Below are 552,033 nucleotides of genomic sequence, written 5' to 3'. Positions count from 1 at the left end.
CCTGCTTTTTGTGTTTTTGCCTTCCATGAGCAATATTTCTCTGGTTTCTTTCCTGGTTCATGACCAAGTACTTCCCCTGTTTCTTTTCTGGATGCATGAGCACTAAAACAAAATGGAGAAAGAGTATCATTCCAAAGGTGATCGCAGCTTTTGATTGTATGTACTCAAATAAACATCCTAGTGCTGATTTTTCTAAACATACTGTACATAGGGTTAGGGTTGCCAGATCCACTCTGAAAGAGAGGATCTATACAGGGTGAGCCACCTTCTTTCTGTTAAGGGCTATAATGGTGGTGGTGGGTGAAGCCAGAGACCAAAGTGTTCTGGGTTGACTAATCCAGAATATAGATTGTCCTGCTTCCATTTTCACCGTGGCTACCTCAGATAATCTTCAATCCTATGCAGGTCTACTCAGAAATAAGCCCCACTGAGTTTCATGGAGTTACTCTCGAATTCCTCCCCTTCTTTTTTATGTACAGCAGACTAATACAGCTACTGGTCTGGAAAGTAAATAAAAGTAATTCCTTTCTGCTTTCAGTGTGCTACACACACACACATGGGAGGAGCCTCCTAATGTGTTCTCAGACAAGTGAAGGGAAATCTTCTTTTCCTTTAGCTGTACACCTGGAGATTTTTTAAAATCATTTTATTTTATCAGATAAAATACTGCCCCTTTCAGTTGTTCCAAAGCTACTTAGAAAGCAGGGGGAACACTTTTAAAAGCCAGGGGAAAATAGGAGGAAATGAGTAAAAAAGAACTCTGATGGGCTGGAAGAGAGGGGCAGCTCCAGGAAGGATCAGGGCTGTATCAAAAGGGATTGGGGGCTGTAGATTGCACACCTGCTGCGGTCTATATCCAAGCTAGATGGAGCCAATGACTCTTGTCCCATTCCTCAGCTCGTGCTGCTTTTTTCTTGCCTGCTCTGGGGCAAAATTAGAGTTCTGTTGGCTTTTGCAGACTTATGAAGTGGAAGGGTAAGCACAGTGGAGACAGAATAGGGTTGAATTTAAAAGTACGGGCAAGAACTCTGGGTGGCGCCTGGCACACCTATATTGGATCCTAATTTGTGAAGGATTGTTAAAAGAGCAGGGAACACATTTTATTTTGTTTGCTGTGCTGAAATGACAGAGACAGCAGCAAAGAAAATGAAAAACTAGATTGCATATTACAAGAAAATATACAACATGTAGAAGAATTGCTCTTTGAATCTTTCAGAGGAATTGCAGGTGCGGGTGAATCAGATTGCAGTTCTGTGTATACTTAATAAAGAGTGTGTTCAATACAATTCTGTACAAACTGAAATGTTATCCAGACTCCCTGTAAAACTGCTTCCGCTTTCATATGCTTGTGAATCCCATTTGTGCCTTAGGTGACAGGATTGGCGGTAACAATGCAACAGCTCACTAGGAATGTTGAGATATGACAACACTCACTATCTGTACTTTCTGGAAACAACTGAAGACATTTTTGTTTCATTCAACAAGCTTTTCTAGCTGGATGAAAATGTCTCTGCCTTAGGTATTCGTTTGGTGTTGTTTTTAAACCTAAATATAGTTGTTGCTGTTTTAGTATTTTTTAAAATAATAATTGTTTTTAGCTGTTTTATGTTATGTTTGTAAATCACTTTGAGGTGCATGTAAAAGGCAACATTAATTAATTAATTAATAATAGCAATAGCAATGTGCTTTCCAAGAAATGGAAATGTATTTATTATAGGCATCGTTCATACAGCCTTCTCTTTGGTAGTGAAAATATGAATGTAGAGCAACCTAAATCAACAAGAAGGAAAATACAGCCCACTCATTTGTATCTTTAATTAAATGTGAACCATCTGTGTGACAATGATGAGAGATCTAGCAACGATACTTGGATAGCCACATACACAAATGCAAACATTTTCTTTTTCAAGTTTCCAAATAAGTGAAGGAAAGTGTCACAGAGCAACTACATTAACTTGTTCATGGAAATGAAAGCTCCTCTTTGACTTTGTGACATGGGGATTTTATACATTTGCTCACAACAGGATACTTGCAGCCAAAGATTTGGCTATGTTGAAAATGCTGCTCTTTCCATCGCGATTGATTTTGACAGTTCACATACTTCCACCCTCGCTACCAATAAATTGGCTGTTTTTCTTTGTAGCATTCATACGCATGTGTGTTTATTGCTATCAGTGTTTCCTTGTTGCCATGCCTGCACATTAGCATGTTAACTGCAGAGGCGGGGAAGCGGCAGTGTTTCCCTAAACGAAGGAATAGGCGCTTGAAAGAGAGGGAATCGCTCCCACCAGTGGCTGTTAGGCTGTCCCTGTGTGAGATTGGTGTGCCTTTGGCACCCCGGGACAAGCCTCAGCATGCGTGAAACATAAAAAAACTCCAAACAATTATCTTTAGAGAGACATTAAAAGCAGCTACTAAAGGAAGCATTGACGGTTTAATATTACTGCTCTCCGTGAGTGGGGCAGATGCTGGGAAGAGACGCCAAGGCAGCTCCCCTTTCCCTTTACCCCAGCGGTGCCTTCGCCAGCCTCCTCTCACCGTGGCTGCAAATAGGGCACATGCATCAGCCTGAGGGGGGGAGAGATCCAGCTTTGGGGAGGAGCAGGGGAATGCTATGAGGCAGAAGAGGTCCTCCGCACACACACTTTCTCACACTCTCTCTCTCTCACACACATGCTAGACATAAACAACAGCACCAAAACCACAGCTCTGAGGAAGGAATTTTACGACTGCTACCCTCGATGAAGGGGTGGGGAATGTGATTTTGTTTAAAGGAGCGGGGGAGAAATGTATTGGGGGGAAGCGGGAGTAAATGGGAGAAAGGAAGGTGAGAGCAACCAGAAGTTGCTTCATCAACCGCAGGAAACAAAATGACGCCCCAAGACAGTGAAAGGGGCGGGAAAAAAGGAGGATCTAATGGCGAAGAAACTGCACAGCCAGAAAAGGCACTTAAAAGGTAATACACGGTAGAAGCAGGTGTGGATTTTAAAAGCAAATGCTGGTGTTTATCGCATCCATTTAATCCGAAGTTAAAGGCAAAAGCAGTAGTATGCACGTGCTTTGGGTAAAACATCAAGTAAACAGTCCAAATTAAAAGGATCTGCAAAAAGCAGTGGATGCACATTTTTTGGGCATGTAAACAGGCCCGAAGAATATTAGAAATTCAGCATCTCCTGTTTCTTCTTAGTGCAACAGCCCTCCTTTCTGTCTACTTACTCTATCTCTGTTCTTCTCCCACTTAAAACTCATGGGTTGTCTTGTCCCTAGATTGTTCATGAGGAACCTGTGCCTCCCCCAGATGTTGCTGGACTCCACCTGCCAACATTCCTGCCCATTGGCCATGCTGGCTGGGGCTGATGGGAGTCCAACAACACTGCCACTTAGATGGTTTAGTGATTAAGTGGTATACAAATAGCTAAAATAAACCTCTAGAGGGGCATCCCACCACTGCCCTAGAATCCATGTAAGGTTTTTCTCAGCTGCTTTGATCTGATCCTTTCTTGTTTCTTCAAGTTATTTCCACTTGGCCAGTGTCTTCTCTGTCTCCATTAGTCATCCGGCCTTCTGCATCCTGAGTGCCTGATTTTCCTTTAGCTACCTTGTTGCTTGTGTTCTCTTGCCACTCAGTTTTACTTCAGCCACTCTGTCTTTCTCTCTGTTCAGTCAACAGCTCTCTCCACCTAATCTAGTGGTTCTTTCATTTTGTCACAACAGGTATGGTGTTTTGCCAACATTGCAACCGTGACCATTTCCCCTCGGTGGTTAGAATGTTGAGAACATTCAATAACCATACACCCCACCTGGAGGTGGGTAGATGAATCTTGCAAAAAGATGACAACCACTTTTCTCCTTACTTAGCTTCTATTATCACAGCCTCAGCAACTGATGCAAATTATTAATATAATATTAATTTTCTTTTCCAACCAATGCAGTAGTTATGGGTGCTTTTTTGTCTTTAACCATTTTTATTGGTTTTTAATTCTATCACGTTCTAGTATTTTGTAATGCCGCCTTGATATACAACTATGAAAAGTGTGGTTTATAAATATTTTAATTAATAAATAAATTAGCTAATCCTGAATACACTGTGGTTTAGTGTGCCCGGATGCAGGTTACAGTTCTCACTGGGGCCATGATGAAGAGCTGACCATTAAGAATTCTCTGCCTCATTGGGTACATCTGAAATATTTGTGATCACAGATTTTTCTTAGCTTATAACTAATATAATATGATCAAATGATTACATTGGTGAAATACTGTGTTTTTTTAGCTAGAAGTATCTCTGTTTAATTGTTTAAGCTATGAGTAATAAATGTGTGGATGACATATAGTAATTATGCATTTTGCTTTCTGAGCCTTGAGTGGATTTAAATGGCAGTTTTTGTCCCTCACCAGTTGCTTAAATGCTTACTGTGTGGTATCTGTAATCACTTGGGGAAGCAGTTGTCTGTTATCTCCATCCTTGTGATTAAGCCTTAGTGCCATATGATTATTTTGCTTCATTATAATTCCAAGAGGTGATGAAGAATGGTAATGTGGATTTAATTGTGTGATCAAAGGCTATATCCACCTCCCTTCACTGTGTGGCAGTGGTAGGGAATCTGTGGTCCTCCAGATGATGCTCATTTCCAATTCCAATCAATCCCAGCCAGCATAGCTAAACTTTTAGTCCCCGAACATCTAGCTGGCCATACATTACCCACCCCTCCAGTACAAGCGTTATGAAGTAAGCATTTAAGAAACTACAATGGTTTCTAGGTCATCTGAATTCATACTTTGGTTTTATTTAGAAGGAGTTCCTTCTCTCTAGTCTAAAAAAATGGCAAAAATTAAAAATTAGTTTCCCCTTCAGTCAGTATTCCCACACAAGAGAAGCTGACCTTCAGTTCCAAGTCACAGGATGAGCAGATCATCAATCCCAAGGTTGCAGCCACTGAATTCTGTCCAGAGCATACAGAATATCTCTTTGTCTGTAATCACACACCAGACAAAGGCTTATAGAATGTCTTCAAATCATTTGCAGTGCAATCTTATACATGTCTGCTCAGAAATAAGCCCCACTAAGGTTAATGGGACTTCCTCCCAGGTAAGTATGTACAGGGTTGCAGCCTTAATGTGTTGCAAGGAAGAGGAAACAAGTTCAGACTTCCATCAGGAATTGTTGTGCATAAATAACAAAGAAAAGCAAGCTAGTGTGAAAATTGGTAGGGCAGTATAATTGAAACAAGAATACAATGAATTTTATCTTAGTTCATGCTTGCTGCCTTGGAAGCTGTGAAGTGTGTTATTTACACCTTTTGCCTACCATTCATATACAGGGTAATGTAAAAAAAAATCTGTAAAAGTGTTTGATACTCTTTGTGCTTGCAATTAAAAGCAGGCAGCAAAAACAAGAGTGTTTCAAGCTCCTGGTAGGTCCCCATCCATGGCTGATGGGCTATGTTCAGCTTCTTGGGTTGTGCAGGCCTGAATTACACAGAAAACAAATTGATGTAGTAAATTAATTCCTCTTAACTGTCTGTAGTTATTATCACTGACACAATGAATAGCTTGGATACAAAGAACCACGAGCAGGAAGAGGGGAAAAATGGATGTAGTGCTGTTTGGTAACCTCTTGTGCAAAAGGTTAGAGGAAGACTTATCTCAGTGTAGCAGTAGCACCACAGTGTATTGTGGTTGTGTTACGATATAAAAATTGCAGGAAAGGAAAATAGACGTATAAAGAAGCCTTTCTAAAGGATCTTGCAAGTGGACTTGTCAATGTCTTACACAAGAACTTGTGCAAAGGGGAAAAAAACTTTCTGAATATGTGATCCCTTTTCTCTCACAACGCTCATCTCTAAGTTAGAAACATTTTTTCTGTTATTGGAAGAGGCTTTTGAGGGTACTTTTGACATAACCATGTACTACCTTGGTGCTCAGTTACACAGGTGTTGTTTTGGGCACCTAGCATATAGTAGTTTCTCTAGAGATTTTAAAGTGGTATGACAGAGCCACTCTCTCTCTCTCTCTCTTTCTCTGTGTGTGTGTGTGTGTGTGCGTGCGCGCACGTGTCTGTGTGTATTTCCATCAATCAATTCAATTTATTGTACTAGCCAAAGGCCATGACAAATACATTAAAAACATAGAGGTATGTAAAAGTATACAGAGAACAAATTGTTGTTGCAACCAATAATATAAAAGAATTTCAGAGTTACCATCAGCGAGCTCAGTTTAAAAATCTGAATCTCCCAAACAGTTTGTAGCAATTTTATCTAGTTCTTTCTTACTAATATTTTTCACAGCAAGCGCAAAAAGAGCCACTTTGTATGTCACGTAACCATTAGTATCGCTCAGGAGGAATTGTACTGATTCGACAAGGGCATTCCCACTTCCCTGAGACAACAACAGAGGTTTCAAGAATCTCTCTCTTGGGTGCCCATACAGGGGACAAATTAACATATAATGAACAATGTCCTCCGCCTGAGCTTGGTCGCAAATACACAATCTATTTTCAATTGGCACCTTTTTGTAACGTCCATCTAGTACTGCAGTTGGCATGACTTGGAAATGCAGTTCCATAAAAGCATTTCTTAGGGAAACTGGCATTAATTCTGTCAAATAACTGGCTCTAAAATGTTCCATTTTCACAGAAGCGAACCATGGGGAAAATCTGGAGATCTTAATTAAGTCCCTTGTAGCATCTATCCAGAAAAGCCAGTCCCTTAAATGCCTCTTATCCAAACCCAAAAGAGAGTTCAGCTCAGGGAGGTAGTAACTGTATACGAGCCTGTGGGAAGTTAACTTCCAATTTTGATTGTTATTCATTTCCATGTAGCACAATGCTGGAAGGCGTTCATTTAACAGAGTGGCTGTTCGTTTAAAATACTTTAACTGTACCCACTCCGCTCTTGTCTTTATTGATGGCCAACCAGATTCAGTTTGCAAGAAAGTTGCTGGAGTTCCTGATGGAAGAGAGTAAAGTTTTCAGAAAAATTTATTCTGTATGGTTTCCAGGGTTTTAATGGTATCAATATCAAACCCCTAAATTTCTGCACCGTAAAGCATTTGTGTAACCACTTTGCTACAGAAAGTTTTTAAGGCAGGTTCAATCAACTGTCAGCCTTTGTTATAATCAATGCCTTCATCAACGCCCCTATCGTTTTCTCTGCTTTCGGCTTCGTTGCCTCTCTGTCCCATTTCCATGAGAGGGACTCGCTGAAGATGATGCCCAAATATCTAAATGAACGGACTTGCTCTATGACCTGTTGATCTAAAGTCCATTTATACCTTGGACTGTGTTTACCAAAGACCATAGTTTTAATTTTAGAGTAATTTATTGCTACATGTTCAAGTTTACAGTAGGCGCTAAATGCATCCAAAAGGTTTTTAAGGCCCAAGTGAGAAAGGGAGATGAGCACCAAATTGTCCGCATACATTAGGATAAAAATCTTTCTATTCCTAATTACTGGAGAAGGGGAATCTACTCGAGCTAGCCAAGGCACCAAATCATTAACATAAATATTAAAAAGGGTGGGAGCCAAAAGGCATCCTTGTTTCACACCTCGTGTTGTTTTAAAGGCTTCTGTCAGAGCGCCATTTAAACCAACTCTGACTGTATTTGAATCTCTTGAAACTGTTGTCTGTGCCCAACCCATTTCATGTGGGTGACATAGACTGCCTTCAAGTCAATCCCGACTTATGGAGACCCTATGAGTAGAGATTTCATGGTAAGCAGTATTCAGAGGGGGTTTAGCATTGCCTCCCTCTGAGGCTAGTCCTCCCCAGCTGGCTAGGGCCTGCTCAGCTTGCCATAGCTGCAGAAGCCAGCCCCTTCCTTGTCCGCAGCTGCCAGCTGGGTGGCAACTGGACTCCTTGGGACTATGCACCTTGCCCACAGCTGCACAGATGGCAGGGCACGTAACCCATGAGCCACTCACTGTGGGGGTGATCTTTAGCTGGCCCTTTACACCCAGGAGACACGAGCGGGGATTTGAACTCACAGGCTCTGGACTCCCAGCCAGGCTCTCCTCCTCACTGTGCTACGAGAAGCTACTGAGTACAGTTGGCACACACTTTTGACTGCTGCTTTGGAGGAAAGGGAGGCAGGAGCAACCAAATGAGGATTTTACTGAGAAAAATATTCTGTAATAGTAATACTTCAACAATGTACAGTATTTTATATTTCCATATCCTCCAACATCACCCAAATGAAGCCAAAGGCAGACTTATATACTCAAATGTGACCTCACATCAAATATCACCGGTCCTGCCACTATTAGGCATTGCTGTGTCAAAACCATCATAGAATTAATAGCTGGGGCTGCAATCCAGTATGCGTCTACTCAGAAGTATGCTCCATTGGGCTCAATGGGACTTACTCCCAGATAAGTGTGTATTGGATTGCAGCCTTAGTGGCATTATCACAGATGGCTTCCAGTGCCACAGTTCCTGAAGAAAATTGTAGTTTAAAGAAAACACAGGCCTTCTTTTTCAGCCTTTTTTCTTTTTAGCATCAGGAGCAAGATACATTTCCCCATTAAATCTTTCCCCCCACCAGTTCTTGGATATGGTTTATGACTAGGGATGGGGTTCGGTAGCTGGTTCCTCTCTGTTTGAATTCCGATAGTCCAGCTTTCAGTACTGATCTGCCTTTTCTTGTTCCTGACTGTTTGCGCAATTGCTGATTTGCAGGTTTTTCTCAAGAGGAAGAAATAACGTAATTGCTAACGAAAATGCTTATGCTGTAGGCACTTGTTTCACTGAGTTAAGTTAAGAATGCATCAGCTTAGAGGAAAGCTGATTACAAAGACAATAATGTAAAATTCAGAGCAGTTTTTTTTTAAAAAAAACTGCCCATGACAGCTGTGACGTGCCGCAAGAGATCAATGCCGCTCTGAAAACAATCTGGATTGTCAAAAATCTGGTAATAAATCCAATTTAGCAAATATTCTCCCCCATCCCTCTATATGACTATCTGGCTTCTTCAGGTTGATATGTCAGGTAATAAAGCACATCAGATAAACTGCTTTTCTTTTCAGTTTCTTTATATGTCAAGGACACAGACTGCATGAGTGATCATTCCAGGCCATTTACAAGAAAGAAGTGTGATACCTTTTTACAAGAATTGTTTTTAATGTAGAGAGTTCATTGAGGGAAGAGGGGGAGAAAAACCTCATAAGTTTAAGTCACAACATTTCAGTGATTTAATTAAACTATGGAATTTGCTCACAAGAGGCAGTGATGGTTTTAAAAGAATACTAGACAAATTCATGAAGGGTTAGGCTATCAGTGGCTACGAGCCATAATGGCTATGCTCTGTCTCCACAGTCTGAGGCAGTATGCTTCTGAATACCAGTTGCCAGAAACTGCCACAGCAGAGGGGGGGGCTGCTCTTGCACTCAGGTCCTACTTCCCACAGGAATCTGGTTGGCCACTATGTGAACAGGATGCTGGACTAGATGGACCACTAGCTTGATCCAGCAGGCTCTTCTTAAGTACAATCCCTACTCGCTTTGGAATACTTTCCAGTGGGGACCAATCCATTGAATTCTGTCTTTGCAATCAGATGTCCCTTAGCCTGAAACCAAACACCCACTAGCCACAAGTACCATACAGTCTCCAAACCCACCATTGACATAAGAACACAGGAATCTGCCATATGCTGAGTGGACCCATTGGCCTATCTAGCTCAGTACTGTCTACACTGACTGGCAGCAGCTCTGCAGGGTTTCAGGCAGGAGCTTTTCCAAGCTGTACCTGGAGACACCAGGAATTGAACCTGGGACCTTCTGCATGCAAGGCAGATGCTCTGCTACTGAGTCACAATTCTTTCTGTTGGGTTCTCACGTAAAAATTAGAAGGGAGTGAGAAAGCAGGAAGCCAGTTGCTGAGCAGTATAAGGTAGACTTTTGTAAAGATCCTCTAATCTTCAAATACATGTACACACACATACAGATACACACATATATATGTGTGTGCGCATGCACACACACACACACACACACGAAGGTTTTGTCCCCTGCTCATTTTGCTCACCAACCCCCTATCCCCAAATACACACACACACACACACACACAGAGAGACTCCAAAACACATTTGCAAATGTGCCCCACCAAGCACTCACAAATGCCCTCAGACACCCTACTCCTCTTGCCAACCCCCCTTGCAATTCCCCCCAGTGCTTCCAGGTGTTGGCATGTGCCAGCTACCATGGGTCCACTAATGCTCCTCACCTGTTCCTGTGCTGCATTGCTGCCCCTGCTGCTCCTCTGCACTGCTGCTTCTCCCTCAACAAACAGCACCTCTGTGCAGTCTGCCTAGGCTGCTTCCCCACCTAGGACATTTCCCTGCATCCCACCCAGGTTGCTGCCACTGCCACTTGCCCCCCTGGCTGCTTGCCCTCCCCCCAGCCACTTGCCTGCTCACTCCACTCTCGCCCACTCACCTCACTTGCTCGCCCACCTGCCACAGCCATCTACTAGCCTCACTTGCCCTACATCCAGCTGCCCTGGCTTGCTCGGTCACCCGCTCCCTGCCTTGCTTCCCTCATGCCCTCAACTCGCTGCTCTCCCTCTGTGCTGTCCCCCCCCCTCCCATAATGCTGCATGATAGCTTAGGAAAATATTATATAGTTTGATGGATATTGTACTTCCTCTCCCTCTCTTCATACCCACTAAATGATATATAAGTTAATATGTGCCTAAAATAATGAAAAATGTTCTTTACAAATGGGATAATGGAAGAAAATATTGCATGAGCACAAATAGTTACTTACAAGTACTAGGAATGCTAATTTCAGCAAGAGAAGAATGAAAAAAGGAGGTGGGCATGCAACATGATTTTTTTTAATGCAGGAAAAGAGTAGAAATAGGAGGAGCAGGGATTAAAGATTTGGGAATGAAAGAGCACTTCAGACCAAAAAAATACTAACTCCCAGGATGCTCTGGTTTCTGAGCATTTGAAAGTCTTGGTCTGCATGGTGTTTGTTTTTGCCAGAAGCTGACATTTCCAGAGTCCTACCTTCTGCATCAGATTCCAGTTGATATACTCTTGTAAACTTAAACAATAGCAACAAATGCCAATGCACAACACCCCGTCCCAGCCATAGAATTAGTGTGCTTCTAGATGGAGGCTTAATTTGCAAATGGATCATTGAGATATCACAGATAGGTAATTGATAACAGTTTTTTTAAAAAAAACATGAGATATCTCCTGGAAAGGGTATATCCAGATTACACCGGGGGGGGGATGGGTTGGCATTTTGATGCCAATGATGTTGTTGGACACTGCAAGTAATTTGCCTGCATGAGCAGCACCGATCTCATAATAAATACCCCATCTGGAAGCAGCCTTTGTTAAGCAACAGAACAAGTGCATTCAATTTTTTAAAAAATGCTTAAATCCTTCAGAGATGGATCAATGGAAATTGAGTTTGAGGCGTTCCTTTTAAGTACCAACCATTTCTTAGAATGAAATCTACTTACCTCCCACATTCACTAATCTTGGACTACATCTTGTGCACAAACACACACAAGTCTCAACACTGGCTTCTGTCAGCTTTAATGTTCTAGTGTTCATATGGAAAACTCTTTGTTACTGTCTCATGGTGATATCTCCTCTCTCCTCCACTGCTTCTTCTGCAGCCACTCTATGCAAGCTCCTACCCTTTTGACCACCTTCTCTCACATTTGTCTCTGTGGCATTTGCCGTGAAATACCTCCCTAGAACAGCGTCCCCATCTCTGTTAAGGAACCTTTCAGCTTATTTATTCTTAACTGTGCAGTTGCTAGCCAGTGGAATGAGGACCAGAGGGCTTTACTCAAGAAAGGTTGAACGTCTGTTATGGAGTTCTGGATGCTTTTTGAATAGCGCACATGCTATAATAATGAATTCATCTCTCTCCTCATCTAATAGCCTTGCCATTTAGGGACGCTTCAACAGGTTCTATTTAAGACAAAATTAGTGGGCTCAGCTCCCTGTCCCTGCTAAACTCTTCTGTTAAATGGCAAACACCAGCAAATATCCTTCTCTTTCATCAGTGTCCTGACAGTTCAAGAACCTTTTGCTTTTTTAAAAATCATTTATTTGCAGGCTGTGCATTTCCTCCAATTTGTACATATATAAGTTGCTTAGAGACTTTTGAAATATTAAGTGATATATAAATGCTTTTAAATTTTTTTTTATTTTTGGATGCTATTGAAGAATATCGTTCTATCAGCTTTTTCCACAAATATTTTTAACAAAATAGCAAGCTTTTTTTAAAAATGGAGAATGTACATAAGGCTATCCACTGCAACAAGACGATCCTGACTATCAAATTCAATTTTGGCTCTGTGTGCACTCGCGTTTACTTTGCTCCCAGTGTGTTCCCACTGGTGGTTTGAGAAGCAGAACACACATGTTACCCACAACCCATATCTATCCTGGATCTATCCTGTTGTTTCCTATGAACTACTGCATTTTGATGCATTTTCCTCCAAACCAGCTTTGATCTGTATCAAGAAAAGACAGACCTAGTTGTGTTTAAAGACAGCAATGTCTCCGCAGGCATTGTGTGGATGGCTAATTACATTAATTGTGCTGGCTCAATACTTGCACAAATGAAAAATAATTTTTTTTTTAAAAAAAAAGTGCTTTAAAAGCTTTTGGAAAGGACCTCTATTTCCTCCTCCAAGTTATTCTTGAAGAGGACTGCTTCCACAGAAGGCATTTAGTGTGGCATCACCATGCCTTGTTCAGCCATTCAATTCTTTGACACGGCATCTATTGAATTCTTGCTCCTGCACTGTCATATGGTGCCCTATATCCCATCCCCGCTGCTCATGTCTACCCCTCTGACTCCTTCTCCATTCCTTGTCTTTCCTCTGTAGTGTAAATTGTGGTAAAGCAGGAGCTGTATCATTTCTGTGGGCGCTGCCATGTCCGGACTGGTTGTTATCTGCTCCATGTTCAGTAAGGTCTCCAATCTTATAGACAACTAACCGAAACAGGAAAGCTCTGTTAAGTAAATGGGACTTTCTTCTGGACATTAAGGCATATGTTTTAACCATGTGATAAAAAATATAGATCCTACTGTGGAATCAGAGTAGAAAATTTGGCATATATGAAAAGGAATATATACAGCATACACACACATATTCATACACAAACACACAAGGCAACTCACCCCAGTTCACTGCAGGTTCAGCATCAAGTTCTTCTCCCCATCTGAACCTGTGGGTCGGCTGCTCACAGGCTGTAAGCCTGGCAACGTGTGTGTGTGTGTGTGTGTGTGTGTGTGTGTGTGTGTATGCGTGAAAGAGAGAGCGTGCAGCTGTGGCAGTTCCTGCCTGCTGTTTAAACAGCACTCTCCCGCTCCGCCCATACTGGCTTCCTTACTCAGTCACCACCTGATGATTCTGTTTCTTGTCAGCAGTATCTAGTGTCATATACAACCATATTTGAAACATTGCACTAAAGATACCTTGACCCTCGCCCAGCCCCAGCCAGCTACTTTCCCTCCTGGGTTTCTCTGACATATTTTGAAGTGCTGAGAGGAGGCTGCATATAGTGAATGGGGGATAAAAATTCATCTCTGGCTTGTTTTACCCTGTCAATGCTCTCCCCTCTTGAGTGGTCACTCTTCTAATATATAGATTTTAAAATCCAAATTTGATAATGTGGTATTAAATAATTTCTTCTTTAAAGAAAGGAGCAGGTTATAAACCAGCTTGATAATGAAAAATTAAAGAATTCATTTTTGTAATTAAGGAAAGAAAAGGAGCAAGTCTGAGCTGCAATTAGCATTGCACTAGTTCTGCTTTATTGGCACACTCTGCGTATCTGTGATGGGGGTGACCCTTTGTGCTGTTCATGAGGTGCTTTCATGGTGCTTCTGTGGTCAGTTCAGGAAACATTTAAAAGATCACAATTCTTTTGTCTGTTTCATTAATTAAAAATGAAAAGCAATAAATGCTCCCAAGTTCTGTTTGGACAGTTACTAAGACAGATCAGAATGGGACAGGTCACATTTTCATAATTGCTTAACAGATATGTTTATCTTTCCAAATATATAGCCCTATTTTGTCAATATGAAAAGTGCATGGCAAAATCCCCTCTCCCTTCTTTTCAATACATATTTTCCAGTAGTATTTTCTCAGTTCATGTGTGCCTATTATTCCAGATTAATTAACTTTAAAAAAAAATCAAATTCAGAATGACCACTCTGTTTTAGTAAGTGGGAATGGGAGATGTCCACTCTTATTCCATTTGTAACTACCGAAATTGTGTGAACAAAGAAGTAATTCAGGAGTTTTAAGAGGAAATTATAGTATAATGACTAATCAAGAGCATAAATAGTGGGTGAAAGATGGCGATAGGTCTGGAGATTATGTCCTATGAAAAAAAGCTGAAGAAGTTTGATATGTTTAGCCCAGAGAACACACAAATAAGAGATGAAATAACAGCCATCTTCAAATATTTGAAAAAGTGTCACAAAGTACAGATGAAGCAAATTTGCTTTTCACTGCTCCAGAGGGTAAGACCTGAACCAATGAGTTCAAATTACAATAAAGGGTTTTTTGATAAATATTAGGAAGAATTTCTTGATGATACAAGCTGTTCAACAATGGAAAAGACTTGCATTGCAAGATGGCATATTTTCCTTGGTTACAGGATTTTAAGAAGAATCTTAAGGATGGCTACCTGTTAGAGGTGTTAAAGCAGTAGATTTTCTGCGCTTGCAGGAGGCTGGATGAGGTGACCTTTTGAGATACCTTGCAACACTGTGTTTCTGTCCTATTATTCTAAGACAGTGGTAGCTAACCTATGGTCCAGATCTGGCTCACCAAGCCACAAGAAGTAGCTTACCAGCTCCTGCAGCTTTATCCCCTAATCTGATAAGCTCTCCGTTCCTTAGAAAGAGTTGCCAGAGGGATCTTTTCTTTCTGATCTCAGCACTAAGCACCACAGTGCTGAGATCAGAATTAAACCTCTGTTTGCTCCTCAAGAATAAATCTCAGCATTTCCAGCCAGCCTTACTCCAGTGCTGGAGTCAGAGGAAAGTTGCTTTGTAGTCTTTAAGAGTAGACAGCTTTATCTCTGAGCTTAGTGTTGTGGTGCTTAGTGCTGAGATCAAGAGATAAAATTCCTCTGTCTGCAATCCTATCCAAAGGGGACCTAGAGGGATCTTTTACCTCTGATCTTAGCACTAAGGACCACAGCACTGAGATTAAAGATACCTCTGACTCCTCTTTAGAGTTTCTCTCTCCAGCCAGAGTAAAAGATGGTGTTTCCAGCCATCCCCACTCCAGAGCTCGAGTGGGGAACGCTAAATGGTGATATTGTGTGTGTCCATGTGCACACAGTTGCATGTGTGTTTATCTGTGAGACTTTGTGTGAGGTCACATCCACACCAAACATTTCAAGTACATGGCTTCCCCCAAAGAATTCTGGTAACTGTAGTTTACCCCTCACAGAGCTACAATTCCCAGCACCCTTAACAAACTACAGTTAACAGCATTCTTTGCGGGAAGCCATGTACTTTATTATTGTTGTTGTTGCTGTTGTTATATTTATATCCCTCACTTCCTCCCATACGAGCCCAGGGCGGCAAATAAAAGCACTAAATACACTCTAAAAATCATAAAAACAGACTTTAAAATATATTACAACAATACATCATTAAAAACATATTAAAACAAAACCTATTTTTAAAAAAACTTTTAAAAAAATCTTTCAATCTGCTTTAAATGTATGATGTGAATATGACCTGAATGCATATGTGCAAAAGTGTGTGCTGCATGCCTGGCGTTTGTGTACGGTGTATGTGGTGAATGTGAATGTGTGGTGAGTGTACATGAGCTTGTGGCAGTATTCAATTAAGTAATACTACTAGTGCAAGGATTAGCACTACCACAACAAGGCTTCTGCCCCTCTCCTCCCCCCATATGCCCCCTAAATCTCTTCTAGAGGTTCCCTCAACCCTTTGGAGCAGATTTAGGAATAGTGCAGGGTGTGCACAGAGGAAGGAGAGTGAGGAAAATCCCATTGCACTAGTGCTAATCCTTGCCCTAGTGCTGTTATTTAGTTGAATACCCCTCCCCGGTTGGTTTGTGTGCTCTGTGTATGTGTGCATGCCTAGTGACCATGCCCACTGCTGCCATGTAGCCCCCAGAGGGATGGCTGATCATCAATGCGATCCTTGGGTTGAAAAAGGATAGCCACCCTTGTTCTGCCACCCTTGCTTTAAGATCTCTCTAGTCTATCACTCTTTCTCAGTCATGACCATACTGATGTCTCTCAAAAACTCACAAGGAGGACATAAAGGTGTTGGCCTATCCACTTGTCATCTGTCCCCAACATATGACATTACTGTAACATCTGTGATCTGTATTTTCTCCCTTTTAGGAAAATAACTATATAGCCTACTGACTGCAGACTTTCTCTGTGTGGAGTCAGATAGAGCTAGGAAACTTCCAACGCCAATTCCAGAAGATGATGAATTTTTATAAACATGGAAAAATATTTTGTTTAGTTTTATTTGCCTCCTGCAATGTAGTTTTTGAAAGAACTGCATTCTGTGCAAAATATTTTGTTATCATATGCTTTGAAAATATTTTTCCAAGAAATTGAAAGAATGAAAATAAACCTCCAACCTCCACTTACCACTTTCGTTTATAAGGATACACATGCCTATACTGTGTTAAAAGCATTTTTTCAGACAGCGAGAAAGAGAGAAAATAAACTTCTATTTACTGCTTACCTTTATAAGGAAATATTTGTTTGCAATGTGTCCATCTTTCTTTTTTCAAGGTATTAAAAACTATAGCTGAACTTGCCTTCTAAAAAATGTATTCCCTACACAATCAGCATTGTGAGTAATCTATCCCTGTGTATAGTCTGTAACTATCTACAAATGATTCATTTTTAATCTCAGTTTCCCAACCATCGCTGCTATTTACCCCAAACTAGCAAAATTAAGAGAAACTGTGAGATTGTGGGACTGCAAAAATAATCAGGTTCATTTTTCTTTTACAATGTTACACTTTTTGCTAGACTTGATCTTCCAATTGGTTTTGCTTTGCAGTTTCGTTTACTTGAAAAGTTATTAAACAACAACCTAGATGAACTAGTAACATTTACAAAAATATGCTTTGTGTAGTTTTTCATTTCCTATTGTAATAATCTTGTACTGTTCCTTTAGAATGCTCAGAAGAGCTATAATGCAGAGCTCTCTCTATAACAACCATGCAGCACTGAAAAGGTCCAAAGCTGCTTAGGCCAAACTAGATATTATAATGATAGTAGCTATATCCCATCTCCATCCATACCATCTAGCAGAACTCTTATCTAATGCTATCATTCTATTTTGTATCCCCCACCCCTATCCCCTGCCAATAACAGCCAATGAAGTAGGGTTGGATTCAGGAAGGCATAGCACATTATCCCATCATGACCCAAGGTAATAGTCTACTAAATTTTATGGAGGAAAATGAATTGGCTAACACATTTGCTGTTTGGGGCAGCAACCAGACATTTGGGCAACATCTAGTATGGCCCAGCTTCAACAGTGGGAGAGCATCAAGTGTTCCCAGACCACTTATTCAATTACTCTGGAAAGGACAACCAGATAATCCCAGTGACTGTGAATGTTGGCAACCATCTGATAATCAGGGCAGTACTGAATACCCTGATTACAACACACATACCCCCAATTCTGCTCATCTAGCAGTGTGAATATGATACAGACACTTGCATTCTATAAATATTACCTCATAGGAAAATTGAACATTAGATTCTTGAATTATTGTTTCTTTAAACTATGCATTTAAACTATTCTTTAAACTATGCAAATTGTTCTTTGGAGACAATTCATTCACACTTACACTGGACTAGCTCTATTGATATCATTTATTTATTAAGTTAAACCATTGGCCAGCTAATCTAGGTTTTCAGCAGTAAATGCCATCTCAAAATGTTTAGAAAGCAAAGGAGAAGACATGGAACCTATCCTGTGAATCATTATATATCTTGCAATTGGTTCAAACACTAGGTTATTTCCAGACATAGTAATGCTCAGAGTAGACCCACTGAAGTCAACAGAATGCAAGTTAGTAATGACTAACTGAATCCCACTGATTTCAATGAGTCTTTTCTAAGTAAGTCTGGATCCAACCCATATTGCCTAGATATTTGTGCTCTTCTCAAGAAAAAAGTCGCAGAGAAGGAGAGACTGCAGCTCAGTGGTAGAATATCTGCTCTGTATGCAGGAGGTCCCAGGTTCAATCCCTGTCATCTCCACTAGGGGTGGTAGAGACCTGTCTCAAAACCCTGGAGATCCATTGCCAGTCAGTGTTGACAATGTTGAGCTAGATGGACCAATGGACTGGCTCAGTATAAGGCAGCTTCCTGTGCTCACAGTAATCCACCAATAAGCTTTCCAGTACAAGCTCAACTTAAATGACTAGAAGCTGCACAAGAGCACAAATGTGGCTTGTGCTGGAAAACATCCTATAATCTGCACAGCTATCAGCTCTCTGGTCAATAATAGTCAGCTTACTTACTTGAGTTAGCTGGTCCTTAGTGCTGTTATGCAGCTCTCAGTCATTTCAACAGGCTTGTTCAGGCCATCTTTCTAGTGGATTGTGTTCCTTAACTTTTATGCATTATACAGGACTGCATACCAAACTCTTCCATATTTGAAGTCAGCAGCTAGTTTAAATATTTAAATCAATGCACACATGTATTCCCCTGGTTTAAGGTTTGAGCTAGCAACAAATGGCCCAAACAACACCTCATAATGTCAGGTGGAATTCATATAGTTGAGAAAATTACTGAGGAATAGCCATGTTTGTTTGTTACAGAAACAAGAAAATAGCCTTTTGGCAATCTAAAACCAAATTTATTGTGACATAAGCTTTCATGGACTAGATTTCCTCCTCCCCCACTTTCATAAGATGCATTAGTTGAAAACTGAGTATAGCACTTCATGCATCTGATGGACTCTAGTACATGAAAGCCTATGCCACAATAAGGCTGCAATTCTAATCAGACTTAGGTACTTTGTGGAATTCCCTCCCAAATTATCTCCGCCATGCCCCCTCTATGATGAGCTTCTGCCGGGCCTTGAAGACCTGGCTCTTTAGGCAGGCTTTTGGGGTGGGTTAGGTTTTATTATTGTTGTTGAGATTTTTAATGTTTTAATGTATTTGTATGTTTTTATTTTGTACGTCACCCAGAGTGGCTGGACAGCCAGGCAGATGGGCGACTAATAAATTTAATAAATAATAATAAATAAATAATAAGATCCTCTGAATTCTGAATAGGATTGTGTGAAAAATCTTTTTTTGTGAAAAGGCCCTTTTTGTGTTAACTGTAATAACGAGATGTACTGGAATAAATATCTCCTAGTTGTAGAGGTAGATGTGTAAGGATTAGTTTATATTCCCTAAATTTAATTGACACTTGGAATACAAGTATTGCATGGATTCCTGTTTGAGATGTATAAAATGTCAGAAGAACAATGACAACAAAGGCATTTCATTACTTTCCATGTCATACTGCTTATGTGTGTGGCTTTTCTTTACTGTTTCCTTCCTGCAGCAGCAACAACCACTAATTTTAGATCAATCTGCATTCTAGATAAGTATTTATGTTTAGTGTCATTTTTCAGCTTCTAGGAAGTCATGCGTCTGTCTGAGAGCCTTCAGATGTGGCATTTTCTCGTCAGTTATATCCCCCTCACTAAACATTAAATTAAACCTTTACATTTTAGACATTTTAAAAGCAGTTCCTTAATAGATATGTGACTTCTCTTTTAAAGGGACTATGAGTAAAATTTCCTTCCTCATGGCTGGCTCTCACCATACCAAGGAAAGTAGGAAAACTGCTTATGCCACCTCTTGCTTTGATGAAGTCCACTGATGCTGTCAGGGGAGGGGTCCATGTGATGCAGGTCATTGCTGGGAGGAATATTCATATGTTGCCTTGGCAACAGGAAAGCAAGTCATAAGGAGCAGTCTTCTGGTGGCATCCACGCTATTGAGGTAATGGCTTAATCAGGCTTCAATAGTTACTCCATGTCTGTAGAAGAACAAGTGCTTGCAGGTGGGAAGGAATTGACCAAGATTAGAAATGCATTTGATCAAGGGATAGATAATCTGGGGGGAAACTCAGAATTGGACATTCCTCCCTCCACTTCTTGGAGGCATTGACATACAACTAGAGACAAGATGTTGGGTGATGTGGAGTTGTGCCCAAATACAATTTCTTCCATACCTCAGTTTTGGTCATGCTCATCTTGTTGGTCATCATAATTGGAAATAATTTTTCCTTAAGTCAAACTGATAATGATCCTGTGACATTTGTGCCTTTATCTGTAATCTGTTGCTTTGGCTCACTTGCTCGGGTTATCTGGAGTTACTTGCTCTGCAAGTACTTTCTGCAATACGCCAGTTTTCTGGATTGGACCCACTGTGGTTGTAGTTAATGCAGGATGACTTCTGTGAGAGGTTCATATGATGAATTTTTTTGCATTTTAGAAGAGGATTGTCAAGATGGCATTCTGGTTTCCACCACTCTAGGAAGATAGGAACTGCTTATAACATTGGCATAAAATGGCATGAGAGAGTAATGCCATATTTGCAGCTGCTGCCATTTTTTGCATTTCAGACAATGAACTGAGAATGTTGAGGTAACTTTTGCGTTATTTTACTTGAAAATGCAGAACAATGTCATGGTCAAAAGAAAACTTATGTTCTTTGTTCCTCCAGTCCTAATAATAAAGTCACTTTGCAATATTTTGAGGGAAATAAGACATTAAATTGGAAGAATCTTCATTCACATTTTTTAAGCAAGAGAGTAATTCTTCTGGTATTAAGGTCTGTTCTTGAATATCTTCATCTGAAAACAGGAATTTCAATTGGCTTTCTATTGGTGTATGTGGTTCTTCATCTGCTGAGCTGACTATGTTGCTCTGCCCACTTCTACTGTTGTTCAAAACCAGGCTGATTTTGTCAAATAAAAATATATTTTCATTGGCACCCGTAATAGGCCACATGGTGGCCATAGGGCTTGGGTAATCTTTTATTAAACTACTTACGGGCAAAGCTGGGGAGTTTGGTTTGTCATCTGGGCTTTGAGAATGTATTTCATTAATATTGCCGTGTTGGTAGCTTAACACTGCTTTGTTCAAAACCTGAGGTTTGTAGCCATTTTCCTCTGTCATGTCTGAATTGCCGACAAATACTATCTCTTCTGGAATGTTAACCTTCTCCAGAATTGCTTCCCTGGCTTTCTCTTTATCACCCACAACTTTATACTCCTTGTGTACCAGTGTCTCCTCCACTTCAGTTACTACAGCATCCTCATAATGCAAGAACAGCCCAGTGGAATTATGTATTACTGGACCATTTTTTTCCTGAAAAGCAATTATAGAAAGTGTTGGATATTCTAGAACTGCAGTTTTTACAGAGTAAAAGGAAAGGGGAGGCTGCAAACTTCCATTCAGTTTCAGTCTACATTCTAGAATAACAGCCTAAATACTGTAATAACTTTTTAATACATTAAAATAAAAGAAAGTGAGACCTCTGTAAAACTAAGAGGAAATCTGCATAAAAAGATGAGAAATATGAAATGTGAAAATATTGTTTATATGCTTGTATTCAGGTAAACTCTTGGATGAAACAGGTTATCTTGACCCATTCTAGTCTGGGTTCAGGCCTGGTTATGGGACTGAATCAACCTTGGTTGCCCTGATGGATGACCTTTATCGGGAGAAGGATGGGGGAGTGCGACCCTGTTACTTGATCACTCAGCGGCTTTTGATACCATTAACCATGGTATCCTTCTGGGCCGACTTGGTGAGATGGGTATCGGAGGCACTGTTTTACAGTGGTTCCAATCCTATCTCCAAGGTCATTTTCAGAGAATAGCATTGGGTGATTGAAGCTCTACACCGCTGCCTGGACTCAGTGGTGGGCTGGATGAGGGCCAATAAACTGAGTCTGAATCCTAGCAAGATGGAGGAGCTGTGGGTTGGTAGTTCCCGAGTGCAGATAATTGGTCAGTTGCCTGCTTTGGATGGGGTTGTACTCCCTCTAAAAGAGCATGTCTGTAGTCTGGGGGTACACCTGGATCCATCTTTGTCACTAGAGGCCCAGGTGACCTCCATGGCTAGGAGTGCCTTTTACCAGCTTCGGCTGGTAAGACAGCTGCGGCCATTTCTGGACCGGGATAGCCTGACCATTGTTGTCAACACACTGGTAACCTCCAGGCTGGATTACTGTAATGCGCTCTATGTGGGGCTGCCCTTGAGGTTGGTCTGGAAGCTGCAGCTGGTGCAAAATGCAGTGGTGAGACTGCTCACTGGGGCAAAGTATTGCCAACATGTCACCCCACTGCTGAAAGAACTGCACTGGCTGCCCATTTGCTACCTGGCCAGATTCAAGGTTCTAGTTTTGGTATACAAAGCCCTATACAGCTTGGGACTAGGATACTTGAAAGACCATCTTATCCCTTATATACCCAGTTGATCACTGCACTCTGCAGGTGAGGACCTCCTGTAGATACCATCTTATCAGGAGGTCTGTTCTGGACAGCATGGGAAATGGACCTTTAGTGTGGTGGCACCTACCCTGTGGAATTCTCTACAGGTGCCATCTCTGTTATCTTTTCAGTGCCTATTGAAGACATTCCTCTTTCAACAAGCCTTTTAAGTTGAGACCCTATCCCAGTCTGTGTCTGTATTGGAATTGCCTTTTAATATGTTTTTTAAACCTTTTTTTAAAAATGTTTTTAACCTTTTTTCTTTTTTTAAGATGTCTTCAAAGCTTTTTAAAAAAATGTTTTTAAAGATGTTTTGTTTTAATGTATTTTAAAGTCTGTTTTATGATGTTTTATAGTGTTTTTAGTGCTTTTGTTTGCCGCCCTGGGCTCCTTCTGGGAGGAAGGGTGGATATATCAAATAACAACAACAACAACAATAATATCTTTACAATGTATCTTTGTCCAATCTACCTAAAGTTAATTTATGATTAATTTTATCACCCCACTCTTTCCTCATGTCTCATGAGGATGAATGGCTGAATAGGACTATAGAAAATGATCTTATATTAGGTCAAACTTGTTGTTACGTGCCTTCAAGTCGATTACGACTTATGGCGACCCTATGAATCAGTGACCTCTAATAGCATCTGTCATGAACCACCCTGTTCAGATCTTGTAAGTTCAGGTCTGTGGCTTCCTAGATGGAATCAATTCATCTCTTGTTTGGCCTTCCACTTTTTCTACTCCCTTCTGTTTTTCCCAGCATTATTATCTTTTCTAGTGAATCATGTCTTCTCATGATGTGTCCAAAGTATGATAACCTCAGTTCCATCATTTTAGCTTCTAGTGACAGTTCTGGTTTAATTTGTTCTAACACCCAATTATTTGTCTTTTTTGCAGTCCATGGTATCTGCAAAGCTCTCCTCCAACACTACATTTCAAATGAGTTGATTTTTCCCTTATCTGTTTTTTTCACTGTCCAACTTTCACATCTATACATAGAGATTGGGAATACCATGGTCTGAATGATCCTGACTTTGGTGTTCAGTGATACATCACAGGTCAAACTACTTGTCAGGTCAAACTACTTGTCCATAATCTAAATCAATATTGTCTATTCTGACTGACAGCAGCTCTCCAGGATTTCAGGCAGAGGTCTTTTCCATCATGTTACCTGATCCTTTTGACTGGAGCTGCTGGGGATTGAACCTTGCACCCACTGTATGAAAATGTATGATCAACCACTGAGTTATGACCCTTCCTCAAATAGATGCTTATATACTAGCTATGAAACTCTGTTTTGCCTCACTTCCAAGTTACAGCTACTGTACTGGCAGGAATTTCTTCACTGCTGTTCTTGTTGTTTGATACTTAAATTGTTTGTGTTATGTGCCTTCATGTCGATTACGACTTAAACTATCTTACCTCTGTGCTTTAAGTCAACAATTAACAGGGTTGGTTATTTTAATTGTTGAGTGACTTAATTTATGTATAGAAAGGAGTATTCATACCTCAAAAGACTATCTTCTGTGGTTTAAAATTAGGGTTACACTTAAATGCAAGAATGGAATAGCTGTGGAACTAAGCTGAATTATGGGCCATGTATGCTGATATAATTGTAGACCAAGTCATACATTCTCTGTCCTCACATGATGGGATCAAGCATTGGTTTGGTCTTATGTACTTTCTAATTGGTTATATATTGTGGGGTTTGAGCAATTCCATGCCCAAGTAAATTTGGGTCTCCTAATTTGGCAACCATGTTGTCTGTGTAGCATAGGAAGAGGATGGGAGGATAGCAAAGGAGGGTAAAAGCCTGATCTAGCCATGCAGAGAGAAAGAGAAGTAAGAGCCAAATACACCCACAAAATAATGTGAATATAGATTATTCTTTCAGTCATGAAAGAAAGCATCCATATACAGTTTTAAAAAATATATAATGCAATTATTTATTTCTGAAGATGCAAGGTACCACCTCCCTTTACTCTGGTTTCTTTAGACACATTAAACAAGTAGAATGTTGACTTGGGAAGTTACCTGAAGTGATTTGATCACATTGCTTTTCTGCACTTTAGGATAATCTTCTAAAAGCCATTTTGGTGTTACTGAATGAAACACTGTGTTAACCCTTATTTAAACAAAGAACAACATGTTAATTGCATTTTGGAATAATTGATCATGGTACAAGTTCATTATTGGAAGGGAAATGCTTATTTGGTTTATGGATCAGGTTGAGAGCAGAAGTACATGTTATGGCTGCAGACCCTTGACCTCAAATGCAGGTCACCATCAAACATGGTGAAGTGTTTTTTAGTAGGAGATCGGCAGGTGGCCAGGGGTGCTGAGCCCTTCCTCGGCTTGTAATGTTTCGCTAGGTCACTCCCCTCCTGGTTGTTGAGGCTGGATAAAAATAAAATAACTCTGATGAGGGATCTGTGATGGGGAAGGTGAAGAGTGAAGAAAAGATGCAGAACCTTTCTCCTGCTCACCATTTTTATGCACGAAGTCACCTCACAACCTGCTTTTCAATTGTTTGGTGGTAACCCACGCTTGAATACACAGCTTTACCATCCATTTCAGCCTAAAAATAATCATCTACTAAAACTAAGGACCCATCTTTCACCAGCACTAAACAACTTTACTGGTAGAACAAGGGAACAAATCAATTACAAAACCATCACCTTTGCTCTGCTTTAATAGGGGAAAATATGCCTGCAAACAGGCATTGTGCAGATATTTTCCAGAGCTGAAAGGTTTGCTCTAAGACTAGGGAGAAAAGTCTTGGAAAACACCTCAGTCAGTTCATACCTCTTCCTGCATGATTTCTTAGCGATCAAACCCAAAATAAAGACACATAAGCTGGCCACTCCAAAGCCAGTTCCCAACAGGACACCAACATCATAATCATCATCTTAAAAAGAGAGAGAGAAACTATGATCAGTACTTTTTTATACCACATGTGTAGTATGAATTGATTTAGAGTACACCTCACCTGCTGAATGCAAACAATTCACCAATACATTATAATGTATTGATACATCACCATGTTTTATTCTTCCTTTTGCACAAACTAAAAATGCTAAGTTACCCTTGAATATTAGAAATGTGAACTGTATGGACCTCCATGTGCCTACTCATCACTGTTCACATGCTGCCATATTAACCACTGAATGGGTAGGCTGATGCACAGAGGAGTGTTTTTTTCTTATTTGCATGGGGATGATAATCCTAAGGAAATCAGAACAATAAAAAGATTTCAGTTTTGGAGAGGGACCCTGTTCTGTCTTCAGCATCCTGAATGCTGATTTTTCTCATGCTACCTTTTGTTGATGACTCTTCATATAAAGCAATGTAAAACAATGTAATGCAAGAAATGCTGTCCAAGCATATATTTGGAGGTCAGAGACCCAATACAGGTCTTTCTAATGCATATAACTGGACTGAAATATAAAACGATGCAATCTGTTTCACAGTACATTATGCTTTGCCATATACTAGTATGAATTGCTATCATGTAAGAAAAGTAACCTAAGCATGATGACTGCTGATACTGCTGATACATATTGGCCCATGGCTTTGCGCTACATGTATGTGCAGGGAGCACAAGTGAAGCAACAACTCAGTATGCTCTCCCTCCCCTCCTCTCCTCCCATACAACCAGCAGGAGGACTGGTTTAAAACAAATCCTAGTCAGCCAGTTTTGTAACACATGGTGAAGTTGGCTTCTTTTAAATCTGAGCAGAGTGTTTTAAACCATGATCTCTAGGACAAGCCAGGATTATTAAAAAGCAAATCTAAAAACCCTGGTGAAGGCCTTCTTTGGGTGGAGGAGGGAAGTGCATGAGCCCAAGGCTTCATGTGCACAGTGAGTTTACTGTTAAGTGCAAATGCAGCCACTAGATAACCACTTGATACGAAGGCTGGGAAGGTAGATAGACTGGAATGCTAACTTCTACATCTACTAGTAGGACAGTGGATTCTGAGTGCTTAGCAATTACAGTGTGCTTTATTGCCCTCAAACTTCTAGATGGTTAGCTGCGAGGCCAAAAGCAGAAGGACTAAATGGAACTGAGATTTCAAATGGCCATAGAGTGCTCATATAGACCCAAGCTGTGGGCAACTGTCCAAATGAAATAATAACAATGATGATAACGATAATAGGCTTGCGATAGCAGTTCAAAGTGTTCAGACTGCTTCACATACATTCTCCTGCTGTAATCCTGATAAAAACTTTGCGAAGTAAGTGTTATCCTCACAAATGTGAGCTACAATAAAATGTTTGTCATGGGCCACCAATTTTTGTGGACATTTGCCATCTCTAGCCCTTTTATATATTATATTATTAATTATGTTAAAAATAAGTGGTGTAGGCGTACAGTTAAAATACAACCCAGGTTTGATTCTTTAAAAGTAAATTTTGCTGTCCACTCACCTTAATCCCCCCATTTCTGGGCAGTTAGCCAATGTTCCCCTGGGAAGTGTAAGCAAGAGATAAGACAACCTTGGTTTCTTTTTATGACTACAGCTGTCCATGAGATTGCAGTACAGAGTTAAGATCTGAGATGGCAGTTAGCTGATAAATTGAGTTAGTAGATAGGTTTGGAATATATAGAAGCAGCATTTAGAAGGTATGATCCACATTCAGACAATGAGTTTGCCATTAGTATGGGTGCAGGTGATCCGCACCAACACCAGCAGCGGGGTTGCCTCGACGCCCTCCTCCTCCGCACCGTCTTCTGCCTTCAAGTCGGACTCTGGGTTGCTGGATAGAGGCTACACAGGCTCTTACTCAGCCATGCTGAAAGTGGCCCAAATGTTATTGCTGCTGATAGGATTCATCTGCATAACAGCGTCACGGTGGATAGATCACAGTACATACACCTACTTCAAAATTATCTCCATATATGACTTAGATATGATTCTAATTTTCTACATTGTCTATGTCTTCAGAATTTACTGAATGCTGGCCTGCATCAACTGGCCACTTGCAGTCCTTTCTTGGGAACTTCTGAATTGGCAGGATTCCCATGACTCCAGACTGCAACAGGGCCTTCAAAATGTGATGAACTCTGCAATCTGCATTTGTAGCTGGAGCAGATGCATTGCGTTGGTTGAACTGCTTGACTGCCATGGTGATCCAATTTAGCTATCAGTTTGTAATATGATTTATTCTACATCAACAAAAATGGTTGATTTTTGTCTTATTTGAATTTATTGTTGGCTTTTGTAAACTTGCTTCTCTCTGCACCCCCAGCTTTGTATTTTGATATTTTGAATGCTCGTTGTGAGCCACTTTGGGCACAGCATGCTGTAGAAAGGTGGTATATAAATAAACTCAATCAATCAATCAATTAGTATGTAGGATGAATAAAAATGAGTGAAAGGGGTGAGTGAGTGGCTTTCCTAATATGCTCATGGGAAAGATGAGATTCACTCTGAAGATTTCCTGACAGCTCAGCCCAATAACTAACAATGATATTCTGATGGTTTTCTTTATCTGCATAACTTGTGCAACCTAAGAGATGCTACAAGTAATGCACACTTTCTTACTCTCTAACTTTTCCTAATCTGACTTCAATAATCTTAGGAGAGGAGGGTTTTCCCCCCAGAGCTGTGATTCTTAGAATTGTTAGTGTCTATGCTTAACTATTACTTAACTAAGCAGTGGAACATGATTGCACCCTTTGAAATATATTCTCTGCTCCTCTGTGTCTTTTTTGCTTTTCTATTTCATTTCTTGCCTGCACAATTTTGATTGTAATGATGGGGTGAAGTTGCAAAACATCACAAGTGGAATTCAAAGGGTTTATGCTCTAATAAGAAAATAAAAATCCAAAAAGATGGATTGGACCAAGGCTCCATATGGCATAGCATCCTATTTCCAACAGTGGCCTCTGAGAAACCCACAAACAGGACATAAAGGCAATAGATTGGATCCAAACATGCCCTTCCATGAATGGAAGTGATCATCCATCCATAGATGGCTTTTGAATTACCAGAGGATTCCACTGGCAGAAACAGAAGAAGCCACTTTCTCTGATTTCCCCCCTCCTCCTGCAGCCTGCCTCCTACACTGTTGTGGAGGAGCCTCCCAATGCTCCAGAACAGATTTTTGGAAAGTTGGGATCCAGGCTATAAATGGCTATTAGCCACGATGCCCCACAATGTGTTGCCTCCTCTGCCTCCTCTGCGGCAAGGCCTCTGCTCAATTGTTTGGCTGGGGGGGTGTCCTCTCCTTCCTCCTCCATGGTGGCAAGGGTGATGGCAGTTTGGCAGCAAAGCTGCAGCTGTGGATCCCATTACTAGTGCAGGTGTGCTTACTTACTGAATGGGGTTGCTCAAGGTGAGTGAGTGAGTGAGAGAAATTGCTCCATTATTATGGCATTAGATTTCATGGACTAGAGGTTTCCCCCCCCCTTACCTCTAACTACTTCCTTGCTAGTTTCCTTATGATAGTACTGTTCAAGTATTTGAAAGGTCGTCACACAAAGGAGAGCCACGATCTCTTCTTGATCGTCCCAGAGTGCAGGAGATGGAATAATGGGCTCAAGTTACAGGAAGCCAGATTTCAACTGAACATCAGAAAAAACGTCCTAACTTGGAGTGGAACAACAATGGAACCAATTACCTAGGGAGGTGGTGGGCTCTACAACACTGGAGGCATTTAAGAGGCAGCTGGACAGCCATCCATTGGGTATGATTTAATTTGGATTCCTGCATTGAGCAGGGGGTTGGACTCGATGGCCTTATAGGCCCCTTCCAACTCTATGATTCCTGCTTCTCATGTATTTGAAGAAAATTCTTATTGTTCATCTTAATACTTAAAGGGATTTGTTTCTTGAATTATTTTTCAATTGCATTTTTGTCAACTTACATTTGTGCTCCTTTGTATTTTATTCACTTGACACTGACTTCCACTTTTTAAAGAAGCCTACTTGCCCTTTATGGGTTCCTTGACTTTATTTGTTAACCAAGTTTGCATCTTGTACCTAGAATCATGGAATCACAGTTCGAGGGCTTCTCATAGATCATCTAGTCTAATCTTCTGCTTGATGCAAGAAATACAGAGCTACAGCATCTCCAACAGATGGCTGTCCAGATCCTGTTTGAATACCTCTGGTGAGGAAGAGCCCACTATCTTCCTAGATAATTAATCCATTGTCTAACTGCCCTTACAATCAAGGAGGTTCAACCAAAATCTACCCTCCTTGGACTGGATCTGGGGCAGCATATCTTAATCCTGTTATGTCCTATCTGTAATGCCCAAACTGTCTGAGATTCTATTATAGTGATTTTAAAAAAATAACGGCCATGTTTTGTGAAAAGAGTTGACCCTCTTGCTTTCAACTAAACCTCTATTTTAAAAAAAAGAAGTTTCCTCTTTTGAAATGTGGCTGTATTGGACTTCCTGAGAAACTTTCCACTTACATATCTGTCAAAATACACAGCACCATGGTCACTGTTCCCAAGCATTATGACTAACATCTTATACTAGAGCAGGTGCGGGGGACCTTTTTCAGCCAAAGGGCTACATCCTCTTTTGGGAAACCTTCCAAGGGCCACATGCCTGTGGTGGGTGGGGCCAGAGGCAAAAGTGGGCAGAGCAATGAATCAAAAATTTCCTTTTGTACTGTAGGCTAGTTTCTACATACACTCACACACCCCTCTCTATCCTCCATCCAGAGAAGCAAGAGGCATTATCAGAATTCAAGGGCATATTCCAGCAAGGCAAAAATGCTTGGGGCATGGCTTGGGGACAAGGGATGTGGCCTGGAGAGAGCTCTAAGGAACAGGTGGAGAGGCCTGAAGGGCTACATTTGGGCCCCAGGCCTGAGGTTCCCCATCCCTGCATTACAGTCTTGCCTCCCCTCAGGATGAATCCAGGGAACATCCCTCTTCCAGCTAAACCCTCCTGTCTAGTCTGAAAAGAACAAAATGTTCTAAGGCACAGTTATACCTGTCAAATCTAAGATTTTCCCCTCTTTGCCGCAGTTTGAACATACATTTATTCAGTCAACATGAGGGCAGCTGAAGTCACCCATTATTACAACATTTGCTCCTTTGACTGCCTCTCTGATTTCTTTCTCTATCTCAATATCATCTCCAGAGTTTTGTTTGTGGTGCAGGGACATATTATCTGCATTATTATACTGCCTTCTGGGCTCAGTATTTCCACCCATGTGTTTCTGTTGAAGGCGTTTGTTTCTCTTACTTCTCTAGTATTTTGGACTCTTCAGCAAAGCAATCCAAACTGGCAGTGGAAAAAAGGCTACCATATTTCCCCTAATAGTCTGGATAGACCATATGGGCAAATAATGCAGTTTCTTTCCCTTCCCTTCTTCTGGTCCCTTTCTGTTTGGCAGAGGAAAATCAAATGCTCCCAGCACAAATGTCAGCACAAGGTGTAACTGAAACTGGCTGGGATGCTTATTATAAGTTTTGGCTTGAACGTGCTTGACAAATTATACAATGCAGGAATATCACGGCAATGGCACTTGCTCTCAAGACGCACATTTTTGGTCTTTCATCTTCAGCAGAGTGATAAACAGCTGTTTAACAACCAAATTGTGTTTGCTTGGCAAACCAGACTGTGGCATAGTTTAGCTCTGCATCTCATAAACCCAGCCTTGAGTAAATTCTGAGAAGAACTTTTCATGTATAGAGCAAAATGGCAATTGGGTAACAGCAAGCTGTTTACTGAAGAGCAAATGTGTTAGTTCACCTGGACTGATAATTTTAAAAATCAACAACTACGTGTTCATATTATTGCTCTTTGATGTGTGAAAATACCCTGAACTTTCCTTTCCCTAGAATGACGTTGGTGAATGCTACACACAGTTCCCACCACTTTGAGACATCATCACTTGTTGGTGTAAAAAAACCTCCCACTTCTGGTCAGATAGAAAACCTCTCTTTTGCAAAGTCTGACACAGACCTTTCCTACCGTTGGTAGCTGCAGATGTTCTTTCTAGATAAGTATCGCGTCCGTCCTGATCTTTTTTTGCCAATGCTATAGGAGGGAGAAAAGAAAAAGAGAATGATATTCACTGTAGTATGAGAGGGAGTGTAGCACTCTTCTTAGCAAATGCTCTGTTCCCTTGCATTGGTACTGGAATTAGTTTACCAAAATTTTTCCAGTGGATGAAATCCTTCAATGTTTTCATTTAAACTGCAATTTGTATGTACTGTTTGTTACCCGTATTGACATAGTGCACGTAGCTGTTCATACCTAGCCATAATCTATACAGTAAGAGGGATAAATACTTTCAAAGCAACAGATGGTGAAAAAAAGGTAGCTCCAGTGGACTAGGAACATCAGATCTTCAGTAAAGAGAGTCAAATTACTAGTTCATCTAGCACAATATTGACTACACCAGGGATGAGGTAGTTGTGACCCTCCATACGTTATTGAACTATAACATCCCTGGCCATTGGCCAGGGCACTCACTGCCTGGCAGCAACTCTCCAGACAGCAGCCTTTTCCAATTCTGTCTGGAGATGCTGGGGATTGAACCTAGGGCTTGCATACAAAGCATTGCTTTATCACTGAGTTGTGGTCCCCCTAAGGGACTGCATCTCTCTCATAACTGAGCCATAGGATCCATCAACAGACTTACTAGTGTTGTCATAATGTAGTGAGGAGTGTGTGTGTCTGTATGTTATTTCAACAGTAGTGTGATTTTGAGTTATTTCATGCCCCGCTGTCCCTGCTGTGAGATATCCAATGTATCACACACTTTCCCTGCAGCTTCTTCGTCACCATAGTGGAAACTGCAGGCACAGCTTATTAAATTGTTTGCCCAGCTATACAAAGATCAGGCCTGACTCCGGGTTTGAAGAGACCCTGGGCAAAGCATCCTCTGGTGGGCCCCTCCTTTGTCAGTGGGCCCTGGTGGGCTTACTTGGCAGCAGTGGCAGCACTTCAAACAGCACTGGACAGGTGCATCTAGCCACTTTTTCAGTTTCCCACAATGCCCCTGAGTGATGCTAGGTTGAGGGTGGCCATTGCAGGAAATTAAAAGGGTAGCTAGATCCAAATGCTTTGCACTGCTTGGAGTAATATGCTAGGGGGGGACATGTAAGGACAGCCAAGGACAGGCATCAATACACTGACACCTTGGCAACTGCCTAAGGATTTCCAGTGCTGACACCAGTCCTGCCAAACATAACTGTGCTTGATCACGGCTATCCCAGTAGGAACTATATGAAAGCCAACCAGTGTGAACTCTAGTGTAGAAATTAATATTATACATCTATTCTGATAGTCCATTGTAGACACTATATTCAGATTTCCTGAGCTTATTAATGCCTTATTAATGTTTCAAAAACAATGAAATTTGGTTTTTCTTCATCTGATCTATTGATCTATTGTTTTATCCATATGCATATTAAACCAATTCAAATTTAATCTAAATTAATCATATGATTATTTGGTTAATCAGCAAAGAACTCTGCCTGCAATAGCTGGCAATGGGAACTGCAGATGTACAATCCTGGAACACTGTTGTTTTATTTAGGGGTGTTTGTTTACATTTCCTTGATTTATGGGCTTATAGCAGCTGGTTCAGCCTTAACCTGAAGCAGTGTGAAGCAGTTCCTTCAGGGAGCACATTTCAGAACGTATGCAATTTTTCATTAAAAAAAGAAGAGAGCTCCAGCCCAAAAAGCGGAGTGTCATTTTAACTTTTCCCTTTTCTAGTTGAAATATTACTAACACTAGCTGCAAATAGTAGAATTACTAGATGTTAATTATCACAAATCAAATGCATTAGTTCTCTCTATATTTCCACATTTTTGCAAAGTGAATGGACCCAAATGTCCTTTGTGACTGAAATACTGAGCAGGCCAGGCAGTGGTAGTTAACAGCATCACGATGCTTAAGAAATTGAGATTTTATTCAAACAACGGAAACGTAGAAGTAACAGTAATGGACCTAAAATAAAGTTACTGGATTTTTTTCATGAAATACTGCCACCTTGTGGTTTTTGGGGTCACAACAAATTCTAACTTGAAACATACAATGTGATGATTCAGCAGTAAAAAAAACAGAATAATTGGTATGTTGCTTGCCACTATTAATCCGTTGATGTAAATTCTAAGTTTAATATGAGCTTTATACAAGCAATCTCAACAACATGTTTCCTGCAAGGTTTCTGTGTGTATGAAGGATTCATCATTCTTGGCTGGTGTTGTGTATTTGCTAAGAACTTATGCAGTTACTGCATCCCCATAGTCAGAAAAGCTCCAGCTGTTGGTTTTCTACCTGCCATACAGAGTTTGTTATTGAGGACAGGAGGAGTTGGATCTATAAGAGCATAGTAATACTGCTTGGCAGAGGGAAGGGTCACTTGGTTCAACAGTTGAAGCCCGTCACGTGAAGTCTGTGTATGACTGAATGAATCAAATAATATTTTGCACAATTGTGGCATATGCTATTTCACAATAACTTGTTTAATCAAATATGTTTGTAAGAGCTGAAGCTCAACAAAGTTTTTACTTTTAATCAACTTTGGCACATTCTCCTCAATTCCTATAAGGGAGCCAAGCAGGGCTGGCATCAGCCTGCCCTAGGTCTGTGGTGCCCACACGCACGCCCCACCTACCTCTCCTGTCACTTCATGTGAATGCCCTGTGCTATGCTACACACACACGCCTGCCATCCACCAAGATGGTGGCTGGGGTGGCAGCTCTTTAGAGAAGCCTCTGCCGCCATCTTGGTTGATGGTGGGTATGTGCATGAAGCGAGCACAACATTCATGGCAATGGGAAAGGTAAGACAGGCGGATAGACGTTGCGGGTCCACGCAGTCTGCAGGGGGGGCCTGGGAGCTCCCTCTTTGCAATCTGTAGCAGGGTCGGGAGTCGACCTTGCCGCAGATCACAGAACAGGAGCACTACCCTCCCATCCTAAGGAGGGGCCCCTCTGGGCCGAAGGGACACTAGGCCAGGGCCCGACCTGGCCGCCCTCTGGTGCTGGCCCTGGAGCCAAGGCATTTATTTATTTTATTTATTTATTATTTGATTTATATCCCGCCCTTCCTCCCAGCAGGAGCCCAGAGTGGCAAACAGAAGCACTAAAAACACTTTAAAACATCATAAAAACAGACCTTAAAATACATTAAGCAAAACAACATTAAAAACATTTTTAAAAGCTTTAAAAACATCTTTTGAAAAAGGGTTAAAAACATTGTGTATATATATATATATATATATATATATATATATATATATATATATATATATTAACAAGCAATTCTAACACAGATGCAGACTGGGATAGGTCTCAAAAGGCTTGTTGAAAGAGGAAAGTCTTCAAAAGGTACCGAAAAGATAGCAGAGATGGTGCCAGCTTAATATTTAAGGGGAGGGAATTCCACAGGGTAGGTGCTGCCACATTAAAGGTCCGTTTCCTATATTGTGCAGAACAAACCTCCTGACAAGATGGTATCTGCAGGAGGCCCTCACCTGCAGAGCGCAGCGATCGACTGGGTATATAAGGGGTAAGACGGTCTTTCAGGTATCCTGGTCCCAAGCTGTATAGGGCTTTGTACACCAAAACTAGAACCTTGAACTTGGCCCGGTAGCAAATGGGCAGCCAGGCATTGTTCATGAAGTAGAAATGCTTTGGTTACCTAAGTGCATCTTTGAATTTTCATAGCACTGATTTCAACTCAGTCCCTTTCTAGGGACAGCTGATGGCAGAACTTTAAAATCAATCAAAAGTTAACAGAAATTAGCAGTATGTCTGATGTAGTATGTTCCCTTTAATATGTGAAAACTATGCTTATCTGTAGTTTTTCTATACGTATGTAGGGGACTCAAGGCCAGTCGGTGTTCTCTGTGACATGTAAAGATTAGTATGTCTCTCACATCTTCTAGAGAGCAATATGGGTACATATGGCAAACAGATATGTTCCCACTATTTTTGTAACATGTCCTCATCCACATGTTTTTAGGAAATGTTTAATTCCACTTAATGCGCTCACACTACTGCAGTATTCCCATTTGGATAATTAGAATATACACAAATATGAACAAATTGAAAACTATTCATTAGTCAGGGAGATATGACCATACCATAAAGAAAGTTCAGCTTAAGCACAGTATACACTGCAACAGTGTCAATCCCTTCCCAATGGCCCTGCCTCAGTTGTACTTACTCTGAACAGAACAGGCCTCGCTGATGCCATCTTGATACACAGCATATACAGAAATGTTGAAGTCACTTTCCATTCTGATTTTTTCTGTAAAGCATGAGGTTTTATTTAATATATATATAAATATATAGTAAATTTGACTGACATGAGCGCCTAATGTATAATGAAAGAAAGAGATCATAGGTAAAACTTCTGAAACAGGAATCCATGAATTCTAATCCTCTGTGAGAAAATATTTCTTGTGAGGAAAGAATTAACTTTTTCATTATGTAGGGGAAGCCAACAATCATTTTAAATTTTTTAAATCACTTTTGTATCCCATCCTCTCTCCAAGCAGCTTAGTGGTTCTTTGTGGGTTTATTTGATGTTCTCACAATAGCTCTATTTGTTCATGTTGATTTTGGCAGTCTACACTTAGTTTTCTTGTAACGCAGGTACTTTTATTGTCTTTTGGATTTGAAGTAGATTTTCCCCTCCCAAAATAAGCTTTCTTGATGACTGAAGAAAAGGAAAACATTTCACTTCAAGTAATTTTGCATGATTGGAAAATCTACTCCAGCGGTAGCCAACATGGTGCCCTCCAGATGTTTTTGGACTACAGTTCCCATAATCCATGGCAGAGATGCTAAATAGGTGTTAGGAGACAGTGATGGGCTGGATGTGGGCCAACAAATTGAAACTGAATCCTGAAAAGACAGAGTGATATATATTCCAGGTTCTCAAGTCCAAGAAGTGGGAAGAAAGCCTGTTCTGGATGGAGCTGTGCTCCCCTGAAAGGAGCAGGTTTGTAATGTGGTGTGTTCCTGGATCAAACATTGTCACTTGAGGCTTGGTGGTCTCAGTGGCTAGAAGTGCCTATTTCCAACTCTGGTTGGTTTGCCAGCCCCAGCCCATTTTGGACAGAGATGACTTGACCTTAGTACTCCATGCTTTGGTAACTTCCAAACTGGATTATTGCAGTGAGTTCTATATGAGATTGATCTTGAAGACTGCTTGGAAACTTCAACCGGTCCAAAATGCAGTGGCCAGATTACTGGCTGAGATTGTCTTTAGAATGCATATAATTCCTGTTCTAAAACAGGTGCATTGGTTGCCAGTTCATTTCTGGCTTCAATTTAAGGTCCTCACACTAGTGTTTAAAGCCCTGAATGACTTAGGCCCCAAACATTTGGGAGGCTGCCTCCTTCTCGACAGACCCTCTTGGGTATTAAGATCAGAAGAGAGGGCCTCTTGATAGTTCCACCACCCTCAGAAATTCAGGGGATGGCTCATTTTCTGTGGTGGCTGGTAAGTTGTGGAATTCCCTCCCCACAGAGGTATGTCTGGCACCTTCAGTATACAGTTTTCAGGGAATACTGAAGACACACCTCTTTACACTGGCTTTGACACCTAACACGTGTGTTTTGGGCCAACCCTCTTCTTGTGGCTGTAATTTGTTTTGCGTTTTTAATACTGGATTTTAGATCATTGTAATCTGCCCTGTGATGTGCTGGTGAAGGATGAGTAATAAATTTAATAGTAACAATAACAACATTGGCCGTGCTAGCTAGAAGTGATCAGAGTTGTAGTTCAAGAACTACATGGAGGGTACCATGTGGGCTATCTCTGATCTAGTACATTGTTCTGGGTCTATGAAACTTATGCATGTCGTCAGTCCTACATATTATGAAGGCAGCTAAAAAAGTTACCTTGTATTTTACCTTTCATATATGTTGTTATATTCTGGATGGGGACTTTTTTCCACACAATGTCATGACTGACATCTGCATAAGTCAATTCCACTATGTACCACAAAACTATTTTCCCAATTGATTGGGGAGGTTCCCATACAGCAGAAATCCCTTTCTGTTCATCAAGTATTATTTTCATGTTGGTAGGGGGTGGGAAATCTACAGGAGAAAGCAGCAGAGATGACTTGACAGTTCCCATGAAAGAAACAGGAATATTCAAACATTCAGTCAAATATTTGAAATATTATTTCAAGACAAAGTGTTCTTGAAATTAGTGAAGAATGTATATTGATCTAGAACTGACAGTGGAGTGCAGCTTGTTCATATCCAATGGGCACCCTAGAAATTCATCAAGACAGATTATGAATAATATCTTCATGTTAATCAGCCAGATATACAATGCCCAGAAGAACATTTTTCTCCTCCTGCAGGCTACCTGTGAGCTGTAATCCTCATCCACCAATGAGTAAAAGATGGGTTGCACCCTTTGCCTGTGACATCATCCAAGTATGGCAACATCCCCTTTCTAACATCCCTGGCTCAGCTCTTCCTGCAGCAGCAAGATATGGCAAATACCTTCCTACACACACACATTCCAGTGTTGCTCATCAATGTGACAGGCATTGAGCAAGTGTAATAATATATTAACCACTGGCTACAGTTGCTGAATGGTTAAGTCCAGAAGTACATTTGTGCTGATTTTTTAAAAAAAGAAAAGGTCAGCCTACAACTCAAGTTGATGATTATAAAGTGCTATAACTTTGATAAGACTGTCTTCTAGTGTCAAAAAGTTAACTTAAATGAAATTGCTGTTGCTCCCCAGGGATTTTATACTGAGCTGAACTCTTCAAGGAAGAGCTGATTCCTCAAAGTCCTTTAGGGAAGCAGCAGAATAGCTAGAAGCATCCTGCAAAGCTAGCAGGAAGGTGCCTGTCCAAGAACAGTACAGAACTGTGTAATGCAAAACTAGCTCTTTCTTCGATATTGAGAAAGTGGAAATGATGAAAACATTATTGTATTTATTGTAAGGGCTCTATCTAAGGTGCAGTCCTATGCCCACCTACCTATCTGGGAGTAAACCCTTTTGACTTCAATATTACTGACTTCTAAGCACACATGCAAAGGATTGCACTATAAAAGTGCATTTCTGAGAGACAGTCATTCATGGAGGCTGGGTGTCTAGATGGAAAAGAGAACATGAGTCCTGCACTTTGTGTGCAGAAGAGGGGATTTCAGCAACTGTAGTTTGTCATACAAGCTTATAGCTGCTGAAATTGCACAACTGTAAAAAGTGCAGGAATCCAGTCTTTCGCATCTACATGAATGCCAACTTAGTTTAAACTTGACAGCAGACATCCCTATAATCTTCAAAGCTTTTTTTTTTAAAAAAAAACCCAGTCATGACAGCTAAAGACATACTTGCTTTTAAAATGAAGTTGATACTATTAAATGCCAAGTTTTCTCTCTAGATGTCATGCTTGTGCTGAAATTGATTACTTATCTAGTTTGGTGTCTCTGAAATTGGGATTGTAGTAATAGAAGAAAGTACTCCTGTTTGCTTGTTAATACATTCTGCCTCCAGAAAGTACAAACCAGAAGTAAGATTCCTTATAGATATAGATAAAGTGGGGTGGGGTCTAAATAGATGGGGAGTAAATGTTGGGGAGTCATATAAGGGCATTTTTCTCTCTGACACAATATCTATCCATTTCTGAAAAGTCTGTTTACACTCCCATTATCTTATTTATTTATTTATTATTTGATTTATATCCTGCCTTTCCTCCCAGCAGGAGCCTAGGGCAGCAAACAAAAGCACTAAAACACTATAAAACATAAAAACAGACCTTAAAATACATTAAAACAAAACAAGTTTAAAAACATTTTTTTAAAAAGCTTTAAAGACATCTTTTTAAAAAAGGGTTAAAATATTGTTTTTTAAAAAAACATATTAAAAAGCAATTCCAACAGAGATGCAGACTGGGATAGGTCCCAACTGAAAAGGCTTATTATCTTACCATGGTAATTATGGGGCTGTTGTTTCATTGTAATATTTGCAGGTTTGGAACTTCCTTTTGAATTATGTGCTGTCACATAAACAATGCTCACAGCTGGGGGCACCAAAACTTTGCATTTTGTTTTTGTTGTTTTACATAAATCCATGATTGCTCCTTCGTTTTCATAGAAAACTCTATAGCCCAGAATTGTTCCTCTGCTCTCTTTTGGAAAAAATGGCTAGGGAGTGGAAAAGGAAGCAAGACAATTGCCTTTAGAAAACAACATCATATTTGATTTTTGTTGTTGTATTCGGTTTCTGTTCATACAGTTTCACATGCACAGGACCTAATGTGAAAATACAATTAGACCTGTAGTTCTTTAACTGCTCTGCCAGCTGTTGGATACAACAGTAGTCCAACAGTAAGCTAACAGTTTAGAAACGTCAAAGAGAATTAATCAGCAGTTGAAAAGCAGCAAGGGAGAGGCAATTAACCTTCTCCCTGTCACTGGCTGTTTCACTTCTTCAAATTGTCCCCTCTCCACCTTTTCTTTCTTGAATTTAATTTTTTTTATAAATCCTTACTGTCAAGTAAGAAGATGGTATTTCTACTAATATTTCCTGTATATGGTCATGCATTTTGTCTAGACTTTAGAGTGAAGAGTTATTGAGACAACATACAGCCCCATGACAGATTCTCCCCAGTACTATCCCACTTGAAGAAGCTATCTTATATTTTTTAATATATTTCTGAGTTCTACACCTATGAAAATAAGGCCACCTGTTAAATCTTATGGTTGACTCCCTCAAATTGCAATGTGTGCAATTTAGACAGGAGAACAATATCACCTTGATCAAGATGGTCACCTCTCGGCTACCATTCTGGTATGTTGGTCCCAGATACCTCCACACATCGAGTACCGAAGATGGTTCTGCATTTAAACAAAGAAAAATGCAAAAACTGGATACTGAATTTTTGACCTCTGATTTTCAGTGCACGTCATGGTAAGAAGTATGGCTTGTTCTGTTACTTGTCACTTTGGTCTTGTGCATATGGAAAACAGCATAAACATCTACTGCAGAATCAGTTTTTTGTACAGTTTTTATATACTATGTTATACTATATTGTGTTATTTCTTATTGTATTTTTAATGTTCACCGCCCAGAGAGCTGTTGCTAGTCGGGCGGTATATAAGCTTAAATAAATAAATAAAATCACCACTGTAAACATTTGCAGCTAATGAGATGTTTGAAATGTATGGCAGTATGGGAAATGAAAATATTCACCCTTTAAGGTCAGTGGAATCTGCTACTATACTAAAGGGAATTTATCCCATGTTACTTTTTAGAGTCTCTGAGGTTGCCGCCTGACTGTCATATTTTGCAAGAGGAATTCAAGGGCATACCAGAAATTTAGGTTTGCACAATTAAAGTGGATTAAAGCACTCTATCAACTTGGTGTAACAAATCCACTTTTTTAAAAAGGACCTTTTGCAATTAAGATAGTGATGGGGAAATGCACTGAAAAGTGTGGGATGAACAAATGATTAACATAAAGACATATAATCACAATGAAAAGTTGTTATCATATAATTTCCCAGCATACAAATCAGAATAAAGTTCAGTGAAGCCTGGACATAATCTAATCTTCACAGAAGCTTTGTGCAAACAAATCAGGACGAATGCTTAATAAACAGGTCATCTGGAGGAGCCCTGAGAATGATGTAATTGGCTTGTGCCCTGGTAGTGACAGCTGGTAAGTGCAGTAACTCTCACTTTTCCTCAGGTTGAGAAGACACAATTGCATTTTAAGAGTGGTCACAGCAGGATCTTCTTTCAGAATGTGAATCAGTGGTGCAGTGGTAAATTCTGAAGTGCACAAGTTCATCATAATAGCCCCCATAGCCACTTTCCCAAGGACAGTCCATCCATGCAGACAGCTGTGTCGATATATAGTTAAATACTCTCTCCCCCCAAAGTAGAGTCACATAGCATAATACCCACTTTATTAGGACCAACACAACTGCAATCCTATGTATAGTTTCATCAGAGTAAACTCCATTGAACGCAGTGACGCTTAACTTCTGATGGCATAGATTGAACTTGTTAACAGAATGACTTCAAGTACAAGGGCATTTCCCCACTCCCTTGGTGCACACCCTGTGCCATCCCCAAATCTGCTCTGAAGATTAGGGGAACCCCCCAAAACAGATTTTCGGAGTGAGTAGGGAGAGGAAGGGGGGGAAATCCATTGCGCAAGGATTTTTCCTTGCGCTGATTGAATGTTCAGCTTAGTGCTAAATTGAATACAATCTACTGAATGTTAACCAAAGATCTCTCTCTACTCAACTGAAATGCAACCTTTAGCTTTTAAACAATCTTGCAAACAAGTGTCACCATTTAAGTGGCAGTGTCAAGTCTAATCCCATTAAACAATCCCATCAAAGAGAAGGAAAGAAAGTTATCTAGTCTCTCTTTATTCTGACTTTTTCTATGCTAATTGTCACAAACTTGAAAACCTCATCATCACCTCATTCATTTGCCAGAGCAAGGAAGGTCTGTTAATGACTGTAGCACTCTAACAGTTGATGTCATCATTCCTGCTCTGAAAAAGATGGATCCAGAGCTGCACTAGCTTTGTGTGAACCCAACATGGTTGGCAATCAGAGTCAAGAAAGTTCTTAAAGAACTCAAATGTGAAATTGCTCTGATCTTCTAACAAAAAAAATGTGACTTGTCCCTAAGATCAGTGTCCTTACTTGAGGACTGGAAAGTGGCTAATGTAAAACCAGTTTTTTAAAAAGCGATCCAGAAGGGAATAATTGCAAATTATAGGGCAGTTACCTTAATGTCTGTTCCAGGAAAACTAGTGGGAAAGCATTATTAAATAAGAAATTACATTAAATAAGAAATTATGTTGTGCTGAACAGACCTCCTGATCAGTGATTGACTGAGTATATAAGGGGTAAGACAATCTTTCAGGTATCCTGGTCCCACGCTCTATAGGGCTTTGTATATCAAAACCAGAATCTTGAACTTAGCCCAGTAGGTAATGGGCAGCCAGTGAAATTATTTCAGCAGCAGAGTGACATGCTGGCGATACTCTGCCCCAGTGAGCAGCAGTTATGCCACCGCATTGTACACCAGCTGCAGCTTCTGGAACAAACTCAAGGGCAGCCCCACATAGAGCAATCACAGTAATCCAGCCTGGAGGTTACCAGTGCATAGACAACAGCAGTCAAGCTATCCCAGTCCAGAAACCACTGTCTTACCAGCCAAAGCTGGTGAAAGGCACTCCTAGCCACTGAGGTCACCTGGGCTTCTAGTGACAAAGACAGATCCAGGAACACCCCCAGACTATGAACCTGCTCTTTCAGAGGGAGTACGACCCTATCCAAAGCAGGAAACTGACCAATTATCTGAACTCAGGAACCACCAATGCCTCTGTCTTACTACGATTCAGACTCAGTTTATTGGCCCTCATCCAGCCCACCACTGAATCCAGGTACTGGTCCAGGGATTGCATGGCCTCTCCTGATTCAGATGTTACAGAGAAAGAGAGCTGGGTATCACCAGCATGCTGCTGACACCTCACCCCAAATCTCCTGATGACCGCTCCCAAGGGCTTCATATAGATGTTAAACAGCATCAGACACAAAATGATACTCTGCAGCACCCCACAGCACAACTGCCAGGGGGCCAAAAGATAATAGCCCAACACTATTCTTTCAAAACAACCCTAGAGATAGGATTGGAACGACTGTAAAACAGTGCCTCCAATATACATCTCACCAAGTCAACTCAGAAGGATACCATGGTCAATGGTATCAAAAACTGTCAAGAGATCAAGTAAGAAAATAGGGTCGCACTCCCTTTGTCCTTCTCCTGATAAACATCATCCATCAGGGTGACGAAGGCCAATTCAGTCCCATAACCAGGCCTGAACCCAGATTGGAATGGGTCAGGATAATCTGTTTCATCCAAGAGTACGTGAAATGGCTGCACCACAACCCTCTCAATCGCTTTCCCTAAAAAGGGGTATTTGTGACCCGGAGGTATTTGTCACAAACCAAAGGTCCAGGGTGGGCTTTTTCAGGAGTGATTGGATCACTGCATCTTTCAGGGCAGCTGGAACCATTACTTCCAACAATGACATGTTGAACACACCCTGGATCCACTTGGCCATACCCCTTGGCAAGCTTTAATTAGCCAAGAAGAGCAAGGGTCGAGAGGACACAATCCTTGTTATAGAATAACAAGATTTGCTGAAGCAGAACTAGCATACCTTCTGCAAGGGAATGTCCTGTCTCACAAATTATCAGATTTGTTTGAGTATGTCAACAAGCATATAGATGAGATTATCCAGTTGGTACACACTTAAACATTCATTCATACTGAATAATCCTGAAAACCTCCACTGCCAGTTTTTTTCTTGAGAGTCTGCCCCAGAACAGAAAAATCTACATTTGCTTGGAGGGCAGCAGCAATGCTATCAAATGACCTCATCACCTACAGTACAATCCTACATGTGCCTGCTCAGAAGTACCTCTGGAGAATTAAATGGAATTTACACGAAGTTAGATGAGTAAAGGATTTCAGACTTAAAATGTTATGCCTGTCTTCACCTCAGCTTCATGGTAATGGTTAAGAACAGCAGTGAGCATCCCTGCATGGACCATCTCTCTCATTAGTAATCCCTGGGGCCCTTTTCTGAGGACCCTGCCAGTTTTTCCTCCTCTGATAAATGGCACTGGTTGAAGCTTCCCAGGCTCACATCCAAAAGTAGGGAACACCAGGGCTTCTCCTGCCAAATGACATTAATTTCCAAGAATACAGCAGAGTTTCTAGTGAGTTAGCCTTTTGAGCTCCCCATCTGCTCAGGCCAAGACTATTTATTTATTTAATTTATTAGTCGCCCATCTGGCTGGTTGTCCAGCCACTCTGGGCGACGTACAAGATAAAACAATACATTAAAACATTAAAATTTAAAACCATAACAGTAAAAAACCTAACCCACCCCAAAAGCCTGCCTGAAGAGCTAGGTCTTCAAGGCCCGGCGGAAGCTTATCATAGAAGGGGCATGGCGGAGATCATTTGGGAGAGAGTTCCATAGGGTGGGGGCCACTATTGAAAAAGCCCTCTCTCTAGTCCTCACCAGTCTAGCTGTTTTAACCGGTGGGATCGAGAGAAGGTCTTCTGAGGCTGATCTTGTTGAGCGGCATCTCTGACGATGCTGGAGGCGCTCCTTCAGATAGACTGGGCTAAAACCATATAGGGTTTTAAAGGTCAAAACCAACACCTTGAATTGGGCCCGGTAAGCAACCGGTAGCCAGTGCAACTCCTTCAGCACTGGAGAGATGTGATCTTGCCGGCGGCTGCCTTTAATCAGACGACCTGCCGCATTCTGTACCAGTTGCAGCTTCCGGACCGTTTTCAAGGGTAACCCCACGTAGAGCGCATTACAGTAGTCTAGGCGAGAGGTGACCAGGGCATGTACTACCGGTGGGAGCAGATGGTTGGGAAGGTAGGGGCGCAGCCTCCGTATCAGATGGAGTTGATACAGCGCCGCCCGGCTCACAGCCGAGACTTGAGCCTCCATGGTCAGCTGGGAGTCAAGAATGACCCCCAGGCTGCGGACCTGGTCTTTCAGGGGCAAATGTACCCCATTGAGCACCAGGTCCACATCCCCCAGCCTTCCCTTGTCTCCCACAAACAGTACCTCGGTTTTGTCAGGGTTCAGCTTCAGCTTATTCCTTCCCATCCAGCCACTCACCGACTCCAGGCACTTGGACAGGGTTTCTACAGCCAACCTCGGTGAAGATTTAAATGAGAGATAGAGCTGCGTGTCATCCGCATACTGATGACATTGCAGCCCAAATCTCCTGATGATTGCCCCCAGCGGCTTTATATAGATGTTGAACAGCATCGGGGAGAGGATGGAACCCTGTGGCACCCCACAAGTGAGAGGCCAAGGATCTGAAACCTCATCCTCCAATGCCACTCTTTGGTACCTACCAGAGAGGAAGGAATGGAACCACTACAATACAGTGCCCCCCATGCCTAACCTCTTCAGGCGGTCCAGGAGGATAACGTGGTCAACGGTATTGAAAGCCGCTGACAGATCAAGGAGGACAAGGAAGGTGCATTCGCCCCTATCCCACGCCCTCCTCATATCATCTACCAAGGCGACCAAGGCTGTTTCAGTCCCATGTCCAGGCCTGAAGCCCGATTGAAATGGATCCAGATAATCCGCTTCCTCCAAGTGCGCTTGCAACTGTTTTGCCACCACCTGCTCAATCGCCTTGCCTAAGAATGGCAAATTTGAGACTGGACGAAAGTTGTTCAGATCTTGGGGATCCAAGGAGGGCTTCTTTAAGATTGGTTTTATTACTGCCTCCTTGAGCGATGATGGCATTACTCCCTCTTCGAGAGATGTATTTACCACCATCTTGATCCCCTCACCCAGTCTATCTTTGCAGCTCATAATGAGCCATGATGGGCAAGGATCAAGTAAGCAAGTGGTTGGCTTTAAGGCTGAAAGCACTTTGTCCACTTCATCAGATGGAAGAAGCTGGAACCGATCCCACACCACCAGAGCACCACTGGTCACCTCTGGCTCGCTCACTGTGTCCACAGCACACGGAATAGCACTCTTAATACGATCGATTTTCCTATTAAATCCTATTAAAACTGCCCTGGGCTCTTTTGGAAGGAAGAGGTACAAATTTAATAAATAAATAAGCAGAGTGAAGTAGCCAGTTGGTTTTTAGGTGTTCTGAAAGGGCATGAAATTGCTAGTCGTTTATCATAGAATCATAGAATAGTAGAGTTGGAAGGGGCCTAAAAGGCCACCAAGTCCAACCCCCTGCTCAATGCAGGAATCCAAATCAAAGCATTCCCAACAGATGGCTGTCCAGCTGCCACTTGAATGCCTCCAGTGTCGGAGAGCCCACTACCTCTCTAGGTGATTGGTTCCATTGTTGTATGGCTCTAACAGTTAGGAAGTTTTTCCTGATGTTCAGTCGAAATCTGGCTTCCTACAACTTAAGCCCATTATTCCATGTCCTGCACTCTGGGACCACTGAGAAGTGATCCTGGCCTGCCTTTGTGTGACAACCTTTCATGTACTTGAAGAGTGCTATCATATCTCTCCTCAGTCTTCTCTTCTCCAGGCTAAACATGCCCAGTTCCTTCAGTCTCTCCTCATAGGGGTTTGTTTCGAGTCCCCTGATCATCCTTATTGCCCTCCTCTGAACCTGTTTGTCTGCAACCTTCTTGAAGTCCGGAGACCAGAACTGGATGCAGTATCCAAGATGAGGCCTAACCAGTGCTGAATAGAGGGGAACCAATACTTCACACGATCTGGAAACTATACTTCTGTTAATGCAGCCTAATATAGTACTTGCCTTTTTTGCAGCCACATTGCACTGTTGGCTCATATTCAGCTTGTGTTCAATGACAATTCCAAGATCCTTCTCACATGTCGTATTGCTGAGCCAAGTATCTCCCATCTTATAATTGTGCATTTGGTTTCTTTTTCTTAAGTGTAGAACTTTGCATTTATCCCTGTTGAATTTCATTCTGTTGTTTTCAGCCCAATGCTCCAGCCTATCAAGGTCCCTTTGAATTTTGTTTGTCTTCCATGATATTAGCTATTGGGGGAATTTTGTACCATCTGCAAATTTGTTAAGCATGCTCTGTACCTCCTCATCCAAGTCATTAATAAAAAAGTTGAAGATCACTGGGCCCAGGACTGAGCCCTGTGGTACCCCACTCGTTACTTCTGCCCAGTCTGAGAAGGAACCATTGATAAGCACTCTTTGAGTACAATTCTGGAGGCAACTATGTATCCACCTGATAGTTGTTCCATCCAGCCCACATTTAGCTAGCTTGCTAATCAGAATATCATGGGGCACTTTGTCAAAAGCTTTGCTGAAGTTGAGATATACTCAGAGCTTAGAAGAGTTACTTTTTTGAACTACAACTCCCATCAGCCCCAGCCAGCATGGCCATTGATTTGGGCTGATGGGAGTTGTAGTTCAAAAAAGTAACTTTTCCAAGTTCTGGATATACTATGTCCACAACATTCCCACTGTCTACAAGGGAGGTTACCCGATCAAAAAATGAGATAAGATTAGTTTGGCAGGATTTGTTCTTCATAAGTCCTTGTGGGCTCCTAGTAATCACTGCATTGTTTTCAAGGTGTTTACAGATTGACTGCTTTATAATCTGTTCCAGAGTTTTTCCAGGGATTGATGTTAGACTGACTGGTCTGTAGTTCCCCAGTTCCTCCTTTTTGCCCTTTTTAAAGATAGGGACATTAGCTCTCCTCCAGTCATCCGGCACTTCACCAGTCCTCCATGATTTCGCAAAGAATAGACAGCAGTTCTGAGAGTTCTTCAGCCTGTTCCTTCAATACTCTAGGATGCAGTTTAGCTGGCCCTGCCGATTTGAACTCGTTCAAAGTGATTAGGTATTCTTTGACCGTTTGTCTATGAATCTCAATCTCCAATTCTGCCCCTTCTACTTCATGTTTCCTGGGAGGGTCGTAGACCCTTTTTTGGGAGAAGACTGAGCCAAGTAGGAATTGAGCACTTCTGCTTTTTCTTTGTCATCTGTTATCATTTTGCCATCCTCATTGAGTAGCTGTGCCACCATTTCTTTTCTCTGTCTTTTACTATGGACGTACCTGATGAAAGCTTTTTTGTTGCTTTTAGCATCTCTCACTAACCTCAGCTCATTCTCAGCTTTAGCCTTCCTGACGCCATCCCTGCAATTCCGTGATACCTGCCTGTACTCTTCCTTTGTGGCCTCTTTCCACTTTTTTGTCCTTTTTTGGTTTCAGGTCAGCTCTAAGCTTTTTGTGAAGCCACATTGGCTTCTTCTGCTGTTTCCCCCCTTTTCCCCCTGTTGGAATTGCTTTTCATTGAGCTTTTAAAATTTGCTTTTTTAGAAACTCCCACCCATCTTGGACTCCTTTTCTCATTAGAGTTGCTTGCCATGGAACCATACTTACAATTGTTCTGAGTTTATTAAAATCAGTTTTCCTGAAGTCCAGGGTGTGCGTGTGGCTACTCTCAGCTTTTGCTTCTGTTAAAATCAAGAATTCAAGTATGGTGTGGTCACTTTCTCCCAGAGTTCCCGGAACTGCCACTTCATCCACCAAATCACCTCTATTGGTTAGAATCAAGTCCAGGATAGTGGATCCTCTGGTTGCTTCCTCCACTCTCTGTAGGAGAAACTTATCGCCAACACATATCAGAAATTTCTTGCAGGGGCTGTGTTTGGCAGAATTTGTCTCCCAACAGATATCAGGATAATTGAAGTTTAATTTATTATCACTGTGTTTTTACTGTCGGGGGAGGGGGAGGCAAGTGTGGGATTATTTGCCTCGGCTATTAAAATAACTTAACCAGCCTTGGGGCTGGTTCACACTGCAGCTGACTTCAGCTGAATTGTGGATTAAAGACAAAGCTTTTCTCATCGCGATAGGGTTTAACGGTTCACACTTCTTACCTTATATGAGCCCTCAAACTGTTTTTCCCCCTTCATACTGAAGGGAAAGGGTTAATCTTGTAGCTTCCTAATGATCACGCCCTCTTAAGATCAAAGTATCTCTTCCTCTGGTTACCTTGGCAACCGAGCATGCTCAGTTTGTTCCAGAGAGGGGAAAAAACAAAGGGAGGAGGAGGAGGAAGTGGGCAGGAACTCACCAAAGCATCGGAGCTAACCTCCTACATGCCCTTAGAGAGCGAAGCACAGGCAGTTTTTCCTTCCTTTTTCGGATTTAAAGTGGTTTCATTTGCTTCGGATTTAAAGGGGAAAGCAGTGGGATGCTTCCCCTTTGCCTCCTACGTCATGTGATCGCTGCGAATTTAACAGGTATGCAGGGAGGCTTGATCTCAGATTAAACTGCCGTGTGAATGAGCCCTTAGATACCTTGACTTGGAGGGGCAGGGTCACTATTTGTTGGTCTGCCTCAGAAAGGCATTTTGGTGCCTGAAGTACAGCAGCAAATAATGCCCCTTCCCCCATCCAAAGCATCCAAGGCCAGCCAAGTTACTTTGGCACCTGAGGCAAAAAAATTCCACAAGCACCTCTTCCACTTTCCTGGCAGTAAAATAAAACAACCCTCTCCTGCGCTTTCATGACACCCAGAGTAAATGTACTGGCTTCAAGTCGATTCCGACTTATGGCGACCCTATGAATAGGGTTTTCACGAGGCTGAGAGGCAGTGACTGGCCCCAGGTCACCCAGTGAGCTTCATGGCTATGGGGGGATTCAAGGAGTAGGAAGAAATACATCTCCTTACCAAGTGTTAAAGGTGCAGGAGCCCTGCCAAGTGAACTAGCTCCAAAAATAGATGAAGAAACTCGTAAATTTGTAATACTATATACCCTTGTTTTTGTCAGCAGGGGTCACTGATACTATTTAAAATAAAATAGCTTCTTGTGACAATGACTAAAGGTAAAGGTGTCCCCGCACTTGTAGTGCAAGTTGTTTCCAACTCTTAGGGTGACGTCTTGCGACGTTTATTAGGCAGACCGTATATATGGGGTGGGATTGCCAGTTCCTTCCCCGGCCTCTCTTTACCCCCCAGCATATGCCAGGTACTGATTTTACTGACCGCAGATGGATGGAAGGCTGATTGGACCTCGACCCCTTTTACCGGAGATTCGACTTCCTCCTTCCGTTGGAATCGAACTCCGGCCGTGAGCAGAGCTTTCGGCTGCGTTACCACTGCTTACCACTCTGCGCCACGGAGGATCTTGTGACAATGACTACTAGAGGCCTAAGGCTACTATTGCATCTAACAATAAAATGAAAAGTGAGACCTGGCCTGGGCCAGGGTTTCCTCTTGTGTTGCTAGCTTTTCTTGGTTATGGCAAGACTTTCCCCTGTCCTTATGGGCGGTTGCAGCTGCTGTACAGAGGGAGATACAGTGAAGCCTGTTGCTATTTCCCCCCCACAACAATTGTTTCATGCCTTTCAGAGGGAACTTGCTTGGAACAATCTAGCCCTAGCCTATCAAATTTGTTTTCCTTTCTTCCTTTATAGCCTAGTTAGGCCACATCAGTTTGCGAAATTCACCCCCTGCCTGCTCACATCTTTGTTAGGGCAGATTTCAGGCTTGCAGAATCTATTTTGGGTATGTAGGTTTTTGTTTTTGTTTTGTTTTACTCTTGACCTTGACCTTTGACACCTGATCCCAGAGGTATGTGTTTTCAGGACCTACCCTATTCCAGTGACTGTATTTTAACAGTTTTTAATATTGAATTTTAAACTGTTATAACTTGCCTTGGGACCTGCTGGTGAAGGGCGGGTAATAAATTTAATAGTAACAACAACAACAACCTCAAGATCCACCAGCCAGTACTTAGTGCAAAAGACATAGAATTAAACAGTTCTGAATCCAGGAATTTGTTCTGAGTACCAAAACTGAGCTCATAGTCCTTCTACACAAAACTCCACACCCACACTTCCCACCACTTTCTTCATTTCAGTAATATAATTTGGGGGAGGGGGTGGAAGAGGCATTTTGTTGCTGCCATTATTAAACAACTGGGAGTCAGAAATCTTTGCTGATCTACTTCAAATTGCACAGTGAGCTATCACTGTCTAACAGTTGGTTCTGATCTACTTTGCACCCACTCCTGCCTTAGTGGACAAGAGACAGGAGCAATAATACACAAACCATGCCACCCAAAATGATGAATTGGTACCACGTGTGTTGAATAAGGCTGAATGTGATTTTTTTTGCAAAATATATAGCTCAGTAGTTGGAAAATAGGTGGTGACCTTGCAGTTATCACTGTCTTATGTGTTTTTTATGATCCTGAATTTGTTGCCGAGTTTCCAGTTTGTTTTTCAACAAATTGCTGCAAATTGCTGGAGCAGTCTAGATAGTTTATTTGACCCTATGCCACAAAATATGAGTTATGATACCTCATATCACACATCTCCATCACTGGGAAACTCTCCCCTTCGAGATGAATCATCATTCCCTGGGACAAAAGGTATTGTTTTTGCGCAAAGCACAAATGCGCAATGACTGCAGCCTGCAGGCTATTCTTGCAGCAATTTGCTGAAAAAGGGAAAACTGGGAACTGGGCAAATTCAGGATCATAAAAAAAAACAAGACAATAATAACTGCAAGATCACCACCTATTTTCCAATTACTGAGGTACAGATCTTGCAAAAAAATCACATTGAATCTTATTCAGCACACTTGGTACCAATTTCAGTTCTAGCTCATGTGGTAAAAGGGACTACTTACTTTTTCTAACAAGTAGCTTAGGGACAGAACTGGTAGGTAAAAAGTGATAAGTTTTCTGGAAGTAAGCCTCACTGAATTGAGTGGGACTTAGTAAACATTATTTATTTATTGCATATATATACTGCCCCATAGCCGAAGTGCTCTGGGCAGTTTACAACAATTAAAAACATTAAAAACAAATATACAAATTTTAAAAAACACATTTTTAAAAAGCCATTTAAAAACATATGCTAAAATGCCTGAGAGAAGAGGAAAGTCTTGACCCGGTGCCGAAAAGATAACAGTGTTGGCGCCAGGCGCACCTCGTCAAAAAATCTTTCCATAATTTGGGGGCCACCACTGAGAAAGCCCTCTCCCTTGTTGCCATCCTCCAAGCTTCCCTCCCTACATGCATAGGATTGTGCTGTAAGTGAATTTTATTTGCATATAGAAGCTCAAAAGAGAGGTAAAAGGTTACTATTGACTCCTCTACTGCAGAGACAGGATAAGCACAATCATTTCACTTCATAACTTATGGATTTCAAGGCGTGTGCTTTATTGTAAACTGAAACTGAAATAGGATATATTTTGCACACATATACTCTTTTACCGGGGATTTGCCATAGGCTTTTGAAATTAATACCACAGCAAAGTAGACATGTACAATGCTGCCAGCTACAAAAACTATATAGTCTGTTGAAGATGATACAGGAAATAAGAGCACAGCCAAAGATATAATCTAGTATTCCAGTTCCTCAGCTGACAAAGGTATAACTTCCTTTGTAGATTACCTTTGTGCTGAAAATAGTTCAAAGCACTATGCTTGGTTGGCTTGTTGCAGCTTAAATTGCTTGAAGCATTCCCAGAAAAAAACCTCTATCGACAACTGAGAGAGGATTCAGAGGTCAAGAAAGAGGAAGCAGTGAAACTCACCTGCTTCTGGAGTTGTATACACTGCAGATTCACTCCATTTGCTCCAAATGCTTCTGGCACACGTTAATTTGCATCTAACTTGAAACTCGTACTTTTTGCTCGCATCTAAGTTGTACTCAGTGTGATGCTCTCCTTTTAAACCGGCATCCCATTCTCTAACCTAAAACGGAGAAGCCATATAATGATTATGTGTTGTTCTATTCTCAGTCTGGATCAGTGATTCCCAAACAGCATACCATAAAAGAAGTTCTGGTGTGCCAAGAGAAATAATGTTTTTAAAGCATTGTTTCCTATGAGCCCAAAACCCTCACTCACTCCAAAAACCTGCTTCTGCATTTGTGTATGATTGTGTATGTCTTTCTCTTTCCAGTCACCCTCTGATAGAGGTGCTTGCTACTGCATCAGGTATAATTGGATAATTAATGCAGGGACAGGTCAGTAGTTGCAGTTTTTGCATTCAGAAGGTCCCAGGTAGGGCTGGGAACAGGGCCGGTGCCAGGCATGACTGGGCTGTTGGGCACCAGCCTGCCTTGTGTCTGCAGCGTCCACCTGCACACTCCATCTACCTCTCCCATCTCTTCATGTGAATGCTGTGCGCGCTGCGTGTGCATGCCTACCAACAACCAAGATGGTGGCAGGGGCTTCCCTAAGGGGCTGATGCCCCTGCCACCATCTTGTTTGATGGCAGGCATGCAAGCTGTGCTATGCACGCACATGCCTGCCATCAACCAAGATGGCGGCAGGGGTGTCAGCCCCTTAGGGAAATCTCCGCTGCCATCTTGGTTGATGATAGACATGTGCACACAGTGTGCAAGTATTCACAGCAACAGGAGAGGTAGGTGGGGCATGCTTGCAGGCTCATTGAAGCCCGCATAGTCTGTATGAGGGGGTGCCTGGGAGCTCTCTCTCTGCGATCTGCAGCAGGGTTGGGAATCAATGCTGCTGTGGATTATGGAATGGTAGCACTACCCTTCCACCCTAAGCATGAGGCCCTTCTGGGCCACAGAGGCCCTTGGCCGGGGCTTGCCCTGGCTGCCCTCTGGCGCCGGCCCTGGCTGGGAAAGACTCCTTCTGAACCCTGAACAGCTACTGCTTGTCAGTGTAGACAATACTGTGCTACATGCATCAGTAGTCAATGATATAAGACAGATTCCTATTTATCTGCCTTCAGACCAGGCACACTCAAAAAAATGGCATATAACACAGTGGATGAAACCTAATGTAGTCATACTCCGAGCAGACCCACTGAAATCAATGTACTTAAATCAATTGATCTCTGTAAGTCTACTCCAAATAAGACTTTGTTGGACATCACTCAAGAAGTGGAATTCTGCAGAAGAGAGACAACTAAGTTACATATTACTCAGGAGATCTGATTTGGTCTTTCAGTGTGTTTTTAAAGAAATATAGTTGTGGGAGCTCTGAATGTGATTGGAGTTGCGCTGACCTGTATTACTCCCACGCTCACAATTTCAACGGGCCACCAGCAGCATCAATTTAGATTAAGGCAGCACTGGAGGAAAACCCTTCCCCTAAGCACCTTTGCATCCATGGCTATATTTCTTTCTTTTTTTTAAAGTTAGGAGAACCAGTCATGGATCTCCTGTAAACAATGTATATTTAAAATACGATTGTAAGGGTGAGATGTGCCTTCAATTTCATTTCCAAAATAAAGAGTTCCTCAGTTATTAAAAAAGAAAAGAAAACACTGGTCTGGATTGACCTATCTAATAACATGAGGACTGTTCAGACCCTTCATAATGAAAAATAGGTAAAATTGTACCAAAGAAATATTTGTTCTCTTTCCGTGCATGGGACACTGTCCCTAGATAGACAGTGAATGCTGTTGACTTTAGTCCAAATCTGAATCATGCAGTTACTTTGCATGTTGTAGAACAGAGATACTTATAACCCCTTTTTTTGTTGTTATGTGCCTTCAAGTTGATTACGACTTATGGCAACCCTATGAATCAGCGACCTCCAATAGCATCTGTCGTGAACCACCCTGTTCAGATTTTGTAAGTTCAGGTTTGTGGCTTCCTTTATGGAATCAATCCATCTCTTGTTTGGCCTTCCTCTTTTTCTACTCCCTTCTGTTTTTCCCAGCATTATTGTCTTTTCTAATGAATCATGTCTTCTCATTATGTGTCCAAAGTATGATAACCTCAGTTTCATCATTTTAGCTTCTAATGATAGTTCTGGTTTAATTTGTTCTAACACCCAATTATTTGTATTTTTCGCATTATAGACTAGAGAATTGCTTGTCTGGATTGTGTGCTCATGAGAACAAGCTCAAATAAATGTGTGCTCTTTTGCCTTCTGTTGTTCCTAGCATACATCATCATCATCATCATTTAATTTTATTGTATTTTTATTTTTAAATTGTATTTTAATTTTGTTTTTAATATGTTTTATAATCTACACTTGCTTGTATTTTATTTGTGGTTTTATCTTGTTGTACACCGCCCTGAGAGCTTGTTGCTATAGGGCGGTTTAGAAATGTAATTAAATAAATAAATAATAAATAAATAAATAAAAATAAATAAAATACATTTCTATCCCGCCTTCCCTCCCAGAAGGAGGACAGGGTGCCAAACAAGGGATGAAACATTAAAAAAAGGCCACAGTTTACACCCCCCCATAGTAAAGTATAGTTCGTAACAGTGCCAATCCATCCTCTTAATTATATATCTTTTAAGAATCACTTTTTTTGCTATAACAAGGTAGAATAAGAATTCAGAAGTCTTTCACTGAAATGCAGAAAAACAAAGTCTATAGGCATGTGCAACATGAGCATCATATGAGCAAAAAACATTCTACCAACATGGCATTCTAGTCTTTGTAGAACTTAACCAAGAAACCTATTCGCATATTACTGCTGTATAAAGTTGTGCATGGAAGGGTTGCCACTGAAATCAACAAAAGGCAGCAGCCAAGCCACTGCTGCTAATAAACATAAAACACAGGACAGAACGTGTTGCCTCACATGCCAAGTGTCACTTGTTATCTCCTTGTATCGCTCTTCGCAGTACATCTCATTGATTGCACTTCGCTTTTCCCACTGTATTGTAGTCTTAAATACTGGAGAGTCTACAGTTGTATGCTGGGTAATAACGGGTATAGCTGGTACCACTAAAAGAGACACAGCAATGTTAAATCCAGTCTCTGCTGATAAAATTACTAACATTTTGCCAATAGGTAGAAATTTTAAAAAATATTTCTAAGCTCCAAGAGACGCATATTAGCTACAGGTAGGATTTTCTGTTTAAATTGATGATTGTATTTAAAGGAAGTAAACTGTGTTGTGTTCTCTGCTGTTGAGGAATAGAACTTACTTTTTGGAACCGCTTGGGGATATTAATATGTTATTAGACTAGCTAGATCATAATGATGATGAGTTATGCTGTTTACATAATTACAATGAAGCAAGTCTGTTTGTTTCACTTGATATGGGGATTAAGTCTACAATCCAAAACCCTCTTGCACAAAGCTGTAGGGGGGTTGGATTGAGTGGAGGCATCCCTTGGTTTGTTTCTGCCAACTCAGCCGGCCTCCTCCTGCCTGTGCCAGAGTCACGCTTGTGTCACTCCTCCGGTGCAGACCTCCGAATCTGTCCACCCCACCTTCCATCTACTTACCTCAGCTTCCTTGTCTGGGATGCAGATGCAGCAGTAGTTCTGCCACTCCCCAGAGCCGCTGAAGGTTGGCATGTTAGTCTTAGTGAATTAGTATTTTTTTCCTATTTTAATTGTTATGTTTTGTAAACAGTACATAATATAATTGAGAATATCTTGATAGTCTTGACCCTGAATTAAATTATATATTTTAAATTAGATTTTTTAAAAAACTTTTTTAGGACATGTCACACAAGATTTATTCATTCCTAAAAACCAAATTCCTTCCAAGTGTCACACTTTTGTTAAAGATAACTGTGTTTTATTTAGGGTTAGGGAGCAATCCTATCTTCACTGAACAGAATGTGGTGGAAGTGCAGTGGAATGCTCAACATGCTGGTGCCATGACAGATATGCTTGCTGGGATGCTGTCCAGCAGGGCTGACCTATGTGGCACTCTTCCTGATCAGCTCAAGTGTGTCTGTGTGTATGGACCTCCTCCTGTTCCTAGTATGGGGCTGTATTCTAGATTTCAACCAGAGGCATCCTGCATTTAAAATGAGAGTTGTTCTACCTTGGTAGGGATCCTCCTGCAACCCCTGTGTTCCTTGAACCTATGACTAGGTCATGTGGTGGGGAAAGATAAATCTGCCCCATTTTGTTTCTCATTCCTGTATACTGCTGTATCTGAGTAAGTAGGAAGCTGCTTTGTGGAACATGTATTATGGATTTAAGTCCAGGGAACTCCTTCTCTGGACTTTTTATTTTTATTTTTTTGCCAGGCATGCAATAGTAAGGGGAATGAACTCGAGGCAACTAGAGAAACGGCCAAAGGAGCACATTGTGGTAGACCAGGTTAGCCAACTCACAGGAACTATGTCCTAGTATGTGGTTAACTAAGATATACTCCTCCATGCGTATTAGCTTCTAGGTGATTTTTAGCTCCATCATTTAACTATTGAAGCACAATCCAAGATCATTGTGTGTCACAAGCAGTGAGTAGGTAAACCATTGAACCAAGTTATCAGGCCAAATAGCTCCAGATAAATGAAAATGGTACATCTTGAACCATACAACTAATTTCTATATGTTTTCCATATGGGTTTTAAAGGTGAGGTCCTGGTTTAATCCAGTTCAATCCAGCAGTGAATAAAACAATCTTCTTCTGCTATGCTGATCCCCAGTAGGGCAAATAACAGCTAATGAGATTAGGGTGGTCAGGTGAACAATTGTGGAAGAATTTTGTTGTACAGAATCCCATGCAATTTTGTACCATATGCAGTTCTGTTTCCTGTACTTCCTGTCTAATAGTATGGATAGCTGCTGTCTGGACATCTTCATAATGCAGACAAACCATCAGTCATACAGTCCCCAGAAGTAGTGCAAAGCACAGTAACTATAAAACTGCTGTCCCCTTCAAAATATAGCAACTGGAACTTGAATTCTAATAGTTTTTTTCCCCATGAACGGAAATTGCATTCACAGAAGGAAAAAGGAAGAACCCCTTCTGCTCTCAGAAGGACACCTTGTGTTCACAGAAGGATTCACAGAGCAAAGACCAAAGACCATGTCTATAGATACAAACCAATTATCTGTCAACAATTGGAAGTATTATTCCTTCTAATAGCAGATGATGAGTATCAATAGGGGTATAGCCAGAACAGAGGCACTGAGAAAACGAGGAGGAGGTATTGACTTTCACAGAGACACCCTGAGGTTTACAGTAACACAAAACAAACAAGGGGGGAATCTCCCCCCAAATACTCCAAGGAGGATATCCAACACAGAATGTTGATTGTTGGTTGGAAAAGACAAAAGGGAAATTTGGGGTTATGCTGAAATTGCCTGCTAGAGGAGGGCATGGGTGGCTACTAATACTCCTGTTAGGAGGTGAAAATACACTGGAACATATTGTTGCAGGTCCACTGTATAGAACTCTGTAATGACATTTTCAGAAAACTGTCTCCCATCTTGATCTTAGTTATGTACTAGGCTAAAAATAAAACCAAAACTAGCTCTTTAAAAAGAAAGGTTCTAAATTACTGCATTCTACCTAGATCATTGAGGTCAACATGCAGTTGTTCCGAATGAATCCTTCCCAAGGCATTTTCAGCACGGACCCAAACAGAAAATGTTTGGTTTTTCTGCATTTGTCTCAGAGGAATGGTAACGGAGGCATTGTTTGCAGAAAAGTTTTTATGTTCTTCTTCCTGAAAACTATAAAGATCAAATTATCAAGCTGCATATAATTCTGTTGTAACTATAATCCAAACATCTAAAGTAGTTATTTTTTAAAAAAAATTAACAAATTCCACTAAATATGATTGTAGTCAAAAGGCCAAGAAGCTTTATTGAATTTGTTAACCGTAAGATAACATTTAAACATGTTGAAGTAGACGTTGTTCTGATATTGTTAAAGATATTGTTAGTCAGTTTGATCAGCAATAAAGACTTGCACATTACAGTATAATTAACCATAAAACTATATGAGCATTTTCCCTTCCACCACATTTTCTCTATCAAAGCTCTAGACCAGTATTTACCTTACAAACACATATATGGAAGACGGGGAGAATCAGGAAACTAGGGTGGGGGTGGGAATGCAACAGATAGGACAAGACTGTTATACTAAATACAGTATTGGGAAAAGCCTCAAATTCCTGTTATAATGGAACGAGAAGCAAAATTGCAGTGAATATTCAGTTATTATGGCACAACTTAACAAGCTGCATGAGAGTGAAAGAAGGAAGGCAGAAACTTAATTTGTTTATACTGAACAGAACTCAACAGTGTTTACTGATTATGGCATAACAAAGCACACTTTTCATAAGATCCAAACTATCTGAGATGTTATAATGTAACCTCAAAATATGAATGTAAATATTTTTAACTTTCATTTTTTCTTTACAACATTCAAAGCAAAAATTAGTATATTGTTTTTATGAAAACAAAATATAAATTAAAAATATATAGGGCAAGGGTAAGACTTCCCTCTCCCCATTGTTTTTCCATTGCAAATCACCTCCTGTTGAAAGCACTTTGGAGGCTGTCAGACTAAGGGCTCATTCAAACTCACCTGGATTATCCACATTTTGCCTATTCGCGTTGTGCTTGGATAGTCCCCACTTCTGTTTTTTCCCCACTTTTTCACCTGTTTTTTTACTTTTTAAAATGTCCAGAAAACCGCTGTTTTTTTGGCCACACATCAAACATTCTTTCCGGATTTTCCCAAAGTCCAACCTCTAACTCCACCTCTATGAACCAATTGGTCCACAGAATATGAGGTGTGCTCCCTGCACCAAAGCACACGCAGGCGCTTGGACGCAAGAGCGGGAAATTTGAATTTAAGTTGCTGTAATGAGGAGGAGGGAGCTAGCGGAGGGTGAGTGAGCAATGTATCCGCTCACTCCGAAACAATTTCCCCCTAAATGTGAAATTAACAAGCAGAAGATAGCAGCAGTAGCAGCTCTGCAAGATGGACATAAAGGGATCGGATTATTATGCTTTGCAACTATTTTGTTTTGGATACAATGTATCTGCTCACCTTGAAACAATTTCCACTTAAGTGTGAAATTAACAAGCACTGGCAGCAGGCATTAGCTGCAGCTCTCCAGAGACCAAAAAACACTCCTTCTTTCATCCTTAAGAGGGGCAAAATAAAAGGGAAGAAGGGGGGAGAGAGAAAAGAGGGAAAAAACCTAACTGCTCTTAAAAACCAGGTAGAGCGTGGAGTCCAGGGCCAGGTCTGTGCCGATCTCCTTCGCCCTGGAAGTTTGCGAGTGCTCTGAGCGGAGGGCAAGTGTGAAGCAGGCAGGGTGCCCTTCCTTCTCCTTCCCTGCTAACCACCCCTACATTTAAGGCCACCAAGACCAGAGGCTGCAATGTGCCTTGAAGTTACTACTGCGGAACCAAGCAGATTCTTGCAAGTTGGGGATTTGGGGAAAGTTCCCAGGCAGCCTTGAGCTCACAAGCCATCTCCATTTCACACATGAGTAGCAGTAGGGACATGCATCGTTCGCTGGCCAGAGAAGGAGCAGGTGCAGGGAGCTTCCCTCTCCTGTTTGTGGGCAGGGGGAATGGGACCTCAGTCTGTTTCTGCTTGTTTTGTCTCCCTTCCTCCCAAAACTTAAGCAAGTAACCCAGAGAGGAGAGGAGAGTGACGTTTCAGGCAGACGGAGGAGCACCCAAGAGGCAGCATGAAGCAAAGGGCAAAGCATGAGGAGGCTTTCTTGTGGTAACTGCGGGGCAGTGAAGTGAACCGATCAGCTGTGAGGCGGCCGGCACACACACACCCAGCCTTTTGTTGCAGCTACTGCCCCTGGCTTCCATCTGCCTGGGCAGTGCAGCGACCAGTGCTGAGGCTGATGACCACCTGGCCGGTGGTCCACTGTGACCTGCCACCCCTCACTAGCTTGCCCTCCCCTTGGCTACTCGCTTGCACCCGGCGAGGCACTCCAGGAGCCAGCAACCAGCCTGAGTGGCGGAAAGAAGCACAGAGCCGGCAGGAGGGTGGGGTGGAAGGGATTTCTTCACCTCTGTCCTGTTACCAGGGCTTTGTTACACATGCACTTTTCCTCAGGTTGAGAAGCAGGAAAAGCTAAGGGGAGTTTACCCAGCCACTGTAGTACCTCCTTGTGTGCAAATGTGGAAATGCACATTTCTGCATCTGAGGAGTACAACGTAACATCCTGTGGCTCGGATTGGTTCAGTTTCCCGGGCTTTTCCAAGCACATTCCTGCACGTGATTGGCTGAAAATGAAGGAAGGGGAATGGGGAAACCCCAATGACCGCCCACAGAACGCCTCCTGCTCTAAAGTCTGCGGTATTGCATCTGAGCCCCTAACATTGCAGCAGATGATTCACACTTTAAAAAAGATAATCGCATTTTCTGCGGTTGTGCCAAAGCGGATTTAACCACGCAAAAACGCACTTTTGTGCGGGACGTCATCAGGACGACCGAAAAATAATGAGAACACAAAGCGATCATGTCACACATTATACAGTAGTCTGGATGAGCCCTAATGGTATGTACACCTTTACCTGCTATGTAACAGGTCATTTGACCCTAACCAAATTTCTCCTGTTAAGTGAGTGGAACAAGAGTTTTAAATTTGGTAGGATCATGCCAATTTGCTTTCATAAAGTTTAAATTTGCAAAAAATAAATGATAGAAACAGACATGAAGAAACTATTTTAGATGTGCCCTGAGAGTTGGCCAGCCCTGGGACATAATCTCCTTCCCCCCTGTTGGAATTGCCCTGCCCATCCCATATCACAAACTGCTTTTGAAACTTGGTATCAAAAGAGTTTTGCATTGCATATTGTAGGCCTACTGTTCAAGTGATACAAGTCCCAACTTTCCTTGGATGCTTGAAACTAGTTTCAAGGTTCTTTGGGATCTCAACTATAATGCAAGCTACCAGACTGCAGTTCAAGGCACCATCGCCATTTCTACTGAGTGTGAAACTCTCTGATATGAGAGACTCATGACTGTCATCAATAGGACAGATCTAGTGACCTGGTTTCCCCTGCAGAAAATGTAAGTAGGACATTTCATCTTTTTCCAGTTATCAGCACTATGGCATGTGTATGATCGTCCTTGGTTTGTGGGTTGCTGTCTCTCACCACAAGTTTAGTCCACAATGTCAGTTATAGCACTGTTGTAATCTTAATCTTTGGGTGAATGTGCAGTTAACCTAGTTTTAGGGGAAACATACTACAGACAAATTCATGTCACAAAGCATCTCAACAATGTTTTTTTTGTGTGTGTGCATGTCTTTTAAAGTGAAAATCAGACTTGGGATTTTAAGCAAAGGAATTTTAAGCAAAGGAACGATGGGATACTTAACTGTCCTCCAGCTAGCCATTTTCTTACTAAATGTACACCCTACCCTCACCCCAGTTCCAGGTGCATATTTGCACTTCTTAAAAAAGCACCTGAAGCTTGTCAGTGAGGAAATCAGCATGGGCTCATATTTTGTGCAGCAAAATAGTGGTGGGAAAAGCATCAGGCATCCTCCTTCCTCCTCCTACCTGTTGCACCACTGCTCAGAATTGCAGCCTGCTAAGACTACTTTCCATTTTTTGGAAAACAAAATTGCTGATATTCATCATCCTTCAAAAAGTTTTCTTAAGTTTCCCATTCTGACTACAGGGATTTGTTCATGAAATTGTGTCCAACAGTAGCGGTGATTGATACATCCAAAAGTGATGTTAGTACAAGTCCTTCCACCCTGCACACTCTGCTAAGCCACTTTCACTGCACTTTCACACATTCCTACCATTCCCAAGCTCAACTCCCATTATGCCCTTGGAAGTACCTCCTATGAGCTGTAATAGTCATGTCCAGAGGCACTATACCTCTAAATACTAGATGCTGGGGGTGTGGGCAGGGGGACAACCGGAGCTCTTATATCTTTCTTTGTAAGCTTCTCAGAGACCTTGTAGGAGCCACTGTTGGAAACAAAATGCTGAACTAAGCAGAGACAAGTGACTTGCCCAATATCACAAATGGAGTTCAAGGCAGACTATTTCCTTGATCCCACATAAGTGAGGCTAAAACAGAAAGCCACTTCTCCAACATCATAAACTGAGCACAAGGCAGAGACTGGGCCTGGACCCCAAACATCAACTACCCCAAATCATTTTGCCTTAAATTAACTTACCCCCAAACATTCAGATTTCCCCAAATTTATTTCCCACATAGACTCTCAAAACCCTTCACTTAACATGCAAAGCCCCTTAGATTAATTTATCACTCAGAGCTTCCCCAAATCCATCCCCTTTCAGTTAATTTATCTCCTGCCCCAACACACATTTCTCTTCTATCCAAGCTCTCCTTCAGTACAACTTGATCCTCTTTCCTTCTGTCTCTAGCTTAAAGATATTGTTTCTAATCAGTAGCTTCCCACCTGAACAATAAAAGCCAGCCTGCCACCACAGCCCCTTCCCAATTGTACCACATGCTACCAGGCATGTACCCATGCACAACTACTTCTATAGAGGTAAGCAGAGGTAAACTCTTTCTGCATTTTGTCCTTTGCTTATCTATTTTCTGTAGGCACTGAACTCCCAACCACCACCACCTGCAGGGCAAATATAACAAAAATCTATCAATTCACATTGATTCTTGCTGTAGATTGGGGGTTGTGGTCTTAAAAATAGTCATTCAGTATGCTGTGGTCCTTATTAGAGATAGCACAAGTGTTCAGTGCATTACAATTGCTGCAACAGGAAGAAAAATAAGAGGTTCACCAAGACCATCAGCAATTTTCAAGGGGTCCATGGGAGAAAAAGTTTGGGAACCACTGCATTATATCATAAGTGAATCTCTGGTTCATTCTTTGCAAGGTGTTCATGACTCTCCATGGTACAGAAACCCCATAATGCAATGTTTCCAATTTGATATAGATGCATCAAACAACTTTCTTACCTCTTCAAGTATAGCTTGTAGCTAGTGCTTAAATGTGTGTCCTTGCCTGGGTTCCAAGTGCATGTCATATTATCCGAATACTCATATATGACACAAGTTAGATTGGTCGGCATGTCAGGCAGATCTACAATTTAAAAAGCATGAAAGATTATGTTCATTCAAAACACATGAAAGTAGTTAATGGGTGACTTATCAAGTGACCAAATAATCTGCCATGGCTTCTATTATCATTCTAAATTAAATATTCTGCAAATTAAAAAAAACAGTGCTCTTTTCCTTAAGAAGAAAGAGAGCAATACAAGCAGTCTGAAGCTGCAATCTTTACCACACTTGCTTGAAAGAACATTCTACTCATGTGAATGGGATTCCCTTACATATATGTAGTTTAGGCATGGGCTGCCAGTCTTCCATAATGATTACTAGCAAAGGATTTTAAAACATTCTGTAACCTTTTATGCAATTCTTTATTATCTTGCAATTAACTGTTCTAAGAACAAACTATGATGTGGCTTACAGGACAATAATCTGCTTTCAGAAACTTTTATTTGATCTATACTGACCATTTTAAAAACCACTGTAAGACTGAGTTTTCTTCATGTTTTAAACTAGCTGCATTTCTAAGCTGTGAAGTCTGAATCTGAAGTTAAAGCTCCAAGTTGTCCTTCTCCCTCTGATCTCCCTTTTCAACTAAAGGGCATTTCCCTCCACAGTGGTTCAATATAAGTCAACTGAAATATGCCCCAATGTCCTACTGAGGTTCCATATACATGTCCAGCTCAGAGCTTGGAAGTAATATGTTACTTGTATTTCATTACTTTTTTGAGGAATGAGCAGGTAATTCCTTTACATTTTGATTGTAATAGAACTAGAAGTAATTTTACTAGTTTTGTGGAGTAATCGTAATGTTTCCAGCATTAGTTTGGGGCATTACTTGGGGGGGGGAAGCAGGGGAAGTCTTCTGCTCCTCTGATTTGTGGATGAAAATCATGTGCCTCAAACTGGGCTTCTGTGCAGCGTCGCTCTTCCCTCATGCTCTGTGGTAGGAGGTGATGAGGGAGGCGGTGGAGAGTGAGACGGGTGGAGTCGAGAAAACAATTGTTTTTAAAAATGGATGGTGGTGGTGAAGACTGGAGTGGAGGAAAAAAGGAGCTGGAGGGCAAGAACATTGATAAAGGAGGAGAAGGAGGCAGCAGCAGAATGGAGATAAAGAACTGTGGAGGTGAAAGATGACAATGTGATTACTGTGTTTGCGGTTGGCACACAAAGTGGCCTCCACCACCCTCTCTGGCTACTGTGCTGCATTTGCAGTATTTTAACTTTTTTGCATCTCAGGGGAAAATGTTTGCTTGGGTGAGTGTCCCTTAGATGGTGTCAGGGCAGGGTCCAGGAGGTGGTTAAATGAGAGAGATTATGCTTGCTGGCTGAGGGGGTGGGTTGCACTTGGTTTGACATGCAAAGATCTGAGTAGTGGTCTCTGCCTCCCTCCCCACCTCCCTTACCAGCGGAGAGACCACCATTGTTATCTTATGGATAAAAAGAATGATTCTACTACCTCTGTATGTGTGTGTTTATTTTTAATGTTTTTTTAAGCTACTTAGATGTGCAGCAGCCAAGGCCAGCACCTTCTAGGCATTTTTTTAAAAAAGTAGCTGAAATGTAATTGTAGTGATTACTTTTGAGGAAAACTAAAGCAATCAGTTACTTTCAGAGCAACTGCAATTGTAACGGTAATTACTACTTTTTTGGGCCATGCGATTGTAATTGTAATTTATTACTTTTTAAAAGTAATCTTCAAAGCTCTGGGCCAGCTACTATCAGTAGAAACAGTGTTCTTGGTAAGAGTTGTTTCCTTATACAACCAGTGGGATGTGGTGAAGTTATTTTTGGCAGTGGTGGTGGTAGTAGTACTATATTCACTTGTAAGCAAGACTTGAATCCTTTGCATGCTTAGCTGGGAGTAAGTCCCAGTACATACAGTGAAAGTCAAAGGAGTGTACAATATCAAAAATACATTAAAAAAATACAATTCAGAATAAAACAGTAGTTGCTGTTGAGTAATATCTTGCTCAAAGGTAAGTCCTACTTACTCCCTGGGTTTAGGGAGTGCTTAGAATTGCAGCCTAAGATCAAAGCTCTAAATGAATGTTTTTTAAATTACAAATGTAAAGTCCCATCACCAAAATGTCATCCTCGCCTATCTGCAGAGGGGTAGCCTTGTTAGCCTCTTGCAGCAAACACGACAAAGAGTCTTGTGGCACCTTAAAGACTAGCAAATGTATTATATCATAAGCTTTCATGGACTATATTTCATTTTATCAGATGCATACTTGTAAATTGGTGAATGATAATTTCATTCAGTAATTCCTTTCACTTTCCACATTAATTGAAATTATTTAGAACTAGCAAAACACCTACACAGCATACACATAAATTACTTACAGCCCATGCAAAATTGTGTTCCGCATATTGATATCCTTTCTTGAGGACAGTCAGCATAACATGTGACTATGGAAAATTGAGTTTCATAATTGTGAAGCCGAAGTTGAACTGTAGTTTTGTTTATAACGGACAACAATCTGTCCCCGAAATCAACATTATTTAGACGCATATGTATTTTGGCATTCTGACAGAATTTTTTATCAGAATGGCAGTTTACAGAAATATTCTGGCCCATTTGAATAACTGAAGCTGGTTCTGTCCACACCTTCCCATCACACTGAATAACACCTGGGGAGAAAAATAAATCAATTTCCATAAATAGCTTATCAATTATTTAGAAGAAAACATACTCAGCTTAGTCAGGTACCTACAATTTGGCCAAAATATTTCAACGGTAACCAGTGTGGTGTAGTGGTTAAGGTGCTGGACTATGACCTGGGAGACCAGGGTTCGATTCCCCACACAGCCAAGAAGCTCACTGGGTGACCTTGGGCCAGTCAGTGCCTCTCAGCCTCAGAGGGAGGCAATGGTCAACCCCCTCTGAATACCACTTACCATGAAAACCCTATTTGTAGGGTCACCATAACTCAGAATCGACTTGAAGGCAGTACACACACCAGAGCTTGGAAAAGTTACTTTTTTGAACTACAACTCCCATCAGCCCTAGGCAACATGGCCACTGGATTAGGCTGATGGGAGCTGTAGTTCAAAAAAGTAACTTTTCCAAGCTCTGACACACACACACAGTTATGTAATCCCAAGATCCAATATAACCTGGAAAAGACAGGACGACCAGTACAAACTGAATCATTTGAGTTGATGGTGATTAGTAAGTTCCAGTTATAATTTTGGAAAGACAACCAGCACAGACGTGATACAGTAATATCCTTGCCTAAATGAGACAGATGTGTATGTCACAAATATATAATATGACATGGTCTGTGAACAAGTATGAGGCTGCATTAATCATTATGCTAAATACAGGAAAAGGCCACAATCACATTAAGGGACCTCATGTGATGAAATTACCCAGGGCTTCCCTAGTATGAGGAATGTGTTTATACTGCATAAAGCTGTTTTCATGTTATCTCTTATCCCTAATGCAGAAATCTAGAGACTTTCTTTATCACATGACTGTACCGGAATGACATACTGAGTGGAGAAATACCTCCAGCTTGATTTCAAGAGTAGGATGAGAAGGAACTGATCTTTGCATATTTGCCTCTGTATAAAGACTTCCATATGTTTGAATCTGGTTAAAGTATGAATGAAACAATTATCTATATAACAGAGTAGGGTTTAACAGTTTTGTAGGGAGCATTATGTTCAGTAAAAATATTGTCACTGAGCGATTACTCTTTTTTTTTTTTTCTTGTTGGATTGCAGTCCATCCTCACTATGTCCTCTTTTATTTATTTTCAAATAAACATAAGAAGCTTGTCGAGGAATCCAGTTACTGAACTTGGTAATCCAAAATACTCATCCACGGCTGTGGCTTACCAATGAGTAATGGTTTCACTCAGGGCCAATACACCCAACCCTTTCAGCAAGCTACAGTGTGGGTTGCTGCCCTGCTTAGGTCTCAGTCCCTAAGCTTGGTTGTGACAAGAGCACACAACAGGGGCCACTATAGGCTCAGGTCCAAAAAGCAAAAGCACCAGGTGGTACCAAGAAGACTTCAAAAACAAAGTCAAGGTGAAGCCAAGGTCAAGCACAACAGAGCAGTCCTGAGTCAAACATAATCCAAAGGCAGAATCATGGGGCAGAGGTCCAGAGGGAGTCAGAAGGGTGGGCAAAGGCAGAGAAGTCAGGTTGCAAGAGTAAAGAGCTAAAAGGCATATGCTGCTCCAGCAATGAATACACCTTAACTGAAGATTTACCGTTTACTGGCAAGGGATGTACTTATTCCCAAGGAGCCCTTTAGTTTTGGGTAGACTGGTGCCATTGGACTCTTAGGTGTGCTCTCTTTTATCGACCAGATGCTTGAGCCTGGACCTCTGCAGCTACTCTTGAGGACTGGGAGGTAGTTCAGCCTCCCCTTCCAAAATGGTATTGGTATGTAAAGCCCTCAACAACTTGGGATCAGCTTACTTACAGGACCGCCTTACCCCATATGTGCCCACTCAAGCACTTCGATCTGCAGGATAGGCAGTGTTACAGGTACCACATAATACTCATTCCACATTATAAGAAATAGTTCTTTTAGTGTGGCCACACCTACTCTGGAACTCCCTGCCTATTGATATCAGACAGGTGCCTTCACTGTATTCTTTTCGGTGTCTGCTTAAAACTTTTTTGTTTAGGCAAACCTATCCAGACATATAGATGTTGATATATTTTAATCTTTTAGTCTGTTGTTGTTTTAATTGTTTTAATATGTTTTTAATTACATGTTTTTGTAAACCGCTTAGAGATGTTTTACAATAAAATAAAAAATAAATAAAAATGCCAAATGCTAAACCAAAGACACCTCTTGCAATTTTAATAGCTATATGACCTGGAGAAGTGTAGACTGTGACAAATGTGGCATCCATGTCATGATAATGCATCTCTGCTAAAAACCAGCAAGTGCTGAGGTATATATTCAGAGGCATCATCTAATTCTGAACTAATTTTAGGTTCATCTTCCACAGATACATGACCGAGGGGAAAAATAACCTTTTATATAATTTTGATCAAAAAGAAAATGGTAATATGAATTCCATTACTGAAAGTAGAAATGCTATTGTAAAAATCATATTAGAGACTTGCATCACTGCTGACAAATGTATTTTTGGGAATAATATGAGTGCTAGGCTGAATGCATTGCCTGGAATCAAAAACATTTCTCTTTTAGCTTGCTGTATTTTCTAGCTCAGAACAAATGAGCATCTCTTCAACCTGTAGCTATCAATCTAAATTTACTTAAAACTAAAACCCAATTTTATTAACTTGCAATCCTAGTTAATAAAATAGAGGGTACTGGGGTCAAAAGGTTGAGAACACTTTGACCATATCTCTGTGTTTGCATAAAGTTAAGTGTCGTAGGTCTGTCAACAGCTGTGTTTTGTAACTTGGATGCCTAATCTGACAATGAATATCTACCTCTTTCACTGAGACCTTGTATCTTGAGGTTGCTAACATGATGTCTCTTGGCCTTAACCCATCATGATTTGCATTGTTTGCTTATGGACATAAAAATTAAATCCCTACCCATTTGAAGCATCCTGATGACCAGCTGAAGCCAAGTTCTCAAGTGTAAGACTGTTCTAATAAAGAATTTACTACAAACGAATCTCATTCCCCTTATATTATGGGTCAATCTATCCATCATGCTACTTACAATGGCACACTCAGCCTGCTCATTTTACAGGAACCACTCAGACTGATATCTGCATTCATACATGACTGAATCTGTCTGCTGCATTGCCATGTAGCCAAAACCTACACTAATCATTTTTATATTGCTTAACTATAAGAAAAATGGCAAGCAGAAAATGAAATGGGAAAATCTAGTAATTTAGTATCTCCCAGTCTTTTATAGGATGTAATACTTACCTGGTCCTGTAGTTGCTGAACAATGATGAGAAAGGAGGACTTGGTACATTTTGCAGTAGAGTATGTATAACAGTATCAAAATTTTTGAAGTAACCATCATTCAAAAGTTGTTGGAGTCTGGCAAACATGCATTGCCTAAAAACAAAGGAAAATAATATTAGAGGTTTCCTCTGTTAAACTATATTTTCTAAAGAGTAAAGAAAAACAATGCCACAAGACGACAATGATAAAATGTTGAACAAAGACCTATGTATCCATACTTACCTCTATAAGTAGTTCCAAATCCTGTTCATTAACAGCACTTCATTAACAAAAATACACAGGGTGTATTTCTATTCAATAGTAGATGGGCAGCACAATCCAACTTACAGGTAGCCAGTAGGAGGGGGGTCGGTGGAGGAGCAGCTGGCAGCTGCCGGCTTGGCTGAATGGAGGCTCTGTTGGGAGCTGCATACGGGAGCCGGATGGGAAGAGCCGACTCCCATGAATAGGCCTACCAGGCAGTAAGTGCTCCTCAGACACCACCATTGTCATTATTTTACTCCACCGGCCTTTTTGCTGGTGGGATTCTCAATTGGAGCGGGACCCAGGGGAGCGCTCCAGGGGGGACTTGGATCTCACGTAAGTCCCCCTCTGTGGCTCCACCCTGGAATGCCTCATTTTCGGGGCTACAGCCAGATCTCTGTCCACTGAGCTGGCTGATCCTGGCGGACCCCTAACAGTACCAATAAGGTCCTGGCGGTGCCGCAGCTCAGCCAGGATAATCAGGGGTATAGTGGTCCAGGGTCTTAAAGTATCTTAGACCCTTTACTTTTTTGGGAGCAGGGTTCCAGCAGGGTCCCTATGTCTCCAGCGTCCTATGAGCCAATCAGCATGAAAGGGGAGTGTGTTGGCCACTGAGAAGAGTCTTCTAACATGCTTCCTTGTCCTTTCCTGCTGACTGGAGCCAATCAGGGTGAAAGGAGGCAAATCAGCCACTAAGAACTCTCTTCTCAGTAGCTAACACACTCCCCTTTCATGCTGATTGGCTCCTAGGGACATTTGTTGTTGTGGGAGAAGTTGCATGTGGGAAGAACTGAAGAGTGTGGAGATGACAACAGAGAGGAAGTGAGTGAGCAAGGGGAGATGGCTGTGAGGGGACGTGGCATGACTATCAGGAAGGGACCCTACACTTCTGAATTTTGTCACTACACTACTGGCCAGGATGGGGGGCTTCAGACTACTAGGATTAAGACCAAGGTACATTGGTAAGCAAATCCTTTTTGCCAGGGATTTTGCCATTTGAGATCTAGAATCTATTTAATGCAGCTGGCTACTTTTTCTTACCCATGTAGCAACAAATGGGGTAGTGAACGGCCAATGGTGTTAACTTTGTTATTAACAAATTTTAGCCAAGAGCAAGCATAGTTATGAAGCAAAGCCAGGGATAGGTAGAGCAACTCTGCTGAGAATAAATATAGGTGAAGAGAGGAACCGGGACTACTCTACTGTTTCTATTGAGCAAATACCTGTTTCATGTGGTAAGGCTACACTGAAGACACATCTTGGTACACAAAAAGATCTTTCTCAAAAAGCTAGTTTCTGTTGTCTCTAAGGATTCATTAATCCATTCATTAATCCCCAGAAACCAAAGCTGAACTCTGTACATAATCTTGGCAGAGCTTGGAAAAGTTACTTTTTTAAACTACAACTCCCATCAGCCCCAGCCAGCATGGCCACTGGATTGGGCTGATGGGAGTTGTAGTTCAAAAAAGTAACTTTTCCAAGCTCTGAATCTTGGTAACTGCTTTGCATCAGATACAGGTTCCCAGTCTTGCAAACTGCTGACAGATCGCATTACATAGGTATTCTGCATCACTGAAAATTTAGAAGTGTTGTTCCCAAATAATTGCAGGGATGCAGCAATTATTTACTCTGTCATTATTGCTCCTGTGATGATATACCAAAATAATTTACAATCTTTATTGTAACTGTGATCAGAGTTTCCCTGCTGTTCTTTTCTGTGGCATTTTTCCTAAGAAGATTTTTGTAGCTTTTTTTCAACTGAACATAAACACAAGATATCTTCTTAGCTCTAGATACTCTGTATTGCTTATAAGATTCTTGCATGGTTTTTTTTAAGTCAGTGCAGTCTCTTATCAGACATTTGCTCTGGTTCTCTAATTACATGGCTGGTAGTCAGATGTTCACAAAAGTAATTAAAGTAATTAAAGTATTGAAGGCTACTAATGAGATTGTCATTGATTCCTTTTCCCCTGTGGTCTTGAGATGCAAGGGCTCAGATGAATTTAAGAGGCTACAAAGTTTGGTCTCTAAATTGTACCCATTGAAGCCTCTTAAGATTGATACATTCTACAGCTCTAAGGGCAGGTTCACAGAGCTTATGTGTAGCAAACTACCAACAGTTTAGGGAATTATGTGTATAGTCACTGAAGGAGTTTCCATGAGACAGCTGTTCTTACGTTTTCATCCTCTTCTCAGCTTAACATCTTGATTCACTAATAGGTGTAAAAAAAAAAACCTTGCAGTTTAAGAATATACCTATAGCCAACAGATATTTCTATCAAACTTTAAAAAGCAGGGAAATTGTGCAGCTATAGTGAATGCACCAGGGGAGCAGGACACCTGATCACCTCTCTGAGATATTGTACTGCCCTACAAACACAATTTGAGTTGGTCTTTCACAGTCTAATCTACCTCCTGTGTTGCTTGGAAGAATTTGGTAACGTGCCTCTGAGCATATGGTGAGTGGTGGCAACATCTGCCATCTCCAAAGATGGAGAATTACATTTTTGTATGTTTGTAGGTGTTCTTCTTGTTGTTGTTGTTATGTGCCTTCAAGTCAATTACAACTTATGGTGACCCTATGAATCAGTGACCTCTAAGAGCATCTTTCATGAACTACCCTGTTCATTTTTTATAAGTTCAGGTCTGTGGCTTCCTTGATGGAATCAATCCATTTCTTGTTTGGCCTTCCTCTTTTTCTACTCCCTTTTGTTTTTCCCAGTATTATTGTCTTTTCTAGTGAATCAGGTCCTTTCATTATATGTCCAAAGTATAACCGAAGTTTCATCGTTTTAGCTTCTAGTGATAGTTCTGGTTTAATTTGTTCTAACACCCAATTATTTGTCTTTTTCACAGTCCATGGCATGCGCAAAGCTCTCCTCCAACTCCACATCTCAAATGAGTTGATTTTTTTCTTATCCTCCTTTTTTTACTGTCCAATTCTCGCATGCATACATACAGATTGGGAATACCATGGTCTGAATGATCCTGACTTTAGTGTTCAGTGATACATCTTTGCATTCAAGGACCTTTTCTAGTTCTCTCATAGCTGCCTTCCCCAGTCCTAGCCTTCTGATTTCTTGACTATGGTCTCCATTTTTGGTAATGACTGACATCCAAGCTGGATTTTGAAAGGGAAGAGGCACCAGGGATCATATCGCAAACATAGCTGGATATGGAACAGACCAAGGAATTTCAGAAGAAAATCACCCTGTGCTTTATAGATTACAGCAAAGCCTTTGACTGTGTAGATAATGAAAAACTATGAAATGCTTTAAAAGAAATGGGGGTGCCACAGCATCTGATTGTCCTGATGCTCAACCTATACTCTGGACAAGAGGCTACTGTAAGGACAGAATATGGAGAAACCAATTGGTTTCCAATCAAAAAGAGTGTGAGACAGGTTAATATCACCCTATTTATTTAATCTATATGCAGAACATATCATACAGAAAGTGGGATTGGACCAAGATGAAGGAGGTGTGAAAATTGGAGGGAGAAATATCAATAATTTAAGATATGCAGAAGATACCATACTAATAGCAGAAACCAGTAATGATTTGAAACAAATGGTGATGAAAGTTAAAGAGGAAAGCACAAAAGCAGCACTACAGCTCAACATAAAAAAGACTAAAGTAATGACAACAGAAGATTTATGTAACTTTACAGTTGACAATGAGGACATTGAACTTGTCATGTATTATCAATACATCAGCACAGTCATTAATCAAAATGGAGACAATAGTCCAGAAATCAGAAGTAGGCTAGGACTTGGGAGGGCAGCTATGAGAGTACTAGAAAAGGTCCTCAAATGCAAAGATGTATCACTGAACACTAAAGTCAGGATCATTCAGACCATGGTATTCCCAATCTCTGTATGGATGTGAAAGTTGGACAGTGAAAAAGGTGGATAAGAGAAAAATCAACTCATTTGAAATGTGGTGTTGGAGGAGAGCTTTGCGCTTACCATGGACTGCAAAAAAGACAAATAATTGGGTGTTAGAACAAATTAAACCAGAACTGTCACTAGAAGCTAAAATGATGAAACTGAGGTTATCATACTTTGGACACATAATGAGAAGACCTGATTCACTAGGAAAGACAATAATGCTGGGAAAAACAGAAGAGAGTAGAAAAAGAGGAAGGCCAAACAAGAGATGGATTGATTCCATCAAGGAAGCCACAGACCTGAACGTATAAGATCTGAACAGGGTGGTTCATGACAGGTGCTATTGGAGGTCACTGATTCATAGTGTAGCCATAAGTCGTAATTGACCTGAAGGCACATTACAAACAACAACAATATGTTAGAAACCGCTCCTTACATTCCTTCTTCAATAAGACATCCACAAGATCCTGCAAATGGCACCTTTACAGTCCTGTATAAACAGTTTGAATATAACCGTACCTGGCCATAGCATAACTACCTTACCTTTCACTCAGCTTCTTTGGAGTAAGAGCTGTTGCTGCCTTGGTTTGCTGCATCCTATGAGCACTTACTTGGGGGTAAGTCTCATTCAGCACAATGGGATTTACTTTTGATTAAACATGCATAGGACTGCCCTGTCTGTGGTATTCTCTTCCCCCCTCCCCAGTAGTAAGTCCGACTTACAAAAAACTCTAATGATGATTAATTAAGAGCTGTGGATTAAAGGCAAAGGTAGAAAGATGAATCTTGTTGCTGGGGGGTGGGGGGAGGCATCCCTCTCTGCTTTGGCAATGTACCTGCAAGCCACAGAGGGGTGTTAAGTTTGGTTCCTTGCAAAGGGAGTGCAGCTGCATCAGTAGAGGGCCTGGCATTAGAAATGAAAAACAAAACTCAGCAAAAACCTAAATGGCTAAGAGAGGGAATTTCCTGGGAGAAAAGGGTTTAGGAACATGGGATTCTTTGAGGAAAACCTGAAAGCAGATTTCAGGGCGCAAGCTGCATGACTTTCAACCCCACCGGGCTGGGGCTTGTATTGTTTGTCAATGACTGACTTGTCAGGCTCAGGGGGAAAAACACGCACTCACATACAAATACACACCAAGTGAGGCTAGAGCAGAAAGTGTTTAAATTGGTGCCACGCTAGAGCAGTATGTGAACTGAACACATGCAACTTTTGGCTGAGTCATATACTGCACACCTCCTCCCATGATAGTCACATCCACATTCCACACCATACGTTTAAAGCACATGACTTCCGCAAAGAATCCTGGGAACTGTATTTTAGGGGTCATGGGTGTTGTAGCTCTGTGAGGGGTAAACTCACTTCCCAGGATTCTTTGCTCAGTTTCCAGGATTCTTTGTGGGAAGCCATGTGCTTCAAATGTATGATGGGGTAGGGCTATATTGGAATGTCAAAAAGGTAACACAGTGAATGGCCGTGTTGGAAGCGAACACCCAGTCTGTTTCCTGCCACTCCTGTTATCTGCTACTATATCTGGATGCCTCATCAGGACTGCAAGCAGTGTGGGGCTCTGGACTTTAGGCCCCAAAGTCTGCTGCGTGCCTCTAAGAAAGCAAACCTCTCTAACCCTCTGCAAGATCCCTTGCCTTCTTTCTTTGTTACTTACCACAGCTTAGTTAGAAGCACAAGCAGTGACAAGTCAGCCATAGGCTGCATATGCTGAGTAGTAGTGTGGTAGTGTACTTCCAAAAGATGTGTGGGTAGCTGCTTCAAGAACATAACTGCCAACTCCACACCTTCAGGTCAGGGAGAAATTGAGGAAACTCACCCCTTCCCTTCCCTTCCCTTTTTGGAATAGGGAATTAGTCAGATTTCATTCATTTCTTTTCTCTCTACCTTCTTCATTTCCTAAATATTGCTATCTTTCTCATCTCATGTGGCTGAAACTCTTGTCATCTGTATTTATACATTCACATAGTGTTTCTAGGGCTCAGTCTCAGCCCACCAGGTCCATAGTGCCACTCTCTTACATTATATTATTTATTTAGATGCATCCTTCCTTCCAGAGGAGCCCTTATAATGGCAGCAGTAAGATTCCCTGCCTTTATCTCTCATTTTATGCTAGCAGACAGCCCTAGAAATACCATGTGAATGTTTAAATACAGATGACAAGAGTTTCAGCCACATGAGATGAGAAAGACAGTGATATTTCGGTGTAAGCTGTTGGTTTGAGAGCCAGTGTGGTGTAGTGGTTAAGGTGTTGGACTATGACTTGGGAGACCAGGGTTGGAATCCCCACATAGCCGTGAAGCTCACTGGGTGACCTTGGGCCAGTCAGTGCCTCTCAGCCTCAGAGGAAGGCAATGGTAAACCCCCTCTGAATACCGCTTACCATGAAAACCCTATTCATAGGGTCGCCATAAGTCGGAATCAACTTGAAGGCAGTCCATTTCCATTTTCAAGCTGTTGGTTCAGGCAATTTAAGGTTGGATAGTCTGCGTGCAATTTTACTCTGTATAAACATTCCATTTTGCAAATCATGACACCAAACCATTCTACTCTCAAAAGCCATTTGAGTGCCATAAATAAATAGATTTTTTCCGTTTGAACCTGAAATTGGGATTCAGTAATTCTTGTTGCTTTCTCCATTTAATCAAAGTGTTTTAAAAGTGCAGTGCAGTCTCCCCTGTGACATCCAATGACTCTGGATGAAACATCCCAAGATATCTTGCCTCTGTAATTACATCTATAGCCACCCACATGTGTGCACTAGTATGTACTTCACCACATCTGTCATGGGAGGGGTCTGTATCCTAAGGAACTCTAGTGAAGATGTGAACACAATAAAACAAAGGACAAAATAAAAGCAATATTTTAACAGAGACAGGTGATAGAAAATAGGGATTGTGCCTGTTCTACAGGGAGAACTAAAGGATTTGGGAAGGTCAAGGCCATCTCTATTATATCAGCAAACACTCAGAAATATCTTAGCATCTTCTAACATTGCATACTCTGAAATGTTAAAACAGTCAAACACTAATAATTTATAACTGCTGTGGAAGTTATGCAAACCCATATATTTACAGCATAGCCACAAAAACTGACATATTTTAATCCTTTTAACAAAGATTTGGGAAATAACACATAGTTTAGGCTTATATAAATTGTCTTGAATATATTGATAGATTTACCTTATTCTCTCTCAGGCCATGTGTCCGACGTCTGTGCTGAACTTGATTTCATTACTAATAGTTGCAGAATAAAACTTTCCTTCCCTTTAATGTATGTTATTCAGAATTCACTGCTACGTGAACCAATGGAGAGGGAGAAAGAGAAGCAGTTGGTGATGCATGACCTACATTAATAATAATTTAAGAACAGCTTCTCGTTTAAGAAACGTTTACTCTGTGAGTCAGTCTGTGGGGAAACCCCACAGCTCTCAAAAATCTGCCTCCTTTCTCCTAACCCCTCCCACCTCCTTGCAGCAACAAAACTGTGTAACTTTCGCTCCCTCACAGAAACATTTTATATGTTATGGTTTTCCTATCAGATTTCTGTGAATAGAGTTACCACTGTGGGTTCTTCGGAGAAAATACATGGCCAGTCTCTTAAGTTTAACCAAAGAAAGTTGAAAGCCCTGATATTCCAGCAATGTGTCGGCATAGAAGCCAGGGTAGCGGGCAAAGTATCTCTGCCTGTGAGAAAACAAAGAACGGGCTGCAGTTTAAGAAAGATGGAGACAGAGAACTGAGTTGTAGCTCTGCAAGAATCTTAGGCTGCTGGATGTCTCCCTAGAGCAGCTGTACTATAACTCCCATCAGCCCCAGCAAGCATGGCCAATAGCTTGGGGGCCAAAGGTTCCCCACACTTGCCCTAGAGATCTGATGTGGGAGCAGTGGACTTTAGCTTTCTGTTAAGAGTGTTCAAGCTGTGCTTCAACCTATGCTCAACCTGTATATTTTGAAATAAACCAAATATTTCAAAATGTCAATATGTCTCTGGGCCTCCCAAAGGTAACCAAACCTTGGTAAATACTGTAGCCCTGGAACTTCTCACTGTTTAGAGAAGTGCAGTGAGCATAATACTGCATTTATAGCATAGCCTGAGCTGTCTAGTTTTCTGATCTTTTAGGGTTTGACAACAGCGAGTTAAAAGTTAATCTATTTTGTCTAATTCTACACCAATGTGAGTCTAGGAATCATATCCAAATTGTCCAGTCTTGGTTCTACTGAACTACCACAGGCTTTTTCAGACAATCTGCTCCTTATGGAATTCAATCATTGCTCTGCCAGGAGGGGAACTGCAATTGACAGTCCATACTACTTGGTATTAATCTGCCATGCAGAAAATCAAAGAACCAATGGATTTAGCCAGCTCCAGAGTAGCCCTGATACACCAGAATGGATGATAGCAGTGGGAAGTCTAGGTCTCTGCAACCTTTGTAGAAACAGAGAAACTGACTTTGAGTCAATGTGATTTTTGCTGAGACATAGAAGCTGTGTGCGTAAGACATTGAAAGCTGGTATGAGTCCAGGGATGGTAGCGGCCTCTACCTTTCTGCTGCTGCTGTTATTCGTTTGTTCTTCGGTGTGACCAGTGCTGTGGTGGGGGTGTTTTGCTTTTTGTCCCCCCCCCGGCTTTTGTTGGTTTGTGCCTGCTCTCCCGGTGTGCTGGTCTCGGCCGTTGTTGCCTCCTGGGCCGGTTCCATCTCTACCTCTGATTGTTCTGGGGCTTTTGCCGGAGTATTCCTGGGCGGTTGTGTTGTTGCCGCCGCCGCGGTTTCGTGCCCGGATTGTCATCGGAACTGCTGTGGGCTTGGGCGCCGCTCCGCTGTTGTTGCTGCTTCGATCCTGCGACTCGTTACACCATCATCATTGTGCGACTGTCGTGGACCTGGACGTCGCCTTCCTGCTGTGCGGCGGTTTCGAGTGTTGGGCGCTTGCCGCCGCTGCCGTTGCGATCTTACGCCCGAGTTGTTATTGCCGTTGCTGCAATCGCCGTGGATCTGGGTATTGCTTCACTGCTGCTTCATCCCGACGCCCTCGAACTATTCTAGGATTATCATCATCGTCGCTGCTAACCGTAGTGCTGCTGCCTGGACCCTGCAGCCTTTGTGGTCGCTGTCATTGATGCTGCTGTTCGGTTAGGGAGCATCGTTCGTTCCATCACTCCTCTGCCCTTGCGACCCGCTGTTGTGACCCGTTGGCTGCTGGGACTTTACTGGTGCTGTTGTGCTATTTGTATGAGTGCATGAATGGTGGTATGAGTGAGTGTGTGATTGTGTATTAAATATGAGTTTTGTTATTTATTTTATTTTTATCATGTGCCTGGGCGAGAGGATAGTGTGTTGGGAGGGAGGACCAGAGGGGGCCCCAATTAGTGCAGTGACGGGTAATGGGAGGTATGGTGTTGTGAGGAAGACATGCCAGTTAAGGGGAACTCGGCCCAGACAATTGGTGGCTGTACCGTGTTCCGGTCCTCCTCACACCCACAGGATTGCAGGTAGTCTTATCAGCCAACCCTCGGATCTCCAGTTGCTGCTTCTTAATGCCAGATCGGTAAATAACAAAACCTCCCTCATCCATGATTTAATTGTGGATGAGGCGGCCGATCTGGCATGTATTACCGAAACCTGGGTGAGCGATCTGGGAGGTATTAATCTCTCCCAGTTGTGCCCACCTGGATATTCAGTCCAGCATCTGGGTAGATCCGAGGGTCGGGGAGGGGGAATCGCTGTGGTCTATAAAAGTTCCATTCCTCTCGTTAGGCACCCTATCCAGGTGGCTAATGGCCTGGAGTGTCTGCACATTGTGTTGGGTCAACGAGACAGACTGGGAATACTGCTGGTGTACCGTCCACCCTGCTGCCCAGCAGCTTCCCTAACTGAGCTGACGGAGGTGGTCTCGGATTTGGTGTTGCGATCCCCCAAACTTCTGGTATTGGGGGATCTCAACATTCATGCCGAGGCCACCTTGTCTGGAGCGGCTCAGGACTTCATGACATCCATGACAGCCATGGGGCTGTCTCAATTTGTTACTGGCCCTACGCATGTGTTGGGACATACTCTAGACTTGATTTTTGCCACTGGGCTAGGGGATGGTGATCTGGGAGTGAGGAATCATACATCTATTCCTTTGTCATGGACAGATCACCGCCTATTGAGATTTAGACTCACACTGTTTTCTCCCCTCTGCAAGGGTGGAGGACCAATTAAGATGGTCCGTCCCCGGAGACTAATGAATCCTGAGGGATTTCAAAGGGCTCTGGGGAATTTTCTGGCTGATAAAACTGACGACTCTGTCAAAACCCTGGTCATGCTGAGGAATACGGAAATGACCCGGGCAGTTGACACAATCACCCCGGTGCGCCCTCTCCGCTGCAGAGCTCAGTTGGCCCCTTGGTTTACCTCAGAGCTAAGAGTGATGAAGCAAGAAAGGAGACGGCTTGAGTGCAAATGGAGGCGAACTCCCGACGGCTGTAATTATGCTCTTCTGAAGGCCTCTTCTAAACGTTATGTGAAGGCGGTGAGGGCAGCAAAGAAGCAGTAGTTTGCTGCCTCTATTCAGTCATCTTGTAACCGCCCAGCGGAACTTTTTAAAGTTGTCCGGGGACTTCTACACTCTAGTCCTCCGGATGCAATTCAATCATCAATAACCCACTGTAATGAATTCATGAGCCACTTCCAAGATAAGATCACTAACATCCGCCGGGACCTTGACTCCAATATTGTAGCAGTTGAACCTAATGAGGTGTCCAGAACACAGTCCTGTCCGGTTTTATTGGATGAGTTTCAGTTAGTAAAGCTCGAGGATGTGGACAAGGTGCTTGGACAGGTGCGGGCGACCACTTCTGCTCTGGATCCTTGCCCCTCATGGCTAATAAAAGCTAGCAGGAATGGAACGGCCGGTTGGGCCAAGGAGGTGATTAATGCCTCCTTACGAGAGGGAGTGGTCCCACCCTGCCTGAAACAGGCGGTGGTGAGACCGCTTCTAAAAAAGCCCTCCTTGGACCCCGATAATTTCAACAACTATAGACCGGTAGCAAATGTTCCATTCCTGGGCAAGGTTCTAGAGCGCGTGGTCGCTCACCAACTCCAGGCTCTCTTGGATGAAACTGATTATCTGGATCCATGTCAATCGGGCTTTCGGCTGGGGTTTGGTACAGAAACGGCCTTGGTCGCCCTGTATGATGACCTCTGTCGGGAGAAAGACAGAGGGAGTGTAACTCTGTTGGTTCTCCTTGATCTCTCAGCGGCGTTTGATACCATCGACCATGGTATCCTTCTGGGGCAACTCATGGATTTAGGTATTGGAGGCACTGCTTGGCGGTGGCTGCGTTCCTATCTTGGGAATCGTCTCCAGAAGGTTATGCTTGGGGAGCACTACTCGAGTCCCTGGGTACTCCAATATGGGGTCCTGCAGGGTTCAGTTCTGTCCCCCATGCTCTTTAATATCTATATGAAGCCGCTGGGTGAGGTCATCAGGAGTTTTGGAGTGCGTTTCCAGCAATATGCTGATGATACGCAACTCTACTTCTCCTTTTCATCTTCCTCAGGTGAGGCTGTCGATGTACTGAACCGCTGCCTGGCCGCGATAATGGACTGGATGAGAGCCAATAAACTGAAACTCAATCCTGACAAGACTGAGATGCTGTTGGTGGGGGGGCACTCTACCCAGATGGTTGATGTCAGACCTGCCCTGGATGGGGTTACACTCCCCCTAAAGGAGCAGGTCCGTAGTTTGGGGGTCTTATTAGATCCGCTCCTGTCACTTGAGGCTCAGGTAGCCTCGGTGGCACGGAATGCGTTCTACCAGCTTCGGCTGGTAGCCCAACTACGACCCTATCTGGACAGGGAGAACCTCGCCTCAGTTATTCACACTCTGGTAACCTCTAGATTGGATTACTGTAATGCACTCTACGTAGGGTCACCTTTGAAGACGATTCGGAAACTTCAGCTAGTGCAGAATGCTGCGGCCAGAGTTCTTACTGGGACGAAGAAATTCGATCATATAACACCTATTCTGGTCCAACTGCACTGGCTACCAATATGTTTCCAGGCCAGATTCAAAGTGTTGGTTTTTACCTATAAAGCCCTTAACGGCATCGGACCGCAATATCTGATGGAACGCCTCTGCCGCTATGTACCTACCCGTTCACTGCGCTCGACAGCTAAGGCCCTTCTCCGGGTCCCAACTCATAAGGAGGCCTGGAGATCAGCAACTAGATCTAGGGCCTTTTCAGTGTTGGCCCCCGAATTATGGAATGCCCTCCCAGATGAGATACGCCTGGCGCCTTCTTTGTTATCCTTTCGGCGCCAGGTAAAAACCTACCTCTTTGCCCAGGCATTTTAACCTTAATTTAATGTTAATTTTAAATTTAATTTTATTGTATTTTTTATTTTTAGTTGTATTTTAATTTTGTTTTTAATATGTTTTATAATCTACACTTGCTTGTATTTTAATTGTGGTTTATCTTGTTGTACACCGCCCTGAGAGCTTGTTGCTATAGGGCGGTTTAGAAATGTAATTAAATAAAATAAGTATGAGGATAAGATATGTTACGTTACGTATGTGGATGAGATAGCTGATATGAGGATGAGAAAGGTGTCATTAGTATATAACAAGGATGAGAAATCTTATCTTATTTGATAAGAAGCTGAGAAGGACATCAGCAGGCATCACAGCAGATGATGATGCCAGAACAAGACGGGCAGCAAATATGTTTGTTTATGAGACAAAGCTGAAATGGAATGTGGTTACCAGAAAATTGCAGGAAACTGATAGCATTTTCCCCTGATAAAATTCTGGTAAACTGGGTATGCAAAAGTTCTCACCCCTTTGTTCCCCCCTCAAAGCAACATAGAAAGGACTGGTCTCACCTTGATCAATATAAAAAGCTCAGTATGGGAGAGTACAGGTCACTTCTTCCACTTAATGCCTCTCTCTCTGTTTCTACGTTTTTCTCCTCTCTTCTAGTAGCTATGGACTCTGGTAGGTGTGAACTGCTTAGGATGCTGAGGGGTCAAGACTGCCCACTCCACAAATGGAAGGGCTCCTTTTATTCATGGAAGGGACTGGGGTCCAATGGAAGCTCCCTGCTGAGGGAGGATTTTCCCCCTTCCCTCTGCAGCCCCCAATGCTGCCTCTTGGAGTCCCCAAACCTGTACAGCAGATTTTCAGGGACACCAAGGGGAAAGAGGAATTGGCAAAAATTGCCCCCCCCATTCCTCCAGCATGAGTGGAATTCTGCTGATTCACATGCCTGGATCATCCCTTCACATGTGGTGGAGGGAGGCTGGGGCGATGGCTGTAAGATCTTGGCTTTATTTGTTTGATTTATATTTAGTTCTTCATGGTCCTTATTTGTTTTACTATTTCTATCTTTATTGTTTTTATTTCTTTACCTGTGATTGGATTTCTACCTAGTTCCTTTGTTGTCAAGTCGATTAGCCCCCCCCATGTTATGTAATTATTTTCTTAATCAAAGCTGCTGCATCCCTAACAGCGGGTATAATCATTCATGTAAACTATGTAAAAATTGTGCAGTGTTTTTCTTGCCACCAAAACAACATGTGGAACATTGTGATCATTTACATAAGTATCTATGTTAATAATTATGGATTTTTTTTGCCACCCCAAAAAAACCAACCGCAGATCGAATCACCCGAAAACACACGCAGCAGATCAAATTGGCAAGTGCCAGAGCAAGCGGGAACAAAAAAAGGGTGGATCGGGATCAAACAATGGACTATCGGAATGCAAGCAGATTGGAACCATGCAGCGAACCCCATCCCTACTGGAAAAGCAGCGGGGTGCAGTGCGTTCTGCTCATGTTAAGTTTAGCATTATGATGGTTTCTCATTTGTGCTATTGCACAAATATTTAAAATACCCCCCTCCAAAATGGCTAACTGAATGATTAATTTAAAAAATGGTGATAAAATAGTGTGCTGGCAGTAAGTTTACCTGCCCAATTTATCACTGTACACATAAAAACCATGCCTCTTGGAAAAGATGTAAGAGTACCACTAATCACACTGTGAAGTATTAGTTTTCCTCTATTCAGCACTGGTTAGGCCTCATCTTGGATACTGCGTCCAGTTCTGGTCTCCGGACTTCAAGAAGGAGGAAGACAAACTGGAACAGGTTCAGAGGAGGGCAACAAGGATGATCAGGGGACTGGAAACAAAGCCCTATGAGGAGAGACTGAAAGAACTGGGCATGTTTAGCCTGGAGAAGAGAAGACTGAGGGGAGATATGATAGCACTCTTCAAGTACATGAAAGGTTGTCACACCGAGGAGGGTTGGGATCTCTTCTCAGTCGTCCCAGAGTGCCAGACACGGAATAATGGGCTCAAGTTGCAGGAAGCCAGATTTTGACTGAACATCAGGAAAAACTTCCTAACTGTTAGAGCCATACAACAATGGAACCAATTACCTAGAGAGGTAGTGGGCTCTCCGACACTGGAGGCATTCAAGTGGCAGCTGGACAGCCATCTGTCGGGAATGCTTTGATTTGGATTCCTGCATTGAGCAGGGGGTTGGACTTGATGGCCTTATAGGCCCCTTCCTACTCTATGATTCTATGATAATTAAATTTTGGCCCAAAGAAAAGCCCCTATGCAACACCCACAGTCAAGATGGTCTCTGGCATCTTCAGGTAGTAGTAGCTTTTATAACTGCAGTCAGTCAGGGCCCCACCCACTCTCCCAGGCCAAATGAAAAGAGGCCAGCAAGCAGGGAGAGGGTTTTGTTGCACTCACAGTCAGGGATAAATGCCTAGTGTGGAAGCAGCTGCACTCTATAACATTCCATAGGAACATAGGAAGATGCCTTATATTCAGACAGACCTAGCTCGGACTGACTGGTAGGCTGTGGCTTTCCAAAGTTTCAGACAGGAGTTTTTCTCAGCTCTACTTGAGATGTTGGGGATTGAACCTGGAACCTTTTGCATGTAAAGCATGGGATCTGCTACTGAGCTACAACCCTTCCATTTCCAGGTGCATCATAATCTATTCCAGGCCAGTCACCTTCCTTATCTGAACTTGCTTGTGGTAGCTGATTATGTTTCAGAGTTCTGAGACCAGCCAGCATATGGGGAAAAACTGATAAGCATAGCATTACACATTAGTACCACCTGAATAGTGAATGGTCAGTACTATGTAAGCTGTATCTTAACAAGGAAGAAACACCTCCTTAGCAACTTCGTATGGTTAGGAATATATCTTTACACTTCTTCACATGGACAGTAGGGTATAGGGGTACCTCAGAGTACTGCAAAAGTGGCTTCTGTGTAGATCTGTGAGATAGCATGCATTTGACATAACTACTCTCCAATAAGTTAAAAGTTTTAAAGGAAGCAAAAGCTGGGAGTAGCCACACACCTACCTTGGACTTCAGGAAAGTCAATTTTAATAAACTCAGAACAATGGCAAGTAAGGTTCCATGGCAAGTGAACCTAATGAGAAAAGGAGTCCAAGATGGGTGGGAATTTCTAAAAAGGAAATTCTAAAGGCACAATGGCAAACAATTCCATCAAGGAAGAAGACAACAGAAGCCAATGTGGCTTCACAGAAAGCTTGGAGATGATCTGAAAACAAAAAAGGATGCATATAGGAAGTGGGAAAGCCAGACCACAAAGGAAGAGTACAGACAGGTAGCATGGAATTGCAGGGATGGTGTCAGGAAAGCTAAAGTTGAGGTTAGCGAGAGATGCCAAAAACAACAAAAAAAGTATGACCTCATGGGAAACGTGAAGTTGAAGGGACAGGATTGCAGCTTGAGGTTGATAGACAAATAGTCAAGGAATACCTAATCGCTTTGAATAAGTTCAAGTCTGCAGGGTCCGACGAACTAGAACCACTGTCTATTATCTTTGTGAAATAATATTATTGTTGGAGTTTTTTTGTGTAAATTTTGCACAGTGTTGCTGTATTTCACATATTCACAGAAACAGAAACAAATGAAAATGATTTCCTATAGGAAATTTCACTAAAATTGCGAAGTAAATTAAACATTTTTAAAGTGACTGTCTGAACTATATCAACTGCCTTAATATTGTTGCTTTCTCCTTGCTAAAACAAGATCAGCACAACACATGTGTTCTTTCTGTTATTTGGGATGACTTCAGGTGTTGCTGCTACTCACCGTATGCTCAGAGGCATGTTACCAAATTCTTCCAAGCTATGCAGGAAATAGATTGGACTGTGAAAGACCAACTCAAATTGTGTTTGCATTTTGACCAATTTGTAGGGCAGTCCAATATCTCCAAGAGGAGGTCAGTTTTCCTGCTTCCCTGGTGCATTCACTATAGCTGCCCAATTTCCCTGCTTTTTAAAGTTTGATAGAAATATCTGTGGCCTATAGGTACGTTCTTAAACTGCAAGGGTTTTTGCCTATTAATGAATTTCTCTGCTTTTTAATGCAGGAGGTAAGAAATGAGATCCTGCACAAGTTTGCTGAGAATGGATTGATCATTTGCATGCTTATTGAGTTCAGTGGGATTTACTCCCATGCAATCATGTTTAGGATAGGTGAAACTGACCACAGGGAGGGGGGAGGAGGAGGAGGAGGAGGGAGGGGAGGAAGAGCAAAGGGGAGGAGGGGGAGGGGAGCAGGAAGGAGGGGAGGGCAGGAGGACAGGTTTGATCATTTGCATGTTTATTGAGTTCAGTGGGATTTACTCCCATGCAATCATGCTTAGGATAGGTAAAACTGACTGGGGGGAAGGGAGGGAGGGCTGGAGTGGGCAGGGGAAGAGGAAGAAGGAAGAGGGGAGGGAAGGAGTAAGGGAGAGGAGAAAGGAAGGGGGGAAAGGCAGGTCTGCTCATTTGCATGTTTATTGAGTTCAATGGGATTTACTCCTATGCAATCTTGGTTAGGATATGTAAAACTGACCGTGGAGGAGGGGGAGGGATTTTTGGAGCTTTTTAGAATTTAGAATGCATTTGTGAAAAACGTAGGTGCTTTCCTCTTTGACACATGGATATGCAAGGTTGAAACATGCTAAGTGACCACCCAAGGTGGGAGGGTATGGTTACTAGGATTGGCAAAGGTGAATTTTGATTGTTAATGTAGGCATGATGTGTAATCACCTTATTAAACTGCAGAAGATGAAGGTCAGAGTATGGGGCAAGGTCAGTAATAGGATTACAGGTACTCTGTGAACATGGCCGATTTTTAATGAATTTCAACAGATTATGAGAACTCTGAGAGAAAAAAGTCCAAAAGGGCTCTGGGGTTTTTTTTCTCTCTTTTTAGACTTTGAACTCTCGATTCTCTCTTACTTTTTTGTGTATCACCATGAAAATTGAGAGAGTTGTTAAGCAGACCCAGGACCTGCAGGAGAAAGAAAGCATCGCCCAAGGGAAGGAGAGGCTGCTGCTGTGCTGCTGCTGCTGTGCTGCTGCTGCTACTGTGGGACCACCATCTCCACCACCCTTCCCTGAGGGACTTCTGCCTGGCAGGACCAGGCCCCAGGTACCCAGCCAGCCAGGACTGATTTTTACCACCTGTCCGTCTTTGGAGGGATACATAAGCCGGCTGGCTGAGGTGGCCTGGGAGACCCAGGGCCTGCAGGAGGAAGAGACCATCGCCCAAGGGAAGGAGAGGCTGCTGCTCTTGCTGCTGCTCTTGCTGCTGCTCTTGCTGCTGCTCTTGCTGCTGCTCTTGCTGCTGCTGCTGCTGTGGGACCACCACCTCCACCACCCTTCCCTGAGGGACTTCTGCCTGGCAGGACCAGGCCCCAGGTACCCAGCCAGCCAGGACTGATTCTTACCACCTGTCCCTCTTTGGAGGGATACATAAGCCGGCTGGCTGAGGTGGCCTGGGAGACCCAGGGCCTGCAGGAGGAAGAGACCATCGCCCAAGGGAAGGAGAGGCTGCTGCTCTTGCTGCTGCTCTTGCTGCTGCTCTTGCTGCTGCTCTGCTGCTGCTCTTGCTGCTGCTCTGCTGCTGCTGCTGCTCTGCTGCTGCCGCCGCCGCCGCCGTGGGACCACCACCTCCACCACCCTTCCCAGAGGGACTTCTGCCTGGCAGGACCAGGCCCCAGGCCTGATCCTGATCAGGGCGTGGACGTTTCTGTTGCTGCCGTTGGGCTGTCCTGGAATGCGAGACTGAAGTGCTGCTGTTGCCTCTTCTGAGGTGTATGCCACTGTTGCTGCTGTCATTATCACCAGGTTGGGGGTCATTGCTGTCTATCGTTCTTGGGTCCCATTACATCCGCTACTACGGATTATCGGCTGCTGAAGCTCCTCGGATGCTGCTGTGTTGTCTGAATGTGTGAGTGGGTTGTATGAGTGAGTGTGTGATTGTGTGTATATGCCATGAGTTTTATTATTTATTTTATTTTTATTATGTGCCTGGGTGAGAGGACAGTGTTGTGGGAGGGAGGACCAAAGGGGGCCCCTATTAGTGTAGTGACGGGTAATGGGAGGTATGGCGCTGTGAGTAGGACATGCCAGTTAAGGGGAACTCGCCCCAGACAACTGGTGGCTGTGACGTGTTCCGGTCCTCCCCACACCCACAGGATTGCTGGTAGTTCTATCAGCCAACCCTCGGATCTCCAGTTGCTGCTTTTTAATGCCAGATCGGTAAATAATAAAACCTCCCTCATCCATGACCTAATTGTGGATGAGGTGGCCGATCTGGCATGTATTACCGAGACCTGGGTGAGCGATCTGGGAGGTATTAATCTCTCCCAGTTGTGCCCACCTGGGTATTCGGTTCAGCATCTGGGTAGATCCGAGGGTCGAGGAGGGGGAATCGCTGTGGTCTATAGAAGTTCCATCTCTCTTGTTAGGCACCCTATCCAGATGGCTAATGGTCTAGAGTGTCTGCACATAACGTTGGGTCAGCGAGACAGACTGGAAATTCTGTTGGTGTACCGTCCACCCTGCTGCCCAACAGCCTCCCTAACTGAGCTGACAGAGGTGGTCTCGGATCTATTGTTGCGTTCCCCCAAACTTTTGGTTTTGGGGGATCTCAACATTCATGCTGAGGCCGCTTTATCTGGAGCAGCTCAGGACTTCATGACCTCCATGACAGCCATGGGGCTGTCTCAATTTGTTACTGGCCCTACGCATGTGTTGGGGCACACTCTGGACTTGATTTTTGCCACTGGATTAGGGGATGGTGATCTGAGAGTGAGGGATTTTTCATCTATTCCTTTGTCATGGTCAGATCACCACCTATTAAGGTTTAGACTTACACTGTTTTCTCCCCTCTGCAAGGGTGGAGGACCAATTAAGATGGTCCGTCCCCGGAGACTAATGAATCCTGAGGGTTTTCTGATGGCTCTAGGGAATTTTCCGGCTGATAGAATTGACGGTCCTGTCGAAACCCTGGCCATGCTGTGGAATACGGAAATGGCCCGGGCAGTTGACACGATCGCCCCGGTGCGCCCTCTCCGTTGCAGAGCTCAATTGGCTCCCTGGTTTACTCCGGAGCTAAGAGTGATGAAGCAAGAAAGGAGACGGCTTGAGTGCAAATGGAGGCGAACTCCCGACGGCTGTAATCATGCACTTGTGAAGCTCTCTACCAAACTCTATGTGAAGGCAGTGAGAGCAGCAAAGAAGCAATACTTTGCTGTCTCTATTCAGTCATCCCTTAACCGCCCAGCGGAACTTTATAAAGTTGTCCGGGGACTTTTACACTCTGGTCCCCAGGACGCAATAACACCATCAATTGCCCGCTGTAATGAGTTTGCGCGACACTTTCGTGATAAGATCATGAACATCCGCTGGGACCTTGACTCCAATATTGTAACAGTTGAACCTAATGAGGTGTCCAGAGCACAGTCTTGTCCTGTTTTATTGGATGAGTTTCAGTTGGTACAGCTCGAGGATGTGGACAAGGTGCTTGGACAGGTGCGGGCGACCACTTCTGCTCTGGATCCTTGCCCCTCATGGCTAATAAAAGCTAGCAGGAATGGAACAGCCGGCTGGGCCAAGGAGGTGATTAATGCCTCTTTACGAGAGGGAGTGGTCCCACCCTGCCTGAAACAGGCGGTGGTGAGACCGCTCCTAAAAAAATCCTCCTTGGACCCTGATAATTTGGACAACTATAGGCCAGTAGCAAATGTCCCATTCCTGGGCAAGGTTCTAGAGCGTGTGGTCGCTCGCCAACTCCAGGCTCTCTTGGATGAAACTGATTATCTAGACCCATTTCAATCGGGCTTTCGGCCGGGGTTTGGTACAGAAACGGCCTTGGTCGCCCTGTATGATGACCTCTGTCGGGAGAAAGACAGAGGGAGTGTAACTCTGTTGGTTCTCCTTGATCTCTCAGCGGCGTTTGATACCATCGACCATGGTATCCTTCTGGAGCGACTTACGGATTTAGGAGTGGGAGGCACTGCTTGGCGGTGGCTCTGCTCCTATCTCGGGAATCGTCTCCAGAAGGTGATGCTGGGGGAACATTACTCGAGTCCCTGGGTACTCCAATATGGAGTCCCGCAGGGTTCAGTTCTGTCCCCCATGCTTTTTAATATCTATATGAAGCCGCTGGGTGAGGTCATCAGGAGTTTTGGAGTGCGTTTCCAGCAATATGCTGATGATATGCAGCTCTACTACTCCTTTTCATCTTCCTCAGGTGAGGCTGTTGATGTACTAGACCGCTGCCTGGCCGCGATAATGGGCTGGATGAGAGCTAATAAACTGAAACTCAATCCTAACAAGACTGAGATGCTGTTGGTGGGAGGACCCTCTGCCCAGATGGTTGACGTTCGACCTGTCCTAGATGGGGTTACACTCCCCCTAAAGGAACAGGTACGTAGTTTGGGGGTCTTATTAGATCCGCTCCTGTCACTTGAGGCTCAGGTAGCCTCGGTGGCACGGAATGCATTCTACCAGCTCCGGCTGGTAGCCCAACTACGACCCTATTTGAGCAAGGAGCATCTTGCCTCAGTTATCTATGCTATGGTAACCTCTAGATTGGACTACTGTAATGCACTCTACGTGGGGCTACCTATGAAGACGGTTCGGAAACTTCAGCTAGTGCAAAATGCTGCGGCCAGAGTTCTCACTGGGACAAAGAAATTTGACCATATAACACCTGTCCTGGCGCAGCTGCACTGGCTACCGATATGTTTCCGGGCCAGATTCAAAGTGTTGGTTCTTACCTATAAAGCCCTAAACGGCATCGGACCGCAATACCTGATGGAGCGCCTCTCTCGTTATGTACCTACCCGTTCACTACGCTCGATGTCGAAGGCCCTTCTCCGGGTTCCAACCCATAAAGAGGCCTGGAGATCAACAACTAGATCTAGGGCCTTCTCGGTGGTGGCCCCCGAACTATGGAATGCCCTCCCAGACGAGATACGCCTGGCGCCTTCTCTGTTATCTTTTCGGCGCCAGGTAAAAACTTACCTTTTCGCCCAGGCTTTTTAAATTTTGTAAATTTTTAAATATTTTAATTTAACATTTTAAACTTAATATGATCTTAATTTAAATCTCAATGGCAATTTTATTAATGTTTTATAATTGTACTATATATATATATATTTTTTCCACACTTGCTCATATTTTAATTGTGATTTTATTTGTTGTACACCGCCCTGAGAGCTTTCTGCTATAGGGCGGTCTAGAAATGTAATTAAATAAAATAAATAAAATAAATAAATAAAAAATAAAAATAAGTGTTTCTGAGTTCAGGAGTATATGTTTTGTAAGGTTTTGTTTTGAAATGAGCTTATGGGAAGCATCAGAATGGCATGGAGAGTATTTTCAATTTAACATTGCGGAATGTGAAAAATCCACTCTGGCTGTAGTATACAGTATAATAACTGACTGCAATAACTTAAAAAGGACAAATCCTACCCCTTCCTTCTGAAAGATGTTCACCAATATAGGCTTGGGTATCATCAGGGCCGGCTCCAGGCATGCCGGGGCCCTTGGCATCAGCTTGCCCTGGCCCCTGGCATGTGTGTGTGTGTGTGCGCGCACACATCTCTGCCATCAACTAAGATGGCGGCAGGGGCTTCAGTACCTTAGGGAAACCGCGGCCACCATCTTCGTTAAGGGCAATGGTAAAAGACAGCAGACAGGTAGGTGGGGGGCCATGAGGGGCCCACAGATCATGGAAGGGGAGCGGAGGGGTGTCTGAGGGGCCCCCTGTAGCTCCAGGGGCCTTTGGGCCAGTGCCCCACCTGGCCACCCTTTAGAACTGGCCCTGGGTATCATCATACTCTATTATCCCAATTAAGAGCCAAATGCCTGGGTGAATAGGAATATATTTGCCTGGCACCTAAAAGCTGATCCTGACAGTGCCAGGTACATCTCTCTGAGGAGAGTATTCCACAGTCAGGGAGCCACCACTGAATAGGCCCATTCTCATGTTGCTACCCTCTACACCTGCCTTGGAGGGGGACACAAAGAAGGGCCTCAGATGAACAGGGTCCAGGTAGGTTCATGTGGGGAGAAGTGGTCCTGAATGTACTGGGGTCCTAAGCTGCACAAGGCTTTATAGATCAAAACCAGCAAACAGTATCCATGAATGCTTCCCATGCATTTTACAACCCTGCTTTTCCAGAGTTTCAAAATGTGTGGAGAGTCTACAGACACACAAGGCTCCTTACTTCACACAGTCACCCTCCACGAGTGAGGGTGAAGAAGATGACGAAAGGGTGGAGCTAGTGTGCTCATCCCTGCTGCTATCCTCAAGTTTGCTTAGCACTGGACCCGAATGCCTGAATATGACTAAAGAACTCCTAGGACAAGAAACGTAAACCTAGAGGTTCATAGCAAGCAGTACACAAAACATGCCTAAGGTGGGCAGTGCTGTCATGGGCTAGAGTAAAGAAGCATTAAAGCAGCTTTGCAGATTGAATAGTTAGGAAATCATTGAAAGGTCTCCTGGTGTCTGTATAGCTGCAGTAGAGGAACAGTCCCTTAAGATCAGGGTCACCCCAAGACATTTTGCTGCCTGAAGCAGAGCAACAAGTAGTGCCCTCTCCCGCAAGTCAAGGTACATAATACCCAAGGCCAATCAAATTATTTTAGCACCTGAGGCAGAAAATCCCACATGTTCCTCTCCTCTTCCTTGGCAGTGAGAACACAACAATGATTAAATAAAAAAAAATTAATAGCTCATTGTCCTTTCATGACACTTAAAATCAGCTGCTGCACTCCTCTTAATGGCAGGGATGTCCCTGCTCAAAATTTACAAAAATAACTTTTTATTTTTCCATTCCTCTGGTTACAAAACTGTAACCATATATTCAACCAGGATATCTTTTGAGTACTTTTTTGGAACAAGATATTTGAGGATTGCCGTTTTAAGGCCAATTCAAGTGAGTGGCTACTGGCACTGACAAAGCACTTATCTGAAGCTGCCTCATAGAATCAATTGACATAATCATTGGATATGTGGCCAGTAAGTCACTTAAGTTGGAACCTGTTAACTATTGCAGATCAAGCTGCTCTTAAAGGCAGAGCTACAAGGGCTGGTTAAAAGTTGGCACCTCTTCTGAGAGCCCACAGTTGCATGTTTGGAAACTAGAACATGAAATGGTTTGCCAGCATATGGAAATAGTAGCAAAACAGAGACAAATGTGATTTTTAAACTTGACAGTTCTGTGAAATTAAGATGGAAGATGGCTGCTGGCAGGCAGGTCCGCTAGCGAGCTCTGGAGCTCATACCCATCTTGCCTCTTTTTTTGCTATCTTTAGAGATATTCTTTGGAAATTTTTATTCTGGAACCTAACAGCATCAACAACACCTATTTTTGAAGGCTATGGGACTATTTTATCAGCAAGAAAACAGACTCCTTATCAGCTGGTGAGTCACAACTCTGCTTCGCACTACTAACTCAAGGAATATAATTTACCATAACAAAATCTAAAGATTCCTAAGATAAAACTACTTAGCCTTGGAGTCGACAATTTATAATTATACCTCCGTTCATCTTAGAGTTTAAAAGGCAAACCTTATAGTTTTTAAAATGGTTCAAACAAGAAAAAGATGTTATGAACATGATCATAAACCAGACCAGAATTTGGAAGAATCTGGGAATGGGGATCAACAGCTTAAAATTACAAACTTCTTTTTACCAACTAAAGCGGGCAAGACAAAGAGAAATGCGTCACGATCTATTGAGAAAACCCCTTCCCAAATCGAAACAGATCAATTTTGCACCTGCTTGAGTGAGGAATTCCAGGCAATGGATGACCCAGAAATTTTACAAAGCCTGGTGTATGGAACATCCACAGATCCCCTTTTTGGGCAGACGCATACACCTAGTCTGATCAACTCTCTGCTGCAGGTACCTGAAAGCAAGGAGACGCCATCTTCCTCTCTGTACAAGGACAGTGACTTACATTCCCCCTCAGACATTCTGTCTACTGTGCACGCTACAGACATCGACAGCCAGGCTACCGTTTTTACTCAATCACAGCCATCTTCTGCCTGCTCTACAGAAGTTACCGAAACCACAGAACTGGCACAAATTGGCCAAAAACTACTTCTAACTGGCCAAAAATGCGTGCAGTTACAATTAGCCATCGTGGCAAAAGAGACTGGAAACATCAAAACCTTTTTGGAAGAAACAAACAACCTACTAAAATCATTTATGGAAGAACTATCCAAACTATATTTGAGTTTAAACTACACTCTACCCCCCCACAAAACAACAACAACACTGAAGTGTGCAAACATAAAGAAACCTCGTATTGCACCTAAAGGGGAAAAATCCAAAAACATAAAAAATTACAAACCGTCAAGGAGTAAGAAGATGAACTTTCAGAAACTTTTTAAAGTACTTAAAGCTCAACAGCAAACAGCTTCGCAAACAAAAAATTTATCTGCTTCATCTATAGCGAAAACACCCCCTAGATCTTATTGCAAAGCCTTATCAGAAGGGAAAAAAAATTCAAATCTCCCAGAGCTACTTACTCACCCCAACCCAAGGTCCTATAGCGGAAAATGCTCTACCAATAACAAGATTTCACGACGAGAGAATACAAATGGGAATTGGCTTCTCAGATATAATTCAAACAAACTTGCACTATTGAACCTTCCTCTTCTTAACATCAAAGAAAAAGTAAACATCAGGAAGCAAAGAGTGTGTTACGCCCTCCAGTCGTTAGGTGTAATGGATTTACGGCCTGACGATATCTCGTATGTGGAATTCCTTTACAATCCCTCAACAAAAATGTCTGTCTTACTTAACTTTAAATCGGCTGAGACAACAGATTCCTTGATGGAATCAATCCATTTCTTGTTTGGCCTTCCTCTTTTTCTACTCCCTTTTGTTTTTCCCAGTATTATTGTCTTTACTAGTGAATCAGGTCTTTTCATTATATGTCCAAAGTATAACCGAAGTTTCATCGTTTTAGCTTCTAGTGATAGTTCTGGTTTAATTTGTTCTAACACCCAATTATTTGTCTTTTTCACAGTCCATGGCATGCGCAAAGCTCTCCTCCAACTCCACATCTCAAATGAGTTGATTTTTTTCTTATCCGCCTTTTTTTACTGTCCAATTCTCGCATGCATACATACAGATTGGGAATACCATGGTCTGAATGATCCTGACTTTAGTGTCTGCCTTACTTAACTTTAAATCGGCTGAGACAACAGCACGGATAATTGCAAATAATTGCAAATAAATCCCTTCTCAGCTACCATGGAATATCCGTTCAGAGACATTTCACAAACCTGGCCAGTCCAATTTCCTTGTTCACAAAGAGAACTCCAACAACAAACCTTATCTCTTCACAAGAGAGGAGGAAGTCTTCCTCGAACAGCAGCAAAAATATATCAAACTCTGGAAACTTGGATCCATTCCTGGAACAGCTTCCTCTTAAAAGCACATTAAACATGAACTGCTCTTCTCTATCATTAGGATCAACTATGCTGGAAAAGAATTTATCCCCTTCGACTCCCCCAGCACAAGAAACATTAAACTTTGAAACACTTAACTCCATAAACTCTGATCTTATTATTTTGGATGAAGTAAGCTCCTCCTCACTACCAGCTCCCATTTTCGTTCCGATACCGTCACCTTCTTCTCTGGTAAACAGTAAGGAAAATCAAGATCTTGTGTTTGACTTTGCTTGTGAGGGAGAGGAGGAACTATTAAATAGTTTCCATACATTCACTGAGAGTGAACAAAGCGAGGTCATAAACAAAATGCAGAACCTGTTAAACAATCTAAGGGCAAAAAGGACATGCTCCAGATACTTGGAGGACTATGAACTGAACTCACCATCCAGCATTCAAGTTTCTCCTCTGAAAGTTCCCTTAAAGGTACTGCCACATTGTTACTCAAATGTTTGTAGACCTAGCACAATATGTGATGTGATAGTACATGAGGTTCCTGAACTGACTTGACAACCCTTATTAAATTCTAAAAACTCGATTCTAACCTGTGAATCTCCTGAAAAAATGGTAAACCCTCATTTCAGGACATCACAGCACTCACTCTGCAAATCTTATACTGCAAAGGAAATTTCTAATCCTACGAATTCAATTATTAATGCATGCCAGGTTTCTGTTCTCTCACCTAATTTTACATTCCACCTTCTCTCCTGGAACATTGCAGGGTGGGATGCCAAACAAAAAAATCCTGACTTTATTACTTTTTTGAACAAATTTGACTTAATTTTCTTACAGGAGACGTGGCGTACCCTTACATAAATAGTGGATGGTTTCTCTTGTTCAGGTTTACCAACGACCTATTCCCAACCCAGTTCCAAAGGCAGACCCAAAGGAGGCCTAGCCATACTCATTTCTACTTCTGTAACAGCTCGCTCTATAAGTTTAACCCCTTGTAAAAACATTGCACAGGCTGTTTTATTATCTTTTAGCACATTTTCTCTTCTGTTAGTAAATGTTTATATTCCCTCTCATGCCTCTCGGGCACAAATTGACCGTGACTGGGACGTTCTTACCAATTATCTAACATCACTCGAGGCTAAATTCCCCAAAGCGCCTCTCATTGTTATGGGTGATTTCAACGCCAGGTCTGGCCCCCACAATGATGCGCTATTTGCTTCAAACCTCTGGGGGGGCGAGGACACCGCCCCACACTTCCCAGGCTATGCTAGGACTTCCAAGGACCCCAAGATAAATTATGGTGGAATATGTTTATATCGATTCCTTGCTAGCCACAGCCTAATAACGTTGAATGGTCATAAGCAGATAGATTCATGTGCGGAATTTACCTACATTTCTGGCCTTGGGTGCAGTGTCATTGATTACGCCTTGATCTCGCATTCCCTGTTCAGGTTTATTTTGGACTTTTCTGTCGGCTCCAGACAGGATAGTGATCACCTTCCCCTTACCTTTTCCTTTTATCTACCAGAACGCGGTCGCTTGCTCCTTACCCATAAACCAATGGTAAATCCAATCCACCCCACCCATAAAAGGACCTTTTGGACTCCCACAGTAGCCTCAAATGTGGCCTTATTTCTCACTTCCCCCTCTGCCCTGTCCTTACAGAGGGAGATCATGCATGCTACTGATTCATATTTAGCGTCAATAGCATATAACTCCTTAACTACAAACCTTAAAGCCTCTATTATCCCATCATCTTCTTCCTTCAGGGCTCCTCCTACCACTGGTTTTCCCAGATGGTTTGATAAGAACTGTCTTGATGCTAAGAAACAGCTGAGACGGCTATACCATCAATATCGACACCAAAATTTAACCACCCTCCCCCCTGAGTATTTTATTATCAAAAAATACTACAAGCATATGATAGTCATCAAAAAAAGGCAGGTGATGCATGAAGATTGGGAAGCCTTAATTCAAGCTTCCAGATCAAATAATTCGAAGTGTTTCTGGGAGCTGGTCTCTGGTTCTATGAGCCCACTAAATCCGGCCCCTTGCCACATTTCCCCATACCTCTGGGAGAAATATTTTTCTGCAAACAACGAGACTGTAAATGCCGTTTCCTTTACTGATAACTTAACAAATCTTCCCACTTGGCCACCTGTAACCCAAAAAGAAATTATTGATTTGATTACTAGCTTGAAATCCGGCAAAGCTCCTGGACCTGATAATATACTTTCTGAAATGTTGAAGGCGCACCAAGCTTGGTGGGCCCCTCTTCTAGCAAATTTCTTTACTCTGATCAATAACTCTGGATGCTTTCCTGAGTCTTGGCTCGAATCCATAGTTATCCCTATATTTAAAAAAGGGAACAAAGAGGACCCAGCAAATTACCGCCCAACTAGCCTCCTTTCCATTATTGGCAAACTATATGCCTGCTACTTAAAAGAGAGACTCTCATCTTGGTTGGAGGAGGATAATATCCTTGGGAGGGAGCAGGCAGCTTTCCGGAAAGGTAGGTCTGGGGTAGAACACTGTGTGATTTTAAATCACTTAGCTGAAAAATACAAGAACCGCTGGGGTAATGGCCTGTTTGTTGCCTTTGTCGACTTGAAATCGGCTTTTGATTCCATCCCTAGGGAGATACTATGGGCGAAACTCGCAAAATCTACGATTGACAAGAGACTCCTCTTCTTAATTAGCCGTCTGCACCACCACACATCCTTTCGTGTTAGATGTAGTCATGAAGGACATCTCACAAACCCCATTACTACAACAAAAGGTGTAAGACAAGGCTGCATACTAGCCCCACTTCTATTTAATTTTTTCATGAATGATCTGTCCCTCTATTGTCAATCCCCGGACTTTCACCCCCCTAAGTTAGCGAACCTGCATTGTCCTCTGTTATTGTATGCAGATGACGCTGTTCTCCTTTCTGTTTCTAAAGTAGGACTCAAACGCCTAACAGAAGCTTTTATGAGCTTCTGTCATGATAACAAACTATCTATAAACTTTTCCAAAACTAAGATCTTAGCTTTTGCCAAGCACTCTCCTGCTCACGTATGGACAATCAATACCCATAAAATAGAACAGGTTTCTCATTTCAAATACCTTGGTATACTATTTCATTCCTCTCTGTCCTGGACTCCCCATATCCGAGGGGCTATTTCTACTGCTCGCAACTCAGCCAGTGGTATTCGGAGGTTCTTCTTCACTAAAGGAGGACAATACATTCCGGCAGCCCTAAAGGTTTTTAGATCCAAAACTATTTCTCAACTTCTCTACGGGGAATTGGCGCCTTCAACTCTTCTGCGGAGGCAGTTGTCTCCTTGTTTCTCAGACAAATTTTTGGCGTTCCCAGGTGCGTTCCTGCGGCGGTCCTTAGGTTAGAATCTGGCCTAGTCCCACTTGAGTCTCAAGCATGGTTGGCCACCCTAAATTTCTGGTTTAAAATGTCTTATGAAAAATCTATTGGCTATCTCCCTTTACTCTGGGAAGACTCTTTTACCTCGAAATGGGCCCTAACGTTTACAAATTACCTTGCAAGTATTGGCCTCTCAATTGAACATCTGATGTCCCTCGCTCCAGAGACAGTTAAACATTCTATCCGGACTCGTATTAGCGATATGGACTTCCAACGCTCCATAACTGCAGCCACCTCGACCTGTTCTCCTATTCACTTTGGTCTGAGCTTTGCGCCTATGCTCAGTGCCCCTTATCTGGAAACTCTTACGATCCCCAAATATCGTCTAGCCTTTACAAAGGCTAGATTTAACTGTCTTATCTCTGTCTTACTTGAAGGGAGATTTAAACGTATCCCGTATGCAAACCGAGTATGCCTTTGTGGTGTCAGCGCCATAGAAACTCTCTCTCATGTCATCTTTGAGTGCGCCCTATATGACGATATTCGCTCCAAATTCATAACCCCCATCATAAATAAATACCCCTACAAACCGCTTAACTGTTTACTTTTCCATCTTTTGTCAGCGGCTAATAAGGATACTATCTTGCCAGTTGCTAAATACATTTTCGCGGCTCAATCAATTCGGAAGGCATCTATCCCTTCAGAAGCTTCCGCCACCGTACTGTAACTTTTTTTCTTGTTGTTTTATTGTTTTACTGTTTTAACATGACTGCAACTTTGTAACCTTTTGTTATAAATGTATGTAGTTTTATTTATAAATGTCTTTTGGTCTATGACTATATCAATAAAGATTGGATTGGATTGGAACTTGACAGTGAACATGGGTTTTGTTTACCTACAAGGAGACAAATGCATACATTATATTTGTGTGAAGTACCTGAAGTCGTTTGGTCCTATGTTGTTACAGATAACAGATTATTTACGGACAAGCAACACACATTAATACAAGGTTTATCTCAATGGAAAAGGATGTAGATCAACTTAGAAGCAATACTGGTAAACAGAACCATTTTTACTCTGAAGGTTTCCACATCATTTTACTTGGGAAGAAAATAATCCTGATCCTTTCCCACTTCCTTTAACAGAGTTTCTTCCTCCTTCATTCCTACTTGTGTGACAGTTGTTAGAGTGGAGGTCTGCATCTTGTTGAAGCTGGGTTAGTCATCACAGTTTTAACCAATGATGATGACACAATGAGTGTACAGAGGTTCTACCAGAATCTGACCATCAGAGAATACTTGGGGTTCTGTCACAGAAGGCCTATGTGAAAACACTGCAGGTAAAGATTTCCCTCTCGATTCTGCTGCAGGTTGCTCCTTAGATTCTTATAACTTCCCCTTTCTTCCCAAAATGTTGTCTTAACTTGCAAGGCCATTGATCCTAGCCTGGCCTCAGGGCACTGATTCTGGAGATCAGGGCAATTTGAGCATCAAGGAAGCATTTTGACTCTGCATATGAATGACTATCCTTAAAAGGCAAGGAAGAATTCAGCGCCTAGGCTCCCCACATCTGCTTGGTATGATACAATTGCTGTTGTCCTTGGGGAACGGGAACAGATGGCCCAGAGGCTAACATGCTACCTACACTGCAAATCCTATGAGCCCCTGGAATGGAGATAACCTTGAGAAAGTAGAAATTGTTTGCAGCCTTTCTGTTTCTTAATGGTGAAGGTAATAAAAAGACCAAATTTTATGTTCCTTTTAGGTTTGAAACTCAGACCTTGCCAACCTGCGTTTTCCTGAAAGATTCTGTGGACGAGTGGACAACTACTTGTATTATATAACTGGAAACAACAGGCCAACACCTTAGCAACGAAGAGGGGACAAGTATGAGTCTCTTAGCAAGGAGCCTTAGTTTGGTGTAGTTTAAACATATTGTTACACACATCCTAATAACCAAGCAGTGACAGGGTTCAGGGGTCCTCCCAACAGATACCATGGGTTTGGTTTCCTTGGAATGAAGGTCACTGTAGACTGGTGGTGATTCTGTGACATAAGTTTTATTTATACATCTTTACAGCTAACATGAGATGGAAGGCCCATAGCATTAACACTCCAGCTGATCTGGCTCCCCCATTAGATTTCTAGGAGGCGCCAAAATGCTATAGCACTCGATTCATCGAAGAGGGCAAGCCAAGCCCGTTCTCTCTTTTGGCCCAGTTTCAATACTGCCAGTTGCTTTTGTACTCTTTCATGGGAAAACACCTCAGTGACATCACCTCCAGCCAAAGGAGGTGGGGAGAAAGACTGCCCCTCTTCTAGAAGGAACCATAGTTATTTAGATCACATTCACACATTTATCCACTATTATTCCACTTTAAACAGTCATGATTTCCCCCAATTTCCTGGGAAGAGGGATTGATTGGTAAACCATTTGGGGAATTGTAGCTCTGTGAGGAGACTAGTGGTTTCCTAACAACTCTCAGTACCCTTCACAAACTACATTTCCCTGGACTCTTTGGGGGAACTGTTTAAAGTGGAATAATAGTGGAATAAATGTATGGTGTGAATGTGGCCTAAATTGTTGTTGTTGGTTTTGGGGTTTGTTTTGTTTTTGGCAACATATCTCCTGCACTTGGCCATCTTTTGCTCTTGTACTTGACCTTTCTATTGGGAGGAAGGGCGGGATATAAATCTAATAATTTATAGAGGCAGTTAGCAAAGGGCATGCTGGGGCAAGATCTTACCAGATCCTTTTCTGTACTCTTCCTAATCTTTGGTGTTTTACAGTCACTGAGTTTGAGGGATCCTTAAGAGAACATTCAAATTCATCCCCAAACCCATGCCACTATATATTAAAATCTATACTTTAAAAAAAGTAATCTCAGTAGAAAACATTTTGCTGCATCAGGGGAAAATGTGTGTTATTTTCAAATAGGTTACCTGAAATGAAAGATGTGTAAAGCATACTTTGTTACTTATTCAGCTATTTTATTTTTAGCTAAATGCAATTATATTCCCAACTCTGATAGGAATAGTAATAAAAGAGCAGAAATTTCTATTATTCTATAATAGAATATGAAGAAAGATAATAGTAGAGGCTTTCAGCAAAAATTAGGAAGAGTAGATTACATTCCTGATATTTGAATATACATTTAAACAACAACCGCCATAGCTACTTTATAAAGAGAGAAAATCCTTTGGACTTGTGTTTACATTTCACAAGGAAGGTCACCATTTTCTACACATAAGTATTTATGTACATCGCAACAGACAACATTATGTAGATTTTTTAAAAGCCAAAACATTAGTCAATCTGGCTGTTTCATACTCCTCTTGTATTGCTACTCCTTGTCCAGTCATGGCAGGGCTGCAATAGCAGTTCAAGGCTGCAGTTTTATGCATACTTGGGAGTAATCCCATTGAACACAGAGGAACAGAGAACAAGGAAAAACATTTAGAGCAATACTGTGGATTAAACAGTTTCCATGCAACTGTGAGCTCAAAGGGGGGGGGATTAGCATTTTAGCATATTTTTCAAAAGGTTAAACACTTCCTGTTCTGGTCCTCATTTTCCCCCTCTCTGAATGGCATTTTTATATTTAAGAATTAACCTGCAGTGTGACTCATCACATAAATACAACTCATACATCTGTCTTAATCCATTTATTTTCTACCCATTATAATAATATCAACAATTAGATTTGTTCATTGCTTCTTACCTGAAGGTCTACAAGTGACTAACACAAATAAATATATCATAAAACAGAAGAGAAGCACAACCCCCATAATAGCCACAGGAAGCTTTGGAAGCACACTAATAACACACAGTATCAACCTAGGCGGCAATCCAATACATGTCTACTCAGAAGTAGGCTCCATTGGGTTCAATGAGACTTACTCCCAGGTAAATGTATATTAGATTGCAGCCTTAATTCATCAAAGTCCTGGGGAAAAATACGTCTTTACCTGGTGCCGAAAAGATATCAATGAAGGCACCAGGCAGACCTTACTTGGGAGTGCATTCCACAGATGGGGAGCCATAATTGAAAAAGCCCTCTCCCTTGTCACCACCCTCCAAGCGTCCCTCAGAGGGGGGACCTGGAGAAGGCGTCAGAAGAAGATCTAAGGGTCCAAGTAGGTTCATATAGGAAGAAGCATTCTAGAAGATATTGGGGTCCTGAGCCATAAAGTTTCAGAAGCACATAGGCAGCCAGTAGGGTTGCCAGGTTCAGGGCCCGAGACTGATCCTGTATCTTTAAGAGAAGAGAAAGTCAGCCAAGTGCAGGTGTTCTTGCAACACTGTAATGGGAAAAACCACAAGGTGGAATTCTCCCTTCCCCCTGCACAACTTTTAAAGATACAGAAGGCCGGTCCTGGCAACCAAGTGATCTTCTGTATCTTTAAAGGTTATGCAGGGGGGAGGGAGAACTCCACCTTGTGGTTTTTCCCAGTACAGTGTTGCAAGAACACCTGCACTTGGCTGACTTTCTCTTCTCCTAAAGATACAGGATCAGTCTCTGGCCCTGAACCTGGCAACCCTAGCAGCCAGTGTAATATAACACCAACAGAATTGGTGTTATATCTGTCTGCTTCAAACCTGTCAACAGTTAGGCAGCTGCATTCTGCACTAACTGAAGATTCCAAACCATTTTCAGAGGCAGATCCATGTAAAACACATTGCAATAATGTAACCTTGAGGTAACCAAGATTACTGTAGCCAAATTATCCCTGTCCAGATAAGGTGGTTGGGCCACAGCCTAGGTTGATGGAAGGTACTCCACACCACCAAGGCCACCTGTACCTCAAGTGACAGCAATGGATCCAGGAGAACCGCCAAACTATAAATCTACTACTTCAGAGGGAGCGTGAACTCATCTAGAGCAGGATGCACACCACTCAGCCAGTCAGAGGTAGAACTCACCAACAGCATCTCAGTCTTGTCTGGATTAATTTTCAGATTATTTGCCCTCATCTAGTCCATTATCGCAAGCAAACACTGATTCAGATTATTTAGTATCAATCAGGAAATTACACATGCATAGAATTTTACAAACAAGTATATAACAGCATTTGAAACTGGATAAATAATCCAAGTAAAATAGATATGCCAAAATGAGATAAGGCTTTATTTCCTCAGGGAAGATGTCAGTGAATATCTGGACCTAATGATAAACCTGCCCCCACCTCCCCAAGCTCCCTGGGTTAACATCATGTCCAAAACAGGGTTTGTGATTTCTTTGGCTCCAAACCATGATCTGTAGTTAAAGTTTGTTGCTGGCTTACCGATTGTGGTTTGTCTGAGCAAAATAAACCACAGTCCCTGGTTTGAATGTAGCACTAAACCAGGGATTCTCCCTAGCATTAGCAAGGAAGAGAGAAGTGGACATCAGCAGCAGCAATAACTATGGTGAATTATGTTTTGCTGTGCTATAATTATTTAAGAGACTAAATAAAGGATGGGGAACCTGCGGCCATCTAGATATTATTGGACTCCCAACTCCCATCAGCCCTAGATAGTCAGGAATAATGGGAGTTGTAGTCTAGTGACATCTGGAGGACCATAGGTTCACCATCACTCCAATAGTAAATTCAGTTCTGGATATATTTATATATTAGTATATGCATATTTTATGTCTATGATACATTATATGAATATGCTGAATTTGGATATAAAACTGTCTGTTGATGTATATCTGAGTATGCAACATGGATCTTGCTAAATCTCTTTCACTATTATTATTATTATTGTTATTACTCTTTATTTTTACCCCGCCCTTTTTCCAAAACTGGAACTCAGGGCGGCTTACAAATAAAAACTACACATAGGTAAAAAACACAAAAATATACAATTAAAATAGAATTAAACTATTCGTAACATTAAAACCATGAAACATACACTTAAGATACTAAGACAATTTAAAACATTAAGAATAGGACCATAGAACAATACAACAGACCTTATGAGGTCCTATCTTAAACATCTTCTAGTCCAAAAGCCTGTCGGAATAAAAAAGTCTTTGCCTGCTGACTACTGTTCTTTGCGGGTCTCAGGATGACAGGTGCAAAGGAAGACACAGATACTGTTTTTTACAGTTGTGTAAAAGGAAATTTGGGCAGGTGCAGGTGGTCATGCCTACGTGAGAGAATCTGCATATACTGACAATCTCTCTTCTCCAGAGAGAAATACAAAGCCTCAACTTTCTTTGCTTGTGGTCAGCATAGTGCCTTGATAAGGAGGTACCTGATACTACAGTGTGGGTTATGAAAGACCCTATGTGCTTTTACAGTGTGGATTATTAAAGACCCTACATGCCTTTACGTGCTAATCCCTGTGGTTCCTATGTACCATCCTTGAGGCCAGCAAGAGTGTCATCCTGCTTCTCTCTCCATATTGTTACAATGGCGAAGAAAACAGGATGCTAACAACTGTGCTTTCCCATCATAACATGCTCACATGTTAATGAAACATAAAACTCTACACTGGGTTCTTTCCAAACAATTTTTGGCTTTGTAATTGTCCAAGCCTCACTATCTTGCAGTGGCAAAAATGGGACTCTAGCTAATATGCAGTCTATTATGTGCAGTATGCTAGATCATTGTTTGGGTTGCAGCAGGCATGATGTGTCTATAGTGAAGGTTGTTCAGCAGCATCCACAGAAAGTTACATGTAACACTCAGTGAAATCATTGGGATGTAAGGACATGATTAAGTGCTTAAGGGCAGAAGCACACATGATGGCAGCAGATCCATGTCTTTTAATGTGGCTCATAGCAAAACAACTGTAAAGTGTAGCTGGGATACCAAGTGAAAAAGCGACTGATAGACAACAGGTGTTGAATTCTTCCCTTTAGTTTTCCTTCCAGGACACTTTTTGCTTCGCAGTTGTGATTGCTTCCAATCACAGAGCCTGGTCAATTTTTCAGGTATTTGGTGTTTAAAGACAGTGCAACACAGTTTTGCCGTCATCATACCTAGTCCCACCTTCCCCTATTGATTTGAATGAAACTTAGATGCACCTTACTTTCCTTGGATAGTACTCAGTGGGATTTTATTCCATGCACATCTTATATCATTGCCTCATTCATTTAAATGGAGGGAGAATGTCCTTACATACAAAGAACTTTGCATGTAGATCCACCTCCTCCATTGCCATGCATGGGGAAATCCTTCCAAGCAGGGCACTCTGTGTGTATATTGAAGTTCCCACACCTTTAAAAAAAATCACTGTATTGGACTGACTGTGTATTTTAACATTATAGGATCAGCACACTTGTTCATATGAATTAATGGATATGATACTAAACAGGTCAGCTTAGGTTTACACTGTATGACTAAACAGATATGAAGAAAGCCTTATGAATCAGGTGCTATATATAATATTCCTAACAGAAAATACTGCTTTGCTTCAGAGCATCAGATTAATTCTTGTAGTCCTCTTTTCACATGTTGTTTTCTTTAAAAAGAAAAAAAAACCCTTTTCCCTCAGGGAATGAAGAATAAACATGGTCCAGAGAGTGCTAGTAAAACTAGATGTTATGAAACGGTATGAGAAGAAAAGACTGAGCAAATATGAATTGATTGAGGTAAGTATATAGGCAATAGTAATGTTCGCATTCAGCTTTGAAATGTATCAAAATTCACAACTGGGAATAACCAAAATGTCCCAAAATAATGAGCAAGCTTTCAAGTTCTCCAGAACTCCAGGCTAGATGTCATGTGAAGTGTTAGGCAGCAAAGTATTTCCATTGACCACACTTGGAGGGGCAGTGGGTTGATTTGCTGATCAGTTGTGTAATCTGTTTGAAGCTGTATTATTTTTAAAAAATGCACTCAAGCTGATTCCACTAGGTTTTACAGTAAAAAGGGGCAGGATTTGACTAGCATTGTGTGCCCCCATTTTCAGAAAAGAGAGGTGGAGACCCACTGGAACTGGCAGAACAGTAAGTGTGTCTCTACCCTTGGTCTCCTAATAAAGACTGCTATCTTGATTAGAGGTAAATCTCGGCTAGATGCTGCAGGTCTCAGATTACACACAGGATTGACCCTAATGTTTGCAAACATCAAAGCTAGTAGCTGCACAGACTGTCTCCAGCCTCAGGCAAAACTCAGTGTCTTTGTTAGGCAGAGAGCAGAAGCAACAAAAACATGACAGTATTTATATTAGCAAAATTTCAATTGGAGTTAAATTGGGTAGTATTAACTAGTGGTTGGAAGGCTTGTTATCCTCAAAAAACTGTCAGCAACAATCAAACCCTAGTGAGTAACTAATTATTCATTAGGTTTCTAAAGGGCAGTTCAAGTCCCCAGTGTACAGATTCTATGTGGGGGAGGGGCATAAAAGCGACTCTTGAACTTATATGTGGTTCCTTAGAATACCATGTTAATTTGTACATTTGTATGCCTTTATGTGCAATGCCGTTGTCATAAAAAGGGTATGGAGTGTAGTGATGACTGATGGAAATTTTTCCAGTGCTTTATTTTTCTGTGGAAAAAAATCCATTTCATAAGTTCATTAGTAACAATGAACTGATGCACACAGCAAATAGAGTATTAAGCAAGCTTAGCAGTTTCAAAGTGTTTTGCTTTGTTTACTCAACGCAAGTAAAATAAACATGTTAAATTAGATCACTCTCTAGGGCATCAGAAATTTTTCCAGTGCAAATTGAAAATTTTCTGATGCAAATTATCCTAACTTTCCAATTCAACATTTCCCCAGAAAACCTACATCCCTACTGGCATGTCATATCTCATGCAAGGACTTCTGCTTGTATAGATGAATACACCATTAGTTGACATATTATATTCTTCTGCGGTGGGAGTTGTGCCCATGTTTACAGAATAAAAGCAAAGAAGTTAAAAACTATTAATACAGTAGGGCCCAGCCTTTCGGCGGCCTGCTTTTTGGCGTTCCGCTAATACAGTGGATTTAAATTAGAGTAATTAGAGTAAGGCCCCACTCATACAGCACTTGTTCTGCTTTTATGGCGTTTTTCAGGCGTTGGGTACCATTTTATTGACGGAGGTCCGCTTTTCGGTGGGTTTTGCTTTTAGGTGGTCTGGAATGTAACCCGCCATATGAGTGGGGCCCTACTGTATACATTTCCCACATTTTTCTCTTTTAAAAAATATTATTTTGTAACACTTTTTCTGTGTATGTGTGTATGTATGTATGTGTGTGTGTGTGTGTGTGTGTGTGTGTATATACATATATATATATACACACACACACACTTCTTTTGCTTGCATACTTTATATATGTTATTATATTGTAGTGAGTATCTGTATTGTCATTTGTAATTTTATGATACAATTTTTGAAATTGCCTTTATTGTTCACTTGTGGAAACTTTCAATGAAATTAAATTAAATTTAAAAAAGAGAAAATATATAAAGTAATAAAATGTGACACAGCATTAAAACAAACTCCAAATTAAGATAAAAATAAAAGAGAAAATAAAATATAATTGCTGAAACTGATTTAAAAACTATTGCAAGATTTAAAACCTGGGACAATAAGAAACTATTTCCAAGGTAACAAAGGAACATTAAAGCACCAGCCAAGTCTCCTTGGGGAGGGCATTCCACAAACAGGGTACCATTTTCACCTATAGCCACCTGCCCAACTGCCACATTTCACCTGATGGTGGCACCTGAAGGGCTTACTTGCTAACTACCTGCTCAACCTGAATAAATGTAAATAAACAGATATTAAAACACCATAGATGCCTGCTCTTTATTCTTCTTTAGTAAACTACCCTCTAAAGCTGCCCTGGAATTTTGTAGTGAAAATGGACAATGTGAAACACTATATCAATGAATGCTGTATCTTTGTGAACAGTGCCGAAGGCTTGGGAGAGTACAGTTAAACCCCTGTGTGAGAACTCCGCTGACATTCGACTTTAAACTGGATTGTGAAGTGTCTAAGCCTGTCAGATCAAGTGTTGCTGTAACTCCATCTACTCAGCATGTTATTAAAGATGGTCAGAGCATGGTTCAGTACCCGGAAAGGTGAGACCCTCCCCCATTTCTCTCTAGTTTACACTGGTATTGCTTTTTGGTACTAAGGGGTTTTATTGAACTAGACCTACCGAAATTAATGGAGCTAGGTTGGCTCCATCCATTAATTTCAATGGGTCTACTTTGAGTAGGACCAGCATTGGATACAACCTTACTTGTAAATGGACTCAAGTCCATTTACTTGAACTATCTTCATACTATGGGATAAACACAGCTACTTGGGGTAGAGGAAGCTACTAATAGTTGCAAAACGGCCCCTGAACTGACCATTAACAGAAGTTCCTTGGCTTGGTTTCATAATATAAATAACTGGGCAAACTAACAAGCAGGCACAAAGAGGAAGAGCCTATGTTTGGGCCACAAAAATCAGGAGCAACTCCCAAAAATTAGGCAGGCAACGCAATTTTGTTTCTCACCCATTGCCATTGGTTTCATAAGCTACCCATCAGCTGACATTAGGTGCCTTTTCTGAAATGTGGAAGTGTTGTTGTTGTTATGTGCCTCCAAGTCGATTATGACTTATGGCGACCCTATGAATCAGTGACCTCCAATAGCATCTGTCATGAACCACCCTGTTCAGACCTTGTAAGTTCAGGTCTGTGACTTCCTTTATGGGGTCAATCCATCTCTTGTTTGGCCTTCCACTTTTTCTACTCTCTTCTGTTTTTCCCAGCCTTATTGTCTTTTCTAGTGAATCATGTCTTCTCATGATGGGTCCAAAGTATGATAACCGAAGTTTCATCATTTTAGCTTCTAATGATAGTTCTGGTTTAATTTGTTCTAACACCCAATTATTTGTCTTTTTTGCAGTCCATGGTATGCGCAAAGCTCTCCTCCAACACCACATTTCAAATGAATTGGTTTTTCTCTTATTAACTTTTTTCACTGTCCAACTTTCACATCCATACATAGAGATTGGGAATACCATGGTCTGAATGATCCTGACTTTGGTGTTCAGTGATACATCTTTGCATTTGAGGACCTTTTCTAGTTCTCTCATAGCTGCCCTCCCCAGTTCTAGCCTTCTTCTGATTTCTTGACTATGGTCTCCATTTTGGTTAATGACTGTGCTGAGGTATTGATAATCCTTGACAAGTTCAATGTTCTCATTGTCAACTTTAAAGTTACATAACTCTTCTGTTGTCATTACTGTAGTCTTCTTGATGTTCAGCTGTAGTTCTGTTTTTGTCCTTTCCTCTTCAACTTTCACCAGCATTCTTTTCAAATCATTACTGGTTTCTGCTAAGAGTATGGTATTGTCTGCATATCTTAAATTATTGATATTTCTCCCTCCATTGTTCACACCTTCTTCATCTTGGTCCAATCCTGCTTTCCATATGATATGTTCTGTGAAACTCTTAAAATGGTTAAAGGGAGAAGGAAAGCAAAAGCAAAGAAGATAGAAACATAGCTAGAACCCTAAATGCAACAATACAGCGGCTAGTACGTAGGGACAAAGAGAACTTTTACAATAGTTATTGTATAGAAACAGAAGAGGACAACAAAAAGGACAGAATAAGAGCCGTATTCCAAAAGATTAGAGAAATGAAAGGGAAATTTAAGCCAAGAGTAGGGATGTTGAATAATCACCAGGGGAACACACTGACTGACCAAGATGAAGTAAAAGGAAGATGGAAGCAATACACTGAAGAATTCTATAAAAGAGATGCAAGGAAGACAGATTAATTCATGGAGGAACCATATGATGAAGAACGAGAAATTTTAAAGTGTGAGGTGAAAGCTGCTCTTAAAATACTTGGAAGAAACAAATCACCAGGAACAGATGGCATACCAATAGAGTTGCTACAAGCTACTGAGACTGAATCTGTCCAAATGTTGACAAAAAATTGTCAACAAATATGGAAACAAATATGGAAAACTAAACAATGGCCCACAGACTGGAAGTGTTCAATATACATCCCAATTCCAAAGAAAGGATCCCAGGGAATGCAGTAATTATTGAACTATTGCCTTAATATCCCATGCAAGTAAAGTAATGCTCAAGATTCAACAACAAAGGCTCTTACCATATATGAAGTGAGAAATGCAGATGTCCAAGCTGGGTTTAGAAAGGGAAGAGGCGCCAGAGATCATATCACAAACATACATTGGATAATGGAACAGAACAAGGAATTTCAGAAGGAAATCACCTTGTGCTTTATAGATTACAGCAAAGCCTTTGATTGTGTAGATTATGAAAAACTATGGAATGCTTTAAATTAAATGGGGGTGCCACAGCATCTGATTGTCCTGATGCATAACAATGAATGGATCCTAGTTGCAAATATATTAGCCTAGCTTAGTTTCAACATTTTTAGCTTTGTTTACTAAATACATGCTAAATTAGATCACTTTCAAGGTACGCATGAGGATCCTTAGGCCCTGGGGTCGCATGTGGCCCTCTAGGCCTCTCTATCTGACCCTCAGAACTTTCCCCAGGCCACACTCCTTAGTAGCCCAGCTTCATGCCCCAAGTGTTTTTGTTTGGCTGGAATGTATCATTAAACTTTGCTTCCTCTTGCTTGTCCAGGCAGAGAGAGACATGTGAGTGAAGATAGAAACTAGCCTACTGAACAAAAGGAAAATGTAAATTCATTGTTCCACCCACTTTTGCCTCCGTCCCTACCCTGTACTGGCAGATAGCCCTTGGAAGGTTGCCCAGAAAGGATTTGGTCTGAAAAAGGTTCCCCATCTCTACTCTAGGGCATCAGAACATTTTCAAATGCAAATTATATGTATCAGCCTAATTTGTATAGAAACATTTTCTAGGAAATTTTCCAATTCAAAATTTCTGGAAAACCCACATTACTGCCCTCCTTGTACTTCAGTGGAAAGTTCCGTGGAGAATGTAGATTACCAGTGGTGGTGTTTTGCTACTAATGAGGGCTAAAACACAACACTTGGGGTCTGTGTGTGTGGGTGGCTGAGGATGCACAGAATCCTATGTCCCCTCTCTCATTCCCCTGGCATGCCCCCAAAACAAGCCCTCAGCCATGCCAACCTTGGGCCTGGAGTAGTTCATTCCCTTTCAGGAACCACATTGAGAGGAGGAAAAATTGCAAGAGAGGTAAAGAAAAGCTCCCCTGCTCTGGCCGCAACAAAAGTGGGCTTAGGAAGTGGTGGCAGCTTCTCATAGAATCTCTCCACTACCACTGCCACCACAGAATTGATCTACCCTAGAATTTCTAATGTTAATGTTGGGTAACTGGGTTAGGCACTCAGAGAATTGAGATTGATATTGGTATTGTTATACAAGCTGTGGCATACAAAATCTAATGGATTATAACTAGGTGTTGAGGAAGAGTCTGTACAAGAGCTTGCATCAATGGAAGAGGTTATCTAGATTTGTTTCACTTTTTCTCACCTAGCATTCTTCTGTGAACAGAAAAGGGTTTCTTCTAGCAGAAGAGCATCTTCACATCCATGTCATGGTCTCTCTAACAGTCCAGATATTGTGAATAAACATTTTTATTGCTATTTCTCATGTGTAAAAACATCTTTCCAGCCCATTACTCAATACAAAATAGCATGGCTTGGTGTATCTATTTTGTACTAATATCATACATCAATGCAGCCTTCAGGATCCGTGCTAGTCTTTAGATATTTTTGTGCCTAATGCAAAAGTAATAAAGGCATCCCTCCACTGCTGACTTTAAAAAAAAACACCATGAAAAATACATGCTTACCAGTGACTGGTTCACAACTGCACCATAGAAAAGCCAGTCACATTCAAGATTCACAGATCTAGTAGGTTCTTTTAGAAGCTGCCACAGATTGCAAGGCGATGGAACTCAGTTTATATATTCTAAAGAATGAAATGGCAACACCTGTCCTCAGCTGTACCACTTCATGCTTTAGTGAGGATCAAATGTTTGAAAATTTCTCCAATACTTTAAAAAAACAAATAACCCCGCACTAGCCCACATATAAAACTAGCATGTCTGGGAGAAGAATTCAGCCTACCCTTCTTCCTTGGCATACTTCTTGTCTATATGCAGGGGAATGAAAAAGCATTTAAATTTGAAATCTGACACATGTACCCTAAAGTGGTACAATTCAAGAAAAGATTTCCCACTTGATTCCGTTGAATGCTTTTTATTATCCACGAATCCACTGGACTGGCCCAATACGCTAGGATGAATTTCTTCATTAGTGTTTTGCGTGGAGGGAGGTAATGTTATGTCTAATATTCCACTCATTTTTGTCTTCCAATGAAAGGATCTTGGCCTCCTCTCCCAATTAAAAAAACACAACACAGCTAGAGGATTCAGCACAGCTTTCCTGTATCCTGCAAGGCTAGTGAAAACACACTACCATGGAGGATCTATTGAGTTTGTACAGGGCTCCTGCTGGGAGGAAGGGCGGGATATAAATCAAATAATAAATAAATGAATAAACAGATAAAGATTTCTTTGGAAGAAATGGCCTCTGCCTTTGTGCCAAGTTTTCAGTAGTCCAGATCTGGCAGCAATGGGATATTAATTGTGTTAATGGAATATAAGTAAGAAAGTAAGAGAGCCAGAGCGGTTCACCATGTTATGGTCTAACCTATCTCACAGAGTTGTTGTGAGGATAAAACTGAGTGGGGGAGTGAGGGGAGACAGCCATGGATAGTGCTTTGTGTTCTTTCAAGGAAAGCCAGGATATAAATGTAGCAAATAAGGAGCCTCAAGAGGGCCTCAGCCCAAGGAGCAAACATCTCCAAGAACAGCATTGCCTTACCCCCCTCATCTTATGTTACAGATGATTTACTCTTTGTTTATCGTTTTGTGATTTTGTTGTCATCTGCACTGTAATTTATTTTAAAGATGGCCAGAGTGTAACATTTTAAAATAAATACATGTAGTAAATAAGTAATCCTGTGAAAACCAAAATGTTAATTAAAATAATCTCCTAAAAAGTTGACAAAATGTTGCCTTTTCCAAGCAATTTAACGGTGTTCAGCCACATGATTCCTACTGCAGTTTACTACTGTTCTCATTTTAGTACTTTTAGGCCTCAGTCTGAGTCATCAATGCAATTCACTAGGAAGGATCATTCTAGTAAATCTGCTGTGAGGCCATTTAGTGCTCCAAACTACCTGAAACATAAACCAAGTAATCAGAGAGGTATGTTTATTATTTTTATTTATTTGGTTTAAGACAATGAATTTAGAAGATTTCTTGGTCATTAGTTGGAACTGTAACATTAATGAGTATTAGTTTATCATTTTACAGTTGGGAGAAGGCAATTAGTTAAGATATAGCTCTGCCTAAGAGACAGCGCTTCCTTTTTTGTACACCAAAAATGTAATGTGCATGTGTGGATGAAACAAATGTGCCTGTGCAAACATATAAAGTACATTTGTCAGACATCCAAGATTTATTTATTTATTACATTAATATCCTGCCTTTCCTGCAAGGAGCTTAAAGTGGTGTACATTGTCCTCGCCAACCTTTTTTTCCACAACAACCCTACGAGATAGGTCAGGGGTCGTTAGGGATGGGGCACAAATTCAATTCAGTTTGCATCCAACCAAACAATGTTTACAAGGTTTACAAAAATATATATTAGGGGAAAATAACATACAAAATGCATGTACTGGCACATTTGGACGTCTGAAAACGTGTGTGCATTATCTGTCACAACGGGGCCTTGACTAGTCATAAAATATCTGCCATTTTGTGAGTCTGTGTCACTGTCTAGTCACAAGTCAAGTAACTTTCCCAAGCAACTGACTACAAGGCATAGGTGGGTCTGAGTCCCACAACACAAAATCAGAACACCAAGAAGACAAGTCAAATAATTTCCCCCAATAACCACTTAATAAACGCTCCCTCACTCTCTGTTTTTCTGTCTCTGGATTGCCCCTGCACTCTCTTTTTCTGTCAACAAACTCATATCCCCTCCATCCATTCACAAGCATGCACCTAATTAATCAAACACACATATTACTTCTCCTCCTCCTCCTTCTCTTCCCCCCATGGCCACATCTGCCACACACCCCATTTTCTTGCCTCCCCTCATAGCTCTAGCTTCTCTCCTGTCCTCCCTCCCATGTGCTACTCTGTCTTTTGCCCTTCCCACCTCACTCCATATGTCCTCCTTCAGTCCATGCACACACAGATACAGCTCAGTCACCACTAGCCCTTCTCTTCCTTCCAACCAATTCAAAGCCCTGCTCCCATCCAATCAGAATGGAAACAGACATGTACAGCAAAAGTCTAGCAAGGAACTGCAAGCAGCTCAAGGAACAGCACAGGGAGGCAATTTGAATACATTTTATTGAAGGGAGGGGTGTGGGGCAGAGGGAAGAAGAGAGACTGGTGGGCTCCATGGCAGTTCTCTGATGGCACATTCATACTACATGGCCAACCTCAGAATTAGGCTGAGAGATACTGAAGATGGTGAGTGGCCCAAGGGGAGCTCTTTGGCTGAGTGGAGATTTGAACCTGGGTCTTCCCAGGCCTAGTTCAACACCATACCATTACACCACTTTGGCTGAAGTTCCCAGTTGAGTGTACAGTTGGTGGCAAACCTGCGTTGGCTGTTATATCATACAAGTGGGACCTGCAACAAAATATTGCAGTTGCTCCTGTTCAGGATGCCTGCTAGCTAGGCAGCCATGCCATTTCCTAACAGACTCTGCTCATTCCACTCCTCTCTATTTTTTCCATTTTTCTCTCCCAATAGTCAATCAGCATTCTGTGGTCACTGAGGATCTTTAGTCCCCATTGAGCTGTTTTGGGATGTTCCTCCCCCCCCCCCATTTTTTGTACTTCTTTAACCTGAGTTTTTCCCAAGCCTGCTGATACCTTCCACTTCTGCCTGGATGGTGCCATTTTGACTACTTAAGGATCCACACTAGGAGAATGTGGCACTATTAGTATAAAGTATATAGTAATGGAGGTTATCATACTTTGGACATGTGATGAGAAGACATGATTCACTAGAAAAGACAATAATGCTGGGAAAAACAGAAGGGAGTAGAAAAAGAAGAAGGCCAAAGAAGAGATGGATTGATTCCATAAAGGAAGCCACAGACCTGAACTTACAAGATCTGAACAGGGTGGTTCATGACAGATGCTCTTGGGGGTCACTAGTTCATAGGGTCGCCATAAGTCGTAATCAACTTGAAGGCGCATAACAACATCGTAATAATATAGGATATGGAATTACCTTAAAGCTGATGGATAATACTGTCTTGCCAATCCATCTGACCATTCAAAATGTATATTTAGGATATGTAGAGAGGTGTACTTGGTACTTGTGCATCAGTCATTGAATACTGCCCCTTTGAAGACAAAATCTAAATTATGTCAATTTTATTTATTCCCATTTTTATATTCTGGTTTTCAGGAAACTTGAAGGCTTTAGATGGAGGTTTCATGCTCCTTAAGCTAAACCAAAGGCCTAAATCTGCTCATTCCACCACAGAAGTTCAGAAAAGACGGGAAAGGCTATCAGAGGTGAATCACACTGCTAAGCATTTCCTAGCTGTTTCCATAAAAACATTTATGGAATTTCATTTATGGAATTCCATAATAATGATTTACCACTATTACAATGTAACAGTGTAGTTCAACTGGTCCATGTTTGCTGAAAAGTGAGCCTTTTAAAATTAAAATTTATTTTGAGTAAACATATTTGGCCCAAATATTTGATTACATGAGGTAAGGGGATTAAAGAAGAAATCACTTAGACTGTATTGCAACACTGTACTACTGATGCAAGAAATCTGTGTGGGTGTGACAGTGTTATGCAGCATGGGTTGTTTTTACTGTGATGCACTGTTGTGTGATGTACCAGTTCTGCCAGGCATCCGAATAGTAGTATGGTTTGGACTGCAAAGGAAAGAGCTGTTCTCCTTGGGGAGAGCATTCTATATATGGGGGGAAATGTGACTAATTCTTATGTAAATTGACGTGGGCCAATCTTGCATATGACCATGATAACCCAGTTCTCCCTTCAAAATGTTTAGAGAAGAGTTTGCAATTCATTTCTTTCAAATATGTTTTTGTGTTCATGCGGCCATATGTCATTTAATGGTATCCCAAAGTGATCTTGCCTTATTAAGTTACTGTAAGTTTGTAGAACTGCCTTGACATGTGCCAAAAATGCTTTCCAACAACCAGGAGGAAAGCAAAACCCTGGGCAGCATAGATGATTATCACAGTGGCTCACCTACAGGAACCAGTAGTCGGGATGGACTGACAACTGTCACAGAGGAAAAAGGTTGGAGAAAAACAATTAATAAAAATGATTAACAAAAACCACAGTAGCAATTACACAGCACTTTTGCCCAAAATGTCTCACGTACATCTCAGTAATCTGAGAAAACCATCTCAGTGAGAAACAGGATATTGTTGAAGAAACTGTAGTTGTGTGTTACAGGTCTTAAAGTTCAACACCAAAAGCTAGAAAAATTAACTATGGTTCTTTTACAAGCAGCATTTGCCTAAACTGGGAGAGCAGATAAATATATTTCTGCATATTCTGTATATCTTGTGTGTTTCTTAAAACAAATTCATTAATCTTCTGAGTGCATAATAATCATACTTCTCTGTTAGAACCTGTTTTTAGTTTTTTTTAGGTCAATATTTCCTACTGACCTAGTTATATTTCAACTTATGCATAATTATGATGAAAATAATCTGGCTGCTTATAATTTCCTTGAAAAAACATGTAACAATACCTTAGGACAGCTGTGCAGATACTCTGTGACTAGCTTGATCCACAGGGTAAGTAGTGTTTATCTTGTTTATGCCATTGCATTTGTGAGACATAAAACGCATTGTCATTTCAGGTATATATGATGAGGCCAGAAACAAAGCTGATCAGGACCTGAGGAGAGAGAGCAAAGTCCAATTCTGTACACATTACCAGTTGTTACAAGATGACCTGAATGGAAGGTAACTACTCATAACTGGAAGTGATAGTGCACATACAGTTATATTTCCTGCTATAATACATTAACATAGTATCTAATTCATGGGTGGCTAAACTGTGGCCTTCCAGAAGTTGTTGCACAACAACTCTCATCATGCCTGACAATTAGCTACATTGCAAGACTGCTGTAAATGACTCTTTTTTAGCATAGCCCTCCAACTTGTGGCAGGGAATCTAATACTGTTGGACAACACTGCAGGGTCACTGTAAGCCACTTGGAGCCTGACCTTCAGTATTCAATGTGAACTACACTGCAGAGCTGTCATAAACCTTTCACCAAGTTGCAATACAGAGAATATGCAATATTTGCTTTGGAATTTGTATTAGCAATTTAAAAAAAAAATCACAGTAAATTAGAATTGAGTTTAAAAGAGCAGGAACTTTTAAGCATATCGAAAACGCCATGCTGGATCAGGCCAAAGGCCTATCTAGTCCGGCATTTATTGCAAATTTGCTTTGTTCAGAGTGAAACTGTATGTGTGGTTTCTATGTAGCAAACACTGGGTCTGGTAGTTAATCTTCACCTTAGCTCCATCTATGCAACAGATGCCACATTAACAGGGAGAGTTAGTCCCTCTCTATTTTAGCTCAGGGATGAGTTTTAGGCATATAAGTTTGGTAAATACATTTTCTTTACTTAATCAACCAAACATTACAGAAGAGGAAATAAATAAAATTAGTCAATCGCATAGAAGCATTATAAAATACAATTGCTATTATTATAATTCTAAACTTTTGATGCAGAGCTGAGAAACCCTATCATAATTACCTGAAACAGCAAGGCTGTCTAGGATGCAAACAAAGAAGATAGCCTTTCAAGAAAAAGAGAGGCAAATCCTCAAAGGAAGGAATATTTATACTAATTTTTTCCTTTGAAGAAAATAAATTTATGATGCATTCCTAAACTTAATTGCTAACTTTCTCAATTTTCAAAGAAAAATAAGACTACATTCCACAAAATATCCAACTGTATGAAAGACTTTGATAAGTCATATGCCAACATACGCAACATATGCAATGTAACATACATTGCAACTTTTGCAACAATTTTAATTAGACATACTCTGCTATCATCAAAGCAAAATAATTGTAGCCACTTCTAATAGAACTACAGCAAATACAAACAATTGCTATTTTATTATCAAAACCTAGGTTATAATAATATGAAAATGTGTCAGATTCACATGTCATAGTAAATGTAGCAATGTTAAAAACAGCATTTGCTGTGAATACAACTTGTAATCTGTAAATGCGGGTTGATTGAAAATTGAAGGTTTTCTTTTTGTAAAAGGAGACACAGGTGCATGGTTCAAGATAAGGAATGGGGAATAGTGATGTACCAGTCTGGTTTGCAAAGCTGGTCTGTCTCTGAAGGACATCACAAAAATAGAGAGATGGCTTCTGTTCCCAGTATAATGATTTTAATTGAGCTTCAGTGGGGTAAGGAAAATCATGATTAAAAGAATCAGCTATGGGGCCTGGCCCAATGCCTCTCATACCAGCCAAAATGGGTGCAGATGTGGATGTATATTCTCATAGGGGCCAATCAGATGTCTATAGGAAGCCTGCAAGCAGGACCTGAATGCAACAGTACTCCCCCATTTGTGATTCCCAATAACTGGTATTCAGAGGCATACTGCCTCCAACAGTGGAGATAATATTGCCGTCATGACTAGCTTTGACACTGCCTGTGTGTGTGTGTGTGTGTGTGTGTGTGTGTGTGTGTGCATGCAAATGTGCTCAGTCCCAGGTACATCCAAATCTTGGGCAGCTCTCCCTAGAGTCATTTTAAAGTACTTTCTTACTGTGAACTACAAACTGACCTATCCAGACCATGAGATGATTATCTGTATCTCTTCCTTCCCCCATTCTTTTCCACACACTTCATTCTATTCCTTCCTCTTACCCAGTTGTCCATTTCTATTCTCAGTCACTCAACATTACATTCTATTGACTTCTTATGGTGCTGTTCTAGGGTTTTTATCCCCTTAAGAATTTTTCTCCCCTACAGATTTTTTGTACTTGTGCCTACCTTGAGATTCCCCCAAGCCTGCCCATATCTTCTGCTTTGGTGCATGGGTGGTACAGTTTCGGCTACATTATAGTTGGCTCCCTCAGAACTTCAGAAATAGAAGATTATATAAAGTGGGGGAACAGGGTTGCACTGTGATTTGATGAGGGCCTTCATTTGTGGGTGTAGCCATTTTATATTTCTCTTATCACCACCCCCTCCTCCTGTCTTGCCATTAAAAATAAGGTACAAATAAGTCATTATCAAAATATGTGTGTGTGTGTATCTGTATTTATCCATCTGTATTAGAGCTAGTGGTCCTCTTTTGTTTATTACTAGTGAGACACATAAAATACAAACTCAACAAAAACATATAACATTAAACAAAAATAAAATTTTGATTGTTTGTTGTTATGCGCCTTCAAGTCAACTACGACTAATGGAGACACTATGAATCAGTGATCTCCAATAGCATCTGTCATGAACCACCCTGTTCAGATCTTATATGTTCAGGTCTGTGGCTTCCTTTATGGAATCAATCCATCTCTTGTTTGGTCTTCCTCTTTTTCTACTCCCTTCTGTTTTTCCCAGCATTATTGTATTTTCTAGTGAACCAAAGTATGATAACCTCAGTTTCATCATTTTAGCTTCTCCTGACAGTTCTGGTTTAATTTGTTCTGATATGATATCCTAATTTCAATATACATTTAAATAATATTTCCTAAAAAAAACTAATAAATCATATGGTTTTATTTTATCCTGTATCTTATGGTTCCAACACATAATAAATATAGAGCACTTTTCAATAAAGCTTTAGTTCCCTTATCTTCCTTCTCCAATTCTAACAATTGTGAGTTTTTACATGTTTTTGTTTTATAGTCCACAGTCCATGAAATCTCTGTAGAATAAACTTTGTTCAATCATGTGGAGATTAGGCTCAGAATTCTTTTTTCCTCTCTTTTGAATGCCAGAAAGTAAAACCTGTTACAAAATAATAAAACTTGTAACAAAACATAACAGACCTACTTGCAAAATAAAACTTCAGTAATCTCACTTTTACATTCTACTAGCATACAGTATATCAGATTTGTTCAGATCCTATCAAAGTGTCTCAGCTTGCCTGTGAATGGGGAATTCACTGGGCATATGAAAGCCCAGTACACTTGCCCCTCCCTTCTATGAGGTTTACAGGAAATGTTTTTTAAAAATTGGTTTGACATCAAGATCACACAGGAGTATCTTTAATATATCTTTTTATGTGGCTTTTGATGCAGGTTGTAACGTAAGCAGAATATATTGAGAGATTATAGGTCAAAATTTGCGGCTTTGTAGCTAGCCTTAGAAAAAAAGGCAAGTAAAATGGGGAACATGATATAAAATTATTCATAGTGTGGAGAAAGTGGATAGAGAGAAGCTTTCTCCCACTCTTATAGTACTAGAACCCAGGGTCATCCACAAATTGAATTGTGAGAGATTCAGGACAGACAACAAGGAAGGGCTTCTTTACACTGCACATAGCTAACTACGGGATTCTTTTCCACTAAATGCAGCCCATCATTTTCAAAGGTGCCCATTAGCAATACCTTCAGAAAAATATATCTTTATTTACATTATTGGGTGTATTTTAAAAATAGCATTTCCTATCAGATTCTGTGGGTCTCACTCCATGTACACAGATTAAATATAAGGGACATTTTGAGGATGATAACACTGATCTACCTTAGAGGGTTGTAAGAATGACTGAGCTTAACATGTGCAAAGTACTTGAACCTTTAAAATAGCATGTTGCTGCTTGCTGCTGTTTGTGGTGCTGATGATGGTGGTAGCTAGCTTTGGAGGATACCAGGCCAGTAATCTGGCAAAAGGCATTATCTGAATATGTTACTTGTGTTAAGATTGAAAGTACTTACTGGTAATATTGTTTATTTAAATTGCTGGTTGCCAGCTTATTGCTCACATTGTTGTTTTAATGCAGAGACACTCTTCTCAAAGATTATTTAACTAATGAGGGAGAAAGGATTAAGAAGCGTTTTACCCCCTCTAAGGATGCACTATTGAAAGAGAAGATCTTTATACCTCTGTGCATTGAGGATGAAATAGAAAAACCAAATGCCAAAGTAATCAGAGCTGGCAGGCCAAAACCAAAATGTCTCAATCCAGTGGTAATATCTTCATCTTTTCCCTTCCATCTCTTTAATGACTTTTGAAAAAAGATTCTATAGTCTAGTGTAAGTTGTTACCTTAAGAGTATCCCATTCTCCATCTGATAGCAACTAATCAGCATGCTGCTCAACAAATGCTGATGACAATGAGTTTTATGGCTCTTTAAAGACTTAACTCATTTATTAAAAGACTAACATATTTATTAAATGTTTCCAGACTAGAACCTACTTTTTTAGATCTATGAAGAACAATCCGCAAGTGCATATACACAAGTATAAAAAGGAAAAAACAATGTAGAAGTTGAAGTTAAATGGTAACATAATGCAAAAAGCACAGTCTAAAATTCACTGAGAGCTGAAATGTCTGCACAGTTCACAACAGCAGTAATTGGAGAAAACACAATGGCTTTGTTATTGCTAATTAACAGGTAATTAACACTTGCAGAGGGACAGGAATCCTATTGTCAGTTCAAACATAAATTAATAGAACCAAACTTTAATATTAGTTCTAATTTGGCTATTTCACAGTGGGGTCTCCCTTTGAAAATCTTCTGGTGGCAAATGGCAACTGTTGGGTCAGCAGCACAGTATCCCAAGAGGCTGAAATGTTTGGAACATAGGAAGCTTACTCCTTATATACCCAGTTTCTGGATCAGGATAGCCTGACCACTCTTGTCCATGCACTTGTAACTTCCAGGCTGGACTACTGTAATGTGCTCTGTGTGGGGCTGCCCTTGAGGTTGGTTTGGAAGCTGCAGCTGGTACAAAATGCAGCATTCCAACTGTTCACTGGGGAGGAGTATCACCAACATGTCACACTGCTGCTGAAAGAATTGCACTGGCTGCCTATTAGCTACTGGGCTTAGTTCAAGGTTCTGGTTTTTGGTGTACAAAGCTGTATACAGCTTGGGACCAGAATACCTGAAAGACCGTCTTACCCCTTATATATCCAGTCAGTCACTGCGCTCTGCAGGTGAGGGCCTCCTGCAGATACCATCTTATCAGGAGGTCCGTTCCGTACAACATAGGAAGCAGACCTTTAGTGCTGTAGCACCAACACTTTGGAATTCCCTCCCCTAGACAGGCACTAGTATCTCTTGTTATCTTTTCAGTGCCTACTGAGGATCTTCCTGTTTCAACAAGCCTTTTAAGTAGAGACCTTATCCCAGTCTGCGTCTGTGTTGGAATTGCTTTTTAAGATGTTTTTAAAGCTGTTATTTTAAATATTTTTAAAATATGTTTTGTTTTAATATGTTTGTAAAGATGTTTTGTTTTAATAAGTTTTAAAGACTTTTGTTTTTAATATGTTTCAGAGTACTTTTAGTGTTTTTGTTTGCGCCCTGGGCTCCTTCTCGGAGGAAGGGCAGGATATAAATTTAATAAATAAATAGAATAAATGAATAAGCTGCCTTATACCGAGTCAGACTATAGGTTCATCTTGTTCAGTAATGTCCACACTGACTGGCAGCAGCTGTCCAGGGTTTCAGGCAGGGAACATTCTCAGCCTTACCTGGCAATTGAACCTGGGACCTTCTATATGCAAGGCAGATGCTCTACCACTGAACTATGGCCCTTCTCCTACTTGTTTTTGAATGAACATTAATTCCATACATAACTGCATTTCAGTGTAGCCATTACCATTCAGAAAGCACTGCTGATGACAACACAAATGTCCTGGCATTGACAAGCTAATTAACAAATGCAGTTAGTAATTTGGGATCTGTGACCTTAGCTATAAGCCATAGAAAGGGGGATTTGGGGGCGTGATGTAGTAGAACATGAGAGAAGCAATTGTCATTTAGCTGGAAATAAAGAAACAGTGCAAGCAACATAGCAGAAGAGGTAGATTCTAATTAACAACAGGGGTTCATCAAGGAAATAAGAGACCAGCTTTGGTGATTGACTTTGTTGTAGCCAGCAGCCCATTAAACACCAGCACACACAATGATGGAATTTTTAGATTCTGAGTTTAAATCAGAGCTTGGAAAAGTTACTTTTTTGAACTATAACTCCCATCAGCCCCAGCCAGCATGGCCACTGGACTGGGCTGATGAGAGTTGTAGTTTAAAAAAGTAACTTTTCCAAGCTCTGATTTAAATACTATTGAGAGTTTAGAATACAAGATGCAATGGGTGATAGCCAATGCCAGTCATACTTGGGGTAGACCCACTGACATCAGTGGCCATGGATTTCAGCTGGGTCTGCTCTGAGTACGAATTGGATATTAGCCAATATGTTAGTTTGCTGTTGGGAACTTGGGGCCCATCCATACCTAACCTCAAAAACCATTTTCCATATTCGGTTGGTAGGTGGCCTCGAGATCTATACCATGTCCTGTATGTGGTTGGATTTATTTGTTAAAAACTGATTTTCAAGTATCCATATGTGTGGCCTTTCCCCCCTCCCGTCTAATTTGCTTTTGCATTCTGTCACACCCCTATGTCCACCCTTTTATGGTGATTGGTCCATAATGGTAGTTTGCTTTTCACACACTTTTCTGGAAGAGCACAAAAATGTATCTTTTTTAAAATTAATGTGCATGTGCAGGTTTGTAATTAAATAGACATAGAAATTCCTTCAACAGCAGAAGGCGCAAATTATTATTATTTGTTATTAACAAACTTTATTGAAACGTCTAAAAAATAAAATACCCTTGTCTGGGCTCTTACATATAACATAGTACATTATACTTAAAATTTGCTAATACGGAAGGGCATTCTGTGTTTTCAATGAATTGTTTGTGTAATATCGCAAAATAGCTTTTCAGTGGAAATATTATTCATTAAACATTTTATTTTAAGTTTGATTGCAAAATAGTAGTTTGTTTGTTTTTTTAAAAAAGCAATGCAATACAGCCACAGAAGCCCAAAGGAGGAAGTTCAGTATCAGAAGCAGGAATGAACTGTAAGAAAGGAGGAGAAGGCGTGGACAAAGGGTGGGGATCTAACCCAGTCATCCATCTATAATTTAAAAAAGCAGGGAAAGACATCCTCACTACAGAGGTTAGAGCAGTTAATAATCAGGACAGAAATAATAATAGGTTTATAGCAGGGTACGGGAAGTGCGGATTTCTCTAGAGAAAGTCCAAAATGGTGGGGGATGTCATATGGATGCTGGCTAATTAATGGACACACCAAGGGGATTAGGTCACAGATTAAAAGGAGGTATGGATGGGCCATTTGTTTAGCCAGGCTGAGAGCAAGATATTTTTTATTGAAAAAAATATGTTATGAAAGCTAGTCCTTAAGCCTGAATATGCACGTTGGCAGATTTTTTTGCCAGCTCCCAGGATAATTAAGTAGAACTGTCAACAAGTCAGAAGACTTTACTTATAAAGGACTATTCTCACCCCCCCATGATTTACATCTGTTTTCAAAGCAGATAGATATTCTACTACATCAACAAAATCTGAAATAGAGCTAGTGTGATACAGTGGCTAAGAATGCCGAGCTTGTGGGATCTGAGTTCAAGCAAATTTCCTGCTTAGCTATAAAGCTGTGTATGGCTTTAGGCCAGAGCTTGGAAAAGTTCCTTTTTTGAACTACAACTCCCATCAGCCCAATCCAGTGGCCATGCTGGCTGGGGCTGATGGGAGTTGTAGTTCAAAAAAGGAACTTTTCCAAGCTCTGCTTTAGGCAAATAATTATCTGGCAGCTTAACCTATCTCACAGGGTTGCTGAGACTCAAATGCCAATCTGAGCTCCTTCAAGAATGGGTAATGCAGAAATCCAACCTTTTAGAACATAGGAAACTGCCTTCATATAACTCAGTATTTCAGACCATTGGTCCATCTAGCTCGATATTGTCTACAGTGACTGATAGTGGTTCTCCAGGGTTTCAGGCAGTGCTGTCTTTCCCACCCCTACCTGGAGGTATCAGGATTTAAACCCAAGGCAAGCACAGTGTGTGCCCTACCCCTGAGGAGGCCATAGCTCAGTGGCAGGGCACAAGTACACAGAAAGTCCCAGATGTAATCCCTGGCATCTCTAGGCAGGGCTTAGAACCTTGTGGAGAGTCTTTGCCAGTCAGCATAAACAATACTGGGCTTGAGGGACCAACTGCCTGATTTAATATAAGGCAGCTTCTTCCTATGTTTATAAGAGTTTAAGAAATAGATGATAATCCTGGTAATTTAAATGGAAGTTCCAAGTTTAGGTGTCAATGCAAGTTCCTTTTGCACATGTATGAATTTCTAACAGAGTTGTGTCACGGTGTGAACGTTTTTAACATTTATCTCATCCTCTCTCTAGAAAGCAAGTGAATCATTTCCCATCTTCTGTCACAATGAAGGGTATGTGAATAAGTTTGTCTTGAATAAATGGCTTTCCATTTATGGAGATAAAGCATTTTATGATTTGAATAAGAGGGGCGAAGTATGCATGCACCTAAACCCAGTTCTACAAAATAACTATAATGAATCCATTGCGATCATTGGAGGTAAGAAACATTCTCTTCCCAATATGACTGCAAAGAGGAAGAAAAAAACAACATTGTCTGGGAAACCAAAATGCATAGCCATTCAGATTTTATCTGTGAAGAGAGCATCATGTGATATCCCTGCACATTCTCAGAAAGAGACATCGTTTATTCAGAAGATGAGTGGAAATGTCACTAAAACTATCAGCAGGCACATAGTAACTGAAAGGAACATTTCTCAGAACAAGCCTCAGCGTCAAAAAGATATCCCTACAGTATATGGAGAAAATCCTAGGCGTGGCATTTACCCTAATGTTTCATCTAGAAGTCTGATTTCAGGAATAAAGTCCCAACTTCCAGATTTTTTTGAAAAGGCATTAACTTCAGTTGAAGAAGGCCATAAGAAAGGTAGAGTGATTTATGTGGACTACATACCCATCTCAAAGCCAATTCCAATTCCAGTATCAGGAGGTGAATTCTTTGGCCGCCATAACTCTACCCATTCAACTCACAATTCCTGCCCAATACACAATTGTGCTAAAATCAAACCAACTGAAAGGAACAACTCTGAAGTGCATCACCAGGATGCTCTGGACAAGAAACCTTTCCTGGATGAAAACAGGGCAGGTGGTATGGAATTCTCACCCCAGCACCTTCAGTCTCTAATCCTAGATGGCAATGAGAGGTCAAACAGACCACTGTCATTAGTATCACTAAAGGGTTTTCAGGCAGAAGTCAATAATAGCCTTGGGCCCCATAAATCAGGAAAAGTGGCTACACGTTCAGAAGAGCAACACATTATGTCCATCCACTCTCCAGTTATAAGCATACCAACGGCAGAATTTGATGCCTCTGAACCCCATAGGGATCAGAGCATGAAGAAACCAGATGACACTTGAGAGGAGTAGTGATAACAAAAAGAAGTGGCATCATCTTCTGAAATGACTGTTGTTGTACGAAGTGCTTCCAGCACGGCTAATAAATCTGTACAAGAACCACTTTGCGCAGATCTGCTGCCATGATGTAGTCCATACAGATTGCAATCAGTGAGGGAGATACCTCTGTAAAACATTATTTATTATCAACAATATAGTGGTTTTCAAGAAGAGTATCAAGGCCTTTGAAGCAGCAAATGGTTCTTAGGATGTTGTGTGCCATATGTTTTACTGCAATGTCACAAAATGTGATGCTGTGTTGGCATTCCAGTACTATTCCCCAGATGGGAAACTGAGGGCTAATAAACAAGGTAATAAAAGATGCCTGGTGAATCCATGGGTGCATACTCCATATTATGCCAGTACTGAAAGAGTTTCCCTTGCTACTAGGTTGCTTTCAGACATAATTCAAAGATTTGGCCTTTTAAGCCCCAAATTAGGGATGGGGAACCACATGTTTAGGGGCCTCTTCTTAGGACATGCCCCTCCCAATGACACACCCACCAGCTCTGGTCTGTGCCCTCCTTGGGTGCTTTTTCATGGCTCGAATGTGTCAGCTGATAATGCTTCTTGCTTGCCTGGATGAAGTATGGAGGTGTGTGTGTCTGTGTGTAAAGACTGCAAATGTTTGCATGGCTGGAATGAGCCTATTATACAAAGGTAAAAGTTGCATTCATTGCTCCACTCCCTTTTGCCTCTGGCCCTGCCCACAACTCTCAAAGGCCTACTGGGACAACTGGTTTAGGTAGGTTTTGCTGGTGGGCTCTTGTGTCCATTTCACATGTTTATGAGGAATCTTAGGAGGGACATGGGTGATGCCACCCCAATTTCAGTTATCATGGGTGAAAATGAAATGGACTGCCTTCAAGTCGATTCTGACTTATGGTGACCCTATGACTAGGGTTTTCATGGTAAGCAGTATTCAGAGGGGGTTTACCATTGCCTTCCTCTGAGGCGAGAGGCAGTGACTGGCCCAGTGATCCAGTGAGCTTCATGGCTGTGTGGGGTTTGAACTCTGGTCTCCCAAGTCATAGTTCAACACCTTAACCGAGGTGGTAAACTACCATAGAAGATGAGGACAAGGCTATCTACAGCTTGTTTCTCCATGGACGGGTTCCTCATTGCTCATCTGCTGTGCCCACTGGCCTGTGTGTGCTGTTGTTTAATGCCAGATCGGTACACAATAAGACCACACTCATCCATGATTTGATCATGGATGAGGGGGCTGATTTGGTGTGCATTACCGATATCTGGGTGAGTGACCTGGGAGGAGTTGATCTGACCCAGCTTTGCCCACCTGGATATTCAGTGCAACACCAGCACAGGCTGCAGTGACAGGGGGGAGGGCTTCTGTGGTCTACAGAACTTCCACCTCTATCACCAGGAAACCACTCTGTTGTGGAGCTTGGTGTCGGGCCAAGGAAACAGTAAACTAGGGTTGCTGCCCAGCAGCTTCTCTGACTGAGCTGGTGGAGGCCATCTTGGCTTTGGTATTGGAGGAGCCCAGAATGGTAGTCCTGGGTGATTTCAATGTCCATGCTGATGCTGCCTCTAGTGTTCCAGCTAAGACATAGTTCATTGTCCAAAAGACATTCTTCTAACATACTACTGTACTCAGAAACAGGTCCCACAGAAATTGATGGGTCAGTGTCAGTTCACATAATGAACAGTTGATGGTTTTAATACCCTCCACTTCCCAACACAGACATTCCCCACAATCCTTGCAGCTTTGTTTCCACTAGCCTTGATTGAATGTGCATATATTCCCACCAGTCACTCAGTTTGCTGGTGAACTAGGGAAAGATGTTAATAGTTTTCAAACAATTTAATTGTATTTCCAGCATCCCTAGATTCATAGGGTTGTATTTAATGTACCGCTAAGTCGCTGGTTCCATCAGCTCAAGGATTTCTCTTTAAGCAACAGAACATTATCCCCCTCTCCCCTCGCATGCACCCTAAATCTGTTCTAGGTTCCCCCCCCAAAACCTCTGGAGCAGATTTGGGAATGGTGTGGGGCATGCATGGGGCAAGGAGGGGATAAATTCTGTTGTGCTAGTGCTAATCCTTGTGCTAGCACAATTATTTAATTGAATAGCACCTTTTAGCATAAGGACTTCTGCCTGTGCAGGGGTTCCCCAACAGTGGTATGTGAACTTCATTCAGGTGGTCCATGTGATGTCTATAAAAATTATCCAGTATCTAGCACAGTGCATTACAATTGTTAAAAACAGGCAGAAAAATCATAGTCCACCAAGACGCCCAACAATTTTCAAGTGGTCCATGGGGGGAAAAGATTGGGAACCATTGCTCTGGAACGTTCCTTTCAGAGACAGTTTCCTTTGTATGAGCCATCATCTGAACATAGTTCATACAGGGAAGGAAATATTAATGTGAGGACTCCTCCAGATGCCTTTTTTATTGGGCATTCATGATTATTTGTGCTTATGATAGCAGGATGGTTCTATACTATCCCACTTTCAAAACTGTTTGCATCTGAAAAAATTTGGGGCAGATGTAGTGCTTGAATTGGGGCATGTCCCATAACTTTCTACTAAAATCATATATTTTTTTATACCATACATGTTCTGGGAGCTTTTTTGTCCCACTTTTGTTGTACTATAGTGGAAGTGTCCCTCTAGGCAGCGATAATGTGGTAACTTTGGGGAACCATCACAGAACAACTAATAATGTGGAATGGTGTGTGAACAGTCCCGTGTAAATCCAGTGTTAATGCAGTATTATTGCATCAATGACATGTTGTAGAGTACACCTGTGAAACAAAACACCACCCTGGAAGGGCCCTGGGCTAAATGTTTCAGAACGATACAGCTACAAGGATTCCACTTAGCTCATATGGGAATAAATACTGCCATGTTGTTATGTGCCTTCAAGTGGATTACGACTTATGACGACCCTATGAATCAGAGACCTCCAATAGCATCTGTCATGAACCACCCTGTTCAGATCTTGTAAGTTCAAGTCTGTGACTTCCTTGATGGAATCAATCCATCGCTTGTTTGGCCTTCCTCTTTTTCTACTCCCTTCTGTTTTTCCCAGCATTATTGTCTTTTCTAGTGAATCGTGTCTTCTCATTACGTGTTCAAAGTATGATAACCGAAGTTTCATCATTTTAGCTTCCAGTGATAGTTCTGGTTAAATTTGTTCTAACACCCAATTATTTGTCTTTTTCGCAGTCCATGGTATGCGCAAAGCTCTCCTCCAACACCACATTTCAAATGAGTTGATTTTTCTCTTATTCGCTTTTTTCACTGTCCACCTTTCACATCCATACATAGAGATCGGGAATACCATGGTCTGAATGATCCTGACTTTGGTGTTCAGTGATACATCTTTGCATTCAAGGACCTTTTCTAGTTCTCTCGTAGCTGTCCTCGCCAATCCTAGCCTTCTGTTTTCTTGACTATTGTCCCCATTTTTGTTAATGACTTTGCCATGGTATTGATAATCCTTGACAAGTTCAATGTCCTTGTTGTCTAAAGTTACATAAATCTTCTGTTGTCATTACTTTAGTCTTCTTGACGTTTAGCTGTAGTCCTGCTTTTGTGCTTTCCTCTTTAACTTTCATCACCATTTGTTTCAAATCATTACTGGTTTCTGCTAAGAGTATGGTATCATCTGCCTATCTTGAATTACTGATATATCTCCCTCCAGTTTTCACACCACCTTCATATTGGTCCAATCCTGCTTTCCGTATGATATGTTCTGCATATAGATTAAACAAATAGGGTGATAAAATAACATCCCTGTCTCACACCCTTTCTGATGGGGAACCAATTGGCTTTTCCATATTCTGTCCTTATAGTAGCCTCTTGTCCAGAGTATAGGTTGCACATCAGGACAATCAGATGCTGTGTCACCCCCATTTCTTTTAAAGCATTCCATAGTTTTTCATGATCTACACAATCAAAGGCTTTGCTGTAATCTATAAAACACAGGGTTATTTCTTCTGAAATTACTTGGTCTGTTCCATTATCCTATGTATGTTTGCGATATGATCTCTGGTGCCTCTTCCATTTTTCTAAATCCAGCTTGGACATCTGGCATTTCTCACTCTATATATGGTAAGAGCCTTTGCTGGAGAATCTTGAGCATTACTTTACTTGCATGAGATATTAAGACAATAGTTCGATAATTACTGCATTCCCTGGGATCCCCTTTCTTTGGAACTGGGATGCATATTGAACGCTTCCAGTCTCTGGGCCATTGTTTAGTTTTCTATATTTGTTGACAATTTTTTGTCAAACTTTGGTCAGATTCAGTCTCAGTAGCTTGTAGCAACTCTTTTGGTATGCCATCTGTTCCCGGTGATTTGTTTCTTCCAAGTATTTTAAGAGCAGCTTTCTCCTGACATTCTAAAATTTCTGGTTCTTCATCATACAGTTCCTCCAAGAATGAATCTGTCATATACTGCCATATGGTCATCGAAATTGGTAATTGCTGTATCTCTTCATTCTAATTCATGCTAACCACATAATAGCCACCATCTGTGTGCCCAAGGAAGAGCCTGTGGCTGCTTATGTGTAAAAGGAAGTGACCATTTAAATAGTTCCATATTAATTGATTAACCGTTTCCACAGTAATCTTCTTGTGGCTGCATCCTTTGCAATCGTATGAGAAAGGGAGCTACGTACAGTATGTAGTTTCACTATGAAGGGGAATCCTCCTGGGACTGTGCGCGTACGTCGGTGGTACGTGCGATTGGCTTCTTCTGACGCTCCAGCCGACGCGACAGACGCCCGAGTCCTCAGCCTCCAGAGGCGAAGGACGTTCTGAGAGATGCTCTAGCTATCACTTGCTGCTTTCCCTGTCGCCGCACTAAGCGCAACCCCCGGCTTGCTTACGTAGTATGGTTACTCCTGCACTAGGGTTAGATAGTGACAAGAGAAAGGCACTCTGCGCGTGCTCGGAAGAAATTCTCATCCATTTTATTTTCTCCTATGCTCACCTAGAATAGGAACAAGTTCTGAGGCTTTCCTTAAATGACGCCGCCCTTTCCCCGGAGTGAGAAACGACGTAGGCTGCAATCCAATACACGCTTAACTGAGAGTAAGTCCCACTGAACCCAATGGAGTAGACATGTATTGGATTGCAGCCTTAGGCACGCAGAATGCTTCCAACCTGTACCGAGCATCTCCAATCGCGTGGGGCCAGCAGAGATGACCCCCCCCCCGCCTCCCCCTCTGTCCGAGGCCCTGGAAAGCCATTGCTACTCAGAATAAACGATACTGGGCTTGTTGGACTCATGGGAGAAACAGCGCCGTTATCTGTTCCAAAGGGCTTTCCCAACGTGCCTAGCATACAACAGAGCCCGGCTGCTCTAATGACGCAACACCGCCTTCTTTGCTCCTCCGCCGTTTTCTCTCAGCGCTGGCAGGCCGGCCAGGTCCTCCCTCAGCGAACAGCCCCATCTCCTTCCTGCCTTGGCCCAGCCCTTGCTGGCTCCCGGCCCGTCGCGTCCTGCTCTGCTCCGCCCCGTCTGACGTTCTGCTTGCAACCATGTCGGCGGCCGCGCGCAGACGTCAGGATGCTGGCGTGAAAGGAGAAGCTTCCATCGCCGCTGCAGGAGCAGAAGCAGCCGTCGCTCGCGGAGATGAGGAGCCGGGAATGGCGGCGGCCCCGAGCCTTACCGTTTGCCTCAAGCTGCTGGCGGCTGCCTTCTACGGCTTCAGCTCATTCCTCATCGTGGTGGTCAACAAGAGCGTCCTCACCAGCTACGGGTAAGGGCGGGAGGCGAGCGAGCGAGCTCTGGGCAAAGTTCGCCGCCGCCAGTGCCAGTGGGAAGTTTAGGGGCAGCGCCAATAGGGTTGTAGATTAACTCGTGCAGCGAGGAGGTGCCAGGCCGGGGAAGCCGGTGGTGTGTCTCCTCGCCCTGCTGCTGAGCTGAAGAACTCCTTAGTGCTCGGCTTTGTGACTTGACTCAAGTTGCTTTTGGAGAAGGAACGCTCAGCAAGCCTCCATGTTAAATAACGGGGAGAGGGTTCTCTCCATCTCTCCCAACTTCCAGATATGGATTAGAGGGCATTTGTACCGAACATAGCGCATACACCTGTGAGGCCACGTGTAGGCTGCTTGATCAGAAGTTCCCAGATGCCCTCAAATCTTCACTCCAAAACAGTGCAGTAGCATGGAAACGGAATGAGTATCCCGTGTACAAACCAGGGCTGTGGAGTTGGTACGCCAAACCTTCGACTCCGACTCCTCTATTTTTTTACTGTCCGACTCCGACTCTACCCAAAATTGCTTCCAACTCCACAGCCCTACAAAGGGCTGTAAATGTCTTTTTAAATTGGAAGCTCTCATAGGAGCATTTTTATCGCTGCCTGAATATGCGCTGATCTTGGCATCACAGCATTTGTCTTCATCTGGGTCCTGTGCCATACACTGACACACAAAATGTTTTCCATCTTGAGTTATGGTGAAATGCTGAACTACGGCTGACTTCATGGGAAGCCTCTTTGACATTTTGAATATATATTTTAAAAAATTTGTCAATCAAAATTTATTTTGAAGTCGGAGTCGGTACATTTCTACCGACTCTGACTCCACCCAAAATTGCTTCCGACTCCGACTCCACAGCCTTGGTACAAACAATGCTGTACCTGTTTGGCTAGCAGCAAGCTCCATTGAACTTGGTGGGATTTGCGTGTGAGAAGACATGTATGGGATGGGATTGCACTGCGCTGCCCTATAATAAATGTTCATAACACAGATGCTGTTGTTCAGCGTTGCCTTTTAGTGCCATCTAGTACCTTATTTTAAGGGTTTTCAGGAGCCCTTAAAACATTCCCTCCTACAGGGTTTTTAAAGATTTCCACTGGTGCCCTATGATTTCCCTCCATCATTCACTCGTGTGTGTATGTATGTGTACTTGTAGGATAGACACTGTTATAAGAAGCAACCTATGCCATCCAACTGCTATGCAGATATAGTTGAACGTGTTGGAACTTTGTATGCAAGGGTGTTGGTTGCCAGAGGCAAAATAATTTATTTCCATTCCATAGATTTGTTCTATTTTGGGCTATAGAGTGAGGCAAACCACTTTTCCTGTCACTGGCTAGACTTTTTCCATTATGCATGATTTGCCAAAGGTTGCTGCTGTTTAGTTTAATATGTTTGCTGTTTGTTACAGATTTCCTTCCTCGCTGTGTGTGGGACTAGGCCAGGTTAGTTGAAAATCTTGATTAAGAAAATGTCTAACAGAGCAGGGAGAGGAAGAGACAAAATAGTGATCTGTCTTGCTCCTTTCACAGATGTTGGCTACAGTGGTTGTCCTCTGGGTGGGAAAGGCCCTCAGGGTGGTGAAGTTTCCAGACTTTGACAGAAATATACCTCGAAAGGTATGTTGTTTCTCTCCCCCTTTATAGAAGCAGTGGTAAATCATCTTAACAGTAGCAAAATCTCTGTTATTCATGCCTATAATGAGAAAAGTGTGGGTGGCTTGAATTGTTCTGGTGTTTGTATATTCTGTAGAAAAAAATACAAGGTAGAACACCTTTCAAAGGACACATTGTAATGCATTAATATAGGTACTGTTTGCTGCTCCTGACAAGTTAGAGAAAAATATGTAAAAGTGCTGTTAGTTAAAAGGAAATTTCTCTTCCTTTTGTACAGGACTTATAAGTAAAAAAAAATTAAAAGGGCAGGGGTGAATCTGCAGCAAAGAAGGTAGATTCTAGTAAGTCTGACTGGCTTCTTGTGGTATGAATTTTCATAAGTAGTATCCTACTTCATTGGTGAAAGATAATCTGATAAAAGTAGTTATAGACCCTGATCTGTAAAGGATTTATGTTTTTGCTTAATGTTAACTTAACAGAACTAAATTTAAAGTTGATTGGAATTGAGATAGCACAGCTATGTGACAGAGAGGGGCTTGACCTTTCCAACTGTGCTGCAAGCCTCAAAAAATCGCAGACACCCCTCCCTCCAAAGCTGCTGCTTGCTCTAGGATAGAAGATGCTTTTGGTGCCACCCTCACAGTGGCATACCTAGCATATTTGACACCCGGGGCGGATAATTTTTTAACACCCCCCTCCTCTATACAACAAAAACTTCCTCCAAGCAGTGGCATACCTAGCGTATTTGACACCCGGAGCGGATCATTTTTAACACCACCCTACACAAAAAAAATATTTTCAGTGCAGTAATAATCATGAAATGAAACAAATAATAATAATGGCCCCAGCTCCTCCCCCCCGGCCAGATGTGACACAGAAGTAGACTACCACTGGCTGTGGGGGCTCCACCGAAGCCGAGCAGGAGGCCCTCACCGTATCTGCTGGTAGAGGCAGGCTGCAGGAGGAGCCCTCTGAGGAGCGGCTGTGAGCAGGCGAGGCTAGAGGTGTGCCAAGGAAAAGGTGATCAGGGCAGAGCGGCAAGTGGTGGCCGCGCCATGGAGGTCGCCCCGCTTGCTTGCGGGGAGCGTGAAAGAGCCCTGCAGCCAGATCAGGCCAGCGGCACCACCTAGCCTGCCCTGCTGTTGTCTCATGGCCAACCAGACACCCGCAGGGACACTTACGAGAGTTGCGCAATGGCCCTCTTGTCTGGCGGCCAGGGGTGCTGCTGAGCAGGCAGGCGGCAAATGAGTCTGGCCGCCAAAGCACCTGCCTGGCCAGAGGGAGGGGCCTGGCGCATTCCCGCTCTCCCCGCCCTGGCATGGAGCCCAGCACTCATCTTGCTCTGAGGGCCTGAGGGCTGCCTCTCTTGGGGCGGGCAGGGAAGGGGAGAAGGAGGCAGAGGAGGAGGGCGGTAGCAAGCGCTGCTGCCGGGCAGCCGAGGGAGGGAGCGCAGAGCTGTGCTTGGCGAGTGGTGCCATGGAGGAGCCTCTGGCACAGCCCCACAGGTGTAGGATGTGAGCTGTGCTGCCAGCCCCCTTCCTCGTAGCCAGCCAGCCAGGCAGTCATGGGGCTGCCGCGGCGTTCCCTGCCTCTGAAGAGAGCCGCCGGAGCCCTGAAGGAGCAGCTCCGTTGTTTGCTGGCACCCCCTTATTGTGTGCACCCGGGGTGGACCACCCCCCCGCCCTCCCCTTGGTACGCCACTGCACCCTCATTCCCTGTGTATCATGAATCCTGTCCTCCTCCCTCTCCTAGTCACACATTTAATATAGTGTGTAATTTGGTCCTCAGAAATCTGTTCTTCTAAATTTGAAGAGATTTACTCCCAGTTAAGAATGCCACATGGTGCAATCCATTACACACTTATTCAGAAAGAAGTCATTGAAATCAATGGAATTTAATATTTTAAGAATAAATAAATAAGAGTGTATGGTAAAGTCGGCAAAAAATTTTGGTTATAACATACAAATGGATCAATGGGAAAATATGTGGAAAAAAGGCTTGAGATTTACATTATGCTATAATCTTAAAGAAAATTTCTATAAAATGATGTACCATTGGTACATGACTCCAGAAAAGTTGTCAAAAATGTATAGTAATGTTTCTAATGTTTGTTGGAAATGTAAACAACAAGAAGGATCATTTTATCATATGTGGTGGCTGTGTAAAAAGGCAAAATCATTTTGGGCACAGATAGGTAGGATGATGCAAAAATTTTTAAAGATAAATATTCAGTCAAAACCAGAATTTTTTTTATTGGGTTTTATGGATAAACAAATAGAAAATAAATATGGAAGAATAATATTATATATGATTACGGCAGCAAGATTATTATATGCACAAAAGTCGAAAATGGAATCAACACCAACAATGGCTATTGAAATTAATGGACTTAGTAGAGATGGATAAATTGACATGTCTACTTAGAGAAAAATCGACAGACACATTTCTTAAGGAATGGAAGCCTCTCTTAGACTTTTTGTTGAAAGATCAAAATAAAATGATGATATTGGGATTTGACGATTAATTAAGATAGCCTATGGAGAAAAGTGATCCTGTATGTATATATTAAGGGACAGGTTTGATGTATATTATATACTTATAGCTGATCTGCGACAAATCGGAAGTCAACTATTTTATTTTTATTTTTTTTGTTGTATTGTTATGTTTTTTGACTTTGTTTTGTTTGTCTTTTGAAAAATTTGAATAAAAATTATTAAAAAAAAAAGAATAGATTTCTGTAGAATTGAACAGTATGTCCATGTTAATGTTTATCTTATTTCTGTAGCCCCCACCCCCTTACGCTTTCTGAGTTTTGATATAAATGAGACAGCGTGTATAAAAGAAACCTAGCCATATGGAGCATCATGTTTAAAAAAATGCAAGTTCCTATGTATATAGCATTAGTACGCAATGAATTCCTGGTCTGCTGCTGCTGTACATGTAGGAACTGGTGTCTTGATTCAACATGACATTAACTGTGAGCGTCCCTGCACGGATATGTTCTTTTTACCATCCCACTCTCTCAGTGTAACTTTGACAACTGAATGTCCTTGATTGGACAGAAGATGTTCTGTTTATATTTCCAGAAATCATCACAGGATTGAGAAAAAGGAAGGATGTGTGTGCTTGTGTTGTAAGTCAGGCTGTTAAACCGCACTGGTCCAATGTGCAAAAGCTGTTATGCTACAGTTAAGGCATGGTTGTGCATTTCCTAAGGCTTCCATGTTGTGTGCCCAGTGAAATCTGTTCCAGCTGCAAAACTGAGTAAATATTTTGAATGGTTAGATCGCTGACTGACTTTACCTGTTTATTGAGTGTTATTTTATCCCTCTTAAAATTTTCTAGACCTTTCCACTACCTCTTCTCTATTTTGGGAACCAAATCACAGGACTGTTCAGCACAAAGAAATTGAAGTATGGATAACTTTTATCTATTTCTGAGGTTATAATTTTATTAAGCTTTTATTAAAATAGAATCTAAATTCCAGTAGGTCTGTATTTAAATTTGAAGCGGCTTGTTTTGATTACTTTAGATTTTGTGAATGAAAATTGTATAGAACTATTGTTGTTTGCTTATAAGTTAACAATATGCCATAATTCTCATATCTGGTATCTCATGGCAGTTGTGTCTAACAAAGTAATTAGCATTAATATACTGTATGTAATATTATTTAGCTTTGCATATTCAGTAACAAGATACAGGCGGGCCCCGCTTTACGGCGCTTTGCTTTTCGGCGTTTCGCTAATGCTGAAAGTCCCCACTTTTAAGGCGCTTGTTCTGCTTTTACGGTGGTTTTTCTTGTCGAGCGTCATTTTTGCATCATTTTCACGCGATGCGCACCATTATTGTCTATGGGTTCCGCTCTTCAGTGGTTTCCGCTTTTCGGCGGCAGTCCGGAACGGAACCTGCCGTATAAGCAGGGCCCGCCTGTAATACAGGACACAAATAATCGCCAACTCATTTAATTAGCCCTTTCAGATTCTCCATAAATCAGGGAAAAATGAAAGTCTCTACATTACACAAAAGTGGGAGGGAGGAGAAGAGAAAGAAAAACCTAAAAAAAGAGGGAAAAGTGGAGAGAGAAAAAGAGGGAAATGTGAATAAAACTATTTTACACAAATTACTCCTAACACATCATGTGTTTGAATTGCACGTTGTACTTTGTCATTCCAATAGTGAATAGAGTCCACTTCTGTACAAAGCAATCATATTGTTGTTTTCCTTTTCTTATTTTATAAAGATTGAATGCTTGAGTATGTGAGCTAAATCCCAGATCCTTAGAATAGATGGACAATTAATATTTTTCTATTCATAAGTGATTGATAATGGGGCTGCTGTCAAGAGATGAACAATCATTTCCCTATAGTCATGGGACATAATGTCTTTTACATATCCCAAAAGATGATGATGATGATTTAGAATTTATATCTCACCCTTCCTGTTGAAGGAGCTCAGGATGGCAAAAACATTTTTAAAAATTTCTGAATAACAGTTAACGTTAAAAACATTCTTTCATCCAGTGATCTCCAGGTTTCCAGTAATAGTCTCCTTCAGCCATCAAGGACCCATAAGTAATTCTTAACTAGTCATTGTTTTAATTTCATTTACTATGAAAACCCAGTAATTTCTGATTTTAGGACATGCCCATAATATGTGAGACATATTGGCACCATTCATACTGTACCGATAACATACTATTAAGTGATCATATATTTGGCTTAATCTGTGTGGTGTTAAATACCACCTAGAGATAAATTTGTAAACGTTTTCTTAAAGAACTAGTGTTTGTACAATGGTAGAGTGTTTTTCTTTTGTTTACAATTATGTGATTTTCCAGTTTAGCTCAAGGAAAAGTACATTCATATAGCACCTAAAGGAGGAGGGAAAGTGGGGCTCAGCTGGCTTTCTGCTGTCTTCCAGCACAATTTTATCCACTCAGAAATGAGTGCCATTGAGTTTAATGAGACTAACTCCCAGGTAAGTGGGCATAGGATGGTCCCCTTAAAATGTTTTATCATAGAGCCCTGTTGATTCAGCAGTTTTAAGAAAAACATGAAAACATTGAGATAATATTCTTGTTGCTGCATAAATCTGTCAAGTGCCAGGGCCTACCATCCACACTAGCTGGCACAAATTTAGTGTTTTATTTAATTACTTATTAAAAACATTTTACCATATTATTGTCTTTATTTAATTTAAAATATTTCTGTCCCACTTTTCTACCCTATAATAAGGCTCCCTGGGCGGCTCACAAAAAATTAATACACAATATGATTTTATTCAATATGAAACACTCAGGGTGGATCACAGTCCATAAATATTTGAACCATTTTTTACAAATCAGACAAATAAACATAAAATACAGTTGAAATATGAGAATACCTATCAAATTAAAAACAAGAATGGAGCAAGAAACAAAAATATATATGTTGAGACAGCTGTGGTGGGTCAAAGGCCTCCCAAGAACAAAAACATTTCCAGCCTGGAACAGAATGCAATAAGAGAAGGGGGCTGGATGCTTCTGTGTCAGGGCACAGCAACAGAAAGCTGATTTGTGTTCTTGTCAAATGGGCCTCAGATATTGGTGGGACAGGCAGTGAGAATTCTCCCAGTGATTTCAGGGAGCTGGCAGGTTCATATAGTAGGAATAAGTTTCTCAAATATCCTGGTCCTAAGCCATTTAAGGCTTTAAAGGTAAAAACAGCACTGAATTGGGCCCAGAAACAGACAGGCAGCCTATAATATGCCACAACAAAGGAGATACATGCTTCTGTTAATTGCCTCTAGCCGAAAACCTTACAGCTGCTTTTGAGCACCCAGAACTTCTAGGCTAAGGCCTGGTTTGCCTGTCTCGCAAAGTCACGGTTTGGCTTAGCATAGCATGTTTACTAGGCCATTCTTGAAAGGCAGCTCCAAGTAGAGTGTGTTACAGCAATCTAATGTATGCTAGATCCACCTTCTCCAGAAATGTGGAGCTGTGAACCTTTCTGTGAGCTGTGCTACCCCATCCAATAACAGATTGTATCCCCGTTGCCAGATCAGAGGTTCTACTAACCAAGAGCATTTCTATCATGTCTGGATCAAACTTCCATTTGTTAACCCTTACCAGTGCTTTTTTGGTTAAAAAAAGAGCTGTTGGTAGTCATATCTTGATCAAAGTGCCATGGGTGCCAGCACAAATTGCTGCCATGGGCAGCAAAAAAAAAGAGGTGCCAGTACTCTGTACCAGTGAGTACAGTCACAAAAAAGTCCTTACCCTTACCCAGCTGTTGGAGATTCCGAACAGTGGTTCAGAACCTCCATGACTTCCCTGGATTGAGATGGAAAGGAAAGAGCCCTGTCATCTACACACAGGGAACTTGGAAGCTGCAGATGACTTCTCTTGATGAAGTTATACAGATGTTAAATACAGCATGGTTCTTAGGATATAATTCTATATGCTTGGGAATAGATCCCATTGAATTCCATAGGACTTCATCATGCTGTTACTCTTTCTCTCTGCCTCATACCCCGTGTATGCCACCCATTGGCATGACAAGACATGTAAGGGTAAGTCTTCATTCAAGTATATGGAAATGAAAACAAAATAATCTGTTTATTATACAGCTACAAGAGTAGTTATATACTATAACCAGCATGGATTTTTCGCATTCCACAATGTTATATTGAAAATACCCCCATGCCATTCTGCTGTTTCCCATAAGCTTATTTCAGAACAAAACCGTACAAAACGTACAGTCCTGAACTCAGAAATGCTTGCTTAACAACCCTCTAAGTCTTCATAGCAATACACAAACAGTCAGAGAGAATCGAGAGTTCAAAGTGTAAAATAAGAGGAAAAAAAACTTTTTTCTGTCAATGATCTCATAATATGTTGAAATTAATTAAAAATTAGCCATGTTCACAGAGTACCTGTAATCCTATTACTTGTCCCATACTTTGACCTTCATCTTTTGCAGTTTAAAAGTTAAAAAAATGCATGGCTGAATTTTAATTAATTTAAGAAATTTAACACTGAAGTCTATTATAGAATGGTCAGTAGGAACCGTCAGTATTGTAAAAGCCAGACTCACAGCTGTTTGACTTGGCTTATCAGGTGGCCATACCCAGGCCAGACCTTTATTTAGACAGCCATGGCTTCCCCCAAAGAATCTTGGGAAGTGTAGTTTGTGAAGGATGCTGAGAGTTGTTAGGAGACTCCTATTCCACTGACAGAGCTCCAGTGGCCAGAGTGGTTTAGCTCCTCTTCTGGGGATTGTAGCTTTGTGAGGGGAATAAGGCCTCTCCTAGCAACTCTCAGCACCCTTCACAAACTACACTTCCCAGGATTGCTTGGAGGAAGCCTTGACTGTCTAAAGTGAAATAAAGGTCTGGTGTGGATGTGTCCAGGGACAGCTTTAGTTTAAATTAGGGTGTGAGACTACATCTGCCTGCTATAGAATAAAAAGATGGGGGAAACCCTGAAAAACAATGATACTGTTTACAATGTTTTCGTTTGGAAAGGAAAGGGGCGTTCCCTCTGCCCAGTGCCCACACACCCAATCTCCTCCCCCTCCCCTTCTCTTCCCCTTCCTCCTCCATGCCCCTCCGCCTGGTCAGTTTCATCTGTCTTAAGCATGATTGTACAGGAGTAAATCCCACTGAACTAAAAAAGTATGCAAATGATCAGACCTGTCCTCCCCCTTCCTCTGCCCCCTCTCCCTGCCAATCCCCTCCCCCTTCCTTCCTCCATCCCTTTCCTGTCCCCTCCTCTTCTCCTCCATGATCAGTTTTACCTATTATAAGCATGATTGCACAGGAGTAAATCCCACTGAACTCAATAAGCATGCAAATAGTCAGACCTGCCTTTGCCCCCTCCTCTTCTTCTCCTCCCCTCCTCTTCTTCCCCTCCCCTCCTTCCCCTCTCCTCTCCTCCTCTTACTTCTTCCTCTTCCCCTGCCCACTTCAGCTCTCCCTCCTTCCCTCTTCTCCTGCCCCCATGATCAGTTTCACCTATCCTAAGTATGATTGCAGGTGAATAAATCCCTCTGAACTCAATAAGCAAGCAATTGATCAAACCTGCCCTCCTCCCGCCTGCTCCCCCTGCCGTTCCTCCTCCTCCCCCTGCCATTCCTCCCCCTCCCCTCCCCATCCCCCCATGGTCAGTTTCACCTATCCTAAGCATGATTGCAGGGGAGTAAATTCCATTGAACTCAATAAGCATGCAAATAAACAATCCATTCTCAGCAACCTTGCACAGGATCCCATTTCTTATCTCCCGGATTAAAAAGCAGAGAAATTCATGAATAGGCAAAAAACCCTTGCAGCTTAAGAACGTACCAATAGCCAACAGATATTTCTATAAAATGTTAAAAAGCAGGGGAACTGGGCAGCTATAGTGAATGCACCAGGAAAGCAGGAGACCTGACCACCTCTCTGATAGATTGTACTGCCCTACAAACACAATTTGGGTTGGTCTTTCACAGTCCAATCCACTTCCTGTGCAGCTTGGAAGAATTTGATAACATGCCTCTGAGCATATGGTGAGTGGTGGCAAACCTGAAGTCATCCCAAATAACAGAAACAAGACATGTGCTGTGCTGATCTTGTTTTAGCAAGGAGAAAGCAACAATATTAAGGCAGTTGATATAGTTCAGATAGTCACTTTAAATATGTTTGCTTTGCAATTTTAGTGAAGTTTCCTAGAGTAAATCATTCTCTTTTGCTTCTGTTTCTGTGAATATGTGATGTACAGCAACATTTTTGCAAAATTTACACTAAAAAACTCCAAAAATAATTGTGGAATAATAGCACTGACTATTCTGCAGAATAGTCTCCAGTGGACATTAAGAGTGTCTCAGTTTGCTCAAGGTAAAACAGTGGAAGGTGAAATATATTGTAGCAAATTTCTAGGTGTGCTCTATGTTTTAATTGACCATACCCACCTTTCTTTAAGTGGAATGGTTTAAGCACAGCAGGCTGAAAACGTGCATCTTGGGCAGGCCAAGTTTGTTTGTTCCAATAGCTAGATTTATTGCTTAAATAGCAACATACTGTAATCAATCTGATTTTACATCAAATTACAGTTTCAAATTCAACTGTTAATGCACCCAAAATAGAAATAGAGCATAACCAGTTTGAAACACAAAAAGCTGTCTTTACCATCATATGACACTGACCAATAAAAAGGTTTTGAAATTAATAAAAATAAATTTGACACATTTCTAGGATGAATAATGAGAGAAATATAATTTTCTAGATTAGATTCTTTGTAGAAACAGTAGTAACACTGGAAAGAAGCAAAGTAAAAAGAACACCAATAAACATACAAAAATGTAATTCTCCATCTTTGGAGATGGCAGGTGTTGCCACCACTGACATATTCTCAGTGGCAAATTACCAAATTCTTCCAAGCTATTCAGGAAGTGGATTGGACTGTGAAAGACCAACCCAAATTGTGTTTGCATTTTGACAACTTTGTAGGGCAGTACAATATCTCAGAGAGGAGGTCAGTTCTCCTGCTCCCCTGGTGCATTCACTATAGCTGCCCAATTTCCTTGCTTTTTAAAGTTTGATAGAAATATCTGTGGGCTGTAGGTATGTTCTTAAACCGCAAGGTGATTTTTGCCTATTTTATAAATAAAATGTTGGACAATAACGTTATGGTAACGCAGTTTGCATTTCATTGTTACAGAATTTGGTTGTAGATCATATGAACATGTAAAAAGATGTTATAATAGTGTTTCCACTAAGGATTGTTCTCTGCATCTTAGTGCTTTCTTTGTTTTTCAGCAGCCTTCAGCAACAGAGATGCAGATAGAGAACTAAACATTTCTGGAGGGGAGGCGATGTTTGTGACTTGCTGTAGATAAGTGCAAGCATCATGCCCTAAAACAGAAAATAGGATGATATTTATGAAAACTACTTCAAAATAATCAATAGAGAAAATATTCCAATTAATTTAAGTCTTAAACAAAGACTTAAACAAAGCTTTGCACAGTTGAAACATAAATACATAAAATATGGTAGCACCTTGAGAGACAAGACTGGAAAGCTAGGCTTTCCCCGGTTGGCAAGATTGGCTATTTTGCCAATTGCTCTCGTAAATATTATTCCATTGCTGAGTACCCCTGGAACCTGTGCAGTAAAGGATGTGGGCCGGTACTTGTTTTAGTAACCAACTTAGGATGGTAGTTAAATATAACCTTAAATGTAGAGTCTTGTAACTTGAGATCCCCACTCATTTCAAGAGAAAGAGCTAGAAGCGAGCGTGCACATTTATAAATAACTTTTCCATGCACAGTTTCCAAGCTTTAAAATAGCTAATACATAGTTGAGCTCCATACATGTGTGTAAAACAAAATGATTCAGTTTTGAGGAATTATATTTTCTAGTACCAGGTTTTTGTTGTTTCCTCTTCTGACAAATGTTGGAAACAGTCTTTTTGGCCCACTGTGACGTTTATCAGCTCCAACTGCTCTCATTCCCCACATGTTTGGGTGTTTAGTTTTCTAGAGTAAATTTAATTTCTCTCTGTATAAACGTAGGAATACCCCTGGAGTATCTCTGTTTGGCTAGCTTTGTCCAAAAGCATTCTTTTTCTTTTCTCTTTCAGCCTGCCAATGTTTACAGTCCTGAGACGGTTTTCTATTCTGTTTACAATGTTTGCAGAAGGAATTCTACTCAAGTGAGTTGTGAGATGGTATAGTATTGCTTTACACATTTGTACTATGTCGGTACCTATGACACTGTTCCACACATTTGTGCCACATTTATAGCTATGACGGTGCTGTTAGATTTCCCTTTGGTCATGCAGCCTGCACAAGGTCAAGTTGTCATGAGACTATCCCCTGAAAAACCTTTTTGCAGATGGCACTCTGTGTATTTGTGTTATGCTGAACGAGGGGAAAAAATCATGTCAGTGTTGTGAATCTACAATTTAGGCTTGGCTTGTCATAGTCTGTAATTCCCGGCAGCTCCTCTCCTGAGTGCCAGAGAAGTTGGAGAAGGCATGTTTCATGAAGAGCTTTGCTCCAAAATTCAACATGACAAGGAAACCATCTTCGCCTCCAGGAGCTGGGAGGATGGATGTTGGGTATTGCATTGAGCTTTAAAGAAGGAAGCGTGCTTCAAAGCTATGTATGGTGGACATTGTCTTCCTTGAGAGGAAAGGAGAGGTTTCTGATATTGCTTGTTTTGGGAGCAGGCTGCTTTGGTGTGCTGAAAGAACCTTTCTCCTGCCAGAGAGGCTTTTGCTCAAAGCTCTGTGTGATATATGAGACACTTCTCTTTTGTGTTGAGTTGGGATAATTGAGAGGGACTTTCTCGTGTGATGAGCAGGTGCCTTCATTGCTGGTGAGTGAATTAGGATAGGCCTAGTCAATGTTAACCTTGATGGTATTTAGTTGTGACACCTGATCCTAAAGGAAACTATGTCACATGTTTTTGTTTCAGTTCTGTAACCTTAGACAGTCTTCCATGATTTTTGCTATTGGTATAGGTATAATATGAGGTGTGGGGGTGAAATACTTTATTTCATATTTGAAAACCTAGCAACTTTTAAATTTCGTTGTATTGTAGACCACTGTTTGCTGTTGTTTTTGTTTGTTGTACTTTGCAGGTCACTATACTTCCTTATATGACAGTCATCGCATAGGAGAATGCTTAAAGGGTTCCATGTGGCAGCTGTAAACTGGGATGGGGAGAGAGAGACAAATGAAACTCAACTGCATATATATTTGTGCCTTCTCTTCCCCTACCAAATCTCCCTCCCTCCCTCCCTCCCTCCCTCCCTCCCTCTCTCCCTCTCTCTCTCCCCCTCTCTCTCCCCCTCTCTCTCCCCCTCCCCCCCTCCCCCCCCTCCTCCCTATTGGCTGTAATGAAAACTTCACAGAAGACGCTGGCTTTCAGCATTTTCTATAATTATTTCCACTATGATGTCTTGAAAGCTTAATGTGGACCATAGTTTCAGAATTGCAAGAATATCAGGTGGATTGATGGGAATTCTCTTGATTTTTCTGTTTTTAGGAAGACATTTTCGTGGGGAATTCAGATGACAGTATTTGCAATGATAATTGGTGCATTTGTAGCTGCAAGGTATGGTGTATAATTTTAAAAATAGCTTGAATATTGTTGTTTTTATATGAATGTGTTCTTCAAGTTACTTCTTAAACTAAAGATTAAGGGTGGCATTTCATGCTAGTTGTATTCAGAGTAGACCCATTGAAGTTAACAGATATGACTAACTTAGGTTTATTCATCTCAGTGGGTCTATTCTGAGTAGGACCTAGTTAAAGACAACTCTCTGGTTAGCTATTGGGAAGGTGAATAAAAATTCAGTTGAATCCCTGTGAGAATGGAGCTGAAACGATATATGATTGACTAAAGTGTAAATTAATAGACTGCTGAAAAATCAGAATTTGAAGTTTTTCTCAAATTTGAAGATTTTCCTGACAGGTGATTCTGAAGCAGAGCTAAAAAATGCAAGGGGAAATATCTGAAAGGCTAAACCAGGACCAATTTAGACATTAAAAAAGTCAGCCACTTTACTCTGCAGCTATCTGTGTGCTCTTCCCCCTCCTCCACAAGAAGGTGGCTGGTTGGCTGTCCTTTTCTGCTATTTATTTGCATTCTAATCACCCTCCCTTACTTTGATGTTGCATTGTAAGTGGATTTGCCATTGTTTCTGCCTAACTTTTTAGTGATCTCTTCTCTGTTGGTGGTGATTGTGTTCAAGAGAAATGAACAGCTACAGTCTAAGAGCTTTGCTCCCCCTTCCCCCTTCCCTGTTCCCCAAAACCCCTGGCTACAGATGATCAGTGCTATAAAAATGACAGGACTGATTGTACATTTAGTGTGCTTGGAGCAGTGAATGCAGGGGGTCTTCACTTGTGTAGCACCCCCTTGCACATATAAGATCCGATCTGCGAATGTGACCCTTGTGAAGAATCCTGGTCTGCTTGCAGATCACACTTGTTCAGTATTTGTGATTATTCCATGTTTTCCATGACTTTAAACCTTCTCTTCTCTCCCCCTAGTTCTGATTTGGCATTTGATTTAGAAGGTTACGTTTTTATTTTGATTAATGATGTCTTGACAGCTGCAAATGGTGCATATGTAAAACAGAAACTAGATTCAAAGGTAGGTTCATCTTGCTACTTCATTTTAAATAAAGCCTTCTGCTTTATTGATCAGTAAAGGATGAATGAGTTACTGTTCACTGTGGGAGGGGAATAAATCTTCCAATAATAGAGCTGTCCTGTTCTATATATTGTTAAAATAATTTTCCATTTCTTTATTTTGCTGTTTCTCTCCTTTCTTTTACTACACTAACTCTTGCAGTGCCATGTATATATTATTCTAACGATTTGCGTATGTGCAGGATAGCATGAACATGCATACGTAGTCAGAATTAAGTCCATAAGAATCCTCATACTGTTATCAAACCAAAGCCCATCTAACTGGGCACTCCATTTCTGGTGGTTGTCAAGTATTGTTTTATTTATCTCTTTGAATAAGTAGCATATTCATAAAACCAGAGTCATTCTAGCATTCTGCTCTATCACAACATGATCACTTTCGGTGTGAAACTATTTCACTTCAGTATGAAATTGTGAGATTGCACACTGGCTGTGAATAAATTTGAAACCATGCAAGTAATCTGGTTCACCTTTACTGAGATAAAAATATTTATTTTATGGTCCGATCCTAAGACTTGCTGTGCTAGTAGATGTTTGTGGAACAGTATATATATGATACTGGCTTCCTCTTAACTATGGCTAGTTGATCATGAGCCAGCCATCACCCCCTCCTAACTAGGGTTAGTAAATCAAGAGCCAGAAATGAGAATGTTTGTTTCTTCATCCTTAATCACAATTCTGCAGAGGGTTTGCATTACTGCTAGCTATGGTTAAAACAAACCAGGTTTTTCCAAACCCAATGAGGGAGGCTGTGATGAAGAATATGCAGTCCCAAGGCTGGCTTCCAGCTTACTAACCATGCTTAGCAGAGTCTGTATGGAACTGCACAAGACCATTTTTTTAAAATATGAAAAGTATATTTGTGCTTTTAGTCTGCTTTTTATATCTGTCCATAGATAGGTAGGGTGAGGAAGGAAAGGAATATTCTTGTATAGTTATTCCAGTTAACTTTTCATTTCATATATTTTTGTTTGAAAGTAGATGCTATGTTTAAGAAATATAAATAATTTAGCTAGTAAAACTTGTTTTCTGTCATGTTGCCGATTTGCACCATGGGGAAACATGAAACTGATGTATGTCTTAAGGACTCAGACAGGATAAATTTACAGCATTTGGAAGAGATGACTGATGAGGACTTATTCTGTGTACTTCTCTGTGCAAGGTTTTATCTTTCAGCCAAAGTAAATGCATAACTTTTTGCTCATTCCCAGGAGCTGGGAAAATACGGTCTCCTTTATTACAATGCACTGTTCATGATTCTTCCTACCTTGGCCATTGCCTATTTTACAGGAGATGCACAAAGGGTAAGTCTTTGATTTTTATTCCAGAATGCAAACGTTAAATCTAAAGCTATATCACTTGTTCATTATGTCAATACAGTATTGTTAAATACAGTTTTAAGAGGTGTTTTTTAAAATGAAGTGTAGCATACAGCTTTATGGTGTTGTTTACTGGAATGTTTAAATATGCCACTGTTTAGTTTTCACCCCTTTTAAAAATTATTGATATGTCTGTTTTCTGTTGAAACAATTCTTTAACTCAAAACAGAAATCCTGGCATTTGTCATCAGTTAAACATGGTTTGTAAGTAAAGAAGTGCACAACTTCAAAGGAATATGTGAAGAAAAAATAACATAAAGTTCTGAGACTAAGGAAGCAGTTGAAAGGCCCACTTACACTGGCACTGATTTCAGTGGGACTGTGCCAGTATGTAAATAGCCCTTGGGAAGCCAATACTATGGTCCTACTAAGTTACTGTTGCATGCCATTTTCCTTGCTCTGCCACAAGCTATTTGGTATCATGTGTTTGGCCATGGACACTAATAGTACAGTGACAATAGTAAGAGTTGATGCGGGAATTGCAATGGCAGTGTCCAGCAATTAAGCAATTTCTGTAACATGAATGGACACTTAGGGCAACAGTATTCGTGGATACTGTGACAGTTCAGTAAGTGTTTTATAAGGTCCATTCTGCAATTGGTTGCAGCAACTGTTACGCTCCTCCTTTTTGTCTCTTGGCGTAAGTTATCCAATCAAGGCAGCTTCTGGCTGAAACCAGATTGGAACCAGGGTTTTTCCCAAGAGTTTCAGTCTAGCAGTCACCCTCTCAAGCAGCATGCTCAAGAACTGAATGTTCATAATTGGAGAGAGTAGGAATAAACGGACAGTTCTCCCAATGGAGGGCTGTAGAAAGTGGAGTCCCTCAAGGATCGGTATTGGGACCTGTACTTTTCAACTTGTTCATTAATGACCTAGAATTAGGAGTGAGCAGTGAAGTGGCCAAGTTTGCTGATGACACTAAATTGTTCAGGGTTGTTAAAACAAAAAGGGATTGCGAAGAGCTCCAAAAAGACCTCTCCAAACTGAGTGAATGGGCAGAAAAATGGCAAATGCAATTCAATATAAACAAGTGTAAAATTATGCATATTGGAGCAAAAAATCTTAATTTCACATATACGCTCATGGGGTCTGAACTGGCGGTGACCGACCAGGAGAGAGACCTCGGGGTTGTAGTGGACAGCACGATGAAAATGTCGACCCAGCGTTTTATAGAAGAGAAATGTCTGGAAAAGAGAAATGGTTAACTTATCAAGAACTATTAGAAAATGTACATGGAGAACACATAATGAAAGAGAGAGAACAATTGATAAAGGAAGGATATAGTTTTCATTGGTTTGCCTATTTACAATTGTTAGAAAGGTATAAAATGGACAAGAAAATGTATGGGTTTGAAATAAATAAATCTGATTTTGAAATAGGTTTGTGTACAAATGATGAAAACATAATTGCAAAAATGTATAAACTTTTATTGAAAATGGATATGGAGGAAGAACAAGTAAAAGAGTGCATGGTAAAGTGGGCAAAAAATTTTGGTCATAACATACAAATGGATCAATGGGAAAATATGTGGAAAAAAGGTTTGAAATTTACATTATGTTATAATCTTAAAGAAAACTTTTATAAAATGATGTACCGTTGGTACATGACTCCAGAAAAGCTGTCAAAAATGTATAGTAATGTCTCTAATGTTTGTTGGAAATGTAAACAACAAGAAGGATCTTTTTATCATATGTGGTGGTCATGTAAAAAGGCAAAATTATTCTGGGCACAGATAGGCAGGAAGATGCAAAAAATTTTAAAAATAAATATTCAGTCAAAACCAGAATTTTTTTTATTGGGCTTTATGGATAAACAAATAGAAAAGAAATATGGAAGAATAATATTATATATGATTACGGCAGCAAGATTATTATATGCACAAAAGTGGAAAATGGATTCAATACCAACAATGGAAGAATGGCTATTGAAATTAATGGACTTAGTAGAAATGGATAAATTGACGTGTTTACTTAGAGAAAAATCGACAGATACATTCCTTAAGGATTGGAAGCCTCTCTTAGACTTTTTGTCGAAAGATCAAAATAAAATGATGATACTGGGATTTGATGATTAATTAAGACAGCTTATGGAGAAAAGGGATTTTGTATGTATATATATTAAGGGACAGGTTTGATGTATATTATATACTTATAGCTGATCTGTGACAAATCGGAAGTCAACCATTTTATTTTCATTTTTTGTTGTAATATTGTTATGTTTTTTCTTACTTTGTTTTGTTTGTTTTTGGAAAAATTTGAATAAAAATTATATAAAAAAAAAAAAAAAAAAAAAAATGTCGACCCAGTGTGTGGCAACTGTGAAAAAGGCAAATTCCATGCTAGCGATAATTAGGAAAGGTATTGAAAATAAAACAGCCGATATCATAATGCCATTGTATAAATCTATGGTGCGGCCGCATTTGGAATACTGTGTACAGTTCTGGTCGCCTCATCTCAAAAAGGATATTATAGAGTTGGAAAAGGTTCAGAAGAGGGCAACCAGAATGATCAAGGGGATGGAGCGACTCCCTTACGAGGAAAGGTTGCAGCATTTGGGGCTTTTTAGCTTAGAGAAAAGGCGGGTCAGAGGAGACATGATAGAAGTGTATAAAATTATGCATGGCATTGAGAAAGTGGATAGAGAAAAGTTCTTCTCCCTCTCTCATAATACTAGAACTCGTGGACATTCAAAGAAGCTGAATGTTGGAAGATTCAGGACAGACAAAAGGAAGTACTTCTTTACTCAGCGCATAGTTAAACTATGGAATTTGCTCCCACAAGATGCAGTAATGGCCACCAGCTTGGACGGCTTTAAAAGAAGATTAGACAAATTCATGGAGGACAGGGCTATCAATGGCTACTAGCTGTGATGGCTGTGCTCTGTCACCCTAGTCAGAGGCAGCATGCTTCTGAAAACCAGTTGCCGGAAGCCTCAGGAGGGGAGAGTGTTCTTGCACTCGGGTCCTGCTTGCGGGCTTCCCCCAGGCACCTGGTTGGCCACTGTGAGAACAGGATGCTGGACTAGATGGGCCACTGGCCTGATCCAGCAGGCTCTTCTTATGTTCTTATGTTCTTAATAGTTATTAAAATCTGTGGGGTCTAGAGAGGCTTTCTTTAGGAGTGACCTCTCAGTTATCATCTTCAGGGCAGACAGGGCCATTTCCTCTCAAAAGAAGGAATTTATTGCCTTTGAACTCAGGCAGTCAATCCCCTTCTTCTAAAAGTTGTAAGTCAAGGAAGGGTGGGGTTCAAGTGGAAATGTGGGATGTCTTGCCCACATCCTCAAAAGCTAATGCTCTAGTCCTGTTATTGGTTGGGCTCAACTCTGGAGCACATTCTTTCAGACTGAGATAACTCTGAACCATTTTATCCTTTAAATTCATAGCAAATATGTCACTGGCATGCCTCTGAGGATTTCTTCACATCACTGTGTGGGCAAAATTAGAGTAGACCCCGAGCAGCAAGTTATTACATCAAGTTATACATAACTGAAATATTGATAAGGCTATTATCAAGATATTAATACCTATGTAGGTTAGCACAGGGTTTAGTTGAAAGAGGATAATTTTGCAGAGAACTGGTTCCAATTTTTTTTTCATAAGTTAACAGAGGGGTGAGATGTTAAACCACCAAATTCACAGGAGTCTGTCTGGAGAGACTTGTTGACTTATCTTGACAAGATGCATGTCTGATTTCCTAATAAAGCATAAATATATAATCTGAATCATTGCACTCAAGTTGGTGTTATTATAATGCTATACAAATTTACAATAAATACATTTTTTAAAAATATTAATAACCACAATGATGAAAGACACACCATAAAGCACAGCTGACATACAAATGCTAGTGATAGCTATCTGAGTAAACTTTTTTTCTTATAACAGCGTAAAATAGTCATGGACCGGTGGCAGTTCCTTTTTTTTAAAATAGAAACCAAGATCTGCAATTGCTTATTTAAAATGGTTATGATGCTATACAGAGTTCAATCCTTTGATGGTTTGAGAGTTGTATTTGGAGGTGGAATTTTGGGGTTAGAATATCTTTTATGGGGAACCTGTGGCCTCCTAATTCCGATCAGACCCAGCAAGTGTGGTCAGGCATGATGGGAGTTGGAGTCCAACAACATCCTGAGGGCCACAGATTCTCTGCTTCTGATCTGAATGAATAGGCTGATACAGTATATGATAGTAAACATTTGCGTAGGTCACAGCTAAATAATTGGCTTTAAGAAGAAATTAAGTTGCATATATCCTGCCTTTCATACCCTCCCAAAGTGATTTACTACAAACACTAAGCAACATTTTAAAAATACCACAACAAACAATATCAAAACACACTTAGCCATCAGGAAACAGTCCATCTGCAGCAAGCCCCGAGGTCTTCTTTGCCTGCATTCTTCTCACCTGGAATTCTTCCCCCAGAACAATTGATGATTGATCACCCTGTGACAGCAGGGAAGGGGAAGTCCAGCTGGAACAGGCTCTGAGATGATCTTTGCCTCCCCCTCTTCTGGAATCCTCCTCAAGTTACATTTTGAGAACCTCCTCTTGAGAAAGAAACTAGCATCTCAGTGTTTATATATTCCGGGGGTGGGGGACATTCATTTAGAAATATGTTTACCAATGAAATGAGTAGAATAGTTTGCATTCACAGTGCACACACCTATCTTATGCTACTAATTTTTGAATCAACTTTCTTTTTCCCCTCTGGCAAGCTCTTGGCAGTGAAAGTGAACAAAGTACACTCTGTTAAACATCCAGGAAGCTCAACATTCATAGAGCTGGAAAATTGTTGGTTTTGTCATAGATACTTATTTTTAAGGCTGACTCCCCCGTTTCCATATAACATATTTTCTTAACCTAAATTGGTATCGATAAAGCAATGTTAAGTATGAGCTAAGAGCAATAAAGACGTTATATCAATACACGGACAGTTGACTTCCTTTAAAATCTCAGTCAAGTTTCAACAAGAGAGCACTTGTTAGTAAATCTATCACCCAGATATTTAAGCTTGGAAAAGTACATCTGTGACAAATATTATCCAAACCAATAGAATCCCAGCAGTAAGGATTGGTTCTGTTGCTTAATCATAATTATTCCCATGATGATACTACCAGTGTACATAGTTATCACATAGAAATGAGCTATGTTTTGGTGCTGCTGCAGCAGCAGGAGGGCAGGGCTATGCAGATAAGGAAGCAGGCTGGGTCAAGGGATGGGGAAAAGCTTTCCAGGCTCATTATTATCTGTTCTTATCCAAAGAACCTCCTTATCTCATCTATGGTTATCGGTCAAGTAAGGTCCTCTCATTCTTCAGCAAGGTCTGGGGAAGAGTATCCCAGGGTAACATTTAATTGCTTTTATCAGACATTTCAGTTGGGCCTTTTGAGATATATTTTAGGGCTATTATCTCTTGCTGTTAGTTTAGAGCACTTACCAAGAGATGTTGATTTTCACTTAGCAATTTTTGCTGTCTTTCCTGCTAAGTCTCTCTAACTTATGTCAAAAGCTTATCAGATCTGAATTTGGGGAACACAGTTCAGATAATAATAAAACCCAACACTTGGTAACCCAGCCTTTATTGACAAGGAACCTGTGTGAATGCCAAATATTTGTCTGTATATAGACCACCAAGTGATGTAGCACCCTTACCCAGGATTTTAGCTATTGCTGGACTGTTCAAACACTACTAGTGGTAGTTTGGCTGTGTACTTGCAACTAGCCCTTTCTCCTGTACTATCATTTGTAATGATCACTACCTATTTTTATAAGCTTTCATACTTTTTAGAAATGCTGTAGTTGCCTCTTTTTGTTGTTGTTGTATTCATGCCAAAAAGAGCAAAAGAATAGGGCAGGGTTTGAGATGGCAAAACAATGGTTTGACCTGTCCCAACAGTTAAAAACACACTTCTAGTGGTACATTTTGTCTGCAGATGTCTAGTTACCTGTGGTTGAGGGACCCCCCCCCCCAGAACAGCCTAGAAGTGGTGCTGGGACCTGCAGTAGGAAGGGGGAATTGGCAAAGATCACTTCTAAGCTATTGTGATTAACATGTTCTCAAGTAGTAAAGCTTAACAGAGATATGAAAGAACCCCTCCCTTCTCCCATTCTTGTGTTTTTCCTTTTCTCTCCTAAATTCAGCCAGTTAGGCCTGGGGCAGGGAGGGGATGTGCTAGGGCTACCATTCAGTTGACATTTTTCCAGATACGAAGCCCTACCATTTTAATAGTGGTAGCTCTTGCTGTTCTGTTTATTAGTAGCGCTTTCCAGGAAACTCTGATTTTCAGTTAGTATTTTTCCTGGGATCTGGCAAAAGCTTTTGAGGTATAGTAGTATTAGGTCTGCAGTTCTGGTGCCATATTAATGAAACACAATTCCACCCTACCCAAAAGCAGCAGCAAAGCTGGGAGTTCCTGCTCTTTTAAGGTCAGGTCTTCTTCTGTGTGAAAAACATATTTGTTAACATATTTTTAATTCCATCATTTGGGGGCCACCACTGAGAAGGTCCTCTCCCTTGTTGCCAGACTCCCAGCTGCCCTCCGAGTAGGAACCCGGAGGAGGGCCTTGGATGTTGAGCATAGTGTACGGGTGGTTTGTATCGGGAGAGGCATTCCATCAGGTATTGTGGTCCCAAGCTGTGTAAGAGGTTAAAACCAGCACCTTGAATCGAGCTCGGAAACATACAGGCAACCAATGCAAGCGGGCCAGAATCGGTTTTATATGTTCGAACCGTCTGGTCCCTGTTACCAATCTGACCGCTGCATTTTGCACAAGCTGCAGTTTCCGAACCGTCTTCAAAGGCAGCCCCACATAGAGCACGTTGCAGTAATCTAGCTTGGAGGTTACCAGAGCATGGACAACTGAAGCCAGGTTATCCCTGCCCAGATAGGGGCGTAGCTGGGCCACCAACCGAAGTTGGTAGAAAGCACTCCGTGCCACCGAGGCTACCTGAGCCTCAAGTGACAGAGATGGTTCTAGGAGAACCCCCAAGCTACGAACCTGCTCCTTCAGGAGGAGTGCAACCCCATCCAGGACAGGTTGGACATCCACCATCTGGTCAGAAGAACCACTCACTGGCAGCATCTCAGTCTTGTCTGCATTGAGCCTCAGTTTATTAGTCCTCATCCAATCCATTGTCACAGCCAGGCACTGGTTCAGCACATTGACAGCCTCACCTGAAGAAGATGAAAAGGAGAAATAGAGCTGCGTATCATCAGCTCCAGATGACCGCACCCAACGGTTTCATGTAGATGTTGAACAGCATGGGGGACAGAACTGACCCCTGCGGAACCCCATACTGGAGAGTCCAGGGTGCCGAGCAATGTTCCCCAAGTACCACTTGGAGCTGACCCGCCAAGTAGGAGCGGAACCACTGCCATGCAGTCCCTCCCACTCCCAACTCAGCCAGTCTTCCCAGAAGGATACCATGGTCGATGGTATCAAAAGCTGCTGAGAGATCAAGAAGAATCAACAGAGTCACACTCCCCCTGTCTCTCTCCTGACAAAGGTCATCATACAGGGCAACCAAGGCTGTTTCTGTGCCAAAACCAGGCCTGAAACCCGACTGAAATGGATCCAGATAATCGGTCTCATCCAGGAGTGTCTGGAGCTGGCCTGCAACCACTCGTTCAAGGACCTTTCCCAGGAATGGAACATTTGCCACTGGCCTATAGTTATTAACATTTTCTGGGTCTAGGGAGGGTCTCTTCAAGAGTGGTCTCACTACCGCCTCTTTCAGGCAGCCAGGGACCACCCACTCTCGCAAAGAGGCATTAATCACTTCCCTGGCCGAGTGAAATGTTTAAACGCTTAAAAAAATTCACAAATGTTTTTACAAGAAATAAGACATCAGTTAAAACATGGACTCCTCTCTTTTGTTGTGGTATAAATCCAGAAGATTGTTAGATTCCTGATTAGTACAAACGTTAATGAATGGGAGGAGAAAGTAGCTGGGCAAATCAATACAGCAGGAGCTGCAAACCCTTTCAGATAAGGCAGCATATTTGAATTTTGAGATGGTGGATGCTATTTACAAAATGGCTGCTGTAGGAGGTGTAGCACAACAAAATTAGAGAGCACAGTCATTTCTGCTATCCCCCCCCCCAATGCATGCAATGGGAAGTCATCATGGAAAGCTGGTCCTGATTGTGGAGATCACACGGTATTGATTCTATACAAACTGAGGCTGCTGCTATCTAACAACAGGGACCATTTCCAAATACCAGGAAAATATACAAGGCAGTCGTATTACACACACAACATACTCATTGCAGACATACATCTCTTTCTCATGCACACATCATCCACACCTCCTCCCCTCTCACAGACACAGAGCATTCTTGAGCACCCCCACAAACACATTCAGAAAAGTCCCTCCATTGGTGAAAGCAGTGTCAGCAAAAATCCCACCGATTTTTTTTCCAGAAGAAGAAATCCGAGAAAGAAGTACCAAACTTGGTGATGGGTTGGCGATCCCTGCAATACAGAGTGCTGCTGTCAGATTATACTCCTTTGTTGGAGATGCTAAGCATCCCCATGCTGACCTTATGGAGGATTGCTTACCTATCACTTCCTATTGGCCTAGCTATAAAGCTAAATCTAAAAAACTATATAAGGCTTAAAAACAGCTCTTCAAGAGCAAGCAATTAACCCTGCCCTCCTGGAGAACTAGGCACTCTTCTCCTGGTAGGTCAGGGTTTTCCCCCCCAAGACATGCCCTATTTTCTAACAGAAGTGGAGTTAACTCATTTCTGTCCAATCTACTTCCTGCTGACTGAGAATGTAGTTTTATTTTAATGTGATAGAGCTGGCTCAGCAGTCTTAAACGCATTCTGTTGCTCATTCTGAACTATCACTGCTGCATCTCTTTGGAACAACCTGCAAGGACTAAGCTTGAGTAGTAATTATCTTTTGTGAATAACTTGAATCTTTCACAGTTCAGACCAAGTAAAGGAAATATTGTTATAATGCATAACCTTCTTCTGGCTCGGAATTCAGAGTACACTTTGTCTCTTAACACTTTCAAACACAAGCTTCCATCTTATTTGTGCAATCTTCTCCTGGAATTGTGTTTTTCTCTCTCTCTTAAGATAATGTATTTGTTTTGCTTTCAGGCCATGGAATACAAAGGCTGGTCAGACAAACTTTTCCTTATACAGTTTACACTGTCATGTGTAATGGGGTAAGGATACTTATCTGGTTTTTCTTCTAAAAAATACTAGCATTGTATTTTCACAATCTTATGTGTTAGTAAGTGTAGTTCCTTTTTAACATTAAACACAGCAAGCTAGCCACATCAGCAGAAAAGAACTATGTAGCCTATGCCTATCCCCAGGGCTGAGAGTCTGAATGATGATATTATACTCTGCTAACAAAAAATGATGCTAGAAGATTCCACTGTGTCGGGTGGGCTGACTCAATCTAGCATGTTTTGTCGTTAGTGGACCACAAGGGCTCAACTAAAAATGTGTGTTAGATTTACAAGAGTGCATCCTCAAGCTCTCATATGCCTTAACTATTTTGCGTAAAGGTATCCTTGGAGATCTAGATCTATCTAGTTGAACTTTCTTTGCCAGAATCTTAGAAACCAGCAGGCACCAGAAATTGGGCAGGGGTCTACTTTCTGCTTACCCCTGTACTATTTTAAATGCACTGTCAATTTTTAATTGTTCTTCTCTGTAGGTTTATTCTGATGTATTCAACAGTACTTTGTACTCAATATAACTCTGCCCTTACAACTACAATAGTTGGTTGTATTAAGGTAAGCTCTTCAAGTCTATATATCTTTTTTAAATTTTTTATTTGCAAATTTAACAGTGAAAGAGAAAAAATAACAAAAATGCTGAAGATACAAAATAATATATGAATACTACCAACAAACCACCATCAGTTTATATTAGATACAGTAACTATCTGTACCTGCAACTTGAGTTGAGCATATAAATTAATATAAGCCCTCCAGATGTCCAAATAAGTACCAATCAAAATTGATGTCTATAAGAAATATGTTCAAATGTAGCCAGGCAGTGAGATCCTCAGTCCATTGCATAATAGAAGACTGGGGGTATTTATCTTTCCAGGCTTGAAGTACAAAATCTATATATTTCACAAATAATTTATAATACTCCATAGCACCAGTTTGGGATCTGAAAAAAATGCAGTGGGCAGAATCCAAGCACAGTGTGCATCTTGCTATCTTTTGCATCATATTGGTCCTTGTGCATTATAGGGAAGAAAAGGCAAAATAAAATATAGGTTAGAAAATGTATTGTTGCCTCAGATCAGATATGTAGAAGAGCCGATGCTCTGACTTGAAGCTTTTGGGTGTGCAAGAGAGAAATGGTGTTTTGCTTTGTTTATATCTAAATGTTCATGGGAAGGGAAGAGGATGGAAAGATAAAGCTTGGATACTAGAAAGATAACAAAAGCATTGGCATGTCCCAGTTTGTGCCATCTCTTGCATATGTCCTAATTTACTTTCAGTAGATATTCTTCAAGCAACTCTTTCAGTGCAGTTTTAAGTCCTGTCTGCAACATTTCCCCTATATTGTCATCTCATCTGAATGAAAAAAAAAATACTTTGGTGATAAATTTACCAACATTAGTTCTGTTTTCTTTCCACTTGAAAAAATCAACTAAATATTGTCTAAAATATTGCCGCCCTGGGCTCCTGCTGGGAAGAAGGGCAGGATATAAATCAAATAATAAATAAATAAATAAAACAGGTAATCCTTTTTTTTCCTTTCCAGAACATATTAATAACCTACATAGGAATGTTCTTTGGGGGAGATTATATTTTCACATGGACAAACTTTGTAGGCTTAAATATCAGGTAAGTGCAATACTGTTAGGGAACTGATAAGTGGTAGTTATACAACAAAGGCTGCAATCCCATATCCACTCACCTGGGAGTAAGCACCATTAAAATCAGTGGGACTTTTGAGTAGACATATACTAAAAGTGTGCTCAAATATAAATAAGGATTTTTTGGAACTTCATTTTAGAAGAAAAAAGGTAATGAAACTCAAAACTAGAGGCCATTTTTTTGTACACAGATATAATACAGGATAGGCACACTTTATTTTTGTGTTTTGTGTGTGGATGCCCTGTCCTTTGCTCCTTCCAGGCAAATCATTCTAGTTTTGCTAGCAAATGATATGGTAAGCTGCCACTTACTGTAAGAAGGTTTGGGCTTTCTGGAGCATTTGACCTAGTTAGTCATTTTACTGCTCCGCTGACAACTTGGTTGACTGGTTTGTTGACTTGTATACTAATCCCAGATTTGCTTCCCTATGAGGATCTGTTTTCCCTTCTTTGGATTTCTCAAGTGTTGCCTGCTTAGAGATTATCTACTCCAAGTATGTGGTGAAAACAGCACCAGTTCATCTTCACTGAACTGGTGCCTCCACAATCTTTTCCCTGTGTTGGCTCTCAGACTGCAAAATGGTTGCCTTTTTTTCTGAAGAACAGAACCTTATTTTATATAGCTGGAAAAGCATTTATTTTTGTAATATGTTACAGCACTATACCTCCTAACACAATATAATGTTATAGGACTATCTTCCTTTTTAAAAGTTCTAGTTGGAAAAACATTTTTATTATATTTGTTTTGTAATCAAACATGGGGTTATAAGCTTCAAATGGTGTGAACAGACCATAGCTGAATATGCCCATAGAAAAGCCCAATACGCCGCCTGGTGTAGATAGTCAATTTCAATTTCACTTGTAGTTTAGAACAGAAAGGCAATGATTAGGTAGTAGGAGCCATCTGTTTGGTAGTAGGAGCCATCTGTTTGAATGGCCTTTGTCTGCCATAAATATGCCTGGAATGAGAGCCTGCTAATGGATAAACCTATTTAATAAAGTTTTTTGCTGCATAGGATCGAGAAGCTTGCGATAGGTTAAAAGGAGAAAGTATAGACAGTGTGAAGAATTGTAGGACTGAAGCTAACCAAAGAGATGGCATCATCACATTTATTGCTTGCTTTCATCACCCCAATCCTGAGAATGTGCTTTTCTTCCTGCTGTTGTTATGAAGTATTATATTAGAAATGGACTACTTAGTTGTGTTGTTACCTTTTTGTGGGCAGATTGCTGTCATTTTCTCTCTCTCTTGTAGTATTTAGTAGAATATAAAATTGGGACCAGTTATGCTAGGACAGTTGTAGATATAAAAGATTCAGGCGAGGTTACTTAGAATAACTCAAAAGGGGATAAGTTCCAAATATGTATTTTTCACCTAAAACCTGTGTCTTGCAGTATTGCTGGAAGTCTGGTGTATTCTTACATCACCTTTACGGAAGAGCAACTGAACAAGCAGTCTGAAGCTAGCATCAAGATGGACATTAAAGGGAAAAGCTCTGTATGACAAAGGGGTCACTTACAGCAGTAACTCTTGCTCTTCAGCCATGATTGCTTACAAATAATTACAATATGCAGTATCTGTGGATGGAATTTTCTGTGCGATTGCAAAATACCCAAGATGAAGATTGCTGCCATCCAGGATATTTGTAATTGACAGCACAGAAAATGTACAGGTGGTGATTAACACTAGGCTGCAAGGAATAACATTTAAAATAGTCAGAACATACTGCACCAACTGTGAAAACAAATACATCTAATGCTATAGATCAGAGGTTCCCAAACTTGTTTTCCCACAAACCACTTAATGATTTTTCTGCCTATTGTAGCAATTGTAATGTGCTGTGCTGTATGATTTTGAATTGTATTTTTATTGCTTCTTTTATTTGGATTTTATTGTATTACAATTTCTATATCATAGAATTCAAATTGTAATACAGTAAATTACACTATAAGAAATACATGCAGTAAAATGCATTTAAAAATCAATATATTTTATACAAGCATGTCACAGACCACCCAAATTGAGCATGTGGACCACTAGTGACCCACAGAACACAATTTGGAGCCCTTGCTATAGATAGTATTTATAAACTTGAGTGGAACAAGAACATTGCTAACTAGAGTTGGTTCCACCAAGAAAATGTGTCCTAAATATTTCAAAATCAGCTGAGACCATTGGGATATCTGATTCACAGCTTTCATTTCCTAAAAGCCCAGTCTTAACTTGGGCTTTGATTGCACTCACTCAAATTTATGTAAGTGAAATTAACTCAGCGTAAGGTTGCAATCCGTATGTCATTGAAATGGGTGGGTGGGGTGTCCTGCAGGAAGCAGAAAATTTAGTAGTTTTATTGGCAGTAGTAGTAGTAACTAGTGATGCAAGAAGTTTCCATTGGACTCGCCTTAAGGGCGTTTCTACATAGTGGTTTTAGCTGTCCCTGGTGCTTGAAGGCAGGAATGTAGTCACCCCTCAGGAAACGTTTAACCAGCATAATTCCTGGAAGTGAGCCCAGTTATAGTTTTGCCAAGCAGTGGTGTAAAGAAATGCAGGATCCACAAACAAAAAATGAAACATACGCATGCAAACAAAACACTACAACAGATCCCAAGAACTTAGATAATAACCAGTAAAGAATCTTGAGATTTTAGGCAGCCAGCCAGAATAATCACATAAGGTATGCCCTGGGTCCTGCTGAACCCCAGTAGAATGTTCAAAAGCTGACCAGGACCAATAGTGTAGAAGTACTGGATGTAGCCCATGCGGCATCCCCGCAAACCTTACGAAGAGGAACATTAGTTGAGAAATAGAATGGAACATAATAGAATGAGCTGTAAGATTGGCCAGGGACTGTAAATTTAGCAAATCATAAGCTATGGAAAAAACCACTTGTTAGCCCACATTTGAAGGTAAAGGGGAAACAAATGAGTTGTGAGTCCCAGATATAGAAACCTTTAAGGCCCTGTGAACATCTAAGGAGTGACATGTATTTTCAGCAGGATGGCTGGGAAGAACAAAAGGTAGGGAGGATGAGCTCCTGTTGGTGGTGAAAGGCAGAATTGACCTACAGGATGAACAAAGGATCTGTCTGGAAACTATGCTGTCCTTATGAAAAATGTAAAGCTTAGCCACTGAGAGGGCGTTTAGCTTGGACACCCTTCTTACAGATGTTACTGCCACCAGGAACAGGACCTTAAAGGATAACATACATAGTGGGACAGACTCCAAAGGTTGAAATGGAAATTTTTGCAACCCAGAGAGAACCTTGTGGAGATACCATGGAAAACAACACATCGAGAATTAAGATGCTGACCTTCGTGTAGGAATCTTTTAAAAAGAGGATGAGCAGCCGTGGTCTATCTGGAGCAGAAGATAACAGACGAGAAAGGTGAAGCATGCTGTTTGAGTGTTGGGCTTCAGCCCCATTTTCAGACTGCTGTAGAGAAATCCGAGGAGCTTAGGAAGACCCGCCTTGCTCACTTTCTGTTCTGCATGCACCACCAGTGAAATGTTGCCCAGGTACTTTGATATAAGCAGATGGCTGAAGGGATGATAGAATTGTCCTGACTACTTATTCTGATAGGCCAGATTTCAAGAGATGTTTCCGTACAACTTCTGCACAGTAAGACAGCCAGGCTGGATTGGGATGTCAAATCGGACCTTGGGTGAATAGCCCCAGAAACATTGCCAGATGCCATAGTAGTTCAGCTGTGAGCTGCATTATCTTGGAAAACCAGAGTCTCTCTGACCAATAGTATCACAGAGGCCCATTCCTCCCAAAGTTTCTTGAGAGTTCTGGCCCGAAGAGGGATTGGAGGAAAAGCAATAGGAGGCTTCGTGGCCATCTGGAGAGCAAAAGACCTCTGCTTACGGATGGTAGTATCTTAAGAAGAATCTGCTTGTTGAGAGGGGAAGCAAGCAGATCCACCTGAATCAAGCTGCAACCTGTCTTGGATCTGGTGAAATACCTTTTGGGGTAGATTCCCTTCCCCTGGTTGTGGAGGTTTCCTGCTTAGCTAGTCTTGTTCATTTGCTTTCCACTGACGCGTTCCACCAGAAGTGAGGCTCCATTGGACTCCACCCAGGATAGGAGAAGATTGGCTTAGGCCTGCAGGAGATGAGATTGAGTGCTCTTTGCTGGTTGATGTGTGCTTCTGCCATTGTGTTGTATGTCACACAGAAGAACATAAGGTATGACTTCCTTGACATGAAGTGCACACTGCACACAGTTCCAGAAAACTGACGGAGCTGATCCATTCTGAGGGAGATCAGGTGCCCTGCACCACTTCTCCATTTCAATGAGCTTCCCAGCCTCCAGGCTTATATCTGTGGTGATGGTCAATCTCTGAGGATCTCTCAGCACACCCCTTTTCTTTGTTTGGGGCCACCAATGGAAGGATGAATGAACAGGTTGTGTTAGATGAACTTGAAAGTGTGAGGAATCAAGACTTGATAGTGTAGGAGAGCCCATTACAAGGGGCAAGAATGATACTTGGCCCAATTAGTTACTTGAATGACAGACACTGTCATGCTCTGAACCCAAGTCAACAATATTAGATCAGAGAAGTGACTATGAAGTAACAGCCTGATGGTCTTCTGAAATTTTTGGATCCTGTATTACTGTTGTATTGAGCAGGGCTCCAAGATGTTCTTTGGTTCAGAATGGATGAAGATGACTTTTGATAACATTGAGAAACAGATGGTCTTTCAAATAAGCCAGGGTGATGTTCAAACCTTGATAAGCGTTGTCCTGTGACGTAGAGCCGATCAGCAGCTTGTCTGACTAAGGATAATTGTTCACCCCCTGGACCCAGAGGTAAGCAACCAGAGCTGCTATGAGATTGGTAAAGACTCTGGGAGCCAATACCAGTCTTACTGGCATTGCCTGGTTTTGAAAATACTGATTGTCATAATAGAGGGTTCAGTAGCATCTGTGTACAGGATGTATCAGTACATGGAGATGGGCATCCTTGAGATCAGTTTTACAAAAGGAGGTCCAGTTTGGAAAGCACTTCCCAAATTGAAAATTGTGTTTCCATGCATTTTTTATATCCTACAAATTAATTGAGAACTACAAGTTGAGCACTGCTCTCCAGAATCTCTCTCTCCTTGGTGTATGTGCACACACACACAGAATAAATTCTGGAGATTTCTGGAGACGTGGGCTCTGCTGCAGCTATGTCTGATAGGTGCTGAAACTCAGCCTGCACCACCTCTCTCTTTGCTGGATTGGAGGACACAGGATGATTAAAAAACCAGGAGGGTGAGAAGACAATGCCAGCTGTAGGCTGTGCCTGATAGTATTGGCCACTCAGAAATCTGAAGTCATCTGTTGCCATATGTGGGAGAATTGGGCTTAACATTCCCCTACTGGTGGAATGCAGTCAGAATTGCTGTTCTCCCCAATTTGGTTGGGAGGTGCAGTTGTAAAGTCCAGCAGACTGCTGACACTGACTTGGGGAAAGGAAGGCTAGTAGAGGTAAAAGGACCTGCAAAGAAAACCACCTGCCATCCTTCCTAGATAAGGATTTCTTTTTCTTTTTTTTTAGATTTCACCAGAATTTCTTCCAAATTGTTCATGGGGCCTTAAAAGACATTCTAGTGAAATCTAAAAAACAGAAAAAGTAATCCTTCTCTAGGAAGGATAGCAGGTGGCTTTGTTTGCAGGTCCTTTTACCCCTACCAGCCTTCTTTTTCCCAGGAAGGGAATTAACCACCAGTGTCAAAGCGAGTGTTTACCCACTACTATTTCTACTGCAATAGCACTGGCTGAAAATTGGGTTGCACTCATAGTAGCTTCAGGCCCAAAGGCTGGAGCTCTGGAAATTTTAAGTAGGAATTTATGTAACCTCTCGGGATAAGAGAGCAGATTGTGCAAAGGTCGAAGGCACACAAGCACCTTCCTGCTAATGCTGCCACCTCATGAACCTACCTTAACCCCAATGTCTAGCTTATATTCAGTTGAATCTTGGAACTGAGTATTGGTGTCCTTAGGATTCATTGTATGAGACAGAAGAGCAGCAATCTCATGACTGGAAGCTTCAGCTTGTCCATAAGCTCCAAATCTAGAAAATAAAACTTGTTAGTATATGTGGCATCTTCGCAGTTTTGTGATGGGGTGTCCTACTCAGTTTGGGTTTTTAACAAAAACTTTAAATTTTTTCATTAGACTTAAAAAATTTCTTGAAAACAGTGAATCAGCACACATTTAAACTTTGACTTAATGCCACACTTTACTGACACACTCCTCGAAGTAGGAGTGGATGTGTCTCAAAAGTAGGAGTGGATGTGTAATGGGGAAAATTTAAGTCAAGTTCTGCTGTGGCCTTGCAAAGTAGGGGCATTTAATGCTGTTGCTGAAAGAGTCTATGAGATGCTACCTGATCTATGTCCAAATCATTTTACTAGGTCTCATTCATATCTGTATGCTGAAAAGCATCTAAAAATTAAAAGGATTAGCCTCTAGGTCCTGCAAGATCTGCATAGTTCCTATGTCTTTTATAAGCTTGCCCTGTTACAGCAGCATGAAGATTGGGAGAGTTATGATATTGCTGTTGCTCCAGTGAAGATACAGGCTGCTATGCAAATAGTAAAGCCACAGGCTGCTGCTGAGCAGGTGAGGGTAAAGGTTGCTGCTGAGTAGGTAGGGAAGAGGTTTGTAGTTCTTTAGCAGTATCTGCAAGCAAAGCCTCCTTAATAGAGTAATATGTCATTAGTAAATTGACATCCAGCAGGTGGATGGCACTGGGTTGAAGGAGCTAGGTTTTGGGTTGTAGAAGTAGTAGCAGACTGTTGCAAGCATGCTGGGGAGTAGGCGGCTGCTTCTGTTTTACAGCAACAGGTTATGCTTATGTGGGGTGATGGTTCAAAATGTGGCTCCACCCCAAAATTTAAGCATTAAGGACAGCTTCCAAACAACACACACTCATCAGATAAAAGCTCCTCTGCCTGTCTCATCCGAGAAGAAAAGCAGGAAGGAGCATTAGGTGCCCTGTCGTGGCCTGCACCGCTCATGGCTGTCTCCCTTCCTGATCTTACAGAAGACTGAGTAATGGCCACTGCTGTTGGACTTAATAATGCAGCACTTTGTTGGTGAATCAATAACTGTCTTTGGCAGAAACCAAACATCAAACTTTCAGTGGCAATTACATCAGGCGCACTGTCACCAAAGTTGTTCAATGAATTCATCACTAGCCTTGAAGCAACAGAGGCTTAGGAATGTTGTAGGGCTCCAGGAAGCACCTGTGGCTTGCATTTCGGACACAGTGAACTTGCCTTTGAGTTCTCCCTGCAGCCATGGGCAAAATTATCAAATGGTGACCGAGAATTCCAGTGGTGATGAGGGGGGGAAAGGGCAGGAATCAGAAGGTGAACTCAGATGGCTATAAAGGATGGGTGAGAGAAGTACTCGCAGGCAATTTAAGTTCGTGGATAGGAGATGTGGCTACAGCCAATCAGCAGGTATCGCCAGTCCAAGCCTCCAAAAACAATTGGGAGATACAGAGGACAGGAAAAATGGAGAAATTTTTCAGTAGTGCCAATAGCTGAAGGAATCAATTGGAAAAGGAATTTGATGAACAATCAGTGAGCGAAATTAATTACAAGAAAAATACTGAGATAGTTGTAACCTTGGGGTAAAAATCAGAGATGACTACAGATTAAATAGATGCCTCCACTTGAAAAAGGCAAAGGCCCCCTCCAGTCTGAGAGAATATCCACACAAAAACAAACTAAAAGAGACAGTTTCTCAGACAAAGTTCACACAGGAATGCTAAACCAAATGGGAAAGGGTCCTGATGCACATTACACACAACCAAAAAGGGGGGTACAAGCCTGAATACTCTAGGAGAAATCAGAACTGCAGAGCAAAATTGCTATGCTACCACCTCAAGCAAAAAGCAGGAGTGTGTCTCTGGTTGCTTTCAGGAATGATGCTGGTTAAGTTTCCTGAGAGGCAATTATGTTCCTACCTTTGAGCACTGGGGAGCTAAATGCACCTGAGTCCAGCATGCCATCACAGAAGAAAATGTAGAGGTCATCTAAGTCCCAGTGAAATTAATAACTTTTCTACCTACAATTAAGTACTGGAGTAGGAGTAGGCAAGCACAATAGTTGGGTGGAACATTTGATCTTGGGAACAGAGATTACAGAGTACTGCAGGCTTCAGGGCCAAATAGCAAGGCTGCTATTGTGCATAAAATTTTAGACATAAAAATAATTCCTGTTGAACTATAAAAGGATTTAATTTTTTTTAACTTAAAGCTGAGAGCAAATTTATTCTGTTTACAAGGAATTCTTTTCAGACATTCTGTCCCCAGTACAAAGGTGGGTTCTTGCCTCAAGGTCATCTACATCAGTGAAAAGGAATCCAACCATAACTAAATTGGTTATAATTTATTTAAAGTATGTCTGGGTCCAAGTAGCTAAAGAAAATGCAGATGAAAAGAAATACTGAACCAGCACCATCTTGCTTCATAATTATTTGTAATAATTAAATTTGTAAAAAAGTTGTTTGTAATAATTTCCATTTTTGCCTATTCAGCCTTGGCATCCAAGCCATCTGAGTGCATCCAAACCATCTGAGTTAAAAAACCAAAAACTATTACAGAATTCATGCAGGTCATAGAAGCTGAATCTCCCATTTTATTAGCAATTGTACCTTTTTAAACATAGCTCTTAGTATTCTCCAACTTCCCAGAAGAATTCGAGAAAAACAAATATTTTCTTAAAATAGGTGGAAAAATCAAGGAGCATAAGCAAGATGTGTAAATATATTCAGTATATAGTTTACAAACAGGAAAAATACAGCTTATCTCTCATTCTCAGACATATGTCCAAAATTCATTTTTATAACTACTTTGGAATGTAATATCCCCAGCTATTATATATTCAGTTAAATTTTTAAACAGTGTAGCATAGTGGTTAGAGTGTTGGACCACAACCTGGGAGACCAGGATTCGAATCCCCACACAGCCATGAAGCTCACTGGGTGACCTTGGGCCAGTCACTGCCTCTCAGCCTCAGAGGAAGGCAATGGTAAACCCCCTCTTAATACTGCTTGCCATGAAAACTCTATTCATAGGGTCACCATAAGTCGGAATTGACCTGAAGGCAGTCCATTTCATTTCAAGTGAAATGCAAAATAGAATTGGGGTTCCCAATTAGTAAAGATCCTCTGTGGTGCAGAGTGGTAAGCAGCGGTAATGCAGCCGAAGCTCTGCTCACGGCCGGAGTTCGATTCCAACAGAAGGAGGAAGTCGAATCTCCGGTAAAAGGGGTCAAGGTCCACTCAGCCAGCCATCTGTGGTCGGTAAAACGAGTACCCGGCATATGCTGAGGGGTAAAGAAAGGCCGGGGAAGGAACTGGCAATCCCACCCCATATATACAGTCTGCCTAGTAAACGTCGCAAGACGTCACCCTAAGAGTCAGAAACAACTCGCACTACATACCTTTAATTAGTAAAGAATCAGATTTATTCCAATTTATAGGCAGAGATCACTAGTGTGGAAGAGGTATTTCAAGATTGTGAACAGGACTGTAAATTGAAATCTTGATCCTTTTAATCTTTGCTATCTGCTGGATAGGACATTGTAGTGGCCCTAAAGCCAGGTTCAGATAACAGGCAGCCTTGTCTCATGGCATTGGTCAAACATGGTGACAATTCCATGCTAACACTTTTAGAAGCTGTATTTAGGGATGGTAGAGTCAGCACTTCATAAACTACATTTGGACTCTACGCTGACTATAACAGAAGAAATTAGCCAATGCTGGTACATGCAGTTTTGAGAAGTTGCTACTTTGCACTACCTTTCCTAGAGTAGGAAAACAAACCACGGAGCAGCTGGCTTAGCATGTGCTTCTCTCCAAACCACAAACAGAAGTGTTTGCACCATGTGCATGAGCATGCACAAGCCAATTTCCTTAACATTGGTTAATGTTCAGTGTTACATACTAACAATACCACTGTATAAAAGGGTTGCGGAGAGAAGATACAGAAAATTCCAATGCATAATGGGAAAGTGTCTTTTAATAACAAGGTCACAAGCAAACAACCAAAACGATCTGCATCCAAGTTGCAAGGGACAAATTCTACTTGGTTTGAATGTTAGAAACCAGGACCTGTCTGTTGACCAGCAAAGCTAACACATTCCACATAACTTTCCTTGGATTACATGGCAAGTAAATACATTTAGGACTTGGTGTGTTATGTCCTTCAAGTGTCCATCCCTGGCATCTTAGCTGCTGCCAGTCAGTGTACCCAGTACTGAGCTAGATGGACCAATGGTCATCATGACTTGGCATAATGCAACTTCCCATGTCGTTTAGAAATACACAGGTAGAAGGAACTTTGGCTACGGTTCTCAGCCCCCACTCGTTTACTTTTGTGGTCACAGAAGAAAATTTATCAGATTGGTTTATTTGGGTGTGGGCCATCAGTTACTTGATAATTTTCTAATAATTTCTACAGTTCTTAAACTACACTACATGTTTTACATTAGAGGAAAAAGTCAATCTACATTCAATCAAGGTTTATGCTCCTCAAAAGCTGGATTATGTGACCTGTGTAAATTATATAATTAATATTTTGCACAGTTTAGAGAGCCTTTATTTGTTGGAGGGGCAAGGAGCAAAACCAGGCATCAAGCTACACTTCCAACAATTAGAAATATTCACTGAGAAATTTGGCTTTTGAGATTGTACAGGGCAGTGTGTTATATAATGAAAAATATAAAGGGCCCAATTTGAACATCATAATAAAAATCATAGCTGATAGTTTACTGCGATCATAGAGATTGCTTCTGCTTTGCACCTCTAGCACAGTAACAAGCTATCCCTAGCTTAGTGTTAAATGCACACCAGTGATACTAGTAAGCCAAGAACAACCCTTGATACCCAGTTTGGATGTAATGCTAAGCCAGGTTTTCTGGTTTGTTAGTACTCCTCATACTAGGAGACTGCTGCATTTATAGTAACCATTCTATATGGTTTAGTGTGATGTGTGAACACAGTATATACAATGTTGCAAAGCTGTATATAAACATTATACAGTTTCAGGTATCTGCTACCCTATAGGCTTTCTCTATGCTCCTGTGGTGTGCATTCTGCCTCATTTATAACCTTTCATGCATCAGAAGAATGATAAAACATAAACCCTTTATAACCCTTAAGGTTTTTCAGTGTGTGTTGCTCTTTTCAAACAGTTTCAAAAAATCCACCTCTTTCAATGCTTAGAATTTGAATGTTTCTGTTTTAAATAAAAATATGAGTGTTGCAGGTTATTGAGATGAGACTTAAATGAGATAAAATTTAACAACAAAGAAAAATAACCAAATACTTACATTTGGTCTTTTTCTTCCAGAAGACTGCCATAAACGTTAGAGTAAGCAGGGAAGTGTTAGTCCATAAAGTCTACATCTTACTGCTAGGAATTTATCCCGCCCCACCATTATATACTTAAAGATGAAGAAACTTACAAAAATGTAATTCATAGGGCAGCATCCTCCCCTTTCAGGGCCACCCTCCTCCAAAAGCCACACCCTAAAGTTTTAGGAGTCTTTGGATCACAATTTCATGAGGACTGTCATAGCCATGGGTGGAAGTGTTTAATGGTCAGCTACTTGAGAACAGGAGAGATTAGATACATAAATACTGGAGACCCACCTGACTCTAAAGTTCACATGTCAATTTAGGTACCCCACTCCCAGCCATTGACCCTTTGTATCAACAAGTTATGTGTATGTGTGTGCATACATGCACACACACAGTATAAGCTGTACTTGTACTCTTTACATGTTTGCTTTTAACAGAATTGGCCTTTACAGAACCTGAAATTGTTTTCTTCCCTTTTCTAGTATTGTGAACAGAAAGGGACCAGATTTAATCATGATATCTCCAATTAAAAAGGTCAGGCAGCAGGACTGAGACTTTTGAGTTAGTGAAGAATCTGTGTATTCAGCATTGAGCCGGATAGGCCAGTGATGTGTGGCTTGATATAAATTAGTGGGATTTATGATCTTAAGATTTGTCTCTATCACTTATTTTACTATGAACAATTGTGTTATAGCGTTGTACATTAAGCAATTTTAAAAAGTGCTATATTTGTTCTTTCACACTGTAATTGTAGCATACCAACAGAACTGGTAGCCTGGTTTGAATGCTATGTTTTTTTCTGCATCTGTTTAAATTCAGTTTGCACTGTAACATGTGGACACCTCACTTTTTATAACTAAGCTTGTATGTGCATGAACAGATTAAATAGTGTGTGCTTTTACCTTCTTAAATACAATTTCATCTCTACTTCAAGTAAATCTAGCCCTTGCACCAGGCAGTTAGCTAGTACATATCTTGAAACCCTGGTTAGCATTAAAAGGGACCTTCTTTTCTGGGGGAAAATTGTATTCTAAATGCAGATAAATAGAAATAGGCAGAAAGGGAATTCAGCAGCTTATTGTTGCGTTGCTTGCCAACTATGATCTGATCAGACCAAAAAATAATTCATTAAGATGAACACGCAAGAAAGGGAGGTAGAGAAGGGAGCACATGAGCAGCACTCATTCCCAATTCTACGAACCATGGTTGGAGGATTGCTTGAATACTGCCTTTATGTAAAGTTGAAATGAAATTCGGCCTTCTCCAGCTGCAATCGAAGGTTGCAAACCAATGGATCGAATCCACGATACTCCTGTTGCATCAATGCAATTTATTAAAGTAAGGTTGTGTAGTTTCTTCTTGGGCCTCATTCAAATGAATGATATTTCTTGCCAGATTTGTACTTTATGTGTAACCACGGTAGCAGTCACCTATGGCCACTTTTTTTTAATACTCCACTTTCCATGGTAACTTCAAATCTAAAGAATTGAGTTTTGCCTGAGTGTTATCAAAACAAAAGGAGTATGTTTTATGCAGAATGTGATACACATTCCATTCACTTCACTTAAATCCCTTTAAAATTGCTACCTGTTTACTTGTCATACTTCCTTCCCTTGCACCAGAGTCCTGTCTAAAAGTATCATGCTGCAAAAAAAGTTCACAGAGAATAATTTATGCATATATTTGTGCAAATAAGAATATTTGCATGGTCTGGTCACAGAATATGGTTTTTATGTAGAATGAAGTTCTGTTACAATCATAAATCCTTGTGTTTTTTAAAATCTGCTGTACTGAGGCAGTTGCTCTCAGGGTATTTGTTACAGAGAGAATGTGATTTTTTTTTTTAATCTACTGGATAGATTTGATGTCATGTAAAATAGTACTGAGTGCATTTGCATTTTGTAAAAACTTTTGAGTGCCAAGTTCCAGAAGATATTACATACTTACTGCAGTTTATTTTCTGTGTTATTAATCCTCCAACTATTTTCCTATATAGAATTTATTTAGAAGATTGAGTATGCTAGCATTCAGGGTCAACTTTTTTAAAAACTGTATATTCTGTAGGCTTTATATAATGTCAGTAAGATGACACCAGAAGGAATTTTATGTGCATATGTATTTTTGTACTGGCTTAAAAATAAATTGAGACAATTTTCCCTGTCTACTTTTTGTTTTTTTTATTACTGGATTTGTAAGATTACCAGTTCAAAGCCAGTTTTTGTTCTTTAGTTACTAAGTGTGTTACATCATGCTGGCAAATAAGTATATTGGGATGGGCATAAGGAATGTGTTGGTGTACCACAATATAGGTGTACTACTGCAGTGCACCACTTCTATGGTGAATTTTGTTGGAATATCACTGACTCATATCATTGCAACTCAAGACCTAGCACTGGATGGCCTTGGTTCCAAGATGGCCCATGTCAAACCAATGATGGATTCCCAGAACGCTTTGTAGATTTCAAACTACATTAAAGCCATGGTTGACAATACAGTATGAATATGGCTATGGCTTCTTTTCATGACTTGACTGGTTTTGAAATTTCAATGATACATCAAGTGTAGAGAGGCTTTTAAAGTTCCAAGGGCATGCATTAAGACTGCTACTGAACAGTTGAAATACACCATCATGGAAGTTCCAGAAGCTTCAGTGATACATGATTATCTTAAAACAAACAGAAGTTCCACTCTTAAAATATTCAGTTGTATTTATGTAAGCATGTGTTTAAAAAAATACTTTTAATCAGCTTTTCCAGAATTGCAGACGAGAAACTAGGGAAGGGGCACGGGTATTACCAACAGTGCAAAAGTACTATGTGAAAAATTTATAAAAACTAATCTGCAAATTTTTCGATTTCTTTCAAAATATCACTTTAAACCCTTTTATAAATAGTCCAACAGTCAGACCTGTTAAATTAAAGGTTTGATTCAGACTGCACGCAATGCACTTCATGGATCAAAACACAATAGTGCTTAAAAATATACATTGCAATTACATAAACTGCACTGACTTTTCAATCCAATTTGGAATCAAGAAGTTTTTATCTTTTCCAAACGGGATTGAAAGCTTCTTGAACGGGGTTACTATATTACTAGAATTTTAAATAGTACTACTAGTGCAATGTCTTATCAAGTTATAGTGGCTGCATTTTAAAGAACACGAATAAAATATTGTATAAACAACTGCATAAACAAAATGCACATTACAATTAAATACTTAACAGCTGAGCATTACATATTGATTACGGAATGTCAGGACTTTTCTTAGGCATACCATTAAAAGAAAGATTAAAGACCAAAGTAAAATTTCTGAAAATGTACACAGTGCTATATTTTACTTACAAGCCTGAGAACAATAATATTTATAAACTTTCCTATTAATTGTTTTGCAAGCATTTCCACTTGCGAAATATATAGGTAAGGAAGAAAACAGGTCTTCAGAGTTGCAATACGATTTCTAAAAGCATTGCACTGCCTTGCTCTGACACACTTTATAAAGACAATCTTTGATACGAGGCTATGAAAACTTTGGATTTCCATCTTAAACAAAACTGGGATTTGTCAGCCATGTCACCTCCCTAAAGCAGTACAGTTTACAAGATTAAGGATTTAATCTATACATCTGCAAATTATGCCTACTGGAGATATACTGCTATTGAGTTCTAGACAATAAATATTAGGCCCATAAATTTAATCATGTGATTCATCCAAAACATGAGACAGCAGGGGGCTGTACTAATTAAATCACTTCAGTGATGTTTACTATGAAATGAAGGCATGTAATTAAGACCAAACACAAGTTACACAATAATCAGGCCAATTTGAAACAGCATGGCTGCAACTTTTCAAGCAGTCTCAGCCAAGGTAGATGGTTAAAACTACAGACAGCCTGATAGAAAAACAACAAAAATGATGATTCCATATGGCAGGAAGGGACAGACATGGTAAACCTCTACTATGGCCATAATCCAAATTCTTTTGTGGCTACTGCGTCTATTTCCACCACAATGTCAAGGATTTCTGTCTAGCAAATTATTTTTTTAAAAGGTTACCAGCCCTTACCGTACCACATAGACATGGACATACACATATACATATATATGTGAATAATAACTATTCAAAAACTTTTCTGCTTCCCAAGAAGCAGTAAGCAGCATAAATCCAAGGGATTTCTTGGAATGATGCATGATCAGGCCCAAATACAAGCTGTGCATTTGTTCCTCAACAAGGTTACGAGAATCATTTGATCCATTTCCCAATGAAACTGTGCTCGCTGACATGTAAAATAATGAATGAAGAATGTAATGCTCGACCTTGGCTAACAAGATTAGCATTAAAGCATTTAGCTGATTTTAAGGTTGTCTTATCATAAAAATAAATCTGAAAAAGAATTATAAAATCAAGAACACTTGTGCAATCAAAGCATCGTGCTAAATTCCAAAATCCTATATCACCAATTATCCCAAGATAGAAACTTGAAAAATTCTGATACTCATGGATGTGAATTTTAAATATTTAAAATTTTACTGCTTTCTGAAACATCACTATTACTCTTTTTTAATAAAAAAGCTTTAGCAAAATAAAATGAAGCTGACAGACTCCTCAGAAGATCAAATCTCTCATAAAAGTTTACCATACTGTACAAGTTATGAAAATTACACACTTGTTTTTAGAAATGACAGCTCAATCATGACAAGAATTGTAAAAATCTTTCAAAGGCTACAAAGAATCTGGAAAAATACAGAATGTATCTCTTATATCCAGATAAGAATATGGAAAGACATCACTGATGTCAACAATTTTACATATACAAACCTGACTTGGTTTATTTTTAAATATTTCTATATATATATATATATATATATATATATATATAAATATATAAATATATATATAAAAATATTCTCTCACATACAACTTTCAGGATTTACAGGCATTCCTTAACCACTCAACACTGCTTCTCTTCCTGTGGACTGAAGAATAATCACTTCTGCTTGATGAATCCTGCTTTACATTTTACTATCTAATATTACAGAATTTGAAATTGATGACTTTCCAGAGTGTATTTTGCACAATACTTAGTGCTCTGAAATAATTTGCAGAGAATTGTCTGTCTGTTTTCCTTGAAATGCTGAGCAGGAAACAACCCTTGCTCCTATTAAATGCATCATTTCAAGATTTAAAAAGATATGCTGTAACTTCTTCAGTCAGGATTAGGAAGCAACCAAAATGTATTCCAAAATCTCAATAAATTATATTAAAGGATTTGATTCTGTAAGGGTCACCTATCAACCCTGAAAATTTTGGACACCCCAAAAAATACTTGAAGGAATAAAACCAAATTCAGTCATCCACAGTCTTCTGTTCTTCAAACTTTCTGTAGGCTGCTGCTTCTTGGAAAATCTCTGCGGAACCTGGACTCTCCTTTTCATTACTATTGACTCTTCTCCTCTTTGCAGGTCTTTCATTTTTTTCTTCAAGATCATTTTCATTCCTTGAATTTGAATAAGCAAGTTTTGAATGATTGGAAAGGTTTTCAGTTTCATAGCCATTTGTATCAAGATCCACAACAGCCATTTTTTTGCCAGTTGTTGGTCCATTTATGTGCAAACTCTCAATTTTTACTTCTTCTTTGCTTGATAAGTCACCTGATCCATTAGTGGATACACCTATATTATATGGAAAACAAATAACATGAACTAGCAGAGAAAGGACTGTCAAAATAGTATTTCAGAACAAGTTTCAGAACAAACTTAAAACCATTCACAAGCATAAAGGAAGTAAATTCTACCATTACATAAGCTATGTAATTGCCTCAATCCACTTCAGGCTATGAAGTTTTTCAGATGAGCTTCCAGCACATGACACTAGCATGTGTATATGAATCAAGTATAGATAAAGACCTATTTGCAACACTAATTTTAAAAAACAAAACATATATCCCAAGATGTCTGTGCAGTGGGATTTTGAAAAAAGTTTCAAAAGATTTCAGACACACTTTAGACAGCAATCTTACATACCATTTTGATTACTATTGCTGGTTGTGCTGTCCTCTCTCTCTGAATGGCTGGTGCTGCTGTTAGAAGTTGTGGGAGGTGGGGAGGGAGCCCGACTAGATGCAGCACTTTCACTTTCATCTAGGAGACGATCCATGTAATCCCTTAAAAACCACAAAGAAAGCATTTGTTATTTAAAACTGATACTGGCCACTACATATACACACACTCACTCTGTCTCTAATATGTATATTAATTATGCTCACACACCCCTCTCTCTCTGAGATGTAGCATACAATGATTTGTAACTATGAAGGTCATTGGGTTGGGTAATGGCTCCATCTGGTAGTTGAAGTCAGAAACAAACTTGTGGGAAGTAGACAGCTGCCAGAATACAGCTTGCTCCTGCCTTTTTCGAAGCAGCCTCGTATTCAGCTCTCATTTCTTCTTCTGGCGGCTCTAGATATTAACAGCCCACCTGCAGAACCTGCCCCAGCTCCATCTAAGGGGGCAGAAGTATTAGTTGAGCCCAAAACTACTAAATCCATTCCAGTCCCTGTCCTGTTCAAAAAACAACTTTAGCCGAGTTGGATTCCCCTTTGCACTACAAAAAGTCTATATCTTTGGCTAACAAATAATATAATCTAGATTCTAAGTTTATCGACCTTCTCAAATTCCCAGCAGTTGACTTGCCAGTCTCTACTTTTTTCACCAAATCTCTCCTTCCCAAAGATGGGGATGTTCAATTAAAGCATGTCACCGAAAGAAGGCAAGAAACAACGCAGCAGCACTGGCTATCCGGCATCTTGTACTGCAGCTCATTTTATTCACACATCACTCTTGTGGCTGGATGAGCTTCTTGCCAGCGCTCACCAGGACACTGATTGAGTGTGAATGATGCTCCTTAAGATCTCTAGATCTGCAGAAATCTCTAGATGTGACTCTGTTTGCTGCAGGCTCCCTGGCAGCAGAGGTAGTAGCAAGACTTACCTTATGGTTAACACACTGGGATGCAGACAAACTGGCTCATATTAACCTATCTACTGCCCCCTATGTAGGGGGCAAACTATACAGAGGCAAAGCCCTGAAGGATGTTATCAAAGTCTTGTGACAAGTGGAAGGACTTTGTGTCCTCATATAAAGATGCTATACTTTTTTCTTGCATTATACTCCTTATCAGCCAAACCAGTCCTTTTGCAGCTATAATCCTCAGGTCAAATTTCGAGACCTAACAAGACATGCTGGAACATGTTTTGCTTGTCTTTGAGACCACAGAAAGGTTCCAAGTTTGGTGCATCCAACACTTCCAGAGAAGGTCACCATCAGCATAAACAATAATGTTGTCGAACAAGAAGGGGGGGTAGGCTTCAGTCTTTCAGCAGCAGGTGGAAAATGCTAACACAGGCCAAGTGGGTCTTAAATGCCCTTTCTCAGGGTTACAAGACTGAGCTCATGGCAGCTCCTTTGGTCTCATTTCAATCCATCTCTGGTGTTTTCATTACTGTGCGGGATGCCATTATTCATCTTCTGGACACGGCAGCTACTGAGCCTGTCCTGACAGGAGAAGCCTTCTTCACCATCTACTCCATCTTTCTTGTGGTGTCAAAGGAGGAGGGGCTGTGATCAACCTAAAGTTCCTCAATCAAGCAGTCTAGAAGAAGTTCAGGATGAAGACCCTGGCTTCCATCAAAAAGGTTCTGCAAATGTCCAATTTCCTCGCATCCATAGATCTTCATAGGCTTACCTCCAGATACCAATTCCTCCCAGCTAAGATTCCCCTTTGGTCAGTACCACTTCCAATACCAAACCTTCCCCTTCAGTCTGGCCTCAGCCCCATGTGCCTTTCATCAACATTTTGATTGCCCTGATGGCTCACCTCTGCCTCCAGGGCAACCAAACATACCCTTATCTAGGCAACCTTCTCATCCACTCTCTCACCCTGGACCGAGCACATCAGAATCTGCATCTCACTATATTTTACTTGAATGTGCACAGTTTTCTGGTGAACCTCGAGAAGAGTCACCTACGTCTGACCCAACATCTTATCCATCTTGAGGCAATTCTCGATGCCTCAAAGGGAGTAATGTCTCTATCCCCAGAACACATTGTCAAGTTAAGGGAGGCAGCCTGGGTCTTGACCCGTTCCAAGAAGGCAGATGTCATGTTCATGGCAAAGGTCCTCGGTCTCTGCTTCAGCAGCCCCAAATCACACCTTGAGCCAGGCATCACTCACTATTATGGGTGCTCCTCCCCTTTCAGCAGGCAATTGCCTCCAACAGACACATTCATATTCATGTACCTCAGCATCTTGGGTCAGCCATGAGATAGTGGACTGACTTCGAAACTCCAGAAAGGGATATCACCTCCCACACGAGTCTTAGTAATTTCACAAGCAAGTCTTAGGGCTGAGGCACACACAGCCAAGATCAGTTTGTTCAGATGCAATAGTCCACAGCAGAGTCAGCAAAGAGCATCAACTGGTTGGAGGTAAGGGCAGCTCATCTGCCCCTCCAACACTTTGGACCTCACCTCTGCCTGTGTCATGTTCTCCTGAGTATGGGTGACCCCACAATGAAGACCCGTATGAACAGGCAAGGGGGTATGAAATCCAAGGAACCCCAAACAGAAACCTTGATTCTGTTTCCAAATGTATTTTATTCCCAAATGTATTTTATTCATGCTTGTTTTTAAATTTGCTGTAAGTCACTTGAAGTCCTCTACGTAACAAGCGACTAACAAGTCCAATAAATCATTATCTTCATGTCAAACTATTTAGAAACAAGTAGAGAGCCAGTGTGGTGTAGTGGTTAAGGTGTTGGACTACGATCTGGGAGACCAGGGTTTGAATCCCTACACTGCCATGAAGCTCACTGAGTGACCTTGGGCCAGTCATTGCCTCTCAGCCTCAGAGAAACCCCCTCTGAATACTGCTTACCATGAAAACCCTATTCATAGGGTCGCCATAAGTCGGGATCGACTTGAAGGCAGTCCATTTCCATTTTCATGTTACCTATTATTTTCGTGGAGCTCTGTTCCCTTGGTTTGACATTACATTGTTGAGTACTATAGTATCATTAGATATTTATTCACTGCTTGGAGGGCCCTAAGGCCAAAAAGCACTATAAAAGACACACCAGTGTCAGTGCGGTAGGAGAGCCACATGTTCAGCCACAAAGCTTCCTGGGTGACCATGGACCAGTCCCCCCTCTAACATTTTGCACAGTATTGTTGTAAGGTGAAGGAAGAGAAGGTGGCATAGATGCTGTCCTGAGCTCTTGGAGAAAGCAATACAAATGTAATAAATAAATAGGCACAGCAAAGGAATGAAAGCATTTGCAGCTCTACAACAGAAGCATTGCCTTCTGATAAGTGGAACTCAGACTAGGAAGAGCACACATTCATTTTCCATTTCTGATTAAACTGAACACAACTAGTTTTCTACACCAAAAAAATGAGAAAACATTTCATGTAAACCACACAGCTTACGTTACACCAGGATGCAGGTTGTACTTCTTTTTACCAAATCGTGTCTGCTGAGCAAAGAAGTCATATCGTTCTGATTTTTTCCACATGTAGTAAAATGCTACGCATTCTCCAACAGATCTTGTCCGCACCTATCAAAAATAAGTAATCTGCTTTCTGTACAAATTTATGGAACTGAAATAACCAGATCTGGAATTGAGAGATTATTCAAAATAAGACATTTAGGCAAATGTTCACATCACCTTGGAGGAGTGTCCATGAATGACCAGCCAAACTGCCCTTGCTTCTCCTCCCAAAACACCACACTACACATTTGCTTTGGCTTTTGAAAGCTAGATAGTTGCAAATAGCTTTGTCTAGTCAGGAAACAGATATGCAGCATTAAGGCTATTTTTGCACTTTGTTACATAGTCACTCGTTTACTGACGGTGGGCCAGTCAGCACTGACTTTCATCATGGTTAAGGCTAACCAGATTCTTCACTTACCAGGCTTGAAACTAATTGTGTGTAAACCTTGTTATGCGTTAACCACTGCTTAGATAGTTTGTGCTGAGGGGGAATAGAAGAGGGAGTATATGATCTTGCAGCCACAGGTAAGAGATTCTACCTTATGCCTGAATGAGATCTAAAAATGACAAGGGTCACAAGTGACATTTCAGTGCCATGCCAAAATATGTAAGAAGATTAGAACTGGAGCGGGAATATATTGTCTTAGTAATAATAAGGACCAGTACCACCCAGTCAAGTCACCTTTTTAAGATAGAGCAGTAGAAGTGTGGCACAGTGATCTATTAAACTTTTAACATGACATAAACTTGGAAAGTATGAATTAAAACTGAACTAAAGATGAGGAATCTTTTCATATGATAGACTGAATTTTGAGAAGAAACTTTTCCTAAATCAAGTAAAGTATGAGTAATTTGGGTTCCCCCCCCCCTTTGCTCCTGCATCAGAACAATTCCACATGTGACATTCCTCAATCTCCCTATAATACCAGTTCCAAGAAAGGGACTGAAGCAATTCCAAAGGTCTTAGAGGTCACTGGGTATGATCAAGGGTGTAGTTGTCCAGGGTCTTGACCCATTACATTTTTGGGAGCAGGGTCCCTATGTCTCCAGCATCCCATGAGACAATCAGCATGAAAGGGGAGCATGTTAGCCACTAAGAAAAGTCTTCTAACATGCTTCCTTGTCCTTTCCTGCTGATTGGAACCAATCAGAGTGAAAGGAGGTCAGTCAGCCACTGAGAAGGCTCTACTCAGCAGTTAGAGCTCTCCTCTTTCATGTTTATTGTCTCCTACGGATATCTGTTGTTGTGGGAGAAGGCATTAGCAAGGATCTCATTCTCAACTAAGTAGCAAAAAAGGGGAGCTGTGACTAAGATGATCCTGCACTTCTGAATTTGCCACTATGCTACTGGGTACGATACCAAGAATCAGGCAAGCCAGCTGGTTTTAAGGTGGACCAATCTTTCTATTATCCCGGTGAAGACATGAGAACACTAGACTCTGCACCATCCAAATTAGAGGAGTATCCTTGAAACTCTCAATTCTGCCCATTCATTTCTAAGACAATGCAAGAACACCAGGCTTTGTTATATATTACTGGTATGAAGACTCATAAATATGTTAGCATTTATGGTGTCCCAAGATTCTTTGTTGTTTTATAATGTAACTACTATTTTGACTTAATTTTTAGGCACCAGTGGCTGTTCGGCACCCAGTTTTTTGCTCTTTGGGCTTTAAATCATTATCCAGTTCACTAACCTTATTTGCCTGAATCAAGTGAAAATCCTTTCCATAAGCCTTCAACCCTTGTTCAAAATTTCTACATTCTTCTTCTGTCCAGACAGATAGCTCCTCTGAATTAAAGGAATACAAAATGCATACATGTAAGAAGCTAGAAGACAAAAAAAGAAGAAGCCAACGCACACACCTCTAAATCATAAATAAAAACGACAAACTCATAATTCTGCTTTTTAGTCTTTGTTATAGGGACAAATGGGGCACTATATGTGTTTTTCACCAGGCCTCATGGAGAATGTTGTTATAGGCTGGCTCCATGTTTAATGTATGTAATTTCCCCATCTTAGAGTCTTTATGTGTTCGTTGTCATGTATAGAATATTATACATCCAGGTATGCAGACCTCCTCATAGCATCCAGTCAAGCGTTGAAAAGTGCAAAATGCAAGACGTTTTTCACTCTCCTCTCCTTCTAGTTCTGGGCAGTCAGCCAATGTATCAACTCTGGCTTGTATAAACAAAAGCTGATAATGCATAGCTGCCAGACACCTGCTTCTACTGGAACTGACTAGTTGTTATTGAAAGGGTTAGTTGGTCCCGTTTGCTGCCCCTGGCAAGCAGCAAGGAGAAGCACCATGAAGAGATGCTGTGTAGAGACGGCAGCTGAAGAGACAGCAACTGATACGAGCAGAGCTGGGGAGCAAAGTCACAGCCTTGAGAAAATCTTACCAAAGGAGAGGGCTGTACCCTGTTAGTGGCCAGTCTCCCTGGAGCCTGAGCCAAAGACACGCTGCTGCTATACTGCTGCCGAGAATCAGAGTTCTGCCTCTCACAAGGGTGAGATCATTCCATTTCTTTCTAGATAACAGACAGAAATGTTTGAAATGTACTAAAAGGGAAATGTAACTTGGTTGATGTTGATTCCTTGCAATGTAACTTCACAAATATTGCAATGTAATTTGTATAATGTATATGTCTGAACTAACGGAACATTATACTTTAAGATACGTTAACTGTGTACTGCAGTGTATACTGATGTAATACATAAGCCTGATACGTAATTCTGAACAATAAGCCTGATATTTGACTTTTAATCATAATTGACTTTACCTATTTGGCTCAGACCTGTACCGAAAATGTACTCATATGGAAGTCACATATCTACACACTTTGTAATATACTTTAATTCTGACTCAATGACCAAGGCCACTGTATGCACTACTAGTAAAGATGTTTAATGTGTAATGTGTAAAGAATAAATATTATAAGATTTATACGTATTTGCCACTGTTGGAACTCCCATTTTTCCTGAGATATCCCTAAACCTTAGACAGGGGACCTCCAACCTAAGTTTGCCTAGACAGACCTAACTACTGGAACGACAGGGGAAGCTCAGGTGACCACAACAATTGTCATACAAGTTGTCTGTGTAGATACGGACTAGGGGAGTATGCAAGAACCCTCAATCCAGTGCATGCACAAGAAAGAGATGGTTCAAGGCCATTTCAATGAGCACATAACCTTTCAATGAAAAGGGAATTGTGTACATTTCCCAGTCAATGTACATAAACTCCAGCAGGTCTTGGGAAATGTGCATACATAGATAGAATTTTGTACATTCCCCGGTCATTATGCACAATTCCCAACAGCCCTTGTGGAATGTGCATATCTTGGCTGGATTTTGTACATTTTTGGCCCTTATGCATAATCCCCAGCAGGCTTTGGGGAAGCATACCTTGACTGAATTTTGTGCATTCTCTGAACAATATGCACATTCTTTTATCCCTGACCAGATCACTTCTAACCATGGAACAGTACTGGGGGGAAATACTTAAAGCAGCAGGATACAGCATGGTATCACCCCTTCCACATTTCTTTCTTTTTGTATAATGATATAAATCCCCACCTCCACTTTCTATGTGAACAAGACAGACACGTGTGGTTACTCAATCAAGTCTACTTAGGCATATAGCTATCACTGCATTAGATAATAATGATGAAAATATAGTTGGACATACTTATCTTGAAAAAATCGAGAACACTTGAGCCTCATGGCCTTTTCTATAGTTCACGGCAAGATTTTCAACAGTTTGCCAAAACTGTCTTAATTTCATTTGCAAACAAAGAATCCTAAATTCTATCTACTTGTAATTGCCATCAATTAACTTTTATTCATCAATATTAAATTCAGAGCACATCTAGTCAAGATGCAGTTGCACACATTAATAATATGTCGCCAAATGAACTTAACAGTAAAATTCCACACTTGTCTATTCAGAAGTAAGCCTTACTGAGTTCCATGAGACTTACTCCTAGGAAAGTGTGTTTTGAATTCCAGTCTAGAACACTTTGGGAACGTGTCTACAGTACAGACTGTGACTGACATAGGTTCTTCTCCCATGTTTTGAGTCTTACAAGTCATACAGCATCCTGAACTCAATCTATGTTCTTCCCCAGCCTGCCTCTATTACTATGGGGAAGAATACAGGAACAGAGGAAAGATGTAATATTTGCAAAGGATTCTCTTGCGCTAAACTGCACTTATGCTTTTGTAAGTTCTTCCTGAATTTCTAGTTAGCAGACTACCAAAACAAAATACTTTATGGCTATTGTAGAAAACAGCACCCCAACTGTATGTGTACCACAGAACTGAGAAATATGTGTCAAGGCTTGGAACTAAAATTACTTGTAAGATCCCTCAAAAAAATAATTGCTGGATGGAAGATAGATATAATATATTAAAAGGATATTTTAATATATTAAAAGTAATGTAAGAAAACTGCTTAATTTGGCTGTTTTCATTAAAGACATTTTAAGTGACAAAATATGCTCACCTCGGGCTGCTTTTACATTAAATCTTAATCTTCTTAGTGCCTCTTCTGTGTCAAAATTGCATTTCACTAATTCATACAAAGCCTGGGAAAGAAGAAAGCAATTCAGATTGTCATCTTCTCAACTGTTTAAAAACAGTGGAGCTAAGTCAAATATTCCCCTTTTCAATACTATATATTGAATGTCACATTGTCCAACAAATATGAAATTCTGACACCCAAGTCACTCAAAAACGTTAAAATTAGAATATCTATGCAATTCTGCCAAAATGAGGGAATGTAATGTGACACAGAAGCAAAGAACTACAAAATATTTTATAGCCAAAGAGAGTTCCAGGAATTTCATATACCTGCTCATTGTCTTTGATATGAGATCCTTCAGGAATTGCATCTATTCCTCTCTCATCACCTGTTCGTCTGGAAGCTTCATTAAGGAATTCGATCACTTTTTCTTCAGACAAGTAATCTGGATTCCATAGCAACTGGTCATCATTTTCATAAACTAAAGTAGAGAAAGTTGAGACATTACACATTGCCATAACAACCTTTACTTTAAAAAAAGTCTACCAAACATCTAATCCTTTCCCTTTCACCTTACCTCTAAAACAAGCCGAAATTCTAAACAGATTTCCTTGACAGCATGTCTTTACCAAATGTGACTATAATTTTACACAGAATATATGATTTTCTCTTTAAAAACTGTATAGCAGGTTACTAGCTATTTCTAATTTATATGTGGGGAGGAACTGAAAGACCTTTTATTTGAATGCCACTAGTAAAAATATACTGTTTTTTGTTTCCTAAAGGCTGTTACGGGGACTCTTATTTTTTACATATAGCTAGTTGAAAGGTATATATGCCTTTGGCTAATATAGAAGAGGAGTTGTGGATCTCAGATTTTAAAATTTAATTTCACTGCTGCTACCCACACACACAGCCATACCCCAATAAATAGTCATGTGAAGGTGGTACTTCATCACAAATGTAAAAGGACAATTCTTGTGAGTGACAGACGTGTGCACTTTAGTAAAAACTAAAGTTCTCATGACATCACTTTTGTAGAAGCTATGTACAAGTGTGTAAAGAGCAACAGGAAACACAAGCTTCAGAGCTGCAGAAGGAATTTTATACATCTTTGCCTTTGCCACTAACTACTGTACTATTATCTATTTTATTGTATTTCATTTATACTTCAAGCTGCCCTGAGAACTTGCGTTAATAGACAGGATATAAATATGCCAAAATTATACAGCCACAAGAGTGGCTGTATACTATAGTCAGCATGGATTTTTTGCATTCCGCAATGTTAAGTTGAAAATACCCCCCATGCCATTCTGATCCTTCCCATAAGGTCATTTCAAAACAAAACCTTACAAAACTTATAGTCCTGAACTCAGAAATGCTTGCTTAACAATCCTTTACATTTTCATGGTGATACACAAAACAGTCAAAGAGAATAGAGAGTTCAAAATCTAAAAAGAGAGAAAAAACAGACCCCTTGGGGACTTTTTTCTGTCAGAGTTCGCATAATCTGTTGAAATACATTAAAAATCAGCCGTGTTCACAAAGTACCTGTAATCCTATTACCGACTTTGCCCCATACTCTTGACCTTCATCTTCTGCAGTTTAAAAGTAAAAAAAATAATGCCTGGCTGATTTTTAATGAATTTAAGAAATTTAGCATTGAAGTCTATTATAACGTTGGGCATGCTCAGTAAGAACCAACTGTCAGTGTTCTAAAAGCCAGACTCACAGCTGCTAGGTTTGCCTAATCAGGGGACCACACCCACACCAGACCTTTATTTCACTTGAGACAGTCATGGCTTTCCCCAAAGAATTCTGGGAAGTGTAGTTTGTGAAGGGTGTTAGAGGAGACCCCTAATTCCCTGCCACAGTTCCAGTGGCCAGAGTGGTTTAACAGTCAGCTGCTCTGATTGAAGCTCTGTGAGGGGAAAAGGGGATCTCCTAGCAACTCTCAGTGGTGGCAACACCTGCAATCAGCCCAAATAACGATAACAAGACATGTTGTGTGCTGATCTTGTTTCAGCAGCGAGGAAAGAACAATATTAAGGCAGTTGATATAGTTCAGATAGTCACTTTAAATATGTTTGATTTACTTTGCAATTTTAGTGACGTTTCCTATAGGAAATCATTCCCTTTTGCGTCTGTTTCTGTGAATATGTATGTACAGCAACATTTTTGCAAAATTTACACTAAAAAACTCCAAAAACAATTGTGGAATAATGGCACTGACTATTCTGCAGACTAGTACAGTAACACTTTGCAACACTAAAGTCCCAGGCTATGTTCTGAAGGCACAAAAGGCCAGCTCCCTGCTGAAGCTAAGCAGGGTCAGGTCTGGTCAGTGCTGGATGGGAGACTGCGTGGGAACCATATGTAAGCCGCCTTGGGTTTCATGAAAAAAGAAAGGCAGGGTATAAATGTAATAAATAAATAATAAATTTTAAAAAGCTCCAAAACAATTGTGGAATAATGGCAGTGAGTGTTCTGCAGAATAGTTTCCAATGGACATCAGGAGTGTCTCAGTTGCACAAAAAAGAAACAGTGGGAGGTGAAATATATTCTAGCAAAATTCTAGGTGTGCTCTATGTTTTTAATTGACCACGCACACTTTTCCTTAAGTGGAGTAGGTTAAGCATAGCAGGCTGAATTCATGCATCTTGGGCTGGCCAAGTTTGTTTTTTCCAACACCTAGAGTCATTGCTTAAGTAGCAACATATTGTAATCAGTCTTTTACATCAAACTGCAATTTCAGATTCAATTAATGCTCCAAAATAGAAATAGAACCTAACTTCCAGTCTTGAAACACAAAAGGCTGTCTTCACCATCAAATGACATTGACCAATAGAAAGGCTTTGAAATTAATAAAAATAAATTTGACACAGATTTCTAGGCTGAATAATGAGAGCAATATGATTTTCTAGGTTAGATTCTCTGTAGAAACAGTAGTAACACAGAAATGAAGCAAAGTAAGAAGAATACCAACAAACATACAAAAAAGTAATTCTCTATCTTTGGGGATGGCAGGTGTTGCCACCACTCACCATATGCTCAGAGGCACATGTTACCAAATTCTTCCAAGCTACACAGGAAGTGGATTGGACTGTGAAAGACCAACCCAAATGGTGTTTGCATTTTTACAAATTTGTAGGGCAATACAATATCTCAGAGAGGAGGTCAGGTCTCCTGCTCCCCTGGTGCATTCACTATAGCTGCTTTTTAAAGTTTGATAGAAATATCTGTGGGCTATAGGTACATTCTTAAACCGCAAGGTTTTTTGTCTATTAGTGAATAACTCAATATTTCCTATGCAGCAGTTTCCCACAAAGATAAAAACTCTCTTGTACAGATCCACTACATATTGAGCCTGCTTCTCATGACTATTTTAACATGGTAAAATTACCAGATGGCAAGTTTTACCCATTACATTAATGTGACAAAAGTAACATTGCAACATTCTGAGAATTGCTAGACATGGTTTCTGAGAACCAAACCTTTTCCTTAAGTTACCACAAATTTGTCAGATCTCTTAAATTGGATCAAATTACCATAGTAGCATTAGAAACAATTAAATTTTACCTTTCTCATTCTCTTTGTATTTTGATATACCAGCTGGAATTTCAGCTTGAAACATGGAGCCCACCATGATTTCCTATTAAAAAAACAAAATAAAACATATTCTCAATACCCAGAAGTGTAATTGATACCAGAAGGGTTTTAAAAAAACAAGCAAACATGATGAAAACATATTTCTACACTTGTTGGCTTCTTGTATAGTATAAACCACTGTTCTTTAACCTTAAGTCCCAAATGCTGTTGGACTACAACTCCCATCAACCCCACCCAGCTTAGCCAATTGCCAAGGATGGTGGGAGTTGTAGTCGAACAACATCTGAGGATCCAAGATTGAAGAACAGAAGTATAAACAATTATGTAGGATGAGACAATATGAATGTATCCAGTCACTATAAGGTATTATTTATGACAAAACAATAATTACTTTAATTGTCAAGCTGCTCATTTTAACGAGATGAGTATTCTGGATTAAGGTAGTATCAGTCATTTAACCTAGGAATGAACTACCAAGTGACAGCAACTCCCTCCTAAAAGTCTATTATCTCAGTCAAAAGTGTTTAGCTTTCAGAGCCAGACTGGATAAGGACAACAAAGAGAAGAAGGGAAAGCGTTGTTTCAAAGTTATTTGAAAAAGACACAAAACTGCAGATGTCACCAACGAAAACACGTTTCACAGTACAGTTGATATTATTTATTATTTTGCCTTAATACACTGCTTAAATAAGCCAAACACAATTTCCATATAGCAAATCAAAAGGTATATAAAAAAACAGCTGCAAACTAACAACAATTAATACAACAGTGTAAACTGACATTAAGGTAGAATCAAGCATGGCCTCCAAATGCTCATGTGAACAAGTGGTCTTCACCATTTGATGGAACACCCATTAAAGTTGTGGCTATTCATACAAGGGTCACCAACCTTTTTGGACCAAATTTATTTATTTATTGGATTTCTTAGTCGCTCATCTGGCTGGCTAACCAGTCACTCTGGGCAATGTACAAAATAAGCAAAATAGCACAAAATGACACATCAATACAATAACATTACAATCTAAAAACAATGATGTTAAAATCTAGCCCACCCCAAAGGCCTGCCTGAAGAGCCAGGTCTTCATGGCCCAGCAGAAACTCATTTGGAAGGGAGTTCCATAGGATGGAACATTTCAAATGTTGAGATAGTGCTGGGGACACTGGTTGCAAAATGGCTGCCAATTTGGGATGTGTGGCTTAGCACAAAATTAGGGAGTACTCATGGTGAAGCTTTCCCTATAATTGTATTTCCATACTTCAAAAGGCTTGATCTGTTGAATTTCTGCCTGCCATAAGCTCTTAAAGACACAAGAACACTGGTTTTCCCCAATGCCAACCCTACACAAAGCCTAGGCTGCCATTCTGTACCCACTTACCTGGAAGTAAGCCCCATTAAATACAAAAATACTTACTTCTGAGCAGACATGTATACCACTGTACTGTAAGTTAAGTATACAGTGAATTCTTAATGAGTTCCTGGTTTCAAGCTCCTGCAAAGCAGGAGATGTGCCTAAGCCTCTTTGCAAAGTTTTCACATTTGCATTTTGAGGAGGGGAAGATTCTTTAACATTCACCCACACTTATTGTGTAGTATTATTGGCAGAAAATAATTTCTAGGCACTACCTGATCTCAGGTGAACTCAGGGTAGGAAAGATGCTTCTTGATTGCTAAAGGAAAAGGAAGAGCAAACTATGGAGATTTCAGGGACTTAAAAAAAAAGACAGAAGCAGGAAAAGTGCACTAAAAGAGAAAGCAACACAGCAGCTCTTTAGGACTGCAGGGACTGCTATTATCTGGTGTTCAAACAACTCACTTATCAATCACAGCTTTGACTTCATTCATTAGATAACAACACTGACAGGCAGGAGCAGCCAGGCTTGCTTTCACAGAAATCACTTAGAAGGGTATCTGCATGTCTTGCTCCATAACTGGAGGGCTAGAGACTGACTTTTTAAAAAAACAACACCTCAGATTCTAGGCACTACTGAAGGTCTTCACAGGCACCATGGCACCCATGGACAACAAGTTGCTTTAAGAGGAGGGGGAGTTCCATAACTAGGGCACCACTAAAAAGAAGAGAATACTCCAGGTCTCTACCCAGTGAGCTGCACCTGTCTACTAGACAATAGTAGGGCCTCCTACCAACCTCAGGGTGTAGGGCTGACTGATATGGAGAGATGCGCTCCAACAACTATGTAGGCCCCACGTCATTAAAAGCTTTGTTAGTGTAAACACCTTGAAATGGGCCTGGTAACATATAGGTAGCCAGTTCAGATCCTGTAAAATAGATATTTTTTGATGGGCACTTCTGTGCCTTGTTCCACTGATCATGGGTACAGGAAGGTATAGCCATGGGGAGGCGATGAGCTACCATGGAAGACGAGGGCAAGGCTATCTACACCTTGTTCCTCGCTCCCATTCCTCCCATGGATGGGTTCCTCGTTGCTCATCTACTGTGCCCACTGGCCTGTGTGTGTTGTTGTTTAACGCCAGATCGGTACACAATAAAACCACACTCATTGATGATTTGATCATGCATGAGGGTTCCGGTGTATTACTGAGACCTGGGTGGGTGAGCTGGGAGGAACTGATCTGACTCAGCTTTGCTCCTTGGATACTCAGTGCAACATCAGCATAGGCTGCAGGGACAGGGGGGAGGAGTTGCTGCGGTCTACAGAACTTCCATCTCTGTCACCAGGAAACCACTCTGTCTTGGAGCTGGCTGTGTTGGGCCAAGGAGACAGTAAACTAGGGTCGCTGCTGGTGTATCATCCACCCTGCTGCCCAGGGTGGACTGAGCAGGTGGAGGCTGTCTTGGCTGTGGTGTTGGAGGAGCCCAGAACGATAGCGCTGGGTGATTTCAGTGTCCATGCTGAAGTTCTCTAGTGTTCCGGCTCGGGACTTCATGGCCTCCATGAAGACCATGGGGCTGTCTCAAGTTGTTACTGGCCCGACACATAGAGCAGGGCACACCCTCGACTTGGTTTTTGCTCCAGATGCAGATGGAGGAAAAGGTGGTCTGGAGATGGGGGTCAATGTCATGCCATCGTCATGGTCAGATCACTTCCTCGTGAAGTTTAGACTTATGGCTCCGATCCTTCCCTGCAGGAGAGGTGGACAGATTAAGATGGTCCGCCCCCAGAGCCTAATGGAATCCACAGGATTCCTGAATGCCTTGGGGGAGTTCCCAGTATATAGAGCAGGTGACCCTGTTGAAGCCCTTGTTACGCTGTGGAACAGTGAGGCGCGTCGGGCTCTTGACACAGTTGCCCCTGAGCACCTTGTCCAGCATTGTGGAACCTGGGTTGCACCTTGGTACACCAGTGAGCTAAGGCAATGAAACAGGCTGGATGATGGCTAGAGCGCAAGTGGTGAAAGACTTGCTGTGAGGCTGATCACGCACAAGTAAAACATCATAAATGTGCCTACTGTGTGGAGGTGAGGGCGGCAAAGAAGGCCCACTTCTCTGCCACCATTGCATCATCAAGTAGCCGTCCAGTGAAGCTTTTCCATATTGTCAGGGGTCTGTTGATATCAACTCCAGGAAATGGAGTTTTAGACTCTTTGGAGGCCCACTGTGAATTGTTTGCAAGCAGGGCTGTGGAGTCGGAGTCGTGGAGTCAGAAGCGGAGTCGGTAGAAATGTACCGACTCCGGCTTCAAAATAAAAACTTATAATATTATAACAATATATGGTAAATATATCATTTTATACTTTGATTGACAATTTTTAAAAAAATATGAATTCACAATGTCAAAGAAGCTTCCCATGAAGTCAGCTGTGTTTGAGCCAGGGCTGTGGAGTCGGAGTCGTGGAGTCGGAGCAATTCTGGGTGGAGTTGGACTGTAGAAAAGTAGAGGAGTCAGAGTCGGAGTCAAAGGTTTGGGGTACCAACTCCACAGCCCTGTTTGCAAGGCACTTTGCTCGCCTCTGTAGCAGTCTTGATGCCCCCTCCACATCTACTGTAGTCCCCAATGAAGTGTCCAGTGCAACGTCTGCTGCAACTTCTTGGGAACGGTTTCAGTTGATGTGGCCTGATGACGTGGACAAGGTGCTTGCAGTGATGCGGCCAGCAACGTTTCCTCTCGACCCTTGCCCTTCTTGGCTTATTAAAGCTTGCCGAGGGGGTCTGACTGAGTGGATCCAGGGTGTGGTCAATGCATCATTGCAAGAGGGAGTGGTTCCAGCAGCTTTGAAAGAGGTGGAGATCCGACCACTCCTGAAAAAGCCCTCCCTAGACCCATTGGTTTGTGACAACTACCGACCGGTTGCAAATACCCCCTTTTTAGGGAAGGTGATTGAGAGGGTTGTGGCGCAGCAATTGCAAGTAATCTTGGATGAAACAGATTATCCTGACTCATCCCAGTCTGGGTTCAGGCCTGGTTATGGGACTGAATCGGCCTTGGTCGCCCTGATGGATGACCTTTATCGGGAGAAGGACAGGGGGTGTGCGATCCTGTTATTCTTACTTGATGTCTCAGCGGCTTTTGATACCATTGACAATGGTATCCTTCTGGGCCCACTTGGTGAGATGGGTATTGGAGGAACTGTTTTACAGTGGTTCTGATCCTATCTCCAGGGTCGCTCTCAGAGAATAGCATTGGGTGACTATCTTTCGCCCCCCTGGCAGTTGTGCTGTGGGATGCTGCAGGGTACCATCTTGTCCCCCATGCTGTTTAACATCTATATGAAGCCCTTGGGAGCAGTCATCAGGAGCTTTGGGAGCAGTCATCAGGAGCTTTGAGGTGAGGTGTCAGCAGTATGCTGATGATACCCTGCTCTATTTCTCTGTAACATCTGAATCGGGAGCGGCCGTGCGAGCCCTGGACCACTGCCTGGACTTGGTGGTGGGCTGGATGAGGGCCAATAAACTGAGTCTGAATCCTAGCAAGACGGAGGCACTGTGGGTTGGTGGTTCCCGAGTTCAGATAATTGGTCAGTTGCCTGCTTTGGATGGGGTCATACTCCCTCTGAAAGAGCAGGTTCGTAGTCTGGGGGTGCTCCTGGATCCATCATTGTCACTAGAGGCCCAGTTGACCTCAGTAGCTAGGAGTGCCTGTTACCAGCTTTGCCTGGTAAGAGAGCTGCAGCCATTTCTGGACCGGGATAGCCTGACCACTGTTGTCCACGCATTGGCAACCTCCAGGCTGGATAACTGTAATGTGCTGTATGTGGGGCTGCCCTTGAGGTTGGTCCAGAAGCTGCAGCTGGTGCAAAATGCGGCAGCCAGACTGCTCACTGGGGCAGGGTATCGCCAACATGTCACCCCTCTGCTGCAAGAATTGCACTGGCTGCCCATTTGCTACTGGGCCAAGTTCAAGGTTCTAGTTTTGGTGTACAAAGCCCTATACAGCTCAGGACCAGGATACCTGAAAGACCGTCTTACCCCTTATATACCCAGTCGATCACTGCGCTCTGCAGCTGAGGGCCTCCTGCAGATACCATCTTATCAGGAGGTTCATTCTGCACAATATAGGAAATGGACCTTTAGTGTGGCGGCACCTACCCTGTGGAATTCCCTCCCTTTGAATATTAGGCAGGCGCCATCTCTGCTATCTTTTCGGCGCCTTTTGAAGACTTTCCTCTTTCAACAAGCCTTTTAAAGTTGAGACTTATCTAAGTCTGTGTCTGTGTTAGAATTGCTTGTTAATGTTTTTTAAATAACGTTTTAACCCTTTTTTAAAGATGTTTTTAAAGTTTTTTTTTAAAAAAAATGTTTTTAACGTTGTTTTGTTTTAATGTGTTTTAAGGTCTGTTTTATGATGTTTTAAAGTGTTGTTAGCGTTTGCCGCCCTGGGCTCCTGCTGGGAGGAAGGGCAGGATACAAATCAAATAATAAACAAACAAACAGATTCAAGTTCCCCCCATCCAGGGTCTCCGTTCTGATACAAGTCTTTGACCAGAGCAACCAGAGCTGTCTTGGTGCTGAAACTGGGCCTGAAGCTGAACTGAAATGAATCAGGATAAACGGCTTCATCCAAGTACTTCTGTAGTTGCACAGCCACAATCCTCTCAAGTATCTTGCTCTACAAGGGGATGATTAGGCTCCAGTTGTTAAAATACTCAAGGTCCAGGGATGGTCTCTTAAGAATATAACAGCTCAGTATTTTATATTCTCAATCCGTAACTCACAACTTTAGGTCTTCAAAAAATAACAAAAGAGCACCCTCTTATTTAAGTCAGGGTTATGAGGGTTTCATGATCTACCACCTGAATTTAAAATCCTGAGGATTTCAGCTTACACTGAAAATATTTGTAGATCTGCTGGAAGCAAAGAAACTCATAGGCTTCATGGTAGCATATCCAGCCTATGTGATTGACCATTTAATCAAGACCCCCAAATAGTACGTTTGGGGTAAGTATTGTTAAAGCTCATTCATAATTCCAGCTAGGCCAATCCTTTGGCAAGAGGCAACCATGATCACTGACAACACTTAGGAATGCTTCCCTGAAAATATGCTGCTATGCATATATGCTGCCATAGCTGAAAGACTTCAAACATTTACCTTTTTCCAGTCTTCTGAAGGAATATAATCTTCGTCTTCTTCAGATTCTTCTTCAATTTCACTATCTATATATGAAAATTAACAACTTTTAGTTAAATGTTAATAGCTACCTTGAATCATATTTCTTCAAATACAGTATTTACTAGAGACAGTTTTCTGAAAGTCAGATCTGGTTGGTTAATTGAACACTGAGCCATGATGTCACAACCAACTCTATGTGACTAATTGTGGCAAGGATCTCCCTGCTGTTTAATGCAGAATTGCAACAAGTAAGTGGATGATCAATTTTAAAAACCTGAACATTTTATATAGTCATTATAGTCATAACATTTTTATTATAGTCATTAAATATCTGTTAAAGCTATTGCTGAAGGGTTAATATACAGCAACATCCCAGGAACAGCTACATCTCAGAGTCAGAGAAAATGGATTTTCCAAGTTTCAAATGGACAAAAAACAGAGTGGGTTGGGTTTTTTTTTTTTTTTGCTTTTTTACTTCACATGTTGTTGAAACCATTTTTGCTAGCAATCTTAGAGCTAGTAACCTTAAAAGAGCACAGTTCTGATTATTGTCAACAGTTTGTTTTACCTCTAGTAAGGTAAGACTAGAGGTCAAATTACATTATATTTGAGGTCAAATGAAAATAGAACAAACGATAGAGTCAAGGAAACCTTTATTCAATAAAGTTATAAAACATAGCTGTGACAAACGCCACATAAATGTATAAAGAAATAAGATTACATAAAAGGAACATACTATATTCTAAGACAGATAAATCCTAGAATGCAAATCTTAAGAAGAAAAAAGATAAAATAGGCTTCTGCACACACTAAACCAGAGGTTAAATGGAAAAAGGGCTTGCTTATTATAAAAGCCTGCTCTCTTCTATTATTATTATTATTATTATTACTACTACTACTACTACTATTACTATTACTATTATTATTTATACCCCGCCTTTCGGCCAAAGGCCCTCAAGGCGGCTTACAGAGAAAAATAAACACAGGTATAAAAACACAATATAAAAATACAATAAAAGCAATACAATTTACAAAAATTATATTAAATAACAATAACATTATAATAACAAATAAAATTAAATAACAATCTTCTAGAAGGGTATCTGTATGTATATAAATATTTCAGAAGCCAATAGCTAAGTATTCCATTATCAGAAATCAACCTCAGCTCCCATATGTATCAGAACAAGTAGCTTACTTCAAGAAGATACATATGTGAAATTGAAATGACACATTAATGCAGGGGTCCATCCAGCAAATAGTGCTTTAACTATGCCATGAAACCAAAAACATCCTTCTTTCTTCCAGCTGGACCTTCTGGCTTTTTAGGACAAAGGTGGGGAACCTTTTTGGTTACATGGGCCAGATCCTTATCAGGAGCAGCCTCATAAGTCAATTTTGACAGGTGGATGGGGCCATCCACATGTCAATCACTTAACTTCATTATGACATCAAATGATTGGCAGGTGGATTGTCCCATCCACCTACCAAAACCCCTTGCTAGGGTTCCCAAGCACCTGCTGAGGAAAGCACAAGCAAGAAGCCTGCAAATTAAAATGCAGGCTTTCTTCTCTTGATTGCCCCAGTGGCAGCAGCAGTGGAGGGAGGGGGAAAGGAAGTGGAGAATTATTTCTCCCCTTTAGCCCCCATCGTAGCCACTAGGGTAAGAGTGATAGGAGAGAGAAGCAGTTTCCATTTAATGGAAACCATTTCCCCCTCAATGAGCAAGGTGCACTCCTACCGCCCATCAGCTGATGGGCAGTTGGAAGCATGTCTTGATTTGGCAAAGGAGAGACTGGGACCTACTTTAAATACCTGATTGTTCCTTTGAAGCCCCGTCATTACATACCCCACACTTGACATCATGTATGAAGTTAGATGCAGGGCAGATGGGCATAGCTTCCCCAAAATGGCCTCATGGGCCAATGGGGAGGCTTGGGGAGTGCATTTGGTCTGCACCATAAGCAGGGCTGTGGAGTCGGAGTCAGAAGCAATTTTGGGTGGAGTCTGAGTCGGTAGAAATGTACCGACTCCGACTTCAAAATAAATTTTGATTGACAAATTTGTTAAAATATAAATTCAAAATGTCAAAGAAGCTTCCCATGAAGTCAGCTGTAATTGAGCATTTCATCATAACTCAAGATGGGAAACATTTTGTGTGTCAGTGTATGGCACAGGACCCAGATGAAGACAAATGCTGTGATGCCAAGATCAGCGCATATTCAGGCAGCGATAAAAATGCTCCTATGAGAGCTTCCAATTTAAAAAGACATTTACAGCCCTTTCCAGGGCTGTGGATTTGGAAGCAATTTTGGGTGGAGTCGGAGTCGGACAGTAGAAAAATAGAGGAGTCAGAGTCGAAGGTTTGGCGTACTGACTCCACAGCCCTGACCGTAAGTTCCCCACCCACACCTTATGGTAATAAAGAAATAAAAAATGTAACAATAGTTCGCCATCCTTGGGGCCTGTCGACCATACATTACAGTCAGCATTTCAGAACATACTTGTTCCTACATAAATAGAATTGAGCTAAGGAGAAAGCAGCTAGGAAGGATAGTGGAAGAAAAGTTGGTTAACATTACTAGCAGCCATTCAACAGAAATATGAATATTATTGCAATGCTTGGGTCAAAGGAACATCACAAAAACATCATTTTCTTTTCCCAGCTCCCAAAGGAAGCTTATGTATATCTCAGCATTCAGGAAGATATCTCATTTTTTGCAAGTTTTAGCTATGAATCCTCTGTTTGTCTATGTCTAATAAACATGAACCACTGGTCTAAATGCTTCCAAAACTACATTTCCATCAAGGGGACATGAGGCAAAATTGTATTTTAGGAAAACACAAATCAGGTAACTCCATTTAAGTTTGTAGTAAACCTCATATTCCTTAAATATATTTGTACGATGCCTCAGAGTTTGATGGCTCAGAATTCTTTTTGGGGGGGGGGAGGGAAGAGAGGAAGAGACTGATATTGGTGTGGAGAAAAATATTTTTAAAAGTCTCAAGATGCATGCAGAAATCTTTCAAGAGCCCTAAAAAGAGCCTGAAGATGATTGCTGTCTTCACCTCTCATAAGACTTACCAAATAAATAGTTGGAGTTTCTGGTTATTTTCTTTTATCTATGGAACTGTTATATTTCAGATTTATGACCTGGCCCAATATATCAGATTTCATCATTTAATTATGTTCCTATCCCTCATAAGTGCCTACAAAAGACTAAAATTCACAAAGCACATCTTACAGGCCTAGAAATGGTCTAAACAGGATGAGATTTCCACATCTTACTAACCATCACTATAGTCCACAGTCTTTGTAGCTACACCAAAATACAGCCTCCCACCCCCCGGCCCCATTCCAATATTTGCCAAAGAATTCCATACATAGAAAATAATTAAAATGTGTCTATCAATTGTTTTAAAAAAGGAAGAGCACACATAAAACTACACCTTGTCACTTGCAAGCAGAAACTTGCTTTTGGCAACTGATAACAAACTTAGAGATGGGAAGTAAGGAAAAGGCTTAGCTCATTAATTTTTTGACATGAGAATTCCCAAATAATTATAGAGTATTAAATTACAAGAGTTGTTAAAGATGTCTGAAAGCAGGTTTAGATGCCATTTCTTAGTACTTGGAAAGACATACTTGCATCAAAGTATTTACACCGCCGTGGGCGAATTATCTCCTGTACAACAGATGGTGCTGGATCATCATTGGAAGACCGTGTCTCATCCTCCTGACCCGATGAATCCTTTATGGCCTCCTCCTTGCAAACAATGAAACAAGACAGCAACTATCTTCATTATTTCTACCTCACTTACACAAGTTAATATACAAAATAAAAATAGTATAATGGACAAAGAGTGCATTATAACCACAACAATAAGAACAGATTCCTTAAAAACAGGAGCCAAATGAAAAGCAGGATATAGCAGTTTAGCAGATTAAAATTATACATAAGAAGCACACTGAAAAAAGAAAATCTTCAACAGATTTCAAAAAATTAAGACATCCAGCAGATCTGCACAAGGAGGGATTTCCAGTCTCAGTACTCCTACCAAAAAGGCCCCATCTCAGATACCCATCCATCTGATCTCAAGAACAGGACCAAGAAGAGAACCTCTGCTGCAAATCTTAATGGCTGGCAAGCTTATGCAGGAGAGCCATCTGTTCCCAAAGTGAGCTGGTCCCAGGGCATTAAAGGCTAGAACCAGCACTTTAAATTGAGCAAGAAAAAATAGGCAGCCAACTTAATTTTTTTAAAAAAGGAACACACAAAACTACATTTTGTTACTTGCAAGCAGAAACTTGCTTTGGGCATTTGTGAGTGCAGACTTAGGGATGGGAAGTAAGGAATATTTGATACCCAAGATAGCAATCTGACCATTGCATTTTTGACCAGCTGAAGTTTCCAAGCGGTCTTTACAGGGAACCCCACATAGACATCATTGTAGTAATTCAATCTGGAAGTGTAGGTTGGAGGGAGTCTATGAAGTCCAGCCTTCACCAACTTGGTGCCCTCCAGATGTTTTGGACTACAACTCCCATTGGCCACTGCCACTGCCAGCATGTTGTGAAGACTGATCCAGGACAAGTAGAACTAGAGCATCCATAACATGCAGGTGGCCAGTTTCTGCTCCAAGCAGAATTTTTCAAAGTTTTCTCCCATAAACAAAAAACCACCACAGGGTGACTGCCCTATGATCATCCAGATGCTGAACAACGATTCCCATCAGCCCCAGCGAACATGGCCAATGGTCATGAATGATGGGAGGGCCACAGGTTAGCCATCTCTAACCTATGTAACTAGTTCTATTGTTGAACTGCTCTTACTGTCAAAAGGTTTCAGCTAATGTTCACCTGAAATCTACTCGCCTGCAGCTTCTGGTCCTGCCCTCAAGGGCAGTAGAGAACAAGTTTATGCACTTGTCTATGTGACAGACATTCAAGTATTTGAAGAGTGCTATATCACATCACTCCTCAGGCTAAACATACCAAGTTTCTTCAACCTTTCCTATACCGTTGAACATCTTGATTGTCAAGCATGTCAATTTGTCTTAAGTGTGCTGCCCAGACTACTGCACAATAGAAGTGGAACTATTACTTCCTGTGATTTGGAAATTCTGGTTCTGTTAAATGAAGCCTAAAAGTGTATTCACTTTTTTCTGCAGACACATCACGCTACTAACTGATGTTCAGCCTATGATTAACTTCAGGAGACTCAGAAGGATACCATGGTTGATGGAACTTTTGAGAGGTTCAACTGACGTGATAGGTTTGTACTCCTCCTGTCCATCTCTGGGTTTAGGTCATCCACCAGAGTGGCCAGGGCAGTTTCAGTTCCAAGATCAGGCCAGAAACCAGACTGTTTACCACACACTTAAATACCTTGCCCAAGTAACCTAGATTGGACACAGGTCCAATTTGACTTTTTACAAGAGAGAAACCTCTCCACAGATGCAGGAACTATGCTCTCCCTCAATGTAGCTTTGGTTACTTCCAAGACCCTTACAGAAAGATGCACCCAGAGTACCAAAATGGGAAAACATTAAGCACAAAAGTGATACCCCTCAAATAGTCAAACAGCCTGCCACGTCATCAGGGAAAACAAGCTGAAATGTGTCCATTACATAACCAAACAGTGCCCATAGCAAGTCCCATCTCTGCCTCTGCACCAGAAGTGGAATCCACATAAGAATGTATCAAAACAATTTTATCTGCAATATGTTTTGCAAATTGGGCACAGAAGGCTACTGATGGTTCCATCAATTTCCCTGGCTGGCCAAAACAGGCCTCTCTCCTCCTGGAACAGTTCTGTTGCCTGACATTTTGCAGATGCAATTGCAGCAGAAAAGTAAGCCTTTTTCCCCACCATCACTTAACATCACTTAGAACATAGGCTGTAGCTTTACATTGGATACATCTCAAATTTTCTGCCACCTGTGTTGAAGCCATAGGACTAATCATTACATTGCTCTCAATTACTAATTAAGTCAATTTGGTTCAGTTTAAACTCTTAAAAGTTATATACCAGATGTTTCACGACCACAGAGGAACACATCACACGACAACAAAAGAATAATGGAAGGTTAGTTAGTATTTATAAGATATCTTACAGTCTTGCCCTATAGTTGTTCACCCACTATTCAAGCTATCCTGTAACACATACAGATGAATAATGTTGTGGGCTATTTTGTAACTATCTGCCCATTTGTACTGGAAATAAAGAAAAACTGAGAAAGCTGGTGATATATTTAATTTCAGGATTCTCAAAGTCTGAGACAGAATCCTATTAACCACCTAGCCAGAAGCATAAGATCTACTTAGTACTCCCCTTCCTCTGCTGCAATTGTCCTGGAGTATTTAGCAATAATTATAGAATTTGTCAAAGCTTTTGTGATTCCTGATAAAACACAAGACATTAATATGAAATTGGCAAGCCTTGAATCTGAACCTCAGGAGGCACTCAAAGCAAACAAAGCTTGCAACAGAGTCACAGAAAGAAGCGTTCTAAGAATATCAATTTATACCAGAAATGTCTTACTTGCATTATGTCTATATACCATGAGAAATGTTGGGGCAAAATATTCTAAACAAAGGAAACTACTAAATGATTGATTAGGAACCTTAATGTCTTTATTCCACAGCCTACAGCCAAGTAATGCACTGTCCATCACAGGTTATGGAGCAAAATGAGCAAGGTGAAATGCTTTAGTAGACCAAACCCTGACGACAGAATATTATGTAACTTTCTCAGTAACAAAGTGTAATTTCATAGGTAGACTTTCTGCATTAATCTTTGTGATATGCTAACCTGTAGTATGTTCTCCAGTATATTTTTTAAAAGTTAATTTGGAAATAGTAATGGAATTTGCCAGTTACCTGCAAATGTTCAAGTTGAATATGCTTGGGCAATGGGGCCGAGAGTTTATTTGTGTGTGAACCACCCAAAGGAAATTGTTGAAGTGTGGCAAATAAATGTCTAAATCAATAACTGACCCTGTTTGTCTTCATGATATGCACCTGCTTGGGTTCAATCCACAATGTTTAGCCCAATAGTTTAAACCAGGGATAGCCAATGTGATGCCCTCCCTGACAAAATATTTTCCTTTGCAGTTCAGCTTGAGATCAAGCCAGGCTGCAAAATAAATCAGGAGTGCACTCTGTATGTTCCCGATTCTTTCTTTGCATCAAAAAGAATTCAGCACTTCTAAAATTTTGTGCCTTTTTCTGTAGCTGTACAGGGTGACAGAAAAAGGTGCCGAATTCAGAAAGTGCTGACTTTTTGATGCACCCCCAATTCTTCTTCCTTTTTGCCATGGCCTGAATTTGTTCTACATGTTTTAGATGTTCTTAATGCTTTTAAATGTTTTAAATATATATTTTAATACTATTATTTTATCACTTTGTTGTTCGATGCCCTAGACTCCTTTGAGAGGTAGGGGAAGATGGAAATTTAATAAAAATAAACAAACTTTCTGCCCCTTATGTCATACATAATGCCAGGCTTCAGAAAGGATAATGTACCTTGTCCAAAATGGCCTGGCAGGCCAATCTCTGAGGTCAGACTGACCTAACAGGACCCATGGGCTAGAGCAGCCTTTCCCAATGGGTGTGCCTCCAGATGTTGTTGGACCACAACTCCCATCAGCCTCAGCCATTGGCAATGCTGGCTGAGGCTAATGGGAGTTGTGGTCCAACAACATCTTGGAGGCACACTGGTTGGGAAAGGCTGGGCTAGAGTGTCCCCAGCACTGCATTATACTCAGAACTTTCTCAAACTGTTCAGCCATTTCTTGACCCTTAGACTGTATTCTGAGATGAAACTAGGAGCAGATGTTAGGCTTGCATGCTCCTTCACTCACTCACTTCATAAGTTAAGATGCCAGTTTGAAGGAGAAATTAGTGACTGAACTGGGGAGATTTTGAGAAAAATGCCAATAGAAAATGCAGTTATTTAAGCAAACATGGGTTCTCCCCTTTTCAGCTGTTATTCCCAGGTGAATGGATCATGGAAGTCCAAGGCTACTCTATCCCAAGTTCCAAATATTTGGAACCAAATAACCATTTAGTGTCCTTAGATAAAGACAGAAGCTCTTTAAAGGGCAGAAGCATGAGTATGCACACAACAGTCAAAGCTATGCTTCCTTGGCACAGTCCTATAGCAGCCATCAGTTCCAGCTTTCCCTTTGCCTTCTGGCCTTTATGAACACACTCACACACACTCACACACACTCACACACACACTCACACTCAATGGAGGTAAAAACTGCGAAGCAAAAGCACACTCCAGGTTTATATACTTATCTTTACAGCAGCTTCACTAGATAATACCAACTTCAAGGAACGAAAATTCTATCTTACCAAAAGCACATAATGGGAAGCACACAATAGCACAAACCAAGTTTTCAAATTAGTAAGTCTAACTCACTTTATTTTCTCCACTGCACCCACTGTTGTTATCAATATCTTCACCCTCACCCTCCTCCTCCTCCTCCTCCTCTTCTTCCTCTTCTGGTAGTGGCACAGTACCATCATAGCCATAAAGACTAAGAAGCTCATGAATTGGCATATCACCTTCCTAAAAAGAATTAAAACAGGAAATTATAATAATTCCACCAATTTTATACCAGTGTTGTAATCTACAGGTTGACTAGTCAACAGTGGCAACAATTGCCCTCTGGAGAGCAGATGTCAACCTCCATATACAGGTCCTCTGACTCGACTCTGCCTTGCTCTTTTCAAGGCAGAACAGAGACAGAATGAGCCACTGATGCAGTCCAATATGGTAACACTATGGCAATCTACACTCCCAGATACAAGTAAAGCAAGAGGAAGCAATCATTCCCTCTAGTATGTTTCCTGCTCTGCACACGTAGAAACAAAGTAGCACAGAGATCAATTGTCATCATTCTGTTGGATTTGACAGTGGTAGAAATAAGGAAAGTGGGAATGACAACTGGAGCTGGGGCTGGATGGCCTCCATGTTAGTAATTAGTAGTAAAGTTGTTTTACAGTACACTCAAATTACAACATATATGTGGAAAACACTAGATTGGGGACAGTCTTGTCTAGAATGAAGTGACAAGAATATCTAAGCTGGACTGTTGAAGAGTAAATAGATATATTTTATGTAAAACCAGCAATAAGAGCAATGGAAAAAGCAGGTTTATCACCTTTAACATGAACCCATTGTCCTGGTTGAAGTAGTCTGAAAAGCTAAGTCTGCTATGAGGATTTACCTATTGAAATAGAAAAATTTATCCCACAGAAATATTTTTGCAGGCTACCAATGGGTTACACCAAGGCTGGAGAACCTTATTCAATCCGAGAGCTGAATTCCCTTTTGGGGGCGCATACCAGTGCTGTTTGGGGCCAGAGGCAGGAATGGGCAAAGAAATTAATGTACATTTTTATCTTTGTATGCTAGGTTAGTTTCTACCAGAGCTTGGAAAAGTTACTTTTTTGAACTACAACTCCCATCAGCCTCAGCCAGCATGGCCACTGGATTGGGCTGATGGGAGTTGTAGTTCAAAAAAAGTAACTTTTCCAAGCTCTGGACTCTCACACACCCTTCTCTATTCTACATCCAGGGAAGCAAGAGGCATTATTAGAATTCAACACATACCAGGCAGACAAAAAAAGGGGGTGCAAAGTAGGGCAAGTAGGGGGTATGGATGGGGAAGGGAAAAGGCCTGGGGAGAATCCCAGTGGCTAGATAGAGAGGCTTGGACAGCCACATTTAGCCTTCAGACTCAAAGTTCTCAACCCATGAGTTACACATCCCATTATTCCTGCCAGCATGTTAAAATCTGTAACTCATGGTTGCAGAGATGAATTGAAAATGTTAGAAAAAAAGCAAGCAGAATGAAACATGTAAAAGAAAACCACAACTTTATTGTGTTTTTCCAACTCATAATTTCTAAGGCTTGTATTATAAGTAATAATCAAGACAGTAGGTCAAAGTTTCTCATACCTTGGGGGTTATGCTTTCAGAGTATCACATAATAAATTTAACACCTGCACCAACTATAGATTTGTCATCTGTGTTTAAGAAATGATATGCAGACTGTATTACAGTTATCCAATCATATGCAACTTAAAAAAAGGTAAAGGTGTCCCCACACTTGTAGTGCGAGTCGTTTCTGCCTCTTAGGGTAATGTCTTGCAATGTTTACTAGGCAGACCGTATATATGGGGTGGGATTGCCAGTTCCTTCCCCAGCCTTTCTTTACCCCCCAGCATATGCCGAGTACTCATTTTACCGACCACGGATGGATGGAAGGCTGAGTGGACCTTGACCCCTTTTACCGGAGATTCGACTTCCTCCTTCCGTTGGAATCGAACTCTGGCCGTGAGCAGAGCTTTGGCTGCGTTACCGCTGCTTACCACTCTGCACCATGGAGGATCCTTAACTTAACTACACCTCTTTTATCATAATATATCTCCAAGGCTATTCTTAATATCGAAGAAGCTACTCAACAGAGTTGAGTTTACAGAGTATCTTTTACGTGGCCTTGCCTGACATATTCTTTCATTAAAACCCAATCCTTCTCACTTTCACTGTCTACTTTATGAGCACCTGAAATCTGATCAGTGGCATAATACTCCATGTCAAGGAACTACAACACTTTGAACAGACACACATTTTGCTAGTGACACAATATAAATGAACCATTAGTCAAATTAGATGCTGGCCATGTTCACATGTTATGCTAAACCATAGTTGCAGGAACAAGCCACAGTGAGTCTTGGGTTTATAGGTTCCCACCTCACACACACAGTTGGGCGAAGCTTTTGCTTTAGGTTAACCATAGTTTGTTGTGTTGTCTGAAGCTACAAATTGAGTTAACACTAAGGCCACATTTGCACATCAAAGTAAGCCATAAACCATGACTTATCATGCAAGAGTGAATTGAGTCTGCTTCACTCCTCCCTGCTCACACTGGGAGGAAGCAAACCACAATCCCTGGCTTAGCGTTATCTTCAAACAGGGGATAGTGGTTTGTTTTATTCCAACCCACAATCAGTCAGTCAAGAACAAACCTTGGCTTACTGACTATGGTTTGTTGGAGTGAAACAAACCACTCTCCCCCGTTGGGACATAACACTAAATCAGAGATAGTGTTTTGTTTCCTTCCAGTGAGAGTGGGTAAAGCAGACACAATTCACTCATGCAAGGTAAACCAGAATTTCACTGTGATGCACAAATCATAAATGCACAAGTTTCACTGTGCTGCACAAATCATACTTTACTGTGGTACACAAATGCAGCCTAACAATGAGTAATTTAAGCACAATTCTGGGACTCTGCAATATAGTACCTAAAAGTAGAAGCTTCTGACCCCCCCTCAGCCTGAGAGGGAAGAGGGGAGGGAGATGGTACAGCATGAGGTTCGCTGCACACCATGTCCACTGCAGTAAACGTGATCTGCAAATATGGCCAGAATGCTTACTGACTGGCAGTGGAACCTATGATATTCTCATTACATTAATAAAATACTTTTTTTGTTTGCTGTTTATGTTTACTGTTGGTAGGTTGATTTTATTGTGATATTCTGTATTTTAATCTTTTGTACACCGCCCAGAGAGCCACTCGCTATGGGCGGTTTAAAAATGAAACAAATAAATAAATAAATAAATTGCTTATCTCTTCACTCACTTTCCCCAACCAGGCATGCTTGACCATTCCTTTGGCTTTATGATTAATCTTCGGAACTCATTAACAAATTAACAGATTAAAGACAATTTTTGCTCTAGAATCTTCTGACTGAAATAATTATATTTTCCCCAAAAGGACACATTTATGTCAAATATTAAGTAGCTAAAGTGACTGCTAAATGACTGTCCAAGAGCTTTCTATGTCCCCGTCCCTTGGTTCAAAAATATTATTAATTTTAGAATTAAATAAAGAAGCTACATAATGATAAAAAGCTGTGATAAAAATTAATTTAATGAATGTAAATCAACCAACTGGTTTAGATGGACATATGTTAAAATAAATTAACAGCCTGTGTGAACTTTGTATTAGATATATACTATAAAAAACATTTACTTTCCACATCCCTTGTTTTTAGCTCCTGTCAAAAATCATGACTATTATGAATATGGAGCATACTGAACTGATGCCCTACCCACTGATGGAGATGTAAGAGTTCTGGAAATTTTGAAGCCATGGGGGTAAACATTTTTCAGAAAAAACTGACATTTGGGGAAAATTTAAAAATTATGCAATACTTAACTTTTTAGCACCTTTTACAGACTGAAAGTTACTTTAGGGACATAAAATGTATCATGTTTAACTTAGTTTGCCATTAAACTGTTATGTTTGGTATATTAAAAGTACAGTTTATTCAGACAATAATTATAAATTTAATTTACTTTAAAATTTTGAATTTTTTGCTACAAATTGAGCTACAAGCTGCTGAACTGTTAGGAACCAGCATCTCTTTCATTTTGCCAGTTTATGTGGAGCAAGCAAAAAATAATAACAGGAGAAACCATCAGTGTTACAGTAAAAAAGAAAAAGAAATTATGAATTCCAGAAATTATTATGAGTTCTTTAGTCCCCTACAGTGTCAAGCAGACATAAAGCACTTATCTTCATAAAATGAGCTGAGAAAAAAAGGGGAGAAAACTAACTGAATATTATATGAAATTTAATTGGTCTCATTTTCTGAGCTATCATTACCAGTTTCTGCTTCTGTTTTTTCATATTTGTCATCATATTTATTATTTCCTGAATTGAAACATGTTTTATATACTTTCACATGTCATAGTCCAAAATCTTTCAATTTTTTAGAAACAAAAAAGGCTTTGGAAAAAAATGGGGAAAAGTTTTCTCCACCAAGTTTTTCTGTCCCCCCCCCCCTCCCGCCGGGCCTTCACGTCTCTGCCTATTGCCATATAACGTTATATATTTTATTCTATTGGGGAAGGAAATTATCTAACATGTGTTGAGCAATTTTTGTTTAGTTGCACATTTCCCTTCTTTTTACTGGCACTTTTAAGTACCATCACACTGTTCCTCAGGTACCAGGGAGCCTTCCTTTAGTTTGCAGTGACATCACTATTAAAATACATAGGGAAAATATACTGCTAAATCAGTGCAGAGTGCCCAGGATGTGAAGAAGTATTCACATAATGTGGACTACATATGGTGGAACTACCCTTAAGTCTCCCTATGCCAGGGATGGGGAACATGTGTCCCTCCAGAAGTTGCTGGACTACAACTCCCATTGTCCCTAAATATTGGCCATATAGGCTGAGGCTGGAGTCCAACAATATCTGAAGGACCACACGTTCCCCACATTTGCCTTATGCCTTTCACTCAAAGACCATTTGATAGACCACCTTTCTGCTGTAACTAAGAAATATATGTATTACCAGGTAATATCACGTCAAGCAACTTCCAAGTTTTGCCCACACATTTTCAATAAAAATGTGAATCAATACAGTGTTTGGAGTTTGGTTTAAAAATATTTTCTAGCATTTACCCTTGTAAGATCTTCTATTTCAGAACTGAAGTTTGTTTCACCTTCCATCATTTCTTCTTCTTCTAGTGTTCGTTCATCATCAAAGTCATGAACCAGCATGTCAGCCGTTGGGTCAAATTCATGGTCATCAGATGTTGCAGACCCTCCTACAATTTGATTAACTTCACAGTTGATCACATCATAAACGTAAGTGTTAAAATCATTACCACCACATGCCAATAGTTTTAAAATCAAGATTAATATAGAAGTGAAACATTTCTGCAAAAGCCAAATCTCTGAATAATCAGTCAAGCAATAAGTAAATTAAGCTTATATTGTTCTATTTGAAGGCAATAGATACAGAAGTCATAAAATGTGATAATTAATACTAATAAGTGCAATTCTGTACACACTTCAGAAGTAATTCCCACAGAATTAGTCAGAGTAGATGCCACTCTGATCTGTTCCAGACAACGGCATGTACTCCCAGGTATAGGATTGCAGACTAAGACTTATAAACTTTACCCTCTGTTATAAAGCAAGATATACAAAGGGTTTTAATTCACTCCAATAGTCAAAACAAGCCATACGCAGTGTTGAAATCAATGACATCAGTATGATAGTTTCTAGCTGGATTTTCAGCTTGAGAGAGAAGAGTAGAAAAATTCAAATTAGCATTATTTTCGTAATGGGTAGTGTGAATATTTGGCTTTGAGAATTTACTGCATTGCACAAATACTGCAATTGTTACTTTGTTGCACCATCATCAATAATAACCAGCTGCTTGTCAAGTGCTTCAGAAGCATTGCAGGAAGTGCTTTGCAAGCCATATGCTTTGTGTCTGGGAAGCGCCAAGCCTGCAAAACACTGCGCAGTGCCACCCAAATGCTTAACAACCAGCTGATTTCAGGCATTTGGGTAACGCTGTTCAATGTGCTTTGTGAACCCTGTGCTTACTGCTTCTCAAGCTCTGAGCGCAGGACTTGCAAAGCTGGTAAGCGCTGTGTACAGGGCTGAGCAAAACACGCAACAATCAGGCTATTTGGTGTTTGGGAAGTGCGACACACAGGGCTGAGCAAGCCCCATGAACTATTATCCCTCACCCCCACAGGCCAACTTTGGTCAATCACTGGATATCATTATGACACGAGATGATTGACAGGTGAATGATCCCACCCACTGCCAAAGTTGGCCCAAGGGGGAGATAAATATCTGGCCTCCCAGGCCAAAAGGTTCCCCACTCCTGCTCTAAAGTATGAATCATACAACTTTGCACTTGCCAATACATAATGAATGAGTGGGTGGTGTAGTATATAACATAGCAACAACAGAGCAAGTAAAAATCTATTTAAGCATATGACTGAAAAGAAGGCTGTAGTACAGAACATTTTATAATGTAAAATGAAGTCAGAGTAGATGCCACTCTGATCTGTTCCAGACAGAGGCTTTTTGAAGGTGTCAGGCATCCTGATTCATCATGCCCAGCACCTAAAATCTAACCCAGTGTAGATTTATGATAGTTTAGAACTACAGTGTGAGGACTAGTGGGTTCAGCACAGGTGGCAACCCCAGAAGAAGCACTGAACGTTCTGCACCATAGTGGGAAGTTTATAGGGGCACTAATGCAAATTCAAAGGCATTTTACTGGCAACGGGGCCAGAGCAACATGGCTCAGCCACAGTCGCTTAGGATGACAATTTAGATGCAAGAGTGTTCCATTAAAACCAGGCTCTCTGTTAGAAGAGCACAGAGAACATTAAATGGAATTCAGTAGTTAATTCCAGCAGCTACTATGCATACCATAAAATATATTCACGCCTCTCAAGTTATAAAGCACTCACTGTTTTACCAAGCTTTGTAAATATCAGAATAAAACTTTACCTGGACTTGCTGACTCAACAGAAGGCTGGAGGAGGGGGGGGAGAAAGAGAGAGAGAGAGATGAAAAAATATTATCAATTAATTGCCACCAATTATTTAGCAATATCTCAGAAATATTCTGGAGTACATTACTTTTACCTTAACATTTAAATCAAACATATGTCTAGACAATGCATAGCATATTTGCCTTTCAAATAGATTATATATTTACATCTAGAGGAAAACACACACTGCTCCACAAGAATGACTGTATGCGATGAAATATGTTTACCCATTGTTAAAATACAAAAAAAGAACTGAAAATACATGCATAATGGGAAAAAGAGCAGTAAGATATCTTTAAGCTGCTCTCATATCTGATATAAGCCAAACACAATGGTTTGTCATCATTTTCTTAGGAACACTTAACAGATGCTATTACAACTTTCTAGTTCTCAAAGTTCCATAAAGCAGAACATATGTATGGATAGCCACCTGAAACACAACTTGGTGAGAGGGTTCACATTTCATATTGTGAGACACTACATGTTCCAAGGTTGAATTTTAAAATAAATTCTGTTGCAGGAATTTTCAAGAGAACTATTAGGCTAGGAATGTTCAGCTCACTGTAAATAATTTATTCATCCCTAGCTGTTATTGGAAATGGCTAAAATATAAGCCACTTGACGTGCAATACCTTTAACAAATACTACTACTGCTTCTATGTATTTAAATGGATCCTCCCCCTTTTATTAAATTAGCTTTTTAAACATTAACATTCAAACACAATCAATACAACAATCATTTGTTAGTTGTCTTCCCAGATGACCCTTCCTCCCCAAAGAGCCGAGAGTGTTGTACAACAGACTATAAAAACAAAAAATATAGATAAGAAATAGCAATCACATACTTTAAAATATCTATAAAAATCATCAAAGCACATCAAAACGGTCTCAGCTGTTAAGTATTAAGACACTAATGAAAAAATCTCCAATCTACTTCTTTGCTGTATCAGCCATATCACCTGTTGATACAATCACTGTCAAAGTTGTGCACAGCCAAACCCTTTCTTTAGTCACAAGACATTGTCAAAAGCTGTGCCCTCTTGCCAGTATCCAATCTGGATAGAAATGATTAGGGAACTGAATGCGTCCATGCTACAATAAGCTTTCAGCAGCCTCAAATGCTTGACAGTGTCTTGGAGGTATGGTTGTTTAATCTTGGATGTCCCAAAGCTTACTATGGTGTGCACACCCCCAGTTGCTATTAATGTCTACATAAATTGGCTATTTTTGGCACATGGGCTTCATAGTGTTGTGTCCAAAACAAGCTCTAGTCAGGATTCAATTATATATGATCTCACAAAGGGCAGTCCCCTGGAGATGTGGGTCTATAATCTGGAATGGCCCCAAGCTTATTGCGGGGTGCACCACTTGATAATGTGATAACTGGTTCTGGTAGGTATTGTTGGTGGGCTCTTGTTGTATACATCACGTGTTTATGAGGAGTCTTGGAAAGGAGGGACATGGGTGATGCCACCCCAGTTCCACTGATCATGGCTAGAGGAAAGTATAGCCATGGGGAGGCGATGAGCTACCATGGAAGACGAGGGCAAGGCTATCTACACCTTGTTTCTCGCTCCCATTCCTCCCATGGATGGGTTCCTGGTCGCTCATCTACTGTGCCCACTGGCCTGTGTGTGTTGTTGTTTAACGCCAGATCAGTACACAATAAAACCACACTCATTGATGATTTGATCATGCATGAGGGTTCCGGTGTATTACTGAGACCTGGGTGGGTGAGCTGGGAGGAACTGATCTGACTCAGCTTTGCTCCTTGGATACTCAGTGCAACATCAGCACAGGCTGCAGGGACAGGGTTGGGGGAACCACTCTGTCTTGGAGCTGGCTGTGAGGGCCTGCACCTCGTGTTGGGCCAAGGAGACAATAAACTCAGGTTGCTACCACCTGCCCTGCTGCCCAGCAGCTTCTCTGACTGAGGTGACAGAGGCTGTCTTAGCTGTGGTCCTGGAGAAGCCCAGAACAATTGTCCTGTATGATTTCAATGTCCATCCCGAGGCTAACTCTAGTGTTCCAACTCAGGACTTCACAGCCTCCATGACAAGCATGGAGCCATCACAAATTGTCACTGGTCTGACACATAGGGCAGGGCACACCCTCGACTTGGTTTTTGCTTCAGATGGAGGAATGAGTAGTCTGGAGACAGGGGGGTGAATGTTACCCCATGATCAAGGTCAGACGACTTCCAGACTTATGGCTCCAATCCTCCCCTGCAGGGGTGATGGACAGATAAGATGGTCCACCCCTGGAAACTAATGGAATTCACTGGACTCCTGAATGCCCTGAGGGAGTTTCCAGTAGATAGAGTATGTGACCCTGCTGAAACCTTTGTCATGCTGTGAAACGAGATATGTCAGACTCCTAACATGGTTGCCCCTGAGTGCCATGTCTGGCATTTTGAAGCCCAGTTTGCACCTTGGTACACCAGAGAACTAAGGGCACTGAAACAGGCTGGACTACAGCTAGAGTACAAGTGGTGAAAAACATGCTGTGAGGCTCATCGGGCACTAGTAAAACATAATAATCATGTCTACTATGTGGTAGTGAGGGCGGCAAAGGAGGCCCACTTCTCTGCCTCCATTGCACCCTCAAATAGCCACCCAGTGGAACCTTTTCACATTGTCAGGGGTCTGTTGACATCAACTCCAAGAAATGGAGTTTTAAACACTTCAGAGGCCCACTGTGAATTGTTTGCACTTTGAGGGTAAAGTTGCTCACCTCCGTAGCAATCTTGATGACCCATCCACATATACTGTACTGTAGTCTGCTGCAACTTCTTGGGATCAGTTTCAGTTGCTGCAGACTGATGACATAGACAAGGTGCTTGAGACAATATGGCCAGCAACATGTCCTCTTGACTTTTGCCCTTCTTGGCTTATTAAAACTTATTGAGGGGGTATGACTGAGTGGATGCAGGATGTGGTCAACATGTCATTGCAGCAGCAAGTGGTCCCAACCGCCTTGAAATAGACGGTGAACCGATCACTCCTGAAAAAGCCCACCTTGGACCAATTGGTTTGTGACAACTACCGCCTCATCACAAACACCTCCTTTTTAGGGAAGGTGATTAAGAGGGTTGTGGCGCAGCAACAGCAAGTACTCTTGAATGAAACAGATTATATTGACACATTCCAATCTCAGTTAAGGCCTGGTTATGAGACTGAATAGGCCTTGGACACCCTGATAAATGACCTTTATTTGGAGAAGGGCAAAGGGAATGCAGCCCTGTTATTCTTACTTGATCTCTTGGCAGCTTTTGATACCATTGACCAAGTTATCTTTCTGAGCCAACTTGGTGAGATAGGTATCAGGGCTGTGGAGTCGGAGTCGTGGACTCGGAAACAATTTTGGGTGGAGTCGGAGTCGGTAGAAATGTACCGACTCCGACTTCAAAATAAATTTTGATTGACAAATTTTTTAAAATATAAATTCAAAATGTCAAAGAAGCTTCCCATGAAGTCAGCTGTAGTTTAGCATTTCACCATAACTCAAGATGGAAAACATTTTCTGTGTCAGTGTATGACACAGGACCCAGATGAAGGCAAATGCTGTGATGCCAAGATCAGCGCATATTCAGGCAGCGATAAAAATGCTCCTACGAGAGCTTCCAATTTAAAAAGACATTTACAGCCCTTTCCAGGGCTGTGGAGTTGGAAGCAATTTTGGGTGGAGTCGGAGTCGGACAGTAGAAAAATAGAGGAGTCGGAGTTGAAGGTTTGGCATACCGACTCCACAGCCCTGATAGGTATCAGGGGCACTGTCCGACAGTGGTTCTGATCCTATCTCCAGGGTCATTTTCAGATAACAGAATTGGGTGATTGTCTTTCAGCCCCCTGGCAGTGTTCCTGTGAGGTGCTGTGGGGTGCCACAGGGTACCACCTTGTCTCTAATGCTGTTTATGAAGCCCTTGGAAGTGGTCATCAGGAGATTTGGGGCAAGGTGTCAGCAGCATGTTGATGATACCCAGCTCTATTTCTCTGTAACATCTGAATTGGGAGAGGCCGTGCAAGACCTGGACCAGTGCCTGGACTCAGTGGTGGGCTGGATGAGGGCCAATAAACTGAGTCTGAACCCTAGCTAGAAGCAGGTGTTGTGGGTTGGTGGTTCCCAAGTTTGGATAATTGGTCAGTTGCCTGCTTTGGATGAAGTCATATTCCCTCTGAAAGAGCAGGTTCGTAGTCTGGGGGTGCTCCTGGATCCATCTTTGTCACTAGAGGCCCAGGTAACTTTGGTGGCTAGGAGTGCCTTTTACCAGCTTTGGCTGGTAAGACAGCTATGGCTGTTCCTGGGCTGGGATAGCCTAACCACTATTGGCCATGCACTGGTAACCTCCAGGCTGGATTACTGTACTGTGCTCTATATGCTGCTGCCATTCAGGTTGGTCTGAAAGCTGCAGCTGGTCAAAAATGCAGCCGTGCAACTGCTCACTGGGGCAGGGCATCGTCACTATGTTACCCCACTGCTGAAAGAATTGCATTAGCTACCCGGCCAAGTTCAAGGTAATGGTTTTGGTGTACAATGCCCTTGTAGCTTGGGACCAGGATACCCCTTATATACCCAGTTGATCGCTGTGCTCTGCAGGTGAGAATCTCCTGCAGATAACATCTTATCAAGAGGTCTGTTCCGCACAACACAAGAAAGCAGACCTTTAATGTTGTTGAATCAACACAATCCCTCCCCTTAAATATTAGACAGGCACCGTTATCTTTTCAGCACCTACTGAAGACCTTCCTCTTTCAACAAGCCTTTTAAGTAGAGATCTTATCCCAGTCTGTGATGGAACTGTTTTCTAAGATGTTTTTAAAGCTTTTTTTAAAAATATGTTTTGTTTTAATATGTTTTAAAATATTTTCTTTTAAAGATGTTTTAGAGTGCTTTTAGTGTTTTTGTTTGCTGTCCTGGGCTTCTACGGCGGGGAAGGATGGGATATAAATTTAATAAAGAATAATTTCTATATTAGTTATTTTATTTATTAAAACATGTTTTTATTTTTAAAAACATGTTTATACTGCTTCCAAGGAAGCTCATTTATTATTTATTGAAAGTATTGCTATACCACACTCATAAAAAATAAAAGACCAGTCTAACAAAATAAAATATGAAAAGCGTTAATTTAATGCCAGATTAAAAGCCATGTGGAACAAAAATGTTTTTCCTGCTCACCTAAAAAGCAATCAAAGATGGGGTCCTTCCTTTACTATTATGGGCATGAGGACACCATATTTGACAGTGTCATGGGCTTTCAATGAGCCACTTCCTGTTCGGTTAGAGCCCAGCCAATCCCTTTCAGAGCCATGAAAGAAGCCTTGACAACCACATCAAACCCTTGAAGACCCCACAATAAGTATGGCCTACAGTAACTGGACCCTCCATGGCGCAGAGCGGTAAGCAGCGGTAACGCAGCCAAAGCTCTGCTCACGGCCGGAGTTCGATTCCAACGGAAGGAGGAAGTCGAATCTCTGGTAAAAGGGGTCGAGGTCCACTCAGCCTTCCATCCATCCATGGTCAGTAAAATGAGTACCCAGCATATGCTGGGGGGTAAAGAAAGGCTGGGGAAGGAACTGGCAATCCCACCCCATATATATGGTCTGCCTAGTAAACGTTGCAAGATGTCACCCTAAGAGTCGGAAACGACTCGCATTATAAGTGCAGGGACACCTTTACCTTTACAGTAACTGGACTGATCATCCCATCCACCCTGTAATAAGGCCAGTCTGACAAATGGTGATGACTAAAACCCGTTTTGAATTGAGATCATAGAATCACAGAATAGTAAGAGTTGGAAGGGACCTATAAGGCCATTAAGTCCAACCCCCTGCTCAATGCAGGAATCCAACTTAAAGGATACCCAACGGGTGGCTGTCCAGCTACTTCTTGAATGCCTCTAGTGTTGGAGAGCCCACCACCTCCCTGGGTAATTGGTTCCATTGTTGTACCACTCTAACAGTTAAGGAAGTTTTTCCCAGATGTTCAGTCAAAATCTGGCTTTCTGCAACTGGAGCCCATTAGTCTGTGTCCTGCACTCTGGGATGATCGAGAAAAGATCCTGGCCCTCCTCTGTGTGGCAACCTTTCAAGTATTTGAGAAGTGCTATCATATCTCCCCTCAGTCTTCTCTTCTCAAGGCTAAACATGATCAGTTCTTTTAGTCTCTCCTTGTAGGGCTTTGTTTCCAGTCCTCTGATCAGCCTCGTTGCCCTCCTCTGAACTCCTTCCAGTTTATCTGCATCCTTCTTAAAGTGTGGTATCCAGAACTGGATACAATACTCAAGATGAGGCCTAACTACTGCCAAACAGAGGGGAACTAGTACTTCACATGGTTTGGAAACTATACTTCTGTTAATGTAGCCTAAAATAGCATTTGCCTTTTTTCCAGCCATGTCACACTGTTGCCTCACATTCAGCTTGTGATCAACAACAATCCCAAGATCCTTCTAGCACGTACATTGCTAAGCCAAGTATCCCCCATCTTAGAAGTGTGCATTTGGTTTCTTTTTCCTAGGTGTAGAACTTTGCACTTACCCCTGTTGGATTTCATTCTGTTGTTTTCAGCCCAATGCTCCAGCCTATCAAGATCCCATTGAATTTTGCTTCTGATTTCCAGGGTTATTATCTATCCCTCCCAATTTTGTATCATCTGCATATTTGATAAGCATTCCCTGCACCTCCTCATCCAAGTCATTAATAAAAATGTTGAAGAGCACTGGGCCTAGGACCAAGCCCTGCAGCACCCCGCTCATTACCTCCTCCCAGTTTGAGAAAGGAACCATTGATAAGCACTCTTTGAGTATGATTCTGCAGCCAACTATGGATTCATCTGGTAGTTGTTCCATCCAGCCCACATTTAGCTAGCTTGCTAATCAGAATATCATAGGGCACTTTGTCAAAAGCTTTACTGAAGTCAAGATATATCCTGGAAAAATGCATTGTGGATGGACATCACACCTTCCAGTAAATTATTGCTTCTGCTAGTCTGATTATTCTCTCTCTCAAAAAAAAATCTTTTCCAGGAATTTTAAAGTTTCCATGTGCTTTGCACAATCTTTGTCTTTATACTGTACATAGCTGTAGTCCATTTCTTATCTATCCTAGATGATAAAAGGATTCCCTATAAAACTGGAGTCTGTCATTCACATTTATAACATAAAAGATGAATGAAAGATTATGTATCTGATGCTACCTACAAAGAAACACACTAAAATGTGTGTGGGGGGAAATTAAGAAGTGCTGTCCTGAAATCTACATTTCTGGCAGGCTTACCATTTGTTTGTGCATGTGTGTGTGTGTATACAATTTGCATAATGCATGGAATTTACATTATGTGATTCATATTATTTAATCCACAGTATTCACATGATTTAATCCTCAGTCAGACTTCTTTGCACAAGTAGTTACCAATGATATGATACTTATGGAAGTCGGATATTTATAATTTGTTTAAACATTAGATGCCGCTTTAAAGTATAATATATTGGCGATCAAAATGATTTTTATTTGAGTTGCTAAATGCACTACCAAATAAGCACATTTTGAGCATTATAGTAATGTGCACACATACTGGTCTCTTTGAGGGGTGTGTGGGGGATTTTTGAGGAATTCAGCAGCCCAACACATCATGTGTGCATGAATGAGTGCGTTTTCATTAACAAAATGAAATCAGATTCACCTGCACACAGAAATTCCTGAAAATCTGGAAAATTTCCAAAATGTTTGGCTGTCAATTACTGATACATTTCTGTTAATTTTGTCACACAGCATTCTGCATCACAGCTAAGATGCAAATCTTATTTCATGATTTGGTGTGGAATGCCTCCATCAAATTAGTAAAATTCATAATAGGCAAAAAACCTTTACCTACAGAATTTACCTATAGCCAACAGATATTTCTAGCAAACTTTAAAAAGCAGTATATCATTTTCTTTTGCTTCTGTTTCTGTGAATATGTGAAGCACAACCACACTTTGCATAATTTACACAAAACAACTCCAAAAACAATTGTGGAATGGGGGCACTGACTATTCTGCAGAATAGTCTCCAATGGACATGAGGAGTGTCCACAAAGATAAAATAGTAGGAGGTGAAGTATATTCTAGCAAATTTCTAAGTGTGCACTATGTTTTTAATTGACCATGCACACCTTTCCTTAAGTGGAGTGGTTTACACATAACAGGCTGAAAACATGCATCTTGGGCAGGCCAAATTTGTTTTTCCCCAACAGCTAGAATCATTGCTTAAGTAGCAACACATTGTAATCACTCTGATTTTACATCAAACTGCAGTTTCAGATGTAACTGTTAATGCTCCAAAAAGAAAAGAAATAGAAAATAACCTCCAGCTTGATACAAAAAAACTGACTTCACCACCATATGACACTGACCAATAAAAAGGCTTTGAAATTAATAAAAATAAATTTGATACAGATTTCTAGGCTGAATGAGAGAAATATAATTTTCTAGGTTAGATTCTCTGTAGAAAAAGTAGCAACACAGAAAAGCAAAGTAAGAACATCAACAAACATACAAAAAATGTAATTCCCCATCTTTGAAGATGCAGTCCTGATTACAGGTGTTACCACCACTCACCATATGCTCAGAGGCACATGTTACTAAATTCTTCCAAGCTACACAGGAAGTGGATTGGACAGTGAAAGACCAACTCAAATTGTGTCTGCAGTTTACAAATTAGTTGGGCAGTACATTATCTCAGAGAGGAGGTCAGGTCTCCTGCTCCCCTGGTGCATTCACTATAGCCACCCAATTTCCCTGCTTTTTAAATTTTGATAGAAATATCTGTTGGCTGCAGGTACGTTCTTAAATGATAAGGCTGTTATGCCTATTAGTGAATTTCTCAGCTTTTTAATCTGGAAGATAAGAAATGGGATACTGTGCAAGTTTGCTGAGAATCGATTGATCATTCGCATGTTTATTGAGTTCAATAACAGATACCCATATAATGGCTGCATGTTTTCCCTGTAGTGCAAGAAGTAGCTGGCAAGGGGGATTTAGATTAGAAAAATGTCTCAAGAGACAGATCACCTCTTCCTGTGGTCTCAGTGCAACTGGGAGGTGGCTATACTTTTATTTTTTTTAATTACCATAAAAGATCCAAATTTTGCATTTCCTACATCCAACACATGTCACGTTTACATCCCAAGCTATCCAGGAGCTGCCTCTTATTAATCTCTACAGAGGTATCGTTATAAATCAGTGGTGGGAACCTTTGGATTTCCACAAGTTGTTGGGAGGCAAATTCCCAAATTCCAGCATGGTTCAATGCTCAGGGATCATGGCAGTTTGTGGTCCACCAACATCTGGAGGGCCGTAAGTTCCTCATCCCTGCAATACATCATCTACCAAGAGCAGGGCATATGGAGGGATTTTTAGCTTCTAGCTCCATTACAAAGATAAGGAATCAAAATGCAGTGATTACAAAGTGCCCCATGATATTCCAATTAGTAAGCTAGCTAAATGTGGGCTGGATGGAACAATTATCAGGTGGATCTACAATTAGCTACAGAATCGTACTCAAAGAGTGCTTATCAATAGTTCCTTCCCAAACTGGGAGGAGGTAACGAGCAGGGTGCTGCAGAGCTTGGTCCTGGACCCAGCACTCTTCAACATTTTTATTAATGACTTGGATGAGGAGGTGCAGGGAATGCTTATCAAATATGCAGATGATACAAAATTGGGGGGTATAACTAATACCATGGAAGACAGAAACAAAATTCAAAGGGATCTTGATAGGCTGGAGCATTGGGCTGATAACAACAGAATGAAATCCAAGAGGGGTAAGTGCAAAGTTCTACACCTAGGAAAAAGAAACCCAATGCACAGTTCTAAGATGGGGGATACTTGGCTCAGCAATGCTACATGCAAGAAGGATCTTAGAATTGTTGCTGATCACAAGCTAAATATGAGGCAACAGTGTGATTTGAATGGAAAAAAGGCAAATGCTATTTTAGGCTGCATTAACAGAAATATAGTTTCCAAATCACGTGAACTACTAGTTCCCCTCTATTCATCTCTGGTTAGGTCTCATCTTGAGTACTGTATCCAGTTCTGGACACCACACTTTAAGAAAGATGCAGATAAACTGGCAGGAGTTCAGAGGAGGGCAACGAGGATGATCAGGGAACTACAAACAGAGAGAGTGAAAGAAGTGAGAGTGTTTAGCCTTGAGAAGAGAAGACTGAGGGGAGATATAATAGCACTTCTCAAATACTTGAAAGGTTACCACACACGGGAAGGCCAGGATCTTTTCTCGATCATCCCAGAGTGCAGGACACAGACTAATGGGCTCCAGCTGCAGGAAGCCAGATTTTGACTGAACATCTGAAAAAACGTCCTTAACTGTTGCCTCATATGGAGGCAACAATGGAACCAATCACCTAGGGAGGTGGTAGGTGCTCCAACACTAGAGGCATTCAAGAAGCAGCTGGACAGCAACCTGTTGGGTATCCCTTAAGCTGGATTCCTGCATTCAGGGGGTTGGACTCGATGGCCTTATAGGCCCCTTCCAAGTCTATTATTCTATGATCTCATAGTTTGCATAGTTCCCATTATTAATTTATATTAATATCAGTGTTCAGACACAGTTGATAGATTGTACATAAAGGATCTCCCATCCACTGAAGGTACAATCTACAAAAGCTACTTCACTACAAGGTACACTTAATTCAGGCAATGACATTTCTCCCCTCCTTTGCACTGCCTCTCAGGGTATACTCAGCTTCATAATAATTTACCTCATCCTCAGGCAAAAAGCAAAAAATATTTTTTCAGGGCAACACAATTATTCAACTCCTTTACAATAGCACAGTCACCCCAACACTTTCAACTTCCCCAATATAGAATTCTTGCTGGATTCAATGCCTTCTTTCACATATAGAGCGACACTGCCACCAATACGTCCTTCCCTGTCCTTCCGATATAGTTTATATCCAGGGATAACCGTATCCCACTGGTTTTCTCCATTCCACCAGGTCTCTGTTATGCTCACTATATCAATGCTCTCCTCTAAGACCAAGCACTCCAGTTCTCCCATCCTGGTTTGGAGGCTCCTAGCATTAGCATACAGACACTTGTAAACAGTGTCTCTCTTCAAGTGTCTTTGCCACTTGTGGTTTGGCCTGTGGTAATTTTGCTCTTCTGAATTTACCTGTGCCCCTGCTCTCACAATGCCTACTTCTAGGCCTACCCCTTTTAAAACTTCATCATTTTTTGGTCTTTATCCCATTGGGGAGGTTTATTCCGAACTGGACCTTCCTCAGCTCCTGTCGGGTTTTCCCCCTCAGTCAGTTTAAAAGCTGCTCTGCCACCTTTTTAATTTTAAGTGTCAGCAGTCTGGTTCCATTCTGGTTCAAGTGGTGCCAGTCCCTTTTGTACAGGCCCGGCTTGTCCCAAAATGTTCCCCAGTGCCTAACAAATCCAAACCCCTCCTCCCTACACCATCGTCTCATCCATGCATTGAGACTACAAAGCTGTGCCTGTCTGGCTGGTCCTGTGCATTTCAGAGAAAGCCACCTTGGAGGTCCTGGCTTTCAGCATCCTACCTAGCAACCTAAATTTTGCTTCCAGGACCTCACGGCTGCATTTCCCCATGTCGTTGGTGCCAACGTGCACCACGACCATTGACTCATCCCCAGCACTGTCTACCAAACTATCTAAATGACAGGCAATATCCGCAACCTTTGCACCAGGCAGGCAAATCACCTTGCGGTCTGCATGCCCATCACACACCCCACTGTCTATGTTCCTAATGATCGAATCACCCACTACAAGGATCCCTCCACCCCCTGGAGATATATCCTCGGCATGAGAGGATAGCTGCTCATCCCCCAAGGAATGGGTCCCTTCTAAGGGATCGTTTCCCTCTTCATTGGCTGGATGCTCTCCTTCCCCGAGACCACCGTTTTCCATGATAGCAGGAGAGCTATCATCCTTGGAGTGGGACACAACTATAATGTCCCTGAAGGCCTCATCCACACACCTCTCTGCCTCTCTCAGCTTTTCCAGGTCAGCCACCTTGGCCTCAAGGAAATCAAGCCATTCCCGGAGAGCGAGGAGCTCATTTCACCGAGAGCACACCCACGACTTCTGTCCAACAGGCAGATAGTCGTACATGCTGCAGGCGGTACAAAACAATGGAAAGCCCCCACACCCCTGCTGGCTTCTTACCTGCATAGTTTTGTTTAAGGTTTATTAAGTTAATGGGTTGGAAACTGCGGTTTAGTTGAGGTCAGGGAACAGATGGGCAGAGTGGGGGGGGCTGGCCTCCTCGCCCTGCTGCCAAACTCACTCTGCTGCTTAACTCGCCTTGACACTTTGTCAGCTGGGGGCTCCCTCTAGCTCGTTAATTAATAAATAAAGTACTCAGAAGCATCACTGGTTTAACTGGGCCAAGTGTGTATAGGATTGTAGCTTCAATTGCACGTGCCCTATTAATTTCAATGAGAAAAAGTCATGAGCGGCAGAGCAATCCAAACCCCCTTTTCACTGGGCAAAAGGGTCTTTCCACCCAACTCTGTCAGCCACTGGCAGGCCACAACTTCTGGAATGGTGTCAGTCTCACAATTGCCATGGAGCTTACCTTGCCACTGACCAAATGTATGGGTGGGCAGAAGTGTCCCTGGTAAGATCCCTAAGCATGCAAGAGGTGCAGATGCAGTGGAGGCCCCACCATTCTGTAAAGCTTCACCAGTCGGGGGGGGGACTCGGATTGCTCCCTAAATTGTTTTGTTGATTTCAATGGGACCTAATTTCAACTAAGGCTGCAATCGAATACATGTCTTCTCAGAAGTAAGCTTCTTTGGGTTCAGTGGGACTTACTCCCAGGTAAATGCAATGGATTGCACCTTAAGTCCGTATCCAACCCAAAGGCAGAAAGTTACAATATCACCGTTTTTTCCTAGTTAGTATGTAAGTATCATAAAAGATTGTTCTGCCCATAAGAACTCATAGAAGTTAACACAATTTTATTTTCATTCTCTTTGTTAGGGAACGTAACTACTTTATGTATTCCATTTTCCCCGAAAGTTATGTGGCATCTGTCCTAGATGCATATAGTGTTTCTGATTGCAATTTAACTCACGTCATGATGTTCTTCTTCTTTTTTAAACAAAGATCCATTTAAAAAAATTGTGTGCACTTAGGTTAAAGTTTTCTACATTATGCCTTGAACAAGGAAGCCATGACCTACAGACTATGTGGAGGCTTCTTTCACTTGGGGATTTTTGTTTACTTCTTGGCTACATTTGTATCCTGTCCTTCCTTGAAGGAACTAAGCAGTGTTTTAGCCTTACAATCATCCTGTTAGGCATATTAGTCTGGGATATGCACTTGACCAAAATTATCCACCAAGCTTCACAGCTGAATGAGGATTAGAGCCTGGGATTTCTAGTTCCCACATCTATATAGCCAATATTTCTGCAATGGCAAGCATAACTTTATAGTCCACATGATTGGGGTTTGGAGGAGAGGAGTGTGTGTGAAGCTCAAGCACACACATCCTAAATGATCTCTAAGGGTATCATTAACATGGTGACTACTTATGATTTCTGAGCACTCGCAAGCAATAAGTTATGTCCCACAAACAAAGCCAGAGCCTCCACACAATACATATTCCACCAAATCCAGTCTTTATCTCTCAAAATATATTAACCTACTATTAAAAAACAGTGGAGAGGAATACAGTAAAAATGTAACTGAAATTCATGCAAAGTTGGCAGAGGAAACAAAGGCACAGTTTAACCACAGTGGCATACATCTATCAGGGTAGGGCTGATTTTTTCACCTTGGAAAATCCAGGCCACATCAAGTTAGTCCACTTCACCTGTAAATTATACCAGTATGACCAATGACCAGGACTTACTATTGACATAGATTGTGTCTGAAATAGGTTTTCTGGAGGCAAGAGCAATCACTCCGTCTAATAGTAAACTCTTGGGCAGACAAAGACAAAATGACATCACTGAAGACAAAATGGTGTCACCGAGAAACACAAGAGGAAGATTCGTATACTCGGGGGAATCCCAAGCTTTTTAGAAGCACAATTTTTTTTTAAAATAAAAGGTGGGCAAAAAAATTTTTTTAAAGAGAAATAACCATGGTCAGTAGTCACAGATCACTTTACTGTTGGTTTGAAATGCAACAGAAATGGGAAATGGTGGAAGAATGGAATATTCTGAAGGATGGCATGTCTGGCTGGCCAGTCAGCCATCTGAACAGGAGCATTTCTAGATTGTGAGGATATAGTGCAATAATACCTCACTATTCATGACGAGCAAGGAATGTTTCTACCTGTTCCACTTTTTAAATTTAATTATTAAATTTATAGCCCACACTTCCTCCCAAAGAGCCCATTACGTCTTCTGTGCTCACACAAATACTCATTTCCAAAGTGCATTAGGAATTGAAAGTATGCTGCTAATAATTTATTAACATATATGAATTATTTTATATTCCTATAATAGCCAGTGCCTTACCACACTAGTATGTAAGTACCGAAGACAAGGTGTACCAAGAAACCACCAAAGTGACTTGAAATACATTAATGGTCAGTGAAGATACGCACACCAGCAAAAAGATTTTGTTTTAAAATGTACAGGGTTTCTATGAACTCTCTTCAGATTATAGTGTATCATAATCCCCTTTTTAATTTGTTTTCTGTAAAAAAAATTGTGATATCAGCACAAATGTCCCAAAAGCACATACCACAATGAACTACCATGAAACCTTGATGACTTTGTAATTATTCTAAAACTATCACGTTACTCAGTCAACAATATAATGTCAACACATATGGCAACAGTATACTGCCAAAACCAAAATGCTGTGGTTACCAGGTTCTATGCCAATTTTGAAAACTTTAACTCACACCCGAGTCTGCTGGAAATTTTCCATTTGAATCTAGCACCTACGTGTAAATTCTCAAGTTACTAATGAATCTTAATATCTACATTTCACCTTTTTGAGCCTCAAATATAGAGCCTGCATGTTCACATACAGGCTTAAGATTTGTGACATATTAGTAACAGAAAGTGAAAGAGCAGTAAGGCCCCACTACACTTCTTATGATAGAAAGTGAAATGCAAGCTAAGCCTATGAAACATATATGAAGTTGTGAATATATCTATGTCAAAAAGATACTTTCATACAAAGTATGAAGTCTGATAGGGCAGGATTAGGGGATGTGCTAGAATTCCACCCTATTTGGATTTGGTACAGAATCTTCTATTAATTTTCTTATTGTCTATAGTTGTGGATGGGATTTTTATGTTGTGATTTTCCATGGCTATTTTCAAAAACTTTTTTTAAAACCCACCTCAAATATAGTATTAAGAATAATTATTTTATCAATATTTCCTTTCAAAATATCAGTATTAATATCAATAGTTTTGGGGAAGAAAAAACATGGTAAAAGCAACAGATAGAAGACAAAGAATGAACTCGAATCGATACTGGTGTGTTAGGTCAGCAGAATGCTTTCAACCTGGCACCAGACAATGGACCCCATTGCTAGGCAGGATACATGTTGGAATGGAATGGAATGCCTTCTCTCAATCAAATCTAGGAGGGAAGCACCATCTCTATACCAAAAAAGTTACATGACAAAGGTTTGCCTTTAAAGTTGACCTTCCTAACTTTGATCTTCGAATAAAGGCGCTTTATTAAAAGCAGCCTTAATAAATCCACCCAAGTGAGTAGCCCACAATATTTCTGAATTTGTCCACCTACCCATATATGCCTATTTGTGGTCTTTTCAGAAGAGGTGCCCCAGCTCTGAAATGCCATCCCCAGGGGGTTTACTTGATCTGGTATTAAATCTGATGGTCTTTTTGACACCAGGTAAAGTTTTTCCCCTGCCCATGTTTAGATCTTATTTATTGCTATGCTTTTTTATATTGTTCCATTTACTAAGTTTTTAAAAATCCTTTTAAACCACTCTAAGAATCCCTACGGGGATTGAAGAGTAGAGCACCAAATACCACAAACAAAAAAATTTAATGGAGAAAATGTTATAAAGCCTGGTCATGAAGAAGTGTTCTTTACTTCAGGACAGAAGGGCCTAGGAAGTAATGCACCATGTGAGGTACAGCAGATGTGTGCCTGTTCTATCCATCATATATCTAAAGGTACATGTGTCTCACCCACACCATGCAGAGGCCAATAGGGATATTGGTCTGATTTACATGATTCCGCTCCCTCAAAAAAGTTGGGGGGGGAGAGATCACATGATATGAATGATGTCACTGTCTCCACAAGGCAGTGGAACACCTATGTCACTTTTTTAGGTCCTTGGTGGGGGCACCATGTAAACTGCATCACTCCCTGGATATGACACCTGAACTGGGCCTAAGTAAACAACTTTTTACATGCCTGTTTTAAGGAGCTTGTTGCTAAACCAAAGAACTTCAAACTTTTGTGTTCTAAAGGACATGCAAATTTCAGCATCATAGACTGCTTCCCATTTTGAGACAAACACACACACACTCCAAACAATTTAATGGTAGTGGGAACCAATTGGAAATAATAATTCAAATCTCTGTTCAGTGGCCTTGGGCAAATGACATTCCTGAGCCTAAGCTTCCACATTACAGCAATGTGAAGCTAACACATTACTCTGAGCTTTTCAGACTGAGAAGGAATACAAACGTAATGATACTGTTGATAATAATACATCATACTGCAGCCTAATTTAGAATTTAGGCTTTTACAATGCAATGCGTCAGACCAATACTAGCCCAACTGCATACTACCTCTCTCTATAGAGGGAACAGGTTTCCCTTTCTAAGAGACATGACTGAAATCTCCTACCATGAAAAGGAAGGAGAGAATTAAAGATCATCTTTTTAAAAAAGTAAAGCTTCCTTGATTCCCCAAGAACATCCCTTCTCGCCTCTACTTTCCCCTTCTATGGAAATAAGGGAGGCGACAATTTGGGTAAATCCTGACAATCCCAAAATTCAGCAGTTTCCCCCCTCTAATGGTAAACAACCTTTTTCCTCCGCCCCAATGAAAGCAGCCGATACTTCCTCCATCACCACCCCTCACTCCCAACTCCCCCCTCCGCATCCATCCACTCAAGTTCCTGAAGGGCCGGTGCGTCCTCACGGACCTCAGGGAACACCAAGTTCCACGCACAACAAGCCAGGCCCGTCTTGGGACCTTCCTCCCACCCCCTGCAACTAACTTGCAGGAAGGGAAAGCACAGAGGTAGGCAGGGGCCGCGCAACAAGTTCCCGGCCGGGCCCCGACTAGACTCCTTTCCTCCGGCCTCCTCCTCCTCCCCCCATCTCTCCCCCTTCCATTCCCTTCGCCGCCGCCCGCGGCTCTCGCTCACCTCCGCCATGTTCGCCTCGTAGCTGGGGCGGGCCGAGCCAGGAGAGGGCAGTCACATCGCCGCCGCGGCGAAGGAGGAGGAAATAGCACGGAAGGGCAGCAGCAGCAGCGGCGGGTCACGGTCTTTGAGGCAGCAGTGGTAGAAGGAGGGAGCGGGGATCCACGGGGGGGGGAGAGGCACAACGTCACCACGCAAACGAGGTGGGCGCGCCCGCGACACCGCCCCTCCTCTTTCTATCTGCGAGCGCGAGCGCCTCAACCAGTCACAAGACTGAAGCGCTCGCTTTCCAGCCTTTCCTCAGCGCCGAGCGTTCGAGAGATTCCTCTTCCCCTCCTAACCGTAGGAACGGTCTGTTCGGGACCCGCAGAGAAGGAGGGGCTGGTGTTCCTACTGCTTCAGTTAGTTTGTCACTTACACGTACTCTCTATTAGCCAAAGCAGAGTTCTTATGGCATCTACGAGGTGACAGAAACTCAGATGTAGCAAGGCTGCAGTCCAGTACGTGTCTACTCAGATGTAAGGTTCATTCAGGTCAATGGGACTTACTCCTGGGTGAGTGTGGATTGCAGCCTACGTGGACGTTACTAAAATGGGAACCTCGTTGCGATTCAAGTTGGCCACACAACCTGGCCAGTGCCAGTGCCTGTCAAAAGATTATGCTCAGCTGCTATGCTTCTTTCTGTTCCACACCTCTTTGTAGATCCCCCCCCCAACACATTTCCCTCCATGCACATAGGAATAGCAGAAAATTTCTTTCCGACCTTACATTTAAAAAATAATGTTATACCAAGTTTTTTGTCATGGAAACGTGAAATACATACACCCAATGATAGGTTCATAGGTGCAAAAGATGCGAAAGGAGAGTCCGGAGTTGTACAACGCACACAATAGGAACATGGAATGTGAGAAGCATGAACCAGGGAAAGTTAGACATTGTCAAGAAAGAAATAGAACGTATCAACATTACAATACTTGGCGTGAGTGAATTAAAATGGACAGGAATGGGACATTTTCGATCAGGCAACTACAAAATATTTTATGCAGGAAATGAGAAATCAAGAAGAAACGGGGTTGCTTTAATAATGAGAAGCGATATAGCAAAAACAAGAACTATAACGCAAGGTCTGAGCGAGTGATCCAAGGGCAAACGGAGAAGAAGAGAAATTGGAGAGATTTTACGCAGAAGTACAGGAAGAAATTGATCACACAGCAAAATAAGATGTGTTGATAATCATAGGGGACTGGAATGCAAAAATAGGGAACAGAGAAGAACTAAGAATTGTTGGGAAATGGGGCTTTAGGAGATAGAAATGAAGCAGGAGAGAAACTTATTGAATTCTGTGTAGCCAATAATTTGTTTCTTGCAAACACATTTTTTGAGCAACTGATGACTGTACACGTGGACATCACCAAATGGTCTATTTAGGAATCAAAATGATTATATCATTGGTAGCAGAAGATCGAGAAGTTCTGTACTTTGTGAAAACAAGACCAGGAGCAGACTGTGGTACAGATCATGAACTAGTCAGATTGAAAATCAGAGTAAAGCTAAAGAACAACAAAGCAAGCATAATGCCAAAATACAATTTAAATAACATCCCAGAAGAATATAAAGATCACATAAGGAACAGATTTGAGGCTTTAAACTTAGTTGACAGAGAACCAGAAGAACTATGGAGTGAAGTCAGAGACATTATCAGTGAAGAATGCAAAAAGACAATACCTCTAGAGAGAAAGACCTCAGTGGTTGACTGAAGAAACTCTTAAAGTGGTTAAGAGAAGGAAAGCAAAAGCAGATAGAAACACGATCAGAACCCTAAATGCAACAATACAGCGACTAGTACATAGGTACAAAGAAAACTATTACAATGGTTATTGTATAAAAATACAAGAGGACAACAAAAAGGGAAGAACAGGAGCCCTATTCCAAAAGATTAGAGAAATGAAAGGGAAATTTAAACCAAGTGTAGGGATGTTGAATAATCAACGGGAACACACTGAATGACCGAGATGAAATAAAAGGAAGATGGAAACAATACACTGAAGAACTCTATAAAAGAGATGCAAGGATGACAGATTCATTCACAGAGGAACTGTATGATGAAGAACTAGAAATTTTAGAATGTGAGATGAAAGCTGCTCTTAAAATGCTTGGAAGAAACAAATCACTAGGAACAGATGGCATACCAATAGAGTCGCTACAAGCAACTGAGATGGAATCTATCCAAATTTTGACAAAAATTTGTCAACAAATATGGAAAACTAAACAATGGCCCACAGACTGGAAGTGTTCAATATACATCCCAATTCCAAAGAAAGGGGATCCCAGGGAATGCAGTAATTCTCAAACTGTTGCCTTAATATCCCATGCAAGTAAAATAATGCTCAAGATTCTACCACAAAGGCTCTTACCATATATGGAGCGAGAAATGCCAGATGTTCAAGCTGGATTTAGAAAGGGAAGAGGCACCAGAGATCATATCGCAAACATACATTGGATAATGGAACGGACCAAGGAATTTCAGAAGGAGATCAAACTGTGCTTTACAGATGACAGCAAAGCCTTTGATTGTGTAGATCATGAAAAACTATGGAATGCCTTAAAAGAAATGGGGGTGCCACAGCATCTGATTGTCCTGATGCACAACCTATATTCTGGACAAGAGGCTACTCTAAGGACAGAATATGGAGAAACGATTGGTTCCCCATCGGAAAGGGTGTGAGACAGGGCTGTATTTTATCACCCTATTTGTTTAATCTGTACGCAGAACATATCATACGGAAAGTGGGATTGGACCAAGATGAAGGAGGTGAGAAAACTGGAGGGAGAAACATCAGTAATTTAAGATATGCAGACGATACCATACTCTTAGCAGAAACCAGTAATCATTTGAAATGAATGCTGATAAAAGTTAGAGGAAAGCACAAACGCAGGACTACAGCTGAACATCAAGAAGACTAAAGTAATGACAACAGAAGATTTATGTAACTTTAAAGTTGACAATGAGGACATTGAACTTGTCAAGGATTATCAATACCTTGGCACAGTCATTAACCAAAAGAGAGACAATAGTCAAGAAATGAGAAGAAGGCTAGGACTGGGGAGGGCAGCTATGAGAGAACTAGAAAAGGTCCTTGAATGCAAAGATGTATCACTGAACACTAAAGTCAGGATCATTCAGATCATGGTATTCCCGATCTCTATGTATTGATGAGAAAGTTGGACAGTGAAAAAAGCAGGTAAGAGAAAAATCAACTCATTTGAAATGTGGTGTTGGAGGAGAGCTTTGCGCATTCTATGGACTGTGAAAAAGACAAATAATTAAACAAATTAAACCAGAGCTGTCACTAGAAGCTAAAATGATGAAACTGAGGTAATCATACTTTGGACACATAATGAAAAGATATGATTCACTAGAAAAGACAATAATGCTGGGAAAAATAGAAGGGAGTAGAAAAAGAGGAAGGCCAAAGAAGGGATGGATTGTTTCCATAAAGGAAGCCACAGACCTGAACTTACAAGATCTGAACAGGGTGGTTCATGACAGATGCTATTGGAGGTTGCCAATTCATAGGGTCGCTATAAGTCGTAATCGACTTGAAGGCACATAACAACACAAATGATGTTTGTTTTTCCCTGCGGGACAGGGAGGAATGTTAGTTAGAGCCAATGTGGCATTGTGGTTGTGTTGGACTAGGATCAGAGAGACCAGGTGCAAACCCCTACTCAGCCATGAAACTCACTGAGTGACCTTGGGCCAGTTACTTGTCTCTCAACCTGACCTACCTAATAGGATTTTTGTGAGAATAAAAGGGAGAGGGAGGAGAACCATGTATGCCACCTTATGCTCCTTGGAAGAAAGGTGGGATATAAATGTAACAATAAATAAATAAATCTGGAAGATGCATGAGGAACAGGTAAATCTTCAATGCCAGGACACGATCCTGTGCTCCCCATTGCAGCTTTTTGCCTTAAAAAAAAAACTGCTGGAAGATCTGATTAGGGATTTATTGGCATCACATCCTAAACATATCTGCTCATATATCATCTAGTAATGGCAGTTTCAGCCTGAGGGGAACAGTACCCATAAATGAAGTGCATAAGTGAGAGAAATACAGGAACAGGAAATTAGGCTATCGTGAACTGGCAAAACTAAGCAGCTACGTGCTTACTGTTTCAGAAAATTCTCCCCTCTTTTAAAATAAAATTCCTCTCCTAAACAAATTTCCCCACACTTAAGGAAATTTCATACTTCTTTGTTACTAACAAAGTAGACTAAAATTGACAGCATTTGATTTCAAAAATATTGCTCCCTGGATGGAGCCAAGGTTGAACCTAGGACTTTGGACAAGGTCAGGGGACCTTAGGGTGATTCAGTGGTTGCCCAACTTCCCCACCTCCATGGACTACTTGCTGATGTTCTTGATGGGCCACTTAATGCTTTTTCTGCCTCTTTTAGTAACTGTAATGTGCTATGCTAGTTCCTGTGTGATTTTAATTGTATTTTTATTTCTTCTTTTACTTCTTATATATTGTATTTTATTGTATTACTTAGAATTGAAATGGTAATACAATTGCAGTCGAGGGGCAAAATAAAACACAGACACATCAGCTTGGGTTGAACAAGGGCCACTTTATTAAAATTATAGAATACAAAAACCCAATTTAAAGTGACCTGCAGAGGGAAACCTAGGTGCAGAAACTGTCTATAAGCAAGCATCTTGCCACACAGCTCTTGGGCAACCAGCCCCTGCTGGGGCAAGGGCAAGCCCCTTTTGCTTACCCCTTACCCCGGCCACACCCGGTAGGTGAGTAGGGGGGCCACATCATCCCCCCTGGGGCCGTACAACCCTCGGGTGGATGAGATAAGTTGGCCCCAGAAGTAGCCCATATCCTGCCCTCAATCACCTGCAAAGGTGCCTAAGTGGACCACCTAGCTGTCCTTACCTATTTCCCTTCCCGCACCTTCCTGCACCAGTGTCATAATAAACTGCCCTATAGGGCATTAACCTTTCAAACATGTCAAATTAGCCGAATCAGCCAAAACAACCTATTAATTACAACACCCCCTAACTGGATTCCCTCCTACCCTCAGAGTGTGGAGCAGGCGAAAAACCTGCCCACCAACCAGGGTGGGCAGGATAAAAACTCCTACTCGGCCCCGAAGCGACCCATAAACACACCATAAAAGAGGGCGGGCGGGGTGGGTGTCGCGCCGGCAAAGAGGAGGGGCAGCTTGGACTTAAATAGGCCAAGAGGCTCTGTCCCTCCTCGCTGCACATTGCACTCGTGTAATGGCCACAACGCGCAACGCTGCCCTCATTAAAGATGGCGGCTGCAGCTTCGCCCCCATCTGCAACTATGCCCCGCTCGTCCAGCTACGCAGCAAGTGGGGCGTCATTAAAATACAAGAAATAAAAGAAACAATAACATATAATTAAAAATCCATATGAATATTTAATGCAATGAATGTGCCATTCCACATCTACAACCACAAATCCATAGACATGCTGCAGACCACCTGAATGAAGCTTGTGAACCTCTCATGGTGCGCAAACCACATTTTGGGAACTCCTTGTCTAGTAGAATATGTTGCTCCTTAGATCACATAATATGATTTTTGTCAGTCAAAGTAGTAAAGCAGCAGCAAAACAAGCTGGTTTACAACTTTGGGCAGAACTGAGGGTCAATTTCGCACCATGACCAAATTAGGTTGAAAAAGAAGTCAAGGAGGTATGTGCAGAGTGCAACCAGAAATTTCAGGCTGCAATCTGTAAATAGTGCAACCAGATATTCTTGGCTATTTGTGCAATTCAATTCTATGCATGCTTAGTTGAAAGCAAGTTCTGGTGATTTTAGTGGGACTTGCTCAGTAGTAAGGGTATATAGGATTGCAGTCATGTGGCCCAGTCCTAGCATGTTTACTAAGAATAAGTCCCACTGAACTCACTGGGGTACTCCCAATTAAGAGTACATAGTACTGCAGCCTTACAGTGTCATCGTTTGAAATCCCTCACCTTCACTAAATCTGTATGTAACACCAATGGGATTTCAATAAACCTATGTAAGTATGCTTTAGCATAATAAGCCTTTTTAAAGCTGAAATCAGAGGTGTGGTTTTAACTTGCCTGGACATGTCTCCTTATTGGGGAATTCATGAATTCCTAACTATGTCACAGGGGAATTTTGCCAGAATTGCAGGCAGATAAGCCAGTGCAAATAATTTGGATCAGGATGCCATTGTTTTGATTCAGATAATTTAAAACTGGAATGGTCTGAATTATCATGCACATAAAGTGAATTATAGTTTTATGGATTATCATTTATATGTCTAGATTCAGAAGAGTAAGTTAACTTTGAGTGCAATCAGAACATTTTAGAATACACAGAGAATCAAGTGATGAAGTGAAATAAACTCTCTATTATAATTGCATCATGGGCTTTTAATTTTTATTAAAGAGCTCTAGTTTATTTCTTGTACCCAGCCATTTGGGTTATAATTTGTGTGTTAGAGATTCACATGGATCTTAACTGTTTTGCTTTGGTTAATTATTATTCACCAATACGTGTATTTAATTAGATGTGTTTAAGCCCATTTATTTCAGTGGGTTTAAACATGCCTGCTCTGGACTGTGTGACTTGTACATCCTGGGTCCCATGGGATGGGTTGCCACTTTCCAGAAAAATGTTAACACTGAAAAGCAATTACGTTTTGACTACCCAGAGAAGTGTCTGCTCCTGTTGGTAACATCCACACTAACACCATACATTTAATGCACACTTCAGGCTCAAAGAATCCTGGCAACTGTAGTTTGTTAAGGGTGCTGGGAAGTGTATCTCTGTGACAAGTAAGCAACAGTTCCCAGGATTCTTTCTGGGAAGCCATGTGCTTTAAATGTATGGTGTAGATGTGACCAATATTGTATATGAGTAGTGCATCTCCTAAAGAAAATCATAAAAGAGAAGTGTGGGGAGCACAAAGGACTGGGAATATTTCCATCAGTTATACCAGTGCCCCTTCCAATTAAGCTATCCTCCTAGTTTAAACTTACAAAATTATGTTGTAACTAACCAATTACCATACTATCACAATGCATGTTAGTACACAATGTAACATGCATTGTGACAGCATAATCATATATTAACATGTATTGTATATATGATAATACAATGATGCAGACAGTATTTCAGCTATTAAATATTATTTAAACAGCATCTTGACTTTATTGGAAATGTTTCCTCTGCTACTTTTTCTTTCTATATGAAGTCATAATAATATAATTCTAAGTTGATTCTTTTCCTAAATCATGATTAGTGCTAATAATTGCCAATCTTCACAAAGGCAAATATGACTGCAAGATATTTTTAAAAATTAATTTCAGTGTTATATGTATTGAGAATGTTACATACCAGTTCCTAATATGGTCCAAAACCTTAGATGCATCACTGTAATTCAGTTTTCAGCTACAAAAGATACATCTTCAAAAGCTCCCATTTTTTTTGTAGAATCAAATTGTCTGCGGTTAAATGTCTTGAACAAGTTATTTTCAGTTGAGAGTTGATTTCTTTGTGAAGTGCAAATGTGCTGCAAGTTACTATAGTGTCAACAATTCTTTAAGAGTAGTTCAGTTGTCTCTTTCAAATCCCACAGCATTGTAGAGTTATCTTTCATATTGCCCTTAGTATCAAATCTATCTCTACTTCATCTGATGCCTGAATCAAGAATTTTGTTTTCTTTTTGGAAAACATCACCATGATACTATGATTTTTTCCTATGCTGTTTTTCAACAGCAGAGAAGAAATGTGTTGTAACCTTTAGAACCCAAAAGTTCTAAAAAGGCTAGGGGGTAGTTCTGCAGGTTTCTCTAGGAAGGAAGTTCCATAAGTTGACAATATTGCCTTCTTTAGTTGTGGAATCTGCAGTGAGACATCAACACTTAATCTCAATTATTGGGGAGAGGGTGTCATAGGAGAATAATGTTCCTTCAGATATCCCAGAGATTTTGTGCTCAAAACAAGTATCTTGAATCAGGAAACTAGTGGAGCTCTTGCAGAATTGGTGCAATATGCTTCTTCATCTAGCACCAGATCAACAAATGGGCTGCCATATTCTGGACCTCTTGAAATGTCTGAGTTATCTTCAAGGCCATCCCCACACATTAGAGAAGTCAAATCAGGGTATGAAATACTCAGCAAGGTCCTTGTTGTCCAGACCAAGGTGCAACTGGCACACTAGCTAACATTATACTCCTGACCATGTTCACTATCTGAGCATCCAGGAGACTCCTGAACTTTCAGGGGGAGTGTGACTCCTTTTAAGACAGGCAAATCCACAATTTGCCAGGTTGCTCAGCCTCCTACCATAAGCAACTCTACCTTACCTGTATTGTGTTTCAGTTCACCCTTACCCAGTGTGTTACTGACTACAAACAGGTATGCACGTCATCAAATAATTTGTGAGGTGCTTCAGAGGAAATAAATGTTTGTGCATTTCATTTGTTCATAGATATCCATAGGTGCCCTTTGAGCACTATGAAATAATTTTTGTAGTCTATGAGCAGGGCTGGACCTAGACCAACAATGCCTTCCCTAGATTTGTTCAACTAGGAATACCATATTTTTAAAATGCATTTGTAGACCATTTCATGACCTTGATGCACAGTTTCAATGCATGATATACGCCTGTTATATAGGAAATAAAACTGCTTGTTTCTGATTGCTCCCTTGGGCACACACCATTTGTTGCACAAGCACTGATGTTCTAAATTTTCCTATGAATTAAAAAAAACATGGCTATTAATGCTGTGTTGACCACATAGATTAATGCTGCCATCTTTACAAGTGAAATTAAATTCCATGCATATTCGTAACTGATTCAAATTGATCAGAAGTTGAAACATCTTGTGTGCTTGCCTCTGCATCTTATTATCTATGCAGTTTATAAATGTGTAACTGAACAAAATAATTTTGATACCATACCATCCTCCAGTAGACTGTACTCTAGTCTAAACGGTAACTGAGGCTCCAACCCTGTCTAAAGTTACCTGGGAGTAAGCTCCGTTTTTGAGTAAAATTTTGAGTAAAATTCCTATCAAGGCTACTCTGAATTTTCTGTCTTACAGAAATAAGATGAAGTAGTATTAGTAAGCTATTTCATCTGATTCAAAATCTAACAATATAAAACTTAGATTAAAAAAATAGATCTCATGTTGACATAAGAACTGCATATATATATGATGTTACTAATAGACAGGTAGACCTTTCTCTCTCTTCTGAAACTTGTACAGATAATCCGTATTATATCTTTATACAGGTTAAAATATTTTCAGCTGCATATTAAATTAGGTTTTATATGCTAGTTCAAAAAGATCCGCACTCCATAAAATTGTGTGACTAACCATTGTCCTCAAGTGCACCATAGTAGAAATATGACTGCAGTTAAAAGTAAGTTGTTTTATGGAATTACATCATCCTTTTCTATATGCTTGGCTTTCATTGCCAGCAAGGAGACTCATAATTAACAGTGCAATTCCATGCATGTTTATTCAGAAGTAAATCCCACTGTGTTCACCGGGTCTTACACCTTGTTTAATGTGCTTAAGACTGCAGCATGCTATAACTCTATTAACACCTACTTTTGGAGTAAGTACCCCTCAACCCAGCTGGATGTACTCCCAAATAAACATTCATAGTACTGGGCTGCCTGGATGCATGCTTACTTGGGAGTAAACTCCCATTTATTCCTGAGTTAACACATATAGGCTTGGGTTGCATGAATAGAAATATGTCTGAAATGATTGTTAGATATTAAAATACAGGGGGTGAAAATGTAATGCAACTGTTTGCAAAAAATGTAAGAAAAGAAATGCAACAGTGTGTAACAGACATAACTGTCTGCAAACAAACCATAAAGAAATACAAAAAAGTAGACATTATGAGTTCAATCCTCAACAGGAAGCAACACCAACACTGTAGGTGCATCACCAATCTTCCATTACACTATCACAACCATATCTTGATAATGCCTCCATGTTTATTATTTATTTATTTATTTATTATTTTATTTTATTTATATCCCGCCCTTCCTCCCAGCAGGAGCCCAGGGCGGCAGATGCTTATGACATCTTTTGTGCCAGATTGCTCAGAATGCTGGTGCATTTTTTCAACGGGGTGGAGCAGAGCGAGAGGGAAAGCAGGGAAGTGGTGCAAAGTGGTGGGAAGAAACAGACAACTCCTAAGAAGATTTACAACTGTACAACCATATGTCTAATGTAATAATAACCTTTACATAATTAACCTGCTGTGTGGTATCCACAGTGATCACATCTGTCTGTCATGAAACGGGCTTAGAACCAGTAGTTGAAACAATGCAGAATCCATGGATAAACTGCACATTGACACAATCAAGCACAATAGAACCATGGATTTGTTGTAATCACAGTCTTAATATTTGCATGGTTCCTGTCTCCTGCTTGGAGTATAGCTCTGGCACTCAGAGAAAGACTCTAGAACTGGGGTGGGAAACCTTTTTCGGACGCACATCCCCTTCCGCCCAACTTTCTGGGAGCCATTCGCCAGTGCTTGGTTGAGCCAGAGGTAAAGCAGGTGGAGCAATTAATGTATACTTTACTTTTGTACAGTAGGCTAGTTCCTGCACATATCACACATACCTCTCTATCCTCTAACCAGGGAAGCAAGAGGCACTATCGGAGTTTGAGGACATATTCCAGCCAGGTAAAAACACTAAAGCAGCATGTGAAGCAGGGCCAGTAGAGGATGTGGCTTGGGATGAGGGGCAGACAGAGAGGTTTAGAGAGTGGCATTTGGCCTCTGGGCCTGAAATCCTCCAGCCCTGCTGTAGAAGGTCTCTGTGAAGGAATAACACGGGTTCCCTGACAATAGTGTCTAGCATGATTGTATGGAAAAAAATACCTGTCACTTTCTAATCAGAACATAGGAAGCTGCCTTGCACTGGGTCAGGCTATTTGTCTTCACAGCCCAACATTGTCTGCTCTGACTGGTAAGGACTCAGCTGCAGACCTTGCCCATCATCTGCTACCTCATCCTTTTAACTGGAGATATCAGAGAATTATCCTGGGACTTTCTGCATGCAAAGCATATGCTCTGCCACTAAGCAGGTGTAGAGAACCTTTGGTCCTCCTAGATGTTGCTGAACAACTTCCATAATTCTTGGGCATTGGCAATGCTTGCTGAAGCTGATGGGAACTGTAGTTCAGCAACATCTGGAGGGCCAAAGGTTTCTCATACTAAGCTATGGTAAGTTTTTGATGTAATGAGAATGTGACATAATCCTGAGGGAGAAAAACTGGTAGATGTGATGGCATTGCATTACACAGTCAACCAAAACTGCAGGAAAGAACAAGAATAGACAAGAGTAGGTCAAATTCACAGATGGGGTGGATTGCATCATTTTTCATGATATAAAGTGGTGGTGGGAATAAACAGCATTCACATCTATGAGTGACCATGGCAATAAACTTTCTTGAACTGAACAGATTCAATTGCAGTTTAGTTCCTGGCACCTGCAGCAACAACAAGTGGCAAGAAAGTGCAACTAATATTTCTCCAGCAAGGAGGAACAGGTCTCAGAGGCAGGCAAATACAAGACATCCAATCTGTTTTTTGATCTAGTGTCTCTGTCTCAGTGACAGCCAATCACATGGCTCCATGCTCCAAAGGTAGCTGCCATGGTAACCATGTAAACAGTTTCTTGTTCAAGCAGCAGCTGTTGAGAGAAGCAGGTGCTGTGGTGAATGTCTTTTGCTTTTGGGGCTCAGATTTTAGACCAGTATCCCTGTGGCTTAGGCATTGAGCTGGTCCCATTTCTTAAAGGTCCCAGCCCTTCATTGTATTATTCTCTTCCCTAGTGGCAACAGCGGCTACTGCTTATTCTACGGCTTCATCATACCGGAAGACAGACACTACGCTCAGCCATGTCCAGCACTGCCATGGGCAACAAAAGCAAGAGGCACAGCATCGTTATCAATGTGTAAGTGTCAATGGGTTACTATAGTCTAGGTAAAAAAGGAGGATGGGCTTTGGCATTAGAGGAAAAGTACAAGAAAAGTTACTTTGTGATGAAGTAACAGCTAAGCCTTTCCGCCTTTTGTGAATTTTGGGGACACTGCTAAAAATAAAGCTGCCTGAATCAAAGACAGAAAAGAGAGAGTGAGACCTTACCAGAGAAACTGAGGCAGAGAGGTGAGGAATGAAGGCATAGCAGCAAGGATATACATGGAAGGTGATAAACTCACACTTAAACTACACATGTAAACCTACACACTCCCTGGGTTTGAATCTCTTTGTTTTCTGTGGCAGTTACTGAAAAGGATAACAGCATTGCCTTTCCTGCTAAATATTCTAGGAATTACGATTTTTAAAAAAAAATCTAATGAAAATGGACAACTTAAAATGGTTCAGTTTTGAAGCTACTTTTCTGCTGCATCATTTCACCTCTTGTTTTACTAAACCAGGAACTCGAAAGAGCAAAATGTGATTAAGAAGTTGGTATCCTCCTCAGCTTCTGGTAGGCGAATGAGCTTCACCAGCACTATGTTGGCCAGCAAAGTTGGATCAATGGTTCGCAGAAGCATATTGATTTCTTCGGATGCAAGGTCTATGGATAAGGGGTCTCTAGCAAGTGGCAAACCTCTTGTTCAGGTAACAGCATAACATTTAAAAAAATAACAATGGTACATTGGAGAAATAAATGGGTGGCAAAGGCTTACTGGTGATGCCAGAAATTTGCTACACAAAATTCATGTGTTAGGATCAATTGTTTAATTAAAGTTGGATATATGTATGAGTGGGGAACCTTGAAAAAATCTGATAGGTGCTACTCCTTGGTACCATTCCTGGTAATAAGCCATCAAATAAAGTATTTTACTATAGAATGTAAGAGTAACTGTATCTGCATATCATGATTTGCAGGTGATCAAATGAACCATGGAGTTGTATCCAACTAAGATACTTGGAGTAGACAGACTGAAATCAATGGACATGTGTAACTTAATTCCATTGATTTCAATGGGCCTGCTCTGAGTATGACTTAGTTGGATACAACCCCATGTTTTAAGCCACTGACTGGTTGTCTAAGCACTGGTCAGTTAAATGAGTACTATTTCTCCCATATAAAAGTACACCATGTAACTTCCCCATGGTGCACCATGACTGTGAGCGAAAGATCTCATTATACATCTCAGTTGAGTTTATATGTGTGTTTGTATGAATGTGTGATTGCATGAAGATTCTTCACTGCCCCACATATTCAGTTCATTATAAAATAATATGCAGTTGATCCTATGTTTGGTTGATTGTATCAAATAGCCCATAGCCCTGAAAGACTGCTTACAAAAATACCACTACAATTCAAATCACAATTAAACAACAATAGCATCTATAAATAAAATCATATTTTAAAAGCCCATCCAATCATTCGGTACAATAATTGGGAAAAAAAACTGGTCCATGTCCTAATCATGTATGAAGTCCTGACAAAATGAAAATGGCTTAATCTACTTCAAGACATGCAGACATCAAGGAGAAGTTGGTTACAGAAAGAGACTGTCATGTAGGGTTGCCAGGTTCATGGCCTGAGACTGATCCTGTGTCTTTAGAAGAAGAGAGAGTCAGCCAAGTGCAGGTGTTCTTGCAACTCTGTAATGGGAAAAACCACAAGGTGGAATTCTCCCTTCCCCCTGCACAACTTTTAAAGATACAGAAGACCTCTTGGTTGCCAGGCCCGGCCTTGTGGTTTTTCCCATTAGAGAGTTGCAAGAGCACCTGCACTTGGCTGACTTTCTCTTCTCCTAAAGATACAGGATCAGTCTCAGGCCATGAACCTGGCAACCCTACTGTCATGGCTGAAAACCTGGATGTCCCAATACATCCAATCACTGACTCTCAAGTAAGTATGCGTAGGATAGTAACTTTAGCCATGATCCCACTTAACTCAGTGGGACTTATTTCTGAGCAGAAATGTATAGGATTGGGTGTTAGGGTGCAATTTACATAGGAGTAAATCCAACTGAACTCAATGTGACTGACTTTTGAATAGCTATGCTAAGGATTGTTCTGTTAGTTTCAATAAATAGTTAGCTGTGTATCCATTGGTTTCAGCTCTGGAGAAAGCTCAAGTGGCCTCATGTTCCTGGCCTGAGACTGATCCTGTATCTTTAGGAGAAGAGAAAGTCAGCCAAGTGCAGGTGTTCTTGCAACACTGTAATGAGAAAAACCACAAGGTGGAATTCTCCCTTCCCCCTGCACAACTTTTAAAGATACAGAAGACCTCTTGGTTTTTCTCATTACAGTGTTGCAAGAACACCTGCACTTGGCTGACTTTCTCTTCTCCTAAAGATACAGGATCAGGATCAGGCCAGGAACCTGGCAACCCTAGGCCTCATACATTTTTGTTTTGTTATTTCATTGTATCTACAGGTTTTTGATGACCTAGGAAAAGATGTGACACCTCGTCCACTTTACCAACCTGAACCAAGTGCTGCTGGGACTGTGCACAGACAAAGCAAAATCTTATCACCACAAGATTTTGCTGGGGTAGCTCCAAGTGAATTCTTGTCTTCCCTCTCTCTGCAGCAAGCATCTGGAGCCAGTATTAGCCTAGCAGGTCCATTCTCCAGGTATGGCATGGCATCTCAAAACTGTATGGACCCTAATGGCAATGCATATAGTACTTTTCTGAAGTACTAGAAAAAGGATTTGATGGATATTGCTGTTTGTTTGTGGAAGATTTAGTTGTATTTGCTGAGTAATAGGGCAAACATCTACAAAGCTTAGTCTGGTGCATCATGGGCTATTTCTCTGGATGTAGCTGTAGGGGCACAAATTATGAGAAAAAGCAGAACTTGTAAATTTTAACAGGCGAAAATTCTAAAACCAATTCCAATAGCTTTTCAGTAACGTGGGCTGTATTCTTACTACAGGGACTTTGCACCAGGACATTTCATACAATAGGGTTTCTTCTGATTAAAAGTCTAAATTGCTGTCACTGTCTCGCCATGTAAGTTCAAAACACTTTAGAAGGATCATGAGCTTGGATTTAGATATGATGAAAACTATAGCTTGCACCACTGCAGTTAAAGCTGGAGCCATGCACTTTTCTGTTTCATTATCAAAAATGACTGATTGAATGTATCACATTCCTCCTCCTAAAATACCATGATTTCTCTTGTGGCAATCCTATCCATTCCGCAATTTCAGAATTAACATCTTAACCAGGCATCACAGGCATGTCAACAAAACTGACAGTTATTTATGGAGCCACAAGAATGAGATGGTGTTCACAATCCAATCAGTTCCACAGTGTGACAATTTTCTCCAATATTCATAGACTATCTTGAATCCAAATGCTCAAAGGCCATTCTGAACAATTTTCTTCCTGCAATAGAAACACTGGCTCCATTAACTTGTTATAACCCTAAATGAGCCCAGGTTTTCTGTAGGAACCTGGCACTCAGGCACAACCTAGACAATGGCTCATGGGGACAGGATTATGCCCATATACTGCAGTCCCAAAGTTGTCATTATCCCAGAGAGGGAAGCTCCCATTTAGAGGTGTAGTCATCTCAGGGGGTCTTAGACCCCTTACTTTTTTGGAAAAAGGGCCCCAGCAAGGTCCCTATGTCTCCAACATCCTAAGAGCTATCAGCATGAAAGGTGAGTGTGTTAGCTACTGGGAAGAGTCCTCTAGCATGCTTCCCTGTCCTTTCCTGCTGATTGGAGCCAATTGGAGTGAGAGAAGGTGAGTCAGCCACTGAGAAGACTCTTCTCAATAACTAACACTCTCCCCTTTCTCGCTTATTGGTTCACAGGGGCGTCTGTTGTTGTGGGAGGTGGCATTAACAAGGATCTAATTCTCAACCCAGCAGCAAAAAAGGGGGGAGTGATGTGGCTGTGACTATCATGAAGGGACCCTGCATTTCTGAATTTGCCACTACACTACTGCTCCTATTGACCCTGACAGATGCTTCCTTCCTGGGGCAAATAACTTGGGAGGATTTCATCAGGACTGCAGTAAGGATGGAAGGATTAAGCTTCCTCCCTGTGCACCATGGTCCCAGTCCTCCTTGTGGCTTTTACATTATTTTTAACTATGCATGTTAATTGCTTGTGTGCAATTCATGATACATCTAATCTGGCCCTGAGTGCTGTCTCCTAGGAGAACAGACTTGCAATGACTTGGAGGCCATTCATATTTTATTGCAGTGGGGTTGCTGCTAAAGGACATTTCTGTGGTCAGAATTCCAGGCAGCTGTTGGAACATTTGAACTGGCTTACATAGATCAGCCAGATTATGTAGTAAAGACCTAGCAGTAAAGGACAAGTGCTGTTCCTACTGCTCCCTGCACTCCACTAGGCGTGGCACTGGTGTTGTACTTACTGTAATCTGCCTCACTAACATGGGAAGTCAATTCAAACGATGGCATCTAATATTCAGAAAAAAACATCCAATATAGTCCTCCTAGAACTGTACCACTTCAGAATAAAGGTTAGGGAATGCATGTTTGAATTATCTTCCCATGTTTTCACATTCAAGATTGTAATGTGGGAAAACATTCAAAGGTGAACCCATACCTAAATTCAGAAGTTGTACAGTCCCATGAGGACTGTACAATATGCCTTTTCTGTGTCTGAAATAGCTCAAACATTTCTGCAGCCATGTGGTTCTTCATCCAGAAGATATGTTCTGTGGCAACTATACTGCCATGGGAGTTGGCAATTTGGTATTCCTATTATAGGTGCTTTGGCATTCTTTGCTATTTTACTTCCTCTACTACATGTTAACACTTTTTTAAAAAAAAAAACACTACAGAACTTATGGTAGTGGCAGCGTAACAAAGTCAAGCACTTCTACTGAATCAATGGCAGAAGAAATTGTAGAACCTGGATCTAGACGAGACACAGCTGCTAGTTTATCAGGTACAGTAGACTTATAAAAATGTAATAAATTATAATTTTCTCATGTGATACCCTACAGTGTTCAAAGTTAGTAAGTACTCGGGGCTAACCACATGTTATGGGGATGCATGGCTGCTACTGACCACATATCCTGTACATATCTCCCTCGTACTCTGGTAAAACAAATGTTTGATGTGATGTCATTGCCTTTAGTGTCTCTCTGACCTTACTCCAATTCATTGATTGCTACTTACAGAGGTCAGGGAAATGGTGAATGTGATGATGTTACATTTCATTTACCAAATTTTACTGAAGGGGGATGTGTGTGTGTAAGACAATGTGAGTTAGCAACAACTGTGCATCCTTTGCACCGTACAGTTAGGCTCTACTGATCCCAACACTCCTTCCTGGAAAAATTTGTATCTTATAGCAAATACAATCATTTGCTGTAATTTCTACATACAATTTATTACTTATTTTAGCACAAAACATTATTTCATTCCTTCACATGGTATACTAATTTGGCAGATGTTCAGGTCAGGCGAGAGGAAGTACCAGAGCAACTGACCAAAGGAGACCTGGAAAAGTGTGTAGATATTTTCCTCACGGAGACGGAAACGATTTGGTTATTTGACATGCCAACTGTCATGGTGTCTACAGAGTCTGAGGAAGCTGACACTGTGAGGTAGGCATAATACCTATGTAATGGGAACATCTATATAGCTTTTGCTTTTCAAGGACATTTACAATGCAATCCTAATCAGGTCTACTCAGAAATAAGTCCTAGTACAGAGATGGAGAACCTCAGGCCCAGGTAACAAATGTGGCCTGCCAAGCTTCTCTACCTGGCCCCTGGGACTCTCCTCAGGCCACAGTCCCTCCTAAGCAACACCACATTCTGGCCTTGTTTTGCAACCTCCTTGAGTGTTTACCCTAGCTAGAGCTGAACTCTATGCTTGCTGCTTCCCTTGATGGAGGACAGAGAGAAGGATGTAAGTATGTGTAGAAACTAGCCTAGTATAAAAAGGTAAAATGTATGTGCATTGTTCTGCCCATGCTTGCCTTTCCACAAATACCATGTGGCTCTGGAAGGCTGCCCAAAAGAGAATACAGCCCTTGGGCTGAAAAATGTTTCTTACTCCTGATCTACTGAATTCAGTGGGCCTTACTCCCAAATAAGTGGGGTTAGAATTGCAGCTTTAGGATGCTATTTAGTCTCATGGTATTAAGACTACATATTCCAAAAGTACTCTCTTTACCATGGGAGTTTGGCCCTGTTTTTCTGTCAGCTAAAATAATACAGCATTGACTGATTTAACAAAAATGCAACCACTAGAATTCCAAGTCTACCCCTTTCCTCTGGCTGCAACCCTAAACACAGTCCACCCAACTGTGAAGAACTTCATATCCACCAATCTGTTAATCACATTTACTTGGAAGTAAGCTATAGCTGTTAAAGCCCTTGGCCACATTAACCTACCAGGAAATGGCAGTAGATCAAAGTTTCCGTTTGGATTACACACTGAAGGGAATCCTGTAATTTGCTGTGTCAGGAGGCAATCCACATAATTTATCTAAAGGCTATATAACTGCATTGCAGCATTTTTACAATCTGGTAAGAGAAAGGTAAACTTCAGATCTTCTTCTGAAGAATCCCAGAGCTATTGTAATGCTGTTTAAGTACACTGATCTACATTTACTTGGAAGAGACCATAGGCTCATGCTTATTATGAGAATAAGAAAATTAGTGTCCCCAAAAGGGGAAAAAACAAGGGGGAGCTGGAATGTGCACAGGTGTTGTTGTTTTGAATATATATATATATATATATACATACGCACACACACACACACACATGTATGTCTTTTGTTTTTCAAAGAAAAAAGAATGTAGCTTACATGGAACTCTGTAAAAACCAAGTTGGCAATGATCGTTATGCCAACAGAATGATGCAAACACTTAATGGAGGACCAAAGACAAAGGAAGTACAATGTGACAAAATTGTCATGGCTGACAAAGGTAAATGATTGTTTGGAAAGGTTTGGGAGATTACTAAAGGAGGTATGGAAAGACCTGTAGCAAAGTCCAAGAGCCGTCTTTTCCATACTCCTGCGTAGTTTAATCAGAATGTATGTGGCTCTAAGCTAATTTTTTTTCACAAGAAGTGAACCTCCATTTAGCAAGAAATATTCACTTGTAACACCAAGATTTTGCTACAGAACCTTATTTCGGTTAAAAAATGAGAAAACATTGCCATTTTGTGATGATTTTTTAAATTATTCCTTCTACCTACTTGCAATATCTTCTTATAAAAATATCTGGATGTCAGTATGGGCAAAGGATTGCCATTTGCCACTTGGGAGAGAACTTCTGCACCTTTAAGAGATTTAAAGCAGAGGGATATTCAGCAGGTGGTACTATTCCTGTCACTCTAAACCTGTAATCGGACAACCTATACACTTCTGCCTTCAATGGAGCATTTAAAGAAATAGAAGTAATTTACCAGACGGAATACAGCATCTAGATGTAAGTGCTTTTGAAAGTTGTGTTTCCTCAGTTCAGCTTGTTTAACACAAAGAAAGACAAAAGTCCCAATCAAAATTTACAGTACACTCCTATGCATATTTATTCACAATTAATAAACATTTGTTCTGTGGAATTTACTTCCATGAAAGAAATGTGCATAGGATAGCAGCCTACAAACAGTACATAGTGTCTTGCAGCCTGAGGGCTTGTTCTCACTAGAATTTAATGTGGATTTGAAGCTGCTTGCGTGTGTGTGTGTTAGGGATGCGAGAGGATATCCGCTAAATCGGACTTCGTATCGAATCCGACAGTCACTGTCTTTTCGGACTGGCACTGATTACTTGCGGCAGGCCACGGCTGTAAGCAACATGATTTTTTTAACCTCCCTGATTTTATGTAATTATCATTGTAATTACAATTGCTATTATCCATTAACTTACATGTATTTACATACGTATTTTATGTTAAAAATTATGTATGTTTTTTTCACCACCACCAAAAAAAGGATCGAATTGGCAAGCGCAAAAGCAAGCGGGAACAAAAAAAGGTGGATTGGGATTGAAGACGAACTATTGGAATACAAGTGGACCGTGAACCCCATCCTGTGTGTGTGTGTGTGTGTGTGTGTGTGTGTTGTGGTGTTCACCTCACGTCCTCCTTACCCAAGAGGCAGCCTGCACTTTCCCCCCACAAAATTCGGATTTGTGATCTGGAAATAATCCAATAAGGGAAGAAAATCCAATGTAAAATTGCTTGTTACCCAACTGTGGACACACAGAAGCACATTGTGACAGTGTTTGTTTTTTTTAACTTGTGTGGTGATGTTTCACTGTGTGCCATCTATCACCTGACCCTCTTGTTCCATTCTGTTTCCATCAGTGCAAAGAAAAAAGATGCAGCATGCCTTTTCAGTTGTTGCTGAAGACACGTTCATAGTAATTTTATTTCTAAAACAACTCTTTTGTGCAGAGCTACTCTTGCAAAAAATAGCCATATTAACAATAATATCTGCCCTTGCAGGTATGGGAGGCAGGAAAGGAAAAGGGGGAGCAAGGAAGTGGCACCCTTTCATGTGAACAACTCCAAATCCTTGCCTGTATTGGAGTGGCACACACTTAGAAAAAAAACTTTTTAAAAAACTGGTCCTTTGTGCAAATCTGGTAGATTGAAAACCTTGTATTTAAAAGAATATATATATTTAAAAAGATACCCATGTACAGTAAACAAATACCTGCGCTTATGGCCACAACAGACCTCAGCTTTCAAGAATTTATGGTGGGCAGGGAAGTTCTAATTGAAGAGATGGGACAACAGCACACAGCACAAATGCTTCTCTCCCAGCACCATTCATGAGTGTGGATGGGAAACATGGAGATAGCTTTCAATTGCATAACATTCAAAGTGCTCATGTGAGGATAAACAGTGAGCCACATACACATTAATGCCCTAGTGTAGACACAGCCTAAAATGTTAACTTAGGGATGTTCATGAAAGGAAAGTTTCCCATCTCATCTCCTCTGCAGCCATCTGTGTCCCCTTAAAAGCCTCCCTTAATGGCTAGTGGAATGGGGCACAGGGATCTGGTGGGGGAAGGGTGAATTATCCAAAATCGGGCTTGGATCCTCAGATTAGTTAATTTAAGGAAATTCATGGAAGAAAAGTTTCCCATCCCATCTCCTCTTTCCAGCAGCCCCCCCATGTCCCATTTCACATTCTTCAGGGGGTCTCCAAACCCTTTGGAGAGGGTTTGAGGGGCACAAGTCACTGCAAGGGGAGAAAGGAATAGAAAAGTTGCAGCTATCAAGCACCATCTAAAAGAGTAATTCACTTTTCTCCCATAGAGGGGGGAATGCCTCTTCTAAAATGATGCCTACTATGACAAATACAAGCGCTTTATCTAAATTAGGGCTGATGAATCTGTCACCTTCCAGATGTCATTTGGCTCCATCTCCCATCAGCCCCAGCCAGGATGGCCAATAAGAGATGATGGGAGCTGAATGACAACAGCTTCTGAAGGCCACAAGTTTCCCATCCCTGATCTAAAAATAAAGTGTGTCTAGCTTTGGAACTATTATTTTTACCCATATCACACTGAAGTGGTGGAATAATTAGTCAGTTATCCCTAATCAACTAAAAGTCATGTGGTTAGTTGGCAAGATTTCTTTGATTAGATGATAGCCTTAATAGGAATTATTCAGTAACACAATAATAGGCCATAATGATTAATGAATGTAGGCTAGGGTTTCTGTCTTCCATTGTTTTCCTTTCTTTGCCTGCCTATTCCTGATGCATAAAAAACAATGTCGTATCCAAGTGAGCCTCATTTTTACTCAGTTCAGGATGATGGAAAGTGACTCTCTTTTAAAAAATTTTTTTTGCTGCTTTGCATATATAAACAAAATTGTAGGGGGATTTGTGCAAGAACACTGCCTCTGGGTACTTCCATGCTAGGTGCTTTAATGTGGAATTTCCCTTCTTTACCCTGTAAAAATGTAAGTGAACATTAACATGACAGAAGACAGGGAGATGTACCTGCCCAAGCTTGGAAACTGATATAGCTTACGCTGGGAGAACAATGAGTGGGCAGCCCTAAAAACACTCACTCTAGAAGCACCATAAATGTGTTGGGGGTGTGCAATTGTACATCCCTTTAGGAGATTATGAAGCATTGAAATTTGAGAAGACCATTTAGAAAGTTGGCAAATGCCTCTGTTCACATTCTTTTTAATCCTGAAGAAGAAACGAGACAATATGCACACAGAGAAAGGATTCTACATCTTCTAGTTACATTTACCCCAAATGGTTAAATGGACTGATTCAAAGAAACTTGGCATTTGCTACTTAAAGTGAAACTACCTCTTTAGTTGCTTTTTGTTGTTCTATATGTACCTCCTATAAGTTTATGCTACAAAGCATTATCTAACAATGTCCTTTGTCTCTAGAGATAATGGCCACTACCTGGGATTTATACGATTCCTTTAATGCTTTGGAAGTAGCTATTGCAGAAAAAACTACCAGACCACTGAATGTGACTAGCAGTAAATCCACTGCATTCAAAGAACGTGACAGAACCATGTCCATATCTTCTGCGGACAGAGGTAATTTATCATTTCTGCATGAAAAGTTTCAAATATTACTTATCTGCCATGGTAATATAAAAATAATAACTAATAAATGAACATGTAGAGGTAATTACACAGGGGTATGGCTTTATCCCTTGCAGCTAAGCTATGTCCCTAGACAAGATACTATTGATGTTGATTTGGGGTCAGTAAAATCTGGCATGAGGAGGAAAACTCTCCTTTCAGTCTCAGTACTCATCTGATATAGGATCAAATAACCCCCAATTAATATTTCAATCCTTCGAATGTTTACTGAGAAACAAGTCCTATTGTATTCAAAACAAAAAAGCAAGTAGGAGTTGTATTTTTAGACAATGAAAAAGTATTTGACTATTTGGAATGCAATTATGTATACCAAGTTTTAGAAGAATTTGGTGATAGTAATCAATTCATAAACTGGATAAAATACTCACTGCTTAAATAATAGTTTGTTATATTTCTTATGTTGATGGAACCCTTGGCAGGTGCAATAAGAGCTGATTAAAATATAAATCGAGTTCAAGAAGGATAACTAATGTTTAAGATTAATTTACATGCAGATGACGAGCGCTGTTTATAATAAAGTTCTATTTATAATGAGCCAGAAAGTTTTTTTATGAGTCTAATTAAATTGCTTTAAAATTTGGTCATTTATCTGGCTATAAAGTAAACCTAACCAAATTGGAATGGATGGGATTTAATATGGAAATGAAAATTAAAACAAGATAGCACAAATACGCTTGGTGTTACGTGTCCCACATTCTCAAGTCTGGGAGGTGGGGAGACAGCCTGTTGTGATGGGGTTGCACTCTCCTGGAAGGAGCAGGTCTGTAGCTTGGGAGTACTCCTGAATTCAACACTGTCACTGGAGGCTCAGTGGCCTTGTTGGCTAGAAGTGCCTTTTCCCATCTACTAGCTACTTATTGGACAGAAATCACTTGATCGCTGACTCCATGCTTTGGCAACTTCCAGACTAAATGATTGCAGTGTGCTCTATGTGAAGCTTCCCTTGAAGATTACTCAGAAACATCAATTGATCCAAAATGCAGCAGCCAGATACTGGCTGGGGTTCCATTTAGATCCCATATAACTCCTGTTTTAAAACAGCTGTGTTGGTTGTCAGTTCTTTTCCTGGCTCAATTCAAGGTGCTCACATTGGTGTTTAAACCCCTAAAAGACTTAGGCCCCTAATGTCTGAAATACTACCTCCTTCTCTACAGAGCCTTTCAGATGTTATGATTAGCAGAGGCAGCCCTCTTAGTAGTTCCACCACACCCAGAAGCTTGTGGTGGTGATGGCCCGGGAGAGGGCATTCTCTGTGGCAGCCTCTTAGTTGTGGAACTCTGTCCCCACAGAGCATCTAGCATTTTCACTACACAGTTTTTGTCATATGCTGAAGATGCTGCCATATTGTGCATTTTAATTATGTATTAGAATGGGAAGATGTAGGATTATGTACATTCACATGTGGTATTAGCTGCAATTTAAGAATCCTGTGAAAGGTATTGACATGTGAATTTGCACTAATTTGTGTGTGTTTTTTAAGACTGAATATGAAATGAATTTTGTAATTTTTCCTATTATGGAAATATGTATAAATGGATGTAGCTGTTTGAAATCATATATACTTATTTAAGCCTATGTTTATATGATATAATAAACAAGAGAAGAAAATTTAAAGTAGCAATTATGTTGTTAAATGAGAATTTTTACATGGTGAGGTCATTTGGATCCCCAATATCTTGGATGGACAGCATTCCATTTCTCCCTGTTCACCCTCCATCTAAGTGACCCTAATGACATTTTGGTGAAACCCTCACATTAAAAAAATGCACAATGGTGGGGGATGAAAATACCACAGAGTAATCAATTATTGTATTGTAGAAGAATAAACTGAATATAATAAAATAGCATGTTATGGAGTATTATTAGTAGTAGTAGCAGTAGCAGTTAATTATTGGGTATGTATACCACTCTTCGCCAAATATTCCAGGTCAGTTCACAAAATTCAAAGCAGAATACAGTCACACAATAGTCAATATAAAACAGTAGTTAAAAGCAGCAGAATTCTGCTTTTTACTGTCAGTTTTTAACTCTAGTTGCACAGTTAAATCTCCTGGATAGACCCTAAAAGCAGCCTAAGTATATTAAAAGCAGATTATAAAATTTCTTTTCCCAAACTCCTTCTGAAAACATACTAGAATGTACTACTAAATGTAGCCTTTATGACATCTGTTTTTTTTTCTGTCCCCAGAAAGCACTGCTTCAAGTTCTATCATTGATTTGGAAAGTGTTATTCTTTCCCGAATCCATGAAGAGGTAGAAGATCGCTCAGAAGCTATAATGAAATCTGAAAAATTTCAGCAAGATTTATTTTATATGGAGAGGGTCCTAATGGAGAATATTTTCCAGCCTAAACTTGCAGCTTATCGGCAGCTTCCTGTCCTCATAGGTATATATATATTTGATTATATATTTCATTCTCATTTTGAGTTGGGAAGCATGCTGGTACAAGTAACTGCAAATATCTCTAATTTAAATGATATTGTTGTGATACTAACTTTGAGGGAAATAGCTGGACTGGAAAGAATTTCTGAAGCCCAGCTAATGAATGGTTCCCATTTTCGAACCATCCTTATTATTCACAATCAGATGTTATTTATGGAAATGTGGATTTCCATTGCTCCTTGAAACAAACTATTTTGTTTGTATACATGCCAAGTTTTTAAAACACTTTTTAAGAGACACATGCTCAAGGACACAAGTATTTTCTTTTTTAGGGGAGGGATTACATTTTTGTTTTTTTTAAGAGAAAGTGAAGAGGACAGTCCAGATGTTACTCTGAATGTACATAGAGGAAACAGCAGGATCATTCCCACTGGCATGATTCCTGAAAGAGCCTGACAAATGTACAAACGATGCATGCACAGCTTCTGTACTCAGGGTACCTGACTGTGTGAATTTGCATAGGGGTTCAGATTGTGCAGCAGTTGCAATCCTATGCCTTCCCCCCCCTCTCTCTCCGTGTGTGTGTGTGTGTGTTTGTGTGTGTGTAAAGGGGAGAGAGAGAGAGAGATGCAAAGGAGGACTTTTTTAAACAGTTGTGTAGGAGAGGGAATTTCAGAAAGTGCAGCTTTGCCTGTCCTGACTAGCTGTTATGTGCTAAAGTTCCCACTTCTGTATGTGGTACCAGAGCCTTAGCCTCCTTTATTTCCGGTGAACTGAGAAACAAGACATGTACAGTACAAAATTAAAAACAGGCCTCAAGTTGTGGGTTGGAGATAAAAGCAGATCCTAGGTCTGAAAAAGTTGTAGACCACAGCTATAGGCCACCAGTGTTTGGTTGAGATAAGCTTAAAATTTTAGAAGCCGGTTGTGTTGCTCAACTTTTTCCTCTGCTTGAATAGATAGGCGGAGGGGATACAATCTAGATATATCTTTGACTCATGTTTCCTCAGCAGCTTATAATTTGGATGGATGTAGTTTTGGATGTTGATGTATCTACCATGCTTGATATTTAAAAGAAGAGAGATTTAGTCCCCCACCCCACCATTTGGACAGAGAGTAGATCTTGCCCTGGAAGGCATGGGTTCAAATTCTGGGCAGTATCCAACAAAGCAGTTCCATTATCACAAGGACTTCTGACTGCTCAACCGAACTTCTCCTCCCTCTCCTCTCTCTGCACACCCCTAAATCTATTCTGGGGATTCCCCCAACCCTCCAGAGCAGATTTGGGAAGGGTGCAGGAGCATTCAGGGAGAGGAGAGGAAAGGGAAGGTCCAGTGCACAAGCAGAATCCTTGTGCTAATGGAAGCACTTTGTTGGATACTGACCGCCCTTTGTCTCTGCCGTGGAGGCACTGGATCGGTTTGCATGTAACACTAAGTGAAGCCATGACTTAGCATGAATGTGTGAACATGTAGGCTCCCAGAGAGGAGATTGTGACCACTTCGCACCTCCTTTGGTCCTGCTGCTTCTGAGAACTAAACCATGATTTGTTGCTCTGTGTGTGTGTGTGAAATGTTAGCTTACCAGAGAAGACCTGGGAGTGCACTGCTAATGTAAGTCTGTAGAGATGGGCAATTAGGCTTGTTTGTATTGTTTTTAATTGCTGTAAACCACCCAGAGAGCTTTGGCTATGGGGTGGTATATAAATGTAATAAATAAATAAATAAATAAATTAGTATGCTATCCAAAGCTGGGCTCATGGCTTCTCCTCCAAACAAACTGTGACCCTGCAGAGCAAGAACAAACCTTGGTTACAGCTTGTGTTTTCTCTGGAGTGAGACAAAACATAAGCATAAGTTTTAATGGCATGCAAAGCCAAACTGCGACTTAACTCACAGCAGTGCAGTAGCAGGTGGACCAGAGAAGGGAAGCAGCCACAGTCTCCTCCAGACAGGTATCACGGAATTGCAGGGATGGCGTCAGGAAGGCTAAAGCTGAGAATGAGCTGAGGTTAGTGAGAGATGCCAAAGCAACAAAAAAGCTTTCATCAGGTACGTCCATAGTAAAAGACAGAGAAAAGAAATGGTGGCATAGCTACTCAATGAGGATGGCAAAATGATAACAGATGACAAAGAAAAAGCAGAAGTGCTCAATTCCTACTTTAACTCAGTCTTCTCCCAAAAAAGGGTCTATGATCCTCCCAGGAAACATGAAGTAGAAGGGGCAGCATTGGAGCTTGAGATTGATAGACAAACAGCCAAGGAATACCTAATCACTTTGAACAAGTTCAAATCGGCAGGGCCTGATAAACTGCATCCTAGAGTATTGAAGGAACTGGCTAAAGAACTCTCAGAACCGCTGTCTATTATCTTTGCAAAATCATGGAGGACTGGTGAAGTGCCGGATGACTGGAGGAGAGCTAATATTGTCCCTATCTTCAAAAAGGGCAAAAAGGAGGAACCAGGGAACTACAGACCAGTCAGTTTAACATCAATCCCTGGAAAAATTCTGGAACAGATTATAACGCAGTCAATCTGTAAGCACCTTGAAAGCAATGCAGTGATTACTAGGAGCCAACATGGATTTATGAAGAACAAATCCTGCCAAACTAATCTTACCTCATTTTTTGATCGGGTAACCTCCCTTGTAGACTGTGGGAATGCTGTGGACATAATATATCTCAACTTCAGCTGAGGTTTTGACAAAGTGCCCCATGATATTCTGATTAGCAAGCTAGCTAAATGTGGGCTGGATGGAACAACTATCAGGTGGATCCACAGTTGGCTCCAGAATCGTACTCAAAGAGTGCTTATCAATGATTCCTTCTTAAACTGGGTGGAAGTAACGAGTGGAGTACCACAGGGCTCAGTCCTGGGCCCAGTGCTCTTCAACATTTTTATTAATGACTTGGATGAGGACGTACCGAGCATGCTTATCAAATTTGCAGAAGATACAAAATTGGGGGGCATAGCTAATACCGTGGAAGGCAGAAACAAAATTCAAAGGGATCTTGATAGGCTGGAGCATTGGGCTGAAAACAACAGAATGAAATTCAAAAAGGATAAATGCAAAATTCTACACCTAGGAAAAAGAAGCCAAATGCACAGTAATAAGATAATACTTGGCTCAGCAATACGACATGTGAGAAGGATCTTGGAATTGTTGATGAATATGAATATGAGCCAACATTGCAATGTTGCTGCAAAAAAGGCAAATGCTATATTAAGCTGCATTAACAGAAGTATAGTTTCCAAATCGCATGAAATATTAGTTCCCCTCTATTCATCACTAGTTAGGTTCTGGTCTCCGCACTTCAAGAATGATGCAGACAAACTGGAACAAGTTCAGAGGAGGGCAACAAGGATGATCAGGGGACTGGAAACAAAGCCCTATGAAGAGAGACTGGGCATGTTTAGCCTGGAGAAGAGAAGACTGAGGGGAGATATGATAGTACTCTTGAAGTACATGAAAGGTTGCCACACAGAGGAGGGCCGGGATCTTCTTGATTGTCCCAGAGTGCAGGACACAGAATAATGGGCTTAAGTTGCAGGAAGCCAGATTTCGACTGGACATCAGGAAAAACTTCCTGTTAGAGCCATATGACAATGGAACCAATTACCTAGAGAGGTAGTGGGCTCTCTGACACTGGAGGCATTCAAGAGGCAGCTGGACAGCCATGTCAGGAATGCTTTGATTTGGATTTCTGCGTTGAGCAGGGGGCTGGAACTGATGGCCTTATAGGCCCCTTCCAACTCTACTATTCTGATTCTATGATTCTGTGATCCTCTCTGAGAGCCCACATACTTTCATATTAAACGATGGTGTGGCTTAGTGGTATGTATGAACTGGGTCATTGTGTGTAACGATAAGGCAATTCTCTTGTCCCCCCCAGTTGTCTATCTTTAAAACTGGGTGGTGGTGGTAATTGTGGCAAATGTCACATATTTGTTGGAATCACAATTGTGATAAATAAGGTAAAACACCATGCAGCTTAAAAATGGTATATACAATTACAGTAGTCACACCAGCCTACTAATACCCCAACACAATCATAGCTTTTGTCACACCTTCCTGCACCTGTATTTTTCTTGTTCCTCGTTTATCCCCTTTTTCTTTTCCTCTTACTGTACTTTCTTTCTTGTCATCTGCATGTCTTTCTCCCTCCCATATTCTTGATCTTTCTCATTTTCTTTCTAAAGAACTACCATTCTGTTATGTAACTGATGGTTCCTTCTTTTCCTGAGTCTACTGCTCGCCAAAGAAATTTGAGCAACACAGTTTAGCAAGTAGCTTCTCCTTTCTTTGAAACCACAGAAGGATGTAAGGGGGAGGAGCCTAGAAGGCACACAGCGCCACCTGCAGGCACAACTGACCTCTGCTGCTCAGTCATTTAACATTATTCCTTCACTCTGAAAAAGAAGAGGGGAAAAACATTGGCTTGCATCCTAAGCAGTGGAGGCTGGCGGCTCTGATGTCAGTGGGGCAGTGAATCCACTCTGGGATTTAATTTGAAATTTGAGGAGCTATCCAAGGTGTTTTTTGGCCACACATATTTAAGTAGCAACAAAATGGTAATGTGACAGTGGGTAAGTGTAGTAGGCAATTACTCATAACCTCCCACCACCTGATCACATGCATGCCCTATGGTTGCTGAATACACCTGACCTGTCATGAACTCAGTCCAGGGATTGGCTCCAACGTTAGATCAAGTTCAATGATGAAAAAAAAAATCTTCAGGACTACATCCTTTGAATTCTTAATACTAGAAATCAAATGGGGGTAGATGGGAGAAACATTATGTACTTACAGATGGTGCTAATCTGGTCAGACTCTGAGCATTTGTTCAGTTTGGGATATGGGTGGATGTCCATTCTTGGCTCTGATTTGGAATTTGGATGAAATGCTCAGAAGCTAAGGGCCAAATTGCATGTTATACTTCATGTGTAGTATACAGTTATGTGTCAAGTTTTTCTTTCATGACCAGCAAACACAGGGAATTTTTATCCTAAGCATTGTAGCTTCATGAGAAAAGGCCATTTTGGCTTTGATTACAGTAGGGAGGAGATAGATAAGCTTCCCCTCCCTCTTTACTATTGTCCCTGCAAGGATTCCCCCACCTGTGTCTGTAATTAAGGAAGGAAAAACCTGATACTTGCATGCTATGCATCAATCAAATGTCTAGTTTGGTCCTAAAATGGTGCCTCAAAGATTTAAAAGGATCTGGGCCTTCTTGGAGGATTCTAAGACCCTACATCTCCCCCCCATCTTACACTGCAGGGGTAGCAGGAAGGGCCAGATCTCTGTTCAAAGAGGTTGGGCAAGCTTGAAGGCTTCTGCCCTCTCCCTGATTTCATCCCCAGTGGCATCATCGGGGTGCATCAGGACTTTCAGACCTTTCTGCATCAGACATCCCTCCCAGCAGAGAGAACCTTTCCTGCTGGATATCATGTGAGCCATCAATATAGAGATGCTGGTTGAGCCTGATTACTGGTCTGATCTAGTACAGCTATGTCTATTTGGTGATGGAATGAGATTGATGTTTTATCTATTTACTTGTCTTCCCAGAGCCATCTATCAAATCTGAACATAGCGAATCTGAATTAGATAAAGTATCAGAAAAGGAGGAAGAAGAGGAGGAGGAAGAAGAGGAGGAGGAGGTGCTCTCAGTTAGGTCATCACTGCTGTTAGAATTTGGTAAAGGACAACAGGAAATCCCACCACCTGATATGGAATCCTTGTGGTCCTATGGATGTGACTTGACAAGAGGAAACACTGTGAGCTGTATGGCTTGGAATAAACTGAACCCTGTAAGTGACCTCTAAACCATCTATGTGTGAATTTCTATGCTGGGCAAAGCTACATTTGTGAAGAAACTTGTTCTTAGGAAAATAATTTACCACAGAGAAAACATTTAGATTTCACTTAGCTTGTCCCCAGGATAATCTGCATTCTCTGTCATACATGTTTATTGAAAATGCTTGTCCAGGATTTAAGTGCTCCAGAGTGACCAGTGAAGGGCTTTTTGGCCAGACTTTCACTTTCCTCATAGAAGCTGGCCTATCTGCAAATATTCTGTTGGTTAGAGCTTCATGATTACAGTTAGAATGTTTGTACTAGTTTCATGACTTCACAGCAGCTTAAGCAATCACTGGCAGTTTTCACTAGCACCAAATCTATTTAGCACTTAACAATACAGATTGTTACTGCAATATTAATGATAATTGCAACAGACAGATGTGGAGACAGAAGCCAGCTGTAAAGATGACAGCAGGGGGCAGAAAATAGCAATGACCTGAAGCCTAGTATGAGTGCACAGCCTTTCTACTGATATTGCTCTGTGCCTGGAATGAGTAGCTTTTCACCAAAAATTTAACTGACCCTCAAAGACCAAACACATGTGACATGACTGTTTCAGTGGTTTGTTAGTGCTTGCCAGTGTAATAATCGATCATATTCCAATTTATCGGTTTTCAGGATCTATTGGCTGTTGGTTATGGACAGTTTCGTTTTAAAGAGCAGAAGAAAGGCTTGGCTTGCTGTTGGTCAATGAAGAACCCGATGGTAACATAAGCAGTGAGAAATACTTGGACTCTTCCTCTTCTTAGGAATTTTAATTAAATTAATATATTCATTGTAAGATACAATGATGATTTAGTAGATGATTTCTTTTTTACCCATGCTTAGGGCCCTGAGGCCTTAAGATCCCCCTCATAAGTTCACAAATAGTTCGTTTATACTCTACCCCTATCCTAGTCTTATAATCTAACTACCCAATCATATGCATATTTACTTAGAAGTAAGTCACACTGACTTCAGTAGGCCTTACTCCCAGGTACAGTATACATAAACATCTATAAACCATCCATGTTATAAATAGTGCAATACAGCATACATAACTTTGAACCACATGTTATAAAGAATGTAACTAAAAATGTGAAAAAGGTTCCATTTTATTTAACAGGATTTATATACTGCTTAATCATTAAAATCTGTAAGCGGTTTACATAAAAGATTTTACTTTGTTACATCCTTCCCTTTCTTTTCTGGGGCAACTAATATGGGTTAGCTTTATCATACAACGATGTTCAATAAATGAATTCCATAATTTAAGGGTCCTATATTTTTTATTTTGATCAGTTACTAATTATATTTCCTTTTTTAGAAAATCAAGTTTACATGTGAGGAAGATATACTAAACAGAGTTAAAGCTTATATAACTTTAAATAAGCAGTTGTAGAAATATGCTTGAAACCAAGACAACATTCATCACAGGCTGATCCTTGTCCCAACCTTAAAATAATTTCTTGGGTCCCTGATTGTTTACAATATGTGATGAATGCTGTCAGTTAATACAGGTTTTAATTTTTTTCTGCTCAGTGGCCAGAGCGTGTCTATCAATCTACTCATGGGGTAACTGCATTGGATTTCTCTGTAGCCAATCCAAACCTCCTAGCAGTTGGACTGTACAATGGGACAATTGCAGTCTACAATGTCCAGACTCATAATTCAACTGCAGTTTTAGATACCAGGTATGTTACAGGGAGTCTTGTTGAGGCACTTCCACATCTTGTATATTGCATTGTTAGTCATGTTCTTGGGAAAAAAATACAGATTTGTAAGCAGTGCCTAAGTATCTTTTATCTGGATCTAAACATACACACACCTCCCAATCCTTTCTTTGTTTGGCCAAGGGATGGGGGACAAATTCGATTCAAAGCTGAATTTATGAAATTAATACTTTCTGAAACAATATGAGAACCGAAAAACAGCCACCCTTTGGAACTTGCACTTATCTGAATGCAGTTCTCCAACCCAGCAATGTTTACAAAAATGCATAAGTTAGGGGGGAAGTGTGCATAAAAGTGAATATATTAGTGAAAATAAAATAAATATGCATTATATTAGGAAACTTTGCTTGCACAAATATGTACATCAGTCAAAACTGTATACAAAAATGTGTTTATTCACAGAAATTTTCATGAGGATTTAAAAAAAATAGTGGCAAAAATGTGAAGAACCAAATTTAAGATTGAAAAAATGAGAAACTGAGAGAATGGAAATTGACAGATCCTTCCATCCCTAATTTGGCTTTAGCTCTTGTGAAAAATCAGCAGATTAATTCTTTGTATTACATACACCCTGCTGCTCTGAGGAGTGAGAAGTTCGGGGGGGCAATGCTTACCTATATATTGGACCTCCTTTGGAAGGAGGTCCCTGGCATTATGACATTTTGTAATATCTGATTTGAATTTATTTACAAATATACAGGTGGAATATACATAGAGAAACAGCTTAATACACTCTGGCAGACAGCCAAATTCACTGCCGCACACCCAATATCCATACAGAGGCATCCTTGCATCTCCTGATGTTACTAGCTTAGAGACCCCTCAAAACCCAAATATCACTTTCCCGTGTTTGTCTCTCTCAAAAAACCCTCTGTGGTCTGTCTCCTTTGTTTCCTTTCACAGACATGTACACACACACACAAAACAACAACACAGAGATAAATTACATTATCCTTAGCAGAGGTGGGGATGAGGAGAAAAACATGTCCCCTTTCAGGAGACCTAAGAAAGATCCAGCTATCAAGAACAATCTCCCTAACAAAAGATGCACCTGGCAACTTTTCCATCAACTATTAAGGAGGTTTCAGCAGTCCTTCTCTTGTTCAAACTACAGCTTTAGAACAGTAGCTTCTTTACCTAAGCTGCCTGATTTGTATTTATATTTGTATTTATAGCCACATATGACAAATGCTTCGTGAACCCTGTTCCCTGCCTCTGGGATTTTGTGTCAGGGCCTTTATAAACTGTGGCAAACAGAAGACCAACATGTGTTCTGGGGTCTGCAAATCATATCACTGCCATTCTCTTACCAACAGTAGCCAGCTAGATGCCTAGGGAAAGTTCACATCTGGGGCATAATGGAATCATCCACTATCTGCTGCTTATGCCCTGAGTTTTATATCTGAGATATACCTCCTGAGTGGATGGAGGCATGGCATACAATTCATACAGTTTCAGACATATTCTCACTACCTGCATGCATCCCTGTGTTATTTCCTATATATACTTGTCTTCGCCACCCCAACCCTTGCAATACTGTTTTTTCTTTCACAGTGTTAAGTTTAATTCTTTGCACCCAGATGTTGAGTTTTGCATAAATCTGTGTTTCAGTGAATCTTATGATAAACACTTAGGCCCTGTGTGGCAGCTGAAGTGGGTTGAGCAGGACAGGGGAACAACAGGAGAAGACAAAGGGGAAATACTAGTCTCCATATCAGCAGACGGCAGAATAACTAAGTGGTTTGTTCGGAAAGGATTAAGCTGCACTGGTGAGTGCTGTCCCTTACCCAAGCCATTCTGAAATAATTAAATGGCTGACTTTTAAAAAATCTGCTCTTTCTTATCTTATTGCTACTGTATTTTTAGTACTATTTTCAGCCACTCTGGGTGCTACATGTAGAAAGGTGGGATATAAATTGATTTTTAAAAAATCCATAATACACTGTGTGATAATTTAGGGGAAAATAAAGACACTACAAGATATATAGCACAGGGAATTACATATATAGACTCTGATCCAACTGAGTGCACAGGGAACTGGGGGTGCTTGCACATAGCCCTCTTTTAAAAGTTGAAATCCCATTGGCCAACTGTCTGGTGGAAAGAGAGGGAAATATATCCAGCTTTCTGCTTCTGCTCCTGAATAACTGATTGGCAAGACCTGGGCCCTTTTAAAAAGGGCTACATGTCCACAGTTCCAGCTGTTGGATTTTGAAAGGTAACTATGTGAACAGCATCTTTTGCAAATTCACCATCCAACTAGAGATATGCATACAACAGCCTGCTTCCATGTACATATAGCCTATTGCTGAACTAGAAGATTTTGTACTGGTTTAGCATAGGCAGTCAGTGATAGGAACAAATAAAGCTGTTTCTTATACCATCTAGCTCTCAGAGTGGACAAATAGAGCTTATGGCAACCATGTGCCACGTAGAAGAGAAGCAGTCTCTATCTATACAGCACTCATAACTAAACCTGAGGTCTCACATTTATATGCATTGTTTCCTCTTCACAGATCTGATGAAATTAAAGCGAACAGCAGGTGAAAAGAAAAAAGCAGGGGGGGAAAAGAAAAGCGAAGCATTGATATCTCGACAAGCTCCAGGCTTAGCCTTTGATTTTCATCCAAAGGTATTTTAATCTTTTACAGTGCTTTCTGAATGTTTTGTCCACATAGGTCATAGTGATCATCTTGATGAAAATAGTGCATAGCAAGGAACTTACTCTGCTTTTTCCAGTTGGTGATTCCTGAACAAGATTTCTAGCATAGTATGTCAGATCGCCACAATAAGCAGGAGAATTAACATCTTGGGCATCTTTTCAAAGACTGCAGAGACTTCATAATTCATCCAATGCTATAAAATGAATTACCCTCTCCTAATATTTCCAGAATACCAGATGGAGGGTTCTTATTAAGTTTGGCTACGGAGGTCACAGCTCTGAGTTGGTATCGAAAACCACACTTTTAGCAAGTTTGGGTGCTGCACCAATCTCTGCCACAACCAAATTTGACTTAATCCATCTTAAAAGGAAAAGGATGAGGAGAAAGAGAAACAAACATACAACAAGGCAATAACTTAATATGGTGAAGAAATGCCTAGAGGTGGCATTGAACAGGACATATTTTTCTCTGCATGCAGTGGTTACCCAATGTGTACTTGGGGCAAAATAGATATATGCACCTCTTTCATGCATTATTATGGTTCAAACCATACATGTAAATATTTTTCCTGCATGGAGATGATTTCTTAGTAACATGTCATGCATGAAAGAGCCTTGAGGCTAAATGACTGGAAATTGAATACTTAGTAGCATCCACTGGTTTTCTGTTATTTCTTTAAAACATGTAGTTACATATATGGATGGACAGAACCATTAAAGTCTGGTCCATCCCAGATCTGCATGGGAACAGGACTAACTCTATCTATCCTGTTTCTGTGCAGATTTTGAATGGAAAATCCTTTTAAAAAAGCACATGGAAACACAAAGGCTTTTTGTTTTCTTTAGAAGTACTTACAAAGCTGTCTGATGGCTACATCACTAGCTCCATTCCTGAGTTGCTGTCTTTTAAACTTAAAGTTGTTTGTCCAGCTGCCCAGAGCCTGGCGTGGCTAGCATGCAGGGCTTCTTGCCACCTCATGCTTTGAATGCCTACCGCGAACTCCCTGGGAGTGATGGGATGATGATATAAACACTGGGGGAAGCCGTGTTTCTTTTCTGTACAATTTTCCCTGAGAGTAACAGAACATTCACACAGAGCGGAACTTGCTGTATGCATTCAAAGTGCATAGATGCAAGAAGGCCCACATACTAGCCTATCCAGACTCTGGGTGTCTGAATTACCAATTTTTTAAAGTTTAAAAGACAGAAACATATTTTGCAGGAATGGAGGCAGTGATGCAGCCCTCAGTCTACCTTGTAAAGGAATCCAATGGACTGCAGATGATGTAGTGGACTCATGATCCAATCCAGGTCATGATCCACCTAAATTAAATCAGCTTACCCCATTTAAGAATCCAAGTTTGTCAGATTCCTCCTGTATCTCTAGTTGCATGGCTAGTTGGATTGCTGAGTCAAGTCTGAGAGTCATTCCATGTATTACCAGGAGAGAAGAGAAGCAAGCCTGCCATCTTCCTACAGCAAAAATTCTCAAAAATATGCCCTATTTTACAGTAATTTTGATTTGTTTCAGGACACTAATATATACATGGCTGGAACTGAGGAAGGCTATATTCACAAATGCTCTTGTTCTTACAATGAGCAATACCTAGAGACCTACAGAGGACACAAAGTAAGTAAACCTAAATAAAATATGGTTGGATAAGCATATCCACAGACATCCATACACTGTCTTAAGTACCCTTAATATCAGGAGTGGGGAACATGTGGCCCTCCAGATGTGATTGGACTATAATTCTCATCATCCGTGATAATTGGCCAAGCTGGCTGGGGCTAAAGGGAACTGAAATCCAACAACACATGGAGGGCCACATAGGTTCTCATCCCAGCTTCGCATGTTCTCTCAACTCCAACAAGATTCTTTCAAATACCAAACCAATCCATTGTGTTGGAGAAATCAATGGCCAATGAATTACATACTTCAGTAATGCTTTCTTGAATACTGCATGAGATAGAAATCAAGATGTCTTAATCAACCTAGGCCTGATGACTCTGGACTGACCATTTTAAATTATTATCAGTGATCTCCTAGGTCATTATGCCAACTGAAATATTAAGTTGTTGACTAGAAACTAAAGAGGTTCTGCCCTGAGGCAAGATAAGGCAGCCACCTCAAGTAACAGGTTGGGGGTGACAGTGATAATCCACCTGGAAGTCCTCCTGCACAAGTCCCATTGAAACGAAGAACTGTGTAAAGGTATAAATGACCTTGGCCTTAAGTGGCAGCCGAGACTCAGAGACAGAGGAGCCTGTCAAATCCATGTCACTGGCAAGGGACTGAGATCTGTATCATAATACCAAATTCAACACTGGTAGCTTGAAGCCCCCTTTGTCCAGGATAAAGCTCCTACTGAGCCTAGTGCCTCTGAGGCACCACATATCTCACATGCTCCAGGGCATGCTCACCACCATTGAGCAGGACATCAAACAGAGGCAACTGCTTGGCTCTAGGCTTCTAGGCTACCCCTTTAAAGATCTCCGCTCCTCAATAAAGGGTTGGAATCTAGGAGAGGTAGTCAGGGCCGGAAGAGAGATAAAGAAGGGCCTGTTTGGAACTGAAACTGCGCTGGAGAAAGGTGCTACCCAGTGATCTGTCCATGGTCCTGCAAGCCTTGTGTCTGGTCCACCTTATCATCTCCCAGACCTGCATCCATAACTTGCTTCACACTCTGTGGGTGGCAAGTAGCAATAATAGGACTATTGATGGCTGAAAGGTGAATATCAACTTCAGTCTCCTCAGCACTTCTTTATTGCACTTGCTCTTGTTCCTGCACCCCTGGAAAACTGTAGCCTGATGAGGAGCCAGTAGGTTGAGCCAACTAGCCCTGCCCTGGAGAGGAACTTGAAGAACTTTGCCACAGATGTAGCTGTTTCCATGGAGAGGTCTATTGTGTGGGAAATTATTTTGTGGATGGCAGTTGTGTTGTGGTGAGAGCATAAATGCAACTCATGAATGGTGTGATTTATGGTATGGCTGGGTTTTTGCTATTTTATATTTTTTATTGATTTATTGTATTGTGCTTTTAAAGTTGTATTTACTGTAGTTTTCTTTGTATTAATCTGTTCATCACTTAAGAGGGCCTTGGCCAAAAAGTGGTATAGAAACAGATGATGGTGACAAAATTGACAGCTGCCCTAGATCTCTAGGATTATGACCACCATACTAGATTGTCCACTCTGCAATCCCAGTTTTCTCAAGCACATATTTGCTACATTCCTGGCCATACTTGGGTTCTGTCTTTCCCAAGATAGGAGAAAGAGCACAGTAGTACAACTCCCATTCATTCATTGGAGACTATCCCAATGGATTGTGCCACCTGTGAATTAGCTGAAATGGTTGTGCCCCCTGTGAATTGAACCAGTATGTCTTGCACCACTCTGTGAACTTGTTCAGCTGACAGAACATGAACTTAAAATGCTGGTGTCCCAAATTAAACCTGTGACCATAATTCAAAGGAGAAAGGTATACATGTCAGGCACAGAACAGAGTGAATGGGGCTTTCTCTGCAGTTTTCAGAAATTCCCACAACTGAAGAGCTGAACTGCCATTAAAAGGTTGCTTGTTTTTCAGCTAGCATAGCTGCTGTAGTGCAAACTGTAGAGTCTCAACCATGCATGGGTTCCCCTTGATTGTATGATTTAGCATCTCCTTTAGGTGAAGACAAATGAGGTTAACCTAGCTAAAGTGATGCCATCTGTCACGCGCTGCTTAGTAAAGTTCAGTGTCTTCCAAAATCTTGGCAGGCCACTTCTTCAGTGCTATAGTGCAACTTTCTTCTGCACTAATATTTACAGCACTATCGCTGAACTTTGCTGCCCTGTATTTATGTATATATGTAAATATGATTTTTGAAATGTTATCAGCTTTGCAATGAAGTCATTACATCTCTATTTATCTCAAGGGCCCAGTGTATAAGATAGCATGGAATCCATTCAGTACCGAAGTGTTTCTAAGTTGTTCTGCAGACTGGAGTATTATATTATGGCGCCAGGATTCAGTTCGCCCTATTTTGACTTTCAGTTCCACTGCCGATGTTATTTATGATATAATGTGGTCTCCCACTTCAGCATATGTGTTTGCAGCAGTAAATGAAACCAGAGTGGAAATCTGGGATCTTAGTGTCAGCACGTAAGTAAGAGTGTTTCTCAAAGGCGAGTTTTTGAAAAATGTACTGTATCCAGTTATTCTTGGAAATAGTAAAAATAGTGTACCATGCATAGAATAGCACTCTACTACATAACAAAAATTTATCTGTAATTGATCATTTTGAAACCATTATAAACTTTCCTATGTGCTATGCTGCTATCCCACTGGGATAAGTACTTGCATCTGATCTCTTAAAACCCCAAATGCTATCACTGAAGGATTAGCTTGCTGGAATGCATCTGAAGAAGAGCTACATGGCAGGATTGGAATCTCTGCAATATCAGCACTCACAGTGAATTCTAGAGGAAGCAAGCCAGTAACTTAACAGAAGAGGTACATTGGGGAAATGATGTGGACCAAAGGCCAGAGATGGAGAATCTTGGGTCTGAGGGCCAAATGTTGTCCTCCAGGCATTTCTGTCTAACCCTTGGAACTACCCCTAGGCCATACCCCCTCACCAGGCAAACCCTTCACTGGCTTTGCCTTGCACTTTCCTTGTGTGTATTTGCCTGGCTTGAATGAGTCCTCAAACTCTGAAAATGCTTCCTTGCTTGGATAGAGGATAAAGAGGGATCTGCAAATTATGTTGAGAAAGTAGTCTATTGTACAAAAGGTAAAATTCAGTTTCATTGCTCTGCTTTTGCCTCTTGCCCCACTCACCACTGGCATGTGGCCCCCAGAAGATTGCCCAGAAGGGGTGAAAGAGGTTTCTCACTCCAGCCATAGGCAGACACTTGAATGTTCAGTCATTAACCACTGACAGAATTTACACATCAAAAGTGACCTGACTCAGGTCCATAAATCCTCTCCATAGCAATGACAGGAGTAAGAGCATCAATTACAGTAGCTGGAACAACATACATGGCGATGGCTTAAAAAAAAAAGCAGCTTCTCCTGTTTCTCTCTCTATCCTGTAATATGTTAACACAAAAGTCATAACGGGGTGGCTTTGCACTCCAACAGTTTTCTGGCCTCTGCTCCATTCCATAGGCGACCACTTGTGGGGTGAAGAAACTCAGAACTCAAAGATATAATGGAACACATTTTGTACTACTAGACATTAAAGGGAGATGTGGGGCTTCCGTTTCTGAAAGCACAGCCATTTCTGCTATAATAGCTAGTTCTCACCTACAAGAAAACAAGCAGTGCCCCCCATTGTCCATTGATTGGGAGCCTTGGAATCAAGGTTCTAACTACGTAGAGGGTCAGCTCAACATTTCCATTCATAAAACCCTGTGTTTAGCATGAGGTAACAAGGGAACAGATCATAGGAACTTAGGAAGCTGCTGTATATTGAGTCATCTAGCTCAGGATTGTTTACACTGGCTGGTGGAGGCTCTCCAGGGTTTTAGATAGGGGTCTTTCCCAGCCCAACCTGGAAATGACAGGGATTGATCCTTGGACGCTTTGCATGTAGAACACATGCCCTACCACTGAGCTGTACACCTTCCCTAATTAGGAAGAAAAATGTCTTCCTTGTAGACAAGGTGTGCCCAATAGTGGAATACCATATTCTCCAACTCTAAATCCCTAATTGCATCCATGGCAACTAATCTGCAAGGGAAAAGAGCTCCATGGAGATTGTTTTTCTCCCCAGGGCTCATCATTTTTTTCAAGGGGCCTAATCAGAAGACCATAGCTAACTGGAATGAAGCAGTGGTGCAGGGTAGAACCAGTGCTGTAGTCAGCTAGCTAAGGTTATACGTTATGCAGTTTCTTGTCTTTAATGGTGCTGTATACGCTAGCTTTAGCAGCAGACACAGAGATTAATATAGGGGGCAGGGCAAAAAGTAAATTGTGAGGCAAAAAACAGTAATAAGATATACAATATCTCACAATGATAGGCTCCAACAGCTGTCCAGCTTCAGTTGTATCATGTATATTATTGTTTTTTATGTAGTCTGGATCCCCTGATTGTGAATCCTGCCACTGGAACTGTGAAATTCACAGCTGTACTTTTTGCTAAAAATGCAGATTGTCTTCTAATTGGCGACAGTGATGGATCAGTCACTGTATATGCATTAAGAAATATGATTGCCTCAGACAGGAAGAAGGTATGTTTCACAGCATTAAAAGCCAATGTAACCTTCCCCAACTTGGTGCCCTCCAGATGTTGTTACCCCTCATCCCTTACCATTGGTCATGCTGCTAGATGAATGAGAGTTGTAGTCAAACAATATCCAACTGAGCCTACAAAGTGCTGATTTGTGTACCTGGTGCACATTATTATTATTATTATTATTATTATTATTATTATTATTAATAATAATAATAATAATAATAATAATACCCCACCCTTTTTCCAAACTGGAACTCAAGGCGGCTTCCAGATAAAAAGTACCCATAATTAAGAACATACAAAAATCTGCATTAAAATATAATTAAACTATTGAAATATTAAAACCACATTAGTTAGTGTCCCTATTCCTAGCTGGATTCTCCCATATAGCATTGTTTCTGCCTTGTAAGCTTGAAGGCATGTTAGCAAACCAGCATACACAAGGATTCACTGTTCATGAACAGTGTTGCTAAAACTTATGCTCAGCTGCATTTATGTGCAGAAGGTGTGAGTGATTTGTTTTATTTCTCAGCACATCAGTTACTTTTTTTTATAAAACATGCAAGCCCTGCTTTATGGTGTGCATGTAACTTTGGTGAGAGAAAAAGCTGTTTGTGAGGTAAAACTAGCCAAGTACAGCTTTTTTTTTTTTGAAAGAAAGAAAGAAGACGTTAGGCAGAGTAGTTGTTTGTGGAGGCTATGATTGCTGCCATTGAACATGCATATTAAGATAACTGCTACTGTTAGTTTTCTAAGGGTGGCATTTTTTGAAGTATAAAAATTTTGCATAAGATTATAGTAGATAATAGTGTGGCTGGATTGCTGGTCCACAACACAAAATTCAGTTTTGTTGTCATGTGTTGCAGTGCAATCCTATATATGTCTACTCAAAAGTAAGTCTCTTTGAGTTCAATACACCTTACCCCTGGGAAACTGGGATTGCACCCTAAAAATACTTTTTCATTTGAAAGTTGGCAATTACTAATGTGAATTTTGAAAGATTCACCTTAAAGCCAGTTATACATTCTATGCAGTTTAGCATTTTTATTCAATTTACTAATGGAAGAAATGCAATAATAATAATAATAATATTAATAATAGCAATAATAATAATAATAAAAGCATTGCTTGTGAAAACAACTGTTTCTAAATCTTCTTACTTACAAATTGCTTACATACCAATCTTAGAGTGCAATCCAATACATGTCTACTCAGAAGAAGTACCACTGATTTTAAGGGTGCTTACACCCCAGGAAGTGGGTATAGGATTGCAGCCTTAAAATATTTATACCGGCCTGCAGTACTGGTGTCATGTCACTGCAATGACAGTGTAAACATTTGAATTTATGGACTTGTAACGGCATGGCCTTCAGTAAGTTCCATCTTATGCTCTCTTGTACTAAACCAACAACTTTTGGGATTGGACAGCTCATCTCTATGCTCAGGGCCCCCAATTATAAGTATTAAATTTATTATTATTTAAGTCATTTATATCAAATAGAACTTGAAGTGGTTTACATCAGAAAATCCAGGTATATAAGCATACCATTTCAACAATTTAAGAAAAAAGAAATGGCAAGTACATAGACATACAATACAGCATAATATCCATATAATAATCATATCAATAGAAAAAGACAAATCTGTATAAATGACTTTTTAAACAAATAAGTTTGGGAGGCAGGGCAGGATATAATTTATTATTATTATTATTTAATAGTAGTAGTAATAATAATAAAAAGCTCTCATAGAGATTCTACCCACACAACCACTGTCATATCTCATCTTTATCAGCCATTCACACCCATATACATATCATTACTCCTTTACCTAGTTTTTTTTAATTTCATCAATCCTTACACATAACAGCCAATAATAATCAAACACATTGATCATAATAACAATAATAAAAGGAGCCAACAGATTTATTGACATCTGCTTTGTGGACAATAATTATTGAATGATAAAACAGGACCAACCACTAACTAAGGCGGCAATCCAATACATGTCTACTCAGAAGTAAGCTCCATTGTTTTCAATGGGGCTTACTCCCAGGTAAATGTGTATTGGATTGCGTTTGTATGTTCACACACACACACAGCCAAAAAAAGAGAAGGAGCACCTTCCTTGGGGATGGCTCATAATAAATACTGAAAATATAGTTGTAACTGGACTAGTAAAAGCCTGTTTGTCCACCCAGGCGGTTTTGGGGGACAGGAAATAATCAATTTTGGACTGCTTAGGGTGTGGCTTGGACACCAGATCACTAAAGAACTGTGTCTCTTCCTTCCTCTTATAGTCACAACCTTCAGCCCTAAAAGAGATCTAACTACACAAAGCTAGAAATTTAGTCACAGAAAATAATAATAAAAACAAAACACATACAAACACACACTTCCTTAAAATCTCCTCCTATGATTTAACCAAGGAATGTTGTAAAAATTCTAACCTTTAAAAATTAATTAATTAAAGCTCTTTATGGTAATAGTTCCTTGCAATTCTTTTTTAAAAAAAAAACCTTTAAATCATATTCTTGCCTAATGCCATCCAATGGAAACATCCTATGCATTATGCTGAAGATTGGGGCACACTCTATAGATCTTTATGTTCTGTCCTTGTGGTTATTGCCCAGTTCTTCCTTAATATGGCAACATACATACCACAATGCAAAGACGCTGCCTAAGGCACCACTTCCCTTTATATACCTAAGAACATAAGAGCCTTATGGATTAGGCCAGTGGCCCATGCAGTCTGGCATCCTGTTCTCGCAGTGCACAACCAGATGTCTCTGGGAAGCCTGTAGGCAGCACCTGAGTGCAACAGCACTCTCCCAATTTGTAATTCCCAGAAACTGGCATTCAGAGGTGTACTGCCACCAACAGTGGAGGCAGAACCTAGCCATTGTGCTTATTATTGATAATTAACAGAGCGATCCAACTCAGGGGAAGCTGGCTTAAGTGGTGCTGGAGCAGCTGGCATAAAGTTCTGCTGCATCCAGTTGCTGTTCAGGAACCTCTGGGTTGGCTGAATGCCAGCTCAGTCGGGAGCTGTGTGCAGGGACCAAAAAAGTATTCTTCCAAATACCCCTACTGGGTAGTAAGCCTTCTCAATACTTTTATTGTATTTATTTTCTTAGACCAGCCTTTCCCAACTAGTGGGCCACCAGATGTTGTTGGACCACAACTCCCATCATCCTCAGCCAGCATTGCCAATGGTCAGGAAAGATGGGAATTGTGGTCCAACAACATCTGGTGGCCCACTAGTTGGGAAAGGCTCTTAGACCAACCTTTTTATTGGCAGTAACTTTTACCTGAATTGGGACCTGCAGGAGTGCTCTAAACATGAGTTGGATATGGCCTAAGTCCCCTCACCTTGGCTCTGCTCCTGACATGCCCCTTTTTTGGAACTTATGCTGGCTTCACTTACGCCAGTCTCGGCTGAGCCAGGATGGTCCAGTTGAGTCCCAGCTGAGCCAGGCTGAGAGACTTATGCAGGCATAGCATGACTGAACCGGAACTCAGTTGGAGATCCTCAGCATCCAACTCCCTTCAGCCTGGCGCAAATGCAAGTTGGATTGTACCCTAAAAGACAAAACAGAAATACAGGAAAAGCACTATATTGTTTCATTTGTAATAATGCTTCTCCCTCTAGGAATTATTAGGTCTTTTCAGAGAATAGTCAATCTAATGCAGGCTCTTCCTAGTTTATCACCTGCTTTTGAATTATCATGTTTGTTAACATTCATGTACATGACTTTTTTTATCTGTTTCAGGTGGATGCTTTGCATGATGTGATTGGCTCAAATCTAACCAGTCCAGTATAGCTTTACAACAATATTCCATGAAAAAGGGAAATAATATTGAATGCCTAGCACTTAATTATGCAAATTAAAAAATTCAACTGTTCAATGTTAGTGAGTTTATATATGGAAAGATATCAGTTGGGAATCTTTTTGAAACTTCACATATGTTTGCTTGGAAAGTCCCAGTCACTGCACACACAACGAAAGTGAAATATCAATTCTGACTACCTATATAATATAGTAAAACACTGTGCCAAATACTGTCCAAGAGACAGAAGCTAACCCTTTGTTATACTCTGATTAGAAAATGCTTTTGTACACACTGTAGGCACTATGGTAGCATTTGAGAAGTCAATGGAAAAATGAATAACGGAGGCAAGAGACAAGGCATCCAAATTGTGTCCCAGGATCTAAACTTTGCAGATCCTTAATCTCTTGGCTCAAAAGTCTTGCATCAAAATGCTCTGCTTCTTTTGTTGTTTGTATAAACCTAAAGCTTATACAATACTAGACAGCTGTCACACATGGGCATTATATATAACTACAACAACCGTAAATTGGCTTCAACACCTTGGCAAAAAGTGCTTTATGTTTAAACAGATAAAAATTATAGACCATTAAGAAGGGCATTACAAGCCATTTTCATGTGTATTTTGTACATTTTTATGAAGAAATTGTGACAACTCTATTTCCTGTATGTTTCTAAAGATGGTATCTTTTAGAGTTAACAGTGTGTTAATCATTATCCCAAAAATGTGATAAGATGTAAGGTCCTTTCTTTTAATGAGTGGAAACAATTGTTTACTTATTGGTTCTACTAAAGAACAGAATGATCTTTCCAATGCTTTTGTAAACAGCAAGTAAATATTAGTAAACAAACATTTGATTTAATGCTGGAGAACATGGATGATACGAGGAGTTATTAGGGGTCTTTGTAGTATATTTCCTGATGAATTTCTAATCTCTACACAGAAGTTATCTTTGTCAAAAAGTATTACACTAACCTACAAATAGCAGTATCATGGGAACAAAAAAGCCACTAAGCAAAGGTCTAGAAATCTCCATTCAGAAGCATATAATGAATAGAAAATCAATATGATTATACAGCCACAAGAGTGGCTATATACTATAATCAGCATAGATTTTTCGCATTCCGCAGTGTTAAATTGAAAATACCCCCGTGCCATTCTGATGCTTCCCATAAGCTCATTTCAAAACAAAACCTTACAAAACATACAGTACTGAACTCAAACGCTTGCTTAACAACCCTCTAAATTTTCATGGCGATACACAAAACAGTAAGAGAGAATCGAGAGTTCAAAGTGTAAAAAGAGAAAGAGAAAAAAAGACCCCTTTTGGACTTTGTCAGAGTTCTTATAATTTGTTGAAATTAATTAAAATTCAGCCATGTTCATAGAGTACCTGTAATCCTATTACTGACCTTGCCCCATACTCCGACCTTCATCTTCTGCAGTTTAAAAGTTTAAAAAATGCCTGGCTGTTTTCTAATTAATTTAAGAAATTTAGCATTGAACTCAATGATAAGGCCGGGCATACTCAGAACCAACTGTCAGTGTTCTAAAAGCCAGTCTCACAGCTGCTGGGCTTGCCTAATTAGGGCACCACGCCAACACCAGACCTTTATTTCACGTTAGACAGTCATGGCTTCCTCCAAACGATCCTGGGAAGTGTAGTTTGTGAAGGGTGCTGAGAGGAGACTTCTATTCCTCTGACACGAGCTTCAGTAGCCAGAGTGGTTTAACAGTCAGCCACTCTGACTGAAGCTCTGTGAGTTCAAGGCATCTCCTAGCAACTCTCAAATCCCATTGAACTCAATAAGCATGCAATGATCAGACCTGCCTTTTCCCTCCTTCCCTTCTCCTCTCCTTCTCCCATCTTTCCTCTTCTTCCTCCCCTGCCCGCTCCAGGCCTGCCTCCCCATGGTCAATTTTACCTATCCTAAGCATGATTCCATGGGAGTAAATCCCACTGAACTCAATAAACATGCAAATGATCAAACCTGCCCTCCTCTCCCCCTCCTGTCTGCCCACATCCCCCTCCTCATCCCCTGTGGTCAATTTCACCTATCCTAAGCATGATTGCAGGGGAGTAAATCCCACTGAACTCAATAAGCATGAAAATGATCAATCCATTCTCAGCAAACTTGCACAGGATCCCAGTTCTTACCTCCCGGATTAAAAAGCAGAGAAATTCACTAATAGGCAAAAAAAAAAAACCCTTCTGGTTTAAGAATCAGCCCAAATAACAGAAACAAGACATGTGCTGCGCTGATCTTGCTTTAGCAGGGAGGAAGCAACAATATTAAAACAGTTGATAGAGTTCAGATAGTCACTTTAAATATGTTTGATTTACTTTGCAATTTTAGTGAAGTTTCCTATAGTAAATCATTTTCTTTTGCTTCTGTTTCTGTGAATATGTGACATACAGTAACACTTTGCAACACTAAAAAAAAGCTCCAAAAACAATTGTGGAATAATGGCGCTGACTGTTCTGCAGAATAGTTTCCAATGGACATAAGGAGTGTTTCAGTTTGCACAAGATAAAACAGTGGGAGGTGAAATATATTCTAGCAAAATTCTAGGTGTGCTCTATGTTTTTAATTGACCGTGCCCACGTTCCCTTAAGTGGAGTAGTTCGTTTGTTCATTTATTATTATTATTATTATTATTATTATTATTATTCAGCCATGAGAGTGGCCGTATACTATAGCCAGTAGGGATTTTTCTCGTTCTACCATGTTAAATGAAAATACCGACACACACCCCTTTCTGGTGCTTTGTGTAGTCCCACTTCAAAACAAAATCTTACAAGTCTTATACTGTTGGATTCAGAATCGCTTGCTCTACAACTCTGAAAGTTTTCTTGGTGATACACAACACACACACCCCACGGAGAATTCACAGGTTAAAGTGAAAAACAGGAGAGAGATAAACGAAGAAGCTGTTTGGACTTTTTTCTTGAGAAGTTCTCATAATCTGTTGTCGTTCATTAAAACTCAGAGATGACTGTAAGGTATCTCTAATCAAATCCCTGAGCTTGCCCCAAACACAGAGCTTCATCATCAGTAGGTTTAAAGTAAAAAAATGGCCTGGTTTGTTTTTAATTAATAGATAAAAAAATGCATTATCGTGGGTGATAACGTCACGCAGGCGCAGTAGAAACCAGGAGTTCTTTCATTTCGCTCCCCTCCCCCATCCCCTTCCAGTTACTTGGAGGAAGCAGGGGAAGTCTTCTGCTCCTGTGATTGGTGGGCAACAGACATGTGACTCACACTAGCCTTCTGCTCAGCATTGCTCTTCCCTCGTGCTCTGTGTGAGGAAGCACAAGGGAGGAAATGGAGAGCCAGTCAGGAGAGAGAGAGAGGGGAAAAAATGGACGGTAGAGGGAGAAAGCCAGAGGGCAAGGATGATGGCGAAGGCAGCAGCAGAATGGAGGTGAGTGACGGTGATGTGTGTGTGCATTCCCAACCCTGCTGTCTCCACAGTCTGCTCTTTCCGCTGGCTCAATCGCCCTGCCACCGCCACCCTCTACCCCGTATCCTTAAATAGGTTTATAAATGACAAACACTCAAATACCTTTTGTTTGCAGTGTGTGTGGCTGTTTGACCTGTGCTCATAACATTGTTGTAGTTATTTTGAGATTGTATGAGACTCTTTGTTTGTAACACTTTAATCCTGAATTTAGCTCTTGGTTCTTAAATCTCTCTCTCTCACACACACACTCACACACACTCATTAGTATATGCATAGTGCAGCAGTGGAGAGGGGTGGATATAGTGCTGGAGAATGCATAGGCTGTACAGATATTGGGGGGGCTGAGAGGGAATTGTGTATGACAACCCTGAAGTGTAGTCCAGTGTTGTTCAGTCTCTTGGTTTTGTTTTTTTTGTTTTTTGAAAAGAACTTTTAAATTGATTGTAGCAGCAGCAGCATTTATTTCTTTAATTTATTAAATTTATATCCCACCATTCCTCCCAGAAGGAGCCCAGGGCGGCAATGCGTGGAGGGATCATTGCTTTCCCATGCATGGGAGAAAAATAGAGGCTTCTTGTGTTTGGGTCGATGCTGGTGGTATAAATCGTTAAATGGGTTTATAAATGACAAATGCTCAAATACTTTTTGTTTGAAGGGTGTGTGGCAACCACTCTCTCCCTCTTCCTGTGGCTCTGCTTGCTCACTAGCTCAATTTAAATAATAAATAAGTCAGAGGTTAGCTTGGAAAGTGACTTGGGTGTAATATAGCTTTCATTTGCAACACTGCTGTTGTTTGCTACAATTTAATTTTAGGCAGAAACAAAAGGGAAAAGCACCACGCAATGGACAAAAAAGAGAGGCAGGCTCTGGTGCTTGGTAGATTTATTAAGGCTCAACACGTTTCGGAGTAATCCTTCCTCAGGAGCAATGGAGATCTGTTTCTTTTTCTCCGCCTGCGCAGTTCAAATTCTTTATCCAGCTCCACACAAAACGAACACCACACCATATGCTCAGAGGCACATGTTACCAAATTCGCCCAAGCTACACAGGAAGTGGATTGGACTGTGAAAGACCAACCCAAATGGTGTTTGCATTTTGACCAATTTGTAGGGCAGTACAATATCTCAGAGAGGAGTTCAGGTCTCCTGTTTCCCTGGTGCATTCACTATAGCTGCCCAACTTTCCTGCTTTTTAAAGTTTGATAGAAATAGCTGTGGGCTATAGGTATGTTCTTAAACCACAAGGTTTTTTGCCTATTAGTGAATTATCTATTACATTTATACCCCACATTTCTTTCCATGATAGAAACCCAAGGCAGATTACATATGATTTCCAGGCGGTCTCCCATCCAGGCACTGACCAGACCTGACCCTGCTTAGCTTCAGCAGGGAGATGGCCTTATGTGCCTTCAAACCATAGCCTGGGACCAGTTTAAGCATAGCAGGCTGAAAACATGCATCTTGGGCAGGCCATCTTCATTTTCTCCAACAGCTAGAGTCATTGCTTAAGAAGCAACATATTGTAATCAGCCTGATTTTACATCAACTGCAGTTGATAGAAGTTTGATAGAAATATCTGTGGGCTATAAGTACATTCTTAAACCGCAAGGTTTTTTGCGTATTAGTGAATAAAAACTAAATGTTATGTTTTCTAGCAAATTCATGTCCAGAAATAGTGTTTCTTTGGACAGAACATGAATCAAACTGCATGTGAGAGTTGGGTGAATGTTTTGCTGAGGGTTTTTATTTTATTTTATCGAAAGAAATGTCAGGAAGCTGCAATCTGGATCTGATTTTTTTGAGGGGGTATGAGAAGAGAAGGGGATGCTTATCTGTTTCTGTACAGGGTGTTTTTCTTAACAAAAATATTTTGTTGTTGTTGCTGTTTTGTACTCTTATTTTCTTCCTCACAGGGCAAAACACAGTTTGGAGGGAGTGACTTTGATAAGAACAAAATGGGCCAAATGGCCATAAGGAAGGGTGAGTACTCTCCCCTCCTCACACTCTGAAATTCTGATCCAGATTGTAGCTGCTTGGGATTAACAAAAGAACACAAAACACCGTCAGTGAAAACCTTTATGTGATTTAGTATCATGTTGGACTGTATGCTCCAAGATGCTCAGCTCAACATGGTTGCACTGGTAAGTGGTTCTGTTCCGGATGCAGCACAAATAGCGTTTAACTACTACAGTCAGACAGGACGTGGATCAAAGATGGCCATCCCAGGATGACACCCTCATGCCCCAAAGAATCAAAGGAAAGTCATTATAGGGATGAGAGGGACAGGATCCTAGGACAAGACAAAAGCCATCAAGCTCTATGTGACTTGGAGAGATCAGATGCTGTTCTGATCAGCAACAGAAAGCACTGCATACAAGGAGGGAGAAGTACTGACATGAGGGTTTGCTTTCATTACCAGGGATATTTTAAAATGGCTCCAGAGATTGTTCATACATACAGTCAAACTTAATTTGGGCTTGATTATAAATGCAGATAATCCCAGAGCCATGCACATTTTCCAGAAGCAAACAGGACTGAAGCAAGAGATCTCTGGTTCCTCACCTTGAACTGTTTGCATCCCTGACTTCATCCATGACAATGAAAAGTTCCACAGTTTCAGAAACTGACACGGTTATCTGAAAACAGATGGTATAACAGACAACCGTGCAAGCACATGGAAAACGCAAACAAAAACTGAACTGGTATTCAAGAATTGTGGACACTTTCTAAATTTTCTCCAAAATATTAATACATACAGTTGAAAACTGAACGGGAAAAAAAAGCTGTGTGACAACTACAGATGTGATTATAACTAGTTCCACTTTGGATCTAAGTTCTGAAAAAAATTAATGAATCCAGCAGTTCCTTTCAATGGTGTAAAAATAGCAAAGCAGCAAAGATTATACCCGATTATAAAGATTATTGGCTGAGCTTAGCCCCTATTAAAAATGTTACAGCAAGCCACTGGCCTTTGTGATGTGTGAAACCTGTATGTTTTTTTTGTTAGGAAGTGCATGTTAGCACTGTTGATCTGGGCTGAGGGCTGTATATCTATGCTGGAATACTGTTTGTGTTGCTATTATTAGACAGTATAACAATATATTATAACCTTAATTACCATTTGAGAGCAATCCAGGTGCAAATCCTAAAGCACTTAAAACTGTTCCAAGAGATATTTGACAAACATTAAAACCCCATCAACCCCATCAGTTGACAAACAGAAGAGAAGGGCAAACTGTATAAAATGGTCAGTGCTCTTGCACCAGTCTTCAGTGGCCCTCCCCTTCTTCCCTGCTGTGATTAATCAGATACCATTTCTACAAGATGAAGGCTATGGTGCTAGGGATGCTTTTACTCTCTCTCTTTATGGCCGTGTCTGAAGTAAAATCTGAAAGAAGTCCTGTTAGACTCTGTGGAAGAGAGTTTGTAAGAGCCGTCGTCTTTACTTGTGGAGGATCTCGTTGGAGAAGGCAACTGACTCACTTTCCAGAAGGTGTCTCAGGTAAAAAATTGAATTATATCTTGTCCAAATATGCTGCCATTTTTGCATGCAGAAGTCTGAATCAGTGGCATTTTATTTAAAAATTTAAAAACATTGTCTATGTCATCCTTCAGATTAAATATTCACAGGGTGGGTTACATAGTAAAAACAAATATATAACTAGATAATGACCAAACTAAAAAGTATAAAACAGCAGGTAAAACCCCAAGCTATTTTTTTAAAAAAAGTTTTGGTGCCAAAAAGATAAAGAGCCTTCTAGGGAAACCATAAAGGGGTCACAACAGTGAGAAAGCCTTTACCTCACTGCTGATGGTTGGTAAGTCCACAGATGATGATCTTTGTGCACAAATAGGGATGTGGAGGCAAAAATCCCTTCGGGTACCAATGTCCCAAGCCATGCAACACTTTACAGATAAGTACCAGGGCCTTGAGCTGTGCATGGAAACAGCATAAATCTTTATTATGTAGCAAAAAGTAACCTAATTTGGAGTTTTTATACAAGTATTTCTTAACTCTGAGAGTATAGGGTTTTACTATGTCAGATAGATACCTGAAACAGCAGAGCATTGCACTTATATATTTCTATTACTTAGGTTCTGAGTTTTTAAAGTCTTAAAAAGTATATTCTGGTAATAAGATAATTGTTAAGTCCCACTGAAGTAAATCAGATTGTTTTTTTATATTTGTGGCCTTGGAAATATAATCTCTATTCAGATATGGGAAGACAAAGTTGAGGAAAAATGTATCCCTCATTTCCTTTTCCCCCACATACATTGTTTCCAAGTTAGTATCATTTTCAATGCAACTGGGATAATCCTCCTGATAGGATTCAATTGTGAACACATTTTTTGTAAGTAAATTCCATTAAAAGCAATGGAATTTCATTTGTATGTTAATTTTCTTAGAATTATGCTCCCAGTTTATGCTGTAAATATTTATTTTATTCATATTTCAGACCCTAACACACACGAAAATTAAAAGAAATAGATTGGGGTTTAAGTTGGCAATATCAAAGTTGCTTTGAAATCTGGGTTACCCACAGTTCAACATTAAAATATTATTAAAGTTTGCATGACCTTTCCAACTTTCTTATTTTAATCATTTCCACACAACATATCAAGAAAACCATCCACATTTACTACTTGATTTTAATGACGCTACAGGTGCCAGTGAAAATGAAGTCCAGAAGCCTGAATTCCAAAGCAATGAATTTACCCAACCCAGTTCCGAGGCTGAAAGAGATCTGTGGGGCAAGGAACAAAAGTCTATACAAAAAAGGCACGATGATGTCATGCGGCTCATAATCTCTTGCTGTGCTGTTGGCTGCAGTGAAAGCACTCTAAGTTCACTGTGCTAAAAATGAATCAGATGGTGGCATGGATGCTATGTCATAGCTACAATACATTAGAAAATAAAATCTAGAAATAGGTGGTTTTGATACCTGTTGTAGTTCCCAGCTCTGAGGTACTTCCTAAGTACCACTCCATGTGAGATACTGCACAAATTGACAAACCATTTTCAAACATGCAAAGATATCTTCTCTTTTTTGTAGTTCCTGCTTTTGCAATAAATGTGCAATTCATAATATGCCTTCTGTTGTTTCTTCTTGCCAGTACATAAGGATAGTATTAGGCTTGCCATCTTAAAAAAAAATCAAATTAAACAAGTGTCTACTCGGGGAGTAATAAGAGCAAAGACCAGTGTACAGGGAAGGGCTGTAGCTCAGTGATAGAGCATCTGCTTTGCAAGCAGAAGGTCCCAGGTTCTGGTGGTATGGATAGGATTGCCATTGTCTTTTATCTGGGGCTTAATAAGCACTGTCCTATGGAGGCAAAAACTGAGTTCATATGAAAAGCAACAGCCACACTTTTGCAGATATTGCCTCAATAAGCACAAACAAGGGTAAACCAGTTCTGTATGTCAATGTTTTTTCAAAACAATTAATTAGGCCTCAGACACACCCCATTATAACATCAGTGATAGGACACTGAGAGGTACCGAGTTCTACCTGAGAATATTTACATGACTATTCTATGCTACATACCAGAAATTAGAATTGCATCAGTGTTATTATCCCTTGTTATCTTCAGAGCAATAACTACCCTTAATGCCCCACAGTAGAACTACTCTATTGGTTTAGCAAATGCATGTATGCAGAGCAATCCTGTACAAGTTTACTCAGAAATATGTCCCTGTGTGCAGCAGAACTTGCTCCCAGGTAAATGTGAATAGGATTGCAGCCTAAAAGTAGTACATAGCTGTCTGTTTGGTCTCACAGACTTCATACTGAACTTTTAATTGCTATTCGGAGTAAACTGCATAGACATTTGCAAGAGCAAACAGTGATCTATTTTTGAAGGAGTATGAGGAAAAAGTATCACTTGTAGTATCCCAGAGGCACCTGCTTCCAATTTGTATGCTCTGCTTGTCTAGTTGTCCAATATGTATAATCACAATAATTTTATATCTTGGTATCATCAGGTCTTTTATTCGAGCCTTAATTACCTAAACAGGAGAGAGAGAGAGAACTCAATGTTTCATAGGCCACATAGGCACCATATTGTTAGTCCCCATTCTTCTCACAGAGCTATAATACCCAGAGTTCCCTGGGAAGGATTGATTGTTAAACCACTCTGAGAATTATAGCTCTGTGAGGGAAATAGGGGTGTCCTAACAATGTTCAGCACCCTTAACAAACTACAGTTCCTAGGATTCTTGGGGGGGGGAGGGGGAAGCCATGTCTATTAAAGTGGTATAATATGGTTTAAATGCATGGTGCAGATGTGACCATATGTACACCAATACCAGCTATATAGGATACAGTACAGATGTGTACTCAGATTAGATTATTTTACTCTAGTGACACTTAAATGTTACTGACTTCAGTGATGTATGGCACTTCAAATTAGACAATCTTATGTCTGCATGGGACATAAAGAGCTTTACTGGCTTAATTTTATCCAACAAAAGTGGCTAGCAGTCTCATCCTATGTATGAGGATAGTACAAGTTCCAGTGTGTTCCATGAAACGTAACCCCAAGTAAATGTGAAAAGGACAGCAGGCCCAGCATTTCTGGCAGTTGTGAGTGCTGGCATGGAGATGCTACTTACAACCAGTCACTGATTGGTGGGTGACCTGTTTTCAAGTATTAAGGCCCCCTCTCCAGCATAGATATAGCCATAATCTGAGTTCTGTTTGCACAATGGGACTTCCTCCCCTCCCCTCATGTGCTCCCAAATCTGCTCCAGAGGGACCTCCAATGGGGAGCTAGAGGGGGCAGGAGAGGAAGTGGAAGTTTCATTGCACACATGGAAGTCTATTGCATGAGTGGAGCTGCAGAGCTGGATATAGCCATATATAATATATTCAGTGCTTAACTTATTACTCAGAAAATGCAGTGAGTCTTAGGGCCAGGGTCAGCACCTGGCATCATTGGGCAACTGCTGATGCCTGCCATGGAACCCTGCTGAATATACTACCAGGTGCCTAGATCTAGTTACCCTTTTAATTCTCCACAATGCCCACAACCTAGCATCATTCTGGAGCATTATGCAAAATGTAAAGAGTGACTCGATACAGCTGCCCAGTGCTACTTGTAGCATTGCCACTGTAGCCAGAGGAGCCCACCAGGACCCACTGAAAAAGGAAAATACTTTGTTCAGAAACACCTCCACCCTGCAGCAGACCATGGTGGAGTTCATGCCAGTCTGCAAACCACAACTCCTGACCCTCGTGCCAATCAGTACTCATAACCATGAGGACTAGCTGTTGTGATTAAAGAGGAAAGGGAAGATACTCAGCACATGTTCAAAGACAGTCCTCTACCCAGCAAGTCTGAAGGGGGAAAAAATAAAACAATGGCAAATAATGCACTGTAAGAGAAGGTTTAGGATGCTGAATCAAAATTCTTTGCAGTTAACATTACCAGGCATGGAAACTAACTGTACCACTATATCCAGGATATGAAATCATAGCTGGAAAATGTGGTATTTATCCAAGCAGGGTAATTACCTATAGGGAAATAAGATTGTCATCTCCTTATACAAACCGCGTAGAGGTTTTGTTACAAGCAAGCGCTGCATAAATTTTGTTAATTATTTTATTTACATATATTATACAAACATCTTAATAAACCCCTTCACAGGTCCTACACTTGAACCCTGGTATTAAAAAACAGTTCCCAAGTGGAAGCTTGGGTGGAATGAAATAGAGTTTAGTCTTTTTTCTTGCACTGCGGGGATTTCTACAGGATCTACTTTCGATATACTTGTTTTTAAATTGTGTACCTCAGAGATTGTCTTTGTCATTTGTCTGCACAACTCTGCTTCATATTTTTCTTCTTGAAGATAACTTGTTACCACATCCTTCAAGATATTATTCACAGTAACCACTGGAAAGCATTTTGCAGGACCTGTTACACAGAAAGAGCTCACACTATTATTTCAGAAGACTGTAATGTGGAGGAAAAAAGCTGAGCACATATTGACTCACTTTGCACGTAACACTGTCAAACCATAGCTTAGTGTGAATAAGCAAACATGCAGGTTCCTGGGAAGAAGACTGCAGCTGCTTTGCTACTCCTCTGGTTCTGCTGCTGTGACTTGAGCTGCAGATTGGCTTAGTGTTATGTCTGAACCCAGGCTCGTGGTTTATCTCCTCCAGACAAACCACAAATTTTAAGCCATAGATAGACAAACCTTGGCTGCAGCTCATGGTTTGTGTAGAGTGAAATAAACTACGAGCCTGAGTTTGGATGTAATGCTAAGTCATGCCAAACCATGGTTTTGTGCACCACAGTGCAGCGACACAGGACTAGAGGAGGAGCAAAGCAACTGTAATCTCTCTGAGAACCTACATTTCTATGCTAAGTCAGGGTTTGGCTTACTGTTGCATGCAAGCAGGGCTATTGTAGCAATTATGAAAAAGAACTACAAAACAAACAAACCCAAAAGCAACTATGAAAATGGATGTGAAACCAGTTTGGCACTCAAACTCTGCACAATTAGATCACAAGTGATTTTTAAAAAATGATCTCAATGGTATGTCAACTTAGAAAAAGCAACTGCACTATCTGACGTTTTAAAATCGGTCTAAATTACATTGATTTTAGCAACAGTTCTCCAGCAGGGTGAGTTCCATGATACTCCAAAACAAGATTTAAAGAGCAAATTGTATAGGTGGCCCTGGTGGTGATGCGCTTACTTCCCACACAAGCATGTTCGTCCCTTGACGGATGAAGCCATACTGGCATGGGAAGGAACCATACTGATAGCCCCAACCATGTGATTTACTTCTTCCAAAGGCTACAACAAAGTGACCTGGAAGCAGCAACACTGCTACTAGTAATGTATGAACTGGCTCCCCCAGATGTGCCTCTAGAAAAAGGTCCTGAAGACTGGTGCTGAGGTGCTTTGTAGAAACTTACACAGAAATATTTGTTAGTATAAACTGGCTCATTCAGCCTATTTATCATTTGAGGGTCTATTTATGAGTTTCCCTTTTTGTTTTCTGCTGACAGCCAACCTTTTTCTTTTTAAATGCATTTAGATCAGAGCTTGGAAGATTACTTTTAAAAAGTAATAAATTACAGTTACATGGCCCAAAAAGTAGTAATTACAGTTACAATTACAATGGCTCTGAAAGTAACTGATTACTTTTTCTCAAGAGTAATCACTACAGTTACATTTCAGTTACTTTTTAAAAAAAAATCTACAAGGTGCTGGCCTTGGCTGCTGCACATCTAAGTAGCCTAAAACAACATTAAAAATAAACACACACATACAGAGGTAGTAGAATAATACTTTTTATCCATAAGATAGCAATGGTGGTCTCTCCACTGGTAAGGGAGGTGGGGAGGGAGGCAAAGGCCACTACTCAGATCTTTGCACGTCAATCCAAGTGTAACCCCCCTCCCCCCCACTCAGCCAGCCAGCATAATCTCTCTCACTCAACCACCTCCCGGACCCTGCCCTGCCACCAACTAAGGGACACTCACCGAAGCAAACATTTTCCCCTGAGATGCAAAAAAGTTAAAATACTGCAAATGCAGCACAGTAGCCAGAGAGGGTGGTGGAGGCCACTTTAAACACACACACAGACACGTTGTCATCTTTCACCTCCACAGTTCTTTATCTCCATTCTGCTTCTGCCTCCTTCTCCTCCTTTATCCATGTTCTTGCCCTCTGGCTCCTTTTCCCCTCCACTCCATTTTTTAAAATTGTTTTCTCCACTCCACCCCGTCTCACTCTCCACCTCCTCCCTTGTCACCTCCTACCCACCCACAGATCATGACAATAATGAAAGTTAAAGAGGAAAGCACAAAAGCAGGACGACAGCTGAAAGTCAAGAAGACTAAAATAATGACAACAAAAGATTTATGTAACTTTAAAGTTGACAATGAGGACTTTGAACTTGTCAAGGATTATCAATACCTCGGCATAGCCATTAACCAAAATGGAGACAATAGTCAAGAAATTAGAAGGCTAGGACTGGGGAGCGCAGCTATGAGAGAACTAGAAAAGGTCCTCAAATGCAAAGATGTATCACTGAACACTAAAGTCAGGATCATTCAGACCATGATATTCCCAATCTCTATGTATGGATGTAAAAGGTGGACAGTGAAAGAAGTGGATAAGAGAAAAATCAATTCATTTGAAATGTGGTGTTGGAGGAGAACTCTGTGCATACCATGGACTGTGAAAAAGACAAATAATTGGGTGTCAGAACAAATTAAACCAGAACTGTCACTAGAAGCTAAAACGATGAAACTGAGGTTATCATACTTTGGATACATCATGAGAATGTTGGAAGTGGGGCAAGAGCAACTCCTGTTTTGTTCTTTTGTTTGTGTTCCAGAAGGGAGATAGAGCAAGAGTCCTCCAGATGGATAGGCTTGTTTATCTTTACCTGTGATGCTCTGACTGACTTCCTTCTGTCGCTAGACTGTTAAGTCTTTAGGGAAGCTTACCTGCCCCTCCTCCTTCTGCCCTTTCCACTTCCTTCCTTCTCTGTCTCTGCTCTCTCTCCTAGCATGGGGCTAACTCCCGCACCTGGGTGTTATGCCTCCAACTTAGCTAGTTAGTTAGAACTAGGTATGCCTTTCTATCTACTATGTATTTCTATAAATAAACTAGCTTTTGTTATTTTACTAAGTCTCAAGTCTCAGTGATGCTGATGCAGGGTAAAAGCCTGCTTTCTTAGGTAAACGCACACACACGCTGGCACACTTGCATTTCAACATCTGCTGTTACTCTGCTGCTGCTGCTGTGTTGTTTTAAACTTAATTAAGCACACAAACACACACAGCGCAACAGAGAAGACATGATTCACTAGAAAAGACAATAATGCTAGGAAAAACAGAAGGGAGCAGAAAAAGAGGAAGGCCAAACAAGAGATGGATTGATTCCAAAGGAAGCCACAGACCTGAACTTACAAGATCTGAACTGGGTGGTTCATGAAAGATGCTATTGGAGGGCTCTGATTCATAGGGTCGCCATAAGTCGTAATCGACTTGAAGGCACATAACAACAATGGTTTGCAACAGGAGTAAACATTCAGTTGTACATGGTAATACTGGAATGTAGCTCAGCCAGTGCAGATCATAATTCTTGGACGGCTCTTGTTTCTGCCTATCTATACTTGTCATCAGAAGAAAGTTGCTTGATGTCTAGACCCACTGTTGTTGCCACCTTTATGGACCGCACTGTGGAATTTTGGCTTCATAACTGCACTGACTTTTCCCCACCACCACCCTGATCACAAACAAGGGCTGCTAGCTGTTTCTATAACCAGTTTTGATTCTTATATTCAAGGACATAACAGTCAAAATGTATGATGTTTCTGCATTAGATAGGCAGCCTAAATGAAAATTAACTGTGTGTGTGAGGACATGCATGCATGCATATGTACAGCCAATGTGTCATATTTGTTCTTTTTTATAGTTTAAATTTAGGACCAATTTCTTGGGGTTATGGAGGGGTGAAGAGTGTTGTGAACTTTTGATCCTCATCATGCAACCCAATTGTCTTTTGCTACTATTTAAAAATCAATATACAGATGGGGGGGAGGCATTTAAAATATTTTGAATAAGCAACAAATACAGAATATTTTCTAGGCCAACCCCAGGAGCTGATGGCACAAGCTCCCTGGCCTAGGCTTCTTTACTTCTGCCTTCCCCTCACTTCCTGCATAGTAGACATCGAGATATATTTGCAGAAGTGATAGTGCTCTAAGATATGTAGAAGAACTCATTTATTATATGTGAGTTACATTTACACACTCATTTCTGAATTGGTTTTGATGAAGCAAAGGAACAGAATGTAATCTGGAGATCTCGTCCAACAACTCTGTAATACATTCTTCTTAGCTTCAGCTTGAAAAGAATATTTGCATTTCCAATATATTTTTTGGCTACTACATGAAGGCACTTTCAGACTGCCACTAGTTTTGGGTGGGACTCAGTCACATACCAGCAAACTCAGGTTATACAATTGTAGTCTTGCGCCACAAACCTTCCAATGAATATCAGATTTTTTTGCAATGAGAAAAGTAACAGGAAAATACACTGGAAAGGGACAGGCTTGTTTTGATGCAATGTCATCAAATCTCCCTGCAAACAAATCAGGTTGAATGTTCAATAAACAAATCTTCTGGAAGTTCCCTGAGTCTTTTTTGCACATATTTTGTTAATATTGCTCTATTTCATATATATATATATATGTATACCTTTTGTTTCTTATGTACTATCATATTTTCTACCAATACAATTACTTACTCTTGTAGTATTGACTTTGTCTGTTCTTGCATAATTTGGGGACCCTTTCCTCTGTGCTGAGGGGAGAGGCAACAAGATGCAGGGAGGGGAGAGGCAATGAGAAGCAGGGTGGGGAGAGGCAACAACGACACCCAGGGAGGAGAGAGGCAATGGCAGGCACGGGGAAGAGGCAACGACACCCAGGGAGGAGAGAGGCAACGACACCCAGGGAGGAGAGAGGCAACAACGACACCCAGGGAGGAGAGAGGCAATGGCAGGCACGGGGAAGAGGCAACGACACCCAGGGAGGAGAGAGGCAACGACATGCAGGGAAGGATGAGGCAACGACACGCATGTGGGGAGAGGCAACGACACCCAGGGAGGAGAGAGGCAACGACACCCAGGGAAGGAAGAGGCAACGACTCGCACTTGGGGAGAGGCAACGACACCCAGGGAGGAGAGAGGCAACAACAGGCACGGGGAAGAGGCAACGACACCCAGGGAAGGAAGAGGCAACGACACCCAGGGAGGAGAGAGGCAACGACACCCAGGGAGGAGAGAGGCAACGACACCCAGGGAGGAGAGAGGCAACGACACGCACGGGGAAGAGGCAACCACACCCAGGGAGAGAGGCAACAACAGGCGCGGGGAAGAGGCAACCACACCCAGGGAGAGAGGCAACAACAGGCGCGGGGAAGAGGCAACGACATGCAGGGAAGGAAGAAGCAACGACACGCACGTGGGGAGAGGCAACGACACCCAGGGAGGGGAGAGGCAACGACAGGCGCGGGGGAGAGGCAGCGACAAGCAGGGAGGGGAGAGGCAGCCAGCGATAGGCACGCGCACACACCATCGCCACTCATCTCAGTTCTTCACCTCCATTCTGCTTCTGTAGTCTGGCTCGCCATGTGTGAGGCACATTCTTTTGGCCACCAATCACAGGAGCAGACTTCCCCTCCCCCCAAGTACCGGTAAATGGAACGTTGGAAACGTTACAGTTACAGCTGAAAAGTAATTAAGTTACCACTCGTTCTGTTACAAGCAAATGTAACGAAATTACCCTCTCGTTACGCAAAAATGTAGTGAATTACAAGTAACTCGTTATTTTTAACGAGTTACTTCCAAGCTCTGATTTAGATACAACTCACTCTGCACAACACATGCTTGCCTGAATCATTTGAAGCTATTTGCTTGTCTCATACTTTTTTAGGATACATTTATTCTGCGCAGTTTTTTAAAAATCCCTTAGAGCTTTATGATTCTATGAGCCCCTCTTCCAGTTGTGTTCATGTGACGACCTCACCTCAGGGTCATGAAAAGTGGATGTGCAATTTTGTTTTGGCAATATTTCATAGAATCAGAGTTGGAAGGGGCCTATAAGGCCATCGAATCCAACCCCCTGATCAATGCAGGAATCCAACTTAAAGCATACCTAACAGGTGGCTGTCTAGATCCTTCTTGAATGCCTCCAGTGTTGGAGAGCCTACCACTTCCCTAGGGAACTGGTTCCATTGTTGTACCGCTCTAAGTTAGGACGTTTTTTGAAAACTGGCTTCCTGCAACTTGAGTCCATTATTCCATGTCCTGCACTCTAGGACAATTAAGAAGAGATCCTGGTCCTCCTCTGTGTGGCAACCTTTCAGGTACTTGGACAGTGCTATCCTATCTCTCCTCAAGGGTAAACAAGCCCAGTTCTTTCAGTCTCTCCTCATAGGGCTTTGTTTCCAGTTTCCTGATTTTTGGCACATTGATTTGATTAGACTAGTAGGAAAATGATTAATTCAACACACAGGTGCATCACCTATGATAAAATAAATGCTTTAGATAGGAAAATGGCCAGTGTTTATTTTAGACAATAGTTTGCCCACACTATGAAATAACAAGACTATGACTTCCTTTTAATTTTTAAAAAGGACCTCTCTTTTTTTTCCCTTCAGTTTAAATAAGTATTCTTATAAAATGTATAATGTATTTGTCAAGGTACTCAGCATGACGATTTTTGGAGACATTTAATAACATAAATCCAACCTTAAATTCTCCACTAAACATGGAATCACATCAAAACATGAAATGTCTCCAAATTGAAATAAAACATTTGGCAGTTTTGTGCCAAAAATAGATTGTCACTGTGTCATGCAGACTGTCCAGGTGACTCCTCAAGAGGTTTATGAGCAGAAGCTTACCTCACACAGTTTTCTAAATTAGGTTCTATATTTACACTGTATCTATGGCTTTCCCCACCTTGAAGCAAAAAGAAAAGCTCCAGTCTTTCCTGTTTATTTGAGCTTTATACCACAATGGTCATATTTGAATGTGTGGAGACAAATTGCCTCTACACTGCAGAAATTACCGACAGAAGGTTATGCTTTGCATGTTCTAAAGCCATTACTGTTATATATAAAACATTTAAAATGTAAACATTCCATTTGATACATTTCTATTCCTGTTTGTTCCTCCGTTACAATGCCTGTAACAATGAAGCAGAATTAAAATAAATAAATACTATATGAAAATAATCTACAGAGAATAAGAATGGACTATTAGGAAGGAAGTGTGGAAGACATGATACTTACCCAACTGGTATGTGTTTTCTATCTGAACAGCAGGACGAAGAATATCATCATGGTGACCAGCTTCATCCATATAAGATGCTGTACTTATGGAGCTAAAAACAAACCCCAACAATAATTACATTAACTGTTATTTGTTGAAAGCTACACTGATGAAAAAACCCCACCTAATTTTATTTAATTTCTTTTTCCAACTTATAAACTCCTTCACAGCCTCATGCCATTGAAGCAGTCTACAACAAGCTAAAAAGGAAATAAATAAGACTCAAAAAGCACAATAAAACAATTTCTATGAATTCTACAACTAATAAAACCATTTCTGCAAATATATAATTAATATTCTATAAATGACTGGGTCACACCTCAGGGAAAGTAAAGGTAAAGGTGTCCCCGCACTTGTAGTGCGAGTCGTTTCCGACTCTTAGGGTGACGTCTTGTGTCGTTTACTAGGCAGACTGTATATATGGGGTGGGATTGCCAGTTCCTTCCCCGGCCTTTCTTTACCACCCAGCATATGCCGGGTACTCATTTTACCGACCACGGATGGATGGAAGGCTGAGTGGACTTCGACCCCTTTTACCGGAGATTCGACTTCCTCCTTCCGTTGGAATCGAACTCTGGCAGTGAGCAGAGCTTTCGGCTGCGTTACCACCACTTACCACTCTGCGCCACAGAGGATCAGGGAAAGCTTTCTTAAACCAAAACATCACTCTAAAAAAAGGTATAAGGCCTTCCCAAATGGGGATTCACAATACGTTAAGTCTGTTTGAAGTTATCATGCAGTGTTTTAGGCCCTAAAAAATATTAGGGAGAGATTATATTGATTACAGTCTAAGATTTTACACATTCCTTAATTAAGAACAAAGTTAGGCAATGCCAAAAACATTGGATGAGGGTTTAACAAGGGGTGGCTAATTTATAGCCCTCCAGATGTTGTTGGACTACAACTCCCACCATTCCTGACCATTGGCCATCTCCTTGGCCAATGGTCCTCTTGCCCAGCACTGATCTACGAAGTGGCCAGCTTCATTATCCAACAGGCACAAGGTTGTAAGCAGCTAAAGGCTACATGGGCTTCCCACCCATCACCAGATCCTCCATGTATAAAAATAACAGAGTATGACATCTATAAAAGACTTAAGAATTTTTTCTTGTACTGTCCAGATGGGAAGGTCTAACAAAGCTACCAAAGAACTGATGGGAAGAAAAGTAAGAAAACAATAAAGATGCTACTCACTCTTTGTTTTTCCCAATAAATTCCTTTGCCTTGACTTCATGGCTTCCTAAAGAGGATATGCTGCCTCTTTTCCTTAACAAGCGGGCTGCTTTTTCCTTTATTGTGTCCGACATGTTTTCTAGACACAGGAAATACATTTTAAAACATAACTGTGACCTCAGTATATATATTAGCAGCTGGTATACAGAGCCATACCTGTTTCACAAAAGCAAGAGTTTTTGAAAACACAGAGAATCTTTAATGTGGGAACAAGAGTGGTTATCCCTATGCATTGGCAACACCAGAGACCTTTTTTCTACTAGGCACCCTACCCTGGGATATGTTGATTAGTCTTCTGAGATTTCAGGAAATGGCTGAAAAGTGACAAAGAGAGGGCTGCTCCTTTGGGAACCAGAACTTCAGCTTGCTTCAGGTTGGCTTCCAAATGGGAAAGGCTAAAGGAAGTTACAGGGGACCACAGCTTCAAGGTGTTCCAGGCATCTTCAGAAAGGGGCACCCAAGGAAAGCCTTTGGAAACTTGCTTCTTGAAAAGCAGCCAGGACTACTGAGCACTTCCCAAACTGCATGAGCAGTTTCAAGTTTTCGTAAGGATACTGGAATTGCTATGAGCCTTTGGAAATGGAAGAGAAGTGCTGCCACAGAAGAGGTCACAACTGCTGGGATCAGGAGGATTGTTTGCGGAAGGTGCATGGCAGGTCCGGAGAGGGCTGCAGGGGGCAAGCATTTGGGAACCTCTGGCCTAGGCAGAAGATACATGGCCTAGGGAGAGCACTAGAGGCTGAACTGAGAGCCCTGGTGGGCTACAAGAGGGCCAGCAGGCTGGTGATTTCCCATCCCTAGTTCAGAGGAAGACTGAGAAGGTAGACTGCAGTAAACTACTACCAATTTCTGGTGGACCACTTAAAACCTGTTGGTTCTTGGGATTAGATGGATTTTGGTCTGATTCAGTAATATGACTCAAGCAAGAATGCATACTCAAGATTACTTAACATAGATAGTTAAAACTTCACTGTTATGCCTTGTAATAGTTGAAGGATACTGAATATGCACACTTGCTTTACGCATTTAACATACATCGGTGAATCACAGAAATTTAAGGGGAATAAAGGAAGTAGGCCGTACAAGACTTAAAATTATGGCTTAGTGCAGCAAAATGGGAAACCACTTAAATCAAGGGTGGGGAACCTTTTTCAGCCTAAGGGCCACACTGCCTCATGAGCAACCTTTTGAGGGATGCATGCCAATGGTGGATGGGGTGAGAGGCATAGTGGGTGGAATAACAGATGTTATACAGGAGGCTACATTCCAACCATGCAAAAGCCAGAGGTTTCTACATATACCTCTAGCCCGATCCAGGCAAGCAAACAGGCACCATCACCATTCAAGGATACATTCCAGACAGGCACAAGCATTCACTGAGGCCACAGAACAGGGCAAGTGTGGGTTGTAGTCTGGGAAGAAGAGGCATCCCCTGGAGAGGGTTCAAAGGGGGACACAGAGGGGCCTGGAGGACCAATGTTGGCCCCTGGGCCTTAAGTTCCCCACCCATGACTAAAATGGATATAGAACACAGCTTGCAAGTCCCTCCACAGTTGCACTGGCTGGCAATTGTGTTACCGACTATCCCCCCGCCCCAAGGACTCTGTGACTTTTAATAATTCATCCAGTTAGTTCATTCATTTCAACCACCATAGGTCACTATACTGTGACTTCAACAGCAATGTGACGGCCAGGCATTCAGTGTGTAGAACTTTTACAGCATGGAAATATAGCGATGGGAAAAGTTTGATCCACTGCCTGTCACAAAGTTTTAAAAGTGTAAGAATCACCAGCATTAAAAAGTTAGGCATCCTAAACATCAGAAGGGCGGGCAATTTTGGCTTTTCTAGCTGATTCAGTGCACCTGACACAAAAACTTCTATCCACATGTGTATTTAGTTTCTCCTTATAGTCTGAAGGTACATGAAACTCAGGTCTGGTCAGTGCCTGGATGGGAGACCACCTGGGAACCATATGTAAGCCGCCTTGGGTTTCTATCATGAAAAGAAAGGTAGAGTATAAATGTAATAAATAAATAATAAATCTCTTGGGCATTGTCCCTCATACTTCAAGGAATTCATTCCCATGACTTATTGTGACTAAATGTAGCACTTGTAACAATACAAGGCAAGGCTTACTCAGAAATAAAAAGAACCATAAATTTTGTAGCACATTACAAGGCTAACTAATTTATTATGCCATTATTTGTGGACTAGATTCCACTTCACAAGATGTATATGCTCTAGTCCTCAAAACCTTGTTTGCCATTAAAAAAAAAAAGACAGTCTTCAAATGTGTCACAAGACTTTTTTGTTGTTTCTGTGGCAACAAACTAACATGTCTACTGCTCGGAAAGTAAGAACTATATTTACTCATGAGTAAACATAACAGCATGCCATTTGATAGGGCTGAACCATTCTTGTGGTTTGCCTTCTCCTCCTGCCTCATTTCTTCCCTTAAGTTGGTTTTATGCAAGCAAGCAAGCCCTTTCCTTTCTGCGAGTGTCACCTAAGAATGAATCACCTGTGACATCCAGAAGCAGGCCCAACCCTTCCACAACAAATAAAATTTACAAATGACTCTTCCTGTTTTGCAGTGTGGGGTGCGGAGAAAAGCCACCCAAGCCTCCCCTCTCCACTTCTGCGCAACTTATGAACTCCCTCTGTGGTGCATTTTGTGCACACTAACTGCAGTAAAACCCAAGAAGGGGGCAACGAGAAAAAGCAAGGGATGTATCCAAATGTAAATAACTGCAACAGGAAGGCTCTGGCATAAAATTAGCCCTCGTCTGTGCATAGCTACAGCAGGAGAACTAACACCTTTTCCCTTGCAAGTGGCACCTGTGCCTTTAACTGGTATATGACAGGCAGAAACTCAACAGATGTTTTCCTCACTACTGCATGACCCCCCTTCCCCCGGTTTCGCCGGTCCCAACAAGTCTACACAGCAGCGCCCGGTGGGCCATCCTTCTTACCTTTCCTCCTCCTGCTGCTGCTTGCTAGAGAAGGAACTGTTGCTAGTTTCCAGGGTGACAAGCCAGCCCCCGCGGGCTGTACAGAGACAGAAGCGAAGGGTGGCAACGGCGTTATCCCCACCCAAAAGGGCGGGAAGAGAAGAGCGGCGTTGTTCTGAGACGGCTTTCCGCTTCTCACGTACCTTTGTTGAGCGCGCAATGACGCGAGGAGACAAGAGGCGCCTCGCGTGCAACTTCGCCGACAGCGGGGAGGACGGCGGGAGAGACTTTGGCTGCAGCCCCGCGCGCAAACCACCCCCTCCTTTCGTTCTTTGGCAGTCTTCTTTTAAGGTCCATCTTTCCAAAGCGGAACTTGCAATTTCAAGCCCCGCGCCGGTGGAGCAACTCCACCAGCTGTTGGTTATGCGTTTTGCAGGGCATGTCCTGACTCCGGTAGAAGCATCGTGATTAAAAATAATACTGGAAAGTCATGTAGCAAAATGAATCGTGTACGGAAAGTGCTCAGTTCTGGCAGCGGGTGTATGCCTAGGTACGTCGGAGTCTTCTCAGGGCCTACCTCACTTCCTGTGTGGTTGGTTTTACATGATCAATAACTGATCGGTCACTTTCAGGCCAATTCTGATTCTCACTTTGGTGCCGGTCTATAGAGCATTCTAATCAAAATCAATGGCCTGGTATTAGTATTAGAATATAACCACTTATACCACTTGCCAGTTCCTGCATAAGGTGTAGAAAGCTAAGGATTAATATGCAGATTTTCTGCACATGATATTTGCTCCCTTACTATAAGTGCACTTGCATATAAGATGGACCAACAGAAAATAGTCTAGTGCAGGGGTGGGGACCCTGTGGCTTCCAGATGATGCTGGATCAGGATCAGGACTGACAAGAGTTGGATACCTTGCTAGTATTTAAGTATTGGTCTGTTCCTCATGTCTGTTCAACAGGTATCAGGTATAACGTTTTGCCACCACAGCAGTTTGACTGATTGGCTTATCATAATTTGGATTTCTAGATTTCCTTTCTTGAAAACTGGTATGGCAATACTAGATTTCCAACTACAACAAGGCAATAGTAATCTGTGGGGCCCTAAAGAGCTGTTTTCCCCTTCCCATTCTAGTCCTTGGAATCTCCATAGTTTGCCCTTCATTTTTCCCTCCCAACCAGGAAGCATCTGTCCTATGGTGGGTTCACCTGAGATCAGATAGCCCGTAGATGTTATTTCTACAAATACTACTACACAGTAAGTGTGGATGTATGAAACAATCCCCCTCCCCTGGCAAATAAGGTAACTTTACAAGGAGGCTTAGGTACTCATTAAGTATTCACTGTTTAGTTAACTTACAGTACTATATGCCGAATCAGAAGTCTCTTTGTGTTTAATGGGGCTTACTTCCAGGTAAGTGGGTACAGGATGGCAGCCTAGGCTTTGGTTTAGGGTTAGCATTGAGGAAAACCAGGTTCTTGTGCCTTTAACAGCATCTAGCAGTCAGAAATTCAACAGATCAAGCCTTTTCAAATATGGAAATAAATTCTTGGGAAAGCTTCACCATGCCCCCATGGAAGCCATTTTGTGACTGGTGCCCCCAGTAAGCTCTCAAAATTTGAAGTGTGCCCTTTGGGCCAAAAAGGCTGGCAACCCCTGGTCTAATCATGTTCTCAGACTTAACTAAAATCAATCTTCTCGTATTTCCTTCCACATTTCACTTGTGTACAAGAACATAAGATGCTGTGTTATTCTGCATCAGGACACTGGGGTATCTAGCACAGTATTGCTTACGACTCTGACTGGTAGGGCTCTTTCAGCCAGAAGTCTGTATGCTATGATCCTTTTAATTGTAAATACTGGGATTGAGCCTGAGGCCTTATGCATACATGCAGAGAGCATAAGCTCTACCACTAGAAGTAGAAGATATGTAAGTGATAAGTCGTGTGTGTGTGTGTGTGTGTGTGTGTGTGTGTGTGTGTGTGTGTGTGTGTGTGTGTGTGTGTGTGTGTGTGTGTGTGTGTGTGTGTGTGTGTGTGTGTGTGTGTGTGTGTGTGTGTGTGTGTGTGTGTGTGTGTGTGTGTGTGTGTGTGTGTGTGTGTGTGTGTGTGTGTGTGTGTGTGTGTGTGTGTGTGTGTGAGAGAGAGAGAGAGAGAGAGAGAGAGAGAGAGTGCGCGCGCCTTCGCCAATCTGGTGCTCTTCAGATGTTTTGGACTCCAACTTCACATCAGCTGCAGCCATTATGGACAATGGTTATTTTATTTGTGTATTTATTATATATATTAGCTGCTTTTTTCCAAAAGGTGAAAACTTAATGCAGCCTGTATTAAGAACATATATAAAAACATTATTATATTTATTAGTCTTTTTTTTTTCAAATTGAAAACTCAAATTTGGGGATGATGAAACATACGGAAAGCACCAGGTTGGGAAAGGCTGATATAGACTATTGGGCTGTAAGAACTCAACCCTCATTTCCCATTTTCAATTTCCTTCACTCTCCATCGCTTTGTTTGTCAGTTCTGCTTTAAATAACAGATTGTGGGCAGAAATTGTGTAGTTAGTTGTTCAATTTACAGCTATCAAGTCGTATACACACATGTACCTAGGAGCAAGTTCCATTGAATTCAAGGCATCATATTTCTCAGTAGACTTGTAGGATTGCACTATAAATAATATAGACAATAAGTAGGATTATTATTTATGAAGTGTATTGTAACTTCTAGGAGAAAATAAATTGGCACAAACTTAAAATGTTTTTAGATTTCTCATTTATTTTCAAGGGGGAAAATCACATTTCAAGTACAACTTACTTAATTTTGTTCTTATGTATAGAATTTAATAAACTCTGTTCTGAAATGGGGACCCTATTTGTTGTATAATATGTATGATAATTGCATATTCAGGATTTTGTGAAATGGATGATTAGGAGGAAATCATGATGGAAAAACATTTATAAAAATCATTATTTACAAAAAAAATAGACATTTGTATTCTAATCTATAAGGAAAGAAACACTGAAAATATGTGGTTTTATGATTATCTTCAACAAGTCAATACGACACATTCATATTACCAGTGGTCAGATATAAAGCTTTGCTGCCGTGTTTCTGATGCAACAAACCTTTTATATAGTTTACAGTTTTTCTCTGAGACCATCAGGTTAGCAGCAAAGCTTCCATCACAGACTAAGCAGTAAACAGGGCCAACTAGACTAAAAGGATAGTATATTTCATTGCACACATAGGCTGAAAAGTCCAGACTTTTGAACGAAAATGTTTAAAAATATACATGTGTATTTTAAGTCCACAAATATCTATAAACAGTTTATACACAAGGGTTTTTTTTATAAAATGATATGGTTTGATATCTGATAAAACACCAGGGAATCTAATTCAGGTCTCAAGATTCCTTTAGGGTTGAAGCTAAGAACTAAGACCCAAGGCCTGAAAATGCTTATACACATGCTTAATTGCATGCAAATAAATAGTGCCTTTGAAAACATGTGTACAATAGGTTTGGCAGATTTGGAGTTTAGCATTTTAGTTTGTCTGAGCCAGTAAACAAAAACTGTGCGCACCTACAATTTACTCATTTTGAAAATTCATCTCCCCTTCTAAGACACCGGTACAACTGGCATTCTTAGGTGTCAAGCTGAGAAATGATGTGGTAGTTTTGTAAGCCCAATGCATCGGAAGTAACAGTTAAAACATCTGTATCCCATATTCATACTAATTTGAAATACAGTTTTTGAACATTTAACATTCTCAATGTCACTAAAAGACAGATTCAGTCTAGACTTTCACATACTACTTGGCCTGTAGTGAAATTCCTGCTCATGTGATAAGTCTTTGAATATCATCAACACGCTAATACTTGAAATCAAAAGTAAGAGTTCAGTAGCAGCAACAGTGATCATTTCTAAAGGTTAAATGAAGACAATTGTTTTGTGATACTGTAATTTTCCAACCACATCTAATGGGACAAAATACTGACTAGCATAAGATGTCCATTATCACCAGAAATTATTCTTACATAAATGTTCAAGAAAACAATGCCAGTTTGGGGTAGACCAAGACTGGGATTTTCCCATGGGAAAAATTATTCATTATGATATTACATTTGAAGTAATTTGGTTATCATGATAAGCTTCCAAATTAAGAATTTAACAAGAAAGGCTTGTCAAACAATGTATATTTGTTTAAAACCCCCAATACATCTACATTTCAGTGATATTGAATCAACTTGACACCTAAGTAGATGGCATTTGAATGAGATAGCAGTATTTTGTTTAGTTAAAAAACAACAATGCACAACTTTAACTTTTCCAGAGTGTTCTATATTTGCAGAAGTATCATGTAACTTCTACAAAAGTATACTGAGAGAAGTCTTGATTTTTCTGTTAAGCTGCAGTAAAGTTAGAAAATTGAGGAACAGGAACTAGAAGACAGAGAAGCTATCACCACAGTTACTCTAAGGCTGCAATCCTAACTCCACTTGCTTGGGAATAGGCTCCATTGAATTCAGTGGGGCTTACTTCTGAGTAATATTTAGGATTGCAGCCTAAATCTTTAAGTAAAATAATTATTTCAATTTTCTTGTCAGGCTGTTTAAAAAGATAGATCCTTTTCATCATGATCTAGCCACTTCAAAATTATTCCTATAAAATATATAGTAGAGATTGTTCATGTGATTCTCATGCTAGAAGCACCTCAGAAAGCACGGTCAATATATTTGCACTAGGGTCATTCAAGAGTGGCTTGCTTTGTTTGCAAGTTTTTTGAAGAGTAGTAATAGGGTTGGATTGATTAGTATCCAACCTTATATGCAAGAGTGAGGTTTTCTTGAGTTTTTCTTTCTTTCTTTGTTTGTTTCCAGCAGAAGGCTTTTTGTGCCATTTTGGAGTCCACTTAGGAAGGACTTCCTACGCTTCAAGAACATACTGGTGCCACATAAGAGCTGCTTCTAAAAAAGGAAACTTAGAAGCCCAACATATAGTGCTTTAGCCTGGGGTCATTGGGTTTAGGGGTGCCAAGCTCAGGGCCTGAGAATGCTTCTGTATCTTTAAGAGAAAATTCAGCCAAGTGCAGGTTTTCTTGCAACCCTGTAATGGGAAAAACCACAAGGTGAAATTCTCCCTCCCCCCTGCACAACTTTTAAAGATACAGAAGACTTCTTGGAGGCTGGGCCTGGCAACCAAGAGGTCTTCTGTATCTTTAAAAGTTGTGCAGGGGGAAGGGAGAATTTCATCTTGTGGTTTTTCCCATTACAGGGTTGCAAGAAAACCTGCAATTGGCTGAATTTTCTCTTCTCTTAGATACAGAAGCATTCTCAGGCCCTGAGCCTGGCAACCCTAATTAGGTTGTATCTGTTAGGTTGTATTCAGTGCTGCACAAATGGAGGTCTGCTTGTGCAACAGGGCTTCCCCTTCCCATCCCTACCTGCCCCCAAAATCTGTTCCAGAAAGTTCCCCAATCCTGTGGAACAGATTTTGAAGATGCACAGGGGGTTGTAGAGGAGAGGATAACGTTCTGTTGCACATACGGAAGTCTGTTGCACAACCAGAGTGACGGTATTGGATACAACCCATTGTCATCAGCATTTGGTTTTCATTTGTTCATATTAATATCTAAGCACAATTTTTCTCACCCACTTTAACAGCAGGTATGATTTTTCTTTATCACATAAAAGTAAACAATAAATTATGAGGGAGGAGTATCAGAAGGTGTAACTTGGATACCCAGCTGTTGGATATATTGGTGTACCTGAGTAACTATCCCAATGTTTATTCTATAGTGACCCACTAAATGTTTTTTAGGCTGTAATCCTATACCTACTTACCAACCCTCATTGAACTTAATGGGACTTATTTCTGAGTAGACCAGTGCAGGACCAGTAATTTTAAATACAAAAGATGAGAAAATACAACAAAGGTTGTATTTTGGTTATCATTTTACATTTTAAACAAGATTTTCTGAGATACCATTTCTGTCACTAGTAGCTGACAACAGGAAAACTTAAATGGAACTAAGTGGATTTTGCCTATGAAATTAATGAGAATTTTGCCTCTTACATAGTTTAGTGTATGCAGCTTTAGATCAATTATTGGGAAGGCAGCCTAAATAAATAAATATCTGAACAGATAAGACTTCAGCCTCCAATCACTTTGCAGTATCATTCTCCTTTAAAATGTGAGTAACTTAGCTGATGGTGATTGCTTTGGCTTATCTGTAACACGTAAGTATTCAGGTCAGCTAAATTTAACAATTCAAAATACAAGAACAAATCAGCGGTACCTAATTTCTTAAAGATGTACCTAAATATTATGATTGGCAAAAATACAAAAATAAGAACTAGTTCACAGAAGTCTCTGACAAGACCAAGAGAAAGTCTCAAGCTTACATGTGCCCTTCCCCCACCCCACCCCGCAACATCGGCTATACAGTATTTCAACTGTTGCAGAGCGTACATCTGATTCTACATATACTTCATGCATGATGAGCTGTCCTTCACAAAAAGGAGTGGTAGGATACTATTGTTACGTCATATACATATATGGATCTATAAATGTACACTCAATGCAACAACATTCTACATATTTTGGGAGGAAGCACACACAGAATCAAGACTCGCTCTCACGCTCCATCATATGCACATTCCACAAACCAGGACGAAAATAACCAAGTCAAAAACAATGCTTACTACATTTTTTTCTTTGAAACCTAGACTGCAAAACAACAACTAAAACACACGTCCCTTTCTTTCAGATGGCGTTTTTTATGTCAAATGTTTTCATACCATGGGCAAATTGTGTGTCAAGGAGCAATTTTTAAAAGGTGTGACATGTAGGACAACAATGTTGTAGTACTATGAGCACTAGAGACTGTTTATGGTGAACATAATGGCTGTGAACAATCAAAACAGCTAACCTGAAATGACAAGAGTGCTTAGCAGTTTAGTAGCAGCGTAAAATATGGTGGACAGATATTACCGTGTGGCATATATAAGTGAACAGAAATTTTGTCCAGTTGCTTAAAAGAAAGAGGATCATCTTCAAATATAGCACTAAGCCCCCCAAAAATAATAAATTAAGTTGCAGTGCTATACTGACCGGCAACTAAGCCTCATTGAACTCAATGTGTCTTACTTCTAAGTAGATGTGTATATGATTGCTCTGTTAATAGTGAATATTCATACATTATGTCATGAATGCAAAACCTTGTTTGAATTCTGTAATTTTCTTTTAAGAATATAAATACAATTTTTGTTAATTAAAAAGAAAGAAAAAGCAAGGTGGCCCCACTAAAATTTGGGTGGCTTACTAAATATTGTATATTGTACTGAGTAAAAAACTAGTGTTTCACTAATCTTGACATTAGGTTAATGTTTTACAAACATGGATTTAAGAAGAAATGTAATCTCAATTTTGTATATAAATAATGTTAAGACTCTTACTTTCTAATCTAGGCCACTCCCACAGATTTAAGTGGAGCTTGCTCGTGAGTATGCAAAAGATTGCAGCATTACTTCACCTTTAAGAACCATGGTTTCCCTTCTAGAGATCTTGCATGCAATACAGAAAGCTGTGTCCAGTTTAATAGCTTGCTTGAAAGGCATGCTCTGAGTTGATTTTGTTTGTTTTATGAAATGGCAGGCCTTCCTGATGATGCCTTGCATGAGGATTAATCTATCAGCAGTTATTACTTAAATATTAATTCTGTTGATTCTCCCCATGATGTCTTGTATTTATCACTGCTGACTCAGATATTCTCCAATTCTTTCTTCAACTATGAAAAGTTAAGATGAAGCCATATATATTTAGTTCTATTCTGAACTGGGTAACCCTCTACAAAGACCCCCTCCCCAATTCCTTGTGTATCTTAACAATACTTGAGCCTTGAAGGTGATCCTGTTGCAATCACTAAATTAAGCTGCTTCAGAGGCACCTTGCTCTGGTATAATCTAGTGCTTTCTTTGCACAAGGCTATGGTTTTGGTAGGTGGGTAGAAAAATAATGTGTGTAACATAGCTCCTCTTGCACAGGCTTTATTTTTAATAATTGAAATAGTACATCTAGAATGTGGATAAATTCTCAATAAAAAGCTCTTGATAAAGCCTGTGGTTATTGCATGTGCTATTTTTGGTGAAACAGGAATGTAAGTCAAGCTTGCCCAAGAGCATTTTTTACTACAAGAAGTTGGTTTAAATTTTTTTTTAATGATAGGACATGTATTCATCTCCCCTGTAACATCAGTAATTAATCAGGATTTTGAATAGTTACAGAGAGGCATGTTGATGGACCTTTAGGGTTGTCAGCAGCTGATATTGGATACCCTATGGCACAAAATCCTGGAAACTAGAACTGCATTAAGAGTTAGGACATGTTAGCCATTAGTTGGACCCTGTTGCTGGAAGATGTCCCTACTACTACATTAGGTGCTATATAAGGCCTGTAATTTGCAAACTGAAGAAAAAGTGGTTGTTTTTTTTAAAAAGCAGCCTTTTCTTCTATTTAGGAACTACTTGCTTTTGAACATTTTGAGAATGTATATCTTTTCCTATACATTTGAGCTAAGTTATATCTTTATGTTGGATACATATCAAATTCATTTGCTTTGAACATTTTCCTCTTCATCTACTTGTCTACTCAAGAGTTTAAAGTGTTTCAAATTCCTTTATTTGCTTTTAGTATTTTTTTATGATGGATTTCTTTCCAACATTGAAAGTGAATTTGCACATTAATGTTTTTAAAATGCACATCATGTGAAATTTGCATGAAAAAGCTTTTAATTCAAATCAGAATTTGTGGGTTTTTGTTGGCAGAAATTACAAAATTATCTTTGTGTGCAAATTTTGTCTTAGGACCTTGTACACATTTCTTAAAAGGCCCATAAATGTGTGACTGCCTCGTATACTGTAGAAGAAAATAAAATTAGTGTAGCAATGTTCTCCATCCTTTAGAGCAAGGCAGAAACTTGCTTTCCCTCACAGCTTTTGTAAATATCATGATGATGTCACCAGAAGGCCACTTTTACCTTCACACAGTAAGATCAGATACACATCTAACATGACAACTTTTAGGAACACAAAGGAAAAGACAAAGTTGTTTTCCATCTCAAGCCACACAGAGGTCTAATAGTTCACAAAATCAACACCGGTGATACAGAGAAACCAGCGAAGCCAAAGAAAATAGTTATATTTCTATGTTGTACATTAATTTTCCTCAAAATTAGCTGCTCAGATTTCTAATCCAAGATTCATATCAAAAGAAATTCTCTAATATTTTCTCCCTTCTGATGAAATACGGATTTTCAGCTTCTACCACTGTTGGATACATGCTTCCCATGCTTGTTTCCAAAGGGTTATATTTATGACCAGATTTCCAGGAAAACCTCTCATTTTGTCTGCTTGTTTTAATGCAGACATAGCTGTTTCTCAAGTACAGCCATTTTCACATGCAAATGAGACAGTTGGATGCCAACCTATTTAGACCTTAATGTATAAAAATACTAGTTGTGTGCACACAAAAAGCAGCATGGATACTACCCACTAGTCTCATGACTGCACAACTCCACTCAGCCCTCTCAGGACCCTCATTAGCTCCTACTGTGGAGACTGCTAGCTCAGCTGCCAAATGAACAAATGCCAAAGAACTCAAACGTTGTCTATAAATACCTAGCAAGCATTTTAGCAATGTGAAGGAATTTGACTATTTTGTTTAAAAAAAGGCTGTACCCTCCTTTGCTATAGGTATAAGAAATACCTCATAACTGAGTAGGAACGTTAAACCTAAACATCTGTTTGAAGAAAACAGTATATCCTGGCAGTTAAATACTTGTAGTACAGCAGAGAATCCAGTACTATTAATGATTGTGCTGCCAAATCTGCCATGCAAACCTAGGGCAGACAAGGTTTCTCACTACCAGGCCACAAATACAAACCTTTACAGATGAAAAGAAAAACAAACAAACCACACATAGTATGTTACTTTCAAGCTCTTCTTCCCCTCACTTAGCATCTGACTGGGAACAATGAGTGTTCTTAGCAAGCAATTTGCATGCCAACGGTACTGTAAAAATAAACAAGCATGTCTACAAAATCAGAGACTGTTGCTGAAATAAAACAGAGATGTATTCATCAAAGTGATCACATAAATTGTCCACTTATTTTGACCACAACCCACCAGAATCTTCTGTGCAAGACTTAATGAAAGTAACTGGAACTGCTTTGCTGCATGGCTGTGCTTTCATTCGTTTCAATAGGGCTTGCATAGTGTGGAGGTTCTAGTGGATTGCACTTTTTATCTCCACATCTGATCAGGTCAGACTAAGGGGAAGGAACTGAAAGCTTTCCCAGTACATGCTTCATTTTAGCTGGAATGTCTCTAATATTTTATCCAGAAGCTTTAAAAATTGTTCTGATAGGTTGATATTTTTGTGATGAAAATACGAAAAAAGTGAAAAAAGTACATTTGTATCATTTTGGGAAATAAGTTATAACCATCTCAACATTTACTGAAAGTGTTCTCGAGTTAAATCAATTAAATATTTAAAATAGATCTGTTCATTCATATGACATTCATAAATAGTTATGAGACATACTAAGGAATAAAGAAAAATGAAGTGAATTTGCAGGTATCTAGTTAAACTTTCTTTTTGAGGCACCCCCTTTCTCACAGCAATTAGCATAGTATTCAAATTGTATATATTGACAAAATGTTATCTACCTCTGAAACCATTGTGCCATTCAACATTACTACTATTGAATTTATATACCACAGTTTAAATTACATCCATTTCATGAATGGTAAAATGCGAAAACTCAAGTTTCTAACTGCCAAAATACAGCCTTACTGGAATGAGTACAATTTACAAATACAGTAATTACAATTTAAAACATTAACAATATTACATCTAGAAGTAAATACTTTAGGACTTGTCAACATGGTATTTTCTGAAGGAAAATGTTGAAAGTTGCTGACACTTCCAACAGAAATGTCCCAAGTACATCATTTAGTTTTTCCTCAAACAGCGTATAAAACCCGTCCACCCACAGCAGTCCTCAGCTATATGGATTTTCCACATACTTGCATAAACTTGTTAGTTATCTGCCAGGTATTTTCCTGCAAGGAAAATGATAAAAGGTGTGTTAAAGTAAAAGTTTATAAAATTTGTAAAGGTCGTATTTTTAAAAACATGGCAATTTACAGTTATGGCCTTGTCTGCATGAAGAAGCCATGGTTAATGGCTTATCAGAGTTGAGCAGCATGCTATTGCCTGTTTCCAGCCACTCCCACTTCGCTCCTCTCCTGGCAAGAGCAGGAACAATAAGCAGTGAAGCCTTGGCTTGTTGTTGTGCCTGAACCCATTGGTTTGTTTCTCTCTAACAAATGAAGCAAGCCAAGGAGAAACAAGCCACAATTTGATCTGATGATGAGCAATAAATCTTCATGACTTATTGCTCCCACTCATGCCACAGGAAAAGTGATCAGGCAGTGTGCACCAGCAGCTTGCTCAGTCTCAATAAGCCATTAACCATGGCTTATTGTTACATGTGAACTGGTTCTAGTTTCAGTTAAATTACTTAAGTCAAGGTGAGGCCGATGTGTTTGATGACATTATTATAAAAGGTGGATTTACACATACGTTCCTTTAGTGCAGATGTAACAAATCTAGATTCTAGAGTTCATCCTATACTATAAATTGTTCAAATCTTTCACCTTACTATAGTCTTCGCATTACTGTTTATAGAAAGGTTCTGCTAATAACAACTTCAGAAATATACTGAATGACTACTAAGTCGTGCTTGCATGTGCTTGTCCTTTTCAGACAGATGGTGAATTACTTATTTAGGCCAAGTGTCTCAAACTGGTTAAGAACTCCCAGTGACGGGCACAGGAAGGAGAAAGGGAAGGGATCAAACAACTTTTCATGTCTTATTGATACTAGACTTATAGGCAGACAAGACACAGGAAATCCAAACATGAATGTTGCATCCCCATATGGCAGTTATGGCTGGAGTGGTGGGGAGAAGCTGCTCTTCCAACACCAGTGTTGCTCTAGCTTACTTTGGCAAGTCTGGTGCTTCCGTGCAGTCCCAGCTTCACCACCGCTCTGCCCTGCCCCAGGCCTATCTTACATAAGCTGCAGTGATGCTGGTATTAGGAAGGCAGTTCCATGGCTCTGCCTCATCACACTGACTGATACTGCTAGAGGGATCACTGAAAGGAATCAGGTTGTAACCTCTGATTGCTGCAGGTTCAGTTGCCAAGATATGGCCTACACCATGGTCCTTGAGGCAGGAAATCTGAATAGAATTCTCCGTGATGGAAAAAAAATAGTAATAAACTTTAAATCTATCACTTGTGGCTGACTGCCTCCATCTGCTTGGCAGTTACACCAGGCTGGAGTTGAAGTGGCATGAGGAGAAGTAGTGGATAACAGACAGGAGGGAGAAGTGGTGTGAGTGTGCACATGCATGCATCCATGTGTGCTTGCAGCTCAATAGAGTTTGAGCAACACGTCAGACAATAGCTTGGTTTTACTGGATGAAAAATAAAAGTTGCAGCCAGTATCACATCCCAAATCCTTTATTACAAGGTGGACCATGCACCTTTTAACAGATGGCATGACTGAATGCAGTCATCTATTTATTGCTATTTATTTATTTATTATTAAATTTATATCCCACCCTTCCTCCTAGAAGGAGCTCAGGGTGGCATGTAGAACAAATGACCATGGAAAGCGTACTCTTCTGACCTAAATATTCAGCTCCTCATTTTGCTCATACGTATGCCCACCCACCCACTTAGAAGAAGAGAATTTAGGACACCCTTATATAAATGTTTTACATAAAATATTACCTGCTGCAAACCTCTTCTTAATTAGTGAAAAACGATACCCAGCTCCAACAAGTTCAATATCACAGCCGGACAGAGTGCTCCCTTCGCTGGTGAATTGCACAACCAGAGGAGAAGGTTTGCTTGGTCCCTCAGATAACTGGAATCGTGCCAGCAAAGAGCCCACACCTTCAGGTAGAAAATGCAGCAAGTATGTTACAAAAATGTAACCATGAGAAATTTTATGTGCATGTGGGAGGCTCATTGGTAGAGGGATAAACTGCATAATTGGTAGGCCAGGATTATAGCACTTCCCCTTCCTCCTCCCGAGCAATTGGGGTTTTTAAGCAGCAATTCTATGCACACTTTCTTGGGAAGAAGTAAGCACCATTGAACATATTGGGACTTACTTCTGAGGAAACATGCATAGGATTGCACTGCACATATCACTCTCATCAGCTTATTTCTATGCTGGTTTTCCATACCAACGTTGTGCTCAAAATTGTTCAGACCAATAATGAAACCACAGTACATAGAAATAACATTTCAGAATAAATTCATACGTGTAATAGCTATGTAGTAATGACATTTCAATAATTAATTTACTCCGGTAACATGACAAAATTATCAATATATAATACACTTACAAATAATTCTAGTAGCAGGCATTTAAAAGAATGCTATTGAAGCAAAAATAACGTAGCCAAGTAACTGAGGCATCAAAGCACAACAGAAGAAAAATTACAATACAATAAAAGAGTGAGCAACCCAGAAACTGCTGACTTTATCATATCTTCAGTTCACTTAATAATTATGTCTGGCTGCACTATTCAATGAATCTTCTCACCCCACCAGATACCACCCCCAAAGTGGGAGGAGGCTGGATAAAGGAATACTGAGGACAGAATAAATGGGGAACTAGTTAGAACCAGAAGACAGAGAAAAGGTAAGGCTATAGTGGTTCAAGGAAAGCAGAAGAGGTTGAATTTTCAGAGGGAATTCAAGCTTGCCTCATTACCTCCATTTTCCGATTTTTGTGAAATATCAGGAATCCTCCACAATATCTTTTGTTGTTCAGCGTTCCTAAAAACAAAAGAAAGCTTGTTCAGATGAGCTTTTAGCCGAAACATTTAGCACTGCAGGAAACGGGATCTGAAATCAGCATGAATCAGTGTCAGATTTCAGTACAGAACAGTCATGTGCCACTTAGGTCAGGAACTTTTCCTGTGCCTCTCAGTTTAATGTTACATTACTGAACTGGGAATGCAGCAAGTTTCCATAAGTATTCGCCTTTAGGAAAGCTAGCATTCCCACTACATTAGGGATAGCCAATATTGTGCCTATCATATGTTGTGGGACTACAACTCCTATCAGCCCCAGCCAGTATGGTCAAAGGTCAGGGGTGATGGGAGTTGTAGTCCAACATCTTCTGGAGAGCACTAGGTTGGTTACACCTTGCACTACATATCTATGGAAAAAATCTTAGTAATAACTACTACTACTACTACTACTACTACTACTACTACTACTACTATTTATATCCTACCCTTCCTTCCACTAGGAGCCCAGAGTGGCAAACAAAAACACTAGAAATACTCTAAAACTGTCGGAATTCTACTGAGTTGCGTAGCAGAGCGGAGAGTTTTGAGAGAGCTTGTGTGTGTGTGTTTGAATCTTTGCCAAGATTCTACCTTCCCTGCAAATTAGTCAGACAGAGACTTTAAGCTTTAAAATAAGAAAGAACTACTTTATTCTGGAAATACATGCTTGATAGGAAAGAGTTCTATATCTAGCTAACTAGCTTTGTAGGAGCAGTCTGCACTGGTCCCAGTGCAGCTCTCATGCTGGTTGACAGGGAGAGACAAAGGAAAGATGTCTGCTCCCCTCTCTCGAGAGAAGAAGACGTGGGAAGGCGGGAAGGAACTGGGATCAACATCCTTTGCATATCAGTCTAGCAGGAAGGGGAGAGACGGCAAGGATCAAAGGACAGGTATAGCCTAGCAACCAAGAGGTCTCCTCCCTAGCTACCCTTTTTAACCCCATGCAGCCTCAACCCACCAAGTTGGAGTTGAACCTCATACATTCCAACAAAAACATCATAAAAACAGACATTAAAAGAAAACATCTTTAAAACATCTTTTTAAAAAAACTTGGAAAAAATCATAAAAAGCAATTCTAACACAGATGCAGACTGGGATAAGGTCTCCACTTAAAAGGCTCGTTGAAAGAGGACGGTCTTCAATAAGTGCCAAAAAGATAACAGATGGCACCTGTCCAATATTAAGGGGAGGGAATTCCAAAGGGTAGGTGCCACTACACTGAAGGTCCACTTCATATGTTGTGTGGAACGTATCCCTGATAAGATGGTATTTACAGGACGCCATCACCTGCAGAGTGTAGTGACTGACTGGGTATATAAGGAGTAAGATGATCTTTCACTATATGTGCCAAAGCAGATGTGACAGCTGCAGACTCATCTCTTTAAATGTGGGTCTGCTCCAGTTGTGTATAAAGTGGCAGTACAAGAAGGAAAATACTTTAAAGAGCAAAAGCAACTTGTGGGCTAAGAGCTCTTCTTGCACCCTAAGTTATGTCTCTGCAGTCTGTCATTTTCTTCCATCAAGGCTTTGCTATCCAGTGAGCTTAGCTAGGAGAAGCATGCCTGGGGCAAAGGCTTGTTGGAATGGTTCAGTACCCTCTGCTAACAGTGAACTCCATTTGCTCTTTAAGGGAGTGGCAAGGCCAGATTTATATGTGAATTTAAAAAGCCCATTTAAAGAGATGAGCGTGCTGCTGTCATATTTAATTTGGCCCTAAGTCTCCTATTTATTAAGTAATAGTGATTATAAAAGCAGAGCAATCACAACTATTAAATACAGGAAATAAAACTGTAGTTTGGAGTATCTTGTTTCCTGTTAATACTAAACAGTAGGTCATGCCAATATTTGCTTTACATGTTTTAGAAAGTTCCTCTTTGCACCTATCAAGGTAAAAACACTGTTGCACTGAGAATCTATGCATACTACTCAGAAGTCCCGCTGATTTCAGTGAGACTTCCAAGTAAATGTGCTTAGAACTTTATACAAACACTACATGCTAAAGAGTTGTTCAGACAGAACTGTGCAAAGGTTTTCATCAGCATGTTTAAAACCTTAATGACTGGGGCTAACCAGAATCAGTTTCAGGTTGTCCAAAAGGACCAACCTTCAGTCGTTAAGAACACTGCATTTATGGAGTGAGAGCAAGGAAGGATCAAAAACCAGTTCTGGTTCATACCAAATAGCAGGTGGAAGCACAGCTTGAAGTTTTGTTACTCCTCCATCTATAGGAACAAGGAACTGCACATTGTTTAACGCTACTGGCGTAGTCATTGCCTCTAGATTATATTTGTAATCAATGCGTAGATCAGTGCTTGTAGGGTCACACCGCCAGTTCACTGCAAGGTTCAGTGGAGTAGACTGAATACCCTGGGCTGATACCTTATAAAAATGACACAAAGAGAATGTTTAGTGCGCATAAGGACTGAGGGAATAAAATTATTTTTAAAAAGTCATTGCTGATTTATGAATGGACATTCTGAACAGTAATCAAGGAAAGGTAAAAACAATGCAAAATATCTTCCAGGCAAATAAAACTAATAACTTGAAAGTTTATTACTAAGCCGTTCCTTGAAAGCTACCTTTTTCACAAGATTATACACTGTAAAAGACTTTACCTGATATTTAAGCATATCCACATTATAATACGTTGCTTGTGGTTTCTGTTCAGATACTTTCTTTAAATGAGTCATCAAATTTGGCATGTTTACCCAGAATTCCTTTGTGTTGGCATCTGCTTGTGTACTGTCACTGCATCCATTTGGAAAAAAAGAGAAAATCTCCATTTCATAATTGGAAAACATTTGTCAACAGGTAATAGGGCAGAGATGGGGAACCTGTGGCTCAATCAGGTGTTAGGCTCAAATCCAAAGCCCCAGCCTTAATGGCCGATGGTCAGGGGTTATAGGATTCCAGCAGTCCAACAACATCTGGAAAGCCATAAACTCCCCATTACTGATATATGATTAACACAAAATTTATTCACTGTGTAAAAAGCCAGAACTTCAATTCCAATTCCACTCTTCAGACAGATCGTTCCTGATTTGCCAGCTGAAGGGAGGAGACTGGTTGCACTAGCAAGAGATGCAGCTTTGATTCCCCTTTGATTCCCACATGAGACCGGTGGTGAATGGAGAACAGGGCCTTTTGTAGTTGAGGTGTCCACCCAGAAAAAATCATTTGGGACTATTGCTGCTGTCTTTAGGCAACCATTTATCTGGCATTTTCTTTCTTATGCTGACTATTTGCTTCTGGCTTTTCTGTTTAGTTTGGATTGTGCTATGGTTGGATTTGAAGTGTTATATTTGTGTGACAATGACATTTTTATGGTTTTATGTAAGCTGACTTCAGGACTGAAGGTAGAAAGACAGGACAGAAAGGCTTGAAATAAAGTGCAGTTCTGCAATTCTTTTTCTACAAGTGTGTGTATTTTAATGTCCCTGCTACATGCAGTGGCTTTGAAATATTTGTAATCTGGCTTTGTTTTCTCTTTTATTTATCCTAAACTATTCATTAGTCATATTCTTAGATGTTATGGTTCTTGTATCACACACATCACTGCTAGTGAACAAAATGCACAACCCTTAGTGGAGAAAAATCTTATTTGGAGGCATTTCAAAACCAGTTTTCCTATAAGCACAGCATGGATTAGCTCAAAATAAATAAATAAGAAAGCAGGCTTGGATCCAGGGTAGCAGAAGTAGAACTCCCCTTGTACGAATCTCCCCCCTCCCTCGCAGCCTCCTGCACCTACCTAGAAGCTTCTCCTGAAAGTCCCAAAACATTTTTTTTGCTATGTCAGTGCCCCGAGGAGTCCAATCTTTGCTCCCCTCAACTACTCTAGTTATGCCTGAAGCTGGCATAATAAAACAAAAGAGCCCCCCCTCCCCTGGGTCTGGTCTATCACCAGCATGAGCCAACAGAGCTTGATCTGCTCCCTGGCCAGGGGGAGGATTGCTCTGCCCTATTCTCCATAAAGTAAAACATCATGCATAAAGTGAAAAGCATTTTGTACATCTTGCAAAGTGTATAAACACAATAATATTATGCAGACATGATTTCTATAATGCAGTAAAATATGTTGTAGAAAATATTTATACACAGGCTATTGTAGCACTTGTGCTGCAATAACAGAAGCAATGGAAAGAGGCTAGTTTGATGCCCTCTTGGGAGACAAAGAAAAAAACCAGCACTAAATGGAATGGGTGGATGAGCAGCATCAGCCTGCTGAGACTCACAAGGGGTGCTTCCAGATGCGGGCTTAATATTGCAAATGGGTTGTTGGCAACATTTTTTTAAAGGAAATACTGGATTTTCTGCAGAAAGGATAAATCTGGATTAAAGGGAGAATTATGGATTCACATTTTTTATATGCCAATGTCATCATCTAGACACTTGCATCCATGGGTAGCACCAATCCCACAATAAACACCCATCTGGAAGCACCTAAAGTCAGATCATATGAAGATGTCATCAAGATGTGAGCTTTACAGACAGTGACCTCTCTCTTGTGTGTGCAAGGGTCATTAGCAATTTTCTAACCAATAAATCATTATCATCCATAATTTTCAATTAGTTAGTACTGGGCAGTATGTTTACATGTAGCAAGCTCTTATTTTTACCATACTCAGGTTGCAGGGGTGGCTAACCAGTGGCCCTCCAGATGTTGTTGATTTCAATTTCCATCAGCCCCAGCCAACATGGCCAAGCCAGGGATGATGGAAACAGAAGTCTAGCAACATCTGGAGGGCAACGGATTCTCCAGCCCTGTTTTGTACAGTAAAAGCTTCTACAAGGTATGAAAAATGTCACATCTTACCATATGGCAATGCTGTGTGTAATATTTGTACTAATGGTACAATTTTCTTCTAACAATGCCAAAATTATACTGTGTGCTTCTAGACATTGCCCACAAACTGGGAAGCAAAACGGTCATCTACTCTGTTTTTGTAAACCTGTTGCTGTTCTCTCCATATTACCCAATGTCTGCACTGTGATCAAGATGAGCGCTGATAGAGCTGATGTCTGGCTGCTGTGTTTGCTTTCTGACAGTATGAGCATATTGCTCATTTATAAAATCACTATATCATAGTGAAATGCTGACATCAGGAAAACAGTTTGAGAGTTGGCTTCAACAACAATGCGTAAATCCCATAGGTATTCATCTAGGGATATTTTTTAAAAAATAAAAATGTACAGAAAGGTTTTATACATTTCTGTATTATCTATTAACAATGCTATTATTCTCATTTATGATCTATGTAAAGTTTGTTGTGCAAAAGTTACAAAAGTATTTTTTCTCTAGAAATCCATAACAATTTACATAGTATGATATTTACCAGCAAAGCAGTTGGGGGTTTGGCAAGACATGTTCTAACCTGCTGTAATTTGTTACACGGAATGTTAGAACAGCTGGGGCGGGATTATTGGCAAAATGTCTAGTAATTCCTGCAGGAAATGACAGCACCATTTCTCCAGTAATCTTCACTATGCATCTTTAAAATCAAAAGAAATGTAGACAAAGAGAAAAAGGACAATTAATTCATGTAAATTTTTCTAGACCTGCTTTTAGATAGCATTTTACAAGAATGTCAGCATGCACTAATTTATGCTAGCAGTTGCAGAAATCTGATTACATCAGGACAGTTCTGATTTTGACTGTCAATTAACACAAGATGCAATTACATTAACAGTTCTGCCTTGGGGATATAGTTGCTGAGGCTGGAACGTATAAAGTGTGGGGAATTGGAAGTGGCAACTAGCCCCCGCACTGAAAAAACACACACCTTTGCCTCTTTTCATAAATATTCTCTCCAGTAATGGAGATATAAAAAGAATTCATCTACTCAAAAGGTAAAAATTTAAAAAAGGGGGGGGACTAAGAGGGTGGTAGAGAAGGGCAAAAGAAAAGTAGGTAGTAATAGTCTAGAGATTGCCAGTAATGAAGTATGTCCATTAAAACAAACATTTGGATCCAAATGGGTAGTCATGCTTACAGTACGTCCATTGAAATAAATTGGATTTATCATGACTAACTTGTCCCACTGATTTCAATGTCTAAATCCAACTCACTATTACATGAGAATATGTAAAATTTGCCTGTGTTGTTCCCTATGTTTTAAATATTCTTTGTTAATACAAAATAACTCTACATAGTTTTGAACCAACACAGATTTCCAACAGTGAGTAAATCTCCAAAATTGCTTTCTTTATTTTACCCAGTTTGTACTTTCTGATGCCAAGTTGAAATAGTCATAGGTCATTAGTTTATAGCACAGTCCTATGAGACCATGGGAAGTAGTGTTCTGCTTATACATATGCTGTGGTATCACAATAGACTTTAATGTTAAAAATAATCCACGTGTCCTGAAAGCACTCCACACATGACAGAAATATAAATCTGAATTACTTCCAGCAATTTCATTTTACATGCCCTTTAAAACAAAAGAGAATATACGCATGTCCAAGAAATAAGTTGCATCAAGACATATCCTTTAAATCACAGGTGTACTTCCCTCCAGCATGAACAGGATTGCTTTAAGTCCTGACGCGAGGGAAATACACTCAAGACTGCTGCCTCCTGACTTAAAGCCATCCTGTGCACACACATTAATTTCAGTGATTCTGAAAATTTGGAACAAAATTAGGGGAACAATTTTTCTGACCAGATCACCCCTGTAAACTTTTTGGACAGAAAGAATTCAGGTAATGAATAGGTAAAAATGGAAACAATATGATGTGCTCTTAGAAATTAGATGGATTGGTTTTTTTACATACTAGGGTCCTTCTTTTTGAAAAATAACTGATTCCTGTGTCTACTCTCCACTCAGCAGTTACTGAATAACTTGTCAGCTGCAAGTAGATATTAACTGTGTTACTGGATTGACATCACCACTGTCCAATGTGCTCTGCTCTAAAGGAAACTAATAGTATAAGACGTATAAGACTGTAGAGGGAAGGGGGGTATTTCTTTACTTATTCTACTAAAAAAACCCAACTTCCACTCTAAAGGCTTTCCTAAACCCATACCACTCCCACCATTTAATATCACTTATACCCTTTGAACTCTTAACTTACCAATAATATGTGTGGCACAAAGCCAATCAGATATAGTTAGTCTGTTTAACAAAGATATTAATGCTTATTTATTACACGATTCTGTAGTGCACAAGCTTACATGATTAATATAGTACTCTCTTTAAATTGATATACACTTTGCTAATTTGTTACTGTCATTTTAAATACCACCAGCTTACTTTACACTACTATTACTAAACTAAGACAGCTTTGAGGAAGCAATAAAGGCTTATCCACATGGGAGCATAACTTTATGCTAAAGATGCTGTTTTTACCTCCATTTTCTGTTTGCACTGTCTACAGTAAGGGATCAATGTCAGCTGCAAACACAGTGTTTTCTAGGCACACTTGAGGGGAAGCATCAATCATGCAGTTTCCTAAAGACCACACCCTCTAATTTAACATTTCCACTCGCTCTGTTTACCTGGCAACCGAGCATGCTCAGTTTGTTCTACCAGTAAGTTTCATTAAAAAAAAAACCAACAACCCGGAAATGTGATTATTGGTATTATCACTGGTACAATACAGATGAAATACAAATATTTGTTTGAGCTGTGTTATGCTTTTGTGCACAAGTTAGAGGGGAACAGAAAATAAAGGCACCATTTGCAGCAACATAAAAGAAGCTTGCAGAATGGGACAGAGAAGTGGAAGTTTCTCTTCAGCCCACAGGAAATGAAATGAAAGAAGGGAGGAGGAGGGAGTGGGCGTGGAGAGGGGAATGATTGACACACCCACCTAAAAGCATCGGAGCACAGCATCTGCAAACCCTAGAGATATGGAGTGAAGATGTTTTTTCCTTCCCTTTTCAGATCAGAGGATTGAGTTAGTACGGATTTACAGGGGTGAAACTGTGTGATAGCTTCTGTTTGCCAGTAACGTCATGTGAAACATGCGGATTAAAAGGAGATGCAAGTAGCCAGGGCTGGTTCTAAAGGGTGGCCAGGTGGGGCACTGGCCCGAGGGCCCCTGGAACTACAGAGGCCCCTGGGGGGCCCACTGCTCCCCTTCCGTGATCCGTGGCAGGAGCCACGGATCGCAGGACATGAGAAGCTTCCGAGCGGCCCCCCATCCCCCTGCTTCACCTACCTTTCTCAGTGCTGTTTTTTGCAGTGCCTGCAGGGTTGCCATCAATAAAGATGGCGGCCGAGGTTTCCGTAAGGGGCTGAAGCCTCTGCTGCCATCTTGGTTGATGGCAGCAATGCGCAGTGTGCATTTCTTACAGAAACCTTGGCCGCCATCTTTACTGATGGCAACCCTGCGTGCGCAGTTTGCACAGCAGCAAAAAACAGAAGAGAAAGGTAGGTGAAACGGGGGTATGGCGGGGGAATAGCGGGGGGATGGTGGGCGGCTCGTGGGCGGCTTGTAAGCTCCTGTCCTGCGACCCGCCGCTCCTGCCGCAGATTGCAGAAAGGGAGCGGAGGGGCCCAGGCCAGGCTGGTGCCCAAGGGCCCTGGCATGCCTGGAGCCGGCCCTGCAAGTAGCACCAGACACACAGTAAAACCCTGTGTAGATGAGCCCTTAGTTACCCTATTGAAACTCTTTTGCCAGATTGCCCTTGTATTTACTCCACCTTGTTAAGCCTCACCAACGCTATTGCTGAAGACTTTTGTCAAATCTTTGTTTCAACCCCAATTGACCTACTGAACTGCAGGTCTGTTTTTGCTGCCCTGTCTTGGAATCTTCGTCTGCCTCTCCTACCGGACACCACAGCCTAGCATTCCAAACTGCCTCTCCCTTCTTCTCCCCTCAGCGCTGTAGACGAGTTCTCTCCTTGTCTCTTCTGCCTAAGCCAAGCGATTCTGCTACCCCAGCAAGACTTCAGCCACCAAGTGACTCTGCCTTCCTTTCAGGTCTTTCTTCTTCCTCGATCCTCTGCTGTCTTCTTTTTCTTCTGGCTGTCCACCATGAACACCAAGCACCAAGTAACACAGACTCTCTGACTGACTCAACCAACCACTTGCTCTTCTAATGACCAGCACCCGACCATATAGACATTTTATTCTGGTCCCTCTAGTCCAGCCCCACCCAATCACACTGTCTAACTAAGAATTCTAAACTTGCAACCACCAATCAGAATATGTATGTCTTCTATCCTTCTTTTGCATACTGTGAGTTCCAGTCCCTCCTCAGCTGTCAGTTAATGCCCCCCCTGTGACAGTTAAATGCACTTTCACCTGACCAGAAGACTTCTCCCATTAAACACATTACAATGTACATTACAATACAAATAAAAGAATACATTACACAATACAGATTAAAACACAGTGTAACCAAACAGGATTTCCTCACAAAGACCAAGTGCATGGAAAAGAGATGGGAGCAAACAATGTGATACCTACTTGTTAGGATCTGCTCCTTTGAAGTATGCATTAACTGTTTCAGTGAAAGCTGCAGCAACAGGCAGAGTGTCTTGTGCACCCATTGTTAAGGGGCTGGGCCCTCGAGAAGAACCTGCAATCAATGAAAAATAGTCACTCCTCATGCACACAGAAACCTTTTTGGTTGTGTCAAGTCAACACCATAAAGGGGGAGAGTAGAGAGATGAAAGGAGAAAGCAAAACCAGTCATCTTCTAAATAAAGCAATATATTGGTAATTATGTCAACTCTGTTTCAGGTCTGAAAATGCTTATGTTTTCTCTAAACAAAAAACAAAAACAAAACTTTTAATCACTCTTAGTAGCAGTGCATGAATTGTTTAAAAGAATTATGCCAGACAAAATTTTGAACTTCAGGTGCATTTTAATTAAAGCAGAGATTTATTTGTATGATATGGCAGTTTGTGCAATTCTAGGTGGTGTTTTAGTTCCATATCAGAACAATTTACCTCTAGTGAAGAAGAGAATGTTCAATCTCATTTTGTTTAAAGGAAAACTCCTGGGAAGGAAATTAGCAGAAACCTGTGTATCCATCAAGACAAAATACAAGATGTGCTGGTGGTAGCAAAGTGAAATTAGCAGGAAGATAGTTAAAATAAAATAGCACTGGTGCTAATGTAGTACTAGTTCTCCTCTAGAATGCCACTATTTCACAGAAGGGATTCAATTACATATCAGCTAATCTAGATTTGTGAAATTCAGGTGTATTAAAGTACACTTGTGCAATAAACCCACTGACAAAATGGTCTTTTCGCAGTAAGCAAAGTGATGGGAAAATGCACTAGAAAGTGTGTGAGAACTGACTGACAGGAAGTTGTAAACTGAATGAATGCTCAATAAAAAGTGGCCATCGTATAGTCTCTGCACAAGATTCATGCAAACAAATCATGATGAATGTTCCATAAACAGGTTGTATGGAGGTGCCCCTAGTCTCATCTAATAGCCCCCAAAGGGGAGTGTGGGTAAAGAGGTACCCTTGATTGTATGGGGCAATATCCATGTTGCAGGAAGATCAGCTGCTTTGCCACTTTTCTCCCTTTAAAACAAAACGTGTGCACTCCAGTACTGATAAAGAGTTTAAAAGGGAAAGGAACCTGCTTTCTCTCCCACTTGCACTTTCTCCACTCACTGTTTTAAGTTGTTTTCTCCAAGTCCAGTTCTGATACTGGAAGTGAGCCAGTCTGGAAGAAAATTCAAGCAACGGAGAACAGAGATATGAAGCGGAGGAGAGGCAACACTTGCCCTTTCTCTCCATGTGCTCTTTATTATTCATATTGCAGACTCCTAACTTTGATTTATATGTGAACAGGGTAGGCATATGGATAACATACACATGGGTGCCCTGTCACCTCTAGTTTGGTCCTTACAGGAGTAAACAATTGCAGGGAAAAACTGGGAATTGTACGTATTAGGTTTTCCACATTGAAGTGTAGAAGAAATGCATTGTTTACTCAGAATGGAATCACAGAGGAGGAATATATCTGGTAACAACTGGCTTGGGCCTCCAGTGAATGATTGGCAAAGATCTTGCAAATTGCTCAATGGAAATTATAATAATTAAAAATTGTATGAATTAAGAGTTGTTTACCAAACATTTTGGTAAATAAGAATTAATGTGATCATTCTGGAAGCCTGTACACATTTTAACTCTCAAATCACACACTAATACAAGAGACAAAAGCAGGAGCCTAGCAGGAGCCACAAGGGAAATTACATTTTTCTTTATTTATGCCTATAGAACCCCTATTTCCATTGAATCCCTGGGTATTTGCAGATGCACAACAGAATTTCATGCTGCATCTTAAAGTAAAGTAGCTGACAAAGATGTGATGTTTTATCTGTGATGTTGGGAACTTCCTAATGCAGAAATAGCCATTGTAATGAAAAAGAACTAAATATAATTGCATGTATTCTCCCAATGTGAATGTGACCAAATGTGATAGATACCATGGGTGTTATTTGACTAAGTCATACTCAGAATAAACATGTTGATTTCAGATACCACCCCATAGTTTTGACTTACTAGTCAGTGAAACTCCATAAGCTTAACAAAATATTTAATTGCTCAAGAAAGTAAGAATCCAGTGCAACTCTCTTCCTGTATTTCAGCCAGCCTTCTAGAATGTGGAGAAGAATGGAAATACCGTACACATCTAGAAGGCTAGGAAAAATCATGGTTTTCATTTCTCACTGTAATGCAGCTGTTGTCCACATAGGCTGGTAATGCTGACAGTATCTATCATTAAGAAGAAAAGGTTGAAATCCAAAGAAGAGTAAGTACTTGGTAAATGAAGAAGTATAAGCAAGATTTTTTAAACTTCTTCCTCTGAAGTGTCTTTTTAATATTCCCATGACTACATAAATATGCCAGAAGGGACTGGTCTATTAATTCCAATGAGTTTCTAGACAGTTCTGAAGCTTAATATTGAAAAGAGAGAGAGGTTTATTGAATACCTCTATCAGGACCAGAGGAATGTCAGATTAAAGGGTAAAAACAAATAGCAGAATAAAACTATTTGAAAAAGTTACACCTCTCCCTCCAACAAGTTTCAAAGTTTTATAAAATGGATTGTGCCAAGGAATTTAGTCAATTTCAGTGAATCATAAAAACAGTGCAATCATGTATGCTGAACTAAAATTTATATTTTTGAATTGATCTGTACTTAAGCAAAACCTAATTGTTGAGCTGAACATGAGAAAAATATTAGAAATGGCAACCTATCTTAGAAAAAAGATCACAATGAACCTAACTTGGACTGGACTGAATTGAATTGACTTTATACTGGTTTGGACATAATAAACAATCCTCAAACTCTCATGCTTTCTTTCATATGACATCAGGTATGGGGCAGGTATGGACATGACTACAAAGGAAGAACTAGGAGCTCAAAATGAGCTCCCAATTGTTCCTTTGCAAGCTGGACTCCCTCAGCCCAACCTTACTGGGGGTGGTTGCACTAGAGAATTTCCTGTTGAGGGACTTGCTTTTCCCTGTTTGGAGGATGCGATTTATATTCAAATGGCTTTCTCCAAATTTAGCATTTTTCCGTCTGCAAACGTCTGCAGAGGGGAAAAAAGGAAGTGGTATAAATGAAAATTGCTTCCTCTGTAGACGAAAAAATGCTCCATTTAGATTCCAGATGAAATACATCCCCATCTGCAATAGTCATTCTGACATTATGTGATTGACAAGTGAGCATTCCTGGCAAAACAAGCTGGATCCAGTAACACACACATACACACCATTTTAGCATATTAGTTTCCATGATGTCGTCCTCTTTTCTGGTAAAGCAAAATCACAAACCAGGCAAATGAAGGTTTATGCAAAGCATAGTTTGCCAGATTTGGATGTAACAGCAAACTATGGTTGCAGTCAAAGAGGAACTCAAGGCAGAACATAACTGGAAGATGTAGCACAACAAGCCTGAGGCTCAATCACATAATAGATTGTCCCAAAGTCTAAAGAAAATTGTTGGTAGAGACCGAGATAAATTGAATCAGATTCATTTAATTTAATACTCATCTGAAAAATGGCATTCAGACAATTTGTCTGCATTTGGATACAAACACCTTACAAAGAAGCTACTTGTGTAAGCAATAAGGCCTCCCCCCACCCCCCCAAATATGGTAGTGGGGAGAATACTCTGAAGGTTCTCTTGAGCAGAAATCACAAATAATGGAATATGAATAAATTCACTATGTAAATCAGATTATAGTCTATGGCACTCTTCTCATCAAAACACATGGAGGCATACCTCAAGGGGAAAAGCTTAGCTTTCCAGAATATAGGAATTCATACAGAATTGCCATACAGGGTGTCTTTTAAAAGGCTAAATAAGCATTGACTGTCTATTTAGCTAGAACAAGTAGCACTGGATGGTTTATAACACATACATAAGCTTTCCTACTGTTTCTTTTACACTCTATGAGGTGCGGGTGTTGAAATAATTCACTGTGCAGCAGGCTGTGGATCATCCCTTTACCACATATGTGAAATTTCTAATGCTATTTCAGCAACAAAATAACTCTGGCAGGAGTTTGCAGGGCAGCAAAATAATAATAATTACCATTACGATGCTGCAGAGAAACAGCTTTTTCTCCCAACCAGTTCACATCATGTCATGATCAGCACTGCATATTAATATGAGGAGGGCCTACTTTATTTGAAGTCTCTGAATACAGCTAACAGAACCCTGTCAAATGTTCCTCAAACACTCTTGAAATAGCACTTCCATCTTTAGATAAACATCTCTGCACAGCACACAGAACAGTACATCTCTGTACTGGAAAAAAAGGTATGAAACCGATGAATTGAAAAAGGCTTTAAATATTCTGATATTAGAGTCCACAAACCCCAAATGGTCTGTGCAGACTGACCATTTTCTTTGCACCTAGTTTTCACTTTGACAGTTATATGGATAGGGAAGGCTGCCACAGTTTCACAGAACCTTTGGAAAGCTATTTTCCTCTGTTTATACCAGGGCAACACTTAGTAGGGATACAATATGCTTGCTACATATGCTTCTTGCTCTAACCAGCCTTGTCCAACCTTTGGGCCACAGATGTTGATGGACTGCAACTCCCATCAGCCTCAGCCAGCATGGCCAATGGTCAGGAATTATGGGAACTGTAGTCCAGCAACATCTGTGACCCAAAGGTTGGACAAGGCTGCAACTATCTGAATTGTTTGGAAATTATACACATGTACCATGTTTGTCTATTTTTGTATTTTTTATAAAAAAACCTAATTTTTAAAAAATTGTAAAGAAGGCCTTCCTAAAGACATAAAACCAGGAGGCATGATATACACTCTCATCTCCCCCAGCCCATATTTTGTACCTTTTGACTGAACCAAACAGTCAACCATCTCCCCTCTTTTTTCTCTTCCTTTTTGCCCCTATACTTTTCAATCAGTGCAATGTAGAGGGACCTGCAAGCAGAATACCCATCTATTGGGAACACGGAGTCAGTATGGATTAGTAACTATCAGGGTGGTAAAAATGATGGATTTCTACTCCCCCTTGCTTCCAGTGTTTGTTTTATAATAGAGTGAATTGAAATACAGAACCAGATAGGTTGCAGTTATTTCTGAGTTAATTTAGTATGAAATTGTTCTGAGATTAACGAGTCTGTGAGTTATTCAGACAATTTCCCTTTTTATGGTATTTTTCATTCCTGAAATCCCTCCAATTGTTTGGAGACTTTACAGTACAATGCAAGCTCAACAAAACCTCCCCAGTCTAAGAAAAGAGTGGGGCCCTGTATTTACACATCAGCTTTTCTTTGCTCTTACGTAGTCTATCAACACATTCATCACCTTTGATATTTTTCACTCCCTATCATGGAGGATACATAGAACTGTGAGTTGAATCATCTCCTCTTTTCTATCAGTGAATGTCTCTGATGGATAAAAAACCTTCTTTGTGCTTGCAAAAGGGCACCAACTGGATACAACCCAATGTAGCAAACCCTGATTCAGACGTTCTTAAATATTGGTGGTTACTTATTTTAGGCTGCAATACTATATAACCTGGGAGTAAGTCCTGTTGAATTCAGTAGGACTTAGTTCTGAGTAGACATGCATAGAACTGTATAGCAGATTGAGACTTTTTTTGGAAATGCATTTTTCACATTCTTTTTGCAAGCACTCCAGAGGAAGTATAACTCTGATGGTGGTGGGTTTTTTTTGGCACTGATAGTATAGAAATAAAGTTTTGTGGAATTAACTAAAACATGAAAGTCTGCATGATAATTAAAAAAAAATTATGCTGCAAGCAACTGCTACTATAAGACTTTCTAGGGCAACAGGGATCATCATATAGAACCGACAACAGGTACCTTCCAAAAGTAGAAACTAGTCCCAGATCAGTCCAGCAACAGGTAACTTTGTGTCTTATTTCACACTTTATATGCAGTAAGAACCCTCTGTAAATTAACTGAAACCCACTTTTATATAAAACAAATTCTGAATTTAAATGCTTGCAATCTGTTACGGTTGCATTCTCAATCCAGAGACCAAGGCCCTTGTCTTAAAATATGGTGTAGCTGATTTAACATCAAGGTAACATTTGACTACTCAAAGGAGATATTTTTAAAAAACTTATTTGAAAGGTTTTTGACAATGGTTCAGTCAAAAGGTGCTGTAAATGATTCTTTAGTCATTAACAACCACACACCCTCATGATATGCGAGGGATAAATAAGACTACTACATACAAGAAAAGAAAATACATTTTCCATTGTGTTTTATATTATATTTTCTGATTGCATTGTTGGAAGTTATCCTTATACTCATCAGATTTCTAAACCATAAAAAATGCTTCTTATATGAAACAAAGACAAGACCTAAAATGCAAAAGAGTTTTATCTGGGATACACAGAACTTGGTTTAATGAAGATTCAGCCATCCTCAAATTCCATGTCTAAATATTATGCTCCAAGCAGAAGGCTCCAATGTTGATTCTACATGAGGTTTGCAATCCTGTTCTCTAGCATGCTTCTGCCAGAGGACTGATGACCAAGCTTCATGATTCCACCTCAACAGCAGTGCTGTGTGATATGCTGACAACTGCCCTTGCCATGGTGCATGAAAGTGCCAGGCATATCACAGCACAGCATCCTCCTGAGGGTATTTTCACTTCATGGATGTTTATTTAAAACACAGCAAATTTAAAGTAGTATTCAGGGGAAGAGGCTGAAGTGTAGTTAGTTGCTTACATTTACATTATGTACTGCTGTTCTGCCAAAGCACTCAAGGTGGTTTGCACAGTATAATGATGGTTTATAAATGAAGAGACACAATAGAAAATAATGTGAAATGAAGAGCAAAAATAAGCGTATTCAGCCACCAATATGGCTATTGTTATTACATAATAAAGTTACATAATTATAAGGCGGAATGTCCATTATTGGGAGCAATACTGGCAGGGGCAAAGCCAAACGCTGATTTGTCCTAGCCAGGCTGCAACTAGCTTAAATGTTGTGATTTGCCCCATTGCTCAAGTAGACATATAGAATTGGAATGCAAGCCTAGATGAACTTACTTGGAAGGTCCAGTAAAATCAATGGGACATAGGGATAAAGATGTACAGAGAAACTATATATTGTACAGTGGGGAAATGGATCATACCTACTGTTCCTGGCTCCTGACTTGGGTGCGCATCACAGACCTTGATGAATACATGGAAGTCAGGAGGCAGAATAGTGGTCATGATTCTCTTCTCATGTGTTCACTGTACACAGTTTTCACTGGTACAAAAAGAACTTTAGACTCATGTAACTTTATTATGAAAATCCACACAGCAGAGCTAAGCTAAATGTTCACAGGGTTTATATTTTACAGCAGAAGATGGCATTTCAGGGAGTGTGAAGTTTACCCTGAAACAGCAGTACTCCTGTAGGAAAAAACAGGCCCGTTGTTGCAAAACTGCTATCCTTCATCCTTCTGCCAATGCAGTTGCAAAAGGGGGGGTGGGGATCCTGCTGAGCTCTGCATGCACTTCTGATCATCTCTCTTAAACTGGCTGCTGCAACAGTTACTTTGAGGAAGCAATTTGAACCCCAGCATATGCGAAGCCTGATCTTGCCCCACTCTTGGAAAAAGAGAGAAAGTGGACTGCAATCCAATGATGTTAAGGACACCAAGAATAGCATTTTGTTCTCCCCCTAAAAGAATACCCAAATGAAGGGGCAGGTCTGTGGGGAGAGAACTGTTTCACATGAAGAGCCCTTCATTTTGCTTCATCCCTACCACATAATCCTAAGAAAACAATTCTCTTATTTACTTTTTCTTTTTTCATTATTACATTTTTATTCATTATTAGCTTGCTTGCAACACTTTCTGCCTCCATTCATCCTCTGAGAGCTGTTTGAATCACAAGGTTCATATATTCAGCAGTGAAAGAACAAAGAACAATTTAATTTTAGGGAATATTGGTCCCCAGAGAGCTGTATAGCCTTGAAGCTATTATTTTGCAACTATTTATTTTCATGCCCAAAATCACGAGGGAACAATTCATTTGTTTTCAAAAGGTGAAAAGATCCAAGAAGACATCACAAAAAGGTAATTTGGAAATCTGTTGGAAATTCAAAATGAGGCTGAACAAAAGAAGCAACAGTAGTCACATATGTATCTATGCAATACTATTAACATTATTATGAATAATTAATACTGATAACATTATAGACTTGGACCAATATCTGCATGAATTCTTAGAAGCTCTAGCAGGTAATAGCTTGCTATGAAAGTTCAAAATGCAAATAATAATGGCAATAAATTTATTTCTTTATTCAGGTTAATAATTGATCTACCTGTTGAGGAAACTATGTGATACAGTCAGTCTGAGACTGTACCAATTCAGTATCTGCTTTCATGTCAAAACTTCCATGCCTGAAGAGAGCTAGTCTATTAGGGAAAATGCTTCCACCCTAGCCTTCTCTGTCCTGCCCAAGCCCGTTGGAATCAGTCTCAGACTCACTGGTGTATTTTTCTCCAGTATATTTAATGAAAATTTTCAGTTTAGAGCACTTCATGGATCACCTTACAGGTCACACAAGATTCTGCATCTCTACACAGCATAACTAGGCATAACTACTCAAAGCTAAGATGATGTCACTGCAATGAGACATACCCCCTTATAATTCTTAAGATTCGGGTGGGCTCTTTCTACTTGTGCAAGAAAGGTGTCACGGAATAGGAACATGTGCACACATGAGCCCTCATCCTAGGTGGGAAAGTGGGGGGCAGCTGGGCCTGCCGTCGCAGTTGTCTGCATGTCTGGGTCAATGGGGGGGTGGCACTTCATCAAGATCCTCCTCCTCTAGAGGTGTACGTGGTGGCAGCACCTTGGGGAAAGGGGGGTGGAGGGGAGACGACCAGACAGGCTCTTGATCACCTGGCATTCCTTCTGCTTTAACTGGAGCTAAGGGGGAGGAGCTGTCGCTGTCAAAAGCACTGAAGCCTACTATCTCAGCACTTCCTGGTTGCAACCCACTAGGATCCTCCCCCAGGTCCCATTCTGTATCTTTGTTTTCTTCTTCATCACTTCAGGACTGCTCTGCAGGGCTCATGGTATCCTCCTTGCTACAATAGTTTTTTATGTACAGGGAACAGGTTGTTGGGGAAATATTCAATTATGTGATTCTTAACATGTATCCTAAAGTGATACAGTGCCCAGAAGATTTGTCTGAATACTCTCAATCTTTGCTAGCTGTGCCATCTGTAGATGGAAAAGGTTCTGTAGCAGCAAACTAGATGAATTTCCAAGAACTTGTCCCTGTCATTTTTTGGGGGGGGGGATTAGATATATATGAAACTGGCATTATTCAGCTATCTTAAAAATAAATACAGCAGGGCCCCGATTTTCGGCGGCCTGCTTTTCGGCGTTCCGCTAATACGGCGGCTTTCAATTAGAGTAACGCCCCACTCATATGGTGCTTGTTCTGCTTTTACAGCGTTTTTCAGGCATCGGGCACCATTTTGTTGACAGAGTTCCACTTTTCAGCGGGTTTCGCTTTTAGGTGGGGGTCTGGAACACAACCCGCCGTATGAGTGGGGCCCTACTGTACTGCATAGTTTTCCTGAACATGTAGCTTTGACATGCAGTCCAAGAATCAATTTAGGGATGGGGAACCCATGCCCTCCAGGTATTGCTGGATTCATCCCCAATCAGCCAGTATGGTCAAAGATCAGGGATAATGGGAATTGAAGTCTAATATCCGAAGAGCCACAGGTTCCTTGTTCCTGCTTTAGGTTGTCAAGAATATAGGCAGAATAGGCTGAACTAATGATAAAGCAGCTGTGTGCTTTGTAATGGACCTTGTTCACATTTCAGTCCTCAGACCTTCCAGAAGTGAATTAACTGCGGTCTAGAAAACCTGGATGAAGTGTGAGCAGGATATACAGTGAATCAATGAGATGACATTTTCACTATGAGACTTAGCCAACCCTGATACACTTGATCTACATTCCGTTCTTGATGAACAGTTGAGTGAATAGACCCTTACTTTTCAAAGATGCTGTCACCAGCACACTTTTAGTTGCTCAGGAACAGCTGACACAGATGATCTCTAGGTAGCATATTTATATGATGGTTCCTACTCAGTGGAAGTTGCTCCACTAGAGTTACTGGGGCGCAGCCCTGCCAATGAGAATGTCAAGCAGTTTTTACCCCCCCCATCTCACAGCTACACACGCTTTCCTGTCCTACACACATTTTATAATTTCTTGAACTTATAGAAGTTTGTGAAGATATTTCTGTAAAGCTCCTGATCTCTGGCCAATCAGCTCTCTGCAACCCTCAGCCAATCCTAATCCAAAAGTATAGCTATGGCAAAGACTTACAACCAAGCCTGTACACTTGTCAGTCCGACTAGGAAGTCTCCCACTCCACCTGTTGTTATGGGGCTTATCCAGCACAGCCAGAATAGCAACTTAGATAGGAGATAGGACTGTCTCAAGAACATCCCTATGTGGTCGCCTTAGCCTATATCAGAATCACACATTGGTTCTGAGCATGCTCATGGCAGTTTCCCTGAAAGCCGGATCTACTCATTGGTAACCAGGGAAGTCACAGGGAGTTTTTCCTACTTTGAGGAGGGTTTTTTTTGTATGTGTGATGATGACAGAGAAAGCAAACAACAGTGAGTCTCTTTTCATAATATCTATAAACAATTTGAATTTATGTTTGTGGATTAGGAAATTGGTAGGATAAATAGTGGATGGCTTATGTATGAGCTGCAACAAACTCTGTATTAATCATTTCCTTGCATTCACTCATTAAAAGGTGGGCGGAGCAGGGCAGCTGATCTGAGTCACTTGTAATTCCAGAGTAGTTTCAGAAAAGGTGTGTGGATCTGCTTCCATCAAGCCCCTCCCCTAGCTTAAATTCAGAATATTTTCAATGCAGAGGAATGGAGGAAAATGATGATGCTATTATTTCTAGCTAGCTTTTTTGTGAGTTTTGTCAGTGATTTCTAAAATGAAAAGTTTGGGCTCTGTGCCTGTCTGGATATGACTCCACCTCTTCCCCAAACTGGGAAGATATCCTTTCTAATCTCAAACATAACAGATAATGATTTAGTCTGGTGTGATGTACTCTGCGCATGAACAGGGATTATTACTTCAAATTTTCAGGACTGAGTCATGCATTGCAAATACATTCTGCTATGCTCTGATGTGCCCTGGCTCAAATGAAGCATTTTTTTTCCTGCCTATTGGTTGGAATACTTTGTTCTTTCAATTTAGAGAAAAAAGTGTTTTGGATAATTAAAAACTAAATCAATTTTATTTTTTAGGAAAGCTGCATGCAGTTGGAAGCAAGTGTTCCTCACATTTTAGAAGCTTTTGTGTGCGTGCTTAGGATTTTGGCAATGGATGTGTAGGTTTCAGAGCTTGGAAAAGTTACTTTTTTGAACTACAACTCCAATCAGCCCTAGGCAACATGGCCACTGGATTAGGCTGATGGGAGCTGTAGTTCAAAAAAGTAACTTTTCCAAGCTCTGGGTTTAATCAAGACATATATTCAAAAACCTTTGTCATGTGGTATGGCTTTATTTTGAAATAAGAGGCATGGAGTCAATCCTGTTTGAAAAATCATACTTGGCCTTCTTACACGGAAGCTCTTACACTATTCATTGATATGTAGAGAACTGATATATTTTTTAGTGAGGAGACAGTGGCACTCTGCGCATGTGTAATGGCACACTTTCCTATATAAGTGCTGTACAAGTCTTACTGCGATGAAATAGCAACATTAAAAACTGCAGCCCTACCAAGTCAAAATGTTACTAGCAGCCACTGTTCCCACTTACTAGCAGTGGCAAATCATTTGTGATGGATGCCACCAGTAAGGCTTTGCAATGGTATGCAAGAGACTAGTACAGTACACAGCACTTATTTCACTCAATGGCTCTCCAGAAACATTCTGCAACTATGCACACTCACTAGAAACTAGTCTGTTTGCATCTTCAAATACATCCTTCCAATAACATCAGTTACATTTGTCTTGAAATGTAAAACCACCCAGGAAGAAGTTAAATGATATGCATAGGATGGAAAGGACATGTTTTTATAGCAGGAATCAAAGGAATCACATAAGGCATTGCTCATCAAAGTAAATGAATTGACAAACATAGGACATGTATACATCTACATCTTGCGAACTTCAAAGTATAATAATTTAGTCTCATGCATACATGGGATGTTAATACACTCACATCTTTTGAACTGAACCACGATTGAATGTTTTAAACATGATGGATTGTCAGGGATGACAAATCTTTCAGGAACTAAAGAATCTGGTTTATGGAAGGGTGGATTATTTTTATAATTAAAAAAAGGTAAAGGTGTCCCCACACTTGTAGTGCGAGTCGTTTCCAACTCTTAGGGTGACATCTTGCAACGTTTACTAGGCAGACCGTATATATGGGGTGGGATTGCCAGTTCCTTCCCCGCCCTTTCTTTACCCCCCCAGCATATGCTGGGTACTCATTTTACCGACCACGGATGGATGGAAGGCTGAGTGGACCTCGACCCCTTTTACCAGAGATTCAACTTCCTCCTTCCGTTGGAATCGAACTCCGGCCATGAGCAGAGCTTTCGGCTACACGGTTTCGGACCAGTTTACCTGATGGAGCGCCTCCAGCGTCACCAATTATGCCGCCCGACAAGATCAGCCACTCAGGGCCTTCTCTCAGTCCCACCAACTAAAACAGCTAGGTTGGTGGGGACTAGAGAGAGGGCATTTTCAGTGGCGGCCCCCACTCTCTGGAACTCCCTCCCATACGATCTTCGGCATGCCCCTTCCCTGAATGTATTCCGCAAAGCCTTGAAGACCTGGCTTTTCAGACAGGCCTTTGGGACTTCCGGGGAGGGTTAATTTTCAGGACTAACTGCCTATTACTCTGAACTGTTATCATTCCTATTTATAGTTTCCTTGTTATATTGTATTTTATGTGTATTTTATTGTGCTGCATTTACTGCAACTGATTTGTACGTCGCCTAGAGTGGCCATTGGCCAGATAGGCGACACATAAATTAAATTATTATTATTATTATTATTATTATTATTATTATTATTATTATTATTATTACTGCCGCTTACCACTCTGTGCCACGGAAGATCTTTTATAATTAGACTACCAATATAATTTTGTTAACTGTAAATGTGTCTCTTTTAAACAAAAAATAGACTGAAGTAGGATACTCTACCTACTGGGCAGAAAATAGTAACAGAAATGTCATACTGAGATGCTAGACTGAAGCAGATGTGACATAAGTGCCAAAGACACTTGAAGAGAGACACTGCTTACAAGTGCCTGTACGCTAATGCTAGGAGCCTCCGAACCAAGATGGGAGAACTGGAGTGCTTGGTCTTAGAGGAGAGCATTGATATAGTGAGCATAACGGAGACCTGGTGGAATGGAGAAAACCAGTGGGATACGGTTATCCCTGGATATAAACTATATCGGAAGGAGAGGGAAGAACGTATTGGTGGCGGAGTCGCTCTATACGTGAAAGAAGGCATTGAATCCAGCAAGCTCGAAACCCCAAAAGAGGCAGACTCCTCCACAGAATCGTTGTGGGTGGTGATACCATGCCCAAGGAGGGACTTAATACTGGGAACGATCTATCGTCCCCCTGATCAAAATGCTCAGGGAGACCTTGAGATGAGATATGAAATTGAGGAAGCATCCAAACTAGGAAATGTGGTAGTAATGGGTGACTTCAACTACCCGGACATAGACTGGCAGCATATGTGTTCCAGTCATGACAAAGAAGCAAAGTTTCTACATATTCTAAATGACTATTCCCTAGACCAGTTGGTCATGGAAGCAACCAGAGGGACGGCAACCCTGGACTTAATCCTCAGTGGGGACCGGGACCTGGTGCGAGATGTAAGTGTTGTTGAACCGATTGGGAGCAGTGACCACAGTGCTATTAAATTAAACATACATGTAAATGGCCAATTGCCAAGAAAATCCAACACGGTCACATTTGACTTCAAAAGAGGAAACTTCACAAAAATGAGGGGATTGGTAAAAAGAAAGCTGAAAAACCAAGTCCAGAGGGTCACATCACTCGAAAATGCTTGGAAGTTGTTTAAAAACACTATATTAGAAGCTCAACTGGAGTGCATACCGCAGATCAGAAAAGGTACCGCCAGGGCCAAGAAGATGCCAGCATGGTTAACGAGCAAAGTCAAGGAAGCTCTTAGAGGCAAAAAGTCTTCCTTCAGAAAATGGAAGTCTTGTCCGAATAAAGAAAATAAAAAAGAACACAAACTCTGGCAAAAGAAATGCAAGAAGACAATAAGGGATGCTAAAAAAGAATTTGAGGAGCACATTGCTAAGAACATAAAAACCAACAAAAAAAAATTCTATAAATACATTCAAAGCAGGAGACCATCTAGGGAGGCGATTGGACCCTTGGATGATAAGGGAATCAAAGGTGTACTAAAGAACGATAAGGAGATTGCAGAGAAGCTAAATGAATTCTTTGCATCTGTCTTCACAGTGGAAGATATAGGGCAGATCCCTGAACCTGAACTAACATTTGCAGGAAGGGATTCTGAGGAACTGAGACAAATAGTGGTAACGAGAGAGAAAGTTCTAGGCTTAATGGACAATATAAAAACTGACAAATCACCGGGCCCGGATGGCATCCACCCGAGAGTTCTCAAAGAACTCAAAGGTGAAATTGCTGATCTGCTAACTAAAATATGTAACTTGTCCCTCGGGTCCTCCTCCGTGCCTGAGGACTGGAAAGTGGCAAATGTAACGCCAATCTTCAAAAAGGGATCCAGAGGGGATCCCGGAAATTACAGGCCAGTTAGCTTAACTTCTGTCCCTGGAAAACTGGTCGAAAGTATTATTAAAGCTAGATTAACTAAGCACATAGAAGAACAAGCCTTGCTGAAGCAGAGCCAGCATGGCTTCTGCAAGGGAAAGTCCTGTCTCAGTAACCTATTAGAATTCTTTGAGAGTGTCAACAAGCATATAGATAGAGGTGATCCAGTGAACATAGTGTACTTAGACTTTCAAAAAGCGTTTGACAAGGTACCTCACCAAAGACTTCTGAGGAAGCTTAGCAGTCATGGAATAAGAGGAGAGGTCCTCTTGTGGATAAGGAATTGGTTAAGAAGCAGAAAGCAGAGAGTAGGAATAAACGGACAGTTCTCCCAATGGAGGGCTGTAGAAAGTGGAGTCCCTCAAGGATCGGTATTGGGACCTGTACTTTTCAACTTGTTCATTAATGACCTAGAATTAGGAGTGAGCAGTGAAGTGGCCAAGTTTGCTGACGACACTAAATTGTTCAGGGTTGTTAAAACAAAAAGGGATTGTGAAGAGCTCCAAAAAGAACTCTCCAAACTGAGTGAATGGGCGGAAAAATGGCAAATGCAATTCAATATAAACAAGTGTAAAATTATGCATACTGGAACAAAAAATCTTAATTTCACATATACGCTCATGGGGTCTGAACTGGCGGTGACGACCAGGAGAGAGACCTCGGGGTTGTAGTGGACAGCACGATGAAAATGTCGACCCAGTGTGCGGCAGCTGTGAAAAAGGCAAATTCCATGCTAGCAATAATTAGGAAAGGTATTGAAAATAAAACAGCCGATATCATAATGCCGTTGTATAAATCTATGGTGCGGCCGCATTTGGAATACTGTGTACAGTTCTGGTCGCCTCATCTCAAAAAGGATATTATAGAGTTGGAAAAGGTTCAGAAGAGGGCAACCAGAATGATCAAGGGGATGGAGCGACTCCCTTACGAGGAAAGGTTGCAGCATTTGGGGCTTTTTAGTTTAGAGAAAAGGCGGGTCAGAGGAGACATGATAGAAGTGTATAAAATTATGCATGGCATTGAGAAAGTGGATAGAGAAAAGTTCTTCTCCCTCTCTCATAATACTAGAACTCGTGGACATTCAAAGAAGCTGAATGTTGGAAGATTCAGGACAGACAAAAGGAAGTACTTCTTTACTCAGCGCATAGTTAAACTATGGAATTTGCTCCCACAACATGCAGTAATGGCCACCAGCTTGGACGGCTTTAAAAGAAGATTAGACAAATTCATGGAGGACAGGGCTATCAATGGCTACTAGCCGTGATGGCTGTGCTCTGCCACCCTAGTCAGAGGCAGCATGCTTCTGAAAACCAGTTGCCGGAAGCCTCAGGAGGGGAGAGTGTTCTTGCACTCGGGTCCTGCTTGCGGGCTTCCCCCAGGCACCTGGTTGGCCACTGTGAGAACAGGATGCTGGACTAGATGGGCCACTGGCCTGATCCAGCAGGCTCTTCTTATGTTCTTATGTTCTTATAAGATCCCTGATTGGATCATCCAACTTTTTTTATATATACTTTAAAGCAGCCATGAGGAGCTCCACTATTGATTACCCCATTTCCCTGATCTTAATACCTTCCCTAAAGCTATTAGACCTGCAGTGGGAAAAAGCCAGCCACAATACTGGTAACAGCTTCTTGGGAAGAGTGATTTAAATTAGGGAAACTCCCCCAGCACAACTGCGCCAAGTAATATTAGTATTCTCCCATCACTCATTTACAGTGTAAAATAAATTTGCAGGAGAGCAAATGGTACTTATTTCAAACTACTAGATAGGTAGTGGAAACACACCTTTAGACCTATTCAGTTTGGGCACGGAATTGAGACTGAAACAGTTTGGTAACTCAAATGGATTGTTTTTGTCTTGAGATCAATGGGGCACATGTTTCCATGTCAATCTTCTTAGAACTCTCAGCAGTTTTTAATGCTGACATTTTATTAGTACCTCTTGAACAACTGGTTTGGGTTCCAGGGCAAACCACAAAATCTGGTGTTCCCACTGATATTGGTTAACATCTATGACACTGCTGGAAGAGATAATCAGGAGCTTAGTTATTTCACTACAAAGCATCTAAACCAGAGTTCTACACCAGTGTGCGACAGGCACAGTCAAATACGTTCAGAGTCTAGGAGTGCTCTTGGAGACGCCTTGCTTTTGAATAAACAGGGTGACTTTATCAGCTGCATTTGTTGCAGAGATTTCACTCTTTCTGGTTAATGGGAATTTTGTTAGGAACATAGGAAGCTGCCTAATATCAAGTCAGACCATTGGTCCATCTGGCTCAGTACTGTCCAATCTGACTGGCAGCAGCCCTCCAGGCTTTACAAAATAAAACCAGCCTATCTGAAAATGCCAAATATGTGCTATACTAGCTTAGCTCTGGCCCTTCCCAATGCTTAAGTACCATAGGATTGACTACCATAATACACTGTGCATGAGGCTGCCTTGCAGATTACTCAGAAGCTGCAGTTGGTGCCGAACGCAGCTGCTTCAATGCTAACAAATATTGGAAGATGCATATTCAGCCAGTGTTTGGTCAACTGCAACGGCCACCTGTTAGCTTTAAAACCTTAAAAGACCTTTACAGCTTGGGACAAATCTATCTTAGAGAGAGACATTCTCTATATATTTAAATCTGACCCTGCTTCATATGCCTTCCTGACCTGAAATAAGAACATCAATGGGAAGATTGAATCAATTTCTCCACTCACTCCAGAATTTAGAGATCCAATCTCTATGGACAAATTGGAAATGGAAAAAACATAAAATACATCACTATCTAGAGAATATGCTTTCTTATCAGGAGTTAAGCCAATGAGTCCCACAACTTAAATTTTCCTTATTTCATTATTATCAGATAAGGAATGTTTTGTCTATGCAAGTTAGAAAACATTCACTTCTCAGGAATCCAACAGATTTTGAAAAACCGATTATGTGTCCAGGCACAAATAAATTGTCTAAAATTATTAAATCTTAATACATATTCACACATCAAGTGTAAAATATTATCAACCAAAATAAGGAAAGGTTTGACAAAGAGAAATTTCTCCAGAAGTTTGGTCTTTCCTTTTTGGACCTGGAAGTCAATTTACTGTGAGTTCACAGAGAGCTGTATAAAAATAGCAATGCAATGTTATTTAGTACTACTGAAATTAGACAAGATCTATACATTTGGAAACAGTAATCGCTGGTACTGTGCCAAAAATGGAGCAGACTTCTTTCACATGTGGCAGATGTGTTATAGAGCTCAAGCATTTTGGAAAATTTCTCAAAGCAATATCATCCTTCACTAATGTGAATGTAGCTACTGATCCTCTTCTTTATCTTCTTAATTTTATACCAGATGGGCAGAGCAATCCAACTCACAGCAGACCGGCAGGAATGGAGCCGGCAGGAGTAAAACCGGTGGAAGGGGCCACCACATCCAACCGCACGTGGAGAGGAGGACCCTGGCAGTGCCAGCAGGGTGCGGTGGAAGGAAATGAAATGCATGTTTCCTCCCACCACCCCTTTTCCCGGTGTATCAGCTGCCGGGATGGAGGGCTGCAGGACCAAGCCAAATGGGCTCAGGATGGGGCATAAGTCCCTCTACCCTTGGTTCTGCCCCAACATGCCCCTTTTTGGGGACTTCCGCTGGCTCCACTTGTACTGGCTGTGGCTGAGCCAGCTGGGCCCCAGCTGCACCTGGGTGGTGGCAGAATTCTCCAACACCACCACCATGGCTGTGCCCTGGCAGGGGAACTTCTGCTGGTGGTCCCAACATGCTTCCTCCTCTTCCACAGCTATGCTACATACAGCATATGTATGGTGGATTGCGCCCTTAATCCCCACAAAGACAAGGTAGTATTAAATGCTCTTGTGATAGCTAGACTGGTTTATGATTGTCATTGAATGCTCTTAGTCAAATTGAATGCATTCCATAAATCATCAAATGTATTCAAAATTGTTAGTGAAATATGCAACCTAGTAGTTGTATTTATAAATAATTATTTATCACTATGTTATGACCATTTCAAATGGTTAAACCCCATTTAGAGGATAACATTCTATTGTGAATGTATTTTGTCTTTATAGTAAGGTGCCTTTTATATGGAGTATATGTTTCAACTTCTTTATGTTTTGATACCTATTTCAAAGAAATTATAAATTAAAAAAGAAAATCAATGGAGAGGATCAGGGCTTTATGCAGTGGCCGCAAGATTGTAACATTATCTCCCAGTGGAGGTTGAAGCTGTTACCTCTGTCTTTTTAGAAGGACTGTAAAGCATATTATTTTGGCTGGCATTTAAGCTATTGTTCTGTTCACTTTTTGGCTCTTATGATTTGATTTAGGGTCTATTTTGTAGTTTTAATTATTTTATTTGAATTATGTATGTTTTACTGTATTTTATTACATTTTATGTGAGCCAATTTTGGCACTGGAAAACCAGCATATAAATTGTATAAAATAAACTATATAAGTTAGTGGGGAAAACTAGCATTCCTTCACTGCTGCAGCATAGCTCATGAATTTTATAACTTCTTTACTACCTTAATGAAAGATGACTATTTTATCAGAGATCTATCTACTATACTTAAATTAGAGTATAAGAAGAGCCTGCTGGATCAGTCGATGGCCCATCTAGTCCAGCATTCTGTTCTCACAGTGGCCAGCCAAATGCCCATGGGATGCCTGTAAACAGGACCTGAGTGCAAGAGCACTCTCCCCTCCTGTGGTTTCCAGGAACTGGTATTCAGAAACATGCTGATAGTAGGGTCAGAGCATAGCCATCATGGCTAGTAGCCGCTGATAGATTACACAAAGCTGTCAGGATTCAAAAAAACAGAATAAAGGAGGAGAAAAAACCCCAAAATGCTGTAAGTAGATTTATTTCTTAAACAAGCCCAATGTGTTTCGGCCTCTACTGTGTTTGGCCTTTGTCAGGGGCTGGGAGACAAACAATATACCACAATTAATTACATGCAAATAAATAATCATAAATGTCAACAAAAAATACAGGATTAAAATACAATTGTTTCATGTGGGAAATCTGTGTTTGTTAATACTTACATGAAATTAAAACTGTCTGTAGAGATCTCTAATAGGAAAAATGCTTCAGTTTTTAGTAATGACTGTGGTAGCTACTTATATATGAAGGCTTTTGAAAGAGATGTCATTTCTTCTGACAATCCTTTTGGAGAACAAACTGTAAGTTGGTGGAGGTTAATAGATTATGTGTTTCTGATTTGGAGGGGTTCTGTAGAACATTTGGGTAGTTTTTTAGAATGGATAAATCTCAATTTGATTTCCATCAACATCAAGAAGAAATCAACTTTATGGATTTACTTATAAAGAAAGAAGACAATTAATTTCAGAAAGCCAACAGACAGAAACACATACTTAAGATTTGACAGTTCCCATCCAGAAAATTAAGACAAAACGTACCATACGTTTAGTTTTTAAGAATAAGAGGCAATTGTTCCTCTGAAAAAAATGTTTATATATGAATCCAATATATTGAGCAATCAATTGCTCGAGAGAGGTTATCCAAGCAGTATTGTGGAGACAAATTTTAGAAAAGCTTCCCAGGTAGTAAGAAATTATCTTTTGCAACAACAAACTAAAACCTCTTCTAACCATCTTAACTGCAGGTTAACTTTTGATTATGTTACTAATAGATTACAGAAATGAAATGAAATGGACTGCCTTCAAGTCGATTCCGACTTATGATGACCCTATGAATACGGTTTTCATGGTAAGCGGTATTCAGAAGGGGTTTACCGTTGCCTCTCTGAGGCTGAGAGGCAGTGACTGGCCCAAGGTCACCCAGGGAGCTTCATGGCTGTGTGGTGATTTGAACCCTGGTCTCCCAGGTTGTAGTCCAACACATTAACCACTACACCACACTGGCTCTCTAACAGATTACAGAGTAGCATAAAAAGACACAGACATGTTGTATGCTTTATTCCTGGTTGCCAGGAGAAACCTATGATTTCATTGAGGGGAACCAGGGATATACTGGTTAAATGTGAATACAAGGAAGACAAACCATCTTGTTCCCATACCTTATCAGGTATAAATGAACTTAAAGGGCACTACCCGTGTGGTCACTGTGTTTTCTGTAGTGTAGACACACATGTAAAATGAAAGTCTGAAAATCCTGTCAACCATAGAAAATATGTTTTGAAACATTTTCCAGCTTGTAACACTGTTTGTGCAATCTATGCTATTCAATGTACTTGTCAGAAAATCAACGTGGGAAAAACTTCTAGAATGGTTGACAATGCATACGTGAACATCTTAACTGTTGGAAATGTGACAGTGCAACTCAGCTTGAAGCCTGGGAGGGGATTTCATGCTACATGGGGAGTAGAGAGACCGAGAGAAGTCATCCTAGAATCCTAGACTGTTCTGTCCACTCTCACCTAACTTGACCTTCCAGGCGTAAACTGATATCCTCAGGGGAAACTAATATCCTTTCCTGTTCATCCTCTGGTCTCAGTCTTCCTTTGTTCTTCTTGCCAGGATGGCTCCCCAAGGAGGAGCACAGATGCAACAGACATCTCTTCTGTGACATCTCCTATCAGTCAGACATAGGTCTTTTATATCTAAATGTATTTCCTACAATCCCGTTCCGCGCCCGGTACCTGCCGGGCAAAGGGGCGTGTTTGCGGCCGCAGCCGAAGCCCAGGCTGCCATCGTTTGTGTGTGTGCACACGGCGCGCCGGCGCGCCATTGTGACACACAGAAAGGAGGCGGGGCGGCTGAAGGCCATTTAAGGCCACTCCACCAGCCTCCCGCCCTCCTTTGAATTTTGGTGGCGGCGGCTCGCTCGCCAGTGCACGTGGCTTCCCAGGGCTCGTTCTAGGCCGGGCCTTGGTGTGTGGCTGGCCGTTGCGGCGGATCGGGGCAGTGCAGTGCGGCGGCGAGGCCCCTGGCTCAGCGGCGTGGCAGCAGGGAGCCCTTGGCCATGGGAGTCCCTCCAGCAGCGGCGGTGCTGTGGCAGCAGCAACGGGGCTCCAGTCCGGGGAGGTCTGCAGGGGGCATCAGCAGAGCCTGTGGCGTGGCGCGGTGCAGACGACAGCAGCAGCGACTAACCACAGAGGCGGCAAGGCCTAGCGGCAGCGGCGCTCCACTGTCAACACGGCCCTGTGGCTGCTTTCTTTCTAGGATAGCTCCAGGGGGATCCCTGTGGGAGGGTGGGAAGGTTATTGCCCCTTACTCACCCCATAGTAAAGGAATTGGGTTCCAGCCCCATCACCCCCCCCAAGTAGGGACTTGTTGGCCCAGGCGGCCTGGATCGCTGGGGCTGGATAAGGGGGCCTATCTGTAGGTGGCCAGGGTGTGCGGGGTGAGGAAAGGGCACTGTCCGGCTGGGCTGTGAGGGTGCTGGTCCCCCTTTAGGGACCCCCAAGCTGACCACCCCTCATTTCTGGGGAGGCACTCCCTCCCTCTTGCTTTGGCAATGGAGCATAGGCCGTGGGGGGATCTTTAGTTGAAAGGGATTGAGCTGGCTAAGCTCCAGCTCAGGATGCCACCCAAAAAGGGCAAGGAGGGCTGAAAGGGAAGGGAAGGGCCCCCAGGGCGGAGGGTAGACGCCCACCCCCATTCATGATAAAGGAGAATAGTAATGCTATCTGCCTCCTCTGTGCAAGACATTTTTCCTGGCTGTCATAACCTTTGCTCTCAAACAGAGGCTGAGCACAGATTTTTGGAATATGCTTTTTAAAAGTAGGAGCTAGACCACAACAGAGCAAATGTGCAATTGCAACACAGCTGTATATGACACTCTCCTCTATGTTTAAAAGCATTGTTTTCGATAAAGAAGCATTCCCACCTTTAATTATCCTGCACCCAGATAAGCCCTGTCACACACCCCATTAGGTCACTTGGTGGCCCAGGAGGCCTGGATTGTCTGGGGCTGTACAGGGGAGCCAATTGGTTGGTGACTGGGGGGTGCAGGGTGAGAAGAGGGCACAGTCCGGCCAGGCTGTGAAGGTGCCAGGGCCCCTCTAGTGCTCCCTCATGCTTACCACCTCTCCTTTCTGGATGAGGCACTCCCCTTGCTTCTGCAACAGAGCATAGGCCGGGGGGGGGGCCTTTAGCAGAAGGGAATAGACCTGGCTACTTGCTCAATCTCAGGATGCTGCCCAAAAGGGGCAAAGTGGGCCGAAAGGGGAGGGCAGGGCCCCCAGGGCGGAGGGTAGATGCCCACCCCCAGCTGTGGAGCAGTGGAACATAGCCAATGCACTTCATGTGTTGTTATTGCTAGGGTTATTTTACCATTTACAGGGATCTCTGACCCTGGAGATGAAGGATTGTAGCTCAGTAACAGATCACTTGCTTTGCATGCAAAGGGTCCTCAGGTTCAGCCCTCGGCACCACCAGTTGGGGCCAGGAGATACTTCTATTGTGGGCCCCTCGCCCACTACAGAAAGTGAAATAGGAGTATACTCCTCTTCTTGATACTGAAGTGTATTTTTAGTTTAAACCGACTGTTTCTATTCATTTACCAATTACCTAGAGAGGTACTGGGCTATCTGACACTGGGGACATTCCAGGGGCAGCTGGACAGCCATCTGTGGGGATGCTTTTATTAAGGGATGTACTGAAAAGGCCATTCCACTTCCACACTGTCTTTGCAAACCAGGAAAGTTTGGAGATGCTCTGTCATAACGTAGCAATATTCTGAGATGTCATATAATGGTGGCCTCTATGGCATGCACCATTAAAATGGCAGCCGCAAGCAGTGAACGCTGTGGGTGATGTTTCATCCCAGAGTATTTAGGGAGAAACATGTGGCCATCAGTTGGAGGCCATTTGGATTGGAGCTATGCAATGTAATGACAAAGAGCAGAGGCTTTTTGAGGAGGGCAGGTGGCAGCCGCAGACAGAAAAGAGGCTGCAGGAGCCAGTAGGGATCCCAATTAGTGCTGCAACTTCACCTCCAAAACTACCTCACTTCCGCAAATGCACAGGGAGCTCATCCCCTCTTTTCACTGTCAAGCTTCTCCTCCCCAAATACGTTCTTCAAAACCCTGCAATATTCTGAGTAAACATAATTGGGATTCTGCTGTATGGGCGCAATCATGGGCGCCCTTCCATGGGAAGAAGTAACAATACACTCGGTGGGATTTTCTCATAAGTAAATGTGCATAGAATTGGTCCAAGTCATATTTCTCTGAGTAAATTATCTAAACATAATGGAATTCTTTGCAGTAATCATGTACAGGCTGCACGTTTGCTTGCATCTTCTCTTTAGCTAGTTTGCAAACTGACTGTAGATAAGGTGGCCACCCTTGTTTTACAGGCCACTAGTCCTGTGCTTTTAAGAGTCAGTTGATCTGCAGACATTAGAAGATGACATTGCTCAACTCCATGCCATCTAACAACTGTTGGATATGAACCCGCAATTAAACACGCCAGAAGGATAGCAGAGGCTGCTCAAGGAAAGTGTCCCTTCCCAGCTGGCAGACTGCCCGGTTTCTGGGGAGACTCATTTTATGATGCGGTTTTTCTTTATTAGGTGGTTTTCTGGATCCTATACTGTGGCCCCCGGCTTGCCCTTATGGCCGGCAATTTTAAATCAGCCTTAGGTACGGACGCACTCGTCCAGGGGACGATAAAGACATACACTTGGGCAGGGTTATTGGCCCCTTCCCGTCATCCCTACAAGTGGGGTAAGTCAGTAGTGGTTTCATACCGGATAGTCTATGCACAGTGCACTACACTGCATTCAATGTGGTGCGCGCCTGTGGCAGAGGTGCCTTATGGGCAAGTGTGGCAGATAATGTGCCCGAGTTTTTGCCTTTTTGGTCGACTATGCAGCAGAGCATTACCTATGGACTGCTGTATTCTTGTATGGAGCACTTCAGCTACTTCTTGGAAGGGACAGTCAGGAGACGAGAGGGCTCAGAAGCAGCGGGGCACTATTTTCATGATTTACGGTTCATGGGTAGGGCGGACTTTGGGTGCAGGTTAGCACCTGACGGCACCGTTTATAGCGTGGCTATGAGCTAGGGGGTTCCTTTGGCAGCTGGGAAAATGGAGGATCCTGGACTTCCGGGAAGGGTGACTTAGCCTGTGCCTGCTTTTGAGACGGGCTCCTGCCTCAAAAGAAGCTTATTCAGATATATCAGTCAGTTTTTTCTTTTTTTTTTGACTGATTAAACTTCTCCCGGGTAGGGAGAAACGAAGAGATTAACCTCAAAGCCTATTTTTGTTGGGACGACCAGATCTCATTAATTTATGGGACGAGGTCCAGCCGACGAAGGTGGGACGGATTTTTAACAGCAAGCTCTATCTGATAAAGCGAACGTTCACCTTATCTTCTAAGAGAGAACGCATTAACAGGCAAGCACCCTTCTTTCTATATTTTTCTTTTACTTGACTTAAATTGTTGCTGTTTAAAAGAGATTTGCCAGATTGATCAGTTTTTGACATCTCACTGGGGAGCCATAACTTCTCTCTGCTACGCACTAATTAATAGCTTATCTCTGTTTTTGTTGCAAAAAGCTGTCCTGGATTTGCACTCTAAAGATATACACAGAAGAGGGATTTCTATTCCAGATTTTTATTTTGAAAAATATTATACTGTTTTGAGACTACTCTCTTTTTGGTCTATTTTATTTTGACGAATCTGTTTCTTGACGATTGCCATTAATTGTTTCGATCCTGGGAACTGCATTTTGTTTACTTAACTATTGGAGAGATAAGGCTGTCTGCTCTGTTTATACTGTGATGTCACCAAGTTTGGAGTATTAACCCAATTGTTGCTGAAATAAGAAGTGGTTTTCCTATATTTTTCTTTTAAAATGGCAATTAAGAAAGTGGCTGAAAATCTGGAAATAACTATGTTTCAGAAAATAATGGATGAGATTGAGATAATGAAAATTGAATTGAGTAAAATGAAGCAGGAGATTAAAGATATAAGGGTCCCTGTGAGAGAGGTGACCCTGGAAGGGGTCCCTGTGAGAGAGGAGACCCCGGAGATTGGAACAGGGGTCCCTGTGAGAGAGGCGACCCTGGAGACTGGAATAGGGGTCCCTGTGAGAGAGGAGATCCCGGAGATTGGAACCAACGTGGAACAGGAACAAGATTTGGAGTCTATGGACTTTAGAAATAAAATCTATTGTTTGGAACTCAATGTTATCTCTGAAGAAATGAATGAAGATTCTAGAGATAAAGTTATCAATGGCATGGATAATCTTCTGGACTGGAATGATGTGATGGAGCCCAATATAGAGAAAATCTATGGAATTATCTGCAGCCATGTGACAATGGAAAAACTTTTAAGAGATGACCCAGTGTATTTTGAAAAAAAGAACAGAGATATGATTTTACAGCAGTATTTCAGCAACCTATTCAGAATGGATGGCAAGAAAATATTTGGGATAGAGGTAATCCCCATCAGACTCTTACTATATGACTATGGCTTTGACAGCAAGATTATTATGGAATACTGATAATGGAAGATTGGATATTGAAATTACTGGACTTAACAAGACTACTGAAGATGGAAGATGGAAAATGGAACTAATAGAGATAATAGAACAATGGCTACTGAAATTATTGAACCTAACAGATTCTGATGTGATGGATTAATTGAAATGTTTATTTTGACTATGGTTATGACAATAAGATTATCATAATTAGTAATGAGATGGATTAATCGATATGCTTATCTGGAAAAAAAAATTGATAGATATATTTCTTAAAGAATTGAAACCTCTCTTTGACTTTTTGTGGAAAGAATAAAGTAATGTTTATGAGATTTGATGATTAAGTAAGATAACTACTGGAGGAAAGTGATTTTATAATATGACTTAAGAGACAGGATTGTTATATATTATAGACTTATAACTGATTTGATCTTTGACAAATGGGAAGTCAATATTTTACTCTTTATTTTTTATTTTTGTTTTTTTTTTCTTTTTTTCTTTTTGTTTAACTATTTTTGATTTTGTTTTTTGTCTTTGAATGTTTTATGATTTTGTCTTGTATGTTTTATGAAAATCTGAATAAAAATTATTGAAAAAAAAAAAGGAAAATGGAGGATCCTGCCCCAGGGTTCACTGGGTTTATGGTGCCATAACAGGGATTTCACAGCCTTACCACAGCTTCAGGGTTTGTCTTTGTTTTGTTCTGGCTGCCTTACGCACCAACCTGTGGTGTGCCCCCCCTTTCCTGCAGTGTGCCCATGGTGTTTCAGTTAGAGGAGGGAACGACTCTGGGGGGGGAGAACTGCTAGTCCCATACCACACACTGGGAGATGGGGGAGGGGAGTCAGAGATGGCCATATGCCTATCTTTGCCCCAGCATGCTCACCAGCTATCGGAGGGCAGGACAGGATTTCTGGGAGTTACAGGCCGGCAGGGGCTATACAAAGTGTCCGTGTTCACCTGACCCGCCAGGGATTGTTGGTCAGGGAGGTGCCCTGTGACCAGCTGTTGCAGGCAGAGGCCCTCACACTTAATTTTGGAGCCTTCCAGATGGGGGGGTGGGAGTGTTTGGGTCTGGGTCAGACTTCCGTACGAGTCATCTGGCTGTCCAAGGTTTGTTTCCAGGCAGACCAGGGGTGCAAGAGGCACACCATTATTTTATCCTGCCCCAGGACTGGACACTTGTCCCGTGAGGGCGTCATGGTGTTTTTGTTTTTGTTTTTGGCCTGTAGCTACAGGCCCGATTGCCTGGTATTCAGGGAGGGATCTTCCCTCATAAAGTTTCGGCCTAGCGTCACAGAGCCTGGGAGTAGACGCATGGGGGTTTTGGGGGGACATGCTCCTACGGAATTGGGGCTGCATACCCGGCAGGTGAATTGCCTACCTGGAGTACATTCACCCCTGGGGTGAGTCTGAAGGTCCAGGACCCAATTGTTCACAATTGTTTCTGTTTTGGCAGGTTGCTGGACAGGGATGGAGCAGTTTCACAGCCTACTCTGCAGCCATGGCATGATCTCCTAGGCTGGCCGTGGGGCCGCAAACGCACATTGGTTCACAGCCAGGCCTCTGATGGTGGGCCACAGTTTGGTGGCTGGGTCGACAGAGTATGCGCTGGGGATGGTCTCCTATCCATGTTGTTCCAGCAGGGTTCAGTGTGGAAGGTCCCGCAAGTGGTGGTCATTCCCCTGGGTGGGAATGACCTTGGTTACTCAAGGGCAAGGCCCTCAGTGGCAGGCATGTGAGGACATGCAGTTGAGGCTACGATAGCCTCTGGTCATCTGCTGGAGGGTGAGGCCCTCAGCGGCAGGCATGTAAGGACATGCAGTTTGTGAGGCAACAATGGCATCCTCTTGACGGACCTGCAGAGGGGTCTGCACAAGATGCTTATCGGGTGTGGGGTAAAGGGAGACTAAGCAGAGGCTTGTCCCCCTTTTGTGGCAAGGAAGTGCGGGGGAAAGGTTAAAAAGGAAAGGGCAGCTAGGTGACACCTTTAGGCACCTTTGGGGGTGATTGGCGGTCTGGGGGCCTGCAGCTCAGGGCTATACGGCCCGGGGGCAGAACACGGGCCGCCTTTGGGGCCAACGTGCCTCATCCGCTCGGAGTTTCAGGGCTCCGGGGGGCGGTGATGCGGGTTGGACCCCTACACATCTTCGGGGTCTGGCACAGGGCAGCCCCGGGCTCAGGCAAGGGTTTGGTTGCCCTATGGCTGCAAGCAGGCTTTGCCTGGATCATCAGAATGCTCCCGTACTTGATTTCCCCTCTGCAGGTTCATTATTCTAACTGATTCCGTTTAATAAAGTGGCCCATGATTTAACCCAATGAATGGTGTTTGTGTTTTATTTCGGCAATAGGCCGCAATCTCGTTCTGTGCCCGGTACCTGCCGGGCAAAGGGGCGTGTTTGCGGCCGCAGCCGAAGCCCAGGCTGCCATCGTGTGTGTGTGTGCATGCGGCGCGCCGTTGTGACGCACAGAAAGGAAGCGGGGCGGCTGAAGGCCATTTAAGGACACTCCACCAGCCTCCCACCCTCCTTTGAATTTTGGCGGCGCCCGCCTGACCCTCCCTCTGCTGCAGTGTGATTCATCTGGTCGCTACGGGGCCGACTAGGAATTTTTGGCCTGCCTGCCTCGCTTTGCTGGCTGGTTTCTTTTGCCTACTCCACACTGTGGTTGGGGGGAAGGGTCAAGGGTTAGCACGGGTGCCTTTGGGGTTAATAGGCTGATTGGTCTGTTTTGGCTTAACATGTTAATGGTCACTGGTCAAGGAAGTGCGGGGGAAAGGTTAAAAGGGAAAGGGCAGCTAGGTGACACCTTTAGGCACCTTTGGGGGTGATTGGCGGTCCGGGGGCCTGCAGCTCAGGGCTATACGGCCCGGGGGCAGAACACAGGCCGCCTTTGGGGCCAACGTGCCTCATCCGCTCGGGGTTTCAGGGCTCCGGGGGGCAGTGATGCGGATTGGACCCCCTACACATCTTCAGGGTGTGGCCCGAGCTGGGGTCTGGCACAGGGCAGCCCCGGGCTTAGGCAAGGGTTTGGTTGCCCTATGGCTGCAAGCAGGCTTTGCCTGGATCATCAGAATGCTCCCGTACTTGATTTCCCCTCTGCAGGTTCATTATTCTAATTGATTCTGTTTAATAAAGTGGCCCATGATTTAACCCAATGAATGGTATTTGTGTTTTATTTCGGCAATAGGCTGCAATAATCTTTATTTTTTTCCTAGACCAGTCTCAGTGTAATTTCTACTAAGCTGAAGTGTAGCTACTGCTTGTTTACAGCACATGCTTAATTCCACAAAATACCATTATAATCCATAAATCCCATCACTAACTATATCAGGAATAAGAAATTGGGGGTTCCTTTGGTTGAGCATTTATAGAATTTAATTATTCTCCTTCACATTTCAGGTTTTGGAAAAATTAAATACGGAAGATAACAAAATCCTGCTAAGAAAAGAGATGTCATGGGTATTAGAATTAAAATCTTTGACCACTTGTGGACTTAATGGGGAATTAGAGTTTCTTCCACATTTATAGTTTATAAAAAATTCCAGATGATCCCTCCTTTTTTTTTACATAGTCATGTGTAACTCCTTAATGGTAAAGCAGGAAATTCTGTATCTGTACATTTTGCATTATACAAACCTGGATGTCTTTAATTTTCATATTTTAGTCATTACAAAAGACTAAGCATTTTCACTATTACGAGATCTCTCTCTACAGTCAGTTTTAATTTCATTTAAGTATTAATTAACAAAAAACTGTATAAAACAATTGTATTTTAATCCTGTATTCTTTCTTAATATTTATAATTATTTATTCTCATGTAATTAAATGTGGTATATTTTTTTTCTTCTAGCGCCTGATGAAGGCCAAACACAATAGAGACTGAAACTTCTTGGGCTTGTTTAAGAAGTAAATTTGCTTACAGCATTTTGGGATTTCTCCCCCTCCTTTTTTCTAATAGCTACTGATAGCCTTATTTTCCATATATCGGTATATTTTCATCTAAAGACACCTACTTATTCTCAGTCTTACTCATGAATTTGAAATGTCTGATGCACTTTCTCCAATGTCACCTCTGTAAATTGATGGTCTTTATTTTAACCAACAAACACAGATTTCTATCTTTTTTGTTGTCATATAATAAGAACATCACCATTTGGGAATTAAAGGGTGAAAGCACCAGCAATTTAACCTTGTTCCATAGTGTAAGTAAATGAAAACTGTTATCACGGCTGTGTACATACCATACATTTAAAGCACGTGGCTTCCCCCAAATAATCTTGGGAACTGTAGTCTACCCTTCACAAAGCTACAATTCCCAGGACCCTTATCAAACTACAGTTCCCTGGATTCTTTGTGAGAAGTCATGTCCTTTAAATGTATGGTGTATACATAGCCCATACTTAAAAGTATTTGGTTTTCTCTCTTTTTGGCTTCCCAAGCCTTTGTTTTGTAACATTAACCATCAAGGTATAATTTAGTTCCATCGTCCCATCAGTGGTTGGGTTGTCACTGCTTATTGCCCATGTTATAAATTCAGTTGGTATCACTACTGTACATTCTTCAGTGTCAGTTCTCTAAGTGCAAAAGGTAAATGTTTCAGAAAGAAACACGTGACATGACCTTTGTAAATCAAATTAAGCTAGCTGATCTCAACTAATAGGTCTATTTTCAGTTATGATAGTAAGATGCCCAATTAAGCGTTTAATCCAGATCTTAGCCTAAATCTTTATTTATAGTATATCTTTAATATCCATTAGAGACATCAATGAATATATTCAGACTATGTTCCTGATCCACTTATAATTTCATGCAAGAATACTCCTATAAGACAAATAGTTTAGAATGTGAAGTATAACAATGCAAGCAAGCATTAGATGCCTTACATCCATATTGTAATGCTTAAGGATATCTGAATGTGCATTCCAAATGCAATTTGTCCATGTGATTTTAGATCTAGCAAAGAAAGTATTTATTTATTTATTTATATACTGCCCCATAGCCAAAGCTCTCTGGGCGGTTTACAGCAATTAAAAACAATAAAAACAAATATACAAATTTTAAAACACAAAAAACAATTTAAAAACACAATTAAAAAATAAATAAAAACCATTTAAAAACACATGCTAAAATGCCTGGGAGAAGAGGAAAGTCTTGACCTGGTGCCGAAAGGAGCAGTGTTGCCGCCAGGCGCACCCCATCACACAGATCATTCCATAATTTGGGGGCCACCACTGACAAAGCCCTCTCCCTTGTTGCCAGACTCCCAGCTGCCCTCCGAGTAGGAACCCAGAGGAGGGCCTTAGATGTTGAGTGCAGTGTATGGGTGCATTCATGTTGGGAGGGGCATTCCATCAGGTATTGTGGTCCTAAGCCGTGTAAGGTTTTATAGGTTAAAACCAGCACCTTGAATCGAGCTCGGAAATATACAGGCAGCCAATGCAAGCGGGCCAGAATCGGTTTTATATGTTCGAACCATCTGGTCCCTGTTCTGTCTGGCTGCTGCACTTTGCACAAGCTGCAGTTTCCGAACCATCTTCAAAGGCAGCCCCATATAGACTGCATTGCAGTAATCTAGCTTGGAGGTTACCAGAGCATGGACAACTGAAGCCAGGTTATCCCTGTCCAGATACGGTCGTAGCTGGGCCACCAATCAAAGTTGGTAGAAGGCACTCCATGCCACCGAGGCTACCTGAGCCTCAAGTGAAAGAGATGGTTCTACGAGAACCCCCAAGCTATGAACCTGCTCCTTCAGGGGGAGTGTAACCCCATCCAGGACAGGTTGGACATCCACCATCCAATCAGAAGAACCACCCACTAGCAGCATCTCAGTCTTGTCTGGATTGAGCCTCAGTTTATTAGCCCTCATCCAGTCCATTGTCTCGGCCAGGCACCGGTTCAGCCCATGGACAGTCTCACCTGAAGAAGATGAAAAGGAGAAATAAAGCTGCACACTCCAAAGCTCCGGATGACCACACCCAGTTGGTTTCATGTAGATGTTGAACAGCATGGGGGACAGAACTGACCCCTGTGGAGCCACATACTGGAGAGTCCAGGGTGCTGAGCAATTTTCCCCAAGCACCACCTTCTGAAGGCGACCTGCCAAGTAGGAGGGAACCACTGCAATGCAGTACCTCCCCCTCCCAACTCAGCCAGTCTCCCCAGAAGGATACCATGGTCGATGGTATCGAAAGCCGCTGAGAGATCAAGGAGAATCAACAGTCACACTCCCCCTGTCTCTCTCCCGACAGAGGTCATCATACAGGGCGACCCAGGCTGTTTCCGTGCCAAAACCAGGCCTGAAACCCGACTGAAATGGATCCAGATAATCTGTCTCATCGAAGAGTGTATGGAGCTGGCCTGCCACCACTCATTCAAGGAACTTGCCCAGCAATTGAATATTTGCTACCGGGCTATAATTATTAAGATTTTCTGGGTCCAGGGAGGGTCTCTTCAAATTAAATCATGGAAGCTGCTTCTCCGCAGGCATTTTTCTAGGCATGTGTATTTTTGCTAAATCTCTCATTTTCTGTTATATTTATGTAGTTTATAATAAGAATTATAGAGTTGGAAGGTATCATAAAGGTTATCTAGTCTAACCCCCTACACAATGTAGTTGCATTGTGCACTGGAGATCCTGCAGTATTCCCAACAGATATCCAGCTTAAATATTCTCCAGTAAAGGAGAGCCCTAAGCATCCCAAATGCAGCCTGTTCCACTGTTGAACAGTTCCTACCATTGGGTAACTTCTCCTAATATTTACCCAAAATGTACTACCCTACAATTTCTACCCACTGGTTTTAGTTGTACCCTCTGTAGCAACAGAGACCATCCATTCCGTCTTCTGCATAACAGCCCTGAAGATATCTGAAGACAGCTATCACATCTTCCTATAATCTTCTCTTCTTCAGGCTAAACATACCTAGTCCTTTCAACAGTTCTTCATAGGACTTTGTTTCCAGACCTCGCACCATGCTGTTCACCCTTCTCTCAGCATGTTGCCATTTATCAAAGTCCTTCTTAAAATGTGGCACCCGGAACTGGACACAGTACTCCAAATGCAGCCTGACCAGCAAGAGGAGAGTGGAACTATTACTTCTTGTGACACTATGCTTTCATTTATGCAGACTAAGACTGCATTAGCCTTTTCAGTCTTCATGAATAACATTCCCTATGCATAAAATGCTTTGAAATCTTTAGTTGTCCTCATAACTGCTCAATAGGACAACAAGCACTCTTATTCCCATTTTACAGATGTAGAATTCAGACCATGAGTGAATAACTTGCACAAGACTGCTGATAAGTTTTCACTGCTGAGCAATGTCAATAAGATCCAAGGGCAATATTTATCCATGTTTGGCACTGACTTGCTCTGGAACTGACACTTGACCTGATAGAATAATTAAATTATAATTAATGTCAGGTCACATTCAGCCATTTTCATTATAACCATCAATTATACCAGTGTTTTAAAATGAACCATAGGCGCTCTCTCTCTCTCTCGCTCTCGCTGTCTCTGACACAGACACAGACACTATTTCCACTATCAGTGCAGGTTTTTGCTTGGCAGTTTTGTAGTACTACAACAAAGAAAAAGGATTACAGACTTGCAGTTCATAACTGGTATAGTTTGAAACATCCTTCATAGAAACCTGTTCACGTTGTGTTTTTAAGCAACCATTGCCCTCACTGTGTATAGCGTGAACAAATAGATGAAAACCACAAGGCTATAGGCTCTTCTGTAGGAAGAACTATCATGTGTGTAAGATAATCATTGTTATCAATATGCAGGAAATCCCATGATTCTCCCTCCCGGTTTTGTTTTTGAATAAAAAGCAGAGATAGAAGACTGAAATGGGAAGCAGAAAGGAGAAGTTGACTCTTCCTGCCATTTGCTGAAAATTGCTCCTTCACTCTAGACTTCCCCTAAAGGGGGATATTCTGAGCAAACAAGCAGTGGGAAAGGAAATAATCAGCTCCTCCCCCCACTGGTACTCTGTTCCCAGCTTTGGTTTTCTGGCAGCTCAATGAGAAAGAATCACAGAATTACCCATCATTGTGGTTTGGCCCTTAGGCAGTTAATGCAGAGAGCGATTAAAAGCTACTTGTGTAAATTCTGTCTTGCAGCATATTCACTGCATCTGCAATAATGCCCATCCTTATAGATGGGTATAAAGTACAGCATTATAGCTTTAATAGTACAAAATGTCATCCTGCAAATTGTGCTATGAATATGAAGATTATTAATCAAGAGCTAAGATTAAAAAGCTCATTGTTGTACACGAATATCACAATTCTACAACTCAAAATACTAAACAAAGTATTAAAAATAATAAAATTCAACCACCCCAACATATTTGATGCTCATATGACAGATTCATTTATCAAGACAACATTGGTTCAAGTGTGTACCAATTATGAAACAATCATCATAAAAAAACAGTATCAATTCACATAAAATTGCAATCTAGTTGTTGAATGAATGTGAATGGTTACATGATGTGATATTTAGTATTAGTGTTATGAATTGTATAAGCTATGATGTTTACATATAGCAATGGGATTTTAAACTTAAATCTTGTTCTTGATCAATATTGTGAGATGTGTACAGGAAAAACAAATTAAAATGAGAACCATGGTTATTTCAACATGTACCAAGCTGATTAAAAACAGAACCATGGAGATATACATGCCATAGTGCCCACCAGGCAAACTGCTCTCCTCCATTTCAGATTGCTCATCAGTAGGGATGGGAAATGTACCATTGGTCTCACCTGAAAGGTGATTTTCATAGGAGGGGGCCATCACTGTGGGGGAAATAGTTCCACCTATCGTGCGAAGGCAAGAATGTTTTTGAAGTCAAGACTAGGGACGTCATGCCCCTCCCACTCTCCAGTTCATTCGTAGCGAGTCTAAAAAGAGATATCTAAAAATACAAGAACAAGGCCAACAGGCCCGCCAGGAAAATAACATAATAGTCACATGCATAACAACATGACTCTAACATAACTACATAACATAACAGAGCTAAAAGTCTTGACTTCACTCTTACATTTAAATATAATAGTGTAACAATAACATGTAACCCATTGATAAAAAGTCTAGTCATCCTCCAGCTGGGAGGGTCGTGATGGCCCCCTCCTATGAAAATCACCTTTCAGGTGAGACCAATGGTACATTTTCCATAGGAGGTGGGCCATCACTGTGGGATGTACCAAAGCAACCCATATAGGGAGGGACCACCCACATGTTAATCCTCATTAAGAACCTGTTGCAACACTCGTCTGCCAAAAGATGCATCAGCAGAGGCATAACGATCAATTTTATAATGCCTTATGAACAAGTGTGGGGTAGACCAGACTGCAGCCCTACAAATATCGGCAACAGGAGCATTAGTGGCAAAAGCAGCCGAGGTGGCAGCTGACCTGGTAGAATGAGCCGTTATACTAGCTGGAACTGACAGCTTCAGGGACTCATATGCTAAAGTAATGCATGCCCTTAACCAACGGGATAAGGTAGGATTGGATACTTTATGCCCCATAGACCTTGGATGAAAGGATACAAACAGAGACTCCGTTCGTCGAATCTCTTGGGTCCTAGACAGGTAGATCTTGAGAGCCCTCCAGACATCCAACGAATGCCAAGCCTTCTCGAGAGGATGGGTAGGATTCGGGCAAAAGGAAGGCAAAACAATGTCCTGGTTGCAATGAAAAACTGAATCGACCTTGGGACGAAAGGAAGGGTCAGTCTTCAGCACAACAGAGTCCTTATGGAAGACGCAGAGGTGTCTAGCAGAAGACAATGCGCCCAACTCCGAAACGCGTCTGGCAGATGTGATTGCGATCAGAAACAGGACCTTGAAGGACAGTATACGTAGGGGTACAGTCCTGATGGGTTCAAACGGAGGGCGTTGCAAAGCCTGCAGAACTTTCGGCAAACTCCATGACGGGAACCGATGGACAACAGCCGGAGAGCGTAGGGCGACTCCCCTCAAAAAACGTTTGATGAACGGATGTGAGGAGATATGATCTCCAGGAGAGGACACTGAGAGAATGGATGACAGAGTAGACGCATGTCGACGTAGAGTGTTGGGTCGAAGTCCCATCATAAAGCCACTATGGAGAAATTGGAGCACCTGGTGCACATTGGCCTGGGATGGATCGTGGTGGTGGGACTGACACCACTTGGAGAAAGCCACCCAGGTATGTTGATAAATGCGAGTGGTAGATGGTCTTCTCGAGGCCAAAATAATATCAATCACAGCGTCAGACAGTCCAGCTGACCTCAAGTGTCTCCGTTCAAACGCCACGCTGTTAGATTGAGCCAAGTAGGGTCCTGGTGCAGTACTGGGCCCTGGGATAGGAGGTCTGGCGTTACTGGAAGTGTCCAAGGATCCATCATTGACATTGCCAGAAGATCTGAGAACCACGGACGGCGTGGCCAAAATGGTGCTATCAGAACCAGCTGTGCCCTTTCGGTTCGCGCCTTCCTCAAGGTTTTGGCTAACAATGGTATGGGAGGAAAGGCGTACAATAGACCGTCTGGCCACGGTGTTGTCAAAGCATCCACTGCTTCTGCTGTTGAGTCCAGGTATCGGGCAAAGTACCTTGGAAGCTGGCAATTGTGACTGGAAGCAAACAGGTCGACTGAGAGGGCGCCGAACCGACACTGGAGACGATGGAAAATGGCTGGATGAAGTTTCCATTCTCCCGGGAAGACCTGTTGTCTGCTGAGCCAGTCTGCTGTCACATTCCAAATCCCTCTGAGGTGCTCTGCTTTCAGGGATTGTAGATGTTGTTCTGCCCAGACAAAGATGAGGGAGGCTAAGTCCTGCAGAGGACGAGACCTGGTGCCCCCCTGTCTGTTCAAATGTGATTTTACACACGTGTTGTCTGTTCAAATGAGCACATGATGCAAAGGGAACAGAGACTGAAAATGACATAGAGCCAAGTGGACAGCCTTTAGTTCCAGCCAGTTGATGCTTCGAGATTGCTCTGCGTTGGGCCAAACCCCCTGAACGTACTGGGAGTTGCAGTGGGCTCCCCAACCTGTGAGGCTGGCGTCTGTGGTCACGACGGTTCTGCGGGGTTCTCTGAACGACGTGCCCTTGGAGAGGTGTTGAACCTTGGTCCACCAGCGGAAGGAGAGGCGCAGAGCGGGGCTCAAACGAACTTTGCGATGGTTGGAGCTGGCAATGTCTTTTTGAAAAGGCAACAGAGTCCACTGAAGGGGCCGAGTGTGGGCTCGAGCCCAGGGCACAATGTGGATTGTGGAGATAAACATCCCGAGCGCTCTGGCGAGAAGCATGACGTCTGCGGATGTTTGTTGCATCAGGGACCTTGCGATGCTTGTGATGGCAGTGATGCGATCTGGAGCCAGGAAGACCATTGCCTGCAGCGTGTCCAACATTGCCCCAAGGTGTAGTAGGCGTTGGGTTGGTTGGAGATGGCTTTTGTCGAAGTTGACAAGCCAGCCGTAGGTCTGCAAAACATTGAGGGTGATCATTAAATGATGATGAGCCAGCTCTTCAGACTTGGACCGTATCAGCAGATCATCCAAATATGGGTAGATATGAACCCCTTGGGTCCGAAGGTAAGCCACTAGGATGAGTAGCACCTTGGTAAATACTCTTGGAGCAGAGGAGAGGCCAAATGGCATCGCTCTATATTGAAAATGTTGGTGGCCAAAGGCAAACCGAAGAAACTTTCTGTGGGCTATGCAAATGGGCACATGGAGATACGCTTCCTTAAGGTCGATAGAAGCCAGGAAGTCTCCTTCATGCAGACTCTTGGTAATGGAATGGAGAGATTCCATTTTGAACCTGCGGTATGTTACAAAACGGTTGACAAACTTGAGGTCCAATACCGCCCTCCAAGATAAATCTCGTTTTGGCACAGCAAATAGGAGGGAGTACACCCCTTCCGACCTCTCAGTTGTGGGAACTGGCTCTATTGCCGCTATGTCCAAGAGGTGATGTATAGCTGTCTGCATGATGTTGTGCCTGGCTAGTGCCCTTGGGCAAGGAGACGGATGGAATCTGTCTGATGGGGTTGCCCAGAACTCTATGGTATAGCCGTAAGTGAAAAGGTTCCTGATCCAGGAGACCGCAGTAAGGCGCAGCCATCGATCTCCAAAATTAAGTAATCTGCCACCTATGGGAAGGGCGTTAATACTACTTGTGTAGGCGAGGGCCTCCCCTATATGAGGACGATGAGTTGCCCCTGCGCCCTTGGTACTGACCTCTGCCCTGGAAGCGTCGGTTCCAGGAGCCCCTGAATGCGTTGGAGTCATAGGGTCTGAAGTCGCGGCCTCGTCCTCCTGGCCGCGTTCCTCGAAAGGACTGGTTAGAACGAAAGGAGGGAAATCGCCTGAAGGGCCTGTGGTCGATGTTCTTGACTGTGGCCAGAACCGGTTTTTGGGCGTCTTTTGGATCAACCAGAACTGCCTTTAGAGCTTCCTCGCCGAAGAGTAGAGATCCGGAGTAAGGAGCCTTGGACAGGTTCAGTCTGGCCGCCGAATCAGCTTGCCAGTGGCGAAGCCAGAGGGTGCGACGAGCGACTATTTGAATCGTCATGGCTCGTGCCCCTAATTGAGTGGCATCCAAAGTGGCATCGGCCACAAAAGCTGCTGTCTTACGTAATTTCGATAGTGCTCTTCTGAGGGCGACAGGATCAGGGTTAGCATCCTCTAGAAGGTCATCCATCCACATCATAGAGGCTCTGGAGAATATGGAGGCTGAAGCGGAGGCATGCATGGCTAAGGCAGTGGCCTCGTGATTCTTGCGGAGGGCGAAGTCTATTCGTCGCTCAGTAGTATCTTTTAGGTGGGATTCCCCTTCCCTGGGCAAAAGAGATCTTGAAACGAGACGAGCGATTGGTTCATCTATGCCAGGGACATCTAACTTGGTGGCGAAGTCTGGGGCTAGGGCGTACAATCTGTCAGCCAGGTTTTTGAAGCGTCGGGCTTTGAGTGGATGAGCCAATTCTTCGGAGGCTAATTTGGCAATTGGGTCCGGCACCGGGATGTAGTGTTCAGTAGGTGCAGGGGATTTGAGGACCTTGGCCCCTTTGATAGCTGGGGCGGACGAAGTTGAAGGCGCAGTCTGGAGACCAAGGGTATGAAGTACCCTACGTGCTAGCGGTTGATAATCTGAGGTATCGAACAAGCGATACGAAGTATCCTCCTCATGATCTGAATAGTCGCTCCAGTCGTCTCCTTCAACATGGTCAGTGAAAGTTGACTCCTCCGCATACGAGGCTTCATCCGTACATCTGCCTCTGGCTACATTAAAGGGATCTGGTGAACAGGAAGGATGAGCTTCATGGAACGCACGTTGGTCCATGTTGAGTGGGGGTATGGCAGGAGCTTGTGGTAGTGACTGCATTCGCGTGAAAAAAGCCAGCATGGCTTGGAGTTGGGAGAGGAAATCAGGAGACAGCTGCAGACCAGATGTGGGAGATGTATGTGCCTGGTGAACTAATGGAACAGAAGTTTGAGGCGGTAAACCAGAGGTAGGTTCGTTAGGCGAACAGTGAGTGGGAAAGCCAACAAACTCTTCCTCGTTAGAGGCAGTAGTAGGAGAATGGAAAATGTCACTTATGTGTGTCTGTGCTGTGGCGTTGGTTGGCACAGAGACATAACGAGGGCGCTTTGGTTTACTATGGCTGGAAAGATGTTTTGTCTTAGCCAGTGCTTTTGAATGTCTGGTCTTAGACGTGTTAGGATGTTGTGGCTTGGCTGATTGTGGCATGCCTGGCTGTTCTGCCATCTTATATAAACCTGGGTGCAGTACACTGCCACGGAGGGGGCAGGATGTAAAGACCCGAACTGGCACAGCGTACTACCACGGAGGGGGTAGGATACACTGGCAGATGGCGAAATGCACTGCCACAGAGGGGGCAGAATGCACTGAGGTATCAACGTTAATATAATATAGGCTGTTTTAGAGTTGGCACACTCAGATTAGTGCTGTAGGCTGGGTTTTTGGCTTGTTCACGGCCCCACAGGGGGCAGGATATACAATGTAAATCAGATTTAATACAAGTCAGCCACTGATATTAAAGCTCCAGCCTTGATAATGTAATCCAGCCACTAGGATTAAAGCTCCAGCCTTGATAATGTAATCCAGCCACTAGGATTAAAGCTCCAGCCTTGATAATACAATCCAGCCCACTAGGATTGGAGCTCCAGCCTTGATAATATAATTCAGCCACAAGGATTACAGCCACAGTAAAAATGTGTGTAAATCAGCCTTGTGTAAGTTTGTCAGCAGCACATATACACAAACATACAGATAGATAGCCTGCAGGGGAGGTATCTGATGCTTAATAAATGGTAACAAAAAAGGCAGGAATTTTGAATTTCAAAAAATGGCGCCCGGAAAAACAGGCGGGAAAAAACGATCAAAAGGGGGCTGAGGGAGAAGGAGCAATGGCGGCCGTCGGAAGCGAACTGGGGGAAGGGCTGCCCAGCACGGACTCGCCGAAAGCCGCAGTAGCGGCTCTGGAAAAACTCTGGAAGAAGCAGGTAGAGGAAAAAACGGCAGCCGCCGCAGAGAGAGCCGCCGTCGCGGTCTGTAAAGCCCTTCGCAGTGGGATTTAAGCCATGTAGCGAGGGTGATCTGCGGTAAAGGAGTAACGGCAGGAGCCGCAGCTGCAAGCTCCCGCTGAGATCGGATCAGCCGCAGCCGCGGCAACGATCGGGGGGGAGGGAGGGGGATTCCCCTTCCCTCACAAGCGATCAAAGGCGATCAAAAAGAGAACCGCAGCCGCGGTCACTGAGGGAGCCCCCTGGCTACGGATACGACAGAGCCGGGGGGGGAGGGGGCTTGAAACTGCCAAAATAAAGAGAGCCGCAGCCGCGGTCTCAGAGGGAGCCCCCAGTCAAGGAAATAAAAGAAATTAAATAGCCCTGAGGAAAGGGGGAAGAGAGCTGCAGCCGCGGTCTCTGAGGGGATCCTCAGAGGCTAGACACAAAAAACGGAAAAAAAGGTTTTAAAGAGAAATAGACAAACAAATACGAGACTTAGCTAAATGCTACGTGAAATTCCAATCTTGTTCGTACGAAGGCAAGAATGAACTGGAGAGTGGGAGGGGCATGACGTCCCTAGTCTTGACTTCAAAAACATTCTTGCCTTCGCACGATAGGTGGAACTATTTCCCCCACAGTGATGGCCCACCTCCTATGGAAAATCTGCCAATTTTGGTTCTCTCAGTTTCTCATTTTTCTAATCTTAAATTCAGTTCTCCACATTTCTGCAGCAATTTGCTATTTTGTTAAAATGCTCATGAAAATTCTTCAGCATTTTAGTGTGAATTTCTCCCAATAAAAACATTTCATGCAGTTTTGATTAATGTACACATTTTTGCAAGCAATTTATCCTAATGTAATGCATTTTTGTATGTTATTTCGACCAATATATTCACCGTGTGCACACTTTCCCCATACGTATGCATTTTTGCAAATATTGCTTGGTTGGAATTGCAAATTTGGATAAGTGCGAATTTCGAAGGATGGCTGTATTTCAGTTCTCATTTTATTTTGGAAAGTGCAAATTTGATAAATTCGGCATTAAAAGTGACCTGAGTAGAATTTCGCCCCCAAATTCTGCCTTACTCAGCAGTTAGTCAATCTCTGCTGCTCTGATGCCTGCTTAGGGTTAGAATAAGGATGAGATAAAGCAAGCTAACTTGTACTAAGCTAGTGTGTCGATGCATAGAAGGAGGAGTGTTAGGCTTGGGCAGGATGAAAATCAGCTGCAAGGAGCAAAGCTGAAAATGAAGCTGGGGTCATAAGATGGCAAGAAAAACAGTCCTTCCTTTCCCTTTCATCCTCTCTTCTTTTTGTCTTTCCCCACTTCTCTTCCTCTTTCCACTGTTTTTTTTTTGGTACTCATCTCTTTATTTTCTTCCTCTTCCTTTGTCCTCCCACTTATACTTCCCTTTTTCTCCTTTTGCCTTTCTCCCTCTTTTTTGTTCATCCCCACTCTTCCCTTCCCACTTAATTCTGGACTTTCTCATTTCCTTCATGGGCCCAGAATTTCTCCTCCCTGTATAGGCAGGTACAGCAAGGTTAGAGTGTGTGTGCACCCACACATGCGTGCAGAAAAGAGTATTTCAGTAGCTGAAGTTTGTCACACAAGTGATATCTGCTGAAATTTCCTCTTATATACAACTATCAAAGGAACAGGAGCCTTGTCCTCTCTTGCATCTGGTACCATGGTGAGAGAGAGATGGATAGAATATCAAAGCAATCCTATGTAGCTCTATATAGACATAAAGTGCAATGAGTGCAATGGGACCTACTCTCATGTAATCATATATAAACTTTTAGCCTTGCCTTCGGTTTCTTGGTCAAGTTACTCATCTTTGAGCCACACTCAGGGGTGTAGTTGTCTGGGGTCTCAGGGGGATCTTAGACTCCTTAGTTTTGTGGGAGCAGGTGCCAGCTGGGTCCCTATGTCTCCCGTGTTCAACAAGCCAATCAGCATGAAAGGAGAGTGTATTAGCCACTGAAAAGAGTTTTCTAACATGCTTACTTGTCCTTTCCTACTGATAGGAGCCAATAAGAGTGAAAGGAGGTGAGGCAGCCACTGAGAAGGCCCTTTCATTCTAACTGGCTCCTAGGGACATCTGTTAATCTGAGAGAAAGCATGCGTGGGAAGGACTGAGGAGTGTGGAGACCACTGAGAGCAAGCGAGTGAGGGGATGTGATGTGACTATCATGAAGGGTCCCTGCACTACTGAATTTGCCACTACACTATTAGCCACACCTTCTATGAAATGGGTATTTTATGGGGCTGTGTGGAGTCAGATATGTAGTTTGGCATTTGGGACTCAGATCCAGCCTTTGTAAAATGTCAGTTTTGCCATAGCTCTTTTGACTTCTAACGTATCAAGCAGGGGCCAGGCAGCACTATTAGAGATCCTGAAATGCATTCATGCTAAATGGAAAAAAAACTTTTCTAAAGAAATGATCCAATAAATAGATACATGGCATAAACTTCCACCTAACAAGTAGAGAGCTATCTTCACACAAGCAGCAATTTCTATATAACTTTCAGGTGTGATATTAGGAAGTAGTGTGATTTACAGTCATGGCAACCAAAAGGCCTCAGAGGCATAGATAACTGTAGAGGAGGAATAAAAACTGACTGAGAAATAAAATATCACAAAATACATCCACAGAGACAGATTACTGTTTGGTTGGCTATGCTCCTTGTGGCAAAAGTAGTTGCCAAGTAGTAGTATTTAAGCACCATATGCTATGTCGAATACAAAACTCAGTAGCAAATGACGTAGAGGAGTTACAATTTAAGGCCTGACAAAGGATTAGAATACAAGAGAGTTTGATAATGATTTTGGATGGGGTTTGGAAAAGCAGCAGATGTTTAAAGCAGTTATTTAAAGAAAAGGATTGGAGATCAGACTCCATTGCTGATTGCTTTGGACTATCTTTTCTGTAACCTAAACATCTTCGTCTCACCTCCTGCGTGAGTGAATCTGTAAAGTGATTAAAACCACAATCAACAGATTTCTTCACCATGTGTTAGTTTGTTTTCAACAGATACTAATTGGGTGTCATCAGCATAATGACCACTCTCAGTGACTTAATGTAAATGTTAAACACTATGGAGTATGAGACTGAACCCTGTAGCACCTCACAAAGCAATTAAGCATAGAGCAGTTGTCCGCCAGTACCACTTTTTCACCCTAACCCTCCCTGCCTAACAAGCAAGAATGGAATCACCACAATGTGCTCCTCAATGCTGCCAGGCAGTGCTGCCAATTACTCACGACCAGTGGTACTGAACGCTGAGAAGCCTTCTAAAAGAATCAACAGGGTCACAGTATCATTGTCTGTTTGACAGCAAAGGGTACTTGCAACCTTTCCAAAATACTGTTCAGAACAGCTACAACAATCCCAAAACCAGACCTGAAGCAAAATTGAAATGGATCTAGATAACCCACTTCATTCCAAAGTGCTTGCTGCTGAACAGCTACCACTTGCTCTATTAACTCTATAAATTACATACATTCGATACTGGCATATAATGACCGGAAAAATGTGAGACTAACAGTGGCTTTATAGCAATCTCACCACAGCCTTCCTTACAATCTAGTTGTTTCCACCTTCCCTTTAAGCATTCAGACTTTGATATTTCAGGCCAATTCATGTACCTTGTGTGCAGTGTGGGGATTGCATTCATCAGCCAGGAGCCAATATAGAACAGTAACAAGCACTTTTAAGCATTTATCACTCTTCCCTAAAAGCATTTTTGGCTACTGGTCATGGGAAACCCCCTTCCAAATGGCTGAAATTCCAAAATGATATCCAGTACTTGGAGGAAAAGCTGGAGCTCATCCATCTCTGTGTTTATGTCACGCTCCCCCTTTTTAACTGCTCCCGGTTTATCCAGAGTGGGTTAACAATCAATCCCTCATCCCAGGAAACTCTGGGAATTGTAGCTCTCTGATGGGAATAAAGGTCTCCTAACAACTCTTACCACCCTTAAGAAACTACAGTTCCCTGGATTCTTTGGGGGATATCATGACTGTTTAAAGTGGTATAATAATACTTCAAATTTATAGTGCAGATGGGACTTAGTCCCTGAGGCCTCCTCCTTAACATCTACTTCTCATCACGCCCTTTCCTCCACTCCTCTTCCAGAAGTGGGCAATTACAGCAATATCACCCAACACTTTGTAGTTTAATCTCTTTGTTCTGAATAAACTTATTCTGCCAAAGCTGAATGGAGTCTTTGTCAAAGAAATCCAATTAGAAATTAAGAAATCAATCCAGCCTTTTGGCAATTTGCACAATCTGCTCTTAAGTTCCTGTTGCTGAAGTTTTTGTTATTCTTTTCTACTGGGTTTGTTTATGGGTTATTGGAACAGTTTTACTGACATGCATTGATTTATATATTATGCCTTTAATCTTCTTGTAAGTCATTTAGAGACTGTTCTGTAGTAAGCAACATAACATCTAATATGAATAATAGTAAGAAGAAGAAGAAGAAGAAGAAGAAGAAGAAAGAAGCAATACCAGGTGAAGACTTTTCTGTTTATCCAGGCCTTTTAACTAACTCATATGGTGTGGGCATCTCAGTTTTTAATTCTGTGTTTTAACTTTGGAGTTGTGGTGAGTCCCCCCCCCCCGTATGCAACTTCTGAATCTGTTTTTTATTTTTATTTTGCCTTTACATTGTTTGTATACACATTGTAAGCTGCTCAGAGAATTTTATGTAACAAGGGTGACACACAAGTATCATAAATAAACACAATTACACAGACACCGTTTTAGAGCTGCCACTGCTAAAATTGGGTGGAATTTTTAAAATTCCATTTTCCTTCCCTCCAACAGCACCAACACTTTAGTTTAATTTACTGGTTTTGAACTTTTTAAAGTTTTTTTTTTATCTCTCATACATACAGAGAAAAATTATAAAAGAAGGGCTGTAGGACTCTCAGTATAGTTTACAGGGAAAATGGATAACGAAACTCAGAATATTATTGTAATTACCATTCTAATTACCTCCTTGTTTTCAGATTCAGTTATGAGGGAGTCAAGATAAGAAGGAGTAAAACAAATATTTAGATAGTTTTATCTCATGACAACACTTAATATTTTAGTCATTTTTTAAAAAAGTCTTAAGCTTAGGATATAAGCTTTGCCTGTTTTGAGGGATTTATTTATTTATTATTTGATTTATATCCCACCCTTCCTCCCAGTAGGAGCCCAGGGTGGCAAACAAAAGCACTAAAAACACTTAAAAACAGACTTCAATATATATATTTATATATATTTAACAACAACAAAGTGTTGGTACAAGATTTAACCTTACAGGGAAACTTTGCCAAATTCAAAAAGCAGGGTACCTAATTCTTATCCACAAACAGAAAATCTTTATTTAATAATGCAAATGCTTCAAGACCATCATCATAAATCAAACCACTAGCAGGTAATTACAGGTTATTTGTAAATACAACAAGTCAAACCATTGTGTATGTTTGCTTTTTAAAGGCAGGCTGAAATCCAGATCCACTAAAAAAGTTGAGAATCAACACACGTATAGGTGTGTGCGTGTGTGACTAGGATAATGAATGCTGCCCTCTCCCAGTGTATTGATAGGCTCGTTATCCACAGAACCAAATCAGCCTGTGGGGCCTGGAGACTGGGCTTCCCTGCACTGATTCTATACACGTTTAGAGTGCCTCACAGTTTTATTTATTAAAAAAATGCTATCCCATCTTCTTAACTAATGACAGAATTCAGTTCACACTGAAATAAAGTAAAATAAAATGCACACAGCTAGGAAAATGATGTCAGCAGAGGCACAGATTTAAAACAGCATTGGCAGAAGACAAACTACAGGAACATTAATGAAATGGGGAAAATTACAAAGATATGCTGTTGCCCTCTGTACAGGAAAACTCCCATGTTCAATGCATCAGGAGGACAGCAGACAGGATTTGTATCTGTACATTCGTTTGTAGCCATGTGGAGAAAGATATTACACAACTGCCATGATGATGCACCAACATTCATTTGCCTTTTAGCAAAACCAAACTGTAACTATTTGGAACAAGAGGATTTCATCCCATTACTGCAGGTCTGTGTGATTTGCTAATAAGTGTCCTTTTATGAGTTTACAAAAATAATTTATGTTAAGCACATAAAAAACCTGGGGCTGTATTGTCAGTAAAGCAAATGCCCCACTGTGTGCATCATTTGAAAACAAAGAAAACATTGTTTTTGTTGCATTTTTTAAAACTTTGTTCTTGTTGCATTGTTCTTGTATTTGCATTGTTCTTGTTGCATTGCATTTTTACTGTATATTTTTTACTAGTTATTTCTTATGTAGTTTTTTGGGGTAATCTGTTTTAATATGTTGTTCACCACTTTGGGGGCCTTTTGGCCAAAAAGTGGTATATAAACTAAAACTATAAACTAAAAAAACTAAAACATTTTATCCACTGCCTGGGTCAGCCACTTGCTTAAAACAGGGGTCTCAGCATCATGGTGTGAAAAGCAAGCCCAGAGGGAACCAGGCAACTCCCAGGGCAACAAAGTCTAGAGCTTAGGGGCTATTTCAGAAAAGGCCCTTCAGACCCAGCTTCAGTACAGGCCCAAGCAATTGGGTGGTGGGATAAACAAATAGTCAGCGTAAAGCTTGTCTTTCCATAACTGTTTTCTGACAAAAAAAAGCTCAACTACCTCCAATTGTGAGCAATTTCCTAAGCCTGATAAAAAAACTTATCAAGGATGGGCAGCAACATTTATAGATAGCAGAACAGTTGTACCATGATCTGTGAAGTATATTTAAGTATATAAAGTTAGAAGTTAGTTTAAGTTAGAAGACTGAAAGGGTCATATCAGTATTTACAAATCACAATGACTGATTAGTAACTGATAAAATTAGGCAGAGGCTGACTGACTGGGAAGATGCACTTGCTGTACCTAGTGTATAAGAGAAAAATATTTCTAGAGCTATCAAATTTATTTATTTATTTATTATTTGATTTATATCCCACCCTTCCTCCCAGCAGGAGCCTTAGCTTTATTAATTTTCATCAGGACAATATTAACTTACATCAGGGTAGCCAACATGGGCCCCTCCAAATTAGTGGAGGCTGTTGGCTCCAGTGCTTCAGCACCTGGGACAGCTCCTTCAAAGTTCAGACTAAATCCTGGAATGGATTCCCTGCTCCACTGGCATCGGAGCCTCTAACATCCATTGCTCCAAATGTTTGGACTACAATCAGCCCCAGTCAGCATGGCCAATGATGGGATAATGACAGTTGTAGTCCACATCTGGAGGGTACCATATTGGCCACCCAGACTTACATGATAATTTCTGACCACAACATTTCATCCTCAGGTAAAAACTCAGTAATTCTGATATGCTTACTTTTTCTTATAAAGTTATCCCCAAGTGATGAATTAGAAGCTACATGAAGTGGTTCCATAGAAAATGATCCAAAGGTATCCTTTCATTCATGGAAGAGCCTCTTCCATGAAGGAAGGGACTTGTGACCAGTGCAGTTTCTGCAAAGTAAAGTGAGGGCAAAGGGGGTGATTTTGCAGATTCTCCTTTAGTTCCGCACATCAGCTTCCTCATAATTCAGAAGGGTCCCCAACTTTCTTATAGATGTTCTTGGGGCACTAAATACAATTTTAGTTTATGCCAAACCATTATTGCTCCAGAGGACTTTTACAATAGAAAAAAAATGGTTCATGAAAACAATAATTGTTTATAGATAAGCTTTAACTCTTGTTCATAGCCAAGCTAGAAAAGGTCACATAAAATTCAAATGATAAGTAACAGAGGGATAATTCACTTTTATTAGCTGACCAACATTTAGATTATAATACTATCTTTATACATTCCCCTCCCCCCCAAATAAGGTGCAGGTTAATGACCCAAGCAACTAAATAAGGGTACAAACATATTTTTCATATTTCTCTGAAATATACTATTTATTAAGTGTATGGGACACTGTCAAGGTTTAGAATATAATGGCTATATAGGATAATAGAAAATTCTGTCGCTGTTTATAATGCGTGGCTGTTATAAGGTATAAAAACTGCTTGTGAAGTATATACAAAGAAGCCCTGGTTGACAGAGTTAAGTTCCTTGGTAATCAGTAACTCCTGAAGATTTGTTTTAAAAAACAACAATTATTTAATATTTCCCCCCTTTTCCTTTAAATTATAACAATTGTAACCATTGAAGGGACACAGTTGTACAAACCAAATTTTAAAATGATTCTGATTGAACTTGTCATGTCATCTAAGTAGCCATAGCATTTCCATACAGAAAGGTAAAAATGGGTTTGTTTGTTGGAAGGAAACCAAAGGGCTTCTATTAAAGAATAAGAGCAAAGGGGAGGGGGCTGAAAGTTCCAACCCAGTATGCTATGTACTACTTACCTTCAAAAGTCAAATAAAACTTTCCTCTGTCAAACCAGACGAGGGAAGGCTGTTCATTCTCTGTATGGCCAGGAGTTGAAGCGGGATGGGCAAGGTTAAGGAGAAGGGAGAGAGAAGGACATAAGTGTGAGTCACAGAAGCAGGTTATTAATCTCACTACACGGGAAGAAGAGGTGCTGCAAGCTGCTAACGTGCAAGGGGAAGGAGTAGCGAATTTAAAACAATCTTGTTTTGTTTTGGGAAACAGAAAGCAAAAAAAAAAAGCAAGCTATGGAATCCTAGATGGAGATTTTTACCCACAGGATAGCTGACTGTGTATTTTCATGTGTGGCAGAGGTTATCTGCTTCTGCAACAGAAGGTAGTATATTTTAGAACTTTTAGCTGCATTGGCTTTGGGTGGAATTTGCTACGCAAGGCCTTGTCCCCATTTCAAAGACACTGCTGTAATCTTGGCAGGTGCCTCTGGCTATGAAAACATCTGAAAATGTAGCACTGGACTTTATTACTTGTCTTAAAGAAAAGGCAGATAAGGGGAAAACCTGGTGATGGTTCTGGTGCTCACATGCTCTCCAGACAGACATGCATTATAATTCTGATAATAAGTTTTATGGATCTTCCATATAGGTTGGCTTCCCAAGATGGCATTAATCTCTAGTTCAAAAGTTTCCCCTAATAGTGCTAAATTTAGATTAACAAACTACTGGGCAGGATTTCTGGAATGTTGGTTAAGTGCATGATTTTTATTGAACCTTATATTTGATAAAATTCCAGATCAAACCAAGAAATATATATTTAAGGTACACTTCTCTCTCTCCTAGTCAATATTTACCATTTACTTTGACTCACAATGCTTTAAAGAGTCCAGGGTATATGGAAAACAAACTGAAATCACATAATGAAATCCTACTTTGGAAGCTAAACACATGTGGCCCTGTAAGCATCCCTGGAACTATATTCTGTAAGTTGCTGTGAGCTTTTTAGAGGAAGAGCTGGGTATGCATCATCTAAATTTAGTGAAGACTGGCCTTTGAGTATCTGCATTATGCCATATAAAAGAATCACAAATCAACAATATATCACCTCTCTAGAACTCTTGTATTGGGAAACTGTCGTGCTATATGCTGCATTTTTTTTTACTGTGGCCTGAGCTCCTCTGTTAGATAAAACTATATATTTGTATGCACTTAACACTCATGGTGGTGAGGGTGGTAGTGAAAGAGGCATTCAGATGACAATGACTTGGATTTTTAATCCAGATTTCTTGAAACCACTCTGCTAGTACAGTACCTGCAGGACTTTCAGAGTGCCTTTCAAACGTGGGCAGTTTGTCAACATAAGCATCATCTTCTGAGACCCATGAGCAAAAGAAGCGTAAAAGAAAAACAATGAAAACACAAATTCCAAATGAAAATCAACTAGCTGTTTATCAACCAAAACACAAACAATACAATGAAAAAAAGATCATAGACAAAGAAATGGTGGACACATCTCTTTTTATTATCAAAATCATATGCAACAACCACCACAAGAGCCAAAAAACAAATACAAAAAAAAGACAGACAGTAAATAAAAGAATTCTGTACCATATTTCCTTGGCAAACTCTGAATATATGGGATAATCTTTAGCAACTGGGAGAGTAACACACAGGAAAGTACAAGGCTGATAAGCGTCCTGCCTATGAGTTACTAAGGTTGCAATCTTATATAATCTTACCAGGGAGCAAGCCATACTGAACTCAATAAGACTTACTTCTAAGTAGATTCATAATAAGACTGCGCTTTAATCTTACTCTTCATGTTGAATTTTCTAATGACTTTCCATCTCCAAGATGAGGGTAGCAAACTTACTGGTGCTGAAGAAACTCCAAGTGCTGAAATGTGAGTATAGTCCAGGGATTGAGAACCTGTAATCCTCTGAATGGTGCTGGACTACAATTTCCACCATCCCTGAGTATTGATCATGCTAGCTGGGGCTGATGGGAGTTGCAGTCCAACAATGTTTGGAGGGCACCATGTAGGCTACCCCTGTCTTAGATCCACAGGATTTAAAAGGGACTACTGCAACAGGAAAAGTTCCTCACACCCAAAGTACATCTGGTGAAGGATCATTTATTCGTGCTAAAATCCTCTAGAAAAATAGATTGTCCAATATTTCCAGGCATTATTATGTTCCACCATCCAATATTATAATCCATCCATTCTTATAATTAGGAGGCATTTCCCATTGCTTAACCCAAACTTACTTTGCCACAGCTGGGACCCATTACTTCTTGCTAATGCCCTCTGATTTTGTGACCCTACTAACCTGTTCAAACCTAGCAGTATCACAGCAACCTATAATCAATGTTCTCTGAAAGGGGAAAAATACAAATACCTAGCACATACTTTTGAAACCCATCATTTATGATACAAACAAAGGCCCAAACTAGGCTTTGCACAACCAAGTAATTCAGAAATGGCTCAATGGGTTTGCATTGGATTCTGAGCGCTTTCTGTCCCACAGGAGTTGCCATCCCCTCCCCACGGTAAATGCCTGCCATGCTTTTGCCTTGAGCTGGAAGCTCTTTACATGCCAAGCCATTCAGCATATAAAGCATAACTTATTGCATATCTTGTCATGGGCTACATGAGCAGATTGGCATAAGCCTGTCTCATCCAGCACATGATTGGATAGTGTTAGTTGCTTATTTGGATAGGTTTATTTCTCTGTTGTCAATAAACATGCTCTCCTATTTTCAAGGAGTAGATGGCTAAATTCCCATTATTTTGTTCCAGAAACCAATAAATTCTGGAAAACTACCAATCTTTTCTCATAATATGGAAAACTAAAGGGAGATTGTTAAAATTAAGGTACCTGTGAGGAACATGATCCTTCCCTCCATCCCTACTCAGAGAGAGCATTGAGAACACAGAATTTGAACATTTAATGATGATTTTCTTTTATTTAATACAACGAATACAATTCTCTCTACACAGTCAGGACACCCAACAATATCAAAGGACAAAATACATTGGATCTAATATTAATGAAAAAATGTGCCTGTGTTTAACAACACATTCAAGAAAATACCCCAGTATAGCTTATCTTGTCTAACAGTGTAACCATTCCCCCAGCTCTCTCTAGAAGCAAATCCTAAATAATTTCAAATTTCTAAAAAGGGATACATAAATTAAACATCCCCAATTCATGAGTTGAGAAAGTGACCCGGTTCACATATTGCACTAAGCCAAACCATGGCTTAGCATGAATGTGTTGGCTCCCGGAGAGGAGCTCACAGCTGCTTTGCTGCTCTCTGGTCCTTTTTTGCTACTGCATCATGTTGAGCTAAGCCAAGGTTTAGTTTAGCATGTTATCCGAACCTGAGCTTGTAGTTAGGCTCTCTCTAGGCTAACCATGAGCTGTAACCAAGGTTTAGTTGTGGTTAACCACGAACCTGGGTTCGACAACATGCTAAACTAAACCCTAGCCTAGCACAGCACAGTGTGGCAGCAAAAAGGACAGGAGAGCAGCAAAGCAGCTGTTAGCTTCTCTCCAGCAGCCTATACATTCATACTAAGCTATGGTTCGGCTTAGCGTAACAAGCAAATCAAGCTAGTGAGTGGGACATCTAAATATGTTTAGCACTCAAGTTTTGACCTTAACATTGCCAGCATAAACAATGCTGAAGCTACTTACTATGAAAAATACACACTAACTAAACACAGCTGGGATGACCGCGTACAAACCAGAAACTCAGTGGTTTTCTTAACCATTTGTTTCGCAGCCTCTTTTCTCCCCACCATATACCTGATAAAAATTCCAAGGACATCCTATAAAAAAGGCCACTAAGTTGTTTTTTTAAACCAACAAAAATGACTGATTATAAATAGACAAACAGTTTTAAAATAACAATTTCTCTAAAATGGCAATCCGTAATAGTAATAGCAATTTCTCTAAAAGTCGTATGTGGGAATGAATCATGTTCTTGTCACAACTATGAATGAAAGTCCTGCTTGTGTTCTTTGATATTAGGTAAAAGCATGAGGCATTCAGGTTCACATTTTAATCATGCTGCCATCTAAAAGTTAGACTTTGCACTGCCCTATCACAATTGCACTTTCACATTTGCTTCTAAATTTAGATTAACTATAAAAGCTTTGGGCCATCTACAACACTTTTTCAAGGCTGCAGTTCCAAGAGCCTTCTCTGTTGAGCTATTGAGCAACAGGTTCCTTCCAACCACTGAAAAGCCTGAAAAATGAAAGATGATCTACTCACTTGCACAGGCTTTTAGAAAGACTGTAAAAGCTTCCTTTTTAGGCAACCCTTTCTTGACAATGATTTGATAGATATTTTAATGGTTGTTTATATTTGAACTGTCATCAGAAGTTTTTTCAATGTTGTATTTACAAGTTGGATGGTCTGGTAGCGGTCTTTGTGTAACTTGACAAAATGCAGAACATAAATATTGTAATTTTAACAAATTAAATATTTGGACACTTTTGCAGTCGCCACATTCTGAATATCAATTTGAAGGATAGCCAAATGTGTGGAATCATGTTGCATAACAGTCCAAGAATCCTGACTATATATCAATGTTCATTTTCACTTTCACAACTGCAATCCTAAAATCAAACAGAAACCAAGAGTGTCCCTATTTATCAGTAGTGATTTCATTTAAAAAACAACACATTTCTCTAGAATATTTTATTCTGGGCTCTTCTGAAATATTTTCCTCTGACAGAAGCAGAATGGAAATGAAATTATTTATAAAGTAGAGAGGAACTTTACTTCCATTAATGAAAATGTACATAATGACAAATTAATTGTTTTCCCTCAAAGTCATCATGTTCATGCTTATATATGGGAAAAACTATTATTTAAATAGAATATATTTTTCTCATCACCTGTTTTACCTGAACAAAACCTAGACTAACATTTTTCAACTGAAAGTAGTCCTTTTCACAAATCTTAGGTTCTGAAATACAGTTACTGATAACAACACACAACAGTGTGTCTCATAAAAAAACTACTGATTGACATCAGTTTCAGACAAGTTACACCACCCCATGGAACACAATACTTCACATACAAGGAATTGAGTCACTGATGACATAGCCTCTTAGTTAACAATATGATTTTGTAAGTTTGGTCTTTGAAATGATTTTCAGTATGTTGGACTGATATGCATTTAGATCACCCCGGTCATTGCACTGACCAGCAGCAACAGAAACAAAAGACATAGGTATGAAAAAGGAAACATGGAGCCAGAAAATTGCCTTAAGCACCCCCCCCCACTTTACATGCAATATGCAGAAAGAAATACAAGTGAATGTTGACAAAGAAAATTGAAAGTACTTCAAACCAGATTCAGTATTTAACAAATTATTACTGGAGGTTTGAATATATGCTCCAGCTGACAGTGTCTTAATTTTCTAATGAGCAAAATAAGTATCTAAAAATGACTATAATCAAGTTAGAACCAAAAGCCAGTAATATGAGAAGTCAGTAGTGTGCTTCATTGGCTATCACTCAAAGACAAAACACATCAATATCAGTTCTTTTTTATTTCTGACCTTCTTGGAAGGAATATCCAATTTATTGCCATGCTGACTTCATTCAGTATAGCCAGAAAGACAATTTGAACAACAGTTCAAATGCACAGATTAGAAAATAGTCAAAAAAAAAATCGAGGTAAGAGGCACATAGCAGGAACACCAAAGAAACAAAGTTTAGACTAATAGCAGAACGGGTCCAAAGGGATGTCAAAAAAGGGAAAACAAATTAAGAAAACAACCTGGTATACAATGAGAACTGAAGGAGACAGAGATGGTCTGTAGAAGAGAAGAAGTGTTGATAAAAGGAAAGGCAGGTCAAAAAGGAAAACCTGGAGTCTGTAGCACAAAATAACTATATCAGAGGGAAGAAGGTGGTTTTAAAGTAGAAAGAGGAAGAAGAAAAGTATTGCAAATAAAATCAAGAATGACAGGGAGAATCCAAATATATGTTGGGAGGAGGAGGAGGAGGAGGAGGAGAAGGAGAAGAAGGGAGACGGCAGGGAAAACAGAGAGGACCAGAGAATAACAACATCAACATCAACATCAAGCCATTGTCAGCCATGAAACATTTAACAAGTGTAATCTAACTTCTACTGAATAAGAAAAATGTCTTCAGTACAACTTTCTACATTTTTAACTTTTTAACACTTTTTAACAATAACTGGTTTTATAGTGTACTTTCCACTCCTGCTATTCTTTCTTATTTTCCTTACTAAGATTAATTTTGTGTGAAGCTTTCTTTTCTTTTTATTGCATTATCTAATTTCATTGCATCTAACTAATTTAACAATGAACTATACTACTGCCATATTCCTGGGCTATTAGTCCTGCTTTATAGCCCCAATAATGACACTGAAACTTTTTATATCTATAGTGGTCAAAATCCAAAGGGAAACACAGAAACTGCCACACTGAATTCTCTACTGTTTCTCCAACTGAAAAAGCAGCTGTGTGTTTAGGCAGAAGAGCTTCTCAGTATGGAAAATGTGTCAGCAGATGAGCTCAGTTCCTGATTTCCCCTTGAAAAAGCTCTCTCCCCAAATAAAAACTGCTTCCTGAACTTGGTGAAATTTAAGAGATTCTCTGGGGGCACATTCTGTCTATATAAAACTTAGGAAAAAAGGGTGCCTGTGCACCCCTTCAGATCTCTGCTATTATATACACACACATAAATCACAAATGCTGTAGTCTAGTGTTAATCAAGATTGTAATTCTCATTTACGTTAAAAAGTGCTTTAACATAACATGACCATGACAACAAAAACAAAGAAAATATAACCGGATAAAAGGGTTTCAGAAACCAAAATATTTAAGCCATTCTGCTCATGGAACTATTCTTCAAAAGAAAAAAGTTTTTCGTTACCAATTGTTGGTGTCGTAGCTGCACTCAAGGAATTGGTAGATGATATGGAAGAGGTGCTTTCAGCACGTGCTAAAGGTGCTATCGGAGGAGGGCTGGATGAGTGAACTGGAGGGCTAAAAGGTCTAGACTGTAGACAAACATAAACAAGATTAAAAATACACACAGTGCATTTCTGAACATCAACACAGATAAGAATACATATAACCGCACATGCTCTCTTAGGCCTGTGGTACACCAACAATTAATCAAGACACACTGAGTAGATATACAGACCCATTGATTTCTAAGCTGCTATTCAATTATTACTACCCCAGTTGCATGACCAAAGGTTTCACTGAGCTCTTTAATACACATAATCTATATCTGAAGTGGAGATGAGGAACATGTTGCAGAATGTAACAACTGGGGGATGCATTTGAAATTGCAAAAACTGTGGTGCAAGTGAAATAGTTCACAGGTGAAAAACTAAACAATTGTTCAAACAAAATCAATGGATTAATTTCAGTACGGGAATCCACACTAGTGGATTTCTTCTCAGAAATCTCAATATACATAGGGTTGTTTCAGATGTTTTCCTTATACAGCAAGCATGGCTGTGTAAGAACATATGAAAACAGCATGTGGACAGTCATGGATGGTGATAGTAAAAAGTCTATGTGAATATATGCTGGGAATCTGTGATTGGCTGTTACCTCTCAAGATTGTTTACACACAGTAGAAGGTACATCTACAGTTGTCACATAACAGGAACTACAAACAATATTTACCCTTTTCCTGACAGAAAAGTACTTTCCATATAGAAAAGTGTAAAATTTGAAGCAGGCCTTTGGTGTGCTTAAGTACGTACAAGTCCATGCATTTCAGGAGATGTGAAAAGGTACATGCCATTACTGGTATCTGACAATTTCAGATTAATTGATGTGTATCTGCTTTTGAACATGGTTTTCTTGACATATGCTTTAGAATGCAATTTCAAATGTGGACTTTCCATAATAGTCTGCTGTTTTATTGTCATCAAGAGAGTTTCTTTGTATGATTTCAAATAAAGGGGGGAATCAAACATCAGTTAGGGACAAGGCAAAAGTCATTTGTTCTGAATTTTTTTCATCTCTATTTATCTGTACCATGCTGGACAGAAGACATGCTGATTCAATTTAATTAGCGATTATGAAAAAGCTAAACCTACCACATCAACTCCAGGTTTCCCTGGAGGCAATTTTGGACGAGATGGGGGTCTAGGCGGAGGAGGTGGGGGAGTAGGGCTGCTGCAAGATGCCAGTGGGGTTGCAGGTCGAGCAGGAGATGATGAACCTGAAATACACACATACTATAAATATGGTGTTGAGCTGTCCGCACCATAGTTCCCCCCCCCCTTGATCAAACCACCTCAACATAGAGCAGGCCATGAAGCAAACAACTGCCCAAACAGCTTTTGACTTATGCTGGCACAATTGATGTGTAGATGGGAATTGGATAAGGTCAGAAAGTTGCTAAGTGAAGAAGTTACAACAAAGAAAAGATTTTTCTCTGCTATTATGCCAATAGTTTTCACATGCATTTGACAATGAAGACATTATGACTGCAGTTCCTGTATTACTCCTTCATAAACCTCATTAACCTAAATGAGGAAGCAGCACTTGGTGAACTGCATCCACTTTAGATGAAAGATGGTTGCTAAAAATGTCAAAATATTGTTCTTTCTTGGGCATCCCTAGAATTTACACATTCCTCATTATCCTCTTGCTACAAAGCATAATGTGTTCTTGTTACGCAAATGTAACTGGTGCTACACAATAGAAAGCTATGATGTAACAATGGAATATCCCTTGACTCTTAGTGGACAATGGTGCACAAAGAAATAAATCTTGCACAGTTCTTTTCACGTGATTGTAATTGTAAGATGCTAGCCAATAAAATAATAACTAACAGAATTACAATGGTAAAAGACTGATGCTAAAATGACCTGGAATGCAGGTATTTAAGAAATTGAAAAATTATCTCCCTTCCAAAGTGTATAATAAATGTTCCATATCATCACTGATGACTATTGAACAAAAAGCAGTTTAAACAACAACAAAAGGGGGGAACATTTAAATTGCCTGAGTGACATGCTGATGTAAATACAGTTATTGACACATATCAAAATACAGTTCAGCAATTCCACAGCAATGTATATAATATACTATGCAAAAACAGCATAGAAGATTTTTCTAAATGTAATTGTGAGGAGGTAACAAAAGAAACTGACTGAACAGGACTACTGGGTAAGGGTTGAGTTACCTGTCCAGGTTAACTTCAGTGGCATCTGAGCTACAACAGCGCTGCTCCTTCACACCTGCTTGGTAATGCCAAAAGTCTGGTGTCACAGGAGGAATTCTTGCTGTGTCTCCTTCCCATTCTAGCACTATTCTTCCTGGAAACTGGAACAATAGTAGCGTGGGAAGGATCCACAGCATGTACTCCTTGTACATACTGTGAACATATGACAGACATTGCTGAGGAACACAGGAAGGAACTACGCTGCAGTGGCTGTCGTGCTGCTAAAGGAAGCATTTTTTTAAAAATTGCTGTAAACCTTCCTCCATTTGAGCATGCTGGAGTATGGTATTTTGTACATGTCCTCCCTCCCAAGATCAAAATAACAGATATCTGTGTAAAGTAAATGACAAAGCCATATTCCAAATGAAAAAAGAAATGGGAATATATTCTATTTTCAAACAGATCACAAATCCCTCACACTTTTCACAGTTACTAAAACCAGTCAGTCCTTTAAAGTTAAACAAGACATTTTACATCCAAGTTGTGCATGGGTTGGTTTTGTTATATTAGCATTACAGTGCTATTCATAAACACTTACTGATTACATGCTGCATGCAATCAGTGTAACACACACGTAAAATGCACAGCTATCAGAAGATGATGCATGGAGCTTTAAAAAATATAGTGCTAAAGATGATTATGAAATGATGTTGCATTTGCTCAAGGTAAAGTCTTGGAAAAGCTTTGGCCATTTAAAACCTTACTTATTGACACAGGGAAAACAGCATACTGCTCAAGTGCCAAATTCTGTGCATTCAAACTACTATTTTTCTGCCTCATTAAAACATAAAAACCCAATTGTACTAAATGTCTAGCACACAAATATTAATCCCAGATTACTGAATGACTTTGAGATTTAATAAATTAGAGCAAAAAAGATTTTGAACTGCAAAGCGCTGAAGCTATTAGTAATAAAAACATGATTTTAACTAATTATGGCAAATCTTGCCTCACAAAGCTACCAGAATCCTGTCCTATGAAAATAGTGAAACAGATGGAATCTTGGAGCTTGGCTGTCATCTCAGTGATCAACTAAAAGAGGGCTTTTTATTACAGATACACCACTAGAGCTCTACATCTAGGAGCTGTTCCAAAGTGTCGCAGATATCTTCTTTTTTTTTAAAAAAGATCTATTTTCTAGGGTAGACATTATAGTGCCTTTTCAACTGGCAACAAATTCAAGATTAACTAAATGATCATTAATTTCAGCTGTACTTATTACTATAATGTAGCACCATAAATGTAGAAAAACTAGGAGCCCAGTTCTAGGTCTGATGTTGAGGTTGAAGATTATTTTTAGTGAAGCCACAACTGTGGGAATACTACCCTTAAAACTGTTTCAAAATATTCCCACACTTGTGGCCTCACTAAAAATAATCTTCTTCAACCTCAACATCAAATGTAGAACTGGGCTAAATTAGTGCTCATGTGTTGCCAGTGGAAAAGGCACTATTTTGAAAGTCAACTCTAATCAAGTAGTAGTTTTGGTGATAGTTGAGACCATTCCTTTCTTACCAGTTGTTAAGCAAATGTGATCAGCTTTCAATTTGAGCTCTACTAAAAAGTTCAACGTACTTGCTCAAGATTAGGTCTCATTATTCTTGCCTAAAATGTGCAGAATTTTGAGGACTTTTGTTCCAATTCAGCAACAGCAGCCCATACCTGGAAATAATTTTCCACATAATGACCTGCTGTGGTGACTGCACACACAAGCACATCTGTCGCACATTTGGAAACTTGTCTGCATACCTATTTTAGAAGGATACACCCACTGAAACTCCAAAAAAGCAGGGTTTATGAGAGTTTTTAAAGTTAGGCAGGGAATGCGCCCTGGGAAAGAAAGGGTTTGTGTACATGTGCATGCCTGGATCATTCTAGGCACCCTCTTCTCCTTAACTGGATTTATCACCAAGTTCTCTATCGAAAGGGCTGCTAAATTATCTCTTCAGTCTCAACTGTTCTGTGAGAGCTGCGTGCACAGTAAATAATGCACAGCCTCTCTTTTGTACTACCACTATTTGAATAGGAACCCAAGACTTTCATAAAACAGATATTGTTAAAATTTTACAGCTAATTCATCACATGCACTTCACATTTCAAGTTGAGTTACTGATTGGGCAATCCTATTCATGTCTCCCCAGAAGTAAATCCTATTGATTGCAATAGAACTTACTTCTAGCTAAGTTTGTACAGGATTGCAGCCCTAACATGAACCAACTATCAAACTTTTAGAAAACACACAAGGAGTGTGAGGACTAGAAGAATCTTTTTTCTAAATTAATTTAAGTGAACTTTAACAAATACTCATAAAAAACTAACAAATCAGCTCATGCAAGGTTTCACTTTAATTTTTTTAAAATGGTTTAACTAAAAAATGAATTTCTCAGAAGCTAGGTTATGTCACAGTGTCGCTGCTGTTCATCATACATAATGGCTTATCTATTCCCCTGTACACTCCCAAAGTCTTCTCTAGCAGGTCCCCTAACCCTCCACAGCTGATTTTGAGAGCATGCCGGGGGGGGGGCGGGGAGCTGCAGGGAAGAAGAGAGAAAAGTTCCATTCTGCTAGCACAGATCTCTTGTGCTAGCACAACTGTGGGGAACCTTTGGCCATCCAGATGCTGCTGAACCATAACTCCCACCATCCCCGGCCATTGGCTGTGCTTGCGGGGCTGATGGAAGTTGTCGTTCGCAACATCTGGAGGGCCAAGGCTCCTTTTGCTGTACCTGCACTACGGGAATGTGAGTACTGGATACCAGATAGTACTTATTCACAGTACTTCAGTTTATAGGGATGATTAGCCTTAAACAAATTCAGTGGTCACATCAGGGACATAACTATGCAATTCCTTCCCTTAGGAAAAGGCAATATATGTTTTTTTAAAAGGGCAGTAAGAGTATTTGTTTTGCTTATTAGAGTAGTGATGGAACAATTTGCAATGGAGGGGGTTTGAAAAGTCTCACATGACTGCAAGTTTCACCCAGACCCCTTCAAATTCAGATCTACCTCAAGATGAAGTTTGTCTCTAACTCTACTGCTAGTCAGCCCTCTCTTCCAGTTTCCCTCCCCAAGCAAAACCAAGCAAACAATAAAGAACATCCCCCTTTTGCTTGAGAAGGGAGAGGATGTCAGGAGTAGCTGGGAGGGCTTGCTTGAGACAGAAGAGACTTTTCTAGCCTCTCCTTAACTTGAAAAGACCTGTCATTCCTAAAAACCCAGGCTCCCCAGCATGGCCAGGAAACAGTTGCCAATTAAGTAGAAACTTGAAACACCCTTTCTCACTCTGGAGGAGCAGTCCCATTCACCAGTTGGAGTTCATATGATTCACCTGTTTGTTTTCTTTTCTAAATTGTCCTCAACAATATTAGTAAAAAATATTGTTGCTTTAAAAAAAACAAAAAACCAACCCCCCAAAAGATTCTTGAGATGGGTTGAGGGGAGGTTGCCTGTCACAAATTAGAAGGCTGTGGTGGTAATTATAACAGAATGGCCACTGGCAGCTATGTCCAGCCTTAGTGACAAACTAAAAGTAATACTAAGCATGCCACTTGAAGTTGTGTGGTGTGTGCTTAAAATGTTAATAGCTGCTGCAAGGAAGTAACAATTATCGGGACTGTGGCATGCAGAGAGGAGAGATTTAAACCCTTTCCTTCTCCACTGCAGTTCCAATGAAAATCAATCCCAGAAGAGAAACTTTCATGGGTGCTAATGGGAGGTCTTTCCCACATCATCATGCTAACAGCAGTTTTAGGGAGATGGTGAGAAAAGGATTAAACCCTTTCTCCATAAGACATGGAAAAAATTGATTCCTCCCACATACATGCTGCTATTAACAGTAAAAACTCCAAACCCAAATACAAATTGAAGTGACTTATTTAGGGTCCCATTTGGTTTGGACCTTGGATTTTATGGAGGACAGTGCTGCTGCACCTTTAATAGTTGTGCAGAAGAGGGAATTTCAGGAAGTACAGCTTGCATGACACATAACTTAATTTCTGTCTGTAATAGTTGAGAATCTTACATTTCTGAACTACAGTTTGCTTTCTCTATCCACTTCCAAGTCTTCTCTTTAAAACAGAAAAGTGGGGAAACGAAGTTCCTTTGAAAAGCAACATGGGAACTAAAATGGTCTTTGACAATATCCGCTATTGCTTCTTGGGTCACTGTTACAATGTGAGGTAGGTTAGGTTGAGAGACAGTGACTGGCCCAAGGTCACCCAATGAGCCTCATGGCTGATTGGGAATTTGAACCCTGGTATCCTGGGTCATAGTCAAACACTCTAACCATTACACCACACAGGCTCATAAGGAGAACCTGCTGAATCAGGCCAATGGAGCATCTAGTTCAGCATTCTGTTCTCGCAGTGGCCAACCAGATGCCTAGGTGAAGTCTGCAAGCAGGACCAGAGCAAGAGCACTCTCCCTACTTGTGATTCCCAGCAACTGGCATTCAGAGGCATATTGCTCTGACAACAGAGCTAGAACATAGCCATCTTGGCTAGTAGTCACTGATAGCTTTATCTTCCATGAATTTGTCTAATTTGAATTTGTCTCTTTTAAAGCCATCCAACTACTTTTGTTGTGAAGCTTGCCTTCTTCTCACTCCTCCACTGATCTAATTCGAAAGCCCGGATGGGAGATGAGGAGAGACTTCTTTTTAGATATTTTAACGTTCAGTATTGATTTGGATCTGCTGAAAGTTATGGTTCCCAAAAGAAGCGTGGGAAGAATGTGCAAAGATAGCATGAGATCCTTCCCATCAACAACCAGCTGACACACAGTACTTCCCTCATATTGCCCACAGATTGCACCATTCCTGAATCAGAAGTGTAAGAATGCCTATAAAAGCTTCACCAGTTGTCTGGGGAAGGTAAACAAGAGTCTATGGTTCCTTGGCAAAAAGGAATATCTTTGGTCATCACTTCCTCCTGGAGAAAAAACAAGGAGCTGCCTTTTCCTTGCTGGGCAGAAATTAAGCATGGCTACATAATGGGAGAGGACAGAGTTTCAGCTAGTTGTTTTCTTCCTTAGGAAGTTTTATAAATTTACCTTAAACTTCTCAATTAAGGTAATAGCTTTTCCACCTGTGTCTGGTATTAAAGACATTGAGCTCCCCTGTAACACCAGACATTCAGCAATGGCAGGGAAAGAACACAGAGTATCAAGGGTTCAAGGTTAAATTGGACCACATGAGCACAGAATAAAAAGAAAAAAGAAGCCACGGGGCACAGTACAATCAAACAAAGGGAATGACTGATGCTTAAAAGCCAACCAACTAAGATTAGCTAAAAAGGTTGTGTGTTCACACGGCAGCATTCATGGCCACACTGAAGCACACTCAAAGCTGTTTAGACATACCACTGGTGCTTCCTGTGCCACCGCCAGAGCTGGGTCCGGGTGATGACACCACTGTTCTGTAGGTAGGTGGTGGAGGGGGAGGTGGTGTTGCTCTCTGTCCCACCCCAAAATCTTTAGGAGATGCTGCTGATGCTAAGTTATCATCTTTAACGTGGGTCTGCTCAGAAACTTTCTTCTGAACCTCTTCTAAATTGAGTGGAGATGGAACACTGCGAGAGGTTTCAGCCTCTGGAGGCTCATCTGAGGTTTCTGATGCCACAGGTGGGGACACAACTTTTTCCCTTGAAGTCACCTCTGGAGTTACGTTTTCCAGGGACAGATCAGAAAAACTGATCCACTTATCCTCCGTGTCAGCAGCAACAGACTTGGGGGATAATACTGGGCCAAAAATGGTGTCCAAGTCATTGATTGATGGTAGTTTGTCACTTTTGACCTCTGTTGCTGTCTGGTCATTTCCTGTGGTCAAAGTAGTTGATTTTAAACTTTAACATCAACTTGTACAGCTAAGTTGCACTAATGTTCTACTTACATATGGGGCTTTTAAAATCAGCTACATTCTAGCACAGACACTTTAACAACATATTTTTAAGGTGCTATTGGGAATATAATTCACATGCACAAATATCCACATAACAGGGGTATCGCATTTGTATGATTTCTTTTAAAAAAGTACATTCCATGTTGATCAGCATGTGAAGCATACTGCCTACATATCTTGTTCATATAAATACATCCAAATGGAGTACACTACTATCTAGGAATAATGCTTGGACAACTCAGTCAACATACTGACTTTATTAGTAAATACTACAAGCAAAAATGGTAAACTGACATTTAAACATGCTGACTCGCATGTAGATATGTATGCTTGTGCTGTGCAGTGTACACTGTGGCACTATTTTAGCATAACCAAAGGCTCAGTTCTTGAGCTGAGCAATCATTATTATCTGTTACATCTGGGCAAATGTACAGGCTTATTAATGGAAAGGAAACAGATTTTAATTTTTTCCCCTTCTCTGCCTCTTGCTGAAAATCATCAGAGCTGGGAGGCATTTTGTAGATGAAAAACTGCTATATAAATGATAAATAAAGAGTGTATTGTAAGCTTTGCTTTATTTTGGAGCATCTGATTCTGAAAGCACCAGGCACGATAGAGAAACTTCCCCTTCTCTTCTATGCCCAACGTTCAATATATGTGTTCTGTCCAGTGATTAAGTGCTGACTGGATGCTATCCCACTCTCCACCCTTCCAAAAAAGTTACGTGAATTTAAGTCCCACTGAAATCAGTAGGCTTTAAGCATGCTTGTTTTTTTTGTTCTGGATAACATCCAGTGGTCATAATTTCGCAGTTCTAACTGCACACTATGCATATATAATGGGGATGCTTGTGTGAACATAGAGATACATTCTTTCCATAGAAAGGAGTAGGAATTATCTGCAAGCTCTGGAACACAGCTAATGTTTTTACTGTTCTTTGACCTACAACCACTGAATGGGTACCTTGTAATTTATATACATATGACTGTCATCTCTTTGGTGCAAAAATGAAGCATGCAGCTACAATTCAGTAAAACTGTATACTGAACTTTTATCTATAAATTCCCAATACAAGGAGTATGGGAAAATTGCAGTTCACATCATATTGTCATAGAAAAAACACTTTATTTTACAAATTAATATAAGGTTTGTTAATAAGAAAAAATCTTATTTCCTTAATGTCCTGAACATGATTCACATAAAATGTGCAACAAGGAAGACCCAGGAAATAAATGATCACACATGGATGTGCAGTCCATTTGATAAATGTTACTATTTGCATGTATGCATTATATTCACCCAGCATTGACATGGGGTAGGGGATGGGGAATAGCAGCATTTATAGGAATAAAATAATGCTAAATAAAGGACACAAATTCAAAAATATTTTAGAGAAATACTGTTAAAACATCAGGTTTGCATGCACTGTACAAGATAACATTTATGTCCCATACTATGCTTTTCTTTTCAGAAGCCATATTTGCATTTTCTTATTTGAACAAAAGCCAGACTTACACATTTAATTCAAAGCAATGCACTCCCATTGTTTACAAGTGGAATCATACAGCTGGCAATGTTGACTTGCAAAATGAACTATATGCTTATAAGCACCTGATTTCTCATTTCTATGTGACACAATTACTTGGATCCTGAGTTTCCTTTCAAGAGTTCACACTCGGAGAACAGCTTCCTGCCTCATTTCCCTCTCCTGTGTCTCTGCTCCTGGTGATTGGGGGAGGTTTGGGAATCATGTGGGAAATGGCACAGGGGGCTGCTGATGGAAGGGAAGGTGGCAGAAATCACTCCCACCCTGGCATGGCGTAACTTAGGATCCAAGCTATGATCTTTTCCTTCATTTTAACTACATTTAGTCATAATTCTGTACGAACTCCATAATTCCAAGGTTTTATTTTACATCTACAACTACAACAATCCTGCAGATATCAACAGAAACCCTGAATATTAAAATTCATGACAGACTCGGCTCATTAAAGTTCCCCAACTTCTTTTCATGCCCAGACTGGGTCTAACACAAATTAATAGTCTGCTGACAACATTACTGGCAAATTGTTCACACAAAATGTTATTATAGCCATATTTTTGTGGAAAACCTGTTCAATATCTGAATACAACGAAAACAACAAAAATAATAATTGAATATAATTTCAAAATCTCAAGGGGTTTAGCAAAAACAATTATGTACTAGGGCTTGCACTTTTTTTGCTAAAGAAGGAAAATCTGCTATGATATCTGAAGGCAGATGGAAATATGTGCATGGGCATCATGTGTGCATGAATTGCATTGAATTATATTATTATTATTAAGATACGATTACAAGGTTTCATATTTACAGTTCATAGTATATGCTGTATAGAAACATAGTTATTTTGCAGTATAATGGGGATCTTAAACATCTAGAAGTCATTTGTGTAAAATGTACTTACCTACTCCAACTGTTAAAGGAGAACTAGTGCGTGGAGGTGTAGCTGGAATATTCTTAGGTGGAAGTGGTGGGGGTGCTGTAAGACAGATAGAATTTTCAGTAAATAATAGACAAAGCTTATAAAACAATTCACTCATATTCAGACAGTCAATCAAGATATGGTTGAGATCCAGAATGTTCATTCCACAAGCAGAAGGCATTTCCCTCAATTTTTGCCAATTCCTCCTGTTGCTGCACCACCACCCCCAGACCATATTCCATGCTATTCTGGAGAACCTTGAACCCAGAGAAATGGCCTTTTGGTGGGAGTGCAAGGGGCAGCAATGAGAGGGGGGAAAGGTTATCCTGTTGTGTGAGCGGGCTTCAGTTTGTGCTCCTATGTATCCAGCACAATAACTCCATAAAACGAACTGCTGCACAAACCAATCCCTAACCTTCAGAGATGTATTCTAAAGATATTAGAAAAGTAACAGGTAGAAGAAAAAGAAGTTGTTTTCCTTTCTTCTGAAGTCAAAAGGCATTCTACTACTAATATGAAGCAACTCAAGATCCTCACTAATGAAGTCAACCTGACTTACATGCCATAAAGTAGTTACTCTATTTGTTTATAGACTTTTTAGGGTTTTGCAGACAGCATGAGAGAGAAAAAAGGCTTATTTCAATAAATTCTACAAAGAAAATGGCACATTCCCAGTGAATGATAAGACAGTGTTGGCAAAGATAAGGACTACAACTACTGCTATTTTATTGTGTAATATACTTAACAGACTGCTCCGTGAAAGTAGTGATTACAGGTCAATTAATGTCTCATTACCACACAGAAAAGTTTCAGTATTTTGCAGAAACTTCTCTACATTCTTTTCCTTTTAACATTTCCTTGTATCAGCTTTTAAAAATTTTACAGTAAAAGCTCTGTTTCACACGAAAGACTGGGATTACCCACAAGTTAGTAGTACACACTTCACATCCACAAAATGGACCATTGGTCTCACCTGAAGGGTGATTTTCATATGAGTACGGCCCTCACTGCGGGTTATAGCTCCACCTATCTTGAGAAGGCAAGAATGTCTTTGAAGTCAAGACTAGGGGCGTCAGGCCCCTCCCACTCTCCAGTTCATTCTGAACGAGATTGAGATTTCAATAGCGTAGCATTTAGCTAAGTCTTTGGTGTTTGTTTGTGTTTTTGTCTGACAGGGTGTGAAGGTTTTGTCGTTTGTGTGTATCCAAGTGCTTCCCTTCCCTCTGTCTTGTATTTAACACTGTTTGTGTGAAATTCCTGGGGAATTCCCTTGGGGGGGTTCTCCCTTGCCCGGGCCGTTTCTTTCCCCGGCTTTTAGCCTTAGATCTTAGAGAGACCGCGGCTGCGGTTCTCTCTATTTTTAGCGGGAGCTTGCGGCTGCAGCTCTCTGCTTTACCCCTCTTTTGTTTTAGTGCCTTCAGGAGTCACTTTTCCCCTACGAGGCCGTTTGTTTCGCTGCCTTCCCGAGCTCTGCTGCGGCTTTTTGCCTCGCGGACGTCCCTTTAAATTCACTCCGGGAGCTTGCGGCTGCGACTCTCGCCTGGGAGATTTTTCAAGCCCCGGCTGTCGCCCCCAGACTTGTGGCTTTAAGTTCTCGCTGCGATAGTCTCTGTAGTCGTCGTCGGCGGCAGCTTCCTCTACCGCTCCTTAGCTGCTACGGTGCCTCATTAAAGAGCCGCGATTACGCCTTTCAGCCACCGACTATCGCAAGCTCATGAGACTGTGCTAGACAGTTTTTCTGTCAGTTTCGTTGTCGCCCCTCAGTGTCCGCCATTACTCCTCCGCCATTTTGAGTGTTACTTTTCCCGCTCCGTTACGGGTGCCATTTTGTTTGTCCCGTTCTTTTCCCACCCTTTTTGTTTAGACTTTCCTGCACTACATAAAGGGGGATTTTTTACCTTGAGAAAGCTTTTCTTGTATGTGAGTTATAGATAGGACTACTTAGCTCTACAAGAGTTCCTCTCTCACCTGGCTTCTACTACTGCCTATTGCAACAACTGACTCTCGGCAGCTATTGAACGTCAATGGCTTCATCAAGGCTGTGACTGTGCTCCAACCTATTTGAACTGCAAAGAGGAGGAATCACTCGTGGCTGAGCAGGCGGCTCATACGGCAGCACACTTTTTGAACTGGACAATCTGCCCCCTTTTGGCCGTGTCACAGCCAGTTGCTACTGTACTAAACACAACTTAGTTGAACTGTACATTCTGCCCCCTCTGTGGCCGTGTACCAGGGCGATCTACACTGTACATTCTGCCCCCTCTGTGGCCGTGTACCAAGCCTGAAATATAGTCTGCATTATTCTGACACTATTACCATCGTACATTCTGCCCCCTCTGTGGCCGTGTACCAAGCCTGAAGTATAGTCTGCATTATTTTGACGCTGTTACCATCGTACATTCTGCCCCCTCTGTGGCCGTGTACTTTTTGACTGGAGAAGGAACAACTGTCCCTCCTCTTCCCAGAGAAAATGTGCCTGATGCACACACAGGAGAAGATTGGCAAAATCCCATGTAAATTTACATTTAAAATGTGGTTACAAAGTTGACCATACTATGCTGCAGTACAGTTATGAGAGAATGCTAAGGAATGCCTTTATAACACACAAGAAAAAGTGGAATTTACAGTGTTCTGATGTATAACTATAAAAGATTAATTCATCACCTTTTTAAATGAAATAGCAGGTAATCCAAATTCATAGAAAATGCCAAAAGAAAATTACAGGGGAATGAATCTGTTTCCAGTCAGTCACTTTCACATGTTTTCATTCATAATTCCATTCTGTTCCTTTTCTGCACTGATATGCAAGTTCTTAAAGTAATATTTTCTCTCAAAGTATGTATTTAAACCTGTATTTTGATATGTTTAAACTGCAGAGAACTGCTGAGGAGTGCAAAACATGGTGGACAGTGAAGTTCCAATCTGCACATTAGACCAAGAGGTGCAGATCAGGCCATTTCATATAGGAATGAGCTAAGATCAAATTCCTCAAGCATCCCTAAAAAAACCTGGCAGATAAAATGATGCTGTGGTTCTGCCAAGTTGCAAGCTAAATGAATGCTTGAGGATGCTGTCACATTGCCCAAACTGGCTCAGAATTATTTCAGGATGTGACTTCTTTTCACTCTAAGTTGGTGTGGGCAACCCACGACTCACTGGCTGCATGCAACTCTTGGAGGCTTTCAGCGTGGCCTTCCATGGTTGCCCAAGCCACCCCGATTCCTTGACTGTGAAGCACAATTATGTTGGGGAGGAAAGTGCAGGGGCCAACCCTGTGCACCTTGCTTCCCATGTAAAAAATGTAAATTGCACTCACCCTAGACTGCCAAATAGCTGCTTGGTGGGCTGGGGAAGCACAATTGTGTTGGGGAGGAAGTTGCATGGGGTTGCTCCTCCTCACACACCATCCTCTCCAGATAAATTGCATGTGTATGTGTGTGTAAGAGTGTGTGAGCCTCTCCATCTCTCCGCCTGCCGATCAATTGCTACATGTGACCCCTGGAGGCAAAAAGTTTGCCCACCCCTATAATACAGCATAGGTGAAAATCTTCCCTCACCTTCCTTGATCACCATTATGATATAGGAGCACATGTTGCAGAGTCTCAGAACCAGATATTGCCTGCATTTTGTTGTGTTCTGATATTGCATGGGATGACAACTTTTTGCCTTCAGTGTCCAGAGTGAATTGCATGTTTTAAAATGTTTTAAACGGTGTTGTAACTTTTATTCTGCTTTTTCACAGCCACAAATCAAACTTTTGCTTCTTATTAGGACCTCATGTATTTATAACATGCTGTGGTGGTTGCTAGGTGACTGTCTTTCAGATAAGGAGTCAGGTTTAGCTTTGCAAAATGAGATCCCAAAGAAGAGACTTTTCTCTCCAGGGACTAAGAAATGTCTCTTTGCCTATTCTGAAAGCTGGTTTTCCAATGCATAATTCAACTAATATCTCTTTGTTTCCATGACAGTATTAATGAGCAATAATCCTCAACAGTATTACTTCCATCTCATGTTTCAATGTCTTCTAGTGAAAAACAAAATGAACCCCCCCCTACACACACAATTTTTCAAATAGGAGATGCCTCAACTTACTTCCAGATGGAAAAGGTCGTGGTGAATTTGGAGATTCTACACTTGGATTTGCTGGCTGCACAGAACCCCAGACCTCAGGCTGATCTATGGAAGCTGAAGCCACAGATATATAAAATGATGCATGCAAATCTAGAAGTAACGTGAGAACTTAATTCCAAAGAGAGCTTCTTGTCAGCAGTATCAGTTGAATCAAACACTGAACTGTAGGAGCTACATGATATAGGATGATAGGAGGAAAATGAGGACAGTCTGTAAGGGAAATGTATAAAAATATGGAAATTTCTGAAATGAACTGTTAATTCTTTTTTTAAAAACCCACAGACTAATCTCAGTGCTGGGAAATGTATATACACCCCAAATCCATGAATACCATGCTAAGTATCTTTCACCCTGGGCATATACACTGGAAATCTGATACAGAGAGCAATGGCTTCCTGGTGCCTGCAACCAATGTGGAAGAGACATTCACACTGGTCATTCATACAGTACACAGGATAATTGCTTTTGCTGACATCAAGATTCCCATAAATTATAATGCAGTTGAAGATGTCATATCCAAAAAAAGCTTTAGAGTGAAACCTAAACTGCAACAAGTATTCCACTGATTCAGTGCTGGGTTAGGATCAACATAACATAGATTTTCCAGCAGGTCCGGGACACATTCTCACCTTCGGTGGGCCTGACTATATTTTTCTGGGTCACATGTAGAGAAGGAAAGATCTGTCAATTTTGGTTCTCTCAGTTTTTCATTTTTCCAATCTTAATTAAATTCAGTTCTCCACATTTCTGCAGCAATTTGTGATATTGTTTCTAAAAATTCCACATGAAAATTATCCAGCATTTTAGTGCAAATTTTTCCAAATAAACACATTTTTGTAGGCAGTTTTGACAAAGCTACATTTTTGCAAGCACCTTTTTGTCATACAATGCATTTTTGAGTGTTATTTTCATTCATATATTAATTTTTATGCACATTTTCACCTAACGTATGAATTTTTGTAAACATTGTTCAGTGAACTGCATTGCAAAATTCAAATAAATGCAAATTTCAAAGGATGGCTATGTTTTGGTTCTCATATTGTTTCAAAAAGTGCAAATTTGATAGATTCAGTTTGAAATGCAAACTGAATTGAATTTCTCACTGATCCCTAAGTCACATATAATAGGTATGGAGCAATGCAGCTAGCTCTTGGCTAAGGCCAGAAATGGGAAAGGCTAAGAAGCACTGTTAGGAAGTTTCAAGGAGATTGGAAGGGGTCTTAGATCACCCCACACCTAGGCTAGGGACAAGATACCCTCGGCACTACCTACTTCAGAGAGTAGAAAAGGAAACATTCAAGACATCTTAGTTGCTTCTTGTTTGGGGATTTGTACCATGTGGTTACCTAGCAATCACTAAGCACTTCCTTCCCCTTTTTTCCTTGTGGCAGATTTCGTGAGTGCACACACATGTCCACAAACTGACTTGTGTTAAGAGACAAACAGTTCCGCAGCTTTGTATTTATGTTACTCTGAATCTGTAACCCATCCCACTTCAGCAGATTCAGGCACGTAACAACATATGAAAAAATGGATGTAAAACAAAGTAAACAAAATGTCTTCTAATTATTTCAGACACAGAAATCTACATAAATACAATTAACTGGTGGTACCTACCTTCCAACTTCTCTTCATCAAATGCAGACTCTAGGGGTGGACCAAATAGTGGTGCTAGCACTGCAGAATCTTCTGGGGCTTTTTTGCTGTAGCGCAATACAGACACTGAATGATAATTACTCACAAGCACCTTTTATTCAATAGAAATGACAGGCAGATTTGACTTTTTCAGCAGGGGTGGGGAACCATTTTCATTCCAAGGCCAGCATTACCTCAATAGCAACCTTTTGGGGGCCGCATTGTGATGGTAGGCAGGGCCAAAGGCAAAAATGGGGGCAACAACTGATGTGACTCTTATCTTATATAGGAGGCTACATTCTGGCTATGCAAAAGACAGGGGCCTTAACATACACACATCTCTCCATCCAGGCAAGCAAGTGGCTTTATCACAGCTAGCAGCCAGGCAAAAGCACTTGAGGGGGACATGGAGCAGGGCCAGTGAGGAATGTGGCCTGGGGAGAAGGTAAACATGTCTTGGTCTGATAAAAGGTAGCAAAATCATTCATCAGTAAACCTACCAATGATTCTATTCAAGAATATTTCTCTAGAGAAAACTTCCAGTTGTTTTGGACTGCATTTCCCAACCATTCTTAGTTTTGTTCTAACATTTCTGAAAGAATCATGCCTTCATCTCACTATTAGATTCGTATAGTAAGTTCACACTCTGAAACAACTGATGGGAGGGAGTTCGGTCCAGCTTTGTAATAACTGAAAGCAAGAGGGCTTATTCTGCTGATACTAAAGATTCTATTGTGGAATTTTGCTTCAGAAGGAAAACAGAGTGTCAGTTTGAATTCAGAGGTTCAGGGATGAGAGATAGGAATTCCTAAGCCAGAATGAGAGGCTATGGAGCATGTACACTGTTTGGGGTACAAGGTTCCCACACCTTTCATGGCTCGAGTGAATTGTTTTATAGTATAAAGTTTACACTAACCTTAGCAGCTCTGGAGTAGGGGTTGAACGCCTGGGCCTTGCTATCTCTTCACCTGGCACATAAAATACAAGTTTAAGGTCAGTTTGTCATAGTGTATTCTAGAAAAACTGTTCACATAACTATTCAATGATGTCAGCACCATCACAGTGTGCCTTCTCTCCAGTCCAATATTACCTGACTATTTCTTCAAACATCCCTTTTTATCACAAAGAAATGTCTGCATTGGCTGATATTTGCATAATTTATATTAAGGTTCTGTAAGCTGCACTAGTACATTTCCCCTTTGTGCTCTATTTGTAGTTTTTAGTGCTTAACTAGTACCTCATGAAAATAGGTACAAACCTCACTATGCTGTCCCTTCCCAGAACAACAGTAATTTGAAACAAATTTCACAATTCATGTCAATCTGACCTTGCATGTCATTATTGTTTCTACCCGCTGCTGGATCTTTTTATCTTTGAATTACTTTTGTCAAATTACTCATGGTGGATCTCTTTATAGTTTGTAACTTGCTAAAAAATATTCTTCATTTGCTGTCTTACAAACATAGAATGTATTTGGTGTTAGATAAGCAACAGATTCACTAATGGGCAAAAAAACTTGCAGTTTAAGAATGTACCTGTAGCCCACAGATATTTCTATCAAACTTTAAAAAGCAGGGAAATTGGGCAGCTATAGTGAATGCACCAGGGGAGCAGGAGACCTGATCTCCTCTCTGAGATATTGTACAGCCCTACAAATTTGTAAAAATGCAAACACAATTTGGGTTGGTCTTTCACAGTCCAATCCACTTGCTGTGTAGTTTGGAAGAATTCAATCATGCTTAGGATAGGTAAAACTGACTATGGGGAGGGAAGCCTGGAGTGGGCAGGGGAGGAGGAAGAAGGAAGAGGGGAGGAGAGGAAGAAGGGAGGAGGAACAGAGAGGAGAGGGGAAGGAGGGGAAAGGCAGGTCTGATCATTTGCATGCTTACTGAGTTCAATGGAATTTACTCCTGTGCAATCATGGCTAGGATAGGTAAACTGACCATGGCGGAGGAGGAAGGGAAGGGGAGAGCAGAGGGAAGGAAGAAGGGGGAGAGGGAAGCAGAAGGACTGGGCGGAGGGGATTGGAAGGGGAGGGGGAGGGCTGAAGGAAGGGGACGGAAGGGGCAAAAGTGAGGTGATGGGAGGGAGGGAGGTGAGGAGGGCAGGTTTGATCATTTGCATACTTATTGAGTTCAGTGGGATTTACTCCTGTGCAATCATGCTTGAAAATGAAATGGACTGCCTTCAACTCGATTCCAACTTATGGCGACCCTATGGATAGGGTTTTCATGGTAAGCGGTATTCAGAGGTGGTTTACCATTGCCTTCCTCTGAGGCTGAGAGGCAGTGACTGGCCCAAGATCACCCAGGTCGTAGTCCTAGGATAGGTAAAACTGACCATGGGGGAGGAGGAGGGGGAGGAGGGGATTGGAAGGGAATGGGGAGGGGAAGGGTGAAGGGAGAGGGAAGGAAGGGGCAAGAGGGAGAGGATAAGAGGGAGGAGGAGGGGAGGTCAGGTTTGATCATTTGCATGCTTTTTGAGTTCAGTGGGATTTACTCCTGTGCAATCATGCTTAGGATAGGTGAAACTGACCTGGGGGAGGGGCAGGGGGAGGAGGAGGGCAGGAAGTGGAGGAGATTGGATGGGTGGGCACTGGGCATTGGGGAATCCCCTGTCCTTCCCAAAAGGAAAACATTGTGAACAGTATCATTCTTTTTCAGGGTTTTTATTCTACAGCAGGCACGTGTAGCCTCCCAAACAAATTTAAACCAAAGCTGTCCCTGGCCACATCCACACTGGACCTTTATTTTACTTTACACAGTCATGGCTTCTCCCAAAGAATCCTGGGAAGTGTAGTTAGTGTAGGGTGCTCAGGGTTGCTAGGAGATGCCCTGTTCCCCTCACAGAGCTTCAATCAGAGCAGCCACTCTGGCCAATGGAGCTCTGTCAGGGGAATAGGAGTCTCCTCTCAGCACCCGTCACAAACTAGACTTCCCAGGATTCTTTGGGGGAAGCCATGACTGTCTCAAGTCAAATCAAAGTCTGGTGTGGGTGTGGCCCCCTGATTAGCCAAGCCCAGCAGCTGTGAATTTAATATTGCAGAATGCGAAAAATCCATGCTGACTATAGTATACAGCCACTCTTGTGGCTGTATAATTCTATGATTTATGCAATTAATTTATTTTCATGTGGTGGACTGTTTTTTAAAATCCTGTTTCAGATATCCTTCATCATTCCAGATATCTAACATCTTGTTATTTTAAGGTCTGATGAACTGTTTCATGCATTCAGCCAATTGCAAACACTCCATATACCTTTTCATTTAAAATGTGTCATCTCCCAAATCTGTTACATTATAAATTCATGCAGAATTTGATAGTAGTGCATGGAACAATTTCCTCCTACTATTTTGAGGACTGTTCCATTAACCATATACAGAATTTAATCTCTCTTAAGAATAAGTTGTAATCATTTTAGAGTGTGAAAATTAAGGAGCAAATTTATGTCATCTTTGAAGATGTCACCTTCCAGAGATATATTGTGTCCCAACAAAATTAAATACATATATATATATACTTACTAGATAAATTCCTTTTAATTGTACCCTAAAATTAAAAACAAAAACTATAATTTAGGACTAGTCTATTTTTAGACACATACATAAATAGCAGACTGATTTAGCTGGAAAGATAAAATAGGAATCAACACTGCTAAAACAAAATATACATTAACTTGGATTCATGCTCTACATTTTGGATATTTGTGTACCCTCTTTAGTGATTCATTTATTCACACCCACAAATATGCACCACTTTTTAAAATAAAAGTATTTATATACCACCCTATCATAAAATATCAGGGTGGTGTACAGCAATATTAAAACATAAAAAAGCAGTACAGAAAAATCATTAAAATGACTGACTACTCAAGAAAATTTTAAACAATTACATAGGCCTGTCGGCACACACTAGATATAAGTGAATAGATGATATGATAAACAATTACAAACGCACTGCCTGAAAATATCAGGTTCTTAAAAGGAAAAAAAATCATTCTATTTTTAATTGCAATGATGTGCCAAACAAACCCTGAGATCTTGCTAAATAATTTGTTTACTGTTCTAGAAGTAGGTAATGTACTCATACATAGTCTCACAAACTTGAACACTGGCTTTTGAATGAAACCAAACATGTTTTCAGGTAGACAGTAGTATTTCAGAAGATATAAAGAAACAATTGCAACAACAAAGACAAACTTCTAAAAGTAGCAGGAAGGTGGGAGACAATGCATGTATTAGCAAAAGGCACATATTCAAGGCGGTATCAGAATGGCTAACAATGTTAGTGTCAGGCAGAAAAATGGCAAGCTTACTGTAGGTTACTAATCCTCATATTGCTGCCATCATCACACACTATTCTTTACTAATGTCATGTTTCCGCAAAATGCATATATTGCCAACATAAGGAGTTTTTCAAGGCAACTCTTTGCAAACATTGCTCCTTTCAAATCACATCGCATGCAATAATATCTCCTCTAGGAGTACTTCTATGCCAGAGGAAGAGGCAGCAACACCAAAATCCAAGGAAGTGAGTTTATCAAGGACTATAGAATTGTTGTTAGCATGGTAGGCAGCAGACTGTTGAAAGAAAATGAAGATGAGAACTGTTTCTTAGCCAGATCTGTCACTGAAATTTTTGGCAAACATCAGCTATTCTACAATCCTCACTAACAAATTCTATGGATATTCCAGGCATGTTTTCCTCCTGTGATACAGTTCATGTTAACTTTCCCCAATAAAACAAACATTGTTTCATCAAATTCTCTTCTGAAGCCAAGACTAAGCTAAGACCCAGTGTCTTTTGCATATTTTTGAGAGATGATGTTACAGTAAGCACATGCATGTATTGTACTCTGGAATAATAAACCCAACTGAGAAAGAACAGACCCTCAAAAGCAAACCAAAGCAAACCCAAGAAAGCTAATCTTGAAAATAGATCAATTCAGTTAACATGAGCTTCTTTTCACTTCCCTCCTTGTTCTTTGCACACATTGGTTTGAAATTTTTCGCAACAGTTATGAGAGTTGGTAGACTGCTTTATCCAAAATGAAGTAATCCTAACCAGAGACCTTGGGATATGTAAAAAGACAGTTTCAAGAGTGGCATGAAACCTGCAGTATGCTTTGCTCCATAACTGTTCTACTACCAAGACTTAAATAAAAGATTAAAGTCTTCTTAAGCAATATATTTCCATTCAGTATTTCTATAAAAACAGGCAATGCTACAGATACCAACACACCCCTGAAAGAACAGTAATTTTTACGCAATTACTTGTAGGTTAGATTAATTTGCTGTATTTGCAGCTCACAAAACTAATTTAAATGAAACCTAGATTACAATCACTTCCAATAATTTCTACTACTGATTTATAACATGAAAAGTCATGCAATTTCTTACCGGGCTGCGCCTCTGTGTTCAGCAAAAAGAGAGAACAGATACCTAGTCAGAGAGTGACAGATCAATAAAAAAAAAGACTTTGGATGATATGAGATCTTCCTCTAGCTTCATAAATAAAAAACTAATTTTCCCAGATTTCCCCATTCCCCAGTTCTGACTGAAGACTTTGAGCCTTTTTGATGCTCTTTTAATAAGTATGTTTTATAGCTGTCTGCAGAAATTTTGGAAACATATGATTAACAGTGTGATTGGGGCCCATGTACCAGCAGAAACCCCAAGTTCAGATAAAATAATTAAGAACTTTATCTTCATATTTTACAGGTTGCCTCTATCTGCCTTATGCAGCTGACGAGCCATTTTATAACATTTCCGGTTGTTCCTATTGTACATGCACACCTTCAAATGTACATCTATTCTTGTTGCGATGACCATAAGAGAAGAAATGTCCCTGCCTTATTCAAGATAACCAGACCAGAACTCAGTCAGGAACATATTACAACCATGCCTGCTGAAGCTTGAGATATGGCTTAGTAATCTTCACATTAGGGAACTGCTAAAATGTTATAATTTATTGTAAATAGTTGTGCCAATTCCAATAGCAAAATGGTCAAAAGTACCACATTTAAAGTTTCTTTCCTTCTTCACCAGTCAAATCTGAAAAACGTCAGTTGCCACAAAGAAAAAATAGGCATGTTTTCTGTGGCAGTGGCCATGTTTTTTAATACACACTGTATTGCAATAATGTGTCACAACTGGAACTTCTGGTGCATTATATTTCAGGGAAACAAATAAGCTGGGCACAACTGCAGCGGCTAAAGTGGCTATCCAGCTTAGATGCTCAGGTAGGATGGAACCCAGAATGGCAGTCTACAGAGGGTCCTCCACACCCTGGAGCCAACCCTGCAGGAGGAACGGGTTAAATACTCCTTCACCTCAGAGTCACAGGCGCAGACCAATATGGGGCTCCCTGTAGCCGCACTTAAGCTTTTAAAACAAAAAGATAATCGGGTGATTCTCCAATCACAGATCTACCATGTCATGTGTGCTTGACCCTTTGATGTGCCATAAGCATAACTAAAGGAAGACATGCCATAGGCATGGAAGCGTGAGACAACAGTCGTGAGGAAACATAGCAAATTGTAATCTGCCCTCAAGGTGACTTACTCGTATCTCTCTGGTAATTTCTTGTTAAAAATAAGTTGGCAAAAATAAGTTCTGCTGTGGTATCTTATTTGCAAGAAGAAATGAGGACAGAGAGAGATAGACAGATGTATCAAGAGTTTTAAGAGAAATTATCATGTTAATTCTTATATACCCAGGTGATGCTATGACATACAAAAATATATATGACATGAAGAGAGATCAAGTAAGTCATGCTTTCTGGTTCTCACCCACCAAAATGTTAATGTACTTATATGACTGCCAAAAAAAGGAACATAAGTGAGGTACTTGTTGAACATCAGTGTATAAATGTTCAAAAACATTCTTAATTTGATTCCTGGCTCTTGGTGTGGATGAGATTAAAAAAACAGTAAGAGTTGAAGCCGCACAAGGACCTATCAGTAGTAATATTCAAGTACAAACCAAACTAACCAGGAAATATGTAAACCGCCCAGAGAGCTTTGGCTACGGGGTGGTATATAAATAAATAAATAAATAAATAAATGAATGAATGAATGAATGAATGTCAAGTAAGTGATTACACACTGATTATTTTTATTCTGTGCTATGGATGTGTTACGTTAACTGCCTAGATACCTTGTTTACTGGCAGTATATACGCCTATGAAAAAATAAAATAAATACAATTGAAGTAGCAGTGCTGAGAGTGTTGGACTATTTTTGGCTATAGCTGGGATACTCCTGTGCAGATCTTCAGCTCATGGTGTCACATAGTTTCATTAACTTCATTGGAACTATGCCAATATACACCCGCCAAGAAATTGTCAATACATATTTTCCCTTCATTCCTTTCATTAAGCAATTGTCTGTCATTTTTACTTAGCAGTAACATTTCAGGGTTTTTTTTTTGTGGAGGGGGGATCTGCAACGATCTAATCTAGTAGCTTGCCACTAGTTTAGCCTCAGATTTCATCAACTTTTCTTTTTCAGTATTTTTATCTCAGCCCACCAAGCAGGCACAGTTTTCAGGGCTACTCATACATAAAAAGGCAGACAATAGGTCTGATCCAACAGAACACCACATGAAGCAGCTGAGGACATGCACATATAGCCATTTCAACAAAGCTAAATTTACTGATCGGCTGCTGCTGGGGGGGGAGGGCTGAATCGTGCTCTTCCTTCCCAGCAGCCTATCAGCAGGATAGCTGTAACTGTTGTATCAGGTAGGGGGAATAATGTGCACAATATCCATTTGCACACGATTCTCAACAAGCTACAGATACTTAAAAGAAAGACTGCTTCCATGCACATATAGCTGCTAGTTGAACTGGGGAGAGTGTATATAATACTGCCGAATACAATACATCATTGTATTGTAGTTGAACTGGGGAAAGGGTATATAATCTTGCAGAACAGAATACATCATGATGAATCAACAAATAACTAGTGCCTGTCATGCTATTCTCTCCCCTCCTCCCTCATACCAAGTGTAGGTTGCTGCTGCAACTGCACTATTATTATGACTTCTAAATGGTACAGTAGACAAATCCAAACACATCCAGTTGCCACAAATGCGTATATTTCTTGGCAGGGTACAGAAGTCATATGCCCAACGTACGTGAAACAAAAGCACTATATATATGACAGCTTTCACATTAATTTACAAGTGCACGTGCCAATCTCCTTTTTATGTCTAGATAATTTAGGGAACAAATCATACTAATGTGTCAATATAACAAAGACCTGGATCTCTGGCTGATCCCCATAATGACTAGACTGGATTGCAGTCTTCATGTTTTAAAACAAAATAGAACAAATCAATGCAATGAAATGAAAGATAGTCCAACCCAATGTCAACCTATTTTGAGGCTGGGAGGAGCAAACTGTCACAGGTGGCCAATTTTGGGGTGTCATTAAAGGGTAGCAAATAGCTGAGAACTTCTCAGTGAAAACACTTTTCAATATAGGTATGCATAACAAGCCACTAAATAGTATGGCTAAACGGTTTTGAGAACAGTCAATAAATGAGAGGCAAAATGACAGAGGTTCAAACTTTAGTTGCAGAAATTTGCAGATTCCATGTTTATTTAAACATTATTAGGACATAAAATATTAATTTCTTATTGTATGTCCTAATAATGTTTAAATAAATATGCTTTTCACAGTAACAAACCTCATATTACATATTTTATATGCAGTATCAATTGCACAGAATTAGCCACAACTCATAATGTAAGCCAAATGGACAGTTATTGTTACCTGTAAATAATAAGATTTTGCATTTTATATTATTGGTTCTATAGACTGGTTAAAAACGATAAATCAAACAAATACTTGCTAAGGTAAGTAATTCATTAAAATGATAGAAAGGAGGACAGCAGGAAAGATGATTTCTTACCGGACTTTTCCTCTACAGAATGCATTAAAAATAAGAAAATGGGGGGGAATAAGCATTTATGCATAGAAGATCAGTCTCTATGAAACTACAAATCCCATTTTACAGTCCAATCCTAAGCAGGTTTACTCAATAGTAAACTGGATGTATTTCAGTGTAAGTAGGAAAGTATGGTCAGGATTGCATTATAAGCATACTAACAAGTTGATCCTGAAAAGCATAATAGGTTATTATCACATACACAAGAAGATAAACTCACACAGAAGTATAAACCAGTAACGTACATGCAGCTTGAACCCTACCTATGCAGAAATATGTCACACTGAGATCAATGAGACTTACTCGCAAATAAGAGTGCATAGGATTGCCCAGTTACACATTGCTAGCATATCAGATGAAGATAACTATATTTCAAAATCCCACAATGATCGTTTCATTAAAATATGTATATGACACCATGTTACTAAATAAACAATGGTGAGAGCCTGATGGACTTCAAAAGGAGTAGCCTCCAAAAGAGACTGAACCTGTTTTTATTTTCTTCACAACAGGCATTAACAACAAATTTAGTTTCTTTCTCGCCTCTGATTTATAAGACACTCTTTGATTTTAAAACGAATCTTAAATGATATCCTTGTATTTGTTATTATTATTTATATTAATTTTAATTTACTACAGCTGCTTTTTGAAATAGCCAAATACCACAACATCCTTCTGGTTGTTATTTTGAAACAAGAAAAAGTCAGGAAAATGCAGTCATGGTCTTCCATCATCAGATTTACCCTAGCTAATAAGGATAATAAAATAAACCACTTCCAGATAATGGGGATGATGTATGTGATCCACTAAGTAACTGAGGTAACTTCTCTGGCTAAGCAGGCTAGTACCAAGAATCTACCGCCACATTTAATTGAGAAAAAATCCATGGATTTTACGTTTAGAACACCACACTTCCTTTGGTAATTTAATAGAGACCTATTACAGTTCAACAGAATGCTCTGAGAAGCTTCTCCATAAACTACAACAGAAAAAACCTCAGCCTCAGTTTCTTTTTTTTTTATCATTAATTTTTATTCAAATTTTCAAAAACAAAACAAAACAAAACAAAAATAATTAAACAATAAAATAAAATGTTGACTTCCGATTTGTCGCAGATCAGTTATAGGTCTACAATATATAACAAACCTGTCTCTTAAATTATATTACAAAATCACTTTCCTCCAGTAGTTATCTTAATTAATCATCAAATCTCATAAACATTACTTTATTCTTTCCACAAAAAGTCAAAGAGAGGTTTCAATTCCTTGAGAAATATATCTATCATTTTTTCTCCAAATAAACATGTCGATTAATCCATCTCATCAAATCTGTTAGGTCCAATAATTTCAATAGCCATTCTTCCATTATCAATGTTAATTCCATCTTCCATCTTCAATAATCCTGTTAAGTCCAGTAATTTCAGTAGCCATTCTTCCATTATCAATATCCCATAATAATCTTGCTGTCATAGCCATAGTCATATAATAAGAGTCTGATGGGAATTTCCTTTATCACAAATATTTCCTTGCCATCAATTCTGAATGTGTTGCTGAAATATTGTTGTAAAGTCATATCTCTGTTCTTCTTTTTTACGAAATGCACTGGCACATCTCTTGAGAGTTTTTCCATTGTCACATATCCGTAATTAATTCCATAGATTTTTTCTATGTCAAGCTCCATCACATCATTCCAGTCCAGAAATTTATCCAAGACATTGATAGCTTTATCTCTAATATCTTCATTAATTTCTTCAGAGACAACGTTGAATTCCAAACAGTAAATTTTATCTCTAATATCCATAAACTCCAAGTCTTTTTCCAGTTCCACATTTGTTCCAATCTCCAGGGCTTGCATCTTCCCTTTAATTTTTCTTTTTTCATCTTCTAATGCTTGTCCAGTTGTATCTCTGATCTCATCAACCTCCTCTCTCACAAGATCCCCTATTTCTTTAAGCTCCTGCTTCATTTTGCCAAATTCAGTTTTCATCTCCTGTCTACCCTGTCTCAGGGTTTGTTTCGTTATCTCAATCTCATCCATTATTTTCTGAAGCATAGTTACTTCCAGGATCTCAGCCACTTTCTTGATTGCCATTCTTAAAACCACGAAGAAAAAAAACCCACTTCTTATTCCAGCAACAATTGGGTTAATATTCCAAGCCTGATGACATCACAGTATAGACAGCACAGCCTGCCTTATCTCTTATATGTTCAGGAATGCAAAACAAATTTAGTTCACAGCATCAAAACAGTTAGTGGCATCGTGAACAAGCAGATTCGTCAAAATGAAACAGACCAAAAAAAAAAATAGTCCCAGACATATAATACTCCAAAAGTTCATAAATCAGATTTATTTATTTTTTTTCTCCTCGGAATAGAAATCCCTCATCCGTTTGTATCTTTAAAATGCACAAATTCCAGGCCAGCTTTTTGCAATAATAACAAAGATAAGCTTTTTCAATTTCTTTCCTCCTTAATTTCGTGAATGAAAGAAAAGAGTTACAACTCACCCAGGGATTCTTTATAGCTGATTCATTGACAAATCTCTTTTTGCTGCAACAATTTACGTTTTTGAAACGTAGAGATTAACCACAAAAGCCTGTGTTTGTTGGGAGGACTGGATTTCATTAGTTTATGAGAGAAGGTTCAGCCAGCAGTGCCGGACGGACTTCCAAACAAGCTCTAACTGATTAAGCGACACGTTTATCTTTTCTTCAAAGGAAAACGGATTTTAACAGGCAAGCATCCTTCTTTCTATTTTTATCATCTGAAAAAACCTCAGCCTCAGTTTCAATCAAAATAATTTGTTTGCTATCTGCTTAAGGAATGGAATGAGGCAGTTTCATAAGACAGACTATTTTGTAAAAAAAAAATAGGAATTCTTACCAGGATCTACTAGAGAATGCCAGAGGTTATTAAATGCCTTTAGGATGGTGCCTCCTCTGGAGGTGGCAAGTAGAGCCAAATTATGGCCTCTCTATACTCCCCAGACAGATTGGAAGCAATTGGGAAATGAATAAACAAAGAAATACCCCTTGAAAACCTACTTCGGCTGGACTAGCCTGACCTGGGAAAAGGTCCCATAACAAAAACCTCCTCACCAGGGCGTAGGCCAGTTTAGAAGCTGAGACTAAGAATGATCTGTCATTGTAGGGACAGGAATTTGAACAGAACAACCAGGGTGCCCTAACTACCTTATCTACATGTATGGTGGTGGTAGAAGACATAGAGAACTACTCCAGCCCCTGAAGTTGCCAAGACCCATTTTCTCCAGAGGACCCCAGAGGGCATTAAGTGCCTTTGGGGCAGAGCTGAGCAATATCTATCCAGGGGATGAGAGAACTCCAGGATTTTCTGGAGCACCTTTCTGCCAAAGGCCATATCTGCCAAGGCTGAAACACTGATTTTATTGTGCTTGGTGAATGTGTGGGCCAGTGCCTATGTAGTACCCTTGCATATGTCTAGGGAAGAGTCTCCTAACAGCTGCTATGTTGGCCACAATCAGCAGAGCTTGTGTTGTGACGCCCACTGGAGGCAACTTGCCCAATGCCTGGTAGGCTTGGACAATGCACTCCTTAATCCACCTGGAGATGGTGGATGCAGACACTTTCTACTCCACACCTTTAGTTTGGAAGGCCATGAAGAGGATCTGGACAGGCAAAACTCCATGCTTCTGTCCATTTAGAATTGCAGGGCCTGCTGAACAGACACTGTGCCTGATGATCTCCCTGATGGGAATAAACACCAGGGCCAATGGAGACCTGGTGGCCTGCCTCTTATAGGGGTTGCCCTCCCTCTATCCCTATCGCAGGGAAGAGGTGCCTGCTTGATGCCCACAGGCTGCAGGCTTGAGGGACATACAAGCAGCTCCAGAAGGGCTGGAATGGTTCCTGAGCACTTTATTCTCTTGCCCTCAGACCAGTCCTTGGACCTGACGTCTTTCTTTACCATGTGTCTTCTGCATGGGAACACTCTGGAAACACTTCCTCTCCCCGTGTAAAGGCCTCAGCCAAGTTACTTGCTATTGTGGTTCTGAAGCCAGGAAAACTGGAACAGTGTGCCCTCCCCTGACAAATGTGGGTAGGGACATTCACACAAACCCCTTTAACTGCCATGTCTGACCTAGTTCTTCATCCCTGGCCATACAGCTCAGCCTGGCCCTTTCATTGCTGGCTGAGGCCTCTAATGCTCTGCTACTTTAAACATGCCTGCTCGTTATGGTGGTGTGAGAAAGCTCTGCAAGGGGCTACACACACAGACACCTAAACTCTGGGTCAAGGATATGGCAGCAATACCCCATGGTGGGACAAGAGGGGTACCCAGCCTCCTTCCTCCTGTCTGCCAGCCTCATTCCTCCTGTCTGCCACACTACATGTAGTGCAGCCAGTGAGCCACCCGGAGCTGTGTGTTGCCCTCACCTCCAGCAGGTGGTCATCCATCAGTGGTGAGGACCTCTGGACCGCCTAACTCTGGCTGCTGCCCTCACCCTTGGAGCCACAATCCCCCCACCATACTTAGGATGTGTCAGTAGGGAGGAGGTGGGCAACTGGAGGCAGCAACCTAAGGAATAAAATAACAACTCCTCCCCGCAAGGTAGTCTGAACTGTTTAGGCTCTTAAGAGCTCCAACCAAGCACTACTTGGAAGCTCAGCAGGTAGATCTGGTCTGGGGAGTGTAGGGAGGTCCCTCCTATATAAGAAAGCTTTTTTCGCTCTGCTTGGCAGCTCCAGAGGAGGCACCATTGATCCTCTGGAGAACATGTAATTCACACTCCATAAGAGCTTTAATTTAACATGTGTATTTCTGATTCCAGGTTCCTCTTTCTATCAAATATTGATTACTAGTTCTTCTTCCCATTCTTTTTATTTTTAGACAATGCAGTATCAGAGAAATGTTACTTGCTCCCAAGTGCCCCCATTGTATTTCTCTATGTTTGAGCAGATGGCCATTGTCTAAAGTAGGCTATAGGGCAGAGCAAAGCACTGCTAAGTCTATTAGCTTAACTGGAACGGAGGAAGAAATGACTATATTTCCAAATGGTTTTTTTTAAGGCTAGGGAAAAAGAAGAAAAGAAATGTCAGCCACCCTCTTCTGATAGGACATGAGATTAGAATTCTCAGTTTACTAGTCCTAGTTACATAATTTAGATAGCAATTTCCTTAAGGTTGGCAATAATTTGTGCAAAATTCACTATAAAGCCACAGCTGAGTTGGCTGAATTGCACGCCACTATTATAATGAGAAATCGTGGGGAAAGGGAGTAGTTTCTACAGCGTAATGGGTCAACAGACTGTGTTGAAACTTGGTAGTGTAGGAGAGGTCAATTTGAGGACAGTTGATCCTGAATTTAGGATAAGAAATGTCTTATCACAGTCTATATCTATGCTGGAATTGCTTTTAAGATATTTAAAAAAATTTTTTTTTAAAAAAACCATGTTTTTAAGATTTTGTTTTTAAGATCAAAACATTTTAAAGATGTTTAAAAACCTTTTTAGTTAGTAGCTGTTTTCATTGTTTTAAATATGTTTTTAATTACTTGTTTTTAACTGTTTTATTGACAATTTTAACATTTCTTGTAAACCACTTAGAGGTCTTTACATTCAAGCAGTATATAAATTTTGTTAAAAAAAATAAAGATGTTTTTAATGTTTTATCATTTGTTTGCCACCCTGGGCTCCTTATGGAAGGGCAAGATATAAATTTAATAAATAAATAAATTTGAATATTAAATGTTTGCCGAGAGCCTTTGACATGTTGACAGGTGGTGTGTGTTTTTCTTCTGTAGAATTTGCTGGAGTGGTTTCGGAGAAAATATTTCTCTATTTGTACCTTTGTACCTTTAGGGAAACAGTTTGTTGTGTTAATACAAGAGGAACACCTTCTAGTATATGCCTTTACTCATGAGTTGTGTAAAATGTTTTTATTAAAATACTTTTTTTGTGGCCCAAATTAATCAATGGAATTTCATAAGGGTGTCCCTGCACTTGCTCAGTATGAATCTGTTGTGAGAAAAGATTCAGTGGGGAGCAGGCTTAAAAGAAATGTTGGGTAGCGTAAGAATGAATGTTAGGCACAGAGGGTCAGTTCAAAATGACAGTGAAGAGTCTGGCTGTGTAAGGGGGGGAAGATGGAGAGAGGAGTTGAGAGAGGTATCAAAGTACTCGCAAACCAGGGCTTAGCTTTGAAGAGTTTACAGTTCACATAGGCCTCATTAGCTGTGAAAGATGAGGAGAAGCAATAAAATGAGTAAAAATAGTTTTGAGAGGCAGAGGGGGATATCTCTGAGGAGAGTCAGAGGCTGCATTTCTGATGGGTGGTTTTTGAAGGAACAGCAGAGACTTCAGAAAAAAAGGGGGAGGAAGATTTAGCGGATAAATGTATGGTTGCAGGTTCTTTTCTGCTTAATTTCTTCTTTTTCTATTGCAGCCTTTAAAGGCTAGGCTTGCCAACTAACCTGAAAATCCTCAGTTGGGCCTGTTCCTGCACCTCTAATCATACAATGTGCAGAAATCAGCCAATATCATTGTAGGGCACGGTCCCCTGCAAATATCGAATAAACCAGTTGTTACAGACAAAGAAACAATGGCAGCCAGTAAAGGTTGGTCTCTTCAATAAAGATATAGGATCCTGCATTAAGGGAAAGAGGTGGCAATCCTTATTTCTAAACTTAATTCATAAGAACATAAGAAGAGCCTGCTGGATCAGGCCAGTGGCCCATCTAGTCCAGCATCCTGCTCTCACAGTGGCCAACCAGGTGCCTGGGGGAAGCCCGCAAGCAGGACCCGAGTGCAAGAACACTCTCCCCTCCTGAGGCTTCCGGCAACTGGTTTTCAGAAGCATGCTGCCTCTGACTAGGCTGGCAGAGCACAGCCATCATGGCTAGTAGCCATTAATAGCCCTGTCCTCCATGAATTTGTCTAATCTTCTTTTAAAGCCATCCAAGCTGGTGGCCATTACTGCATCTTGTGGGAGCAAATTCCATAGTTTGACTACGCGCTGAGTAAAGAAGTACTTCCTTTTGTCTGTCCTGAATCTTCCAACATTCAGCTTCTTTGAATGTCCACGAGTTCTAGTATTATGAGAGAGGGAGAAGAACTTTTCTCTATCCACTTTCTCAATGCCATGCATAATTTTATACACTTCTATCATGTCTCCTCTGACCCGCCTTTCTCTAAACTAAAAAGCCCCAAATGCTGCAACCTTTCCTCGTAAGGGAGTCGCTCCATCCCCTTGATCATTCTGGTTGCCCTCTTCTGAACCTTTTCCAACTCTATAATATTCTTTTTGAGATGAGGCGACCAGAACTGTACAATTCAATTAATAAGTTATCCACTTAATTAGGCATAAGGTAAGTTGCATGGGAATTCTTGCCCTACTAAATAGTGTGCGATTTCATATTAAATATAGGTGTTCCTTTCTTTTTTCATTTAGTTTCATTTTCAATTTCAAGCTCGCTTGATCAGGGAGTTGTAGGCATAGCCTTCTCAAAATGTAATCCAATCAACAAAAAAACTTTCATTTAACATATTGTATTAACAGTATTTTAATATAAACCAGTTGGATGACATCAGTGGTGGACTGGATGAGGGCGAACAAATTGAACCTTAATCCAGACAAGACAGAGGTGCTCCTGGTCAGTCAAAAGGCAAATCAGGGAATAGGGATTCCGCATGTGCTGGATGGGGTTACACTCCTCCTGAAGACGCAGGTTCGCCGTTTGGGTGTGCTCCTGGACTCAGCTTTAAATTTGGAGGCCCAGGTTTCTGCGGTGGCCAGGAGTGCTTTTGCACAGTTAAGATTAGTGCGCCAACTGCGCCCGTTCCTTGAGCCGTCTGATCTGGCCACGGTGACACATGCCTTAGTTACATCCCGTTTAGATTATTGTGGGGCTGTCTCTGAAGACTGTTCGGAAACTTCAGTTGGTGCAATGTGCCGCAGCCAGAATGTTAACTGGGGCTGGTTACAGGGACCATACGACTCCCCTGTTACAAAAGCTCCACTGGTTGCCACTCTGTTTCCAGACACAATTCAAAGTGCTGGTGATGACCTATAAAGCCCTATAAGGCTTAGATCCAGGCTATCTGTCAGACCGTATCTCCCTATATGAGCCTGCCCGGGCCCTGAGATCCTCAGAAGAGGCCCTTCTCTCAATACCCACATCCTCACAAGCACGACTAGTGGGGACGCAAGATAGAGCCTTTTCAGTGGCTGCCCCGAGGCTTTGGAATTCCCTTCCTAGGGAGGCAAGAATGGCCCCCTCCTTGCAGTCCTTCCGTCCGCAAGCAAAGACTTTTTTATTCCAACAAGCCTTTGGAACTGAAGGCTGTTAAGGACAGGGCTTGAAGGGTGCTGCAATGCTATTGTCTAACTGTATTATTTTAAACTGAGTTTGAATTATTTTAACTGTATGTATGAATGGTTTTAATACTGTAAATAGTTTAATTCTATTTTAATCTAGACTTTTGTATGTTTTGAATTATATGTGTTCTTTTATCTGGAAGCTGCCATGAGTTCCAGTTTGGGGAAAAGGGCGGGGTAAAAATAATGATAATAAATAAATAAATAATAAATGTGTCTTACTTTAACAGTAAAAGGAGTGCAGAGGAGTGGGGCTCTGAACCCTTCCTCTTACTTGTCTTGTGCCTTACCTCTTGCATGGATGGCTCCACCCACTTTTCTCTTTTCCTGACCCCAATGCTAGAAGTGACTGAGGAGCAGAGAAAAGTGACAGGAACAATAAACTGTCTGAATGTAAGTTACAGAAAGAGGATTCAGTGCCTTTTACAGTTAAAGTAAGACCACTCCACTCCTAGCTTTATACGTGAACAGGGTACACACATGGAAAGAAACATAGGTGCTACTGTCATATATCTAAGTCCTTATAGAAGCTAAAATTGAATAATATATGGGGGAGGATATTGTGGTAGGAAGCTCTACCCCTGCTCTATGCACATGTGTTTCAACATCTGAAACAAGTGTATATGGATAGTGTTATCTCTGCATGATCAGAAACTATGCAGAACATCAAGTCTGATCCTGTTATGGCTCCCTTGTCGATTCTCCAAGGAGATAAGCTATCACTGCACTCTAAAGATCTAATAGCAACCTTACTAGTGGCAGCAAGAATTGTAATTGCTTGTCATTGGAAAAAGATTGATTACAATTTAATAGAATTATGGTACTCTCCGGAATGGAACATAGCTTTAACGGAAAAATTAACACAACAAAGATTGGCGAGGCAGGATCCAAATAAAAAAGACAAATTTCATATTAAATGGTTTATGTTTATAAGCTATGTAGCAGTGGGGGAGCATGATTTCTATAAGCCATCAACTCATGCCTCATTATGAAGGGATGTCTTTGGGTAGTCTATGCAATTTATTGCTCTAAATCCATCTACCAAAAGTAAATTTCTAGATCTCTATGGCGTTCCATGTATTAAATGTTATGCTTTTTAAAGCTTACATTAATCTCAGTAACTCTCTTCTCCACCTCTTTTTTATTTATTGAGTTCTTATTTTTATTATTATTAAAATTTTAAAACATTTTTATTTTTCTTCCTTTTTAATTTCTTTATGTATATATGTTTTGATTGTATAAGCTATATGTCAGTACATTGCAACAGGCATTTAAACTGTTATGAAGTTTTTGATTTATACACTTAAGTTGATTTAAAAAAGACAAAAAAGAAAGAATTTAAGAAATGCAGTAGAAAATTTTTGAGCATCTTGGTCAAGTCTTACTGTATATGGGGTTACGTGAGTGAGTGAGTGAGTGTGTACATGGACCACTCTAAAAAGACTATACAGGAAAACTCAAAGTGGAAAAGAGAACAATTATTAACCAAGGGCAATTAACACAACATTGAATTCTTTATATGCAACAATGTGAATAATGCTCCTTTTTTCTTTCTTTGGTTGTGTGTTATGTATTGTTTTATACTGTTCTGATATTTGTATGCAAAGAAATAAAATGTGTTTAAAAAAGAAACTATGCCTTTGAAGGATTCCCAGTTATTTAAAGATGTCCCTACACAAGTATAAATTGTATGAGCATAGGCTCACTTAAGATTTTGCAATGGACATGTGAAGGTTTTGGCAGAGTCTGCCATGATGACTCCGCCCCACCCCAAGTTTGTTCTACTTTGTTAGAAAGTCTGTGAGAATCTATACTAAGCGGGATTAGGTGGAATAGGTATAAATTGAGGCTAATGTGGCTCAGGAATGGCTGAATAAAGAGGTCAGAGAGAAGCTATTCTAGGCTTAGAGAGCAGTATGACAGAAGACACAGATTGGGACAGACAGGGAGAAAGGAATCCAAAAGTGGATGTAAGATGAAGAGTGAAACCCTGAAGAAAAGGGGAACTTTGTTTTTGAACTGGCAACAGCAGTCCTGGAGGTCTGGACAATGCCTCTCAGAAATCCTTGGAGGCACTTTAAATAAATAAATGTAGTTGTTGAAAGAAAAACTGCTAATCATACCTGGGGTTTCAACCCTGCTTGACCTTTGTTACAGTTTTGGAATTCAAAAGGAATACACCTTGGCAATAAAAGTTATCAATGAATCATAGAATCATAGGGTGGGAAGGGGCCTATAAGGTCATTGAGTCCAACCCCCTGCTCAATACAGGAATCCAAATTAAAGCATACCTGATAGGTGGCTGTCCAGCTGCCTCTGGAAGGCCTCCAGTGTTGGAGAGCCCACCACCTCCCTAGGTAATTGGTTCTATTGTCGTACTGCTCTAACTTGAGCCCATTATTCCGTGTCCTGCACTCTGGGATGATAAAGCAGAGCTACAATCCCCTACCCTGTTGCTTTCTTGGCCTGATCAGTTTCATGCTCATTATGTACAGCAGAAGCAATAACTTAGTAACCAAAGTAACTGCCTCTCCCCCCTCAGCCTTTACTCCTACCCCATCTCTTCTCAGCTCATGTACAGCGTTCAAGCACATATACTTCTCTGTCTCTTTTAAATGCTTAAAGGAGCAAAGTACTCAGTCATGTCCTCTGTATGCCCCCCTAGGTGTCACGAAGATAAAGAGTAGTTTAAACATATTTTTAATAAATAAAAAAGAGACCTTATGGGGACAGTGATATTTACACTTTGGTCAATAACTGGATACTGAAAACAAATAAATACATTGATAGAATCCAAATATTGGCAACCAGATACTGGGTTGTATTCAACTAAGTTCAACTCAGAGTAGACCCATTTAAATTAATGGACCTAAGTTAGTCATGTCCATTAATTTCAGTGGGTCTTCTCTGAATAGAACTAACACTGGATACAACCCATTGTATTAGAAAACAAGACATCACTTCTGTTAATCAGAGTGCTTCTATTGATCAGAGTCTTTTGAATGAAACACATGAAAGATCTTAGTTGATTGACTGATTTTAAATACATATAACTCACCAACAGCATAAAGTTCAGCTCCCTTAGAAAAGAATTTAAAGCAATGAGATTTGCCTGGTATATATCCTAAGCTCTCTTTTTAACAGTGTAGTTATAGAGGTAGTCCAGTTATTCTTATCAGCACCCTACTTTCCATTAAAAGCATTACAGCTTACATACTGTTTCCTTAAGATGTACAACATCAGTAGACCAGGAAGCTGCATTTTCTATGGTGCAACAAAGCCATCATTCTGATTTACTGTTTCCACATCTTCCACAGTCCAGGAAATGAGTGTCACAAATCAACTCTTGAACCTGGCTTCCATGTACAACAATATCATACACTGTTGTCCTGCCTCCAAGCCCAGCTGCAATAGCCTGGTGCCTGCATAATGACTGCTTTTGCTAGAGTAAAGATCAACCCCTACACATGACACATAAGCAAGGAACATAATGCAGCAGCAAATTTTAGAAAGCATGAACGTGGTTCCAGCAGTAGGAGTAAAACAGTTTATATGGCTTGAGCTTAATACAGCTTCAGTTTTTTTTGCTCTTGTTTACAGGGAAGAAACCAACATAAATAAATAATGAAACCAACATTGGTACCTACCTCCTAGTACGTTGCTAGTTTCCATATTATTAAAAGCTAAGCACCAGATGAAAATGCAATTGCTAAAAGTCAATCAAAATTGGAAAACTATTTGTTTGCAAATTAAAAACAGCTAATGATAATTTATTTTGTTCAACTGGAAATTGAAAAGCTTTTAGGCAACCCACAGAACATTATTATCAGTCATTAATTATAGATATAAATTAGTATTAGCAGCAATGAGGGACCAGTTAGGGGAGTGTTGCAGTTCTACTTTTTCTGTTGCCAGCATACATTCTGTCATGGCTTTCCTTCAAAGAATGTTAGGAATAGTACTTTTGTGAGGGTACTGAAAATTCTTAGACACCGTCCACCTCACAGAATTAAAATTCCCTGGATTCCCTGGAAGGGGAAAAATGATTTATTGGCAATATGGATATACATGGCGTAACAGGGAGATGGACACACTCTTGGGTCACTCTTAAATCTTTCCATATAGGGCCTCACACTTTCATTTTGTTTGTGTTCCCCTCTCCCCAACAGTCTACTCTTAATTTTTAAGAAGGTGGTAGCCTGGATGGACAACAAAACTAAGGAATTAGGATTAACCAAGGAGGATTGTCTCTAGGCAGCTCTTGTCTTGAAAGCAGCATCTCATCTTCTAAAAACAACAGTTGACCCTTGCAGCACAGTCATCCTAATTGGTTTCTTGCTAGTCAGCTATAAAATTCAGTTTTCTGTCTGTCCCCTTGGCTAATTCAGCCTCTACTGCAGCAGATGGAGTGTCTTCATTTAGCAACCCTAGTTACCGAGTAATACAAAAGCCTTGAGAAAAGGTTATATGCTGGTACTAACTTTGTTTTACTCAATAATGCCAGCACCTGGGTCTGAATACCGTGCTTTCTAAATTGAACAAAATTATATGGATTTCATGAAGCTGTCACTCTAGATGAAAATTTTCAGATGACAGAAGCAGGGGCAGCATATTTTAAAAATGATCAAATAAAAATATTAGGTGATGAATTTGTATGTCTAGGTGCAGAAAACTTGTTTCATATATAGATGTACCCCTCTAGTTGTTCATCTAGGTTGCTGTTAAATCTGCTTCTTTTTCCTTCTTCTTCTGTTAAATTTCATGTATGATCTGTATGGAAAATTTACTTTAATTTAAAACAAAAAGCGGGGTAGCTAACGTGGCACCCTCTAGATGTTGTTTGAATGCAGCTCCCATCATCCCTGACCATTAGCCATGGGGCTGATGGGAATTATAGTCCCACAACACATCTGAAGGCCACATTAGCTACTCTAGATTTAGAGTAAGCATGCTAGGGAAGTGAAGTACAAGCACACAACTAACTGATGTTCTGTGAGTTTTTAGATTTTCCTTTCAAATTTCTTATTCCATAGTCCCCAAAACTGACAAGCAATACAATAGGACTATGACTCCACACATAATACTATTTTTAAAAGGGGGATTTTGCATAAACCCCTTACAAATAGAGCAAATCTCAATAGATTGAGGTGATGTCTGAGAATTTCTGGCAACGCTTTGAGACATTGCATGCCTTCAAACTGATGTTAGATAAGACTTAAAGAGATAGAAGCCATGTGTAAATATATAAAATGCATATTTGGGGCAGCCTGTGGTAACTGCCAAGAGATATTTACCGGTAGGTGAGCAAAATGTTCCAGCAAAATTTTTAATTTTCCAAAGTACAATGTTCAAGTATGGATAAATAAGCATGTCTTCACATTATTATGTAAGCCCCTCTGAGGAGACTTTTTTGACTGTATCCTTGTATAAATGCTAACCTGGATTATCTGAGTGAGACTATCTGGAAGTACAGTAAATTAAAACAAAAATAATTGCCTACATTAACTGAAAGCAGGTCTGTCCAGCCCCCAGAGAGGGGTGGGGAATCCCCCAAATGACTAGATTTAAGAATCATGACAACAAATAATATTAAAACTCTTTTGGAGACCCCTCTTCTATTTCATGTTGACTAAGGATATGAAAGCATTTGCTTGCCTTGAAAGGGTTTGAGTCTCCATCACTACCTCTTTGCTCTCTTGTCCCAAAGCCCAGTAGCTAAATCCTGGGGAAAACTGATGCTATGTAAGTAATTTCCCAACAGGGAGAAAGCTCTCCAAAGCCTTTATCTCGTAGCTTCATGCTGTCTCTTTTTTTGTTTTACTTTAGGAAATTATTGAAAAACACATCTTTTCTCTCTTGATGTAGTACTGAATGCACATCTAACAGGAAGCATTACCTAACACAGTCCTGTTATCTGCATGATACAGATTTTTGTTGCATTCACACTTCATGTTTTATGCATACAGTTAAAGCATCTTACAGTATTATGCGTGTTTACACAAAAGTAGGTCTCACTGTGTTCAATGAGACCTGTTCCTAGGAAAGTGTGCAGGAGTTGAAGAGTAAAAACACCACTGCTAGGGTGCAAACGTTTGTGATGGAAACAGTATAAGGGGAAAGAGCAAAGAAATCCCTCTCTGTGTGCCAGTCTTCCCCTTCATATTTGCAAGCCTTGCAACCAAATCTGTAAATCACAGAACCACGTGTAATGTCTAGTTCTGTTCCAAAGAGCAAAACTCTAGAATTTTCATTCATTCTCTGTGGCCCCTTACGATATAATAATCCAGATTATTTCCAAGAAACTAGGTTCAGCAATTTTGCTTTGTCAAACTAAGATCTACCCCTTTAACTATATATAATGGATTGGCTTTTAAATTTCAAGAGGTGGCTCAGCATACAGCAGTGGGGGGGGGAGTTGCTTTTCACACAAAAGAAGGTCAAAACCTCTGCTGAGCTCACAGAATCAATGCATGGATCTCTGGTTTGTGGGCATTGTAATTAAGGTGTACCCGAAGGATTGTAACCCTGCTTTGAATAAGGGAAGTCACTTATAACTGGCAGTGTATTAATTTTTTCAAAAATTTGCATTGCAAATACTTTTCTTTAAGCATAGACCAAAATATTCATGCCATTTGTAGATTTGAGAAACATTAGGCTTATGGAAATTACTAGGCATGCATAGAAAGTTGTGACAGCATTTCAACCATTTACTTAAAAAAAAAAAGCCTGTCAACATACAGAACACTTTACAATTTTGCCAACACATCTTGAACCAAAAATGATTTCTGACAAGTCTTGCCATGGTGCACTGCCAAGATTCAGTATAATAAAAAAGCTGATACAACAAACTAAGGGTAAGCAAAATTCATTTTTGAAATTCTAATTGAGCAACATATTTTTAAAAAATTGCTTACCACTGGAGATGGTGAAAGTGCAATGTTGCCTATAGAAGCTTTCAGTTCATCAACAGTTGCTGCACTCTTAAGAATGTCTTTAGACTGCAGGGGCTTAATCTTAATGTTAAATTTCTTGTGTGCCTCCTCCTCCTCTTCAGATTCACTTGAGGAATAAAAGTGCTTTCCTTTGGTAGGTAGATCACAGTTAAAGAGAAATGTTGAGCAATGGAATATAGCTTTCAGAACTAATTGCTATAGGGTAACAATTACAAAAACAGCTTTCTCAGTGACAAAATCCAGAAAGCAGCTGTTTTAGTATGTTACAGGAGAGTCTAGTGATTCTTTAAACAGAAGACAAACTGCAATCCTAACTTCTTACCTGGGAGTACACCTGACTGAATTCAGCAGGACTTACCTTTTTAGTATACGTGGTTAAGCCTGCAGTCTCTAAAGCATTTATTGCTGCACAAGCTTTCATGGCTCATGTTTCTCAGTGGCTACTAGCCAAAGACATTATTACCAAACCTGACTTGTATGGTAAAATGTCTAACTATTTCTGCTCAACATAATTTTCCTACTTGTCATTTCTTTCAATATATTTTCCTAGTGGTCAATTCCTTTCCACAAAGAGAACTTTTGACTTGGAATACTGGTGGCCGGGGGGGGGAGGTGCCCCAAAGTGGAACTAATTGGGGGGGAGCAAAATACTATTATTATAATTATCATGATTATTTATTAGATTTTTATCCCGCCCAAAGAGATCCAGGACAGTTAAGAATATTAAAACATTGAAAACCAAATATCCTCACAACACATCATTTCAACGTTGCTAGAAACAATATCTTTCAACTACAAAATGCCTCTGTGAACAGCACTGTTTATAATTCTACCTAAATGTTAACAATGAGGGGGACATCCTTTAATAAATAGTTGAGGGAGGATAATCAGAGGGACAGACTCACCTCACTAGGGAAGACATGCCTTAAGTTAGGGACAACTACTGAGAAATACTTGCTATGGGCCAGTGCTAACTGGGCAACACCCAGCAGCGGTCCCACCACTGTAAGATACAAGATGGTTAATAATGGGGAAGGAGAACTTTTAGGTTCTTGAGCTCCAAACTGTTTAGGGCTTTATATTCCTTGAATAGGGCCTGGTAGCTCACTGACAAGCAGTGCAGCACTTTCAGGACCAGGACCAAGGGATCATTGAGCCGCTCCACCCAGCAACCTGGCAGCCATGTTCTGCACTAGCTGCAACATCTGGCCTTCAAAGGCAGCCCCATGTAGAGATCACTGCAGCAGTCCAAATGGAAGGTCATTAGATTATGGACTACTCAGACCAGGCTATCCCGGTCCAGAAATGGCCATAGCTGGAGGATCAGCCAAAGCTGGGAGTAAGCACTTCTAGCCAAGGTGGGCCCTTGGGACTCCAGTAACAGACTGAAATTGAGGGGCACTCCCAGACTATGAGCCTGTACCTTCAGGGGGCATGCAACCCCTCCTAGAAGAGATTACCCACTTAATCCCCAGACACAAGAACTGCCTACCCACAGCACTTCCGTCTTATCAGGATTCAGTTTTCCCTTTATTGGCCCCACTCAGGCCATTAATGCCTCCAGACACCAGGCATAAGAGTCAGTTCCTTTTTTTTCTTTTACAATGGTTGTTTACAATTATATTTTACTGGTGGCCACTATTTTTTCCTCCAGAAGACGTCTTGGAACAACTTCAGCCAAAAGTACCTTAAGGACTGACTGATACTTTATACTCTACCTCAACCACTGAGATCCTCTGCTGGGGCACTTTTGGTGGTTCCCCACACCCCTGAGGTTTGGTTGGACTTCACCAGGGGCTATGTCTTTAGTGTGGCAGACCCTGCCCTATGGAAACCCCTTAACAGCAAAGGTTTAACAGGAACCATCTCTTCTTTCAGACATGTTTTGAAAACTATATTGAGATAGCCTTGGCAATTTGAATTTTTTCTTTTTAATCGATCTGTATTTATTGATGTTTTTATGGTTGTTTTTTGCTGATTTTATTTTTATATTTTGTATACTGCCATGATATATTCTTGTGAAAGTGTGGATTATAAATACAAAAATAAATAAGTAAATATAACATATCAATGTTCCAGGGGCATCCAGGATGGTGGTGATGGTAGCATGGTCAATGGCCACTGCAAGGAGCTCCATAGACATCAGAAAAATAATTTTTAAAAAAGAAAAAAAGGAACTGCCACCAGCAAAGGTAAGCCCTCCAAGCCTTTCTAAGAATTTCACTTCCTACTACAACTACAACCACAATAAACAAAGTTAGGGCAAATAAATGCATAAATACTCTGGGCATAATTGGTTTAGAGAAATTTTAAAAGTTGCAGTAACCATGTCATGAGCCTGTAATTGTTGTAGAGTTTGCAAACTCAGTTGTAAAACTGTGAAGGATATAGCCTGGTTCTTCTGGTCTGATGCTGTATCCTTCTTCATCAAGCTCAGGTGAATTCTGGTGCAACAAACACAGTGAAACAATAAGATTACTTGCAAAACATAAAATAGCCTTCACCCTTTCTTTTCCCTCTCCCATCGATATCTTATTAATAAGGGCTACTTGTCCAGTGAGCTACTGGCATGTGTAATACTTTCTCAGTTGTGAGTGCTTAACTAGAGTGAAGAGTCTGCCGAGGAATCTATTTTCTCAGCCGTGCAGTCAAACAGCTGTGTTAACTGCTCTGGTTATTATACTAAACAGAAAAGGAACAAATTCCAATGAAACGTCTGTTTGGAAAAATGGAAGACATCAAAGAAGCATGATGAATAAAAAAATTGCATGTATGCCTCTTGCTAAAAAAGGGCTCACTTCCAATCCCTGATAGAATTGTTTTGCACCTTTACTTCTAAAGAGAAGTAAACAGAGACAATGTCCTTGTATCAGGGATCAGGCTGGCTCCTATTTAATAAAATATAATCTAGCCTCCACCTTGGTTAACATGGCCATGTCAATATTCACAACAAAACCAGCCTCTTCTTTTCTGCAGAGGCTTACAAAATTTCTGTGTTGCTTTCCACTACAAAAAGCCACAAAGCTTTTTGTAAAAATACATTAATAAAATACATAAGCATATTAAAAACACAATCAGAACACAAACATCCAATCACTGGTGCTTCCCAAAAGAATATCATGATCAACTGTACTGAAAGTTGCCAAGAGATCCCAAAGAATCAACAGGGACACACTCCCCATCTCTCTGTCTCAAACTGGGTCATCATACAGGGCACCCAAATTGGTCTTAGCGCCAAAACCGGGTCTGAAAACTGATTGAAATGGATCTTGAAAATCAGTCTCATCCAAGAGTTTTGGGAGTTGGTTGATGCCTACCCACTCAATAACCTTGCCCAGGAAGGCAACATTTAGTTATTCAAATCTTCTGGGTCCAAAGAGGAATTCTTAATGAGTGATCTCTCACAGAGGCATGAATTATGTCCTTGGCCCAGCTGGTAGTCCCCTCCTTGCTAGATGTTATTAGCTACAAGGTGCAAGGAGCAAGAATGCAAGAGGACATCTGTACCCATACAAGCGCCTTGTCCACAACCTTATTCTTGATTTGAACCTTATCCATTAAGTTTCAGGTCCCTATGGATACAAATAATCTTGTCCTCAAAATGGCTTTTAAATAACTCACAGCAGACTACTGAAAGTTCCTCCACCACCTTCAGGCTAGTATGTAAAGGCCCCAAACCACCCTGTAAAGCTCCACTGAATGAGACACTGAGGACTGAATGGAGGCAAAGAAGCTATTCTTTTTTGTTGCCTTCACCACCACAAAGTCGGCTTGATAATGAGCACACACTTGTGTTTGACTATATTCATTCAGAGTCTTCCTCCGCTTGCATTGTAGCCGTCTTCCAACCTGCTTCATTGCCCTCAGCTCCAGGGCATATCACAGTGCCACCTGGCCTTGGCTAAGTAAAAGAGAGCACTCAGGGTTGATCATGGCAACCAACCGGGTCATATTCCACAGACAGACCAGGGCCTGAACACATTTGCCACAGCCATCAGCTGGAAAAAACACCGGAGGCATCTGGAAATCAATTGGATCCAACAGTCTTCAATGGCAGACCATTCTAATTGGCCCCTCTTCTCTGCAAAGGAGAAAAGTCACTGACAATCTACATCTTAACAGGAGGTGCTCTGAACATGAAAAGGAACGCAATGACAAAGAGATGCAGTTGGTTGATAAAGCCAAAAGGGTAGAGCTAGAAAAAACAGTTTATTTGGATTACACTGTCTCTGTATCATTCTGTGTAAGGACCCAGCCTCATCGGCATGCCCCCTCCCTGTTGACTTTTCGCCGAGCCTTGAAGACCTGGCTCTTCAGGCAGGCCTATGGGATCTCTGGGGTGGGCTAGGTTTTACACTGTATCAGCGTAAGATGGTCTTTAGATGAGATGTTATAACATTAATAATGTGATGATTATGTATATAAGGAGATTGTATTTTATATTGTACGTCGCCCAGAGTGTCCGTTCAGTCGGACAGATGGGCGTCTGCTAAATAAAATTTTATTATTATTTATTATTATTTACTGAAACATTTTCCAAAATACAATGACTGGGAAAAATGCATGACACATATGTTGGACTAGGACCTGGGAGACCAAGGTTCGAATCCTGGGCCAGTCACTGCCTCTCAGCCTAACCTACTTCACAGAGTAGCTGTGGGGATTAAATGAGGAGGGGAAGAACCATGTTTGTATTCCACCTTGAGCTCCTTGGAGGAAGGGTGGAATATAAATAAATAAATAAATATTAATCATGCCAAACAATACTCCAATCCATATGCCCAACCCCCTCAAGGACATTTTTTTTAAAAAAAGTAGTAATATTTATCTACAGATTATTATATTCATAATACATATATACTTATATACAGAGAGAGAGAGAGAGACAAACAGAGAGAGAGAGGGAGGGGGAGGGAGTAACTTACAGAGTCATTTTGCTATACTGCTAAATCAAGTTTTAAAGGTAAACATTATAAGCAGAAATATATTTGAACTTTTAACTTCTTTTCAACTAAACCAAGCAAAAATTATTCCAAATGAAAATTTAATTTCTGCTAATTATCTTGGACATCTTCCATACTAAAAACACAATCTGTCTGGAATGGAACTCTCCTTATTAGCGTAACTGGTCTTCAGTGTTTTATTGGCTCTTTCCCATTCTTCCAAGGTAATTTTACACTCTAATTAACATGAAGATATTAGAATATATTCCAGAGTAGGGATGGAGCAGCCATTTGAAGCAGGGGTGCAGGACTCCTGCTCAAATGAACTGTGAGCAGAATCGAAGTTGCCTGCTCTGCTCATATTCCACTCGAGGCCAGTCCTCCTTTCCATAAAACTGTGTGAGGCTGACTGCCTGTTGCAGCCCAAGATCACGAGTTCTGACAGCACTGTCAGGGACCATGTTCTTGGGCTGTAAAACCTGGAGCTTCAAAAATGGCCATTGCAGGACAAAAATAAAACCCACTCCTGATAATCCTCATGCCTCAAGGTCTTCAGAAGAGTGTTGCTTTCCGCCCCACACCAGACATTTTAAGAGATGCAACTTCTTGACATCTGCCTGTTCAAAAATCAATGGAAATGATGTTTTTTGCTGTAGGCATAATAAAAGACACTGCAGTGCAGAAAACGGCTGGTGAGGGGCACACATTTTTGTAAGCATTATTTTTGCAGAATGTGCAAAAGCCCTGGAGCTTTTATAAGTACTTGAAAAAAGCAAACATTTTGAACTGAACACAAGGATATTTATGTGTCTCTGTTTCAGAGTAAAGTGTAAACTCAAATACATATTTATGAATGCACTATTTTCCTTAAATAATTTAGTTTTAATAACTGTTAGTTAAGTGTGGTGTAGTGGTTAAAGTGTTGGACTACAACCTGGGAGACCAGGCTTCGAATCCCCACACAGCCATGAAGCTCACTGGGTGACCTTGGGCCAGTCACTGCCTCTCAGCCTCAGAGGAAGGCAATGGTAAACCCCCTCTGAATACCGCTTACCATGAAAACCCTATTCAAGGGTCACCGTAAGTCGGGATTGACTTGAAGGCAGTCTGTTTACATTTACAATTCATTCAAATTACTCTGAGATCATCTCTGTTCCCAGATCCAACTGCAATTTCCAAAATCAGCTGAGATGTAATGCTGAAATAAACTTGATACAACTCTCAATGTTTTATTTCACTTTAAAGCAATTTTGATTGGATAAGTGCTTCTGGAGGAGAAAGGTTAACTCACACTCTCTGTGCTGTTCGGCACTCTGCACTCTAATCTAAATCAGCCCCTTGAAACTATTAAACCTGCAGCAAATGAGAGGCACAATTCAGGTATTTGTTTACTTTGGGTCTAATAACAGCTTTGGAGTGGAGGATCTTAGATCAGGAAAATGGTTTAGGAGGAACAGATTAAATACACACAGAGAGCTGCTGCTTTCCCTAAAAATTGGAGGGCCTCACAGCTGCTTTAAAAATAGATATAATTGTTAAGATCTACTTTTCATGCCATGTTTGTTTCAGCCCTATAAACAAGAGTCCATAATTCCATTCGCCATGGGCAAGCGCTCTTGACTATCTGAGCATGAGGATTCCCAGCAACCTCTGACATTTTCTATCTGAACTGAAATCTGGAAAACGGAAGAAGCAGCAGGAGTCTTTTCGCTTCTCTAAACGACATCAACATGAGAGGAAACTCCATCTTTTTTCATGTTCTCTGCATCTGTCAGAGGCAGAGTCCTATCTCACTTGCATGGAGGTTTGGAGAAGATAAGAAACAGCAGGAGAAACTCCTAATTTTCTAACCTTCTCCAAATTGCTCCAAAATTCTGGCAAGCACAGGTGACGTGGGTGAGTGATGGTGATGTTGCTCACTTGCAAGGTTTTAATAAGACAGAAACAGTGGAAATGATTCTTGCCATTTCTTAGCTAAACCTCTACACAAGTGAGACAAGACTCTGCCTTACTTCCAAGCTCTATGCATGTGCTTGGTGCAGGAGGGCTTAGAAGGGAGGCCATCTGTCATTTGCCCAGCAGTTTGATGAAGGTTAGAAACAGTGAAAATCTCTCTTACTCTTTCTGACCTTCTCTACATTCCAGCACAAATAAGAGAAATTCCCATCTTTCCTCTGAATCTCCTGTGCATACCGCATGCAAGAGGACTTGTGGCATATGTGTTGGTAGCAATGATAGTGGCTTGGGTGGTAAGCCAAGCTGGTATTTGTGGAGCCCAGTATATATAACCAATCACCTTCAAAGAACAAGATATTTCTTTGTGGGCCAAAGTAAAGAGCACATTTGGATTGTTGGGCAGTTGGGTATATCAGCAAAATATTGAGTATTCAGATATTGTTACCAACTTTGTGTTGTCATGATGAGATGTCCTAAAGTGTAACAAAGTAATCAAGAAACACTATGAACTCTCTCTCTCTCCCTCCCTTCAAGAATTCTGATAACAAGGAATGTTCTTGGAAGCATATGAATGTTAGTCAATTACTCTTACTTACGTATCTTTCCCAGTCAATCTCTGAATAAAACCCATTTGGGGCACCATTTGTTCTCTTCTGCAATACATAGTTAAAAATGGTAAGTTTTATATTAAAAGGAAGAAAACATCAAAATGCACTAGTTTCTCAGAAGGCATGACAAAGTCACGAGTTTTCAGTTTGGGATGTAAATTACTGGTCACTTATTTAAAGTAGGCTAGGGCTCCCTTTCAGAGACCCAGTGTGGCATAGTGGTTAAAGTGTTGGACTACGACCTGGGAGACCAGGGTTCGAATCCCCACACAGCCATGAAGCTCATTGGGTGACCTTGGGCCAGTCGCTGCCTCTCAGCCTCAGAGGAAGGCAATGGTAAATCCCCTCTGAATACCGCTTACCATGAAAACCCTATTCATACAGTCGCCATAAGTAAGAATCGACTTGAAGGAAGTCCTTTAGGGCTCCCTTTCAGGATCTAGAAAGAAAATGCCAGTGTTTAAAACTCTTGAATTTTTCAAAGCTGAGGCCAGAGCAGGGATTGCAAAGAACAACCACTATGCTGCATATTCATGGGTAAAGTATGATGGCTGATGGCCAAGACAAATGGGGATGGAACTATAGCTTGGCAGTAGAGCATATGTTTTGCGTGCAGAATGTCCCAGGATCAATCTTTGGCATTGGTCAAGTAGAAGGTGATGCTAAAGACCTCTGCCTGAGACCCTGGAGAGCTGCTGCTAGCCAGAGTATACAATATTAGTTTAAATGGATGAATAGTCTGATCGGGTATAAGGCAGCTTCTTACGCTCCAAATACACTTGAGCTGAAGTAATGAGTACAATGAATAATTTAAATTTAGGAGATTTTAATTAATTAAACAGCCTCATGATATGCTTCATCTCTCAAAACCAAAACTGTCAGGTGATCAAATAGTGTCTTGAGCCATTCACAAAACCTGGAGAAGCATACAAGCTGACTAACTGAAAAAGCTGACTAATGGTGGGGAAAAGGATCACAGAATTGTCATTGAGTTGTTCAGATACAGATTAAATATTTCAATTCAACAAACTATTACCTTCAAAGTTTAAGGATTATCCTATAAAGCATACAATTTTTACATGCCATGTGTGGAATCACCTGTGCTTAACTTCACTTCCTAATATATATTATGAATATAGTGTGATGTCTCTTATGAACCTCGTTTTCAAGCTAAGGGTGCAATCCAACTGGCATACATGCCAGGCCAAGGGGATACAGGATGTGGCAGAGGAGGGAAGGTGCACTGGCAGAATCCCCCCCCCCAGCACAGCTAGGGAACTCTGCCACCACCCGGTGCAGTAGGGGCCCGGCCTGCTCAGCCAAGACTGGCACAAGTGGAACTGGAGAAAGGCCCAAAAAGGGGTGTGCTGGGAGGGTGGAACCAAGGGGAGGGGGACTTACGCCACATCCTGAGCCTATTCGGCTCAGTCCTTTGGCCCTCAGTCCTAGCAGCAGATATCGTGGGGAAAGGGTGGTGGAAGGAAACATGACTTTCTTTTCCTTACATCGAGCCTACTGGTGCAGTCAGCATCCTTCCCTCCCAGTGGCTCCTGAATGGAGATAGGATGTGGTGGCCCACCGCCTTCCCTTCCACAAGGCTCTGCCAAGTTGGATTGCTCCCTAAGCCTGGCATACAAGGTAAGGTAATCCATTTCCATTTCTAGTTACTTGGATCATCATCCATAACAAATGATTCAAATAGAATCCTACTGAATATTAGGAGACATTAACAAACACCTAAACACAATTAGAGATCTATGTGCATACATATAAATACATCAGTATCACAATTGGGAAAACATATGCAATTGGGCATCCTATTTGGACTACACCAAATACATTGAAATAATAAATTCATAAACAGTAACATATTCAGGCATGCAAACATTTTTGTTTGGCCAGGCTTACACACTGTTTCAACCAAGCCCCTAGAAGCTTTAAATCAACATGTCCTTACCGAAACTGATTTTCCTTCTTCCTGTGCACACTCTGGTTTGTTATTGGAGGGTGGATCATGTGGATGAGGGCTGGGTGGCTAGAATGGATTTTGGTTTTATTTATTTATTTATTTATATATATATAAAGGGTTAAAGTATTTGGTGGTTTTACTATTTAAAAAACACATGAAACTACATGGCGTAAGCAAGCTCAGAATGCACTTTTCAAAGGCATTACTTGCCAAATACAAATGTTGCTGGCAGCAGACTATTTTGGAACATATGATAGGGGTCTATTCTATTCAGCAGAAATTAGGTCCCTAGCAGCTGAGTGGCAGGGACAAATGTCCAAACTTTTAAAGACTTTCCTCTTATTTCCTTTAAACAAGGTATTTACAAGACATAAAACTGACATGCATTTCAGAACTATGTCTTCACACATTTTTTCTTCTGCAGAGCCCCCTTTATTTAATCTGGCAAACATAGCACTGGGCCTTTGGAGCATTGCAATGTAACTTAGCATTTTTTTGTAGCTGAACATGTACCTAAAAGAAGGGTAATACTGAGTGTTTTCATCCTGATTTTTTTGCAAGAAAAAGGTAAGCTATGTTTTGATATTAAATAAGTCTTGAATAGTTCCAGGGAAGTGACAGTTCTGTTTCTACTGATCATCAGATATAGTCCTTTATGACCTCTAGTCTACATAATAAGGAACAGACTTATAACATGATCAGTTTTTAAACATGCTTTAAAATTCTGGGGATTTTATCTGTCTCTCCTTTATTAATTTTATTGGAATTTTGTGCTTGCAATTTTTAAAATCAGCACAAAAATAAAACTAAAACATACACGTAGCTGATTGAGCATACATCTTTGTTCTTCAGCCTCATGTTTCAAAAAGTAAGCACCTCATCCTAACCTTTAGAAGGGATTGTGTACAATTTGGGTTCTTCTCCTCCAGATACTTTTAAGAGAAGTGTGATGCAATTTCTGTATTACATGAGAAATGAAGTTACCAAAGTTCTCGCTGCCTCTGAATAGCAACCTATGATCTTGGAAAGCAAAAGATCAAAACATTACACAAGAAAGATAATCAGATTCAGAAGTGCAGGGCTTAACTGCATCAAGAAAAAGATGGGGAAAGCACTAGTGATGAGTTTCTCAACCAGGGGGGCATGTCCCCAGGGGGGTATATGAAGATCTCAGGGAGAGGACACGAGTTCTTCCAAAAATACGTACAATATAGGTTACAAATTAACATTAAAATATTCAAGTATGAAATGTTATGTTCAGAAGGTGAGAAGATCATATGCAGCTTATTACATGATCTGCATATCATCATGGGTGTGAAATAGTTCAGCGTTGCTACAGAAGCCAGGTTTGAAAGAGGGTGTGTGTGTATTTTTATGCTAGATAAAAGGGAGCATGGGTTAAAAAAGGTTGGAAAACACTGCACTAGTGCGTCATAGTGAGCACACTGGGGTGGTAATGGTGGTGAGTAGACCAGCATAGACAGAGCCCTGTATCATTCATGGCTGACACCAAGAAAATAAGGTTGCCCAGAAGTTGCTGGCTTCACAGCTCACCTTGTTTTTCCCATTGCAAAACTTCTAAACTGGAAGCTTTGGTATTTGTGGCTTTCCAGAGACAGCAGGCTGCCTTAAGCGTTACAAGCAAAGAAACAAAAGACAGCGCAAAGGCATTACCTGCTTGCATGTTTTGGTGGAAACCAAGGGACTGTGGGTCAACTAGATATGATGAGATCTATGATCACATCTCCCAGTGTTTGTTTTTTTCTTTGCTTAAAAGCAAATGCTACCAGGAGGTGGGATTTGGACTAGAGATAAATAGCTGGGGCAGTGGGAAAGTTAAGCCTTTCCCCGTAAATGCTGTTTCCTTAACATAAATTGTTCTCTACTTCTCCAACTTTATGGACCTTTAGTGTGGTGACACCTACCCTGTGGAACTCCCTACCCTTAAATATTAGACAGGCGCCATCTCTGTTATCTTTTTGGTACCTATTGAAGACCTTCCTCTTTCAAGAAGCCTTTTAAGTTGAGACCTTATCCCAGTCCGCTTCTGTGTTGGAATTGCTTTTTAACATGCTTTTAACCCTTTTTAAAAAACAATGTTTTTTAACCTTTTTAAAAAATATATATCTTTAAAAACATTTTTAAAAAGCTTTGAAATTGTTTTCTTTTAATGTATTTAATGTCTGTTTTTATGATGTTTTAAAGTGTTTTAGTGCCTTTGTTTGATGCCCTGGGCTCCTGCTGGGAGGTGTCATGCCCGGGTTGGGACTCAAGAACAGAATCACTTGATGAAAGCAAATCAGTTTTTATTAGAGTAATTTCCAGACATAGGCTTCTCCGCCTCATGAACTCTTAACATGAACCAAAACCCGCGACATGGAAGAGAGTTGATAGAACAGAGTATCAAACATTCCCTGTCCCTTATCAAGGGGGCTTTCGGGCGCGAATTCTCTCGCTCTGCCTCAAATTGCCCACATCTATGCCCCTTCCCTCCGTTTTTCTTTGGCGCCTTTTTAACTGTCTTCGGGTGCGGGGCGATGGGGGGGTGGCTACCTCTTCCCCTTCTGATTTGGAAAGGATGGTAGGGAGTGGGGGGGTTGGCCCAACACTTCAGGCGATTTCTCTCTACCCTTCTCTGCAGCCGAAGGGACTTGATCTCCCTCCTCCTCCCCCTCTGTCTGTAACTGCTTCACATTCCTAGGGGTGGAGTGTGTGGGAAACGAGTCTGTTGCCTGTTCAAGGTTTCCCCCCTCTATCTGGGAAGCCTCCTCCTCCCCTCCAGACTGCTCAGCCCAACTGCCCCCCTCTCCTAGCTCATTCTCAGAAACATCAGAATCCCAACCATACATCCTGACAGGAGGAAGGGCGGGATATAAATAAAATAACAAGCAAACAAATAAACAAATAAATAAACTCTATGGTTCTATCATTTTCCCCATCTGCAGCTAATAGCAGCTTGTGGGGAGGATTTAAGCTGAGGGAATGGCATAAGAGAGAAAGCGTTACACTTTTCTATTCCAATGCTCTGGTGCTGATCCAAATCCCTTGACACCCACAACTGCTTTCAACCAAAGAAAAAGAGACTGAAAGATCCAATTATGGGTTTCCAACATTGGTTGGACCTGTCAAAAATAATCCCAAAGATCCCTAAAGGGGCAATTTTACTAAATGGTGAAAAATATTATATTTCTTCAATGTAATGTGACAAAATATACAGTGCAGTAAATATACAGTGCAGTAGAGGAGAGGCTGAAAGAGAGAGCATGTCTGTAAAAGAACCTCCTGTGCTTTCTGTTCAGCATTTTGGTGCTAAATTTAATTGTGGGTGGGGGTGAACAAGTGAGGAGATAATCTGTTGTACAGGGCTTCTGTGTCCCCTTTCTTCTTTTTAGACTAAGTGTTTCTCTCCACATCATCTCAATGATGTGGAAAGGTCTGAAGGAGAAAAGACTGCTAAATGTGCGCAGGCTGTCATTATGAGATGGAACCCTGTGTGCTTAGGATTCCAGCTCATGGGGACATTAGGCAGATTTTCTCCTTCAGAATTCTCCCCAACACATTGACAGTTTCGGACGAGTCAGCGTGGGGTAAGTTAGTGGGGATGTGGCAAGTGCATGTGGGCCCTCTCTCCGTCTCCACATCACTGAAATCACATGGAGAGAAATGCCCAAAGAGAACCCTGGGTCTGTAATTCTCCAAGTCTATAAAACACAATTGGGGCTTGAAGACGGAATCAATGTGCAAATTTGGAAGGTCTGCAATCTCTTTTTTCTGCTGAACAGAGCCTTGGCTAAGCCATTAAACAAAACTGAAAGTTCCAAACTTGGTCTTCTTTTTTAATGTTCAAAGTAAAAGCGCTTAACAAAACACAGTGGGGACGCAAAAGGATATGTGGCTGCAGGCTTTTTTTCAATCTACAGCTGTGACTCTAAACACATCTACTTGGAAATTCAGTTCTTCTGAAATCAATAATATTTACTCACAAGTAAATATGTTTAGGATTAAGGATCCTGGGTCAGAAGTTTAACAAGTGAGACTTATAAGAATATGTATTAAGGCCTTTCCAGAAGACAAAGCCCCTGCACCCGCTTGATGTTGCTTTTAAATACATTATTGTGCTAGCCCCAATCTAGCACCAGCAGTGTGATATTTCATCCCCATTTAATGAATTATGCAGTTCTGCTGTATAGTGTACAAATGTTCAGCCCTGGGAAAAACAACCACAGGAGATGTGCACTCCTCTAGTGCAGAGGGAATGGCATAGCCTTTTAAGAACAAAATAAAATAAAAGGAAAGGAGTTTTTGCAGTAGAATGTTGCTGCAGGAAAAATAAACAGCCTTGCTGGGTTTGTCACTGTTTTGTGAAGACTTAGTTAAATGCTCCTTGACTAGAATTATATACAAAAAGAGAGCATTCAGTTTTAAGGAAAAAACATAATCACAGGCAGGGATGGCAGCGCTCATCACTAATGGTTCTAGCTGTGGCTATGGCACCCATGCAATACATCCTACACAGCACTCACAAAATAACCAGGAATATGCTACGTAGGGGACGAATCCAGTTTCCCCACTGACATAGTACATGCTTAGACAATGCCAAATTCCAGGCCAGATGCATTTTTTTAAAAGGTGGACATCCAAATCCAGACAAATGAAACAGCTGCTCATTTATTGTGCAAAAAGTGATCATCTGGAAAGGCCCTTAGTACTCAAATTCCTGTAATTTAGGAGAGAAATGACATTCTGTATGCTGGTAGTGTTTCCATTCCTTTGCGGAAAATCTGGTGAAGACTACTTGAGTTTTTGTTAGAGTCTGCACAAGATAAATTTAAATAGGAGTTTTAAAGTCAGGAATCAATAAAAAACAAAGTAAAATCCACATCTGAGCCCAACATTCTTCATTGCAAACTTAAAGCCTAATAGCTGATAAGGTACATTTCCTTCTAAAGTCCCGTTCTAGCCGAGATAGAAAACCTAAAACCATAAATACAAGCAACAGTAACTCAGGAGCAACCCTTCTCCTATTTCTATTCTCTATAGGAAGATTTCCTGCATTGTTGTTTTAAAATACTTTCATATATTAAATGTTTTTAAACCTTTCATATATTTGGTAGTATTTGTCCATTGTAATTATTATTATTTGAAGAAAAAGTATTTCACTTGATAATCCACTGAGCCAAAAAAGGATTGAGAGCAATATTGTTCCAGAAAATGGGCTTAGACTCTGGATATAAGCGACTACACATTAATCAGTACAGTAGGGCCCCACTCATACGGCAGGTTACATTCCAGACCCCTGCCTGAAAGTGAAACCTGCCAAAAAGCGGAACTCATTCAATAGAATGGTGCCTGATGCCCAAAACCGTATGAATGAGGCCTTACTCTAATTGAAAGCCTCCGTATTAGTGGAACACCGCAAAGCAGGCCGCCGAAAAGCAGGGCCCTACTGTATATTGAAACGGATAATTTTAATATATTCAATATGATAAAATAGAAATAGGGCAAAGGGTTCAAAATAGCTTATGGCGATTCATGGGATGGAAGAAGCATTTCCCATTAGACACATCTAATTTAAAATGAAGATTTAATATATAAACTGTTAAATACTTACAGTTCCATCTCTATCCGGTGATCCTCTGTAACAAAGTAAAAATAAGTACCATTACAACAAAAGATCAAGCAACTACATTAATTTTTGAAAACAATTGTTTTCATAGATTGGTGTTCTGCACTGCAAAATTATGTCAGTATAGCCCCTTTCACATGTGAATTATGTGAAGGGGTATTATGCATAGGAAAAGGTTGCAGGGCCATGCCACTGGTCCCACACTTGAGGCCATGCTGCTCTTCAGGCCTTCTACAGCTCAGCCCCTCTAGATCTCTTCGCACATAAACTTTCCATGCGTTCTGAAACCATATAGGATTGGGGTCCTAAACACATCAAAGATCCACATCTAACTTGTGGACTGGGACAAGGACCTGCATAACCTCAGGGGCATACCAGTGGTGCAGCCCCACTGTCCCATACATCCCATCATGCTCCTTCACACATGAAAGGGACTTACACAAGTGACTTGAGACTAGGGATGTTCCAGAATTCTGCCCAGTTTGGATTTGGTACAGAATTTTCTATTAATTCATTTATTTGCTATTATTGAGGATCGAATTTTTAAGTAGTGATTTTCTGCAGCCATTTTCAGAAATTGATTTATATATATATAATGTTTTATTGATATTTCCTTTCAAAATATTGTTTTCCTTTAATTTACCAATGTTTCCTTTCAAAATATTGATATTAATATCAATGTTTTTTTCTAGGGGGTGACAGATTGGTAAAAGCAGCAGCTTGTGGTCCAAGATCGAACTTGAATTGACACCAGCCTGTTAGGTCGACAGTATGCTTTTGAACTGCTTGAGACACCTGTGTGACTGTTTTACATCAAATCAAAACAGGTTAGTTGACTGAGAAGAGAAGATGTAGCAGCAAGGCAGTCAACAAGGCATACTTTCATCATAGACATCTCTACCTGCTGCTGTTTCACCACCACCACCCCCAAAAAAACACTTGAAGCAACTCTCCTATGAGGAAAGAAGTATCAGCCGATGAAGCAAATAGCTATCGCAGTTCCTGCTTTTAAAAGGTTATATAAAAGACCATGCACTTTTTGTTTACATTTGCACCCAGGCTATGGTCTGAAGGCACATGAGGCCACCACCTTGCTGAAGCTAAGCAGGTCTGGGTCTGGTCAGTGCCTGGATGGGAGACCACCTGGGAACCACATGTATGCCACCTTGGGTTCCATGGTGAAAAAAAGGCGGGGTATAAATGTAACAAACAAACAAACATTTTTAACAATTTGTTACTGGTTTTTAATGCTTTGGAATTCTTGCTGACAAGAGCAAGGGCAAAAATGCTTTAAAAATAAGTACTAGTTTCTCTCTCATTAAACCATATTCAAGGAACACATGGAAGGGAGTGGGGCCATACATGCTGGTCCTGCCTCCAGCATTACCGTCCCTTTAGGATTCTCTCTCTTGCAGGGAGGATTATGAGCCCATTCTATTGAAAGTGCTTAGAATTTTCTTTCAGGTCTTCACACTAAACTTGTGAAAGTTGGAAGTGGAGGAGGCAGGAACAGGGATTTATGGTGAGGGTCTGCTAAATACAGCCCACACACACACACACACTGTGGATGCAAGAAGATCTAACCCCTAAATAAGGCTTCTCTCTTTCCACCACAAATTTCTATCTGTGAAATAAAAATAACAGCCTATGTGCACAAGGCTATTTGTCAGACTGAACACAATAAAGGAGGATAAAACATCTCACAAGTAAAGATTGCTATATATTAAGCATAGCAGTAGTGGAAGATAGCTGACAAGACCGCCACAGTTTCCTGATAGCAGGCTCATTTCACTTCTATAAGATCTCAGTATTTAGAGATTCATACTGCAAAATAGGAGGAAAAAGTCTGAACAGGAAAACAGCACCAGAGGCCTCAGCCATTAATGTCCTCACTAACTTATGTGTTTCAAAATTGTATTTTCGACCATCCCATCATAAATACACACTTCCATTTTATGATAGTATTTATTATTTATTTATTTATTTATTTTTAAAACTTATATACCGCCCGACTAGCAATAGCTCTCTGGGCGGTGAACATAGATACAATAAAATACAATATAATACAAAACATCAGTCGAAAATCAAATTTCACAATCTAAAAACAGCAAAGGCTAAAATCAAATTACAAACATTACAATCATTAACAAAAAATTAAAATGCCTCGGAGTAGAGAAAGGTTTTAACCTGGCGCCGAAAGGATGATAGTGTCGGCGCCAGGCGAACCTCCTCGGGGAGACTATTCCATAGTTCGGGGGCCACCACTGAGAAGGCCCTTGATCTTGTCACTGCCCTCCGGGCCTCCCTATGAGTCGGGACCCGGAGGAGGGCCTTCGTAGCAGACCGTAGTGTACGAGCCGGTTCATAGCGGGAGAGGCGTTCCGACAGATATTGAGGTCCCGCGCCGTATAAGGCTTTATAGGTTAATACCAACACTTTGAATTTGGCCCGGAAGCGTATTGGAAGCCAGTGCAAGCGGGCCAAAACAGGTGTTATATGGTCAGACCGCTTCGTTCTTGTTAGCAGTCTGGCCGCCGCATTTTGCACCAGCTGTAGCTTCCGAACCGTCTTCAGAGGTAGCCCTACGTAGAGCGCATTACAGTAATCCAAACGTGAGGTTACCAGAGCATGTACTACTGATGTAAGATCCTCCTTACTCAGGTAGGGACGTAGCTGGGCTACCAATCGAAGTTGGTAGAACGCATTCCGTGCCACAGAGGCTACATGAGCCTCAAGTGACAGGGAAGAGTCTAGAACGACTCCCAGACTACGAACCTGTTCCTTTAGGGGGAGTGTAACCCCATCCAGGACAGGATATGTATCCACCATCTGATTGGAAAAACCATCCACCAACAGCATCTCAGTCTTATCAGGATTGAGTCTCAGTTTGTTAGTTCTCATCCAGTCCATTGTCGCGTCCAGGCAACGGTTCAGCACATTGACCGCCTCACCTGAGGAAGATGAAAAGGAGAAGTAGAGCTGCGTGTCATCAGCGTACTGGTGACAACGCACTCCAAAACTCCTGATGACCGCACCCAACGGCTTCATATAGATGTTAAAAAGCATGGGAGACAAAACCGAACCCTGCAGGACCCCACATTGGAGTACCCACGGTGTCGAGCAATGTTCCCCAAGCACTATCTTCTGGAGACGGCCTGCCAAGTAGGAGCGGAACCACTGCCACGCAGTGCCTCCAACTCCCAACTCCGCAAGCCTCTCCAGAAGGATACCATGGTCGATGGTATCAAAAGCCGCTGAGAGATCAAGGAGAATCAACAGAGTTACACTCCCTCTGTCTCTCTCCCGACATAGATCATCAAACAGGGTGACCAAGGCCGTCTCAGTGCCGAAACCGGGCCTGAAACCCGATTGAAATGGATCTAGATAATCGGTTTCATCCAATAGCGCCTGGAGTATAAAGCTACACCATTCATGCTCCCAGAGAGCCCATAAAAAGGGCAACTTAAATTATTAAAGATTATGCTGGGCATTTGGGTTGATGCAATGTAGACTATTTGTTATCTCAATATTTTTCTCCAGAGAAATATATTTAAAACAGTTTTTGTTGTCTCTGTGCCATTGTAGTAAGGTATCAACATTGGAGGGAAGGGTTTTTTGAGAATAAGCTGGTTCTGTCTGGTTTCTTGATAGACTGACATTGGTATGCGCAATAAAACAAAATACACATTTCTGCCTGTTCCTCTCCATGTTGTTTGTTCATGTAGTCCAGTTCCCCTTTAAATTAAGATTTCATAAGGACAATGTGCATTCCACAAATAGTCTTACAGTAAAAATATAACTAGTTGTCCCTGATATTTTAGGGAGAGTTATTCAGGTTTACCAGATTTAGAAGACTACAAATCACATTTAATTTTCAAAATTGAATAAATAAAAATGGAATCAATATTTCCCATTTTATTCACTGAAAAATCATATTTACTTCTTGGTGACCGTACCTCTGATACTTTATCAAATTTAAATGGCAGCAAACATTAATTTGCCACTGTATAGACATGCAGTGGTGGAGGCGAACCCATAAAGCGATATCCAGTGTTGGTCATTCTCAGACTAGATTCATTGAAAATCAATGGTCTTAAGAAACAAGTCCATTGATTTTCAGTAAAACCACATATTTTTAGTGGGTCCAGTCTGAGAATGACCAACATTGGGTATCATTCACAATACGTAAGCTTGTAAAGAGTTTGTTGTGCATATGCATTACATTTTTATGTGTAGAAGGCACTGTATACAACAACGTAATGTATACCGAACAGCCCTTAATGCTTACTCTCTAATCAGAGAAGTGCCAGGACTCAAACCTGCCTAGGAAGTCATGGCTTCTAATCTCAGATCGATGGAGGTTAGTTTTTTAGTAGTGCGGGAAATGCACTCTGCCCTTCTTCAGAGGTACCATTATCTTTCTTATGTTACATGTTCCAGAACTGGAGCCCAAGCACTAAAACAGCTTCAGCCACTGAATGTGGATCCTCTAAGTGGATCTCAAGAATAGCTGCAGCAACCTCCTGTAGCCTGTTGCTAAGCAAGCCATTCACAAGCTGGGTCTGCAGTAGAGGTATGCACCTTGAAGGTGAGACAATAACTGTTTTCCCTACACTTGGGGCAGACCATAAACATGTTATTGACAACTAATACTGTTTTTCACTTTTTCCCAGATCACCAAGAGTTATATTCCAACTTGCTTCTGACGGCTTCTTCTCCCTCTTAAACAATGAACAGATGGAAGGATCTGGCAACTGCTACCTCACAATTCTTATCTATAAAAATTATTCCTTGTAAGTCAAGTATCACTCAGATTTTTCCAAAATGGGCAAAAACAATCCACAAAACAATCTGACAGGCAAACTGACCCGCAGTAATTGAAGGGGCAGACACAGGATGGCCAGTATCACTGAGGGCATTTTCACCCATTATTTTAATTTTTTTTTAAATGCATTTATTTGCCACCACCATCTTTCCATCTTTTAGCTCTTTCCACACTGATGTTTTCCATTTAAGCTTGTCAGAAAAAAATAGTTCAATTTGTACCAAAAAATGTGCTCCAGAAACAGAGGACAGGAAAACAGAATATTCCCCCCCCACACACACACACACATCATCCAGAAAGTGTGGATTGCGTGTTACAAAACAACTTCACATCAAAAGCTATTCACCAATCCCATCATGTTCTAAACAATCACCATGACAGTGAAGTATAGCTGAAAAGCCAGGACAATTCTATATAGGCAAAAAGCATCACATGTTTTCTTTTTCTAAGAGATGCCTTTGCTTACAGTCAAAGCTCTGTGTTCAGATTAGGGATGGGATCTGCTGGCTAGTGCTGTTTCGAAAGCATTCTGTCAACCTAACCGGCAAGTATTGATTCGAGTTTGTTCTTTGCCTGCTACCCACTGCTTTTACTGATCCATTTTTTTTCCTCCCAAAAAATATTGATATGAATATCAATATTTTGAAAGGGAATATCGATAAAATTATTGGCCTTAATATAGATATTTTAGAGATGGATTAAAAAAACAGTTTTTTGAAAATAGCTGCAGAAAATCACTACATTAAAATCTGATCTGCAGTGATAAGAGAATAAGCAAACTAATGGAAAATTCTGTACCAAATCCAAATTGGGCTGACTTCTAGCACTTCCCTAATTCAGATATATTACACAATTAGAAAAAGATTTTTTTTGGAGGGCCAAATCCCATAAGTATTTCAAACAGAAAGTTTCAGTCTCAGTCTTTCAGAAAAGGATTAGTTTTTGAGGAATGAAGTAAAGCCTTAAAGATTTTTTTCCAAGGGAATATACAGGTGATCTACAAAATGCCCAAAGACACCACCATGACTTGAAAACATGCAAAATGATCTAAGACACCCACAAAATATCAGGCAGTTCTCACATGTAGTGGTAAGGTATTTTAAAGTATGCATTACTGGACACTGCTTTGCTGATATTTGATTGTGCATTTCAAATAGCACATTTAATATTGGTATAATTTACCACCATTCAAGATTGACACCCTTGCTCTTTCACTCTACATACTTACGTGGAGTCAGTGTCCTTTTCTTTCTTCCGTATTCCAAAGGCTTTCCTTGTACGTTTTTTCAATCCTGTGGAGACAAAAGGGAAAATATACATTGAATCACTCCGATAGCTTAAAATTTGTTATAAACCAGCTTGAGTGAATTGGGCTTGAAGGTATAATAGACGCTCTAAAAATAATGTTAACAATATTATGGCATAATGAATAAAACACGACTGGTGGCTCTGTAATTTATTAACATGCACAATTAGAAGACAGAATGGCTTTAGAACCAACACACAAAAAAGGCATTTTTTTCCAATCCCAATCAGGGCAGCATATTTTTTTATTATTTATTTATTTATTTAATAAATTTATATCCTACCCTTCCTCCCAAAGGAGCCCAGGGTGGGAAACAACAAGTGATCAAACATCTTAAAAGACTTTGTTGTTGTCGTTGTTGTCGATTTCCTTGCAAATACGACTCAAAGCAACTCACAACAACAGTAAAACACTGAAACTAATTATAACATACAAACCTTATAAACACATTTGTAGAAATAAAAGATCGGTCTTGCAAAACCTGCCTTAACTATTTTTAAACTATCTTTAAAACAACTGCAATGCAGATGCAGACTGGGAAAGATCTTAAAAGGCTTCTTGGTCTTCAGTAGGTGTTGAAAAGGCAACAGAGACAGCGTCTGTCTAATATTTAATGGGAGGGAATTCCAAAGGATAAGTGCCACTGTTACACTAGAATTTAAGGTTCGTTCCCGCTGGTTGAGAAAACCCAATCACTCAAACAACAGAGACTCAAAATAGCAACCAAGGCCTTTTATTATCTATATGGTTTGCAAAGCGGAGATCTCACAGTGACTCGTGTCAGTCTATGAGATCTGAAGCATACATGATTTTACAGGCAGTTATACACTTTGGTTCCAAGAAGTTGGCAGTACACACAAATTCCGAAGGTGGAGGTAGTCATGCTCTGTAATTTTGCACTGTAGCTACAAGATAAGCAAATTGCAACCTCTAAATGGACATTGTATTCTTCACAGTTTTGCTGACTTCTTAGCAAATAGTCAATGACCTAATGTTGTCAACTTACCTAAACTTAAAAGGTCACTTGTTAATATCATTCTACATGTATTGTCAGCATTTCTATAGGTACAGGAAACTTTTAATTACATTTTCAGTGTAACACCACAACAGCACTACATTGTGCAGAATGGACCTCCTGATAAGATGATATTTGCAGGAGGCCCTCACTCTGAGAGTGTAGTGATCGATTGGGCACATAGAAGGAGATGAGACGATCTTTCAGGTATACTCCCAAGTAATGTTAGGTTAAGGACCACACTACAAATGACAAAATAATCAGACAAGAAAGTAAGTAGCAAATATTTTAAGGTATGAAAAATGCATGCTTTTGTAAGCTGTTTATCATGTTCCTGTCATATTTACTTAGAAACGTAAAACACCTGAAGCAAAAAAACAAGAGCAGTTTTTGGACCATTTACATTATTTGTAACTATTGGCTGCCTAACAGAGCAATCTTACAGTTTTCTTCTGCTGATAGACAGGTGTCTACCATAATCATTTTTAAATGGGAATATGCTCCATTAGCAGCAGGTTAGCTCAGTCTCTGGAGAAGCAACTGTATTTTCTGCCCCAAATACAAATATTATGTTCTAATAACACAATTTCTATGTTATTAGGAACCACTGTATTTCTCAGTACTCTACTACAGGGGATGGAGAACCTGTGGCCTTCCAAATTTTGTATTATAATCCCCTTCATCCCTGACTATTGGCCATGCCGGTTTGGGCTGATTGGAGTTGGAGTCCAACAACATCTGGAAAGCCACAGGTTCCCCACCATGTACTATAGTCTCACACAAATACTCCTCAGCCTATTTACTTCTGCTAAAGCAAGGCTGTGCATGGGAAAAACAGCCATAATTGGGGAGGGGTAAAGTATGTTCATGCAACTACAACTGTCTTTCTATGCATTCACACTAAGAGCTCTTTTATTACAATAGTAAAACAAGAACCTCTTTAGTCTCCTCTCCAAACCAAGCTGAAATGCCTGTTCATTTCATGGGCAAAAAAGGAAGACAAAAATCATTTTTCTAACAAAAATCATCATATCAATGATATGTAACAATATAAGAGCCTTTACAGAAATTGGATGCTTGTTCTGTAGTCTTCAATAAGGCAATAATATTCTATGGGTCTGTGATACTGCAGAAGAAAGAAAAATCTTTCAAACTAAAGTGATACTCCCCTGTCCACTAAGCACCAGGAAACACTCCCTCCCCTTGCTCCCAGCTAGCTAAGGCTTGCTTACTGTTCAGTGCAATATTCCTTTGCTGAAGATACCTACCACATATATCTATCTTTAGACATGGGAGAGACACAACCACCAAAGAACCCTTAAGTATTTCTATGTAAACATTATATAAATCAGAAGGGAATGGCTTCTGTAATAGGTTCCTGAGCTCAGAACTTGTTGCTACAGTGATACCTGCTCATATAATCTCCAGAAGCCAAGCTAATAATCACCTTACTACAAAAAAAATGCTCACATTTCCTGCAAGTATCTTTAGAGAGTAGAGCATGTGCAACTCTGTCATCTTGTTGGGAAAAAGTCTGTCATCAGCACAACTGCTACCAGAGGATTGAAAGGTGAAGCAGAGCAAAGTAATTTGATGTCATAAGCACTGTCTATAAAAAGGGTGCTTTGTCAGACAAGACTATTGCAAAAAAATAAAATGCACACCTTGAGCAATCTTTCCCATCTATCTATAGACTACTTCATATATTACAAAGTAACAAGTCCAGGTCTACCGCAAAGGGTACTTGTGGCAGGCAGCAATAGCCAATCCTGACTCCAGTTGCATGCCTGGAACATTCACACGTCATATTTTTAGATAGAAAAATCAAACATTCTACATGTACATCTAAAAACAATGCATGAGGCAGACTTATATTTAATGTAAGATACTTTTACTGTTTTCAGCATGTAATATAACTGGATTCCCACCTAAAGCCTAGCGAATAAACCTGTTTCTTATACAGTGCCTTGCAAAAATAATAAGACCCCTGACCAATGTTTCTTACAAACATTTCCCAACCTAAAACCAATGTCACCTTACCATAATTGATTTTGAGTTTCAGTGTCCCAAACTAAAATATCATACAGAATGAAATTACAATGTACTATTTGTAATTCAGTAATATGAGAGCGTTGGTCAGTGGTCTGATTACTTTTGCAAGACACTGTATATCTCCATTAGTTAGAAAAACTTAGGGTGCAATCCACATATGTATGCCAGGCTGTGGGGAGTTGGATATGACAGACCTCCGACTGAGCCGTGGCAGAGCTGGAACCCTGCTGGCTCAGCCACGGGTTCACTGGGGAAGACCAGCCCAGTGGAAGGGGTGCCAGCATAAGGCCTGAAAAAGGGGCATTCTGGGGACGTGTCAGAGGAAGGACGGGGGGGGACTTATGCTACATCCAACTGCCATTCGGAGTGGTCCTGCAGGTCCTGATCTGGGCCAAAGTTACGCTGAGTAGAAGGTCGGTCTACGAAAATAATTATAATGGAAGTCTATGGAGAGTGTTTACTCCCTGGCAAGGGTATTCATGAGAGCCAGCTTGGACTTTCCATACCCTGCATGCAGCTCCCGGCTAAGCCCAGGTTCAGTCAGCCTGGAGACTCCCAAATAGCAATTGGATGCCATGGACTTACACGCCGGCTCCTCCCTTGCTGGCACCCCTTCTGCCAGCTTCCCTTGAGTTTGATTGCTCTGCCCAATGGCAACTCTAACTTTACAACAGAGAGGACAGCCATTCTAGATAGAGAGAAAAGAAGCTGGGTCATTCTGGGTGGGGCTGATGGAAATTGCAGCCCCCCAAAAAAATAATCTGGAGGGCACCAGGTTAGGGATGGATGGCACAGAGTGATGAACAACCCTAGTCCATTACAAGTAAGAAGCCAGGGATAAAGCCTTAAACTAATCCTTATGCAAGGATTTTTAAATAAAAATAAAGTTGTCAGGAACTGTATCGAAATGTATCTCTAGATACAGATATATGCATAGACCCCTATGCAATGATAGATTCGAACAAAAGTTAAAATGCAACATCCCAATAAAACATCCCCCCTTTAGGATGCACACCTTAACGTGGTGAGGGGGTCTGAGAGTGTTGAAGAAGCTGAGAGCAATGCCGTCAAGAGCTGCAGGGGAAAAATGATTAAATGTTTTTAGCCTGGTACCTAAGAACCAAAAAAGTTGGTACCAGGTGCATCTCATTAGGGAGGGAATTTCAGAGCTGGAAACCCACGTGAAATGACTGAAACCAGCAATGCTATAATCACTTCCAGGACACATCCACTAACAATTGACTGAGAAAAAAATAAGCCCACCTAATTCATTTAAGATGAAAGTTAAAGTAACCCACAACTATTTTTATTATGTTCTGGTGGCATGTGGTATATCCTCACAACTTAGACATTATCTTTTCATATACAAATGCCATGAAAATGTCTTTTTGTCTCATATTCCCCAAGATTACAACTAACAAGTAGCAGAGTTATGAAAACCAGTTCCATGTCCAGCCGATTTTGCATAATTGAAAGGTAGGCACAATATTAGGTGTTTGTCAAATATGCACAAGTGCAAAGTAAACTGTGGACCAAGCTGAACATAACAGTTAAATAGTTCATCAACCACTTCATTGATTTTATTCAAAGTTAAAAAGTGAAAGCCACATACCCACCCCAATTGGGACAATGGCACAAAAGGGGAGAGTTTAATGCTTTCCCGTGCCATTTTTTCACAAAAAAAACCCAGATACTATTTGCCCCTGAAACTAGCCCCCCTTCTAAAGAACTGGAGATACACGCCTCCCTATGTGACATACTCTCTTTCGAGAACTAAAAGTCCCAAAGTTGCTTAGATCTTGAAGACATTCCCTATGCCAAAGATGGAAAACCTGTGACCCTCCAGACATTGTTGGACTGCAACTCTGATCATTAGGCAAGGAACTGTAGCTCAGTGGCACAGCACCAGTACAGCCCATGTGGTAAGGTGGAGCCACCCTCCAAACACTGACGTTCCTGCAACTTATCTGAAGAACTAAGGGAACAATGTTTATAGGGCATTTGCCAGAGGACTCTAATTTTCAATCGTTTTTCTGCTGGTGCTGCTGTTTTAAATAGTCTTAGATTGTTTTTCCTGTTTTGTAGACTGCTTCGGATATTTTAATAGAAAATCAACACTAAAATATTTTAAATAAATAAATAAGAACATAAGAACATAAGAAGAGCCTGCTGGACCAGGCCAGTGGCCCATCTAGTCCAGCATCCTGTTCTCACAGTGGCCAACCAGGTGCCTGGGGGAAGCCCGCAAGCAGGACCCGAGTGCAAGAACACTCTCCCCTCCTGAGGCTTCCGGCAACTGGTTTTCAGAAGCATGCTGCCTCTGACTAGAGTGGCAGAGCACAGCCATCATGGCTAGTAGCCATTGATAGCCCTGTCCTCCATGAATTTGTCTAATCTTCTTTTAAAGCCGTCCAAGCTGGTGGCCATTACTGCATCTTTTGGGAGCAAATTCCATAGTTTAACTATACACTGAGTAAAGAAGTACTTCCTTTTGTCTGTCCTGAATCTTCCAACATTCAGCTTCTTTGAATGTCCACGACTTCTAGTATTATGAGAGAGGGAGAAGAACTTTTCTCTATCCACTTTCTCAATGCCATGCATAATTTTATACACTTCTATCATGTCTCCTCTGACCCGCCTTTTCTCTAAACTAAAAAGCCCCAAATGCTGCAACCTTTCCTCGTAAGGGAATCGCTCCATCCCCTTGATCATTCTGGTTGCCCTCTTCTGAACCTTTTCCAACTCTATAGTATCCTTTTTGAGATGAGGCGACCAGAACTGTACACAGTATTCCAAATGCGGCCGCACCATAGATTTATACAACGGCATTATGATATCGGCTGTTTTATTTTCAATACCTTTCCTAATTATCCCTAGCATGGAATTTGCCTTTTTCACAGCTGCCGCACACTGGGTCGACATTTTCATCGTGCTGTCCACTACAGCCCCGAGGTCTCTCTCCTGGTCGGTCACCGCCAGTTCAGACCCCATGAGCATATATGTGAAATTCAGATTTTTTGCTCCAATATGCATAATTTTACACTTGTTCATATTGAATTGCATATACCTACACGTGATACAGCCACATCTTGCTATGAATACAGATTGGGCAGCAAGAAGCAGAAGGAGTTTAAATTAAATGGAGCTAAAGGATATCGGCCAATCTTCCATTTTTTAAGAATAAAACCTAGCTTAGGCTGCAATCTGACACTTGTCTACTCAGAAGTAAGCTCCACTGGGTTTAATGGGACTTACTCCCAGGTGAGTGTGCACTGGATTGCAGCCTAAGTCAATGCACTAACTGAAGAACTAAGATGAACAAAAACTGCCAACTGAAAGTGGACATGCTCTCTTTTTCTATCTCACATAAACACTGGATGTTTCCTTTCATAATTCATAACATTGTAAAGGTTTGTACCAGCCCCCAAGAAATAATTCTTGGACACTGACTGAGAGAACCCCCGTTCCGCGCCCGGGACTTACCGGGAGAAGGGACATGTTTTGCGGCCGCAGCCAAGCCGCCATCTTGGTGAGGGGGCATGCACGCAGCACGCTGGCACACTGACGTAGCACGCAGCTAGGGGCGGGGCGGCAGATGGCCATTTAAGGCCGTACCGCGAGCCGCCCACCCTCACTTCAAATTTTTGGTGGCAATTTTAAACGGTCGGGAGGCCCTCCTGCATCGGCGGTGCGACGCGGCTCAGATCGCCCGCCGATGCACGCGGCTTCTCCAGGCCTACAGGCCAGGCCTTGGTGCGGGGCCGGCGGTGAGGAGCGGTCGGCACGGCTCAATCACAGAGCAGCGCGGCTGGGGCGCGGCGAAGAGCCCCTGGCTCCGGGCTGGGGCAGTGGTGAGCCTAGGCCTCCGGAGGCCCTCCAGCTACAGAGGAGCGGCCTGCAGGACCAGACCCGGTGGGGCAGCGGGGACAGCTCTAGGCCACCCAGCGGCTGAGGTGTGGTGGCAGCGGCCATCCAGTGGCCATCCAGCTGCGGAGGCGCGGCCTGCAGGAGACATCGGCAGGCCCGGTGGGGCAGCAGAGGGAGCCCTAGGCCATCCAGCGGCGGAGGTGTGGCGGCAGCGGCCATCCAGCGGCAGAGAGAGCCCTAGGTCTCGGGAAGCCCTCCAGCACAGCAAAGCTGCACGACGACGGCAGCACGGCCTAGCGGCAGCGGCGGAATTCAGGCGAGGTGGCCTTGTGGCTGCGTTCTTTTCTCTTTAAATTACTCTTTAAATTACTATCCAGGGGACCCCTGTGGGAAGGTTCTCAGTCCATAGCAAGGGAGTGGTTCCCAGACCCATCTTGCACACCACCCCATTGGTCGCTTAACAGTCCAGGGGCCAGGATTGTGGGGGTGCGATAAAGGGGCCCATGGGCAGGGGACTGATTTGAGTAGGGGACACGGTCCAGCTGGACGGTGAGGGTGCGGGGTCCCCCCTTAGGTATCCCCAGGCTGACCACCTCTCATTACTGCAGAAGGCATCGTCCCCCTACACGCTAGCTCAGGATGCCACCCAAAAAAGGTCAAGGTGGGCCAAAAGGGAAGGGAAGGGCCCCCAGGGCAGAGGGTAGATGCCTACCCCCTGCTGCGGAGGATGGGGGACAGGTGGCAGGCATACCATGGACCACTATACTGGCTAGGTTAGAAGCCCTGGAGAGGGGCCCTGCCCAGCCGGCAACAGGGAGAACAAGGGAACCACCCCCCAAGCAGCCCCGGGAGAAAGTGCAGCGTCCAGTTGGCGGGGCTAACGCTGTGGCTATTACTTCTACCTTAGCGCGACTGGACGCACTGGAGGCAGGGCCTAGTGGGGCCGCAGCAAGAGCGCCCGGAGCAGAAGCAGGAACAGCGTTGTCTTCACATGCAGCCCCAGGACCACAGCCCATGCATGGGCTTTCAGCGGACAACATAGGGGGTGAGTCTCCCTGGGCAGCACAACAACAGGGGCAGCCCCCATGGGGCTGGCCCCCGTGGGGGTTTCCATACTGGCCCTTTTCCCCACCAGCTGAAACCAAGCGGTATGGGCAAGCGGGGATCACCATGGGGGCGGGGCATGGCACACCACAACAGCCGCCTCCCCTAGGGGTGGCCTGTGAGCAGGTCTGGCAGGCCACTGCCGGAACAGGGATGGGAGTGGGGGCTCAGCCCTCCTGGTCGGTACCCCCCCCAGCAGAGGACACTGACCCTCTGGGCTCAGTGAGGGAAGGGGCTATACCTTTCGGGGAGACATCAGCCCCACTGGGCTTTCACCTGCTGCCCGCTACAAAAGAAAAAATTTGGAAAGGGGAGTACGTCGACTTATTCTCACTTCTGTACAGGGAACCAGTGAGGAGGGAGAAGGATAAGGGTGAAGAGGCAGAACCTGACAAGCCCAAGAGGCGGCGCATTGAACGCACTTGGGGTAATTGGTTGCCTGCATTTCTGACATACATGGGGGTGGTGATGCAGAAACAGCCACAGAGGGGCCCTATTCTGATTAAATACCTCGATATCGTATATCGGGGCTACTCCGAGTTCCAGGGGGCAGCATGGCTCGCCTATGACGAAGCGTTTCATATGAGGGCAGCCTTTGATACCTCCCTTCCCTGGGACAAAAAGGAAGCGGACCTGTGGCTACAGTTTATGTCTCACTCCAAGCCCATAGCCGGGGATAGAACAGACAGCGGCCACCTCCTGGCCCGCCAGGCAGCAGCAGCTCCTTCCCGCGGGCCTGCGGGGCAGGGGGTTCAACCCTGCCTGCTCTGCTGGGAGTTCAGCTCCCGAGGCCACTGTGGTCGTAACCCCTGCAGGTTCCGACACGAGTGTGCAATATGCGGGGGCCCGCATTCCTGCGCTGCCTGCCCCAGGGGCCGCCCCTTCAGAGGTAGGAACAGGGACTCACCTGGCGCAAGGAGACCGGGAGCTGCTAGCGCAGCTCAAGGAAAGGGGCCCCAGTCCAGTTAAACTCTCCGAACTCCAGCGCTTGCTCTGCTGTTACCCCCGAGTCCAAGATGCCCACTTTTTGCTACAGGGCTTTACAGAGGGTTTCCGGATTCCCTATTTGGGTCCCAGGCACCCCTTCATGTCCCGCAACCTAAAATCAGTGGTGGGCATGGAATCGGTCGTGGGGGAAAAAATTAGGAAGGAGGTCATGGCAGGCCGCGTGCTGGGCCCCTTTGCGGCACCACCCATCCCTTCACTCAGAGTTTCCCCGCTGGGCCTTGTTCCTAAGAAGGCACCAGGAGAATTTCGCCTTATACACCACCTGTCCTTTCCCCAGGGTGGGTCAGTAAATGACTTCGTCCCATCAGACCTCTGCTCTGTCCGCTACACGTCATTCGACTGCGCGGTTCGTATGGTTAGGGACTGCGGGATGGCCGCCCTCATGGGAAAGTGTGACATCAAATCAGCCTTCCGTCTCCTCCCTGTGCACCCATGGGATTTTGAGCTGTTAGGTTTTGCCTTCATGGGCAAATACTATGTGGATAGGGCATTGCCTATGGGCTGCTCCATCTCATGCTCGGTTTTTGAGCGCTTCAGTTCTTTCTTGGAGTGGGCAGTCAGGAGACGGGCAGGCTGGCAATCAGTGGTGCACTATCTGGATGACTTCCTGTTTGCGGGCCCTGCAGACTCGGGCGCCTGTCAGGCATTTATGGAGCAGTTCGCGGTGATGGCGGGGGAACTGGGTGTTCCCCTCGCGGCTGAGAAAACTGAGGGCCCGTCCACTACCCTCACTTTCCTAGGCATAGAGATCGATACAGTGGCCCAATGCTGCAGGCTCCCGCTGAATAAGCTGGTGGCCCTTAAGGGGAAAATCTCAGGGGTGGTTGGGGCGAAGGTGACATTGGCCACACTTCAACAGCTGGCAGGACATATGAACTTTGCATGCAGGGTGGTAGCACCCGGGCACGCATTCCTGCGCCGTGTGTACAATGCCATGGCGGGCCTATCACGCCCCCACCACCACACGCGTGTTACAGCCGCTCTCCGGGAGGACCTGGCAGTTTGGTCCACCTTCCTGCGGGAATTCAATGGGGTCTCCTTATGGAGAAGAAATCGCCTGCTGGAAGTGGAGCTACAGGTGAGCTCCGATGCCTCAGGTTCCTGCGGTTTTGGGGTCATTTTCCATGACTCATGGTGCCATGGCAGCTGGCCACAGAACTGGGCGCAGGCTGGCCTAACCAGAGACCTGACCCTTCTGGAGTTCTTCCCCATTGTCGTGGCCGTACACCTTTGGCCTGACAAACTGGGCAATTCCTCAGTCCACTTTTGGTGCGACAACCTCCCTACGGTGCATGTCATCAACACCCTGTCCTCTAGAAACCCCAATGTTATGCGTCTGGTTCGAGTGTTTGTGCTCCAATGTCTTCGCTATAATATACAGTTCCTTGCGCGCCATGTCCCGGGTATTGATAATAGCATTGCTGATACTCTATCACGGAACCAGATGGAGAGATTTCACCAGTTGGCACCGTGGGCAAGGGCTCAGCCGGACGTGGTACCCCCAGCGCTATGGGAGATTGGAGGACCGAATCAGAACGGGCCATAAGCCTTTCTGTGGCATCCAGCACATTGGCCAGCTACCAGGGGGCAGGTAGGGACCTGGCAACCTTCAGGGAGTCCAGAGGCTACACCCAGGAGTGGCCCATCCCCGTGGAGCATCTTATGGAGTTCTGCATGGAAGGGAAGCAGAGGGGGCTTTCAGTCAGGACCATCAGAGGTAAGCTCTCAGGTCTATCCTTCCTAGGGAAAGCACGGGGCTTTTAGGACTACTCCTGTGACTTTAGGGTCCGCCAGATGCTGGAAGGGTGGTCCCGTGAGCGCCCGCACACACCTGATGCACGCTCCCCCTTTTCCCCAGAGCTACTGTTGGGTCTGCGGGGACAGTGGAGGGTGCTATGTTCTTCCCATTTTGAGGCACTGCTATACCATGCTGCGGCCCTCACCTTGTTCTTCGGGGCCTTCCGAATAGGGGAGGTGGTGGCAGGTTCTAAGACAGATAGCTCCCTTCGGGCCCTCCTGGTTTCTGATCTCAGCTGGGAGGCAGAGGGGGTCTGCCTGCGACTCAGGCAGTCAAAGACGGACCAACACCAGAAGGTTCGCCTGATTGTGTTATCTCCATGCCAACAGGAGGAGCTCTGCCCGGTCAGGGCCCTCCGCATTTTTCTGGCAGCCCGCGGGCTGCAGCCAGGGTACCTGTTCAGGCACAGGGACCTCCAGCCCCTTACCAAGTACCAATTTTGGTCGGTGGCAAAGACAGCACTCCAGCAGCTAGGTGTGGATGCCCGCAAGTTCGGGACACACTCCTTCCGAATAGGGGCAGCCTCCACCGCTGCTCACCTGGGTTTTTCCAAAGGGCAGCTGCAGGCAGTGGGCAGGTGGTCCTCGGATGCATATAAGACGTATATTAGACCACTAACGGAGATGCATGAGGCCACCGGCTAATGGCAATGTTGTCGTTTTTGGCAGGCCGCTGGGAAAGATCGGAACAAGTGAGCATCCTCCTCTGCGGCCACAGCATGATTTTCTGGGCAGGCTGCAGGGCGGCGAAGTCCCACATTGGAACGCAGCTGGGACTCAGTCAGTGGGCCTCAGTGCGGTGGCTGGGACGACGGGGGATGCGTTGGGACGGCCTCCTGCCCACCTTGTTCCGGTTGGCTGTGGACTGGGCAGTGCCCCGGGAGCTGGTCATCCACCTGGGAGGTAACGATTTGGGTCTGTTGAAGGGCAAGGCCCTAATCGAACAGGCATGTAGTGACCTCCAGGCCATTGCGCTGCGCTGGCCGGGGGTGCACTTGGTATGGTCTGACATCCTGCCGCGCAGGATGTGGAATTGGGCTGATGACCCACGGGGAATGGACAGGACGCGGAAGAAGGTTAATAGACAGATGCAGAGGGCCATCAAGGGCCTAGGGGGTTCTGTCATACACCACCCAGAGATCAAGCAAGATAGGCTGGAGTTGTTTAGGCCAGATGGCGTGCACTTGACTGACGTGGGCAATGACATCTTCCTAATGGACCTGCAGGGGGGTGTGCACCGGATTCTTATCGGGTGTGGGGCAAGGGGAGACTAAGCAGAGGCTTGTCCCCCTTTTTTGGCAAGGAAGCGCGGGGGAAAGGTTAAAAGGGAAAGGGCAGCTAGGTGACACCTTTAGGCACCTTTGGGGGTGATTGGCGGTCCGGTGGCCTGCAGCTCTGGGCTATACGGCCCGGGGGAGCAGAACACGGGCCGCTTTTGGGGCCAACGTGCCTCATCTGTTCGGAGTTTCACGGCTCCGGGGGGAGGTGATGCGGGTTGGACCCCCTACACATCTTCAGGGTGTGGCCGGAGCTGGGGCCTGGCACAGGGCAGCCCCAGGCTCTGGCAAGGTTTGGTTGCCCTATAGCTGCAAGCAGGCTTTGCCTGGATCAGCCGAATTCCCCCGCACTGGATTGTCCCTCTGCAGGTTCATTGGTTATAATTGACTCTGTTTTTTAATAAAGTGGCCCATGATTTAACCCAAAGAATGGCGTCTGTGTTTATTTTGGCAATAGGCCTCAATACAGTAATTCTAGGCCAGCTCTGACAAGATTTTGTTTTTCCAGTGTGAGACAATTCCATAATTTCCCTATGCAATTGAATCAATTTCCCAGTAGTTTTCAGACAGGAAAGAGAAGACATGGCAGTGTCTTGCTTTGGTTGCAGGAGGCCTGACTCCATGACCCTATGATCTTGGGCAAGCCTATGTCTCCAGACTAGCCTACTATACCAGCTTGTTGTAGAGATACAGCTAAGAACTGTGGAATACATTATACACTGAAAAAAGTACATGTATTATTAGCTTAAAATCAACAATGCTACACTTTGTATTAAAGGTACAATCTTGATATGGTCAAACTGTGCATTTAGCCACCTGTAAACGATAGCAAAAATTCTGTTTGAAAACATTTGCAGCATTACTAATATGCAACTACCTCCAAATACAAAAGACACTTCAGAGACTGTCTAAAACTGGCATTCAACTCACAACAATGATCAACTTTGGGAAATCAGATGCTGAAGGTAAACCAGGGAGTACATAATAACAAAATACATAGACAGCACTTGGTTCTTTGTATGTTAAAAGAATTGCAAAAATAATTTAAAAAATAATAATGTACAAAAATAATTTCAATAATTCTAAATAGAACTAAGTTGTGTACACACGAACTCAGGATGATAAAGAACAGGATGGCATAATATGTCAATAATGATATTAATACCATTAACTTTTATTCAGCCAAATCAGCCACCAAGATTTCTTCTGTAAATTAGCAAAATTCTTATTAGAAAGTCAAGAGGGGAAAAAGGTCTGTTGCCTCCTACCTGATAGACTGTCATCCACGTCACCACTACTATTGCTGTGTGTGAGAGAAAGGTCTACTCCATCCCTCACTCTCCTTGCAACTGTGGTGGGCTGGGTGACCAGGGAGAAGCATTACCTGTTTGTTCCTGGGAGACTTTCAGCACCATGATTCTTATGTTATGAATGGTAAACCACAACAATGTATGCCAGACTATTTATCCAAAAAGGTGCCATGGTTTGATGATTAAAACAAACATTTTCACACTTGCCAGCTGTTCCAACAATTTGTCCTCAAGAGCAGCCAACAATGCAAAAGCTCCAATGACCAGATTTTTACATAAAGGATTTTTTAGCAAACAGCTCATAACATATCACTTGAATGTGCCAAATGTATTTTCTCAGGTGAAACAGACAAGAAATCCAAAAATGGAAGTTAGAAAACTAAATTCCTAAATCCATACTCAGCACCTTGTAATCAATGGGCAGCCAAAAACATTTCATCACTTACAGCGGCCTTCACCAACCAGGTGCACTCCAGCTCTGCTGACTGAAGGGAGTTATAATGCAAACCATCTGGAGGGCACTAGGTTAGCAAAGGTTGACCTATATTTGTCACATAACCCTTTTTTAAAATAGCCAACTGTCAAATGCAGTACAAACTAGATTCCCAAGCTTTTATTATTTGAGTAAGGGTTAGGGTAATGGTTATAATTTCAGTCACTACAGCTTCCCCAAGTACTGTAAAACTTTGTTTGATGATGCCAGAAAGGCATACATCCCTGCGGTCTCCCATACACTGTTCCAAAGCTCAAGAACCTGCCAGTAAATTAGACAGCCACTAACCATTTCCTATATTACATTAAAAAGTCACAGACTGTGTACTAGTAATCCTTAGAGGTTTACAAATACTAATTATTTCCACGTGATGTTTTAAATGTGGGAATATTTTTATTTATACAGAGCAACTGAACATATACAGTTTTTGTTTTTTAAACAGTTCTAAGCAGATCTTGGTTGTCAAGCATCTCAGAAAACTGGACAATGACAAACAAGCATTTTTGTATTGCCTTTAATGAAGACAGCAATTCAGCATAATTCAGGGTATCTAACTGTGACATATCTGAAATGACACATTAATTTCAACAGGACTGTACAAGGAATGTTTTCATCATTACATTATTTTTCTCCACAGTTTATATCATACTTCTTCCAATTAGTTAGTTTTCATTTTGAGCATATCTCTGAATTGCAATCAGTTACAATATTCTCTATCTTGCCCTCCAGGCTTTTCTATTTGGCCTGCAAGGCCATTTTGGGCAAGCCACAGCCACAGTCACTCAGCCTGCATCATATATGACATCAGATGTGGAGCAGGTAAGGGCAGGGCTTGGCCGAAAGGGGCTTTGCAGGTGCTTCTAATTGGCAGCTTCCACACTGTCCAACAATTAGCTGGTTGTCAGGAGTTCCTGAAGCTTTGTGCAAAGCAGGACTGCACTCCTGCACATCAGCTGATATGTGGAGAGGTCAATCCACCTTAATTTGGTGCACAAATGAGCTCTCTACAGGGAACTCTTCTGTGTCCCCGACCCTGCATAGTTTGGCTGTGTTTGAAGTCCTAAAGACTTTGGATCTTCAAAGCACCAAATCAGCTGATGTCCTTTGCGTCCCTGCCCATGTGTCAAATTTGGCCCACAAGGCAGATCCCAATAAGGATCTGGCCTGTGGAGTCAAAAAGGTTCCACACCCGTGCTCTAAAACGGGCATGATGTTAAAGCTAGGGATGTGGAGGGGAATTTTTTTCATTTCATTTAGCCATATGTGTTTTTTTTTAAAGTTTCGTTCCTTTCATTTCCCATTCATTTGAATTATATTTCATTTTAATTCATTATTAATTTGGTTTTCATTTTCAGATTGATTTCAGTGAAGACCCAGCCAGTGAGACAGAAAACTCAGTATCTAACAACCAGTTAGGGTTCCTAACGAAAAACCAAAACTAAAAAAATCCTGTTAGCCAGTTAGCCAAGGTCACAGAAATTCCCATGCAGCACAATCTGACCTGGGGACTTCAATTAGTGTAGAATGCCGCTGCACGATTGCCGACATGAGTGAGTCCCTATTAGCACATAATACCTCTGCTCTGAAATCTGCACTGGTTGCTGATTTGCTACCAGGCCAAGTTCAACGTGTGCTTTCCATGTTATGGGTTCCACATAGTACTTGTTCTGCTCTTGTAAGAAAACGATCCTTTAATATGGCAGTACCTACACTTTGGAACTCCCTGCCTATTTACATTAGGCAGGCGCTTCATTGAACTCATTTTGGCACCTGCTGAATACATTTTTGTTTAGGCAAGCCTATCCAGGCATGTAGAAGCTATTGTGTTTATTATCTGTTTTAACTCATTGTTGGTTTTATTATTTTGAATGTTTTTAAATACCTGTCTTTAACTTTATGCCAATAATTTTATTGTTTTAATTCCTTCTATAAACCACTGTGAGTTTTTGTTTTTTTTAACAGAAAAGCGGTAAATAAAATACATAAATAAATTTTGGAGTCACTGTGGCCCTTGGGTCTCTTTACTGTTTTCAGCACAAAGGAATCTGCCTCATACCGTTTGGTACCATCTAGCTCAGTACTGATGACATGGACTAGCGTTGGCTCTCCAGGATTCCAGGCAATAGTCTCTTCCAGAGATTGAATTTTGAACCTTTGCATGCAAAGCATATGCCCTCCCACTGAGCTATAGTCCTGTTTAAAAATGTATCTTTTAAAATTGTTCTTTTCAATTCACTAATGAATGCATAGCATTCTAGGGCAGATCTACACCATGCATTTAAAGCACATTCATCATACATTTGAAGCACATGAATCCCATCACGGAATCATGGGAACTGTAGTTTGTTAAGGGTGATGGGAACTATAATTATAAGGGGGAAACTACACTACCCAGGATTCTTTGGGGGAAGTCATGCACTTTAAATGCTGTTAGATGTGCTTTAAATGTATTATGTGGATCTGCATTACTTCATAAACATTGCCTGCATATAAATCATTTAAATTAAATTTTAAAATGGAAATAAGCTACGTTTACTGGGTGATCATGGGCTATGCACAATCTCTCAGCCTAATCTGCCCCTCAGGGTGAAAACAACAGAGGGGGACCATGACCACCCCAAGGAACAAGGGCACACTTAAAATGTAGAGGAAATAATATTTGATAAATAATAATCTACAACCATAGTGTGAAATCAGATGCATATCAAGACATTGTATGAAGAAATATTTATATAAGCAGGACTGTCAAAGATGTTTATTATTTACACAGCCTATGAAGATATTAATAGTGCAATTCTGTGCATGTTTACTCAGAAGCAAGTCCCAGTGTATTCAATGGAGCTCACTCAGGGAAGCATTCACAAGACTTCAATTCAGTGACAAGAAACTTCACACACAAAATCCAAAATTCTGAATCATGCCACTGTAAGCTGTTTTATAACTGTTTTATACTTGTTTTATTGTTTGTTGTTGTTATGTGCCTTCAAGTCGATCATGACTTATGGCGACCGTATAAATCAGTAACCTCCAACAGCATCTGTCGTGAACCACCCTGTTCAGATCTTGTAAGTCCAGGTCTCTGGCTTCCTTTAAGGAATCAATCCATCTCTTGTTTGGCCTTCCTCTTTTTCTACTCCCTGCTGTTTTTCCAAGTATTATTGTCTTTTCTAGTGAATCATGTCTTTTCATTATGTTTCCAAAGTATGATAACCACAGTTTCATCATTTTAGCTTCTAGTGATAGTTCTGGTTTAATTTGTTCTAAAACCCAATTATTTGTCTTTTTCGCAGTCCATGGTATTCACAAAGCTCTCCTCCAACACCACATTTCAAATCAGTTGATTTTTCTCTTATCTGCTTTTTTCACTGTCCAACTTTCTCATCAATACATAGAGATCGGGAATACCATCTGAATGATCCTGACTTTAGTGTTCAGTGATACATCTTTGCATTTGAGGACTTTTTCTAGTTCTCTCATAGCTGCCCTCCCCAGTCCTAGCCTTCTTCTGATTTCTTGACTATGGTCTCCATTTTGGTTGATGACTGTGCTGAGGTATTGATAATCATTGACAAGTTCAATGTCCTCGTTGTCAACTTTAAAGTTACATAAATCTTCTGTTGTCATTACTTTAATCTTCTTGACGTTCAGCTGTAGTCCTGCTTTTGTGCTTTCCTCTTTAACTTTCATCAACATTCGTTTCAGATCATTACTGGTTTCTGCTAGTAGTATGGTATCGTCTGCATATCTTAATTTATTAATATTTCTCCCTCCAATTTTCATACCTCCTTCATCTTGGTCCAATCCCGCTTTCCGTATGATATATTCTGTGTATAGATTAAACAAGTAGGATAATAAAATACACCCTTGACTCACACTCTTTCCAATGGGGAACCAATCATTCTCCATATTCTGTCCTTAGAGTAGCCTCTTGTCCAGAATATAGGTTGTGCATCAGGACAATCAGATGCTGTGGCACCCCCATTTCTTTTAAAGCATTCCATAGCTTTTCATGATCTACGCAGTCAAAGGCTTCGCTGTTATCTTTAAAGCACAGGGTGATTTCCTTCTGAAATTCCTTGGTCCGTTCCATTATCCAACATATGTTTGCGATATGATCTCTGGTACCTCGTACCTTTCCGAATCCAGCTTGGACATCTGGCATTTCTCACTCCGTATATGGTAAGAGCCTTTGTTGTAGAATCCTGAGCATTCTTGCACTTTACTTGCATGGGATATTAAGGCAATAGTTTGATAATTACTGCATTCCCTGGGATGTCTTTTCTTTGGAATTGGGATGTATACTGAACGCTTCCAGTCTGTGGGCCATTGTTTGGTTTTCCATATTTGTTGACACATTTTTATCAAAATTTGGATAGATTCAGTCTCAGTAGCTTGTAGCAACTCTATTGGTATGCCATCTGTTCCTGGTGATTTGTTTCTTCCCACTATTTTAAGAGCAGCTTTCACCTCACACTCTAAAATTTCTGGTTCTTCATCATACGGTTCCTCCATGAATGAATTTGTCATCCTTGTATCTCTTTTATAGAGTTCTTCAGTGTATTGCTTCCATCTTCCTTTTATTTCATCTCAGTCAGTCAGTGGGTTCCCCTGCTGATTATTCAACATCCCTACTCTTGGTTTAAATTTTCCTTTCATTTCTCTAATATTTTGTATAGGCCTCTTCTTCCCTTTTTGTTGTCCTCTTCTAATTCTATACAATAACTATTGTAATAGTTCTCTTTGTCCCTACGTACTAGTCGTATTGTTGCACTTTGGGTTCTGACTGTGTTTCTATCTCCTTTTGCTTTTGCTTTCCTTCTTTCTTTAACCATTTTAAGAGTTTCTTCAGTCAACCATTGAGGTCTTTCTCTCTTTTTAACTAGAGGTATTGTCTTTTTGCATACTTCCCTGATAATGTCCTGATAATAGTCCTTCTGGTTCTCTGTCAACTAAGTTTAAAGCCTCAAATCTGTTCCTTATTTGATCTTTATATTCTTCTGGGATGTTATTTAAATTGTATTTTGGCATTATGATTGCTTTGTTGTTCTTTAGCTTTACTCTGATTTTCGATATGACCAGTTCATGATCTGTACTGCAGTCTGCTCCTGGTCTTGTTTTGCAGAAAGTATGGAACTTCTCCATCTTCTGCTACCAATGATATAATCAATTTGATTCCTATATTGACCATTTGGTGATGTCCACATGTACAGTTGTCTTTTTGGTTGCTCAAAAAATGTGTTTGCAAGAAACAAATTATTGGCTTCACAGAATTCAATAAGTCTTTCTCCTGCTTCATTTCTATATCTTAAGCACCATCTTCCCACAATTCCAAGTTCTTCTCTGTTCCCTACTTTTGCATTTCAGTCTCCCATGATTATCAGCGCATCTTATTTTGGTGTGTGATCAATTTCTTCCTGTACTTCTGCGTAAAATCTCTCCAATTCCTCTTCTGAATTTGCCATTGGAGCGTAGACTTGGATGATTGTTAGGTTAGGTTTCCTGTTAAATCTCATTGATATAACTAGCTCAGACCTTGCGTTACAGTTGCTAATTGCTTTTGCTGCATCATTTCTCACTATTAAAGCAACCCCGTTTCTTCTTAATTTCTCATTTTCTGCATAAAATAGTTTGTACTTGCCTGATTGAAAATGTCCCATTCCCGTCCATTTTATTTCACTCACGCCAAGTACTGTAATGTTGATACATTCCATTTCTTGCTTGATAATTGCTAACTTTCCCTGGTTCATGCTTCTCACATTCCATGTTCCTATTGTGTGCATCGTACAACTCTGGCCTCTCCTTTCGCATCTGTGTGCATCAGCCTCTGGGCTTCCTTTTGGCTTTGACCCAGCTGCGTCATTAGTCACAGCAGTACTTTTGTTCCTTCCCAGTAGCTTGGTGAGTGCCTTCTAACTTGGGGGTCTCATCTTCCATCACTATCTTGTGTTGCATTTTGGATACTCTCTTCACAGGGTTTTCGTGGTAAGAGGTATATTCAGAGGTGGTTTACCATTGCCTTCCTCTGAGTTTGGATGCATCTTAGTCTGGTGTCTCAGCTTTGACTATTCTGCCTTGGGTGCCCCTGCTAGGAGTCTAGCCTCTTGGTCTAGACTCCAGCCTGACGGCATTGCTCTCAACTTCTTCAGCACTTTCAAACCCCCTCACCACATTAAGGTGTGCATCCTAGAGGGGGACTTCTGCTGTCTTCCTCCTTTTTTCCTTGACAGAATTGTTTGCCATTGTGCCTTTAGAATTTCCTTTTAGATACCCCAACCCATGTTGGACTCCTTTTCTTATTAGGGTCACTTGGCGTGGAACTTTACTTACCGTAGTTCTGAGTTTATTAAAATCGGCTTTCCTGAAGTCCACGGTATGCGTGTGGCAACTCTCAGCTTTTGCTTCCTTTAAAATCAAGAACTCATGTATAACGCGGTCACTTTCCCCCAGAGTTCCCATAACTACCACTTTATCCCCCAAGTCATCTCTATTGGTTAGAATCAAGTCAAGGACAGCCGATCCTCTAGGCGCTTCCTCCACTTTCCATAAGAGAAAGTCATCTCCAACACAAGTCAATAATTTCTTGGAGGGGCCATGTTTGGCAGAATTTGTCTCCCAACAGATATTGGGGTATAGCAATATTCATAAAAGAAAATACATTTATTTATTTTCACCATTTGTATGCCTTCCCTTAACAAAGTTAACGATTGTAATGTAAACATAAAATCAAAACTAAATACATCTGTAAATACAGAGCACACAATACCCCAAGATTAAAAATACAGATTTAAAAATTGAGGGGTCCAGAAGGAGTTTAGGAGGCCTAGGTAAACAGAAGGTGCTGACACTGGAAGAACCACAGTGATGGCACTAGGCAAGCCTCCCTAAGAAGCCTCTTCCATAATCAGAATGCTACTATCAACATTCAGTCAGATGCCACTGATCTTAAGGTAGCCATACGGGAACGAAATTCAAAAGAGAGGCTTCAGTGTGAAACTGATGAAGTACACTTAATCAAAAAATTCAATTCTATTCCTTTGGGACTGAATAGATCCAATGCTTCCCTTTCTACTACAGATGTTAATTAAGTCAGCATAACCAAATCAATTTATTTTATCACCTATCACTGCCACTGTAAAGATTCACTCTGCTTATTTTTGCATATAAAAATAAGCTCTAGCTCTAATTGAATTATCACTATTTGTATTTCTTACATTTCATTTCAGATTGAACCCACTGCTTTCAACTCCCCACCTTACAATCACACGTACACGCACGTATGCACATACAAGCATGCACGCACGTGCACATATATGTATACACACACACACACCCTGCAATTGAGGTAAACACTTCAAACATCCAATGAAACGGTCTCTAGTCCACCAGAACTTATGCCTTTTTTTTTAAGGCTTTTAGGCGTCACAAGATTTTCTGTTTTTGCTGCAACAGACTAACAGGCTATTCCTCTGGAAACTGAACATCAACACAGTCATATGGTTCTGTAAACACATTGATTATAGTTATTACCTTGGAATACCCACAGTGAACTATAAACAGGAAGCAGAAATTAACCAAATAATGTAAGATCAGTGTAGCTGGGCTGGAGCTGAAGCATTCTGAAAAAGGAAGATCTGCTCATATCAATTTTAAGTGAATTAAACCTTTTTGACCAGGGCAAAATTAATGTGTCTACCTCTCTCAATCAAGTTAACTATCAGACTTACTGTCTCTGGCTTTTGTTAATTTTTGGTTGAGGGAGCATGCAATCTGTTCATTATTTGCTAATTAAGTAATTAGGACATTTGTTCTATTGATGCTACAAGGATGAATTTACATGTCATTTTTTAAGCATTTAAGACAATTTGACTTGATGTTAGAGGCTTCCTCTAGCACTTAATAACTCACCCAAATTTCTTAAAATAATTGATAAAAATAATTGATTGCAACTTTTTTCTGTTACAATAGACCAATTAAGTAAGTCAAAATATCCCTTTTATTGTGGTTTTTTATATTTTAAAAACGACAGGAGTGGGGGTAAATAGCAACCCAATATTTTTTAGCAACAAACCTTGACAGGAAGAAAGCATTACTCTGCAGTGTCAAAGCAAAGGGATCTGACTTTTTCAGTAATCAAACATTATTTTGCATAAATAATATGCAGAGAATATGGGATAAAATTCTGAATGTGGGATAAGAAACTATTGTTGGAAGTAATAAGAATTACCATATTGTATTCAAGTTATCCAAAGCATCAACATGCTAGATTTTCTTATAAACAAGAGAAAAAAGAAGCAAATAAGCAGGATATTACCATTATTTTCAGTCTCCCCATTTCCCCCTTTAACAGCAGGAAAAGTTAAAAAGAAGCTTGCTACTGGGAGCTGCTGTCATAGAGATGCATATTTCTTTCTGCCCTTTTCGCAACATACAAAATGTGTAACATATCAAGAAAGCTGGTTTTGAAACAGAGAAATGTGATGTCGGAAACAAACCTTAGTTAGAAGTTTCAATAAGATAGAATGTATGAATCAAAAAAAGGAACACTATTTGTGTAATCTGTCGCTGACCAGCATAATGCATTATATATTTTATCTTGTACTGAGGTATTAACTTTATTTTAATGTTGCATTTCAATTGTTAGCCACCCTGAACTCCTATGAGAGAAAGGGTGGGTAGCATCATAGAATAGCAGAGTTGGCCATCAGGTCCAACCCCCTGCTCAATGCAGGAATCCAAATCAAAGCATTCCCGACACATGGCTCTCCAGCTGCCTCTTAAATGCCTCCAGTGTCGGAGACCCCACCACCTCCCTAGGTAATTGGTTCCATTGTCGTATGGCTCTAACAGTTAGGAAGTTTTTCCTGATGTCCAGTCGAAATCTGGGTTTCTACAACTTGAGCCCATTATTCCATGTCCTGCACTCTGAGACAATTGAGAAGAGATCCCGGCCCTCCTCTGTGTGACAACCTTTCATGTAATTCAAGAGTGCTATCATGTCTCCCCTCACTCTTCTCTTTTCCAGGCTAAACAAGCCCAGTTCTTTCATTTCTCCTCATAGGGCTTTATTTCCAGTCCCCTGATCATCCTTGTTGCCCTCCTCTGAATCCATTTCAGTTTGTCTGCATCCTTCTTGAAGTGCAGAGATCAGAACTGGATGCAGTATTCAAGATGAGGCCTAACCAGACCTGAATAAAGGGGAACTAATACTTCACGCGATTTGGAAACTATAATTCTGCTAATGCACCCTAATACAGCATTTGCCTTTTTTGCAGCCACATCGCACTGTTGGCTCATATTCAGCTTGTGATCAACGACAATTCCAAGATCCTTCTCACATGTCGTATTGCTGAGCCAAGTATCCCCCAACTTATAACTGGGCATTTGGTTTCTTTTTCCTACGTGTAGAACTTTGCATTTATTTCTGTTGAATTTCATTCTGTTGTTTTCAGCTCAATGCTCCAGCCTATCAAGGTCCCTTTGAATTTTGTTTCTGTCTTCCATGATATTAGCTATGCCCCCCAATTTTGTATCATCTACAAATTTGATAAGCATGCTCTATACCTCCTCATTCAAGTTAATAAAAATGTTGAAGAGCGCTGGACCCAGGACTGAGCCCTGTGGCATCCCACTCGTTACTTCTGCCCAGTTTGATAAGGAACCATTGATAAGCACTCTTTGGGTACGATTCTGGAGCCAACTGTGGATCCACCTGATAGTTGTTCCATCCAGCCCACATTTAGCTAGCTTGCTAATCAGAATATCATGGGGCACTTTGTTAACAGCTTTGCTGAAGTCAAGATATATTATGTCCATAGCATTCCCACAGTCTACAAGGGAGGTTACCAGATCAAAAAACAAGATAAGATTAGTTTGGCAGGATTTGTTCTTCATATATCCATGTTGGCTCCTAGTAATCACTGCATTGTTTTCAAGATGCTTACAGATTGACTGCTTTATAATCTGCTTCAGAGTTTTCCCAGGGATTGATGTTAGGCTGACTGGTCTGTAGTTCCCCGGTTCCTCCTTTTTGAAGATAGGGGAAACATTAGCTCTCCTCCAGTCATCTGGCACTTCACCATTCCTCCATGATTTCACAAAGATAATAGACAGTGGTTCTGAGAGTTCTTCAGCCAGTTCCTTCAATACTCTAGGATGCAGTTTATTGGGCCCTGCTAATTTGAACTCGTTCAAAGTGATTAGGTATTCCTTGGCCGTTTGTCTATCAATCTCAGGCTCCAATCCTGCCCCTTCTACTTCATGTTTCCTGGGAGGGTCATAGACCCTTTTTTGGGAGAAGACTGAGCCAAAGTAGGAATTGAGCGCTTTCTTTGTCAACTGTTATCATTTTGCCATCCTCATTGAGTAGCTGTACCACCATTTCTTTTCTCTGACTTTTACTATGGATGTACGTGAATAAAGCTTTTTTGTTGCTTTTGGCATCTCTTGGTAACCTCAGCTCATTCTCAGCTTTAGCCTTCCTGATGCCAGCCTTGCAATTCCATGCTACCTTTCTGTACTCTTCCTTTGCGGTTTGGCCTTACTTCCACTTTCTGTGTGTGTCCTTTTTTGTTTTCAGGTCATCTCTGCAATTCCATGATACCTGCCTAGATATAAGAAATCATCACTATCATCTGAAACTTGGTTGAAATGCAACATCAAATCATGGGCTGATGCCTTGTAAATAAGACTGTAATGCACTTTGGGCTTTTGTGCTCTCTCCTACACTGTGATTTCCATCCTCTTTGGTTTGTGAAAAACCAGTTTATCTTTTACCATGGTTTGTTGGACGAGATATAAACAAAAAAGTTTTCACCTTCCATCTAAAAACAGCCCAATGTGGGGGACAATCAGATGTCATTTGGGAGGGAGTTCCATAATCTGGGGCTGTCACCAAAAATGTCTTGCCCTCTCTCAGATCATCACTCTAGAGCTTGGAATTAACTCTGTGGAATGACACTTAATTGGCATGACAGGATGTCCTAGGAAACTCACCACCTATGCCTTTTACTATGTACCATTGATGACTAGCCTGGACTTTACTGAAAAGCCCTGTTTAGATTCAGGGTGAGGTTTGTTGGTACCTGTTTCCCATAACTGGGTCACATTGCATTTCCATTTTTGTTCAGGTTTTCTGGACATATCCAGAAGGCTGATCCATGCCACTCTTTTTCAGATGCTTTACCCCTGTGAATGGTCATAAGAGCTGACCTCTATTTCTTTTAATCTTAGTTAGATCCCTTCCTTGTCTGCTTCCTCCTGTGCTCCTTGCCACTGAACTGTTTGTTCTTTTGCTTCAGGAACAGTCAGGTCTCAACTCTCAACAGTATCATTCTGAGAAAATATGGGTATGTTTAACATAATTGAAAGGGTTATACAGTATAAATATAAGGAGACTAATTACAGAGAAGGAGGCATTTTTGCTAGCCTCTCTGAAATTCTGGAGAATGATTTGGATCTTTAACTGTCTCCATTTCTGTATTGGAACACCAAGTTCTCACAGAATCAATACGAAGTCACAACATCACCACTGGATAATATTTATACTCCATGGTTTTTCATTACATATTTCCCAAATATTAATATCCCAGTTTGGGTAATTTTAGAGATGGCTTATTTAGCACCCCTCTTTGAATGGTTAGTGTTGGGTTCTGCATAAAAAGAAAGGACTGACACCACTTTCAGTTTTGGCAACTAAGAGTGTAATGGTGTAAAGTGGCTCATCAGTTATAATTTGATCCATATGCTAAATTAACTTTATGAGGTAATCCAGATTTGAAAACAGTGGCAGCCTTTTTTGTGGAAGAAATGGGTTGAATGTGGAATATACACATTAAATCAGATGATAGGTTCAGATGGATCATTTTTGTCATTTCCTATTTTACAGCTTAAATATCAGTTACCAATGACTGCAGAATTGCAATATCTTCAGTTACAACATTTCCTAATATCTATTTATGGTCCATCTGATCTTCTGCATCTCCTAAATAGTTGGAGATATTTACTAGATCCCTACAGAAAGCTGATATTCGTATTAATTTTGTATTGGCAAAATCCTTGATATTTACAGATGTTTATGCACTTTTAAATAATATTCCTGCAGTATGGGGATTAACCACAGGAAACAAAAGTGCATTTTGTGAGCCCTTATGGTAGCTAAGAAACTTATACTTCAAACCTGGAAGGATAAATACCCACCATCAATTACGCAATGGACTGAGGAACTTACTGCCCTGGCTATATTTGAACACTTAGAGCATTTATTTAGAATAAATTTAGGACAGCCTAGTGTGGGAGCCCATTCCACAAACCAGGAAGAGCCCCAGCCGATGAAGCATCCCTGTCCCAGGGACATAGCGTCAAGATAAGTTTAGTAGTAGAGCAAAGAAAGGGTAAGAAACACCCATTTATTTAATTAAAGCAACAATTCAGACTAATAAGGGCATAGTAAGGGCACTGTGTGCTAGGAACCAGATCCTATAATAACTTGAGCTAAATTGTAGGGCAAGGAAGCCTGTGGAAAACCTAGGCCACATTCACATCATACTATTATTCACTTTAAATAGTTATGACTTCTCAGAGTGGTTTAACAATCAATCCCTCTTTCCAGGAAACTCTGGGAATTGCAGGTCTGTGAGGGGAAGAGAGCACCCTTCACAAACGACACTTCCCAGAATTCTTTGGGGGAAGCCATTACTGTTTAAAGTGGAATAACAGTGGAATACATGTATGGTGTGAATGTGGCCCTAGTTTGCAGCCCTACCCCAGCAGAGAAGCTTGACCAAACTCCAATTTGGGAGACGAGATAAAAAGGAAACCCCCCACAAACATATATAGCCCCACAAAATATAGATGAAGCTAGTGAAAGAGTTAGCCTAGATTATAAAGAGGTAGTCTTAGCCTTTAAAAGCAAGCCCAGTGTAGACTAAAAAGGTTAGGCAGTTGTCATAGGTGAAAAAAGACTGAGCTAAAAATTTATCTTTCACATCAGCCAAAATTTAAAACCAGCCAAAAACAAGTCCATCTCATCAAGCTTGATCCTTGGATTGTGGGGTATCTGGTTTGCCTTCTGAGGAGTCCATATCTGGTACCAGGTCAGGGCTAGGCATGACAGTCAAAGCCAGAACCTATAACAGATATTTTATTTCATAATAATTGTACCATTTCACAGCTGCTGTAACAAAGCCCCTCTACCTCATTATTTTGTGCTTTGTTTAAAGTTTAAAGCAAGAAACTTTTTCTGAAGCTTCTTTCTATGACACCTTTGGACATAAGAGTCAGTGTGTGGTGTAGTGAATAGAGTGTTGGACTAGGATCTGGGAGACCAGGGTTCAGATCCCCACTCAGCCTTGAAGATCACTGGGTGACCTTGGGCCATTCACTATTGCTCAACCTAATCTATCTCATAGGGTTGTGATGAGAATAAATAAGAAGGGGGTGAACCATGCATTCCACTTTCAGCTCCTTGGAGCAAAGGTGGGATATAAATGCAGTAATAACCAAATAAATAAAAATTATTAGATACACCTTTGCAATACCCCCAAGATAAGCACAAACAAGCCTGAAAGGCTGTCAGTCAATTTACAGTTTTGGTGGTACATATTTGAAGATAATAAGAAGAACAAAACTAAGTTTAATCTGCTATTTCAGATGGGAAATGATTACTTTTATATTTGGAGGAAAATTATTTTGTTCTCCCTCAAACAGCATGGAAGTCTCTTGATTTAGATTAAGTATATACTTAAGCAAGATTTTTGTACTTTACTGACCTCTTCAGTATATTTAATTGTTGGAGAAAAGAAACGCTTCCAGTGTGGCAGATAGGATTTGAATGTCTGACATGACAATTTGATATGTTCATCAATATTTTATTGAACTCATTTACAAGTAGAATTGCAGATGTCACACAGTGGGGATTAAAGGAAAAATGATTAGAAGGGCTGGAGTGAGACAATGGCCTTCCTACTGCACTGTTTAGTAGATAACATAGCTCAGAAACATAGATTAAGAACACAGTTACCTGACAACAGGTCAGAGGAAGGCTAACCAGGCTGGATATCAGAAAATCTCAGAATTTTAACTACACACAATATACATACTATGTAACTGATCATACTGAACACCATTACCAAACATCCCCAAACACATCAGACAGTTCCTTTGAGGTTATCACAGTCCACATATATACCATACATAGTAAGCAAAGTAAGACCATCTCTGCAAAACATCAGTTTTGTAAATATCAACATTTATTTGAGAGTTCATAATAGAATGTCAGTAGTTTGTTTATGGAATATTGCTGGTCTGAGAAGCATTTTAAACAAAAATTGGTAAATTATTCTTTTTAAAATATCTGGCATACTCCTCTAAAAAATTAAGCAATTTTGAAACAGCAATCTACAAAAAATACCACAATCATTTAATAAGACTTGGATGGGAAAGCTACCGAGTCGTTAAACAAAGAGCACAGTAGGCTATGACCCACAAGAGGATGGAAAGAGCCTTGTGAGGCTACTAGCACAGATGTCAGGCTCATTAACAGTAAGAAAAGGTCCAAGAGGTTGAAAGTCACCCAAATCTGGAAGGTCCTTTTCTTCTTACCAGGCTTACTTAAAAATGGAAATGGACTGCCTTCAAGTCGATTCTGACTTATGGTGACCCTACGAATAGGGTTTTCATGGTAAGCGGTATTCAGAGGGGGTTGACCATTGCCTCCCTCTGAGGCTGAGAGGCAGTGACTGGCCCAAGGTCACCCAGGGAGCTTCGTGGCTGTGTGGGGATTCGAACCCTGGTCTCCCAGGTCATAGTCCAACACCTTTACCACTTTACCACTACACCACACTGGCTTACTTAATGCCTCACTAATTATTCCAATTGGAATTAAGGCTGAAGAGAGAGGATGATACTTTTTACAACCCTCAGATGACAGGGCAGCTGGGATATTGTTGCCTATGGTGCATATGCTCATCCCATGATCAACTGTATGCAAACAGTTTTGTAAATTTTTATAGCACTTCCAAATCTATATCGTAAGAGATGACAGCATGACCCCCCTCCAAAAAAAAGACTGTGTACACCATAGGCAATAATGGCTGTCTCATAGTCATATAGTATTTGTATCACATTTTGATTTTACCTTCATTCTTTTACAAAGTTATGTTGCAGAATGTAATGAATGTGAGCTTCATGTAATTAGGATGCAAGAAAAGCAGCAGTTATTTGCCAGTCATTGGATTGACAGGCAGCTCCAAACTCTCTAGGTTTGGTGAAAATAATCTTCAATCACTTCTTTGGGGCTTTTTCACAATGTAAGGGCTGACTATATTTATATCATACATAAATCCACAATTATTGCATTCCTAATGGGTATCCAGGCCCCTATTAAAAACCTTCAATGAAGGAGAATCCAACACCTTCTGAGGCAATCTGATTCACCATTTGACAGCTCATAACATCAGGAAGCTCTTCCTAATGTTCCGCCAAAATACCCACTGGTTCAGGTCCTTCTGCCCTCTGTGAACAGTAAAGTTACTCAGCCTCTTACTTGCTCTGCCTTTAACAACTTTTCACCTTCTTCTCTCTTTTCCCTACACTTTCTTTTCTCTTGTGTGTCTGTCTTTTAGTTTGTAAGTCTCTGGGTGGAACCTATGTCTTTATTCATTTATGTACAGCACCTGCCATCAAAACAGTGCATTGAATGTAAGGAGAGCTGCTTTGAGAGACAATTTTTGTGTGAAAAGTAGGATAAAAAATGAGTTATTATGCTACGACCTTCATAAACGTTTGGGTACATAATATCCTTATAGTTTAAACACTACATAAAACATACCTGATCTGAGGTGCCTCCTCTTAAGACTTTTCACAGCCTTGTGGCATATAAGAGCATATAAGGTCTGTGGTGCAGAAAACATCACTCATCCAAGATATGATCCTGGATGAGAACGCAGACCTGGTGTGCATTACGGAGACCTGGCTGGATGAGGCCTCAGCTCCCATACTGGAGGCCATGTGTCCAGCCGGTTTCCAATACGCACAGCAGCCGAGGATTGGTAGGCGGGGAGGGGGAGTGGCAGTTATCTATCGGGGGTCTTTGGTTTTCGCCAGACCCTCTCTCCATGAGACCAAGTTTGTTGATTGCATGTATTGGAGGTTGGGCCCAAAGGGCAGTTTAGGGATTCTACTTGTGTACCGCCCACCCCGCTGCACGGCGGACTCCCTGACCGAGGTGCTCGAGGTGGTCTCGGACGTGCGGTTACTCTCCCCCAACCTGTTGGTTTTGGGGGACTTCAACATGCACGCTGAGGCCGCTCTCACGGGAGCCCCTCGGGATTTCATTGAAACCATGACTTCTTGGGAACTGCACCTTAGTAATACAGGGCCCACTCATGTAGCCAGTCATGCTATTGACCTTGTGTTTGTCTCGGGAGGGGAGGAAGTGCTCTGAAAATGGGGGCTGTTTCTTCTAACCCCGTGTCATGGTCAGATCACTACCTGGTGAATATAGACCTCTCAATGCTGCACACCCTCTGCAGGGGACAAGGACCTATTAGGATGGTCCGCCCCAGACGCCTGATGCCTAAGGGATTCCTGAATGCGCTGGGTGATTTGGAGCTGACTGAAGGACGCCCGGTCGAAACCCTGGTGGTGGAGTGGAATAGGGAGATCACTAGGGCGGTAGACCGGGTGGCTCCAAAATGTCCTCTCCCCCTGAATAGAGCTCAGATAGCACCCTGGTATACACCACGGTTGCGGGGTCTGAGACAGGAGGTGAGACGACTAGAACGCAGGTGGCGGAAATCTCGCGCCAAAGACGATCGGACACTGGTTAGAGCAGCAATAGCGGCCTACCAGGTGGCAACAAAGGCAACAAAGAGGGATTTCTTTGCTGCCTCTATTGTGTCGGTAGAGTGCTGGCCCAGGAGGTTGTTCCAAGTGGTTCGAAGCCTGGTCGGTCCAGTTGCTCAGGAACCCATGGAGCATTCTAAAGCCTCCTGTGACACATTTGCCAAACATTTTGCCAATAAAATTGAGTGCCTGAAGAGCATGATTCCGTACGCCGTGGATACAGGAAGTGGGCCAGAGTCGGCCAGTTGCATTCCGGTCCGGTGGGATCGGTTCCAGCCTCTTCCCGCTGAGGAAGTGGACAAGGTGCTCTCTACTGTGAAGCCAACCACCTGTTTGCTTGATCCTTGCCCTTCGTGGCTCATTATGAGCTGCAAAGAGAGACTGGGCGAAGGGAACAAGGCAGTGGTAAATGCATCCTTGGAAGAGAGTGCAATGCCATCAGCCCTCAAGGAGGCAGTGATAAAGCCCATCTTGAAAAAGTCCTCCTTGGATCCCCAAGAGTTAAATAATGATTTAATTTACCATTCTTGGGCAAGGTGATTGAGCGAGTGGTGGCCAGACAGTTACAGACACACTTGTATGAAGCAGATTATTTAGATCCATTCCAATCGGGCTTCAGGACTGGACATGGAACTGAAACAGCCTTGGTTGCTCTGGTGGATGATATGAGGAGGGCGTTGGATAGGGGAGAATATACCTTCCTCGTCCTCCTGGATCTCTCAGCGGCCTTCGATACCGTTGACCACGGTATCCTTTTAAATCGCCTGGAGGGATTAGGAATAGGGGGCACTGTTTTACGGTGGTTCCGTTCCTATCTCTCAGACAGGCATCAACGGGTGGCATTGGGGGATGAGGTTTCAGACCCTTGGCCTCTCAATTGTGGAGTGCCACAGGGTTCTATCCTCTTCCCCATGCTATTCAACATCTATGTGAAACCGCTGGGAGCTATTTTCAGGAGTTTTGGGCTGCAGTGTCACCAATATGCGGACGATACTCAGATCTATCTCTCATTTAAGTCCTCACCAGAGTTGGCTGTGAACACCATGTCCAAGTGCCTGGAGTCCATAAGTGGATGGATGGGAGAGAACAGGCTGAAACTAAACCCCGACAAGACCGAGGTGTTGCTCGTGGGTGACAAGAGAAGGTTGGGAGATATAGACTTGGTGCTCAATGGGGTGAGATTACCCCTGAAGGACCAGGTCCGCAGCCTAGGGGTCATTCTCAACTCCCAGCTGTCCATGGAGGCTCAGGTCTCGGCGGTGAGCCGGGCAGCTTGGTATCAATTACACCTGATACAGAGGCTGCAACCCTACCTTCCTGTACATCAGCTCCCACGAGTGATACATGCCCTGGTCTCCTCTCGCTTAGACTACTGCAATGTGCTCTACGTGGGGTTACCCTTGAAAATGGTCCGGAAATTGCAGCTGGTACAGAATGCGGCGGCACGCTTGATCAAGCATAGCCGTCGTCGGGATCACATCACTCCGGTGTTAGTAGAACTACACTGGTTACCAGTTGTTTACCGGGCCCAATTCAAGGTGTTGGTGTTGACCTTTAAAACCCTATACGGTTTCGGCCCAGTCTATCTGAAGGAACGCCTCCAGTATCACCAATTATGCCGCCAGACAAGATCAGCCACACAAGACCTTCTCTCGGTCCCACCAGTCAAAACAGCTAGGCTGGTGCGGACCAGAGAGAGGGCATTCTCGATTGTGGCCCCCACCCTTTGGAATTCCCTTCCTTTCGACCTTCAACATGCCTCCTCCCTGATGGGTTTTCGCAGAGCCTTAAAGACCTGGCTATTCAGGCAGGCCTATAGGATTGCTGGGGTGGATTAGTTTTTATGATGTATTAATTGAAGGCTGGTTTTAGATTAACTGATGAGTATGGCTTTTTGATTTGTATATTGTATTTTACTATGCTATTGTACGTCGCCTAGAGTGTCCGTTAATTCGGACAGATAGGCGACTCACAAATAAAATTTTATTTTATTATTATTATAATACAAGAGCACATATTTACTGCAAAGATTAAATAAAATTATAAAAATCCATTCTGTTCGTAGTTAGCTGTGGTTTGTGGCTTTTATTTTTAAGATGGGGGTGGGTGGGGAGAACCTAACAAGGCTGATGGGTAATTGTTAAAAAGCGGTAGATCTTACTTAACACTCATTTCCCAGCCATGAATCCACTGTTCTTTTTGTCTCTACAGTTTAGCTATTATCTGGATGTATGTCAACCTCTTTCATTCAAGAAAACAACATGAAAAAAGAATCCTTACTATTGTTGCACTGCTAAATTAAATTTTCTAGGGACCCTTGAAGCTGCTAGGAAATTAAATTCTAAGAATTCAGAATGTCTAATCTCAGTGGAGGCACCTCATTAACAGCAGGTGGAGCACTGCCCACCCTAAACGTCTAAACCTATAGCCCAGTGCCTTTTCTCTGTTCCTTACATTCATATCCAATAAAGTACCTAACATTTAAAGACACTCTGTACTTGTTTCTGTTCATCTTCTGTTCTGGCCAATCATCTCTGGATAGCACAGCCAATCACAATAATTGCTATGCTCCCACCCCTGTCTCCAGGGGTAAAATTCCAGTAGGAGTGGCTTAGGCAAGGCAGGGGGTTCCCTTCAAAAGGGCCAGTGCCAAAAGGCAGCCAGGTTATTTCCTGACTGAGAGCCCCTGCAGCCCAGAGGAGCCCCTGTAGGGCCCCTCTGGGTGGGAGGGTAGTGCTCCCGTTCCGCAATCCATGGCAGCGACGGTTTCCAACCCTGCCATGGATCACAGAGAGGGAACTCCCAGGCACCCCCCATACAACCGTGCAGGCCCAAGATGCCTGCCTGTATGCCCCACCTACCTCTCCCATTGCAGTCAATGCTGTGTGTGTATACCTGCCATCAACCAAGATGGCGGCTGAGGCTTCCCTAAGGGGCTCATGCCCCTGCTGCTATCTTGGTCGATGGCAGGCATTGGATGCGCATACCGCACATGTGTGCCATCAACCAAGAGGGTGGCAGAGGCATCAGCCCCTTAGGGAAGTCCCACGAGCTAGAGGGAGCTGCTCCACGAGCTAGAGGGAGCCCCAGCTGACGAAGCGTCAAGGCCCCAGCTGACGAAGCATCAAGGCGAGTTAAGCAGCAGAGCGAGTTCGGCAGCAGCGCGAGGAGGCCAGGGCCTCCCACTCTGCCCGTCTGTTCCCTGACCTCAACTAAACCACAGTCTCCAACCTATTAACGTAATAAACCTTAAACAAAACTATGCAGGTAAGAAGCCAGCAGGGGTGTGGGGGCTTTCCAGTGTTTTGCACCGCCTGCAGCATGTACGACTATCTGCCTGTTGGACAGAAGTCGTGGGTGTGCTCTCGGTGCAATGAGCACCTGGCTCTCCGGGAACGACTTCATTTCCTTGAGGCCAAGGTGGCGGACCTGGAAAAGCTGAGAGAGGCAGAGAGGTGTGTGGAGGAGGCCTTCAGGGACGTTATAGCTGTGTCCCACTCCAACGATGATAGCTCTCCTGCTATCATGGAGAACGATGGTCTCGGGGAAGGAGAGCATCCAGCTGAGGAAGAGGGAAACGATCCCTTAGAAGGGACCCATTCCTTGGGGGATGAGCAGCTATCCTCTCGTGCCGAGGATATATCTCCAGGGGGTGGAGGGATCCTTGTAGTGGGTGATTCGATCATTAGGAACATAGACAGTGGGGTGTGTGATGGGCGTGTAGACCGCAAGGTGTTTTGCCTGCCTGGTGCGAAGGTTGCGGATATCGCCCGTCATTTAGATAGTTTGGTAGACAGTGCTGGGAAGGAGTCAGTGGTCGTGGTGCACGTTGGCACCAACGACATGGGGAAATGCAGCCGTGAGGTCCTGGAAGCAAAATTTAGGTTGATAGGTAGGATGCTGAAAGCCAGGACCTCCAAGGTGGCTTTCTCTGAAATGCTACCAGTTCCACGCACAGGACCACCCAGACAGGCCCAGCTTCGCAGTCTCAATGCGTTGATGAGACGATGGTGTCGGGTGGAAGGGTTCGGATTTGTTAGGCACTGGGGAACATTTTGGGACAAGCCGGGCCTGTACAAAAGGGACGGGCTCCACTTGAACCAGAATGGAACCAGACTGCTGGCACTTAAAATTAAAAAGGTAGCAGAGCAGCTTTTAAACTGACTGAGGGGGGAAACCCGACAGGAGCTGAGAAAGGTCCGGTTCGGAATAAACCTCCCCCCTGGGATAAAAACCAAAGCAATGATGAAATTTTAAAAGGGGTAGGCCTAGAAGTAGGCATTGTGAGAGCAGGGGCACAGGATATAAATTCAGAAGAGCAAAATTACCACAGGCCAAACCACAAGTGCCAAAGACACTTGAAGAGAGACACTGCTTACAAGTGCCTGCACACTAATGCTAGGAGCCTCCGAACCAAGATGGGAGAACTGCTTGGTCTTAGAGGAGAGCATTGATATAGTGAGCATAACGGAGACCTGGTGGAATGGAGAAAACCAGTGGGATACGGTTATCCCTGGATATAAACTATATCGGAAGGACAGGGAAGGACGTATTGGTGGCGGAGTTGCTCTATACGTGAAAGAAGGCATTGAATCCAGCAAGCTCGAAACCCCAAAAGAGGCAGACTCCTCCACAGAATCGTTGTGGGTGGTGATACCGTGCCCCAGGAGGGACTTAATACTGGGAACGATCTATCGTCCCCCTGATCAAAATGCTCAGGGAGACCTTGAGATGAGATATGAAATTGAGGAAGCATCCAAACTAGGAAATGTGGTAGTAATGGGTGACTTCAACTACCCGGACATAGACTGGCTGCATATGTGTTCCAGTCATGACAAAGAAGCAAAGTTTCTAGATATTCTAAATGACTGTTCCCTAGACCAGTTGGTCATGGAACCGACCAGAGGGACGGCAACCCTGGACTTAATCCTCAGTGGGGACCGGGACCTGGTGCGAGATGTAAGTGTTGTTGAACCGATTGGGAGCAGTGACCACAGTGTTATTAAATAAAACATACATGTAACTGGCCAATTGCCAAGAAAATCCAACACGGTCACATTTGACTTCAAAAGAGAAACTTCACAAAAATGAGGGGATTGGTAAAAAGAAAGCTGAAAAACAAAGTCCAGAGGGTCACATCACTCGAAAATGCTTGGAAGTTGTTTAAAAACACTATATTAGAAGCTCAACTGGAGTGCATACCGCAGATCAGAAAAGGTACCGCCAGGGCCAAGAAGATGCCAGCATGGTTAACGAGCAAAGTCAAGGAAGCTCTTAGAGGCAAAAAGTCTTCCTTCAGAAAATGGAAGTCTTGTCCAAATGAAGAAAATAAAAAAGAACACAAACTCTGGCAAAAGAAATGCAAGAAGACAATAAGGGATGCTAAAAAAAAATTTGAGGAGCACATTGCTAAGAACATAAAAACCAACAACAAAAAATTCTATAAATACATTCAAAGCAGGAGACCATCTAGGGAGACAATTGGACCCTTGGATGATAAGGGAGTCAAAGGTGTACTAAAGAACGATAAGGAGATTGCAGAGAAGCTAAATGAATTCTTTGCATCTGTCTTCACAGTGGAAGATATAGGGCAGATCCCTGAACCTGAACTAACATTTGCAGGAAGGGATTCTGAGGAACTAAGACAAATAGTGGTAACGAGAGAGCAAGTTAATGGACAATATAAAAACTGACAAATCACCGGGCCCGGATGGCATCCACCCGAGAGTTCTCAAAGAACTCAAAGGTGAAATTGCTGATCTGCTAACTAAAATATGTAACTTGTCCCTCGGGTCCTCCTCCGTGCCTGAGGACTGGAAAGTGGCAAATGTAACGCCAGTCTTCAAAAAGGGATCCAGGGGGGATCCCGGAAATTACAGGCCAGTTAGCTTAACTTCTGTCCCTGGAAAACTGGTAGAAAGTATTATTAAAACTAGATTAACTAAGCACATAGAAGAACAAGCCTTGCTGAAGCAGAGCCAGCATGGCTTCTGCAAGGGAAAGTCCTGTCTCAGTAACCTATTAGAATTCTTTGAGAGTGTCAACAAGCATATAGATAGAGGTGATCCAGTGGGCATAGTGTACTTAGACTTTCAAAAAGCGTTTGACAAGGTACCTCACCAAAGGCTTCTGAGGAAGCTTAGCAGTCATGGAATAAGAGGAGAGGTCCTCTTGTGGATAAGGAATTGGTTAAGAAGCAGAAAGCAGAGAGTAGGAATAAACGGACAGTTCTCCCAATGGAGGGCTGTAGAAAGTGGAGTCCCTCAAGGATCGGTATTGGGACCTGTACTTTTCAACTTGTTCATTAATGACCTAGAATTAGGAGTGAGCAGTGAAGTGGCCAAGTTTGCTGACGACACTAAATTGTTCAGGGTTGTTAAAACAAAAAGGGATTGCGAAGAGCTCCAAAAAGACCTCTCCAAACTGTGTGAATGGGCAGAAAAATGGCAAATGCAATTCAATATAAACAAGTGTAAAATTATGCATATTGGAGCAAAAAATCTTAATTTCACATATATGCTCATGGGGTCTGAACTGGCGGTGACCGACCAGGAGAGAGACCTCGGGGTTGTGGTGGACAGCACGATGAAAATGTCGACCCAGTGTGCGGCAGCTGTGAAAAAGGCAAATTCCATGCTAGCAATAATTAGGAAAGGTATTGAAAATAAAACAGCCGATATCATAATGCCGTTGTATAAATCTATGGTGCGGCCGCATTTGGAAAACTGTGTACAGTTCTGGTCGCCTCATCTCAAAAAGGATATTATAGAGTTGGAAAAGGTTCAGAAGAGGGCAACCAGAATGATCAAGGGGATGGAGCGACTCCCTTACGAGGAAAGGTTCCAGCATTTGGGGCTTTTTAGTTTAGAGAAAAGGCGGGTCAGAGGAGACATGATAGAAGTGTATAAAATTATGCATGGCATTGAGAAAGTGGATAGAGAAAAGTTCTTCTCCCTCTCTCATAATACTAGAAGTCGTGGACATTCAAAGAAGCTGAATGTTGGAAGATTCAGGACAGACAAAAGGAAGTACTTCTTCACTCAGCGCATAGTTAAACTATGGAATTTGCTCCCACAAGATGCAGGAATGGCCACCAGCTTGGATGGCTTTAAAAGAAGATTAGACAAATTCATGGAGGACAGGGCTATCAATGGCTACTAGCCATGATGGCTGTGCTCTGCCACCCTAGTCAGAGGCAGCATGCTTCTGAAAACCAGTTGCCGGAAGCCTCAGGAGGGGAGAGTGTTCTTGCACTCGGGTCCTGCTTGCGGGCTTCCCCCAGGCACCTGGTTGGCCCCTGAGAGAACAGGATGCTGGACTAGATGGGCCACTGGCCTGATCCAGCAGGCTCTTCTTATGTTCTTATATTCTTATGTCCCTGCCGCCCTCTTGGTTGATGGCAGGTATGTGCATGCAGATCACCCAGCATTCATCACAGGGGGAGAGGTAGGAGGTCCATGCGGGCAGGCACCGCAGGCCTGGGACAGGCTGGTGCCCAAGGGCCCAGTCATGCCTGGCACCGGCCCTGTCCTTCAGCACCTCCAGAACCTCCATTTTGATTTTATTTCCCATAGAATAATCAGGATGAGTCCCTCAGATATGCATTGGAAGTTCCATAGCATTAGGGCAGGACTATGAAGAGCCTCCACAATGCATTTCTATTTGAGCCAATCAGATGCATGCATTTGCAATCTGCACTGCTCCTCTCTGAGTTTGTGTTGCTATTCCCTTGCTTTTGTGAGCAGCAGGCTAAAGCAGCAGGAAGCATGTTTCTTTCTCTGCAGCCAGCCTCTGAAAGCAGCAGCAAAATTTCTGAGTGAGTTCAGTTTAGTATTTGATTGTACCAAGTAGGTGGATGGGTGTATGTTGCTGCATAGGGAGCAAGGGAAAAAACCACAGAGTGGTTCGGGGGGGGGAATACATTGGTCCTGCTGGGCCTTTTGCTGGCTGTTGGAGGGGAGGAAGAGGAGGATGGCAGTGGCGGGGGGGGTAGGCCTTGGCTCTGATGGGCCTTTTGCTGGCTGTTGGAGAGAGAGAGGGAGGAGCATGGCAGCGGCGGGGGGAGGGTTAGGCCTTGGCCTTGATGGGTCTTTTGCTCACTATTGGAGGGGGGGAGGGTAAAGCAGGACCCAAATGGAACTCTGTGTGCATCTGGGGAGAGTGATTCATGTTTTGAAAGAAAAGAATGGCCGCTGCATTGTCTAGGGTTGCCACGTGTCCAGTTTTTACCCGGAGATTAGGGTTTTTGGGAGTCCTCTCAAGGTGAGTCACCTTAATTTCCGGATTCTAGGTGGTCTGGTTCAAAAGATATAAACCAAAATGTCAGCCACCACCGCCCCGCAACTTCTCTTAGTACCAGCTGCTCTAATCCCTGCCCTTTCAGGTTTTTAGCTAATAAGTGAAGTCAGGGTTGTGAATGACAAGATTTATTGACCCCTGACAATACCTAAACCCCATTTCAAGTACTGAGAAAGTTTCCTTTTCCTGCTTGTCTCACATCAGGAATTCAGTAAATTTATAGCTTTCAGCAGCATAAAGAGTACTTTCTCTGTACAGGATTGGGACGTGCTTCTGAGTAAACATGCATAGGATTGCAGTACAACAGAAGATCACAGCAGGATCTTGTTAGGCATACACAATAAACAATTTTAGTTATAATAAAAGTGCACATGCAGGTTTTTTTTAATTACTTGCAAAAATGACATATACATTTTATCTTTCAAATAATTTTTGAACAGAAGTTTTAAAAAGTGTACATGCTGCAGTGTTATACTTTTCTAATTAAGGAGTCAAACAAGTTTAAATTTTACTAGACTGTTGAAGAGGGCAGTTTATTTGTTTTATTCATAACCTGATTGGAAATCTTCCCAGTATGAAGCTTTTCTGGGAGTAAAGCTGCAATGCTAATTCCACATGGCATTACCTGCTAGAATTACATGGGAGTTCACCCCACTGAATTCTGTAGGACTTACGTTTGAGTAAACATGGTTAGGATAGTGCTGAAAGTCAATGGGGCTTTTGAGTGAACATTGAAAAGGATTGGGTGAATAAAATTCCCTGCAGTCCTGTGCATGCTTCCTTGTTTGAGTAAGCCCCATTGAATATACTGGGACTTGCTTTTGAGTAAACATGCATAGGATTGCACTATAAATATCTTTACAGGTTGTGTCAATAATAATAACCTTTGACAGTCATGCTTATAGAAATATTTCTTCATACTATGTCTTGAGATGTATCTGATTTCACACTATGGTTGTAGATTATTATTTACAAATTATTATTTACTCTACATTTTAAGGGTGCCCTTTTTCCTTGGGGTGGTCATGGACCCCTCTGTTGTTTTCACCCTGTGGGGCAGATTAGGTTGAGAGATGGTACATAGCCCATGGTTACCCAGTAAACATTGTAACTTATCTCCATATTAAAATTTAATTTAAATGATTTATATGCAGACTATGAAGTAATGCAGATCCACATAATACATTTAAAGCACATCCAACTCACACTTAAAGTACATGACTTCCCCCAAATAATCATGGAAAGTGTAGTTTCCCCCTCACAGTTATAGTTCCCATCACCCTTAACAAACTACAGTTCCCATGATTCCGTGATGGGATTCATGTGCTTCAAAGGTATGTTGAATGTACTTTAAATGCATGGTGTGGATCTGTCCTAATATGCTGTGCATTTATTAGTGAAATATACTTTTTTTAAACAGGCTGTAGCTCAGTGGCAGGGCACATGCTTTGTATGCAAAGGTTTGGAATTCAATTTCTGTAAAAGACTATTGCCTGGAATCCTGGAGAGCCAATGCTAGTCCATGTCATCAGTACTAAGCTAGATGGTATATGTTATATTACCATCAAGAATGCCTTTACTTTTATAAGACGGTCATGGCTTAGTGGCAGAGAACATGCTTTGCATGCAAAAGTCCCCACGTTCAATACCTAGCATCTCCAATTAGGGCTGGGAGAGATCCTTATCTGAAACCTTGTCAGTCAGTACAGGAATACCCTGAATAACAGACACTCGTTTAACAGACACTCGCTATAACAGACATTCTCCAACTCCACCATACCCCACTTAACATACGTGCGCTTCGCAATAACGGACACTTAATGGCATGACGCCACTGTCATCTAGTGGTGATTGCAGTGCAGTACATGCATAGATAATTGCTTCACTTTAAGTACATTTTCACTTTACATACACGCTCCGGTCCCATTGGGTATGTTTATGCGGGGTATTCCTGTACTGAGCTAGGGATGTCTATTGTTATAGGAGAAGGCATTTAAAAGGATCTTCTTCTCAACCCAGCAGCAAAAAAAGGAGGGGCATGGCTGTGACTATCATGAAGAGACCCTGCACTTTTTAATTTGCTACTGCACTACTGGTCACAAACAGAAAAACCACTTGGCCACCACATTAGTGTAATATGGTATTACACTAACTGCAAATGTTTGATGCCCCTGCAAATGTTTGATGAAGACCTTCTGTTCTCTGCAAAAGATGAAGAGGAAAATGCCTTTTCCCTATACAGCAAAGGCTTTCACAAAAGTGGGAGGTAGTGACCAACACAGCACTAATTTCAGATGGGGGCTTCAACAGAGGACTAATTTCAGAGAGTGAATGAGTGAGTGAGTGAGTGAGTGAGTGAGTGAGTGAGTGAGTGAAAGAGATTTAAGATTAAACAACCAAGAGCTAAATTCAAGATTAAAGTGTTAAAAACAAAAAGTCGCATCAAATCTCAAAATAACTACAGCAATGTTATGAGCAGAGGTCAAACAGCCACACACAGTTTAAACAAAAAGTATTTGAGCATTTGTCATTTATAAACCCATTTAAGGATCTATACCACCAGCATCAACCCAAACACAAGAAGCCTCTATTTTTCTCCCATGAGTGGGAAAGCAATGATCCCTCCACCCATTGCCGCCCTGGGCTCCTCCTCGGAGGAATGGTGGGATATAAATTTAATAAATTAAATAAATAAATGCTGCTGCTACAGGCAATTTAAAAGTACTTTTCAAAAAAGAAAAAGAAAAAAACACAAAACCAAGAGACTGAACAACACTGGACTACACTTCAGGGTTGACATACACAACTCCCTCTCAGCCCCCCCACCCCAATATCTGTACAGCCACACTAGGCTACTTTGCAGGGCTGCTGTAACCTATCCAGCACTATATCCACCCCTCCCCACTGCTGCACTATGCATATGCTAATGAGTGTGTGTGTGTGTGTGTGTGTGAGAGAGAGAGATTTAAGAACCAAGAGCTAAATTCAGGATTAAAGTGTTACAAACAAAGAGTCTCATACAATTTCAAAATAACTACAACAATGTTATGAGCACAGGTCAAACAGCCACACACACTGCAAACAAAAAGTATTTGAGCTTTTGTCATTTACAAACCCATTTAAGGATAGGGGGTGGGGGTGGCAGGGCGACTGAGCCAGCGGAAAGAGCAGGCTGCGGGAGACAACGAGGGTGGGAACCCACACACACACATCACCGTCACTCACCTCCATTCTGCTGCTACGTTCTCCATCATCCTTGCCCTCTGGCTTTCTCCTTCCATGGGCCATTTTTTTCTCTCCCTCGTGCTTCCTTACACAGAGCACGAGGGAAGAGCAAGCTCAGCAGAAGGCCAGTGTGAGTCACATGTCTGTTGCCCACCAATCACAGGAGCAGAAGACTTCCCCTGCTTCCTCCAAGTAACTGGAAGGGGAAGGGGAGGGAGGGAGTGAAATGAAAGAACTCCTGCTTTCTACTGCGCCTGTGTGATGTTATCACCCACGGTAATGCATTTTTAATCTATTAATAAAGAACAAACCATGCTGTTTTTTTACTTTAAACCTACTGAAGATGAAGGTCTGTGTTTGGGGCAAGGTTAGGGATTTGATTAGAGATACCTTACGTCATCTCTGATTTTTAATGAATTTCAACAGATTATGAGAATTTCTCAAGAAAAAAGTCCAAACGGCTTCTTGATTTTCTCTCTCCCGTTTTTCACTTTAACCTGTGAATTCTCCATGAGGGGGTTGTGTATCACCAAGAATATTTCCAGAGTTGTAGAGCAAGTGATTCTGAATCCAACAGTATAAGACCTGTAAGCTTTTGTTTTGAATTGGGACTACAGAAAGCACCAGAAAGGGGTGTGTGGGGTATTTTCATTTAACATGGTAGAATGCGAAAAATCCCTACTGGCTATAGTATACAGCCACTCTTGTGGCTGTATAATAATGCCCATTTTGCTTTATCGATAATTTTATTGTATTTTGTGGACCTCTTCTAAACCACAGTAAGGCATTTTTCAGTTTCTTTAGGTTCTATTTGTAAAACTGCAATGTTTAAGCATTCACAGAATCTTTCGATGCAGGAGGATGGGAAGAAAACCAGACCTTGGCCATGCCCCTGTGACCTCATAGCAACCCCATCAGTTTTAGAGGGCACCATCCACCACTATCTGATCTGTTACCAAATGGCATCACCCAGATTTTATTGGAAAATACATGCCTTAATTTACCATATGTTTTCCTCTACAGAAGATGTGTTAGTGAATTGTATTAGCACTTTGAGGATCTCTTTCCATTTACTGTACTATTTTATAAATTTCTCTATAATGAATATACTCAGAATGCCTATCCCAGTAAGTATAAACACAAAGATTGTAATATATGCAACAGTACACAGTTTGATGCCATTGTCTCTGCTGTGTATGAAGCTGTAGCTTTATCTGACCAAGTAAGTTTTTTTCTACTTGCAACATGTACACAGAAAATCATGCAAGATAAATTGCACTTTACATTAGGGGTTGCCAACCCTTCACCCGCAGGTACCATGGTGCCAGCAAAGGACTTCAGTAGCACTCTCCATACGTAACCCAGAATCTGAGGTTTCATTTTTTAAAAAGTAAGTCTCTAGCCCTCCTAGAAAGAAAGTTATGGAGCAAACTGTACAGTACACTTTTAAGCAATTTCTGTTAAATGAGCCAGCCTGACTGATCCTGCTTAACAGTGTTATCAGCCAATGAGTGAAGTCAGAGCTGTGATTGATAAGTGAGTTGTCTGGATACCAGGCAACAGGAATCCCTGGGGTCCTAAAGACCTGCTGTTTTGTCCTCCCCTTTAGTGCAATTTTTTCTTCTTCTGACTCATTATGTTGTCCTTGAAATCTCTATATTTTGTCCTTCCTTTTTACCTAGCAACTAGGATCCATCTTTCCTGTGGTGGGTTTGCCTGAGATCAGGTAGTGCCTAGAAGTTGTTTTCTGCAAATACTACTACAATATGAGTATGGGTGAATGTGAAAGAATCCCCTCCCCCCAAACACAAATGTGAAAACATTGCAAAGAGGCTTAGGCATGTCTCCCACTTTGCAGGAACTAAATAAAGGACTTATTAAGAAATCACTGTTATAGTTAACTTACAGTACAATGGTATCCATATTTACTCAGAAGTAAGTCTTTGTGTTTAATGGGGCTTACTTCCAGGTAAGTGGATACAGGATGACAGCCTAGGCCAGCGTTTCCCAACTAGTGGGCCACCAGATGTTGTTGGACCACAATTCCCATCTTTCCTGACCATTGGCAATGCTGGCTAAGAACTCTAATATACTGTACAAATGAACAGCTTTTTCCCAACTTTCTCTTATCATGAATTTTTAAAGCTACTCTTAGATAAACCAAGAATAAGAAATTTCCATTTGTTGATCTATTAAACAAATTGCCTTGTCGAAATACTGTATTGGATGGTGTGTTGTTTCCCCCCTCAAATTATCACATCTGTAGATAGGTGCTACTAGGTTTCAAAAGAAGGCATAAGCAATAAACTGGTAAGTTAGAATTCATTACCATATTTGAAACTCTAGAACTTCACAAGCACTGAAGGTGGTTCTTGCACTACAGAAAGCAATTGTCCCACTTTTGGCGTTATATGATATTTGGTACTATGCAAGTTTAATACCAGTGACCCCTCTTTTGAGGTGGGTCACATTCACTCCATTTGGATTTTGTCTCCAACAGAGAAATGAGAAACACCTGCCTGTATATACCACATACTTTTGGTTACTGGTCAGGTAACGAAAGCTTAAGAAAAAGCTACTTGCTCACTAGACTTAACTAGGTAATGTACAGGCATACAATCTTACCTGCACAGCCAAATTCTATGGTTATTTTATTTTGAAGCCAGTCTCATAATTTATTAAAAATAACTTCCAAATAAGTGGGCATTGGATTGCAGCTGCAGCTTTCCACCCAGTTCTCACTAGGGATGTTATCGTAAGTCATACAACTGCAAGCAAGCATGAACAGGAAGAGGCCAGCTTCCCATATTTGGAGGAAACTGAGGCCTAGTCATGGTACTGAAACCACCTTGGTGACCCTGGTTAATAATATTTGTTGGCTGAGAGATGGGGGAGTGCAGCCCTGCTTGTTCTCCTTGATCTCTCAGTGGCTTTTGATACTGTTGACCATGGTATCCTTCTGGAACATGTTAGGGAGGTGGGGGTTGGGGGCACTGTACTTCAGTGCTTCTATTCCTATGTTCAGGACTGTTTCTAGCAAGTAGCTATAGACAGCTACTGTTCAGTGCTATGGAAGTTGTCCCGTGGTGTCCTGCAGGGTTTCATATTGTCCCTCATCTACTTAACATTTATTGAAGGCACTGGGAGTTGTCACATCAGGAGATTTGGAGTGAGGGAGAACCAATGTGCGGATGACACCCAGCTCTATCTCTCTTTTCCATCTGAATCAGGAGAGGCAGTTGAGGCATTAGACCAGTGCTTGGAGGTGGTGATGGGTTCGATGTGGGCCAATAAAACTGAACCCTGAAAATACAGAGGTGTTAAGCATCCCAAGTTATCAAATCCAGGAGATGGGGAGATAGCCTGTCCTGGATTGGGCTGAATTCCTCTGGCAGGAGCAGGTCTGTATCTTGGGGGTGCTCCTGCATTCAACACTGTCACTGGAGGCTCAGGTGGTCTCAGGGGCTAGGAGTGCCTTTTTCCAGCTCTTGCCTTGTTCACTAGATGTAGCCCCTTTTAGACTGGCATCATTTGGCCATGGTACTCCATACTCTGGTAACTTCTAGACTGGATTATGCACTCTACTGCCCTTGAAGATGACTTGGAAACTTCAAGTAGTTCAAAATGTAGCAGCCAATTTCCTAGCAAAGGTTCCATTTAGAACTCAAATAGCCCATTTTAAAACAGATGCATTGGCTGCAAGTGAGTTCCCAGGCCCAATTCAAGGTGCTCATGCTAGTGTTTGAAGCCCTAAGTGATTCAGACCTCAAATATCTGAAAGCATGCTTCCTTCTCTGCAGCCTCTCTCAGGGTCAGCAGAGAGGGCCGTCTTGGTAGCTTCTCCAGACTCAGAAGCTCTGAAGGCGGGGGAGCTGGGAAAGGGCATTCTCTGAGGCAGCCCCTAAGTTGTGGAATTCACTCCCCACAGAGGTACATCTGGCACTTTCATTATACAGATTTTGTGACCTCTTAACCCTGGCCTTTGATACTTAAGATATTTTTTTCTAGCTGCTATTGTAATTTGTTTTAAACTGTTTTCATGTTGTGTTTTACATTGTTGTGACCCACCCTTAAAGATCTGTGCAGCAAAATAATGATGATCCAACCTATGGAAGCAGTCAGTCAGTATGCTAGGAGTTCCTGTTAACTGAAAAAATTAATCAATCTCTAATCATAATATAGAGAGCCAGTGTGGTGTAGTGGTTAAGGTGTTGGACTATGACCTGGGAGACCCGGGTTCAAATCTCCACACAGCCATGAAGCTCACTGAGTGATCTTGGGCCAGTCACTGCCTCTCAGCCTCAGAGGAAGGCAATGGTAAACCACCTCTGAATACAGCTTACCATGAAAATCCTGTTCACAGGGTCGCCATAAGTCGGAATCGACTTGAAGGCAGACCATTTCCATTTTCAATCATAATATATCTCCAACATGCCTAAAGTAGGTACACAAAGAGAAACACTCCCTGTCAATAGGCTTAAATAAGCAGAGAATCTCCAATAGGAAATGATACACAACGTTCCTTGCAATGATCACCACGCTGACTCAAACAAAATGCAATGCAAAAGGAAGCCTCGCAGTCTGCCTATGGAAAAGGAAGAAATGGACTCTCCAATTGATGTCTACATATGTTCCCCTCCTTCCCCATTTCTGGGCAAAGAACTGCCATAGTCACCTTAGCATGCCATGTAAACACTCATGCCCATCAATCTGAGACCACCCGGCTCTCAAGTAGGTCATTTTATTATTAATTTTATTATTTATTTTATTATTTCATTTATATCCTGCCCTTCCTCCAGCAGGAGCCCAGGGTGGCAAACAAAAGCACTAAAAACACTTTAAAACATCATAAAAGCAGACTTTAAAATACATTAAAACAAAACATCTTTAAAAACATTTTTTTTTAAAAAGCTTTCAAGACATCTTTTAAAAAAAGGTTAATAAAAAAGGTTTTAAAACATCATAAAAAGCAATTTCAAAGCAGACTGGGATAACGTCTCAACTTAAAAGGCTTGTTGAAAAAGGAAGGTCTTCAATAGGCGCCGAAAAGTTAACAGAGATGGCTCCTGTCTAATATTTAAGAGTAGGTCATTTAGAAGTAAATTATATTTAGAACTAACAAACATCTGAATCCAGGCCTAGGTACTATAGGAAATGTTTTAAGTTCTTTAGTTTGTGTGTAACTGTATTGTAGCTTATTATTTTCAATATACTGTATTTTGTTACATAAAAAGCTTTAAATATGTTTAAAACATAAATAATCGTTTGATTTCTAATACAAATATTAAGTTGAGCACATTTCAAAATAAAATCCAAATTTTGCTTAATTTCTCTAATATGCACCTATTCATTCCCTCATTAATGGAACACTTTCCTGTCTCCAATATTTTGCATGTACAGTGCTTTAAAATTGTACCGTATTTTAAACAAGATTACTGACCTGGATGTAACTATTAAAATATCCACTGAAGTTTCATATTGGGTGCCCTTTAGATGCTCTCCCAGTCACATGGGAATCATCCATAGGTGTCTCTGACACTGCTCTAAGATCATTACAGTAACCTGGTGGGAAATGATCATGCAGGTCTTTCATTTCATAGGAATTGCCCATACAAATTTCCATATAAATTGGTCCTGTCCATATATAGTTGGGGGATTTAATATGTTCCCCCAGTCATCTGGGCACTGCTCACAGATAGGAACACAGGAAGCTGCCTTTTACTGATTCATGCTATTGATCTATCTAGCTCAATATTGTCTACAGCAACTGGCATCTGCTCTCAAGGATTTCTGATGTGTTATTCCCAGCTCTACCAAGAGTTGTCAGGAATTGAACCTTGGACTTCTGTAGGCTGTTGGAAAGCATGATGTTCTGTGTTTTTCCAGAAAGACAAGAAAAGACAAGTAAGGGGTTAAAACTGTGTGGCAATCCAAGGACGGACTGCAGCTGGCACATAAACCGAAAGTGTATAAAACCTTGGGTGAAGAAACCGCAAGGTGTGGGGGTTGTTAGTTGGAGGAAAGAGACTTGTATCGTGTTAGTACTTTGCCTATTGAATCAGTAAAGATTCTCCTTACAAGAACTTGCTGTAGTATGTCTTTACTCTAGATATTCTGGGAACAACTGGACGTTTTCTAGGCACAGGCCTCTACATTCATACGCTACACAACAAGGGTTATGGGCCCAGCCTAACCCAGCCTAGAGAACCAAGCTAGAGAACCAATCCAATCCAGAATTCCAGAGATCCAGCAGCAGTGCTCAGAAGTGCACAGAAGGCAACCGGTATCCAGCAGCGGCAAACCAGGATGCTTGGCTGGTGAGTCTAATGTGTGTACGGAATAGTGCCGGGAGGCTGTGCAAGAAGCAGGAAAGGAAAGTCTGCAAGGATGGCAGTTTCGTTTTCGGCTGGCATGCCACTTGAACGGCTAACAGAAACAAATTATATGAGTTGGCGTTTAAGGATGCAAGCATTTCTAACTAAGGAAGATGTATGGCAAGTAGTAATCCATGAACCCCCCCATTCCACCACTGGAGCAGTGGATTCGACTAGAGGAAAAAGCGAGGGCTTATCTTATTCTGGCTGTAGATGATTCACAATTGCTTCCCATTCAAGATAAACCGACAGCCAGGCTGATATGGACTGCCCTTAACGAGGTGCACGTCAGGAAAACAGCAAGCAGTAAGATTCATTTAGCACGGAAGCTCTATCAAATGAGGCTGACTGATGACGTGACGATGTCAGAACATTTACTAGCAATAAAGAAACTGTTTGCAGAGTTGCAAGAACGGAATGTTGCTCACACTCAATTACAACAAGTTTACATCATCCTATCTTCTCTGAATACTTCCTGGGATCCTGTTGTATGTTCGTTAGAAGCAATGAGAGATGATAATCTAACCATCGAGTATGTATCTGGAAAGCTGATCCAGGAGTGGGAGAGGCGAAAGGACACAGACGAAAGGGAACATGTGGATAAATGCAACAGAAAAGAAAGCAGAACTTTCTTCAAAGACGCAGGTACGAGATCATATGGAATGAAAGCCTGCTATATTTGTGGTTCACATTCACATCTACAAAAGGACTGTGAGTCGAGACGAAAAGGACGAGGAAGGAAGCCGTTGTATGTTCAGCTGGTGAGTGCTGATAAAAGAAAAACCAAAAGCTGCGAAAACAGTGACTGTGTTGAATGGGTAGTGGACTCTGGAGCTACTCATAGTATGATTGCAGACAGCACTATGTTCAAAACTATGCTTCCCACGACGGAGGATGTGGTACTTGCTGATGGTACGCACAGAAAGGTACTGGGAAGGGGAACTGTAAAACTGTGTATACTGAATACAATAATGACTGACGTATTGTTTGTACTGGGACTAGAAAGCAATATCTTGTCTGTCACAAAACTAAATTCCATGGGTTTTGAAGTGTTGTTTAAACATGGGATCTGTGAGATAAGAAAGGGAGACAGAGTCTGTTCACAAGGGAGTTCAAGGGATTCACTATTCTATGTAAACCTAAGCACACCAGAAAGATTAGCTATGGTAACAAATGAAAAGCCTCATGACACATGTATTCACTTGTGGCACAGGAAACTAGGTCATGCTAATTATGGTACAATTAGGGACATGCCAAATCATTGCGCATATGTAATGCTAAAGGAGTGCAACAAACATGTAGAGTGTGATATATGCAACCAATCTAAGGCCACAGTAGCTCCCATAAATAAAGAGGCTAAGAGTGACACACACGAACCGTATCAGACTATACACGTGGACCTGGCAGGACCGTTTCAAAGGTCGCAAGGTGGAGCCAGATATTATCTTGTCATAGTTGATGATTATACCAGGTTTTGTAATGTATATTTGTTGAACTCAAAAGACGAAGCAGAAAGGAAACTGAAACTGTTTGTGAAGAAAATTGAAGTGCAGCATGGCAAACACATTCGTCAAATACACTCAGACCAAGGTGGGGAATTAACTGGGAAATCATTTGAACAGTATCTAGTACAGAAAGGGATACAACATGCATTAACGGCCCCATTGTCTCTGTTTCAGAACGGAATAGCAGAAAGAAAGAATAGGACTTTGCAGGATGCAACGAGAGCCAAGTTGAATGACTCTAGTCTACCAAATGCGTTTTGGGGAAAATGTGTGTTATATGCTAACTACATACAGAATCGGCTGTTTCATAGGGCGATAAATATGTCACCATAAGAGAAATTACATAACAGGAAACCTAAACTACAACATCTTGTAAGGTTTGGTGCAGAGAGCTGGGTGCACATTCCAAAGAGTAGACGGAATGGGAAACTTGCTCACAGAGCTGAGAAAGGTTATATGCTAGGGTTCCAGAATGCTTACTATCGAGTCTGGCTACCAAAGCATGCAAAGCTGAAGTTCAACCACTGCAGCCCTTCCTAAGCCTCTCCAATGCAACTGGGAGAATATCTACTCCAAAGGCCATGTTGGTGCTCTTGTAAACCAGGTCAGACAAAAGGAAAAGAGGTGGAATCTTTCGCATTTGAGAAAGAATTCTATTCTACTCTTGAGGATTTCAAAACACATAGACTTCAATCCTAACAAACTAGCACAATGAGTTAAAAGTTGTTTCTTAAAATATTGTGGCTTGAACCAAAATTCTACAGAAAGGTTTACTTGCTTTGGAAAACTGTTCAGAGGTTTTCTTTGTTTACAAACCTTCAAGGTGCACATAATATTTTCCTGAGATCAAAGAAATTAGTATCACAGAGGGACAGTTCATGACCTGTTAATTTTGAAAGGTCTGCAAGCCTTGCAACAAGCAGTTGGGCTCTTTTGAGAAGAGCCTGGCACTTCGGCTTTATATTCTAGCCAGTTATTTTCTACTGGATTTTGTGAAAGCAGCTGTGGACCTTTTTCTTATATAATGTTTAGCTGTTGAAAAAAGGTTCTGACCCCAATTAGTACAACACAGTGTGGGAAATTCTGTGGCACTGGGCCTTCAGACATCACTGCAACAAGCAGATTTTTTTTGACAGGCCAGCACAAGGAAATGCAAATGCATGATATATTGCAATGAAAATCTCTAAAAATATTAGATTTGTTGTGCTAAACCCTATTAAAGGCTCATTATATATTCATCTGGGGTTTGCCTTGTATCTTTCAGTTCTACATGAAGCCAGGCCACCAACCTAAAAGTGGTTTATAATTAAGATAGTGATCTCTAGATCTCTCACAACCTGTGTATTCAGTTGTGAATAATGGTGCTTACAGATAGAGGCTTTTTGCGTTACAGCACAAGCAACACCTGGAGCCCACATGGGCCAGTGGAAATTCCCATAGTGATATGGGCAAATCCAAATTATACAACAGTGGATTCGCAGAGCCATTGAGGTGGCAAAGGCCAAGTAATGAATTTTTCAAAGATTGTTACACAAAAGTCATATACTGTATCTTTGAGCCCATTTTGCCTCTCAATATACCATTATCCAGACCAATTTAGAGCTGAATCATATAACCAGCTGAGCAGGAAGCTGTTGTCTTGGAACTAAGGTGCCATTTGTCCTACTTTCAACAGGACAGCCATTCTATTTGAAGGGCTGTTCCGTACAAGTCCAGTTTAAAGATGAAAGAACCATAGAAGGTGGAGGCCATAAAGAACCTTGAAGGTATCCACCGACAGTCAACTCCTAGACAACAGACACTCATGTCATCTAGTCAGAGTCACCCCCACATGGTGAGCTGTATCCTATTCCTAATTAAATTATAGTAATTATTTCTTAATTTACATATTTGTACATAAATTAGCATGAGCAGATTTTATGCAGAGCTCTTCTTCTTTTTTGGTGATGCATTTCTTCTGTTCTGTTCTCACAACGCATTAAGTGGTCACCCTACCTGGAACAGCCCAAGTAACCAAAACCTCAAATCAGTAACAGTAATACAAGGCATAAATATTCTGACGACCTGACAGTATGTCCTGCAACACATCAGCAATTTTGTGGCCCTTCTCATTTATTACTTGGTGGGTTGGCTCCAGAAGATGGTGCTTGAGGAATATTGCTTGGCACCCTGTACTCTCCAGTATGGGGTTCCGCAGGGGTCAGTTCTGTCCCCCATGCTGTTCAACATCTACATGAAACAGTTGGGTGCGGTCATCCGGAGCTTTGGAGTGCGTTGCCATCAGTATGCTGATGACTCACAGCTCTACTTTCCATCTTCTTCAGGTGAGGCTGTCAATGTGCTGAACCGGTGCCTGGCTGCGACAATGGACTGGATGAGGACTAATAAACTGAGGCTCAATCCAGACAAGACTGAGATGCTGTAGTGGGTATTTCTTCTGACCGGATGGTGGATGTCCAACCTGTCCTGGATGGGGTTGCACTCCCCCTGAAGGAGCAGGTTCATAGCTTGGGGGTTCTCCTAGAACCATCTCTGTCACTAGAGGCTCAAGTAGCCTCGGTGGCACGGAGTGCCTTCTACCAACTTTGGTTGGTGGCCCAGCTATGCCCATATCTGGACAGGGATAACCTGGCTTCAGTTGTCCATGCTCTGGTAACCTCCAAGTTAGATTACTGCAGTGTGCTCTATGTGGGGCTGCCTTTGAAGACGGTTTGGAAACAGCAGCTTGTGCAAAATGCAGCAGCCAGATTGGTAACAGGGACCAGACGGTTCGAACATATAAAACCGATTCTGGCCCGCTTGCATAGGCTGCCTGTATGTTTCTGAGCTCAATTCAAGGTGCTGGTTTTAACCTATGAAGTCTTCCACGGCTTGAGACCACATTACCTGATGGAACGCCTCTCCCAACAAGAACCCACCCGTATACTACGCTCAACTTCAAAGGCCCTCCTCTGAGTGCCTACTCAGAGGGAAGCTCGGAGGCTGGCAACAAGGGAGAGAGCCTTCTCAGTGGTGGTCCCCAAATTATGGAATGATCTCCCTGACGAGGTGCACCTGATGCCATATTTTCGGCACCAGGTCAAGACTTTCCTCTTCTCCCAGGCATTTTAGCATGTGTTTTTAAATTGCTTTTTAAGAATGTGTTTTTAAATTTGTATATTTTTTAATGTTTTTAATTGTTGTAAACCGCCCAGAGAACCTCAGCTATGGGGTGGTATATAAATGCAATAAATAAATAAATAAATTATCCACACAATATATTTAAGACTCAAACTGCAAAATATCATACCCTTTATATAGAACACACACAAACAGAATCACAGCTTTAGCTATTTGGAAGCAGAATTTAAAAGAGTGCCAATTAGTCCCAGGGAAAAAAAACTGTGGAAGTAGGTCTCCCAGCTCAAAATAACTCCACAATGATATAAAAAGGCTTCAACATCCCCACAACTAATACTCATTATATGCAATATTAAAATCAGATGTTTCAAACATCATCCATTTCTCCCTTTACCACCTCTGCTTCTGCTTCATGGCCTATTTTTAGCTCAAGGCTTAGAAGTAATAAGAAAGAACTGGCTGAAAATTATGGGCAAGATCTTCCAGACAAAGTACATTAAGTCCCATTTATTTTAGACAGAGTTCAGCACATATCCAAACTATCTGTGTACATTAAAATATAGAGCCTAATGCAGAGAAAGTTCATTCTGTCAATTAATAAATGCGGCAAGTAAGCCACAGCTAACAAGTGTTTTTACTCAAGTGTGGCTATATTTCTCTGGACCAGGGCCTTGGCCTTCAATGAAGTAACAAACTGTAGCCACTTCACATACAGATAAGCAGTAATCCTACTAAATTTTATATAGAAGACCTCCAAAATTAAATGAAAACTATTATGTCCTTTTAGCTTAGATTTCCTTTCCTCCCAATGTAATGGCAGTACTGGACTTTGGTTTCTGCTTTACAGTCATTTTGACCTTAAGGGATCAGAGTCAGATAGTGCCAATGCCAAACAGCCTGTTATATACAATTGCGCATTCTCTCCTCCTCCTATTTCTATCACACAGTCAGTAAAGAAATAAATATATTTCTTTTAAGACAGAACTGATACCCGCTCTACAATTCTGATATGCAAGCAGATTTACTGAAGGCTAAGAATTAAATAAAAGCTTTGCTTGTCCACTTAGTAGAAGCTTTACTCTCTGTGCTGCCATCCCAAAAAACCCCACTACATTTTGGAAACTGGATGGTACAAATGCTGCATCAACTTTCAAAACGATGTTTTATAAAAACAATACAAAACACTATACTCATCAATCCAAGATACACATACATTAATGTTTTGTAAATGTGCTGTGTAAAATAAGTAACAGAAGGTCAAATCTTAGCCACATGACAACAATGAATATCCCATAGATTTCACTTCTATGTACTGTGCTTAGAATCAAAAGTATGTCATTGTCTTTCAAGTTTATCTTCACTAAAATACAAGATTTTAGTATTAAAGAGAACTCCATTAAGGGATCAGTCACAAAATAGTATCATGTACCACAGAGTTTGTCTGCATGCACATACTGTATGTTTGCACACACACACACTTTTGCAAGTTCATCTGCTGTAAAGGTAGGTACCATGTTTTTTTACTTAGCTCACTATACCTTCCTTATTTTGTACCCTGCTGCCTACATGAACATCCTTGCTATTGGAAAAATGATATTTTCAAGGTTATTGCAAGGCAAACCACACAATTCCCTTAACAGGGGGGAAAGGGATAAGAGAGCCAAACCTGGAAGATAACAGACAAGCACAATCCCCTATGCATAAACAGCAGCCCAATTACTTCAGGATAACATGTCACAATATAGGCAAAGAGGGGAAGCTCCTAAAAAGTTTGTGCTAGATGTAGACTGCAATCTTGCACACTCTTATCTGGGAGAAAGTTTCATTGAACTCAATGGGACTTACTTCTGAATAGATACATATAGGATTGCACCAAGAGAAGATGAAATAGATACAAAGTGGCAAACGCAAACCCAAACGGAACAAAATAGTGTGAAACCCTGCGATGCCAAACAATGTCCAGTCATAATTCCCCTGGGTCTAGTACAAACTTGTAAAATGCACCACAATCCCTTGTCAGTTTGGAAAGTTTTTTTTTTTTTTACAAGAAAGGTCTTGTCTGTTTTAATAAACTAGGATATTAAATTGTGTCCTTTAACGTCTTTTAGTTTCCTCTTTTTAAGCTCCTGATTCTGCCTGATTTGCATTTACAGCCAGACCTGTCAGTATGGCACTCATGTACCATAGTGGCAAATATCCTTTATTGATTTTCTATATTTAAATCCCTCTTTATTGCCAAAGTCTCAAGTCAGTTAAAAACAAAAAAACAAAACCCTCAAAAACACTAAAAGGTGAGATTAAAAAAATCCACAGCACAATAGGAGCAGCAGGTAGGGAAGAGTGTCACAGGAATTTTTGAGCAGCTTATACCAGAACACTGCTTGTACACAATAAATCATTGCTTATTTTAAACTGTGATTTAACGTAACATAAGAACTAGGCCAATGTTCCAGTGGATGGCCTGGGTGAGCTACTCGCTGTTTAGGAGGTTGCTTGTTCTGTTCTAACATTGCTTCAGATTGGCCCTAGCAAATCTTACAAGATCTAAATACTTTATATTAGATTTATAGCTATAGGGAAATGAATCTGCATAAACAAATCTTACGCATTTTTTCTCCTCATGGCAATGTCTTGCAACCCAGGGCAGCCCCTCCTCAACTTCAGGCACTGGTAAAGAGTACCCATTTATGCCACACCCCAAACCTTGTGTCCTGATGCAGAAAAAGCAAGAACATATGTATTATGCTTGTATCTCATCCCTTCTCCATTGTTCACCCCTCCCTTTCTCCCTATTCTATTCCAACAACAACACAGTGAGGTAATCTAGGATGTGATAGCAACTGTTCCAAGGTCAGTGAGCTTCATGGCAAAGCAGGGACTTTAACCCAGGTTTCCCTGGTCCCTAATCTATCACTCTAAGCACTATATCACCATGGCTCTTTGATGGTGCACATCAGAACTACATTCAGAAATACAATTTTGTAAAACGAACATGTCATGACTTTAGCAAACAAGTAACTAAAGTGACTTTGAATATTACACTGAGGTGGCTGGATGGGTAGATCACACGGAAAACACAAAAAGTCACTGCTGAAGCTACTCTCTCCCTTTTCTGTTTTTATTTATTTCAGTATTTTATGCCATCTCTCAGACCAAAACCCCTTACAATATCATCAAAATTTAAGAATTTAAAACTTTAAAAGGTTCATTAAGTATTTTTAAATTAAAACAACTAAAAGTTCTGACTTTTGAGCTTCTAGCTTTAGCGCTTTTGGTATTCATTAGTCCATAGATGCCATGTTATTGCTTCTTCGTCATATTAAGCACACATTCCCTGTTGAAAAGGTGATATCATTGCTAGCTAGGCATATATTCTGCACCTAAACTAACCTACCAAGGCACCTTCCCTTCACCTTTTGTTTTATTTATGTAAGCAGAAGGCCTATTACTATTTTAAGGTCTGTTTAGGCTACCTCTAGAGAACAGAATTAATGTACAATGGCAAACTTCACATGGCGAAATACAGAGCTGAACTGATTCAGTGAAGATTTAACAGTTGATTACACCCAATGAAATGAAATGGTTACTTGTAGGATATATGGATGGGCACTAAGGTAAAGGTGTCCCCACACTTGTAGTGCGAGTCGTTTCCAGCTCTTAGGGTGACATCTTGCGACGTTTACTAGGCAGACCGTATATATGGGGTGGGATTGCCAGTTCCTTCCCCGGCCTTTCTTTACCCCCCAGCATATGCCGGGTACTCATTTTACCGACCACGGATGGATGGAAGGCTGAGTGGACCTCGACCCCTTTTACCGGAGATTCAACTTCTTCCTTCCGTTGGAATCGAACTCTGGCCATGAGCAGAGCTTTCGGCTGCGTTACCGCTGCTTACCACTCTGCGCCACGGAGGACTAGGGATGAACAAATCTGTCAGTTTTGTTGTCTCTCAGTTTTTCATTTTCCTGCTCTTAAATTCTGTATTTCTGTATCAGTTTGCTAATTTTTTTAATAAACAGTCTCATGAAAATTCATCAGCATTTTAGTATGCTTTTCTCCTAACCTGCAAAGTTTTGCAAGCAATTTTCCCTAATACAGTTTTGTGCTGTTTCTTATGAATACATGCGTTTTTATGTACACTTTCCCCTAAAAAACAATTTTTGCACACATTCTTTGGTTGGAGAACTACATCATAAAATTTGGAGCACAAATTCTGAAGGATAGCTGTGTTTTGGTTCACATCCTGTTTCAGGAGTTGATAAGGTATGCAGAAAAATGAAAACCAAACTGAAATTGCCCCCCATCCTTACCTAGCACATTATCCCTACCTAACAATATAAGATGTCTTGATACCTAACTCAGCCCTTGCAGGAAACCCTGTGTCCAAATATGAACGTATTTTCCTATTTCGAAGACACTTAAACTGCAATCCAATACACACGTACCTGACAGTAAGTCCCACTAAACCCAATGGAGGTCACCTCTGAGTAGACATGTATTGGATTGCACTGTAAATAAGCAAAGCACCCAACACTTGGAGGAGTGTGGAAGATTTAATATAATCCAATGCTTCAGTCAGATTACTGAGTGTATTCTTCCATCAAGGGGGCTAATCCGCTTGGAATATTTTGCAGATAGTTCCTCTTGGTTTAGTACACATTATTTCAGTTATGCATTTATATTTATTTTCCAAAATGTGTTGATTGGAGACCTTGGGGTAACAAGTGACAGAAAGTCTAATAAAACATAATAGTAATCATAATAAACAATTCTCTGCAGCTGATTTTCTGGGGTGCTGGAGGGAGGAAAGGAAGTTAGCAAAAATCTCTTCTGTCAGCGGAGTCATCTGCAGAGTCAAAAGCCCTTCTATATGCGCAAAGGTACCAATTGCATTCCATCCACAGAACTGCTATTTATATTACTGATAAAGGAAAAGAACATACTTATCATTTATTATTTTCTGTCATTTGGAGTATTCATGATTCAGCTAATGTAAATTTAAGCTCAAAATAACATTTCCAATTTATGTGCATTCATTAAAGTTTTTTTCACCATCTGGTTGAATGAAAATACCCCACATGACATAAGCAGAATAGTGTTCTCATATATTTAATTCTCTGCTGGAATGCAGAGAAAGATGTATTTAAAGAATTCCACTTCCTTTGTTGTTTGAAAAGAGTCTCTCAGTCCTGCTAGGTCTGAATAAGTTCACACTGTGCATTTTCCACTGAAGTATAACTTTATTCTTGACTCCTGACTTGACATTTTGAGATATATAATACTGCCAGATCTTCATAGGTAGAATAGCTGGCATTATTCTTTCTGTGGAACATTTAATCAGGAAGCAAGAATGAAGTTATTATTCAGGAAGGCAACAGCGGGGTAAATTCCCACCCTAAAATTGCCTGCCAACTCATCTCTGAATTAGAAATATAGAACATGAAATATAGTCTTCCTGCTACTTGGGAAAATTATAATGCAAATGACAGAACTGCTCCGCTTCCTTCCCACTCCTGGAGACTGAATCCTGTCCTTTCTTTTGATCACCTAATTTTATTTTCTGGAGTCCTTTTCTGCAAATTTTTTCTCCTGTGATGATCCCATAGATTTTAAAAATTACAAATCAAAACATTCCTTTAAGAAGAATGAGAAAACTCTTGTGTTAGAGACAGTAAAATCCTAAGCAGATATGAAGAAGTCCAAGTTCAATCCTCCTTTCTTTTCTCCCTTTTATTCGCATTCACTGCTGCCACCTCCTTATAGAATGAACTTGGAGAGGTCTATGGGTGAGATAATATACTGCTGCTGTCACTGCTGATCAAAAGCTTTCCTCAGTCTCTCCTTCACTCTTATCCTACCAACCTCCTAGCATGAGCAAATGACTAGACCTGCTGGAAGAACTCCTGAATTTGCAAAATATACCAGTAAAGCATATCTGCAATAAAAAAATGTACCTAGGATCAGGATACATAGAATGAGAAGGAGAATGGAGCCAATACTGACAGCATAATAGCATAACTCTCTCACACTTACACATTTGGGGAAATGTAGGTGGATCTAAACTTATGGATACTCACAAACCATGAGGAACTGCATTCTTTTCCAGGATAACAACTTGGACCAACATCCTTTCACAGGACCAAAAGAGGTCTAAGCAATTCTGCTGCTTAGAGAAAGAGTGGCTAATTAGCAATAGCTGGGCCAGTAAGTTCCTAGGAGACAGAGATTTCTAGCCTCCACTGAATGGGAGTAGATTTTCTCACTGTTCAGTTGGTTGAGAGACTGCCTCCAGTCTATGTGAATGGGGGCAATGCACCTCCTGCCCATAATACCTGAATGCCTTAATAAGGGCAACTGATGTATCCCAAAGATGAAAAGGATGGGGGAAAATCCTATCCTGCTGCTGGAAAACCCTCTATCCCTGCTAGACATGATACTTTCCAAGCAAGGTTCTTGGGACCAAGATAGTACCATATATGCTCACTACATATGCATCAGACTGGCTTTTTATGGCATTAGAAAGATTTAAAAAATCAAAATGGAATTAAGCAATGGGTATTTGCTCCATACTAGGTGTACTAAATCCGCAAGACTTTGAGCCTATCTGCATACTAGCATCCTGCATTACAGATCTCATGTTAGGAAAAGGCATGGATGAGCTCACGCTTGATAATAATTAATAAGTTTCATTTCAACACTTGAGGTTTGGAGTTTTCAATGGAGCATTTGACGCAACACTGTTTAGTACCCCTCCTCTCCTTTCCCCAAAGGGAGGGGTAGTAGATGATGAAGTACTCCCCTTATTTTTAATCAGGCATCACAGAGGCTTGCAGTCTTCTACACTTCCTGGCTGAAGATGGCAACTAGCTTTCCACAGCTCAGGAAAGTTCCCTTTCACTTGAAATTAGGGGAGCTTCTTTGGCACCCAAGAAACATCTGCTTGGCCATGGAGATATCATTTCATAGGCACAAGTGACAGCTCCAGAGCAAGAGCGCCAACTTGAGTTGGGCAAGATTGAAGGGGGATTTACCTGGTTCAGATTGGAATGCCTTATTCAAGAAGAGGGGAATTTGCACTTTGAGTTCTCCCTCTTGCCTGCTTATGAGATGAAACATAGGAATGTAGAAAGTTATCCAGAAATAACTATAGCACTTAGCATTTACATGGTGCTCTGAGCTATCGAAGTTCCTCAACATAATAATTTTCCTTTATAAAGTGCCAGGAGTTGGAGCAGCTGCAGAAAGGGACCAGCATAGGGTTGCCAAGTCAGAAGAATCCCAAACCCTGAGATTTCAGTGGTGGGCCCGAGTGACATCAAGGGGGCTGGCCCAAGTGATGTCATTAAGCATGGTACATTAAGCATCAACCACAGTTGCGTGGAGCATATAATTCAAACAAAATTTTTCTCTGATTGGAAATTAAGATAGAAATCTTAGCTAAAAGATGGAGCCTGGGTACGGAACATTTAATCTAGCCTACTTCTGGCAAAAAGGGTTTGTGAATTTATTTAATTCGGTCCAAGACCAGCAATTTAGGCAAAAAGGGTTTAAGTGCTCTCAGTCACCAGAAGGCCATTATTCTATGGGGGTTAGTCCCTTAGTAAGTGTGTTTAGAATTGCAGCCTTCAGGGGCATCCATCTTTACTCAGTGTTCCCATCTTATATCTCTACAACACTAGGCTCCTTTCTTCCTACAGTAGCCTTCTGGTGATTGGTCTGGCCTGAGGGCACTTAAACCCTTCTTGCCAGAAGCAAGTAGATTAAATGTTCCCTACATAGGCTCCATCTTTTAGCTAAAATTTCTGTCTTAATTTCCAATCTGAGAAATGTTTTTGTTTGAATTATATGCTCCAAGCAACTGTGGTTGATGCTTAATGTATCATGCTTAATTACATCACTAGGGCCCACCCCTGTGACATCACTGGGGCCCACCCCTGAAATCTCAGGGTCTGGGATGCTTTTGACCTGGCAACTCTAAATATGTGCTAGGCACTCTACAGAATTAAAAACCCCAAGACTCTGCCCACAGGCTCACTATCAAAATGAGAGGGGAGTTGGAAGGAAATAGGAAGGTTTGCATGCCTGGGAAAGGGAGAAAGAAGGGGAAAGAGTTTAAGAAAGAATAATTTAGAAAGGATGAGAGAGCTTAATAATGTGTAAATAAAAAGTAACATCAAAAGGGAAATTAAGAATTCCCATAATTTCTCACAGAAAAACAAAGAAGGGGTCAGCTGAATATTAAAAATATAATTCCACACATTGAGGGCTACAAGAGTACACATAAAAATTGTTACTGTGATTATTTATTAGATTTCTTACTCCCCCTCTTCACCCTGAGGTCCCAGAGCAGGTTACAAACACTTAAAAGTACAAGATTTAATCTAAAACAAATTACAGTCAAGGGAAGGTGTGTGTGCATGTGAGGGGGGGAAGTGTCAAAGGATAGGGCAAATAAGTGAATCTTATTAAAACTCCACAATGAAGGTGCCAGACGCACCTCTGTGGGGAAGGAATTCCACAGCATCTCCCTCCCATACATTATTATCTCAACAATCCTTACAACAACTCTGTAAGAAATGACATTATTATCATTCCTATATTATTTATGAGTGTCAGATAAATAGCAGTTTGCTGTCTAAGACTAGCTATCAAAATCATGGCAGAGGCAAGACGTAAACCTCCTGTCTCTAGTTCTTCTTAGCCATTACACCACACCATTTTTCAGGTAGGAAAAGTTTCTCTCCCTCACTCCCTGAAGCCTGGGACTTTGCTATGCAGAGACTGCACAGCGTGCAGCAGTCCTGCAGTTGACCATCTGCAATGTGAACTGGTGAGGATTGCCAAAGGACCAGTACAGGCTTTAATCACCAGGATACGCTGACTATGGAGGCTGGTGGGGAGATGCATCACATGCTAGCAGATTTCCTTCTGAAATCATTGCAGAGAAGCAGATCTATCTAGATCCGATAACTCTCCTGTGCTGAGTAGAGACATCTAGTTTTAGAGTTAAATGTCACCCCATCACTCAGCATATGTTCACACATATTCAGCTTGCCTCCTGGTCCTTAACTTTACAGAAGTTTGTTCAACTAAATTTTGGGTGGCCAATTTGTAGCACATGTTCTAAAAGAGAGACAAAGGCAGCAGATATCTGTGGCATACCTGGAAAAGAGCAGAGTTCCCCTGGGCCAGCTATAGAACAGAGCCAACCAACACTCCTACCAGTCTCTCAATATAGCATCACAGCTTAGTCAATAGGTAGAGGAAAACAGATGTTGCAACATAGGAGGCTGCACATGTTTGTTTATGAATGCAGCATAGCATTCTCATATTTGAGGTTGACTTTTGGCATACTGTCGAAAAGATCTATCTGTACATCACTCTGCCTGGAGCCTTCTAGGGAGCTGGAGATATTTTAAAAACAGATCTTAATACAGTAATTTTCAAAATTAACTAAAATTAATGGCAGTCACTATAAATGATAATACTCCCAAATAGTAACCTGAGTAGTAACAGGAATTCTGTTCAGTCACTAGAAGTAAGAAAGTTACTACTTGCTAATGGAATGACATCAAGAAGTACCCTGGTGAATCTCGTTCAGGAAGACATTCCACAGTGATGGGGAAAGCTCTGCTCCTAGCTCTTTAAGGTTTTGCTGGTGCAAACAACAGAATATGGAACACAGCTTCACCCTCAAATCTCAGAGAAGGGACAAAGCATGTGAGACAGGTTGGCCATCACTGAAAAAAGCACCAAAAGCAGAGCAATTTATACAATCTACCTCAATCAGGTATGGGGCACCTGATCCAGATTGGGACCACAGTAAGGAAGATTAGGTTAAAATCCAACACACACACACACACACACAGAGAGAGAGAGAGAGAGAGAGAGAGTCCAAAGCTGGATTGGGTCCCACTCTTGAAATTTACATTTAAAAGCCATTCACGTGACTGCAACAGACCCATTGCACATTATTTAATTTATTTATTTAAATAATATTTACATACTGCATGTCACGTAAACATTTCCAGGCAGAGTATAAGAATAAAAGCAACAATACAAAATATACTGTGTAGTTGAAAACAGCACAGTACACCATAATCACTAGCCAAAATATTTAAAATCATAACAGCTGGCATCATGAGCCATCAAATGCCAAGGCAAACAAAAAAGTTGCTGAAACCGGAGCAAAGTGGCACTGGTTTATTTTCTAGAAGAACCATGTTAAGGAGCATATATCCTGCTAACTCGGTTATTTTTGACAATGATAATTGTCAGCGGCAGAAGTCTGCATTCTACAATCCACATCTCCTGCTTCTACCACTGGCTATCAACATCTACCATCAGTTGTTGCCTTGGAGTTAAGATACCGCCTAAACATACTGTTTTGTACATATTTTCCACTCTTACTGTATAATGATCATGATATACTAGGAAATTCCATTTCATATAACAAGTAGCAGTAACAGACAGCAGCAAGAAAGGCAAACAGTTGGCATGCTACAAAGTTAACCTGGTCTATTGGTAGTCAAATGGCATTTCTGAGAAGCTGCAGCAGTATAGAGCCAGTGGTGACGATGGCAAAGAAAGCACTTCCCCCAGTTCTGGGGCTTGCCCAAAAAGGATGGGAACGAGGCAAGAGGAAAGTGGAGCAGGACCAGCCACCACCACTGCTCTCCTCCCTTCTCTCTCAGATCATCAGTCAACAGCAGTAGCAGAAAAAGCTCCTTAGAGAAATTAGAAAAGGCAGACCTGCATTGTTAAATTCACACTTAAAGAATTAGACTGTACTTTAAAAAAAAGTCTTGGAGAAACTGGGTTTCCTCGAGTGTGGTAGAGAGAAGACACAAGCAGTAGCTGAGTTAAGATTTTGTAGGTCTCACTTCTTTGGAGAAGCAGCCTTTACCTTGACACTTCTTGGCAGGCAGCCAAAGAGCACTGGAAAATGTTTATTTTGCTTGCCACTGCAGAGGCTGCTTCTCAGCACAATGTTTTTAAAAATCCACATAAACAACCTATTTGTATTCTCTGATCAGTAATACTTTAACAAAAGGCCTCTGAAACATCTCCTTTCTTAGGAATTTGACATTACTTCCCAGTTCTTGCAATTCTGTCCTTGGCTAGTTGGCTCCTCCTAAATAACATCCTGAATAGTGTCAATTCAGTCAACAGAGTGCTGATTGCTTGCCAACTTGCAGCATGACCCCTCTATCCAGGAAGGGAGCCATCTGCTTGGCTCAGGGTTGTCAGATTTTGATTTCCAAAATTCTGGGGGGGGGGGAAGGAGTGAGAGGGTTCAGCTTGGAGCAGGGAATTGGGCTATAGAGGAAAGCAGGTGTGAGACCAGCAGCCACTAGCGCCAATGCCACATCACCGTGTCTCTGCCACCAGTAACCCTGCCTCCCTTAACAGGAGGTATGGAGAAACCCTGTAGTTTCACATGCAATAGGGGCAGAACTCAGTGACCCGATACTCTACTGCACTTACATTGGCTACACAGTTTAAGCATCTGGTTGCTCACTCTTTGGTTTGTCAATGTGTGAAAGAGGAAGCTGGACTAGATAGGCCTTTGGTCCGATCCGGTAGCATATAAAGCAGGCTTCATCCCATGATCAGAGGGTGGTATTGTGAAGACACTCTGTAATGTCTGCAGGGTCCAAGATGTTTTGGGGAAAAGCAATAACCAGCACTTTGAAGCCCCCCAATAGTCACAGCCAACAGGCTATCCCATGTAACAGCCTGGTTTAAGGAGTACCTATAACAATTCACTTCCACTGAGTACTGCAGACTCTGATCAATTTTGGCTCCTTTTCGTACTTTCTTTTTAAAGCTTTACTACATCACACAGGTCATCAAATTAGCCTAGCCATTCCTTTTTTCAGAGGCAGCACCATAGCTGCATCTTCCCTCATTACAGAAAGCAAGGGTAACACTGCAGTGACTAGCTGGAAAAGACAGTGCTGTTCTATGTCAAATTCCAATCCATTCACTTCCCTGTCCTGGTTTTAAGTACAGGAAAAAGCAAGAGAGAGAACCATGACAAGACTGGCAGCTGCCGTAGCACAATGCTTCATTTCATCTATCAGGGAAAGAACTTGTTGGCAAGGAGGTTAATATCAACTTGTTCTATGCAAGCTTTATTGAGCACCTTTCCGAACAAAAAAGATACTGTCGTTCTTAAAATGCTATTTTCTTCCAATTCCAGGAGAAAATGGAAGCTTTACTCTTTGCAAGAGTGTTTGGGATTGCTTTTATTGAAATAAAAGGATTTCCCTTCCAATATGATTAAAGACATGAATCTTCTTGGCAATGCTTCTGTTGCAGAAAAATGGAAGTCTTCTAGTACTGAAACTGCTATATTTTGTCACCAGTAAATTAGGCTGTCACTAGTCACGAGAGTAAAGCGTTTCCATTTGCCACACCTGGAGGGGGAATGGGTTGATCTGTTGATCAGTTGTGAAATCTCTTTGAAGCTGAATTTAAAAAAGCAACAACACTCAAGCTGCTCCCACCAGGTTTTAGAGTAAAAAGAGGCAGGATTTGACTAGTGTCATTTGTCCCCATGTTCAGAAGAGAGAGGTGGAGACACATTGGAATCAGCAGAACAGTGAGTGTGTTTCTACCTTTAGATTTCTTCCCAGTTATCATGACCATTGCACAAATGTTACAGTGCCTGTAACTATTGGATAGTGCCTGTGACAGCATTAGTCATGAGCAATACAGTTTACCCTCCTACCAGATCTTGTTTGTTTGTGGGGTTGGGGCCGGGGTGAGGGTGGCAGGAGGGATCTGTATTGGCTGAGCACTCTTCAGCACAGAAAAGTCCTTTTTAAAACAATTTAAGGACTGAAATGCCAAGAAAGAAATGCTATATCCTTTAGTGCACCAGGTTTTTAATATTTCTTTGTTATTTGATATGCTAGCGTTTCTCCTCTCCAGTGTAGGAATACACAGATTCTCTAATGAAGAAGAAGAAGAAGAAGAAGAAGAAGAGCTAGCTACATCCATTACTTGTGCACTGGATATCATGTTGCTGGCACTGGACCAGGACTTAATATGGGAACGTTTTTTTTTTTAAAAAAAAAACTCACATAGGCTTTAAGTGACTTCAGTGGGCCAAATCCTGTCCTGCATTGTGGCCAGTGATGCTCAGAAATGACTGCACATGTGATTGATGGATTCCAACTAGTATTTGCCATAATTACATGCAACAAACACCTTGTGAAAAATTGATTTACCTAAGTGGAATGGGATGCCATGGTAGATTAACTGTCACTTCCAAAGCCCTGCTGATTTCTGATGGCCAGGGTGGAACAGGACTTAACATATTTTCCCCCATAAGGATCTTTGCACTTAAAAAAAAATATCATTAGTTAAATAGGGAAAATGCATTATGCAAGCTCCAGAATGGCACACAGGGAGGCCAATTTTCCCAACCCCCTCCCCAGGCCAGCTAGCAGATTTGGAAAGAGGAATGAAGTTTATTTAAAAGTCAATGTCCTTATACCATTCACATAATATTGTGAATCTGCATCTTTATAGTTTGCTTTAATAGAAGATAGGGAGTTTTTTTTAGATATTTGAAAAACACTTACTAGCAACATATAATGGATAGCAGGAAAACAAATCTGATGTGGCTTTTATGGTGTGTTTTTTTTTAAATGGATATTTTCTTCCTTTCTAAAGAGACAGTTCTCTGCCAGTAAACAGTGTTGCCTTACAAATAATCATTTGTTCAATCACTATGGGCCTAATCATAATTATCTTTGCTCTCTTTTTTTATTCTCACGTATTGTTTTCCAGATAAATGCCCACAGACTAAAGGCTTTATTTCAAATATAAGGAGCCACCTTCCTGAGGATAACAGGAACTGGCAGTTACTGATCATAGCTTGTAGCTTGGTTAACAGCAGTGTGAATTGTAAAAGAATGAAAAATCTTTGAAAGATGCTAGATTACACTTTCATCTGTAATTTTCATTTGGAGTTTTAAATACCTACCATCAGAAAAGCCAGAATTTCTCAGACTGCAATTCTATACACACTTACCTGGGAGTACACCCCACTGAGCTCAACAGGGCTTACTTCTGAGTAGCAAACATGCTTAGGATTGCACTGTTGATGTACATATGAGAAGCAAAGTGTGCAGAGCTGCTGTGCTGTATCCTTCAGAGCATGAGTGTTTTGCTTTATTTTAGCAAGCCCAATTCAGCTGTCAGGCTACTTCCAGACTTAGTTACTCTACTACATATAAGTGGGGCACCTGGGCAATACCGAAAGCCATTATGTGATCAACATTTCATTTGCTACTTATTTTATCTTTCTTCAAAGAATATCAGCCAGATGGGTTTGCCTGCCTCTGCTACAAGAGTATTTCAGCAGCCACAGACAACAGGTTCTGTGTGTAGAGTGTGGACACCAAGTTCACACAACAGAAAAAAATAAATCAAACATAATCAGGGCTGGCCCTACCATTAGGCAATGTGAAATGACTGCCTTAGGTGGCAGATGTTGGGTGGTGGTGGCAGCAGCCCCCTGGCTGTTCCTCCTAAGGGCCCCTGGCTCCTACGCCCCCCTGGCCATGAAACTTACGCTCATTTCTATTAGAGGGTGAACCAGTATCTTCTTTCCTTTCCTGATCGGACTGAGGTGTAGCTATCTTGACTCTGTGTGTTGTATCATCATCCAACTCCTGCACCGCAGCTTTTGTATAGAGGGAGCATATGGCATGGGCCATTGATCCCTGAATCTAGCGTTTCAGAGAGTAGGGGAAAGACTTTAAGCCCTTAACACCCATCTTCCACCACACTTTCCTGAAAGTTTGATAAAAGGATCCTCCCTTCCTGATCCATGGCACTAACTGCCTCTCTAAACAGCACCATAGCAACCATGTTGTAGGAAGTGATGTCTCAGAAATCCATTATGACTGATAGGGTTTGACCAGAGCTTGGAAGATTACTCTTAAAAAGTAATAAATTACAGTTACATGGCCCCAAAAAAGTAGTAATTACTGTTACAATTACAATTACTCTGAAAGTAACGGATTACTTTACTTTTCCTCCAAAGTAATCACTACAATTACATTTCAGTTACTTTAAAAAAAACACCTACAACGTGCTGGCCTTGGCTGCTGCACATCTAAGTAGCCTAAAACAACATTAAAAATAAACACACACATACAGAGGTAGTAGAATCATTCTTTTTATCCATAAGATAACAATGGTGGTCTCTCCACTGGTAAGGGAGATGGGGAGGGAGGCAGAGACCACTACTCAGATCTTTGCATGTCAAACCAAGTGCAACCCACCCCCTCAGCCAGCAAGCATAATCTCTCTCATTTAACCACCTCCTGGACCCTGCCCTGCCACCAACTAAGGGACACTCACCCAAGCAAACATTTTCACCTGAGATGCAAAACAGTTAAAATACTGTAAATGCAGCACAGTAGCCAGAGAGGGTGGTGGAGGCCACTTTGTGTGCCAAGTGCAAACACAGTATTCACACACACACACACACACACACACACACACACACACACACGTCATCTTTCACCTCCACAGTTCTTTATCTCCATTCTGCTGCTGCCTCCTTCTCCTCCTTTATCCATGTTCTTGCCCTCCAGATCCTTTTTCCACTCCAGTCTTCACCACCACCATCCATTTTTAAAAATAATTGTTTTCTCCACTCCACCCCGTCTCACTCTCTGCCTCCTCCCTCGTCGCCTCCTACCCATCCACAGAACATGAGGGAAGAGCAATGCTGCACAGAAGCCCAGTTTGAGGCACATGATTTTCATCCACAAATCAGAGGAGCAGAAGACTTCCCCTGCTCCCCCCCCCAAGTAATGCCCAAAAGTAATTCTGGAAATGTTATAATTACTCCACAAAAGTAGTAAAATTACTCCTAGTTCTATTACAATCAAAATGTAAAGGAATTACCTGCTCGTTACTCAAAAAGTAATGAATTACAAGTGATTCGTTACTTGTAACTAGTTACTTCCAAGCTCTGGGTTGACACCAATACTCATCAAAACTCTCCTAATTTAGCTTGTTTCGGAAGCCAATAGGAAGGAGCCTGCTCCGTTCCTCTAGAGAGCCATTACAAGCAGAGACAGACATTAAAGGTTGGCATAGCTGGGCATGTGCCAAGGGGCTACATCTCCACATGGGACCCACTGACAAGAATGCCCTGGAGTTGTAGTGAGGAGGTAAACTCGTGGATGGAGGAGGATCCATGGAAGCTCTTGCCCAAGGGCTTTTCAAACTTGGAGTTGAGACTGATTACTGGCAAAGAGAAGCTTGATTCCACACATTCTCTACTTAAGCAAGTAATTCTAGTTTGGCCTTAGAAAGCAGGAAAATCTTGACCTCTGCTCTAGATGAGAAAACAAGTCAGGATTTGCCTAGTTTCTGAGACCAAATTAGACACTTGCTTAGTACAAGAATGTACAGAGTCGAGCCTCTCTTTGTCTATAATGGCCTGCTGGAAAAACAGAGCAGGCTCTATTCTGCTGATTGCCAATACAAGCAGCGATGGCTGGAAAACAATTCCAGCATCCACATTACCTTGTGTACTCCTCATGGCCAGGTGAAATCTTGCCTGTTACCCTCCAGAGACCAACTGATCATTATGAGACAAAACACGATAAAACAATATTTAAAAGATAAAATATGAATTGCCCTCGAGAAGCTGCAGCACTTGACCAAAATAAACAAATAGATAAGAGCACCTCTTTCCTGTTAGACACACCATGAGAACACAGGGCAAGAAAGCAGCTTACTCAACAATGTTTCATAGAATCATAGAGTAGTAGAGTTGGAAGGGGCCTATAAGGCCACTGAGTCCAACCCCCTGCTCAATGCAGGAGTCCAAATCAAAGCATTCTAGACAGATGGCTGTCCAGCTGCCTCTTGAATGCCTCCAGTGTTGGAGAGCCCACTACCTCTCTAGGTGATTGGGCATGGAAATCTACGCAGGCCCATTTAATTAATGATTTCCATAGCACTAGTAAAACATTTGGTGCTTTACAGAATAATGTAAAAACGTAGGTCCTTGCCTCCAAACACAGAGACAACAGAAGGCAGGGAGGGCACAACAACAGAAGAAATAAGTGCAAATGTAGTTCACTATACTTATACTTAGTTACAGTATGGACTAAGAGGGTTCAGCCAAAGGCTTCATGGAAGGCGGAGACAAGGGGGGGGAGGGAGACAGCAGGGATTCGGCAATTCATTTGGGATAAGCTACCAGGAACAGAAATAACTGAGGGGGAATTCACTTTGTTTAAATAAGATTTGTGGATGGCAGAACTGGAAGAGCTAAAGTCATGGGCACGAACATAACCAGATACAAGGGCAGAGAGATAGGTTGAGAGGAAGCCACTCGCGCAACATTATTTTTCTTCCTGCACTTGCAGGCAGGAATCTCTCCATTTCATACATGACACTTATCATGGCATTGACAGCAAAGCTATATTGCTTTTCATACTGGGGCCTTCCAGTTGTTATGGACTCCAGCTCCTATCAGACTCAGCCAGCATGGATCATGGTTAAAGATGACAAAAACTGGGAGAGATGAAGCCTCATAGAAATACATTTCAGGTAACATTCAATCTCTAAGAAAACCTGATGCCGTTATTAAATCACTTTGCCAAGAAGTAAACTAACATGGGGCCACAATTATAAAAAAGTTCCTGTTTTATTTCATGGATGTCAGCAACCAGATTAGACTTAATTCAATGAAACAAACTATTAAATATGCCCCTAAAATGAAAATAAAGTGAAATGGTCCAGGTACATTACTGACCCACACTGCCTGTCTGTACTCACTGACCAAGCAAGCACACACACACAGTATTTATTTTCTTTATAAAAACATTTCACACCACCTTTTGGGTTTAATAAGGGCCCCCAAGATGGTTTGCAACAGAAAAATCCCATAACACTTTTTAAAAAGGGAGTATTCAAAACAGTTAAAACAAAAAACATACTAGCAAGATTTAAATATACTTAAAGCCTTGCAAATGAAAAGAATAAATTAACCGCCTGCCTTAAAAGACAACAGGGAAGAGGCCAGTCTGATCTCTCTTAGGAAGAAGTTCCACAATCAGGGCATGGCCACCAGGAAGTTCCTGTCCTACATTCTCACCAATCATACAACTGCTGGGGGCAGATCACAGAGCAGGGTCTCCAACGATGACAGCAATTAGGGGCAGGTTCAAGCAAAAGGAGGCAATTCCTCACATACGTATCCTGATCTCAATTCACTTAGGTATATGCAATAATAAAAAAATTAATTGGGACTGGAAACTTATCAGAAGCCAGTGCAATTTAAACATGACCAGTGTAACATGGTCAGGAAAAACAGACACCCGAAATTATTCTGGCTACAGCATTATGCTCCAGCTGTAGTTTCTGGACACTTTTCAGAAAAGCCTATACAAAGTATATTGCAGTAATTTAACACAGATGTGGCTAAGGCATATGTAAGTGTGGCCAGACTGGCTTTCTCTAGCAAAAGCACTCCTAGCCCTAACAGCCACCTAGCCATCCAGAAGCAACATCAGGTCCAGGAACACCCCAAATGGTGAAACTGGTCCTTTGGAGCGTATGCAACTCTGTCCCAAACAGACTGTAGTTCAAATCCAACATCAGCAGTACTACTGATCAGTATTATCTTGCCTGGGTTAAGCCTCAACTTGTTAGCCCACATCCAATCTATCGCTGCGCTCAGAAGATCACCATAATCTCCTTGGCACCAGCTGCAAAGGGGCAATATTGCTGGATGTCATCAGCATATTCATGGTACCCATCCCAAAACTCTAGAAGACCATTTCCGCTGGTTCCAAGCATATGTTAAATAACATGAGGGACAACAGAAAATCTTGAGGGACCCAAACATTCATGACAACAGCAATCAAACAGGAGTCTGCCAGCACCATGGTTTGGGAACATGCAACCAGATAGGGCTGGAACTAGTGTAACAAACTGTAACTGCCTCCAAGCCCCATATCATCAAATCACCATGATTGATTGTATTAAAAGCCACTAAGAAGTCCAGCAGAACCAACAGAAGCTCACTACCCTGTCCAGTTCCCAGCTATCTATCTTTTAAAAAATAGGGATAATGTGAGAATTAGTGAACGTGCATAAGCATCCATGATCAGCATTCATTAGAAAGGTATCCCCATCAATATACAAAGTCAATGCATGTCAAGGAATGTGCAACTGATCAGAGACATTCCAGACATTGCCCAGTTAATACAAATAATCCCGTGTCAATTTAGTAAAAGGTCCATATTCTCCACATATGTATGTGAACAATCACTGGTGTTTCTGTGGGGAGCCCGCATTAGCTACATGTGTATTTTCTTTAAAAATACATATATCTGCAGACAGACTGCCAAGGTGGTTGTTGGGAGACAGGAGTGGTTACTCCCCTGCCTTCTTTCATGATCTCTTCGCAAATTAGCAAGAAATGCCTTGTCTGTTTTGGGGGGGAAATCCTTTATCTTATTTTAATTTCCTTTAAGTTCCCTATGTTTCTTGCTGCCAGATTTGTATTTATATCCAGACACAGCAGCATGGCATGCAAGTATTCTAACTGTACATATATGACAAATGCACTTTAGCCATTGCTTTCTGTTCTTGATATCTAGTATCATTTGTGCCATTTAGTACACGGATGGGCAATCTGTGGCCTTCCAGGCATCGTTAACTCTTATTAATCCCAGACAACACGGCCAATTGTTAGGAATAAAGAGAGTTGCAGTCCAACAACATCTGGATGGCCAAAGGGTCTTTGTATCCCTGATTTAATGTAAGCACAGTTTTAAGCAGCTGTTTCTGCTGCAATTAGTGCAAATGGAATATTTTCTCCCAAGGCAGGGCAGGAAGATGATTTTTAATGGGATTTGGGCAGGGGAAGGAAAGTCTAAACCCCTCTTTCTATGTACCATGGTCCCAATCCAGATGGGGATCCAATGACAACGGTTCTTACAACTGCACTTAGGTGAAATGCTACCGTGTATTTAACCTAACATTTAATTTACCTCTTATTTTACACACTCTGAACCCTACTTAGACTACTTCCTTCCTTACAGATTCTCTTGGGTGTTGAGGATCCGCAGAGGAAGCTCTTTTGGTAGTTCTATCACCCTCAGAAGCTCGGGCCATTCTCTGTGACAACCCCTAAGATGTGGAACTCCCTCCCCACAGAGGTGTGTCTGGTAACTTCACTATACAGTTTTTGGCAAATGCTGAAGATGCACCTCTTTAACCTGGGACACCTGAGATGTTTATTTTTAGGACCCACACACTTATTTATTTGTTTGTTTGATTTATATCCCGCCCTTCCTCCCAGCATGATGTTGCGATTTTAAGTTGTCTTGATTGTTTTTTAATGATGTATTCTAAAACTGTTGTAAACCTCCCTGGGATCTCTGGGTGGATAACAACAACAACAACAATATTACTGAGCAGTTTGGGCAGCCATCTTTCTTGTTACCAACTATGAATGCTATATCATGGCACAGATGATAGGCTTGCATAAACATCTTCAAGCATGATCTATAATTTAGCTCCATTTCCTCCCCCCTCCCCCAGTGATGGGTTTGCAGTTCAGGCCAGGTCCTCCTGAACCTCTAGGTAGAGTGCCCCCCAATACTTGGGCCCTGCTCTGAGATGTTCAAGTTATTTTAAAAGTGTAGTTTGCATACCTGGTTTCTCAACATAAAAAAGTTACCTGGGAAACTCACAAAAGCTTTCATCTTCATCAAACTAATGTATCATATTATCTATTATAGTTCAAATATATTAGCATAAAAATAGGATGAGCAGGCAAAGGGTGCCTTCACATGCAGGACACTAACAACTCTTATAGGCACCACTGCAAGCAATGCATATTGAGCCAGAAAAATAGCAAAGGGGTAGTACTTTCAGGAGAGCAGTAGTCAAGTGCTGGAGTTATGAGCTACCATCACTTTGCTGTCCACACTTGCCTGCCTATACAAGAAGCACCACTTCTGTGTTTGACTGATATTTGGTGTACTGCACGAGTGAGGAGCCTGTGGTCCTCCAGATGTTGCTGGACTACAATTGCTATCATCTTTGACCATTGGCCAAGCTGGCTGGGGCTGGGAGCTGTAGTCCAGCAGCATCTAGGTCATAGGTTTCCCATCTCTAGTATACTGCTCATCATCAAACATCAGTCTCCTATACAATGTGCATTCTCAGGTACCAAGGTATCTAATTACTTATATTTAAATACTTGAACTATTGACCCAACTTAGTTAAGAGAGTACTTAAAGTGAGCCAATACCAATTGAAGATAGTTATACATAGGTTTAACTCTCTCATTAAAATAAACGGGACTTAAAACTGCTCAACTTTAGTTGGATTGTTCTCATTATTTCCAGAATTAGTACAACAAACACTGTAGCCCTATTTAGCTGTTATCTCCATATACCAGGGATAGGGAACCTCTGGCATCCTGGCAATCATGGCTCCCCAAGGGGTCCAATTTGGTCCATGAGGCTATTTTCCCAAACTGTGCCAGCTAATGTCATTAGTAAGGGTGGCATTTTGAAGGTGCGATCCCATCTGTCTATCAGTTGATGGGTAGATCAGAGTGTGCCTTCAATCCGCTCTGCATTTGTCAATCCCCTCTGCGTTTGAAAACCTCACAGTTCACTTTGAAGTCCCAAAAGTTGGGGCTTCAAAGGGATGCACAACTTGACATCACTATGACATCAGATGATTGACAAGCTGGTAGCCTGGCCCATCTGCCAACTTTGGTCTGCCAGGGGAGGGGAAGATTAAGATCTGGCCCTCTGGCCGGAAAAGTTTCCCCACTCCTGTCATACACAATTAACACAGTATGATGTGGAAAGTGGGGGCCTGCTCCCACTGGCCTTGCCATCCCAACTGTCCACACCTTTGGGGGGTGAAGTCTGAAGAGGGGAGCACTTGAAAGACCTTATTAGTACTGAAAAGATTTTTACTGAATATTCAAATGACATGGAATTTGTTCTCCACTTTTTCACTTCCTGTGATATATAAAAAAAGTCCTGTATATTTAAAACACAAAGATGGAAAGTCAGGTGCTGAAAGGACACTGACTATGCTGTATTTTGACCTGTAGATGTTGGAAGCATCTATGGGAGATGAACTCACCCGGATGGCTCAAAAACAAAAAAGGAGCACTGTGGAAGGCACCAGCTGTTGAGTTCACAGCATTGGATGCTGCTGCAGCTGGCTCTAAAATAGTATCACTAGATCTTGCATCCCTGAACATCCTACATAAGACACTGAAATGTGGAGAATGGGGGATAGTGTTGGCTGGCCCTATAGAGGTTGGTCTAAGGGTGCTTTGCAATGAAGACTCTTTTGCCTATTTTCAGATCAGACAAATTATAGGAAAAATGATGGCTAACTATTCAAGCTATAATACTCATATGGGTTCATTTTTAGTAGCCCATGAACAGAATATAAAAATACCTTAGCCAAATTCAGGACAGTGCATCAAACCTGCAAAGAACAGTATGGTAAAGTGATGCACGTTGGGAAAACATCCTAACCTCACACATACGCTCATAGGGTCTGAACTAGTGACAATTGACTAGGAAAGAAATCTTGGAGTTGTGGTGTTCAATGAAATTATCAACCCAGTGTGTGACAGCTGTGAAAAAGGCAAATTCCATGATATGGATCACTAAGAAAGGTAACGTCAATATCGTAATATTGTCATACAAATCTATGGTGCAATCACATTTTGAATACTATGTACGGTTCTGGTCACCACATCTCAAAAATGATATTGCAGAGCTGGAAAAGGTGCAGAAAAGGGCAATCAAAATAACCATGGGACTGGAAGAACTCTGCATGTAAAAAGGTTGCAACAGTTGGGGCTTTTTAGTTTAGAAAAAGGCGAGTAAGGGGAGATATGATAGACATGTACAGGATTATGCATGGTGCGGAGAGAGTGGATATAATTTTTTCTCCCTCTCTAAAAATACTAGAACCCAAGGTCATCCAAGGAAGCTGAATGTTGCAAGATTTGATAGACAAAAGAGGAACCACTTCTTTCCACAGTGCATAGTCATGGAATTCACTACCACAAGATATAGTAACGACCACCAATTTGGATGGCTTCAAAAGGGGCTTCGATAAATTAATGGTGGATAAGACTATCAATGGCTACTAGCAATGATGGCTGTGTATGACCTCATGTATTGGAGATGGCACATCGCTCAATACCAGCAGCTGGAAAGCACAATTGGGGAGAGTGCTGTTGTACTCATGTCCTACTTGCCAGCTTCCCATAGGCATCTATAGTTGGCCACTGGGATAACAGGATGCTAGACTAGATGAGCCTTTGGTCTCATTCATCAGGGCTTTTCTTATGGATTACCTGTGAATGCCATGGGGGACCTGGGTTTGAATCCCATGTCAGCCATGGGCTTTGTAACCAGCTATATGCAAGCTGCAGTTTTACTGTTTCCTATCAGCAGCTGGGAATGCACATGGCCTAGCCCACAGGGTTGTTGTGAACAGAAACTAGAGTATGACTGGGAAGCACTGTACATGTTTAAAAGCATTATGTGTTAAGTACAATAATCACCAGCAACAATATCTATCAGGTTTCATCTTCAATGATCCACCTCTTGAGGTTTCCCAAAGTAGAAAAAACATTACAAAAAGGGGGATATCTGTTAATATTTTTGTTTTTAACAAGGTTTTGCACTCCGTCCAAAGCAGAGGAATTAGAAAAAATGGTAAAATAGTTCTGCCATTTGTCTGTAGTAGAGAATATAGCACAAGAAGGTATGCTGTCTATTTGGAATGTGTGCTGTGCTGTCAGCTGCAATGCCTCAAGCTTTACATTTCCACAATGTTATCTTGCCTGAAGGACAAACAATTGTTAGTGCTGCATTACTGTTGGCCTAAGATACAGAAGTCATTCTTGCTGTCTTCAAGATTTTTAATTTTCAAAAAATAAGAAAGAGTAACTCAAAAGTAGATTATTCTACAACAAAATTAGTGTAGACTGACACGAATATTCCATCTGTGTTTTTGCACCTCTAATTCTTTGGGGGGGGATTCTCAAGAGGGGACACCCATTTATACTTAGTTGCCTTTAAATTAAAGTTTGTTCTCATTTGACCATGGAAGCTGCTCATTCATAACATTTTGGACTATGCCTCTCTTATTATTAGGTAATCAAATACGTTTTAATTTTCTCTGTTTTTTAAAGGTATTAATGCTTTTCTAAAAAGTGTGTGTTTTATGCTTTATTTTAATGTTTATCACCGTGCTCATCTATTCATGATGGACATTTAGGATTGCGTTGGCTGTTCCAATATTCCCACCCACCTGATGCCACACACTGGATGCTACATTTACATGGGAACATATGTGCATAGTGACCAATGCATGTAAGCCCAGACTGTACCATCTATACACATAAAACAAAGGGCACAGATTGTGCATTTGAGGCCTACGTGCATAAGGCAATATCCTCGTGATTCCCCACCACATGTAGAAATTAAATGTCTGTAAAAGGCACAAGTATGCAGCTTCAAACTGAATCAGTTTCAATACTTCAGGGAGTAAGCAGTGTGAATGACATAAGAGGAAATGCATGGCCATCCTAAAGGCCTGGCAGAGCTCAGCAAAGGTTGCAGATTCCATCATCATAAATGTAGTTATTTGCTGAGCTTTTTCAGGCCTTTAGGATGGCCACCCATTCCTCTTACTTCATTCATACTGCATACTCCCCAAAGCCCAAACAATTCCAGTGCTAGGCATGTGCATTAGCCCAAATGAATTTCTAGTAATACAGGTTTATCCTAGCCACCTCAAAGAAGGTGCCATATAATATTGTTCCAGGTAATAATAATTACAGTTTGCTAGTATTGTTATACAATCAGTCTCCTAGAGTCAAAACAGCAGAACAGAAATCTGGCTCATGTTTGGACATAAGATGGATCAATGTGTTTAGTTTATATGATAACTTTCAGGTCAGGACAAAGTTCATTTTGACATGCAATATTCATATAAAATACAAGACCATTTTTGTCTTAAAATTTCCTTAGATGGGTGGAAACAGGTGGCCTCATGGCCTGCAGCCTAAGATTGATTTGATTATTTATTTCAAATCAATATATGCCATCTCAGCTCAACAGCTTCTGGTTGTATCCTGCTTAGATACGTTATTCCTTAGATACACCTCTTCTTTCAATGGCCTTTTCAACCCCCCCTCCCTCCCTCCCGCCAGCATTTGAGCAGCTCAGCCAATAGGAGACAAAAATGCTTCTGCCTGAACCATGTCTGTCATTAGGGAGATCAGCCAATCACTGTATTTCCACAAAACCCTTAATGCACTATAGCAGGGTCAGGGAACGTGTGGCCCTCCTTATACCATGGGACTCCAGCTTTGATCACCCCCAGCCAGAATGACCAATGATCAAGAATGATGAGAGCTGTAATCCAACATGTGAAGGGTAACAGATTCCCCACTGTTGCATTATAGCACAGAATGGTTTCATAGTCAAAGTGGAGGGGAGGATAGTTCTTACCTATCTATAAGGCTGTGGTTGGCCTGTGTGCTTTATATAATTAAGATTAAGAAATGCTGTAATTTTAACATAATTTATTAAATAAGTCGCCAACATGACATCAGAGGGATGGACATGCATTCACAAAGGCCTTCCTTGGATCCTGCAGCCCCCCCTCCCCAATTAGGCTTGAAAGCAGCATTCTGTTGTAGCTAATAGAATAGGCTTGGTTGTGGTGTGCATGTGTGGTACCCACAACAATTTCTCTGGTTTGCAAATGTGTCCATGGGCCCCAAAAGGTTGGTGGCCCCTGACTTATTTAACTTGCATTCTGTCTTTCCAGCTGGTATCCCAAATCAGCTGACAAAAAACACACAAATATAACAGTAAATTAAAAAAGAACACTGTGGTTATACAGGCTGGGACCCTGAGTTTGCTCTGACTGGTGGAAGCATCCCCTGAATAGATGTCCACTCAGATTATGCTCCTGCATGTGGAAAATGGAGGAGGTGATCCTTGCCTAGTCTCCTTTCCCCCCTCCAATCCTTGCTCCCTCCACAATGTATTCCAGAGGATTGGTGGACCCTCCAGAGCAGCATGAAGTGAGGAAGGCAGCGGAGACAAGAGGCGAAAAGTGCTGAGGAAAAGCAAAGAGCCAAGCTGAAAGAAGAAAGCAGCTGCAGACAGGAAAACAAGCGGGAGCAGCAGCGGCTGAAATCTTGTTATGCCTGTGGGGCTCGTGGGCATCTTCAAAGGGACTGTGCAGTCAAGCGCAACTCCAGTGAAGGAGGCTTGAAGCAGGGAAGTGTGAACTTTGTTTGTAAACAGAAGCCACAAACTTTAGCACCTGTTGACTGGATTCTTGACAGCGGTGCAAGCCATATATTAATTAAAGACAGGAGTTTGTTTTACGCTTCAGAAGACGTGTAGGACTTTGTTTCACTAGCGGATGGATCACGCAAGAATGTGGAAGCCCGAGGACTGGTGAGATTTGATAAGCTTGGAATACTGTCAGAATGTTTGTTTGTACCAGAACTGCATCATAACATGTTGTCTGTGAGAAAACTGGTGAGTTGTGATTTTTCAGTCTTGTTTCACAAAGACCAATGTTTTGTAATGAGGGGAGATCAAGTGTGCATGCAGGGAAGCCTTAATGATTCACAGTTTAAAATGTCCATGGGTGTGAAGTGTGCTGATGCCTTGAGTTTAATGGGGCGGAAAGGGAATGATGGTCAGGGCTGTAAACAGACAGCCGTAAAAGGCATGCCGTCGGTATTTACTGCCCAGATGGAGGAGGTTCACAGAGAACTAGAAGAGCCATCATCATTTCAAGCAATCAGGCTGATGCCTGAGGCAGAGCAGCACAAATGGCAGCAGGCCATGCAGGAAGAATTACAAGCCATGCAAAAGAATGGCACGTGGACAGTATAAAGTTACCCATGGATAAAAAGGCCATAGGTTGCAGATGGGTGTTTAAGAAGAAGAAAGCAAGTTCTGGGGAAGTACAGAGGTACAGGGCACGTTTGGTAGCCAAGGGATTCACCCAGCAACATGGAACAGATTTTGATGCTGTTTTCGCCCCGGTTGTGAAACATGAGTCTATTCGTGTTCTGATGAAACTAGCAGCGATGCAGAAGATGCACATTAATCATTATGATATAGGGACAGCATTCCTCCATGGTGATTTAAAGGAGGAGATATACATGGAGCTGCCTCCGGGTTCTGTGTCACAGGAAGGGTTTGTGTGCAAGTTACATAAGTCTATCTATGGATTGCGGCAGAGTGCACGCTGCTGGAATGAGAAATTGGACAGTGTGTTACAAGGGTATTACACAGTGCACTTGGAATGTCTCCTTATGAGAAAATCACTGGCAGAAAGCCGAAAATACAACACATTCAAAAATTCGGTGCACGTTGCTGGGTCCACATTTCAAAGGGAAAAAGAAGAGGCAAACTTGCACCCAGAGCACTTCAAGGGTTTGTTTTGGGATTTCAGAATGCATATTTCAGAATTTGGTTGCCAGAAACACAGCAATTAGTTCTGAGCAGAAGCATTAAAGTCTCAGAAAAGCCTTGGGATCAAAGGGAAACAGTCATTCTTACAGGGTCAGATGACACACAAGCACAAACATTTAAGCCAAATCTAGACATAAAGGTGGAGGGCACACATATTCCACTCAGAGATGCGTTAAATGAGCTCATTTGTGGGAAACGAAGATCGAAGAAACGCAAGGCTGAGAAAATGGAGGATCCTGGGCACGCTGTGCCAAGCACAAGCACAAATGGGGGGGCAGAGAGAGCAGAAGCCCTAGTGCCTTTAAGACGTTCTACAAGATCAAACATGGGGAAACCGCCTGAAAGATTCACAGTGGGGGTGGTGACCAGTCCTGGAATGCACAAACAGGTTGAAATGGATTCTGATACGTTGTATCTGACTTGTGTTCAGCCAAAGTTTGATTGAATAAAGTGTTAGCTAAATGTACAGAGATGTTCTGAACTGTACTGAAATGTAAACTGTATTGCAAGATGTATTGTAGAAATGTATTATTGTTATTGTTGTCATGAATTACAGACATGATGGGAAAAAGGGGGAATTGTTGACCATTGAACTGTAAGAACATAAGAACATAAGAAGAGCCTGCTGGATCAGGCCAGTGGCCCATCTAGTCCAGCATCCTGTTCTCACAGTGGCCAACCAGGTGCCTGGGGGAAGCCCGCAAGCAGGACCCGAGTGCAAGAACACTCTCCCCTCCTGAGGCTTCCGGCAACTGGTTTTCAGAAGCATGCTGCCTCTGACTAGGGTGGCACAGCACAGCCATCACGGCTAGTAGCCATTGATAGCCCTGTCCTCCATGCATTTGTCTAATCTTCTTTTAAAGCCGTCCAAGCTGGTGGCCATTACTGCATCTTGTGGGAGCAAATTCCATAGTTTAACTATGCGCTGAGTAAAGAAGTACTTCCTTTTGTCTGTCCTGAATCTTCCAACATTCAGCTTCTTTGAATGTCCACGAGTTCTAGTATTATGAGAGATGGAGAAGAACTGTAGCTAGAAGGAGTTATGTCTTTGCCCAGTCTGGGAACGGACAGCCAAGGCCGTTGCCATGGTAGCAGCAAGATAGACTGGGAGAGTCCTAGCAGCTATCTGTGTTGAGCTGAGTCTTCTGTGTCATGTCTTTGAACTGAGAACTTCTCTCCTGGGGGGGGAGCAACTCTACATGTAATCTTAAAGCCTTAAGCCATAATGTCTTGTAGTAAAGACTCTTAACCTGATCTAATGCCTCTGTGATGTTTCTTGCTCAACTTAACTCCAACGTAACGTATGCTGTTTCATGCAACAACGCACACACATCAACACTGCCTCCCCACTTTCTGTTGGCAGGATCCTCCACTGAATCTTGGTGTTTGTGAACCAAAGGAATGCTTCCATTCACAGAAGCCTAGTTAATATCCAAGCCACAAAATACATAATCGCTACAAAACATTAGATTTAAAATATCTTTTTAAAAAAGTGATAGATAGATCTTCAGAGAATGATAGCCAAGAAGACGACAAAGTATGGATGTGGGAGAGAAGGTCTGTACTGCTTTCTATGAGGCTAGAGATCATAATATATGGATAGTTCTCCCAGGGAAGGCAGCTCTAATAAAACTACAATCCTATATTCACTTATGTGGGAATAAGTCTAACTGAACAGAATAGGACTTTCTTCTAAGTCAACATGCACAGAATTGTGCTGCAAGTCACAATTAAGGTGGTCCCGCCACCCCCAGCTTTATCTTCATTGACCTCGTGGATATAGATGACCCAAGGTATGCCTGTATTAAAGAAGTTAAAGAATAAGCAGGTTCATTTCTTAGCCTCAATATCACTAGTTCCATATGTATGTTCTTACAATTTTTTTTAGAGTTTACTTTCAAAAAGCATATCTTGCCTTGCATGTTTCAAACATGATTTGTGGTACTAATGAAGTAACAAACAGATTTTTTTTTCATTCTTTCAAATATAACAAAAAATGACCCTCAAGTCTGTTCACATGGTTTGGATGCATATTTGAAAAAGAAACTTTGGAAAATAGTTCAGTTGTTTTGATTTGCTCCAAATGGACCTCACAATTCCCCAACCCAAATATCAGCTTGACAACCTTTGAAATTGAGAGTCTTCATATTTATGCTTTTAGAAAAGATTTTATCTTTTATTTCTCAGTTGTCTGTGATTCCCTAAAGCATTATGCTAATTAAAAAGACTAGTAAGTGTTGATGAAGGTCACATCAACAAGTGTTACTGGTGTGTGTATTTCCCTCTCAAAACAAAACCACACACGCAAACAAAAAAATGTAATTCTTTTATCATCTCCAGGAAATGCCACCTATGAATCTCAGAGGTACTTACAAATTCCTGATACCATAGACAATAAACTCACTGTACATGTGTTTGTTTAATTCACACATTATGTGCTGAACTCAATGTCCATGATGTGACAGTGCAATATATAATGGAAAAGGGGAAGGAAATCAGAGCTGTGTGTTAGTGGGATATGATCTTCAAACAGCTACTTTAATGACAAAAAATTAAATAGACTACAAGTGTTGTTGGGTTTGAATTTGCATATATAATTTCATATTGCAAGTAAGGTAAGATTTTTTTAAAAAACAACACACAGGCCACAAAGTGCAATTCATGTAAATTTATTCTCGTCCTTCAGCTGTACAGACTGTATATCCTGTTATAAAAGAGGCTTTGATTAATTTCAGGAAATGGTAGGGCTTTAACCCTTAGCTAACTTATTTGAATTCTGGTACACTACAAACTATCCCTTCTGATTTTATAAAATTATAGATGAAAATCCAAAGTCATTGAAATCAATGGGAGATTTGTCATGGTCAAGAAAAGGCTGGGATATGGATAGCATCCATAGACACCTTACAGTGTCTGTAGGGGAAATAACATACAAATAGATGCTTAGCTTTGATATCATGAATCTTTACTGAATATGCAACATAAATGCAGTTTTCATGTTTGAGCTGTGTATCACTCTAGGCTGTATTCTATATATCTATATACATCTGTATTGGATTCAAAACTGCATGGATCATTTTTGTAAGAGGTAGTATCTATGCACCATGTTATGGTATGAAAGCCAGGAAAAAACGCAGTCTCAGTATACCTGCTATGAATGCATTTAACCTCATTACTAATTTTGTCATCATCTTAGAAACTGTAATACAATTAAGAATTTTTTCTTAGTACAACATCCCAGGGGTGGATTCCTTTCCCTTGAGGACTCAGAACTGGTGAAACAAAACTTGGTATTCTAGATGGTTACAGTACTATCCCCTCAAAAAGATAAAAAAAACCTCTCAAGATCTGTCAGGCTGAATTATGTTCCGCATTTCAACCATATATGCTTATATGTGCATGTTTGGATATACTGCTATGAGTGTCCAATGACACTTAGCGGGCCATGTTGTTTTAACATAATGTCACATCCATTTCACTATAGTGAACCTCTAAACTAGAAGAGCCTAACATTCTATGGCCACAACTGCTGCAATTTAAAGGGCTGTAGGATTGCTATATTATGGCCTGCAACCACAAATACAACACTGATAGGTAAAAGACAAAAGGACATTTCTTATGTTTGAATATATCTGTATCCTTCAAGCATTTCAGATGTATGTCTAAAAAAAGTATTAACTTCAGAACAAGACAAAATCCTTCTCCAATAAAAGATTAATAAAATCTAATCTGGACAATGATTTATGCAATCCTTTTCTGGTTTTTCCTTTTAAAAAAAGAGGAAAAGTGGCATTGGTTTTTTAAGAGAGCAGCATTTAATCAAAGCATCCTTCTTAATGTAATAAAATAAAATACTCCAATACTCCATATTTGCTATGCAAACAATTCTCTCATTCCATTTATTGGGCACATAATATTTCTACAGGGCACTAACTACTGATTTTTTTCCATCCTGAGAAGATCTGCATGAATAAAAAATGTACCCATCGGCAGCAGCATCAACAGAACCAAGAATCAGATCACTAGAGATGGTATCTGGCAAGTCAGTTATTTGCACCACCAAAGCTGGGCTTTTTAAATTTTTAATCCTACACCCAGAAGTTACTACAAATGATACTCATATTAAGAACCAACAGTTTTGCCCTTCAAACACTGCTATAAATACAGCACTAAAAATGTTAAGGCATAGTCAGAACAGAACCTACCTTCCATCATGGTGGCAGAATTGCATTCCTCACTTCCCACTGAGCCTGAAAAAATACAGGAAATTACGATTCCAGTTATCAGATGCTTAATGTAAGCCCTTAAAACCAGCGTCTTAGATGCATGATTGGTGCAGTGGTCAGAGGAAAAAATTTGAGAAAAAAAACCAGAATGAGTGTATGCTAAGGCAAAAGATAGGCCATGGATGCTGCTGTAACTGTATCACCTACAGGCTCACAGAAGGATGCTGAGAGAGAGAAAGAAAGGGAGGGGTGGAGGGAGCTGGCTTAGCTCACACGCCTGCTAGTATCTCAACCAATCCCTCCAGCTTTCTATCTCGTCACATGGTAGTTTGCTTGCATCTCCTGACACAATACCTCTGGAGAACACAGGAACCTATTCCCCCCTTTTCTCCCCCTCGTTTTCACCGCACACATAAAAGCCCCTCAGTTTATGTGCCTTGTGATACACTTCCCCTCTCTATAATCTAGCTGCAGCATCCGGATGAACAAGATAAATTTTCAAGCACTGTCAGATTAGCAGAGAGCTTTGCTGTGAAATCTAAATGTAAACAAGGTTGGGCAAAATGGATTATTATTTTTTTTAAAAAAATCAAATTAAAAACAAATTCTAGTGGCATGGCACTGTATAGAGGGAGTTGCGCAGCTGCCTTCTGATAAAGCCCGTGTATCCAGGATGTCAGTTTCTGTAGATCTCATAACACAGGGAAGCTGTAAGGCTGGCTTCACATTTATGTCTATCTCCACCCCTCCTTCCCTGCCCCCACCAACCATTCAAGAGAGAAATCAATTGGCCTGACGTCACATCATAAACAATTTTAAACAATTATCCTCAAGAGGAGGATGCTGACATAATTTCACCCAGACCACCTTCCAAAAATGCCTTGGAATTAATTTTGCTTGAATAGCATCTGTGCCAAAGGGCAGGGGATTGCCATTTAAAAAAACCGAGGAAACAAAAGGCACACAGGCACAAGGGACATTCAATACCAGCAGGCTCAGAAAAGCATGAGAATGTCAGGAAAGTAAAAACCAAAAGTTGTGGAACCAGGCTACAGCTTTTCAGCATACACAACTCTAACACTCACTCACTCTCTCACACGCACAACCCAGCACAGGCACCACTGTCATCTCTTATTTGAAGAGGTCTTAGCGTGCAATGCAATAGCAAATACAAGGCTAAATAACGGGGTGACAATGCATAGGGTGTTGCTTACCACAACATGTGAGCTCTCTACCATCTCCTTCCAAGGCACTCATATTTAAATCAAACCCTGGTCACCTTCTGTAGCTACTGGTATTGCTAAAAATATTTGCTATGGAAGTATTTAGGGAGGGGGAAATAGAGAATTCTTGCCACAGCCAATACTCATAACAGCAGAAGTTAAATGTTGTTTCAATGACTGCTAAAGGAAATTTAAGATACAGGTATCTATCTCTATATCTATCTTAACTGAGGCGTTCATGAATGTTTTGGAAAAGTAAATATTTACTTTTTTACATAATACAGGATTAGAGGAATTTGATGAAGGTTACAAATATTCCATTTGTTTAAACATGCTGTGTTTTCTTAAACGATCTGCTCTGTCAGACTTGCTGCTGCAGGATTTTCCAATGACCTGAGCTATATGTGCTGGGTGGATGTTGTTTTAAGTGACAGATTTAAGTGTTATAAGAGATGGCTATAAAGAAGATAACTGTCTGAACTTCTCTATGCAAATTCAATTAAACGGAGCTTGAATAGGTACATATTTATCAGTTTTCTCACAAGGGGCATGATTTGACTGCTCAGTAAGAATTTCATATTAAGATTTTTAATTAAGGATTGAGTCCTCCAAATCTAAGAATTCAGTTATCTTGGCGAGCTTTCTAGAACATTGGTTTGAACCTTGGTATTGGAAAATGCCTTTGGAGCCACACAACATACAGGCTGTAAGGAAATACTGCCCTAATATGCCCCATTTTTAAATCTTCTTATCACCTTCTCTTCTTTGGGGAAATACAACATAGATGGAGTACTACTACTACACAGTCCTGGTCAGTAATACTTTAGTCTGGGAGATTACAGAGGAAATAGTTTGCACAATCTTCATTGACCAACTGGAAATTCACAAGATTCTGGAAAAAAGGTTGAGTTATAATGTAGCCTGCAGAACTCCCAACTGTTCTGGCCATTTCACTGACCCTGTTCTCTAATCAGTACATACCTGTCACTGATTTTATATAAAGTATAGTGTTGTTAACTCATTTACTGTACACATCTGTGGTTTACCAGTACCAGATGAGGTTACTGAGGGTGTAGGTAGCCTGATCAGTACAGTTTAATCCCTTTCAGCTGTATACAGCCACATAGCTAACTTCAGGAAATCTGAATTTCCCCAGTATCCTGATAAATTAGCACAGCATCTTAGATGGAAAGAGTATTTGTCCATCTCTTCCAAGTTTCTCAGCTGAGCTGAAAGTAACAAAGCATGTGCACAAATGCGGAGAACCCTTGCATACCATCTTCAATTATTTCTTAACATAAGAACATAAGAAGAGCCTGCTGGATCAGGCCAGTGGCCCATCTCTTCCAGCATCCTGTTCTCACAGTGGCCAACCAGGTGCCTGGGGGAAGCCCGCAAGCAGGACCCGAGTGCAAGAACACTCTCCCTTCCTGAGGCTTCCGGCAACTGGTTTTCAGAAGCATGCTGCCTCTGACTAGGGTGGCACAGCACAGCCATCACGGCTAGTAGCCATTGATAGCCCTGTCCTCCATGAATTTGTCTAATCTTCTTTTAAAGCCGTCCAAGCTGGTGGCCATTACTGCATCTTGTGGGAGCAAATTCCATAGTTTAACTATGCGCTGAGTAAAGAAGTACTTCCTTTTGTCTGTCCTGAATCTTCCAACATTCAGCTTCTTTGAATGTCCACGGGTTCTAGTATTATGAGAGAGGGAGAAGAACTTTTCTCTATCCACTTTCTCAATGCCATGCATAATTTTATACACTTCTATCATGTCTCCTCTGACCCGCCTTTTCTCTAAACTAAAAAGCCCCAAATGCTGCAACCTTTCCTTGTAAGGGAGTCGCTCCATCCCCTTGATCATTCTGGTTGCCCTCTTCTGAACCTTTTCCAACTCTATAATATCCTTTTTGAGATGAGGCGACCAGAACTGTACACAGTTTTCCAAATGCGGCCGCACCATAGATTTATACAACGGCATTATGATATCGGCTGTTTTATTTTCAATACCTTTCCTAATTATTGCTAGCATGGAATTTGCCTTTTTCACAGCTGCTGCACACTGGGTCGACATTTTCATCATGCTGTCCACTACAACCCCGAGGTCTCTCTCCTGGTCGGTCACCGCCAGTTCAGACCCCATGAGCTTATATGTGAAATTCAGATTTTTTGCTCCAATATGCATAATTTTACACTTGTTTATATTGAATTGCATTTGCCATTTTTCCGCCCATTCACTCAGTTTGGAGAGGTCTTTTTGGAGCTTTTTGCAATCCCTTTTTGTTTTAACAACCCTGAACAATCTAGTATCGTCAGCAAACTTGGCCACTTCACTGCTCACTCCTAATTCTAGGTCATTAATGAACAAGTTGAAAAGTACAGGTCCCAATACCGATCCTTGAGGGACTCCACTTTCTACAGCCCTCCATTGGGAGAACTATCCATTTATTCCTACTCTCTGCTTCTTAACCAATTCCTTATCCGCAAGAGGACCTCTCCTCTTATTCCATGACTGCTAAACTCTCTCAGAAGTCTTTGTTGAGGTACCTTGTCAAAAGCTTTTTGAAAGTCTAAGTACACTGTCCACTGGATCACCTCTATCTATATGCTTGTTGACACTCTCAAAGAATTCTAATAGGTTACTGAGACAGGACTTTCCCTTGCAGAAGCCATGCTGGCTCTGCTTCAGCAAGGCTTGTTCTTCTATGTGCTTAGATAATCTCGCTTTAATAATACTTTCTACCAGTTTTCCAGGGACAGAAGTTAAGCTAACTGGCCTGTAATTTCCGGGATCCCCTCTGGATCCCTTTTTGAAGATTGGCGTTACATTTGCCACTTTCCAGTCCTCAGGCACGGAGGAGGACCCGAGGGACAAGTTACATATTTCAGTTAGCAGATCAGCAATTTCACATTTGAGTTCTTTGAGAACTCTCAGGTGGATGCCATCCAGGCCCGGTGATTTGTCAGTTTTTATATTGTCCATTAAGCTTAGAACTTCCTCTCTCGTTACCACTATTTGTCTCAGTTCCTCAGAATCCCTTCCTGCAAATGTTAGTTCAGATTCAGGGATCTGCCCTATATCTTCCACTGTGAAGACAGATGCAAAGAATTCATTTAGCTTCTCTGCAATCTCCTTATCGTTCTTTAATACACCTTTGACTCCCTTATCATCCAAGGGTCCAATCGTCTCCCTAGATGGTCTCCTGCTTTGAATGTATTTATAGAATTTTTTTTTGTTGGTTTTTATGTTCTTAGCAATGTGCTCCTCAAATTCTTTTTTAGCATCCCTTATTGTCTTCTTGCATTTCTTTTGCCAGAGTTTGTGTTCTTTTTTATTTTCTTTATTCGGACAAGACTTCCATTTTCTGAAGGAAGACTTTTTGCCTCTAAGAGCTTCCTTGACTTTGCTCGTTAACCATGCTGGCATCTTCTTGGCCCTGGCGGTACCTTTTCTGATCTGCGGTATGCACTCCAGTTGAGCTTCTAATATAGTGTTTTTAAACAACTTCCAAGCATTTTTGAGTGATGTGACCCTCTGGACTTTGTTTTTCAGCTTTCTTTTTACCAATCCCCTCATTTTTGTGAAGTTTCCTCTTTTGAAGTCAAATGTGACCATGTTGGATTTTCTTGGCAATTGGCCATTTACATGTATGTTTAATTTAATAGCACTGTGGTCACTGCTCCCAATCAGTTCAACAACACTTACATCTTGCACCAGGTCCCGGTCCCCACTGAGGATTAAGTCCAGGGTTGCCGTCCCTCTGGTCGGTTCCATGACCAACTGGTCTAGGGAATAGTCATTTAGAATATCTAGAAACTTTGCTTCTTTGTCATGACTGGAACACATATGTGGCCAGTCTATGTCTGGGTAGTTGAAGTCACCCATTACTACCACATTTCCTAGTTTGGATGCTTCCTCAATTTCATATCTCATCTCAAGGTCTCCCTGAGCATTTTGATCAGGGGGACGATAGATCGTTCCCAGTATTAAGTCCCTCCTGGGGCATGGTATCACCACCCACAACAATTCTGTGGAGGAGTCTGCCTCTTTTGGGGTTTTGAGCTTGCTGGATTCAATGCCTTCTTTCACGTATAGAGCAACTCCGCCACCAATACGTCCTTCCCTGTCCTTCCGATATAGTTTATATCCAGGGATAACCGTATCCCACTGGTTTTCTCCATTCCACCAGGTCTCCGTTATGCTCACTATATCAATGCTCTCCTCTAAGACCAAGCACTCCAGTTCTCCCATCTTGGTTCAGAGGCTCCTAGCATTAGCGTACAGGCACTTGTAAGCAGTGTCTCTCTTCAAGTGTCTTTGGCACTTGTGGTTTGGCCTGTGGTAGTTTTGCTCTTCTGAATTTATATCCTGTGCCCCTGCTCTCACAATGCCTACTTCTAGGCCTACCCCTTTTAAAATTTCATCATTTCTTTGGTTTTTATCCCAGGGGGGAGGTTTATTCCGAACCGGACCTTTCTCAGCTCCTGTCGCGTTTCCCCCCTCAGTCAGTTTAAAAGCTGCTCTGCTACCTTTTTAATTTTAAGTGCCAGCAGTCTGGTTCCATTCTGGTTCAAGTGGAGCCCGTCCCTTTTGTACAGGCCCGGCTTGTCCCAAAATGTTCCCCAGTGCCTAACAAATCCAAACCCTTCCACCCGACACCATCATCTCATCCACGCATTGAGACTGCAAAGCTGGGCCTGTCTGGCTGGTCCTGTGCGTGGAACTGGTAGCATTTCAGAGAAAGCCGCCTTGGAGGTCCTGGCTTTCAGCATCCTACCTAGCAACCTAAATTTTGCTTCCAGGACCTCACGGCTGCATTTCCCCATGTCGTTGGTGCCAATGTGCACCACGACCACTGACTCCTCCCCAGCACTGTCTACCAAACTATCTAAATGACGGGCAATATCCGCAACCTTTGCACCAGGCAGGCAAAACACCTTGCGGTCTACACGCCCATCACACACCCCACTGTCTATGTTCCTAATGATCGAATCACCCACTACAAGGATCCCTCCACCCCCTGGAGATATATCCTCGGCACGAGAGGATAGCTGCTCATCCCCCAAGGAATGGGTCCCTTCTAAGGGATCGTTTCCCTCTTTCTCAACTGGATGCTCTCCTTCCCCGAGACCATCGTTCTCCATGATAGCAGGAGAGCTATCATCGTTGGAGTGGGACACAGCTATAACGTCCCTGAAGGCCTCCTCCACACACCTCTCTGCCTCTCTCAGCTTTTCCAGGTCTGCCACCTTGGCCTCAAGGAAATGAAGTCGTTCCCGGAGAGTCAGGAGCTCATTTCACCAAGAGCACACCCACGACTTCTGTTCAACAGGCAGATAGTCGTACATGCTGCAGGCGGTGCAAAACACTGGAAAGCCCCCACACCCCTGCTGGCTTCTTACCTGCATAGTTTATTTAAGGTTTATTACGTCAATGGGTTGGAGACTGCGGTTTAGTTGAGGTTACGGAACAGACGGGCAGAGTGGGGGGCCCTGGCCTCCTCGCCCTGCCGCTTAACTCACCTTGACGTTTGGTCAGCTGGGGCCTTGATGCTTGGTCAGCTGGGGCTCCCTCTAGCTCATGGAGCAAGCTCCCTCGCTAGGGTGCTCTGACTTTATATGTGTGTCTGGTTCCTCCCAGCTACTGCTGCCAGCCAATGATGTGTTAGTTGAGGCTGATGGCTCAACTATCAGCTGGGGCTTAACTCTTTAGGATTATCTCAGGCTTCCTTCCTTTGAAGGCAGGAAGGCAGGCTTCCTTCCTGAGCGAGGGGTGGGGCTGTTTAAGCTTTTGGCTGCTTTTAAACAGCAAGGGGCTGCGACTTCCAGGCAAGTCTTTTTTGTTTGTTGTTTTCCCACCTAGTACAGCCTGACGTTTCTTTAACCTAGGGAAACAGAGCTTGTGGTTGGGTTTCAGGAAGGCTAAAGCTGCCCTTTTTAGCAAGGACTGAGCTGACTCTCTCCCTGTATGTATCGGTGGAGTTTCCTTTTTCCCCTTCTCTCCGACTGGAATTTAGCCTTGTTTACAGTGTCCCCTGAAGCTTTCCTGCTAGGGTGGTGTTGAACACTAGCTTTCTATAGGCTTCCTTCTCCTAGGATCTGTCTCCTAAGATATAGGTTCTTTCAGGATTTGGCTCCTAGCTCAGGGTGACCTTAGGCTGCCCTTATTACTTATTGCTCTGAGCTGTTTTAATTCAATTAAATAATGGAATAAATGGGAGCTACTTACCCTCTTTTCACTCTGCTGCTTAACTCGCCTTGATGCTTTGCCAGCTGGGGCCTTGATGCTTTGTCAGCTGGGGCTCCCTCTAGCTCATGGAGCAGGCTGTCTGTCGTGGAGCAGGTACTGTCTGGAGTCAGCAGATCACACCATATTACACCTATCTTTTATAAAAAACATTGGCTGCCAACTTATTTCCAAAGTCAGTTCAAGGACTTATTGTTCTTTTTTTACTTTTAAAGCCCTAAAGAAGGGGCGGCTAGTTTGTGACCCTTCAGATGTTGTTGGATTACAGCTCCCATCATCTCTGACCATTGACTATGCTAGCTGGAGCTGGTGTGAGATGCGAGTCCAACAACATCTGGAAGGCCACATATAGCTACTTTAAATGCAGAGCTTGGAAATTACTTTTTTGAACTACAACTCCCATCAGCCCAATCAGGTGGCCATGCTGGCTGGGGCTGATGGGAGTTGTAGTTCAAAAAAGTAACTTTTCCAAGCTCTGTTTAAATGTACCAGAGTATCTCAAGAATAATTTGCGCCTGTACAAGCCTGCCTGTGAATTTTGTTCTGAGGCACCGCAGCTAAAAAAGTCCTATTGCTCCTGCCCACCTACCACACTTCAGATGGCAGAGGGACACAAAGAAGAGACTAGGAAATGAAACAATCTCCTTAGAAAAGTCTACTTAGCTCCATCATTTACGGTGGCCATGTGACCTAATTTACAGAGGACAGTCCTCTATTGTAAGGCATCCTCTACCTGAATGGCTTGTCTGGTCCAACAGTGCCTGAAAGATAAAGCAGCATGAGCAGTGAGAGCAGGGACCTTGAAGTTTCTCATGAGCAGTTGGCACATGGATAGCAGGCCAACATATCACTTGGTCACAGTAATCCACACTATGGCGAGATCCATTGTGATAAAAGGTAGATTAGAAAAACCCTTGATGATGATGATGGACTGCCTTCAAGTCGATCTCGACTTATGGTGACCCTACGAATAGGGTTTTCATGGTAAGTGGTATTCAGAGGGGGTTTACCATTGCCTCCCTCTGAGGCTGAGAGGCAGTGACTGGCCCAAAGTCACCCAGGGAGCTTCATGGCTGTGTGAGGATTCGAAGCCTGGTCTCCCAGGTCCCAGTCCAACACCTTAACCACTACACCACACTGGCTCTCCCTTACTATATAAATAAAAATATAGGTATTATATTTCTATTTAAGTTAGAGTAATTATTTCTAAATTTGGATCTATATTTGCAGCACCTTAAGGGCCTCGTGAGCCATTATATCCCAGCTTGATCACTTAGATCAACTGGAGGAGAACTGCTAGTTGTCCCCCATGTTAAGAGGTCCAAATGGCCTCAACCAGATGCTAGGCATTTAGTGTTGCCTGTCTATCCTGAGCAACACTCTTTAGCAGAGATTCAACAGTCACCATCACTTTTCTGGAGATACTTTTTATGTAGGCAGGCCTATGTACTGTTTACATTTTTTGATCAGTCAGTCATTTTAATCTCTCTTTTTTACAATTTTATGGTGTTTTATATTTTACTGTATATATGTTGTACACCGCCATGTTATATTGTATGAATTGGCAATATATTCACTAATAGGCAAAAAAACCTTGCAGGTTAAGAATGTAGCTATAGCCAACAGATATTTCTACCAAACTTTAAAAAGCAAAGAAATTGGGCAGCTATAGTGAATGTACCAGGGGAGCAGGAGACGTGACCTCCTCTCTGAGATATTGTACTGCCCTAAAATTTGTCAAAATGCAAACACAATTTGGGTTGGTCTTTCACAGTCCAATCCGTTTCCTGTGTAACTTGGAAGAATTTGGTAACATGTGCCTCTGAGCATATGGTGAGTGGTGGCAACACCTGCAATCAGCCCAAAACCAGAAACAACACATGTGCTGTGCTGATCTTGTTTTAGCAGGGAGGAAGCAACAATATTAAGACAGCTTATATAGTTATATAGAGAGAATGGGCAAGAGGGTGGGGATAGGAGAGAGGAGGAGGAGGAGGAGGAGGGGAGGTCAGGTTTGATCATTTGCATGCTTTTTGAATTCAATGGGATTTACTCCTGTGCAATCATGCTTAGGATAGGTGAAACTGACCTGGGAGAGGAGCAGGAAGGGGGAAGAGGGAGGAAGGGGAGGAGGAGGGGGAGGGGATGAGATCGGGTGGGTGAGCGCTGGGCAGAGGGGAAGCCCCTTTCCTTTCCAAAAGGAAAACATTGTAAACAGTTTCATTGTTTTTCAGGGTTTCCCCCACCTTTTTATTCTACAGCAGGCACATGTAGTCTCCCACCCAAATTTAAACCAAAGCTATCCCTGGCCACATCCACACCAGAGCTTTATTTCACTTTAGGCAGTCATGGCTTCTCCCAAAGAATCCTGGGAAGTATAGTTAGTGAAGGGTGCTGAGAGCTGCTAGGAGACATCCTGTTCCCCTCACAGAGCTTCAATCAGAGTGGCTGACTGTTAAACCAGTCTGGCCACTGGAGCTCTGTCAGAGGAATAGGAGTCTCCTCTAAGCACCCTTCACAAACTACACTTCCCAGGATTCTTTGGGGGAAGCCATGACTGTCTAAAGTGAAATAAAGGTCTGGCGTGGGTGCGGCCCCCTGATTAGGCAAGCCAAGCAGCTGTGCGACTGGCTTTTAGAACACTGACAGTTGGGTCTTACTGAGCGTGCCTGGGCTTATCAGTGACTTTAATGTTAAGTTTCCTAAGTTAGTTAAAAATCAGCTAGGCATTTTTTAAAAACTTTTAAACTGCAAAATATGAAGGTTAGAGTATGAGGCAAGGTCAGTAATAGGATTACAGGTACTCTGTGAACATGGCTGATTTTTAATTAATTTCAACAAATTATGAGAACATTGACAGAAAAAAGTCCAACAGGAGTCTGGTGTTTTTTTCTCTCTTTCTATTTATTTATTTATTACATTTATACTCTGCCTTTCTTTTCGATTCTCTCCGACTATTTTGTGTATCTCCATGAAAATTTAAAGGATTGTTAAGCAAGCATTTCTGAGGTCAGGACTATAAGTTTTGGAAGGTTTTGTTTTGAAATGAGTTTATGGGAAGCATCAGAAGGCATGGGGGATATTTTCAGTTTAACATTGCAGAATACGAAAAATCCATGCTGCCTATAGTATACTGCCACTCTTGTGGCTTTATAATAAATGGTTTTATAAATAGCATGTGCCATTTTTATGCAGATCTGTTTTGTGTTTGTGTGTGTGTGTGTGTGTGTGTGATGTGTAAGCAGCTACCCTAGTATTACTGCTCACTTTCAGAAGGACAGTGAAAACTGCATTCTTGCCAGAATTTCCAGGGCATTGTGCTCTATAAATAGCTTTAGGACTGCTGCTTTTAATTGCTGTTTCATTTATTTAAGTTTATTTCAACTTCTATTTTTACCATTTCTTTGTTTTTTAGATAGGTACCCTTATTATTATTTTATATGGAAAGGCAGGACAAAACTCTTGCAATAAAATATGCTTGACCACTGAGCGATGGAGATTCTCACTGCTCATTATTGTCATCTACAAATCAGGATTTTCACAGCAATTTAAACAGTACTGACATGTGAAGACGCAGTTTAGTAAAATCCCTTGAATTTTAATCTGAACCTTGAAGGAAGGTTTTGTTTTTGCAACCTACGTTCACAAATTAAGAACAGCCTGAATTCAGCACAAAGACATTAAAAATAATATTAATTAGTCATAGGCAAATGTGAAGTCGTTTTTGTTACATGAGACAAGCTCCTGTTGGAGCAGCTGTGTATCTCCTGGCGCTTAGCTTCAAGTGGCACTCCCCATATGTGTTGCTAAACAAGGTGCCTTCTGAACACTGCTGGCCAAGCACAAGGAGCTTAAGGTTCTAATGGCAAGGGATTTGCTAAAGAAAGCTCAAATCCCCAGCTTCATCCCCAGTCCGAATACAGTCACTGACAGCAAATAACAATACATACATTGAAATAACAACATGGTAGCCACACATTTTGGTTTTACATATTAGCATGCATGGCCTTGTAGAAACAACTAAACCATAACAAATGTCAATATTTCTGTCACAACGCTCTCCTCCCATCTCACAACAAGTAACACAGAGAGAGCACCCCTGTGAACTCAGGGGAGCAGAGTGCAGATCACATTGGCTGGCCTTAGGCAAATCACGTTCTCAGCTTCAGCCCTTGCTTCCCTGTATCTTCCCTCACCATGGATGGGAAAGCAGCTGGGCAGTGCGATCAGAAAAAATGGTGCAGAGGCACCTATCCACACTGCTGCTCCAATTAAATCTGATGCTCCCCCATGGCTGTATTTCAGATTTAAAAATAAATAGAGAGAGAGTGAAATATCTTGTCTAGCTGGACTCTAAGACTGCATCCTTGCAAAGTAGTTGTCAAGTGGAATTTGCCACGATAAAGGGATCAGTATGGGAACATTCACCAAGTGGACAATGGGTCCCACGCACTGGACAGGACAGCAGTTATACACCCATCAGAGATTCCCCCCATCCTTGATCTCCATACTTTCAAGATAACCCCAGGTTTTGGGGGGCAGGGGAAGACAGATCCTCAGCTAAATGACTTGGAACTGCCAGCTTAGGCTGTAATTCTGTAACAGCCTTCCTGGGAATAAGTCCCATTGAACTCAGTGGGGCTTACATTTTGAGTAGACATAGAATCATAGAGTTGGTAGGGGCCTATAAGGCCATTGAATCCAACCCCCTGCTCAGTTCAGGAATCCATAGGATTGAACTGCTAGTCTCAGTAGCAGCGCCTAAGTAGGGGCAACAGCAAGCCTCAAGAGGTGATAGAAATATTACTAATAACGTTACTATTACATTTTGTAGAACTTAGACCATATGAATATTCAGGCTTGACAGTTGAACAATAGTTGATCAGTCAAGGACTAAACTCTTTTTTTGCAGTAAATATGTACAGTCCATTCAAAATGTGGTTCTACACAGCACAAGAAAGGTTATAAGGCTTCAGTCTAGTTATCTGAGTGAGCCCATTTAACTCATGTTGTATTTTTATGGGTTTGACCTTTTCAAGCATTCTGGGTCTGAAACAGAGTTCATATTTCACTATGTGTACATTTTAATTGCTCTCATATATGCACACAAAAGTCAGATGCTGGGCTTTCTTTTAAGAGCTTATAAAAATCAAATCTGACAGATATCAGTTGACAATGCCTGTGGTTCATCCCTGTATAGCAATTAGTGCAGACTAATTGACTTCCTTACAGAACACATGGATATTAGTTTCCAATTTAGACTGCATGCTGTATTTCTCTTCTGAAGAAGCAACCTACTATAAAATCAATTCTACATGGAGAATGAAATGCACAGTCTCACACTTATCATTTGTTACACCTACAGAATTGATTGGATAAAACCACTCCTGATTTTATAAAGTAGAGTGCGTGTGAAGAGCGGGTGTCTATAAGGACCCAAATGTGGCTACAAGGCTCTCTATATTTTGTTTATAAAATTCTCCCTTGCAACTCATCTGAGGTTTTCCATAACATTGTGACTCAGTCACAGCAAGGCATTATGGATATAAATTGCCACCAGAATCTGCCACCAGATCAGGGCTGTGCAAGATATTTTGGCTCCCAATGTGGAAAATCAAGAGGCACAATCTACCAGGAAATTATTTTTAGAAGCCTCAGCAGAATGAACAGGAACTATGGCTTTGTACAGCATTTGAGTGGGCCTTGTGCAGGAGTGCTTCCTGGTGGATTGTGTCTCACACGTTGGTCACACTCATCTGCCTTGCTCTCACACTCTGCTGTCCTTAGGCTGCAATCCTATACCTACTCACCTGGGAGTAAGTCCTATTGAACTCAATAGAACTTAGTTCTGAATAGACTTGTATAGGACTATGCTGTTAGTGGCATATCAGTCCATCTGAGGAGGCCACCTCAGCTGGCCTCATGGTAGGTGGTCTCTGCACTAAGGCTGCCAGGTTTAGTCTAGAATGGCCATCCTCCTGGTTCACTTTTTACAGAGAACCCAGGTGATTTCACTGCCAAACACTAGCATGCCACTGCTGTGTGTTGTGCTCATGTCTTGTACAGATTTAAAAAATATAAAACATAATTGCAGTGCCAGCTTGTCCAGTGTGGACTGGGAAAGTCTCCTGAGATGTTTCAAGACAACTGTGGCACTAATTTGAAGCTCCTGCACATCTTATTTCTTCCTGTTCAGTTGACAATCAGAAGTCCCACTTTTGTGAGCCTTACAAGTAATCATGTATACGACTGCGTGGCAGGTTTTTTTCCTACTGAAAATAGATGTAACAATAGATGTTACAAATTGAAAGCACTTTAGAAATAAAAAGTGTGAGGCTAATATTTTGGCAAAGTCTGTGTAATTATATTATTACCATTTGTACTATCATCCATCTTCTTCCTCCTTCAGCAATAATCTCATTGCTGAGTCCTGCCAGTCTGTGATCTAATGCAAAGTTTACTACTGACAGAGGGCTTCATTGTTTTGGGCACTGTAATGGCCACTCTTCATGATATTGCAAAGAAAATATAGCTTTTGTTTAAGAACACATATTGAAGTCAATGACTACACAAAGTTAATCCCACGATGAAACTTTGAAGCCACAGCCTTTCACATGAGACTACACAAAACTCTGTTGGCCACAGGGTGATAACAAAGAATGAAAGGACAGAATTCTGGTGCCTTTAATAGTTTCACAGGAGGGAGAATTTCAGTAGATGCATCTTTTCATTCCTATTTGTAAGAATTTACACCTGCCAAAATCCCTTCTTTTGCATAACTTGAAGTACAGAATTTCAATCCTGTTTGAATAGTGTGGTGTAGTGGTTAAGGTGCTGGACTACAACCTGGGAGACCAGGGTTCGAAACCCCACACAGCCATGAAGCTCCCTGGGTGACCTTGGGCCAGTCACTGCCTCTCAGCCTCAGAGGGAGGCAATGGTAAACCCCCTCTGAATACCGCTTACCATGAAAACCCTATTCATAGGGTCGCCGTAAGTTGGGATTGACTTGAAGGCAGTCCATTTCCATTTTGCTCTGATTGGCAACAGGAAACTTGTGGCTGCTTCTTCATTTGTTGTCTGGAAAGTAGAGATCTACAGATAAATTCACAGTCAGTCTTTCAATTCAAAATTTATAGGTCTTGCTGGAGTGGTGTACAATGTACACTCAAGGAGAAATTTAATCAGCTACAGTACATCCTGCCTTACTTAATACTCCTCTTTGGTGTAAGCAGAGACAATTAACCTACGCTTTTGGGTACATAGAGCAGTTCAGGTCATACACATGGATTCAAAGGTAGTATTTTATCTCCGAGGTCTTCTTTCTAATGCACAGTTCAGAACACTATTTCCATTTTTACAGAAACATAATACTATAAACTAATAAAGCCCCATTAACAACAAATGCCATGACATTTGTAAGTATTTGTGGGCCTAGTTCTGACAGAGGTAGCAAATGTATGTCCAGGCGGTGCCACCACACACTGCACATGGGGGTTTCATGTGACTGAATATTCCTCTCTACAGAAAAAAAACAAACCACAAACCAAATTCCTTTGCACAGAAAACTGGCGTGTCAGGGAGAGGTCTAAGATAGAAACTTGCTTTCTTTGTTTAGGATTTCTCTATTTCCGGGTGAAGAATATTTCCCTCACACAATAAGTATCTTCAATACCTTTTAACCCCTGCTTAAACCATATTAAACAGTTTAAAAACAACAACAGCAACACTACATAAATTGAATTTCTCTAAAGGAATTTAGGAGGCAGTGTTTCATGCCTTCATTTAGGGCACCCTTAGTGGCCTTTATCCAGCTATGGCTGCAAGTACACTAGTTGCCTACAGCAAAGCATTTCCACTGGCCATACCTGCTGATCAGTTGCAAAATCTCTTTGAAGCTGAATTTTAAAAAAAAACAACCCACTCAAGCTGATTTAGAATAAAAAGGATTTAGAATAAAAAGGTATGGTGTTTGACCAGCATCGTGTGCCCCTGGTTTCAGGAGAGGTGGAAACGCACTAGACACACCATTTTCAGAAAAGAGAGGTGGAGACACACTGGAATAGGCAGAACAGCGCGTATGTTTCGATCCTATCTGGCTGGCAAAACAAATCCAAACAAGCCGTTTTGCTTTCCCTTATGTAAGTCAGCCAGCTACAGATTTACCAAGATTATTCCTTTCCACAAAGGCTATTCCAGCTCCACAGAAAAACTTCCTGTCTGTGGACATAATAAAACAACACATAATGTTCAGTCTTTTTCTCCTCCATCAAAGGAAGCCCTTCCACAAGCTTAAAGCAATTTACCTCAGGGAAAAGAAGAGACAGGACAAGGGCAAAACAATAGGAATTAAAGCCCCGCTTAAAACTATTTTTAAAAAATCTCAGAGAATGACTTCTCTCTCCTTCAGTTACATCATTTCCACTATCCTACCCTGTCCGGCAGAGCAAAATGAGTCTGCCTAACCATCTTCTAATACAGTTAAATGAATATATACAGATATACAGATATATTATACAGCCACAAGTGTGGCTGTATACTATAGTCAGCAGGGATTTTTCACATTCCGCAATGTCAAATGGAAAATATTCCCCATGCCATTCTGAGGCTTCCCATAAGCTCATTTCAAAACAAAACCTTACAAAACTTATAGTTCTGAACTCAGAAACGCTTCCTTAACAACCCTCTCAGTTTTCATGGCGATACACAAAACAGTCAGAAAGAATAGACAGTTCAAAGTCTAAAAAGAGAGAAAAAAACTCAGAGCCCTTTTGGACTTTTTTCTGCCAGAGTTCTCATAATCTGTTGAAATTCATTAAAAATCAGCCGTGTTCACAGAGTACCTGTAATCCTAATACTGACCTTGCCCCATACTCTGACCTTCATCTACTGCAGTTTAAAAGTTAAAAAAATGCTTGGTTGATTTTTAATTAATTTAAGAAAATTTGGCTGGAAGTCTATTACAATGCGGGGCATGCTCAGTAAGGACCAACTGTCAGTGTTCTAAAAGCATCACAGCTGCTGGGCTTGGATAATAAGAGGGCCACACCCACACCAGACTTGATTTCACTTGAGACAGTCATGGCTTCCCTCAAAGAATCCTGGGAAGTGTAGTTTGTGAAGGGTGCTGAGAGGAGACTCCTATTCCCCTGAGAGAATGGTTTAACAGTCAGCCACTCTGATTAAAGGTCTGTGAGAGAAACAGGGCGTCTCCTAGCAACTCTCAGCACCCTTCACTAACTACACTTCCCAGGATTCTTTGAGAGAAGCCATGATTGGCTTTGAGCCATGGCTTTGAAAGAAGCCATGATAAATTCTTTTAAATTGTTTTTAAAAGATGTGTTTTTAGTTATTGTAAACCGCCCAGAGAGCTTTGGCTATGGGGCGGTATATAAATACACTAAATATATAGATAAATAAATAATGATTGTCCAAAGTGTAATAGAGGCCTGGTGTGGATGTGGCCAGGGACAGCTTTGTTTCAAATTTGGGTGGGAGGTAGGGTTGCCAGGTTCAGGGCCTGCGACTGATCCTGTATCTTTAGGAGAAGAGAAAGTCAGCCAAGTGCAGGTGTTCTTGCAACAATATAATGGGAAAAACCACAAGGTAGAACTCTCTCTTCCCCCTGCTCAACTTTGAAAGATACAGAAGACATCTTGGTTGCCAGACCCAGCCTGGTCAGTTTTACCTATCCTAATCATGATTGCATAGGAGTATATCTGATTCAACTCAATAATCATACAAATGATCAGAACTTTTCCCTCCTTCCCCTTTCTTCTCCCTTTCTTCTCCCCTCCCCTCTTCCTTCTTCCGCCTCCCCTGCCCACTCCAGCCCTCCATCCCTCCCCCCCGGTCAGTTTTACCTATCCTAAGCATGATTGCACGGGAGTAAATCCCACTGAACTCAATAAACATGCAAACGACCACATCTGTCCTCCTTCTCCCCTCCCCTCCTGCCTGCTCCCATCCCAGTCCTCCCCTCTGCCTTTCCACCCCTCCCTCCTCCCCCTCCTCCCTTCCCCATCCCCTGTGTTCAGTTTCACCTATCCTAAGCATGATTGCCTGATGTGTGTGTGTAAATCCCACTGAACTCAATAAGCATGCAAATGATCAATCCATTCTCAGCAAACTTGCACAGGATCCCATTTCTTACCTCCCTGATTAAAAAGCAGAGAAATTCACTAATAGGCAAAAAAACCTTGCGGTTTAAGAATGTACCTATAGCCCACAGATATTTCTACCAAACTTTAAAAAGCAGGGCAATTGGACAGCTATAGTGAATGCACCAGGGGAGCAGGAGACCTGAACTCCTCTCTGAGATATTGTACTGCCCTACAAAGTTGTCAAAATGCAAACACAATTTGGGTTGGTCTTTCACAGTCCAATCCACTTGCTGTGTAGCTTGGAAGAATTTGGTAACATGTGCCTCTGAGCATATGGTGAGTGGTGGCAACACTTGTAATCAGCCCAAATAACAGCAAGAAGATATGTCCTGTGCTGGTCTTGTTTTAGCCGGGAGGAAGCAACATTATTAAGACAGTTGATATAGTTCAGATGGTCACTTTAAATATGTCTGATTTACTTTGCAATTTTAGTGAAGTTTTCTATAGGAAATCATTTTCTTTTGCTTTTGTTTCTATGAATATGTGAAGTACAGCAACACTTTGGAAAATTTATACTAAAAAAACTCCAAACATAATTGTGGAATAATGGCACTGACTTCTGCAAAATAGTCTCCAGTGGACCTCAGAAGTGTCTCAATTTGCACAAGATAAAACAGTGGGAAGTGAAACATATTCTAGCAAAATTCTAGGTGTGCTCTATGTTTTTAATTGATCGTGAACACCTTGCCTTAAATAAAGTGGTTTAAACATAGCAGGCTGAAAACATGCATCCTCTTTTTTCCAACAACTAGAGTCATTGCTAAAGTAGCAGCATATTGTAATCAGTCTGATTTTACATTAAACTGCAGTTTCAGGTCCAACTGTTAATGCACCCAAAATAGAAATAGACCATAACCTCCAGTTTGAAACAAAAAAGGCTGTCTTCACCACCATATGACATTGACCAATAAAAAGGCTTTGAAATTAATAAAAATAAATTTGACACATTTCTAGGATGAATAATGAGGGAAATAAAATTTTCTAGTTTAGATTCTCTGTAGAAACATTAGTAACACAGGAAAGAAGCAAAGTAAGAAGAACACCAACAAACATATAAAAATATAATTCTCCATCTTTGGAGATGGCAGGTATTGCCACCACTCACCATATGCTCAGAGGCACATGTTACCAAATTCTTCCAAGCTACACAGCAAGTGGATTGGACTGTGAAAGACCAACCCAAATTGTGTTTGCATTTTGACAACTTTGTAGGGGAATACAATATTTCAGAGAGGAGTTCAGGTCTCCTGCTCCTCTGATGCATTCACTATAGCTGTCCAATTTCCCTGCTTTTTAAAGTTTGGTAGAAATATTTATGGGCTATAGGTACATTCTTAAACCGCAAGGTTTTTTGCCTATTAGTGTATATATATATACATACACATCACACACACAGGTTAAGAAGCATTTTCTTCTCTCCCAGTCACTGTAAGAATTATCAGCACTCTCCAAGAATTCCCAGGACTCACCTGGCTGTAGGGTTGCCAGGTTCAGAGCCTGAGACTGATCCTGTATCTTTAGGAGAAGAGAAAATTCAGCCAAGTGCAGGTGTTCTTGCAACATTGTAATGGGAAAAACCACAAGATGGAATTCTCCCTTCCCCCTGCACAACTTTTAAAGATACAGAAGACCTCTTGGAGGCTGGGCCTGGCAACCAGAGGTCTTCTGTATCTTTAAAAGTTGTGCAGGGGGAAGGGAGAATTCCACCTTGTGGTTTTCCCATTACAGTGTTGCAAGAACACCTGCACTTGGCTGACTTTCTCTTCTCCTAAAGATACAGGATCAGTCTCAGTCCCTGAGCCTGGCAACCCTACTTGGCTGGCAGCTAATATTTTTCCTTATCCTGAGTTTTTTAAACAAGTTTTCAAAATGGGCAATTGTGTATGTCAAGAGAGACTGTTTTTGATACTACAGCCTGATATGGGAGAAAGCATTGCCACAATAGTAGTATACGCAGCCTCCATTTTTCCATGTAGGAAACAACAGCTCACTAATATTTTCTATACTTCTCAACTTTTGCATTATATCAGTAGTAAAAACAAATGAAATAAAGCCTGCAAAAAGGTTCAATTACAAGAGTAATAGTAAGAATATGGGTAATCACTTGGCTGGTTTGGGTGGATGAATAGGTTTATTGTGGTCACAGACCAAAAAACATAAAAATATGTCGACATACAAATATCAAATACAACAAACACTGTTAAAACAATTCGAACCATCTTAAAAACATTCAAGTTACCAAAGTTTTCCTGCACTGAATAGCTATGGCACAAAATTTGGCAATTTTCTTCATTACATCAGTAAATCGATCAGCCAGCAGGTACTCCACATAAAATGCTTCACTTCTACCAGGTAATAAATCTAAAATAGGTGTAATTAGTTGGCCTCTAAGGTCGTAATAGAAGGGGCAGTGTAGTAAAACATGTGTAACTGTTTCAACTTCATCTTTACCACATGGACATTTTCTATCATTATATGGAACTTTTTTAAATCTACCCTCTAGAAGCGCCGATGGTAAGATATTGAATCTTAACAATGTGAAAGGTCTACGCCATTTAGGTAATGTGAGATTAGATAGATATGCCATAGGTGCCAAGGGTTTGATATTATATCTATGCTTCCTAACTAGCATCAATTGATGCTGGTAGTCTATATCTCTAACTCTCTGTAAGATGTTTGCCTTGGCCTTTATATAACCCATATCTAAAATCATTGGGATAGAAAATCCTAGGGTTGATATTTTATCTAATAGTATCTTTTCCCATGATGACTGGAAACTATCTCTTAGGGTATGGGGAGCCAACCCTACAGGATTAAATACTAACTTTAGCCAAAAGGTAATTCTATGACACCAAATACGAGATTCTATAGTTGGTAAACCTGTTTCTAATCTTAAAATAACATTTGGTACACAGGAGGGAACTGTTAAAATAGATCTAAGGAAGGAGTTTTGTACTGTCTCCAAAGGTGCAAAATTCAAACATGTGGTGGCTTGTGAACCGTAGATCAACTGCGGTATTATTTTTGCCACAAACACTTTAATAACTGCAGGTATAATCTGTCCCCCTTTGTTATAAAAAAAGGTTAATAAGGCTTTCAAGGTTCTTTTCGCATTTAAAATTGTCATTTTCGTATGTAATTGCCAGGAGTTAGATGATTGAAAAGTTATCCCCAAGTACTTAAAAGCTGTTACTTGATCTATTAGATATCCATTTAAATGCCAGAGATGGTTCGGTCTTCTTCTTTTTTTTGTTAAGGTCATAACTTTTGTCTTTTCATGATTTATTATAAGATGCTGATTTAAGCAGAATATGGCCAAAGCGGACAATAAACGCTTTAGGCCTATAGGAGTTCTCGAAATTAATACTAAATCATCTGCATATAAAAGTATATACCTTGGGGATTCTGCTAATCTTGGAGGATGTGAAGAAACTGATGCTAAGCTGTTAACTACTGCATTTACATAGATGCTAAATAAAAGAGGGGCCAATATGCAACCTTGTTTTACTCCTTTATATATGGGTATAGGGTTTGTTAGGTGACCTTTATTATTACACCTAACCCGGAGATGTGTATTCTCATATAACCCCCGTATTAATAACAGCAAACGGATGTCTATATTAGTAACCTAATTTTTCCCAGAGTTTGACTCTGGATATTGAATCAAAAGCTGTCTTTAAATCAATAAACGCAGTAAATAGAGCACTCCTAGATTTTCCAGTATATTTCTCCATCAGATGTTGTAGTACCAAAACATGGTCAGTAGTTGAGCGACTCGTCCGGAAGCCTCCTTGCTCATGGGCCAAAATACCCTCGGTTTCACACCATGTATTTAGTTTGCTATATAAGTGGGCAGCATATAATTTACTAATTATATTTAATAGGCTTATAGGTCTAAAATTTGCTGGGTTGAACAATGAGCCTTTTTTATATATTGGGACAATTATAGCCATAGCCCAATCACTAGGTATTCGCATAGTATGGTCAATATAAGAGAATAGAGTCGCAAGAACTGGAGCCCACCATGCTGCGTTAGTTTTAAAAATTTCTGCAGGGATGTTATCTGGTCCTGGGGCTTTATTTGATTTCAAATTGGTTATCAGTTCTAAAATTTCATTTACAGTTACGGGTTCCCATTCAGGTATAGTCGGCTTATTTCCATTATATCTAAAATGGGGTTCTAGCTCATTCTTATATATGTTAGCAAAATAGTTTTCCCACACTTGAGGGGATATGTAACAATCTAGACTGGTATATGTTTTTGGCCAGTTATTCGCTATTAATTTCCAGAACAAAGTTGGATTTTTTAGTTTAGATGCATAGGTAAAACGCTGCCATATTTCTTTCAGCCCTAATTTCTTTTTTCTGTTTACTAACTGTTTGTACTGCCTTCTTGCTTCGCAGTATACCTGCAATAAATCATGAGATCTATTTTGTTTGTATGTTTTAAAAGTGGCTATTAAATTCCCCCCCCCCACACACATTCATGGTCAAACCATGGTTTGGAATTCTGTGCCCAATTTTTCAATTTTTTATTTTTGTTTAACATCAAGATCGCTTGAAGCTTATTTATTAACTGTTGGAATAGATAATAAGGGTTTATCGTTTGGTTGTTTGAAAGTATAAGTTCCTTTAAAGCCAAACTGTCAGGGGCATTTAGTCTATCTATGGCCTCCTTTTCTAATTTGGATATCCATTTAAGCCTACTTGGGTAAGTTTCACATTCCGAAATAGAAAATGTTTGTGGTTCAGTAAATAGTTGACCTTCTCCACAGTTCAGCACTATATTTACCGGCGAATGGTCACTTTCAGGTCGATCTATGATCGCATAGCTACAAATTGTTTTTTTTTTTTTTTTTTTTTCAATAATTTTTATTCAGATTTTCATAAAACATACAAGACGAAATCATAAAACATTCAAAGACAAAAAACAAAATCAAAAATAGTTAAACAAAAAGAAAAAAAGAAAAAAAAAACAAAAATAAAGAATAAAGAGTAAAATATTGACTTCCCATTTGTCAAAGATCAAATCAGTTATAAGTCTATAATATATAACAATCCTGTCTCTTAAGTCATATTATAAAATCACTTTCCTCCAGTAGTTATCTTACTTAATCATCAAATCTCATAAACATTACTTTATTCTTTCCACAAAAAGTCAAAGAGAGGTTTCAATTCTTTAAGAAATATATCTATCAATTTTTTTTTCCAGATAAGCATATCGATTAATCCATCTCATTACTAATTATGATAATCTTATTGTCATAACCATAGTCAAAATAAACATTTCAATTAATCCATCACATCAGAATCTGTTAGGTTCAGTAATTTCAGTAGCCATTGTTCTATTATCCCTATTAGTTCCATTTTCCATCTTCCATCTTCAGTAGTCTTGTTAAGTCCAGTAATTTCAGTATCCAATCTTCCATTATCAGTATTCCATAATAATCTTGCTGTCAAAGCCATAGTCATATAGTAAGAGTCTGATGGGAATTACCTCTATCCCAAATATTTTCTTGCCATCCATTCTGAATAGGTTGCTGAAATACTGCTGTAAAATCATATCTCTGTTCTTTTTTTCAAAATACACTGGGTCATCTCTTGAAAGTTTTTCCATTGTCACATGGCTGCAATTAATTCCATAGATTTTCTCTATATTGGGCTCCATCACATCATTCCAGTCCAGAAGATTATCCATGCCATTGATAACTTTATCTCTAGAATCTTCATTAATTTCTTCAGAGATAACATTGAGTTCCAAACAATAGATTTTATTTCTAAAGTCCATAGACTCCAAATCTTGTTCCTGTTCCACGTTTGTTCCAATCTCCGGGATCTCCTCTCTCACAGGGACCCCTGTTCCAGTCTCCAGGGTCTCCTCTCTCACAGGGACCCCTGTTCCAGTCTCCAGGGTCTCCTCTCTCACAAGGACCCCTATGTCTTTAATCTCCTGTGTCTCCAAACAATAGATTTTGTTTCTAAAGTCCATAGACTCCAAATCTTTTTCCTGTTCCACGTTTGTTCCAATCTCCGGGGTCTCCTCTCTCACAGGGACCCCTTCCAGGGTCACCTCTCTCACAGGGACCCCTATATCTTTAATCTCCTGCTTCATTTTACTCAATTCAATTTTCAGCTCCTTACAACCCTGTCGCAGGTTTTGTTTCGTTATCTCAATCTCATCCATTATTTTCTGAAACATAGTTATTTCCAGATTCTCAGCCACTTTCTTAATTGCCATTTTAAAAGAAAAATATAGGAAAACCACTTCTTATTTCAGCAACAATTGGGTTAATACTCCAAACTTGGTGACATCACAGTATAAACAGAGCAGACAGCCTTATCTCTCCATGCTTAAGTAAACAAAATGCAGTTCCCAGGATCGAAACAATTAATGGCGGTCATCAGGAAACAGATTCGTCAAAATAAAATAGACCAAAAAGAGAGTAGTCTCAGACAATATAATATTCTTCAAAATAAAAATCTGGAATAGAAATCCCTCTTCTGTGTATATCTTTAGAATGCAAATCCAGGACAGCTTTTTGCAACAAAAACAGAGATAAGCTATTAATTAGTGAGTAGCAGAGAGAAGTTATGGCTCCCCAGTGAGATGTCAAAAACCGATCAATCTGGCAAATCTCTTTTAAACAGCAACAATTTAAGTCAAGTAAAAGAAAAATATAGAAAGAAGGGTGCTTGCCTGTTAGTGCGTTCTCTCTTAGAAGATAAGATGAACGTTCGCTTTATCAGATAGAGCTTGTTGTTGAAAATCCGTCCCACCTTCGTCGGCTGGACCTCGTCCCATAAATTAATGAGATCTGGTCGTCCCAACAAAAATAGGCTTTGAGGTTAATCTCTTCGTTTCTCCCTACCCGGGAGAAGTTTAATCAGTCAAAAAAAAAAAAAAAACTGACTGATATATCTGAATAAGCTTCTTTTGAGGCAGGAGCCCGTCTCAAAAGCAGGCACAGGCTAAGTCACCCTTCCCGGAAGTCCCGCATAGCTACAAATTGATTGGTAAAGTTCTTGTGAGACAATGCCTAAATCTATTGTGGACGCTCCTCTGCTTGAAAGATATGTATATTCCCCTTCTAGATCTCCTATCATACGCCCATTCAGTAGGATTAGATTTAATTTAAATATCATCTGCATTAGGCAAAGGCCTATATAATTAATGCCTCTGTCTTTTGCTTGTCTTATGGGTATGAGAATTTGGTCATCCAAAAAGGGGACTGTCATTCTATATTTAGTAAACAAGGCTTCGTCCGTTGGACCCATTCTGGCATTAAAGTCTCTGGCTGCTAATAATAATGGGTCTGGATCAGAGCTTGGAAAAGTTACTTTTTTGAACTACAACTCCCATCAGCCCCAGCCAGCATGACCACTGGATTGGGCTGATGGGAGCTGTAGTTCAAAAAAGTAACTTTTCCAAGCTCTGGATGGTGTGAGTTTAACTTCGCTATGTATCTCTCCAACTTGGCAATTTTATTAATGCCCGATTTTTTATCTCTACTTGGAGGAAAATACACATTTAATAATATCACAGTATACCGTGGGAGTTTTAAGATTACAGCAGTAGCCAATTCTGGTAAAGGTTCATATCTAATAATAGGGACACTGATTTCTGTTGATATAAACGTACATATACCACCTTTTGGGCATCCTCCCATTAAACTAGGGGTGGCTTTTAATTGGTATGCCGAGTATCCATTGAAACCCAGCTCCCCCATTGCCCAAGTTTCTTGTAGGAGTAATATGTCAAATTGCTCCAAAAATTTCATACACGATATATCAGTAGCTTTGTGACCCCATCCAGCAATATTCCATGATAGGATCTTTAAGGTGGAAAATTTTAGATTTCTATTATATCATTTGGTACTTTGACAGAAAGGGGTTATCTCCGAGCTTACACTCTCAGTCAATCCTACGATATTATTCTGATTCAATATAGATGGGTTAATCAGTTGTAATTCCAGTTCTCTGGGTTCTGTTGAAATTTGGTAAATATCTTTCTCACTGTTTGAGTCCTGATTGATCCCAATTGACTCAGGTATCTCTTGATTTGTATTTTTCTTATTTCTAGGGATAACTGAGTTCTGGGTTTCACCTTTATTTTCTATTTCCTTTAGTGCTGTCGTTAACTTTTTGAGCTTAGACCAAATTTCTATCTTTGCTTCTGCAGACAAAGTGGCAAAGGTATTTAATAAGGTTATTTCTTCCGGTAAAAATTGGCTTGCATCTTTATTTGTCTCATCCTTTATATCCGGCATATTGGACTTCACATTCCACTCTTCTTCTTGCAGTGAAGATGGAGATTTGTCTATTTTATGAGAAGGTGCCATTAATCTTTGCGGGGGGGCTAAGTTTTCAAAAACTCTTACAATATGTATATTGTGCTCTAATAACAGATCTCTCTTACTATATAATAATCTTGTTTTGTCTTTCGACAGTAGTGTTACTATAGCTCTCGCATTAATATAATTATAAAAAAGATATTTGATGTCTACAATATCATTTTTCCGAATAAGTCCAGGAGATGATTCATTCACGACCTTTATTAGATGTTGTTTTCTTTCTTTCTGCATTTGATATCCTTTTGGTTTTGGAAAATTTATTATTGCCAGCTTTTTGTCATTTAAGGTTAGATCCCACTCCCTACCATTTTGAATTGTGGGGGAAGGTTTTATATTGTCCATGGGCATTATTGTCAAATCATGCATAGTAGCAACCTGAATTTGCGATGTAAAGTTAGGGTTATCTAACTTATTGTCGACATTTAGTATTCCTTGTATACTCTGATTTGGCATTAGTTGGGAATATTCCAAAGCAGGGAGAGCTTTGATCCCTGTCTTACTTGTCTCCTTCTTTCTATTTTTCTTTCTTTTTCTTTTTCTTTTCTTCTTTTTGGTTGGCTCTTTCGGTATTTCTAATAACTTAAAGAGTCTTTCAAATTTCATATGGCATCTGCGGTGGCTCCTAATAGATTTTATATTTTTACTCTTTTTTACAGCTTGAGTTGAAAACTTAGGTCTCTTCTCTTTTTCCGCCACTAGATGGAGGTCTATCCTTTGGGTTGTCTGGCATGCCTGCTTGTCTGTTTTTATATTCTTTCTCTCTGTATTAGAGTAAGGCTCCCTTTTTACAATGAGTTCTGTTAAAGTTGTTAGGAGAGAATTTGCTTCAGCCACAAATTTGGCAATTTGAGTAAGTGATTGAGACACCATCTGGCACCAGTCGTCCTTCATTATTGTTGATTGTAGGTTAGATGGTTCGAATTCATTTATCTCTCTCACACACGTTGTAGTAGGCTGCAGCCTGGTTCTAAACTCCTCATAGCAGTCAGAGGATTCCAATGGTGGCATTGAACCCTCATCAGTTGCTACCGATATGTTTATCTCTTTCATAAACCAAGCCATAACCTGGGAAGCTCCCAACCCCTCTGCTTCCTCAATTTCTTGGGCTAAGTTCCAGAGGCAGTTCTCTTCATTGTTTAAAGGCCAAGTAGGTAGATTTTTTACATCCCAATCTATGGCTGGACTTTCCTGGGTCAGGATTTCTTTTGACTCTGGTTTAACTTTCATCTTAGTTACATTATCATACGGATGGTAATAATAAGTAATTTTGGCTTGCTTTCCTTCAGTAACTATTTGCACATCCTCTTTACCCGGTATGATGCCTAAGTCTTTACATTTTTGTCTGGTGAGAACCATATTATTGAGTAAAAAAATTTAACCCAAGGAGTTGCAAGGCCTTTTGAGTTTTATTTATTCCAATACCGGAGCACATAGCACATAGAATGTTATAAATTTAAATAATTCCAGTTGTTTTCAATTTCTATTTTCAATTTAGTGATAGTTTCTAGGGTGTAAGGCATTCTTATCTTGTTAGTTTTATGGTCAGAGCATTCCGCCTTCCTGCAGCTTTCGCTCGACCTTCATGCAGAAGATAATAATAATAATAATAGGCAGGATAATGAGGCCAAATTTCTGCCTTATCAGTAATTTACTGGATTATGTTCTTTAAAAGATACAAAAATACAAAAATACAAAAATATCACCAGTAATGAATATACTAACTCTTTTTCTTTGCTTTGTTGTTTTGTAGAGTACAAAGCATCGACTATCGCGTCCTCACTGCCTCGCGGCCATCTTTTCACTTGGCTGGTTTGAATCAACCAGAGACAGTTTTAAGCCTAGCTTCAATGTAAAATATTTTTATATCTGTATATATTAGAAGAACTTATGCACAACACATATTTTGCCAAAGTTGCAACAACCGTTTCAATGCCACTGTTAACAAGTTTTCTTAGAAGCAACCCTACTAAATTTAACAAAACTTACCCCCAACGTAGGCTGCAATCCTCCACACTTATTGGAAAGCAAATCCATCCATCTCAAATCCATTTACTGCTGAATAAACAAGGATAGGAAAGGGTGAATGCAGCTTAAGTCCTGAGAACTACTTTCTTTCCACTAAATAGCACTATGTGTGATTCTCAGGCATACACATTTATTATTTATTATTATTTATTTAATTTAATTTATATACCGCCCTAAGCCCGAAGGCTCTCTGGGCGGTGTACAAAAAGATAAAAAACAAGCAATATATAAATACAATAAATACAATAAATCAAGAAAACAAAACAAACAAGCAATAAAAGAACCAAACAACATCCAAAAATACAAATAATGATGAAAATACCATTAAAACACACTTTAAAATGCCTGGGAGTATAAAAAGGTTTTCACCTGGCGCCGAAAAGATAGTAGCGTCGGTGCCAGGCGCACCTCATCAGGGAGGCTGTTCCACAGTTCGGGGGCCACCACAGAAAAGGCCCTGGTTCTAGTCACCACCCTCCGAGCTTCTCAATGGGATGGCACTCGGAGGAGGGCCTTAGATGTTGAGCGCAGTGTCCGGGTAGGTTCATATTGGGAGAGGCGGTCCACCAGGTATTGCGGTCCCATGCCATGTAGGGCTTTATAGGTCAAAACCAGCACTTTGAATCTAGCCCAGAAACAAACAGGAAGCCAGTGCAGACGGGCCAGAACAGGTGTTATATGAGCGGACCTTCTGGTCCGTGTCAGCAATCTGGCCGCTGCATTCTGGACTAGTTGTAGTTTCCGAACAGTCTTCAAGGGCAGCCCTACGTAGAGCGCATTGCAGTAGTCCAGTCTAGAAGTTACCAGAGCATGAACAACTGAGGCGAGGTCATCACTGTCCAGATAGGGACGTAGCTGGGCTACCAGGTGAAGATGGTAGAAAGCATTCCGTGCCACCGAGGCCACCTGGGCCTCAAGTGACAAGGAAGGATCAAAAAGAACCCCCAAGCTACGCACCTGTTCCTTCAAGGGGAGTGTAACCCCATCAAGAACAGGATGAACATCGATCTGGGCAGAGAAGGCACTCACCAACAGCGTCTCGGTCTTGTCTGGATTGAGCTTCAGTCTGTTAGCTCCCATCCAGTCCATTATCGCGGCCAGGCAGCGGTTTAGCACGTTAACAGCCTCACCTGAAGAGGATGAAAAGGAGAAATAGAGCTGCGTGTCATCAGCGTCCTGATGGCAACTTCTGATGACCGCACCCAGCGGCTTCATGTAGATGTTG

General features: G+C 41.2%; 7 protein-coding genes and 1 pseudogene across 22 annotated transcripts; 4 read left to right on the top strand and 4 right to left on the bottom strand.

Moving 5' to 3' along the window:
• Positions 1-20,747: 20,747 nt before the first annotated feature.
• Positions 20,748-69,697, bottom strand: IL23R (interleukin 23 receptor). Its single transcript, XM_061630504.1, has 14 exons — positions 69,598-69,697; positions 66,061-66,348; positions 63,622-63,745; positions 58,243-58,406; positions 55,562-55,707; positions 52,576-52,735; positions 40,236-40,318; positions 39,409-39,625; positions 37,364-37,552; positions 35,667-35,750; positions 31,443-31,517; positions 25,316-25,418; positions 24,545-24,635; positions 20,748-21,380 (listed from the first exon to the last, which is right to left on the bottom strand). Exons 1-14 carry the CDS (start codon positions 69,695-69,697, stop codon positions 20,748-20,750), a joined length of 2,457 nt encoding a protein of 818 aa, XP_061486488.1.
• A 46,587-nt stretch (positions 69,698-116,284) lies between these two features.
• LOC133386870 (uncharacterized) lies at positions 116,285-127,342 on the top strand (annotated as a pseudogene).
• A 5,403-nt stretch (positions 127,343-132,745) lies between these two features.
• On the top strand, positions 132,746-161,649 carry SLC35D1 (solute carrier family 35 member D1). The gene is made up of 12 exons (XM_061633381.1): positions 132,746-133,107; positions 134,520-134,553; positions 134,641-134,727; positions 138,070-138,137; positions 145,319-145,390; positions 146,731-146,799; positions 147,741-147,843; positions 149,114-149,206; positions 158,396-158,463; positions 158,964-159,042; positions 160,031-160,113; positions 161,541-161,649. Exons 1-12 carry the CDS (start codon positions 132,887-132,889, stop codon positions 161,647-161,649), a joined length of 1,086 nt encoding a protein of 361 aa, XP_061489365.1. The 5' UTR covers positions 132,746-132,886.
• A 12,555-nt stretch (positions 161,650-174,204) lies between these two features.
• On the bottom strand, positions 174,205-228,568 carry MIER1 (MIER1 transcriptional regulator). Of its 3 annotated transcripts, none has more exons than XM_061633376.1 (13): positions 228,479-228,568; positions 211,082-211,106; positions 209,222-209,382; positions 204,157-204,306; positions 199,371-199,491; positions 195,704-195,768; positions 189,167-189,239; positions 185,917-186,068; positions 185,570-185,651; positions 182,759-182,853; positions 180,997-181,124; positions 177,535-177,674; positions 174,205-177,183 (listed from the first exon to the last, which is right to left on the bottom strand). In XM_061633376.1, exons 1-13 carry the CDS (start codon positions 228,485-228,487, stop codon positions 176,858-176,860), a joined length of 1,527 nt encoding a protein of 508 aa, XP_061489360.1. In that variant the 5' UTR covers positions 228,488-228,568; the 3' UTR covers positions 174,205-176,857. The 3 variants fall into 3 exon arrangements, with proteins under 3 accessions (XP_061489360.1, XP_061489361.1, XP_061489362.1); XM_061633377.1 differs by having other exon boundaries at positions 209,222-209,367; XM_061633378.1 differs by lacking the exon at positions 204,157-204,306.
• Positions 228,245-274,430, top strand: DNAI4 (dynein axonemal intermediate chain 4). 3 transcript variants are annotated; one of them, XM_061633373.1, is made up of 18 exons: positions 228,245-228,351; positions 240,367-240,488; positions 240,973-241,159; positions 242,936-243,135; positions 245,328-245,434; positions 245,942-246,098; positions 247,291-247,430; positions 250,880-251,035; positions 253,293-253,490; positions 259,052-259,293; positions 259,961-260,047; positions 260,864-261,015; positions 262,666-262,823; positions 263,571-263,686; positions 265,248-265,346; positions 267,637-267,863; positions 269,782-269,935; positions 273,713-274,430. In XM_061633373.1, the coding sequence occupies exons 2-18, from the start codon at positions 240,433-240,435 to the stop codon at positions 273,761-273,763; spliced, it is 2,487 nt and encodes an 828-aa protein (XP_061489357.1). In that variant the 5' UTR covers positions 228,245-228,351; positions 240,367-240,432; the 3' UTR covers positions 273,764-274,430. The 3 variants fall into 3 exon arrangements, with proteins under 3 accessions (XP_061489357.1, XP_061489356.1, XP_061489359.1); XM_061633372.1 differs by lacking the exon at positions 228,245-228,351 and adding an exon at positions 228,944-229,029; XM_061633375.1 differs by lacking the exon at positions 228,245-228,351 and adding an exon at positions 239,174-239,212.
• Positions 274,431-280,544: 6,114 nt separating this feature from the next.
• INSL5 (insulin like 5) lies at positions 280,545-282,140 on the top strand. The gene is made up of 2 exons (XM_061633370.1): positions 280,545-280,737; positions 281,853-282,140. Exons 1-2 carry the CDS (start codon positions 280,560-280,562, stop codon positions 282,092-282,094), a joined length of 420 nt encoding a protein of 139 aa, XP_061489354.1. The 5' UTR covers positions 280,545-280,559; the 3' UTR covers positions 282,095-282,140.
• DYNLT5 (dynein light chain Tctex-type family member 5) lies at positions 280,787-296,879 on the bottom strand. 5 transcript variants are annotated; one of them, XM_061633368.1, is made up of 6 exons: positions 296,493-296,876; positions 293,298-293,415; positions 292,064-292,155; positions 285,025-285,149; positions 283,139-283,242; positions 280,788-282,378 (listed from the first exon to the last, which is right to left on the bottom strand). In XM_061633368.1, exons 1-6 carry the CDS (start codon positions 296,644-296,646, stop codon positions 282,366-282,368), a joined length of 606 nt encoding a protein of 201 aa, XP_061489352.1. In that variant the 5' UTR covers positions 296,647-296,876; the 3' UTR covers positions 280,788-282,365. The 5 variants fall into 5 exon arrangements, 4 of the variants coding, with proteins under 4 accessions (XP_061489351.1, XP_061489352.1, XP_061489350.1 ...); XR_009763570.1 differs by lacking the exon at positions 283,139-283,242 and having other exon boundaries at positions 280,804-281,169; positions 282,179-282,378; positions 296,493-296,877; XM_061633367.1 differs by lacking the exon at positions 283,139-283,242 and having other exon boundaries at positions 280,787-282,378; positions 296,493-296,877.
• Positions 296,880-305,442: 8,563 nt separating this feature from the next.
• On the bottom strand, positions 305,443-550,810 carry SGIP1 (SH3GL interacting endocytic adaptor 1). Of its 8 annotated transcripts, none has more exons than XM_061633360.1 (23): positions 550,770-550,810; positions 530,252-530,372; positions 522,781-522,825; positions 437,642-437,705; positions 431,574-431,598; positions 423,982-424,038; positions 418,876-418,930; positions 416,448-416,623; positions 395,751-395,775; positions 393,144-393,195; positions 392,210-392,295; positions 390,554-390,646; positions 386,444-386,518; positions 383,462-383,917; positions 376,971-377,095; positions 375,785-375,911; positions 319,651-319,762; positions 315,571-315,726; positions 312,850-312,982; positions 312,411-312,613; positions 310,153-310,217; positions 309,159-309,323; positions 305,443-307,418 (listed from the first exon to the last, which is right to left on the bottom strand). In XM_061633360.1, the coding sequence occupies exons 3-23, from the start codon at positions 522,788-522,790 to the stop codon at positions 307,396-307,398; spliced, it is 2,283 nt and encodes a 760-aa protein (XP_061489344.1). In that variant the 5' UTR covers positions 522,791-522,825; positions 530,252-530,372; positions 550,770-550,810; the 3' UTR covers positions 305,443-307,395. The 8 variants fall into 8 exon arrangements, with proteins under 8 accessions (XP_061489344.1, XP_061489343.1, XP_061489348.1 ...); XM_061633359.1 differs by lacking the exon at positions 550,770-550,810 and adding an exon at positions 550,506-550,588; XM_061633364.1 differs by lacking the exons at positions 530,252-530,372; positions 550,770-550,810 and adding exons at positions 368,883-368,942; positions 550,506-550,571.
• Positions 550,811-552,033: the final 1,223 nt, after the last annotated feature.

The sequence above is a fragment of the Rhineura floridana genome, chromosome 6 (assembly GCF_030035675.1).
Source record: "Rhineura floridana isolate rRhiFlo1 chromosome 6, rRhiFlo1.hap2, whole genome shotgun sequence".
In the NCBI taxonomy this organism is placed as follows: Eukaryota; Metazoa; Chordata; class Lepidosauria; order Squamata; family Rhineuridae; genus Rhineura; species Rhineura floridana.
Note: the sequence above shows the minus strand (reverse complement) of the source record. Positions and strands in the feature narration are given on the sequence as shown.

What these genes read in the sequence shown, in the direction of transcription:
- SLC35D1 (XM_061633381.1), top strand. Translation starts at nt 132,887, where the DNA reads ATGTCGGCGGCCGCGCGCAGACGTCAGGATGCTGGCGTGAAAGGAGAA. An exon ending in ACACTGTCATGTGTAATGGG is followed by an intron (nt 158,464 to 158,963) that starts GTAAGGATACTT and finishes TCTTCTCTGTAG; the next exon opens with GTTTATTCTGATGTATTCAA. An exon ending in CAATAGTTGGTTGTATTAAG is followed by an intron (nt 159,043 to 160,030) that starts GTAAGCTCTTCA and finishes TTTCCTTTCCAG; the next exon opens with AACATATTAATAACCTACAT.
- DNAI4 (XM_061633373.1), top strand. Translation starts at nt 240,433, where the DNA reads ATGTCCAGCACTGCCATGGGCAACAAAAGCAAGAGGCACAGCATCGTT. An exon ending in GTGGCAAACCTCTTGTTCAG is followed by an intron (nt 241,160 to 242,935) that starts GTAACAGCATAA and finishes TTGTATCTACAG; the next exon opens with GTTTTTGATGACCTAGGAAA. An exon ending in CTAGCAGGTCCATTCTCCAG is followed by an intron (nt 243,136 to 245,327) that starts GTATGGCATGGC and finishes AAAACACTACAG; the next exon opens with AACTTATGGTAGTGGCAGCG.
- INSL5 (XM_061633370.1), top strand. Translation starts at nt 280,560, where the DNA reads ATGAAGGCTATGGTGCTAGGGATGCTTTTACTCTCTCTCTTTATGGCC. An exon ending in CTTTCCAGAAGGTGTCTCAG is followed by an intron (nt 280,738 to 281,852) that starts GTAAAAAATTGA and finishes TCCACACAACAT; the next exon opens with ATCAAGAAAACCATCCACAT.
- IL23R (XM_061630504.1), bottom strand. Translation starts at nt 69,697, where the DNA reads ATGATGGTTACTTCAAAAATTTTGATACTGTTATACATACTCTACTGC. An exon ending in TACAAGCTATACTTGAAGAG is followed by an intron (nt 58,407 to 63,621) that starts GTAAGAAAGTTG and finishes TGATCTTTATAG; the next exon opens with TTTTCAGGAAGAAGAACATA. An exon ending in GTATACAACTCCAGAAGCAG is followed by an intron (nt 40,319 to 52,575) that starts GTGAGTTTCACT and finishes GTTTAAATGCAG; the next exon opens with AACCATCTTCGGTACTCGAT.
- DYNLT5 (XM_061633366.1), bottom strand. Translation starts at nt 296,646, where the DNA reads ATGGACCTTAAAAGAAGACTGCCAAAGAACGAAAGGAGGGGGTGGTTT. An exon ending in TTTATTGGGAAAAACAAAGA is followed by an intron (nt 292,156 to 293,297) that starts GTGAGTAGCATC and finishes GTTTGTTTTTAG; the next exon opens with CTCCATAAGTACAGCATCTT. An exon ending in TGACAAAGACAATCTCTGAG is followed by an intron (nt 283,243 to 285,024) that starts GTACACAATTTA and finishes TCTCCTGTTTAG; the next exon opens with GTAATTAAGGCTCGAATAAA.
- MIER1 (XM_061633376.1), bottom strand. An exon ending in GGTGCAGTGGAGAAAATAAA is followed by an intron (nt 199,492 to 204,156) that starts GTGAGTTAGACT and finishes ATTGTTTGCAAG; the next exon opens with GAGGAGGCCATAAAGGATTC. An exon ending in GTGTAAATACTTTGATGCAA is followed by an intron (nt 195,769 to 199,370) that starts GTATGTCTTTCC and finishes TTTCATATATAG; the next exon opens with ATAGTGAAATTGAAGAAGAA.
- SGIP1 (XM_061633364.1), bottom strand. Translation starts at nt 550,545, where the DNA reads ATGCTTTGTACTCTACAAAACAACAAAGCAAAGAAAAAGA. An exon ending in CAGACCAGAAGAACCAGGCT is followed by an intron (nt 416,624 to 418,875) that starts ATATCCTTCACA and finishes ACTGTGATCTAC; the next exon opens with CTACCAAAGGAAAGCACTTT. An exon ending in GGAAACCTGGAGTTGATGTG is followed by an intron (nt 375,912 to 376,970) that starts GTAGGTTTAGCT and finishes GTTTGTCTACAG; the next exon opens with TCTAGACCTTTTAGCCCTCC.